Here is a 559238-nt window from a genome sequence, read left to right on the forward strand (position 1 = left end):
AGGAAAGAAATTCACGAATGTCAGAAATTTGAAGATGTCAAAGTTGAAAAATGTAGTTTAAAAATATAGGGACTCGGTAACTTGGAAATTTGAAAAATTTAGAAAATACATAAACTTAAACAATTTGAAGAACAGTCAATTCCGAAGTCCGGAAAATTTAAGAATTTGTATAAATTTAAAAATTTAAGAATTTATAAAAATTCGACAGTTTGAAAATGTTGAAACATTGCTTGATAATTTACAAAGTTCACACGTGTGTCTCCATCCAGAGGAACCGTTTCAGCGTAAAGAAATATTGATCTCCCAAAGCAACGGCACGTACCTAAAAATACCCGGAGAAAATTTTCAAAAAATTCGCCACGTTGAACAGAAATAAGTAACAGCACAATTTTCGTTTAGCAGTTCCACAGTTATGACGTATCCACTAGGAAATTGAAAGCAAATATGAGGCATGAACAATGCACACGTTGACATGACATTATGCATTTTACAGAGGTTAATTAACGTCATGGGATCAGCACATAAGGTGGCGTCAGCGTGTCTTCTATGATTCACGTCAAGCTGCATCGATGTTAATTACATCTGCAAATTCATAGAAAATTAAAAGCTAATTGCATTGAGAATTAAAAGCGTCTCCGCAGTTGCAACATGGTACAACGTGTATGCCGGGGGATCGATAAAACCGTTTTAAGCCGATTTTGCGTTTAGCGAATAAACGAATTTTGGTTACCGGCGGTTAAAATGAAATACATAATAATACACCGGTTGCTCACACTGGCGGTGATGAACATCATTAATTTTCACGGAGAAAGACGGATGACGTGCAATCATGTCATTCGCGCTCGAAATACCTACATGCCAACCGGAAGCTGATTAAAATCAATCTTTTGTTAAATTATTTCGAACACGTTTAAATAGCTGTGCTTGTATGTGTTCTTACATATGGGACTAGTTCATATAGATATTCTAGATGTGCTCCACATATGACATTTATATCACCCTATCATCAGTATTGGTATTCTTGATTGAAGCTGGCCACAGTTGGAAGATGATTGAAGAATTATTTGTTTAACTACTGAAGAATTATTTCTTTCATTGTACGGAGGATTATACAGAGGTAATCCTTTTGCTCTAACATTCCCAACCTGAAATACTAAGATCTGAAACCCTAAGCGACTGATCAATTTGAAGTCAACGAAAGCAACCCCTCATAAAGCCTACCAAGAAGCCAGCATACGGTTAATTGTCCGTAGGGGTGAAATTTTCATCGACCATGAAAGAAAGGATCCGAGGAAAACGGACAGGAAACGGATGCCGCGAAGCGACGAAGTTTCGGACTTTCGTATCCTTTCACACGGAAACGTTCTCTGATCTATCGGTGCTTTAAACCAAAGAGAAAGCTGCGGCGATCCGGTGGAACGCGCCGTTACCAAACGAGGGGAAATCGAACTTTTCCAATTGATTCGACTTAAACTGACGAAGGGAACCAACATCGGTAGAAATCGTTCGGTTTGCGAGTCTACCCCCTCTCTTTTTTCTGCCCTCCCTTTTCTCCTCGAACTTCTACTCTTTGCCTCTCGTCGATCGACTTCATCGTTCGACTTCCCATCGATCTTTTGCCACGACCTCGCCCCGACGACCTCCGGGCGAAATATCGTGGGAACTTTATCGAGACGAGCTTTTCTTGCTGTTCAAAGGAGTCCACTTGTTTTCCCTTTTTTCACTTGTCGAGCTCGTGTATCGGAATTCTGCGGTTAAATCGACTTGCGCGAATTTGGGAACCGTACGTGATCAAGATTCAAGGGAACTTTCATGAAGTTTATCTTGTTTCTAGACATTTTCGTCTTGTACATATTACTAGTTATTGTGTGCGTGGAGTTTGAAGGTGGAATGATTGAATCTCATTTTTAGGTTAGAAGTTGCAATGTTGTTGGTTACTTTGTTATGTTTATATGTAATTGACTAAATATGTTTGTATGGGATCTTATAGATATATGGATCTTATATAGGATTTTATAGATATATGGATCTTATATAGGATTTTATAGATATACATCTATAATAGTATTTCCAAATTTTGGGATCCTTAGGATTTTTAGATGAAATCTTCAAAATCTCTACATCCAGAAGTCCACAAGTATCCTCAGACTCTTAGATCCTCTCAAACCCTTCTCAAATCCTCAGATCTTTAAACATGTTCTCAAATTTCTAGACTCATAATGACTTGTATTTCCAACTACCTATGTCCACATATTTTTTAATCTCAAATCCTTAGATATCCACATCCTTCAAACCTCAAATACTGTGCCTCCAATTTGGAGACCTTCGAAGACCTAACCTACCCCCAAACTTTCAAATCATCTGAAGATCTGATTAGCTTCCATATTTTCTCTAAGGAAGCCAAATTTCTGAAGTACACGAGAGCTGCAGGACTTCGAAGCCTACCATCAACTCATTTCATCAATTTGGAAATTGGCGCATATATCGTCGTTCTTTTTAAAGGTCTTCCGCGAGCTCGGAGAAAAAGTTTGCGAAGTCTGTAAAGGAGCAATACCACCGTAAGGAAAACTAATTTCGCCAGCAGGAAGATGAACGCAGGAAGAAATAAGAGCTATTCGAAGGAAGGATTCGTAACGTGATTTCGAGAGACAAAAGCGAGGAACTATGATACGCGGTAACGGTACACGTACAGCACGCGTTTCATAGCGTAGAGAGATTGTCAGGCCAATAATGCATTTCTCGCGGAAAAATCCAGCAAAGACTACGTTCGGTCTAGAGTTTTAGTCATTTAAAATGCATAGAGTTCATAACTTATTCCCAGACGACTGACGCACCCCGAAGCAGGGATTGCAACCCCGGTTTCACCCCTTCGTTCCTCCTGGAAACCTTACGGGGCAACGTGTTTTCACGCTCGCGACTTTTACATCGTTTCGCGCGACGCTTTCCTTTCGACATTTTACATTGTCAGGACCATGGATGATGGAACGCGATATCAAATTCCCGGTATCGAATTCTGGAAACGGAACGGGGAGACTTCGGCGCACGTTCTATTATGTTCGAACATTTTATATTGATCGTTCTTCATTCTTTCGAAACTGTTGTAACTCATTTCCATTCTTTGTTTGCTCGTGTTCGGCCGGAAAATTAAACATGTTTGTCTGGTGTGCAAATTAATTGACCTGTTATACCTTCGGTTGTGGAGAAAATATGAGGATTTGACATGTTAAATTTTGAAATGTATGATTTACAGGTTGTACTTGAGTTTTGAAATTTTTAGGATTTTTAGTAGAGAAATTTTTCAATTCTAAAATTTCCAAATTTCCAAATTCTGGAATTTTTGTATTTCTAAATTTCTATGTTCTGAAGTTACTCTATTATTAAATTCCTATATTCTCAAATTTTTATATTTCCGAATCACTATATAACCAAACTCCTAAATTCCCCAAATCCAACAGTTCACCAATTCTAAATTTCCCAAATCCCAAATCGTCCAGATTCCAAATTTCCCCAATGCCAAATTCCCCAAATTCCAAATACCCCAAATCCCAAATTCCTCAAATTCAAAATTCCTCTAATCCCAAGTTCCCCAAATCCCAAATTCCCCAAATCCCAAATTTCCCAAATCCTAAATTCCCCAAATCCCAAATTCCCCTAATCCCAAGTTCCCCAAATCCCAAATTCCCCAAATCCCAAATTCCCCAAATCCCAAATTCCCCAAATCCCAAATTTCCCAAATCCCAAATTCCCCAAATCTCAAATTCCCCAAATCCTAATTCCACAAATCCCAAATTCCCCAAATCCCAAATTCCCCAAATCCCAAATTCCCTAAATCCCAAATTCCCCAAATCCCAAATTCCCCAAATCCCAAATTCCCCAAATCCCAAATTCCCTAAATCCCAAATTCCCCAAATCCCAAATTCCCCAAATCCCAAATTCCCCAAATCCCAAATTCCCCAAATCCCAAATTCCCCAAATCCCAAATTCCCCAAATCCCAAATTCCCCAAATCCCAAATTCCCCAAATCCCAAATTCCCCAAATCTCAAATTCCTCAAATCCCAAATTTCCCAAATCCCAAATTCCCAAAATCCCCAAGTCTCCATCTCCCAAAATGAAATTCTTCATAGACCGCCATTATAAAAAATACTAGCATTAAAGTAACACTTCCACTGATTCAACATCCAATACGTTCAGAAAGGATGAATTTCGATGCACTCTCGATGCACCGTTATCTTCCCTGACCAATAGCACACGCGATAAAGCAGAATATCGATCGGTAACGTGTGTCGTTAATAATTGACGAGTCTCTTAAACGGCAACCCTTTAAAAGCTAACGCTTTAGCGTTCCACTCGATTTTTATCAAAGCTGTTGCTCGATGGACGCGTCAAGCGTTTGATCACTTTACAAGCCCTTTTCAAAGAAGCTGAGCCGATATTTAACGAGAGAGTGCCGGTAAGATTTTACGACAAATGGCAGATTCGTATAGCGTAACATTAGGAACAGCAAAAACCGGTTAAAACAGCGAGCCAAGCGAAAACAGACGAATAAACGGTAGTAAATTATTTTACGCCGCTGAGATTTTATATTTCTCTTAGCCTCACCTTTCGCGCCCCGTATAATGGCTTAATTGGACTCCAACACATGAGTGTAACAATTAACCGCACACATGGGAGGCTGTTACCCCTTGAACGCGCGCTGCCACGGTTAAATGTCACCATAAAACCGAATTATATTCGGATTAAGCTCGGTAAAAGTACCTTCTACCTGACGCTGACCACACGCTTTCCACCATGCTTTTCGGTGGCTTTCGTTTTGATATCGATATTGGAGAAATACTACCTCTCGTAATTTCATCTTTTTCTACCATTCTCATTCGTTTTTCTGCCGTTTTTGTTATCTCAAAGCCTGAAGCCTTTAGGGTGCAAAATTCCATACCTTCTGAAATTGAAATATTAACAAATTCATATCCCTGTCACAAATATAAAATTTCTAAATTGGAAAAATACTCTATCTTAATTAAGTACCGTACGCCAGTTAACGAAACGCTGAAGGAAGTTTTTTGCGAGTGCATTGTTAATAATTACCCAAAACGAGCGAAATATTACTTCCACGACGAGCTTGTTCGCGGCAGTATCAAGGAATTACTGGGACGTAAAATTAAATTATTTGAGTTACTTCGTACGTAATACGGTTGCACTGCTGCGCGAACAAAATTAAGATACGAAGTTCTACGCCCCTGCAGAAGTTATAATTATTGTGTAAGCATAACGGAGCCTTTCGATACCAAAATGTACGTGAAATTGGCTAACGCAAATTTTACATCAATTAACACATTTGTTGACCACATTTGTTATTATAAAAAATAATTCGTACTGGAAAAATTGTTTTACAATGAATTTTCATACCTGCTATAAGACGTCACAATACTATAACTCATCAATAGTAAATAATAAAAAATCTTGAACAGGTAAAAAGAACAGTGATGTCCTTTCTACAAAATTAACTACACAAGTTTGTCCCATTGAAATAATAAAAGATCTTCGTCATCGAAAGAGTATTCAGTTTTACCCTTTTCTGGGGTTGCTGAGTTAGCTCATTAAATATTGATGAAGTGGAAGGACCAAACGTTCCGGAGCGGGATACTTAATAGAGTCACTTCCCGAGGATTTCTCCACATTTTCGTGCTTACTGTTTCTCCAGTCACATCGGTAAGGATCTGGAACCGGCGCGGGAAGGATAACGTCTTACAGGGGTTGAACAGCAGCTCCCAGCAACAGCTCGAGGAATGATTTAATAATGTGTAGAGCATTAGTCGACCCGAGTAACGTAAGCGGGGATAATCCTTTTAACCAGTTGTCTAGCAATCCCTTTAACCCTGAAACCTGGGCGACAACTAATTCCACCAGATATTGCGGGGTAACAGGGTCTTATACAAAGGACCATTAGTACGACATACGCAATGTACGTGCGTTACGGACATGTTCTAATATTTTATGGTGTTACAAGGGACTTTGGATCCATCTTCAATAGCCTATTTCATCCACACGATCTACGTTAAAAAATGAAGCAATTATTATTTAGAATCATAACTTGTACTGTGGTTACATGTAGAGTGGTATACTAATATAGAAATAATATAGATAGCAAAAATCAATATATGCTTGATTCAAACATTTCATCTGTCCAACTTGTATGGATGGTTCGCGAGTTCATAGAACAGCTAGTTCCATTAAATGGATACATGTCAGACTTCTTAATTTAGACACTCAATTTAATTCAGACAATTTAATTTAGACAAGTTTTATTTTGGTACAGAGAATGTGTGTTGAAGTTTTATTAACTCTGTTCGATAATAGACTGAATGAAATTCAATATCGAATTTGATCAAAGTTATTTCTGTAACTATTTCAGCTTTAATTATGAAAACCCCTGTCAACTTCCGACATCACGTTTGTGAGTCGGCAAATAGATCCGAATGGTACGAAATTAGACGAACCTTGCCACCCAAAGGGGTGGCCTTATTACAAGACTTTCGAGTTTATTGCCGAAAGGGATGGACCGGTGCGTCGAGCAATTTTAGACTCCTTTGCTTTTACACGGAAATGCGCCTTTTCCCCTTCGACCCATCGCTCGACCTCTTAATGGTAATTGGTCCGTATTTCTAACGAGTCTCTGGAGAAGCTGCGTGACATTGATTTAAATAATCCATAGGGTCGAATGGATGCTTTAATTAGGTAAGTTCGCGCTGGTTGTGCGCCGCTCTTACCCAAATTCGCTGTTCAAACACGTGAATTCGAGAACCTAGGGCTGGAAACCTTTAAAGCGATGCTTTTCAGCCTCTCTTATTACTTCATAAGGAATAAATATTCATAATGTCTGTGGGCGGGATAATTGAAGACGTTGCAACGTATTAGCCTTGGAAGAGCCAATTTAAAACGACTGAAAGGGATACAAATATTTTGCAAATATTTCCATTAGCTTCACGGTAACGTCAAGTTTGAATCATGATCTAGTTTGAATCATTTTAATTCAGACAACTTTGTAGGACTATTCATTTTCTTCATTTTGTAGAATTTTTGATTTCCTTCATTTTGTAGAATTATTGATTTCCTTCATTTGTAGCATTGTTGATAATTTTATGCAATCTGTAGATTCATTTTGTAGAATTATTCAAAGATTATAATCTATTTAAAAAAGGTTCCATAAATAAAACGTTTAACATAAATGCAAATGGTTATTTATCAAACAAGGAATCTATAGAAAGCAATCAAATCCGAAGTTTTAAAAGCAACCCTTCGTAAGCGTCCTCAGCGCGCGATGTTTGCGATCGTAAGTGGATGTGCACGGTTCAAAATTACCGGAACACACGGTAAGGTGAACAAAAATCTGCATGAGACGAAAACTTCGATTTTGCAAACAGCTTTTAGCATAAATTAGCTTGAAATACAGGGTGTATCATTTTCGTCGAGCATCTAAACTATTTCTATCGCTATTAAACATAAAGGAGACTAATGGAAGTCTGAATTATGTTAGGACATGCAATTCGTGACGGTTAAAATATTCTGAACTACATCAGCCCTCGATTTTTTCTGTCTTTAATAGCGAAAGTAATTTATTACTTGCAATTTTGGTTCAGATTAAATTGTGATGGGAGTAAATTTTCACTGTTAAAAAATATTTTAAGTTAACTATAAAAATATTTTTAGTTAGTTATAAAGATTTTCAACGTCTTCCAATTCTTTCGAAGTTTCAAAACTCAGAAATTGTCAAGTAACAACCCTAATCTTGCAAGGCTCTTAAGTACCTAAATTCCCAAACTCTCACAGTTCCAAAATTTAAAAATCCCGTATTTCACTATATTTTCATCATCAGTGGAAGTAATTTATTAATTACTTGCAATTTGGATGAGATTACATTTTCACCTCTAAAATTTTCAACTATCAAAAATAATTCATGTCCCAGTTTCGGTGTTGTAACATAGCGAATTGTTACTACGTACGAAATTTTAGCTCGTCCCCAATTTTTGAATATTCATCCGTATTTATGAGTTACGGTAGAAAGTAATTAACAACGCGAGTAACAGTACCGGATTTGAATAATTTATCGCGAGGAATATAAACTTTCTAGGAGTCGTTTTAAACCACTACGTTTCCACGGTAGTGAACAATGTTAATAATTAACGCAGTCTTATTACGATCGCCGAACGCGAATTCGTTCGTTTTGCTGAATTTCGCGTTGAACGGATTTTAAAGCAGTTCCCGTGTCGCATAATTCATCCCTCAACTGATAAACGTAATTACGCCACGACAACGTATCGTTAGTTGGCTTAAAATCATAAAAGTTATTTTATAGTTACGTGTGACGTTAATGCACGAGCGCCTGTAACGCGGCGGATCGGTCATTTAATTATCGCCTCGTTTTAATTAGCTGCTATTACCGTTATCATCAAGTAACGCGTTTAAACTCGCGCGATAATTCTTGATACCTCCACATGATTCGGTTGCAGTAATTGATATTTAATTGTGTTTCTAAACTGTGTACAATAAATCACTGAAATTAACGTGCCTTGTTTTCTTGCTGTTATTGTAGTCTCTCGTTATATCGCCGTGGAGCTGTAATTAGAGAAAATTAGTAGTTGTGGAAAATTTAAGTTATGAAAACTTGAAGTGAATGTTTGAAAATAATAGAAGATATGTAATTGTTCTAGTGTAATGTTGCTGGTATATGTATAGTGAGTGAAAATGGCAATAAAGCGAGGGACTACTGCTCTTTTATTTACAGAAGTTGCTATAGTACGATATTTTTGTGTACAATATATTATGCTAACCATTAAGGTGACAAAATGTGTAACTTAAAATTTTTATCAAAAGTGATAATTTTTAATAAAAGTCGAAATTGTAACAGCGTGTTTTAGTTCTCTCTTGATATATAGCAGATGTAGCAATGTATTCAAAATCCATAACAAACACGTTGTATATTTAATTTCACGATTGCGTATTTCTATATGCAGTAAACGTCAAAATTCACACATAATGTATCGTGTGGTGCTCGATAATCGTAAAGTTCAGGAGCTGTTTGAGTATTCATGGTTCTCTTGGATCATCATAAACCAGGTAATGTTACTTGAACGTAGTAACCACAACTAGTTCTATCTGGCAGGTCGTAAATGTCAAATTATTAACATAATAAAATACCGAGGAACATAGATCGTATCGTCTACTAACATTGCACGAATGGTGTTACAAAAAGTACAATCTAACCAGTTTAACCAATTTCAAATAATTTAACCAACGGTACACTTATAAATAATTCAGTAGCTCTACAATGATTTAATCAGTAGTTCAACTAATCACAAATAATTCAGTTAAATAAATTCATTGTTGAAATTTATTACCTGTTAATATTATACGTTAATATTATACAAGTAGATACTTGCTATAAATAGGAATGAAGTTGTATATTTGATGAGACTTCGAAGTAAATTATCTCAAAAATAACGCTTCATGACTTTATGACATGAATTTATTACGAGTAATAATTTTGTATTCACCTATATAATTTATTATATGATATCGTACACCTGTAATGGCACATTACTGTTGCTTAAATTAAGAATAAGGTTAATATTATGAGACAATTGTGGTGACATGAAAAATTGCTGTTTGTGACAGGTCTGATAATGCAGATAAATGGCTGTAATAAACTGAAGAATTAAAAATAACATTAAAATCTGGGAATTAAAACATTTACTTCTACCATGAGAACTGATGTACCTGCACAGACATAGGTGTAATATAAACTATTCAAAACACATACAGTACACCCTTCAGTTTCAGTTCCACCCTTCAATTCGTTGCTATTTATCGCTGACTCATTATTGCAATCCGATAGACTCCTCTCGAGTTAATTAATGTAATTGTATCTTTCAAATGCGATATACATATGTACATAGTTTAACATAATTCACATCGCTTTTAACTTGTTAAACATCAATCACTTAAAAGCCATAGCAAGGCAAATTGCAATGCTTTGCACATATAACATTAATTAAAATTAAAGTCTCTAATTACATTAAATTGCAAATTGCCTAAAGTTTACAGCATTTATAATCTCATAATTCTCGTCATGTTTACACAGAGTGGTCCAGTTGTCCCCGAAATAACTATGTAACCTGCCACAGCGCGTTGAAAACGAGAAAACACGGTGGTTTACATTTTTCACTTGTTTTCCGCTCACGTGTTCCGCGACTATCGGTAAGCTGAAAGTTTACATAGCGATACACGAGAAGCACTTCGTCGAGCACGGTTGCGAAACAATCGCCTGCAAGCGACGTTACCCACGATTTTTCGATTTTATTTAAGATAAGGCTGCATCATGCTCAGCCCCAGGACCAGTGAACCTTCATCACGATATTATAATGCACCTGCCGCCCGATACAGCTCGAGTTTACGAGCTCGTAAACCGATACGAGGCTTTAATATAAGAATGTTATAGTTTGATTCTCGTAAATTTACTGTCGGGGTGACGTGGCCTCGGTGCAGCCTCGTGTTCACGATTTATATGGTCGAATAATCGAAAAACGTCGAGTTTGGGTTCATTGATACGACACCGCCAAATATATATCATTCGGGGAACTTTGTGCATTTATGAGGTAGTAGAAAAAGTTGTAAAATCTCTTTTCATATGAATAGAACGATGACCTAGTTTATTGTAAACTAGGAGGCTGCGGAGGTAAGGGGGTACAAATATAGAGGGATAGAAGGATATTGGTATAAGGAGGTGTAAGAGTATAGGGGTATAGGGGTATAGGAATGCAAAATTCCTAAATTCCCAAATTCTCAAATTTCCAAATTTCCAAAATCCCAAGCTCCCGAATTCCCAAGCTCCCGAATTTCCAAGCTCCCAAATTCCCAAGCTCCTGAATTCCCAAGCTCCCAAATTCTCAAGCTCTCAAATTCCCAAGCTCCCAAATTTCCATCCTTCCGAATTCTCAAGCCCCCGAATTCCCAAGCCCCCAAATTTCCAAGTCTCCAAATTTCCACCCTTCCAAATTCCCAAGCTCCGAAATTCCCAAGCTCCCGAATTCCCAAGCTCCCAAATTCTCAAGCTCTCAAATTCCCAAGCTCCCAAATTCCCATCCTTCCGAATTCTCAAGCCCCCAAATTTCCACCCTTCCAAATTCCCAAGCTCTCAAATTCCCAAGCTCCCGAATTCCCAAGCTCCCAAATTCTCAAGCTCTCAAATTCCCAAGCTCCCAAATTCCCATCCTTCCGAATTCTCAAGCCCCCGAATTCCCAAGCCCCCAAATTTCCAAGTCTCCAAATTTCCACCCTTCCAAATTCCCAAGCTCCCAAATTCCCATCCTTCCGAATTCCCAAGCCCCCGAATTTCCAAGCCCCCGAATTTCCAAGCTCCCAAATTTCCACCCTTCTAAATTCCCAAGCTCCCAAATTCCCAAGCCCCCGAATTTCCAAGCCCCCGAATTCCCAAGCCCCCAAATTTCCACCCTCCTGAATTCCCAAGCTCCCAAATTTCCACCCTCCCAAATTCCCAAGTCTCCAAATTTCCAACTTCCTAAATTCCCAAGTCCCCCAATTCCCAAACCCCTCAATTCCTAAATTCCCCAATTCCCAAATCCCCAATTCTCAATTTCTCAAACTCGAACCTTCTCAAGTAAGTCCCCATTTTTCCCTAGGATATAAACCACGTTCTCAATGTCCACTTGACCTATGTCGCGTCCCCAAAGTTAATGTCACGGTAACAGTAAAAAATCTACATTTTCCTTCCGGCTATCTGGCCATCTTCCGTAATGTACAATCGATCCAACGACAAGTTTTCCACTTTCACAAGCAAAGTTTTCTGGATACGATTCATGGAACAGGGGTTGAAGTGCTTCACAAACGTTTCGACCGTACACTATTGGACGAAATCGGCCGACTTTCACCGAGGCGTTTCCATAAATATTTATAGGGATGTTGGTAAGGTTAAACGAAATCCAATAATAGAGGTTTTTCGTTACTGCTGGATTGCACGGTTAATTGTCGATATAGCGTGTCGAATATTACGATTTGTTGCCACCGAGTTCGTTTTCATCTGACGATTTTTCTTTGCTCGTGAAATCTTATTTACTTGCAAATTCGAAATTCTGTTGTCGTTTCTTCTGGGAATTCTAATCTTCAATACACCCTTAACTCACTGTGATGTCATACAAATAAAATGAAAAAGAATGAGTAAAGGAAATGAATAAAGAACTGACCTCATATGATGTCACATTACTGACGATTTTTCTTATGTATGATGTGTGATATATTAACTTATTAAAATATAATGTGTGACCAGTTTTTGATTACTTTCGATTAATTGTATTGTATAATAAAACTATCTCTATTATTTCCTTTATATTAATATAATTTTTTTTACATTATATTATCCTTGTGTTGGTACTAAAATTCTTTAAATTTCTACTGCTATAAAAAAGTCTGTATTATTCTTATATTAACCTAAAAGTATCTTATTATAAAACTATCTTTATTATTTTCTTCATATTCACATAATTTTTTGTACATTATATTATCCTTGTATTAATACGAAAATGCTTAAATTTTTTACTTCTATAAAAGAGTCTGTTTTATTCTTATATTAACCTAAAAGTACCTGAGCTTAATAAATAATTTCGTAAGTTCCATTCCTTGGTACAGTCTCCAAAAGAAGTTTGAACTAGACATTCAAAGTTGCAGGAACTTTGAAAGTGAGTAATTTTTAATTTGGAAATAAAACGTAAGGAAGCCGAAGCAGCGGGTTATCTCCTGCGAGGACGATTTAACGGCGGATTTTCACGTTCCGCGAAAATAAGAACGAATCGGCCCGTATATTCGCCGAGTTTGGTCTGAGGTATGCGTTTAATAAACGAACAGCGGCTTTCGAGGCTACACGTATTTCGCGTCTAAATACAGCAGGCGCAGTACTGGATTGCGAACGTTTCTTATTCCCGTGTAAAATTTTGCGAGATTAAAAATTCCGAAATATACGCGTTCGCGAGATATACGGACCGAGGATGAACCTTACTCCTTCGCCGAACAACTCTTCGTTTCATTCTTTTATTCATTTCCTTTCCTCGCTTCCTGAATAACGATCATTTTTTCGCGCTGATATAAGTCGTTAAATTCTCGACTAGGAAGACGTCTATCTTATTCCGCCATTTTGTTGTACGAAGACTTAGAGATGGTGCAAGGTTTGGTCGCGGTTAAAAAACTGTTTAATTTATGTTGAATTTATATACGTTTATCAAGTTAGTTTGAATAATACATCTGCAATATTATATGAAAATAAATTCTATTTTATTTATTCGAAAATAAAATAGAGAATTGTAATTATAGAGGGGAACGAATATTTTGGGTAATTTAACCGATAATAAAATTATTCTTCATTTCCGTTTGACAATATACATGTTTCATAATACATTAAGAAACGAAATGAGTATTTTTAATATAAATATGAATATGAATAATTTTCGAATGAATAACTTTGTATTGCACACACGGTATATCAATTATTTCTGCACGATAGAATTTGAGCCCGGAGAATTTGAGATTATTTAAAATCAGGTTGACTGCAATTTTCAGTGGAAAGATTAAAAGCACTTATCACATTAAAAAAAATGACAGAGTCGTATAAATAATTGAAAGCGTATTTCGTCGAAAAAACGGTACGTCGTTCACATGCATGCATTGTCAGAAAATTAAGTATGAAGATTAAATGTTGGAACGCAACCCCATAAATTACAAATCAAATAGCAGTGTATCCAGCGGTATCTCCGCGTTTTACGCACCGCGGCCGAGTAATTGAATGGCGGATAAAGGAAGAGGAAAGGCTGTTAGAAAAAGAAGGATATTCGGTTGAAAAACAGCTAATGAACACCATAATTCCGTGACATTGTATTACGTTTTCCCGAACGGCATTCGCTGGCTGCATCACCGACAACGTTCCAACGAAGTGTGACGCTCGACGCAATTAAACAAAAGCTTAATTTAGAGAGGGACCAGCCCGACGGAGGTGGTGATACGAAATGTTTGCTTCACCCCTTCGGAGGAATCCTTTATTCGTACCCTTCCGTCAGTTTGTTAATGCGCATTGCTAGCGTGCCGACGCGGCCAAAAATTTTCCGTGCAATTAAACCGATTTATATTTTCGGAAGTGGCGCCCTCCCTGATAGCGGTACTCGTCCATGCGATAAATCAACCGTTAGTTTTTATTTTTTTTTTCATTTCACCGATATAAATTATAATGTAAATTCTTTTGCGAGGGAAATAATAACGCGACGTTGACAGGTGAAACATCGTTGTTCTCGTTTTATCAGCGCGACCCGCGAAATAACGCGTCGATGAACTCGCGCGATGAAGCTTTATGCGAATTAAACTGCAAAACATTGCCGTGAATCGAATCAACACGTTCGGTAGTAGACGAATGGCGCACGGCCCGAACGCGAATGGAGGCGAGTTTGGGAAGATGGATGTTTTGGAGTCTCGTGATTTAGTAATTTTCAAGGTTTTGGTATTTGGAAAATGAAGAATTCGGATGGAAATTGTGGATGTAGGAATGCAGAGTTGGAATGCTTTTAAATTTATAATTCAAGTTTTTAAAATACTGATTTCTTAAGGGTTATTCGGAATTTTTTAGAAATATTGAATTTTAAATTTTATAAACTGTTAAATTCAAAAATTTGAAAAATTAGGAATTGCAATTTCAGGAATTGAGAAATTGGAAAAGTCAGGAACTAAGAAATTTCGAAATTTCGGACTTCGGATATTTAGGAACTAGGGAATTTGGATATCTGGAAATTTGAACTAGGAAAATTGGAATTAGGAATTTTGGGATTTTTTAAATTTTTGAACTAGGAAATTTGGGATTTTTTAAATTTTGGGATTAGAAAATTTAGAATTTTGAAAATTTAGAACTAGGGAAATAGGAACTAGGGAAGTTGGAATTTCGGAAATTTTGTAACTAGGGAAATTGGAACTAGAGGGATTGAAACTAGGGAATTTGGAATTTTTTACATTTTGCAACTAGGCAAATTGGAATCTTGGAAATTTTGGAACTAGGGAATTTGGAATTTGGGAAATTTTGGAACTAGGGAAATTGGAACTAGCAAATTTGGGATTTTGAGAATTTTGGAACTAGAAAATTTTGAATTTTGGAAATTTGGGAACTAGGACATCTGAAATTTTTGAAATTTTGGAACTAAGAAATTTGGAATTTTGGAAATTTTGTAACTAGGGAAATTGCAACTAGAAAATTTGAGATTTTGAAAACTTAAAAACTTGGCAATTCAAAAAATTAAAAAATCAAAAAACCTAAAAATACAAAAATCACAAATTTTGTAATCCTATAACTCTCAATCTCCTCTGTCCCCAATTTTCTAATCCATCTAATGTCAGAAACCCTATGCATCTCGTACTCCCGAACAGTTAAACGAAGTTAAAACCTGTAATCCATATTTTCTTCTCTCATTTATCGGAAGTTTAAACTGTCGAACAGTTCTGTCCAATAACGTTTGTCCCCTGGTGTTTATAGAAAAGTTGAGTCGTCGGTGGGCGATTAAAAATCCCGAAGTCGAATTAGAAAGTTATACAATTGGAAATCAAATCAAACGAAGGGAACGCGACACGCGTTCGGAATTGCTGTTCGTGCTCAGTGAGGGTGCACGCGATTGTTTGAAACTTTTTCTCCGGTTATTCACCCGGTGTTTCAGTGGTCTTCTAGACTAAGAAATAATTGTGTACCTGGAAGACTGTTTCTTTTTCATCGGCTAAGCCCGGCGAAAGATTGCCTGCAATAATATTTGCGATAATATCGCTTAGGCTGGCAGAGTGTGGCAAAGTTTCGCGTATAATTGACGCTTGCAAAGGCGTGTGACTGCGTCGCACGTAATCTTTGACATTTTCTTGACGAGTATATTGCCACTTATTTAAAACATCCGAGTTACAGTCAAGAATATTACAGTAGTAATATATTCAAACCAATGTTTGCCAAGAAATTCACCTGTGACAGATTTTCAAAGCTCTTTGTAATTTAATAATCAATCATACATGCAAGCAAATGAATTTTAAATATCGCTAGTATGCTAATAAAGAAACCTCCTCAATCAAATACAATAGAGATATAAATTAAATCAGCAAAAGTAATGTGGATACACTGTAGCCAGTGTTTGTTAAAAAATAAACAGTTTACGACACGCGTGACATATTCCCCGTGGAAACGATAAATACAAGGAGCGTGGACAGAATTACCACTTTCTAAAGTGGTCGTATTTCAATGAAACTTTATTTACAGTCTAATCCGTCGGAATAATCGCTGGTCGTTGGCAGCGTTGCATAATCTAAGGAAACGCGAATTGGCAGTGGCTTTACGAGCCAAGATTGCGCGATTACAGCAACACTTGACCCACTGTCGACTCGTTAAAGTTCCGTCGACGTATACCGCTGGAAATATTCCAGCTAGTTCTGTAATAAGACATTTCCATAATCGGAATAAAAGTTGCGAGCGTCCATAGGATTTCGCCTGCGAATCTTTGTCTTTGTATTGGAAAAGTTGGTCGTGGCGATGTGAAGATTACGTGATTTGGTCCGCGATTATTTGGTGCATAATAATTCGGGGTGCAGAAAATGAAGAAGCAGTAATTACATGTGTGGTTATGTGTGGTAGTTCAATGTGTGGTAGTTTCACATGTGGTAAATCGGTACGTGATAACTCTATGCGTAGTTACTTGGCATGTGGGTCATTCAACGCGTAGTAATTCGACGCGTGGTGAGTCAAAGCGTGGTAATTCGACGCGTGGCGATTCGATACGTAGTAATTTGGTGTGTGGTAATTCGACGCGTGGTAACTCAGTGCGTGGTAATTCTACGCGTAGTAATTCGGAGCTTGGTAACTCAACGCGTGGTAATTCGACGCGTGATAATTCGACGCGTAGTAATTGGACGCGTGGTAATTCAGCACGTGGTAATTCGAAGCGTGGTAATTCGAAGCGTGGTAATTCGACGCGTGGTAACTCAACTCGTGGTAATTCGGGGCGTGGTAACTCAACGCGTGGTAATTCGACGCGTGGTAATTCGACGCGTGGTAATTCGACGCGTAGTAACTCAATTTGTGGTAATTCGGGGCGTGGTAACTCAACACGTGGTAATTCGGTGTGTGGTAATTCGACGTGTAGTAATTCAGTGCGTGGTAATTCTACGCGTAGTAATTTGGAGCTTGGTAACTCAACGCGTGGTAATTCGACGCGTAGTAATTCGACGCATGGTAATTCGACGCGTAGTAACTCAATTTGTGGTAATTCGGGGCGTGGTAACTCAACACGTGGTAATTCGGTGTGTGGTAATTCGACGCGTAGTAATTCAGTGCGTGGTAATTCTACGCGTAGTAATTTGGAGCTTGGTAACTCAACGCGTGGTAATTCGACGCGTAGTAATTCGACGCATGGTAATTCGACGCGTGGTACTTCAACGCGTGGTAATTCGACGCGTGAGAGTATAACATGTGGTAATTCGACGCGTAAGAATACAACGCGCGGTAATTCGATGCGTGGTAATTCGATAAGCGGTAATTCGATTCGCGGTAATTCGATAAGCGGTAATTCGATTCGCGGTAATTCGACGCGTGATAGTTCAACACACCACATTTCAATACATAATACTTCCACACGTGGTAACTCGACGCTCAGTAATTTGATACATAATTCAACACGTCATAATTTAGCGCTTGGTACTTCAACACACAATAATTCAACGCGTGGTAATTCATCACGTAGTCACTCCATTGTTCGACTCACGATATTCCATCGTTTATTAATTTAGTACATAGTAATTCAACGCGAACTAATTCAACACGTGTTCAACGCAGTAATTTAATGTGTGGTAATTCACCGCGTGATAATCCAATGCATGCTAATATAATCCATGGTAATTTAATGCATGGTAGTTCAATGCGTGTTGTACTTGGGCGCATTATATCTGAACGCTTGATAATTCAACGCGTGCTCATTTAACCCGTGACTATGCAAGATTTGTCGCTCTGCAAAGCTACTTAACGCGTGGCTATAATTCTAATAATCTCTCAACAACGTGAACGAAATTCAGATATAATTCAGCGTTGATCGTTTATTCGTCGCTGATCAGCTTGTCGAACGCTCGCGTGTAAAATTAAACCGCCAGGAGAGGTTGAACGATGGATCGAACGATGAATCGCTTGGTCGGGTTCTTTGAAAAACTTGTTTGCTCACCTTTCATGAATACCCCGCGCTATGGTATCACGTGGTTTCCGGTCATGAATTTTGGATTCTCTGGACAAATTGGGTCACTTGTGCACGATAATTGAATTTTCCGGTTAAAAGGCAATCATCTTTGCTACACTCGCGGCCTCTATTAGCTACGCGCCGCCCTGGAATAATTTTAGGGAAATTGCTCGTGTAATGGAATATTCGCTTGATCGTCACTCGGTTAGTTACATTATATCGCGACGGAAAAATGTAAAATTACCCGTCGCGTCCGTGGTAATTGCTTCCTCTATCGTTGTCGTGCGTTGCGGCCCGCAAATTCGCCCGACGCTTCGGGCTGTAATAATTTCGTCGTCGAAAATGTACCCGACGTGAAAAACTACGTTTCGCGGGGTAGGGGTGGTAACATCCGATCTCGTCTGAAAATTCATGCGAAACGAGTTCGTTGATTGACGTTTACCTGAATCTGTCTGCGACGCGTTTTCTTTCCTTTGCCCTTCGCAAACTTCCTGCGAAAGTGAAAGTTCCTTGGATTATCACGGTTTCATCCATTTCATACTCGTTACCTTATTGTCTCACACGAATATTTAATATAATGCCATAGTATTTAATACAATACAAAGTATCTATTTAATTTAATTTTTAATGCTGCATTTAAAGATTTAGTACTGCAATGTACACATGTGAGTATGTAAACATATGTCATATGTGTAGACTGTTCTTATAGATCCTTTAAATGTGGTCTTGCTAAAGTATTGCATTATAAGCCACACAAAAATTGTGCTAGATATAAAGAAATGATTAAAGAAATTATTTACTCTGCAATGTACACATGTGAGTATGTAAACATATGTCATATGTGTAAACTGTTCTTATAGATCCTTTAAATGTGGTCTTGCTAAAGTATTGCATTATAAGCAACACAAAAATTGTGCTAGATATAAAGAAATGATTAAAGAAATTATTTACTCTGCAATGTACACATGTGAGTATGTAAACATATGTCATATGTGTAGACTGTTCTTATAGATTTTTTAAATGTAGTCTTGCTAAAGTATTGCGTTATAAGCCACACAAAAATTGTGCTAGATATAAAGAAATGATTAAAGAATTTACTTACTCTATAATGTACATATGTGAACATGTAAACATGTGTTATACATATACACTGCTCTCATAGCTCCATGTGTGATACATTTAATACCTCGATAAACATATGAACAGGTCAACTTTCGAATGCAGTATTTTTTGAGCAGCCTGTACTCTGTCCCATGTCCCGAACAACTCAATGAACGAGTCCACGAATTGCCCCGACGAATAAATTCGTTGTCGGCGATCATTTACGGGTTCCCATATACACCCTCGGAATGCACGGTGCTGGAAACAAGATCTCGGAGCTCTCGATAGGTATTCATAGGGATGCTTGGTACGCCTGATCTACAGGGATTCGTAGTGACAATAATCGAGGGAAATCGATGCCGTCACGTGAGCCGCATGCGCCCCCGCGCGACTAATAATGCGTAATAATGCGTCGCTACATATGTAGGAATATTATCCGTCGTGTATAACCAACCGTGTAGCCGGTGTTGATGACGACGATGATGATGGGGTCCTGCTGCCACCTCGGATATCGGCACCATCCCCGATCATGTTGTTACCGTTTCCAGATTAGCGCAATTATTGGCGTATCGATTAGACGAAACGAGGATTCAGCTTTTCCTGAACAGGGCGGAAGGGTGTGCATTTAATTTATTTCGAACGACTTATCCGTAGCTGGGAATCGAGCTGATTGGAAGGAAGAGTCGGATTAATTTGAAGGTAAGTAAAGATATCGATACTCTTATCGGAATTGACTTGCTTTTGGTACCGGAAGAAATCTCGATTTGTCTGGATGAATGGCTGCGATTGTTTAAAATAAATTTAGAGATTATAGGTTTTGGGAAGATTAATATTGAACCATTTATTTTTGATGCATTGTATGCTTACAATTGTTATTTATATTTACAGTAGTCACAGTCCTGTTGCTTTTTTAGCGCAGTCCCTGGTACAATAAAATTAACTAAAATTTGAAATATGTATTATTTCTTAATTTTCATTAGCGTACTACTTCTTACTATTTCATCCTATTTCTTACTTTGATCAGGTTATATTACCACGCGTCGAGTTACCACGCCCCGAATTACTACGCGTCGAAGTAGCATGTATGAGTTACCAGGCGCCGAATTACCACACACCGAATTCCCACGCGTTGAGTTACCACGCTCCGAAATACCATGCGTCGAATTACCACGCGTTAAATTACCACGTGTCGAACTACCACGCCCCGAATTGCTACACACCGAATTACTACGCATCGAATTACCACGCGTTGAGTTACCACGCCCCGAAATACTATGCGTCGAATTACCACGCGTGAAATTACCACGTGTCGAATTACCACGCCCCGAATGACTGCACACCGAATTACTACGCGTCGAATTACCACGCGTTGAGTTATCATGTCCCGAAATACCATGCGTCGAATTACCACGCGTTAAATTACCACGTGTCGAATTACCACGCCCCGAATTACTACGAATCGAATTACCACGCGTCGAATTACCACGCCCCGAAATACCATGCGTTGAATTACCACGTGTCGAATTACCACGCCCCGAATTACTACACACCGAATTACTACGCATCGAAATACCATGCGTCGAATTACCACGCCTTAAATTACCACGTGTCGAATTACCACGCCCCGAATTACTACGAATCGAATTACCACGCGTTGAATTACCACGCCCCGAAATACCATGCGTTGAATTACCACGTGTCGAATTACCACGCCCCGAATTACTACACACCGAATTACTACGCATCGAATTACCACGCGTTGAATTACCACGCTCCGAAATACCATGCGTCGAATTACCACGCGTTAAATTACCACGTGTCGAATTACCACGCCCCGAATGACTACACACCGAATTACTACGCGTCGAATTACCACGCGTTGAGTTACCACGCCCCGAAATACCATGCGTCGAATTACCACGCGTGAAATTACCACGTGTCGAATTACCACGCCCCGAATTACTACACACCGAATTACTACGCATCGAATTACCACGCGTTGAGTTACCACGCGTCGAATTACTACTCGTTGACTCACCACGCCTCGAATTACTACGCGTTGAATGACCCACATGCCAAGTAACTACACGTAGTTACCACGCACCGATTTAGCACATGTGGAACTACCACACATTGAACTCCCACGCAGACAACCACACATGTAACTAAATCCCATTTATGATTTCAATGATATTTCTTCATTTCTTTATTCATAACATCAAGTACTTCATACGAATATATCTGATTAGGTAACGACTCAGTTACCTAACGATGCATTTCTATGAACTGTCATCTATCTAGTGTTACCTGCATACAAATGATGTGACATGTCTTCCATTAATTTTGATGCAACCAGTACTGATCCCTTCGAATGCTCAGCGTCCCGACAAAGTTGAGTGGCGTTGGCGCCCTCCGTGCATACATATTTGTCGAGAATATCCGATATTCACATATTTGAGAGTAAAATCGATCGTGACCATTGTAAAGAATCGTCGACTAAAAACATTCAAGAACGTTGCTTTGACGCCCTTTTTCATTACCGACACTTTCGTCAATCGCTCGAGCACCCTTTAATTACGATGGATCTCTTGTGTAATTAGCGCGATTATAAAATGCTTGAAATGTAATTTTCTGCAATTCGTGAGTATTTACGGAGAGTGTCATTGTGTGCGTTATGTATACCCGAACAAATAAAACATTTAATACTTCTCAATGCTATCGATACATTTTTTTTGTCGTATAATGCATTTTGTAATTCGAAAGCAAACTTATATTGTTTTATTACATTTTATGATGTGATTGAGAAATTTTTTAGACTGCATACGCTTTGTACTTACTCTGAGATTTATTGGTGTGTCAAAGATTATCTGGTAACATAAAGGACTATATTTGCTATTACAGTTGTATGACATAACGTTGTGCAATTAAATTTTTACAATAACTGGGACATATAGTTAAGGAGTCTGAGATGTGAGAAGCTAGGGATGTTAAAATTTAAAATTTAAGTAATTTTAGAATGTGGAGATACATTTAGAAAGCTTGAAAATTTGAGAATGTACAAATTCAACAACTTGAAGCTTCATAAATTTAAGAATTTGTAAATTGCAAAATTCCAAACTTCCACTCTTCCAAAGCTTAGAAACTAAAAAATTGAGAGACTTGAAAATTTCAAGATCTCCAAATTTACACACGTATCGTTACCCCAAAGAACCTCCCTGCAGAAGGGGTACATTTGACGTGAGTTTGCAAAGAAGCCGTGCGGATTTCTCGGTTAACCAGCGTCACATCACGGTTTAGGTAAGGTAATGAAATTACGAACAGTTAACGATATTCTGTACGGACGGTAGGACCAACCTAATCTAATAACCCAGAGATCGTAGTGGATGTGCCTGCTGCTTCACTTGCTACTAGATCGTGGCTGAGGGCTCGATCGTACCTGTTTCCCTGCCACGATTTCGAATCAACTGACCCGGTAAACCTGGTGCCGCTTAGCTTTCTACAATTAACGCCGTATCCGCTCGAAGGATTCGTCCCTCGCGATGGACCGCAGTCCTAAAACAACGAAACTGACGCGTGCCTTGACTACAACATCCTCCACATACCGTATCGATCTCGAACCACAGAGACTACGAATACATCGAGATTTTACGCTCAAATTGATCTGTACTCTAACATTACGCAACATGTCCCGCTTTAATCTCCACATATGTACTTCATTCATCATACAGTGATTAAAATTGTTACTCAATTGTTACTACACTGTTACTCATTCTTATTTACATTTTTCTGTATTTGCCGATGTGATAAAATTATTTTTAACTCCATTAAAAAAGTGTTATAAACTTACAAAATTGATTTCAGTAGAAATGTTACATTTTTAAATATACTTACATAAAAACAACTGATGAAGTCTTCAACAATGATAATAAATCAGATGTTCAATTTAAATGAAATACTCCATGTACACAAGATAAGTTTGCAGCTAACTGAACCAGAATTTAAAAGAACCTTGCACAAGAAGTATATTTGTCACATAGATGTAATATTTGTAAAAAGTAAAAATATGAAAATGTAGACAATGGTTCGAGCAGATTGTTTCAACTTCATACGGATTCGTATCACCACCAAGGTAGTCGCGACATATAAAACTTCACGGGTCAGCACCATCGTCCACAACATTGTTTCACGCTAACGAACGTTTATGTACACGCGTGACGCAACAGAGAAAAATATTTGCGAGCGAACGTGCTTGCGAATACGAAGGAATAGTATGTTCCAATAAATACGCGCTGTCACGGTGAGGTGAACTGTTGACACAGTATTTCGAAAAAAGCAAAATGTCACGTGTGTACCCTTTTTTCCCCCTAGATATTTCGACCGTTTTGACGTATCGAGATCGACGAAAAATAAAGCAATCGTAAACATGCGAACTGAGTACGGATTTGAATTACTGCGACATTGTACAGCGTTACATTTTAGGGAAAGTTAGAGGGAAAGTTGGAAATTTGGGTATTTGGGTATTTAGGAAATTTGTATTGGAAATTTTGGGATTTAAGAAATTGGGAGGATGGGAATTTGGGGACTTGGGAATTTGGGCGCTTGGAAATTTGGAAGGATGGCAATTTGGGGACTTGGGAATTTGGGGGCTTGGAAATTTGGGGACTTGGGAATTTGGAAGGATTGGAATTTGGAGGCTTGGGAATTTGGGAACTTGGGAATTTGGAAGGATTGGAATTTGGAGACTTGGGAATTTGGGGGCTTGAGAATTTGCAAGAACGGGAGTTTGGGGACTTGGGAATTTGGAAGCTTGGGAATTTGGAAGGATTGGAGTTTGAGGACTTGGGAATTTGGGGGCTTGGAAATTTGGAAGGATGGCAATTTGGGGACTCGGGAATTTGGAAGCTTGGGAATTTGGAAGGACTGGAATTTTGGGGTTTGGGAATTTGGGGGCTTGGGAATTTGGGGACTTGGGAATTTGGAAGGGTGGAATTTTGGGGACTTGGGAATTCGGCAGGGTGGAAATTTGGGGGCTTGGGAATTTGGAGGATTTGGGAATTTGGAAGTTTGGAAATTTGGGGGCTTGAGAATTTGGAAGTTTGGGAATTTGGGGGCTTGAGAATTTGGAAGCTTGGAAACTTGGGGACTTGGGGACTTGGGAATTTGGAAGGATTGGAATTTGGAGACTTGGGAATTTGGGGGTTTGTGAATTTGAGGACTTGGGAATTTGGGAGCTTTGGAATTTGAGAGCTTGGGAATTTGGGAATTTTGGAATTTGATGAGCTTGGGAATTTGAGAGCTTAGAAATTTGAGAATTTGGGAATTTGATACTTTAGTAATTTGAGGTCTTAAGAATTTGGCACTTGAGCAACTTGGTACCTCAGTAACTTCAAATCATAAAATTTGTTAAATTTCCGAATTTAAGCCCATAAAAATTTTCAAGCTTATAAGTTACATAAAAAATTGAAAATATAGGAATTCAAAAACGTACTAATAAACTCTGTAAAATGAGAGATTCAATGATGTAAAAGCTGTTGATATAAAATGACGAATGACGACTAAAGTGCACCTCAAGTAGTGCAATCCATCTATGGTCAGACGTCTCGAGTTTCTCGCTGCGGATCCACGCGTTGTAGGGCCGTTCCCTGCTGGAAACAAAAGGTCTTTCGTTAGTGGTCCATCGAGGTTGTCCACGCAAAATTGCACGCACAGTTGACTTCGTGTCGACCCGAAAGTCCTTCTAGATTGGGCTTTGGCTCGACTCGATAAGTTAATCTCCCCCTGTCTGCTCCTCCGCGTGTTCGTGACAGTGGCCTTTGATTTATTAGAACGTCGATCAGTGTCGTGCGATGCCGATGGCTCGTATCGAATTTCGAATGCGTCTGTTTGCTTGTCAGTTGCTTTTACGAAGTCTTTGTAGAACGACGTTGTACAAAAGAAAATATTAGTCCGGGTAAAGATTGCACGTATATTGATTGTGCTAACAATCGATGCATCGTTGGCTTTATCGGCCTTTTTGCTTGTACAGTGTCTTCCAAGACAAAGACATATGTTTGTTATAGTAATTAGTCATCGTACTGATCGGAATATTAGAATCATAATTTTGAATTTTGCAAACAATTGTGAGGTGCTGTGCAATGGATGAGGTGTTCAGAGATTGTATTATAATTATATAATTAGGGAGAGTTTGTATAAGTTTGTAGCAAGATCATGTCGGATCAAAATAACTTCGTAGGAATCACGTTTAATTAATATTGAAGCGTTATTAACCGTCTACATTTATCATGATAATTTAATTCGATTGAATTTTATCGCGTTAGTTCATTAACGTGATCACCAGAGAGTTCCCAATTATTGTATAACAATGTTTGCATTAATTAAATTTCGTTAATTATGGAATTATCGTTTAACATGTTACCGATAACAGTTGTGGTATTCCTGCCCCGGATAAAATAGATAGGTTTGCAGTAGAATCCTCTTTTCCCAGTATTTGTTTAATATAAACGTCATTTAAACGTAATTCCAATCGAATTAGTTACGATTATTCGGAGTGAACTTGCTCCTTTATTTTTCCTGTGATGACCCAAATTTCTGTGTCAAATTATCGAATCTCCAAGTATCAAATTTGCGGAATTATCATATAATCAAATCTTCAAAAGTCAAACTTGTGTAATTTCGGTATTCTTAAATTTGCAACAACTTCAGATTCAAAATTTTGAGGTCTCCAGTTTCCAAGGTTCTAAATTTCCAAATTTCAATACGGTTCAGAGTCAAGAGATACTCCACTGACCTCACGCGAATGAGAATGCATCGACCCTGTAATATAGTGAGAGTCTCCCTAAGTGTCTGATATCTATGCAGCTAATCAAAAGATGCGAAATGTCTTGGCGTAACGAAGAGGGAATAATGACGGTCGTGTTTCCGTTAGAATCCACGAAACAGAGCGTTCATGATATGCGGACGGGAAAACTCATCAGGTATGCAGATATCAATAAAGGAGATTCTAGCGTAGGGCATTCGACGTCGGGCAGGATTCGATGGGCTCGTTCTGAGTAATTCGCGGCATGCTTCGGAGTCGAGCAATACCAGCCGCATCGAAACCGTAAGGGTTGGCGCTATGCCGCGACCCCTTCGTTCAAGGGGGCAATAACATACCGTACGCCACCCCTGAGGCACTACGAATAATGGAGCCTCTCGACTATCCATGATTAACGCGGCAATAACGATTATTTATAGGCCTAAAACAATGTTTCACGGTGTCCACCCCATGGCCGGCCGTTAGCTCGGTCTCGTTCGCGTCTCCCAACTATACGGCTTGAATCAGCAGTTAGTACTTTCCCTGCGTGTGCAGCCGGCCGGATTTATGCAAAAATCTCCGAATGTCTCCGTGGGGTGCCACTATGCGCCTAATTAATTACGGTTACGACACCGACCCGTATTATCGCGCCGTTACTGATTGGAAAACTGAGGGATTTAGCACCTGCGAAAGGGGTTGCTTTTATGAAACGCCACAATCGCTGTCGGGAGATCGATTCTACGTCTTCGTTGCACCGGAACGCGATACCCTGTTCGGGAATATCGTTCCAGGGAATGAGGGTTGTTCAGGACGTATGTAATATTGGTGTTATTAATGGTTCGATACGGATACACCGTGTTGTGGTGGGATTTACGAATGTGGCTCCGATTAGCGATCATACCGGACCGATGTTTCTAGGGTGCATGATAGATTGTTTTGACTACCTTTACTACCAACTTAATTCATTCAATTTATTTATTACTTAAAATTAAATGACGAACATTTAATGTTACATGTCTTCAGAAGTTCTCACATATGTACATCTAAGCATCGTACATCAAATCTTGCCCATTATATTTGTACAGTTTAGACTAGTATGTATTGATGTATCTTGCAGTAAGATTAGTTAAATTGTCATGTGATTAATCTGATGAATTAATGTGTCTTATCTATTATCTTCATTTTAATTAATGAACTAAAGTGTCTGATTAATTTTAAACAATAATCAGACGTAATTGAACAGTTGTGTTATTTTATACTGAAGAGGACATGTGTCTTATTATCTTCATTTTAACTAATGAACTAAAGTGTCTGATTAATTTTAAACAATAATCAGACGTAATTGATCAGTTGTGTTATTTTATACTAAATAGGTTATGTGTCTTATTATCTTCATTTTAATTAATGAACTAAAGTGTCTGATTAATTTTAAACAATAATAAGACGTAATTGATCAGTTGTGTTATTTTATACCGAAGAGGACATGTGTCTTATTATCTTCATTTTAATTAATGAACTAAAGTGTCTGATTAATTTTAAACAATAATCAGACGTACTTGAACAGTTGTGTTATTTTATACTAAAGAGGACATGTGTCTTATTATTTTCATTTTAATTAATGAACTAAAGTGTCTGATTAATTTTAAACAATAATCGGACGTAATTGAACAGTTGTGTTATTTTATACTGAAGAGGACATGTGTCTTATTATCTTCATTTTAATTAATGAACTAAAGTGACTGATTAATTTTAAACAATAATCGGATGCAATTGATCAGTTGTTTTATATCATACTAAAGAGGCTATGACTGGAAAATTGTACGGTTAGAATAGTAATAAAGATGAGATTATCAGAAAAGATTTAGAAGTATTAGGATGAAAATACGCAAGCTTGTTTCCTCCGATGCCAGTGATCCCGATAGGAATTTATAGGAGTTCATACTGACACGCGACAGAGCATTGTCGTCGAGGAAAGTCCACAAGGAACGCTCGCGTGTCGAAAATCCAGGCCCGATGTCCCAGTTAATCCGAAACTTTTGATTACTTTTCCGGGAAATCCTTTCGGAAACCGACGAACGGCAGTCACCGCGATCGATCCTTTCGACCGTATAACGAACTACGGAAAAAAACTGTAATTTGAAAATTCCCTGGCCGGTTCAATCAGCTTAACGAAAGAACGTCGCGACGCGATGGCCAGAAGTAGAGAGAAGAAAAAAAAAGAAAAGAAGCCAACGGACAAGATATTTTTCATCCTGTTTACGGGCGGTGGATACTTTCTTGCGACGTCATTGTTTGTACGGGTCAGCGGAGGCATAATAATAACCAGGCTATTCTACGGTGTGGGTGGAATAAAAGAGCCTGAGAGTTCGGTTCGAGAAAACATATCCATTTCCCGACGAACCGGGAAGAAGAATACGGGGAGAAACGTCGGGGAGTAGACATTACCGGGAAAGAAAAACTGGAGGGAAAGACAAATAAAGAAGAAGAAGAGGGGAAAGCTGAAAAAAGAAAGTGTAAGAAAGAGGATGGCGAGCGTGGAAAAAGAAGGATACGGAAAAAGTAACTTGTTCTTCGGCGGAAGGTTCGGTAACCTTCGACTTTTCGCGCTCGATAATGCTGCATCGAAATTCCATCACTTCTGTCGGCCGCCCCCGAGCAACGCTTGAGCGATGAATATTATTTGCGATAAGAATTTTTCGTATTTCGACGGGGAATCGACCGGTCATTTCTATGCGGACGTCGGAACTCGCCGCTGTATGCTAGTTGAACCGCAACCACCGAACAATTTCCCAAAGAATTCGTTGAATTCAATGCATACCTATGGGCTCCTGCGCGAGCGAATAAATTAGACGTACACTGCTCACGTTATATCCGCGTTGATACATCCGAATGGAAGAGATCCAGCAAGGAATTCGTTATCGTCCGCGGCATTATTGATGCTTGGCATTAGCGTTGCTCTTCGGCCTCCCTTAGGGATATGCATGAATTCGGTACGTTTCATTGCTCGGAGAAAGAAATACGTTCTGCGGAGGGATATAACCAATATTCTTTTGCCAGGAGATGCTATTACGTAGATAAAATTGTTTTACGGTCTTAATATGAAAATTAATAGAACCCATTTCTACAACAATACCATAAAAATTAATGTTCACAATAATATTAACCAAATTCATTTTTATAATAATATCAATAAAATTGATTGTAACTATAATATTGATCAAACTGATTTCTATAACTATATCATTAAAATTGATGTTGACAACAATATTAACCAAATTGATTTTTATAACAACATCGTTAAAATTCATATTCATAGCAATATTAAGCAAACTCATTTTTATAACAACATCATTAAAATTGATATTAAGAATAATATTGATCAAACTGATTTCTATAACTATATCATTAAAACTGATGTTGACAACAATATTAACGAAATTGATTTTTATAACAACATCATTAAAATTCATATTCATAGCAATATTAAGCAAACTCATTTTTATAACAACATCATTAAAATTGATATTAAGAATAATATTGATCAAATTGATTTCAATAACTATATCATTAAAACTGATGTTGACAACAATTTTAACCAAATTGATTTTTATAACAACATCATTAAAATTGGCGTTGACAGCAACACTGAGCAAACTGAATTTAATAATACTATTAATAAAATTGTCTGACAAAAAATTTAGTAAAACTGTTGTTAATAATAAAATTAATAAAATTGATTTTGATAATAAAATTCATACAATTCATTTTGATAATAAAATTCATAGAACTGATTTTGGTAATAAGGATTCTTCCTAGAAATGCGAAGTATAGAACAAGAAATGCAGGCAATAAATGAATTTGTGGAATCAACGAATATATTTCGAGTTCATTTATTTGAGAACGAGAAACCTAATTCCACCCCGAAACAAATACACTAAGCGGATTAATAATAATAATGAGTTTGATCAATATTGATATCCCTGTTCGAGTTGATTTATATTTTAACCAATATCCCAATATATCGGTCAAATAATTCAGATACACCTCTCTCCGAAATTAGCTGGAAATCGTGGATTACTTTAATTATTAACAAAATTATTTGATGTTTCATACAAAGCAGGTACCATTATATCCGTTCCATCGATTCTATAGCATGTATACATCGCACTCGACGGTGAAGCCGCAACGATAAATTGACGATTTTAAATCTATCTTACGATATCGTTATCGATAAAAATAGATTAATATACAACGTCATAATTTTTCTACAACTTCTATAGGTTTTATTTCATGGTAGAGTACGTTGACAAGAACAAGTCATCGCGGAGCAATTACAAAGGGATTCGAACATCGTTTACACTTTGCGGGGCAGTTCATGGGTGGAGTAACGCCGTAGGCGAGAATGGTCTTCAGGATATTAGCACGTTATTGCCAGAGTTTATTGGTTTTATCGATTTCCCCACTGTCCTATTCGGAGCCCGTTGTCCGGTGTATAAACGAATTAACATCCGGCCGATTTGCTAAACGCGACGCTCGGATTTAACTTCGGTATCGAAACTTAAGACGAAATCGATACGATAAATTCGACACAACAATCTAGTGGCCATATACCGCTATTTACCATATACCATATATTTTGGTATAAAGTTAGTGATAATATAAGTAAATGATATAACATTTTGATGATATAATGCATAGATGATATAATACTTGACATAATGCGTAAAAGATATGAATGCGTGAATAATGCGCGACAGCTTAGGACATATTGCATGAAGTAACACATGAATGGTACGATGATACAACACGTGGACGATATAAAGCTTGAACTATAAAATATGTAAAAGATATACAGCTAGTCCAATGCGTAGTACATAACTCATATAATAATGCGTGATACTATACAACCTAATAGATCATATGAGTGACATATAAAATAACATGTGTCACGTTCTATAGGAACAAATAAACACAATCCTAAAATTTCTCCTCACACTATAGTCATAAATATACTACATAAATACTCAAATATGAATAAAGTATACACGAGTTATACGCAAATGTGAGTAAAGTATGTGTAACAAAGAAAATTTGTAGAAATGAAATCGGTGGCGAAGGATTTAACAGATGAACGCGCACTTAGAAAGGAGTATTAGTGGAGTTGCAGCGTGAACGTCGTAGGAGTAAAGACAAACACGCGTAAACAAGTATCAAACTCTCGTTGCATGAATTATCACACTCAGGCTCGTTTACATTCGTTTGTCGATGCCGCGTGCTGTTTGCAGCCGTGCTTTGCTTTTCGTTCCTTTGCTCCGTGGTACACGTTGCCAACGGGAAAACTTTTAATCCAGCTTGAACGGTATATCGTTACAGCGAACAAAATAATAGCGAGACAATCGGGAATTCGTCGCGCGCAAAACCTCGCAATTTGCCAACAGTGACTATTCATCAATTACAGGAAAATCGAATGAACGAGACAGATCGATCAATTACCAATGACGCAACGAAAAAGTAGAAACATTGATGAATTGTTTAGCGATCGGTAAATATTGACGAATCTTTTGCACTTCAATTTGAACGATCACTATTTTCGATGGTTATAACAGAGATACAGAGTTTAATGGATATTAACGCACGCTGTTTGCGAACTTCCGAAGCGAAATAGTTTCGTAATATTTGAACGGAAGAATGATCATGGTTAAGTAATTGCGAAACGTGCGAAGAAAGTTTGATCAAACTATCCAGTAGATTTTCCTCGCTTCTACATTCATGGTAGACGGTGTAAACGTTGCAAATTATTCATTGGACCTGAGAGCTACGATCCTCGCATCGATGGCTCAGTTCTCATGTTGGATTGATACGATTTGCCATAGCTATTCCTGTCCTCTGTTCCACGGCTCTATACTACTAATCATGCGATACGATCGCCGAGCTTAGGGTAGAGAAGTTCACTGATAAGTAGTATTACACGGTACGCGTCAGACCTGACAGCTTTCTGATACAACTTCCATTTAACCCTACGATTATCGACACATTTATCCAATGAATGTCGATAATATCGGAATGCTTCCGATAACTAATCGTTCACTTACCCATTCTATTTACTAAGATACTAATTTCCACATTTTACAATCGTCAATTTTTCAATCCTCCTTTAGTTCATTTTTCACACATTTAACTCTAAAATCAGAAACACTATTCTCGTAAACATACTTTCTCTCCTGCATCGCATTTCACATGCAATCCACTTACTTCCAAAGAAAAATCATTGTCTCTCAGTTACCATCTTATAGACCCAAAAAAACATTTCCTCTCTTACAAATTCCTCCTCATGTTACAAATTCTTCTCGTGTACAAGTATCGAAGAGATACAAAGTTTCAGAAGATATAGTTGTCATTAATCTGACACGAGAAATATCAGCGAAGCATTTTCGATTTGTCAGAGGGCCGACCGGATGACCGAGTGGTTGCACGAGGATTAAAAATTATTTTCCATCGGTATGCAGGAATTCGGGGAACCGTGTTTGCGAATTCAACGCACGACGTGGTTGCTTCCTCGACCCAACAAAGTTACACACTCCAGTCAATAACGGCGACGACCCGGCAAGTAACTACGCGCCTTCAGCATCGACTAGCTGGTGTGTTCGTGAACTTGCCGTCAGACGTCCGACCCTTCTACCCGATGCCCGTATTTGAAATACGTCAGGTGCAAGGGGTGAGAGGGGTCGATTTAATTCCCTAATTCTCGGGATCGACAGCGACCGTAACATGACGTCCGTGAAACTCCTAGCATCCTAAATCTATCCGCTCCATGCTTCCTCTTAACTTAACGCCAGACACTTCCGAACGCGTGTGGGGCGTTTAGGAACTTCTGCAAAATTATTTCCTTCGTGTTTCTTCTTATATAGAAGTTGTACATAAATTAGAAAAATAAATTAGATTAAATTAGATAAATAAATTAGAAAATAGATGTGTGGAGATATGTTGTGTGTCACGTTGTCATGAGTTACATGTGTGAGGAGCTATGTATGGCAACCAATAGTCATTGGCCAGCACGGTATATGAACCCTTTAGATTTTTGCCTGTGGGGATGGATGAAAAGCGAAGTTTACAAAGTCAAAATAAACATAAGGGACGAATTGGCCTCGCAGTATGAATAGTGCTTCCCTCGTAAAAGAACGCGAAGACGAGAGGACACGCACTATCTGAGAGTTGAAAAGTGCATTGAAATTCGTACTAGAATTTTTAAATACCTCAAATAATAGTAAACAAATTTTTAACCCGTACCTCGTCTTTCATATAACCTAAAATTCTTCAGAATCAACGTGAAAACCCTTGAAGGCTATCATCCTTGGTTCTCTTTTTCGTAGGAAAGCGAAATTTGTTGTAGACTGTACCTTTGTAACACGCAGTATAACACGATGTAGAATCTCAGCACGGTAAACTCGGCTATGCTGAAATTAAGTTTCCTTAAGTGAAAGCGATGAGCAAACGTGCGACAGGTCTAAACGCTCTGCAAAGTTCATGTACGGTGTTTGATCTGAGACTGACACAATTGCCAATTGGGTTAAGTACAACGCATTGCGGATTAGTTTAAACTAGCTCGACGGTGATAGTATTAAATTCCCTTTGTCCTTTCTTCAAAGGTATTCCGCAAGATATCTGTTGTGCAGTTCTCCTTAATCAAATTGCGAAATATTCTGCAGCGAAACAACAATTTCGTTTGCAGGTTTCAGTTAACATCATTAGCCTTCAACTGCTTCGAGCACGATGGTATAAAGACTTTTATGGGTTAAAGCCTTTATTTATTGTTGATGATTTTTTATTTTTTTAATATTCTTTATGGAAATGTTTTTTATTTTCAAGAATTTGTTTGAAGTATTATGTGTGGTAGACTTGTTATATTGTTACTCTTGTACGAACTTTAAGGTATATGATATTATCCAGTCACTCTGATGTCACTGAGATTTAGGGACTCTTGATGTATTGTTATGTTACGTATCGTGTTGCATAATAAATGTATTATGTTATGTGTCATACTGAACATCGTCACATTCTATAATACTATCAATATCATGCTAAATATCATCAAAATTAAATACTGTACAGCTCTATATTTCTCTATAATGCCGCTGTACATTGTCCCGCTCTATAATCTCTCACTTCGTACTGCTCCGCTCTATAATCTCCCACTTCGTACCGCTCCGCTCTATAATCTCCCACTTCGTACCGCCCCATTCCATATCGTCCTATCAACTAAAAACATGATCAGCCCTTAATCGACGAAATTCGTGATCATATCATTTAAATATACATTAAACTCATATACATTTCACACGACAAATAAACGTTCATAAAGAAATCCCTGATAGACTGTAGTCAGACTTTTCAATGGCAGTTTCTGGTTAAATATGGCAGGTTGATTGCATAACGGACGCGGAGAATAGTGATTGTTCTTTTGGCACGAGAATGACAGAAAGAGAAAATTCCAAAGACGAGGCGGAAAATGGAAGTGGCACGAGACGCAACGGTACCGTTACGGGGAAGCAATTCCAAGTTGAAATCGTTCCCTGTCACGCTCGCCGAATATTAGTCTATATAAAAACCAACTGTTGCTCTTTGCGGTGGCACGAGCAGACCCAGATCGATGCAATGGATGTCCAACCTCTCTGACCTAACCACCTTTCAACCCATCGTCTGCTGGAGGGATTTTGGGAATCGACGGTAAATCGCGTGCGTTCATTCCGATTGTTTATTGTTCTATTTAATAATGCTGCTCGACGGATATCGGAACTTGTGACATTTAATAGGCAATTGTTTATAGATTATTGTGCCCTGAATATACGTATTCTCGATCGAATGCAAATTTATTTTCAATTCAATTTATTTTACCTGTACGGTACGCTGGATTATGCGGCTCTTCTGATTAACTGGAAATCAACCGCGATTCGGGTGCCTTTTTCGTCTCGATTGTTGTTTAAACCGAGTTAAATACTTGCGATGCAGGAAATGTTGGATTATTTGTTTAAAGTGAATATTATGGTAATTTGAGAACTTGTCATAAATTATTTTATTTGGTGAGAAGACGATTTTACTTTGGGGATTTGATAATTGTGGTTGTTGACAATATGGGCAATTCGGGGACTGGAGAATTTGGAGACTTGGGAATTTGGGGACTCGGGAATTTGGGGATTTTGAGGATACGGAGAATTTGGGAATTTGGGAATTTGGGAGTTTGGGAATTTGGGAATTTGGGAATTTGGGGACTTGAGGATTTGGGGACTGGGGAATTTGGAGACTTGGGAATTTGGGGACTTGGGAATTTGGGGATTTTGAGGATACGGAGAATTTGGGAATTTGGGAATTTGGGGACTTGAGGATTTGGGGACTGGGGAATTTGGAGACTTGGGAATTTGGGGACTTGGGAATTTGGGGACTTGGGAATTTTGGGACTTGGGAATTTGGGGATTTTGAGGATACGGAGAATTTGGGAATTTGGGAATTTAGGAATTTGGGAATTTAGGAATTTGGGAATTTGGGAATTTGGGAATTTGGAAATTTAAGAATTTGAGAATTTGGGAATTTGGGAATTTGAGGATTCTGGAAATTGGAAATTTGGAAAATTTGGAATTTCACAATTTGCAAAATTGGAAAATTGGAAATTCCAAAATTTGAAAATTTCAGAATTTCAGAACTCTCAGATTCGGAAATTTGAAAATTTTGAGGTTATAGAATTGTATCATCCTAATTAGAATTTCAATTTGAATTGGTTATAGTCCATAATTGACGCTGTAGCTATTATCAAGGAGATTGCACCGGTTTAGGATCATTAGAAACGGCACTTACCTCTCTAATGTTCTTGAATGCAGCAGGTTCGATCGCAAGATGGGGCAATACTGTCACCAAATCAGGAGTCCATTAGAATAATCGGAAATGGCACCGTTGACCTCTGAATTGCAGTGCCCGATATCGACAGTCGTAGATCCATACTGGTTACAGGTAAATCTGATCTCGTTGATTTGAATACCTGATGCATGTCATGATCTAATTCTCAAGATTAAGGGATAATGATTAATACTCCACATATACTATCTAAATTGATCATATTAATACAATTAACATATTCAATATTTGTGAACTTGCTAATAATTGATTTCTTGAATAACATATGCTGTATCTAACTTCACTGTGATAATTAATATTTCAAGTTATAATAATCAATATGCAGCTTCAATCTCGAACAAAAATATCACAAATCACTATTTTTAATCTATATTATAAATTCAACTAAATAGTAAGTACATTATCATTATTATAAGATTAAAAAAGTAAACAAATACACCTATTAATAATTTTTACTAAAACTTGTGATGTCCGACATGGTGAACAGTGTGACAATAACTTAAAGCTAGATTAACATTAAATATCAATTTTTACATCGTGTATGAAAACACGGTATTATTAATCATCGCTGTAACTAATTGAAAAGCAAGCTCGACTTAATGAAAATACCGCTTAATAAAAACGATATGCAATGTAATAAAAGATAACGATCGGTAAATCACGTCAACCATGAATATTCCGAAACGTTTATATCGTCTAAGGCATTCCATACTAATACGTTATAAATATCCACGGGAGTCTGTGAATATTACAAGAGGGATGAAGTAAAAGGGGGATAATCTGCGTGATCGTATTTAAACTAGTAACTCGAGCACGCAATGCCACGTGTACGGGGATCATTTTCTTGCGTCTACGGTGTGCAGACTATCCGGATTACAGACCAATTTCATATTAATTTCCGGCCACGAGACGAGCACTCCACTCTTATCTTTCTCCTGATATTTGTTAATATTATCACGAAATTGTACGTGATTTCGAATCACACGTAAAATTTTATTACATCCAGTTTTTTTTTCTTTCTGATAGATCGATTAACGGGGTGAAATCGCGAGGGGATTATTTCCTCTAAATTCCTACGTTCGAAATTTAATCAGAGGTTGATTGTGGAAAGAGTTGAGTGGAAAATGATATCAGATATCGGATTTTGTGTTGCTCTTTGCAGACATGTTGCGGGAAGTTCAATCGTAATAGTTCTATCGATATCGATCCAATTAGAGAAGTTTTCATTGGAATGAAGAGAACGTTTTATTAAATCACATACTCAAAAACAATAGATTTGTTGCTACGTTTATAAAACTTATTAGAAGATGAATTTAAGGTATTATAGTAATCTTTGTGATTGTGAAGATGATAGTGATGGCTTTGAGAGTTAAACGACTGAAAGGCCACAAACAAGCGTTTTATACAAATTCTATTAATATACAAGTTCTATCGATATCGACAAGATTAGAGAAGTTTTCATTTAAATAAAAAGAACGTTCTATTAAATCACATACTCAAAAACAATGGCAACTTTGTTGCTACGTTTATAAAACTTATCAGAAGATGAATTTAAGGTATTACACTAATGTTCGTGATTGTGAGGATGAAAGAGACGGCTTTGAGAGTTAAATGACTGAAAGATCACAGACAAGTGTTTTATAAAGGGTAGAAAATGAAGTTAGAGATCTGAAAGTTGTCTATAGTTCGGATATCGACCGACGTTCCTTTGAAATTTGTCGTGGAACGATTTCAACGTTGAAAAAAAGAAGGTCCGACCACTTTGTCGATTTCACGTGAACGTTTGATAACGTGCGATAGGTCAAGCGACATGGAATCAATTCACCGGCGGTTCACTGAACTGTTCGGTTCTTCATTTTTCGAATTCTCTGCTTCACGTTCCACGGTTATCTTCGAATTCTATCCACTCAGTCGAATATTTCATCGGAGAGAAAGTTCGTGCCGTAAACTTTCTTCGAATTTCATGAGATTCGAACGACGGAGATAAAACGATACATGTCCGATTTGGAAAATGATCGTTTTCTAATTTCAAATCTTTTTTCGGGTTTTAGCCTCGAATTATATTTCACTAAGATCGAACATTATATTTAATAACAATCATACTATTATAATTAACAATAATATTTCTGAATTTAATTTCAGATAAAATTCACGTACAAAGTTTTTGTAAAAATTTATAAAAATCGCTGTAAATGTTCTTTTATTCATTGTCGGAGCATTCGTCAAGAATCGAGAGAATTTTTCTAATTATAATTACCGTTATTCTTATCGACCGAAATTGAACGTCCACGTTCAGACTACATCCTGTCGTTTGTTATCCTTTTCTCTATTAGATTCCTGTTATTTTATCAAACACATTTCCATCAGTTTGTTATCTATCGACGGTCTGTTCCTCCAAACGTTCCAATCGAAACATTGGAACGAAATTAATTCGACGTACGATAATCGATCGAACATAGTCGCGAGCCTAGCACGAAGCAGAATCAGAACACTGTGAAATTTCCACGATTCGTGGTACACGTGTTGAAACAATAACCTTCTATAATATTTGCGATCGTTCCTCGCGACCTTTCATTATTTTCATTATTGCACCGGGGACGCTTCGATTCGATAAGGAAGTACAAATTTATCTTCATTATTGAGTATATGAAATTTTGGGTGTCTGCTACGTGCCTAATCCGGTGGGAAAACACTCGGTCGAGAGTTAATTCCACTCGATAATCAGGAACAGACCTAAATGTACAAAGAAGGATTATGGTGTATCAATATTCATCTATATATGGAATAATATATAACAGAATTATTTATATTAAATTTATTGTGTATAATAAAATCTGGTACGTGAAGAGTTATCTAAGTGTATATATTTTTATTAAATTTATAAATTTAAACACGTTAAAGTCTCATTATGTTGCAACTTTTTAGGTTAGGAAATTATCTACATAATACATTAAATGTATTACACTGTCACAAGATGGCTATCGTTAGAAGATGGCTGCCGCCACAAGATGGCCACGTTAAAATTAAAATATTTCGAGATGCCTATCGTTATTTTCTAAAAATACAAACGACAAATAGCTGCTTTGTTAAGTAACGTTTGTATTATCGATTCTTTTGCAACATGAGAAATGCGAATGGAACAAGTGAATGACAACGAGAAATAACAGCTGCTACGAATAATGTAATTTCGGATGTAGACAGATGTTCGTTATTTCGTTCTGTTCTTCTTCAGGTGAGCAAGCTCGTGTTATTTCTGCCTGTCGACCGAATCGAACAAAATGATTACTTTCCCCGATAGCATTGTCTGTTATCAGTTCGTTCGATGTTTTGCACGTTAACTCGAAATTTCGTTCCTCTTGTAAAATCACGATGTCTATCTTCGGTTATGGTATTTTAACCTCACTTGATCTAACAATTTAATTAGCTCGATGCGTTGATAGAGTTGATAAAATTATTTTATTAACATACTTTGGATAATATAATTTAAATTATAATTAAAAAATCATAACCGAGGAAGTTAGTTCAAACTTGCATAGTGACAAAGTATATTCAAATTATAATATTATAATATTGTGGCTACAAATACTATTAGTACATTATTATAATATTGTAACTAATATTTATAAATTAATAATGTAAGTATATATTACATTTATAAAATGATATAAAGATAAATGATACAAGGATAAAATTATGATATAATTTGAATAGATAAGTATGGCGTAATACATGTACTTAATACTGAATTTTTATTATCAGTGTAACCATCTCATCTCACTGAACTTGAGAATATTTCACTGCCGGTCGTACAAGTTTAAAGTAGTTTCGAACTAAAGTGGACTAACAAAATGGATAAAAAAGCAGATACTACTTAAAGAAGTTTTATCCCATTCCCTTGAAGCGGCATCAAAGTACAAATTTCTGCCAAGTGCTTAAGAAGAAAAATTATTACGCATGAATAACTAGTAAAGAAGACAGATTCACTTTACTGCAATTATTACAGCAATCTTTCAATCAGTTTACAAAGGGTTGATCCACCATAACAAAAATATAAAACATCAGATGTATCTCCTTTTTAAATTAAAAAGAAATTTTGCCTTAAATAAAATTTAAATACCTTACTGAAAAATATAAATACTCGTAGCCAGAATATAAAAGTCCCTGAAATTATGAATGAAATAAGAATTTACAATATCTGATATTTCTAATGATATCCAAATATGCAGCCATTTTCTTAGAAGAAACTTTTGGCTTCTAAAATTCTATACGACTTAATGCTTGTGCTTTAAATATCTTACGAACCAACGTCGTAGAATAAGATATCACAGTTTCAAAGTATTTTATCAACCTGAAAATTGCACATAAAGAAGCATGATTTATAGTTGTCCAAGATATACCGATACAATAACCGAAACGAATGACGTTTCACGAGACTGACGATGATTTAAATATCCCTAGAACATCAAGAGGGTCGTAGGCACCCCTTGACGTGTCTCGGTCGTTTCTCTTTTTACTTTCTTATTTCATGCTGGAAGAATAAGATTCTCCAGCGAACCCGCCTTGTCACTCAACCGCCATCTCTTCCGACCCTTTTATTCGTTTAAAGGGATATTATCTTCAGGACACCGGCCTTCTGATACCGCATTGTGACGATGAATCATTGAAACCTTCCTTCTCCATTCCAGCGATGCGTTAAAAAATTTAGAGGGCTACGGTGACGTTAATTAAGGCGCGAACGAATCAAAGTTCCTCAAAAAGAATTCAATCTATTATTAAGGGGCGAAAAATTGTTTGCCATTGATCATCCGTGTGTGGGGTCGAGTTGCGGATAATAGAACTTGAATGGGGAGAAATTTTTGATAAGCTATATGATTTTGTGTGAGGTGAATCGTGGCAGTTGGGGAGGTTAATAATTAATTGGGGTATTGATTGACTTTTGATGAGAGTGGAAAAAATTTTTTCAAGGTTTTAATGGAGGAGAGTTTCGAGGTTTCCTAAATTTCCAAATTCTCAAGCTCCCAAATTCCCATGCCCCCGAATTCCTAAGCTCCCAAATTTCCACCCTCCTAAATTCCCAAGTCCCTAAATTCCCGTCCTTGCGGATTCCCAAGCCCCCAAATTTCCACCCTACCGAATTCCCAAGTCACCAAAATTCCACCCTCCCAAATTCCCAAGTCCCCAAATTCCCAAGCCCCCGAATTCCTATGCTCCCAAATTTCCACCCTCCCAAATTCCCAAGTCCCCAAATTCCCGTCCTTGCGGATTCCCAAGCCCCCAAATTCCCAAGTCCCCAAATTTCCACCCTGCCGAATTCCCAAGTCCCCAAAATTCCACCCTCCCAAATTCCCAAGTCCCCAAATTCCCGTCCTTCCGGATTCCCAAGCCCCCAAATTCCCAAGTCCCCAAATTTCCACCCTGCCGAATTCCCAAGTCCCCAAATTCCCAAGCCCCCAAATTCCCAAGTCCCCAAGTTCCCATTTTCCCGAATTCCTAAGCCCCCAAATTCCCTATTCCCCAAATTCCCATTTTCCCAAATTCCTATTCTCCCAAATTCCCACCCTCCCCAATTCCCATCTCCCCAAATTCCAAAATTCCCAAAAACCCATGCTAAATTCACAACTCTCCAAATGTCCAAAAGCAGCAGCTATCAACCTCATAATACCGATCACCGAGTAAAAAGCCAAGAAAAGTTGTAGTCTAATTAATGATTTAATTAAAGGGAAAAGTTTTGCGGAGTACCAGCGCATCGCCAACGTTCCTTAGGGAAACGGACCATCCCGTGGATAATTGAGGATGCTAAGGTAAAGTCTTATGGCTAACCACCGACGCAGCAGGGGTCCGACTAACCATGATCTATGAGCGTCCTGCATATGAGTGACCTTTGTACGGCACCGATCCCTCAGGGAATCAAAAGGGTCGGCTGTTACTATAATGAAGAAAAACTCTTGTGAACGCCCCTGTGGCGCTCTGGAAATCGACTCTCGCCTTTGGTCGGTTCGATTATCGGTAACGATGTTCTTAACGATGTTAAGACCAGACCCAAAAGTTACGATTAGTTGAACGCCAGCGCAGTAAATTCTGCTACAGCTGCAACAACCTGGCTATTCGAGTTCTTTGCGAGCGTTTTTAAACTTGTTAATATTACTCGGAACTTTTAGCATTCTTTACTTTCTTTTTGGTGAAACTGAGCTTTTGATATGCATATTGGGGTTTTATTCGGGATATTGTATTTTTATTGTTGCAAAAATTATGGAGGTCTGAACATGTTTCTTGAGGGAAATTGAAATTATATTAGACTGTATATTATTTTAGAAGAGGAAATTATTAAAATGCAGTTTGACTTATTTGTACAGACGGTGGAGTTTGTTATAAATATTATTAAAAATAATAATAGGAATGTTTGTGTTGTAATGTAACTCTTCTGTAATTTGAATTTGAATTTCGCGCCAAGTCATTCATTCTTGATGACATATCGTATACGCAGATCTTCCTTGAATATCAACATAAATTATTTGTTACCTCGTTACAAAATATAGCTGAAAATTATTCTTAAAATTCGTACAATCAATTAAGCACACTTTGATTATTATAAGAGAATAATATTTTAAATAAAAGTTTTTCTTAAAGATGTTTCTTTTGACACAGCGTTGACCAAACTCATAAATGAAAGTATACCTCTTCTTAGATAAAAATAATAACGAAAGAGTCGTTTTGTCAAAGAATTTTGTGATCACCAAAAGCTTTTTACTTGTCTCACAGTCAATAACTGTTCAATAGCCATCAGTCATAGCGAGATGCAAAAACATGATTGCTAAGCGAAATTGTATTTGCGAAGAAGCAGGCAGAACGCAGGGAAATTAAAAAGGCGCGATAAATTGGCCATCAACATTCCATCTCGATTATTAAACGCCAAACCAATTTGTCGCTTTTTATTCGATCAATTTCTGCTTCTATATTTGTGCACGGACAGTTCCTTTGAAATTGAAATATTTTATTTTTACCTGGCTCATTCTGGTGCTGATGAAAACAGATTTTAATTGGATATGCGAGGCGTCATTTTCATAAATCGTGTTTCGAAGTGGAATTTTGGGACTTTGGGATTTGGGAATTTTAGGAATTTTGGGAATTTTGGGAATTTTGGGAATTTTGGGAATTTTGGGAATTTTGAGAATTTGGGAAATTTGGGGAATTTGGAAATTGAGAATTTTGGCATTTTGAAATTTGGTAACTTGGTAATCTGGGAATTTGGAAATTTAGGGAATTTTGGCATTTCAGAATTTGGTATTTGACAATCTGGGAATTCTGGTATTTGGGTATTTGGGAATCGAAATTTGGAATTTTGGCATTTTGGAATTTGGTAACATGGTAATCTGGGAATTTGGAAATTTTGGAAATTTAGGGAATTTTGGCATTTTGGAATTTGGTAACTTGGTAATCTGGGAATTTGGAAATTTTGGAAATTTAGGGAATTTTGGCATTTCAGAATTTGGTAATTTGACAATCTGGGAATTTTGGTATTTGGGTATTTGGGAATCGAAATTTGGAATTTGGTAACTTGGTAATCTGGGAATTTGGAAATTTTGGAAATTTAGGGAATTTTGGCATTTTGGAATTTGGTAACTTGGTAATCTGGGAATTTGGAAATTTTGGAAATTTAGGGAATTTTGGCATTTCAGAATTTGGTAATTTGACAATCTGGGTATTTTGGTATTTGGGTATTGGGGAATCGAAATTTGGAATTTTGGAATTTGGTAACTTGGCAATCTGAGAATTTGGAAATTTTTGAAATTTAAGAAATTTTGCCATTTCAGAATTTGATAATTTGACAATCTGGGAATTTTGGTATTTGGGTATTTAGGAATCGAAATTTGGAATTGTAAATTTATCAATTTAGGTATCACAAATATCACAAACAGTATAGACGTTGAATATCTTCCAAATAGCAGAAAACATCGAATTCGTACAAAACGCGACTAATTTGTTTCTTTGTCAACTCATTCAAGGCACTATCCGAACAATCGATCAGTCAGGAAATATTCGTCAATTTTCTGCGCGATTCATACGCGCGTTTCGGTAATCAAGCGTCAATGATGCAGTTTCCGAAGTGGGTCATCGTGTTCGTTATCAGAAGGATTATCAGTTAATTTATATTGCGCCGTGATTGCGACGACAAATCGTTCCCTGTTTCCCTTTGTCTCCTCGTTCGCAATTTGCACGTCGGTATCTTTTGCCCGCTTTTTCACCGCGTTTCTCTTTTCCTTCGCGAGTATGATCTGACTTATAAAAACCGATCGAACTCGGCGCACGAACACATCGAGAAACGATTAATTTGCTAGGAAGATAATCCACCGAGCTGTAAATCGAATGGGTGCCATCGAAACCCGTTTCTCTCTTTTTTCCTGTGCGGAACGCTATGTCTCTTTTTTCTTTCCTTTCGATAGCAAAGGCAACGTATGCATCTGGGTTATTCAGCTCTGTCGGTGTGTGTCGATAGGATTTATTTTTCCGCCGATTATACAGCGCGTGTTTCGCCGACAAATAATCACCGTGCCCGATGAAAACACGGATTCCGCGAGCTCGTAAGTTTCGCGATCAAAGATTTTGTTGGCAAAAGGAGAAAAAAATTCTCCGATGAATTATCTGACACGTATGGTCACAAATCGAAGATTCCTACGAAAAGAATCCATAAATCGACGCTGTTCTAGTTTCACCGTTATTTTTATACGTTGTGTATCGATGGAAGAATCGTAGAAAATTCGACCGTGATATAAAGCTTGGTTCGACAAAAATGATTACGTAAATCTTCCACGTGTATCATCAAGGGTGTAGTTAAATGTATTCCACATGTTAAATGGTAATTTTTAATCGTAATAACCGTTGAAGTTAATATCATTGTTACAGTTTATGTACACGTATTTGTCCCTGTAATATGCAGATTACTTGATAAAAATAGCTTGTCCCTGGAGCTTGCAATTAAACCTTTGTCCGTAAAGAGTTACTTAACGTTTCTTTCTTTCTCGCTATACGGAACTCGTTTGTTGCTTTCATGATTAGCCTGTTAGAAGTTGACATTTCAAAGAAAAATGGAACTCATCCCGGTCTTTTTTGCTCGTGTCTCTGCTGCAATGAAAACGACTTTTTAATAGTTTGATTACCAAGCATCGTTGAGCGGAATTTATTCTTTCAGAGAACTAATTATTGCTTCATTCGCATTATCTTTTGTAGTTATTACTGTCATATGTGGGACTTACTTTCATAACTGTTTCATTCCATTTAAATTTTACCACTAATAATTATTTTTTTATTATAGGTACTAATAATTATCTTTCTATCGTAGATGAATATTAATGATGTCAAAATCAAGATCGATAGAAATGTCAAGATTAATATTAATGTTATCAGTATTCAAATTTATATTAATCACATCAAAATTGAAGTCAACAGTAACATCAGTATCAACATCAATATCAACATCGACATCACACATCAGACATCACACGTCAGACATCACACGTCAGACATCACACGTCAGACATCACACGTCAGACATCACACGTCAGACATCACACGTCAGACATCACACGTCAGACATCACACGTCAGACATCACACATCAGACATCAGACATCAGACATCACACATTAGACATCACACATCAGACATCACACATTAGACATCACACATCACACATTAGACATCACACATCAGACATCACACATTAGACATCACACATCACACATTATACACCGACATCAACATCACACATCACACATCAACATCGACATGAACATGAACATCAACATGAACATCGATATCAAGCTTAATATCGATGCTAACTAATGTAAATATCCGCACAGACCAATACCAATACCATCAATAATATAAATGATCAATACATAAAAACTTGCCGCGTATTAAGAGATAAAACTCGTGAAATATTGGAAAGAAATCGATCGTTCAGCACGTTGGTTATTTCAGTATCACGGCAGCGTGTCTGGCTCGGAGGTCGCAAGGACGTTCAGAATTTCAATTACAGACCGTCAATCCACGATCCAGAGAGAAATGTCCCTTTTAATTTCCTCCATTTAAGGTTTTCCGCAACCCCGATGATTCAACGAAGCAGAGTCACGATCCTCGCGGGAAAATTTCTTGCCCCGACAGCTTGAATGAAATATGAAGAATCCTTGACATTGAGAAGAACGACCGATCGTGATTGCTCCTCGTAAGTTACATTCAACTGACGGCTTACACCCGCCATAACATGTTCGTGCAGGAAGCCGTGCGTAGTCGCAAACTGCTTCCTGTTTTATTCATAAACTGTTTACCTGTCCACGGTGAACGAACTCGAACGAATCGACGGATCGATCGGCAAGGAAACCGCGGGAACGTCTTATCGACGGAGACCGAATCGAACGTTAGCCGCCGGCCAACCATCAAGTCGAATTACCAAAGTTTTAATTGGCGAAGCAATTAATTTTCCCGTAAATTAATTAAAATAATATCGGCCAGCTTTGGCCGTATGGCGAAGTGGTCGTCGCTTCTGTTACTTCTCCTCCTCCGTAACTTCGCTAACCGAAGACGTATTTCTTTTTCCATCCGATACCGTTCGTTATTACTTTTTTACCGCGAAATTATACAGACTCGTCGATGAGAAACGTTCGTTAGAACCTCGCCAACTTTCTATCCTTGGATTTGTAATACAAACGAGGACTCTTACGGACGTGAATTTTTAGTCATTCCATTTTTACAGATTGTTATTAATTTTTTTAAATAGATGTTTATTCATCTTTTCTGCTGCATTTGCATATACTTCTGGAATCGCTTTTTATAAAGTACTATACTGGTCGATATTTGCTCTGGAATTTTTAGATACACCAAAAACACCTGTTTTTTAATCCTCAAGTTAAATCCACAAATTCTAAAATTTCATTGCGTCCTCATATATTTCAGTCACGCCAGTCATTTTCATTCTAACCCGAGAAAATTAAATCCATTGTACAACTGCAAAGTAAAAATACAAACACTTTATTTTCGATATAATCGTTAATTAATAACAGATGTTACAGAACGAATATAACAGAAAATATTCAATATGCAGACGCTTCATTAAATTCAATGTAAGCGTCGCTAACGGGTGGTTGAGAAAAGTACGGGAAAGAAATGTGCCAATTAACGGTGAAATATGAAAGTACATAACGCAATGTATAATGAGTTACCAATGCCTGAGGGAACAACGGTTAGCAATCCATTTTACCAGGTATCGGGATAATTTAGTCCTGGGGATTTAAATAATAATGTAACTCGATCCCAGGCCGACGGTTTTCGCGCGTCGCGGCTCGTCTCGCTTTGCCGTTCCGGCGTCGCGACGCGTCGCGTCGGGACAAAGCAAATTTGCGAGATTGCGTTCCAACGAGCGCAGGGATGCAGCAGAGGACGAAATGGCCGCGCAAGGATAGTCGTGGGATTAGAGAGAGGAAGAAGAGGACGAAGAAGGTAAGATGCCGGTAAAGAGGCAAGTTCCAATCGTGGGCCACGCGACGGATGGGTCGAAGTTTTAAATGACTTCGGTATTAAAACTTTGATGGCATTTGTCAGTTTCCTGGGGCTTCGCGAATTGTTTCGCAACTCTTAAGCCATTTTAAAGCGCCGTTATTGACTGGTCGTTTTATAGAGGACCTCTCCCTTGTTACTCTTTCAACCAAATGTCTGCTTCCATCGAGACAGTTTTTCTTTCCTGTTTGTCAAATTGATATTGGATGTTTATGAAGCCTTTCGAGGCGACTGGGAATCGCCACTTGTCCGATATCGGCATTTTTCGGAATGAAACGTGCAAAGGTTATTCTTTATTTCTGATGAATTATACTTCTTTAAACAGGTTCAGAATACTTCTGAACATGTGGAATATCTCTGGATAGAATATCTTGTTTGTACCACTGAACTTATTCTAAAATTTTAGACTTGTCAACAAATATGAATTGTAGAACAAGGCAGTGAAGTAGTAGTAAAAGAGCACAATGATAATAAAATATTACACTTGTATTACAATTTCCGTCGATGTACGCAAATTTTTCTTTTGGACGTGTTAAATTTCCACTGCTGTAATGACCTCTTTTGAGAAATATAAATTCAAGAATTCGTTACATATTTCGAATGTTAACGAACTCCGTGTTCTCTTTGTAGACTGTTCTCTGTCACAAATCTGGGACAATGAAAATTTTTCACTTTCTGAATATTCCCTGAACTAGCACGTTTGTTAGAAATTTTTAACATTACGTGACCTATTTCGTACCTCAATAAGTCTTTTCATAACGAATTACAGAACTGGTACTTGGATTCAATCTTCGACAAAATAGAAATTAACGAGAGAGAATAATTGTTGTAAAAAACAGCGAATCGTAATGATAGCATTTAAGTAAACTCGAGAATGCACTCGTCTCATCCGAGAGACGTGGTTCCTTTTCATCTTTGTGATCAACTGTTGCAGTCGCAAACGTGTCTGCCAGAATTCGTGACACTCGAGATTGCAATCCTCCTGAGTAGTCCCTCGGTTCAAGAAGTCAACGAGGATTGCTACGGAGGAACTTCTTCTTGGGCTTCAAACGGCAACGAGAAAGCGCATTAGCGATAATTGCCCTGCTACGTCAACTTGTTCTATTCAGTTTTGAACACGGCAAGTGAATGCGAAAATAATTGAACGGTACGTCAGGAACTTAGTTGTCGCTGCGATTCGTGGAGGAACGTTGGAAACATAAACTGCTATTCAAATCTTTTCTTCTTTGAGCAACTGTGCCTTAACGATTACGATTTTCAAATATTTTAAATACTGAAATTTTTTCTCATTTTTGGTGTCATAATTACTGTAGTATGTAGAAACACTATACACGTTATAATTATTATGAGTAGCATTACTGTAATGGGTACTGAATTGCTAGATTACTCCCTACGTTTGGGGCTGCAAAAGTGGGAAATTCAATTTCTTTTCTTTTTCAATTCAATTTCAATCACTAACTAGTAGGTAAAATTTAGCAATTGAAGTACATATAAACCTACATAAATTTCCATATTAATTTCAATGGAATTCATCCACATCACCAAAAGTACCCATAACTGCAATTATCAGAAATAATAAATTACAACAAATAAAAACAGTAACGTACTCTTTACCCAAAAACGTTTAAAATTTCGAGGAGAGCGATGAAAGTATAATAACCATAAAGAGGCAATTAAACATGATACCTTTCAGAAAGCTGACGAAGGTAACGGAAGCAGACGAAATTGAAAAAAAGGTCGCGAAGGAAATGAAAACGTAGAAGCGAAGGAGCAAAGGATTAATTCGAAAGATTTACAGCAGGGCTAAACCATTATCACGTTTCGTCAGCTGGATAAGAGTTTGCCCTCGGGGCTTTTAATTCCCCCGCAGACACCGCAGCTTCTTCTCTTGGTCGGTTTTTTTTTTCGACACTTGCCGCAGCCTTAACCCCTTAACCGCCTTAATGCGCCTGCTGCACATCGCTTCCGCCCGGTGTTTCTGACACTTAATTAGAACCGTTGTACTTGAAAATGGCAGGCTCAAAGTGCATTCCCGCGAGGAAACTACGAAACCCTGTCAGGTAACCGCGAGAAAATCTCCTGTACTTCGGCTACGAACACTTTCAGTGGTTCGTTGACTGGAAACCGTGCAGAAAATCGATATTTGATCGTGCTATGGATTAAACAAAATGGGAGACTAAACAGTGTACTAAATCCCTCGGGTGTTCGGCTCGTCGTACGTGTATTGTTTAAAGTACAGAAACTATGATGGATGAAGCACGGAAACTCGTGGATGTGAACATTTATAAATTTGTTACAAATTGTCTTGAAATTTGTTCCGACACTTTTACATTGATATTTATATATTTATACCCGGGTACTCTTTTTAATTTCTAAATTAAAATTTAAACGAATATAGAGAAATGTTGAAGTTGTTCACGATTGCAGTTATCACAGCGAAAACATAATCGTGGCAAGCAACAAGGAGCATAAAAGGCCTGGAACACGGAATCACTTAAAGTTCCGTGACTGTTGGAGTTGTTCGAGGAACGAAACGTGCCAATGAAATTCTGAATGAGCGCGAAGTCCTAGGGTAAGCTTCAGTTTTACGAGCTACATCGACAAAGCTTGCGGACGATTCTTCGTTCAACATCTTCTCGTTCCCGAACGACTTTATTGGCGCGGCAGTCTCCCTTTTCTACTTTGGTTAAAGAATCGTATTGGAAAAGTTTTTACGATTGGTTCGTTTGCGGGAGGCTCGTATTTGCTTCGTTGGTTGCTTCCAGATAAACCGGGAATCGATTTACTTTCTTCCCTTCGACGAAATGTATAATTGCGTGCTACACCCTCGTTGGTGCCTTATGAAATGTTTTCTTAGAGAACTTCGTGGATTTATTCTCATATTTTATCAGAATGGGGATGTAGGTTACGTGTGTAACTTATCTTGTAAAGGTTAAAGATTCAGAAATTCTCAAATTTCTAAATTGCAAAGCAAAGTTGCAAAATTACCAATGGTTTAATTTTCTGAAGAATTAAAAGATGTATAAGTTTTAAGATTTCAAACTTCAAAAACTTCTAAGACTTAAAATCATGAATATCCGAAGTTCTAAAATTCAAACGTTCCCAAAGTGAAAGTATAAAAACTTCAGTCTCAAAATTAGAAAACCCTGAAACTCTGATTGATCAAAATTATCAAAGATGAAAGGGTTCATATAAGATCGGAAATTCGTTCAATTTTATTTCAAAACGCGTAACAAAATATTGACGGAATTTACAAAAATCGTTCACCAGTAAATTCAACCCAGTTTTAGAGTAATTACTGTACACACGTGTCGAACGAGAAATTCGGAAAAAAGGTATCGAAACAAAAGGGCTCAGCGCGGTTGGAACACGCTCGAAAAATTGGAATCGTTTTGACGGCTAATGAGCGGCCTGGTTCAGCAAGTAGATCGGTGAAAAGGGAAACGAGAGAACGATCGTTTCTGAATATGGGCCAAAAAGTAGCGTGTAATTTCGCTCGGCAAGTTTTCTGAAAAAAGAAACGGGGCCGCCTGGTCGGGAGGCATCGCGTCCGGCGAGGGGTATGAACGATGAATTCTCTGGAAATTCTCAAGTTCCGTAATCATCGCAATTTCGTCGTACGTGACGTAATTCTGAATGGGGATTATTCAAATTACGCGTGTTCTCACGAAGTCGCCGTAGCCGACCGAGTGAGCCGGCTGTGCTTGCAGGTGAGCTCCCCGTCAGCCTGCAGACTACCTGTCAAACTAAACTCTAACGATGTTGTACCTGAAGGGAGATAAGCTATAGATACAGTGAAAGCACACTACAGAAACTATAACATAATTATATTTCGTTCTGAAAGTGTAGGGTAAACTGAGGGTGCACTTCGGGACCATGTATGAATAAAAGATAATGTACTTACAAAATTAAATGTAGATAAAATTTGGGTGCAATTGTAACGTTATGGTAAAATATAAAAAGTGTCAGTTCCTTTCATGAAAAGAAAAGATTGCATTACACACATGACGTCTAATGAACAGTTCTGATGACTTAAATTGTCATAGTTGGAATAAAGAACAGGTTCTGAAGATTTTGAAAAGGAAACTTTCTTTTATTTCTTTGCATAAAATTTCACAAAGATTGAATCTGAAAAATTAGCAAAGAAGTATCCCAACAAAATATCTATAAAATTAATATATCAAGAAGCTTTGAATATTAATGTCCTCCAATTTTACAATAGAAATGATTATGAAGTTGAAATTAAAATCTTGATGATACATAAAACAGTATAAAGAAGTTTAACAGTTGGCCCTTAGTTGATGGAAGCAATAGCAGAATTTTACGAAGCAGAATCGTCGGAAAGTTGAAGGGACAAGTTATCTGCCGCCCCTCTGATTGAACGAGCGCCTCCTGAATGGTCCTGTCGCGATAAAAACACCCCCCGAAGATTCTGTTTCCTCCGGATAGACCAGAAGAGGATAAAAATAACAGCGATCGTGCTAACGTCAGACGATTTCGACGATTTCACGGACTGCTGCTTTCATAGATTTCCAACGGTACGTACACGAACAAGTACAAACAGTATCACCAGTCGTGGAGTGTTCGATGAACCCCGTTTCTCGATTCTCTTCTTCTCTTTACATATTCGTACGTATCTGTCGCGCAGGGAGTTCAGATTGATAGTGGATATCAATTTTACATATAAAGTTATTGCTAGACTGTTTGCGTTCATTCGAATATATCGAAACATAAATCCTGTATCCTGCGGGAGGAGCTTTTTATCTTCGACAGACGTTTTTCTCTTACGGCCTTTTCGGCTATCCGACCAAATAATTCTCGTTTGGCAATCGACGAACTTCTGACCCGATTCATTCGATTCGAACTTTCATCATTATTTTCGATTCATTAGCTCGGCATCAGATTTCTTTTCTTCGCGTTCTTCGTTGTGGATATCCATTTCAGAAAGTTTGTTATTCTAGCTGGTTCGGTTACTTGGTTCAAGAATTGCGCATCAAGATGGTGCTCATATCTGTTGTTAATAGTAGACTCAAGTTTCTATATTTATAAAGTCTTGAATTATCAAACTTTGAAATCTTCGGTTTACAAAAATTTAGGTTTCTTCAAGGAAATTTCCGAATGCCTAAGTTCAGAAGTTTTTGAGTTTCCAAACTCTTAAATTTCCAAATCTTCAAATTGCCATATTCGTAGATTCCCAGATCTTCAAATTCCAAAATTCCCAAGTTCCCAAATCTTTAAATTCCCATATTCACAGATTCCCAGATCTTCAAATTCCGAAATTCCCAAGTTCCCAAATCTTCAAATTCCCATACACCTAAATTTCAAAGCACTCAATTACCCAAATTCGCATATTCCTAAATTCCAAAGTATCCAATCATTCAAATTCCCAAATTTCTCAACCCCGATTTCCCAAAAATTTCACCTATCACCACCACCTTCCAAACCACATACAATATACCACCCTCCACATACAAACCCACCTCACCTATCAATCACGCCAAAACGATAGAATACAAAACTGCAACCTTATCAAGTAAAACAAAATATTGCCTCCATTTATGCAGTTTCAGAATATATGGCAGCAACCGAGTCTGAGAAAACGCAGTGTACGAAGGGTGCGGATACACTGTGGCTGCTATGGCGGTAACTTCGAACTTGGTTATGGAGTTGCTTGAATTATGTGTCACGTAGCTAGTCGCGAATACGCCAGCCCAAATAGGCTGGAGCACCCTTTCGGATGCGCTGTTCTCCGAACGTGTATGTATTACCTCGATATAGACACCTGTGAACGACGTTAGGTATACACACACTCGTGTGAATCATTGTATATATTCACACCGAAGAACTGTGCGAGCACATGCAACTTGCAGATTCACTCGGTTCGCAGGCCTGAACCATGAGTCAATCGTTGGCTGATTGGAAACTTCAGCTGCATTCGGTTAAATGTTTCTTGTGAAATAGTTCCGTTCAGGTACAAGTGAATGGGAGGTTAATAGAATAAGTTTATATACTTAATTCAAGAACTCGAAGAATTTTTTAATTTTTCAAAGTTGTTGATTTTTGAAGTTTATAGTTCAAAATGTCATATAGAACTGTGGTTGATGATATTCAAGTGGTAATGTTCATATGGTTTGGTGATGTGAAAAGGTTAACAAATTATCACAAAATTAATAGTGAAAAATTATGTTCATTATCAAGCTTAAATAATTATACAAATTCTATTATGCAAGTACTTGCTATTATCCTTTTTTGTTAACTCTTAATAATAGCGTCAGATTTAACTCTGTCAAAGTTGAACCTACACTTAGCTATTCAAAATTACAAAATGATGTATGTTAATGACAAGACAATTTATTATACTTTAACACGAGGATCTTTACCACTGGAATAACTAAGAGCAGTACATGAAGAATTATACACAAAGAGCTTGATTGCATGAAATGATTGCAAGATTGCATAAAATGGAACCATGTGTATGTGTCTGACTCATGGCGTTATCGAATGAAGTAGTTGTGTGATGTATGGAAAAATGATTGTTTGACAGTAATCGTTCAGGCGTTTGTAATTCGCGATACATTATGGCGGTGTCGCTATGCAGACCAAGTCGCTGACAACAGAGAACGTGGCCGTGTTTGCGAGGCAAAGCGGCTGGCAAAGTTGCGGGCCAACTTCTCTGCTGCAGTATTATACGAGAATTGATAATGCCAAAGTTGTTAATGCATTCTCGGATCACTGCGCCATTTATGGACCGAAGGAGGAAAGGACCGGTCGCCCCTCTGTCGTTCCCCTTTCAGAACGTTCCCGTCGCATGCAGTCGACCGAAATTCGAGGCGCGAGCAGTGATTAATTCGTTTCGAAAGTTCGCAAAGGCGACGACGCTCGATTCTCTGCGAGGACACGTGTGCGCCCGCCATCGATAACCAAGAAAAGGGGCGCCATTTACACTTTCACTCTCGGGAAATTAAACTAATTTCTTAAATTACTTCTGTGATATTTTTATCTTTCTTCTCCGATTTCGTAAGTTGTTTTAAAATTTTGTAGCTCGTAAGTTCGTCGAGTTCGCTAATTTCATTAAAATGGATTCGGGTTAAAAATTGGACACTCAAGAGTTACTACATTTGCGATAAATTTAATATACTATTTCTGTGATGTTAAGGTGCTTTAATTGGACAAATTTCCAAGTATTTTCTGGTTCGTTAAATTATATTCCATTTAGAGAAATGACAGATTTGGGTTAACAATTATAGGACACGAAAGAGTTACACATTTGCAATTAATTTAATACACTATTTCTGTGATATTGAGGTGTTCAAATTTTCAGATATTTTATCGTTTGTTAAGTTACAGGTCCATTAAGATAAATGGCAAATTCACATTACAAATTATACGCCACTCAGATGTTACTAAATTTTATAATAAATTTAATATTCAGTATTGGCAATCTTCAAGTGCTTTAATTGGGGAAATTTTCAAGTACTTTATAAAATTATGTAGTAGTTCGCTAAGTTATATTAGTTCCATTAAAATAAATGGCACATCCATGTTAAAAATTATGCGGCACTTATGTGCTGCCATATTTTATTTGCAATAAATTTAATATTCTATATATGCGATCTTCAACTGCTTTAATTGGAGAGATTTTCAAGTAGTTTGTAAAATTATTTTGTAGCTCGCTGAATTATCAGTTTCGTTAAAATAAATGATAAATCCATGTTAAAAATATACTCAGATATTTCGTATTTTATTTGTAAACTTGGTATTCTATTTTTTAAAATAATTTATAGTTAAAAATGATTTCTACAGACACTTTGATTACCATGTTAGACTTTAAGTGAGTTTACAATGGCGCCGTTATTATAGTACCCACACAATTTTTCATGCAAATCCCAGTACCCCTATAAGCTAAGCTACGAAATATTCCAATGAATTATTTACAGGGATTAAAAAATTAGTACCGTGCTAACTGCACGAGGTAGTATGTTAATAATGGAAATAAAGTCGGCGAAAGTTGTGAAACAACATTAATCGATGAAGTTGCTTTTTTTCGTGAAGTTCAGAATGGATGTTAAAAGTTGGTGAAAACTTGAAATTGAAATTAAGGTAAAATTACGTTACAGTTTGAGCCACTTTAATGAGAAATAAAATTAGTTGTTTCAAACTTTCTTCCACCTTCGAATGCAACGCTATAAAATGGTTTGCAGTTTTTAAACATTTTTCATTTATATTTTTAATACGTAGAGGAAAACATCGATTTACCCCGGAATGTATGCGCACAGTTTTATTTCTATCGCACCGTGGCCTCGCTAATTGAAAAAGGTCTGTTATGAACACGCGTACGACTAACATTTTTTCCGATATACGCAACTGTATACTTTGTTCTCTGTAACGTCACGTTTATGGGCGGAATGAACAGGCTGTCCGTCGGTGTGCACTTTTATTATTAACGAAATAGACGAATCCATTGATGGATCTGCCAGCTCGATGATATTATTGGTCACGGTCGCTGCGTTTGTTTTTGCAGAAAGGGAATCGTAACATCGTGTAACGTTTAGAGACCGTGAAAACGCCGGTGTTATATCAATTTGCTAATTAATAACGCCAAAAAGCTCTGACAGCCAAAGCACATTGTCATCAATTATTTCAACTGTACGCGGCGTGTTTGGAATTCCATTATTTTTCGAACTGTTTATTTCGTTGCAGTTGAATTCATCAAACTTTTCACGCTTCTTCAATTCAACCTCTTTTTAAGGATGACCATTTTCATACGTTTTAAATCAAGTTTAAATTATATAAATTGCTTACACACAACTACTGTTTAGAATTCTGCTCATGTAAATATTTAGTTGAATTTAGACTTAATTTAAGTTCTACAAGAAGATAGGATCGTGACAAGATAGCGTATCCGCTCAAAAAAGGTACACTAAAGCAATCTTTAGATGCTCAGGAAAATATAAACATGTTGTATAATTAGCAATATAAAAAGATACAGTGTACTCGTATTTTGACACGAAATTACAAAAAGAAATGATGAGGTATCTCTGAAAATGTGGTTCGAGATTCATTGCAGAAAATGATATGCAAGTAATGTTTAATCATACGAATTTAACTGCGTTAAATCAACGAGACGGTAGAGAAAAGGTGAGAATCGAGCGGGTTACCATAGTCGATGAAACCCGGGATTTAAACAAGAGGGTGTTCAAGTCTGAAGTAGTCCCAGAGACTTTGTCCTGGTCGATCGTGCGCGCTTCAATGCCTCTCAATGCCTGCCATCGCCACGTCCTAATTATTCTGGTAATTATTCTAGCCATTATCGTGCCGACAGAGGATCGATAAGAGCGGCCTCAGGATCGTTTATGAGATAAAGTTAGGGAGGATGTGCCTTACGGAGTCACCTCTCCCCTCGGCCGTCTTTCACCGATAATTTTCCATGGTGGTTGCAACGCATCGACCACGGATTTCACCGTGACGTTAGCTGCCCGTTCTAACGAGAATCCAATAATCCTCAATTCGCCGGGATGATGCTCGGCCAAATAAAAGTTTATTCGAAAGGTGGTATCGACGAATAAATACGTATTAGTTCTGGCCCAGCCGTTTTGACACCGCATCAAAGTTTCGGTTATCGTCTTTCTGTTAGTTTCGAAACCTGGATCCGCGTGCAATCACGATGATGGCGTTATAATAGCGGGATTTACAGCTTCGCTGACTCATAATGAATCTGGAACACTCCGCTATATGTAGGCTTCTCTTATTGGGAGGATAACGCAGCAGAGGTCAGACTTTGCAAAGGAAATTTGGGAATTTGGGAGTTTGACTTGGAAACTTGGCGTTTGATGGATTGCGAATTCGAGAATTTGGACATTTGGGGTTTGATGGATTAGGAATTTGAAAATTTGGACAATTGGGGATTTGGGGGTTGATAGATTGAGGATTTGAGAATTCGGAAATTTGTCGGGATAGATTACGAATTTGGAATTTGATGGTCGGGAAATTTGGAAGTTTGTAAAGAATTGAGTATTTGGAAACTTGCAAGCCAAGGAATTGATTTGGAAACCAAGAAGTTTAAGAAATAAAAAATTGGGAAATTTGGAACTTTAAAAATATGAACTTGCTAATTCATAAATTTGGATATTTTAAATTTTACAAATTTTGGATACTAAAAATTTCAAAGACTCAAACCACCTATTCTAAACATTCGTTAAATAGACTCAAATCTCTCGCAAGTTCACCCTAGGTTTTCGACCCTTCCTAAGCTCTCCCTAATCTCTCCCCAAGTTCTCCCAAAATCAACATCAAATACTACCGAATCATGCTTATTCTTCAGTGTACGTTTGCACAATTAGCCGTCGATTAGACACGTTGTTCGATATCGGTTATGGTGTTTCTGGGTATTGAACTCCAACAATCTAGGAATTTGTTGGATGATGAATTGTTCGATAAAGGTGTTTCGGGTATGTTTGACTTGTAACAGAACTAGTTCGAGGAAGTATGCTTCCGAGGAGGTGTTTGACACCTGTTACAGAGTACCTAGTTGTTAATTCTCAGTGTATTTGATCGTGACGTTTCGGGATATTGAATTTTCGTGCTGTGATGAATTGCTGCTTGTAAGAAACAGTGCACTGGATGTTCAGCAATGAATCTTTCTAAATAGTTAATCATTTGTTGTTGATGGTCTACCATCGAGTTATCTGTTTAACCACCGAACTTCAAACATTGATTATTTCTTAGCTCGACCACATTTTCACGTTCGGTAGACGTAGTTACTGTATCATAAAGCCGCAGCCATTAACACCTGCATAGCACTATAAACCTGCGGTCAAAACTGTTATAAATGATTACTGTTAGGTCGTTATTCTCGGATCACCTTCTACCATCTACAATGCTGATTTTATAGGTAGAAGTTGCGAAACATAAAGTCATGACGTTTAATTATTTACCTGCTTTTTAGGAGTAACTGCCTTTTTCAATTTTATGAACAGAAGTTTGAAACTTTTGATGGGGGTGATAATAAAATAGCTATAAATCTTTATTTATATTACTTGAGTCTTAAAATATTTAATATTATTCACAGTATTTTGTGAAATATGAAAATGGAGTTAAAAAAAAAACAATAAGTGAAACATCATATTCATATGTTCCTGATTCATGATATTAAAATGTGTAGTTAATTTACATTTGACAAAGTTTAAAAATTACATAGTATGTTTTATACAGAACATTTACAACATGGTACAATAGATGATACAGATAAAAATTTCCTATGATATTATGTTTTCATTCGTAGTTCAATTATGATTGAACAATTGCCTTCAACAATTGTAGTAAACCGAAAACAAATTGTTATTTTATCCTGCCTTCCAGACTGTTCTAAAATCTTCGTGCAAGACTAATTTTCTCGAGGCTACTCTCCGCATAAACTTCGCAGTTAATTTAAGAGAAGACTTAGCCTCTTCTGTATCGTGGCGCACGGTTTAAAGTAGTCTCTAACCAACGTTCCGGTAGCAACAAAAAGCCTCCGATACCTCGGATAATTTTACTGCTCACGGCTACGACGAGGCGAGTCGTTTCCCGTTAACACCGTTAAAAGCGTTTCTTTTCTACTTCCGTGCCGCAGAAAGGGCAGTTGGCGCTATCGGACGCAAAAAGCGAAAAATAGAAACGGAATACTAGAAAGGAAGAAAAAAGAATGCAAACATCGGCGAGTAGCGAAATCGATAACTGCGATAAATAACTACGGGGTTAGAACGACGAGTTTGCCCGAGGAAATTGTACAATTTAGTTAAAAGAGTATCATGACTCCGGTTCATGAAAATTGTTCGTAAACAAAGCTCTCTAGAAATTCTCGAATATTTCGCTTCATGATCTCTTTCCAAATATTGATCGTATTAATGTGGGAAAAGTGATGGGATGAAATTTGCAAATATTAAACTGTTGCGATAATAATAAACAAACAATAATAGGTACCTTCTGGTTAAAGAGGTTATTTAAAGAAACATATAATAATATAAATTTGCAACACTATGAGAATAAATTAAAGTTGGAGAAAATAGGAAACATTTCTGACAACATCATCAGTTAAAAAGTTTATAATTTATTTATATTAGAACTGCAAAATCGTATAGTTTCAACAAGACACATATGAGTACTCATATGAAATGAATCACATACGTCACATACAACACATGAATCTTTTATTAAAAAATTAAATGTCGGAAGTCTCTAAAAGTTTGAAGTGAGGTCTAAAATGTAGTTTAAGGAGATATCCAACGGGAAAACAAATCGAAAGCTAAAAATCGCTTTCGTCTGTCGTAATTACTTATTAGGTCGCGAGACGACCTCCTCGATCCCTAACCTCTTTTCACCCTTTTTTTTGGTGTCGACCCACCCTTGAGGGTCGACGAATTTCAACGATTTATTCCATATTATGTAAATGGCGGAACGAGGGACGACGATGAGAACACGAAAAAAGAGGGACAGGGGAGACACCGAAGACAGAAAGGGTGATCCGAGAATCAACGAACGAGCCGGTGTGGACCGGAGCCGCAGCTTCTTTCATCTTCGGATATTAATTTTACGGTGAAAGAAGGGAGAACGAGAAGAGAGAACGAGGACGGGAACAGAGAGCAGCCGTAATCCAATTTACCAATGTCTCTCTTGAGCTAGACCTTTGTCTGGATATCCCTGGCCGATCTTCCTTCCGTGTCCCTGTCTTCCGCCAGCAGCGCGAGAACCACTTCTCCCTCAGGATATCCTTCTCTCGCTTGAAAACTCGAAAAAGATAGGACTTCGTGGTTGAGCGAATAGCGCCAGGTTTTCTGACGTTTCTTCGTGGCGTCTCGAGTGGCGGGCTCGACTTGCTTCTTCTTGTTTTAACGAATCGTTTTATGCGCCCATGGTTCGCCATAACCGCGTGCAAACGTGCAAATAAAGCAATCGTCGAATTAGACGATTTATCGAGACAAGACGTTTAGATTAAATCTGACTGGATCTATTTGTACATAGTTCACAATCGTAAATGTACCGTTGCAAGAAATTAAAGATGGCAATTTTTAAATATTTCTTTAAAATACTTTTTCATACTTCGTGTAGCTTATGTCGAACTCCTTGTTCATAATTAATGGTAAATAAAACATCTTACAAATTAAAGTTATGAAATGGAGTCATTGTTATTTGTATGAGTTAGGAAATTTGTTGTCTGAGTGCAGGTACTTGTGAGGATGTTGGTACAAGTCATTTATTAAAGAGTATTACATGAGTACCGTATGAGTACCTCACTATAAGAGTGCCACATAAGTAGCATGGTATAAGAGTAACACACGAGTACCATATGAGTCCCTTACTATACAGTGCCATATGAGTAGCAGACTATAAGAGTAACACATGAGTACCATATGAGTCCCTTACTACAACAGTGCCATATGAGTAGCATACTATAAGAGTGACATATGAGTATCATATGAGTCCCTTACTATAACAGTGCCATATGAGTAGCAGACTATAAGAGTGACACATGAGTACCACATGAGTCCCTTACTATGTATAACAGTGCCATATGAGTAGCATAGTATAAGAGTACCACATGAGTACCATAGGGGTACCATACTGTAAGAATACAATATTAATGAGTTTCATAGAGCACCAATACACGAGCACGTTTCTGACAAATCGAATTCCAGCTAACATTTATACTTCCTATTTCCAGAGGTTCCGAAGCTCATTCCGATTTCGTCGTAGAAGGAATTCGAGTCGAAACTCGTCCCTTTTTGCAAGGGTATTCGCGCGATATCGCGGGGAATCGCCAAAAACTTTCAACCGATGGTAAACACTGGGAGGAATGGCAAGCTTGCTCCCTTCGCTGGAAATACCATTACGTACCCGACCGAGCCAACTTCCATCCTCATCGTGTTCGTTTCTTCGTCCCTCGTGTCCGTTGCTGTCTCTCGTCTCTGTCCGACAAGAAGGCGCGGGTTATATTACAAGCCATAGTGGTAACTCTACCCGGCATGCACTTAGACCCGACTGATATCTCCCTAGCCTCCTTAAATGCCCTGGGATCCCCTTAGGAAAGTATTCCTGATGGCATTGCCTCGCGCTGGACCTCGAAAAACCGGCACCCACCTTAAGTAAGTAGATTTCGCACGTTCCCGTGAAAATACTCGCTATCGAGCACCATTCGCTCATTCGATTAGCCACGGAAGAAGTTGCGTGTCTTAATGCGTGGTGTCTTGAGACTCGGTGTCGCAAACGATATTTCCTTCGAGCGCTAACGGGATTTCTGTGAGAGGGAGAATGCGACTGTGGTTCGGGGAAGGTTAGACGTAAAAGTTGTAGACTTTTTGATGTACATGGAAACGTTCTCTACTCAAACTTATTTATTTATCATGGAGTCCTTGAGTGATCAATATAATTTTATAATTATATAATATTTTGTTGGAAATACATATTTACATGAATTTCGAAAATTTGAGATATTTGGAAATTTAGGGTCAATGTTTATGGATAAGATTGAAAAATTGAGAATATTATATGAGTTATGGTAGTTAAATTGTATGGAGACTGAGAAGAGATATGTTCATTTTTGATAAAATGTTAGTATGTATATCAGTATGTTTCATACGTTCAATACATCCAGTCCATAATTGTAACCCGAGGATATCGTAATATATTAACCCTTTGCGGTCAGTGCCTCTCCAGTCGAAAATTAACACAAATCGAATTAATTTTCTCAAAAATTCATCGGATTTGTTCAATTTACAGTTCAATAAAATACAAAGAGACTGCATAGTAGATCTGATACAAACGCGATAAAATTACCCAAATCGTGTTGCATTAATGAGTGACTGAATCTCTGGAAATACCTCAACTTTCCACCGCAAAGGGTTAATTAAATCCTCTTTGAAGCTATCGTTCGACAACCCCGTACACTTCCTGGAACCAATTTCCCTGGCTCGAAAAGCTAGAGAAAATCAGTTCTGAATGTTCGTATAATGTATCTGATTAATCATTCGCGGTTCAGGTGCAATTCGTCCCCTTTGTTCCATTCTTTGATCACCGAACATAGTTTGAAATCCATCTATTTCGCTAGAAAGTATTCGTGGTTGGCCTTGGAACGAGACCTTTTGTCGCGTGAATCTCGGATAATAAGATGAATACTGAACTACATGCGCGTAGATGGCCTTCAAAGGGTTGCCTGACACTTTGTTCGCGCGGAATTGTATCCCTGCGCTGTGAAACCGTAATTGCCTTCGAATGACGCCGTTAAGCGCAAACATTTAACCCGGGGAAGCGCAATGAAAGGCGTTAAAGCAAATCCACTCCATGTAGAACTGTGAAATAGACCAGTGACTAGGGTCGATGAGATACTACAGTAGATTCGTAGAAATTCTTAGGAAATTTTAAAAGAAAGAAGTTACCCCATAGAGTGGTCAAAATTGTTCATATTTGTAAATTTTTATGTTTTGAAATTTGAGGTATGTAAGTTATTTTGAAAACTTATAAACGTGTAAATCTGTGTATGTCTACAGGGTCGGATAAAAAGAAATTTAACACTAGAACCGACATTAAATGCTTGTTTATTGAAGAATGAAAAATAAAATGCATCAAGTAACATATAGAACTAGTTTTTACCTCAACAAAATACGACAGACATTTCCATAAAATCACGACAATAATTTTTGTAATATAAAATGAGAAATCTGAAACCAGTCATGGTTGGTTCTAGTGTTAAAATGTGAACGATGTGAGAAATCAGTGCCGATTGTAGAGGAGATTAGATGAAGTGAAGGTAATAGGGAAATTGATGAACAGAAGTGATGATGTAACGAGATACTTCTTGATCTCACTCGTGAAATTGAATCGCGGTTTTGTTGCATAACGCAGAAAGAAGCAGCGAGAGAAAGAACCGAGAAGGAAACTCGATTTGAACCCGACGTCTAAGTGAAATTCCCCAATTTCACCAAAACAGCCATTGTACGCTGTCGTTGGAGGGAAAATAGCAAGGAAGACAGCTGAAACACGCGAAGGGAAGGGGTTTGGGTAATTAAAAAGTTTGCCAAGAGGGCTGTTAAAGTGTAGGTCAGAAAGAATATCCGCTGGATAATTAAACGGTTACGAGGGACGGTGAAACCTCATCTCGGTCTCTGTTCGTTCTTCAAACGAGTAGCTCACTTACGAAAACCCACTTTCCCCGTTTCCTTCGACTTGTTTCCTCTTTTGCCTCTCCACTGTCTATTATAACGATATTACAATGGTATCGTGCACCGTCTTCCCTGCCTTTCTTCTTATTTTCTCTCCCCGCATTGTACGTGACCTTGCTTTCTTCCCTTTGTACCCGCCCTCCTCTGTTTACGTATTTTCTTCTCGTTCCTGTTTCTTTCGGACGCTCGAGAGAATCCACAAGCCGCGCCATTAACATGAAAACCAGGCAGCTGAGTTTCGGTGTTGTGTCTGGTAACTGCAGCCGGAATAAAATCCGCTGCTTTCCGCAGGTGATAACCCGCTGTTCGTGGCCGGTGATAAATTTCAACGGCGTTCGGTCTCTTTTTTTGGCGAACGCTGACCCGTTTACAACGAAATGGCTGGGATATCTGGCTGCTGCAAGATAGGCACAAATAACGGAAGTAAACGTCAACGGAAACACTGTGTTCGCTTCTCATGCCGTATAAACGCCAACTATTTCGAACTTCACGTGTAACGAACGAGCTCGGGATATTTACAGACGAATTGAAGCCAAACTTCGAGTTTCATCTTCAAGATTTACCGAGCTCTACAAATCCGTCTTATTCGATTTATTAACTACTTAAGTTGAATGCATGTACATCGTTCATTTGCATAATAAATTGCTCGGACAAATATTTGATTGACTAAAATATTTTCTGCTTTGTCATAATACTGAGTAGAAAGTAATATGAGAGTCTACCTTAAACGATACATTATCTTGCAAATCACGAGTGTTCTTAAATATGCACGAGTATATTCAATATTTTTAAATTCACAATCAGTTAAAATCTAGTGAACCAATGATAAGCTTCATTAACCTTATTCACTGTTTTTTTCCGGAAGATAAAAATGGGAGCATCTAAAACGGAGCTTGTTACTTGTACAGGAAAAGGTCGGCATATTTCATACCCTCGGAGAAGACAAGCGTGACCCAGTGGTGGAGCGTGCAATTGTCCCTCGAACATTAATGCTTATGTTACGTTTGGTCTCGAGAATGGATCGTAAATCCCGCTTAACGACCCGGCCCTTGGTGTTCAGTCAAGACAAACTGATATTTACAGTACGTTCTACTACAGAAAGCATTCGTTTTCCCTTGCAATTGCAACGGAAGGGACAAGCGTTCTTTCTTCGCGACGATAACCGCTACCAAAGAGCGGAAAACGTTCTTAGCCTTCGGCGAGAATTTTATTTAAATGCACGAGAACCGGCGGAATGGTCCCTCGTAAATATTGACTCGATTTCATGAGGGAAATTCTTGCTCGAAATTCGAGAAACAAGCGTTGACCCGCTACGAAACTGGCCGTTCATCGGCTCCTATTATTACCGATCTTGTTAGAAGATAAAGATTATAGCCAGGCCAACGAAAGGTTAACACTGTGCTACGGTCGTTTGCTCGGCTACAACGAGCCACGATAACGTTCGAGGCAATTTAACGGAACGAATTTTGAGGTACAAAGCAGGGAATTCTGGAGAGGTATCGGAGGTTGCACTTTTCACTGAATTTACGCGTTCTTGATTTACCTAGTTTAAACGAACATACGATTAAAGGATCCTTAGATGAGTTTCTAATTAATTTTATGGTAATTTGCTAAGGAATCTCACGTGAAAACGAACCATTTTATATTCATCAGTTGCTGAAACTTTATTGTTGATCCACGTGTTTTAGTTAAAATAATGTTCTGAAATTAATCAGTCTCTGAACACTTCGATCACTAATTGATCACATGTATCAGCAGCACTTGGACTAGCTCGGACTGCCTGGACTGATCACATGACCAAGATAAAAATTACTTCTCGTTCGCTAATATTAAATTTCCTATTGTCCGCAATAAATTCTGGTTCCTAAGAGCACAGTAAGTAGAAGCGATGGGACGAGTTTTGTTTGGGACGATCAAATGGGCACCAATTCCTTGCGTACCTTAAAATCAATCTTCCCGACGTAAACCTGTTTTCCTCTCTGAATCCTCATTTGCTTTCTCCGTACCGTCCACGAGGAAATCGATGCTCTTTTACGAGGCCTCATTCTAGGCCGTACCAACCAGTTCAATCACGTGATTCGTTCGTAAACCGATTTTTATACACCTACGGTGTTAGCGATAGCCAAAGAAGAATGTAAGACAACGACGTACAAAATCGATCATCTTTCGCAACTTTATTTTCCTCTCTTTCTTGTACTATTTTCTTTCTCCATTTTCCCACGCCCTTGTCTTCATTTTGTTTCCTTTCAGCTTTCTCTTTCAGGAGCATCTCCGCTTTATTCCAGGGAGGGAACTCTCTCTTTCGATCGCAATCGACCGTGTGTGCTTAAGTATATCGTTTGAACGTAAAATATATTTAAGCGAGTACACGGGTTACTGTGTAACAACATCGAAACGAACGAGAAAATAATATTGCGCGCAAGAAAGAGCTCGACTGCAACCGGGGAATTGGATCTCGTTGTTATTCTACTGGGCTGAGTTGTGACGATCTTGTTCTACTTATCGCGCGCACACACTCCACCATCACTTTATTTAATACTTTGATAACCTCAGAATTTTTCGATCATTCGTTATTCTTTACGCGGTATTTATGAACCGTAGGTTTATTCTTTGACAAATAACAGGGTATCCTCCAAAATTGGGTAGCAACGTTTAAACATTTTTACCAAAGTAATGTTAAAAATAAAAATTAGAATCCAATTCTCTACCCTCTTTATTAAATGCTTGTACAAATTTTATTTTAATAGGAAATCAAGGTTATACTGTTTTTTGAAATGGACCTCGAACTTCACAAAGTGAAGGCAACTGAATTCAAGTTACACCCTGAGCCGAGCTTTCAATTCAAACAGCAATTCGGTCATTGAAATAAATAAATGCATACTCAACGTAATCCTTGCTGCACTATCCACGTTACCATCAGTTTCTCTGACAGTCTTGTTCTTGAAATAGCGTTACACGCACATAACCTGCCGAGGCTGCTGAACGTGTCAACGAAACGCGTACTCATTTGTCTCGGTGTAATCTGGACAAGCTCCGAAACACGAAGCATCAGCGAACGCGTTAATTCGCGGATTGTACAATCTGCCCGTAGAAATTTTGCATGTTCCAAATGTACTTACAATTCTCCGGATACAAAGCAGAATACAGCAATTAACGTCGCGAAGAATGAAACGGGAAACAGTATCGCCTTCGATCTTCCTATACGGTAGAACACGGAAAGAGAAACAAACGTTGGTTGTTTCGACGAATGTAACGAGGCTTTGTTTCTGCGAAATTGTACGCGAAAAAACCGACTCGTGCACAAAGAGCGACTGCTCGTAAAAAGGAAAGGATTGCGTCGAGTGTGGTTTTACGTTGGACTATAAGTGAAATGTGCATCCCTTGGCTCCAGCGTTACATATGTAACGGACCAACTTTCGACGGAGCTCCCTAACTAGGGATTTACACGTCCGCAAGATCTCTCTCTCCGGTATCAGTCGCCAGAGCAACGTCTTCAGCTTGGTGAACTGTCGTAATTCTTTCGTTTTATCACGAAATTTTAAAAATTACACGAGACCGGATCGACAGGCGAAATTTTACGTGGTCGCTGAAACGTGATACGCCTGAAGGTCCCTGTGTTTTGACCTCGTTGCGACATGAAACGTATCTTTGTGTTTTTGTGCTCTATCTTACGGATATTAAATACCGGTGTTTACGAGGTACAGGGAGATTTATTTCGATAACACGGACAGTACACATGTTAACTTTTAAGGGTTTTCCTCTGCAAAATAAGAAAAGCTTACATCTATATTTTATTAAGGATGGAAAGTCGGGCTAAATCAAGTTTTAAAAATTAATTATTAGAGTAACGAATGCATCAACAAATTTTTGGATCAATATGTCAATCTCTAAGTTTGATCTAAGTCTGATCAGTCATTTCTATATGAATTCAAAGTAAAAGAGGGTGAAACAAAAAGATCGCTAATATATAATTAACGATCTAGGTATCAATGTATCACTTAGGGAATCAAGTTGCTTTACACGAAAGAAAATTGCAAAGAAAATTTTCTCCAGCAAAATGATTTTTCAATAAGCGTAGGTTGTGGTGTCTTAAAGCCGTGTTAATAGAACGCCGGCAGATATAATCGCGGAGGGCTTCCGCGGTAGGAGGAGAACAAGGCAGGGCGTTTTCTCCAGTTGAAAGTCGCTTTGCTTCATAATCGCCCAGTTACACGGGGAATTAGCGTCGTCGTGGGGCTTGCGACGTCGAGTACTGTGAACATGTCTTTAATCCAAGGAGACTTGGCTCGACGGAACGCTCTGGTGGGGGTTGGACAAAAGGGGTGACGAGTTGAGGCGAAAGGGAGACAGCAAGCAAAAAGACAACGACGAGCAGTGTTGGCACGGGGATAGGTAAGTTGCGGCAAAGTAACAGCCGGCAGCCTTTCCTTTCTTCGACGTGATGTCTCCGCATTAAATATGCAGCCCCTTGAGTTCACTGCGTCCTGCGGGAAATGGAGATTTTATTACGACGGTACAACCTAATGTCTCGTGCAACTTTGAATTACCGTTGCAGGACGAACCTGTGGCGCTTAAGCGTCTCGAGAGCTTTAATACTAGAAAATGAAATGATACTGTTTATTGTTTATAATTACGAAAACCGATTATTCTTGCAATTAGCGCAAATCTTATTTCACCTGAATGTACGTTTATATAGTGACTCACTCACTGCTACAATTTGAGACAAATATTTTTGAGTAAATCCTCGGTGATATACAGTGATGACTTCGTGAAACAGATAGAAATTGTTAATAGTAGAAATAATAAGTTCGACAAAATTTTCAACCGCAAAGTTTTAGAGTTACTGTCAAAAATACCTGAGGGTCGCAACTTCATAAAAGAGCTGTATTTTACGAAGGTAATGAATTTTTGAACGAGGAAAACGTATCAAGCGTATCGGTGTTGCCAGTGGATTTGAAAAGGTTAATATCGAAAATGGCAGACACGCGTCAATCTTATCGGCAATATATCGAAACGAACAAATTTCTAGTAATATCGACACGACCTGGAAGGGATGCACGTAAATCAGAATTGAATTGCCGATAGACAAACGCGATATCCCTCATTATTCGATGGAACACGTAAATGTGATCGACCGCACGTGTCGGTTGTTCGTGCGTGTACATCGACAATGGGGCTCGGTGCAGTGCAAACAGTTGGCGTGTTATTAAGAGTTAGTCCGTATAAAACTGCCTACAATGACGGCGATGATACCGATGACGCGTTCATTATCCACGATCCGACCGGATTGACCGGCACTATCGGCCGGGCACAGTGATAAATGCGGTGAAGAGATACGAGTTAATTCGGTGTTATCGAAATGCAATTTATGCGCTCGCGATTCGAGGAGCGGACCACGGCAACGAGATATCGTTTAATGTCAGCATTGTTCGTGGCCGGTGTGTATCTCTTTCGGATCATCCGTATCGATGATTCTTCAGTCAACCGGAGGCCACCAACTGCCGCTAATTAATTGATTTATGAAATCTTGCGTTGCTGTTACTCGATGGAACGTGAACCCTCCTGATAAGCGATACTATACCCAAAAAAATAAGCCTGTATGAACACGGTTTCGTAAAATAGGAGCTAGTGATCATTAAGAAATGAAATCTGGTCACTTTGAATTATTCAAATTGTATTATATTTTTAGCTGTATATTGAATTAGAGGACGCATGAATGTATTTGAATAATTTAATCTGGTTTGACATTTGAAGAATGAATATATTTGGATGAGAATAGATTTGAACTAGGATGAATAATAGAGTTTGTCAGGATTGATTTGAATGTATAGCTTGATTACAAAATTATTCATGTACCAAGAAATGCACCGAAAGTATCACGCTGCGTGAGGCAATAAATCACGATTTCGTATCAGTTCAAAGTCATAACGTTACGAATAATAACAGTGTCTGATAACGCAGATATTGAACTTTGGAAAGGTTCCCATTTGAAAATGGAAGTAGGATAAATTCCGATGGTCGCGCAGGTCGTATCTGTCTGAGTTGGATGGATGACCGGCGCGAGTCATTACTCATTCATCGAATGAAAAAACGATGCCGCTTCTAGGCTCGTGGATATTTCAGACGCTTCGCGTTCGAGCGGCAAGAAAAGGGAGCGAAGGTAGCCTCCCTTGGGATACGGTAGCGTCGACCTTTGCGTGAGCCCTCGCCAAGGTATCCCATAAAACTGAACTGCCGTTGCGTGCGATGGGCATGGTTATGCCCCGAATGATAGCAGAGCGGAGGGTACACGGTCGTACGTTGCACGAATGACCCACGAAATTCGAGTGTGTACGGAGTAGGCGTGTAACGACAGGAAATTAAATAAATATTTTCTGTTCGCCGATAGAAACAATGCAAACAATGAAAAATGATCGCCGACACGAGTACGTCCAGTCCCTCTTTCAACAACGGTTTTCGCTCGACGTTGACCAATATTTGTGTAATTAGTTTCCTTTGTAACGGTACAAAACGGAAGTAACGTTTGATCGAGTGATCCTCCTCGAATAAAGGGAAAATCGGTGAATTCGTTTGACCGGTGTCTTTTTTTAAATTAATTTCATTGGCGCGCGCTTTGTTTCCTGTAATGACACAGTGAGGACTTTTTAATGAAACATTAATAAGCAAGTACATAGATTTGCAATGATGTATTATGTTTGTTTTTGTTCCCCGATACTTTTGTACTAACAGATTTTAATTAGGGGAGGAACGATACACTGCGATACAACGGTTAAATGAAATTTCGATTTTTTCGCCCTTTAAGGGAAGCAACTGTACGACTCTGTATAGGCGGTGTAATAAAAATGCACGCGTGCTTTTGCACTGTACGAACAAAGGGCAGGGCCACCTATCTCGTTAAATATTTTACGCTCGATTTTACGGGCCCTCCACGCTACTGTTTCTCCTTTTTTTTATGAGCGGTCACTGTATACCTCGCACGAGAGACATGAAAGTGGCCGTCACGATACGACGGAATCGAACGTGAAAAAAGGGGTCGCGCGATACTAGAAAAAGGTTCGTGAACGCTGGAACCTAGTGAAATATCGTTAAATTATGACGTCGTCTTTCTTCATTATCTTCACCAATGTTATTCTATACTTTAGGGTGTATCATGCGCACCTTATTTGTACACATGTATGTAAATTATTTGGGGTTGATACTCTGTACTCTTGGTTTACAATAAGTACGATTTTATGAACCCACTTTCGAAAAGGAAGTCATTTTTTCTGACTCAAGAGCATTATTTTACAGAGCTCCAAAATTCACTAGTTCAAGAAGTCACAATGTTCCAACGTTCTAAAACTTCAGTCTTGAAGTTAAAAGCTTCTAAAATTTCAAAGTCTTAAGGTTCTAAAATTTGACGTCCCCATTTCAGCATTCTGAAATTTCAAGCTCCAAGTCTCAGCATTTTAAAAATTCAAAGTTCCAATCTCAACATTCTGAAATTTCAAAGTTCCAAATCTCAACATTTTAAAATTTCAAACTCCCCATCTTAGAATTCCAAAATAAAGAAATCGTAAATTTCCAGAACTCGAAGACTCAAATGTAAAAATTTCTGAAATTACACGAAAGTAAACGAAGCTGTACGAAATTGAAAAAGAGGATGACTGAAAACAGTTCGTGGAGAAAACAGGTTTAATCGGCGTGGCATCGGGAGTTACGCCACCCTAGTTTCTTCTTCCCCAAGCAAAAGCAAACGTCCCGACGAGTGCGTCACGTTGAATCACTACGGGGAACATCGTTTAACCTTGTTTACCGGTAAACATTGCGAGCAGATGTGCACGCAAGCTTGACGAAGAATTTTTCCAGCTGATCATGGGACAGAAATGTCATCTTTTTTGTGCTGGCTTTTATCTCTTCATTTTTGAGGTACTTTAAAAGCTGTGTGCATAAGTGGGTACATAGTGTATTTTTAAAACGTGTTCTCTTTACGATACATATTTTAGTAATTATATTATAATGCTGTTATTATAATACAGGGAAAATGTAAATGTTGGTCTGTGAAATTTCGCAAATTTCTCAAATTTCCCAGATTTTCAAAATTCTTAGAATTCTCAAAATTCTCAAAATTCCCAAAATTCCCAAATTTCTAAATTTCCAAAATTTCCAAATCCCAAAATTCCTAAGCCCCCAAATTCCCATCCTTCCGAATTCCCAAGCACCCAAATTTCCACCCTCCCAAATTCCCAAGCCCCCAAATTCCCAAATCCCCAAATTCCCAAGTCCCCAAATTCCCATCCTTCCGAATTCCCAAGTCCCCAATTCCCAAGTCCCCAATTCCCAAGTCCCCAATTCCCAAGTCCCCAAATTCCCATCTTTCCGAATTCCCAAGCACCCAAATTTCCACCCTCCCAAATTCCCAAGCCACCAAATTCCCAAGTCCCCAAATTCCTAAGCCCCCAAATTTCCACCCTTCCAAATTCCCAAGCCCCCAAATTTCCACCCTCCCAAATTCCCAAGTCCCCAAATTCCATCTTTCCGAATTCCTAAGCACCCAAATTTCCACCCTCCCAAATTCCCAAGCCCCCAAATTCCCAAGCCCCGAAATTTCCACCCTCCCAAATTCCCAAGTCCCCAAATTCCCAAATCCCCAAATCCCAAAATTTCCAAATTTGAAATTCAAAAACCTACAAATCTAAAATTTCTAAAACTCTCCCACACCAATAACATAAAAGTATCCCTACTGTGCATTAAAATTCTTTAAATTGAATTTCTACCCCAAAATAAAATTATAAAGTGAAACTCATCCAAGGCCATATAGCGAGACTATACCCTACAGCCTTCGTATTCTCGACACCACCGGTTCAAGTCTTATCGGTTAGCGATTTTTCCCGAGACCCACATGAAGATGTGTCTATATTCCACTCGTGCGATGCTTTATAAAGGACCAGGGGATGCAACTGTTTCAAGAGGTCTTACATAAAGATCGTAGCGTGTCTGTTCGCTATTGTGTGGCTCTTGTTCGAACCCGTTTGTACGAATGAGAATGCCGTTTCGTAAATGTCTTCTCGGATAACGGCTTCTTATTGCTTTGCAGACACGACTTTCTGTTCCGCTTTCAGTCGTGCACTTTGTTCGATCGCGACCAACCCTTAGGATCATTCTCCTCTGAAACCTGGCACGGTTTCCATGTACCTTTGCTCCTCCTTTCCTCTTCCTTTTTCTTATCCCGCATTTTTGGCGATTCTCGCTGCTTCTCTAAAAGCTATCTCTCTTCCGAACTTCGTTGTATTTGCTTCGAAGTTCTGGCTTTTTCTGCGGATCTCGAATTGCTTTTCTTTCTAGTTCGTCTAAATTGTAGCTTTGAGTCTACTTCTACAGGGTTCCCCTTTTAATTGGCCTGCTTTTTCTGTAATTCTTGCGTCACGGTCTCGCCATAGGTTGTAACCCACTGGTAAGTTTTAATGGGTCATGATACTTGTGTACTGGTTTATGGAAAAATAAGAAATCAGTGAAGTATTTGTTGTATACTGAAATTTGTGTGTACTTGTACTTGTTGTTTATTGAAATTAATATATACGTATATATGTATTTATTGGGGTAACATAAGCTGGAACACGAAGTAACATGACATGAAACGTAGGGTAACATACACTCTCAAAATTAAAAAATGTACATAAAAATTATGACACGAATAATTAACGAATAACCTACCCTATAAACTTGACTAAAAAACATAAATCAATGTAATGTATTTTAAGAAACGATCGATACTGAAGGTGTTAAGTAGTATTTAACTATCAGTATAATTTGGTATATTTCAATTACATGGAAGACTGTCACCTTTAAGGTATGCTGATCCTAAAACGATTCTCTATCGCTTTTCCCGGTTCCTCTTCTTCTTATTTGGCTGGCACCTCCATCTCGATATTTCATCCTCGATCGAAGGAGTAGACAAACGCGTCACAAGTTCGCGACAGCTTCTGGCTTTAATATCTCGCCTGAATGGAGTCGCGAGAATCGCGACTGGCTGTTGAAGTTCTCACGCGGCGAAAAATGGAAATATAGCTATATATGCAGTTAGATCACTGGAGAGGCTTACGATATGGTTGAAGTGATTTGGAGCCGACAGAATGTCGAATAAAGTCTGAAACTTCTGTACATCCTGTCCTCGATTCTCACTTGTGTATTCATAATAAATTCCTGTTAAAATTTCAATTATTCAAACTATTCGAGGTTTTATTAAAACGGTACTCTCTTCAACATTTCTCTGCTGACCTCAAAAAATATAGTTTTAATTAATGTTTCAGTAACTAAAATTCTATAAACGAATGGCAACCCACTGGAAAATGTAAGCAATGTTTTTTGATATGTTCGATGACAAGTTTAATGAAAAATCTGTCTTCGTGTAATTAGTTGACTTTGAGACTAAAATTGTCAATGTTGACAGACGTGACAGCCAATGTGTTAATAACTTAGCAACAGTTTGCTCGAGAAGAAGGATGGGGAATCTATTTCGGTTGAGCATGTTGCGGTGGACTTGGAAGTGGTTAGGTACAATTTGTAATAACCTGTCAGACGTACCGTTACCTCGCAAGGTTAGAACTTGCTCGATGGAAATCTCGTTAGATCAAGTACGAGAAATAGGGTGTTGCTACATCACGGATCGAGAAACTGGTCCTGTTTGTTCCACTGATCGTGACTTACCAATATGTGCTACTGAAATGAAAATTTGATCGTTCCAATTATCGAAATTAATTAAACTGTAACATGATATTGAAGGACTAATCTCGAGGACTTTAATTGGAAATTTTCGTATACTGAATATTATACTTCTCTTCTATTTTGAATCACATTATATTGTAACATAACAGTGTAAAATAATGAAATGTAAAATTTCAAGCTCTACACGTTTGAAAAATACACAGCGGTACATTGAAAAAAAAATGGCGGTATAATTGTTTGAAATAACATGCGTGTATAAACACTTTGAATAAATGTCGCAAACTTGGTAATAGCCACGACGATAAATCTAAAATGATATACAAATTAAGGAACCGTTACTTTAATTTAAGCGAACCGACGATAAATCTGGGCTACAGGGTTGCAATCGATAGTCGCTCGCGTCTCGCGTGACAGACTGCAATAAAATACCTGCATAAGTATGTTCGCGTGTGCTAAAAAATTCGTGAGCTCCGAGAAACGATTAAACGCGATCTGCTGGATGAGTAAAATCTTAAAAAAGAAAAGAACATTGGTAACGAATGTCAAGGAAAAAAAAACAAGATTCTTAATTTTCAATGTCACCGCGTAACGCGATTTGCATTTATACATACGAATATACACGTTGAGAGTGCATCTGCATGCTCGAGTACTTTGCATACGTTTGCCCATAAAAACGCATAGGAAGTCATTTCCATTTCACTGCTTCTGCGATGTACTGGGTGACAATGTTGACATAATTGCAGTAGGATGTTAATTTAATAATTAGTTGATATTAAGACATTTTGTGCAGAATTTGTTTCTCATATTTTATTTTTATCAATAATTTCTTATCTATTCATCAAAGAATTTTAACGTTTATTTGTAAACCTGTAACCTTGTTTAAATTCACAGTTTTCCTATTTGTAGAATATCTAGCTTCGAAAATGTTCATATACATAAAATTGTAAATCTCTAACCTTAAATTTCTGAATAAAGAACCGACTGAATAAAGAAATTTGAATGTGTAAGCTTTGCGTCATATCACCATATATTATGTTTGACAAGTCTCCACCCGTTATATCAGCCAATTTAAATAAAAAGGACAAGAAAAAAACGAAAAAGACTAACGAACGATAATCACGATTGGAGTTCAATTGAAACACGTCGCTCATCAACAGCAACATTTAAATACACTGTTATCTTTGCACGTATCGGTTGACGAGTACGCTCGCTCACTCGAGTGGGCACCGTTCAGCTTTATATGTTCCACGTTAATTTATACGCTCTTAAACGGTGTCGAGCTTTCGGCTGGACAATATCGATTGCCGCCGCGATACAATCGCTCGCAAACATAAAGCTTCGAATTTGTACAAGCGTTTAGTGCGAGCCGCATTACACTAATGAGCGGCGAATTATGTACATTGCCGCAAATGTATTACCGTGCTTGCACATCACGTCCGCGATGCGCCGTTACGTCTGGTAACAATTTCGGACGCGGAAGTATTAATCGTGTCGCGCAAACACGCCTGCCACTGTATAAATTACAACCTGAAGCCAGGTTAACGCGATCTTATGCGAGCGAAATCCGCACGGTTAGACGAATGAATGTAATGTAACGTCATTAATTCCTTCGGCCATGGCGATCACGCAAACGCGCGCCATCTCTTTCGATTTTGTGCTTCATTTTTTATGTGGAATTTTTGTGTGCGTGATTCAGCGCGGGAAGGGATTATAAGAGCAATTAGTTTCAACCATTATAATTTTTAGATTGGTGTATTCGACATTTTTGGAGCACTTTTTAGGTCCTCAAGGTTTTCATTCCAAGACAAATCTTGGGGTTGTCAAATCACCAAAATCCTAAACACCGAATTGTAAATTGTAAAATTATCAAATTTTTAAGCTTTTAAATTTGGTAATTCTCAAATTACCTAATTTCCAAATCCTAGATCTCAAATCCCTAAATACCCAAATCCCAAAATTCCCAAATTCCCAAAATTCCCAAAATTCCTCAAATTCCCAAATCACTAAAATTCGAAATATCTAAATTCACAAATCCCTAATATCCCTAATACCTAATTTCCCAAATCCCCAATTTCTCAAACCCCTAATTTCCGAAATCCCCAATTACCCAAATCCCTAATTTTCCAAATTTTTAAATTTCCAATTCCCCAAATACCAAAATGCCCAAATCCCCAAATTTCTAAAACCCTAAATCCCTAAATCCCCAAATCCCTAAATCCCCAAATCCCTAAATCCCCAAATCCCTAAATCCCCAAATCCCTAAATCCCCAAATCCCTAAATCCCCAAATCCCTAAATCCCTAAATCCCTAAATCCCTAAATTTCCGAATCCCCGAATCTCCAAATCCCAAAATCCCCAAATCCCCAAATTTCCACCTCTCCAACCGCTCAACCACCCCAAACTTGTAACCAAAATAAATACAAAAATGTAACTTTGAACGTACATGGCTACGACGCACCCAGCCATCTTTTTTTTATCATTTCAGTGTTATATCATACCTGATGGTTGGAAAGATCGCTTAAGTACACGCGTGACGAATACACGCGGTTTGTTTCCACCAGCAACAACGGCAAGCGTACTTTTCTCCCTGGAGAGCCTCTATTCCGGTTACAAAATACCCATATTTTTTCGCGAAAGTCATAAAAGTACATAAAATAAATTTTACCACGGACAGTTTTACCCCCGCTGCAGACGATGCTGATAGGGGGAACTGTGTTCGGTCTTTGTTATACGATTAATGCTTTTGCAGAGTGTTAGGCACCTGATTGAACACTATTTGAACGTACAAAAAAAAATAACTGGGGAACTATGAAAAAAATTAGTTACATGATGCTGAGTTTAGGTTAACTTAGGTTAGGTTTAAATTATGTTGATCTAAGACTGAAGTGTAAGTAGGTTATGTGAGGTTATATGAAGACTATTAGATAGATTAGTTAAATGATACTGGGTTTAGGCTAGATTAGGTTAGGTTTAAATTATATTGACATGGAGCTCAACTAGAGTTAGGTTATATGAGGTCCTTAGTTTTGCAAGAGAACAAAAATGAATATTAAAACGAATAAGTATATTAAGCTAATCCTAGCATGAATCTATGATGCAAGTTTACCTAATAATTTTGTATTTGCAGTTCATTTGTAAATACACAAATAAAAGAAATAATAAAGATTGAACAAGAACAACTGAAACGATATTAAAATGTCTGGTTATAGCAAGTATACTCATCGAGTTTAACTGAATTCTTCCGAAAGCGTAAAATCATCTGAAGAAATAACGGAGGAAAGAGTTCGAAACAGAGGGTTAGATGTCACGTCGAAGAAACGGCGGAAAAATAAGGGTAGGTTTCGTGGGAGACGAAACGCATAGTTGTGCGAAATGATACGAGGGGAGAGAAAAAAGAAGAAAGAAGGAGAGAGAGGTATCGGCTCGGATTTTAGTTGTCAGTGTCAGCGTTTTTTAGCATACTGCCATTTCGGCGTTTCCCGTGCCGCGTGCGAAGTCGTGTGCGTGTGCAGGGACGGGAAAATTCATGGAAAATGGGCTGCGCCGCGACGCCATGGCTTTGACCCTGTCATAAATTCCCTCTCGGATTATATGCACGCGTAACACGTAATCGCCACCGCTATCTACTAATTTTTACACTGTAAAAATAAGAGTATACCGTGTTGAGTGAATCTCGTATGCTCGTGCTACGTCATAAATTCTGCCACTTCTTATTTCCTCGTTCTCTTTCGTTTCAAAATAAATTATTTATTGCACGCTAAAGTATCGTGACGTTTATGTATTCACAAGTTTCTTATCTGAACGCCTCTTGATTTTAGTATAAAGTGATTTTTACGGGTGAAGTTCTGCGATGAAAGGTCATCTTTCTGAGTAAGGTTTTGATTCATGATTAGGTTATGGATCAAGGAGAGCATTGTCGTGTTTAACCCACTTTCTTTTTAATTTCTGCTTTATGTTCATTCGTTAACTTCTATCGATAACTAATAGAGTAACAGTAAGATAATTTTTATAGAATAAGAATGTCAATTTTTTATATAATTATGCGTGCTATTTATCTGATTACAGCAACCGAAGTGAAAAGCAGTACCTAAAATCTTGTCCAATCGAAAGAGCTAAATATCCCAGAAATAAATCGGAAATAAAACTGTTAACGGAAAGGGTTTTCCACGATTTTAACATGGAATTCAAGGTGTTAAAGGATTGTCTCGAAACGCATCCGGATTCCAATCCTGTCCGCACGCATCGTTCAGCGATATTGCGATATATATTTCAATAAAATATTGAGACAGGCACAGCGGCGGCGGCGGTACCGCGTCTGGCAATAATATATTGAATATTCCCCGCTGGATTCTACGGAATATAAAAACGTGGCACAAAATAACCGTTACACCTGCCTTGAATATTAATATCCACCACGGGCAAAAGTGCATGCACACGAGCAAGCCGCGAGTGTCACGGGAAAAGCAATGCACGGATCGATTTACGTTGCGTACGAATCGATCGACTTCTTCAAAGAAATCTGAACTTCGTGTTCCAACTTCCACCCCATAAACAAAAGTTACGATGTCCTCCCTCTTGATTAACCACATTCGTATTTCATATATTTCTTTCTTGACATCAAACTTTTTGATTTCGAAGGGAAAATGAGATTTTATCAGTCAGGAAGGTTTCACAATTTTTTTAGCTTACTTTGTGAATTTTTATAGCGTTGAGTGATTTGGGATATTTTACAAATACATTCATTGCTTTGTAATTTTACAAGTATGTGTGTAGATATAAAATGTAAGTAGGTTTTGTTGAGTTTTGTTAAGAGGAAGGTTTCTTCCATGGAGGCTAGTAAGGAGAAATGAATGCTGGAATAATTCACCGATCTTAATTAGTCGATCATGATCGGTTCGTTAATTGAAAATTGCATAAGACCGGCATTATCCATTTACGGGTGTTTACCTATGCACAACGAAGTGCACACATGATCAAAGAAAGTGATATTAATGAAGCCGATAATGGACGCGGCAGGTATTCCCAACGGATGATGTGAGCACAATCAACCCTTACACGCGGCTGATTAGCGACTTATTAAAATTGAAAAAGAAACTGCTAATTATTAGTGTTCCGAGTGGTATCAACGGTCGAATCTGTTGGGCGTAAACTGGCGGTCGGCACGCAGCGCACGATAACGTAATAAAGATGGCATACTTCAGATAGAAAACGTAGTAAACTCGCGAGGCACGCTCACAACGGTGGACCGAAAATAACCGTATTTCTCTCGTCATTACCGGTTATAATGCGGCATATCGTTTGAACAGGCGAACGATAGCCAGAGTATTATAAACGTTTATTAGACCGAAAATTATCTGACTCGATGGGGGGTCCTACAACCTCGTCGAATTTCAACTACGATCGCTGTTAACCAAAAATAACGGCTTTCAACGCCAGACTTTGTGTTAGCATAGTAGATGCAGCGATTAAAACAACGCTGCGTGTCATTCGTTCTTTTTCGCATTAACCCCCTCGTAATTTACTTTTATACCGAATCGAGCTGGACATTAAATGGGTAACTGTTTAATCTATTACATAATGGATACCTTTATCTACAAATTCTACTTCTTCTATTAAACACAGTCGATACATTTTATTATACTGCTCTGAGTGAAAGCAGTGTATACAGTCAAATTATATTTATACTTAACTAATTTATATTTATATTTAGTTTAATCACGTCCATAATTTCAGTCATTTATTTTAAGAACAAAACATGTCGTTAATTTTTAGAATTTTGTAAGGGAGATGTTAAAAGATTATACTTGAAATCTAAATTAATCGTTGTATTACATTCACAATTTCAGTCATTTATTTTAAGAACAAAACATGTTAATTTTTAGAATTTTAAGGGAAATGTTAAAAGACAGTACTTGAAATCTAAATTAATCGTTGTAACACATTGAATGAAAAATCAGTGAAGGTGAATTTATAAAATTTTCTAAAGAATTCAAATTAAGAAGTTTAAGAATTTTTTAGGAATAATTATCGACTTCGTTGGAAGTATTTTAGTTTGAATAAACGAGAATGACGATAATGTTCAGCTGACTAGGAAACGTGATGGATGACGCCTTTGTCTGTTCGTCCATCCAAGAAGTAGGTCTCTTCGGTTTCGTTCTGCTTTCCAGTTCCCATCCATCATGAAATAAGAAAGCTCGAGACGCCTTTTTCGTATGAATATTCAGGCTGCCGTGAAACAACGGAAGAAGGTCGTTGCCGAAGGAAAGAAATCTTATTCGATACCTGATGTTTCTGCCAAGCTACATTTTTCCGATCATCGTTCAATTCTGATTCAACTTCCATTTTGTTAAAATCGATCAGCTTACAATCGGTTTAAAAATGATTTAACCCCTTCGCTATTAAATTTCTGAGCAAGATATATTCGGATGCAAATAATTCTGGTGCAATAACTTTTAGTGCAAGATGATCTTGTAAAAAATCTCATTATTTTTAAATAAACTGATTCTTATCACCATTAGTACTTCAAAATAATTTTGCATGTTTAAATTACTTCACATCAGAGTTAACAGTATGATCACGACTTACAAATAAAAGATTGTTGAATTTAATTTAAAAATAAAAGGAAATGAGGGAAGATGGTTGACAATGTATTAAAATATATAGTGCGCCGAGCAAATCGTTTGCAGGCAGAGATTGTCTTTTGACAATTCAGCAGGCTAAGTGAATTTTCGGCAAAGCCTTGAGATATGTCCCATAGCAAGTTCCGCAGGCCGTGGATCATTCAATTTGTACGTTGGCGCGGCACAGAGTTTGATAATATGTAGATTAGTTCGGATGTTTCAGGGAATTTCGAGGCACGCCGTTCGTGAAACGCATCGAGATCGAAACGTTTAATTCCTCGTTGGATTACAATTTTGCACGGATCGGCCGCGAGGATTTCGCTTGTATCAACAGCATTCTGTTCGATATTAATGACACAACGGTAAAGTTAAGGATATAATGTTCTTAGCGCATGTATCGATGTCAAAGCGATCCCAGGGAATTCCAGTACCTCGGCAACGTTAACATTCTATTGTGTACTTATGCTTAATAACGTGTGCACGGATAATGCGCAGTGTAACTCGTTTAGAGGATTCCACACTTCCTTGGCCTGGAAGCCCTTCGTAATACGTGCTGAACCCGACGTTTCTAGATTACAGACAATTATGATACCTCAAAGTGCTTTCGCGTGTACCCACGTCTGCTATTCTCTATTAATCGTGGACTCGTTCATCTGATTACGTCTGTGGAATTCGACGATGTAAATTTACTTTATCAAACTATTTCCTAACTAACAAATTTCTTTCATATGCATATCAAATCCGAAGTATTTTAAATGAACTGCGAAATAAAATAGATGCACCAACATTTATACAATGAACTGCTAAATAAAATAGATTCTCAGACATTTTTATAATGAACTGCTAAATAAAATAGATTCACAAACATTTTTATAATGAACTGCTAAATAAAATAGATTCACAAACATTTTTATAATGAACTGCTAAATAGAATAGATTCACAAACATTTTTATAATGAACTACTAAATAAAATAGATTCACAAACATTTTTATAATGAACTGCTAAATAAAATAGATTCACAAACATTTTTATAATGAACTGCTAAATAAAATAGATTCACAAACATTTTTATAATGAACTGCTAAATAAAATAGATTCACAAACATTTTTATAATGAACTGCTAAATAAAATAGATTCACAAACATTTTTATAATGAACTGCTAAATAAAATAGATTCACAAACATTTTTATAATGAACTGCTAAATAAAATAGATTCACAAACATTTTTATAATGAACTGCTAAATAAAATAGATTCACAAACATTTTTATAATGAACTGCTAAATAGAATAGATTCACAAACATTTTTATAATGAACTACTAAATAAAATAGATTCACAAACATTTTTATAATGAACTGCTAAATAAAATAGATTCACAAACATTTTTATAATGAACTGCTAAATAAAATAGATTCACAAACATTTTTATAATGAACTGCTAAATAAAATAGATTCACAAACATTTTTATAATGAACTGCTAAATAAAATAGATTCACAAACATTTTTATAATGAACTGCTAAATAAAATAGATTCACAAACATTTTTATAATGAACTGCTAAATAAAATAGATTCACAAACATTTTTACAATGAACTGCTAAATAAAATAGATTCACAAACATTTTTATAGTGAACTACTAAATAGAATAGATTCACCAAGATTTTTACAATGAATTGCTAAATAAAATCCTAGAAACCCCGTGTATACGTTTATTGCTAACATTTTTTCATCCACATGAACCACGATTAGAAAGCATAAGTTTGCATTCTTATAATATGAATATCAGAGTATACAGTAATTTATGTGTTCCTTTTAATTACATTCACTAAGGCTCGTTGAAGTTCCTGCGATGGTAACGACCCTGTTTATGTAAATCAAAATTCTTCTTCGATTAAACGATCCGACGAGACTAAAAAGAGAAAAGTGGAAGCAAAAAATCGAAGGAAGTACAAGGGGTCGAACGTGGCCGGTGTTCGCGGGATCACGCACGCGATTATTCGCGAGAAGCCGGCGACGTGGGCCGATCAAGAGTGCTCGTAAGTACGGCAATCATGGTCTGCTATAATTTTGTGCAAATAGTAATATCGTGCAGACCAACTGGCTAGCAAAGGTTGCTGCTACTGTTACTGCTGCTGGCTGTTGCTGTTGTCGGCTTCGAACTCGCCGCGTTTCCTTTTGCCAGAACTGAGCTCGCGTGTCAGCCTATCGTTTCCATTATGCCCACCTTCGCCACTGTAGTCAGATAAAACCAATTATAATCTATCCACCCTAGCCGATATCGAGCCAAAGGTTGTCAGCAGTTGCGAACCGTGCTGCCTGTACGGACGATTTTACTTGCAAACCAGCCATTTCGACCTCGTAAATATCTAAACCTGTTGGAAGGGGTTTCACGTGGCGCTACCATCCCCCTTTCGAAAATTTTAGAAATCACTTTGACGAGACGGTCGTCCATCTTGTTTTACTTCTTAATCGCTCAGATTTGAATTAAGATTCCCAAGGCTTTATCTTGCATATAATTATTATTGCATGTAACTGAGAGACAGGTGGTCAAATTAAAACATAATTTTTGTGTTTGTAACAGATGTTGTGCTGCAATGTTCAAATATAAGTACTTTGTCAAAAATTGTAAACACTCAATGTTGTTAGAATTTTACCTAAGAAGTTAATTATATCACTGCATTTACATAAAGATATTAGTATACAACTTATTATATCTCTGTATGCAAACTATACAAGCTGTACAAACTATACAAAATGTATAAAAAAACAGCCATCGAGTTTCATCGCACATAACCTCAAAAGTCAGAAACATACAATATATGGTAGCGACTATTGATACATAAATGTTCGTAAATGCATGTAGTATCCTGTAAACCCGATTCTCGCGTGCTCAACAAATATACATGTCCGCAATCAATTGATCAGAAAAAGAATCGATGAGATCGATAAATTCATAGCGCAGTGCACAATCATATGCAATTCGAAAAAAGGAAGTACTTCATATATTTGATACTCATAAGTATAGTGCCGGCTGTCGTAGGAAGAAACACGACTTTTGAACACGGAATTCCTGACTGTACCCTGCCACGGTACATTGATCGCGGCGTGTAAACGCTTCTGAGAAAAACGACATGCCGTGTCGGTTGGAATTAAGTAACCGCATGGTGGAGAGCTCGTATCGCGCGAGTATGGGGATACGCACGGTTGTGTCGTCACGAGAAAAGTCGTTATCAACTGTGACTCGAAACCATAATACGACAAAAAACTGGCATGACGTTGAAAACTTAGCAATTCTTCAAATGCCATTCTTAAAATTTTCCAGTGTTAGAAAAATAGAAACTGTCGTAAGCCATTCGTCAGTGTGCTTCAACTTTTTAAGGGAAATTTCTTTGGGCCTAACAAACGATCATACTGTTGGGGCTGTCTTCAGGACGAGTTTGGATCGTTGAAGACGATCTTGTATCAGCTTTTGCAGTGAGAGTATAAAATAAAGAAATGTAAAATATTTTTAAACACGCCCATGAGGTGAAACACACCTTTACTTATTTCAATTAGTTTACACAAAGTTCATCGTAGCTAGTGAATCCACTTTCACTATGTTTGAAAAGAAGCTGCGTGGAATAAAAAGCACCGGTTAAAAAAATTCAGGAAAAAAACGATATCAATTTTTAGAGATGGATACGCGTTTCCGTGACGGTGATTCGTTTGATGAGGAGGGACGTACAAATTGTCCCCGGTAATAACTGTCGGTGAAAGTTACGTGGTATCCGGACAAGAAAAGACGATAAAGGTAGTGGACATCGACAGCGGTATACGGTACGATAGGTCGACACTCGACGATGAAGAAGGGCAACAAAAGCAAAAGGGAAGTCAAAGATCGTCTGTTATATGGCCGCCATCCTCGGAGCGTCGGCTAATCCACTTGTCTTGCCGACGAACTCGGACCAGCCTGAACTGACCTATCACGTCAGACAGCGAGCTTGCTCCCCGTCAGATTGCATTACAGGGCTAAGCTTTCATTAGCCTCGTCCACCAAGCGACAGCTTAACCTTTCCCTGCCATTCCTGTCCTCTGTCTACTCGTAACTGATAATTCACTCAACATCGCGACACCGGAGCTCATACTTCAGCGCTTCTCAACCCTCAGTCTCGACCCACCCCTACTTTTTCCTCGTTTTCCTTCCTGCGGAACCTCGCGAACTTTTTGGCCAACGACGACACTGTATCCACCTAAATTAAGGTTCAAGTTTTGTTCCCTCGTAGACGGAGCTTCCGACGGAGGAGAGCAGTAAATGTTTGTGATGAATTGAATAGCTCAACGTAACTTTTACCGCCGCTTCTTGCTATTTCGCCGAACTTTTAGGTCCGTTGTTTCGCAGGTGTACTTCTATAGATGAAAGTAAAATTCAAATTTTATAGAAAATTTAGAGATGTTGCAGAGCAAGTTTGAAGTCCTTTGGAAAAAGTTTGACAATTGGAATTTTTTAAATTTGAGAATTTGGCTGTTTGAGAAATTGAGAATTTTCGGTAAACAAATAATGAGCTTCAAATTATTAAGAGTGACTGCAAATTTTAAAATCTGAATATTTCTACAGACGACACGATTTTACCTAAAATGAATTGTCCCCAAGAGCTTAACAGACAATAACAGAGAAAATAGCTTTAATCGTGGTTTCATCGCATCATCAGTTTTAATCGGTAATTTCGAACAGAATGTTCATACAGCAATATCAACGTGGTGGTCGTAAATATTTTTATTTTCGCTAACTACTCTCCCATTTCGTTTTTTCGCTAACGGCCAAACAATGGGACTTTGCAGACTGGCTGCAATCCGCTCGCATTCCCTGTATCACAGAATGAGCAAATATTTACTGTGTACGAAACAGAAACAACTACGTATGGAAATCTACGAGTGATTGGAGTGACTTGATCAACACAGAACTCTATTATTTGCTCTGTCGTTCAACTTGGTTAGCCATGCGTGATATTTTTCACGCGTATTACAAAACGATACGCGATAGGTTGTTGCGCGTCAAATGGCGGATTTCGAAATATAAAAGGTTTCAAATGATTTGGTGACATAGAAGTGCGTACTACAAAATAACTCGTCACCAATTTAAAACTGGAAGTCGCACGAAAATTAATCACTTTGTCAATATTGTTGGTGCGAAATAATTGATTCTTCGTTGGAGCAAATAATTTATATTTTAAAGTTGACCAATATGTATTTAATTTTCAATAGGTTATATTTTTAAATAATAGTGAACTTGATTATAGAGAATTTGTAGTTTTGAGGTTATGTAACCACTTTTGAAACTCTTTGTACATGAAGAGAAAGTATAGCATGTAGTTTATAAATATTTAGTTCAACGAAAAGGCCATTTATATTAAAAATGTTGATGAAACGTTTAGATAGTAATTTTCATCAAATCTCAAGTTTCAAATTAATTGCAATTGTTACTTGCAATGTATGTCATGAAATCATGTTAAACTTCCTGTATTTCGAAATCTGGGATTTGATATACAATCTAATCGCGGTTCATCGTTACAGTGAAATGATTTCGATAACGCTGTTTATCCATAATTAGCGCCCGTGTTACCTGATAATCTCTTGTACATTAATTATCCATTAATTTATTCTAATCATTGTGTATCACGCGAGAATATCACTAACCGTAACAGTTTGTAGATACAAATTTGTAACACATTAATCATTTATTTCTATTACGATAAATGACATTGCTCCCTGAAATAATAATCGAAATTTATCTCATACCTTGAAATATCGTAAATTCCTTACTTTGCTGTTAATCAAATTTTACGAATTCATAAATATAAAAAAATAAGAATTTTGAAATACAGGTAAATTGGCAAGTTTGCGAACATAAAACTGTGAAAGGCTGAAAATTCGCAAATTTTCAAATTTGTGTCTCAATTTCTGTCCGATATCGCGTAAGCGAGTGGGAGAATGAGAAATCCAATGGCAAGAAAAACAGAGAAGAAAAATTTCCGCTTTGATAAATGTTTCACGTGAGAGCTCGAAGCGACACCGCCCTTCGTCGAACAGGTTAACTCAATTTAAAGAAACAATTGATTTAACACCGTTTTCCTTGGCAATCTTCAATTCTCGCCACTTCAACCAGCGACCTACTTTTACAAACTTCAAATGAACAACCACGCTCGCGTTTCACGTTCAAAGCGAGCAACTTCCATTTCAATTTCAACAATTTCCTTCAAATTGGTTTTCTTTTTTCAACTCCGCATTGAAAGCTCGTTTCGTATGCAATTTCGAGGTTTTCGAGTTTGACCGACTGCTATACATATTCCATTTTCATTGCGCATTTTCCGCTCGATTCATCCATCAGTATTATAACTTCATTTTATATAATTCCAATACGAATATCTCTGCGTTAAAACTTGCTTGTTCCTGATAAAAACCTTCTCTGCTACACATCGGGAGATTACAACCATTCGTCATAATAATCATCTATCTTAAAAGTGTCATTTGATGTTTCTTAAGTTCGCCCATTCATCACGTCTAAGAAACGAATAGTTACATCCGTACTTTTTAGTAGGAACACACTTGACACATTTCGTTATTTTTAATGAGAACTTACCCTTTGATTGTAAGCTATTTTCTGCTTGAATGCTCATTCAAACCTTGCTGCTATTCATTATACGTCTGATTATGATATTGCCTCAACTTTTTTGTTCTTGGTACACCTTTGGTGCGAAAGGGATATGACACAATTTTTTGCTGACACTTGCAAAACAAATTTCTTTATGTCATCACGACGTTGTGGATAAAAATCATGAACTACATAAATAAAATCATAATTAAATATTACTGAGAATAATATTCAGATGATGGTATAAACAGTTACTTAAACAAAATACAAGTACGTTCTACCTTAAAGGAGGTACAAGTATTATAAATTTTATAAAGAACTTTCAGTTACAGTTGATTTTACAGGACTCTACGGAGACTTATAGGTTATGTCACATTTGCCAATTGTGTATTTTATCTCACTGAATATTTCATTTGAATAATTTTGCACAAACGCAACATCATTATATGTCTCGTATGTATATGAGGATCATAGGTATAATCATATGTCTCTTATCGATGTCTCAAATCAATTATTGAATTTAATAATTATTTGACGACTTCTGAATCTACAACCACGGTATCAAAACGCATATCCAGTAGAATAAGAATTTCGAGTAGTATCCTCCGAAGTTTTCCTCGCGGGAAACGCATCGGAATATCCGCGCATATTCAACCAGTTGATTTGTTTCTCAACCTGGTGGTAATCGAAAAAGGCGTCACCCAATCTTCGCGACTCCGGCTGAGCTTTGTATTCGCGTGTACAGCCGCGTGTTTCGCCCCCGTTGGTTGGCGAACGCAGTTTCTCCGGTGGTCGTTTGAAAGCGCTACGACCGAGTGGCCATTTCGCGAGCTTGATCGCGAGGGTTCGTGAATTTACGAGGACGAGTACACGCGCGTGTGCGAATACACAATGCGAGCCGGAGGATTCCTAACAAATTCTTCGTACAGGGGTTCCACACTACCCCTCCGATGAAATTCTCCTCTCATTCTCCGCTATTGATTTTCTCGTCGACGATTTAATTGAACTCCCCGTCCCCCCACCCTCCTCTAATTAGGAAATTAAATTTCGAAATAACGTTGCTTGCACGAGAACATTCGTTTCCTGCTGTTCAGGATTTTTCTACCTCCGTTGTTTTTACGCTCGGCCTTTTTTTCATTTTTTATTGATCGATTGGTTTGAACCAATCAGAGACGGCTCGCTATCGGGGTTCGTTAACGGAAATTGTCGATTAATGATAGATAACTATCGTTATTGTGGAAGTTACTGCTGATACGATAATTCTCTTGATATGCTGATACTTTGCTGATTTATATGAAGTGATATGTTTAGTTCTGAGGAATTTTTTAATATGGACTGATTATATAAATGGAACTAATTTACTATGTGAAAGAGATAGTTTAGGTTATGTTTAGAAATTATTAAATTTTGGCGTGGATCGAGTGGTATGGGTTTGATTGAACCGCGCGGAATGTAATCGGGTCGAGTCGGATCGCGTCGAGTACTATCGGTTCGAGTCGGGTTTGTTCGGTTCGAATTGCACAGAGTTCAATCGGTTCGACTGAGAGCCCGTCGAGTTCAATCGGTTCAACTGAGAACCCGTCGAGTTCAATCGGTTCAACTGAGAATCCGTCGAGTTCAATCGGTTCAACTCGGAACCCGTCGAGTTCAATCGGTTCGACTCGGAACCCGTCGAGTTCAATCGATTCGACTCGGAACCCGTCGAGTTCAATCGGTTCGACTCGAAACCCGTCGAGTTCAATCGGTTCGACTCGGAACCCGTTGAGTCCAATCGGTTCGAATCGGAGCGCGTCGAGTTCAATCGGTTCGACTCGGAACCCCTTGAGTTCAATCGGTTCAACTCGGAACCCGTCGAGTTCAATCGGTTCGAGTCGGGTTAGTTCGGTTCGAATGGCACTGAGGGCAATCGGTTCAACTCGGTACACGTTAAGTTCGATCGGTTCGATTCAGATTGCGTTGAGTACTATCAGTTCGAGTCGGATTGCATCGAGTACAATCGGTTCGAGTCGGGTTAGTTCGGTTCGAATTGCACTGAGGTCAATCGGTTCCATTCGATGAATTCAAATTCAATCGATTCGAATCGGAACACGTCGAATTTAATCAAACACACCCATATCAAAATAATAAAATTAAAAATTAATTTCTCAAAGTGTACATATCACAGATCCATAATAAAATTTTCAAACCATCTTAATATCCAACTTCATACAAAAATACAATTACTCTACCTCTAATAATCATTCGCATACTAAATAATTCCTTCCCGGATATTAAAAAATTGTAAGTAAAACTGATTTCTTAAAGAGCGGCATATTGCCACGACAAGAAATATTAAACGAGAAATGAAAAAGGGAAATAGAAATGTACTATCTCTTTCATAGTAAATCGAGATGAAAACCGGAGGGTAGAAGTAGTAGTACAAGTCGAAACGTTTCGAGATGGTTCTTTTTTTCCTTTTCCAGCTAGTTTCCCCCCTTTTTGCTCGTCTTTCTATCGACGATCTCGTCGCTGCAAGGGGTGGAATATCTTCGATAATCGACACAAAGCCGACCGATCAGCTTCTACCACGGTTCACCGACGTTTGAAAGGGAAAACTGGGGCATCGTCTGAAAGCTTGCTGACCATTTTCCGCTTTGTTCGATCAGATGTACTTCTCTGGTGCACGGCTGCCTCTAGTTGCGCGAACAATATGCAAATTGGACTGTTACGCGCTTTGATGAGAATGCAGAACGAGTTCAGCTGCAGCTTAATCAATCGATGATTCGCGAGCCTCGTGTGCAGTTTCTTTGAAACGTGATACACACCGACAGAGAATTAATTGTGTACCTTCTAACATTACGTGTTTTTCGTGCATTGGTCTAATCAACAACGTTCCAATGAAATTTACTTAAATTTTATAACATCCGTTAATTAAATAACTTTTCCGTTATAATTTTTAATAAAGTGGTATGATTACATTTAACGGGAAGTTGATTAATTTCATAAATAATTTTTAATTTACGTTCATATGATATGTTTTTAAAATATAGGAAGGATGAAAGTAATTGATTAAAATTCTGCCATTATTGGTCCAATCAATTTAATTAGTTCTGGAAGTAGGACGCGTTGTCTTAATTGGATCATTAACCTAATTTGCGGGAATTACGAACTTTTTTTAAGATATAAAGTATAAAATACGTATTGACCTAATATTCAGAACCTAATAAATAAATTTTAATTAATATAATTTGAAGGAGTAATATCTTTTTTTATCAATTTGATGTAGTAAGTTTTTATAAAAAATTGTTTTAGAAGAACCTTCACTTCAATTGGTGAAGAACCTTCGCCAATTCCTATTGATATTTGAATTCGTTCTCCACTCTTTCCTTCCTCAAACATAAATGTACCCTCCGTGTCGATTATCATTTTATGCGTATAAGATAGTCGACGTTTCCCACCCTAAACCTTTCCCTGGAAACCCTTCTCGACGGACAGTATTCTCCGCCGATATTACCCAACGTGTCTTTTACGCTGTGCCCTTTCCATGAGGAAATATCGACACATCTGTCGAATAAGTATCCAGCACATCTGTTGTAACGTCTCTATTTATTGAAACTTATGAACCGAAACATTGTCTTGAAATTTTCACCCGGTCTTATATTACTCCACTACACCCATAAATTAAATAACGTTTATCTTACTTAAATAAAACATTTACTGTATGAGCATAATCTTATGAATCTACAATTCAATGAACTTGAATATAAAAAATGATCAAACCACTGAAAAATGTTTTAGTTAAAAATTGCATGTACATGTTAAAAATTAGAGGGACCATAGAAAAACTATAACACTTGTCTTCCAATGTCTCCAATTAATTTAACCTCACTTTCTATCTAAGGGAGGTGTGTTTCAAAATATAAAAAATTCAGCCAAATACAAATGCAACAATGCAAAAATATCGCAAAATAAACCTAATGATATCACTAAAGAAATATCCAAATTTTTATGAAGCATGCTCGAAGTATGACACAGGATTAATCCAGCGTTTATGTGCCGTTACGTGACCGAATCATGTCAGACCCTGAGTAATCCACCGTTTGATATGCGGTAGGCTACTACATTCGCCGCAAGAATTTACGATAGTTAATACAGCCAGTTGCTAAACACGAAGGAAGTACCTAATCGAGGAAAGGATGCTCGAGGGCGGCAGTATCGCCACCCTTGTCGTAAATCCACGGGGGCAGCAAATGAGTTTAATTTTAGTTGTATTTCAATGAAAAGGGCAATTCTCCGGTGGCTGTGCATCCATCATGGAGAATAACGCGAGCCGGCCGGTGGGATTAGCATGGATATGACTGAATTATACAGAGACTATGCGCCAGACTGCGTGTACCATACGCCACTCTCTGCTCTCGTCCTCTCCTGCTCTTCATCGCCGTTGTCTTTCCAACTCTCTCGCGTTTGTGCCTCTCCGGAGAGCCGTCATTTCAAACTGGCTGTACATACGATGTTTAATATACCGGTAATGCGGCAAGCTTTGGGGCCACTCGAGGAAATAGCGACGTTTGCTCGGACTCTTCGTGATTGAATTTACCTAAGCCGCAACATCAGCTAATCGCGTTCGTTTGTTATAATTTCCATTAGATACCCTGTTCAGGTACCTCTTCATATACCTCTTTATCGTATAACTATAATACCGGAAACATTTTCTATCTATTTAATGAATGTGAACAAAAATATGTACTTCAAGTTTATTACATGTGAAGTTCAAGTTCAAGATTGAATTAAAAATTGTTAGCGAGGATAACTTAGTGACAATGTATTTTCAAATATGTTCACAGAACAATTGTACCATCTTTTAATGTCTATTAATGTACTATCTTGTACTACCTTAAATGATGCACTCGTACACCTGTACAAATTTTAAACAATTTTTTATTTATTCAATGAATATAAACAAAAATTTGTATGTACTTCAAGTTTATCATACGTGAAGCTCAAGTTCAAGTTCAAATTAAAAATTGTTGGTGAGGGTGGCTCAGTGACTGTCTATTTTCAGATATGTTCACAGAACAGTTGTACCATCTTTTAATGTCTATTAATGTACTATCTTGTACTACCTTAAATGATGCACTCGTACACCTGTACAAATTTTTAAAAATTTTTTATTTATTCAATGAATATAAACAAAAATTTGTATGTACTTCAAGTTTATTACATGTGAAGCTCAAGTTCAAGTTCAAATTAAAAATTGTTGGTGAGGGTGGCTCAGTGACTGTCTATTTTCAGATATCTTCACAGAACAATTGTACCATCTTTTAATGTCTATTAATGTACTATCTTGTGATACCTTAAATGATGCACTCGTACACCTGTACAAATTTAAAAAAATTGTTTATTTGTTCAATGAATATAAACAAAAATTTGTATGAACTTCAAGTTTATTGTATGTGAAGTTCAAGTTCGAGGATAATTTAAAAATTGTTGCGGAGGGTGACTCAGCGAGCGTGTATCTTCAGATATGTTCATACAACAATTGTATCATCTTGTGCTATCTTAAATGACACACACGTACACCTGCAAAAATCAGCGTTTAATCATTAAGTAAAAGAGAGAAGTGTTTAGTGCAGAACCGCGTCCACATTCAGGAACAGTCTCATTTCTCATCAAACGAAAGAAAACACAGCGTCCAGCGACACGTAGTTCTGTAGTCCTCGAGAAATCTCGTTGGTGGAGCTTTTTCGGGTGCGAGGAAGCCCGGTGCTACTTGGAAAACTTCTAGCTGGGTTTCTCACCCTCCGCGAGTTTCGCCGGCCAGGTCAAGAGGATTCGACATTGGTGAATGGAAAGTCTCGGGGCAAAGCGTTGTTGGTGGTGGTAGTTGTAGTCGACTACCGAAAAGAACGAGAAAGACAGAGAAGGGACAGGAAGGGGAGAAGTGGAGGGTGGTAGACGTCGGATAGGAGGGTGAGGGCTTTATCCCTTATCGTAAAGCGAGTTTAGACGTAGACGGTCCGAAGCCGGCTCTGTATTTCCCCGGAGCTCCGCAAAGTCCGTATAGGAAATCAAGTTAAATTTGTTGAGCCGATAAGGGCAGTAGGTAGAGTTGGAAGGGGTGAGTTTGGGTGATGGAGGGGACCAACGACGATGCTGGGAACCGGGCTCGATAACGGCCGAAAGCTGTCTTTATGTACCGGTCGACCTCCTCTGCGCGGGTGCTAGCAAACCCGCCTACCTCTGTGTGTTAACATCTCGACGGCCACTGTGTTTGTGGTAGCGCGAGCTACGTGTGAACCGCCACCGGAAATCCCGATCAGCCGTGGAAAGCTCGATCTACGAACATCGATTGATTCCCCGTGAATTCTATCCCCTAGACTCTTGGCTGGAAAGCGATCGGACAGGGAGACGAACGACTTTGCTCGCCGAAAGGCAGCACGGTCTGGGAATTAGCTGTACGATCGTTGACGTGCGAACCTCGTTTACGATATCGATTTCCACTGTAAAATCCAGTCGACGACGTACGATGTGTGCTTGTTGCCGACCTGGGTAACTGATGTGCTCATTATTCCTGATGATGATTGCGTTGCTAGTGCCGTACACGAATTCTGAAGCTCGTAAAAAGCTTGACATGGTTTGATTGCGCAATTGAATCAAAAGAGCACTTTACTTTGTACTTGAAAAACATTGTTTGCATAGAGCCTCTATTTTACTGTTGTGCTATGCATTGTGGGCACGCACTACGTGTAATGCACTTTTCGAGACACAATTTCAAATTTTTTGGTTCATGAACTTCAGGAGGTTTAAATCTTAATTTTTGAGTATTTCAAACTTTTAGTTTTAATTTTAGCTTATGTATATTACAAATTTTGAAACTCTCAGATTTTCAATGTAATGTATATTTTTATCAAGCTCGAAAGGAAGGTATTTTATATAAACTTCATATGTACAAATCAAATTTTCTGTCCCTAAATACTGTAAAGAGGGAAGGTACAAAGAATTCAGAAATTCTCACAATTATCTGCTTCCTTTACACGAACGTAAATTCAATGGAAATCCTGATTAATCGGGTGATTCATTTAACAGTATCGGCAGGTGTTTATCGTAGTTGATTACTGTCGTTAGTGAACGAGTTAATGACTCGGGAATAAATTGATAATTAGACACGTACGCTGTACCGAGGCTATTGATGTACATAATTTATCACGGAAAATTAGGCTGCTAATGGAATTACCTTGTGTTACATTAGAATCATGAATTATGCATTACCTCACATGTCCAATACTATATTGTAAACAATTTTATAATTATTTTTCTCATGGTATCATATCACCAGCGAACATATATTTTTTCCAGTAATATATTTTTGCATTGATTGTCTCATCGAGACTGTATGCTTCACAGAAGCTTTTATATGAATTATAAGTACATCATTTTTTAAATTATTCACACATAAGTAGGTGCATATTATATTGTTTAAAAAATGGTGCAAAAGATGGTACACTGAAATGTGTAAAAACAACTCATATTCATACAGAAAAGTACACAAACAAATACATGTACTGTTCATTAAATATTAAACAAATATATAAATCTGAAATGAGTATAAAATAATAAGATCGACATAGTACTTATTGTGAGATAAAACAAAGTACCTTATATCTATAAAAATTGAGAACAATAATTTCATTAGTATCGCGAATATTTTCGAAACGAGAGAAAAATGGCTACGCGCTTAATCTTGAATAGATAGAACGATCACGTAAACCGCAACAGAACGGAAGTAGTAAATCGGCGTACTCTTGCGGATGCGACTCGATTCGTTCACGGAGTGGCCCACTTTCCTGGCCACAGTTGAAAATTATCATCGTCCGGGAATACTTGTAGCCGGTTAATTAAAAAGCGTGGTACACGAACCACCGTGGCCCGTTGTCATTGAAATGTTGCCAAAAATTTTATTTCCGGCCTGGTCGTCGGCCACGCTTCCGCCATGCAAGCATTGGGAACCGTAACCGGTGCACGGTTCTCCTCCCTAGTTTTCGAATTTTGCATTGAAACGCAATTACACCGTCGCGTAAAATATCTGCATTTCAATAGCGTTACACTCGACCGTTGGCTTTCCTCGGAAATTGCTCTATGTCGCGTTTCACCGACGTTTCATTGCGAAATTTTCCGACCTTTCCTTGTAAATAGCTGTTTTATTGACGGTAAACTTCTTGCTTAAACATCAAATTGCTGCTGTAACCGAGCTTTACTATGTTGAAACGCGCGAATGCAGGAATCTAGTGTGGTTTGTACACAGGATGTAATAGAAACTGTACACCAAGAGAGAGAGAAACAGTATTTTATACGAGCTATACCAATGTTTATGGTACAATCGAGAAATAAGTGATTCTCTGTAAAGAAACAAGGTAAAGATACAAAATTAAATGTTTGCTTCGTTATATCTCCCCGATACGGATCCTGTAATTACCTGTAGAATAATTATATCAGTTCTTTCCTCTCGATAGTCGACGAAATTATTTAAACAAGAATTTGTATGATCTTTATTAAGAAGTCCGTGAAAGCTCTCATGCGAATAAAAATGTCTGGTCATTGAAGGGTTAAGGTTTTTTCGACCCAACACGTATTTTAAGTGAGACTTCAGAGGGTGCAGTCCCAGACGAAACATTAAGCTAATGATTATTCCTGCCGAAATTTTTACCACGTTCTTCGTTTTAACGCGATCGAACGAGGGGCACTGCACATAGAGCACAACCCTCGACCGCAGTCGAATACACGGACCGAAGAAAAATGTGCGGATGGACGTTGTAACCGACCCTAAGATCGTTGGACGCGGCAAACAGCCAGGAAAAAGGGCGAAAAAGAGAATCAGAGGGAGGTATATATCTTAAAAACACTCGTTCGCCGAATATTCGCCCGACTTTAATTAACATAATGAACAATCATCCGGAGTACTGTTACCAATTCAGCCTCGTAGCCAAGGGGTGGCTGAGACTGCGAAATCGGTAAGTGCCCCTCGAGCTCGTCGATTGATCGAAGAATGTATAAACCGTAATTGTGGCCGTCACTTTCGAACAATTTTGTTATTAGCTTCAATCATGCGAGGATGTAACCGCCACTCTGTCACCTGTGACCGGTTCAACTAATTTTTAGTTAATTAGTTGCACGATGTCTCATTATGAGCGTGCTGATAATTACGTTCGAAATTCTGCTCGACGAGCCTCGTTACACGGAACGCTTTGTTCGCATCCAGAGAAGTTACGTATTAAATTTTCAGATATTAATTTGATCGAAAACCCCACTGTCCTTGCTAATCAGAATTAGTTGCAATCGTTACTATTCTAACGTTAACGAATTATAAGAATTTCTGCACTTTTACATTAACTTGAGAAGTATTCTGACTCCAATGTTCCTGTTTTCAATAAAACGTGCAATCAAAAACAAATTCCATCAGCTTCTTTGAAATGAATTCTTTTATGATCAGTCTTATCGTGGATGATATCAAATACCGCGTCTGCAATCTATATACCTTGTTCCTTAAGCGAGAGAGTTTCTCGATAACCAACACATATATACTGTTTCATGATCTTATCAAACGTCCCCTGTCCTCACTCGAGAGGAAGGAACAAGAAAATGGACACCGTGGCTACCTCAACGTTTCTATCTCTCCTCCAATTCGAGCGGAGGATACTTCCACGACAAAAATAGACTCGTACGTTTAAAGTTTAGAGCTCTATAACAAGAGATAGGGTTTGTCTGAAAGCCAGTGGCTGGAATAAGAAATTAAAGGCGGGTACAGTGGACATTTGATGACATTTGTAGATCTACGGTTCGGAGGACTCTGAGGAATTTGAGGACTAAGGATTTTTGGGACTTTTGGAGGAATTTTGGAGACTTTAAGAAATATTAGGACTTAGAGATGTGGGAAGTTTGGTCTAGAAATTTGGTAATCTGGGAGTTTGAAGATTTAGAGATTTGGGGGTTTAGGAGTTTAGGAAGGCTGGAACATGGGGATGCAGAAATTCAGTCATAGGAATTTGGGGGTGCAGAAACTTGAAAACTAAGCAGTGTACAATTTGAGGTATTCTGCAATGTAAGAATCTTAGGAAACCTAGGAACTGTAAGTCTAGAAACTTGATGACCTCTGCAATTTGATATTTTGAGAAATTCCAAATAATAAAAACTTAGAACTTTAATAACTGATATGAAAATTTAAGAACTTCAAAAATGTCTACATATGTGTCATGTGAAGTAAGCCTATATAGCACCCATGCATCGAAGTCAATCCCATTTCAGTAGAAACTATAGAGATTTGGGGGTTCAGAAGTTTGGAAACGTTACAACTTGGGAATGTAGAAATTCAGTCATTTGGGGGCGCAGAAACTTGTATATTGAAACTGAACAATGTAGAATTTCAGTAATTTTGCGAATTCAGGGAAACCTAGGAACTTGTAAGTCTAGATGACCCTTGGAATTTGATATTTTGAAAAATTCCAAATAATAAAAACTTGAAAATTTAGTATTTGACACGAAAATTTAAGAACTCCAAAAATGTCTACATATGTGTCATGTGAAGTAAGCCTACGTTGCACCTACGTATCGAAGTCAATCCCATTTCGTTAGAAACCCGAACGGTCGTTTCATCTTGTGGGTAAACCAGAGTGCACCCTTTCGTTGCCGCAAAGGTAAGCTGTGTTACAACCGACTGTCTCCGTCGAAGTTACTGCCGCGATCTGTTGTTCTATGGGCCGTGAAACACGAAACGCGGCAATAATGTAGCCTTCTTACCGATCCCGCTTCCACCACCTCCATCGTCCATACAAGAATCACGGACCAGCTCGGCGAGCGCGTAAATCTTGTAGCTTCCGGCTTTACCGATGCCGATGCACGTGTTCGATACCGTTGCTAGCAACCATGGGTGCCTGGGTACAATGATTACGTCTCGCTTGAGAAAGGGCCGCACCCGGTTAGTTTTGGTTCTTCTCTTCGGGTAGTTTAATTGCTAAATTGGCCTTGGTAGATTCAGTAGACTCGTTGTGGCAACTACTGTTGCTGTTAGGCGGTTATTGCTGGCGCACAGAATGCTGACGATATTCCCGAAGTCGATAGGAGCAACTTTGGGCTTAAGCCTTGGACGTAGAAGTCCACCCTTTTGATTTAGCGCTTAGACTTTCAATTTTTACTTCTTATTTCTTAAATACAAGGAGCAGATAATTAATTGAGGAATTTATAAACTTTTTGATAGTAGTGTCTTTTGGGTAGATATTTAATTTGCAGTTGTGTATGTTTCAATGTAGTACTGGACTCTTCGATTTCTTAGACTGTGATACATTTGTAATTTTTAGGTTATGTAACCTTCCTTTGGAAGATCATATGTATTCTTGCATACATGTCATCCTTTTTTATTTTAACGAAGAAGATTTTGTGTTAAGAATACATTTATTAATAACATTTATTAAATACATTTATTAAATACATTTATTAAATATATTTATTAAATACATTTCTTAAATACATTTATTAAATACATTTATTAAATATATTTATTAAATACATTTAATAAATACAATTATTCAATACATTTATTAAATATATTTATTAAATACATTTATTAAATACATTTCTTAAATACATTTATTAAATATATTTATTAAATACATTTATTAAATACATTTATTAAATACGTTTATTAAATACATTTGCTAAATACATTTATTAAATACATTTACTAAATACATTTATTAAATACATTTATTAATATTTATTAAAAACATTTGTTTATTAATAACATTTATTAAATACATTTATTTATTTTCCTCAGACTTAAAGTTTCTAATCCATGCATATTATATTTATACCATGAAATGTGACTACTCTTCCGAAATGGGCAATTTAGTACGATATAACTAAATATGGAAGTTTAGCCAAACACTACGGGTTGTTAACGTCGTTTTAAAGCAAAACACTTCCCGGAAAAGGGATTTAGTAAACGCGATGATGTTTCAGTGCGTTCATTTTCTGGCGACGTCACGGTACCATAGCTGGAAAATTATCGTGAAATTGTGTCCCGACTGAACGCGAGTTTCATTCGACGAGAGGATTAAATTCCGACGCAGAGCCCCGATTCCACAGCTTTTATTGCACTCGGTTAAATGAAAGTTCTTGCGAATCGGTAGCGGAAGAATCGACATCGCGAGACACGACGTTGATTTAACACGGTCTCCGTGGTGTAATCGAATAAATTGGTCGCGGTTTCTCCAAAGTGTTTCATCAGTTTAAGCGAGGATAGCTTTTGTTCGCGCTACAGGTGCGAATTTGCCGTGGCTTAATAGAACAATTCAAATGTGGCGATTTCGGTTGCCACCGGATGGACGAAGAGAAATCGATTCGAGTCGTGGTGGAAGCGAAAGATTGCGTGGAATTTAATTTGGTGATTTATTTGGCAAATTGGAATTTGGGGATTTGGAACTTGAGAAATTGGAATTTGGGGATTTGGAACTTGAGAAATTGGAATTTAGAGATTTGGAACTTGGGAAAGTGGAATTTGGAGATTTGGAACTGGGGAAATTGGAATTTGAAGATTTGGATCTTGGGAAATTGGAATTTAGAGATTTGGAACTTGGGAAAGAGGAATTTAGAGATTTGGAACTTGGGAAAGTGGAATTTGAAGATTTGGAACTTGGGAGAGTGGAATTTGGAGATTTGGAACTTGGGAGAGTGGAATTTGGGGATTTGGAATTTGGGGAGTTGGACTTTGAGGATTTGGAACTTGGGAAAGTGGAATTTGGAGATTTGGAACTTGGGAGAGTGGAATTTGGAGATTTGGAACTTGGGAGAGTGGAATTTGGGGATTTGGAACTTGGGAGAGTGGAATTTGGAGAGTTGGAATTTGGGGAGTTGGACTTTGAGAATTTGGAACTTGGGAAAGTGGAATTTGGGGATTTGGAACTTGGGAGAGTGGAATTTGGGGAGCTGGACGTTGGAAAAGTGGAATTTGGGGATTTGGAACTTGGCAAATTGGAATTTGGAGATTTGGAACTTGGGAAAGTGGAATTTGGGGATTTGGAACTTGGGAAAGTGGAGTTTGGGAATTAGGAACTTGAATTTTTGGAATTTGGTGATTTCGAACTTGAGGAATTGGAACTTGAGTATTTGGAATTTACAAAATTTGAAATTTGAAAAATCCTATGCACTCCATCACAAAATCCACCACCCAATAACAATATAATACTTCATACAAAGTTATATCCAAAGACTTCTTTGTAACCTAGTTCTCAAAAGGTTTCAAATATCCAGCATTCGCTGGTTCGCGTTTCAATGCAATTCCGATTCGAGCTTGCAGTTAGACGATAACCGTCGTAATTACATTCATAGATCAGCTGTTATTACGAACTGCACGGATCGATACGCGGTTCTGTACGATAAAAATGTTTTATCATGAGTCCGATATAGCGAACGTTGTAAGAGGTTCACTGAACAGGCTGTATTGTGACCATAAAGAAAGATAAGGGGCTTCCTATTTTATTATCTCGGACGTATTCGTTATGGGTAATACACAAAATCCTGGAATAATGGGAACGAGATCCTAGAGCTCGCTACACATGAGATTTGTGTCTTTCTCGACGGTCGAATAACGACGATTTTTGGTTCACGTTTTATCTCGGAATTTGTCCCTCTGCATTCTACACTGCCTGTTCGATAAGCTTCGATTTTTCAAACGGGACACGTATCTGCATTCATCTTACAATATTTCTGGAAACTTTCGTTTTGTTTACGGTGCACTTTCGAAACTGTATGTCATGTATCAATTCTCAGACTTAATAATTCTTGTCGATATTTCATATTTCTTTCTCGTTTTTTATCTCGTCGAATCTATTCGATGTTAAGGGGGTAGGTTTCTGATAAATTTACCGACAAAATTAGGTAAAATTTTTATGGAAGTTGGATACATTTTTCTTGTATAAAATTTTTGAAGATCATTTGAAAGAGGAAGATTTAATGAATTACGATGTGGTAACAACTAAGCGATATTATGTTAATATTCATTAATACGAGTGGTGCAGATATGACCAAAAAACAATACAACATAACTATTTAAAATAACTCAAACTCTAAAACAAGTTAAATAAAACAAGTTCGAATTTTCTATATGGTGAAGTCATCTTCAACCTATCGCTACAACAATGCACTCTAGCGCACGATTCCTCAACTTCACCCTTATCTAATAAACCTTAAATCCTATTTTATATAGAAATTTTATCTTTCATGTCATTCATTTATGTCACCGTTCTATACGAACGTCACTGTCTAATATGCAACAAAAGACTCCTATTATTATAAATAAATACATGACACACAATGCATATCAAGGAATCGACGTTTCGCGTCAATTTAACGTGCAAAATCCTCAAGATTTTTATGGTCCGATTAATTTACGTTTCTGATAGCAGAATAACCCTGTCACGAATAATAAAGAGGGATAAGATCGATTTCCTTTGTTCCAACGGAATTTTTTCATTTCTTCCGCGAACAAAGCCGCTCCTGGCAGGGGATACGGGTAGGCTTTCCGCATGGACCACTCGTGCGGCATAATTTTCAATTACAATAGATTATATCGCGTTGAATTTAAACCGAAATCGGATTCACAGAGCGGTGGTTCTTGCTTTGACAGCGTGATTTCCACGTCGAAACCATTGCTTCCTGGACACTGACAATAAATATGGAGCACCGAAGACCACAAGCGTATCGCGTGATGAGTATCAACAATATCTCAATTGTAACCGTAACAAGAATCCCTTGTTTCATATAACAAAATCATTTTGTTAAAATGATACGTCAACGTGATCTTCAAAATGATTTATCACGAAGAAGCAAATTATGAATTATATTTTTTCCTACTCAAAATTAGCAAACACTTATATGTACATTCTTTGTACTCAACATTCAACTACCCCATTTTAAATTTGAAGAATGCTTCAAAAAATAAGAATCGCGCTAAAGAGTACAAAGCTGAAATAAAATTAGACAGGTTACAATATCAGAATTCATAATTGTAACCAACATATCAAAAAGCTTGATGAAGCGAATAACAGTGTGATAATTTCATACAATTTCATTAAAATGATATAAAAGATTACCACAATAAAACAAACAATTAATTACATATTCTCTTACTCAAATTTATCAAACATTTATATATTTTTCTACTCAAAATTAACAAACAATTATATATTCTTTTACACAAAATTTTCAAACAGTTACATATTCTTATATTCAAAATGAACAAACAGTTACATACTTTTCTTATTCAAACTTCAAACAACCCCATTTCAAAATTCAAAAAATTTCCCAAAATCTCCTAACAAAAATTGAATCATAAAAAATACAAAGCATAAATGAAATTACAAAGACTGCATCAGAATTCATTTACGTTCAAGTACCGACAATAAATTCCGGTATTACGTTGTCGCGAGTAAGATACGTTTCTTATCAGTCGCAACCACCATTCGCAAAAAAAGGACGCAATTTTTTGCGAGCACCCGGTGGCTAACAAAAGATCGTGACCAGGCTATAAACGGTCGGTTTGCGTAACGCACAAAAATCGTCGAAATTGTACACCGGCTCGTTACACGCGGAATATTAATAAAGGGTGGTCAAGGGGTGAAGTCGCGCGACGGCTCGTAACGCCGATTCCACGCGTTGAATCTCCATTACGAACGGTCGCACGTTTCCCGCGCCCGTTTTGAATTACGAGCGGAAAGTATGGAGCGATCGTAAAGCTCGCAGCTACGGGCGAACGCGTTTTAAAGGATCCGCCTCGACGATGCAGCTTCACACAGGTATGATGTTAATAAGCGGGACATTTGCGGAGGTTTTAGGATCTAGGAATTTTGGGAGATAGAAATTGGGATGTGGGAATTTAGGGAGATAGAAATTGGGGGATGTGGGAATTTAGGGAAAGAGAGAATTTGGGAATGTGGGAATTTAGGGAGATAGAGAATTTGGGGATGTGGGAATTTGGGGAGATAGAGAATTTGGGGATGTGGGAATTTGGGGAGATAGAAATTAGGGGATTTGGGAATTTAGGGAGATAGAAATTGGGGATGTGGGAATTTAGGGAGATAGAGAATTTGGGGATGTGGGAATTTGGGGAGATAGAAATTAGGGGATTTGGGAATTTAGGGAGATAGGAATTGGGGATGTGGGAATTTGGGGAGATAGAGAATTTGGGGATATGGGAATTTAGGGAGATAGAAATTGGGGATGTGGGAATTTAGGGAGATAGAGAATTTGGGGATGTGGGAATTAAGGGCGATAGAGAATTTGGGGATGTGGGAATTTGGGGAGATAGAAATTGGGGATGTGGGAATTTGGGGAGATAGAAATTAGGGGATTTGGAAATTTAGGGAGATAGGAATTGGGGATGTGGGAATTTAGGGAGATAGAGAATTTGGGGATGTGGGAATTTAGGGAGATAGAAATTGGGGATGTGGGAATTTAGGGAGATAGAGAATTTGGGGATGTGGAAATTTAGGGAGATAGAGTATTTGGGGAGTGTGAGATTTGGGGATGTAGGAATTTGGGAATTTAGAAATTTGCGAGCGTAGAAATTTGGGAATGTGAGTATTCGGGGGGTGTAAAATTTGAGGATGTGAGAATTTGGTGAGTGTAAAATTTGGGGATGTAGGAATTTGAGAATTTAGGGATTTGGGAGTGTAGAAATTTGGGAATGTGAGAATTCGGGGGGTGTAAAATTTGGGGATGTGAGAATTTGGAGAGTGTAAAATTTGGGGATGTAGGAATTTGTAAATTTAGGAATTTGAGAGTGTAGAAATTTGGGGAGGCTAAAATTTGGTGAGATTAAAATTTCGGTGCTTTGGTATTTGGGGTTGAAGCAATATAATATGTACATGTATAGATGTATGCATAGAATCCAAGAACATGGAAGGCCAGAAATTTATTGACTTAGGAATTTAACAATTTTCGCCCCATTATAATTAAATTTTGCGAGTCAAAAGTCTATGAATTCGTATATTAATAAATTTAAAAACACGTAAATGTTTAAATTTCTAAATTTACCTTGAATACCAAGCTGACCCGGTAAAACAATATGCTACAACCTCTGGCATGATTGATATTTAATTAAACGTTTCCCTGATATTAATTACCTCGATAATAGCAGTGTTGACCCATTTAGCCGAGAAAATCAATTAAAAGTGAACTTCAAGGGCATCGATCACGTCAATTCAAAATTTCTGGCACTTTTTTATAAAATATGTCCCACGTCAAAGCAAATATTTACCGTATTTTCACGTGATCTAAAATTTCCTCTTACAATAAAATCTTCATAATTAATATTGACGAATGAAAATTTCAAATCAATGCAATTCGATGTAACTTTCTTTCGTGTATTTTTCCCCCATATTAAATAAAAGTTTCGCAATAGGAACGTGCGAATTAAAACGAATTCTTCGGGTCGAGGGTAAATTCCGCAAGCGCGATATTCATCTACGACCATTAAAAGTCATGAAACGTTAACTTCCGTCGCTTCGAAACTTTTCAACCTAACCAGGGACAGGTTTTTCCTTCCTTTTTTTCCTGTTTTTTAATCAAACTGGCATACTAATTCGCCGCACGGTGACTGTTCGCCGGGCGCCGCCGCCATATGGGCGCGTAATATTAATTTTCCTCTCGCGGGTGGTCTTAATTTTGGATTCAACGAGGATGTAGGAACGTCAGAAGCGGAATCGGGAGACGGTTAAACACGACGGATACCGACGGCGCTGGCAACGTGATAATGTCATGCTAAGATCAATTTTGTATTCCGAGCGTCACCTCGCAGACTCAAGTTAAGTACGAGCTTTTCGAAATTCCGCCCATTAACGACGGTAGCCGCCCTGCTTCTGTCTACATTTACGAGTGCTCTTACGCCGCATTTATTTACTCTTCCAACTGTTTTATTCCGATTCGACTACTTCTCTGTTACGATGTAGGCCTCGCTAGGGAAAATCAATCTAGGGACAGGACTCCTTCTCTTATTATAGGAGGGTGCGGACGGTCAAGTGGAAGGACTTAATTTTCAAACTTACAGAGATGATCATTTTCAAATTTTCAAATATTATAAACTTATCAAAATTTGCAATTTATGAACTTGTCAAATTTTCATATTTATGAACGTGTCAAATCTTATAATTTATACACTTGTCAAATTTTTAAATTTATAAACTTCTATGCTTTCAAGTTTGGACATTTTTAAACATACAAGATTTGAAGTGTTCAAAGTTAGATATTTGGGTACGTTTGTCTCTTAGAAATGTAGGTATCCTGAAATTTAGGAAATTGAATGTTTTCAGGTCTTCATATATCTTCATTTACACATCATCATCATGATCATCAACATCATTTGAACAGTATCTTGGAATTCAGAAATTTGTATGTTTGAAAATTAACAAATTCTAAAACTCAATAATTTGGATGTTTAGGTGTTTTCAATTTCTGATGCCCACATGTTTAGAAATGTAGAAATGTTCAAATTCTGAAATTGAATAATTTAGAAGTTCAGAGATGTTCAAGTTTTGACACTGAATAATGTTGAAGTTCAGAGATGTTCAAGTTTTGAAATTGAATAATTTAGAAGTTCAAAGATGTTCAAGTTTTGACATTGAATAATTTTGAAGTTCAGAGATGTTCAAGTTTTGAAATTGAATAATTTAGAAGTTCAGAGATGTTCAAGTTTTGAAATTGAATAATTTAGAAGTTCAGAGATGTTCAAGTTTTGACACTGAATAATGTTGAAGTTCAGAGATGTTCAAGTTATGAAATTGAATAATTCAGAAGTTCAGAGATGTTCAAGTTCTGAAATTGAATAATTTAGAAGTTCAGAGATGTTCAAGTTTTGACATTGAATAATTTAGAAGTTCAGAAATGTTCAAGTTTTGACATTGAATAATTTAGAAGTTCAGAGATGTTCAAGTTTTGAAATTGAATAATTCAGAAGTTCAGAGATGTTCAAGTTCTGAAATTGAATAATTTAGAAGTTCAGAGATGTTCAAGTTTTGAAATTGAATAATTTAGAAGTTCAGAGATGTTCAAGTTTTGACATTGAATAATTTTGAAGTTCAGAGATGTTCAAGTTTTGAAATTGAATAATTTTGAAGTTCAGAGATGTTCAAGTTTTGAAATTGAATAATTCAGAAGTTCAGAGATGTTCAAGTTTTGAAAATGAATAATTTAGAAGTTCAGAGATGTTCAAGTTTTGACATTGAATAATTTTGAAGTTCAAAAACGTTCAAGTTCTATAACTCAAAAACTTGAAACTATAAAAATGTTCAAATTCACAAATCACAATTTGGACAGACATCAAACTTCTCAAAAGAAGACTTATCCCACATAGAGTTTGGACTCTGTACATATATTCCATGATTTAATGCTTAGGAAGCAAAGTCCGATACCTGGTGATAAATTCAATGGTCGATAGACGTTAGAATATGTAAAATATTCACGATACGTTGCCGGATAGGAAACACCTGACTTACATACCTGTAAATTAGATACGGGTCAGATCACTGGGTTAAACCTACGTCGATATCTGGCTTAACCATCCGGAATTGGTGCATTTGCATGCGGCTCGAATTTGTGGTATTGGTTACGGTCTGGCTAAAAGTAAGCCCAAATTATACGTACTAATTGGCCGGTTCGCGTTACATTTCGAGCGTGTCGGTGAATTTATCCGCGTTATGCGCTACGTTTATCGTCGGTAAGTGGCTTTTGATCGAGATGCGCAAATTTTCGAGTCGCCGATTACCTATCGATACAATACGTGCCAAGAGAACACGTCCGATCGATTGCTTGTAAACAACAGTGGATCAGATTTAACAATTAATACTCGTAAATCGTCGACATCTATACCGTCAATTTATACTGTGGATTCCCTTTGTTTAGCATTACGAATTCTGTTTGATGCTCGATCGATTTTATACTTAGGTACTTTCTGTATGCAATTGTTTTCAAGTGCACGATATGTAATAAGTTCATTACTGTTGGCTAAATTATAGTCTTTGTGACAGTTAACAGAAAGTTACATTGCACTCTATAGGCCTTAATTAGCAAAGAGACTGTCAGGTCAAAATAATCAGAGTGACAGTAAAACAAACGTATTAGAAGCAATAATGTGAAGTAATATGAAGTATGTACAGAATCCAAGAAATTTCAAAAGCCTTCAACTTAACTGATGGTCAACCTTGATTAACTTAAAAAACTGAACAATACTGATTTACAGAAGTCATCAAAGAAAAATGTAACTCCACAAAAGAATGTACCGGTGGAATTAAAAATAACTTAAGTAATTGTAAAACAAATTGTAAGCAGATTTTTCTTAATAGAAAATGTAACTTCAGTGCCTATGGAAAAAACACTCAGGTAATTGTAAAACGAATTGTAAGTAAACAACGTTGAAGAAAGGATCTAATTAATTTACGCGTCTAACGAATCGAAGTCGATCGTAGAAGGAAGAAATTCTAAGGGTGAAATGAAGCGAACAAAGCTCCGTACCAAAAAGGAAATAGAAAGGTATCCCGAGGGCGAGAGTGAGAATGATTCGCAGGTGGGAAGAGTAAGGAAGGAAGAGAAAATCAGAAGCAGAAGTCACAACGAATCCTACGAACTCCGAACTGACTTTGGCAGTTTAAAAGTTGCACAGAGGCGTCGCAACGCGGGGAAACCTTATCGTGGCACGTACACTCGCTCCTCGGCCAGCGTTTTGATACGATATTATTTCCGGTAAATTCCAGGCCGGAAACTGCTGCTTCCAAGCGACGGCGAAAGCCTGACTGCTTGTTTGAAAAGATTCCGATTCGTGTGGAAACGAGAAAGAAAGTGAACGGACGAGGAGAAACTGATAGCTTGTCAGGGTTGGAAAGAGAGAAAGGAAGATGAGTATTCAAGTTTGAAAATTGCCTTTCAGTTTTTTCTGACTATCGTGGACGGAATATATCATTTCCTCTTCCGAAATGTGAGAAATGTATTTTGTCCTTTTTAGGGGGAATGTATGTTTGTTTGTGGATTTTTGGTATAGGAGTTATTTTGATTTTAGGGGTTATATGTTATTAAGCATTAGAGGGCCTATCCCCAAATCTTAACCTAACCAAATTATCATTTCTCTAAGTACTTACATTTACAATTCTGTAGATTTCTAAATCTCTACATAGATAATTCACTATATCTCCAATTTCCTACATTGTTAATTTCATATGTGTCAAATGTCTACATCCCCAATTTCCTATGTATCCAAGTCTTTACATTCCTAACTCGGTATATATCCAAATCCTCATCTCCCCAAATTCTTACTTTCCTAAATCTCTACATATCCAAATCTCCACATCCCCAATTTCTTACATCCCTAATTTTCTACATTCCCAATTCCCTACGTGTCAAATGTCTACATCCCCAATTTCTTATGTCTCCAAATCCCTACATCCCTAAGTCGGTATATATTCAAATCCTGACCTCCCCAAATTCTTACTTTCTTAAATCTCTACGTATCCAAATCTCCACATCCCCAATTTTTTACATCTCTAATTTTCTACATTCACAATTCCCTACGTGTCAAATGTCTACATCCCCAATTTCCTATGTCTCCAAATCCCTACATCCCTAAGTCGGTACATATCCAAATCCTGTCCTCCCCAAATTCTTACTTTCTTAAATCTCTACATTACCAAATCCCTATATCTCCAAATCTCCACATCCCCAATTTACTACGTCCCCAATTCATTACATCCCCAATTCCCTAAGTCTCCAATACCTACATCCCCAATTCCCTGTGTTTCAAATTCTGACCTCCCCAAATTCTTCCATAAACCTCTACATCCCCAAATCCATATATCTACAAACTCCATCTCTAAACACCTGCATAACCAACAAAATATAAACAGAAAAAATGACCGGAGAATAATAAAATGAAAGAGCCAACGTGTCGGTAAAGAATCGTCCACCGAAGAAACAGCCGCGTAAAAAGCAGTAAACTGCGGGTGACTACTGAATTATTCATTAATTATGACGAGATTTACTTGTGAAATCTTGACAGGAGCACGAAAGCGCCAGCGTTTCATTACGGTAAAGGCACTCGTTTAATTGCAGAAGTTGCCGACGTCCACGGGAAAAAGAATGGTTCGCCGGCAAGCCAGTACTTCACCGGCAACAATTCATATTAATAAACAAACTTTCTGGCCGTGTAACATGTTTTTACCGGGGGCCCGTAAAAATAAAACTTAATACAACTCGAGTTTTGTACACCTTTCTGCTCTTCCCTTTCTCTTCTATTTTTTTTTTTTACCTCCGTAATCAACCCTTAAGATCACCCGTAGGAAATTAAAACTGTTTACAGTTGATAATTAGTCCCGGTTAGGAAAAACAGCGGGGCTAATAGGTCTGGCCGGCAGTTGGCTGTTTAATCAAGCATTTTACGACGTGCTTGAGGAAACTTTTCGTTAACATCAGACTTATGATCGATGCCGACATTAAACCGTATTTCGCGCCGTCGTTAATATTAAGAACGTTTAAGTGTTTTCCCCCTCCAGCTTGAATTATCGTCGCTGCAAGAAGTATAAGAGACTTCGACCATCGAAAGTTCAACGGGTCCATCGTTTGATCGTCGTAATTCGAAATGTACACTCGTGCAACTTTCCTCTAAACGTAATCTTCTGTACGCCAAGGCGGAACGTTTAATTTGAATTGTAACTTGCGGGCCAATTTGAAACTCGATTGTTGCTGTCCCGCCTGAAATCGACAACTGTTTGCGAATATTTTGCGAGCGAAACTGGTTCGAGGAGGAGAAAACTTTCGGCAACTTCCCCCGAGTTACACTTCCGTTGTTGCTACAAGTTTTGCTTTGACGTTGTTGCGACTGGCTCTTTGCTCAACGATACTTTCGCTAACGTTGCATGGTCTTATGGCATGTCTCATATCATTGGATGTGATTTCTCTGTTGACATTAAGGGTATAAAAATTTTAATGAGGAAAGAATTTGAAAATGCAGTAGGGTTTGAAGGTACACTTGAGATTCTGTAAAGTATATTTTTTTTAACAAGAAACAATTTTAGTCTATTTTTAATTTACGTTATTGAACAGCGTTTGCTACTATCTATGAACATGTAGAAGGTACAGGGTGACATTTAAAGAAATACAAATTATACATGACTTTGAAGGTTAATCCCCTTTTGATAATTCTATGTTCACCAAACTAAATTTCTTGAAGATGACACTTTAACAAATATTAAATGATTTTGAAGTTTCCACCTCTTGATAATTCTGTTTTGTTCCAAACTAAATAGCTTCTAACAAGACGTACTAACAATTTAGTACAAGATGCTCTATAACTAGCAGTAAAAAATATAAACGAATCTGCACATCTCTCCTTCTGGAATCAAAGTTTCATACTACTCCCACTGGGAACGTCTAACAAGATCCACACCTCAACTGGCCCATATTTAAACTCAAACCTGCATCACCATTTCGCCAGAATAAAGAGAATATTTCCTCTAACATATAGAACAAATACAAGTTGTTCAATTAATAAAATCTGAAAATTTTCGAAATAGAAATCCAAAACAGTTTCAATTTTCCCAAGTTTGACAACGTCCTTGCAGTATGGTCTGTCAGGTGCGTCAGCTAATCACAGCTATTAAAATATACAAACAAAGTTGAAATGTTACTTCAATTTACAATCGTTGACTAATTAGACTTGACCTCTAAACATATTAAAAATTTGAATACAATCACAGCTGTGTTAAACTCAAAAATAGTGTAAGAGGTTAAGGGAAAAACGTGGTTCGATCAACGAAACATCTATGCGGAAAAGCATCGCGTTCGCGACGAGAGTAAAGGAGTGGTATTTCAGCGTCTCGAAACAGCGTGACGCTGACGCCGCGTCAAAAGAGAAGCGTTTCGTTCGACAGCGTCGAATTGCAAACTGCCTCTCGTCTTCGTCACGAGAGCAAACAGAAAATGGCGACGATCTAGGAACAAGAAGGCGCGAAAGGGATAGAGATTCGTAAAAGAATTCGCAAGGAGCGCGTTACTCGCATACCGTGCGAGCACTATAGACACTCACTTCTTGCTCAGCTTGCAGGATGCCTCGCAGCTTTCGAAACGAGAGATGGAGCCGAGAATCTGCCTAAGTATTTCGTGCCTTGGCCAAGTGTCCTACACGATGCACGTACACTACGATGGTAACTGGAGATTTCACTGTAAGCTCGACGAGCTTCGGAACTTACGCTGTAAAATTTCGAGTCTCTAAAGCATCGATCGGCTGTAATTCGATCTTGCTACATGGTCTCCATCTCACGTCCTCGACACTTCGATCATTCGATGTTTCACTTTTTAAAATTTTGAGAGATTAGAAAGACGAAATTCAGGTTTAGATATTTGGGGATGTAGAAATGCGAGAATTTCATAATTGGGGAATTTGAAGGTTTGATATTTTAAGAATGAGGAGACTTCGAAATTCGGGAATTTGCAAGTTGGAGAATGTTGGAACTTGTTGAAGAACTTTAATATTTGAGAACTTGGAAATTTTAATCTAATCTACGAATGAAAAAAATTGAATATGTCAGAACTCGAGTACTTGAAACCCCACAAATTCCCCGCATAAAATATGCAGCAAAATCGAAAACTCAAAAACACAATAAAAATTCTCAAGAGTATTTTGAATTCCATTTTCCCGCAAGGAATTCACCGTGAGTCGGATAAAATTCATTCCATATTCCAACGTACGTATTCCACCCTCGATGCTCTTCCATTCTTTGTTCCGCACTCTAAATAGTCTTCATTTTTGCGAAATACACCGAGAGTGTTGTACGTTTCGCTGGTTGTACTCTTTGTTTCTTTTTCGTCGACTTCGACCCCGTTTTAAACGGCGTTCCGGGTGCTTCGGTGGTGGCAAGCCAAAAACACCCGCCATGCAAAAAGCGTCGACCGCGAGGAACAGCGAAACGCGACAAGAAACGATCTGATTACTCTCGAGACCAGACTTGGCTCTGATATAGCCGAAGAAAAGCGCTACAGCGTGATAGCGAAATTTGTTTTCTACCTTGCTTGGCATTGCGTTTATTTATCACCCAATGTGACGGTACACTTAATGATAAATTTTCTTTCGACTGCGTTGAAACTCTTCATAGATTTGTCGGTGGATAACTGCTATTTCATCATAAAAGAAATTGCAAGGTATGGTACCTGATATTTATTTGTTAGATGCATCAAAACTAATCAGAGCTGCAATATTAAAAGAGACAAAGAAAATTGAAATGTTACATTAACTTGACTATGCAAGTTGGACATCAAATTAGCGTATTAGAAATTGGAGTAAGATTTGTGACAGTTGAAGTGCAAGTCAGACTCCTCAAAAGGGGTTAAAAGTCGAAAGTCGGCACATGTCGATGTTTCTGACATCTCGAATAAAAAGTTAGAATCCTCAAAGTAGCGAACGTGGGTCAAGTTCGAGATATTCCATAAAATAACAGCAGGAAGAGAGCAACAGCGCCGACAATACGGCAAGAAAATGCGAGGTGACTGATGCGAATGACGGAGGTAAAAGAAGGTCGAGCGATGTCTATAACCAGAAGGTGGAGAAGGGTTGGTAGGAGTTGTTTAGACGAGGCGTTGTTCTGGCTCGCGGAGAATGTGGGTCGGCAACGGCTTAGTGGCTCTGGTAAGCCTCATGAAACATGAGTACCCGCTGGGATGTCACCGTTACCTCCTTTATGGAGATGGAAGCTTATGCATGAATCGGCAGGATAGCACGGATCCTTCGGTCGCTTGTCTGCGCGACGGCTGCATGGTTGATGCCTTTAAGTAACAGTTCGTCAGGTGAGATGCGGATCCGGTATCCATCGTCTTGGCGGGGGGCCACGAAAACTAAGGGATGATAGCACTCTCGCGGGCGTAACCCTGTTGGTAGTAAAATTTCGATGGTATAAGGGTGCGCCGCCGTTCCACGGACGGTTTACGAACGTTCGCTGGGAAAGTTTTAGATTCACCTCGTCACCGCGAACGCTAAACGACCGTTCTGAAGTTGCCGAAGTTTCGCAGCCTGACAGGAGGGCCAACTTCGGCAACTCTTCTCACGGTACACTGCGCAAATTTTTGTTATGTCGCCGCCACGAGACGTGCTTCGATTTTTCGCTCTTGGTAACGAGGCTTTTTCATTATTCTTTGAATAACCATTTATCACTTTACGTTTAACCAGTTAATTGTAACACATAAATGTATCATATCTTAAACTTGGACCAATGATCATAGCAGTCGAGGCCCTTATAAAATTAATCAATCAATCAATATCTTAAACTGCGTTCCTAACTGAACCTAGTAAGTAATTTTATTAAAATTTTCTTTAAACATAAAACCAAATCTTCAAACGTATTTCAGATCTTGCAAGTTTCAATTTAAGAATGTAATTTAATTTGACACGTCACTTTGTTCTGAAAAATTGTTTAATTTTATTCAAACGTCAAACCGAACATAATTGACGCATAACTGTATTATTCCTTAATTGTATGTACATAAGTTCCAAATCTGTCCTAACCTAATTTTGGCAAAAGTTTGAAATAATGAAATTAAATTACCGGAAGAAAAATTTCTCTTCGTGATTTTTAACGTAATTGAATCAACGATATTAATATGGCAGCGTGCATGCATATTTTAAGAGGACTGTAAAAACACACATGAAGACGTTTTTAGTTTATTCTATCTACCTCATAAATTACAAATGTTTTCTATTCAACCCCTGCGAAAGAAAATATCCAACTTGAAGTCACGAATAAATTTACACGAAGAAAATAAATTGAATTTACGATTTGGTTTAATATTCATCGCAAGCGATTCTCTTAATTCACGAGTCCGAACGAAAACGGATATTAATTTTAATTATCGACCCTCATAAATAACCGTGTTCGATCTATTAAAGATTCGAAACTCTCGCGTTTCTGGAATGCGGGGGTGTTCAAGCTGGGATTCGCGACAAGCAGCTGGGTGTAATAGCGAGGAAGCAGAAGGCCAGAAAGTAATATGTAAGAGGAAATAAGCTTTCGTCGTGCGTTTCGCGATATCTGATGCTGCCATCGTCGACCCCGGGAACCGTCGAGAACTTAGCTCTTTCCTCTAAAACCGGGATCTCGCCAGATATTTATACGACTTTTCGCGTAATTGCCCACCCTCGTCGGGAAAGAAGTTGGCGGCGTAATTAACGCTATCGTTCGCGAGGAAGCATCTTCCCGCGTGCACGCGTGTAATATCCCCCGGGTGTCCCCGTTCCGGTGAAATCTGTTCCCGTCGTCTGATTTATTTTATCCGAAGATTAGCGTCCTCCCAGGAACTTTGGATACCCCGTTTCGCCGTACCTAGAATCTGTAAACTTTGGATATGGAAAGAGTAATTTTTAATATTTTCCGTTCTCAAACGGAGGGAGACGATATTTATGGAAAAAGAAAACGAGGTCCCTTTACGACTGACGAAATGTGCAATAACAGGAGACGCAAAACGTCCCGCTTCGAATCAATTACGATCGAATATTAAAATGTTACGGGCCTCGGTTTGAATATTGCCTAATCGAACGTCTTTCGAATCTGTCCGATATAAACCTGGCCAGGATCCCTCGAGGGCTCGAACGGCTGCCGAAGGGAAGCGACGTTGTTTCGGCTGCGTAAAAATAAGCCATTACAAACACGTGTCCTTGCCGATTAGCATAATGCTCGGACTTTTTGTACTCCGGGAGACTCTTGCAAAAAATGTTAATACGCGCTGTCGCGACCAGATTTAGAACTGGGAACCCAGATGCTGTGCATGTGCTCACGAAAGTCGTTACACTTCTTTAGCGATGCGTTGGGGGCCTTGCTGATGAGAATCGATGAATCTGTCATTCATTTGATGCTACATTTTTAAATAACACAGTGTTACATTTTATACTTATATTTAGGCGAAAAGTTTGAAATTTCCGTATGGAGCTGCAACCCTTAATTACTGATGCACACCTGTGTCAAGCTTTTCAGCTGGTACTTGATTTATCACTTTGAACCTACAGAGTATACAAGGTATATGGATACAACGGTGCTTGGTCTAAAATTGTATACTAAAATTTTCAAGGATTGTCGTATAAAAGTAGCAGTATTAAAACACGCGTTACAGTGAGTAGCGAGAAAGAAGAAAAGTCAGTTCAGATCACGTAAACGGCAGTTTAATACTCGATTATCCCATGCATAACCTCGCGGCAGCGAAGGCAACGAATTTCGTAAAACCAATTTCTGAGGGCTGTTTCAGTCATTAAGCGGTACGCGTAAGAACGTTGTACACCGCTTACCTCCTTGTTGAACGAACAAAGAAGGAAGCCTCTTAACTGACACGACGGCGGAGCTAATTAAGCGCACGTAACGTTTTGCAAGGCGATTAAACCGGCAAGAGGAATTCCGCTCTTATCTTGCCAGGCTTCCTCGAGGCTGTGCTTCGACCCTCTAGTAACCGCTTCGTTCGCTCGAAATTATATCACGACTCACGGCGTATCGTTATTTGTTTATAATTAACGCTCGACTGACGCCGCTCCGGGACAAAAGGAGCCATTGAACGGGCTGAACTGGATTTGGCTGGGACAACGTTTAAACCGTAGAATGGCAGCGGTCGGTGCGACATCATTAACAACTTTCTGGCATTGTTTTCCGTGCGACCGACAAACTGGGCTAATTGCTTCAACTTCTGACCCGTTCCAGTTAGAATCGTGTAACTGGCTGTTTTCACGGTGCAGACGATTGTCCCGGCCGTTGCAACCGCTTCTCGCGCAGGCTTGCAGAAAATTCATCCCCCTCGCGGCGACGAGCACCACTACGCGCCTGGCACGTGCAATCGTCGCGGCTTATTAACCTGACGATAATTAACCGTAATCGCGGCCACGTGAACTGCCCTCTCACGCCGCTACTTCCTTCCTTCCACCCTTCGACGCCACTTCCGTCGGAGGTCACCGCTTGTTTCTGCGGGAATTTGTCTGAAACGCTTTGCGATAAAAATTAATCGCTCCTTTTATGCATCTAGATTCGAGTCGCAAAAAATACACGTGTGCTTGGGTGGACAAAGTGTGCTACTTTTTAATATATATTGTTTGAACAAGGTACGAAATTCAGTTTGTCTTCTTTTTAAGTTTCTTATGAACAGGATTGACACACAGTATTTTTGCACCTATAGATTTTATATTACAGAATGTATGATTTTATTAATTATGATTCTAAGTGTGATTGTTTTTAAAGTAGACAACTGAATATACTTCTTATTATTTGAAGACTATTTTCAGCCCTTCAACAACGACAGAATAATGCATATAAAACATTTGTTTTAAAACTGCAACATACGTATCATCGAAACGAGGGCGCTCTTATAAATAGACCCATATATGCAAATGTTACGACAGAACAAATTGATTTGTTCAATAAAAGGTGTTCTCGTCAATCATTCAATCTCGTTCAACCCCGGAGCAACAGTTGTTTAACGTACCTGCGAAATTAAAAATACATCAAGAAATTATTCCAATAAAAATTTGCATACAAGTAAATAATTTTTTTAACTATCAACGAAGAATCTAAAATTTTCAACTTAATTTAATATAAACAATCGTAAAATTAAATTTTAATTAATCTACGATAAAATGGAAGAAGATGTCAATGTCTAAATATAATAAAATATGTGAAGAACTATTACGACCGTTTTCAAGCATCTTTATCTTTTGAAGTAGAAATTACATAGTAGTTTCCACGGAACACAATTGCGAATAACACTTAGTCCACGCCATTTGCGTTGCTTGCCTTGCCAGTTTGCAGATTTATTAGAGGCGTTGCAGCGAAATTTAGAGCTAGGAAACAATCGAATCTCATTGATCTTCGATGTCAAAGTATCGCGGTCTCCGACCTGAAATAAGGGAATAATGAGAGAAACCGATTTCTATCTTGGTGCAGATCGTTTAAATTGTTTGTTCGTTGGTTGTTTACATACCTGTTTTATCCGCTCTTCGTTGCTACGAATAAACAACTACAAAGAAGAGAGTTTACCTTTATCCTTGGAATCAGTTCAATCACTAACGAGCTATCTTCACTGAAGACTTCGAATTGAGTTGGCTTTTCCTGCTTGCAAATAAAACGGATTGATGGAAGAAAGTACCTGAACGAAGTCTACAAAGGTCTACCACGGTTCTTTACTTCAGTTCGATGTATTTCGTTTGTCTTTTTACTTCTGAAATATTCCTGAGTTTCGAGTGACGCGATCATTTATTCTCGGGAATATCGATGGAACGTCTCATTTAGGATATCGCGTTTTGGGAATGGTAAAACAGATTTGGAAATTCGGGATTTGGGAATTTAAGAATTTGGAAATTTGGGAATTTGAGAATTTGGGAATTTGAAATTTGGAATTTGGGAATTTGGGAATTTGGGAATTTGGGAATTTGGGAATTTGGGAATTTGGGAATTTGGGAATTTGGGAATTTGGGAATTTGGGAATTTGGGAATTTGGGAATTTGGGAATTTGGGAATATGGGAATTTGGGAAATTGGGAATTTGGGAATTTGGGAATTTGGGAATTTGGGAATTTGGAAATTTGGGTATTTGGGAATTTGGGAATTTGGGGATTTGGTAATTTGGGAATTTGAGAATTTGGGAATTTGGAAATTTGGGAATTTGGGAATTTGGGAATTTGGGGATTTGGTAATTTGGGAATTTGGGGATTTAGTAATTTGGAAATTTGGGAATTTGGGAATTTGGGAATTTGGGGATTTGGTAATTTGGGAATTTGGGAATTTGGGGATTTAGTAATTTGGTACTATCTTATATATTATCTGATCTACTATCATATATATTATCTTGTCTATTATCTGATCTATTATCATATATATTATCTTGTCTAGTATCTTATCTACCATCATATATATTATCTTGTCTAGTATCTTATCTATTATCTGTATTTATCTATTATCTATTATTTTATCTCTTATCTAGAACAAATAAATAATCTAGATTTATAGTGTGAATATTAATGGAATAACGTGAAGTGTATGGGTATATTTTTCGTAACATATCATTCAAAAAGATTTATATTCACTGTCGGTTTGTCGCGGTAAATTTTTGTAGAATTAACTTAAGCGCGTTAATTAAGTACCCACGAAAAGTGGTTGTACACTGACCTGAATAAAGATAGACCGGTTTTCACCCCGGAACAAGCAACGACAACCGTTGCAAAATTTCAGTTTTTTCTACTTTTATAACGTAGACTATACAAAATTAAGTTGGACATAGTATCCTTTGCGGTCGAGCCACAACAGCACTGTTCCACTTTGGGACAAAAATAAAACTTCCGCGATCTTTTTTCTCTCTTTTATTCCAAGCAACGATGAAAAATGAAAAGAACAAACGTAACTGATAAATTCATTTAAAGCTCTAACGAATAAAGTTGCAATTTCAGTTCGGCCTTCAAGTGAAGTTCTTTTTTCTCCTAGGGAAATTCTGTGATCGTAAAATGTGCTTGATTAAATTTCATGAATATTTTATTTATCGATCATGAGACTGTAACTCGATTACGGAGAGAAAACTTTTTCGATATTCCTTGATGAAAATTCGAAAAATGCGGAATATGGCGCGGATGAAAAATGCACGCTTACGCCATTCTGTTTAGCGTTTATTTGCTCATCGATTATCGTTTATTCACCACATCAATTACCGTTTATTTCGATAAAATGCATTTCGCTGCAAAAAGTTGCACCGGTTTCGAGTAGCTGAGTGCTATCCGATCCGTTCTTCGGCCAGATAACAAAAAGAGAAGCTTCCGTGATTTTAAATTCGATCGTATTTAACGATGAAATTTCACGTTTTCGTGAAAAACTACCATTCAACGTCCACAAATGTGCATGATGGTGTTTAAGAAATATTATCTTTGGGGATTTGTATTGACTGCGGTCATTGGAGAATAACCAGTTCTAGATTTAGATTTTTATTTTAAAATTCACAAGTTTTCAGTTCTCAAGTACATAAGTACCAATGTTCTCAAATTCACAAGGACTAAAATTGTAGAAGTCCCAAAACTCTCAAATTAGCAAATTACCAAATTCCCAAATTCCTAAATTGATAAATTATCAAACTCTCAGATTCCCAAATTGCTAAATTACCAAATCCCAAAGATAATAGATAATAGATAATCTTCAGATAAAAGATAAGATAATAAAAAAAAAGTGTACATTTAACTCTGACAACTTTAACATTAATAACATTAAAAACTTGTTCAATATAATTTTCCAAAAACCACAGTTTATGCAACATTCACAAAATTCCTTCAAAACAGAACATCAACTCTCGATCCATCTGAAAAATGTCGAAAATTCTTCGATGAGAATTTTCCATCAGAAAGCCGTTCGTTGTTCAAAGTGCAAAACGAGCCCCTTTTTCCGTCACAATTTTGGCAGCGTCGTTCCACGACACTCGTTTCCGCCCTTAAATAGCCGCGCACTCGAGTGAAGTTCGTTTCGTTAAAAAGGGAGGGAAGAAAATGGGAAGTTAAAAGAAGAAAAAAGGAAATTATTTCGGCGGAAAAGCGCGTGAAAACGCGCGACAAACCGAGAGCCTATCTGCGTGGCGTGTAAACGGTGAGAGGACGTCAACGCCGCGGGCAGCTCATTTACGCACATTTTGCATCCACTCAAGTTTCGTTTGAGCGTTGGAGATTACATGGAATATTATTTCATCGGTGAAGTGGGTGGCACGTTGTACGTGGATTGCTGAGGTGTACGGCTAGGGGTGGGTTTTAACCCGCTTTGATATAAATGACGGACGAAGAGAGAAAGAGAGAGTAGGAGAAACACCTCGGTGCTTCGAAACTCGACTCGGTGAACCAGCACTAACACTCGTGTCTATTCGCCTGTACATCGCGTGCAATCGCTTTCCTCGTGTGCAATCTTCGAAAAGCTTTACGAGTACACTTTTCACGCACCTACGACGTGTGACACATATGTTCATCTTATAAATTGAAAAATAATATGGGTCATGAGGGAAGAAAATTGGAACAGGGACGAAGTCGGAGAAATCGAATTTTATGAGACTGGGTAGGTGGAAGACGAGAATAAAATTTGGTATTTGGGAATTTAGGAATTGGGGCATTTTGGTAGCTGGGAAATGGGAATTTAGGAGTTTAGGAATTTGGGAATTTGGAAATTTAACGATTTGGGGATTTGAGGATTTGGGGATTTAGGGATTTGGGGATTTAGGGATTTGGGGATTTAGGGATTTGGGGATTTGGGGATTTGGGGATTTATGGATTTGGAGATTTGGGGATTTGGGGATTTGGGGATTTGGGGATTTGGAGATTTGGATATTTGGAGATTTGGGGATTTGGGGATTTGTGGATTTGTGGATTTGGGGATTTGGGGATTTGGGAAATTGGGGATTCGGGGATTTGGGGATTTGGGGATTTGGAGATTTGGAAATTTGGGGATTTGGGGTTTTAAAGATTTGGAGATTTGGAAATTTGGGGATTTGGCGATTTGGAGATTTGGAGATTTGTGTATTTGTGGATTTGGAGATTGGGGAATTTGGGGATTTGGAGATTTGGGAATTTGGGGATTTGGGGATTTGGGGATTTGGAGATTTTGGGATTTGGGGATTTAAAGATTTGGAGATTTGGAAATTTAAGAACTTAGGAATTCGGAAATTTGGGAATTTAAGAATTTCGGAATTTGGGAACTTGGGAATTTGGAGATTTGGGGATTTTGGAATTTAGGTATTTGGGGATTTAGAAATTCGGGAATTAAGGAATTCGGGAATTAGAGAATTTGAGAAATTGTAAATCGAGAATTTTTTAATTTGGAAATTTAACAACTACGGTGCTTGCGAATACAAGAATGTAGAAATTTACGAAAGTAGAGATTCAGAGCTCTGGGATTTGAGAATGTAGGGATTTAGGGATGAAAGGATTTGGAGATGTAGCAATTTGAGAACATGTAAAGATTTCAGAATGCAAGAATGGGTAGATACAGGTACTTGAAGATGTAGAAATATTGAATTATAAAATTTGAAGATATAGAAGTTGTAAATATAGAAATGCACACATCATAAACATCAAATTAACCAAACCACTACACTAACCTGTAATAAATATCCCAGTCCAACAATCAATTCAAATCTACGTTTCTATTCAACGCAAATAGCCTTGCAACTCTTTCCTCAATCGTTGAACCAAGTTTCCGCATACACGTTTCTAAAGTACGCACGCAATTGTACATTCGTACAAGATTTCCACAAACTTGAAGGTATGTTCTCCTTGTCTTCCCTGCGTCTTGTTGGTAGTCGTGTCTGTTTCTGAGACTGGAGGATGCTCTGGATTTGAGGAACTTTCACTTCTACCTTTGAGAGCAGAAGGAAAAACTTTTGAGTACCCGGCGAGACTTGCTTACGGAGTCTATTACTACTGGCTCGTTGAAGCCACGTTGAATCTTTATACTTCTCGACTCCGCGAATGCAAACTACCTGTCGGCACATCCTCTGTGTCTTAATCATTTTTTGACCTACCCGCAATAATTTCACTTGCAAATTCACACAGGATGCACACAATAATTCATTACATTTTTATTCTGTAGATGTGAAGGGAGGTCAATGTTGCGGATGAAGTTTTGAGGTTATGTTGCGGGATTGTGGGACTTGGGACGGGGATTTTGGATTTTGGGATTTTCGGAATTTTAAGACGTTTTAGATTTGGAAGTGTGAGGTCTTAGAAGTTTGGAATATTAAGGTTTGGGATTTTGAGAAAGTAGAAGGTAGAAGGATTTTAGGGTTTGGACTCTTGGGACGCTAGACTTTTGGCACTGGGGGCTTTTGGGATTTTGCTATTTTAAGACTGTGGGACTTGAGATTTTGCTATTTTAAGACTGTGGGACTTTTGGGATTTTGCTATTTTAAGACTATGGGACTTTTGGGATTTTGCTATTTTAAGACTGTGGGACTTTTGGGATTTTGCTATTTTAAGACTGTAGGACTTTTGGGATTTTGCTATTTTAAGACTGTGGGACTTTTGGGATATTGCTATTTTAAGACTGTGGGACTTGAGATTTTGGGACTTGTGGCATGTTTGGGAGTTTTGGAACTTTTGGCACATTTTAGACTTAGACCTTTGGAACCTTTTAGGATTACTACTTCGAGAATGTAGAATTTTGAATCTTAACATTTGCACTCTTAAAAAAGATATCTGGCCCAACACAATCAAAGTGCTTTAATCCCCGTTTAAATTGTCCAGAGTACATAACTGAGAGCTTGATTTCGACCGGTTCAATTATCTGCAAGTTGTTTACATTTCGCTAAACATTATCAGAGTGTTCCGGCCGGAAATAACGGTACAATAACGCGGTTCAAGAAGCTCATTTTTCATGATCCCGTGGCTGGTCACGTTGAAAGAGAGAGAGAAAGGGAGAGGGTGCAAGGGTGTTTGCAAAACTAATTGAAAAATTCCTTCGCGCCCTGTCAGGAACGAAATAAAAGCTGGCCGTGATAAACGAGGAAGGAGCCCCGGTCGTGGACAACCGGGCAGAAAAATGCTCATCGAGCAAACCGAAGTCGGTTTGCAGTCGAGAATTAGTCGACGTTTTTCAAGTTTTGATGGACAACGGTTCAGTGAACCTGGGTCTACTTGAAATTTCCGACACCCTTCGGGAAGTTTTCTCTTGGGCTACATTGTGAATCTGTCAAGGGAAGAACATTAATGTCAGTTTGCACTTAATTTTAGTATCTTTCTTAGATACAATAACTATGGATTTTTGTGTATTTGTTAGGTTAAAATTATTAGTTAATATTAAAGGTCATGGTAATAACCTGTTACATAGTCTGAAATTGCTAACTAAAATTATTTGTACTTAGTTCAAAATTAATTAGTTTAATATGACTTGATGTAGAATCAAATTTTGAGAAATGACAGATATATAATATAAACAGATGACAACATAACCTAACTTTCTAGAGTAGTATTGATACAAGCATTATTATTTTAGAACTCATGCTGCAAAGAACTCTTCACTTACAAATTAATATTATTGACAATGTATCGATTACTCAAGTACAATTGATGGATGTACTAACTTTCCATTTTCTCAGAAACTCTAATTAGGTAACTTTATAATGGAGGTAGATTTGAAGGAAAGAAAAGTCTTGAAAAGAATACCGAGTTCGATATCTTAAGATATTTTCATTAGGAAGTTAAAAGATTTCAACTTCCAGTAACTCTGAACTTTTGTAAATTTTTGTCAGAAATAAATCTATTAAATTTTGAAAAAGTATATATCGACAACCTTTATTGGAACCTTGCCAGAAAAGTATTATGAAAATATAAATATTATCAGAGGGTTAAAAAAAAATAACAGGTCAATACAGAAGATCAAAATATGAAAGACAGAATGAAAGATAAAAGATCAATGATGGATAAAAATTAAATAAATTTCAAATTAATCCCTCCTTAAATTATATTAAATTCGTAGTATTAATGTTGCTCTCAACATGAACAAGTCTCTTAAGTTTATATATCGAAATAGGTTATGTGCGCCTTAAGCCGGTAATTCGAAACGAGAAACCTCGGTAACTGCGCAGCATGTGCACGATGCGCCCCTTTAAATTGGTGCAAATGATCTCTCTCGTGGTGTGCTCACAAGAACCGGTGTATTCCTGCTCGAATAAATAACGCGCGGTCTAAAGGCAGAAACCGCAACGAGGGAATTACGAAAAACGGAAATGAATGGAAAGCAAGCGGGCAGGCTTGAAGGAAACGAAAGATCGATGAGATCCCTCCGAAAGGGAAAAGCACTGTTATACTCGGCTCTCGTATCTCGAGTGGATGCCTTTTTTCAAGGACTCGCAAGGAATGTATTGCGAGCTTGTAGATGCTTGTTATACATCCCGATGAAATTAAATTAGGAGAACGGGATAGCCTTTGGAGAATGTTTCTTTCACGTAATTCCGCCAACGCGGCCAAACGGGAAAGTGAATCTTGAGGAACGTCTCGCAGATTCTTTTTGTGATATCAATGACGTTGTTACACTTTTATTGCGAATTTCTGTGACTTTGTGATTTAGGATTTTAAGGGTTTAAGGGTGAGACATTTTGTAATTTTGAGATTTTGGTGATTTGTTTTGAATTTTGAGAATTTTTAAGTTCAGCAAGTTTGGATTTTGAACGATTGAGAATTTGAAGCTTTAGAATTTTGGGAGATTGTAAATTTGGAATTTTAGGTGTTTGGGAGATTGGGAATTTGGACCTCTAGATTTTTCGGGGGTTGCAAATTTTAACTTTTTAATTTCTGGATTCTGTGACTTTAGAAGATTGGAATTTTGTGAACTTTGGGACTTTGGAAGATTGAAAATTTGGAACATTAAAATTTCTCAAGATTCGAATTTTCTAAGTTTTTAATTTGGAGATTTGGGACTTCGAGAGATTGGACTTTTGCAATTTTAACTCTCAAAAATTGTATCTTCAATCTCAATTATTTCTGCAATTTTTATTCCTAAGAAATAACAAATGTAACGAGAGATCCATCACATCATTCGCAAGTGACACACATTAAGATACGTATTTCACGACAAAAGTAAGACGTTTCAATATCGATACCGTAATAAATCACGTCGCATCTCATCACAGTACCCTGAAATCTGTCGACTTCGAAAGAAATCTTTATTGATACGTATAAAATCTCGTTGTTAAAATCTTTCCATAAAAATCACTGAAGAAACAAAGATTCCCAAACCTGTAAAATTGACTGCCAAAGGCAGGATTCTTATATAAAAATGTCTCCAGAACAATTATTCGACTCTTACTATCTTGGTTCCAAGATTTCAAAGTTCCACATTTACATTTCTAAAGTTTTATAACGAGAAACAATGACCCGAAGTAGATTGAGTACCAAGTTTAATTGAAGGACCAATTGGTCAAATATTATTGAAGATATTTTTCAACCGAAACGGTTTTGATTTCCATCAAACGTCAACTTTTGACAAGCTCCTTTCCTGTAACTGATGGATTTCGCAGACAAGAAAACAATGATACATTTTTCAACCGAATCGACAGGTTGGTTAATGTAATATCGTTTCAAACTTGTTCAAACGGAGCAATGTTCCAGCAAAACCACTTCAAAGGGCTTTCCAGCAATCCCATCCAATTTGAAGCGTTAAAGCAAAGCTTTTCAGTTTACGCTTGAAATCTTGAGTGTTTTTAATTAAACTGATTTCACTCGGTGGAAGTTAAGTCGAATCTTTTGCAAAAATCGAAAAACGCGCTGATAAAAGTGAATCGACCTGTCTCTTTACATCCATCCACTATCTTCCTCGATTCAAAAGTTAACACATTCATTTTCTCTTACAAAATACCACAATTATAAATAAGTAACATACATCTATTTCAGATTCGAGGATAAACTAAAAATTTATTATTTTGACGAGTTACATTTGAAAAATATTTTCATTTGTTATATTTAAAAATTATTTTCATGTGTTACATTTGAAAATTAATTTCATGTGTGACGTTTGAAAATTATTTCCATGCGTTACATTTGAAAATTCTTACCATAGGTTGTATTTGAAAATTATTTTCGCGCGTTGCCTTGAAAGATACCCATCGAGATCATCTTTTGGGCAGCCTACACAATCAAATATTTATTCCGCCTTTTGTAATCGAAAGTGAATAAACAACCGGTGTACGTGAACGTTTAATCTGTTCGTGTCAGGAAATTCAAAGTAAACGACTCGGGGCGAGCTACTTCTGCAAGAGCGCCGAAACCAATTATCCTTCTGCATTCGGGCTTTGAGTCTCAGCCACGAAACACGACAGGCCCTCTCGAATCACCGTGTCAATCATTCGCCAATTAATCCCGGGAAATTATTGCTTGGATTGATTCGCGTACCCAGCACACCTGACAAGCAGATCAAGTGTGCAAAGTGCACTTGTCGCTGACTTCGAGTAGGCCATACACTGACTCATTGATTCCTCGAAATGGGTAGGCGAACTGCACCTGGCTTGAATTCCTGTAATCCTGCAAATAGTAGCAAGTCTCTGATATTTCAGGAACATTTTTTAATTCGATGGTGTTAGTGAAAGGACGTTGAGAAAATTTTAGTTTGAAATTTCGAGTTATTGATGTGGTTGAATTTGATAGTTGATAGCGTTAGTGTATGATAGAGAAAATTAATATGAACCATCCGTAAAATTTTCTGTTCGACTGTGGAATATTTGCAATCCCACACTAGCAATTAAAACATTATGCATCTCCGTTATTACACTTCAGATTCCGTTTTAGAAGGAATTAACCGCAGTTTCAATTTGGTCGGTTGTTTTCATGCAAATTTATTAAAAAGACGCCATCTGGAATATCCGGCGAGACATTCTCCGGCAAATTAGATTACTATCCACTAATCAATTCCCCTCTCTTTCGTGCCGGTGCGTTATCTGAAGAATTAATAAAGGCTAGACGGAGGAGAAGAGGAAGCAGCACGGTTCGATGAAGAGCGGGACAGAGCACGGACAAGTACCACTATCAATTCTGTATTTACATAAAATAATCTATAACGCTTGGACGTGGCGAGAAATTACACCGACGGCCGATTCGAGTATCTGCACCGAACGCTCGACGAACGGAAGTATTTATTATAGAAAATCGATTTTCGAACTCGGCGAACGCTCCACGTTAACTGAAACTTATTCGTTAAAAAACAACCGCTGCTATTCTGGGGCTTCCGATCAGAAACCGGTTCAATTCTCTATTAAATTATTTGCAGACTACTCGCGCCGAAGATTCGTTCCGTTTTGTTTTGTTACATTATGTGTTCTTTTTAAGAGAGATTGTTTAGGAGGAAGCGTTTTTTACGGGGTATTGCATTGCAATTTCTTTTGAACCTTTCTATTTGATATTGTTTAAAAAATCATGTTAAGTAAGTTCTGAACGTGTGCCTACTTTGACCTATAATATCGTGACGCACTCGTGACGCACTCTATAATTCGAGTATCATGAACCAGTCACATTTTTTAAAAAATATTGCATTGAAATTTCTTTTGAACCTTTCAATTTGATTTTCTTCTAAAAATCATATTAATTAAATTCTGAACGTGTGCCTACTTTGGCCTATAATATCGTGACACACTCCTGACGCACAGTACAATTCGAGTATCATGAACCACTCTCATTTTTTACAAAATATTGCATTGAAATTTCTTTTGAACCTTTCAGTTTGACATTGTTCAAAAAATCGTATTAATTAATTTCTGAACGTGTGCCTACTTTGGCCTATAATATCGTGACGCACTCCTGACGCACAGTACAATTCAAATATCATGAATCAGTCTCATTTTTTACAAAATATTGTATTGAAATTTCTTTTGAACCTTTCAATTTGATTTTCTTCTAAAAATTATATTAATTAAATTCTGTAAGTGTGACTACTTTGACTTATAATATCGTGACGCACTTGTGACATACAGTGTAATTCGAATGTGATAAACCAGTTTCATATTTTCACTTCAATTTTATTTTTTAGTCAAGAATCAATGAAGGCAGAACGTGTTTAATATTTTAATATACTTTAGCTTCCTTAACGCTGTAGCAATAATTAGTTAGTGAAGAATGGCACAACTGCCTAGAAAATTATAGGTTAAGGTGTTAAAATAATTTGTGATAAAGCATGACAATAGAATTAGGGAAGTAATTGAAACCAAATAGAAATAAATAATTGTGTGTTAATTTGTATGTAATGTTTTTTATTTTTTAAATACGATACTCGCTCAGCGCGTGAGCAGCAACGAGCAGTTTCGAACCTAAACTACTAGTGGCGCCCCGGGTGGTGAAAGGCTATAGCCCATACTCCTTACAGTCACGCAATCTAAAAAGTCTCTTCCCTAAACTTCCCCCAAAAAATTCACAATTACTGCTCCATATAAATGTATATTTATTTTTACACTCGAGACCCAATCTCGCATTGCTATTCCAGAATCGTAAAATTTATTCATATATAGCGGAAAAATCTCGCAGTGATCTCTGAAACCACATAGGACGGTTACAATATCTATGAAACCGAGTGGCCCCATCGAATAGCGATCTCGGCGACCAAGAAAGCAATTTCTTGCCGACGATCATATATCTTAAATCAGTTTTACGAGCCAGTTTACAAGGGACAGTGGGGTCTGAAATAGTGCACGGTATCTGCAGTATCGATGCGTTCGAGGAGGAAGTCCCGAGGTCGAAGGTCACGTCATTTCGTGTTATTAAATTTATATAGATGGCAGAGACCTCTGATCCCCGGGACGTAGATTTGTCAGAATGACGGGGGATGAGAAGCAGAAGCCCGCAGGCCTTGCGGGAATTCAATATTGCACTTCCCCGTGTGTCCACCCTAGCGTACTCTTCCTCAACCCTCTTGGGGAACCGACACAACCGGCAAATGTTTGTGAATCTAATGCAACCGTTCTCAGATTTGATGGCGCAGAGAGAAAATGTGACGCCATCAAGCCGAACTGACGGATGATATCCTAAAACTTTGGATTACGGGATCCAACGGTGAAGACGGCATGAAAAAGGATGTGGAATTATTCTTTAATAAAAAGACCAAGGGGGAATTGTTTATCGTAGCAATTTTCTTGGAAACATGATACTCTACGGGGTGTTTACGTAGTAAATAATTCCTCCATTTTACTTTCTTGTGGGTGTCAGTCATAATTTTAAAATAATTTTTTCCCATTTTTTTACTTTGGAAACTTTGAGACTGTAGAATTTAGGAATTTTATGCTTTAAGCTGGAAGTCTCATATTTTCATTAAAAGGAACACTGCATTCCAATGTTTTAATCTTCTCATTTTCATTATTACATTCCATAATTTTATTTCATGTAAATATTTTACCAAGTAGCTCAGCGATATTCTGTTTACATGAGCCACGTAGTCCAGTGTGATAAACTAGGTCGCTTTACAATTCAAACTTACACGTTTCAAAATTATACCCCATCACTGTAATTGCGGACTATAATTAAGCGAATTACTGTCGTTAATTGTAAAATGTAATTTGACTCGGAAGTGTATACATATGAGTACACTGAAAATATGAAACACATTGTTGAAGTATAATTATTATACATGACGAATAATTTAGAATTTTTATTTTATTTTGTATACCCTGTAAGTACTCAGAATTTCATTTAATCTTTGATATAAATAACTTGAATATAATATATTTGAACTCCAAATTATATTACTAAATTAAATTTTTTAAACATTGTAGGACAAGAAATCGCAAAAAAATAATTATTAAAATCAGTTGGTTATGAAGAGAATGTTTCGCTGAAACATTGTATTCGAAAGATCTCGTTGCAAACATTTTCCTCATTATTCCAATAACGCCAGACCTCAGTCTTCATCCCGTTAACTTCTTTTCCCGTCCCGATTGGATTTTCTATTCCGAGTACAAAAGACGAGGGAAATTCGAGTTTCCAAGAATTCGATCGACGAGGCAAGAGGGTCTGAAACAAGAGAATGGGCGAACGCGATTAGTGGAGAATCCGATCAGAGGATCAACGTCGTCCTTTCACAGCCGTGGAGGGATATTGGAGCCGACTATCTTTTTTCCTTTTTTTTTTTTTATTTTCTTCTTTAAAGCACGCTGTCTGATATTCTGCTCGTGTACCTAAGCCGTATGTTTACCCCGCGGTAATGGGCGAGAGAGCGTGCCCGGGTTTCTTAATTTTTCACTTTCCCTCTTCGAACTCGCTGAAACACGAAACTACGAATCGAAGGAAAAGAGAAGGAACAGAGTTAACCCTCGTGCATTCCTTAGAAATAGTTACACGGAGCATCACGGGACATTTCACCCCTTTCACCTTTATTCGACGTTCGTTCATTGTGGTATGCTATGTTTCGCAACCACTATTTGTACACGTAAACATAATATTAAATATTTTATTATTTATGAAGATGCAAAAGACTTGTAAACTTTAATTACGTTCTTTGAAGTATCCGTAAAAGACAATGTCTTTTAATAACCAGATATTACTCGAGTTCTGAAATTTAAAGTTTACGGAGTTTGCAAGTTTGTCGAAACTCGATAAACAATTAGATGTATGTTCAGGAAGAAAAACGTTAAAGTTGGGAATAAAGATAGAACAGGAACACAGAGAGTAAACGAAGACACGAGCAGAATGCGAAACAGTAGCTCAAAGCGATGCGAGTTTCTCTATTTTTCTTTGCCCTCCTTTCCACCCTTACTTTAATGATGAGGCTGACCCATCCTCGTTCTCCGCGATCTGTGGTGCAAATGTAACCCACGTGGCGTACGTGCCAGTTTTTTTGTGCTACCAGATGAGAGCCACCTTGTAAATGAAATGGACTGCCAGCCATTACCGATGAAACTTCGTCGCTCGTATTTCTCTCGTACTCTAAAATATATAAAATAAATATTCAAACGAAAGAACGAATCGTTCGATTTCCTGCATGTAAATTTGTCGAAAAATAAATTGAAAATTTACGATAGCGCACTGTCGAGCGTGTATACGTTTTAATTTGGTTTTATATCATTTTTATATTTGCCAAAATATCAGTCTAACGAGTATTCGAGGGTTATTCAGAATTTTCAGAATTATTCTGTTTAAATTACATTCGATCTTGAAGGGTTCATATTTTTGGAGGGACCTTTTGCAGTACAAATTCCTTTCAACAGCTGAAATATTCATGTAGACAAATTATTCATTTCACAGAATATTTTCCAACACACTGACCACTTGAATGCGTGCAGACATTTTATCGTAAACACTGTCCATTAATTTAAAGTACTGACCAAATACGTTTTAAAATCCTGACTCGATAAATAACATTTTTCCAATTAATTTTCGATGTAAACGTAAATATTCGCCCGGTGTTAAACTAATTCGTAACAACTGATATTAAAATATTCTGCGAAAGCAATTCTTAACTTCGCAACTTTTTGCCAAAATTGCAGATGCAAGTTTCCTTGACTTGGCTTCTTCAAAGGTAGCCCTTTAAATTCCCATAAACTCGACGGTATCCGAACACAATCTACCATCCCCCTTTTGCCCAGTTCTCATCGCCACGAACCATTGCAGTTCGCTTTCATTCAAAGTTAAATACTCGACGCGGAACTTTCAACCCCCCCGCCCCTTTAATCATTGATACCGACTCACACCCACTCGGAATGTATAAATAACTAATTAGCCGAGCGACGAGGGTACGGCGAATGCATAATTTAAACGTCCATTAACGTGCGCGCCATAGTTCTTCCCTAATACGCGCGAGGAACCACGCACTTTAATTTGTCCCGCAGGAATTCGAAGTTATCTTAAATCTAGCCACGGCACAATCAACATGGTCGACTTATATCGTCGACACGGCACAAAGAAACGCTCCATTGTTTGCAGGTTATGGGGAGAAGACGACCAGACAAGCTATCTCCGAGACAGAAGACATCTGTTTATGGGTCATAAAGCTTCTTGCTCATCTGGCTGTGTACAACCTCGTATTGTTTCACGAACTGCGAAACGTTATTACGAATTTCTGCAGCTTCTGCAGGTCACGCGTTGATTGCGAAAAAAGGGGGATGGGAAATTTGATGCTTCTACCGTAGATACTCAATTAGTTCGATCGGATCATTGTTTATTGGAAAAACTTTAACTGTTGCAAATTGATATCACGTTGCATTATATTTTCATAGTAAAATGTTCGAATTCGTAGAACGCCAATTTCACTCCAATTAACAGGTTTCTCTGAATCTTCCAATTTTGCGTTCGTTCTTTTATCAGAAAAAAATACTCACTGAACTCCCTAATTTGAAAATTGAATTTATAAGCTAGAAATAGTTAAATCTTTAAATTAGGAAAGTTCATCTTATGACACTATAAAATGCAATTTCCAAATTGCTAAATCTTCACATTTGAATATTAACAATGTCCAAATTAATTCAAAAATCGAAAGACCTGGAGATTTAAAAATCTGATAGTTTGTAAGTTTGTAAATTTGAAATTCTAGAAAATAAAAATTTCTACATCCCACTATAAATAAACTTCTAGCAATATTGGACTATAAAATAATAAAGCTGCTAATCTTAATACTAATTTACGCAAAATAACTGAGAAACTTGTTGAGAGCTTTCTGCCAAGATTTTTCGAGGCAATAGTCGGATAATTAAACTGTCTCTGCGCTTTAGAAACAAAGCTATCGTTGATTATCCGAGTCATTCCTGTTCACGTCGTTTCTTCTCGCCAGCGACGCAAGAAAATATTGATAAGTGAACCAAAAGTAGGTCAGCAGCGCCGGTAAAATCAGCCAGGAACGAAGGGTTAATTAACGAGAGGCCATTAAGGCAAGGAAAGCTCGAGAGCCGGAAGGGAAAGCCCCTTTTTTTTCAATAACGAAAATGAAAGTGACTCGATACGCCCACGTTTCCCGTGGTTACAAGTTATGAACGACACCTAATATTGCGATTGCCAACGACTACATCGTGACGTATATACACGTCGGGACCGAAGGTAGGAAAACGGGGGAAGAGAAACGAGGCGAAACAAACGGTTCGTCGGTTCGCTCGATCCACGATGGGAGCAAGTTGACAGATTGGAAACAGGCCGAGACTTTTACGGCAGCTGTTTCCCGAGCGGCCATAAATCCTTTATCTGGATTGTTTATCGCGCAACGAGAGACAGAATTTCTCATTTGCGTTAAAATTGTTCTGTGGGATTGTAAAGTAAATTTTGGGAAATCCGTGGTTATTCTGAAATAAGTGAAGTCCAGTAACGATCCAGGTATGCAGATATTGGTGACAGGATTTAGAAGTCTCGTTATATGGCCGTGATATCGTTAGAACAAAAAATGCAGAATGCTGTACAGGAGTTATACGCTTGATTGTCAAATCTATGTTACTCATAATTTTCTTTTGAAATTTGAGTAATTTTTTCTTGATAGTTTATTACATCGCATGCAGTCTTTCTTCGTGCCCAGACTAGAACCGCACCTGAACGAGCCTACATCTAACGGGGGAAATGTTCAATTTTATGGGTCATTTCTCGAGGCTTTGCGTCGCTCTATATCGGGCTGAATTCGATGAAAAAATTCTGACAACGACGCGATAGGATCTCAACGGCGACGTCCATCGGCATTCCACCGCGAAATTAAGCGAAGGTTCGGCGACTCGATCAATTAATTGAACCGTCGAGCGGACGGGACAATAATAAATGGAAATCTTTATGGGAAATAGAAGAACCTTCGTTGGACGTTTGGTGCCTCGATTCAATTTGCGTTCCTTTTGTTCGTTGTCGGTGTGCTCCTTCACGAGGCTTGTAAGGGAACCTGCAAATGATGCACGAAATCTGTTGACGGTTCTTAAAATATTCATTAAAAAAACTCGATATGTAGAACCACCTTGGTGCTTGCTCTTTTTTTCAATAGCAGACCACAAAGTATGTTTGAAAAAATTTTCAAACCTTCAAGTCTACAAAAATCACTAAAATGGTAGGCTACTTTGCTTATTTAATCTTGACTGTCTGTTAGCACGGAATCGAACGTGTCAACAGCATCAGCATCCAAAAAAATTAAACAAAATTACAAGAAAATTATTTGTGCGGTAAATATAATATTATCTGATAAATTTATTAATGTATTTATTGTGATCATATTTAATGAACATAATATTATTGTAAATTTATTTAACAAATAATTATTATAAATATAATATTATTGTCGATATAAATGTCGTGTCCATGAAGAACATCCTATTATTGAAAAGAAGAAAGATAATTCCCGGTCGCAGAGAAAACGGTCAGAACCAATAACGATCGATCGTTACAGAGGAACATTCAATCGAGCATCCTGTAAACGCCATTTGTACAGCCTATTAACTCCGACAGAGTCGTTCAGAATCGACGAAACAGTATCGGACAGCAAAGCCGTGCAACGACGAACAAAGTAACGTTTCGACTCTTTGCAGTTGTCGAAATTCATCAAGCGTTCGTCGACTTGGTCGCGTGTCCACGCGTGTTCGCTCTCGTTTCCGGTCACCTGTACAAGCGTACCAACCGTTTCGATGCAGGCGTCGTGTATTATCCAAATTGCATTATCGTCCGCTGTTTGCACGGTTATATCGTCAGCGCCGGGAGTGTATTTACCGTGGAACGCTTTGCCGTGCCATGCAGCCAGTCAAATGGCTTAATTGCTTTGTCCACGCAATTACGAAATTGCTTACAATTTACAATCAGCCTGTCGCGCTACTCTTCGCCAACGCTGATCAATTTTATGAATGGCCCCGGACCAACCTCGGACCTTCCTTTTTCGCCGTGATTTTGTTGCGATGCATAAATCACCGGACGAGCCACGCGATAAACACCCGTTTGTACGAAACGTGGCTACGTCGTTCGCGATAAACGACTACGGAATACCCTTTATGCCCCTGCTGGATACCGTGCGCAAACATTTGTAAATTTTATTTTTTCTAATTTGCTGCTTCGACATTTTTTTATCGATAGATTTGGACTGACTTTGGATTTTCAAACTCTACAATTTTGATAAAAAATTCTTTTCGATTGGCTTGTTAGTTTAGATTCAGCCCCTAGATACACAATTTTCGCGTTAAAATCTAATTGTTCTCATTTGATCAAATTATGCTTAAAATTCAGATAAAAATAAATGGGTGCCATAGAATTACGTTTAGGTTAAGTTCGGTGTAAATGAGGGTAGTTAAATGGTGGTCAGTATGTTAGGTTAGGTTTGTGGTTTAACTAAGAATAAACAGATTCGAATATTATCGACCAATAAATTATTGAATTATCAATAAACATACATCTTCAATTTGAGTGACAGAGAAATTTAAATAAAATTAATTATTAGCGATGAAACATTTGTCGATGTTGAAACATTTTCAGCTAGTTGTACCTCCGTATGTTGATTACCGAAACATTCGAATGAAAAGCACTTACGTTGCTCCGTGTATTCGAACAGCATCGTTTGATCTTTAATAAAAATATCTCTCGTTTGTTTGTCCACAAACAACTGGCTCGTCGCGATGGCGTCAGCACTTCTGGTCCCGTGACTTTTGTCCGCAAATATACTCGGTCGGCATCCAACTGCCGGAAATGTTCATAAAATTCCATCGTACACGTACGCTGTCTCTTTTCCTCTGCGGTTTTAATAAATAGCCACGCTAGCATCCGTCACTCATTTTTTTAATCTGTGACCAACGTACGCTCGGTGTACACGTTCCGCGTCGCTCGTATTTCACAAATATCGAATCGCTTACGGATCGTAAAGTGTTCCCCGAAATTCCGGCCCGTTTAAAACGGAACTGCCGCCGACTGGTCGGGGATTTTTTAAAATTTATTCCCGCGTCGCGCTGCCCGACGGGACATGTTTAACCCTCGCGCTCCACCAGCAACAGTCACGTATTCTAAAGGTTTGCGCTGTGTCACGATAATTAATACTCTGTAAATTTTCTTATCCCTTCTTTGTGAAATATCACGCTGAAATATTTACACTTTTCTATAATTATTAACATGCATATTATAGCTTTTCTGTAACTTTTAATTTTTCACAATAAATTGTAAGTAAAATGGTTGCTGTCAAAATAATATTGAATAGTGAATAATTTTTTGTCTAAAATAACTTGTTAATTTATGTTCAACTAAATACTGATGTCACAAGTTTAAAATAGTTAAAAGTTTGGAGTAAATAATTTTTATTTTTGCAAGCATTGACGTCATCGTGTGCATGTATCACTTTAGCCGATATGATATGAAAGCGATGTAAAATTCAGAGTTAAATTCCGCAACATGGTGAATTTCATGTTTTGCGAGTGAACATCAATTAGAAGGATGTAGTTACTAGAAACCGTCGTGTTGCCCTTGGGTAAGAGCAGCACCGCACCCCTAAATGAATCATTTGATTGGGAAACAGCATCTGTTTCTGTTTTCAGTCGAGGAATGTTATTAAAATCGTGTGGCTTTTTGAAACACAAACGAACAACTTCATTTTCAAAGATTCAATTAAGTAATGCTTCGTATTGTCACATTTGTACTACCGCAAAAGCAATACATTGTTTCGATAAAACAAAACATGATCTTTTTAATGCAACAGTGATATCATTCTATATGTATATTTACATTTTAAAACTTAGGTATTTGAACATGTGGGATTTTTTAATTTAAAACTTTAAAAATAAATTTCTAAGTAAACATTCCTAATTAATAATTAATTGTTGTCATGATTCACATGATCCCTTCATGTATGTAACCTAGTAAGATTAATCTAATTTTGCTAGAAATTCAAAACATGTATGTCTCGAAGAGAAAACAGCAAAAGAGTTAGGAGATCATAAGGAGGAATCTTTTGTACGAGGGTCGTACGACGAAGGGATGTAACGCGTGCCACGAGGAGGAAGCCGGTTGGTGAAGAAGACAACGAACGGATATCGGTACAGTTCCGTAAAGTTTCGATAAGTCGGTACCGAAGCGTTTACTTCCTGGTGAGCACGACTGCCTCGGAGACTGAAGGAAGTCTAGACTTTGAAAGATCAAAAGGCATCGGCGGCCTGGCAGTAAAACGGTCCTGGTGTCTGGCTTCCAGGAACCCTCTTTTCCTCTTCTTCATTCTCTCTCGTCTACCTTCTCCTAGACTCTCCTCCTTTTTCTCCGCCCGTTTCTGTCTCAGTTCCTATTTCAATCTACCGCGTCTCCTTTGTCGAGCCTATTCGCCTCTTTTTCTGTCTTACTTCGTCTTATCGGTTATGCAATCGGTCTTTAAACGCTTTAGAACACCAGGACTTTGATATCGGAACCGACGTCGTTCCAGAAATTGCGCCACTGACTCACGACCGCTGTTCATGCTGTAAAATCCAGTGCTTGCGGTGGCTGCAATTAAATGAACCGGGCAATCAAGGGACCCGGTATAATTAGGATTTTGGATTCGAACGGGAAATCGTTCGTTTAATCCGTTTATGTTCTGGGGAACTTGATTATACTGTAGTGGCTATATTTTTTGCTTTGGAGGATGGGTGCTGATTCAAGCACTTTACGATTATCTATCAAAGACATAATGTTCCAAGAATCTGACTTTCTTATATTTTCTCTGACCGTATACTGTTGCATTTTTTGTACAACAATAAATAGTAGATATTTAGGTAAACTTTACCTGAAATTTCCTTGAAGAAGTTAAGTTCAACATCACCCTTAACATAATACCTAAAGGACATTAGTACGTTCACACAATTCTGTGCCTAAGAGTCAGACTGACCATTTTTATCCTCAAGAATGTAATCTCGTTTGAAAAGCAATGGATTAAACTAAACTTTCAAATATGACGACACAAGTTTGATGCTGTTCTCATGCAGTTAAAAGACAACTTATTGTTAGTCTCGAAAACAACGGAAAATTAAATATCATGGGGCACAAGGTGATTACTCGTTTCGCCGAGCTGGCTAGTCCGCGATTGGTTTGTGCGTAATCTGAACGGCAGTCTCCATTACGCGTAGGATCGTAAAGAACACGACATCGAACGGCGGATAATAAAACGTAATCAAGGGAAAAGGAGCTGAATGCTGTAGGAAACGGGACGCAATAGCACGCGAAGGATCCAGTGGAAGGCTCAGCACGAGCGATATTCCGAGCCGGAGGCATGCGTGGGTAGCACCGTCTGGAATCGGAACGATATGGGCAGACGCGCTGGAATTCCTAAACGTTGCCCAATAAAAACTTTTCCAATTGACTTCCCTTAGCTTAATTCACCGGAGTCGAAGGTAAGTAGCGAGACGGGTTTGTGGTTGAAATGTTGTTCGTCGACGACCAAAGAGGGGTGAAGGTATGAAGGGTGGAATGACGTTGCCTTATAACTAAAGATCAATCGAGGCTTTGTCTACTAACTGCTGTGACCCTTCCAGATATTCCCTCGAAAAACTAGGATCGTGTTAACGTTACGTATCGTTTTAACCCTAACCCTTTCGTCACCCCCATTAGTATGCTATCGCTGTGCCGGGTGGGTAAATCGCTGAGTTATACGGTCTCTGGTCGTCGAATTAGCACCGCAAAATTTCACTTTTGGAACTGTGGTGCTATGTCATAAATAGCAAGTTGTTCTTGGTTGCCTTGATTATTGTTAAATACTCGGAGGACCGTGTATACGGACTAGTTATGGGTACTGTACAGAGTGTTCTACAGTAAGTGCCGTTTAATAGAACTGCGGAACGGTGGGTTGTAGGACAGGAATGTATAATGGGACTTTTATTAGCAGTTCCTATATAACTGTACCTCATTATTTTGTAATAAAAAATTAATGTAATGCAGACATTTTGTAATAGAAAATATACACACATTTATAACACAAACCATTTTCAAATAAAAATTTATACAAAACATTTTTTAGTGACTATATAATACAAAACTGTTTAGACTAAAATTTAATAATAAAATTTGTGAAAATATATATAACAATTTTTGAAATATAAATTTATATAAAACATCTTGAAATAAAAATGTATATAATACAAAACTATAATAAAATTTTATAACAACATTTATAGGATTTTATAAAATGAAAGGAACAGAGTGATGTGTCTTTCAGCCGCCATTTTGTCTAGTTAAGCCAGCGAACTCCGCGAGCACAGTAGCGATGCTTTCAAACCGTGTTCGACGAGCGATCAACTTTTAATTCCGACTAGTTGGTTCGCGATACTGCCTTTCAGCAGGTTTCGTTTGAAACGGTAAACAACACGGTTCATCACACAAAAGTAGCCGTCGGTGAAAATTCATTTATGCTCGAGATTCGCGATCGATCAAGTGTTAATCGACTAGATAAAGCGGGACCAGCGAGCCGGACCGCGTTTTATATACTCGACGATAGACGGGCCGTTCTCGGTGGACAGAGGCGCGACCATCGATTTTTTACCTTTTTTTTCGGCAACCGATAACTATTCCGTATGATTGCACGGGGCCAGAATAATTTAATAATGCCGCTGGCCAAGCGACCACGGCGAATTTAACAATCGACCAGCCTCGTCGTTCGTGCACTTGGCTATTTTTGACGCGAAGTTCAGCCCCGACCAATAATGGAATTAGAACGGATGATCCCGAAACGACTGCAATGTTTTTTCGTAAAATCCAATAAAGCGTCTATTGATCCGGCTATGAAGCGGGGAAAAATGTCCGACTGTCTACATTTCGAGATTCGCCAGGAGCTTGTACTGATGCTTCCTTCGCTTGCCAATTTCAACATTATTATAAGCATTTATGGATTTGGAAATTTGGGGTTTGGGATTTGAGCAGTTGTAATATTTAGGATTTTGGGGTTTGTGGATTGGAATGTGTGGTAATTAGGAATTTGAAGATTGGGAAATTTAGGAACTTGAAGATTTGGAGATTTACAGTCTTGGAAGTTTGGAATTTTAGGGATTTGAAAATTTGGGAATTGAGGATTTGAAGATTTTAGTTAGCGTTGGAAAATTTGGATAATTCAAGGTTTAGAAATTTAGGGTGCATTTTGATAATTGGGGGTTTGGAAATTTAAGAGGTTCACAATTTAAAAAATTTGAGTATTTTGAAATTTAAGTTAGAACTTATAGAATTTGAGGATTTTAAAATTTCAGCAATTAGAAGTTTGAAGATACAGTTGAAGATTTGAAGATTTGGATATTTGCAGTCTTGGAAGTTTGGTATTAAAAATTTGAGTAATTGGGGATTTGAAGATTTTAGCCAGGAGCTTGAAAATTTGGGTAATTCAAGGTTTGAAAATTTAGGGTACATTTGGATAATGGGGGATTTGGAAATTTAAGAGTTGCAAAATTTAAAGAATTTGAGGATTTAGAAATTTAAGTCAAAACTAAGAGAATTTCAAGATTTGAAAATTTCAGCTATCAAAAGTCTGAAGATATACGAATTTGGAGATTGAGGCTTCGTGGAATCATAAATTTATGAGTATCTATAAATTCATTATTACAAGTATCTATAAATTGCAGACTTTAAGAATTTGAAGATACATAAATTTGTAAATTAAAAATTGTCCACGTTTGTAAATTAAGAAATGCACTTTAAAAAACTCAAATATTTGATCCTACAAAGAAACGAAAATGGTAGCTACGTCCTTGGGCAAAGAGCTCTGCAACCAAGTGCAGCTGCATATTTCCTCCACTTCTAAAATCCTTGATCCACATAAACAAAGTTAGTAGCTCAATAATATGAAATAGTCGAAGCGACAGTATTTTAAAGTAAATAAAGAAAAGTTTGGCGATGAAAACTTGGGCAGTATCAGAATTTCAAGCTTTAACAGTTTTCAACTTTCCACTTCACCCTTCAAATTTTACGTGTCCCAAGTTTCACAGTCGACCCAGATTTTTGTACGTTTTTCCGGAAACTTTGATTTTAAAAACCGCACACTGTAACGTATCAAAATCTACGAGATCGTGTTATCCGGGGTATATGTAGCGGGAAAAGCAATTTGTACGCTCAGCTCATGAAACATGATATACCCAGTCAAAAAAGAATCGCGTTTGCCAAGAAATCCACCGGTTCACCGTAAATTCTTTCCCTCTCGTTACTTGCACTTCTTCCTCCGCCTTTTTCCACGCTTCTTCAAGGTTCCAGAGATCAAAGCACGAGATGGGAAATTTGATGCGATTATAAGTTCGTGCTTAAGAAACGAAACGGCTAATTGCATCTTTCTCTCGCGATAAGGCCTCTTGTTCTTCTTGGCCTCGTTTGACAAGTGAACTGAATTCCATCGGCCTTGTTCCGTGACGGGGTCAAATTAGAATTCTATTAACCCATTTTCCCGCGATACGTGCGTCAAACTGCAAAAAGGAGGCTTAATGACATTTTTATTCCCTCTGTTCTCGCGACAACCAGACATTTTCGTTCTCGACACCAACAACCCTCGAGATTGCCTGTCGCGCGATGGAAACGCAAAAGGATAAAAGTTTCGATCGTTTCTTTGTCGACACTGCCGGGGGAATTAGCGTTCGGTTCGTTTATGAGAAAAGTGCAGCGACAAAGCTGTAATTACCTAACTTGTTGCGCGAAAGCTTGATGGAATCTGATTCAATCCTATCAACGATAAATTCAATAACTTTGCATTCGATTCTGCTCTGACCTGATTCCGTTATCCAATCGTATTTAAAAATGATGCATATGCAAGAATTAGCCTGTACACATCGCATGTTTCAGGGTTTCGATATATCGACACTTTTCATATTGAGTTTTCTCTTTCACAGACTTTCAATGAAATTGCACCTCATATAAATACATAAGTGAAATTGTAATTGCAAATAATTATAAAAAATTGTAAATTATTATAAATTATTAAATTTATTTGCCTCGAATTGTAAATTATTTAAAAAATGTTTTGACACTTCTGTCTTTTATCAAAATAAAAAATAATTGTATACATTAGATTCTAAATAATGTTTCATCCAGAGCTTCTTATTTTTAATTAAAAAAGTCAGACAGGTTCCGACTACAACAAATTGCAACCGTATCGGATAACAAATTAAAAAAAACAACAGAAGGTAAACGTTGAACAAAAAGTATTTTAATCGATTCAAACGGTATAGAAGATTAGAGAGTAACAATCATTGATAGCAGTAACTCGTTATATTTTTACAGTCTCGAAACGATCACGATGATTGAATTCCCAGATTTTATGGAATTATCGAATAAAATCGATAACGTCCAATTTTATTTTGTCATTTATACGCGTATCGAGGCGTGTAATCAGCAAAGTGCTTCCTGGTACGGTTCCCTATAAATTGCCGAACGATCGCGTCGTTTAATATCTATTTAATTGTAGTCGCGAGATAAAAATCGCGAAATTAAATATCTGCAGCGACGACGACAATAATAATGACGACTGCAATTTTAATCTCCGTATAGAAGACGACTCTGCGCGCACACTATCATTGCGAGTGCACATTAGTGTCAAGCGGGTTCGTGTGAATCCAAATTCTACACTCGCTACGCTATTGTTGCTGTTACATTCGTTTCAACATGCAAAACGTGTACTCTCAACTCTTCGTTTAATGTTTCTGCATTGTTGTTACATTCGTATGTGACTCGCGTACGAATTTTCCCTATCCTAGAATTGATTAAAATCCCCGTTCGATCGATCGGTTGTTTTACGTGACACCGTGTACGAATTAAATTACTCGCGTTATTAATTCTCATTTAATTAATTCCATTACGAATTCTAGTCCATTTAGTTCAATATCATTTAATCGAAATCTCCTTTATCATTTCGATACGCGGACTCTAGATTGGATACGGTAATTGGAAATCGTATTTTCGTTTGTTGTTACTAGGGATGTAGGGATGCAGTCATAGTGATTTGAGAATTTATAAATGTGAAGGTGTGAAGATTGGGAGATGTTTGGGTATCTAGGAGATCTAGGGAAAATCTGGATATCTGGAAGATAGGGATTTCGGGATATGGGGATCTTGGGAGATAGGGATCTAGGGAGATACGAAACTAGGGAGATTGGTATCTAGGGAGATTGGGACCTAGGGAGATTGGGATCTAGGGAGCTTGTAATCTAGAGAGATTGGGATCTAGGAAGATTGGGATCTAGGGAGCATGTAATTTAGAGAGATTGGGACCTAGGGAGATTGGGATCTAGGGAGATTGGGATCTAGGAAGATTAGGATCTAGGGAGATTGGGATCTAGGAAGATTGGGATCTAGGGAGCTTGTAATTTAGAGAGATTGGGAACCACGGAGATTGGGATCTAGGAAGATTGGGATCTAGGGAGCTTGTAATTTAGAGAGATTGGGACCCAGGGAGATTGGGATCTAGGGAGATTGGGATCTAGGAAGATTGGGATCTAGGGAGATTGGGATCTAGGAAGATTGGGATCTAGGGAGCTTGTCATCTAGAGAGATTGGGATCCAGGGAGATTGGGATCCAGGGAGATTGGGATCTAGGGAGATTGGGATCTAGGAAGATAGGGATCTAGGGAGCTTGTAATCTAGAGAGATTGGGATCCAGGGAGATTGGGATCTAAGGAGATTGGGATCTAAGGAGATTTGGATCTATGGAGCTTGTGATCTAGGGAGATTGGAATCTAGGGATTTCAGGAATTAGAAAATTTGAAATCTAGAAATTTGGAACTTTAGGAATGATAAGACCTAGAAATTCGGTGACTAAGGAATTTTGAGCTCTAGGGATTTATGATCTGGAGGTTTAGTGATCTCCAAGTGATCTCCATTTTGTCCTAACACACACTATTCTGCTCTACACATTAAAATATTAAAGTTTGCCTATTTTACAATAAAAAATGAACTCTCAGTATAGTAAGAGCACTTTTAATTAGTTTCCTGAATCTGAAGCAGGTGCTCAAAAATAACAACCGTCTCACACGTACAAAAACAGCGGCGAACGAGTGAAAGCGTTGATAACGCTAGACAATAAGCGAGAATTTGCCAAGGAACACGAGAAATTTCAGACGGTTAGTTCGCAGGAACGGAAGTTCACTCGTGGCGCAACAGTTATAATTGCAAATAATGAAATATTTCGGTGCACGTTTACGTTCTACCAGCTACCAGAAACTTATTCCCGCCGTTCAGAACTTTCTCGACTCTAATTACCAAAACAACTGTTCTCATTTTAAACCTAATTTGTGGACGACAACTTGTTTGACGCGACAGCGTCAGACACGGGCTAGAGCCTGTTCCGCTAGTGTGTGTGATTCGTTGATGCACCTTTTGCTCGTCGAATATCAAAGTTGAATTTACTTTCTACCTTTCCACGAATGTACTCGAACTGAATTAAAAAGGATTTTACGCTCATTTTATACTGGGAAACTTGTTAAGTTTTTAATTATTATAGCAATGATAGTTTGGTAGAGAAATGCTGCGGTTAGAGAATGACGTTGAAGAAGTGGAATCGTATTGTAAAATATGTAAATATACTATAAAAGTAAAACCTCTATAATATTTTATGAGACCTCATGAGACTGGCCTAATAATTCAAAAACGAAGCTTCAAACCCTATTTTTGCAAAGGAAAATCTTATTCAGAATTACGTCATCTACCACCCCTTTGCGGGAGTTGCACGAGTTGGGACATCCTGTATTTACATCCTGGCCCATATTCAGGTCCTAGTTCTGATTTGGACTACTTCCACTGGCATAAAGAAAGGAAAAGAAAGAGAAGGAGTGACGGCTGGATGAAAAGACGTTTTCAATATCCATCAAAAAAGGAATTACAAAAATTCGGATATTAGCTCGTTGGGGTTCAATCGTAATCATGTGCGAGGAATCGTCGATCCGCGAGTGCAGCGAAGCAAAAGGGAGCTCGAGACGGTGGGTAAAGAGCTGCAGGGGTGGCATAGGTGAGGGCACAGAGGCTTGACTTCGCCTTTGAGATCGTGCCAAAGAACGTTTCATATGAAAATAAACCAAATAAATCGCGTGTTTCAGACGTTCGTGTAATAGAAAACGAAATAGGATGTCGATAGATCGAGTTGTTTTTAGTCAACCCCGCCTTATTTCCTTCGACGTTTCGTCATCCCTTTTCGTTTATTTCCTTCCACCGATGGAATGTTTCTTGCACGCGTTCCTGTCGTCGATGTGTGTACATTTTGCGTAAAAGAACGGAAGTACGCGGGGCCGTGATGTGCGCGTGCGTCATGTTTGACTCGACTGTCGAAGGAAAAAGTAGGTGTACACCTTTCCGGGAAGAAATATCCAATCTTCCCCATGTCGGTCAAAGCACGCCGCAAAAAGGGCCGAAGAATGAAGCGGGAACGTAGTTTTGCGTTGATGCATGCTGCCAGGATAACGGAAACGTCTAAACGTCGATATCGGATCGATGCCGAGAGCCTCCTATGCACTATGCTGGGAAAAATACCTGTTCTGGTATTTTACCTGAATAAAATGTTCTGACAAGTTTAATATTTTGCTCGGACAAAATATTGTAAAGGTTGCTTTTACATTACGTTACTCAATTTCGGTTCAGTAATTAACAGAGCAAATTGAATGCAGCACCTTTTAAAAATATACTGCTAACCTACAAATGAAATGTGGAAATAGAAATGGCACAATTGTAGCCATTTAAAGCTTGAAGATATTGACGTAACCAAACAGGTGTGTCAGGTTACCAGAGGAGTGGTACTGACCTGATTTCCTAAATTTTCAAACTCGAAAAAGATTCACATTTTGATGATCTAAAACTTCCAAATTTTCACATTTTCGAATCCTTAACTGAGTAACCAGAGTACACAGCTTTAAATATCCTCCTTAAATTCACAAATAGATAAATGCATCCATTTGCTCCAAATTGACGTACGAAAAGTTATATTCAACAATTTATCTTCATTATACGCTACTAATAGTTTCCAATTCTCCAGTTATACCCTCAATTACACCGTATATCTCTAAACTATTTAGTACAGTATACTCTGTTTCTCATAAACTAGCTGTCAGACATATTTCCTTCGCGAACTCGCTTCCCCGGTGAGTTAGCGAGAGATGCATGGCTGTAACAATTCGCTCATGTGTAACTCGTGGACGTGTTTGTTGATACCGAACACTTTTCTACAAGATTTACAGGCAACGGCACGTGAAACGAGTTACTTGGCTACCAGAAAAGCCTTTGTCGGATTGGGGTTCATGAAGGAGTCAGACTATTCGTGGGAGTAGCAAGAATGATAAAACCAGCAACGGAAGTGTATTGGGCGGGATGTTTTTAAAACTTGCTTCTCCACTTGTCGGCACACCCACACCATTAAAAAAGAAGCTTCTGAATCTCTTTCGTACGCTTTCTTTAGTGTTCCGAGAGGCCTGCAAAACTCTGTCGAGCACTACGTCTTTCGGCCTTGCCCTGACAAGAATACACGTTACGCTCGAACAACTATTTCTTCCTTTCCCATCCTTATTTCCCTTTCTTGCCGAGCTTTGCTTTCAAATTCGAGGTACACTCGGACGCAATATAGTACTTCTGGATGACGCCTCTTAGATCAACTCCTATGCTTTTAATTTTGATACGTTGTTAGATTTCAAGTTTAAGTTCCAAGGTTTTCTTTCTACTCTTCATCTATAAACTCTAAAGCTTCTAGAGCTCTTGAAATGTCTATACTTCTCTGGGTTTCTTTTGATCCCCAAATTCTAATATTTCTTAGACTCCACGCGTTGTATCGTCACGCGTCGTATTTCCACGCGTTGTACCGTCACGCATCGTACTTTCACGCACCGTACTGCCACGCGTGGTATTGTCATGCGCAGTATCGATGCGCGTGGTACCGCCACACGCCATATCCTCACACGTTGCCTCACAGCGCCACAATACTACCACGTGTCGTATCCTAACATGTTAAATCACCACGTCTGATATTATCACGTCTCGTACCGTTACGCTCTGAATTGTCACGCGCTATATCTTCCCGCACCGTATCCTCACACGACATCCTCACCAATCGCCTCACGTAACTTTACACGTTCAATCGCAAGATTTCCATATCTTCAGATCCTCAAATCCCCTTAACCCCATATCGCTATCTCATCAAATTTATATATATTTTCAACTACCTACTACTCCATATCCTTAAATCCCCAAATTCCGAGACTACCATTCCTCCAAATATTCATATCCCTTTCCATCTTCCAAACCCTTATAGCCCCAAATCTCCAAAAATTTCCAAATCCCAATATCCCCAAATTTCTAACCAACCCTCAAATTTTCAACTCACCAAAAACCTCTAAAAATCAGCAAATAAATCATTGACATATTTTTCCTGAGAAAGGAAAATTTGTTGCTGACTGTACATCGTTCCAGACGAACACCCCTGTCGGCCCATATCTTCGAGATTTCGGCTCACAGCTCGGTGTACGGATTTAAATATCCGGGAACGGGAAAGACAGCCTTTTCCTTCGCGTTTTTCTTTCAACCGCTTTCTTCCACCTCGAGTACACCTGCCTTCTTTGGCTCTTTGCTCGCGGAGCGTCAATCTCCCATCGAACCAGCTGCAAACCTTCACGGTCTTAACGTTAAAAGCCTCGTTCTCCCGGTACCGCCTCTCCTTCCGAATGATTTCTTTTCGTTTTTAGACCCTCTTATTTTCGCTGGAGCACCTCCGCAGTTTACTCGATCACATTCCTCGTGTGTACACGGAGATCCGCGAGCTACCTACGTGGAAAATTTGAACGCGTCGACGCAGCGGAGATGGCGGGTCGCAATGTGAACCTCCTTTGGATAACATGTATGCGACTTGTAGTTTCCGGTTGTTTACCTTCAATTTTTAGAGATGAAATGTGCAAATTTTTTAGTTCTTAATTTTAAGGATTTGAGCGTTTGAAAATTTGAAAATATTCAATTTCTTTATTTCTTAAATTTAGGGGTAACAAATTTTATTTCTGGGGAGCTTTGTCAGATTCGAAATTTTTTAATTATCGTATTTCTAGATTACTAAATTTGGAAATCAATATCCAATTGTCTTAATTTCTATATTTCTACATTTCTATAATTTCTGAACTCGAAAAATTACAACTTTGAAGATCGATTTCAAACATTCACATAAGACATTACATGAATGCAATATATCAAGTTTCAAATCTGAAATAAAATGCAAATATAGCGCCCGTAGAATTTTGTGTTGCTCATAAAGAACGAGTAGCTGTTTCTAGTGCGCAATGAAAAAGTTGAAGAAAAGAAGTTTTGAATTTACAACAGTAATTCAATATGTTACAAGAAGGTTTATGATATCGAACGCTCGTAAATATACAAGTCGATCTTGCATCGAGCGGATTGCTTTCCTACGTTGATCAAACATTTCTTACTCCTCAGATTTATTTTTTATAAATCTGTAAACTACAAAAGATTTGCTGATAAATATCAATAATTTACCTGCATAAATCGATTAATATAAAATACTATTGCTTTTATGAACCGAATTAAATTACGTAAGCTTAATATTTTTCGAAAGGATAATATAAATTAACGTTAATGGGAAATGTCGATATCTGATCGGAGAGAAACGTGAGCAATCAAATGAGTGGCGAATTATTGGCCGATATAATAAAATTCAAATTCCTGACGCAATAATATTTGCAGGATAAATTTCAGTGGGATTCCAACGATGAAAATAGCCGAAAGGAAGCCGAATTATTTCAGGAAATAATATTTTCATTATTTTTTGATCGGACAAAGTGCCGTTTATGTAATTCCGTTTCGTTAACCGACTATCACCTTTCCTTCTTTCTCGTTCTCTCCGCTCTCTGACCCTCTTTTTTTTCATTTCATAAACGTACGCTTTAATCAAACATTTATTAAATCGCTTTTTCATCGGAGAGGGTGCAAATATCGTTAATACCGATACGCGGTGGAGATAAAAACAAAATGCAACCATACAACCGAAACGTAGGAAATATTCAAACCGATGGGGCGTGTGCATCCGCGGTCATTGAAATAAACATTATATAAATTCTGCAATGTCCAACCGATGACTGGTGGTTTTTGCAATACGGAAATTCAAAATTTATAATTTCGTGCGTCAACGTGCTATCTACTGATCAACAATCCATTTGCACTGCGAACATCTTTTCATAATAATGGATGTTATCTTTATACAAACATTTTATTTACCATTTTAGGTCATGTGTTCATTACGCGATTGTCATAGGATGCATCGTCGTGGACTGCAACATCACACGTTAAATTACTGCGCGCAATATTATCACGCGCTATATTGTCACGCTACGTATTGACACACGTTGTATCTCCACGCAACATATTGTCATGCGCCGTATATCCACGCGTTGTATCGTCACGAGTCGTATTTCTACGCGTTGTACCGTCACGCGGCGTATTTCCACGCGTTGTACCGTCACGCGTTGTACTTCCATGCGTCGTATTTCCACGTGTTGTACCGTCACGCGTCGTATATCTACACGTTGTACCGTCACGCGTCGTATTTCCACGCGTTGTACCGTCACGCATCGTACTTCCACGCGTTGTACTTCCACGCGTAGTATATCCACGCATTGTACCGTCACGCGTCGTATTTCCACGCGTGGTACCGTCACGCATCATACTTCCACGCGTTGTACCGTCACGCGTCGTATTTCCACGAGTGGTACCGTCACGCGTCGTATTTCCACGCGTTGTACCGTCACGCATCATACTTCCACGCGTTGTACTTCCACGCGTTGTACCGTCACGCGTCGTATTTCTACGCGTGGTACCGTCACGCGTCGTATTTCCACGCGTTGTACCGTCACGCATCATACTTCCACGCGTTGTACTTCCACGCGTAGTATATCCACGCGTTGTACCGTCACACGTCGTATTTCCACGCGTTGTACCGTCACGCGTCGTATTTCCACGCATTGTACCGTCACGCATCATACTTCCACGCGTCGTATTTCCGCACGTTGTACCGTCACGCGTCGTATTTCCACGCGTGGTATAGTCACGCATCGTATTTCCACGCAACCTATTGTCACGCACCGTACTTTCACACGCCGTATTGTCACTCATAGTACTGTCACGCGTGGTATTGTCATGCGCAGTATCGTTGCACGTGGTACTGTTATGCGTAATATCGTTGCGCATAATACCGCCACACGCCGTATCCTCACACGTTTCCTTACAGCGCCACAATACTACCACGTGTCGAACCCTCACGCGTTAAATCGCCACGACTAATATTATCACGTCCCATACCGTTACGCTCCGAATTGTCACGCGCTATATCTTCACGTACCGTTTCCTCACATGTCGTATCTTCACCAATCGCCTCACGTAACTTCACAAGTCATATATTAAATTTCCTATCCTACATTCCAAAACTCCAGCATACGATATAACGAAAGTCTACTGTAATAATTCTGCTTTCTTCTCAGGCACCTCTTTTGAAAACAGCCCGTCTTACTCCTCGAGCTCTCCGACTTGGTCTCTTTCTTCCGCGCCCTTTGGAGCCGCGCAAAACGATCGATTCGATCGCTGGTGGATTGGTTTTAACGAGTTTCCTTTCAGCACGGTTTATCGAGAATTGCGGCCGCTTTCGTCGAGCCCCAGAAGCCGAATACGCCGGGGAAATTTCGACGGAAGATCTTAATTAAAGACGCTTGGTCAAAAAATCAGGGAGTTAGAGGAGATGGGTGGTCGTTCGAGCACGGGACCTAAATTGGTGTTATTGCTTCGATGCTAGGCGCTTCTATTATCATCCCGTCGTCGATTCCATTAACGACTGTGTATATAATTCGAGAAACGCCCGGTGCCGATCACGAAATCGAGAGGCGTCGCTCTTAATGGGATCGTTAACTAGATTCGATCGGGAGAGACGACGAGGATCTTAAACGCGGGGGATACGTAAACTGGTTAGAAATTAATCTGCCATTTCGGAAAAGGTAGGTCGCTCGAGCAAATAATTTTAATGGATTTCCGTGATACCTTTACGCGTCGAAACAAAATAAACTCGATCCAGATTCCTCCGCGTGTATACGTGCCGAGGCACGTTCTGTCACAGTAAAATTGAACGAAGTTAAATGAATTAAAAACCTACAAATCTGACGGCAAAAAGAAATCTGAAAAGCACGTACGAACCTGCCTCGCACGGTTTATTTCCATTAGGATAATTGTTATTTACGTTTACGGTGTAACGCAAAGGAGAACGACGATACGTCCTGGTTGCGCACGTGTGCATGCTAATAAATTAACATTCAAATTAGTCTTTTTCGTAATTAAAATATGCTTTGCGGGGATAATGATACGTTCCGGGGGTGTGCACGGTTAACGGGATAAATTATATTAAAACGACGGATCTTTGTTGCGCGAACCAGCGAATGGAAAATTAAATTAAAAGCGATCGTTCCTTTTTTTTCTGCACGAAAGGGAAATATTTTTGGTACCGGTTAATCGAGTTTATGGAGTGTTTCGATATGTGGATTCATTTGGGGATATAAGGTTTAGGGGATTTTAGGGATTTGAGGATTTAGGGATTTGGGGATATAGGGATGTAGGGATTTAGGGATTTAAAGATTTATAGAATTAAGAAATTGAGGGGTTGGGAATTTGAGAATTTGAGAATTTTAAAATTTGGGAAATTGGAGAATAAGTGGATTTGAGGAGTTGGGCATTTAAGAATGTGGGCATTTTATAATTTTAAAATTTGTAAATTTGAGAATTTGGGGGTTTGGGTAGTCGGGAATTTTGAAATTTGCAAATTTAAGAATTTGGGGGATTCGGTAGTCGGGAATTTTGAAACTTGGGTATTTGGATAGTCGGAAATTTTGAAATTTGATGATTTGGAAATTTTGGAGTTATGAAATTTAGAGATAAGAGAATTTGGGGACTGTAGAATTTGAACCTTGAAAATTTGAGAACTCAAATTTAAAATTTCGCGGAATCAAAATTCTGAGCATCACACAATTCGGAAATTTGAAGATTCTTGTCCGTTCTCGTAATGTTTCCACTGCACTAAGAACCGTGAAAGGGAGCGAAAGAAAATGAAGGAAAGAACAGTGAAAGCAAGGACAAAATGAGACGATAGGTAAGAAACTTGGACGGAAATCGGATGGAGCAGAAGTAGAACCTGTGGCGGGTACCAGGCGTAGAAAGTGAACGTGGCTGGCAGGACGCGAAGGGTAGATAATTAGACAAGAAACACAGAGCTTTTCTCTTGCTTTCTCGAACAGCAGTCTCTTCGAGCTTATATCTTGGGACCTTCTCTCTCTACTCGAACCCGTATCCTCCTTAATTAAATATAAGCGCCGGCTTACCTCTGCTCCTCAAACCTTACCGCCTGAATCCGTCGTCTCGCACCTGCACCCTTCTCTCACCCCATCCTACTGACACCCTCTCTTCGGCTGCTAAGACGAACCATACTATCTTATCGCATGAATTTAACCCTTCTGTTAATAAACGATGTGTCGACTATTTTTTGTGTACTTCAGATTTTTCTGTCATAATGTTAGATTTTTTAGATTTTAAATCTGTTAAATTTTTTGTATAAATACTCGTACCTTTCATTCAGAATAAGATGTGGGTCCGTTTTAAGAATATTTTGAAAATGTCTAGAAAATGAATAACTACAGAAAATTAATGTCCGTCAAGATCATTTATGCCTACCTATATTTAATATTTACCATCAGCAATTAACGTTGGACATAGATTTGTAATACGATACGTAGATGCATCATGAAGTACGTTTCCGCCATCATGCGATTACGAGAGGGGTAGAATGAGCTTATGGAGGTCAAACGCGGGATGGAACTACCCTCTCACCCCTAGATAGTAGTCTGATGATACAATCGGGACAAGGAAGGGTTATAATCGTTTTAAACGATCGCGCTAGGGCTGATTAAGGATCGTCGATCCTCTTAGCGGTGACACCGATGGCGCTACCCCAAGCTTACCGTGTTTAGACGACGTACTAGGCCTCCATGCCATTACTTAGTTTGCTTTATGGCGATATATTTAGAGCTACTGGGATAAGGTTGAACAATTTCATCGTGAGTAAATGTACCTTATACATTTAAATAATACAGGAATAGTCAGTGATATTCTTTCGGTAACATTTACAATTCCTTTCAATTTTTTTCGTCTGGAAAATAAGTAAAATCTAGGCGCTTCATACATATCATCATTCTGATCGATGTTAATCTATTTGTCCCTAGAAATTAGTGTTTTAATCACGTTTTACTATTCCAGAGTGGTATCGCACAGAACCATTTCGATTACTAACATACTGATTGATCACTGAATTACTTAGATTCTGTATTTCACGATTCAAATTGTAACCGTTGGAAGCATTAGAATTATCTGTGCTGTTGATAAAACTACTGGCAAATATTTCGTCGTTCGATTTCCTTCGCTGTCTTTTCCAATTCAAAGTAGCAGGCCAGCGATTATGTAACGAGGTCTCGTTTCGAATTCTATTACCGAGAACTGGATAAAGACGAGCCAATTCTTTTAATCCTATAACACCGTTCCTTGTTTCTTCCTGCTGATGTTCTTCATTCTGTCGATTTGCCTCTGGAAACAAATACAGGAAATTATTTAAAATAGGAACAAGGATAATCCAGGGTTAATCAATAATGTGATGGACAAATTACGAGCGACATAAAGTTTTTGAGATTTCAAGATTTTGAATTTGTAAATTTGGGGAGTGCTTCAGAATTCGAGAAAATTGAAATTTGGTGACGGGAGAGAATGGTAATTTGAGATGTCGGTAGTTTGAGAATTGAGTAATTTGAAAATTTGGTGATTTGAGAATTCGGTAATTTGAGGATTTGGTGATTTGAGAATTCGATGAGTGGAGAATTTAGTAATCTGCGAATTCGGTAATGTAAGAACTCGGTAATGTGAGAATTCGGTAATTTGAAAATTCGGTAATATGAGAATTCGATAACTTGAGAATTCGGTAACTTGAGAATTCGGTAACTTGAGAATTCGGTAACTTGAGAATTCGGTAACTTGAGAATTTAGCAATCTGAGAATTCGGTAATGTGAGAATTCGATAACTTGAGAATTCGGTGATGTGAGAATTCGGTAACTTGAGAATGTAGTAATCTGAGAATTCGGTAATGTGAGAATTCGATAACTTGAGAATTCGGTGATGTGAGAATTCGGTAACTTGAGAACTTAGTAATCTGAGAATTCAGTAATCTGAGAATTCGGTAACTTGAGAATTTAGTAATCTGAGAATTCGGTAATCTGAGAATTCGGTAATGTGAGAATTCGGTAATATGAGAATTCGATAACTTGAGAATTCGATAACTTGAGAATTCGGTAACTTGAGAACTTAGTAATCTGAGAATTCGGTAATCTGAGAATTCGGTAATGTGAGAATTCGGTAATATGAGAATTCGATAACTTGAGAATTCGATAACTTGAGAATTCGGTAACTTGAGAATTCGGTAACTTGAGAATTTAGTAATCTGAGAATTCGGTAACTTGAGAATTCAGTAACTTGAGAATTAGATAATTTCACAATTACATCACAAAGAAATTTCAAACTCCTCCAATTCAAGCCCATTAAAAAATTCAGAATTCATAAATTCCCAAATATCCAAATGCATCACCAATTACCACAATCCCGTGCAATACTAAAAACAGCCACCTAAACTCAATAAATACAATTGACACTATCGCCCACATCCCATATACCACGTCCACATTTGTCCATCACAAGTCCGCATACAAATGTCCTCACTAGCTTGCGCGAGAGGTTCAAGAAAACTCTCGATAGACCGCCTGTTGCTGTTCAACGAATCGAAGATCCTCCTCAATATCCGCTGATAGGCGTTCTTGCTCTGTCCAGTGAAGTTCAGTGCATTGGGAGCAACAGAATTTATCGACGTCGCGTTTGTCGACCCATCAGCAGGTACTACATGTACCAGATGCTTCTGTCCGAGTTGATCTGTGCCGAGGATCAGCTTCGGCACTAACTGTTTCAATCTATTTCCGCTTTCGTTCCGACTCGAGGTGACATTCTTATCAAAATCTGTCACGTGTGGACGTTGCTTTGAATCTTTCAAAGGTATCTTCTCAAGAGACACTGCCTCAGAATTTATCTTAGGTTTCTCTGAAGGTACAGCAACTGTGTCGTTCTTTTGCTTGGTAATGGTCTCGTGTTTTGTAGCAACTGTATCATTCTTTCGTTTTGCAACAATTGTATCGTTTTTATGTTTAACAATTGTATCATGCTTTACAACAACTGTGTCGTGTTTTGGAGCAATTGTTTCATGTTTTTGAGCAACCGTGTCGTTCCTATGTCTCACAACTGTGTCATTCCAAGCTGTATAATTCCGTCTCTCCCCCGAGTCCCTCTGCACGTACTTCCAGAAGCTCTTCTCCTTAGGCCCAAAAACGCCTTCTTCGAGATTCCCATAAGCTCCCGACCCGTGATGCGCCAGCTTATCGTTCCAATATGCAACCTGTTCACCCTGTGACGTTACGTAGACGTAAGATCTAGGTGAGAGGTTCCTCATGTGGTAGCTACCATCGGTCTGAGGTATAACCGTCAGCTGAAGATCGTGTCTGGTGGATCCTTGAGTGGAGTATCTTCTGAGCCTGCGGAGCACCCATCTGACGATCGGGTGCGTGTACTCCGAGCACACCTCGCAGTCGATACAACCCTCCTGACAGAACAGCCAGTGTCCGTTCGGCAGATAATAAACGTCACCACGGGACAGAACGACGCTGGACACGTCGTTCGAGAGGATTGGAAACGGACCAGCGTAAAATGGAGCGTCCAACAGGCGTTTGTAGAGCTGGTTGTTGCCGGGTGGCGAGATTGTCTTGAACACGAATTCACGGAGAATGTGCTCCCAGTAGGGTTGCGCGCTAAGCGATTGGTTCGCCATCGGTACCTGCCGTTTCTGCGGATGTTGCGGACCATTCGAGGCTGGACTGCCCGTGGAGATTAACGTGAGCTGCGAAAAGAATTGCGGTGAGTGGAAAGTTTGGAAAGTTGACGGGTTTAAAGCTTCGGATGGGCAGGGGATTGCGGGTCTCTCGTGGACAGTGCTTTAGATTGATCGCTGGTCCGTGCCGATGAGAGGGCTAACGACCCATTCGGGATGTTCTAAGTTTTCGTGCTGATAAATAATTAATTAAGATTGAGAACCTCAAATGAATAATGCTATATAAGCACATAATGTAGGAAAATCTTCTTGTTTCAGATTACTACTCGTTTACAAAACATATTAAAGTTCCTAGTCACATATTAAAGTTCCACTCACAACAGCTGGTCCGTTCAAAAATTTAACAGTCTCAGATTTCTACCATTTTTTCTATGTCCAAATTTTTTGATAATTTTATAAAAATGTATGATTGAATTACTGACACAGAGTGACAGAAATTCTCCTATCATAAAAATTTACAATACAGGAATGTACAAATATAAAAATATAATAAATTTGTTTCCCTGTACTGTTCACACATTATTTATTTCTATGTTCCTAGTGTATGAGTTAGGAAATAAATGTCGGTAATACTTGAAATATAGGTCTTACCATTGTTATAAAAGCAAGGTTCCATTTTGAAGGATTCATGTCTGCCAGAGCCTTTAATCACAATAACGTCCGAACGAGTGCAAAGGGAAGACATTAAAGGGAATTCATGACACACGTAGGTCGATATAACGCGTCCAACACCTGACGGACAACTGAATCATGCAATAGGTGAGTAACTCCTATCAAATGGTTTGTGGAAACCCTACTACAATTGTCGTAAATGCAGTGGAAAGATAATGACATTACTCACGATTAAACATTCGAACCGTGGATCAAACAGTGCGATTGGAGTAGCTGATCACATCGAATTTATTGTGTGAAACTTGAGAACGTGAGATAGGTCTGTTCTTAACATGTTGGATAATGTAAAGCTCGTTATGAGTTAAGTTAAAAAATTTTCTGATCTTTCTGATTTTTAACTTTGATTTATACATTCAGATTTATATGTAAATCCCAAAAACTTGAAACTACTAAATCTCAAATTCGAAAACTTCATATCTCTAAACTTCAAATCCTCAAACTTTCAATTGTTGAAATCTAAATACTTCATTTCTAAGTACCTAATCCCCAAATCCTTGAATCCTAAATATCTTAACTCTAAATCCGTACATTCCAAATACTCAAACTCCAAATTGTTAAACGCTAAATCCCTCAATTCCAAGTATATTAATCCCTAATCCTTGAAGCACCAAATTCCTAAACTCCAAATCTCCACATTCAAAATTCCTAAACCCCAAATTCCAAATCCCCAAATTCCAAATCTCCCGAGTTCCAAATCTCCCGAGTTCCAAATCTCCCGAGTTCCAAATCTCCCGAGTTCCAAATCTTCCGAGTTCCAAATCTCCCGAGTTCCAAATCTCCCGAGTTCCAAATCTCCCGAGTTCCAAATCTTCCAAGTTCCAAATCTCCCGAGTTCCAAATCTCCCGAGTTCCAAATCTCCCAAATCCCAAATCTCCCAAGTTCCAAATCTCCCAAGTCCCAAATCTCCCAAGTCCCAAATCTCCCAAGTCCCAAATCTCCCAAGACCCAAATCTCCCAAATCCCAAATCTCCTAAATCCCAAATCTCCCAAGTTCCAAATCTCCCAAGTCCCAAATCTCCCAAGTCCCAAATCTCCCAAGTCCCAAATCTCCCAAGTCCCAAATCTCCCAAGTCCCAAATCTCCCAAGTCCCAAATCTCCCAAGTCCCAAATCTCCCAAATCCCAAATCTCCCAAATCCCAAATCTCCCAAATCCCAAATCTCCCAAATCCCAAATCTCCCAAATCCCAAATCTCCCAAATCCCAAATCTCCCAAGTCCCAAATCTCCCAAGTTCCAAATCTCCCAAGTCCCAAATCTCCCAAGTCCCAAATCTCCCGAATCCCAAATCTCCCGAATCCCAAATCTCCCGAATCCCAAATCTCCCGAATCCCAAATCTCCCGAATCCCAAATCTCCCAAATCCCAAATCTCCCAAATCCCAAATCTCCCAAATCCCTAAATCCCTAAACCCCAAATTCTCAAATCCCTAAACTCCAAGTCCGCAGATTCTCTAATTTCCAAACTCCCAAATCCCAAAATAGACATCCAATCCGAAGACCTAAAAATATTCCCAATTCGGCAGCAATTGCGTTTCCAGTTAATAGTCCGTCAAAGCAAAAAACGTTTGATGGAGTAAAACTGGAGCGCAGTGTACCATATTTCAAAGGCAAACAAGGAAGCATTTGTCAGGTTGAAAAATGCAACAGCCGTTCGTTTTTGTATTAACGTGTCCGATTCAGAACGACTTCGGTCTCGTATCGCGTTACCAGCGTGTCATATTAACGAAACAGTAATTCATCGCGTTCCATTCTTTGCATAGTAAAACCGTTTATCTGAGCGCACGTGACAGCTGGTTCCTATCGTGGAATAGAAACAAATTCACGATCAAAACGGCAGATTAGTCAGCGACGTACATATTTTACTCGGCACGGACGTATGACATTGCCGATCGTTCGCGATGCCCATCCGATACGGGCCGATCGATCGGTAATATTTATATCGCCGATACGGAAAACGATTAATTCCGCTTTATCGGTGCAACGGCGTAACGCGAACTTTCTAGAGGTTCCGATATTAATGGAAGTTTATATTGTAGCCCGTTGTGGCAACAAGATTATAATCCTCGCTCTAGTTTCTCCGCGTATTTATTTTCGACGAACGTGTAATTTGTTTCTGTCACGGGGTACCAATCGTTAGGGTAGAAAAACGAATGACAGATCATTCGAACTGGTTAAAGTAATAAATAGATTGGATAGGTCAGTATCGTCGGGCAAAGAGTACTTGTCTGGGTACCTTGTTTAAGGAACTCGTTTTAAACTTTGAAATATTTAGATTGAAATTGAGATTCAAATTTTTAAAAGATTGCAAATTTTTAGTTAGAATGTTCATTTTTTAATTTGAGTATTTTTGAATGTTGAAAGGCTTGATTTTTTAATTAAAAAATGAGCTGAATGCTGTTAATGATAACACTTGTAAATTGACTCTAATTATGAACTTAATTTTTGTTAAATTAAATTTAATGTATCATATATACACATAATCTGAGAACAGTACTGTCATCGCCATCTAACAACGTACATCAACAACATCACTCCAGAAACTCAAAATCTTTTTTAAAACAAACAACCATTTTATGATCCTTAACAAAGTATACCACATTGATCAAAATGTAGCGATCATACAATTACAATTCTCTTTCTATATTATTTTTTAAAATGATCTTATTTTCTTCTTTACCTCCTACTGATTGTTATACTAACCAAAAGTCACAAAACAATACTGTCAATTAATAATATTAATCCATATAAATATGTTTATAATATATGTCTTTAACCATGGTACTAATGTCAGCCATGAAGGTAGCAAATCGTTCGAACAAAAGCCAACACACCCTCCCTTTAAAAATGACACATCAGTGGCGGAATTACAGCAGGGTTAAGGGAGAATCGAAAGAGATTCTTATTATGTTTTTTCTTTTTACTGATATTCGGAGAAATTGTTCGAGTGACGTAGAATGGCAGCGGGAACAGAGGCAGCAACCGATATAGCCAGTTTGCAGGTTTCTTTACCACAAATGTTGGATCTAGCGTTGGGAACGCCGGAAGTAAATGGATTCTTTCGTTGGAGAATGATAAATTTATTCGTGGAATGAAAGATAAGAGGAATTTTAATAGCAGGTGCGACGTTTTCCGTTCGCTAGGTTGGAGCGGTGAATTTGAACATCCTGCACAACTTCTTGCATGTTTTACTGCATCAGATAAATTTGCAGTCGATTAAGGTTGAATACCGCGGTGATGATGCTAGTCGAGTGCAAGTAAGATTATGTAATGCACTAATATGTTTAATTAACATTCTTGTAATGATCTGTCAAAGATTGTTTTATATAAGGATTGTTTTTTGAAATTTAAGACTTCTTGTATGTTTAGTCAATTTGTAAATTCGAAATACGTACTTTGAAGCTGTGAGAAGGGTAGAAATGCTTGTGATACTTAAAACTAACGACAAAATTTATTTACTTTGCAATCGAATAACTTTATCTATGAACGCAGTAGATTTCATATACCTTATTGAAAACTATAAGTAAACATTTTTTGTTATCTTGTGGTATTTTCATAAAAATATATTGTAGCTTCTATTTGCTTATTTTTATAAATTATCTTTTGCTTAAAATAAAATTATTTTACAAATTAGATTACAAATTATTGAACACTCGATCTAACTGTTTTATCAATCGTACATAAAATCGATCTCCTGTTATTCCAGACGATGGTAAGCTCTCTAAAAACTGGACCTTCGCTACACCTTCAAGAATACAGCATTATCGACGCAAACAATGAAGCACAACCAGCACCGACTGATGATCCTGCAAATATACAAGTTGATGTTGTAAGACCAGGTAATATAGAAACCTTCTACATTGTTAGAAGATACACTAAAGTGCAATTCCTTCTCTTGATAAAATAGTAGACAAGGGATCTACCTAACCATCAATAAGCAAACCTTAAACTTACTGCAGTTTCAGTAGTTTATACTTTCTGACGCTAGATAGAGGAGCATTTTATTTCTTATTTTTTTTTTTTAGATTTGGATTGGGAATTTTGGGACTTGGGAATTTTGGGATTTAGGAATTTAGGAATTTAGGAATTTAGGAATTTAGGAATTTAGGAATTTAGGAATTTAGGAATTTAGGAATTTAGGAATTTAGGAATTTAGGAATTTAGGAATTTAGGAATTTAGGAATTTAGGAATTTAGGAATTTAGGAATTTAGGAATTTAGGAATTTAGGAATGTAGGAATTTAGGAATTTAGGAATTTAGGAATTTAGGAATTTAGGAATTTTGCAATTTTTGCAACTTTGTAATTTAAATATTTAGGAATGTAGAAATCCATGTAGAAATTTGAGAATCCAAAAATTCGAAAAATTATGATTTACATATTACAACTAATATCTATTCCAGAGGACCTAAAATCCAAAGGCACACGACAGGCAGTCAGTCCTGCAGGAGAAGGCGAACCAGAAAAGGTCATCTTCGTGGAACCAATTGTCGATGGCGCAACACCTACGGCATTAGGATTCAAACGTCTTGAACAATCCGTAATTCAAAGAATATTTAAACATTTACAACTGTATAATAGTTATGAAGTCTCTACTTATATCCCATCACTTTAATGTCGATATTTTTATATTTCATATTTCTTTTATCAAGTATATTCATTTTATCGGAATGTACGTTTAGGTAAACGAGCTTCGCCAACGTTTTCAAGCTTTGGAAGAATTAGCGACTACTCCGGAACTTGTTGAACGAGTGAAGGGTAAACTTACCGATCCCGTGACTGATGTTTGGCAGATCATCAGTATTACTAATAGATTAGACGCTAGTGAACAAGGTATTGATAAGGTATAACTTCCCTGTTTCAGTTATTATCTTGTAGAGATGGAATAATAACCATAAAATCAGTGATCGATCAATATGTAATACATTAATTACGAGAACGTGAAATTTAATTGAGAGCTCATACTGAACTCCCTTATCTGAATTCCAAAAAAACAACCAAAATATTTTTATAAAGAAACAAAACAAGAGCTAAAATAAAATTTTGATTTCCAGTTGACAAAAATGATGCAAGACGTACTCAAAGGGGAAACGACGGTCGTGGCGGTCGCGGGGTCAGAGGCGGACACGTCCACTCTGGAAAACAGATTGTCGAATTTAGAGAGGGAACTCGATACCTTGAGCCAAGTTGTTAAGAATTTGCAAATAATATCTGACAAGGGCGAGGAGGAAGGTGAAGAAACCGAAGTAGGGGGAGCACCGGCCACTTCGAAAGACGAAGGACAGCCGGCACACCGGATTTCGTTAAGTCAGCTTTTAGGAGGAATAGACGTGAAACAAATGAGTCAGGACGTCTCCACGTTGCAGGCGCACGTTGCTCAAATGAAAGATGAGCTGCATGGTTTGAACGAGAAACTTAACAAATCGCAATCTGGTAATTTATTGGTGAATTGTAGTATTAAGTCAAAGTAGCAAATTGAGGACGTAATTCTAATTTATAAATATTGTAAGCATGGGTGTTAAAAGTAGTCAATGCAGTACGAACTAATTCTGGCTTTATACTATTAATTCTAAATAGCAAATTGGGGACGTAACTCTAATTTATAAATATCATAAATGTGGGTGTTAAAAGTGGTTAATGCAGCATACATTAATTCTGACTTTATACTATTAACTCTGAATAGGAAATTGGGACACAATTATAACTCAGAAATTTCACATATGTGAGTCCTAATACCTTAATCACAAGTTAATTCTGAGTTGGGTGTTACATAAAATACATTGAAAGAATTGTCATCGTTATTTGTTGTATAATTGACATTCATGACTTCTAAAGACTCGTTAGAAGCAGTTGATAAAATTACACTTGTTGAAAGTGTCAAGAATATTATATCATCCTTTAAACCTAACTGAGGGTATGTGAAAAAGAGGATACGTGTGATACCATAAATTAAATACGAACAAGTCTGTCTGATTAATTCCAATTCAGTCTGATTACACATTTTAAATGTGAATAAGCTTCAGTCTAATTACTCATATTAAATGTGAATAAGTTTCAGTCTGATTACACATATTAAATCTGAACAAGTTTCAGTCTGATTGCACATATTAAATCTGAACAAGTTTCAGTCTGATTGCACATGTTAAATGTGAACAAGTTGCACTCTAATTAAACACATTAAACATATACAAGTTTCTATTAGCTCCTGAATTGTTAAACCAACAGGTTAATAGTTTGCTAGTAAAAAATAGAAATCAACATAAATGTCACATATTCCTCCACTATAAAGTTCCTCATTTAATAATCGACATAATTTAAAAAGTTAACAATTTATTCACCAAAAACAGAGTTGGTGGCATACATATCGACGGAACAAAAGAAACATGAACCAAGTAAAGAACATGAACAAGAGCAAACACCGAAAACGAGTGTCGATGAACACAGCCAAGCAACGGAGGAAAAATCTGATAAACCAGCCGAAACGCCTAAGAAGGCATCAAAATCAGCAGACAAAGAGAGTCCTAAACCTTCGTCGAGGAAAGCCACAGCTGAAAGCGGGAAAACTGAAGAAACAGCCGATACTGAAGAACTGGGAGAGTTGAAACAGCGTGTTGGAAAATTGGAGAAAGATGTGGTGTGTTTGTTCGAGAAAGTGGAAAGTGCTCCAATGGCTGGAGTGAGCGGCAATGCTGAGCTCGATGAGTTGGTGTCGAAGATCCAGGGAATTCAAAATGATATGGACAAATTGCACCAAACTGCGGATCGATTGATCGATGATCGAGAGAATCGTGAGATACATCTTAATGTAAATATTTGATATTGTATTTTGTTATGGAGAAGGTGGATTATGGTGTAGTGGGGATGTAGGTTTATAGGCGTGTTAGAGTGTTGATGCGAGAAGTATTGAAATATTGGATGTTGAGAGGGAATATGTGTAGATTGTAGATGTGTAGATGTAGGAATTTAAAAATCAAATTCTATATAGAAAATTTTAATGTAGGAATCCAGAAATCAAATTTAGAAATTAAATTTTAATATTCAAGTACAGTAAACTTGGTATCAAAATTATCATTAAAATGAATTTTTCCCAGGCATTGCTAGAACAAGTAGAACTACTGAAAACTATAAAAGCAGATAGAGAAGATCTTGAAGACGCCCTAGCCGACAAAGCTGACGCTCAGGCAATAAACAGAAAAGTGAAAAATTTTCTTAAGAAATAAAAACAACAATAGCCAATAAAAAAACAGCAATCAATGCATTAACCTGACAAAAAATTGACGATGCAAATGTATTATTCCCTATTATTCCCTAGGTATCGTATGATCAATTTGACGCAGCTTGCGACGACTTAGCTCAAGGTTTAGAGGACGCAATCAGTAAATTAGGAAAACAAGAATCGATTTGGCAGCAAGCTATGGACGAAGTGCAAAGAGAAATCGAGGGGAAGGTTGACAAAATCGAAATGACGCCATTGAAGGACTTTGTAAATACTCGACTGAAGTCGCTGCAGGATAAGGTGAAGTCTGTGGCTCAAATGAGACAAGATGACGAGGCGGCTGGAGCGAAGAAGCTACTCAAGTAAAATAAATAGAACGTTGTATCATTAACGTCCATTCGATATAAATTTATTTTTACTATACATACGTGTATTTATGTATACATGTATTTATTTGCATTTTTACATTTATTATATATTTATTTAATTATGTACATTTAGATTTATTACATATGTACTTATGTTTATTCAGGGACGTTCAATGTATATCTTGTGATAAAAATGTCGTCATGAAGACGGAGGATACTCACAAGTTTAAACCAGATACCTTACCTTGCACTGGAAGCATGAAGCCATATCTGACTTATGAGTTAGATCAAGTCAGAAAGCAGCATAGAAGATTGCCTCATAGTAGGAATATGTTACAGTTCGAGGCAGCTTTACAGGAAGAAGCTAGGAAACAGAAAATCGCGAAAGCTGATAATTTGGTGAAGACGCCTAGGTACGGTGCTGAATTTGCCAAATTTCTAAACTTCAATAATTTTTAAATCTCTACCTCAAACCCCCAAATTCCTAAATCCACAAATCTCCAAATTCTCAAATTCTCAAATTCGCAAATTCCCAAATTTCCAAACTCCCAAACTCCCAAATTCCCAAATTTCCAATTTCCCAAATTCCCAAATCACCAAATTCCCAAATTCCCAAATTCCCAAATTCCCAAATCCCCAAATTTCCAAACTCCCAAACTCCCAAATTCCCAAATTCCCAAATTCCCAAATCCCCAAATCCCCAAATCCCCAAATCCCCAAATTTCCAAACTCCCAAACTCCCAAATTCCCAAATTCCCAAATTCCCAAATTCCCAAATCCCCAAATCCCCAAATCCCCAAATCCCTAAATCCCCAAATTTCCAAACTCCCAAACTCCCAAATTCCCAAATTTCCAATTTCCCAAATTCCCAAATCACCAAATTCCCAAATTCCCAAATTCCCAAATCCCCAAATCCCCAAATCCCCAAATTTCCAAACTCCCAAACTCCCAAATTCCCAAATTCTCAAATTCCCAAATTCCCAAATTCGCAAATTCGCAAATTCCCAAATCCCCAAATCCCCAAATCCCCAAATCTTGCAATCTCCAAATCCCCAAATCCCCAAATCCCCAAATGTTGCAATCCCCAAATCTTCGAATTCCCAAATCCCCAAATCCTGCAATCTCCAAATCCTCGAATACTCAAATCCCCAAATCTTCCTTAATTTGAGATCCGCAATCCCATAATTTTAAATTTAACATTTTAGAGATCATCTTTGTAATCGATACTGCGGAGGAAGCCACACAGTGACGACTCCTCAGCAGAGAGTAATGCGAATGGGTCATTTCCTGACCCAGTGGGGACCGGAAATAATTCAGCTAACGGAAGGAATGATAAAAGGAACGGATGGTAAAATGTACAAGAGTCGGCCCATGCCGGGTAAATTCGATGTCTGTGGACCTGGTTACTGCGACGATCATGGCGATGAAGTTAGACCATCTGTAATTGCTATCTTCCAAAATAATAATATTCATAGATTTCATTATTATTATTATAATTGATAATTATTCACGACATTATTTTGAATTTCAGGAAAAATCTCCAACCTCTGCATTGCAAGTACAACGAAAATCCGTTGAAAAACAACCAGCTGCGGTTCCAAGTAAATTTCTTACGATAGAATTTGACATCAATTTTCTTCAAATTACATGCTGTATTTTTTTGTTTAATTTCAAGATTTATTTCTGTCTCGTACTAATAAGCGAAGGATAAGGATTTTATTCAAGTCATAACATCTTTTTCAGAGAGGAAATCAGCTAAGAAGCAACCTCGAGAACTATCCACTGAAGTAATAGAAGAGGTATATATTTAAATAATTAATATCTAAACGTCACACTTATTAATATTCTAATCTTCATTTACAGTTAGCTGAATCTCCTGCAGAGGAGGCAGAGAGACACGTGTCAGATATGATGTATGACAGCCCTGATCAAGTAATTCGATACATGGACGACGAGGAAATGGAAGATTTAGAGTAAAGTCCATAATCCACAAAATGTCTAAAATTTTATATCGTATGTAATATGCAACATAATTAGAATAAAAAGCAAAATATTTTTTTTAAATTTCCTAATTTCTGAAAGTACAGTTCATCAAATTTCCAATTAAAAAATTTGTAGATTCTAGTTTCCATAACGGCGAAAGGTGTCCCGAAAGGAATAATCAAGATCGTTTGTTTTTATTAAATGTTTTATTATTAAGAGGGAGTTTCGGAGTACACAATACTATCTAGTGAAGTCGATTTGGAACATCGGTGGTCTGTCATGCTAGAACAAAAATACCGGATCGCTCTTCGTTATTGCACATTACACCATTCTTAAACCGTTCGTCGTAAAACAGTTTACGTCCGCAGACGCGTACATATATCTCGGACCAGTTCGTTTCAATCACTTCCGATCTCACGGGTTGTACCTTCTATAAACGACTAATACGCTAGTATTTTTTGGTAATAATAGAGTATTTTGTGTATACGTTAGAGCTAAATGCTACTTCATATAAATTTCAAGGTACAGGAAGTATCTACAAGTTAGTGTCTACCACATAATTTACGACTGCGCCATCATCGTCCACCTCGTCATCCTTGAATGACCGTCATTAATCTACGTTCGCTATGAGTACTTGTTATGCTAATAGATTACCATGAGTTATCTCGCTATGATCTTAAAGATTAAGAAACGGTATACACGGAATCATGACAGCAAGATCATTTTTGCGTAACGACACAATGCAATAAATAGAATGTCAAATAAATATACATAGAGAGATAGAGTATACTTCTCGTCGACGTAATCATTCGTTAAGGACAGGGTACAATACAATGCCTCTTAAACATTAACATGGATATGCATTATCGATTACAGTTAATAATACTGGCAGCTTAGAACGTACAACGTGTGTATTTATATTTATACCGAACCTAATCGTGGGACAAATGGTAGGGAGTGCCCAATGTACAATCGCTACTTCAGGTAAGAAAACACACTACGACTAGTATCACGTTCACGCGTGATTTCAAACGATGAAATCAACAAATGGAAGTAATTAACCCCAGAAAAACTCAAGTACCTTTTGCACGTAGAAAATTTTCAAAAATTGTCTTTAAAATTTCTGTCATCTTGCGTGAACTTTATTTTAAAAAAGCAGTAAGAGTGAGATGGAAGTTCTTTCTGGGGTTAATCGTTAAATTATCTGCAACTTTTATTTGAATTAATCTTTGACTTTTCAAGGTCTTATGACTGCTTTATCAAGTTTTCAGGTTCTCAATTTTTTTTTAAATCTTTAAGCATTAAAATTTTTAGGTTAGGATTTCACTAAAAGTTTGATGTGGATTTTCAAACTAAAAGATTGTAGAGTTTACAAAAGGGGCACAAACATATTGGAGAAATGATAATGATTAGTTGATTATGGAAGAGAATCTATTCCGATTACGCGGCACTCGCTACATGAGTTCTAGGTTCTAAATCGTTCTTCGGTTCACCACGAAGTGACCAACTCGTTCAGGTTCACTCGAATCCTTATCATGAAATAATTATTGTAACACCACGGACGTCTCTCTAGTCGCGCCTGATTAACGCGTCGTTGCTGATTACCCAATTAAAATAGCAGCATACTTAATAAATATAACCGTTATCGTTTTAAATCGTTATCGTTAATCGTTATTACCATTACGCTATCATTATTAGGTAGTACTTATTATCGTTAGCCATAATCGTACCAGTACGAGAATATTGCACACAGCGACCAACAGACACGGATTAAAAGGGAACTAAGTAACAGATCACAGGTGAAAACTAGGCTATCTCTGTAACAAATTCATATCACATGAAAAAATATGTATCGGTTGCCTTCGCTCGCAAAAATCTCCTCAAAAATAAGAGACCTGTCGGACGGATGACTCGAATTTACGAGCCATCGATGGTTCGGATTCACTGATCTCGATCGACCTTCTTCTCCTCTTACCGATCAGTAAGGACGAACAAATTCTTTTCTCCTCTTAAACAAAATAACTCGTTGTCGATCAAGCATACAGATCCGAGCCTAATCGCTTTTCAACGAACTAAACCCTGACTAAAATTATTACGATCAGCATTAACTTTGGCATTTGAATCATGGCTGCGCCGCCATTTGCTTCGTTCATTTACCTCCTCTCATTGGCGTAACTAGGATTTTTGCATCGATATTATCCTTATATCGTGTTGTTATATCACACGTAATTTCAACACGACTGTTAAATTACCACCCGTTGGATTACCAAGCGTTAGATTACCACCCGTTCAATCACTACGCGTGAGATTACCACCCGCTCAATCACTATGCGTTAGATTACCACCCGTTCAATCACTACGCGTTAGATTACCATCCATTAGATCTCTACGCATTAAATTACTACTGGTTAGATTAATGCGCGTTAAATTACCGCTCATTACGCGTTAGATTACCGAATCATGTCGTGTTACATTCTAACGATTTCTCCACGTTTGATTTTCATATGTTACATTCCTACGCGTTACATTTCCACGTGTCCAATCATCTCATATTACATTCTCTTATGTTAAATTTCTACGCGTTAGTTTTCCATATGTTAGACTTCCACGCGTTAAATTCCTAACACGTTCTCCACGTTGAATTACTACGTTAAATCCCCGCGCGTTAGATTCCCACGCATTAAATTCCTACGCGTTACAATCTCACGAGTCAGTTAGATTCTTACGCGTTTACTGCTCTAATTTTGCGTGCATCAAATCGTCATATGTCCACGGATTAAATCACGCGTCTCCACATTAGAAGAGGGATCCTCCCTAGTTACGCCAATGTTTCCGTCTTCATTCTTTCGCACGATTTAACTCATTTCTTTGGCTTCCAGCTCCGTCGCAGAGGCCATCTATCCGGCCACCTAGCAGTTACATTTAAATCTAAGTAAGTACATGTTACCTGACACCTCGTTAGATAATCCGCTTGTAATACAGCGGTTCTGATCCCATCGATAATTTCTTACGCGATACCCGCGGTCTTCGTGGCCCGCGAGTACAAGGAACAACCATTTTGTTTTGTTTTTATAAAGCTCTTACGGTGCTTCGCAGGTTCGTCGTTCGTGCAACGATTACAATCTCCCTCAAAATTCAGAACCTTTACTCTGTCTTGTACTTCTTCAGGATCGTGATGGAATCCTGTATCGATCAATCGAGCGCAAGGAATCGATTTCGCGAAAGTAAAGTGCAAAATCTCTGAGAAGTGGATTTGCGCGATTTCGTTTTGGGGGAAGACGAGACAGATTCTGCGAACGTTCGTTCTTTCTCGATGGACGCAGGCTTAATCGAAGAACGTGAGGCTCGTCGCTACGGTCGGAATAGTTTCGAAGCATTGCAATATATTACAACGACTAATTGTTCTTCGCGACACTAATAAAGCTTTACTCGAGAGATATTACGAATAAACGAATGAGACCCCTTAAGGGCTGCTCGCTAAGCCTACGAAAAATTTTTCACCGATTACGCGCTTTGTACTGTGTTATTCCCCGCGAATAGTTTTGTCCATCTCGTTTCGATTGCTGTTTATTTACTTTTCACCCTGGAAGCTCGGAAAAATTGTTAAATAGCCTCATATGTAAGAGACTGTGAAAATTTCATGGAAGTACGAATTGCTCTAACACGTTCGATTGCCATAGGGAAAATGATTTATATGGCACATGTGATCAAATGCATGAAATTATAGCGAGTTATTAAAGTAGCAATAAATTACATTAAAATATATTAGTATTTTAGAGTAATAAGAAAAGCAATTAAGCTGGAAATATTTTTTTCTCCAAAGATAATTATAAAGATACTGAACTACAATATTCTGTAAAAGATTATCAAATTGTTATGTATAATGCTTATTATTACATTATTAAAATATTTTATTTAAATACGTATCTCATACAGAATTCCTTCAATTTACATGTATAATAATAGTGGTAACTCAGATAAAAAATTCTTTAAAATTATATATGTCAAACTTTAAAATGTCAAACTTTAATTTTTGTAATTAATTTAAAAGCTAATAATATTTACATAAGTAATATGTTCCAGACCGATTTAAACTTCACACCTGATCTTTAATTATTACTACAAACATGTTATTCAGAGTTGTTATTTTTGTCCCTTAATTAGAATACAATTTTGCAATATCAGTCAACGAACCTATGGCAACCAACGAGTTAACTGCATTTTATCGAAAATTTTTCCAACGGAAAATCGTATCTATGCACAACAATACCCTCCGTCTTTCCTATAAATATCAGCTTGGAGGATACTTTTCCAGGACACTATCCAGGTTCTTTGTTATTCTCGGAGTAAAGGGGATATCAAAAAATGGGAGCACCTTAAACGGCGCTACGATAGATGCGCTACAAAAGCTGAGCTATGACCGGATGCAGAAGACACATGTGTTCGGCACCTCGTATCGGAAGACGGTTCACGCTGAAATGGCGAACCATTTCCGGTATACTGTCGAACGGTTTGCTGAACTGGCCCAGAATGTAAGCGTTCAGCTCCTCGTTCTTTTGGATACGCATATGCATAAAACCACGAGCACTCCTGAAAATGAAAAACCATTTTGAGTTCACTCGAAGGTACTAGAGTGATATCTACAAACTTACTTCAGTGACAAGGAGTAATCCTGTTTGGTCGACTCGCTGTTCCTCACTAGATAACTTCCTTCTCTCAGAAGACGTAGGACAGCTTCTGCCTCGATTCTCGTGATGGATCCGTGGTACCATCTGAAGGAAGAACAAAGTATGACTTACGGAAATTGCGTATAAAAAGTTTTACGGTTTTCAGGAAAATTGAACTAATACTTTCATGTAACTGTACAGAAGTTGGGGCCAAACTTCAAACATTATTTGTCAGAGCAAAAAGAATGGTCTTAAAAATATGAATGCAAAAAGGATATCAAAATACTATATTAATTCTATATTATGTAGTTTATTAAAAGAGGACATAATGTTAATATAAATAAATGAAAATGAATAATGAACTCTTAAAAAAATATCCTATACGAGGCAACGTATGAAACACATATGTCGTGTACATATGAACACGAGATGTTATACTGTAGCTAAAGCATCTTATTTTTGACAAAATTATATTAGAATTTTCTCTGCAATCATACAGTCAACTATGTTGACCTTTTACATTCATAAATTTTCATATGAATATACCCACATGTGTCTTCACTAAAACGTTCCAAATCTTGACTCTATCTTTATTACCTCGCATAATAAGCTCGCATTACCAGAATACCTGGTATTAAACAATTCACATTACGAGAATAATAGTATGAAAACGTTCGTATCGGGAGTCACAAAACATATCGAACACCTATCGATTTTTGAGTGGGTGTATAATAAATTTGAAGTACCCTTGTCTCTCGAGTGGGAGGTCCACATCAACCAGATCAGCGGATCCACGGGCGGTATTAATCTCCAGCGGCAATCCAAGGCTGAGTCCAGCAGGTTTTTTCGGTGCAAGCTGCCCACCGCCGTTTCCAGCGGTGTTCACACCGTTCCCAGCGTCCAGATTCAGTGTCATCTTCGGACGCGCCAGACCGCCGCCTGAAATGAGTCACGCGACAGTTAGACGCCGTGAAATTCCCCGGGGGTAAACATCGATTATACGTATACACCGTAGACGACGCGAACCTCTCTCTAGTTCGCAGATTTTATGGCCCACCCTCGTAATTGGAACGAATCGGAACTCGGTCTCGACAACAGGAAGTGCGCTTTGTGCACGCTGTCAGTCTTCGAGGACGCGCTCGGGATTTCAAGGATAATTGCGTAAAGAGGTTATCTTCTCGACAAGTGCTATTCTGATTTCTCGCGAATTAGGTGTAGGATAAAGTTCTAGGTTAGGGTAAGTCTAGGTTCTAGGTTCAGGACGTTACTTCAAGGATTTAGCATTGGATGGTATAATTTTTTGCACTTGGTTTTGGACCAAAAGGTTAAAGCAAGAGTGGCATTTTTATTTTGTCAGGAAGATTCTTTGAAACGTTTGAAATAAGCTTGCATTAAAGTCAGAAAGATTCTCGAGAAATCTCGATATTCCTACACATTCCTATGTCCACACCCGCACCTTTCCATATTTTTAAACTTGTAAATCTGAGTATCAGTAAGAAGTGAACAGATCACAAGTATACCAATATGTTCCCCACAAGTATACCATTCCCTGGTTAAAGAAAAGTGTCGAAGATTTATTACGAGAGCAACAGAATATCTTCGGCTCCTGAATTCCGTACACGCCAATGCATAATGTATAAAGTACGCGCTTTCGAGGTGGAACACTCCGAGCGTGTTAGCCTCGGATGGAAGGTAAAACGGCGTTACACCTGTCAGAACAATTTCATCGTACCTGGATCATGCGACCTTCCAAAAGTCGACCGCTAAGAGATTGCAGCCAACAAATGAAATTATCTGGAGGCCGCGCAGCCACTTTCTTCGGCGGACCCTTCCGTCGATTATCATCTCCGAACTTTCTACGAGGGTGTAATAACATTGACGCTCACGAACCCCACCAAGAATTTACTTAGCGAAATTTATAAATTCTTGATGAGCCGAGACCGATGTTTCCGACTCTTCGATAAGTTTATTCCTTTCGAACAATAACGTGGATGGTGTTCTTAAGTGTATGCTAATGGCGGAACTTTTTTTGGGGATGGGGTAAATTGGGTTGCAAGATTTTTTACTCAGGGTAGTGGTGTTGTTCGATAGCTGTCGAAATTAATGATACTGTCATGATGGAAGAGATATGGTAAGGTAACCATAATTAGGTAAGTTCTCTACATTCACTTTTATGTTAATGCACTTAATTATTCTTCATAAAGATAGTAATATTGGATATTCAGATTTTTACATTTGTTAAAATATAATATTTACTGTTATACTTTTGTACATTTCTGTAATAATTATTCAAGCAGTGCCACCATAAAAAACTAGTTTCCCAAAGCGTTCATTCAACGTAATCATAATAACCTAAGAATGTCTACCACGAAAGACACTCCCTCTAAAATTTCCGTATTGCTCACTTCCTAAGTGTCTTTTAAAAGAAATTGCATTTTTCCCGCTCCGTTTTTCCTGTCAAGGGATCGTGGAAATCTTTAATAAGCGTAATATCTCACGATCTTAAAGTCTCCCGTTCGGAAGAAAACGCAACGTTGTCTCTTATTTTTCCAGCCACATTGTTTCCTCGTAAACAATGCTCGTAATTTCCGCGCAAATCTTAAGTGGCAGCAGGAGAGCGAAAGGTTTGTGAAGTCGATGAAATCGGTCGGAGATAGCGCGAGAGGGGAAGAAAAATTTCGAGGAAGAAATTTCGATTGTATTGTTTCTGTTAAGTGAAAGAGCTCGGCCTATCTATTGACGAGTACGAGACGTTCCATTATCATACCTTCACAAAGCCACGTCCAAAGTCACGGTCGATTGTTTCTTCTCGAAGGAAGTATTCCCCGACGGCTATTATCGACTCCTTGCTCCGAGAGCACAGTTATCGATGGCACAATTATCTCGTTTAGAAAGATAATCGATTAGCCAGACAGGGGCCTTGGTAAATGTTTTTCTTTCTTATCGGACACTCTTTTAATTGGTGCATTATGAAACATGGAGTTTGCTGAGGGATCTTTTTGTTCTCATTTATTATGAGAAGTAATGTGCATTTAGTTCTTTATTTGGTATTCAAGTGGTGAGAATGAAGTGGAGAATGAAGGTTGAAATGTAGGGTTGAAAATTTGGAGAATGGAAGATTTGAATGTTTAGAAATTTGGGACGTGGGGAAATTATTTGAGAATACAGAAATTTAATAATACAAAAATTTTCTAATATCCAAGACTGAAAATTCAGTCTCTCAAGCATATACTCTATTTCCAATATTTATCCCCAGTCTGCACCCCAAAAAAGTATCTTCACTGATTAAACTTTATCACATCTTCAACCACCATATCGGTATCGTAAAGCGAGTAGCAAGAGAATTCAATTCTCTTAAATAATAGACCCAAGGTAAATCGTTTTCGTGCACGCAGCAGCGAAGCAAAGTCTCGAAAGGTAACATTCGCGCTCTCTTCCGGTTCCTCTTAGGGCTGTGCGTTTGAAACGCGGTTAAACATTAACGAACGGAAGGCAAGCGGCCACCACTCTCCGAGATTGGCCGTATCTGTATTATTAAATTTAATCCGGCCGTTCGGACAGCTCGATTTATCCGTCCGAATTTTTCTCGTTTTTACCACCCCCTTTAGCGCGCGAGCCAACGAAACAAACCCGTTGTGCGTTTCCCTTCGAAACGGGAAATTCTCCTCTTCACACCCGTATACTTATTTTCTCGTTTCCCGCGCAGGCTGTTTTAATATCCGTCTCAGACGGAGATACGTCTCAATCAATTTCTTCGCGGTGCCTTCTCCATCCAGCCTGACTATCCCTCGGGAAATGGCGTGCCACGAGTACATTCGGGAAAAAGCGGCGAGACGCTTCGAGTATGCGAATAAGCGTCTCTGTATACGGATGGGGTGTGTCGCGAACCGACGACTTTCGAAACTTGTTATCGCGGGGATGAAGTTCGTAAATTTCGAGAATGGTAATAATAACGGGAAACTTTCCCTGCCGACGCTTTCAGATACCTTTTTCTTCTCTTTGCTGCACTTTCTTTCAATGAAGAGTACGTTCCGACATCCATTTCCGTTTTTTATCAAGCTGATATATTTTTTATATTAGACATTTTTAGTATTATGAACTCACATTTTTAGATATTTCAATAACCTTAATTTATAGTTTCAAAAAATTGCAATATTTTGAATTATTCGCTGATTTACAGACTCGTGAATTGTCTGATTTAGAAGTTTTTAAATTTACAAGTTTTTGAACCCACAAATTCAAAAGTATGTAAATCTTGAGATAGCAATGTGCTGGAGTTTTTATAAATGCTCGAAAGTGACCATTACTCTGTTAAACGATTATAAATTATTAAAACAATAATTACAATAATCAGTATTATTGATTACAACGAGTAATGATAAAAATAATTATAACAATTATTAACAATAAATTAACTTGACGATCGACACTAATAAACTATCATATAATAATTACAAATTCTCTCTTCTCAATTCCCCTTCCCCAAAATTTACAAAAATTTTGAATTACACTAATATGTTACATAAGTGGCCACATGTTTAACTGCCAAGTACTTAATTATCCCGGAAACATTCATCTAAATTTTAGAGAAACCGCCAGGAGATCTTGAATAAAGAAATACTAAGATATTCCCATGATATCGTCTCGGAATACTACTTTCATGCAGCGCGAATATTGTCTGAGGGGTTGATGGAAAAGGAATAGACAGTCCAGGAGGAAACTTAGGGAAAGCCACGGTTTGTCTCGAGGGAAATTCCTCGTCACGAAGGAGTCACCGGAAATCTGGTCGGACGTTATGGTTGATGGTGAAGGCCGGAAATCGAAAGAACTTTTAATTCCCTGTGAAAATCAGAACGTACGATCGACGCGTATCGAGGCCAATGGCGGACGCGAGAAAGTCAAACAGTCTGCGTCGACGATTCGTATTTATTGCCGCAAAGACCGCCGGGGGTAACACTCGCCTTGAAGATTTACGAGGATGAAGAATTTACTGCGGTGAGGGACTGGAAACGTCACACATTCGCCAGGATAGAATAGCCGGAGATTCCATTGAATCTCGGTCTGCCATTAAAGCGGAAGTGTGTCTGAACGGAGCGGCGGTAAAATCGGGTGGCGCGAAAGAGAAGATGTCCTTCGGAGAAGGGTAGCAGTGTCGTTTGGAAAACGTTGTACGATTATGGTGCTTTTATGGGCGAGGAACAAGTTTTCTGATGGATGATAGTGGGGGTGAAATAAATTTTGTGATTGGGTGGGATGTGAAGGAGGAAGGGGTTGTGGGTGGAAATCTGAGAGTTTGGAAATTTGGGAAAATCTACTTTCAAGAAGTAAAAAATTCTACCTATCTAAAATTCAAACATGAAGAAGAAAATACACTTTGCCTCATACACTTCCACAAAAATGAGAATAACACAAGAAAATGTAACCAAAGTTTATTTAGAGCGATTGAAGCACCGTCACCTCAAGATATTCTTCTAGTAATCTCTAAATGTCACGAAGAAAGCGTTTGTATGTCGCGGAAAGAAAGAATAAAAAAAAGTTTCAGTGAATGGTACTTGGTGGAAATATTTCATGAATCAGTCTGACTCTGGAAAGACTTCCCCCCAATGGAGAAAATCGAAGATTCAAGCAGATGTCGGAGAGCTTCACGCAAGACTTGTGATCGAAAATTGCGATTCACGGTACAACGAAAATTTTTACCCTCACAGGGACGGAGAAAAAGTGGTACAGTGGGACGTCATTTACTTTTGTGAGAAGACATTTACTTTTGGAAAAATTTATTTAGAAATCATTTGCTTGTTAAATTAGTTTTTTATTTGGGGATTATGAACTTTTTATTTTGATCATGATTGAGTAATCATATAAATGTGATACACATGTATATTTTCACATTTGAGAAACTTGTTGAGTTACCTTCGTATTACTGTTTGTATATTGAATTACATTTATAAGCTTTTACTATGATATTTTTATTATAGAGTTATTTTAAGTTACTTTTTTTATTATTAATTTAATTTAAGATTTGGGTAAAAATGTAATGTAAATGATAGTTTGAAAATTTATTTAAAAATGATATATGAAAGCTAGGTAGACTTGAATTGTATACTTTTAAATATTTATATTTATTCAGAAGTTAAAAGAAATGCTTCTCCTGAACACTAAAAATGGTACTTGGTTTGAAAAAAATTTTAATCAAGTAAAAACAGTATCAACAAGACTGTCCAAGTTTTACATAGAAAAATAAATATGCGTTCAAGTAAATTTATTAAAGAACCCAAGAATGTGAAATGTCTCTCCAAAATTATGTCTCGGTACTCATAATTTTTCAACGCAAAATGATTAATTGTTCCAAAAGCTTGCACAAAGAACAAATTTCCGTAAAATCTTGGAACGATCCCTAGAATCTATAGAATAGCAATCTCGCCGTCGAAGCTCGATAAATAACCCCGTACAAATCCCTCGGATGTAGCGAGTCATGGTGAGATCGCAAGTTTGCCCATCATCCACGGCTCTTTACGATTCGGAATCTTTTCGTGAAGCGTCGCTTTCTCCCCCATGCAGCGAAAATCTCGCGATGTGTCGAAATGTCCGAACAACAGATGCGGGATACCGTCGTGGGGATAGACCTTTAAGATGTTCGCCAACAGATGTTGCAGTTACACAAGCCCTCCTTCGAGCTCCCCCAAGCAGCAGCCCTTATCGGTGGCGGTAACAAACACTTCGAACCTGCTTCGAATACTCGATACCGAACGCTCGATCCTCATGAAATATGAACTACGATACGCGCGTACGTCCTTCTCATCGAAGGATCAATCGTGCAATTTGCTACGGGATCAACGGCTCGTTCGCGACGGGATATCGATAACCGCGATCGACATCTTTTATTTACAGAACAGACTTTGTTGTACGACTTGGTTAGAGGAAACTGATTTTTCAATATTCGAATGGTTGTTCTCACTTTTGAAAAAGAGTGGCAGATGCAAAAATAATTGGAGGTCTGACTTATATTGAAAATTTAGATTCTTCAAGGGCACAAGTTTTCAAAATTCTAAATTTATAAATGTATGAATTTCTACATGTTTAAAGGACCAATATCTTAAATCTACAAATACACGAGTTTTCAATTCAGCAAATTCCTGGATTTCCAATTTTCTGAACCTTCAGTTCCTACATTTCCAAATTTTCAAATAGATGAACAAATGCTTAAAACCCCAAATCTCTTGTACCTCAAATCTTTATTCTCCATTATATAAAATTCCATATCTAAAATCTCCCATATCTGCAACTCTAAATCTCTAAAACTTCAAGTATCTACAACCCCAAATCTCTAGAACACCAAATTTCTATAACTCCAAATATACAAAACTCCAAATCTCCAGAATTCCAAATCTGTAGAACCTCAAATCTGCAAAACCCCAAATTTATAAATCCCGAAATATCTACAAACCCAAGTCTCTATAGCCCCAATCTCCTACCCCCAATTCCCTATATCCTTAAACCCTTATACCTTAAATTCCTATAGCCATAAATCCCTATATCGCCAAATCCATCAACTCCTAATTCCAAAGTCCCAAAACTCGCAAATCCCAAAATCTAAAAATTCCCAAAATTCTCAAAATCTCAAAACTCCCAAATGAAATAACAGCAGTGTAACCCTGTAACCCATAATTACGCCGAAAAATTAGACTTCGAACGGACATAGATATACTTTTCCGATTGTTTTCGTGGTTAACAAGCGGAGCTTACGAAACGATGCGGAGAAGAGCATTGAAACGTTTGCTTCATCGGTGAACTTTTGACCCAAATCGACGCTCAGGAACGTCTGAAAGCTCTGCAGAAGGAGACGAGAAGCAGAAGGGAATCGTGGATTACACTTAATTGAAGTTAATTGATGTGGGGTTCTATATTAACTAACTAAGTGTTATTGGAGTTTGTGACGGTATAATCGCGTGCAGCAGAGACTCTATGTTAAGAGGATATATTGAAGTGAAGAACCTTTTTATACATTTGGTTTTAAAACTGTAAATGGCGTGCGTTGAACTTTGCTGTTCATTGAACTTCGAAATTTCGGGCACTGTTCGTGTATTATAGCTCAAGTTGCTTTTAGAAATAATATTTATTCGACTTACGGTAACAAGAATGAATAAAATAAGAATCTCGAATTTGCAAGATATAAAAGTGCAGAATATATTAATATGTATTGGAGAATTATTTAAAAAGTATTTTAATAAAGATTTATTATTGTGAAGTGATATTGAGGAATGAGAATGATAATATTTAAATAATTGTTTTGTTAGACAAGTTATCTGTCAACCTAGCCTAAGTCAGATTTCGGCCATTTTGTCCTCCATTTGGAGAAGAATGTACATAACCTCTAAACTTGTTCAGACTTCATTTTCCGCAATTAGGAACGTATCAAGCTATTTATGTAACAAATAGCTTTGGACTATAGAGGTTATTATAATACTCCAATATCATTTTCGACATTATAAGTACAAAGACGTATTATATTGAAGAGATTAATAAGTTTAATATATTTTAAAATGTGAAATAAAGTAATGTTCATTATAACGTACAAAGAGCTTGAAAGAGCTGACCAAACACAATTTTTATTAAAAGAAAATTATTTTCGTTCCACATTTGCATATTCCATATTTGTACAAAAAATTACCTTATCGAAAATATGTACCCACCGAAACTTAATCAGTCCGAAACTCTTATCATATAAAAACGAATACGATCATATATAATTTTTTGCTCGAAGTTCTCGCATTGATCGAATAAGTTATTAACCACGTTGAAAAGTAAAAGAAAATTAAAGTCGGAGCATCGTCGAGACGTAAACGTTAAAACTGGGTTACGAGACAGGTTTACGCGAAACGAGCATTAGGCGAGAACGCAAAGATTCGTGCCACTTAAGAATTTTCTCGACCGTGACAATTAGTGGGAAAAGTTAAACCACTCGTTAAAATCCTACCGACGTCGAGCAAACGTTGCGAGTTAGAGTTTCGACGGACGCCTTGGATCGCTACCAAACGTTTAACGACAATTGCACGAGCATATACGTACGTATATACAAGGAATGTTCCCGGTCCGATTGCCGACAAACGAGTAAACCGTACGTGACCAGTTTCCGTGACCGAACCGACGAAAATTGTATTTTTCTGCTGCCGGGAATATGTCACTGACAAACTGGAATCTGTATAGTAAGAGATACGAAATTTTGTTGAATTTCATGGAATGCGAGGAATTCGATGTGATTTTTTTTTTATTTGCTCTTTTTATGGTCAGTGTCTCGTGAACGGGCGAGCCTACTAAAGGATGGAAAATGTTGCACAAATATTTGCTTACTGGCCGGAATTTTTGCCTCGTTTAAAAAGTTGAAATGGAGCTTTTAATGAATATGAGAATTTAGGGAATCGCTTGAGGAGGTGTGATATGGCTGTGAAAAGGGAGTATGGGGGAGTATGGGAAATTCCATATTTCCCAAATTCCAAATATCTCAAATTCTAAATCTCCCAAATTCCAAATCTTCCAAATCCCAAATTTCTCAAATTCCAAATCTCCCAAATTCCAAATCTCCCAAGTCCCAAATCTCTCAAATTCCAAATTTCCCAAGTCCTAAATTTCTCAAGTCCCAAATCTCCCAAGTTTCCAATCTCCCAAGTTCCCAATATCCCAAGTTCCCAATCTCCCAAGTTCCCAATCTCCCAAGTTCCCAATCTCCCAAGTTCCCAATCTCCCAAGTTCCCAATCTCCCAAGTTCCCAATCTCCCAAGTTCCCAATCTCCCAAGTTCCCAATCTCCCAAGTTCCCAATCTCCCAAGTTCCCAATCTCCCAAGTTCCCAATCTCCCAAGTTCCCAATCTCCCAAGTTCCCAATCTCCCAAGTTCCCAATCTCCCAAGTTCCAAATCTCTCAAATTCCAAATCTCCCAAGTTCCAAATCTCTCAAGTCCCAAATCTCTCAAGTTCCCAATCTCCCAAGTTCCAAATCTCTCAAATTCCAAATCTCCCAAGTTCCAAATCTCTCAAGTCCCAAATCTCTCAAGTTCCCAATCTCCCAAGTTCCAAATCTCCCAAGTTCCAAATCTCCCAAGTTCCAAATCTCCCAAGTTCCAAATCTCCCAAATCCCAAATCTCCCAAATCCCAAATCTCCCAAATCCCAAATCTCCCAAATCCCAAATCCCAAATCTCCCAAATCCCAAATCTCCTAAATCCCAAATCTCCCAAATCCCAAATCTCCCAAATCCCAAATCTCCCAAATCCCAAATCTCCCAAATCCCAAATCTCCCAAATCCCAAATCTCCCAAATCCCAAATCTCCCAAATCCCAAATCTCCCAAATCCCAAATCTCCCAAATCCCAAATCTCCCAAATCCCAAATCTCCCAAATCCCAAATCTCCCAGATCCGTAACCACACAATATAAATATGTCAACCCACTAAAAATACCCACAGTACTTTTAACCCCATATGTATAATTTTTCGATATCCTCCAATTGTCCTCTCATCTCCAAACTCCACAACCAGTAAGTACCCAAACTGAAGAAGCAAACTCGGGACAATAGTAGTTGTACACAATTTCTAATAGTTATATGTACCAGATTGTAAAATCCTACGAGGTACTTTGGACGAATACCAGGAGTGAAACTGTCCGATAAGAAAATCGTCAGAAAACGTCGTTGAAACATATGAACGAAGTTCTATCAGACGTAAAGTGCATTTCTTCGATAACATCATAAAATAGTAATAGGTATTCGAGCAGAATCGCTACCTTGAATTTTATTGCCTGGAAGGTCACGTTTGCGTAACATTAGCATATAAAACTGCAGCAAAAATATCTGCTTTATCAGCACGTTTGCCAAAGCTCTCCCCCAAATAACAGGACACAATGAATTCGACAGCAATCGAATTAACGAATTTGTACGGTGGGACGGTGTCCCTTGATAACTTGTTTCAATAAATATCAACACTCTTATTTGAATATTGAGTACTTTCCACGGTATATTTTTCACGTTGACTATTGTTTTGCAAGGATAAAAGGTTTTCATTTGATGGCTGTTGTGGAAAAATTTGGAGGTTTTGTTTGGAGAATGAAATACTATACGTTATGTTATGAGCTTTATGAAATTTGGATAAGATGTTCTTTTTATTTTTTGGAGTCAGGTTTTGGATAGAATTTGATTGTGATTAACTTGAGGTTGTTTTAATTTAATTTTTTTGGAGGTATATTCTATGATTTTAGTGTAGGAAAGAAAGTTTTACATGAGTGGAACAAAGTTAAGGGGTAGTCTCGCTATATGGCCCTGGAGGAATCTATACTTGCAAGAGTTAAGAGTGTCAACATCTTGTTATTACTGTTATTGCTATTAAATTTTCAGATTTCTTAATTCCCCAAATTCCAAATCTGCCAAATGCCAAATCTTCCAAATTCCAGATCTTCCAAATTCCAGATCTTCCAAATTCTGAATCTCCCAAGTTCAAAATCTCCAAGTTCCCAATCTCCCAAGTTCCAAATCTCCCAAGTTCCAAATCTCTCAAGTCCTAAATCTCTCAAATTCCAAATCTCCCAAATTCCAAATCTCCCAAGTTCCAAATTTCCCAAATTTCAAATTTGCCAAGTTCCAAATCTCCCAAGTTCCAAATTTGCCAAGTTCTAAATCTCCCAAGTTCCAATTCGCTCAAATTCCAAATCTCTCAAGTTCCATATCTCCCAAATCCCAAATCTCCCAAATCCCAAATCTCCCAAATCCCAAATCTCCCAAATCCCAAATCTCCCAAATCCCAAATCTCCCAAATTCCAAATTCCAAATTCCAAATCTTCCAAATTCCAAATCTTCCAAATGCCAAATCTCCCAAATCCCAAATTTCCCAAGTCCCAAATTTCTAAAGTCCCAAATTTCTCAAGTCCCAAAATTCCCAAATCCCAAAACTTCCAAATACCAAAACTCCCAAATCCCAAAACTCCTAAATGCCAAAATTCCTAAAACCCTAATCCCCTAAGTTCCTAACTCTCTAAACCCTTAAACCCCTGAACCTTGAATTCTCAAAACCCCAATTCCCTAAATCCGAAAATTCTCTCTGAAAATCTCCCAATTTCCAAATGTCCAAACATCCACTTCCCAAACTTGAACCTACCCTCTCGCTATATGACCACAAATCCTTCAAACGTCCTTCACTCCCAAAACACCGAAAGCAATCGTAGCATCACCTCCTCCGCTTTAAAAACATAAAACATTGAAAAGTACACTGCACACGAGGTGGAAATAGGAAAAGAGATCGATAGTTACCTTATCTAGCAAGCCTTTCAACGCTTGAACGTCACGCAGACACAAAAGAAAGGACGAAGGGAAAGCGAGAGTAATTCAACAACGAATAGCGAAAGTCTTCTCCCCTTTTCTCTAGCTGCTGAATTTTTTCTCGCGAAGTTACCGAAGCGAAAGAGCAGAGATACCGTCCACAAGGTTTTCTTCTTCGCTTCTCACCGTATCTTCCTCCTGTTAACGACCATCCTGACCGTAGTACCCGGCAAATGGTCCAGACACCACGATGGATCGGCCTCGCTGAGATTGTGAATATCAATTTCTACGGTGCCGCTGCTAAAATCACGGATTACACCGTTCGAACACCGAGATTTACAATGTCGTAACTGTTATCTACGATGGCAATAGCGGCAGAGAGCAATACCATAACGAGAGAGCCTTCGAAGATCTACGAGACCTCTGCACAGACGTATTTATCGATTCGATTAACGTTGCATGAGGTCGGCCGGAAAATCTGCTTCGTTCCGACAAGACGTTCGCAAGAATAATGTATAAATAGTGAATTTTTTAGGGAATTTTTGCGGTACTTGTAAGACGATCAAATGGGGTGGAAATTTGAACGATTTATACGTTTGATCATGGAGGATTGCTAGTCGGCTATCCTGCATTATTGTAGTCTGTCTGAATTCTGGAATATTGTAGTCTGGGGAAGCCATCATGATTATATATATGTATATACATATAATATATTTTATTAAACTACAGAAGTATTTTATAAAAAAGGAATGCAAGAATCGCGAGTAATAAAAACGACATTTATTGGCGAAAAATTTAATAAATGGCCAGAATATCCTGCGTCGAGAAAGAAACTTTGGTTGCAAGGAAGAAAACATCCCTCCGCCGTAACTTGGCATTCTAATTATTTCGCCAGCCGCATAATTCAGATGCTCCATTTATTCAGCTATGCGAAACAGATGAATTTATGAAGCTGTGAGGTCAGATTCCAGATACTGTAGCAGATATTAACTTACGTGGGCCACGGAGTTTTCAGTTTAATTCAGACCTCGTTTTGACGTTCAAGTGCTGAACTTGACCTCCTGGTTCTTTCGCATAATGAGACACGGTGTGCTAAATAAAGAATACATGCTTTACACCACGTTCCATTGCACGGATACACCTTATGTTGGTTGCTAAATAATTAGCTTGATAATATGGGAACTTATGAAATTTATTCTGAATGTATATATGGTGATTTAGAAAAATATTTTTAGATAGGAAAGTGAATTTATGTGAATTTAAGTGTTTCATGAAATTTATAATTTACTGTTAGTACATTTATATTTTAACAGAGATTGGTACTCCTATAATTAGAACCTTAATTTTTTAGGTCTTTGAATATTAACATTTGAACAATGATCAACATTATATTATTTAATAAATTACTTATTTAATAAATAAACAGTATATTATTTAATAAATTAGTATAATTGAATATGGGCATTTTAATCAGTGTAGATGTTTTACATCTCTAATGTACATTAAAATCCATTTATAAAATTAGGACGAACTGTCAGTTTAATGTAATTGTTCATGGAGTCAACGCACTCAGCTGTAATACAAATTAGTGGTCGATGTCATCCAATGTTTTAGTGAAATAATTAGAGAATGTAAAAATGAATGAAGATTTTAAATAACGTGTCAGTCCTTCAATAACACCCCATAGAGGGTGTGCACCACTTTCAATATGGCCATTGTCAACGAATGTGTCAATACAAAATTTTAACCTTACAGTAAAGTGATCAAATTTTCTGAACCTGTCGAAGTAAACGACGAATGCGAAAATGAATGAAAATTTTAAATAACATGTCACCCTTCAACCTGCCAACGTACCACTTTCAATACAAACATCCTTGTTAATAAACGTGTCATAAATTTACGATAAAAATCAAAATTTACGAATTGCCGATTGAAACATTGCGACGACGCAACATCGATCCCAAGCTATTTCCGTCGGTCGCAAAAAGCGCATCTTTGACAGGAGCCGCTTAACGAAAGGGTCGCCATTGACGTTTACAAGAGGCAACCGCAAGTAGGGCGTAATATTTCCGATATTTCCAATACGTTCCCGCTGTATCTTTCACGTGACAGCACGCCCCCGCGCCATCGTTGTTGCAATACGAAACACACGTGTCGCGGCCGTTTGCACTTCCGTTCGTGCAACGATGCACATGCTTCGAATGCAACACGTGCACACCGCACGTGAACAAAGATACTGCGGTTCAAGCTTCGAACCGTTATTCTGTGTTCACGTTGCTGGCCTCTCGTGCATTGTGAACACAAGCTCGCGGGAGAACAACCTCGGACGTTTTGTTCGCAAGCACAATGCGGAACCGTGCTACTTCCGGGTTAGTCGGCCGTCGTCGCGGTTAAAACGACCAAATAGGAAACTAGCTACAGAAAATGTGCTTTTTTAACTTTGGAATAACGGAGCCCGGCTCAATTGTGACCTCGGAGATATGCGAAAGAATTGCAACGGTGCTGAGTACGCACTAAAACTATGCACTTTTAGGCAGAGTTTATTAATGGCAGACTTTTAGCGTTCCTGAATAGGTCTACGGCTTAGAAACAGCTAATGAAAGCGAATTTCACAATTATATTTGATTGCGTTCATAAATTTGTGAAAATACAAATTGACAAGTTTTTTTCATTTTTTTTTTGAATCTTCGAGTTCAAACATCTTTTAAGAAATTCTTAAATTTTTACATTTTGAAAACAAATTTTTTCAAGTACCTAACTTATGAGATTATTGAATCTTCAGATTTTTATATTTTCAAGGTCCTGAATTTTTAAATTCTCCAGATTTTAAATTCACCTCTGACACATTTCCATATGTAATAAATCTCCGTGAGATTCTCGCGAGAATATTTATTATCGCCGGAAGGTTTTAACGCATTGATGGTTTTCAATTACCGTAATAAAAATGACGTAATAATGCCATGAAGGTTAACGCCGATAAAAGAGCGCCGCTCTCATCCGAGGCCAATTAAAGCGGCGCTGTACCCTTCAAGCTGCTTCAACCATAGAGCATAAAATGTTGCCTTCAAACATAAGCTTCATAACGACCTAACCAATTATTCCATGACTTGAACATAGCAATAGAAAATATCATATAACAACAGCTAAACAATATAACCAATTCTCTCTTACTTTGAAATTTATTCAATAATTTTAACACAACAATAGAAAATATATAAGAACACCTAAACGATGTAACAAACTCCCTCCTACTTTAAAACTAATTCAATCATTTTAACACAGAAATAGGAAATACAACAAAAAAACATTTAAACGACACGATTTCAGGTAGTACAATTTCTATAGCAAAAACTAGCACTAACAAGACGTAATAATTTCCCTCAAAGTTTTTCCCGGGTTCTTTCTTTCAATCATTTGGTCGGTAATTCGCTTGGAAATTGCTGTTTTTGCACGCGATCCATCAGCAGACTCATAAAATCGTCCGAGACAAGAAACAAATACACCGATCGATCATCCGTGCTTAAAGTTGCCCGGGTACGATAAGTAATCGACGGTAGCTCGACGCGGAGAAAAAAGTACGGAGATTTTCGTGAATCTGTTTTAGATCGCGTGCTAACGCGCCTTATCTCCGCCCTTTCCGTCTTCAAAACGTAATTTACGGCTACGAATCGGCCGACATCCATCAACCAGGAAAAAATGACGGCATCTCGATTGCTTCGAGGCTGTGATCAAAAGGATCGGGGTATCGTCCGAGAACCCTTGTACGAATGGGTCGATTGAATTAAGAACGCATTCGAATGTTATTTGTAACCATTCTTGGATTTATTTTGACATCTGTTCATTATTTGAATACTTAGAATAATTGAATAAAACTGTAGTATTTTATCCTAAACCATCCACTATTATCCCTTTATTCTTTTATTACATGAATAAAACATGACCTGTAACAAATACAAAAATGTAAATAAAATTTTGCAATTGTAATTACTCGAAGTTGATAAATGAAACCAATCGGCTTATTCGATATCTTGCCAATGCTAAGGTTCACTGAATTCTGTGTTTAGCCTACTTTTCGTGAATCCATAATGCGGAAAGGTTGGTTTATCGAAGCTAGCCGGGACTTTATCCATTATCCTGCGGTTACGGTGAATGAAATCAGGACTGTGAAACACGACAAGCGCGAGAGATATGGAAAACAGGCTGTACTACGTTATACTCGAGCGTCGATCAATTTTGGTTATCAGGAAGCCGGAAATGTTGCTACGCGATACACCGACGGGTCGTCATTCACACGTCCATGGGTTTATTTGTTCAATCGAATAAATCAATTTGTTCATCACTCGATACGGATATAACTTCCATGTTTGTTTTTACTGTTAATTGGTTATTCCGTGGCACTGCTTTTATACATATTGTAACGAGTAAATTAACCCAATAATGTGGGAGCATATTTGAAATTAAATAGTTTGATCGATATGATAAAATAATGCAAGTCTTGTATTAATGTATGTCTCGTGTAATGTAAGGGATGTCATATGTGGCAATGTATGTTGTGTCTAACGTTAGATCATGTATGTCATATGTAACGACGTATGGTACATCAGACACGAGACACGTATGCAGTAATGTATGTTACCCCTGACATAATAGTATGTCATATGTAGCAATGTATGTTGCACCTAACACAAGATATGTGTCACATGTAACATGTTATATGAATATATCTGCAGAATGTTACACTACACAATACCAACAATATGTTACACTATGTTAAATCATATATTAATATGTTACATCACATATTATCATAATTACATATTATCACAAGTATCATAGTTATCAGCTTCCCTCAAATTCAAAATCAGATTTTCCTATCCAGACAGAGATTTGCGAAGCTATGGATTTGTTATCAAATCGAAGCTATCTCGAAGTAATCCAGCACCTTAATACCCACCTAACAACCTGGATCGGGGAAAGGAACCGCAATCAGGGATTTATCAGATGTGTCAGTAGAACATTTACGCGTCATCGATCACCGATCGTCCCCGATCCTCGAATTCATCCAGTAGTAAGCGTTCGGAATTAGTTGGCCGATTAAGCATCTAAATCCGTCGTTTCGCGAGCAACATGGTACCCACGAAGTTTCATCCTGCATTCTGATGGGAGACCGCCCTCCGAGGACCGAAATTGCAAAAGCTCTAACACGAGAGTTCACCGACAATGCCCTCGGGGCAAAATCTGTACCGCGCTATGGGGATCAAGGGGTCGGTAAATAGCGTCACGGAGGACGCCGTTGTGATAAACGGACGAGTGTAGGTGCGCCGGGTTGGGATTATTTTTAACGGCCATCGAATGTCAATAAAGGTGCGATTTCGAAGATGGATAATCTTGGAGTATCGAATGGTGGAAAATTAATGGTTGATGAGATTAATCGAAGTGAAAGACAAAGAGGGTGGTGATAGGACAGATGCGATTAATTAAGCAGGATATGATGTTCTTGCAAAATTTAGTAAAAGAATTTTAGCAAAACTGTATACAAGAATATTTCCCATTCTTAGTGTATTCATTAGATCTTTACACTATGATTTATATTCAAACTTGCAGCGATACATGTTTCATAAGACTTCAAAAGATCAAAGTTTATGAATAAGAGATTCCTCCTAAGGCTAACCCAAACAATGTTCCATGTTTTGATACCGGAAAGGACCTTTGCGGAAGCGAGTTACACAAGAAGATTGCAATGTCGCATGACTTTCGAAACTACCAAAAGTTCAGAAAGGATGCTACTCGTGTATACAAGCAGGCAACGTTAATTACCAGTCTAAAGTTTCCACAAAGGCACGTTCTCCCAAGCAACGTCCTAATTGTGAGACAAATATGCGGAGATGTTAAACTTTTGCAAACCGAAGAATGAACGTCAAGATTGTTCGAGGATAGCGATTCATCGGACAGTGATATATGAAACGCACGCGTATTGACGATTGAAAAGCGTGTGTTGGTAAGATTAAATATTTAGCCGTCGAGGGGATGTAGGCGCTAAGTGAAGCTTAACGATATTAGCCGCTGTCTGGAAGGTTCATAACGATCAGCATCAAATTACGGTGTCCCCTAGCGTTGATAAGTACTTAGTTTACCCCGAGATGCCGAAAGTACGGTTTTTATCCTTTTAATGGCTAGACGCTCGATTAAAGAAGGGACTTTTGAGCTCACCCTTTTAACGTTTATTTCAACGTGTGCCTCTGGTAGAAATATTTAATGAATGACGGCACATTAAAAACTGTATCTATCCCTTTCTAAAGATTTTTAGACTGATTCTTAATTTTGTCGGTTGACTTGAAAAATTAATGTATGGTCATTCTTCGACATACACCGCTTTTTCTGCAATTTCCTATTCTCGCAGTAGTAACTTCTTTTTAGTTATTTATAATGATAAAGTTACACGTGATAATATTAGTGTACGTAAGTTCCTACATTTCTCAATTTCTTAGCTTAAAATTTCACCGACAATATAGAGGCAATATAACAGAGATGCACCTAAATTCAGCATATACATTGTACACACATTGCGTAGAACAGTTAGAACATTGATTTTCGAGGCAATTAGTGTGCACAATCTAATACCAGAGATCACGTAACACACGTATCCAGTTAACAAAACGAAACTTACCGAATAACGCAGGTGGCTCAACATCCCGTACAGAGAGGCTGGAAGACGCCTGTGACCCGCTGGATTCCGTGCTTTGCATGCACCTAAGCCTCCTCCTGAGTTTCGGCATGTCAAACGGCAAATCCCTTAAATCCACACTGGTAGCGCTGCCAGACGTGGTGGCGTCTTGTTGCATAAGCAATCGTCTCCTTCGTAGTTTCGGCATGTCAAAAGGTAGATCGGACAGCTCGGGTTCATTGTCGACAAGATTGATGTTATCCAGCTGCGGCTTCAACAAGTGGAAGCCGAATGGTTTGCACTTGATCCCGGCTCGCGACTCGATCGAGATGCCACTGTCCGACCCTTGAATTTCCGCATCGCCCGACGACGAGGATTGCAGGGCCAAATTAATGAGATTCTTGTTCTGCGGCGTTCGCCGTTTCTTGAACGACGTGTCCATGGGCGAGGTCACGGAATTCGTGTTCGTGTTGGCCGTGTTGGTGTTCGTGTTAGTGTTGTTGGACACGGTCACGTTGTTCTCCGTGGTGACGTTCTCCTCGGGCGAGGCTTTCTGCGAGTTGTTGTTGCGATTATTATCGGAGGTCTCCGAAGCGGGTTCCTGAGAGGACTTGTCAGAAATAGGCGACAGTATGTGCAGTTTGTTCGCGTGATGGGTTAAAAAACCGGTCATCGACGGTTGCTGATGATGATGGTAGCAGTTGGTGCTGCCGCTGTCGGAACTGTGGGAGCTCAGGCTGGTGCTGTGACGGCTCTCGGAGCTGCTGGTTGACCTGTTGCCCTCGCTGGTGCTGCTTCGAAGAGACTCCATGCTCCCGCCGCTGCTGCTGGTGGCCATGCTTTCTGTGCTCGAGTAGCCCGCCCTGCGTCTAGTGGTCCGCAATTTGAATTCCAAAAGGCCGACCTCTCGACGAGGTCGCAGCAGATCGCTCTCCGCCTCGTGGGGCCTGCCCTTGAACTCCATGATGGGTTTGCTCTCGCGGATCAGACTGCGAGGTCGTTGCCTCTCCTCTCGTGGCCTACCTTTGAACTCCAGTATCAGTTCTTTATCGAAGCGTCGTCCCTGCGACGACTCCACATTTTCTTGAGCAAAACCCTTTGGTCTACTTTTGATCTCCAGTATGCTACCCTCGCTGCTCTGCGGCGAGTCCTTCGCCCTCAGCAACGATTTCACCGGTAATCTTAGATCCTTGAGACGCGGATGGTCCGGTTGGGAGGGTAAATTCGGTGTGCTGCGGATGTTCAACAGCAAGTGGTCTCGATTGCCGTGAAACTTGGCCGGCAACGGAGCTGTGGATGGAGGCGACGGGGTGTAACCTCTGGCGGGTAACCGCGGCGAGCCCGTTTTCTCGTCGCTCGAATTGATCTGGAGGGATTCGATATCCTGGGACAGAGTAGAAATATTGTCTGATTGCTGTTGTTGTTGCTGCTGCTGCTGCTGCTGTTGAAGACGGCTCGGAATTGGTTTTGGGCGGAGAAGTACGACTTTGCGTCGATCTTTGCTGCTGTGGGACTGACCAGCGTAGGGGACCTGCTGGGGCTGCTGCTGCTTCGACGTGTCCGTCGACGAACTCGTTCTGCTCACTGCTATCACGCTGTTGCTTCTCATCTACGACAGATTAAACTCTTATATTACAAATGAATTCTCTTTATATGCCGAAATTAATTCGGCTTAACAGGTGTAATAATTTTTATCACATAACACTATATAGATTTTTAGTATCTAAAATTCCCAAACTCTTAAATGTGTCTGTAGTATCAAATTTCCAATCTCCAAAACGTTAAAATATTCAATTTCTAGGATTCGAATCACGCCGCTTATATCAGTGACGATAAACTCTTGTGCCAACACGCAATCTCTTCATTATAATACCAAATAACTGTACTACGAAGTCCGCTGATAGATTTAAAAGAGAACATAATTGTTTAGTAGTCGAAATTGGTCATAATTTATAGCGACAAACATCATAAATATACTACTATTTTTGGAGAACATTGTGTTAACATTTTCGTACAAATAACTCATTGTTCATTAAATGCGTTTATTATGAAAACGAATCGTTGCTAGTGTTTCATTCTAACCCTTCCACTGTATTAAAAGTTACTTATGCAACGTGAAGATATAATTAGACTATCGCTTAATCATCGAATACACGCTGAACCGCAATTAAAGTCTAATTTGCGCTTGGCAACGAGGAATCCCCGGTTCGTGCTCTGAAATTCAGTTACGTTTTGTGCCTCATATTGCAGTTTAATTGCTTTTGATTAAAAGCCAGCGATCTAACTTTCACGAAATGGCGCAAAACACGGAAACCATTACATCAAACACGAAAACATAGTTCAAGGTGAAGTTCAGAACATCCATGCTAATTCGTGAATATTATCTTTGATGACGTGCTTAGCAACCTAGGATGTTTTTTTAATTTTATCCTGCCTAATTTTGTTTTTTCTTTAATGAGCACTTGTTGAATTTTCCTAATATAGAAATTTTTTGAAATTTGTAAATAAACGTAAATGAAATAGAGAAGTACCTGCGAGTGCAAGACGGGATGATTAGTAACTCGATCGAGATCGTCGAGGTCGTCGTCGGACCTGTTGACCTTGCAGTCGAAGGCCGTCTCGTAGAGGTGACGTTGTCTAGCCATCTCTTCCTCGTCTTCCTCCACCTCCACGTCCTCCTCCTCCTCTTCCTCGCCCTCGTCCTCTCCCTCCACGTCGTCCTCGTCCTCGACGAGTATCGGTTGCGGATCTATCCTTCGTGTACGTCTTAGCTTGCGTACCTGGTGCCGCGTTAGCTGCGGCTGCCGTTGATCTAGCTCATCCTCTTCCTCTTCAGCTGATGCGACGCAAGTACAAACCGTGGTCGGCAGGTCATGGCTTAACAATCTATGAGGAGGCATGAGGGTGTGATCCCACTCGGTGATGATGCACGACGAGAGGATCTCGTTTCTGGCTGGGACAGCATGCTCGCTCCCCGACGTGGGGCTCACTAGATCCTGACTTTGATAATGTTGTTGCGGTTGGAACGCCTGCTGTTGCTGCTGCTGCTGTTGCTGCTGTTGCTGCTGTGGCTGTAGCTGTGGCTGAGACGAATAGCTTCCCCCATCACCTGCCACCGAATTCCTCTTCGGTATACCGGGTGTTCTCGATCGTTCACCCGGTACGTCGAGGCTGACGCTCTTCCTGTACTTGTTGGGCTGCGGCTTGCTCAGCTGTTCAGGTACCTTGAACAAGTCGCCGTAGTAATAGGGTGACGGATGACGGACCGGTTGGTTCGAATCGGTGGGTGATTGATCCGTGAGATGTACCAGGGCTACGCAATCCACCACTGCAGCATCGGCCAAACTCAACCCTTTTTCTCTGTCTAGCGAGGGTGCACGGTTCGAGGAAGTCGCGTACAGGCTGTTCTTGCGTTTCCTGATGTCCGGGTGCCGATCGTCCTCGTCATCCTCACACGATGACCCCGACGCCGAAGGATCTGCAACAACCACGAGCAGACGCGTAATTTAAACAGCGTCAAGGAAGAACAAACAGCTCGTACGGGCTTAAGGAGTTCATTAATCTTTCGTCGGGATAAGCGTCGTTCGAGTTTCACGGAACACGCGCAGGCGGAGGAGACGAAAGCTCGTAAACTTCCGGGCGGAATGTATACCCGGGCGGATTCTAGGAAAATGAAATGCCCGAAACGACGCGAAATTTTCATAATCGTTTCGTTATAAGAACACCCGACCGGGTTCGACTACTCGAGCGTCGGGCAAGAATGCTTATAGGGAGAACGAAATTGCCGTGAAATGGCGGACCCCTCTCCTTAAAAATCACTTCCTCGGTCCGCAAAGTATTACCGTAATGGTTTTTAGCCCCGCTGCCCGGCTGACACGCTCTTCACGACCCTCTTTCGTTTTCTGCGTACGCCATGACCCTTTTTTCCACTCGTACCGGCGGTCTTCCCGAGGTAACGATCGCGTCGCTGACATCGTTAGGTTAAGGCAAATCGTGGACGCGAAATTACGCGACACCCGGTACATTAGTCAACCAACGTACGCACGTAGTACAGAGGAAAGGACTGAAGATAATGGGAGCATTATGCTCGGCCGGAGGGCTCTACCGAAATCCTTCCACGCTCCTCCTTGCTAGGGCGGTAAGTGCAAGAGGCACACCATAAACCACGCCAGAAGCTGCTTCTGACAGGAACCGCCTTCTCGGATACGGAGGAAAACTTTTCGAATGTCGGCAAAAAATTATTATCTGGAACCCTATCTGATCTCTTGTGCTAGTCTTGTCGGGACTTAATACGATATGGATTTTTAATGAGAACTCTGCAGGGCAATTCTGATATTATACACCCCTGATTCTGAACTATTGTATGGTTTAATTAGGAACACGTCGATTAAAGTTTATTAATTTTTTCTAATATGACGATAATTCTGTAATTGCTGTTCTGACAGTCGTGCCAACTTTGAAGTTATATATTGTCTGTCTATTGCAATTATTAAGTTCAATTAACATTTATAATTTTGTACTTCAATTTGTTGTATTCTATTGTAAATTCGCACTATCAATTTTTTGTTTACAATAAATTGTTTTAATAGTACGTATTTATTTATGGTGATGAATTGTAGACTAAAGAAAAGTGCATTAATTTACATTGAGAGTAATGACTAAACTTATTTTCTACATCCAGACAGATTCATTATCACGAGGTAACTGAAACTTGGTCGTCCCTATTCGAATATAAAAAGTCCCGTCCAAACAGTGAAAGGCGAAATGAGAAATTAATTCCTGAACAATGAATCCGGGAAATTATAACACGTGCGGTCCTATTCACGAAATTGCAAACGTGGTCTCACCCCGATTCCTTTTCATCTTTCCTCTTGACATTTCTAACGCGTTTCAACCGTGCTCCGAACGACAAAAAACAGGATCCATTCAAAAAATCTATAAAACTGCAACAATTGATAATACGAGTACTAATGAATCATTTATATTCCATTGCATTGCAAGCTGAATTGAATGATTCTGAATTAAAACCGAGGTTTTTCTACAAACTAGAAAATTTAAATACTATAGGTGTTTTTAAATAATGATTATACAAGAATTTTCAACCTCTATTTTCATAATCAAAGCACAGAATTTCTGCAGGAAAAATAAACGTGACTCCAATTAATTTGGATTACAGTCCTTTGATTCAAAGGAGGTGACACAAATTTCCCGCGACATCTTTAAAGCTCTTTAAAACACGAAACTCTATTTAACATTCATTCCGGAAACCGAGCAGCTTCCATCAAAGACCGTCTCCCAACTGTTACCCGCGAAACAATTACGATACTGTTTAATTCGTATCTTACTCAACAGAGACTTCGTGAGCTCGTTCTTAATGAAAACACCGAGAGTTCAGGTTTAATTTCCTTCTTCCGTGCGTAACACGGCCGCGGATATCGATTCCTCGTTTAGGAGGCAATCAAGTCGCACGAACTACCAGCTTTCTTAATACGTTTATTCCTCTCCAGATTTGATCCAGTATCTTTCGTAAAACGCCCGAACGAAACAGCTGCGGATGCATATTCATGTTACTTTCACCCCTGTTTCGTTCGACTTTCATTTTTACTCTGCCTGACCCCTCTTCCTATGTTCTGCTATATTGCTTCCATATAATTTTTCAAGAATATTGCGATAACTGTAGACTATTACGTTTATGCAGATATTATGTAGATATCATGCAGATATTACGTAGATATGTAGATATGCAGATATTACGTAGATATGTGGATATGCAAATAGACATGTAGATATGCAGATATTACGTTTTTATTTCGTTAGATGGAACATCAATGTTTACGTTACGTTTATTAGAAATTGCAATTTCTAAATTATATGCAAAGAGTTAGCATCAATTGAAATTTAAGCAGAGATACAGAAAAATGTATCAGATTTAAAAATGAAATTTTCACATATGAAATTTAAATATTACCACATATCAATATTTTCACATATGAAATTTAAATATTACCACATATCAATATTTTCACATATGAAATTTAAATATTATCACGTATTAACATTTTCAAATATGAAATTTAAATATTACCACATATCAATATTTTCACATATGAAATTTAAATATTACCACATATCAATATTTTCACATATGAAATTTAAATATTACCACATATCAATATTTTCACATATGAAATTTAAATATTACCACATATCAATATTTTCACATATGAAATTTAAATATTACCACATATCAACATTTTCACATATTAAAAATATGTTACAACTAATTTCAAAAAATACACTGGCGTGTCTTAAATTTAAAGATTACATTTTCTTGTTCTTTTCAGTTTCACAACCATCCACTCACCAGCAGTGTTCTCTACGGCATCGTAAAAATTCTAGGGGTGATATCACCTTTTTTTTGCATGATGCACGCGACACGGACACTAACGTCGTTAACACGGAAATATGATGGATGTTTTGGGCGTGTGCCACTTTTACGATGCATCAATTCATGTATGTCGAACGGTTAGTAGGGTGACGCTATGAGTCAAGATGGACGGTGTTCCACATTTGTGAGCAGATAAACATTTCATTTGAAATTTATAACTACTTTGTAAACACTTAGAACTACGTTTGTATATATTTATAAAAAAATTACTGGCGATAAAATATATTTTCAAAATTCGAAAACATGAAAGTGCGAAAATTTCACAAGTCTAAACCAAAGTATTAAAATTGCAATGAAACGTCTGAACCTACAGAACAAACAAAACCTATTCCTTTCTCAAATATTACATTTCAATAAAGTTTCAAAACTTCTGTATCCTACCATCTAATCAATTTTACTCGAATTTACGCCGAATCCGAATCGCATTAATCGTGGATCCCCGTTTGCACGAAAGGGGGTGGCTCGAAATTTCAATTGTCCGAATTGTTCGACCATTTATGTTGAGGCGTCGAAACTCAAACCTCGTGTCTGAGTAACGTTGTTCATGTAAAAAAGGACAGGTGTCATTAAAATAAAAACAACAATAGTTTTGGGTGTAAACCCCGAGGAAAAAGACCTTGCGGCCAAAAAACCTCGTGAAAATCGTGTATTTAACTCTTTTGTGTAAGTGTGAGATGTGTGCGTGCAACTAGGGTGATTACGCAAAGCGCAAACCCGAAACGGGTCATAAGAATGACCGCGTGCAGAGTCAGAGAGAGTGCGATTAACGCACCCCTCTACGGGCCTTACGGCCGCGTGTGTATAGTCAGAGAGAGTACGATGTACGTACCTCTCTACGGGTCTTGCGACCGCGTGTATGTAGTCAGAGAGAGTACGATGTACGTACCCCTCTACGGGTCTTGCGACCGCGTGATTTCGTTTTATAAATGTTTTTAGGGGGTATGATACCTTACATACCTGATAGCCGAATGATGTTAAAATTCGTTGTAAAATATGACTTTTTAAACTAGATTTGGGAAAGTAGAACCAATAGGTCGGAACGCACAAAAAAAACTGACTCGCGTGCATCGCGCGTAGCAAAGCCTCGGTCCCTTTTTCCCCCTCTCCTAGGCGTTGGCGTTGCATCGCCCAGGAAGTGGCGCTAAAATATATCTTCGATGTGTTCGGCTAAAGAACCTCAGGAGAGGCTAGCATAACCGCGCGGATTTGAACTATTTCCGGGTAACAATTTAGTTCCTCTGTTAACGGAGTCGCGGTGGAATTGGACTTGCGAAAATATTTATCGGAAAGCCACGAATGCCAGGATTGTCCGTTTGAAGTCGCTCAAAACGCGATTAGCAGCGTCGCACGTGCACCACTTTCAATCATCCCCCTGGTTGGCTCAGCGTAGCCCGCGCGTCCTTCGAGCGGAAAAGGGACGCGTATCGCGTCCTGGCGCCACGCCAAATTGCAACGATATTGATTACCGATCGATAATCAGATTTGCGAGATATCCGCAAAGCCAGGGGGCCTGGTGGACCCCGCAAGAGGGGAACCGTTGAACGAACGAATGAGTTATGAAGTAAACGAGCGACCGGGGGGCGGAATATCGGCCCGCGAGCGGCTGATATATCGCTCGGGTTGCTGGACGAGCCAGAATGAAAAGCTACAGATAACGCGTGAGTCGGTGAGTGGTCGCGTGAGTGCTTAGCGAGTGATATACTGCGTCCGGGAACATCGTGTGCGTAAACACGTGAGCTGCTAAGGCTGTCGAGTGACTTATTGGATGTTGTATAACGCCACTGTAACTCGTGATATCCGTTTTTTGCTACGAGTAACTTGTCTACGGTGCTTTCTGCTGGTTTACCTGCGAATTGCGGTGGACCCTTTGACGACAAAGACTGTATTTGCAAAGTCTATACAAAGTGATTTATGTGACTTGCTTCAACTGACTTTTGAAGTTATTTAAAGTGGTGGAAAATGATATCAAGATGTTAAAAGGCAAGACGAAGCGAAGTTGAACTTTGAAGACCTCTTCACAGGAAAAGTTAGTGAACCACTAGCCTTTGAAATTATGCGAAGTTTGTATTTAACTATTTTTCATGAGATGCACGAGTTCAAAATTATTTGAGAGAGGTGTATATACAGATTCTTTTATATTTTTTATTAAATTGTGAATAATGTATATAGGACACATTTAATTATTTTAATGAACTTCTTTCGTTATCGCTAACTTGTATAATTTGCATAACTTGTATCATATCAATATACATGAATTTATGGGCTGATTTTATATGCATGCATGAATTTGCTGATTATGATCTTACGTATAACTGAATATATACCTCATTCTATATAGAAAAAATGTACTTCATTCTATAGAAAATGAAGGTTTGGTGCATGCAAACTATTTAAATGAAGAGTTTGATAAATGATTAGCCAATTAAACACCTGATCATTGATCTACATTAATATGATAATACCATTAACCGCGTAATGAACCGGAATATGAACATGGGTACAAGAGTATTAGTATTGAGTGAATTCTTCGGTCCGTAATGAAGTTAGGTACAATATTAAATTCCTAAAATGTTAAATTCGATGTAGACGAACAACTTAAATTATTAGACTTACATACCTTTAGATTCCAAAATTGTAAAATTCCTAGGTGCATAAATACCTTTGTTTCTAAATTCCTAAGTTCTCATAATTCTAGATTAGCAAATTCTTGTCCCTAATTTCCTGCATCAAATTGCTAGGCCAAATACCTGGACTCCATATTCAACCCCTAAATCCGAGGTCTTCAAATTCGTGTTCTCAAATTCCTAGGTTCTCAAATGCCTCCAAATTTCAGTGTTCTCAAAGTACTAGGTTCATGAGTACCTATGTCCTTTATCCACGTCTTCAAATTCTTAGGTTCTCATATCTCTATATTAACAAATTCCTGTGTCTTTAACTTCTTATGCCCCTGTATTACTGATATGAAAACCCTATTTTCGATAGTAGTGAACCCCTTAGTTCAAGGTTTCCAAATTCGTATCTCCTGAAATTCTAGGTTCTGAAATACGTATACCCCTAAATTCTCGCAACCCCAAATTCGCAAGTCCACATATTTCTAAATCCACAAATCCCTACGTCCCTAACTTTCCACATCTCCAAATGATATAGAATTGATAGGTCATCAAATTCCTGGGTTCCCACATTTGACTCTCAAATCTCCAACTTCGAACGTCTCTAAATTAACCCATTCTTAAATTATCAAATTCCTAAATATGAAACGAACAAGTGACCATCTTACGAGTGATCCACCCGTAAAGAAACCCACTACATCGATTCACTATAACTAAGCACCTACTGTAAGTACAGCACTGATCTCAATGGACCAAGATTCCTTTCATCCAAATTAATTACCCCAAGTAATCGATCTCAATAGCGCACAATCTTGCTCCACAAACGATCAAGCTAATTGTCCAACAATTCCAAACGGACAATTATTTCACTTTGAACGCCAAGCACGATCAAGTATCAATTTCCGATGACCTTGACTCTGACTCGAAATTCATGAGCGATTGCAGTCCGTAACCTGGTTATCTCTCGGCTTTAATCGATCAGTCTATCCGTCTCCGGATGTTGCCTATACGTTGCATCGTCGTGCTAAACGTTTCACGCTCGTTCTTCGTTGATAACCGCTGGAATATTTCGTTGACTTATCTGCGACTGTAGGCAAACAGAGGTTGCACGCGATGCGACGCGTTATCTGTAGTGATTGTCAGCCAGGGGTCGTCGCTCGCCGGCACTAATAGATTCATTAGGGGTAGACAGCACACCCTTCGAGTGCATCACCCACCCTAACTGCACGCGTGTACACTCTAGTCCTATCCCTTCGAGCAACCACCTCGTCGCTTATGCGCTATATTCATGTTCCTTTCATCGATTCGATTCATTCACTCTCTGTGCATTGTTATCAGTAATTTGAATTTTCTTGCACGATCAAATTTCAACATTTAATATGGAATCATGGGTAGGTTGAAGATCTTAGCAAGTGAAATCTGTGACACTATACAAATTTAATGGAAATTATTTTTAACTTGAAATTTTATGTCGATGTATGCAATCGTTTACTATGAAAATTTTAGACTTGAATTTCAACTTAAAAATTTGATTAAAATTGCTTCATGAGTGCGTCATGAATGCGTCATGAATGTGCCATAAATGTGACATGCATGTGCCATGAGTGCGTCATGAATGCGTCATGAATATGTCATGAATGTATCATGAATGTGTCATGAGTGCCTCATAAATGCGTCATGAATGTGCCATAAATGTGTCATGAGTGCGTCATGAATGCGTCATGAATGTGCCATAAATGTGTCATGAACGTGTCATGAGTACGTCATGAGTGCGTCATGAATATGTCATGAATGTATCATGAATGTGTCATGAATGTATCATGAATGTGTCATGAGTGCGTCATGAGTGCGTCATGGGTCAGACTCGTCAAAATAGTGCAAGGGTTTAATGCGTCCTATAGTAACTATATAAAGAATAGTTTCCGTGTTTCTTCGACTAATTTGAATTACAATTTACGAAGAGGTATTTAAAGCTAACGAAGGTAATAATATTTGCGTCACGAAAGAGACAGAGAACCTGTCGCGAACGACGCGATAATCCGGGAATAAAACGTCCCGGGATTTCATCAGGCCCGTAAAAACCTGCGAACTGTCACTTATACGATCTTCCTTTCGTTCTGTTATTCGCAAGGGGGATAACGCAATGGCGAGAGAAATTCCGAGCGAAGCTTTATAAAAAGAGCAAGCTCGATCGTCCTCCTAGCCACTTCGCTCAGCTTTTTATTAGATATTGTCCTCGTAACATAACCGTGGTAGGCTCGGTTTCTATAGAATATGTGGGTCGTGGAATTGTATCGTCCTGGAGAAAGAGAAAAAAAAGAGAGAGAACGATAGACGGGAAAAGGGCACTATACGAAGGGAACGAGATCAGGGAGTCACCTTAGGCCAGGATCTCAGGGAAGGCTTCTCAGAAGGTTGGCAAAGATTACTCGCAGGACGAGCAAAACGAATGGCAATCTCGGTTATTGGTTCCGGTATACCAGAATTCATGGTACAGGCTTGGAATTGGACGAATCTCGCGGGCTGAAATGTGTCAGCCGTGTCAAGGGTCATCGAACGATCGGGTTAACTTATCCCGAGCAGTCTAATAGGTCTGGGAATCTATGGCTTCCACGATACGGTTACGTTCCCTCAATTATCTGCTTAACCCATTGCGATCGTTTCTCTTCTTTCTATTTTGTTATTTACTGCGAGATACATTTACTGATACGTTATGGGACGTCATGTCGGATTTAACTAGGGATTTAGGTATTAAGAAATCTTGGGATCTTGGAGTGTGCACGTACTTGAAGATATAGTGATAGGACAACCTGGAAATTTTGAAATATAGGAATCTGGAGATGTAAAAATTTGAAAATATTTGGGAGATCTAGAGATTGGGAAACATGGGTAGAATGTAGAGATCTGAATGTCTAGGAATCTAAGAATCCAGAAATCCAGCAATCTTACAATCTAGAAATCTAAGAATTTAGAAATCTAAGAATGTGAAAATCTAAATATTTATAAATCTATAAGTCCATAAATCTAAAAGTTTAGAAATCAATATCACCATCATAAAACACACAGCGACGTAATGCATACTTAAATAAAGTCCCTAAAGGAATATATTTGTGTATTCTAAACGCAATTAGAACTCCACCCGATACAAGAAATATCGATCCAATCGGGGTTTCCTTGGAGATCCAAATCAACGACTGTAAAGCACAAAAGCGGCTACTAACGAGTCAAGGTTTCGAAGATAAATTCGGAAGACCGTTACAAAGAAAAAATGAATTCACGAGGTAAGAGGGTTTGCTTTGATAGCGAGTTACCGCGTCGTCAAGAAAGAACGTAAGACACGAGTCGCCGTACGAATATCCTATTACAAGGTGATTGAAGCACCCCTGATTACAGAGATATCATGACTCTTTGACCGTGACACCCTCTTGATACAATCTTTCTTGATTGCCGTTTCAATCTAAAGAAACTTTATACTCGATAAAACTACAAGGACGCGGTCAACTACACTTCACAATTTGGATACTATAAATTTTAAGTGAAACTTAGGTAAACTAATCAAACAACTGATGTATTGTTAGGAGGGTGTAATATGTCACTACAACAAAATTAATTATTTTTAAATAGTTTACAATAAGTTGGAGAGAGATGATGGATCGAAGTCAGATCCTTTGTACTGGCATGGTTGAAACAGTGATAATCGTTGCATAGTGTAATTCGTTACAATAAATCATGGTTCATGGTTCTACAGATTATTGTTAATAAATAGAGCACATCAGTGAAATCTGTTAAGATGATGAAACATAATTTCAGATTCTACAAGATCACATATTAACAACAAATGTAACTATCTGTTTTGTTCAACATTATTTCTTTCTGAACTATACTTCCTGTAGTTTCAGACTATTCCTTCCAGGACGAAACTTCTACCACATAACTAGTTCATATTTAAACCTGACCCTATATCTGGACTTTCTTCATTCGTAAATCCGAAACTTTACAGTGAAGCGCAAGAATACAAAATGGTCCACTTTCTCCTCAAGGAACGAACTGCCAATCGAGTTACAACGTTACAATTGTAAGATTAAACTTCAGAACAAAGTTTCATACTGTTTCCACCAAAGCGAGTACTCAAACTTGACCCTAAACTTACCCCATACTTAGACTCTCTGAACATCTTCAATGAATCTGAAACTATAGAAAAGCGCAACGAATCAATATAGTCCAAGAACCCATCGCCGAGTTACAATCGTAAGATTAAATTTCGGAGGTAAACCTCTTGCTCGATTAACCGTTTGGCTAAAAGCAGAGAGAACGAGGAAGTTGCTTGGAATTGCTCGCGAGAGTCTGAACGCGATTGATCGAACCCTTCGGCCGCAAACGATCGTGGCCGTGTGTGGCCACCGATGTAGATTTCAATTGAGCAATGTCTACCGACAGGGAAGCGGATAATCCAAGCGTCGCTATCACTGCGAGCGACAGCTTCGACACCCTCGACGAACACCTCCCCGTGTCTGCCGCGAAACCCTTTTGCCAGGGGGCCAAACATTGATTTTGTTCCATGCTCGAATCGATCCAGCTGAACCCCTTCGGCAACACGGGCGAAATCATTTCCAGTACCAGAGTTCCATAATCGAGTTCTCACCGGCTAGGCACCCTTTATTTTTTTCCCCTGGAATCCTCAGGTGTCGAGACAGCCACGAAGAGCCAGGCGTAACCGACAGGATTGTTTGCAACGAGCGGAATTAGATCGAGCGTTCAATTTCGTCGCTGTGGAACCGCGATATTGGATTTGGACATTCTCGCGAGAACTAGAGGTGCACGGAGAAATTACTTATTGTTAGGCGAGGATTCGAATCGGACAAAAGTGGAGTTGAAGTTCGGGTGGTGCGATACAGGTTTTTATTCTGGGATGTTTGGGCGATATGGATTTTTAATATAGGAATATTAATATGTTCTATGTTATGGATGGTACTATTGTTATAAACTGAAATGCACTTCTGGAGGTAGCAGTTTTTTCTCAGCTACTTTGATGCATCATCTGACATTTAATTTCGACCAAGTGCAATTCTGCAGTTCTAATCTCATAGTTTAAACCTAACCTCATATCCCAAACTCATCAAGTCTTAAACTTTAAAAATTCCAAATCTCTAAAATTTCAACACACAAATATTTGAAGACCCTATTTTTAAACTTAAACAAATTGATTCCAAGATATATAATTGCGAATTCCTAAATCCCCAACTATCCGAAGTAACAAAGCACCAAAGCGTACAAGAGTATTCTCCGACAGAAATAACTCAGAAAATGTTAAACCAAAGGTACACCGGTAACTCAGCAGGAATAAAAGGTATTACGGTAGAACTCCGCGCGAATGTTCTTTGTCTTAGATGCAGCTCTCAAGACGTATACGAGAAACGTTTCCCTTAAACCGTGTTACACGCGAACGGTACACGATCCTTTGGAATTTCTCGTAGGGAAAACGAGCACAAAGAGCGCGAAAGTTGGTCTGTTTCTTACAAAAATTCCTTTCTTCCCTCGGAACTTTCGACGCCTCGTATTGACGTGTCCTCGAGTGAAAACTGCGTAAGATGTTCTTCTTTTGAAGCTCGCGCCGGGATGGCATTTTAAGATAATTTCCGGCAGCGTGAGCCTCTGAAGGATAAGCCGGAAGGGGCGCGACGACGGGAGACGACGCGAAACTGCGAGGAGGGCGATGGATAGAATAAAATTACTGGAGTAAGTAATTTGAGGACAGAGCGAGTAATTGCCACTCAAAACGTTCAAAGGCGTTGCTCCTTTTTCGCGTCTTTTATATTTACTACTCGCCGACGTCTGGAGTCGCCGGTCTTGCGTCTTTTCCCCTTTGTCGCACTCCAAGATGGAGGAGCGACTGTTAATAAAATATCAAATGATTTCGGAATGGAAAGTTTCTGATTCAAAAACGGAGATTGTAATTGATAGAAGTTGTATGAAATATTTAATCAAGATTTATTCAATATTTTAATTTATTTAGTGGAGTCATTCACTTTGATTTTTGAGGTTATGTTATGTAGTCATATTTGGTTTACAGACGAAGAAAATTTATTCATAATTTTCCTATAATTTTAAACGAGTTCTGAAAAGTGCACTATTAATACAGTAAGAAGATTGAGGTTAAAAAGTATAAAGATTTAAAGACTGATAACCTAACATAAAGCTACAATTCTTTTTCAACTTCTTTGATCACTAAAAATTTTGATTAACTTTTACTAAAGTTCTCATTCGAATGAACTGTAACTCAGAATAAATAGTGAATAACGTCCTTCAAATGAACATAACCTAACATAACCTAAAACTACAATTCTTCTTCAACTTCCTAATATGCTGAAAATTTTGATTAACTTTTACTAAAGCTCTCGACCTCTAATTTAAATAGCGAATGTCCTTAAAATGAACAACAGATTGTTTGAAATAGTCCACCGAATTTTCCAACATTTGTATCGAATTCGCGTAGAATTGAATTACGAGGAACTGAAATTGATCGAGACAGAAGCTGGAAAATTAAATAAAACGCGGCTTTTGTTTCGACGGTCGCTTGAACTGCGGTTTCCCTTGAAACTCCACCCCACCTTGTTCCCTCCAATGTTCCCACAATAAAATAAAAGACAGCAATTTAGCGCGAATACAATTCCATTATCGACTCCCATTCTAATATATTAACGGACCGTCACTCGGTGGTCACCATTGGCATTTACAGTAACCATTGGTAGACGAATCAACATCGTAACCCTATCATTTCGTTTCGCGTACCGTGAAATCGAACTCCGTCGCTCGTTTAATATTCTCTTCATATTGACATTTTGTATGCTGCATTTTGAAAGCATGTCTACATTTTACAATGCATTTCTGCAAATTCTCTGTTTGAAATTTTCAGCCAACGATCTAGACACTGAATTTATATTGTATTTCATACTTTCAGCGATGAATTGAGAATTTATAACAAACACAACCATTTTATACTTCACACTTCTACATATGAATCAAAGTGACTTCTCCTGTATGAGAAAAAATTTAAATAAAATTGAAGTTCATTGAACCTACAATCACCTAAGCCCATTGTTGCAGTACTAAGACTTTCGATAAAGGAGATAATGAATTTCTTTCACTCAACGTTATTAACCTTCACGGTTGGTTCGTTAAACGATACCTGAGCGAATTCTTTGTCGATGGTTCCTTTAAACCCGAAGCCGATGCTTTGTCCCCGTTCTATCGCGACGAAACATTTCCTTTTGTAGGATCCCCTAAACGACGTGGAAAGAAAATTTTCAAACAAACCAGCGCCATTTTCCCGAGCTAAACGAGGAGGCATAGAGCCAAAGGTTGGCAGTAAGGACGTCGCGTCCCTACGCCGGTAGGGTCCCTGAATTCATTTCATGGCCAATTACAATTAGCATTTATGCCGCGATTTGCATATCGTTGCGAGATAATACTGTGAACGCTTAGCCTAATCTCTGTGTCAGATGCTTACCCCACATGGCAAGAAACCGTAGTAACTGCCGGAGATGTCCTATCTGGACGTGCAAACTTTTCGAATCATCGTTGGACTGATCTCGAAATCAGCGTGGAACAAACATTGTCGGGGAGAGAGTTTTCGGGGATAATGATATCAGTATGTGCAAAGTTCTGGTTTGGACTTCTAATTATTATGTTTTTAGGTTTTTTGGAGGTTTATGGATTTTGGAAATTTGTGGGTTTGGAAATTTATGGATTTGGAAATTTGTGGATTTGGAGATTTGTGGATTTGGAGATTTGTGGATTTGGAGATTTGTGGATTTGGAGATTTGTGGATTTGGAGATTTGTGGATATGGAGAGTTGTGGATTTGGAGATTTGTGGATTTGGAAATTTGTGGATTTGGAGATTTGTGGATTTGGAGAGTTATGGATTTGGAGATTTGTGGATTTGGAGATTTATGGATTTTGAGGTTTATGGATTTAGAGATTTCTAGATTTTGAGATTCATGGATTTGGAGATTTCTAGATTTTGAGATTCATGGATTTGGAGATTTCTAGATTTTGAGATTCATGAATTTCTAGATTTCGAAATTGTATATTTTCACATTTTCAAATTTCTCAGTTTTGAAATTTCTAAATCTCAAATTTACGTATTAAATTTTCAACATTCCTCTCCAGATTTCTAATGTACCAACTACTCTCCACAAAAACCACCCCTAACGTTCTCCAACTTAAAGCCCTTGATAAACAGCAAATCTCGACTCCTCGACTAACCATGCGAAACTGGTGCAACTGATCTTTGAAAACTCGTCACTAAAGACACGGGAATATAACTTAGCAAAATTGACGCTGGATTAAGATCTCGCCTCAAGTTCCGACACGTACCGTCCGACGACAAGCAGAAGCGGAACCATGCCGTTGACAGTTTGTAAATGATCTAGTTTACTGCTCGAGAAAGCGAGAAACGGGCGGATAGAAGGTGGTGGGTCGTTCCACGAATGTAGAACAGAGAGAGAGAGAGAGAAATGAATGAAGAAGAGGGACGGGGTAAAAGACGGAAATTTGGATTACCGAGAAAGGGAACGGGGTAAAGGATGGAAGGCGGCTGTTAACTATTCATCTTCGCGGCAATTCAACAAACTTTTCACCCTCTCACCCCCGCCGTTCCTGGAATACTAAAACTGTCGCGCGGCAAATCGCTATGTCGTAAACATCGCTGGCGAACGAACCCTTAATGTCTCTCCAGCATCGGAGATAACGCTATGATACAACGCTTCATTCTATCGGGCTTAACGTACCGCTGAAATATAGTCATCAGAATGATGGGTAAGGGAGAAGATAGCGTGAGAATGCTGGGAACATTATGGAGATAATTGTACAGGTTAGGTATGATGCATTTCAGAACACGGTTACACCTGATTTGGTTACGTGTTGCGAAACATTTTTGTACACTAATTTCATTCTTAAAATTTGGCGATATTCTGTGTAACAAAGCTTGAGATCTCATAAGATTTTATGTAACAGAGTTTGAAATTTGATGAGGTTTGCTATGACAATTTATGTATACAGTTTGTATGTCATAGTTTGTATACATAATAGTAATGATGTATGTTCATGATACTATAATATTATGTATTCATAAACTAGCTTGATAAATAAACAGGTGACCACAATGTTCCAGTAAAGAAAAAATAAAAGTACTCCCTTGAGGGCCCTCAATATTAAGTCAACAAGTTAGACGAACAGACTGAACGATTAAATTAAAAAATTCACCATGAATGAAGTCACTGAGTGAATATTATAAATTTCTCTAATAAATATAATAATATTTTAGTCTATTTATGTACGTAAATTTTCACTACGACAATTAACATCATTTCACTCGTCTTGCGACTGTATAAACGTAAGTGCAGATTGTATGTAGTGATTGTATGTATGTATAAAAGAAAAATTCACGTAGACATAAAGAAAAAAGGTACACCAAGAAAAATTCATCATCGCTTCAGAAGGGGTAGAACATTAATAACGTCACATTCGAAGAGAAAGAATATCGATTAATTCAGAAAATTGATTCGTTAGAGTGGAAAACGTGTCGGCAGCTTTGAACCGGTCCCAGACCACAGAAGTAATCGTGTAAAATGGACAGCTGGAGATTGTAGTCGCGTTAATCAGCGTTTTCGTCCCTCCCCGGATGAAAGTACCAGCTTCGTCATTACTCGAACGATGAAAGAACTTTCTCCTATACTGATTGTCTCTTGGAACGACCCTCGTGGAAGTTACCCTCGTTTCAATTACCGGTACCAGGTGACTTGTAGCTCGTTCCACGTCCCCGAGCAGTTAACGCCGCTACGAGTTCATCGTATGCAAATGACAAGCCGTCCGTCGGTCCGTTCGTCCGCTTGTCCGTTCATCCGTTGCTAGTGTGACAGGGGGTTGCTTGATTCACATCAAACGCTGGCTAAATGCTGTCTATTGTCTCAGCTGTCTATACACCGGCGTATTAAATAATCGCCACTGAAAGTAATTGTCGCTGGTTACATTCACTCATTTTTTTAGTTAACTTTTTCGAAGGATATAAACTTCTACATTTTCAAATATTATAGTGACGAAGTGTTCAACTAGTCGAGTATTTTCCCTTAAAGGGTTTTTTTAATTTCGGTACAAAGTAGGACAATGAGAGAAAATATTTGACTTCGTTCGTTAGTATCATTCTATCACAATTTTCATACTTCATGTGACTTCTATAGTTTAAATTAGAAATTTCATAATTCAAGCATGATTAAGTATGTAAATTTTTAAGTACAGCCAATCAGTGAGCTAAACATCTCGATGAGGTAACAATTAAAAGAAAGTATGAAACTTTGCATTGATCAACTTGTATCAAGGTAGTATTTTCGATGCTACTCAACATTTAGGGTTCGAAACTGCTGTTTTTTCTTGAAGAAACTTTTCTCAGGAAGCGCGAGGAAGTTTGAAAGAGTGGTCCTTCAAATCCCACTTCGATCCTGCTGTCACGGTAATTTCAAGGGCTTTTGAAAGATCGAAGTCGCAGAAAATTCGTTTAAACTTTATCCTGCCTCTCGAGTACTTGATGCACAGATCAAGAGGCTGCTGAAGAGCGAACGGGCACAGTGCGTAGAGGTACACCCACGGTTTGTGACTTTTTAGAGTTTTCGCAATTCAGAACTTTACAGTCACATAAAAATAAAAATCTGCAACATCACCAAGTTAGCACTTCACTTGTAGCTGCTTTAGTTCCTTATCACAATAAAAACAATTACAATTTTAGAATAGCCATTTAAAACGAATTGAATGCACAAAATAAACTTCTAGAGGGAAAGAGCTGTGTACGAAGTAAAAAGCACTTATCGCAACCCCAGGTAAGGAGGTAAACGCGAATAAAATCGGTCGGCATCTGGCCGAGGCTTAACGAGAAATCTCGGCGTCTCTTCCATTCCGTTCTACTTCATTAGGTTTAATCGGTCGATTTTTAATTACTTCGGACGCTCGAGGAGAAGGCAAGAAAAATCCCGTGTCAAGGGGACTTGTTGAAACGGTTAATAAGTGCGGGAGGACAGAGAGGGCACGCGGTAGAACCCCTTGAAACTTTACAGACTGCGAGCAACGGAACGAGGGCAGGTCGGATGAGCAAGGGTGCCACGGAAGTTACAGGGGTGGGAGTTTAATTAAATATCACACGACATATTATGGGGACGAGGACGGTGTCGGTGGCAAGCAACGTCAGCCACACACCGCGCCAGCCGAAAAGTTCCAGCGAAACGAAAGCTGATAGTGGACCACCAGGTTCCAGCAGCCGGAAATAGGCGGGGACTGGATTGTCCAGACGGTTCGAATCGTATCCCGTTTATAAATCGCCCCTGGAAATGCTGTTCCGACTGACCTTACCCTTCTCCAGCCTTATTTTCTCCCTAACGACCATGTAACTGGCGATTCGAATCACGTGAATGCTGTCCGGCTACGGTCAATAGCAGGCCCGAAGAAAATACAGTGATCGACAAAGCAGGGTCTTTCACTCGTTTTTGGAGATTTTTGGGAAAGTTGGAATAGGGCTAAGAATTTGACAGAATAGGTTGAAGACTCTGAGATTTGAAAATGTGTGGATATAACCCAGGAATTCAATGGTAGACATACGTAGGATTAATCCATCGTCAATTTGTGAACAAAGGGATTTGAGAATTTAGAGACTTGAGATTATAGTATGTGAGCTCAACTAATTAAATTTTTTTAAAGAATCATCAATTTCACTGTTCAACTGCAGCAAAACTAACCGATTTTGAGACATGCATTATTTATACGACCGCAAACGGAAATGCCACGAGCAAACACCTCTCCCCGATTAGAATAGGCCAGAGCCAAGAAGTCGTATCAATGAGCCCGTCATTCTCCTATAGGATCGCAAACATTTATCCCGGCAAGTTTACTCAGGTCTTTTCGGCAACTTGACCCTTGCCACGTTCACGCAACCCACGCGAATTAAAAGCCCATGAATATGGTAAGGATGCAAATTCTATCTGATGTTTATCCAGGATCGTTACCTGCCAATCTGCATAACCGAGAGTTAAAATACTCGTCCATGCGACATGGACAACTTCGATAGTCGTGCTCTGTTCCGTTAGAGGTCCCTGCACACGACGTAACTACGGGATTAATTACAAACCGAAATTCTGAACATTGCCACGTAATTATGGTTTTCACTGGGGATTCACGAAACTGGTTATCTGGTGGTCTAAATTTATCGGTTGAACGAATTGAGGATGTGGAAAATTGTGTTGTAGGAAAAGGATGATAAGCAAAAGTATACTGATCGTATACACAGATTGTGGTTAAATAAATTGTCAGTTGTAGATAATATTGGTGAATGAGTTTCAGGATATTTGTATTAAAACAGATATTATAGATGTAGTAAATGTCGATCACAGAGTAATTTGTTTACCACGTGAAGTTCTATTAAATTTCTAGGTTAGGTTGTCCACAGGTTTCAAATTCTGCCATTGCTTGCTGTGATCAGCCATTTTACATTCAGAACACTAATTTATTTAATCAGTTCAGTCCTGTGACAGTAAAATTAATATATTGTCATTTATATTGTCCCACAATATTAAAATTGTTATAAGTACTACATGGAGACACTTTCGAACCATCAAATTATGTCCGACATTTTAAGATCATAACATACCATAACCTACTACCCTTTTCATTTTATCCCTTCTTTATTTTAAAAAATTCATCTCCATCAAAAAACATGAATCATCATCCTGAATATCTACATTAAATGAATTTAATATATAATTCTATAAAACAGTGTAATTCTTGTATTTAAATATTCATCCAAGTCAATCCTACTCTGAACACGTACAGACTTTTTCGGCAACTTTATTCGCAACGAAAAAAATCGCGTTCTCGTTCGTTTCGAAAACGTTGGAATAATCCACAGGCTTTCCCGTGGCAAACTGTGTGCACCGTTCAATTATCGAGGGGCTCTTCCGCCTCTCTTACTCTGCGTTAACTGAGTTGTTGCCTCGATAATTCGTACATCGGAGTATCGGTCGTATCGTCGAGGGTTCGCCGCATTAATTTGCGGCTCGACACGGGAATTTCTGTTAACTCTATAATCCGAAACTTGCAGCCGGTTGTACACGGACGACACGTCAATTTAAATCTCGTCCTACAGCGTCGAAATTGAAAAAATCGCGTACTCTCTTCGACCACAAATTTTGAGCGATGGAGATATCCGTGAACGAGGAAGTTTTAGTACCTCGTTACACGTTTTTATAAAAATATAAGTATCTATATTAATGTAACAAAATTGTGTTAATATAATATGTTAAATCCTAAAATACCAAAATCGTGAAATATCAAAATCCTAAAATATAAAAATCGTAAAATATCAAAATCCTAAAATACCAAAATCCTAAAATATCAAAATCCTAAAATACCAAAATCCTAAAATATCAAAATCCTAAAATAGGAAAATTTTCTGTAATGAAATATTGAACACAATTCGTCCAAAATTTAACGCATGACAATAAAAAAATTGTAGCAACAAAAGAAATGAAAAAGAAAATTTTATTTCTATCACGTGTTCCAATGACCTGTCGATAACTGTACTGTTTTGAGATATCAAAATAAGTGTCCTTAATAACTCGAATTGTAACGGGTGTTATTTTCGCGGATACACTGATCGGATCAATACTTTCGGCGAATCTTTGGCTCAGACATTTGGCCAATCATCTCCGCACTATGATATTTACTCAGGGCTGTATTATATACACGATCAACTGGCGAGAAAGGATTCCAGGCTCGGAGGAAGCATGACGGTCGCTTGGCAGAAAATTGGCCAGAGCACAGGTCCAATCGATAAGCAGAGTCGGAAACGAGCGTTGGTTATCATCCAGACACCAGGATAAATCCGCGATTTACGAGCTACTGTTCGAGTTTATTTATTAGAACGATATTCCCGGTGTTCGCTCGCTTTGCTACGTTTAATCCACGTGAATTCATTAAGGCTGATTTGTATTATTAAGTTATATCCCATGACAATTTCCTATGTGATTTTGTGACACATCGAAACATTACTTATGATATCGCTTATGTAACTTGAAGTTTTTAGTTTAGAGAAAATATGAACGTTAAGATTCTTCAAAATGGCTGACTCTTCGTTGAAGAATAGGCAATTTATAGCTTGATATTGTCTGGTAAATTCGCAGTTAATTTCCTTTCATTTCTAAATGATAATGAACCCCTCCACTTCACTAAAAATCTTTAGTTTCTGGGTTATATTCGTGCAAAGTTATGTAAGAAATCGTATATTCATTAACGGATAATACCAAGACTTTGATTGAGTTATTGTTTCTTTCAATGAAGGATTCTGTATTAGAATAATATCGAAACGCATCTGTTTCAAATTGATTTATATAACCAAATTAGATTATGATATCAATAGTCTATTTAACGTTTTCATTCAGCAACCCCAAGTTTGTGTTTTCAGTAAGATTTTTCGATAACGTAGATACTGAGGTAGTGAAATATGTGCTGTTAAGAAGGGTAGGCTTCCTTAGAGGAAAAAATACATCACAGTTTATTGACTGAAGTTTCCGACTACAATTATTACAATTAAATTACAAAAAAAATGTATAATTCTAAAATTTGATAATTCACAAATGTGAATATTTGAAAATTTGTAAGATCGCGGATAAGCGTATGTCTCGAAGGAAGCCTCCCACTCAACGTATACTCCAAAACTTATGCAGAACTTACCCGTATACGGTCGACAATAGTTGAGATTTACTTTGCTGTAAATCGTCGGCAACGATGTTTCGGCTCCCGGCTCGACGTACGCTTTGTTCTTACTATCCCTTGGATCGCTATACTGTTCCACAACTTCCACTTCCGCCTGAAAACAGAGCAGAAAATGGTTTCCTTCCGTCACGATCCAACAGTGGCATCGTATCTAAAAACTTTGCTAACTACAAAACATTCTTCCAATACACCCCAAAACAATCTCCTATTAAACAGAACACGATCGACATGAGAACAAAAAATGTCTGCCAAGTAAAATTATCCCTCGAAGCAGAGTACCAAGTACTAAAGAAAGTTTGTAATTTTCCGGAAAGTACTTGGAGGAACGCGCGAGTGGAAAACAAACAACAGCCAGTTGATACAAATTATTGACTCGGTAACAGTAGCAATTTGGCAGCGAGTTGCTCGGTTGGCGCTCGTGCAAACCTAACAACGTCCAGTTACGTCCCTTTAGGGGGATAACATCAGCTAGGGTTATTGCAGGAGTTCCTTCGACTAAGCATGCGACACGTTAACTTCAACGCAATTCCCAGCCCTGAATGCAGCCAATTGCGGTAATACCTTGGCTGGAGGATAAACATTTTTAGCTTTCACCCTAAATGATCGTTACTTCGAGAGAAAACAACTGTACGATACTTTGTACCGCGACAACGTTCCAGGGAAATATCGCGGGAACAGTCCGCTAAAATTACTTGTAATCCGTTCCCTTAATAAAGGGCATTTAACATTCTGCTAAATTAATTGGACCTCCTACGCTCCTGGAATAATGAACAGTACGCCTTGTTTCGTTGTTGCCGTTTATGGTATTAATGGAACTTGTAGGGGTAAAAATTGTATGAAAAATTGCAAAGAAATGTAAAAATTTTTAATATGATTTTTCATAAAATATTTTCATATGTAGAAAAAATTAAGAATTTTATTATATGTTTCATGTGAAAAGAATTTACTTGTACGTTTTATCTGATAATAATTTTACATGTTTCACATAAAAAGACTTCAATGAAATGTTCTATATGAAAAGAATTTACCTGTATCTGTTATCTAAAAATAATTTTACATGTTTCACATAAAGAGACTTCAATGAAATGTTCTATATGAAAAGAATTTACCTATATGTGTTATCTAAAAATGATTTAACAACATGTTATACGTGAAAAGAATTTAAGAAAATATTTTACACGGAAAGAATTTATGAACATGCTTCAATGTTTTGTATCAAACGAAAATTACTCAAGCGCCATTAATCTCTATTTGCATCCAACAGTGCATCATGAGTTGACTGCACCATAACTTCATATTTACAAAATGTTAAAAACTGCAGGAAGATAGATTCACCCAGGAAGATTTTAAAATCAATATCATTAAAAAAGAGAAGAAAAAATATTTTGAACGATGTCTTCCTTATTATAAGACTAATGAACCGTGTGTACACAATAGGCCGGGTTTCATTCAGCCCTCGTTCAACAAAAAGCTTCACCTCCGCCAAGAGGAATTCGCTAACTTTCGATCTTAATGATAATAACGATAATAAAAGCAATAACGATCGGTAGTCTGAACGAACGCAACAGGGGTAGAAGACGAAGGCTCGACTTCTCGAAGAAGGCGTCTGATCAATGGCGGATACCCACCCCCGTAAACTCTCGCTGCACGGCGTACGGGGGTTGTTGTATCACGAATCGAGAAGCTGGCTCGAGGAGCCGAAGAAAAGGAAAAGACGAATTGAAATGACGGTAGTCGGCAGCCAACGGACGAGAAGAAGACGAAGGAAGACAAGTAGCCTTAAATTGAAAGAGGCCAAAATTGGAATTCTCCTGCCAAAGTTGAGCGTCGTGCCCCGGGGGCTGTTTCGAACACGAAGCCGATTGCCTTCTACCTCGCACCATCACCCCCCTTACCTTCTCCTTGGTACTGATAAATTCGTGGATGTTTATACGGAAATTACGAGGGCGACTTCTAACCGGAAGACACACCGCTGCAGGAAGCGATTCGATCTGCTGTTGCAAATCTGATGACGCAGTCAACGATTTCAATCTTATAGAAACGAGGATAACTGGTGATCGGCATTCAATTGGAAATTTGTTACACATGAATCACTGTCTTCGTTGTAGAACTGTATAAAAAGAATGTCATGCAAATGGCAAAAGAGTACACATATGGGTCACGTAGTAATATGACGCGTGATAATGTACATGTAGTAGAAGGTAATTCACATATGTGTAGAATGTGTGATCACATGGGATGTGTGAAGTATAATACATACGAATTTGAAACGCGCAGCGATATAATGCGTGGCAACATAAAGATCATAGTGATGTAAGGTGTAGAAATATAACGCGTTGTAATTTGGAGTGTACAGCGATATAACGCGTGGCAATATAGGACACGTGGAAATGTAACGCATAGTAATTTGGGGCGCGTGGCGATATAACGCGTGGCAATATAGCACGCGTGGAAATGTAACGCATAGTAATTTGGGGGTGTAGCGATGTAACGTGTAGCAATCTAAAACGCGTGGAAGTATAACGCGTAGTAATTTGGGGCGCGTGGCGATATAACGAGTGGCGATATAGGGCGCGTGGAAATGTAACGCGTAGTAATTTGGGGGTGTAGCGATGTAACGTGTGGCAATGTAAAACGCGTGGAAGTATAACGCATAGTAATTTGGGGCGCGTGGCGATATAACGAGTGGCGATATAGGGCGCGTGGAAATGTAACACGTAGTAATTTGGGGCGCGTGGCGATATAACGAGTGGCGATATAGGGCGCGTGGAAATGTAACGCGTAGTAATTTGGGGAGCGTAACGATGTAACGTGTGGCAATGTAAAACGCGTGGAAATATAACGCGTAGTAATTTGGGGCGCGTGGCGATATAACGAGTGGCGATATAGGGCGCGTGGAAATATAACGCGTAGTAATTTGGGGCGCGTGGCGATATAGGGCGCATGGTAATATAATGCGTAGTAATTTAGAGTGCGTAGCAATATAACGCGTAGTAGTATAGAACAGCAACATAGGATGCGTGGCAATATAATGCGTGGCACTGTAATGAGAGTCCCCTACACACTGATTTTCCCAAACACCTCCATCATTTTTCACTGATTTCATCAATTTTAAATCGTTTCTTTGTACAACTGGACCTGCATTTAAATGAGCACAATTTAAATATACACACACAAAATATAGCGGCAAATATTGATTGTTTGCGACATTTTACAAGCCCACGCTTGTACATCATTTATATTCTGTCTTCTTAATCCGTAAATATCAAGGATCGACCCTGTTGACAAATGTGTCGGGTTACGAGAAAAAAAGGTAGCGATCACGCGGTGATCAGGATGTGGGATTGTGTTTGAATAGTGTGATCGATGGCAGGAAAATTGTTGCCACTTTACTTTTCCTGAACACTGTGTACACTGTCGTTTAACGATCTTCTATCATGGTGTATCGCACCGCTAAATTAACAGCTGATCGATATAATCGAGTTGATAATCCATAACATTGCGCACGAAATAAAGAGAGAAATATGAAAAGCGTTTTATCCGAGTAATTACTGCGACTGGTTGGGGAAAATAAAGGTGGCAAAAAGGTCGTTCGATTATCGGGTCTCTGATGAATATTGAAATTTTCCCAGCGGATGAATATAAAACAGCGATTACGCGAATCAAGTTTGATGAAATATCGAATTCTCATTTTTCTGATCCTCCGCGGAATTATTTTCGGCAAAAATCAAGGTTAATGTTGAATTTGTCATCTGACTACAATTTTATTTTATAACGTGACATTAAAATATTTAAAACAAATTTTGTACACCTCCCTTTCACTGCAATTTATATAATTATAACTAACTTGTAACTATAGTAACGTGTAACTAACCTTCAGTTATTGACGTTCATTTATCTGTCGTCCATATAGTATTAACCCAACACGTATTCGCGCATTTGAAGTAATGTAGACTTCATCCTAGACCACAATCACCAGGAACAACTACATTACCGATCAACCAATAATCCTCGAGTTTAGTGGACTTTAATCCGATTGTCCGACCACTGTATTATAATTGACCCCAATTATTAGCTGGTCTGTAATCTCGCTACTTCATCGGGCGCGTGACTTTCACCGCATCCGGCAATTTGCGTTGCATTAGCGGAATGCATGAAATGCATAAACGAGGCATTACTGCGGGACTTCTAAACTCTCGAATTAGCTTCAACGATGACTATTTCGTTCTACACGCGAGTTAAATCGATAAGGCGATGTGAATCAAAAACGGGACATCGTTTGCAACCTTGGAAGCTTCGTGATCTTGCATAATGTCGCTCTCCAGCTAAGTACTGACGAATCTTCCTGTAGATGCTTAGCCTGCAAAGCTCGGGTGAAGACGTTGCCGATATACTCTTCAGAATGCGACCAACCATGCGATAATGTTCTTAACCATAGAAATAAAGAAATCAGCTGTTTCTGAGCGTCAAACTTTATGATGTTATTCATTTAATCCTTACTTACAATTTTTTTATGTAGGCTAACCTACAATTTTTTATGTAGTAAATTATTACAATGTGAAGATGAGAACACGAGTCACATATGAACTGTGTACGTCACGATTGTGGAACAATTGTCAATGTCAGCAATGCTCAATTTAATAAATATGTCGAGTATGTAAATATGTGAGGGAGTCTAAATTAATTCGTTGTAATGAAATCCGTTCACAACTCAATGTATTGCATCTGTAGCGAAAGGTACATTTGATAAATAGTTTCAATAGTCCAGATGTATATAGAAGTCGGAAAGCGAGGGCCATATATCCAACTGTCAATATACGCGTAGAACGCCCTGAAAGTCAGCTCACGAAAATACGAGGGTGGTCAAAGTGTCATAAATAACTGGAAGCGTAACGAGACACCAGTACTTCGATGCCATCGTCACCATAACTCTCGACAACAATGTTTATTACCCCGAGGAGGATCTGCAGCGATGTGAACCATTTTTACGAGTTGCTGTTATACCTCGGTATAGGTAGATTCTAAAATAACGTTTATCTTTGATCTGGTTATTGATCTACCTTTTAACCCTGTGAGCCATGTATATGTCAGATAAAAAATAAAATACAACAAAGCGAAAGATAACAAAATAAAAGATAGAAATATAACACGGCAAAATATAAAAAAATGGAAATGTAACAAAATAAAGGGTAACAAAATAGAAATATAACATGGTAAAATATAAGAAAATAGAAATATACCAAAATAAAAATATAAAATTTTAATATCAATGCGATGGAATCTATACAAAATAAAATTGTCGAGAATAAATGGTAAAATAAACCATAACCGAAACCATTACACTGCAATTCACATAGAATCCCCAGAACAATATCTTGATCCACTGTTTCTCATAACAGTGACAGACGATTCAAGCAGCGAAGAGTTAAACGTCCTGCGAAGCCCCGTCGCGTTTAGGAAACTATAAATCCTCCGTTTCACTTTCAACAGCCGCGACCGCGAAATTTTCAATGCGACAGGCACGCTCGCAACTTTCTCGAGGCGAGGTTCTTTGTTAGATGTGATAAATGCGACCTACAACGGTGGCCGACCTCACGCATAAAATAAAGCGCTAAAGTATTAAGTAGGGCTTACGAGCGGGAGTCGTAACGATTCACCCTCTTGAATCAAGTGGCGCCCGTTGCCTTCTCTTTTGTCGCTCCTGCTCGCACCCTCTGCCCGCTGCTATCGCGACCGAGCACTTTCGTCGAGGGATGCCTCGGTGACAACGAGGCGAACGAAACTTTTGTTCGATGCTACCAGGTGTCTCGACCCCCCTCAATGCTCACGCTTCTTTCCATCGTCTTCTTCGTCTTTACGACTCCTCCCTCGCGACCAGCCTAACCTTGCTTTTATGTCTCCTCGACCAAGTTTGCAATTTGTTGATGATCGCTACGCTTCGTTTCACGGTTGTATTTTATTCGGTCATCCGTAACTCTTATTTCTTTCTTTGCCACTTTACCATTCACTTCTCGTTTACGTAATACCATTTACTTGTTGATGCTTTTTATTATTTGTTGATCTTTATGCTTATATGCGAGGTTTTGGTATGTTCATTTTTTGGGGGAATTAAAAAATGCGATTGGTATAGACTCATAAATGTTGTAATAACTCAGTTGTATACTATATATGTTGTATGATATTTATGCTTCAAGATTTATTCTTCAAAATGAATTTTCTATTGACTCTTGCCTTTTTATGATAATAGAAGATAAAGATGATAGTAGCAATGCTAGAAGATGTTACTGTTGTTGATGATCAATTTAAATATTTGTAATTTTAAGATAGCTAACGTAACATGTTTGTTAACTGATATTATTCATTTATAAATATAATTACAATCAATGGTTTATTATTTTTTGTACAGTTTTAGTGTCTGTATGTATTTCACAAAAATAAGTATTACATCTACCATGATTTGATATGTTGATCATAATGTTGAACAAAAATTGTTGCATTTCATTATTACATGTTCTATAAACGCTTGCATCGTTCACAAACCGATTTTATCCAATATGTACAAACGTGTCAAGGCTGACCTACCCTAATTACACTAATTGATACTTAGGCTGTATAATTAGATAAACTTGAGAGTGGCTATCATGCAATACTGTCTCTATGTTTGATGTGTCCACAAATTTGTAAATAATTTGAATTTTTAACTTAATGTCCCGTTTTATCTCTATTTGCGGTTATGAAGGAGACCTAATTTCACGCGAAAAGTTACTTGCCGAGACAAAACGAAGCTAACATTCCACGTACGAGATAGTGTCAGTAAATGCCGAGATGTGACGTTCCAACGAGGACACCAGGAAGCATAGTCAAGGTGAGCTGTATTTCAACTTCACAAGCATTTAGACTTTGCGCTCGGGGCGAGCCTGAGCACCAGAAACTGAGTGCTGGAACAATTATAAGCACCGCCGGAAGTCACCCTCACCCTTTGCCCCCTTTCGACCGCCCTACTCGCACGCTTCCCTTCGTCCTTCCGTTTCGTTCTTCCTACTCCATCGTGTTGCGAGAACGGTCCTCAACCTTCCCCCCACACACCCTCTATGCTACCATGCCCAGCGGGTATTTTGTCACCACCGTAATTATATTTCTCCCTTCAACCAATTCTTCGACAGCCAGGGAAAATATCAATACCGCCGTTAAACGACGCGGTGAATCCTGAATCGATGCTGAAGACCGGGGGCGATAACCATAGGCTAAGATCAGATGATTCTTGTACGACTTATCGCGTGACATTTCGATCACGATTATTTGACTTGTTGAATATTTATGAAGGAAAATATAACACAAGAACTTTTTATTTTTTTTATTAAACCTTTCTCTCAGGTACACTAACTGAATATTATATTATCGAACAAATACTCACGTTTTCAATGGTAGGACTAGGCAAGGCCCATTGAACCGTGGATGTTGTGGCGGCAGCGCTCGCAGGACGTCTCTTATTCACAAAATCGACTGGCAGACTATAATCGTCGCACAGAGATACCTGCAAACATAAATGCAACACATTACAATTAACGATTCACGTCTCCGTTAATGATACGTTTATTAGCGCGTTGAAATTCTGTATTGTTAAATGAGCATCGCCAGTAATTTGCATCAAATATTTCACATGACTGATTACAAAAATTTATGAATAGCATTGCTATTGCATTAATTAGTAAAGCATTTAATTAACAAACATTTGATATTTATTTACATGTAACAGTTTTGTGATATTCATCATTTTATGATGCACGTATTTTAATGCAGCTTACGGTAAATATACCCGTCATCGATCCCATTGGTGTCAAATTGCCAATTTTATTTCATTAAAAGTATCAAATGTGATCCACTGACCAAAATCTTCAAACATCGAAGTTTGGAATATTTTATTAAATTGCTCTTGTATAAACATATTTGGTAATAAATTTCTACTGTAAGGTGTATCTTCATAGGGTGAATTATGAATTACCGGTCTATATTATATATTCGTCAATTTCATAAAAGAAGATATACAAAAAGCTATGTGATGCATTAGTAAAATGAACATGTAATATGCGACTAACATTCAAATTATATGAAAAGAATTTCTAATTATTATCTTATTATAATTATTATAGAATATCTTATTATAATGTTTGAATAATACTTCCATGCAGGTAAATATTCATCTAAAGCCGATCTCAAAACACAAAGGACCCAACGTTCTATCCTTAATACCGTATAACAATTTTGTCAGAAAACCTACTTCCGATCGATCACATTCTTGCACGCGCAATAACGAGGTCATCTCCCTCGCGCATTTTCTGATATCGAGTACCATCGATAGAGGAACGAGTATCCAAGTAAATTCCGATTCCGGCGCAGTTTCGCAAAAGCCGATACCTTACCATGTTTCCGTACATCCCGGCAACAAAGTCTAAAATCAATCACTCGTCAGCTAAGCGCCGAGCGAAAAAATACTGGCTGGCACGGTCGTTAAAGAGACATTTCCGAATTAATTCGGATAATCGTTCCGACGCACGCAGGAAGTCCCTCGTTCGCAACAATTTCTCCCCCGCGGCAAAAAAGGAAGAAATTATCCCGGCGGCGCGTTAATCCCCCGGACGGTAGCCTCCCAAGGCACACCGGATGCCTCGGCTCGCAAATTCTCCGATGGAGAAGCGTAAAAACAAAAATCGCGGGAATAAAGAATGGTCGAACGGCGGATAAAGACCGAAAGAGGGGGCGGGTGCGTCGGAGGGGTGAACCTGCACGGGGGGTGCCGAGTAGCGCGAGGATTCCTGCCACTCGACAAATCGCAGGGTAAGCACCCGAACCCCTCGAACCCCGGCCCTAGGTCCCAATCGTCGACTGGACCGGCTCATCAGCGATATTTACTGTCTGCCAAGAGAATCGATCTATTGACGGTCGCATCTACAGCCACCCCTTGTCTTCTCGACCCCACCCCAGGACAGTGTACCCGCAGCCATGGCCCACCACCTACGTCTGTGCATGCATATAAATCGAGACAATCGCGGATCCCCGGGGGCGGCTTATCGCGCTGGAGTTGAGCCGCGGAGGGGTGGCCGAAGCGAGCTAGCGCCCCAGGGAGACCAGGACACCCAACCTATCGGCGGTGCGACAGAGACGGACAGATATGGACTGGGAACACAGAGAACGGGTTCGCTACCGAACAGAGACCCTACATGCAAATGGTCCGCATTTATTGTAAGCAAAGAGTGCCGTATGAATATGTGAAGTGGGAAATGAAACAAAAAAAAAGACCAGCAGCGGAGGGTGGAAAGTAAGACCCGGCGGATTGAACGAAAACGGAAATGGCCGGGACAAACTGATATTCGTGTTCTTGTTCGACTTTGGAGATACAATAGAGGAGCAGATAAAATGTGGACTGAAAAAGATCAGAGGGGTTTAACGATCGGGACTGTTGAGACTTCGGGGTGACAGTTAACGCGCTGAATGGTGCTGACGGGCATGATAAATTTAATTTGATTATAGAAGCAACAAGAAATTGGTGAAAATTTAATTTACAAAGATTTTAAATTAATTTCTAAAATATAGTAGATGAAAGTTACAGTAGGTGCTCCATAGTATTTCATTAATACATATGTTACAAACATGTGTATGAATTCCGAAGATACAATTTTTTTCGTTGATGCTACCCCTAATTTTGATTACAAAATTGTATATCTAAATGTACATATACTGCTTTTCTTATTTGTTTCATACTCTTATACGACATGTATGTATTTTGTGTTTGCCTTTACGTATCTATACACATGTGGATATCACATGAAGGAATGCTTAGAGCAGTAGAGCATTAAGTATAGCTGACTTTATGAAGGCACAGCTAATACGATTAAATTACGAACAACACTCACTTACTCTGAAACAGTGCAATTACCACGCGAGCGGAATTAATTATGCGACGGTGTTTCGCGCGGATTGAAAGCTTCGCCAACAGTTGCGAAACGCGACCACAGAGTAACGAAGCAACTATTTTACGCTTTTTCACTGGGAACGCGAATTTACGTGGACAATCAGAATTGTAGATTCAACATTCCGTGCTGGTCGTACAAATACACTACACGCCATTTCCGCATCGCAAAAGTCGACGCTAACAGACGGAATTTCTCGAATACCAAGTGATTGCGATGAAATTTGCGGAATTTCAGGATTTGGGGATTTGGGGGTTTGGGGATTTGAGGACTTGGGGATTTGGGGACTTGGGGATTTGGGGATTTGGGGAGTTGGGGATTTTGGGATTTGGGGGATTTGGGGATTTGAGGATTTGGGGATTTGGGGATTGGGGGATTGGGGGATTGGGGGAATTGAAGATTTGGAGATTTGGAGATTTGGAAACTTGGAACTTGGGAAAGTGGAATTTGAAGACTTGGAACTTGGGAAAGTGGAATTTGGAGATTTGGAACTGGGGAAAGTGGAATTTGGGGATTTGGAACTTGGGAAAGTGGAATTTGGAGATTTGGAACTGGGGAAAGTGGAATTTGGGGATTTGGAACTTGGGAAAGTGGAATTTGGGGATTTGGAACTTGGGAAAGTGGAATTTGGGGATTTGGAACTTGGGAAAGTGGAATTTGGGACTTTGGAACTTGGGAAAGTGGTATTTGGGGATTTGGAACTTGGGAAAGTGGAATTTGGGAATTTGGAACTTCAAAAAGTGGAATTTGGGAATTTGGAACTTCGAAAAGTGGAATTTGGGGATTTGGAACTTGGGAAAGTGAAATTTGAAGATTTGGAACTTGGGAAAGTGGAATTTGAAGATTTGGAACTGGGGAAAGTGGAATTTGGGGATTTGGAACTTGGGAAAGTGGAATTTGGGAATTTGGAACTTGGGAAAGTGGAATTTGGGGATTTGGAACTTGGGAAAGTGGAATTTGGGAATTTGGAACTTCGAAAAGTGGAATTTGGGAATTTGGAACTTGGGAAAGTGGAATTTGAGGGTTTAGGGATATAGGGATTTAGTCATAGGTGGATTTTTAAATTTGCAAAATTTGGAGATTAGGTATTAGGGGATTTGGAGATCTAAATGTTTCAGAATTTGGAGATTTAGAAATCTAGAAACTTGAGAATTTATCCCATAAAAAATTCTAAAATGTGACACTTGGACATCCAAGAATTTGGACACTTGGAGATCTAAGAATCTAATCATCTGCAAATTTAAAAATCTAAAAATTGTATAATCTAATATATTCGATACACGGTTCATAATATAATTTATCAACGTGTTCACTAAAATCCGAAGTGGGACACATAGACATTCCTAATTAGCATAGTATTTCTTGAACTTGTCAGGCTTCGGTGTAAGTAACCGCAACCCCCTATGCGGAGCAGAAATACTTCCTTTCCCGAGGAAGCCAAATACGAAGTAGGCCGACAGGCTATCCTACAGGGATGGCCAATGGAATCTGGAGAAACCGCCAAATAGCCTGAAGCTAAAGGGTAACGTTTCACCGTTTCAAATTATAGCCGTTTGGGAAGGGACTGGCGTCACAGGACACATCGTATCCGTCTTTTAGAGCAATATTCGCTGGGGAGAAGTTTACTTTCCCCCAGTTGGTGTATTCCGTTTCCGTTTTTCATTACGTGCATCGGTTTTGCCCGGAGTTCAATTTTCATTCTCTTTTATCGTCAATACAAATTGATCGTGACGGAAATGTCAAGTTTATTTTGGACTCTTGCTGTCTATAAAATTCTCACGTAACTTATAAACTACCTAACTTATAAATTTGCAAAATATTTTAAACTTATAAAATAGATACTTGTAATTTATTTAAAATTCCATCGTTACTTCATCTTTAATATAGAATTTAAAATTTGATTTTTACTATTAAAATTTTTTTATTATTTAAACAAGGTGTTTGTAATTTATACATATAGTATTTAGAATATAGAAACTGATTGAAACTAATCAATGTTGTATGCAAATCTGCAAGTGAATTGATGAGACAGTATAAAAAAATTGAGAATTTGGAACCTGGTTTAAAATAATCAACGTTGTATGTACATCTGCAAGTAAATTGATCAGACAGTATAATAAAAAATGCGAAATAAATTAATCTAGTATGAATGTATAAAATTAATAAATGTTGTATGGCACATGAAACATCAGTTTCCGTCCCAATCAATTTGAACAATTACCCGTGACATTGAAACGCGGGAAAAGAATTATCTTCATCGATCATTTTCACCGAATATCTGGCATCATTTTCTGCCTTTTATGTTCTCGGGAACGTGAGATCTAATGTAGTTTTATAACGAGCGAAGCAGAATTTTATCGAGCATCGTAATAAATCATGGCAACTCAGTCGTTCAAGCTTCGCTTAACAGATTCTTTTCGTGCCGTTGACGCGTTCGAAGCTGATTCGCTTTCTCATAAATCTTCGGGGCAACGTAAATTCCACGGCTGGTACGAAAGCCCAGTGAATTCTCGAGTGCCGACATTTATGAAGTGGCCGCGGTTGCTCGACGCTTTTTTTCCAAAATAATAGGAGTTCCTTCATTAGAAATTACTCGAGCGATGGAAAAGGGCCACGACAACGGAAGCTCGCGAACAATGAAAATTATTACGATCGTTTCACCGAAAAACTCGCGATTTATCGTCTACGCAAAAGATTTATCTCTGACATTTTTTTCAGACTGTTCACCCCAAAAATCATTTCGTTGTTTTTTGAATATCCTTTCTCGAAAAAATCTACGGGACTATTATTCATGTCGAGTCATTATCAGTCCTTTGTTTCGTGTGCAATAAATTGTGCGGCATTTTTCAAATGCGGATATAAATAAAAATTGCGGAACGAAAATTGAAGCTCTATTGTCTGGCGAGAAAAATAAATTTTAGCTTCTGAAACTGAATAATAAATTTTCTACTTTATGGCAGATTCAACACCAAATAAATCTTGTTTATCTTATGCTCGAAATAAATTATTAGAGAAGAATGTTCGAATGAAATTTAATAAAATATGTACAATTCTATTAAGAATTTGTTAATTCGAAACTTGAAATATTTGCATAAACATTCTACATTTTTATCGAAATTTTCGCACGAGGCTTTCAATTCTACCATTTAGAGAATAGACTGAAAAGCGAACAAAAATTTGAATGCTAAAGAATCTGCTACCCTATTCTTTAAAAAATACCAAATCGTCATGTTGGTTTAAGCTTACGTTGAAACATGGAGTTTCATTTATCGAATGTTTTGTTTAGTCACTAAAAACATTACGTATATAAAAAAAAGTAACAAGAAGTAAACATTTCTGAAGCACTGTTTGCGTGCAATCAAAGTCCAAAACCCCGTCCCAATTGCACGACCCACCCTGTATATTTCACAAGTTTCTGCCGAAACAAACACTCGGTTCTGAGAGCAGAAACGCGAACAAAGCGGAATATGAAAAAGTGTTCGCTCGAAAAGTTCTATTCCCCACAGTATCGAGCCAATATACGAGCGTTAATTCCATTCATCGACTCTCAGGGAGGCAAAAATAAAAAAAAAAAGAGTGGACGCGCGCGAGGGTGAAACTCCCCTCCGCGATTTCATCGAAGGAAACGCGACGTAACACGCGAAAAGGCATTCCACGTGGCCGAGATTAAGCGGGAATATTTAGCAAATGTTTCGCATAAATCAAAGCGGCGCAATATGTTTCGAGTTCGAAGCGAGGCTATGTAAATTCATGGTAATATCAACGGCCACCCCGCGGAGAGAGCGAGAACTTTCGACTCCTGTCGCGGGAAGAGGAACGAGCTGAACGGGGAGTTAAATGAACGGAAGGAAGTTAGACGGGGGTAAATTCGTGAGAACGACCGAATCGAGTATCAAATAACAAGAAAAGACCCTAACTGCATCGTCTCCGGTTCAAATTCTATAAACTGACATCTCTGGATACACTATGTATTTATTCAGTTCATAAGTTTAATACAAATCACTTCTATGGCTCCGTTATCGAATGCTAACATGGTTTATATTTGCTTATGATTATTTATGATGACAGAGATTTTTGAATTCGACAGAGAATATAATGAAAATTATAATATAATGTAACTATAATATAATGTATAATAATAATATAATGTAATATAATGTAGAGAAACAGATACATGTAACGAAGAAACATATAATGAAATATAATATATAATATTATTATATTATTTTTCATATATAATGACAAACAGAAAAATCTTCTATAAACTTTTAAACAGTGAATTATTTTTGTCATTTGCTAAAAGTGAAATATTTTTGTTAAAATTGTTTATATTATTAACCCTTTGCACTCGAAGGTAATTTGACTGTTTACAAACAGGAACTTTAAAACGTAGTTAAAAAGTTAAATGAATTTTCTCGAGATTATTATTTCTTTACTAATAATTTCCACTATTGTTTGTTTCACTATGTTTATACATCATACGTGTCATGTTATAGAATCAGTTAAAAAATGCTTATTTAAAATTATTGTATTAAATATAATGGTGACTGTGAGTCACCTCTCGAGCGCAAAGGGTTAAAAGATGAAATATCAACACGTACCTTACAGACTGATACACATAAGAAACTTGAACGTAAGAACTGATATTATGATCAGATAAAAATTGAGTCCAGACGATTCTCGTATCTAAAAATGCTCGAGACTAAAAATCGAGGAAGGTACAAGAAGCATATTGATAGAAGAGGAATAGTATAGAGAAGGAGTGGAAGACTAGAGACGATAGAAAGAGGAGGAGAACGAGTAAAGCCCGAAGAGGGTAGCGAGCGCGTATTTCATGAACCCCTAAAGCAGCCCTAAGCATTGCTGCAACCGCCACAATCCCATTCATTCTCTTTATGGGCTCCCAAGTATTCGGGAGCGGGCTTGAATAAATCGGAAATTTGCCCCGGGGAAACGGGCCACCCCCGACCCCCTCCGCGATTTACCCACGACTTTCGAACTGGTCATTCGCATTCGCCACCCTCCATGTGTAACGAGCTTTAGCTCGACTTGTCATTTTGTAGCCTGTACAAGCGATAACTTTTGCTCGAACGCGCTTGCACAGGTACCTAATTGGCGCGGAAATTATTCACTAATTTAACTGAATGGTGTTAAATATCGGCTCTTCTGCACAAAATCTCCTGATTTGCATATTTGAAATATTTAGTTCTTCGGGTCGTATCTTTACTCGATGTAGTCATTTGAATTTTTATTTTGTAACAAACCGATCGAATAATAAACTGTCACATAATAACAAATATAATCTGGAAATTGTAAATTTTATGTGTGAACTGTACGACGCAGTTTATGGCTCCCAATGACGCGGAGATCGCAATCAAAATTATACGAGCATGAACATAGTTAACAAGTAGAACTATGACAGTGAAAATGAATCGAAACAATCCACCAGTTCGCCAACAGAGTTTCATAAAACTATGATGAAACAGCAGCATCCATTTCTGTGTCTAACTATTCAGAGAACGTGCTTCGTGAGTGAAATGCTCAGAGCTATTTACCGAGCAGAATATCACGCGAGACAGAAGCTATAAAACACCGCGTTAAACTCTTCATAATTCTCGCCGAGCACCGTTCTGTTGTTCTACGGTGTTTTTTTAATTTAATCCCGAAGGGACGTGTGAAGAATATGACGAGTTTGCTAAAGCACGATACTTTCATATAGTAAATTTCCGAGGAAAATCGAAGCCTATTACACGTTGTACGGTGTTGAAAACATGATGAATGGAAGTGAGTTGCATCAGTTGAATCATGCAAACAGATCGATCACGATAACGCAATTAACCCTGAAGTTAGAAGGGCTGTAACTTGAATAGCTAAGGGTTGATGCCTGAACAGAATTTCTAAACGCTCGTTAGTAAACTGTAAATTTAGCATTTCACGAGCTAATTTGCATGTGAATCGGGACACGTAAACCATGCCGTGATCCAATTATCATTCTTAATCCGTTACATAAAAATCGGGTTTAAAGCATGCTGTAATGTGTACTGATTGAATCATTTGAAGATTTATATGCATCCTCTGTCACATTGTTCAATTAAAAAAAAAATGTTTGGCAGTAATTTCAATGTTCAGCTTTGATATATTGTTCATGCACATATCACTTTTATTTATCACATCATCGTCACTCAATTTATAAAGTAGACTATATCTCTTCTCCATATAATTTTTATTACATCATCGATTACAGAAATGCTCTCCCACAAAATTCCTTAACGAATTCTGTCTCCCGCAAAGCAAGAAATAGAGGCAAGCAAACAGAAAAGAGGAGTTACCCAACGACGGAGCTAATCGTGATCAACGACGAGTGAAAGGTCTCGAATTCGAAATCTCCGAAGCAAAGGATCTCCATCTTGAACTCGCAGATATATGGTCCTCGAGCCGGTACAAGGTAAACGCGTTAAAGTTTCACGAAGAAGGAGACCAGTCTGGACACAAGAGTGAACTTACTCGAGGCTATTCAACATCGTTTTCGTAGAGTACGTACACGATGGCTCCTCGGATTGGTTCTGCCCTTTGCAAAGAGTCCCTGAATCGAGCCTACTCTCTCGAGTTCGCTCGTTTTTCTTCGTTCGTTACGTTATATTAGTCGACCCCTAACGTCCGTCCAACTGAAAAATCATCCAATCGTCGAAATGATGGAGCCATGTGTCACTCGCGAATGAAGCATAAACAAGGAAAAGCTGATGAGGATTCGCGGAAAATGGCAGTTGTCTTTCAGACATTTTGCTAACTTCGGGACAGAAGGAATCTGTTGATGGAAATTCGAATGATTTGCTGTTGGGAATAATTTTAAGGTTAAACGCGAACTATCAATGTTATCAATTGAAACAGATTAGTCAATGTTTGAATTTAAAAATAATAAATGTTTGAATTTTAAAAATAAATCTATAGTTGAAAATATACAACATGTACTCGTTAATTTTTACAAAAATCAATGTAGTGATTAGTTCGATACAGCGTGTTCTACGTTCCCGAAACACAAAAGCAAAGTTAACAAAAGACCGTCATACGAACAAGACACGAAGTTAATCGACGTAGAACGACTCAATCAGGTATCGTTCAGAGCAAATACCGTCGAAGTTGAATGAAACGAAAGAAGAAGAGAAGGAGTAGGCTAAGAATTCTGTGATTTCACGAGTCCGGTAGTCCCTTCGTCTTCATTTAAACGGATCCACGTGTCCCTCGTTGCTTTTCGTGTCCTTTGGTCCTTCCAATCGGACAGAAATGTGCCACCGAAGGACCACAGGCCTTTTTGTCGCATTTCCAGACCCTCGTAAGGTCACGAAGGGTCGTGGGTTCTTCAAAGAGAGCGAAACTCGCCTCAAAGTCGAAGAAGAAACTCAACCTCCGTAGAACGGGTGGAAACGGTTCTATGGAATAAAATGGCGGACTAGGGGTTGTCACAACGCTCTCTAATCGGCCGGTACCTTTACAGTTAGCCTTCCGTCTTTCTTCCCCTTTGTCCATACACAACTACCTACAAAGGTTCTTTGGCGAGTTCCTTGAAGATGAAAGAAAGCTCTTGAATATTACCGTCTCTATTTAATCATCCACGACTTCACCCTTCGGAGATGGGCTTTCGGACGATATACTTTCGTGAAATCGCTCGAAAATTTTCTGATTTAATACCAATATTTTACTCGTTACACTCTTCAAATTATTCTAAATAACATTTATTTGGATTCTACATTCGTATATCACATCATTCTAAACGAATCACCGAAGAATAAATAAAATTCACGATAATAAACTCCATAAAATATTTAAAAGCTTCAGATGTCTCCTATAAAGTGTTTCAAATATGCCCATATTTCTCCACGTAGTGAATTGATTATAAATCTCCACCTAAAACGTGAAAAATCGTCCTTGGAGTCTGTTGACCCACAAAATCGCATCCCCCATACAGAGAATCATCACTCTTGCCATCACATCGAACCATAAATATCATTTATCTCTTAATGCGCGTGTCGTGTATTTTTCCAACGTTTTATCTCCGCCTTTTTCCTCGTCCACCGCACGCGATCTTATCGGGAGGAAAACTTTCGACAAGACAGACCATCGTCAACTCTTGCGAAGGGATGAAGAACCACCCTCGACTCGCAAGGACCTCCGGCACCGCGAAGGTCCTCAATTATACGGATGCTACGACAAGTACGAACCCCGAGATCTTGAGAAAGTTCGACTTCGTGATCCTTACGAGTTGCGTGTCAGCCGGCGAACACTCGGTTCGTCCAACTCCAGGTGGACGAATTACAGAGGATCGTTAAAGTTCCAGGACGCGGCGAACGCTTAAGCCGGGTTCCTCGAAAATGTCCCTTCAGGTAAAAGTTGAAGAGCTTCTTCGGATAAAATATACGAATTCGCCGCGATGAATGCGTTCGCCGAGTGTGGAGGGTGGAACGACCCCGAGCTAAGTTTCGGCGGTGACGAGATTGAATTACGCGAACACGAATTTCTGGAACATCAGAAGTTAAAGGGGAGCTGTAATTTTAGGTGGAAATATTGTGATAGTTGATTGAACGAAGAACAAGATTTATAAATTGATAAAACATTCATTTTTTGAAGAGTCCAATATATCAATCAAAAAGAATCATCTCTTCAGATGTTAACACTTTAATGCATGAGCTTAACAGTCTTGACAATAAGGTTGCTGTTTTTGGACACTCATAAATGTTTGTAAGAGAATGATCTTTTATATAAATATATAATATATATAAATATACTTTGTATTAAAAAATGTTAATGGTTTTTGTTATTACAACTCTGCTGCAGTACGTAAATATTCATATATGATTTTGTCAAGCTGCATCTAACTCATAGGACAAACTTGCAAATCCTCAATAATGTTTAAAAAATTGTCTTCTAAAATACATTCATAATTAAATGAATTCCAGTCAACCCTCATCCCGAAATTAATTTATGTAACATTACTAAAAAAATTCACTATTGAACTACATTCATAAAGTATATGAAAGTTGAATATACGGTGCAGCCTTGACCTTATAAGGGTCGAAAAACGAGTAGCGTCCACATAAAAAAGTTTGTGAAGGCATAATTTATAAAGGTAGATGTACCAAGAAAAAGGGAGACGAAACATTTCCCGGAGCTAGGTCTAGCACGTAGGCGTTTAACCACCGTCCATTACCTTCGATGGTTGAGTCGTCTCGCGATAATCTCAGCAGCCCACGGCAACGGGACGCTAGTTGCGCGAAGGGGTTGAACCATGCTGCAGCCCCTGCAGATACTCACACACGTACACACTCTGAGGAGTTACCACCCCTCGACTGTAGATACTCGTAGAAACGGCGTGATTGTTCCGCCGGTTTCTCTATTGGGATAAACGTCGACCCCTCCTTATCACCCCTTATCCTATGATGGAGAGGGTCCTTCCACAGTCGCGGGAACGGAACCCCATTGCCTAAGGGGCTGCTAATTGATTTTAGAAGTTCCTCCTTCGGGCCATCCTCTATACTCTGCCGCTCTTGTACCCCTTAGGTGGAGTTTTCGGGAAAGACATGTTCCCTATCGTCACGTTGAAAGAGTCCTGTTTCTAAGTCGTCTTAGAGATTCTCTGGGAACCAGCATCCACCTTGTTTCTACCCTTGTTTCTCGTTAAACGGAGCTCAACCCTCTTTTCCGTAAGGAAATCGAACTTCTTACAAGGAAAATCGGGCATGCTTGTGGAAACCTTGCTATTGTGGGGGTTCAAGAAGCTTTTGAGTTGCTTTGGAGTTTATCAAATTTCCGAATTTCTTAAACTTCTAAACTCTCAGTATTGCCCTTTTCCCTTCAAGAACCGAACGCCAGTATAAATAGTAGTAAACGATAAAAAGGTCAAAGGGTGCGCCAGGAAGGAAGCCGTAACCTCTTTATGGATTAAAATAGCAGCAAGAAGGAAAAGCAACCTAAAATTTGCACGCTTGAAGGCCGACGAAATCTCCAGAAGCTCGTGGTACCAGAGTGACCTTGAACGGCAAAATATACCTCGGAAATAACCACAACGTTGCGAGACCGTTCCAAAAGATGAAGACTGTTCTACTTGGCCTGGTAGCCTGAAACAATACGGGCCGTAAGGAGGCTACGACTGAAAGCTTCAAATATTCCTGTTTTTCGCGCGACTCTTTCAGACGTCGACAAATCGCGCGTAAGAGGGTGCAACATCAAAAGAGAAGCAGCGAAACAGAACCGCGGCTAGTAGACGGCCTCGGCTTTAACGATGCAATCAAGCAAATCGTAGGAAAGGCACGATACTTAAAGAGAGCTGACGCGAAGAACTCACGGTGATAACAAGACACAGGACCTTGAGGGCATCTCGACTGGGCGGAACCACTCGGTGAACTTGCTGGGAAAAAAAAGAGGAGAAAAAAAAAGGTGGAAGGAGTTCGCTTGCCAGTCGTAATCACCGGCACTGCAACAATGCAGCCCCCGAGGCTCGAGTTCTTTTCCTCTGCCCCCTCGAACCCCCCAACCCCATCACGACACCCCCGCTGTCGCCTCGCTGTCTTCTTCGTTGTCGCGAAAGCCAGCATTCATTCTGTTTCCTCTCTGATAGCGTCTGTAGCCGGGCTCGCGAACACCCGAACATCCAAACGGACCGCACAATAAGCTTCCGGTTTATTAAAATCCACCCTTCCACGTCGACTTGCCAGTCGCGATCACCTGTGAACTATCCGCCCAGCGGATATTCGCCTACTACGGCGACATCCAACTGAAATGCTCCCTCAATGGACGTCGACCATCTGATGAGAAATAATAGAGAAAGTTTGGCCGACGCTGTTTACATGCTGCTTTTTTATGGTATCGGGGTGTGAAGCGGAATGATTGTTTTGGAGTTGCTTCTGGAAGAGACATTGGGACTTCTGGTCGCTGAAGAAATCGATATATTTGTATGAGATGTGAGAACGTTGTGGTACATGGAGAGTTGCAAGTTGCAAGAAGCGGTAATCGAGGTAATTCGTGTATGATGGATGACATATGGATTCACATATGTGTTCTATCAATACTTTTTCACTGTCGATGTTTAATGAGGATGTTGATAGTATGAACAGTCGTGAATATGGAAATTTTTGAATTTGAGTTGTGTCGACATTAGAATAGAAAGACTTAGAGAACTTAGAAATTTGATGGTTTGACAATTTGAAAATACTAAAATTTAAACATTCACATCTAAAAAATTCATATTAACTTGTTCATTTATAAACTTGCTCAGCCTTACTAGATAATAGCAAAATGATAGCAATAATCTTATCTACAAAGTAATAAAAATAAAGTGTATCTATTTCGAAGAAACTGCAGTCTTCTTCCTCAAATGACTTCGATAAGCACCGATAGGAAAGTTGAAGTTTTCAAAGTTTGCAAAGTTTATCGCAACGTTTTCCACTAAATACAGGTCATCACAGCAAGAAGTAATTAAATCAATTTCAAAGAGGACGTCGAAAGTAAAAATCCGTGATGGCTTTTGGACAAGTTAAAGCTTTGCTCGAAATTAATATTGGTCGATCGATTGAAACGGATGCTTTCCAATTCGATTGCTTTATTGCTGCCTATCCGGATTGAAACACTGCTTTGTCGAACTTGAAGAATGTCATAAATGGTGGTATTGGAAATCATTACACTCATTCCAGTTTCAATAAAATATTGATAGAACTAGCTTAAATTGAGGTATAATATCTCTGTGACATGGAAACCTTGCAAAGTAGTCTCATGAAATTTCATCGAAATTTACCATATCAATGTATTTCGATTGAATATCTAAATTAAGGCTGAACGTTTCCGACACATAAATTTAAATAACCTTCCTGATGAATTCATTAATACACCCCTAAATCCGTGCTATTCTTTGTACGACATTTTCTCGTCTTTTTTGTTCTTACACGTATTTACACGTGGATTTTGGTTCTTTTAATAGAAACTTTAGTACGGAAATAAATTATTAAATTGCAGAGGATGTACTGAAGTTAATAGAAAAGTTATTCTTAGAAAATTTACATGATATATTAAAAGATATTGAGAGTATTTATCAACCATATCTATCTTCAATCTTTTACAAAATTTTCATTCACTGCTTTCAGTACGTATACCATATTTGATGTACGGAAATCGATAATGTCAATGGGATGAAAATTTAAATTTAATGTAAATACTGCTGAACAAAATGAACACTAAAATTGAACGAGTTATAGAAATAATTGCATAGAACAACAAATATTTCTGAACTACTTCAAAACGAGCTTAATGTATCGAGTTTAATTATTGGTACGCTCTCTGCAGAATTTAAGGATTTCATAGGGCTTAGGTTAAAACAATTGTTGCGGAAGTACTAATTTTCCTTAAGACCTTTTAGGCTTTACCTAAGTAGCGAGAATATTCTCTGTAGGGAATACAGTTCAAAGGTAGACTCAAACTAAAATTTCGACTCCCACCTGAATATCTAAAATCCGCGAAAAAGGACAACCGCCTTCCTTTCTCACCCTCGCGACGCTAAATCGTCCATTAACGCGCAGTGAACCCTTGAAAATATCCTTCGGCGTAGAAACAAAAAGCAGCGGAGAAAGGGAGAGAGAAAGAATAGAGAGAAAAAAAAGAAGAGGGTGGTCCGCGATCCGACTACCGGCAAGATATTACGTAAGGGTGACTCGACGAAGGGAGGAACAGCTCGGTACCTTTGTCACCACTTAAAAGGGTCGTCCCCCAAACGTCGCCGACTTCTGGGAAGTCGCGCGAGACGCAGGTGGCCCACTCGCGTTATCGTTCGTTCGCAGTTCGTCGAACACCGTTCCAGAAACAACCCTTCCATCCCTTTCGACACCGTGGAATCCGCTTTGGAAGGAAACACGAAATCGCGCCAAGGAAGCCAAACATCGTTAATAACTCGCGGTACATTTAATGCCGCGGCACGTTTGAGCGATGTTGCGTGACGCCCGGATGATGGAAAAGGGTGCTCCTCGATTGCTAATTAAGCTCGCCATTTCTACATCTATACGGATTTAACCGCTCGCTGTTGCTATTGTTCTAATGTGGTTCAACGATGCTTTTGTCAACTCGAAATAGTAAGGCGATTTAGCGTTCTTCCGCACTGCGGGTTAATAAAGATTAGAGACCCTTATTATGGTTGTGGATGGTCAACCTTGACTGTGGTCTGCAGATTGTCTTCAGAGTTAGGTTAAGTTCTTGAATACGCTCATACGTATATGTACCTTTAGTGTTCTTTAACCCTTTCTTGCAGTGTCTTTTATTTTACAATATGACATCTTTAACACTAAACCTGCCGGCATATAATGAACACTTACTTTGAAATTAAAAATGAAGTTAAAGAATAAATATACAAACGACGAAACACAAATTAGCACACACATTTATTCTTTATCTTGATGAAAATCAATGCCGATTTCAAGGAACGTACTTTATCAAAATGTGTACCTTATAATAAGATACTTGTGAAGCGGTCATTTGACCGGTTTGGTAGTTTTAGTGTTAATTGAAGATGCACTTCTGAACTCTCACACATAACTTGAATAATTGTATTGCATTAATATACTCTGACTAGGAGTATCACCTTTGATGTAAACTTTAAACTTCAATGAAGGTATGTCTTTAAATATGTGTCCACTCGAGGTATCCTACCTCTTATAAAAAAAATTTAATCAGTACCATCCAATCAACTTATGAATTCATTAAATTTCTCCGCGAATTTTTTATATCGTCTCAAGGGAATAAAGTCTTCCGAGGAACCGACATTAATCTCGCAATATTCATGGGAAAAAATCCTTCATTAAGTAGACGCTCATTTTCCAAAATTAATTATTATTACCGCAGAAAACGATACTTAATCCTCGTATAATAAAGGGTACATTTAATAACGATATATTGAACACGTTTATCTCCCATAACAATCGGACAATACTACGCAATTCCAGATCGGATTCTTCGGTAATTCCGTCGTGGAAAAAGATAACGGTGGAAAAAGAGAGCAATTGAGATGAGAGAGAGTAGAAAAAGGATGAAATCGAACCCCTCGGAGCCGGTTGCGTCGTAAATCCTGACGTTACATCATTAATGCGGCGAGCTCGTTAATTAATTCGTCAACGGTGTGGCGTGACTCTCTGGTATGCGTGAAATGATTAAAGAGGACGAACGATTTGCTTTGCGTAGAAACACTCGTATATTTGCGCCGATACGATCTAATTACCAGAATGACACGTACAGACTTCCATACTGAGTTGGCCGAAAATCATTCCACGTATGGCTGCCACTCGCAATGGGTGTAACGAGGGGAAGGCACCCACTGAATTTTTGAATGCGTCACATTCTTCTGGTGCTATTGATTTGGGTGGTTGAGGGTCAGTTGGAGATTTGGGGATTAGATAGTTTCGAACTTTGAAATATTGGAATTTTTGAATTTTGGAGCATTAAAATTGGGGAAATTTGGGAATTTGGGAATTTGGGAATTTGAGAATTTGGAGATTTGGGAATTTGGGGATTTGAGAATTTGGAGATTTCGGAATTTGGGAATTTTGGTATTTAGAAAATTTGAAATTTGGGAGTTTTGGAATTTGAAAGATTTGGAACTTGGGAGATTTGGAACTTGAGAGATTTGGAATTTAGGAGATTTGGAACTTGGGAGATTTGGAATTTGGGAAATTTGGAATTTGGGAAATTTGGAATTTGGGAAATTTGGAATTTGGGAAATTTGGAATTTGGGAAATTTGGAATTTGGGAAATTTGGAATTTGGGAAATTTGGAATTTGGGAAATTTGGAATTTAGGAAATTTGGAATTTGGAAAATTTAGAATTCAGGAAATTTGGAATTTGGGAAATTTGGAATTTGGAAAATTTAGAATTCAGGAAATTTGAAATTCGGGAAATTTGGGAATTTGGAAATGTAAAAGTTTAGTAATTAGTGCAACCACAAACTTAGAAATCCACTTTCCAAATTTTTAAACACAGCAGTCTAGAAATTCACAAATTTAAAACTCTACCATTACAGACCTTTTCCGAGATCAACTAGCAAGAGAAATATTTTACAAAAGAAATAAATTACGCTTTGAGTGAACCATACCATAAATTCAGCGCGAACAGTCTCGAATTGGACTGCTTCCAGTTTAAGAAAGAAATTTCACTTCTCTAAGTCTGCATACTTTATGACTATGCAATGGTAAACAAAGAGATAGCTCGATTATTAAGAATGAATGGTGACATTATATTTGAAGTTTGGCCACATTCGACCCAGGAACGGTTCACAAATCCACGGGATTACAGTGATATTTTCTATCCGTACCGTTGTACAGGGCCAATTTGGGATCGGTAAGTATGACGAATGATCGTGGCCAACAAGGAGCTCGAGGCTACGAAATTACGGGGATTTTGTAAGGATTACGTGCAAACGAGTCGTATTTTTAAAGTTTCAGATGGAATAAGCGAACGAAACAGCTGCAGATGACGGGCCATTGTTTCCTTCGTCAAATGATGCTCTCGCGTTTCTTCCTGTTGTCGCGTTTCTTATAAAAATCGCGAACATTATACCTGTTTCCGTAAACGGTGTCATTAGAAACTGTCGCGAAATACGAGGGTGCATTTTATATTTTAAGCTCAAATGGATATCTGTGTTGTTACAATAAAAGTCACTTTTGAAGATTATTTGTATTTTTCTCCACTTGTAAATTTTACTACAGAAAGATACAGATTTCACTTTTCTTTAAAATTAATAATTCCTGAGTAGGCTTAAGAACATTTTTTGCTATTTGAAGGGTTGAAGAATTTTTATTATTAATTATATTTGTGTAAGTTAAGATTAGTGAACATAGATACCATTGCAAACGTTGTGTTAGGTTATGTTTGCAGCTCTCGTGCGCATGCGTGCGATCAGGAGACTCAAAACCTAACAATTGTTAACTATTATATGTAACAATTGTTGCATGTTATAGTACGTACTACTGACATGACTATTTCTATGTATGTGAACTAATATATTAATCAATAATCGATGTTAGTCCAGAATACATAAGCTGCTATAGTTTCAGTACTTCTTATTTATCCTAGACATCTTAACCTAACATCAAATTTCCTCAACCTAAAAAACATACACGAGCTCATGTCCAAAAAGTTATTGTATCCAACATGAAACTAGACACCCTAACCTAACACCAAACTTCCTTAACCAAAAAAACATACACGAGCTCCTGTCCAAAAAAATCATTGTATGCAAGATGAAACTAACGGAAGGAAGCCTAATCCCGATGCCGGCTCTCCCCAAAAATAATCACCGACTTTACACCGCGATGCTAATGGACCCGCCAAACTCTTCCTCTTTTGACTCATTAACTTTCGTGCGCACACAACGCGGATAACACGCATTCACGTACACTCGAACTCGAGAAGGGAGGGCTCGTCGAGCCCCCCCCGATGAAACGGAATCTCATCAAAATGGACGTGAATACGTCGGGCATTGATTTCCACGTCCCCAGACTTGCTCTACCTACCGGCATCAAGCCTGTTACCGAGCTTTTCCAGGATCGCCGCGTATCACGCGCGCATACGTGCATAATTAACGAGACGTGCCACGCGGCTCGAACGATAAATTTTGACGTACAAATCCGCAGCGACACGGATCATGGTAACGACGGGTCCCCGGTTGAAACTTTTCGAAACGCGGCCGCAACATGAACTGCCTGGGACTGCGGTGAACCGCGACGTTTCCCTCTTCGACGGGACCCCGGATGACCAAACGGTACCCTTCCTTTACAGTTTCTACATCATGCGATTCGATCATGAGTCGCTTATCGAATACAACTACTACAGTTTGCGGTCTGCGCCCGCCTTTGGACATGAAGAGAACGTGTGGTCGCGTTCACACGTGTGGTTGATGGATTGTGAGGCTGTGACAGTTTTGGGGTACGAAAATAATGAGACTTCTTGAGGGGTTAATATAATTCCACATTCTCTATAGTCTAAATATTGGGTATTATTGTGTGCATTGGATGATGTGTGATGTCGCACATGTGTGACGATTGATAGCGAAAGTGTTAATCTTGTAAAATAGAATTTCAGATCTGAGTGGTTGTAGAACTGATTTGAGGTAACAGATGTGAAGCACTTGATATATGAATTCATGAATCATGGTTCGAGATATGTGGAATCTATGGTGCACTTGTGCTGAATGTAAGACAAATCCATACTGAACAAGGGAGAGCTCTAGGTCCAAAAACTTGAATAAATTTAGAAAGACCTAGAGAGATCTGAAGATTATATTAAAATTGTTAAATACATTTTTTCTATATATTTGACTATGTGGTAAATTCCATCAAAAACATACAAAATCTTTAAAAATGATCCAATATGACTCCACCAGTATTTATTACACTACCTTCAAAGATATCTTTGAAATTAAATATCAAGACAAATTTAATTAAATATAAAATGTAGTTAAATATGAAACAGAACATTAATCCCAGTAATTTACCAAGAAGTAACAATTACATTTGTTAAAACCGTCAGCAATAGAGCAGAAACGCGGTGACAACTTTTCAATAAGAAAAGAAGCAGCGGCGGAAAGAAGCTTTTCAAACACAAAGAACGAAACACGAAAGTAATACCGTGGAAGTCGAATGTTCGACACAAGAGTACAAACAAAGCAGTTTTCATGGATCTTCAGTTTCTGTTTTCTCCCCAGTAGCTTCTTATCTCTCTGACGTCACAGTGTGCCGGAACGATTAAACTTTTCCCGGTTGCTACGACGATATTTCCAACTGGACAATGCTTCCCGTAGCAAAGAAACCATGACAATAGCTCTATTTGCATTTTCGGCTGGAACTTTCTGGTCATTCGCGTCTCTTTTCTTTGAGCCCGAGTGGCCAACTTGCCCGGATGAAAGAAACTCCTCGAGATTTTGGGCTAATGAACCCGTGGCAGGATAGCATTGGCACGCTACGCGTAATAAATAGCTTCTCTGGATAAATCAATTTGCCAGGATGAATCTTGGAAGCGGGCCAATCTGCTTTGTAAACTTCGAAATCATCGCGAGAGAGATGATTCATTTCGATGGTTTCTCTACTTCATCTTTTCTGGCAATGTTAGAACGTGGCGATATAATAGATTTATGCATACTTTTTGTTAATTGAAAACTTTACGTGTAAGAAGTAATATGGATGTAAAGTTGATCTTGTGATAGACGAAAATATTTATGACTATTTTAAACATCACATAGTGTTTAAGAGATAATTGTATTTAATGTGATACATTGCCTTAGGTAGCCATCTCTAAGTTCCGGAGTGTCCATACATGTAGTATAATTCTAATAAGCTTTTACTAGCTATTTGATATCATTTATGGATGTAAAGTTGATCTTCTGATAGACGAAGACATTTATGACTATTTTAAACATCACATAGTGTTTGAGAGATAATTGTATTTAATGTGATACGTTGCCTTAGGTAGCCATCTCTAATTTCCGAAGTGTCCATACATACATATAGTATAATTCTAATAAGCCCTCATCGGCTATTTGATATCATTTACGGTTGTTTACATCGACATCCCTTCAGGATAATTATTTCTTCCGCTCGTTCGCAACCTCATTAGACCATCACTCCGCCATTACGGTCTCCATTAATTCAACGATTTCCGCGCGATTTACGTGCTCCAATTATTATCCCGTAAAGGTTAGTATCCTCTTATCCGAGCCACCATCTATCCCCGACCATAAAACTCGTGGCATCCCCATCACACTGTCTGCTGCGCCCCTCTGCGAAAACAGCCTGCACAGACCCATAGGTGGAAGTTGCCTTTCATCGAAATCGGCTTTGCACGGTTTAATCTGCGCGCAACCCGCCTTCGCTAGCTGTCGCGATAATTCAACGGAACTTTCATGTTAGACATTGGAACCGTGTATTTACATCTATAGTTCGCGTCAACGGAGTTCATGCGATCTCCACGAGTTATACGATCCGTTTCAAAGTTTCAAAGATTACGAGCCACGACAGAAAGTATAACGTAATCGGATTTGCAGAGGTAATAGACTAGAGATGCAAGATACAAACGGTTTTAATTATTCGTTCTACTTTTTTGATAACGAGTTTTCGAGATATCGAGCTTTAAACTTTTATCTTCAAGTGCACAAAATATTGGAGTTGGATGAAGGAGGCTGTTGGCACGTTGACAACGTTCTAGACCCGTAATCTGTGCAGAGATCGTGTCCCCAAATTGTGGATCTATTTTTTTATTTCATTTTATCTCTCTTTTACAAACGTACAAGGAATTCTCATTTTTACTCGTAAATCTATACTCATATCAGTATAGACACTATAAGATGTCTGATCAGTTATAATTCATAAGTGAAATTGTAACTTCTTGAAGTTAAACTGCAACTTCTTTTTTTAAATTTACAATAACTTTTGATTGAACAGGTTTCTCATTAATAGACACATGTATAACGTATGAAATTGGAACATCTTGCAGTGTAATCTTGGGTGAGTTACATATGGGTCACATAGTATACATATACATGTACTTAAAGATTCATACATATATAAAACTTCATATACTTAATTACCCTATTGTACATAATGTTTACGTACAGCGCCTGATTGAACATAATGTTTATTATATTATAATCAAGTATACATACATATAATATAGTGTCAGTCATATAATACACACATGTATCACACATGCATGCACATACATTAAATTTCTCACCTAACTATTCTAAATAAATATCTCCGTACTCAACCCACACCGAATCTTGGTTCACCAAAATACCAAATCCAACCCCGATAACAATTCACAGCGGAACTTAATCGTTCGTGGTCGCAGCTCCTTCCGGTTAATTTCCCCACGTAACAGTCCCTCATTTGGCAATTCCCGTTCCCTAAACGCAGCAAACTAGCAGAAAGGATGGCGTCCAGTAACCTGTAACCGATCGAATTTGATCCCCGGTCGCGTTCTGCGGGTCCGCGAGACCGTGCCAAGGATAATCGTGTCCTCGACGATAACATCGTTATCGACTAAGCAATTCCGGTTCGCTAACAATTAAGTGGCACAATCAACCGATCGTCGTGGCTGCTGGTCCAGGGTTCTTGGGGTCTGTCGCGAAACGTAACAAGTCCACGAACACGTCTCGAAGTCTGTGTACGGGGTTCACACCGCCATCGTTCGTTCCTACCGACACTTAATTAATTCACTTTGCGCTGGACTAGCCGTTTGTAATGCGGGATAGGGGTGCCTAAGAACCCCGAGGCAGTAATTGATTCAAATGCTTCTAGGGTATTACGGGGGTGGAAGACGGTCCTGCTGTAATTCCCAATATCGCCATGTTTCCGACCGAAACTGCGAAACCACCGGCGTTATGTGCAACGTGATGTATGCGATGTTGCACCTGTGAGGGTAAATTATGTGGATAATTTGGATTTTTGCCGCGGGGTCGCGCAAATTTACTATGTGCCTCGGTGAGGGAGGTATGGAAATTTGGAAATTTTAGAATTAGAGAAATTGGAGATTTTGGAGTTTTGGTAATTGAGGAACTGTGAACTTGGTGAGTAGGGAATTTTTAAGTAATGAAATTTGCGATTTAGGAATTTGGAAATGTAGAATTTTTGATTGTAGGAATTTGGGGGGTTAAGAATTCTTAAATTTAGAAAATTAAGGAATTTAGGAATTTGGAAATGTAGAATTTTTGACTGTAGGAATTTGTGGCGTTAAGAATTCTTAAATTTAGAAAATTAAGGAATTTAGGAATTTAGAAATGTAGAATTTTGGACTGTAGGAGTTGGGGGGGGGGGGGGGGGTTAATTCTTAAATTTTAAAAATTAAGAAATTTAGGAGTTTGGTAATTTGGAGATTTGAAAGTTTAGAGACTTGGAACTTTAGAAATTTGATAGCTCAGAAATTCGAAAATTTAAGAATTTGCAAATTTAGGAAGTTGGACATACAAGAATTTAAGGATTAAGTTATTTTGAAATTTAGAGATTTAAACCTTCAGAAACTTGAAAGTTCATAAATCTAAAAACGTCTACCTCTAAAAAATGATAAATCCTAGGAATCTCAGTACAATTTCAGAACTCAGAAAATTTAATGAAAAACCTTCCTTGCAAAACGTCAAATGGAAGTACAAAAGGGCTTGCAGGATGAAAGGAGCCCTTAAACAATCGCCCCGGGGTTGACGAACAAAGTTTCACAAAAGTTGGCGGAACCAGAAGATTTTGTAGTACGTGTACAATGAAATCGAGGAAAGACGAGAAGGCGAGGGGAGATCGAGCGAAGACGATCGCGATGATTAATGTACAAGACGGGTCTGTATAATTACTTAATTAAATTCATGCATCACGCTGGTATTATGGGACGCACGTTGCGATTCGGCCCTTTGTAACGACCCTTTTGATGCGATGCTTTCATCTCGATAACATCTCGAGGCCCCTTCGAAACGGTTACTACCGCTTCACTTCTGACTCATTGATATTGGCCCGTGTTCCTAATAGACGAGCATATCAATAACTGATATCGTGGTTCCAGGGTACACGTAATTGTCTCGTATTATCCGGCTGAGTTATCCGAGTTATCTGCCTAATGAGAAACGCTGGTTATCTGACGTTTGAAGTAGATAGTTCGGATATGAAATGTGGATAGAGAAGCTTAGCATGATAATTTTAATACCACACAATTTTCGACGCTGTATCAGGAATATGTAAGTCACAAAAGTTTCTAACACAATCAAAATACATATGTATGACTTCTTTGTTATTTGAACAATATGAATTTTCAAGTTTTATCCCCTTTAGGTACTTAGTGCTTTATGATGTCTTTTCATAGTTACTCCTATGCACATGATGGTCTACATATGACTTCTTCTTTAATTATAAAACTTTCAATGAAAGCTTTTAATAATATAAAAGATTCACTCGAGTCTGAAATACTTTGTGAGCATCTAAAATTAATCATTTACGTAATAAATTACGATTACACGGATTTCTCAACATTCTCATGAAATTCGCTTACCAAGTACAACCGTTTCAATTTGCGGAATTACGTTGCAAGCAAGCGAAACACTTCAGAGTGTCATCATGTTCTTTGTTCTCGTTTCCGTGACGTTTCCGTGGGAAAACAGAGAAAAGAGTGATTCCAAGGGAAGGACCGTGTCCCGTCCAAGAGAACTAATTTCATAGTTTTAAGGGCCACTGGAATTGAGCCGGTTCGGGTCATCGCTAATTGGGTACTGTACTGGCTAGATTGCGGTCACCTTGTTAGAGACCTCGTCGCTGTGAAAACGTATCTTCCTACCGTAGAACAAACCTTCCCATTTTCGTATCGTTCTTGTTGCATGCACGTTTGTGTGTACACGGAAACGTATCGCGATGCGTGGGTGGTGGCTGGTGAACGCGCCAACTCGTTACCAACCAACCCTTTATCAGACCGAGAGCTAATTTTCCAACGTGAAACTATCGTTTTCGTTCACCTCTCGGGGCTACTCGTTCGCTAAACTTTTAATTACATTCCCTTCTTTCTGCGACTAAACTGCGCACAACTTTTCTGCAAGACTTCTGCGATATTTGGACCTGCAAAGTTATGGCTCAAGTTTAGATATCCATTCCGAATTATTGTAGTTGTGAGCTCCGATAATTTTTCTCTTTCGAATTGCATTTAGCTTAGTAGCTAAATTTTATTTTTTAAAAAACATTGACCCATCCACGTCCCTAAGGGTACATTTCATTTGACTTCCGTCTGTTTACCAATGAACATTTCGGTTTCCCTCAATTTAAGACCGCGCAACAAATGAAAACAAATTGGCGACGGCAGAAAAAACGTTTCCAGTCGATTGGTAGAAATATCCCGGGAAGCTTTCGAAAGAGATTCCGTTGGCACAAAGAACGAGCGAGAAAGGGGATAACCAAGGGACTTCTGAAAACGGTGATCGCGTTTTTTTAATTAAACCGAAAGTCAGACCATCTCCCCCATGAGTAGAACGGAATCCCTCGGACAATCGAGACGGCCAGTTTAATCACGACGTAATAATGACGGCAAATAAATTAAACTGGACCGTAACGCTGTCCGCTCGAACACGGCCCACCCCGAAGAAAGATCGCGTGGCCGGAAACAAAAGGCCGACAAAACGATTCAATAAACTTCGAGAACACGGAGACCCGATGGCGAGATTAAGTTTACCGAAATCTGGAGATTTAAGACCTCTCGCAATGATTTTTATAAAATACAACAATTTTCTGCTGTGAAATATTGGATCATGGTTACTTGACATACAATATTAATTTTATATTTTATAGAAGGTTTCTTCCAGAATTTTACTGCAATTTGAAATATTGTTGAACTAAAACTTTTTTACACAGTTAATGTTTACATTCACATTTACAATGTCTATTACATTCGCACCTGTATGATAAGTGCGAACATTTGAATTTATCGAATTAGAAGGAAACTGTTTAACAGTGACACGAACATCGCTAAGCAGCATGAGTACAAGCAAGCGTATTTCAGATACGTCAACTGTTATTCTTAGCTAAGCTTCAGCCGGTTCGTTCAAGCTAGATAAACACTTATCGAGACGAAATTGACGACAAAACTAACTGCACCCCCGATCGTAAATCCGTATTATCGTCCGTAACACGGTGCAGTTATAACTTTCACCGGAATTGTAAACAGCCATTCGAGCGAAGGTAAACGCGGTTTATGTTCTCCTCGACAAACGAGGAGGACAGATAGGAAGCAGGAGTTCTTGCGGAATCATTTCGCAAACGGAGCTTAAAGGATTAATTTAACGAGTTCCGAACGAGCTGATTTATGACTGCGTCGGAGAGGTTATCGTTTTAGAATATTAGTACAGCCTTTAAGCACTTTATCCTTTAAGTTTGATTAATTGGTACTTTGCTCTATTTAATCGGAGTGCAACTACGAATTTGTGGTTTTTGAGTTTGCGGTAAAAGTTAATGATGGCTGTAGCTGTAGTCATTTTGTATTATTTTCTAAGTCTAAAATGTAGAAATTTACTAATTCATTCTTTTATCTTAAGATTTGCAAAGTTATATTATATTGTACAAATTTAATATTTGAATCTTGAAGCTCAAAAATTTCAGGGGTGTCTATCACTGCAAGCTACCTATGATCCAACTTATAATTTTGTAAAAAATGAAAAAAGTGTTTTTTTTAATATTTTAACCACGCTAATTATCCACAAAGAGCTATATGTCTAATTTTAAATAAAAATGCTAAGGTCGAAATGATCTTCTAGCAAGAATTATCAACGCAAACGACTCGATTTCCAGTCGTAATTCCGAAGAACCCGATAGGCAAATCAAGAAGACAAACGCGCCTCTCATCCGTGTACATAAACAACAGCCCTAGCAAACAGAACAACTACGGGTATTTAAGCACGAACGTGCGTTTACAAGCTGTGTCGGATATACATGTATACGTTCTATTGATGACGTCGACTAGGCAAATCCCCATAAGTGATGCTCTGTAGATAACGAACTGGAATCCTGTCAGAATCACGGTTTCAATATTCCACGCAGTCTGTGACATAGACCTAACGCTATCGTTTCAAGGGAAAATGTTGCGAGTGATACTTCCGGTGTTGATTTTCGTGGTATGTTTGATATTCTGCTGTACCGCGTGCTCGCCGGATATTGGCCAGTCGTTGGATTTGAAACAGGTAGCGTTTTTAATTTATTTAGATTGGACTGAAACACTTGATATAAATTGCGATGAAGAATGTGTCTATTGGCATCACTGTAACGTGACAAAAGATTAAATTAGAGAATAATTGTATATGTATGAATTTTATCTTTTGAAAGCACATTCAAGGGGTTTTATGTTGTATGGTAAAGATCTGTTTATTTATACAGAAACAGACATTAATTGAGTGTAGGATCTTAGGTGTAGCACGCAAAAATAACAAGTAATAACCAAATGTTAAATAACAAATAATCAGTAAATATCAAATGAAAACTAATCACTAAATGTTAAATAACAATAACCAAATGTTAAATGACAGCCAATAACCAGATATTAAATGATAGCTAATAGCCAAATCTTAAATAACAAGTAATCAGTAAATATCAAATGAAAACTAATCACTAAATGTTAAATAACAATAACCAAATGTTAAATGACAGCCAATAACCAGATATTAAATGACAGCTAATAGCCCAATATTAAATAACAAGTAATCAGTAAATATCAAATGACAAGTAATTAAATATTAAATAACAATAACCAAATGTTAAATGACAGCCAAAAACCGAATATTAAATAATACCTAATAACCAAATATTAAATGACAAGGTATTGAACAACAAGCAACGCGCAAACGACTAAACATAAACACCCAACGATTCAAATTTCCCGCCAGACAGCATATGGAGAGCGCTCGAAAATACGACGTGGATTAGTTAGCTCCGAAAACAATTGCAAGCATCAAATTAATCTGCACGTGTACACACATAGATAGAGGATCGCGTTCACATAATTATCCCGGAGGAGACTCGTTCGTTAGAAGCGTGGCAAATGGAAACGAGCGTCGCAAGCGTTGTCGGTCATGCGATATCCACGAGCATGATTCAACTATGTCGACACACGTAAATTCGGAGGTGCTGGCTCGACGGATCGTGAGCTCGCACGCCAAGCACCGAAGGTTGTCAATATTGGCTCGTTACGCGCAATCGTATACATTAATTTTCAAATTTCGCTGCACAAGCACGATTCTAATTTATGCGCCATATCTGGGATCGGATGTATCACTCTTGCAAAATAGAATGTTGTTATAAGTTACTTGTCTGGTGACAGATAGTTGTGTCTGAAATGCAAGCCTATATATTTTTGTATACTATTGTTAATCTGTTGGATATTATTTTATTATTAACTGGTTTGTCTCCTCTCAGAGGACATTTTGACCCATCACTACTGGTCATATTTAGAGCGTTTTGGTTGCAGATGTTATTTGAAGGAACACACAAATTCTAAATCTCCCAAGTTTCAAATCTCCCAAATTCCAAATTTGCGAAATTCCAAATCTCCCAAGTTCCAAATCTTCCAAATTCCAAATCTTCCAAGTTCCAAATCTCCCAAATTCCAAACCTCCCAAATTTCAAATTCGCCAAATTTCAAATTTGCCAAGTTCCAAATCTCCCAAGTTCCAAATCTCCCAAATCCCAAATCTTCCAAGTTCCAAATCTCCCAAATTCCAAATCTCCAAAATTTTAAATTTGCCAAGTTCCAAATCTCCCAAGTTCCAAATCTCCCAAATTCCAAATCTTCCAAACTCCAAATCTCTCAAGTTCCAAATCTCCCAAATCCCAAATCTCCCAAATCCCAAATCTTCCAAGTTCCAAATCTCCCAAATTCCAAATCTCCCAAGTTCCAAATCTCCCAAATTCCAAATCTCTCAAATTTCAAATTTGCCAAGTTCCAAATCTCCCGAGTTCCAAATCTCCCAAATTCCAAATCCCTCAATTCCCAAGTCTCCCAATTCCCAAATCCCCCAATTCCCAACTCCCAAAATAAAAAAAAACATTACCAAATAGCAACGTTTGAAAAGCAAAAGCAATTGTACTTTTGTTATATTTTAATCTAATATTTCTTAAATGGTGTTTATTCTCTAGCAGACTTTCTATCTGACAATGAGTTCTATTATAAATATAATCTCCTCTACCATTATAATTATTTATGTTCTTATTTATTTTCTAAAACGACATACATGTGTGATATATTTTAAATAAAAATTTACGATAAAAATGTATTCTACCGGACCAGAACACAGCAGAATTCGATGATTTGTATCTGTTCCGTTTGAAAATAACTCACTGCTAGTATCGGGTTCTCACATCTGAAATCAATATTCTATTTTTTCATATACGCCGTATTTTTTGCATGGTTTCCATTTACGGGTTTGTTCGAAACTAACGTACCATTTGAATGGAAACTTGGTTATTCTAGAATGATGGACAGAAAAACAAGTAAAGACTTTAAAATTTCATATCAGTTTGCAGGAGAATGGTTTTTTGCGGCTGGGACCCCGATCAACGAGAGTTTAAGTAGATGCGGAAGGTTCCTGGTTAGACAAACATCCTATACTACCTTCTCGATAAAATACACTGCCGTTAGTTACAAAAATAATATTCCGATAAGTTTCAACGTCGATGGAAGTGTCGAGGGAAATAAGATCGTTGGAACTTGGCAGTTGCAGGGATCTAAGAGGATACTTGGCAAGTTATTTTAATTTTTTTTTACTTAAAGTAATATTTTGGGTGATAAGTGGTTTTCAAGATATTTTGACTTATGATAAAGTTGATGGTTTTGAGGATATGTTAAGGTGATTTTTGATGATTTAGATTTACTAATGTGGAAATTTTTGGAATTGCAAGATTTGGGAATTTAAGTTTCTAAGATTCAAAATTTTCCAAATTCCAAATCTCCCAAGTTCCAAATCTACCAAGTTCCAAATCTTCCAAATTCCAAATTTGCCAAATTCCAAATCTCCCAAGTTCCAAATCTCCCAAATTTCAAATTTGCCAAGTTCCAAATCTCCCAAATTCCAAATCTCCCAAGTTCCAAATCTCCCAAATTTCAAATTTGCCAAGTTTCAAATCTCCCAAATTCCAAATCTCCCAAATTCCAAATCTCCCAAATTCCAAATCTCCCAAATTCCAAATCTCCCAAGTTCCAAATCTCCCAAGTTCCAAATCTCCCAAGTTCCAAATCTCGCAAATTCCAAATTTCCCAAATTCCAAATCTCCCAAATTCCAAATCTCCCAAGTTCCAAATCTCCCAAATTCCAAATCTCCCAAATTCCAAATTTCCCAAGTTCCAAATCTCCCAAGTTCCAAATCTCCCAAGTTCCAAATCTCCCAAATTCTAAATCTCCCAAATCCCAAATCTCCCAAATCCCAAATCTCCCAAATCCCAAATCTCCCAAATCCCAAATCTCCCAAATCCCAAATCTCCCAAATCCCAAATCTCCCAAATCCCAAATCTCCCAAATCCCAAATCTCCCAAATCCCAAATCTCCCAAATCCCAAATCTCCCAAATCCCAAATCTCCCATATCCCAAATCTCCCAAATCCCAAATCTCCCAAATCCCAAATCTCCCAAATCCCAAATCTCCCATATCCCAAATCTCCCAAATCCCAAATCTCCCAAATCCCAAATCTCCCAAATCCCAAATCTCCCAAATCCCAAATCTCCCAAATCCCAAATCTCCCAAATCCCAAATCTCCCAAATTTCCAACTTTCCTCACAACCCCAGAAACCTCCACAAATTTCCAAGAAACCCTCCTCAACAAACTTCACCGCAAAACTCGAACAGATCAATATTCCCGCCTGATCAAAATTGCGCATCCTGCATGCGACAAAAAGTGTTCGGATCAAAGTTGGTTTCATAACGCGTAACGATAAACCGATCGACGTGCACCCTATCGACGAAAGTTTCCGATGACGAGGAAACGGCAAGTTTACTAAGTTGGAAATTTTATATTCCCAGGGCCGTTCCGCCACGTTATATTGTACGCCAAATACAAAAGCGTTGTTGGCATGCTAGTCTGTTCGGAGAATGGCTCGTCTCACCAGCAACGGTACAAGTTCTCTATGATTTGGTCCCGAGAGAGAAGTCTGCCTTTGCCGGTCCTGAAGGAGCTCAAGTCCAAACTGGGAGTATACATTAATCAAGGGGAAATTCGGATGGTGGATCATGGGAACTGTTAAACAAACCATAAACTTCCACGCTAGATCTTGCCGTGACGCCCATAATTCACTTTCAATTAATTGTCGCAGATAGAATTACACGCTGTATTAACAGATTTACTGTTCGCAACTTAGACGGGTTAATTTTGTGAATATACAGTGGGATATGAAAATATTTTTACCATTCTTTGACTTCTTACTTCTTTTGCAACGAATATGAAATCGTGACAGGTGTCAGATAATTTTATTTTCATATGTGAAAATTTTTAAGATATTCAACCGTTTCTTTGTTGGACAAGTTTTCATATGTTCAACAAAATTGTTTATAAATTATAAACTTAAAGCTTGTAACTGAAAGTGGTTTCCAATGAAATAAATAACAGACCTTGTAGACCTGTAACAATGTATGACAATAACAACATATGTCTTCTACTTTTAAGACACAATACTCAAAGTAACAACGAACGACAAGTAATATTTAAAAAATAAGTATGATGATTTGAGGAGTACAAAATAAATTTACAAGTTATGTACATGGTTTGATACAGTTTTGGAGATATCTCAGAGAAATACGGGCATGGTAATGCTCGAAGTGTAATTGTGGAGCATAAGGACCACTCTCGTAGAATAAATCATTCAAGGAGGGTAACGTAGAACTGTATTCGTTCATCTCATAAAATATTCGGCTAACAACCAACTGTTCCAAGAGCATCAACACCTGCGGTCGGTATGTATCTTGAAACACTTGGCCATACTACTGCCTGTATAACCATTTCCTTTAAGGAATTGCTCTTGAATTTGTTACAAACGATGGCCTTTATAGGAAAACGATCCTTCGTCTACGAAAAATATATTCTAGTCGATATTGGATAATATAGTTGGCATTCATGGATTATTTAATTTAGAGATAATTAAATTAGTTATGATTTGAGTATCAATTTCTTTAAAAAAATTTTAGCGAAATTTTTGCTACAGATTTTTAAATTATTGATCTTCATTTTGTGAGTTGCATATTTTCTCTTTTTAATATTTTTATATTTTATCATTTCAATATTTGATGTCTATGAAATTCATATTAAATTTTATACACAATTATTGTTCATATTATTACTTTATATTTTATCAAAAATTATTTTATATTATATCATAACAAACATGATATTCATTCTCCTTAAAAATTTAATGGCTAACATTTACCCCAATACTTAAAAATACACCTCTTCATAAAGAGATTTAACAAAATTTCTTTTGACGAAATAATCACTACATACACACTTGATAACCCGATGATGATCAATTCCATGCCCCTAAATTGCAACGACCAAATTGTTTAACTATTTCACAGCTTGCAGCCCTTCTGCCTTCTGCAGATTTTCAGCACAAAACCCCCTATAAATCTCGCGTATCACAATGACCAGGTCGGTAATAAATATTGCACACAAACACCTAATGGGGAAGGTCGTTTCGGTGCGGAGTTCGATGATATTGTTTATGGAGACTACGTACGGGAACGCGATATAATGGAAATTCCGGCGTCCGGCAGACTATTTATGGGACACCGTCATGTGGTACCCATTGCCGTACACGTCGAATCCCCATGGCTTTCCATGGTATATAGGCCACGTGACCATCCCACAGGGACAGCTACTGTGCTATGTTTCTCCCTTCCACTACTGTTTTATAACGTTTTCCCTTCATCTTGCCCCCCTTTGTAAAATAATTACGAGACCTTAAATCGCTTGATGAGAATCTTCAAAATGTATCATTGCTTGCTTTCGCTCTATGGTTTTTTTAATATTAATACTTCATTCAAGAGTAACGCAAGATGTATTGGATAATTAATTTTGTTTCCTTATTATTTTATTTATGAAGACAGTAGAGCGAAACTGTATCTGTTATTATATAATAAAATACCTTCAAATCTATTTTAGTTTGTTTTTTCAAACGTGTTTCTTGTTGTTGAAGACAACAAAAAAATACCAGATGGGGTCATTGACTTCAAATTACATACATAGTGTTGTAATAAAATATTTACACATCTTACTAGTACATAATTTAATAACTGAAATGAACAGGTTATATAAACTATCTTAAATTTATTCTATCTATCGTAACTATCTTAAGGTTTCCAAAATGGCCACCCAACATGACTACCATTTTATTCATACACTCTATTTTTTCATAAGATAAAATAATTTAAAAAATATTAGTTACTGTTCAACGGAGATAATTAACCTCAATACCTCACTCAAACAAAAGTTCATTGACATCATATCAAAACACCCAACACGACTACCATTTAATTCATTCATTCTACTTTCTCATTTATAAAATAAAATAATTTAAAAAATATTAGTTACTGTTCAACGGAGATAATTAACCTCAATACCTCACTCAAACAAAAGTTCATTGACATCCTATCAAAACACGTCTCTACAACCTGTCAAGCACAGAACTCGATGAAAATAGCCTGCCTGCTTCCCTTGAAAAAGACAACATTTTGTAATTAAGTCGATTGTAAAGCTTCCTTGTAAATCATTCAATGTGACGTCATTGCACCATTCACTATGCTATTACTAGGGTGGCATACCACCCCATACGACGTAGGTAACCGCACCTATATGTGCTGTTGAGATATATGTATATATAGGCCACGTGACCGCACCACGGGGACACCCATTAAACCGACCCTACGGATCATGATGTCCCATGAACATCACTTGAGGGACCCACGATTGTCTCGTTCACAAAAGAGACACAGGTGGCAACGATTACTGGGTTTTTAAGGGGTGTTAGCAATGTTTAACCGATTCGAGATAATGTTGAATATTGATTAACATGGTGACTGATTTAGAGGGGTCCATCAACTTCACCCTTAAATTACCAAATCTGAATTTATCAAGCATTCTGTCTTTTTCAAGCATTTTGTAAATCTTGACTCTTTTCTACATCTACGTTCTTCTACGTCTAGGTTTATAATTCCACAAAATTCTCCCCCTAAATTTTTGTAAAATAAATTTCCCTTCCCTAATAAATAATTTGCATACCATTCCCTTTTACAGAAATGTCTGAATTTATATTTGTAACAAGTCAAGTATTATCTCCGACTTGTACGTTAATTATTATTTCGCTGTGGCGGATCTAAAGTAACGTTAATTACGTCGCGTTTCGTTACCAGAGTTTGCTGCCGTGCCAGGAACGTTACAAACGCTCGGCAGGAATGAACGTAAAAGAGCGACTATGCGACATAACGAGTGGAAACACGCGTTAAAAGTTCCATCGCGCTCGGTAAAAGATGATCATACTGCGCCTCGCTAGCACCACATTCACTTACATATGCAGCGAGCAGACAAAGATGAGTAAACGTGTCGAGGTCAGGTCGGAACGAGCCGAAAACATTTTCCGCTTCGATGCTCTGTCGTCTCCAGAAGTTGTAAACAGCGTAAAAACTCCTCCACGTGTGTGTCTGCGTGGAAAAATTGTTGATTCTATTTTGATGATACGTTGGTGACATCCTTATTTACGAAGTTATCAAAATTGCATCATTAATTGCATTTCGTTGTTAACATTCTTACCCTCCCGTTAAAGGACATTTCGCAATATGCGAATACCGATAAAAGATAATTATAAATTGTGGAATGTCAAAGGTCTGAACCCGACGTAAATACTTGGTATACCGCTCGTTTCCTCGGGGAATATTCATAATTAAATTTTACACATTGTGCTTCTAAATTTTACACATTATGCTGAACGCTATTTTTGTCTACCATTTATATTAATCTTCTATATTCATCTCTCTTGAATTTCCACGAAAATAGATCAAAGGATCAGAAGAAAAATGGAGATTAAATTTGTGAAAGACCTTAGTGAAATTGGGTGAACTCTTTCTTGCGCCCTCTTTGACGGGCGTCGATAATCTTGTCGAAGAAGGATCTTAGAGTGTAACTGATTTATACCAGGTATATCTATGTGATACATAAACGTTATGTACTATTTACTGGCCCTCCGAAGGGCTCCACTGCCGCTCGAATCTTGGAAAGCTTCTGCGGATTAGCGGTAAATTGACGTTTCTTCTTTTTATTTCTGAGGACTCGTTCTAATTCCTTGCCAATCCAATTTTACAGCTAATGCTTGAATGGGTAATTCGTATTTCCTTTTGTTCAATTCTTTAACATTCTTGCTTAAACTTGAGAGTTAATGGAAGGCATTTTCATTTAACGAACAATGTATTTGTAGTTTCATAAGTGAAGATAAATATATAAAATCTTTTGATGAATCGGGTATTTCAGCCTCAAATTAATTATTGTACTTCTTCAACTTAAAATTACATTAAAAAAAATGAGAAAACATAAGTTTCTCTTATAAAATAATATATTTACATTTCATCCCTTAAATGTATTTATTTACTCCAATAGCAAAAGGACATATATGCATAACATTTACACGTATCTTCCACAAAATCAAATTGTTATAATATTACTCTAAAACACAGTAACAAATATTTTTATAGTTCCATAGTTTGACCTTCCAACCTAACCTAACTTTTCTATCTTAACTCCTCACAAGACACAGAAAATAAAATGTATACCATAGATGTCATAATTATTTGTTTATTCGCTACAAAGTACCATACGAAAACAGAGAACGAATGAAAACAACAAGTTCTAAATTTAGTGTGAAATTGAGTTCTAAACTTGGTGTGCAATTGAGTTACGAGTTAATTATGTCGTAGCCCCAAGAAAGTATTATCGTAATTCAGCAGGATTTTTCAGATAAGTCCGTACGCGAACATCATTACTACCGTGATTTTAGGATTCTATTTTCGCGATCGAAGGGTGATATAGGAGCGTGTACAGAGAAGATAAGGGTGCGCCCACCAATGACGGAATATCGTTCGCTGCAGTTCTCCATCGCTTCCCTTGCTCTTCCCATGGGATTACAGTCCCCTAAGCTACATTTACATATACATCCAAAGTACTGCTCGAACTACCGGCTGCTAAAAGGAAAGAATTCAATAAAAGACGAGCATCCAGCCCATTGTCTCAAGCTTCTAAGCCCGATACTCGAAGGCGATGGACCTTAGCTTGGAGCTAAGGGTGAAACATACGCGTATACACTTTATAGACTTCTTTGATATCTTGTTGGTGAACTGTCAGGAATTTGTCAACCGTGCATTATAATTACAAAATTTTACCGAGTTAATTATTTAATGTGAAAAATGTAAAATATTGCAATATTTGTTGCATTACTTCATACTGACATCATATTTAATTTATGAAATTAATAGACGAAGTTTTAATAGAATTCCTATGTTCTTATATTAAAATTCATCAAGTTTATGTTAAAATGTAATAAAATTCAATAACATTGTTATGTCAAAGTCAGGATATGGTAAAGCAGAAGAAAGTCTTTGTTTAACCTCGCTTTGTGGATATTAATTTATGGCGACGATATTTTATCCTAACTAAAATATGAGGTAAGTAAAATAATATATCCTGTAGAATATTAAATAAACTTCGTCATAAATTATGTAGCAGTCTTAACGTCGACTTGCAACATTTTAATTAATAGTTCATTTTAATAGTTAATAGCAACTTTTAATAGTTAATTAATAATTCTAAGAAGATATTGTAATCTGTCCTTAATAAAAATTTTTACAAACCAAGAACGAATAAAGAATTTATTATTTTATACCTTCAGTTATTTTAAAATAAGTCAGTCTAAAATAACCATAAATTTCAATTAACGACGCTGCACCCTGCATTAATAATGAAGAATGAAAACGTAATATTTCTTGAATATTCATCTTGATATTCGTATCACGAGGTAGAAGTTCGTTACTCTTTCGACAGTTTTCTGATTAAAATTTCGTTGGTGTTTCCGTTTTTCTCGAATAATGCGCCGTTATCGACTGGAGCCCAGGCGGCCGAACGGCGCAAAAAGAAAACAATAAAAATCCATCGACCAGACAGTCCGAGATGATACGTCGATATCTCGAAACCGTATTAAGTTCTGTCAGAGGCCAATTTCGACACGTCGCAGGAACGTCGTTGGTTTTAATTTGCTTGCCATAGCGAACATTTCGTTTCTTGTCAAAATCGAAATTGAAACACGTATCTTATTCGAGGTGCAAACATAGCGAAATTTTTAACTGGAAATGAAAATTATCTGAGGACAATCTTCTGAGATATTTGGGACATTTAGCTTGATACTCTTATAAAATATTTTTAATTACTTATATCACAGTTTTTGAAGATGGACCATGGACGTTTGTTGAATAAAAAGAAGTATTACCTCGATTAAATAAATAAGAAATGAAAACAATAAAATTGCTACAAGTATCACTAAAATCGTGTTAATAATACAAGACAGAAAACCGAAGAATTATCTTTAAAAATCCAAGTTTATCGAATTCGATAAGTGTATTCCAACAGCGATCATCGCATTCAAAATGGCCGCTCGTGACTCACGAAAGAAAATTTTTCAACATCAGGTTTGACACATACTCTAAAATACCATTTGTCGAGAATAAAGTACGTAAAGAAAAACCGTAAGGATATTTATCTAGGGGTAAGTTGGTGGTCGTATTTTGGTATACGCACTTGACACCCCCTTAACGCTATTTTTCTTTTCCCCTCTTTTCTTCTTCTGTTTCTCTCTTTCCGATTTAGCGTTGCTCCATCTTCTCACTTTATTCTTTTTCTTTGTTTCCTCTTTTCTACGAGCTTTTAGCCCGGTTTAACAACATCTCAGTGTTCTTTATTTCCATTAAGGCGCCATTTGTTATGATCCTACAGATTTTGGAGAGAAGCTACACGTATCGAGAATTATATTAAATTATTCACTAAAGCTTTCAACTTGAAAGAAACCTTATTATTCTTCCATTTCTTTGTTCTCAAATGAGTATGAAGTTTAGCTATTAAAGTACTCAAGAACTCATAAGTACTCAATGTTTATGTACTTCATGTTTATTGAGCTATTAAAGCTATTAGCTATTAAAATATTAGCTATCAGTTATTAAAATTCCAGAGTAATTTCACATGTTCATTAAACGTATCAATTTACCTCTTTTCAATAAAACTAATCACCCATTTTTAACGACAGAAAATTGCCACCCTGCCACAAATTAATTTCCTCGAAAGCCCTTCGATCATTCTAACCTGTCAAGCGCAAGTTTATCGAGCATGTGTACATAATGCGTGTTTTAAAATTCGCAACATCTCTTCCAACATCGAACGCGTTTGTTCCTCGTAATAAGTAAAAAAAGAAACCCACCCCCGAAGTAAAACGTTCGCTTAAGCCGAACTTATCAGTCGCGGCACGCAAGCATTCGTGACCGTGCGAGTTGCTTCATGCAAATTCGTTCGCTGACGCCCATCGGGGAAGAAAAGAAAGAAAAAAAAAAGAGAAATGGCCTATCGTTCGGATAAAACCACCCCTCGGATCGAAGCTGTGCCTCTCTTTATCCGATACTCCTGGCGAGCGTTAAGCCGCGAAATAAAATCCATCTCACGAGTCGAACAGACTCTTTTTCTCTTCAACTGGAACGTAAGAAAGTGGCTTCTCGGAACGAGCGTCTTGAGATCTTGTTCTATGGGGTGTAACGAACTGGACAAAGTGCACTGATTCGTGGCTGACGTCGGTGAAACGGAAAATCGTACAACGCCACAAATTCTCGCGTCCTTTGCTATCGATGTCAAGTAAATAATTCTTATCTATTCATTTCTTCTCGCTTTTTGCTCTACAAGTTGACTGTAAAAATATTACGATGTTTTGAATTTTTTGCTGGGTTATTAGCATTTTTAAAATAGTCAACATACGTAGATTTATTCCTTTGATTATATTACATGATAATGAAGTCTGTATACAATTAACGCAGCCTATAAACATATAGTAATAATTTTGTTCAATCTTTTTAAAGTGATTCTACAATTAAAAGAACAAGTCAGACTGTGCAATAAATAGAATAATTCTAAATATCCAACTGGAGACCCTATTATAGAATAACAGTACCATTTTTTGAATCAACAAGAATGTTAAGAAAGTTACGTATTTTATTTTCTACGTATGAAGGTAAATTTTATGACATGTCTTAAAATTTCAAAGACAGCCAACGTGAGGAACCAATGAACACAGCAGACATCCACACTTTAAACAATATAAAATAACACAAATATATAACAAAAAATATGTAACATATACAACATATGTAAATATGTAACACGTATAAAGAGGGTTGAAATATTAAGTGAATATATTTAAATACACACAAGGGTGCAATGTACGCCCATAAAACAATATACCCCATAATGGAAAGAATAAAGAAATGCAAATTGGGATATGGACAAAACTGCACGAAATAGCAGCTATTATGGAAGAATAATATTTGTAGAAGGAAAGAAAGAGAAAGCAGGGGGATGAATTTGTCCTCGAGAGGTCACTAAGTAAACCTAAACGACAGCAGGATACAAATTGAAAGCATTCTGTGCCTTCTGCTGAGTGACTGTAACGGATGCCAGTATCTCTGGACGTTCTCCTTCTGGCCAACTGTACCGCTAGAATTGGCCGATTTTTCAGGAAGTCTATTTACTTTCTATCTGTAACTTCCATCGTGCCACGACCCTCGGTGACCCTATCCGCGCTGCAACAGGGGTGGAATTTAATAAAAATGTCCGCAATAGCGGAAATTTCCAGGAAAAAAGAAAAAACAAGTGCCTCTAAATTTATCTTCAAAGACGAGTACGAAAAAATCACACTATAAAAATCAATCATTCATCAAATCAATTCAATCAAAAATTGTAAACTCTACGTAACTACAAAAATTTCTGAAATCCTATGAATTTTTAAAAAAAAAGAGAGAGTGAAATTTCGCAAAGACGTGATTACACAAAAATTCCATATGTCACTTTTAAATTCCGCAAACTTTTGACTATGCGAATATTTGTTTTTGGTTAAAAATCGTAATTTTAATCGCCGTGAAATTTGTCTCTGTTGATTCATCCTTGCGAGCATTAAAAATATTTCATGCGAATGTACAGTATTTCAGCCGGACCGGAAGAACAGGGTTGTGCGTGTAGCGCGGTATAAAGTCACCCCCTATTTCTCTTCTGTTCTCTTTTTGCGCCCCGGACATGCGAAGAGGAATGTAGACCATAAAATGTAATGAAACTTCTCCCTGTTCCTTGTACGATCGTTTAAGCGCTATCTATTGTGCCGTTAGATAATCGATAAGACCGTTCGTAAATTATTTTTTTTATCAAACTTTCATGTACATTCGAGAACGATCGAAATAAATTTAATGCAGCTTGTCGTTAAGCAGAGAAAGGTGTTGAAGGGAAATTTAATCGATGAACGCTTTCGAATTGAATTTACCGAAAGCCATAATTCAGGGTAACAGAGGGAACGCAATCATTCGAAGACATTTTTAATTCGCACCGCCGCTGGCGTGCCTTTTGTTCCAGTATTTAGTTCCGGCCAGTTTGTGAGCATCCGTGGAACGGCCAACCCCTCGTGCATTCAGCCCCTAAACCACCCTTGAACCGTTCACCAGCCAGACGACGTCTGTGTGAACGCACACACATTTTAATACAGGTTCTGGCAAAAATCAGTCTGCACGGATTGAATTGTTACTCGTGTTTTAGACTTAAAACCTTCATCTTGCTTTTAGTTTCTCTGAACCGAAGTGCGTTGTCGAGCAAGTGAAGAGTGTTTGTAAGCACTGGTTCGTGGATTTGGTAATTTATTGGTGTAAAAATTTTGTGGGTGTACATTTTCAAATTCCATAGTGTCCAAGTTTGCAAAGCAATTAAATTGGAAAGTTGGAGAATTGAAAAATTGAGGAATTGAAGAATTAAAGAACTGATGAATTGGAGAATTGAAGAATTGAAGAATAGAAGAATTGAAGAATTGAGGAATTGACAAGTTGACAAATTGACAAAGTGACAAATTGAGAAATTGAGAAATTCAGAAATTCAGAAATTGACAAGTTGACAAATTGACAAAGTAACAAATTGAAAAATTAAAGAATCGAAAAATTGGAAAACTGAAAATTTGAATAACCGAAAAATCGAAAAATTGAAAAATTGAAAACCCAGAAAATTGAAAAATTGAAAACTTTAACCACTTAGAAATTAAAAAATTTAAAAACTTTACAAAACACCAAAACTCTGCATCTCCAGTTCCACAGCAATATAACGAGAGTGTCTTATACATTGCATACTCGCATGTGATAATCCCATAGGATTTCACATTTAAATGAAATTCTTATCCTAAGCCCAAAATCAAACTTAACCTCAAGGCTTCTTCGCAGCGCTGCGTATCATCCAATCAAACCGAATGAACCATTTCACTCGCGTGACAAAAGGTTCTTAAAGCACGCGCCGTGTATAGATAGGGAAAGAAAATGACATCACAGAAGCACGTACGCAGGATTAGAGATTAAAGGATTTAAGGTAAACGAAAATGCTAAAAGAAAATCGTGTTAATGATGCTAGAGAGAATCCTTACCAACGGCTATTATCATTGGACTTCCTTTTAGATTGTAATGTTCTTAATGAAGGACTTTTGAAAGGAACAGTTACACGGAAATAAGAACACTGCGAGTTAGGTAAATGGAATTTTAATCGCTTTAAAAATACTGTTCTCGTTAGTTCTTAACGACTGGTATGTTCTCTCTCGTATTGGTAGAAATTTCATATTTAGAAGGGCAGATTCATGTTTAGAAATTGTAATTTAGGAACTTGGAACTTTGGAGACTGCAGAGTTATTAAATTTAGTTCTTCCTCAAATTTTTTAATTTTAATATTTAAAGTTGTTAAGACTGGAAAATTTACAGAAGTTAGAAATTACTTCACTTTACTTAATTTTTGAAACTACTCTTTTAAATCTACAAATTTTCTAATTTTCAAATTTACTTATTTTTGTATATACAAATTTTCTAATTTTCAAATTTATTTATTTTTGTATAAGCACATTTATAGATTGATGAATGTAGAAATGTTCAATGGAGGGAACTTCTAAACTTTGCATGAAAGGAGCTGTTTCTTATGTTTCAAATTCCAACTTGCTGCCTCCACAACTCCATGAAAATATAGTCAGATTACTGTAACATCGCAATCCACTTGAACCCTGTCGATGATTTACAATCAAAATACTGTACTATATGATCTGAGAATAATAGAAGAAGTTTGATGCGTTTCCGCATAGAATTTAGTACATTACCACTACGAACGCGCGAAAGAATAAAAAATGTAAAAAGCATTTGTTTCTCGACCAAGCAGCTCCGAATGCGTCTGTTTCCAGAAATAGAGACAAAGAGCCAACGGAGTCAGACGGTAGGCTGGCTAGCTATTCAAGCAACAGAGAAAAAAGGTAGAAACGCCAAGAAGCAGGAGAACAATCCAAACGACGTCTCGGTCGCGACCCTAAAAGGGGTGAGACGAAATCCCCGAGAGCATATCCCGGCAAGAGTAAAACCACGCGACGTTGGGACATAATTGGCCGTAGAATTAGCAAAGGGGTTTCGTTGTTCCTCGTCTTGCGTGCGGTGCACCGCCGAAAGGACACCCCCATCCACCATTCTGGTCCTTCGAAACACGGAAATTTCGAAAACGAGGAGAATGGAAATGGACACGCAGCCGTCTACCCCCGTGCTCTAAATGGTTTAGCGAATTACGCCAAGGCCGAGATTGGATTCGACGCTTCGTGGCTTTGCAGACGAGCCGTAACCGGTTCACGTGCTGTCCCAAGGACATCAACAAAGAAGACCGAGGGAGAAAAAAAGAGTTTTCGACTTTCGAGCTTAGCCAATTTACCAAAATGTCCTCTCACGTTGAGCTGCCGGCTTTACCTGATCAAAGCTCGGGCCAAACGAACGTCAGGGAGAAACTCGATGACTGGGATTAAGTTCGATATTACTCACGATAGGATTCTGGTGAAGTTTAGTATAGCTCGAATACTACCTGAGATGTTATTGCCTTTGTTACGTGAACTTATAGGTTAGTTTAATTTTGGATGACAATAAGATATGTCATACTAGTTTGGGATAGTTTGGCACACATGTGGATTGTAGTCTGTAGACATTTTTGATAAAATGTACTCATATTGAAGTTGTGCACAAAGGATTATTTATGCAATTTTTTAAATATACATTATGAAGTATTATACATATGAGCAATGTATATGCATATGTATATGTATTATGTATATGAGTAATGTCCATACTCAATTTTTGCCAACTTCCTAATTCTGTATGACTGATATTTTCAATTCTGACTTCATGTTCAAATTTGGAACAATAAGTGGATTTCATGATGAAGACTGTAAATGATCAGTTGTATACATTTAATAATTTAGTCCTCAATATTTATTAACAATGTAATACATACACACTATCTCAGACCTCTATAAATAACATATCAAGCTAAATAAACCAGTCAAACTTTTAAATTTTGCAAACAATTTGAAAATTTTTTAAACGTCTTTTGCAATACACTTGCTGTGGATGATCTTGATATTGAGATGTTTTGTATATCACGTTACAAGAGTCGATCAACCGAAGGAAAAAATATTTCTGCTAACATCAGAGATTCGGATCATCCTGTCATCCGTAAGATGCGATCCAGGGAGAATGGTTTCGCGGCAAATATCCTTAAATTGCGCGCAAATATCTCCTGTATCGAATCTTCAGGTGGATTCTCGCACAAGGGTGGTTATCCACGGGGGGTAGAACGAAATAGAAACGACGAGAATATCGAGGGGTCTCGACTACTGTAATACCTTTCGATTTCTCGAATGTAAACATTATTCCCTGCTGAGCTTTCTGCTACTCCGTCACCACACATAAATACTGTATCTTTAGGTATGTTCATAAACGAAGTAAATACGTCAGCTGACAAAAATATTGAACAGTATTTTTGTGATAAATGGTGAAAATTTACTGAGCAACATTCTTTGTACTAGATGCAAAAATATTTGCTTTAACATTTTTGTGATATCAGAGCAAAGATCAAAGTAAGGATCTTCAAGTTCTTTTATATTAAAAAATCGAACAGTACATGTTACTTAAAATGCATGTTATCTTTTATATTGATGAATAATTATGTTTCATACTTGGCAGTTCTTTTATCTTCAAAAACCTTTTATTCTTTATTAATTAATTTTACTTTTACTTCAATTTAAAAGCAGATATGTATCATCACATGGGTAGCTCTAAGCTTAAATGATAATATAAGACATTTTACTGAAATCTGTAATGTAACTTTTATTTCATTATGTCAATTTCGATCAGTTTAATTAAACTAATTATTAACAGAAGTATATATTTTGTATGAACCACTTTTGCAATTAATCCACATTTCTCTTCGATTTTCATCCACCAAATTTTCGCCTACCGAATTAACCCTACTTGCCCCGAGAATCCAATATCCCAAACGACTGACGCGTGAAAATGGATCAGCTTTACAAATGTAGACATCTTTGGTCACGCACCGAAACTCAAAATTCGGGAGAACATAAGAACGGAACGTGACAGAGCAAGGGCCATTCACTTCCAATGTAAGTTGTAAAAGAAGATTGCTGAATCAGACATCCACCTTTTCTCAGCATGAATTTCGTACAATTAAACTGGTGAAATATTCACAGTTAATCTGTCTAATCTATTTGCAGACAGACGCCTTTTGTTACGTTTTAATAAAAACACCCCTGTCTAACACAATGGGAGATTAAAATAAAACCTGCAACTTTATCAATGAAAATGCTTGAAACATAAAATCATTCGATGGAAACAATATTTCGAGTGAACACACACGGGATTTTCGTATTGATTCTATTCTTTTATTATTCGCTAACGTGATGGAATGCGCGGTCTATTCGGAAGCTTCCATTCATGCGGAAAGAGCTTTCAAACTTCCAAAGTTTAGAAATTTAATAGGTCACGGGTTTTTAATCTCGAATGCTTAATTAAAAATTTTGAAATTTCAAGTTTGTAAATTTAGAAGTTTTTAATTTAGAGATTTGCAAATTTTCAAAGTTGTGTCAAGAGATTTAGAATTCTTAAATTTGTTTTTTAGGACATATAGAAATTTTCAAACTTGTATTAAGAAATTTAGAAATGACTTGTATGAAAAAATTTATAAGCATGCATGAAAAAATTTATCAGACTTGTATTTAAAAATTCAGCAATTTTTGAAAAAATATTCCAAAAATAGACCTCTATGCTATACCAAAAGTATCGTAACACAGTGGTCCAGTATAATAGAATTTTCAGTCGAATTTAGCCGCGAACATGTTAATCATGCATCGCAAACAAATTGACTGTAACAGAACAAAACCATGCACACTAATTAGCCCCACAAAGAGCAAAGGCATTAATTACAGATGCCGGTGGAAAATTAGCCGTGAAACTTGTTGAATAATCCGCTGCACTATAACAGTGAATCCAATGAAAGATTCCTCAACCCATTTTATATCCTTCACAATACTAGCATAAGGAAACTGTTTCCACGAAATCTCATAAAAAGCAACGCGAACAGACCGCATAATAATTATTAGCGACCAACAGGCAGCTTAATGAAATAACTCGGTAACCTCGCTATGTACGTATCGAGTCGAGCAGAAATTCTCTTCTCTCGTTGCCGGTGCCTCTCTGTTTGACCAAACACAGAAATCAGCCCCAAACCGCGTTCCACGATACCAGGGGTGGCTCTCTTCCAGCGCAGACGACAGGATCGCTAATGAATCCACCACCACCCTAACCATCCGTGTCCGTTATCCGAGCTTTCGACTATATAAAGTAAACTCCGAATGTAGCTTTGATAAAAATTCAAGAACTCACGGATCGTTTTATTAGCGGGTTTATCTGGGACGGGTAAGAATGTAAATCGGAGCTGTTTGATTTCGGTCCGTACGAACGGGTGACAGGGTGCGAGCCGTTTCAAACGGGTTACGTGTAATTTCGTCCAATAACCTACCCGTGCGAGTTGCAACCTTGTTGGCGGCTGTTACAGAGAGACAAATGAACCCCATCGTTTGGGGGAAATGTTTGATAGGGAACTGATGCAATCGAATTGGTTTGATGTTGGTCGAACTGATGATGGGAATTGTTCAATGAGAAATTTTAGGTTCAACTTTTGGAATGCTGCGTATAGGATTAGCAGAATGTCTGTCTTGTTTATGTTGCAAATTATTTTATTCTGTTCTTAACCATATATTTATTTGGTCGGTTCTGAAGTTTGCTCATTTACGAAATTTACATATTTATGAATTTTGTACATCTTTTTATTTATGAATTTGTACGTCTATTTATTTATGATAATTATGCATCGATTCTTTTATGAAATTTGTACATCTACTTTTTTATGATATTTATGCATCTATTTTTTCGTGAAATTTATACATCTATTTTTCCATGAAATTTGTACACCTATTTAATTATAAAATTTACATATTTATGAAACGTATTTACAGATTTATTTATTTCTGAAATTTATGCATCTCTTTATTTATGAAATTCATGTATTTCTATGTGAAAAAAATTCATGTATTTGAAGATTTATTTATTTATGGAATTTATACATCTATTTATAAATGCATACACCTGTTCATGTATGAAATTTACATATCCCTTGATTTATAAAATTCATGCAGTAATACATTGATGTACCTATGAAATTTGAACGGATTTTTTGGAATTCATTAAAGAAAAAATTCATCTTCAACACCAACTTCAAATTTCATTATTCAGACATTATTAATATTTGTACAAATTGTATATCATTTTTGAAGATCCATAACACAATCTTAAAGTAAAAATCCACAAACTTTATACTTAAAATATTGTCTCCATTTTTTAATCATTTTACGAACAGCATTCTTAATGAAGATTAATGTCTGACCATCCCAGCTTTCAAAAAAACCCACCCAAAAATTATTAAAAGTTTGGTATACACCAAAAGTTTCCCCTTGATATGCAAAGCACCCTCAAAGTGTCAAGAAGCTCAGCAAAAGTAAACCGCCCTCAAACGCAATAACCATTATCGATGAATTTCCAAATCAGCGTCATATCAAAGCAAATTCTTCATACTAGAATTTTTATTTTTTTTCTTATATTTTTTCCCCGGTCCAGTCTGCCCTAGGTCCGCATACCAGAATTCGATAATAGAATTTGGCCGTCGTTCGCGGAACGCGCATAGGTTCGACCGACAGATATGCAAATGATTGCCGTACTGGGCGGGTTTCAAGGGGTGTATAGAGAGGGATGCCATCGAGAGGGTGACGACCGTCGGGAATCTATGGTCGTGTATGGACTGGGACGATCGTGGTCTTCCACAGACACCTGAGAGAGGCCTTCGACGAAGGGAACGTTTGCGTTTTGGCGTGCTTCCCTTTGCCATCCGATGTTTGCTTCTGACGGTGAAAAAACGCTGAAAAAGCAACCGGGCCTACCCTTTCGTTCATTCCGAAGACTTAACCTAGCCTAACGATGGGGACACGTGTTGCGGCGGTTTCCATGAATACGAAAAAGAGAACTCTTAAAATAACGTTAAGGGTGGAGGTCCACGAGTTATGGCTCGTACGTGTCCCTTTGTGAACCTTCGAGGGTTGATGTTCTTTTCTTTTTTTGGAATAGATTTTGGGAACATTACGTTCAACACTGTTGTCATTAAGGATTGGGTAAAAAGGGTGAAATAATCAGGGGTTTAGTATTTAAAACTGTTTTGTACCCTTATTTAGGTTCTCCTCGGGTTTGAATTATTATATCTGTATAATAATTGCTTATTCTCTGAAACTATTGTTACCTCCCTCATGTAATGATACAAAAAATAAAACAAAACAGAAAGGAGAAGAAAAAATAAAATTTCATATGAACCCCCGAATTTCACTTGAACTTAATACTTCAAGGTACCTTCCACATCAAGATTATCTGTAAAACCTCTCCATATATCTCAAAACGTCACTGAAATATTTTTAACGATTTGATTTTCCATTTAATCTAATGTTCAACTATCTGTGATACCATCATAAGAGTCGATAAAATATAGTAGTTTAAGAAGATTAACAAAGATACGAAATCTCGAACGAATTGTTACCAACTTAGGAACCGTAAGTTAACTTTCATCGACATCTTTGTGAAACAATAAAAATGCATATCTCCGTCGTGGCATGAAAGCTGGCAAGTTACAAAGATGAATCTCGGATTCGTCTTGAATACCTGATGCCGAAGCGAAACTGCTTCAAAGGGCTGGTAATTGCATTCAAATATTACCCTCGACTTCTAAGTAACAAGTTACCCGCTGTCTAACGCAATTAAAACTTTCTTCTCGCTAAGATCTCCCGACCGTTTCATTTCTCTGGTCGTCATTCGCAGCCTGTGACCTATCGCACGATATAATCAACCGTGCAGTATAATTAAAACCGAATTAAATTATAACAAATGACACGCGGGTACAAATACTGAGTGCAATACAACTGTATCAAGTTTAGGTAGTGGAAATTTTATGTGAGATTCGAGTCAGAAGTTTATTTTATTCTTTATATGCACTCGTTGAAGCATGTGATATTAAATGGGAAAATGTAGATACATATGTGGAAGTCATTTACATATGTGGGATTCGTTTATATATGTATAATATATGATTCATTCAAATATGTATAACGTATGATTTATTTAAGCATGTATACATATGTGATTCGTTTACATACGTGTAACATATGTGATTCGTTCATATATGTATAATATGTAATTCATTTAAATATGTGTAATGTGTGATTTATTCAAGTATGTATACATATGTGATTCATTTACATATGTGTAACATATGTTTCATACAAATATCTACAACATGTGAAACATTGAAATATATGTAATGTGTGATTTACTCAAATATGTATACATATGTGATTCATACATATGTGTGTAATATGTGATACATACAACCATTTATAATATCTACTTTATAAAACTGTGTATAATATATGATTTATACAAACATGTACAACATATGGTCCACTCAGAAATGAGTCATATGTGATTCATACATATATGTGTAATATGTGATACATACAACCATTTATAATATCTAATCCATAAAACCGTGTATAATATATGATTCATACAAACATGTACAACATATGGTCTACTCAAAAATGAGTCATATGTGATCCATTCAAATATGCATCATATGTGATCCATATAAATATGTATAATATATGATTTACACAAACATGTACAGTATGTAATTCACATAAATATACACAATATATGATTCATTGAAATATACATAATATACTTCATACAAAACTTGAGAAAAGAATGAGATTCTACAAGAAAACACCGAAATTTTGTATGTTTAGAAATAAAGAAAGGTATGGGAAGAGTTTGTAGTTTAATGTCTGCATCCGGAACTTCACATGAACTTTGCTCATACGTCTCGACGGAAACTGGACTCGAATTCGAGAGAAACTCTTCGCCAACTGTCAAAATCCGTTCAACTTTCCACAAAAGCCCAGAAACTATGTCTCGAAACACGTTTATGCACACAGACGTTCATGTACGTCACGGGGGAAACTTCCTTCCGGCGGAACGCTTTTCGAGTACTACAAAAATATGCTTTCTATTTCGTTCGTGGACCGGTTGAGAGCGCGTATACAAGGAATCCTCGAAGAAATAAAATTCAAGCGAATTTGCATCCATTCTCTTCCAGCGGAAGTTGCGCTGGAGATCAAGATGAAAGCTGAAGCCGGTGAATAACTCTATCTTCGTACAAAATTCCGTAGAGCTATCATGTGTATATTTGATTAAAAAAGCTACCGTGTATCGAATAAAAAATTTAAAAATGTAAAAATTGATTGATGTAGATATTTTATGATGTAAGAATCTTAAAAGACTTACTGTATGTATTGTCTAGAACTAATTGTATTTCAGATACATGAAAAGTTTGACGAATGTGTGACGTCATATGTTGAATAAGGATTTTAATCACTACGAGTAAACGAATTAAATCTTGCTACTCGATATTGACTAAAGTAATCTTGAGCACATAATCTCGATGAAGATTCCGAATACAAGGAGCCAGATTGCAAAATATTTAAATGAAGACAGGGTTTGCTTAAAACAGTCTCACCATCAGATATGCAGTTCATTCAATCTACAAAATTGGCCAGCGGAAGGTATTCAAAGATCCCTATCGTTCGAGGAATTAGAGTGTCGCCTTTACAGCGTGATCTTGCAGTTAATCAAAAGCAGCGTTGAACAATGGTTCGCGTTATCCGCGGGAGAGAGATACGCCGAGATTATAAGAGTATACCGTAGTCCGCAGATGGTACGAAATTAAATGCAGCCTCGAAATGCGCCACGGTATTCATCCAATCCTGAAGAAGTCTTACAGCGTCCTTTGTCTCGTGGCAGAAAAGGATCGAAAGAAGGATGCCAGCCCTACAGCCGTCCACGGCCAGACGTGAGCTTACTTTCGTTCTAGGATTGCAGTCGGAGCCTAATGAGGAAATACACTTTCGCAACGACGTGACAAAAGGGCCGGCACACGCATAGTGTCAGCAACGTCAGCACCGAGTCAGATTCATTCCTCAAATGAGAATTCTCATCCCCCTAGAGCCGCGTTGCTCGCGAAAAGACCTCCGTTCGAGCACGCACACGTGAAAGGGAACTTGGACCCCTACCGATACGGCGGCATCGAGAATTCGTTTCGAGCTCCCCTTCAAAACAACCGACCGTTTAAGGATGGGTTAGGTGCAGCACATTTATATCACACATTCTTTGGTAAGGCTTTTTCTTCGGTTTATAGTGATGTTCTGGATGAGCACATTCGAATTGAATAAACGGTGAATGAGATTTGGGTCGATGGTCACAGGTGGACAGAACGGGAAGAAATTTGGAAATTGAATAACTTAGAATTTAATTTTGTATCTCTGAGTGTAGGAATTTGGGAAATTTGGGGAATTTGAGAATTTTGGGATTTGGGAATTTTGGGATTTGGGAATTTTGGGATTTGGGAATTTTGGGATTTGGGAATTTTGGGATTTGGGAATTTTGGGATTTGGGAATTTTGGGATTTGGGAATTTTGGGATTTGGGAATTTTGGGATTTGGGAATGTTGGGATTTGGGAATTTTGGGATTTGGGAATTTTGGAATTGGGAATTTTGGGATTTGGGAATTTTGGGATTTGGGAATTTTGGGATTTGGGAATTTTGGGATTTGGGAATTTTGGGATTTGGGAATTTTGGGATTTGGGAATTTTGGAATTGGGAATTTTGGGATTTGGGAATTTTGGGATTTGGGAATTTTGGGATTTGGAAAATTTGGAATTTGAGCAATTTGGAATTTGGGAAATTTGGAATTTGGGAAATTTGAAATTTGGGAAATTTGGAATTTGGGAAATTTGGAATTTGAAGAATTTGGAATTTGGGAATTTTGGAATTTGAACAATTTGGAATTTGGGAGATTTGGAATTTGAGAGATTTGGAATTTGGGAGATTTGGAATTTGAGAAATTTGGATAATTTGGGAACTTTGAAAAATTTGGGAGATTTGGAATTTGAGAAATTTGGGAAATTTGGGAAATTTGGAAAATTTGAGAATTTGATAATTTGAAGATTCAGAAATTCCACCTTTTCAAACCTAAAAACCTGTAAATTTTACTAATTTGAAATTTAGTCCCTTCAAATCCAGAAACTCAACAATCTAACACCGATTTCCACTATAGACAATTTCTGCCTGCCAAAAGAATTGTAAGCACACAAACATCTATAATCTTACACCTAAAATTATTTTGCAAGAAGTTTAATAACAGCACAGAAAAATATTTTCATAAAGAACAACAAGCCAACTAATCAGATTTGAGTCAATATTTGCTGATGCATAACATTTGACGTGTCATAATCCAATATGAAGAAAACTTCATAACACTATTACCGCGTTTGCTGTACCAGCACCAAGAAGCAATTTTTGTACTCGCACTGCTATGGCAGATGAAGCTTAAAGTTTATTGCCTCGTGTCACCACTCGATCGTATTTGTCTCCTCTTGAAAGCTTCTTTTTATTATTATGAAGCCTCGTGTCCGAGCTGAGGCGAAGAAACCTAAATGGCTTTATTACTTGAATATGTATTATAAATGGCTTCTTGCCACGGAGTCTTCCAGGTAAACGTGCATTTTATTAAAAAATAAGAAACACCTGTTATTTATGAATATGAGTTAATGGAAGATAAATCAGATATACTTTCATTAAATACTATTATTAATACAAATATTAATCTCTGATTAATCTATGATTTTTTCAGAAGTAGCATCAGTCAGAGCTAATTTATTACTGCAATGTTGAAAAATATAAGAAATATGAAATGTTAGGCATATTTTAGATTTAAGAATTCTTGATCGTATAAATAATTTACTCAAATTATGCAAATTATAATTGACTCGATCGAGCTGTGAATATATTTTTGATTTGTTGTATTTGAACTGTAACGTGCGTCACGAGTGCGTCGCGAGTGCGTCATGAATGTATCATGAGTGTGTCATGAATGCGTCACGACATCACAAGTCAAAGCATCAATAAATAAACTAATAAACAAAATTAATGTCAGTAATATAAGTATCTAACATAAGAATTTAATATTTAACAAAGTATCCAATACTTTCAAAGTATGATACATTTTCTTCCCAGCAAACAAAAGACTCAATCGCAAAGATCCATCCGCGTGAAAGTCTCACTTGCACCGAATCGAAGCATTTATGAAATCTCAGGAACAATCGAAGGTTTTTGTCACCCTCGATTGTCTGTTCATTTCCCGGACAGAAAGGAACGTCGGAGATTTAATAAATAAAGATACATTTGTCAGGGGCACAATAATGCACGTCGCGAAAACACAGCTATCCGGTCAGAGGAAGCACAATGGTCGTTGAAAAAGCGGCTGAACAAGAAGGAATTCGTGTTGCCCGAAGAAAAGGACATTCGCGGAGGATTCATTTTCAGGACAGGACTTTCATTCACGCAGAAAGCAAGATCGCGAGAGATGAGAGAGCAGAGAGAGAAAGTCCGTCTTAGGAGACCCTCGCGCACTTCACCCTCCCATTTACATTATGTCTTCCTTCCTCGCCTCCCCTTTTCTTTATTTCGTAATACCTATCTACGGTTTCCGTGCGGTGTCTGCCTTTATGCAGCTGACATGAAGGAAAAAAAGGCACCTCTTTGGTATAAATTCTTTGATGAGGCTTAGACACTTTCAGATTGCGAATCTTGGTATCTGAGTCTGAATAAAATTATGGCTGCTTTTTGCGTGAGTAGAATTATACAAACACTAACGATCACATGTTTTATTGAACTAAAGTGGTCTAAAAAAATTTAATATTTTAACACATACGTTTAACAATTTGTATTATATTTGTCAACGAACATCTTAGTACAAAAACAAGCATTAAAATAATAAATGAAAAGTGTGTATTTTAATGTTTCACTATGTTAATCCCTAAAAAAGACAATAACAAATAAATCAATAATAAATACATTTATATAAACCTTAAATAAACCAGTCATATGTTCCTCACACCTCGTATTGCATGTAATAAACTGAACAATCAAAAAAATGAAAAAATAAAAAAGAATCTCACATGACTCAAATATCTCCATTCGTGTTTCAAGAACATCAAATTTTGTTCCACCCTCGTTATCACCATTATCCTGACGAAGAAGAGCAACGTATCACGATACTCGTTCAACGAAAAGTCTTCGAGGATCCAAGAAGATTTTCTCGAACGAAGGCGAAGTGGACTTTGAACACGACATAGGGCCATATAAAGAGTTCTAGTCCAAGGAACTCTTTCTTTTCCAACTACGTTTCTTTCTTACGCAAGCAATTCCCTGGTTCCTTTTATACGGGCGAGAATTGGATTACGTCGGGAAGGAAAGTTGTTGGTACAAACGACGAAAGTGGTGGAATAAACGAAGAAAGATCGTAAAGAAAAAAAGTTGCCGTGTTCCGGAAATATTTGGCGTTCTACATTTTTGCTTGTAAATATCGGGGAAGCATATGGTGAAACACAATGTGGATCTTTTCCAAAAATGAACCTCGTAGGGTTTGAGTGAAGGATTATATTGATGTGTGTTCTTGTTTCGAAGTAAATCGTTGATGTGCTTCTTTATTTTATCGATATGCTTCTTCTTATAACTTATAAGAAGTTATAAGTTACTTATAAATGTGGAATCACATAAATCAGCAAATTACTATATATTCAAGTTCTAATATTTTTTCATTAAATGCTCCACTTTGCAGATCATCAAATTACCATACGTTCAAATTCCAATATTCCTAATAGCTAAATATTCAACATCCAACTGAAGCAACCTAGAAAATTCAGCTACGTAACATTGCAAACTTACAAACTTTTTAACTTCTCAAATGTCCGAACAAATGTTTGAACAAATGATCCAGCAACTAGTTACTAAACTTCACCTTGCTCAATCAATTCAAGTCTAAAATTTTAGGACAACGTTTACCCCAAGCTCCGGAAACAAGTATAACCGCGCAAGAAAATAAAAGAAAAGCAGCGATCCGCGATATAGAACGTAATCAGCTAACTTTCTCCGGCAAAATTAGCCAGCGTGTAATTAAAAGATTAAAAGGATAAGCGCTTTCGTATGCTCCTTCGGTCCCTCAATCTAGAGTGCCGCCGCGATTATCAATGAGCGAGAGCTGACCCTCTGCTTGCCACTCGAATTTCGAGATTATCGATCATCCGGAAAGTTTTCGCGGCAGCTTCTTTGTCGACGGAATAATTAACCACGCTACCGGTATATTAGGTAAGAGGCTCGAACGAGATTGATGCGTTGAAAGGTTTCACCGGAATCGTTTCCATGGGAATAATTGAGGGCTCGACGAGGGTGAATGGTGGAGGAGACGCTACTAGGGAGATTTAAAACACTTTCTTAGGGACCAGCCGGTCCGTGTTCGGTCTGTCTGTTTCCCAAGAGATTTCACGAGATTGGATCACGTCTCTGTCACATATCCACGATATCTATCGATTCATCGAATATGGTGTGAATTAAGTGGTTACTTACGAGTTGCGTATTTTGGTACTGCTTTGATCGCTTACCTGCAATCAGAAAAATAATTCTGTGTTATGGAAAAAATTATAAGCAAAGATTTTGATAAAATAAAGACTATCAGATGTGGTAGGTTAGGTTAGGTTCACTGGGAGCACGTGCAAATATTTTTAAAATTATGTACAACACTATATCATAAAATTATTTTTGTTTGCTCAAATTGTTATTAATAATATACTTAGTAAAAAGTATCATCTATATTCTTTATCCCTGTTGACATAATAACATATACATAATATAAATTTTGCTTAATTTAACCTAACCTCTTAATTCCTGAATTTCTAACATTTTCATACTTAATCTTGATAAATGAAACCTTTCAAACTTATTTTTGAACCTCTGAACTACCACGATGAGACTAAACTTGATATTACTGCAAATTTTAGTTTATCTTAATATTTCAACTATTTCTCTTTGTAAAGTCAGCATCGTGCTACAAATAATTCAGCCGCTAAATATTTCACCCGGTACACGTTATCCGTAAGGACTGATTTTCTTTTAAAACAGTGGATTTCGAATTCCAAGCATCGACGCTGCGTAAATAAAACATTTAGTCACGTACGAACAGGTAGCTCCGCCATAAAAGTTTTACAGCGAAACGATAGACCGATAGAAAGATAGCGAAGGAAATTTCAAAGCGAAATCGCGAAGTCGAAACCCTTTAGTATCCTATCGTAATAATAGATACGTGTAGTCTACTTCATGGACGGAATGTCGAGAACAGCTTGAGGAATAAATCGACCCCTACGGACTCACTTGTTTAGAACCCCTTTAGTATTCGCCGTGGACACCCCTTTGTTCACTGATACACAAAATTTGTCAGTGACTCTATCGTACGGGTAGCGATCGCGATGACCTATCGACAGGTTCAAACAAATAACTCGAACTCAAACTCATCAACTAACTCTTTAAGTTCTTCTTGCATTAATAATCGATAGAGATGACTTTCGTGTGTGAAGTAAATCAGTACAGTATTTTGAAGACGTGATCATATATGATTCAATCAACGATTCATTTATGATTGATGTAGTACAATTATACATATGGTGTTCATATAATAATATACTACATGTATGTGTACTATATGTATATCATATATTATGTGTATAAAGATATATAGTATAATTATACATATATACATTTTCTTTAATATTGACTTTGCTTGAAAAAATTCTTACATATGTGTATTACTTACATGTGCATATATTACAATGCATCACATGTATGTATACTTATAAATATCACTATGTAACACATGTTAAAATTACCTAATAATAAGATATATATGAACCTGACCCTATTCTCAGCACATAGAACAGCACGTTAGCCAACAATATTTTAAAAATTAAACTTTAAGCACTCTATCTTAGCCTACTTGCCGCATAACGAAACAAAGGGAGTATTCTCATACGCAGAAAGAGCACATAATTGAAGAAGGTTGAGCACGAAGAAAAAGTGGAAGAAGAGACTGACAGCTAACAAGCGTCGTCGAAATCCCACATGCGATTTTGTTCATTCTCACGAGGGATTCGAGTCCTCGCTCAGGGATGACTCATGCTCTTCCTGTCTGTTTTTAACCCGTCGTGGCGTCAGAGGCATCCGGGGCGTCGCGAGGGGCCGGGAGTTTAATCTAACAACCCCTAGTTCGCTTTGCATGGCCAGGGACGGGCCTGGCCTCCCGTAGAGAGCTGCCCGCAAGGGGTGCGTTACCCTGACTGCCCCCAAAGTCGAACGAACGCGATAACCTCGGACGAACTTCTGGTATGAATAACGTTTGTCATGAATTATCATTACATGGCACGAATCAACGTGCCTTACGTCGATTTCACGAGGGTTCAAGAACGCCCCCCGATAATGAAACCTCCGTAAAGCTGGTGTGAAAATCGGGGGAACGGTGTTTATCGGTCTTGTATCGAGGAAATGGGAATTGTAAGGTGTTCCGGTGATAAGACGATTGAAGGTACTTTTGGATGAGGTAAATCGAACGAATTTGCGCCGTGAAATTACCTTAAACGGGTTACTACGTTCGCTTTGAATCTAAAAGGGTTAGAGTTAAGAAACGGATAATCAAAGAAACAAAGGGATTTGTGGAATGATGGGGAAGCTTCATTTAATTTTAGGCAATTTGAGAGGGACATGTATAGGGAATAATTGAAAATGCTTTCTGAGTTGGAATGCATATCTTCTTCGACAAATTCAATTATTAGGTCAGTTTTAATTTAAAAATATCGAATAGTATATTCGATACTACAGCTTCCTTCGTCACAAGGAGTACCGTTTGAGAATCGTATCACGATAGGATTTGAATTATCGATTCGCATACTTGATATTCCAGCGAGTCGAATGTAATTTGATTAAGTTATGGATTGAACATGTCTATACACGAGGTAAATTTCCGTATCCAATAAATCCTCGAATAAATTGAACATTCAAGATCAATAATTTAAACTTAATTTTCGAGTAGAAAATTCTGACAACAAGTTTTATTTCTCGATCAAGAAATATATATTAGAGATTCAATCATTGAATCATAGAATAACTAGTAGGGTCATAAATTTTGAAATTCTAATATCAAGATATAGAATAAAAAAGTTCTCATTTCACTGTTTGTTAAACACTTACTAAAAGCTCCTCACCGATGAAGGTTAATTTATAAGTCGAATTACCAAAATTTTAGATTAAAAATCTAATTCTCGCCCAGAATTGCGCCTCAGTATTCCGGTTGGTCGCAAGTAATATCCTTAACGCGATTCAGCCCGAATATTTCCGCTAACTCCATGTTCATCCACATAATAAGAAAAGCCAAGAGCCGCGTTCACCGCGAAAGATTTCATCCGTTGCGTTTCAGCGTCTGATCTAATCTTGATTTCAGTCACGCTCGAATCTTGGAGACGGGCTGAGCGTGACGTCATATCCGAGGCAGCAACACCGTATACGCCGGATCCACGTAGACGAGTATGTTTGCGTACATTTGCATGTGCCACGTCGGTCTCGAAGGTTAGAGGTTCCACCGATGGAAGGTATTCCAACCGCTCGCATTGATTTCGTATCGCTCAACGACAGAATTTTAAAACTTGAGGGGCATCCACGCGCGTGTGCGCGACAGAATTGCGAGCGTGGATAGACAAGAATCGAAAGTATCGAGTGTCGGAAGGGGGCAGAACAGATCGGTAAAACGAGCCACGAACGACTTCCTACTTGGAAAACCACCCTCTCGCTCACTTTTACCGCCATATCGTGTGTCGATTTCACGAGCTGGTGTACCGTAACAGGTTGAAAATGTTGCTCTATCGATCTCGGTGAAAGCTGCTGAAAATGTTATCTGTTTCGTGGAAATCGTTGGCAAGTAGTATAACAGCTCGATATGACACCTGTCTCCGATATGCTTGACTCACACTACTCATTCGATATTCATCATACATAACCCCGTAAAACGAATGTAAATGTTACACTAAACTAGTAAAATAATAAAATAGAGATTATAGTTTAAACTTTAATGTATGAATGATTAAATTTATCAATTTAATTTAAATTTAACTTTCTTTAAACTATCATTGACAAACCAAATTTTGTTTGAGTGAAGGATCAGAATTATTTTCTAAATTTAATTTTGTACATTTCAGAAGAAGTTTTTCTGTAATATTTGTGGCTAAATAGAAGTGTTATTTATGAAATTGTAATTTTAATAATTCTGTCCAATATTACTTCGAATTTTAAAAACCTAGCTAATGTAAGTGCTACACGTGAACAACGTCGGATCACAAAAACCTTAATAAACTGATCGGTAACGTTTGAGTATAAAGACACGAGTGAAGCAATCATTGAAGAATGTTCGAGTATAAAGTGAAGTAGCAATCATTGAAGAACGTTTACAACACGAGTAAACTCGTGTCTGGTCAACAATGTGTTAAAGCGTTCTCGACGCTTTCACTCGGCAAGGGTTAAAAGCTGTTTACGACGATCTTCCTGTTCCAAGGTACAGACTAATTAAGGGCAGCGTAGGATGTTAAAGGGCAGACAGGTTCTCGAGTTGACAGTGAGTCGAGTTGCGAGAATTTCATTTTCCAGATGCCGCGTGGCCGCAACGCATACAAGGGGGACGAACAGAAATTATCGAAGCATGCGTTTCACGAAGAAACCTCTTGCGTGCTCGATAACCAAGAGTCATCCTCGAGACGCCGTGCAAGCAGAAGGGTGCACTCTTTGCGCCCTGATATCCCCCTAAACGTTCGAGACACGTGTAATGCCACATGGCACGTTGCCGTTAACGACACGCCACGCGAAATGGCCGATCGGTGATGCCAGACGAAACACCGTTTGCTGGCAGATGTTGCCACGATCCTGCTAAATTGCATCGCTACTGCACGCATACGCTAATTAGTTCATAATTGAAACACTGTGTCGCAGTGCGGTTTAGAGGCCAACCATTCCTATGCACTCGTTGCCGATTGATTTGACATGCAAAGTCCAACATTCGCGATTTGTAAAATTATATTTGGAGGTAATTGCTTTCTGGGGAGGATACCTTGGTTAATTGGATCGCGGTTCGTGCATTTGAAGGGATGGTATCAAATATTAGTTTTTACAACGATCTCTGTGATATTTTTAATGGAACTTCTATAAATATACATATACTGTAACTTTCTTTACATATGATTGTAATTTTCTTACATATCCTCACATATGACATCTATCGTCACGTATGATATCTATCCTCACATATGACATCTATCAAATTTTATTCTATATATGAGCAATATTTTTCTTTGACGATTGGTATCGCAACGTCAGAAAATTCAGAACAAAATTTGTCACGGTTTAGTTTTACCCCTCTTTGACATACTCGATTTCCATGTAAAAACTGAGGAGCGGGCGTCAGCGTTCCCGTGTGTCTTTTGATACATTTATAATAACATTCTCCTTACCCTGATCCCGTTAGAATTTCTACCTCAAAAAACATCACATATTTCTCAACTACTCGGTCTCAAAATATTTAAAAAGTGTACCTGAACTTTATTACATTTTTTACCATACAAAATTGCTTTTGTGAATTAAAATAAAAATATTGTTAGTGAAAGATGTAATAAACTTTCTGTTATTAAACACACCATCGGTTTGTTACAGAAGTCAGGAAAAATTTAATAGGAACATTTATTTATATATATATATAAAATGTAGATGTATAAGTATTCATATAATTTATATATAAATGTGTCTACGTAAATTACATCTATTTAAACATTCCTATTATACATATACATGAATATTGAATAAATATTATAAATATTTGTGTATATGAATAAGGTGCGAATATGAAATCTATTTCCTTTGAATTGAACACCGAAGTCGCCTAACACGAAATACTCCGAAATACGTAAAAAGTCAACATTTTGAAAAAATAACAAGAGAATCGGTGTCCCAAGAATTTTACAGGGTGTAAAGATAATATGTACACAGTAAGAAAACCGTAGAGAGCACTTCGACGTAAATTCGCGAAACGAGAGACGGTATACTCGTGGAAAATTTCATTATTCTTCTCCTGATGGAAAAAGTTTCCCGTCTCTCGGCGACTTTTCTCGATCGATACACAAATGGAAGTTGATAAACGCGGATCAACCGATGCGTGCATTAATCGTCGGGGAGAAGGAAGACATTTTCAGTGTTTGTAAAAATAAACGAGTTCTTCGTCCCTTCGTCACTGACGGTTGGTTAAATTTCGTGCAATTATTTTCTCACCGTTGGTAAACATTTATATGGCAACATCTTGCCGTGTCAGTAAATACGATAATTATTTACGAGAGTAAATCAGCCTCATAAAAATTTCGTTCAGATAGGGTTGTATATCAAATAAATTCAAAGGATCGCAATGAAATTTAAATCCGAAACCGGGTAGATAATTACAATAACAATCAGAACGTATCGTATTAACCAGATACAAAGTGCTCGACGAAATAATTGGAATACTCAATCAAAACGAAGCGATACGAGGGGAATATCGATAATTCCATTCGCTCGTGATTAATTATCCGTTGTTATAAACAAGCTTAGTTTTCCTGCACTCTAATAACGGTGTATTCGTTAGGGATGTCGACGTGCAAATTTTACGGTTATGTAAAGTGGGAATTTGGGGGGTTGCAAGTTTGGAAATTAAGGGAATTCGAGAATTTATAGATTTGGGAGTTTAGAGATTTGAGAGTTTAGGGATTTGACAATTTCTGAATTCAGAAATTTGGAAATTTGGAGAAATTTGAGAATCGGGAGATGTAAAAAATTTGGAGATGTGGAAATTGGGAGATTTGGAAATTGGGAAATTTGGAAATTGGGAGATGTGGAAATTGGGAAATTTGGAAATTGGGAGATGTGGAAATTGGGAAATTTGGAAATTGGGAGATGTGGAAATTGGGAGATGTGGAATTTGGGAGATTTGGAAATTGGGAGATTTGGAAATTGGGAAATTGGGAAATTGGGAAATTGGGAAATTGGGAAATTGGGAGATTGGGAAATTGGGAGATTGGGAAATTGGGAGATGTGGAAATTGGGAGATTTGGAAATTGGGAGATTGGGAAATTGGGAAATTGGGAGATGTGGAAATTGGGAGATCTGGAAATTTGGAAATTTAGTAAATTGAAGATTTTGATATTTGGATATTTGGATATTTGAAGATTTGAAAATTTAAAAACTGGAAAATATCAAAATTTAAAAGTTCACCAAAAAAAAATTGATATTCCCCACATCACATAAGCCATCAAAGCGCGACACCTTCGACACGTCCTCAAAGAAAGAAATCACAAAAGACAATCAAACAGTAGCATAATTAATACAAACGCAAATAGGGAGAGAGTAACAAGAAATCGTGACAGAGAGGACACCCTCCTCTCTCTTAACCCCCAATTTATATGCATCCTACTTCACCTCCAGCTTTTTCACGACCCTCTCGAACGGATAATCAGCGAGTTCGCTCGAGCAAATTTGCTCACCGAGGCTCAACGTAAGTAAACACTTCGAGGAGCTCCGTTAAATCCTCAGAATACACTTGGGAAGGGTGCAAGAGATGGGTGATTTCCTCTTCAGGACCACAGTACTGTTGCGGAGCTATTGACCGGTTGCGAAGTGTCATGCAACTAACATTCATAAGATTACTGTGATTTACTGTATTCGTCCTTAAGAGTTCCATTTTAGTGCACACAAAGATATCTTCAGATATCCTAAACAGTTTTAGGGTAGTTATATTTTTAAGCTAGTTTGATAGATTTTTAGTATATTTGATGTCTTGAGATATCTTCAGGGTCTTCATTTGATATGTTCAGGTATTTGATACTTTTTCATTTGATACTTTTAGATATCTTCAGCGTCTTTGTTTGGTACCTTCAGATATCTTCAGCATCTTCATTTGATACTTTTAGATATTTTCAGCGTCTTTGTTTGGCACCTTCAAATATCTTCAACATCTCCATTTGATATCTTCAGATGTCCACATGTTAACAGATGTCTAAATAGATGTCTTCATTATGTAATATTGTTACATATCTTTAACATCTTCATTTGATATCTCCTGGTATCCTCAGAATCTTTATTTGATATTTTTATATGTCTTCAGATAACTTGAACATATTTATTTGATATTGTCATATACCTTAAATATCTTCATTTCATATCTTCAAGTATGTTCATATATCTTCGACACTTCTATTTGATATTGTCAGACATCTTCAATATCATGTATGTTCAGATGCTTGTTCAAATGTATGTTCAGATACCTTCAACATGTTTATTCAACATCATCAGACATCTTCAGCATCTTCATTTAATATCGTTAAACATCAACATCTTCAGATATGTTCAGATATTTTCAACATGTTTATTCAACATCGTCAAACATCTTCAATACCCTTATTTATCATCATTCATTTTCGACATCTTTATTTAATAACTCAGATATGTTCATATATCAACATCTTCATTAAGGAACATTATTTTTAAGTTAAAATAATGTTAATTTTAAGTTCCTCTAAATGGCTTAATCTTTCAATCGCAAGTTCCATGAGGACAGGAAAGCAAACACAGTACCCATTGAAGGTAAAAAGTGACCCAATCCGATTAATTTAAATGCAAAAAGCAGCTCCCAGGAGTACAATAAATTAGGGTGCGAAAGCCTTTCCCATAGCGAAAGTGTTTCCAGACACGAGTGACCGCGTCGTTGCAAGATCCATGGGATTCGTGCGAAAACGTCTTAAATTTATTGTCTCGATTCCTGTTCGATGCACGCGTCTTACAACCCCGTTCTGGTCACTTCGGTAGCCTCCCCGTTTCAACGACCGTTTACATTTCTACTCGACCCCACCGAGTCCCTGACTTCAATTACGAATGCTGGTCAATTGGAAAATAGCTCTTGGGATGTGCCAGTCACTTCGCGTATGTACAGCAACCCCATTGAGAAAGAACGAAAGAAGGGTTCGAACCACCCCATACGTATGTATGTTTATGATGCTGCTTAATTAGAACAGGGACCCAACTGTCGGGATACAACAGTACATACTAAGTGACGGTTTATGTCACTCATTTGCATCTCGTGTAACTTGCAGAGTTCCATAATTGCTATCGGAAGCTAACGAGACTCATACGTGCGTGGTATTCCTGATTTTCAGTTTGGTCAAATCTTTATGTGTTGTTTATTCGTTTGCAAAAAGTAACTCACATTCATTACTAAGTTTAATAATTTAAAGTACATTTTTTCAACTACAACTAATCAAACATTTTTGAAGTAATCATACATGGAATGAACATAGTCAATGAGACTAACAATAATTAATAATGAAGTGTAACTTCAGAAGAATTTATCAAACTCTTCAGCTAGAAAGTTTTAGGGACGCTACATGTATACAGCAAAAATATTTTTGAACATATTAAAGGAAAATGTGGAAACCTGAATCTTGAAGGTTCAAGTATTTGAACATTTGCAAGCTTAAGAATTAAAATATTTAAGAATATTAACATTTTACTTAAAAATTTAGAAACATGAAGAATTTAAAAAATTCAAATATAATCAAAGCCATATCATAGATATAATATTTATGAATAATCAACACTTATTAATATTGACAATTACTATATAATACCACCCTGTAACTATTTCCCAATATAAGTCGTCAAAAAAATAAAATACATAAACTTACAAAAATTAATCTAAACTAATTCCTTTCAATTATAACCCGTCCAATTATCAGTTAAAAGTTGACTCGAAAAAAGCGGCAGTGAAGGCAGAGAGAGAAATAAACGAAATAATCCCGAGCGGCGTAAAGTTAAAATGGCGTGGCACGCGGAGCCATCGATTTAATTCACTTTCGCCGCGCGATGCCTCGCACTTTCATTATTCTTTGTTGCTCGTAAGACGCGTCTCGTCTGCACGCTACGCCGCGCAAAATGATTTCACGACGAATTAACCATTCATTGTGTTTCATGGAAAGCCGAACGGTTGCTCGTGTTTCGGTAATTAAGGCGCATTCACACGGATCACAATGGGGTGGCGTTAATTTAATGACCCTTGATTGCTCGACGTAGTAATTGTCGCGCGGACACGCACGCAAGCCCTTTTTATCGTTTAGGATGCTCGTTCTACGCGTGGACTGTCATTCGTCTGTGCAGAGCGAAATAATTCCCTTATTTGGCGACCGGTTACCGGCTCGTTTCGACGAATATATCTAAATGACGTGTTTTAGCGTTTCTGCGTACTGAATCAATTTTTAATTCTAGTCTGCTGTATTTTTGAACGTAGGGGAAATGTAGGGTAAATTAGGGTAAACACATAGGGTCAATATTGTTAAATTTGCATATTTATATTGCGCATATAATTCTTCTTATAAAATAATCTGTATTGTAAAATAATTCGTTACTGTTCATTATTTTTAACTTGATTTTATTTTTGACAAATTTTATTCTTATGTCTATTATGTTTATTTTCTCTTATGTTTTATTTTCTTTGTATGTTCACAATTTTTAAAAGGTTTAATTTCCATGTAACCTTCCAAAAAATTTGATTAATACTTCTATAGATTTTCATGAATAATTACAATTTTTCTGAAACAAGAAACCTCACGTGTAATACTAAAGTGTTATCTTTCTAACTGCAGTATCAGAAATGTTCATGCAGATACGTAATAAGTCAGATAAGGATTGTAATTTGTTTCTACGGTAGATTGCCCTGTTATTTCAGGAAACGAGACGTGTCCCATTTCACTGGCAAATGCGAGGAAATCCACTCGAAACAGAAATTGCAATGATTCTTGGTAAGCAGAGTTTTTCCGAGTTGGAACATCCATCACGCTACCGAACACTTTCCGTAACAATCTACTATCAATCTTGCTAATGTTGTAGCCTTCCACCTCCTTGTTACCATAACGCCGAGCGTGATTCGCATCGCAACGAATCGGAAAGTGTTCAGGTATTGTTTGTTTCGTCTTTGATGAAATGAAACGAGCTACTTCGTACTTTCCTCTCGTACTTGTTATTCGCTCTTTTACTGGCGATCGATTTGGTATCGGTAATTAATGTTAACAGAGATTTGTCTGACTATACACGGGTTGCTCTACTTGGAACGTTATTTACACTGTTTATGTGTAATGAACGAATGAATGTGAAATGTGAATTTCTACCACTTTCTCCAAATAACAAATATTCGTAAAGAATACTAAATGTAACCAATAAAAAATAAAAACAACAACATTGCTCCAAAGCAATGAATTTCACACGCACTAAAATTATCAAAATAACCCAACGAATAATAAACCCTCTGAACACTGCACTACGTATAATTCCTACCAATATTCATTGCTACCAAATAATATTCAAATCCAAACACGAAATCAAAACGAACATCAATCTCGACAGCGAACGACCTAAACACATGGTCCGTTATCAAACCGCGGACTGATTGAAAAATTCCTGATTGACAGTTGGACAGTGAACGGTGATCCACTTGGAACGCCTAGGGATAGGTGTACCAGAGTTCCTGTAAATGTAGCGTGTAATGAAAAAAACTGGTGTGTGTCTAGTACTCGAACGAACGCGTACAAATGACGTTCTGACAGCCGTCATCGGATCACCATTGTCCCGCGGGGATCACACAGCGAAGCAAGTAGAAACAGACTAGAGATAATCGAAACTGAAATCGACGTCCGGTGATTGTTTTAATCCGTCGTCTTTGTCGGCTCGCGATACTCCATTCGTAAACTCTACGAACAGTTTCTTGATCGGATAACAATGAATATGGGTCTGTATGAACACTTCTAAGTGTTCGATGTGATGATAGGGATGTGAGGGTATAGGGAGCTTAGAATTTATGTAGGACACTGGGAGAGAAAGATATAGAAATGTGTGCATAGATAAAAAAATATTAAGATGTGAAAGGATATGTGATATGGGAATGTGTGGATTTACAGATTTTGGAATTTAATAGGAAAACTGGAAATATAAGAATTTGGGGGTTTAGAGGTCTCAAGACATAGGTCTCTGTATGCATAGAGATTTAGAAATATAGCAATGTAGCATATGTAACATATGTAGGGATATAGCATATGTAGAGATATAAAAATTTAAGAGTACAGTGATCTGTCAATACAATAATAAAGATATAAGAAAATATATAAACTTAAAATTATAAAGATCTGAAGAGACTTCTCAGAATATTTCAGTATATCTGAGACTACAGAACAATACAGTACAATACTCTAAAATGATCCTCCTAAAATTCCCCTTGAAACGTGCCATCTCAAACCTCATTTGCGACACAAAAGTCCGACGATCTAATTTCGCATTCCAATAGCGACGTCGACATTTTTTCTCCACCTCGAGATATCAGGTATCAATGAACGCCATTAGTCTCGTTTCTTCTATCTGAAACGGGGAAACGCGTTTACGAAGCAGCCGATAGAAGGCTATAGACGTCGAAGAGAGAAAAGTAATCGTAGAAACGTCTGTCCTCCGCATTGCCCGAAGCAACGAGCCGCCATCCGCCGGATTTCCATCGATTCCATCGCCACCCTTGCTACCATCTCGGCGTGTTGCATAACGCTGCCTTTGGTTTCATGGACAGTGTAATGATCGTACGATGACGGCTGTCGATATTTTACATCGTGTCGTCTGACGTCCGCACATGGGCTGTTTGATTACGTGTCACGTTCGTTGGCAAGAAGATCGCGGCAAAAAGATACCGCTTCGATGGGCTACCAAGTGTATGCTGGAATGATTTTTCATTACCGCACGGAATGAAGGGGAACTCGTGGAGAAAAATGGAGTTTGACACGATTCGGTGTTTGATATGAAACATGAGCTGAAACACTTGCATTCGTTTGGCAGACATGTCGGTGTCTGGCTGATTAGTTTGGAAGTTTTACTTGAAAAGTTGTGGAATACTGATACGTGATACGTTTCATGTATTGATGATTGACATTGCGAAGTATCAAATAAATATACTCCTTAAATATATTAATATATATAATATAATATACTTAATGTATAGCAGGTGGTCAGACAATAGCTAAGAACCAAATGAAGTACACAAAATAAATTCAAATACAAAATTGAGTCAGCAAGAAAAAATTATGATCACCATTTTCAATAGAATATTCACAGAAATGTTAAGATGTCGGACTTATACAAAGCAGCATTTCTAAAAAGTCTAAGTCGAGTCGAAAAATTCAAGTTCCAGCCGCTTTGAAAGTCGCGTACGTTCTTTGCGAATCTCGCGTTGAAATTCGCGAAATTAGAAGACGGCGTAATGCTGTCACGTTTTCTCGAGCGTTAAGAGAAATCGCCAAGGCTGCGTGAATCGGTGAAACGTCACCGAAAGCGTTGGATCGTTTTTCGTTTGCATCAAGCATTCTCGAGGCGAACGGCTGCTACGAGCAAAGGGGTGTGGACGAGGCAAGTTTTTCTAAACTTTCTGATCCGTGAAAAGCAGCGATTAAGCGATTTATAAGTGCAACTCGTTTTGCGTGCCACGTTTCACCTTCCTTTACCCTTCCAGCGTTTTCGCCACCCTCGTCACCGCCCTTATGCCCGCGTGCGGTGTCTCCGCAGCTCGCGTTCATCCCCTTCAGCTATTCCGGATTACCTCTGTCACTCTGCTGGACGTACTGTACCTCTAAACGTGGTATCTCGATGCGAGCTGCCGCAGAAATAAGAAAACGAAGCCTCGGAATTTTACTGGTCTCATGACTACCCCTAACTTCATGGGTGGATCGCTGGTTACAAACATTTAGGGATGTGAATTATCGAGACATGGGATGTTTTATAATTTGAAATATTTCTGCATATATATAGTTTGAAGATGTAAACTTAAATACAGGAAAATTCATATTTAGCCCTCTATAAGCTACCCCTGCCTCTTTGATAGATGCGTTCTTTGCCTACTTTAATGTTCAATATATTGGATTTGTTATAATTTGAAACATTTCTGTATATACAGTTTGGATATATAAGTACAGGACAATTTATATTTAATCTCCTATAAACTACCCCTACCTCTTTGCTAGATGCGGTCAAACATTTGCCTACATTAATGTCCGACATATTGGATTTTTCATAATTTGAAATATTTCTGTATATACAGTTTGGATATATAAGTAAAGCACAATTTATATTTAATCTCCTATAAATTATCTCTGTCTCCTTCCAAGTCAGTTTAAAAATCTAGTAACAAAATCTTGAATTCTTTATAATTTCAAACATTTCTGTACAATTAATATAAATTAAATACAAGACAATTTTTGGTGTTTTCTATAACCACCCCTTCTGAGTCAAACTGTTCCAATATTTAGAAGTATAAATCACACACATAGAAATCTTTAATTCCACGTTTGAAGCTCTTTGATTCATTCCGTCTGGAGGTATTAGTCAAGAAGTAGGTCAACACATGCACATACATAATACACACCTACGCACTCGTCCACAAACAAGTTACATACGTTTGTTTGTACTTGTTCAACATTTCGTGATTCTTTGAGGTGGAAGAAAACGAGGATCAATTTTTGGACGATTTTCCCTTTAGGAAAGTAAGAGAAAACGGAACCATCTTTCTGTCTCGAGACGCGCAAATAGAAACGCGAGTCAAGTATTTGGTTTACCTTACTCTAGGGAATTGAATCGTTTTATCTTCCCTTAATTTGTAATCGTTTAATTTAGCTAAGTAGTTCGGTGGTTGTTATTAGCCGGAGATAAGGAGTTTATTTAACCCCCGAGTGGGATTGTAACTGAAAAGTGTTTTGTGATTTAATTTAATCGAGATCTTGAAACATTTGATCTTTATATACTTTTGAAGATGATTGTGAAGGAGTTATTATATTTATGTGGCACTGATCATATTTTCATACTGTGAATAGTATTTCAGATTTTCTTTCAGAATATTAAATATGTAATACTTGCAATTATAATTATTAATGATGTAGTGTTTACGAATCGTTACTGATATACCTTAACATAAATTGATAGACTAATACTAAAACTTGCCAACATAAAATACTGACCAGGCAGTACTTTTCTGCAAGAGATACGCATCAAAAGAGATTTTCCACGCAAATATTCTAATTACACGCTCCCACATTCCCTCTTTAACCGAGACCCTACAATCCAACGTTTCAACACATCCGCATCTCCACCCTTAAATACCTAGAAAACGATGAATCACAAAGAGAAAAGCACTGCGTGTACAATTCACTCTCGCAAAGCTCATAGGTGTAAAATTACTTTAATTAAAAGTTTCCGCGATACGCGAACACGCGCTATTACCAAGATAAAAAGAATCCAAGTTTTCTGAAACTTTCTGAAAGGTTAGATAGCTCGAATAAATTCCGAGGCCATCAATTTCATGGTCGAGCATGCGACGGTGGTAAAAGTGATTGCGGGCGTTTTTCGTCGCACGCGAGCAGCGTGGAAAAACCGAAGGATATTAACAGACAGCGAAACGGGGAGGAAAACAGAACGAAAGGCGAGCGAAAACGTAGACGGAAACGAAAGGACAAAGGGAAGCGACGAAATTACAATTTCGCGAAACGAACGCAGTCGACTGGATGCGTCTGGGTCCGCGTTTGTGTTTCATCGGGAAAAACGACGATGGCGTCGGTTACAGGTTCGCGTACACGTAAATTCGTCGACGGACCTTGCGAAACACGCTCGTTGCTAATTACGGGGACGGACGAAAGAATCGGACGGAAAGTTGATTAACGGCAGAGGGAGACACCGTCACCCTTCTCACGTGAATATTCATACTTTTATGCCGACCGAGAAAGTCGATCGACGAACGAGGAACCGAGATAATTCGCGAGCGCGCCATTACCGCGATTTGCATGAAAAAATATGCTGCTGGCCTCGTATCTTTTAATTGACGTTCCATTTCGCGGGACGTTTATCGAGCTCAATGGCGTTTAACCAAATGGCGCGAAACATTAACGGATTTTCTATTTTTAAGCCATCTTTTATACAGCCTGAAGGTTGTCATCTTTGTAGAACTTTGGTATAAAAAAAATTGTCAAGAAAGTGCATAAAGTTATACAAAGATTTTTATAGTAGCCATTATGGTAATTAGGAATTGATATTTAGAATATTTAACTGAGGCACAGAAAGTTAAGAATGTTTTTATTATGGAATTTCTGGAATCTAAGTTTCTGAAGATGGAAAATTAATGGATGGAACTAAACACGGAATTATTGAACGATCGATCCGTTTCCAAATGAAAAAGGACCGCATTACACGGTACGTTAAGAGCGTTCTGTTGGAACATCAATCTGGATCAGTCGCACCCTCATAAGATTTCGATCTAACACCCTCGCAGCTATTTGGTGCAACTGCATCCAGTAACCGGCTATGACTCACCCTGATGTAGGTGGAAATCAATAATCAGTGTTCGTATTCGAGAGATACACTGTTACGGGATAATTGATTTCCCCAATTCTTTTGATCAATTTCTTGTCAACACGTTCGCTGCATGTTAACATCCCTCAAAAATGATTGAAAACAAGTATACATTAACATAACTCCGTTTTTAGTTCATATGTAAATGAAATACACATTCGTTAGTATACATACTCATCTTTTATTTGAGGAACACAACACAATTATTGAAACAAAACAGACTTGTAATTAGATAAGTTAATTTGATAATTTGGATAACAAATTTGAAGTAATTTTCAAGTAATTTACAGTGGTTGTTTGCAGTTTAATTTCTTAAATGATGTGTACATAGTCTTCTTTTATTTGAGGAACACAAAACAATTATTGCAGCAAGAAACACTTGCACCAAGAAAAACTTGGATAACAAATTTGAAGTAATTTGTACCTAATTTACAGTAGTTATTTGTAATTTAATTTCATAAATGATGACAGTAATAATAATTATTATTACTTATCAGTAAAGCGTCGATTGTGTGAAAATATCAAAAATTGTAACAGTCCAAAATAATTATTTTTATACCTTTACCAAAATTATTCTGTTAACTGTATATTACTATAAACAAAATAAGTAAAATATTAAGAAAAAAAATTGCTTAGAAGACCCTGAAAATATTGTGTGAATATCAAAATCACTAAAATGTATTTAAACTTGAATTTATTTGAACACAATAGACTCACACGTCCACGTCTGACCAAACACGGACAATAACCACTGCGAACTTGCCCGATTAAGCGAGTAACTTTTTCGCATTTCCATGCGAATGACCATCCGTATAATGCATAATCAATCCCCCTTATGAATCTTTAATCCCTGCATGAATATAAATTATCGCATCATCATTTACGAATAACGGACGCAACATTTCGAACAAACTCTCTGTTCATCGAAACATCGCGTACAAACTAACCGAGATCAAAGCCACATCGTATACATGTTTGTAAATTGTATATACCAAGTTTCGCGTTAGGTTTGATGACACAAAATTTCATTGATGCCGCGTCATAAACAAAGCGCGTCAATTTCGGTGCTTTGATCGCCATTGATCGAATTCCGTTCCTACAAATTGGATGCTGGCTCGCTTGCTATGCAATCTACTAGGCAAATCGCCATTTCCGATTGCGCCGGATACATTGTGCATTATGAAATTGCTGTTTTCAAAGCCCTTTCGTGTTTATTGCGAACGGCTTAAAACTGTACCTTTCATGCAAATGAAACTGGGTCATAAGTTAAGTTAAATTAATTACTCTGATGGCGTTCAAAGGGCTGTTTACGTTCTTGTTCGTTGCACTTTTGCCCGAGCGTAATCATGGAAGTGATAATATTTTATCCTTTTCAATATTTTGAAACAGTTTAGATAGTTTTATGATGTGAAGAGTTTAAGAACTAGATATAAAAATCTTTGAATTATTTAACTTCGGGACCGAGTTGCAGAGTTAACAGAGTTAAAACTTGGAACTTTAAAGGTTTTCAACTGAAGAGTTTGGAAATTGTGAACCTTAAAAATCTTGGAATTTAAACAATATTTTTTGATAATATTTTCTAGTAATATTTTAAATACATACGAGACTTATAATACTTTTGTTTCGTCATCTACCGTTTAGCAATTGTATAAAACACCACATGGGGCAACTATATGTATTAATAAAATTGCGATAATATATACTGACCATGAGAATCTTAATATATTGAAGACATATAGATTATCTGAAACTTCCTCCAATTGATCCAATTTAATTTATACCATAAATTCGCAAACTTCAGATAACTCAGCCAATAGTAACGATGTAACTCATACCGATGAAACTCGATCTTATCAAAACATACGTTTGAACGATTCATCGATCACGATTCTATCGGATAAGATGTTCTCTTGCTCGTTGTATCTCGAGCAACGAAGACAGGCGCAACAATCTACCGAGAGGAGCTTGGAATCCTTCCAACTCGAACTTCCACCAAGGTTTGACGAATCTTCGAATCTACCATTCGAAGAGTCCGCAGTGCGGGATGAAGTATTACGAGGGAAGAACAAGGACAACCATGTTGATAACCGATCGACGAAAAAACGTGCTTGTGGCGCCTTGCTGTTTGCGTTGTTGATTGCCGTCTTTTCTTTTTCGAATCTTGATCTTAACGTTTGAACCCTGCTGAGACCGTTTGAGACGTGTCTGGAGATTTCCAAAATCTACGAAGTCATGCTGACTTTTGCAAGAAATACTGTTGTAAAAGCTTATTAGAATTTAAGCATTGAGAAGGTATTTTTATAATGATGTAGGGGTCAACATGGAAGTTAGGCATTTATGACAGAAATAATATTTTGTAGTGCATTCATATGACTTTCATTTTGTATCATGAAAGATATATTTTGTATATTAATTTTTTTTCTGAAATTTTTTAATCATTTTCCATATATAGTTCAGGAACATCAAACCAATGTGAAGATGATTTTAGAAGTCCTACACTAGGAAGGTTAATTTTAATTCCTAACAAACATTCAGCTTCTAACCTCAACTCTTCAGTATCACCATAAAATAGTCAAAGTTAAATAATTTTCTGAACACATCGCAAATTATGTATATAAATCTTCTTTCTGAAATTTTTAAATAATTACTCATATATGTTTCAAGAAAATAAAACCAATGTAAAGATGATTTTAGAAGTCCTATACCAGAAGGATTAATTTTAATTCCTAACAAACATTCAGCTTCTAACCTCAACTCTTCAGTATCATCCTAAAATAGTCAAAGTCAGACACATAATTTTATGAACACACCATAAATTTTGTATATCAATCTTCCTTCTGAAATTTTTAAATAATTACTCATATAAATTTCAAGAAAATAAAACCAATATAAAGATGATTTTAAAAATTCTACACCGGAATTAATTAATTTTAATCCTCAACAAACATTCAGATTCTAACCTCAACTCTTCACTATCACCATAAAACATTTAAAGTCGAATAATTTTGTGAACACACCATAAATTTTGTATATCAATCTTCTTTCTGAAATTTTAAAATAATTACTCATATAAATTTCAAGAAAATAAAACCAATATAAAGATGATTTTAAAAATCCTACACCGGAATTAATTAATTTTAATCCTCAACAAACATTCAGATTCTAACCTCAACTCTTCACTATCACCATAAAACAATCAAAGTCAAATAATTTTGTGAACACATAGCCAATGAACCTGAAAATAATTTCATTTTCCCTTTTAATTCACCAGCTACCCCAAGGATCTGACGTTTAAAGCACCTCGCAATAACGCGATATCCAGAGAAATTAATCAAAGGCTGAATAATCGATCGATCGGATTCATTCATCAGCGTGTTCATCGACCCGTCTAGACAGCAATTCGATCCGGTCGGTGTTCTTCGTGGCAGAATTGACACCGGTATCGGTCGCTTAATAGCCAGAGGGTTGGCCGAATCGCGCTTATCGATGTATAGCGAACGTTTTGTTAAATCGACAGGTTCCCGTAGCTGTGCGTAATTCACACGGAGTCACAGCTATCTCCGCGGCTCGATGTTACGCACGTTTCAGGAAATAATTACACCGCAAACGGGGTTGAACGAAAACGGGATGGCGCAACTTGATCACGCACAACGGGGGCAGACACCGTATCAAAGTTAATTCGAGCGATCATTAAAGATGGAATCAAATGCAACATGTGAGAGGTGGGAATAGGCAAGATATTTAGGGGATGAAGATTTGGAAATTTGTGGATTTTGGAGAAATTTGAGAATTGGGAGATGTGGAAATTGAGAGACTTGGAAATTGGGAGATTTGGAAGTTGGAAGAATTGGAAATTGGGAGATTGGGAAATTGGGAAATTTGGAAATTTGGAAATTGGGAAATTGGGAAATTGGGAAATTGAGAAATTGGGAGATTGGGAAATTGGGAGATTGGGAAATTGGGAGATTTGGAAATTGGGAGATATGGAAATTAGGAGATGTGGAAATTGGAAGATGTGGAAATTGGGAGATTTGGAAATCTAAAATTTGGGAATTGGGAACTTTGAAAATTGGGAAATTTGAGAATTGGAAAATTGAAAATGGGAAAATTGGAAAATTGGAAAATTGGAAAATTGGAAAATTGGAAAATTGGAAAATGGAAAATGGAAAAATTGGAAAATTAAAAAATTAGAGACTTGAAAATTCTCCACAAAGTCCAAATATCTAAATTATTAAATTAGAAAAAAATCAGCGCTAATTCGAATAGAAACGAAAACCCGAAAAGAAAGAGTAAATGGTATTAAAACGTCTGAAACATTTTAATACCCCACCGATAGGTTAGCCGCGAGTGCCACTGTCTTTGAACAATGCATTTACGTTCTCCTATCAGCAAGTTTGAAAAGCTCGGCCGCTCAAAAGTTTGACGGCAAACGAAATTAAAGAGAAAAAGGCCGGGGTTAGAGGAGACGAAGTGTGGGTGGCGTCCAAAGGGAAAGCGTGTAAAGGTTGTGGGGGAGGGTGGAGAATGCCGAAACTGGTATTCTTGAAATGCAAAGGGCCCACTACAGACGAGGGTGAGGCCTCTCGACGAAAATATCCTTCTGATATTTTGTACACAACTTTTTTCATATGTTCACCCCCTATGTTACCCCTGGACACTAAAATGAAAATTTTTCGTAATTAAACAACCGTGTATGTTCGTGTATACTTTTCACTCATTCTTGTCGTATGACAAAATTGACTTGTATCAAAAAAAGGGGTTGCATTATACGTTTACATATGTACAGTCTATCAATGCTTTTGACGTAGCAACATACTGCAAGTGTCTGTTAAAATTGTTTTTACATGTAGTCACATACTGTATGTATCTATTAAGACTTCATACATAGCAACATACTGCAAGTGTTTATTAAAATTATTTTTACACATGATTACATACTGTATGTATCTATCAATGCTGCATACATTGTCATATACAGTGAGTATCTATTAGTACTTCATACATAGTAATATATTGCAAGTGTCTATTTATACTGCTTTTACATGTGGTCACATACTGTATGTATCTATTAAGACTTCATACATAGCAACATACTGCAAGTGTCTATTAAAATTGTTTTTACACATGATCACATATTGTATGTATCTATCAATGCTGCATACATTATCATATACAGTGAGTATCTATTAGTACTTCATACATAGTAATACACTGCAAGTGTCTATCTATACTGTTTTTACATGTGGTCACATACTGTATGTATCTATTAAGACTTCATACATAGCAAAATACTGCAAGTGTCTATTAAAATTGTTTTTACACATGATCACATACTGTATGTATCTATCAATGCTGCATACAATATCATATACAGTAAGTATCTATTAGTACTTCATACATAGTAATACACTGCAAGTGTCTATCTATACTGTTTTTACATGTGGTCACATACTGTATGTATCTGCCAATGCTGCATACATTATCATATACAGTAAGTATGTACCAGTACTGCATACACAGTGACATAAAGTAAATACCTATACAGTGAGTATCTATCAATACAGTATACAGTAATATACAATAAATATCTATCAATCCTGTATAGAGTAATGTGCAGTAAACATCCCTCCATATGCAATGAATTCCTAAACTAGTATACGCTATATAAACTAGTGTACGCTATATAAACTAGTAGTAACTATATAAGCTAGTAGTAGCCATATAAAGTAGTAGTAATTATAAAACCAGTACTAAAAATGAAAACCTGAACACCTAAGCAATAAAATAACCCAGAGCCCCGCAATAATCCATCCTCCGTCAATGAAACACCATCTCCCAGAGAATAAAACCCAACCGAAAATCATCTTTTTTGTAATATCTGCATTTTGCGTCTCGTAAGTTGCCAACGGCAAAACAGTTCGAACTGATGGTTGTTAAACACAAGGGAGCCATTCGAACCGCGCTTGATCCTCTCACCGAGTATATTCTTCTGACGTAACGTATATATTTTTCCTGCATTTTTCTTGCAGCACTTTCCACCCCAACACCATAAACATGGCCCGTTCTAAGCGACGGCCACTGAACCTACGCTATTCCCAAAGCGAGCAGAACTACCCTGTCGCCGCTACACAACGCTTACGAGCCGAGCATATATTATTCACGCGTGTTACGGCAAAGCTTCGCGTTCAAACGGTTACTTCGTTTCGGTTTGCTCGTCGATTACCGATGTTTTTGCGAAATAGTCACTATCGATTAATTATTTAATTGCTCGGTGAAACTGGAGAGAAACTTCATTTAGGGAGAACGTTTCGGTAAGCTGGGATGGCACGTTTCATGGTTTCGACAAGTGTGAAAACTACATTCCTAAATTCCTATGTTGTTAAATTCACACATTCACAAATTCCCACATTTCTAAATTCCCACATTCCTAAATTTCCACATTCTTAAGTTTCCACACTATTAAATTCCCATATTCCTAAGTTCCCACATTTCTAAATTTCTGCATTCCTAAATTCCCACATTCCTAAATTTCCATATTCCTAAATTCCCACATTCTTAAATTTCCATATTCCTAAATTCCTACATTCTTAAGTTTCCACACTCCTAAATTCTCATATTCCTAAGTTCCCACATTTCTAAATTTCCGCATTCCTAAATTCCCACATTCCTAAATTTCCACATTTCTAAATTCCCACCTTTCTAAATTCCCACATTCCTAAATTCCCACATTCTTAAACTTCCATATTCCTAAATTCCCACATTCTTAAGTTTCCGCACTCCTAAATTCCCATATTCCTAAGTTCCCACATCTCTAAATTTCCACATTCCTAAATTCCCACATTTCTAAATTCCCACACTCCTAAATTCTTTTTATTTACAATATACTGAACACCTTTCATTTCACAAGTTTTAATGCACTACTGTACTACTATAATTTCATATGTACTCTCATGGAAATATATTTGAGACAAAAGATTGAATAAAATGTATCTTGTGATTCATCGATTTTTTAGGTATTCAAGAGTGGTGCCAAAAACGTGCTTTTAGTGAATTATTAAAGGATAGTTTATTTTAAAAATCGAGGTATAAATTCACTTTTCCATGTCACATATATTCCTTATAGAAGAGTATTACTGTTTAGTATTGACTAAATATTTTATCAATGAGTTTCAGTAATGTATTTACTGTATTTACTCATTTCGTTATTTTATACTATTCATATATTATTCATATTATTTACGTTATTCACTCTATGCAGTGACCACTAGCGGCTAGTAGCTTGAATAGTTAACCAGGTAGTAAATTTTTTAGCATACGCAGGTATCGGAGTGTAATTATCCGACTGCTAGAACATTTCGTTATAAATTTACGACTGCACGCAAGTTTCAGCGATTCAATTATTCGACGAGTGCTACAATTTAATTGTTGTGCTCCCATTTTCATTCCGTTGCAGATTATTGGATAAACAGAAGTTTCTCGCTTCGGTTGTTCGTCAAATATTGAAATTTTCAATTTGCTTGCGAACTTTTTAAGTAAAATATATTAACACTGTATAATTCATAAGTGACTGTGTATCTATATAATTTTTTTCTAAAATATGAGACTAGAATTTGTAATTAATTTTTTTTATTTACATAGTGATTGTAATGGAACAATATCAATTTTCAAAAACGTTTTAAATAAAATATATTAACACTGAATAATTCATAACTGACTTGTATATCTATATAACTTTTCTCTAAAATATGAGACTAGAATTTGTAATTAATTATTTTTATTTACACAGTAATTGTACTTAATGTACAATATGCAGTTTCAAAAACACGTATCTTTAAAATTGAAATCACCTGTGATTTATTGCTAAAAAACGGTGAATATAAATTGGAACACTCCTCAAGCGATACATTTCAATTGGAATAATTTTCATCGGAGCTCCCGATGGAATATCGTGTACATTTTCCTGCTTCCACGCCGGTGAATATCGAAGAAAAAAGAATTCATTATTCCAGGTAAATATTTCCGTACTACGTTAATTATCGGAAACCCAAAGAATCCCGAAACCGTGCGAAAATAAGGTACTTTCTTATGCAAATAAAAATAATCCTCATTAAACCGTGACTTTAGCGCTTCCCTTTAAAAGAACGTAATAACTTTGTGGAATTAAAATTCAACCCAGTGCTAAAAAGCTGAAAATAAAAGCCTATTTAATCAGGGGAAAAAAGCAGAAACATTCGTGGAAAGATCTTTGTAACATCTTCAGTACCTACATACGTGTAACTTTTTACTCTCTTCACTTGTCTGAGAAAGAACATAAATTCTCCTGCAATATTTTTTATGTTGCTGTGTAGAAGTTTTAGAACTCTGAAAAAATACATTTTAGCTTAAGAATGTTATGGTGGAAAGTTGAAGCATTTTTTCCGTTACAAAAATGTTGGTTTTAGTGAAAGGTGGTTTGTTGCTGGAGTAAAAAATGGGGTGGCTTTTGAAGTTTTTAAAATATAATGATTTAATGAATAATTTGGAAGTATGATGGAGGGATTGGGGGTCAATCTTTTGATTTAGAGATTTTTAGGTTTGTATGTATTTAAGTTAGTTTGGAAATTTTTAAGGTTCGAAATGGTCGAATTCACAATTTTACAATTTTCTAAATTTCCATATTTCCAAATTTCCGCGCTCTTAGATTTCTACATTCTTAAATTCCTACATTTTCAAATTTTCGCACTCTCAGATTCCTACATTCTGAAATTCTCACATTTCTAAATTCCCATATTTCTAAATTCCCACATTCCTAAATTCCCACATTCCAGAATTCCCACATTCCCGAATTCCCAAATACCTAAATTCCCACATTCCTAAATTCTCACATTGCTAAATTCCCATATTCCCAAATTCCCATATTCCCACATTCCCACATTCCTAAATTCCCACATTCCTAAGTTCTCACATTCCTAAATTCCCACATTCCTAAATTCCCACATTCCTAAATTCCCACATTCCTAAATTCCCACATTCCTAAATTCCACTATTCTTAAATTACCACATTCCTGAATTCCCACATTCCTAAATTCCTATTTAGGAATTTCCACATTCCCTCAATTTCTAAATTTTCAAGTTTCTCAATTTACCAAATTTGTATTGGAAATTTGGAAATTTAGAAACCTAAAATTTCTACATTATTAAACTTGCAAATTTCCAACCTTCAAACTTCAAAAAATTTTAATTCATAAATTTCAACATTTGATATTTTCAAATGTCTCAGCTGTACATTATGAAATTTCTAAATTTTTAAATTTGTATTGGAAATTTGAGAATTAGAAAGCTTGAAATTTCTATATTAATACACTTGCAATTTTCCCACCTTCAAAATTTTTAATTCATAAGTTTCAACATACCTTGAAGTGTCCCAGCTCAATATTACAAAATTTCCAAATTTCAAGCTTAATAATAATTTTAAAATTTGTAAACCTGTAAATTTGCATATTATGCATCCTCAAATTTCTGAATCTCCAAATCACCAAATTGCTAAAAAACTAACTTACTAATTATACGCATACCCCAAGTTCTCGTTGAACAAAGTACTTTTCAGTGCAGCTTGTTTACCCCGACGTCTAAAAATATGAAGGCCATAGAAGCAGTATCCCAATAAGAAACTCTCCTAATCTCATAAAATGCAATGGTCCGCAATTCAATCTCATTACGCAATGCAGTTTCTTAATCCTTGAAAGAAACTGAAACTGAACCGAAGAAATCGTTCAAGAAATGAAACGAATCCGCTGACTCTTTAATTGAATCTTCCAGCAATTATCATAAACAGTAATCAAGACCGTTCATTAAGTTAAAAAAAAAAAAAAAACACGAGAATAAAAAAACTAAAAATTCCTGCAGCCGAGAACTTGCCTAACGGGCTTCGTCCAATGAATTGGAGGACATTAAAGATGCATAAAAGCTGAAATTTCACAGGATGCACTGGTTGCTTCGAGCTAACAAACGAGAGGGTGGATCGTAAATGAAACGATAAAACTTACTCGCTATGAGAAGGAGTTAGAACAGGAATTTATTTGCTTGAATTTTAACGAACAAAGACAGAGAAATTCGACGCTGAAATAACTGGATCTAAATCGTGGCTGGAACTATGATTAATGAATTCTTGTTACTTATTATAAATATTTTCGTTGCGAAGTTTGTGGGAGATTCTTGGAGGGTGCATTTCATTAGGGAGGTGCTAACTTTGGTAACTTATACTTTGGGTATAATTATTCAAATGTGGACGTTCACAAAATATTTTATTTTTTATATTTTTTGTGAAATTGAGAAATTCATATTTATAGATTTTTAAATTAGTTTGTGAATTTTTAGGAGATAAAATTTTGGGCCTCTGAATGTTTGCATCTGCAGATTTCTAAATTTTCCCAATTCCCCAAATTTTTTTAATTTCCCCAATTTTCCCAATTTCCCCATTTTTCCTACTTTCCCAAATTTCCCAAAATTACCAAATTTTACTACTCTCCCAAATTTCCTAAATTCCCGAAATTCCCAAATTTCCAAGTTCCTAGGTTTGAAAATATGGAATTCCAAAGTTACCAAATTCTCAAATTTCCAAATGCCCAAATTGTCCAAATTTCCCAAATTGTCCAAATTCCCCAAATTCCCAAATTTCCAAGTTCCTAAATTTGGAAACATGGAATTCCAAAATTTCCTAAATTCCCGAAATTCCCAAATTTCCAAGTTCCTAGGTTTGATAATATGGAATTCCAAAGTTACCAATTTCCCAAATTTCCCAAATAGCCTAAATTTCCCAAATTTCACAAATTCTCCATATTCTCCAAATTCTCCAAATTCTCCAAGTTCCCAAATTCCCAAATTATCATATTGCCAAATTTCCCAAGTTTCCAAAATCCTTTCAAAATCTGCACATCCACAAAATTACCAAATTCCCAAAATTCTAAATCATCAAACACCCCAATTTCCAACTCTCTAAATTCCCAATCTAAATTCCTAAATCTCTAATTTCTAAATTCCCAAATTTCAAAAATGTCAAGCGTCCAATTTCCCGAACTACGATTTCGCTGCATCGAACAATACAATAGAATCGATCATCTTAAAAGTCGACGACACAGAAGACAACAAACGAAAGCATTGAATCTGGATCGACGACCTACATGTTTACAATCCTCGAGCCGCCATCGTATTGATTCTGAATGATCCGACACAAAGCACAGCACAAACGACGCAATATACGTAGGAATTCACGCACGTTTCGATTTTTTACCGACCGATAAGAGAGCTTTAGGGAGAACGGTAGAACTGGTGCGTCATTAACGAGAAACACGAGTGTCCTCGTGAGATTTTAGGCCGCGTTAATGAGAGGAAAGCGCGGTAAATAGAAACGACGACACTCGAATCGGAGGGAACAAGTTTTTCCGTCGAAAACCTCGTCTGACGACATCGCGTTTATTGTTATCGTTAAATTACTTATGGCCAGCGACCTACACGTTTCTTTGTACGAATTTATATATTGATTCTTATACCCCAAAAATTATATATTTCTACCTTTCATTCTTTTCGAATTATCGAAATTTTTTGAAGAATGATATTATATGAATTAAACTTTGAAACTGTGAGAAGTTTATCTGAAGTTTAATTCATAAAATTGTATGTATTTAATGTACACAATTTACAATTAATTATATTTTGAAGAAATGAGAACTTCAATACATGTCTACTTTGTAAAACACTTGATGTAATTCACCCAAATTGAAATTCACTTCTGAATTCACTTCTGAAGTGAAAGTTCGTAATAGTCCTCGTTAAAAATTTGTAATTTTGTTTACAATAAATTCGGTCTATAGTATCTATTATGTACACCGAAGTTGATGTTTAATAAAATTAAATGTTTCTATAAAAGAAGAGAATTGCGTAACTTATTTTACGATGGAATAAAAGTAGAAAACTTGGGTAAACAACAGCTGTAATTTTATAAATTATGCCTTCGAGTTTTCATCGAATTCCTTCAAAGTTTATTTTACGTAATTTAATTTGTAGAGCTGCCTATATCGACTGGCTTTAATAAAATTAAATACCTTTAAAGAATATCAAACTTGTGTACAGAACTTTCATTAGCAAAGTACAACTATTACACTTTTATCAAATCTATCAAGCCACGAATCGTGTCAACAAAATAAAAATGCAATGTTAGCAACTGACCTATCGAATTCGTGCAAGAGTAGCTCTCAAAAAATAAATAACATTCTAAATGAAACACGCTCCAATTGTATGAAGCAGATATTGAAAGAACCGACAGAAGCCGGGGTCACAAGTGGCACAAGCGTCACCGACAGGCTTACAGCCCACGTGTACCTCGAACATCCGCCAGAAAGCGAACGAGAGTGTAACAAGTACACAAAATCACGCAACCCTATCAATTCCGGTCGCCCACGTAGCTTCCTACGTCCACTATTTCTGGATTTACAATCGAACATATTGCATAACAACGACGCTAACGTACCCATCATTTCTATCCCGCCACTGCAGGCTGCGTCGGAGCAGTGCACCCTAACCTCGACGAAAAAATCAACAGCGATATTAACGACGATATTACGGCAGAAACGTACCGGGGGTCCAGAAGGCATGTTTACACTCACACAGTCGCGCGACAGCACGAAGACATACGGTGTGCACGTACGTACGAGGGTAGTTGGTTCGTGCACGATTATCGCGGATGATGTTAACAAATGGACTCACCTTTCGCGGGAACGGACGGGACCGGAAGGCAGGAACAAGCTGATGCACGAATGGAGCCGGTCTACGGACGTACACAGTGTGGACGATCCCGAGAGCACAGGTGTAAAATCTCCGAAGACGCGGCTACGCCGCTCGAGTGATCGGTGTGGACTGCAGAAAAGCCCGCAGATGATATCAGAGACTTAGGGGAGACTGCATGACATCATCGCCGGCCAATCGCGGCGGGGTCGACACTGCGCAAGCGTTCAACCCTTGGCGCTGGGGATGTTGCGATATATCGCAATCGATTGCTCAACTTCGCGCTTACGGCTCTACCGACCTCTGCGGTGCACGGCGGGAGGCTACGTTTAAATTAACGCGGGAATTTACTGCGGTAGCTGGGCAATTCATTTTGTTTCGTGTTTGTTCGTTTTGTGTGTCAACAATTTTTTATGTAGCAAATAGGTACGTGGGAATGTACACTCTATGATATGTTACTCACAGCATTTGTGGACGTTTGAGAGGTTATAGAAGGTTAAAAATGGAGATAAGTAAAACATTATATTTGATAAACTCGTTATTATCTACCGAAATAAGATAATACTATTAAGTTATTATTTTTATCAAATACTAATAACATATACTTCTGATGTTTACATTAAGCACTCTGTCAATCACTAAGATATATAAACTACCTCGTGAACGCAAAGATAATTGATTTGATGATTTCTATTAATAATGTAACGATGTGTTTCAGATAACAACCACTCAGAAATGATATCTGATTCGACAGTGGAAATTTCATTAACATCCTTTCAGTGCTTTTCCATATCAAGTAACAATAAGAATAAAAATCTTCAGTTATTTCTCTATATTTACCCCTGTTCTTTTTATCATGAAAAAACAAGAACTATTTCATATGTAACAATTTGAAAGGTATTAGTGAATATCTCCTCCCAATATTTTCATACAATAATCGAGATTTTTAAAATAGTCAGAAGGCTATTTTCGTGTAAAATAAGACAGGTACACGGTTTTCACATCGATAGAAATACTTGGTTGCACGGTCGTTGCCCTTTTGGAAGGCATTACCTTTGCCAGACGAGACATAAGCTTCTTTCACGTTCCTGGAAGCGTCAAAACATGTAAAATTATTCCCCGTTGGTGGAACACCTAACACAGCATCCTTTCTTCGAATCTTCGGCTGCGACGTCGTTTCCGATACACGCGGAGGATTCGTACAGGTGCAAACAATGGTTGCGTGGGACACAACATTATCATGCACCTGAATACAAAAGACTCCTTTTATAAAGGCGAGGTGAAATTGCCGTGGAAAAAGCGTGTCGAGTGCTTCTGAACTACGGGCATACAAGATGGAGAAAGGAACCGTGGAAAGACGGTAATTCTTCAAGAAAGTTTCCGTCTTTCCAGGTCGAGCGGCGGTAATTTGGAAGGGACAAAACTGTTGACCCCGTGTTTCAGTGCAAAGATGAATGAACATTTTCACGTTCTTGCGTTAAACCTTCTTGTAAAACTTAAGGTTTCTTAAACCTTGAAAACACCTTCTTCTTTTATCGACAATTTACTCTTTTCTGGGTGGGTGCCATCTTTGTTATTCGTTTCTGCGATTTATTGTCGTTTATTTTTGTCTCTATCGTTGACAAATTACTTATATCTTAATTAGAACTATTGATACAAATTTTACAGGTTATTGGGATGCAGGAGTATAGTCACATATGTGTTACATGCAACACTTATGTCATTACAGTTATACAGTCATGTTATTACTTATATTACATGTTAGGTGAAATACATCTGCATTAGACTTGCGTTTAACAAAGACTATAACAAAGTCTCTTTACACGACCATGCATTGGCCTTGCATATTAACCTTTAACATTGTATATTTACATATGTTTCACATGTACATACTCTCTGAGTATGAAAATACTCCCTGTATGACCCTACAGGAAATTTGAAAATTACTTTCTCTACAGACTATACAAACATACAGCGAATATTTCACTGTAAATGTATCAGAATAAAAATATGACAAGTTGCCAAATTTTTCCAACTTCAACCCCTGAATACTGTTTGAGTCGACTGTACTTGACGCAGCGATAACCAAGAAGTCGCTGACCGTTTGAGAGTTTAAGCTCCGACGCGTTGATTTCTAAATGTATCATTAGCACGAGTCGAAAATCGAGTTCTCATGGTGCACGAAGGGTATCTTCCTTATTCGCGACGTTTGCCACGGGAAATATTCACGCTACGATTCTCAGCGAGGTAACGACCAGCACGAAAAGGCAACCTGTGTCAAACACGCGTCGCACGAGAAATTGCTATTCGCGGCAATTAACTTCGTCCACCTACTGGAACGACAACCTATCCAATCTCGTGCACGGTGACATTTTCTGATTCGAACACGGCATTTCCCGTTATTGACGTGTAACGAGATGCTCGTTTTGAACAATTGCTCCAGCTACCGAATCAATGACCCATTTGCCGTTTTCAATCCTTGCATTTGCGAATTTTCAAGCTATGAACTTTCCACGTGTGTATCATGACATCAAATTTATATACTATATTTTTATGTATCTGCTTTTGTCTATTGTGTATGTTTCTATACCTGTGTTTTTATAAGTACATTTTAATACTTTGAAGACATTCGATGTTTTTCGTGAAGACATGTTCATAATTGTAAGCTAATATGACACATATGATGAACATATAACTGTACATCTAGTATATCGTGGACTTTACTGTAGCTAATGTACAATTAATTGTTGAGTAATTGAGATGTCAGACAAGATATCAAAAACTGTTGCATCATAAAACAGTGATTTTTAACTTCAACCCCTTCTATGTTAACTCAGACACATGATAACATGATAACATAAAAATTCGATGACAGTCATATTTGCATAAAAATTGAGTTCCAACACCAATTATTCATGCAAGAAATACCTCTAAATCTAAGGTACACCTAACTTTATTTATCTTAACATTGCATAATTAATTTTGACGCAAGTGACAAAAAAATCAACAACCCCAAAAAAATCATAGGTTAAGATCAATGTCATTAAACGCTACAAAATGCAAAATAAAATTTTTCATAACAGAGTGTCGATATAGAAAATAATTTTGTAAAGTACACGAAAAACGTGAATATTCCGCTTTTACTTTCCATTTCTCGTCGAGCATCTAACCATGCTAATAATCAACGGGAAACGCGACGACTCTCCTCGCAGAAGAGAGAAAAGCTCGTGTTCATAGTCGAAACAATTCCCCTGTCGATGGGAAAGCTTTTCTGGTGCGTGAGCATGTGGGCGGCTACACGTAGGTGGTATGGGTCCTGCAGCAATATGTCGCATAATTCGACCATTCCTCATACCATATTTCCAGCGAACGCTTCGAAGGGAACAAACTTCGAACATGTGTACACGTGCATGCACGCTTTGCCGTTTCATAAATACGCGAAGTAGGTGGGTCGTCGTTTGCTTTCAAAGACAAAGTCGCGAAACGCAAACCGATCCAGGAAATATCGGGATTGTATAGGATTTTATTCCACGACAGGGGATTGTCAAGATCGAAGAAACGCCTGGGACGTGCACACTCTTTGTGTTGTATGTTAGGGAAAATGTGTGTGGAGGAACGTTCGATTTCCCTTTCTATCGGAATATTCTTTTTTTTTCTTTGTTTCTTTCGAACATTTTTTGTAGGCTCCGACAGGTATTCGTATGCTTTTGATGGCTCCTTTTAATTGTTTTATTTAGTGTTTGCGATGTGTCATGGTGAATGATCGTGTTGATAATTGATTATATTAATTGGTGCTGCTAATGGCTTTCGAACAAGATACACTTTTGACGCGACTGATCAAATTAAAACCACCTAGGTAAATTTTGTGTTAACACTATTAAGTGAGTTTTAAAATCCTAAATAGACTGAGTGCTTAAACCTTGTGATGAATAAAATGCTCCTAAATAAGAGATTGCTTAATTACTGTATTTTACTGTTTAATCAGCTGTATGTACGTATAAATGTATGTATAAATATATGTACACATACACCTAATTTATTTCAAATATTTTATCTGTAATATCCTCAAGCTTTAAAATTCAATTGAATTTCAAACCAGCTATTTAATGTAACCGAATGACAAAGCACAACATCAACGTTAAAAAATGTTTGCATTTCGTATATAATGGAATTCCTATTTCTGCTGGCTCACCGTCGAACAAAACACCTTGTTCAGTTGGATAGAAGCAAACGCGATAACTGATTCTCCTTTGCAACAAAAAAGAGCTGGAAGGGGAAGATCGATTACGCTCAATAAGGAAAACCCGAGAATACGTACGAATCAATCACCGAGCTAGTTGGCGGATTAAGCTTCACAATACTCTGCTATCACCTGTATCGATCGAAACCGTTCGACAAAATTTTCTATACATAATCAATTTCAACTGAGATTGCTTCTCAAAGAGTTCCATGACAGATGAATATCGACTATTTCCAATTCACTCTAAGCTTATTTCGATCATTTTTATACGAACTTAGCTACTGTGCTTACGGTGCAAACGCGAATCTAATCTCGGAGCCAGGATCTTCTAAGATGGTCACGTTCGATGTTATCTTTGAGTCTGTGATCGGTCGGTGGGAGACGCCGCGAGAATTTGTTGCGTTTTGTTAAATTTTACAGGTTGCACATTTTATGGAATTTACAACCCTTAAAATGTTATGTTTCTTTTGTATAAAATCATGCTTACATCTATATTTGATGATCTGAATACTGTATGCAATGAATTTATCACTTTCAGAATGTCTATACTTTGTCACAGTGACCGCCATGTTCATATGTGAACTCATATGTGAAACTCAGTTAAATTAATTATTTACAGAAAAAGCAAAGAATATAAACATTTCAACATTCTCAATATTGGTACAGTGATATATACTAACGAACTAAAAGGTGAAGATAGAAGATTAAATACCCTTAATCTGTATTATAGCATGTCTGACCACAAAAGTCTGCTTTCACTGTGGCAATCAACCTATACACTTACAATTTTAAATACCATGAACTGTAATTTTATAATATAATACATCGTGATGAAACGAGTGTTCAGAATGACTCGGACCTTGACCATGATTCAAGAAACGAATATTAAATTCAATTTGTATCGTAGACGTGCGACGCAGAGAAACGACGCGTGTTTCCATCTCGCGGATTTCCATAAGTGACTTATGGTCAGTGGGTATTACCCCCATGTGTTGGGGTGGGCCGGTCAGATATCTTTGATGTGACGTTCGCATAGGGATTCAAATGAGGGATGGTCGTTATGAGGCCGGGTGTAGAATATCATGCCCGCGTATTTGGTTTCGCACCGGTCGTGCTACACCCGCGCAGGCCCGCTTTCATTACAGCCCCGAATTAGTAACGAAAGCTCAAGACAGCATGCAAATTGCCGCATTATTTTGAAAAATTAGTCCATCGCCTCTTGGATACTCAAGTACCCAAGGATTTGCTTTGTTTATCATTGACATGGTATCAACTGGTGAATTTTAAATCACACACAATTTAATATTTCATGGAATAAAAATATTGCAAAATGGCTGTAAAACTTGATGTTTGCTAAAAATGACTACAAACTCACTTGTCATTGGTTCGTTTTAACTAATTCAAGAAGAATAATGAGTTAAAATTGTAATTCATTTGTGAATGTACACAATGACAGTGAATAGGTTAATATGAAGTTAGGTTAGGTTTCCTCAGTTACTACAAACATTTCAATTTTTTTATCACGTCTTACGTGAACCTACAAAGAACTTGATAAATCAAAAATGATGCTTCTGGGATGAAATATGAACATAGTTAAAGTATTCTACTTTTCCTATTGTCTATTATTTTTTAACTTCTTTACATAACCTAAAAAACTTGCAAAGTCACTAAATCTCAATATCCTCTTATCCAAAAATATTTCTTTTACGGCTTTAAATGGATATCGTATTATCAGTAAACAATTGAACGACATTTAAAAGCCATGCACAAAAATATACTGCGCAAACAAAGTTATTTGTTCAGAGTTTCAACGTCGACAAGCATTAAACGTTCAATTGTTGATCGAAAATTCCCTCGATCACGGTAGAAACAACAGCCGGATCATGCGTCAACATTACGCAGAAACCTTATCAAAATAGCACGTATTCGACGCTCGAAAACCCGTACACGTCAAAGTATTCGAAGCAACAGGGGAACCTAGCGCACCCATGAAACATAATCCCAGATTTCACGCGAAGATTATCAACGATGACCATCGAGGGTGACCAAAATGGAAGCGGCGAAGGGTCGTATGCTGTCCAGTTACGATTTTTCATTCGTAATTAACTGTCACCGACGAATGAACGGTCAAGTAATCAAAACGGAAACAGAAATCCATCACGTGTTCGACGTTTCAATGTGAATATTTTGAATTACATACTTTTCACGTTATTCTATAGAAAATGCTATAATACTTAACATCAAAAACATTCGTACTTTGGTATACATTCTTTTAGGAATTTGTATGCATTCCTTTAAAAGGAATTTTTAAAGATTAAAGTTTAAATTTTAAAGTTGCATAAATTGTTAGAGGGTTTGATTCAAGACTGATAATTGGCATTTTAAGAGATGAGGTCTCTGAGAGCTCATGAACAGTGCTTATTAACAAAATGGAGGACAGTGATGAGACACAGAGCGGAGAACGACACTAAATTCTGAAATTCCAAGAGTTCAAATTCAGAATATTGAGAGTTTTACAACTCAAGAATTTTGAAATTTGACCACCTGAAAATGTAAAAATGTATAAATGTTAAAATCATAAAATTAATAAAAAGAGCCGACTCCCAAATTACTCCACCGATTAATTCCGTATACGAACGTTAAAAAAATTGCGTAGAATCCGCAATTCTGTACCTTTCCGTTTCCCCGGCAAGGTAATAAATGCGTCGGTTACCATTCGTCGACACGGCGCGCATAATAACGAGGACAACGAGGATTCCCCTTCGACGATTTCATTTTTCGCGGTCCGCTCGGTGCGCGGAGCGTTTCTCTGCCGCGAACGAGCGTGAAAAGCGGTCCCCTATCAGAAGGCGGCGGGTTTTATCAGATAAAGTCGCGCTATCGGTCTTGGCAAATAAGGGAACGCTGACAGTTCGACGATGACACACAGTGCCGGTTGTTACGAAGGCGTACGTGCCGCGACGGCTATTTTTTCTCGCTCCCTTACCCCCGCGTGTTCGTAATTTCAGTTTCGCCCAACCTAGCTGCAAGGACGAGAACAACCAGTCGAGTGAGTAAATTCAGCACGATCGATTTTAATGTATTCACCAATGTATGCGTGAACGCTTCCCTGTGATCTCATTTTGTCGCTGTGATCGAATGTTTCTTGTCCCGGAAATCGACCATCAATACGAATTAGTTTCTTCCTTTTTGATAAAATTTCTTCATTGTATAGTGTATAATGATTTTATAAAACGCTACTGTTGAATGAATTGGGTGCATGGTAGTTGTAAATTGTACTTAAAGAAATGTATGTATTTCTGATATATCAGATCTTTGTTACACTAAAAGCTGTAGGTGCAAGCTAGCTGCAAATTGTACTAAAGAAAATGTATATATTTGATCATTCCAATTAATGATACATTGAAGGATTTACTAAAAAGTTTTGAGTACAAACTAAACATAAATTGTACTTATAAAAATATTTCTGTTGCATTACATCTTTGTTACACTGACTTTGTTACACTTAATTATGACAGTCCATAATGTGATCATATATGATCAACCTTTTAATGAAAGCTCTGCATGCAAAATGTAAATTAAGTACAATTTCAAGTTACATTTTTGTAAATTTCATACATGAATATTATTGTAAATATAGTAAGCTGAAAATTGTTGTTTCTGTTGCAATTTCGAGTTGCACTCAAAGCATTTATCACCGACATGTCACGCAGATTATTTTTAAGATTTATTGTTATGACTTCGAGCAACCTTAAAATTTCCAACTTCGAAATAGCAGTCTAACGACCGTCTAATCTACCTCGACTGATAACCGACAACTGATTAAATATTTTTCTTATCTGCCACGAGACCCAGATTATTGTTCACGACCGGCTTTAACCGTATCTTACGAAACGCACACCGTTTAGATCACTATTTCTCTTTAAAAAAATTCCGTCCGTTAAATTGAAACGTAAAAACATGAATCGAAAATATAAAAGGATTCAATTTGCAGGTATAAAAGTAAAATCGACTGATCATGGATACCCTATACCCGAATCTGCACGAGAGATTCAAAAGCGAGGGTCTCTGCCCTATTTGCCTGCTGGAAATGGAATTAGCACCCAGATACACTTGCACAAACGGACACACGATTTGTTATCGTTGTAAACCGTACTATTATGGCTGTCCCACCTGCCAGGCACCGTTAGATATGGAAACACCGTCCTCTCATCCGAATCCACCTTATCCGCCACCGCCTTCTCATTTCTTGCCTCATCGTCTACCACCGAAATTCCACGAACATCATCCGACAGCACCGATAGATTTCCATGAACACGAGAGAAACTGGTTCCCACCCCAACCCAATGAAGACCAAGAATTAAGGTCTTGCTCGTACGCTCATTTGGGATGCTGGGTCAAAGTGCCCATTCACTTGGCAGACCTTCATGAGTCACGGTAAGATCAAATCAAAATTAAATTTTTTATTGTTACAAAATGCAAGATAATTTATGTACTTTGTATGTTTTATTTGGGGAAAAGTGCAAATATCCTTTGATGAGTATCTTTGATATTTTGTACTTGTATGGTATGCACTTGTATAGGATTACTTATGATACATATATGTATATGTATGTGCATATGCATATGTATATGTATATGTATATGTATATGTATATGTACATGTATATGTATATGTATATGTACATGGACATGTATATGTATATGTAGATGTACATGTACATGTATATGTATATGTACATGTATATGTACATGTATATGTATATGTATATGTATATGTATGTGCATATGTATATGTGTATGTATATGTATATGTACATATATGTGTATATGTATATGTATATGTATATGTATATGTATATGTATATGTATATGTATACAGGGTGTCTCACAATTAATGTAGCTCCCGGAAATACATATGTGGTACTGTAATATATGCACAATTATAGTATCATGTATAACACATATGAAGTACAAGTATCAAAAAATACAATATAACAAATTTTGACACGAAATAAACAGAAGTATATTATCAAGTTCATACACATTTCAGATGTCAATTTCGACCCCACCTGGAGGAGGAGCACCTTCCAACGGATCTGGTGCATAAACACGACGATTTGGTCGAGTGCAGATATCGATCGGTTGGTTGCAACGTGAGAACAACACCCTGGAGGACTTCGATCCACGAGAAATATTGCATATACAAGGATCGTTCCGAGGGTTTGAGCGAAATTACCGAAGGACTAGAACAAACGTCGATCACAGACCAATATGGAGACCCCGAGGAATTGGTGGAATGTAAATACAGGAAACACGGTTGCATGGTGAACATGCCGAGAAGGAGGAAAAGGATGCATCAAGAAAAATGTAACTACAGAAAATACGATAGTCAGGAGGATGGATCCTCGTCTGAAAGCGAGTACGATCCTAATGAGCAAGTATCCTGCAAATGGACGGAATATGGATGTAGAGTGAGACCGAAGAGGAGCCGCTTGGAAACGCACGAGGAAAAATGCAACTACAGGATGGAGGAATGCGCTTTCAAGCATAACGGATGCGAAGCTTTGTTTCATCCGTCCAGGAAGTTTGCGCACGAGCGGGGCTGTCAATACGCTGATTAAATTTCGTCTGAAATTAAATATATTTTGTGCGAGAGTATATGTACGAGTGAGTTAACACTATTTTTTAACGCGGTTTTAAGAGGAAATTTAGTCGATGGTGAAATTGGTCAAGTTTGCAATTCGAGCATTAATATTGAAGTTTTTGCTTCCATGTTTCAGAATTGCTAAGTTTCTAAATTTCTATGTTTGGGGTTGTTGGAAAATTGAAGAACGTGAGGATCTGAAAGCTTGTATTCCTGCGTATTCAAGTCTCTAAATTTCCATATTGTCAGATTTCTGAGGTTGCAAATTTTCAAATTTCCTCATTTCCAAGTTTACAAGTTTCCAAATTTCTAATATTAAGTTTCCCAATACCCAAATTTTCCAATACCCAAGTTTTGCAATACCCAAATTTCCCAATACCAAATTTTCCAATACCAATTTTCCAATACCACATTTTCCAATACCCAAATTTCCCAATACCAAATTTTCCAATACCAATTTTCCAATACCAAATTTCCCAATACCCAAAATTCCCAATACCAAATTTTCCACTACCAAATTTCCCAATACACAATTTCCCAATACCCAAATTTTCCAATACCACATTTTTCAATACCCAAATTTCCCAATACCCAAGTTTCCCAATACCCAAATTTCCCAATACCCAAATTTCCCAATACCCAAATTTCCCAATACCCAAATTTCCCAATACCCAAATTTCCCAATACCCAAATTTCCCAATACCCAAATTTCCTAATACCACATTGCCCAATACCCAATTTCCCAATATCCAAATTTCCCAATATCTAAACTTCCAAATACCCAATTTTCCAATACCAAATTTTCCAACACCTAAATTTCTAAATCCCAAAATTTCAAATTTTCAAATTATCAAACTTCTAAATTATAATCCTGTACTTGTCGACTGATATTCAAAAGTGCAATATAGAGTATATATCATCAGTTAATAAATAAGTTTAATAATTTTGCGAGATGAATACACAATTCCATTAACATATATGCTGCACTGTTATTTCACGGTCCATAATCGAAGCTTTATTTATGCGGTGCGTTTCGTAATACACTAGCAGGCGTTCTTAATCTTGCTGGCGCATAACGGGAAGACGTACAAGCTGCCTTGGTACCTGGAACTATCGATTCCAGCATACATCGTTCCAGAAGTCAGTTCAAATACACTGAATACCACCCCATTAATTACGTTACCTTCAATTAGGTTGCTTTGAAAGAAACAGGTAAAATTTTCAATAAACAAATATAAATTTCTAAATGACATGGTTTTAAAAATTAACTGCAAATTATTACTAAATATTACTCTATAATATATATATATACGTGTATATTTACACACATGGTTCCATTGGTTCAATTACCAAAAATTAACTTGAAATTGATTGATTGATTGATTGTTTTTATATGGGCCTCTACTGCTATGATCATTGGGCCAACTTGAAGTCGTAAAAATGAAATATTGTACTCTTATAAAATTTTGGACACGACCTTATTAATTATTAATCTCTGAAGTAACTCAAATTTAATTTAACTAGAATTTTACCTATAATAAAGTCGTTATATCCTAAGAATAATTGTACAATTTTTTCAAGAATAAAATTGTTGAATTTAAATATAAAAATTATATCTTTATAGACCTGTTACCTATATCTATACAGTAGTTAGCTTCGCATTAATAAATGTTATGCAACTATAACGATTATTCTACCGCACATTAATGATTATTTATCCACGCAGCGATTATTCAGCCAATCAAAATTAGAAGATGAATTCCAATAATACCATTAATCTACCCAGGCAATAATCCATCTTGTATGCTTGTCACTGTGCACCAAGAAGTTTAGAAATTCCAGGGATCCAAGAACTCCGAGGATTACACGAGTGAAAGGATTATTTGTTCCTAGCATCCCCATTGTGCATCCCTCCGCCCCTCAGGGTTGTATCGTCCACTTGATAGTGAAACTTACACCACCATTCGAGGGATGATCTGGAGCATGATCGCCTGGAATGAGGGAACGATGGCGTGGCTGGGATATCGAACACCTGGAAGCTAATGGTGCAATCTCCCTAGCTGCTAATCATCGCACCGTTTGTTGCCGCTGCAACACCGGAGCTTTATGGCGACCATTTATTAAGGCTACCGAAAAAGCTTGGGAACCATCTTAAACTACGTTTGGGCAACTACTTATATACTATAACGATAAATCGAGTTGAAAGCGTTTATGCCAACGACCACCAAACCTCTAAATGGGGCTTTTTATAGCGATAATGGTTCGTTCAGAATGCACGTGAAAGCATTAGTGCTGGAGCGGCGAAATACCGAGTCGAGATTGATCGCTTCTTCGATATCTGTTGTGAGTATCCTAAGTGCAGCTACGAAACATTTTAAACTTCTTAAATCCCTTCCCTTACAACTTTACGAAGTTCAATTTTTATTTTAACAAAGTTTTATTTAGAGTTCGTTTATTTAGAAGAAATGAAAAGTTTTGTCCTTTATGAAGTTCAAAGGAAATTAGAATTTTTCTTATGGAACGAAATTTATTTTTATGAAGTTCAAAATTACTTGTATTCGAAATGTACAAATGCAAAGTAAATTTCAAGCTGAAAAATAAAATTTTCAGTTTGTTATCAAATTTTTTTTTATCAAGTTTGTACGAAAAATCTTCAAGTACTAATTGAAATAAGTAATTTATTTTTTATTCAAAGAGAAAAGATAAATATACTGCAGTAAATGAAACTACTACGCTTATTATGTCGTAATGACAATAATTTAATAATATTGCATTTTTAATGTGTCTGAATGTATTAGGTGACATGTTAATATGTCTTGACTTTGATCACGAAAATTTTCGCTCTCCAGCGAAAAAAAAAACCAAGCGAAAAATACGAATGCGGGTTGGAAAGATTCAACGATGGCCTACATGAAAATCTCAAAAGAATCCGGAGAGCCGGGAATACACCTTTTCAGATACTACATAAATATCGAACGGACCGGAAAACGATAAACTCTTGTCCGTTCACAGTCCACAGAAGCCGTCACCGAGTCGGACAGAACTTTAACGTTCAAGGGTGACCCAAGCGATGGACAAAAGGGAATAGAGACTGTTTTACATAGTAAAGACCAAGGAAGACTACCAGCACCATCACCGTTGCCCAACCGTATTCTTAAAGAGGATACTCGCTTCTGAAATGAGCTGAAAATTCTCCACAACACTCACTCGAAATGTTTCTCTCGCGTTTCGTTTCCTAAGATATTTCGCCGAATTTCGAGGTACAGGAACTTGAATAGTTCACGATATTCTGATACAATTTTATTATCATGTTTTTTAATAAAAATGGAACATGAACAATTTATGGTAGAATGTTATACTGGTGTGTTAAAAAAAAAATAGAACATGATAATGATGTTAGAGTTATACATAAGAAATGACATATGAATTTATGGGTCTTTTGATGGTAGACATTCAAACTCATCAAAATGACAACTTCCAAATTAAATTTAATTTTTCAATTTCATTTTTACAATTAAATTGACAAGCACAAATTGTTAACTTGTTTTTGCTAAAATAACGAATGTATTTTTATTTTTATCCAAATGAAACATGATTACATATGACTATATCACATGTGACTACATATGACTATGCCATGTGTGACTGCATATGACTATGTCATGTGTGACTACATATGACTATATCATATGTGATCACATGAGACTATATCATATGTGACCACATATGACTATGTTACATGTGTCAGCATGTGACTATGTGTACATACATGACTTCATCATCTACTTCGAATCTAAAAATTAACTAACAATAACAATGAGACTAACTCAAAATTCCTCTGCATTTTTTAAAAATATCAAAATCTCACAACTCTGCTTTTCACATATGAATTTCATATATGAAAATTTTTGCCAGAAAAAATAGTTGAGGTGTTAAGATCTGCAACAGGAGCACAAATAAATCAAAGTTGAACGATGAAAGACAAAATCAGTAAGCGAGTTCAAGTTTGCAATTGAAGGTATAGGTGAGCAGACTCCGCTGGTATGAGTGAAAAAGGGTGGGTAAGGGGTGCGAGTAAATTGCACCCCTGGGGAACAGATCTGTGGAGTGGCACGAAGGGCCACGGTAAGCCAGAAGTCAGCCAACTTTAATTAAGACACAGGTGTCTCTTCCTTATAGATACCGGGCTTCTTACAGAAAAACGTACGATATAACTTGTATGCCACGATTAAAAGAAAAAATGATTTTCAGATAAAAGTATTTACAATTCCAAACAAAAGTCTTCGCGTGTAAAAACTTTTATATTTTCTCCTATCTCTTGCTAAATATAAGAAGAAACATAAAATTGCAAGAGCCAATTTACATAATAGCTTAAGTTGCTTCAAATTAATGCAACTTAATTGTACAAAATTATAAATGATATTAAGGATCAAAATTATAAATGATGTTCATGTTCAAAATTAAAAATGATATTCATAATCAACATTATAAGTGATATTCATGTACAAAAGTATAAATGATATTCATGTTCAAAAGTATAAATGATGTTCATGTTCAAAGTTATAAATGATATTAATGTTCAAAATTATAAATGATATTCATGTTCAAAAGTATATGATATTCATGTTATAAATTATTAGTAATTTGATGAAAGTATAAAGCAACATCCAATGAAATTAGAAAGTAATACATTGAATGGTATCACAAATGCAATTTAAATTTTGCGGAAATCTCTCGCTAAATCATATCTTCATCTTCTGAAGAATCCCAGAAAAGGTGTTAACATATACAGAAGTGACTTTAATAGCGAACAGGGAGTTTTTGCCGAAAATTCAGATACAATATCCCCGTCACAATGCCGACTGATGGCTAACCCAAGAATCACCTTAATGCATGTATTCATACGGTAAGCTCACGCTTTGAATCAGAAATATAGATAGAATCACTGTAACGGGGATTTTGACACGGATGAACCCTTCTTGACAAAGCAACTATGCCACGTGAGATATCTTACAGTGATTTCTTTTAAACACTGTTCAAATAACAAGAACCTTACTGCGATATCCCATTGTGTCTGTCACACCCTTTGTAAAGGCTACTGGGCCGAAAGAAATAAAAGACTTTCTTTGTTACAGAAAACATTCTATATACAGAATTATTGTGTACGAATCTCGTCGTTGTGGGACATCTAAATTATTTTTGTTATTATTTATTTATACTAGAAGCTTATTTCGAGTTCAGTGGTGAAATTTAATATCTTGTTATAGGAATTATTTGTCAGATACTGACGCATCTGTTGCGTCACTGCTACAATATAAATATTACGAGTTAAAGTGTTAAGTCAATTTTGTATTCAGTGATCTTTGAGTATGTAAATGTTGGATCTGAACTTTAAATTGAAGTATTAAAAAGTCAAGCAAGATTTGAACTCATCAAGATTTGCACCAGACTTTACAAAGCATGACAAGGTGTTGAACTTTCATATTTTTCGCAATATTTAATAACAGTGGAAATTACAATAATCATCTTAACACCCAATTTACAATAATAAAGCTGGACACCCATATTGACATTAAATCAATTTGCTATGAATTCAATAACCACAAATATCTAATTCAAGCTATAATTAGCACCGATAACTCAATTTTGTTTCAATTATCCCCAGCTAACTGCCTGTAGTAACATCTATATGTACCTCCACATTAATATTATCTATGGTACTTCATGTAACCGTCGATCATCACGGAAAGTAAGCCCATCTAGAAACTGTGCCCACCGTAACCTCCACCGTAGGTCTCATATGGTGGCCACGAGTTCAGGACCATAATTTTCTCACATAAATACATCTCGCTTAGGTAAGACGGAGTTGGGTCAGTCGGAAGGCTTCCACGAGGCACGCGAACTCCATAATTCACCGGTTGCTCTCGATTTCACGGAGGGAAAACAGTCGTATCTCAATTTTGTCAGGACATAACTATCAGCGTTTCGGTAACGAGAAAATCCACGGTGCTCATGATCCTTTGAACGGGGAGCCTCGATGATTGGATACCTTCGAAACATCTGATTCCCTGGCACGTGCGCGATTATCATCCATCGATGCCTCGCGTGTAATATGGCCGTGCTCCAGATCGAGATTTATGGGGAATACACGTGGGTATACGTTGTTGCAAACACGATGATTGGAACGGGACACGATAATGTGGAGTATTAACACGTTGACCGTCGCAAATCACTTTCGATCGTTATACTGTTCCTTTCGTTTAACGAAAACAAGTTAATAACAATAATTGAGATTCCTGACATCACAAATTTAATATAATCACTGAGTTTTAGGTTTTTTTTACTAGATAAAAAGAGATCTTCTGCGGTTAATAAAATGCTACTTTCAATTCTTTTTTAACACTTAAACTACCAAACCGGTCAAATGATCGCTCCACAAGTTTTTCATTATAAGGTATACACTTTGTTAAAATACATTCCTTGAAATCAGAATTCATTTTTATTAAGATAAAGAATAAATGTTTGCACTAATTTATGTTTCATCGTTATTTATTTTTTAACTTCATTTTTAATTTCAAATTAAGTATACATTATATGTCGGTAGTTTTAGTGTTAATTTTATTTTATTTTATATTATTCGTTTATGATTATCCCATGTATAGAAACAAAGATATTTCTGCTGTTCAGTAATGTAACATCATTTTGCAGGCACCATTTTAAATTATTCATTTACAATTGTCAGAGGTATAGGAACAAAGACATGTTGATGCTTTAGTTTATTATTTTATATTCATATCCCAAGTGTAGTAATACTTGAAACTTCTGCTGTTCAGTAATGTAACGTCATTTTGCAGCCACCATTTTGAATTATTCATTTACAATTGCCAGAGGTATAGGAACAAAGACACATTAATATTATAGTTTGTTATTTTATGTTCATATCACCAGTGTCATATTATTTAAAACTTTTTTAGGTATTCAGATTTTTTAATACAACTTTGAGAGTTGTATTTAAAAGGGACCTAACCTAAGCGATAGAAATATCGCAAAGATGGCGTTTTGCAAGGAGAAAGGGTGTCGAGGAGAAGAAACGGATTTAATGAAACTCAAGAAACCCGAATAAAACTGTATTTGTAATGCAAATACGGTTTGGACCTGTCCCGAAGGAGCGGAAAAATAAAAAGTACGAAACAAGCGGGAACGAAATCGACCGTCCCATCACTCTCGGTTAATCCGATTTCAAATTCTTCGACGTCTTTGGGATCACGTCCCTGGCGTTTGCCACCGGTCCTTGCCTAAAAAATCCTGATTTCTTTCTTTTAATTACCTTGGGGAGACCGACTGATCGTCAAACCGAGCGCACGCCTGGAATCCTTATTAAACGAGTTCCAAATCCTCGCAACCAATTCTTGTTCTGATATTCAATTTCGATTTTATTGGAATAAATTATATACACTCTGTGTTCGATATTAAAATTTGGGGACTGAAGAATTGTGTAACGATTCGTTTTGAAATAATTTAAGTGGGATAGGTTAACTTAACCTATAATTTTCTAGACAGTCATTCACAGTTAAACGCTACAACTAGCTAAAGTTAAAATGTTAAACACATTTTGTCTTCAGTGATTCTAGATTATGCAGACTATAATTAAAATTGAACGCAAAATTTGATTGCAGTGAAAATATGAGTCTGTCAGTTGTGAACTGCAGTGCGTCACGAGTGTGCGTCACATGTAACCTTGCCACCATAGGGCAAGGTTAATAATAGTACTAATAATACTAGTAATAATAGTACTAATAATAGTAACGTAATAATAATACAAGGTTAATAATAAAGTTCACATGAAAATATAATTTTCAATATCATAAAATTTTGATGTTATGTTGCGCTGAGTATAAGATGCTTTGAAGCAAAGTTGACAGTAAACACGAGAATCTGGATGTAACGCTAATACTCTTTCCCTGAATGAATATCCTTCGCCCAAAGTATACAACGCAATCTGTCGGATAAATATTATCGAAGCTTCTGCCGCGAAGATGTTAGGAAAGAAAGAGTACAAAACGAGTGTCGAGAATCGAAGGAATCATTATTTACCGAGACTGCCTATTGTCCTCTTCGACGGATGCATTGTCGAATTAAGGGCTTTTGTGACAGCGAATGGCGGAGGCTCACAATGCATTCCCTTCTCTCTCGCTCCTTTTTACCCTCCGCCGTTCTCTCTCTTTTTAACCAGTTGATAGTACCACTCTTTTCTCTCGTTCTTTCGCCGCACACGTCCATCTCTCTGCGCGAATCGCTTTGACAGTTGCCTCGCAAATGAAAGCACTTTTCCGCCGAATAGACAAAATAAATCGAGTCGCTCGTACAATGTCGATGATATCGTAACAATACGCGTCTGCTCGACGTCGACCTACGCGCGGATAAATACGCAACCCCATCGCTACGAAGAATCTCTCTATATTGCCAGACGATCAAGCTGCGTCCATTGTCCACCCCTTCGGTCTCCCGTCATGTCCACTAAATTTTTATGAAGCGTTAAGATATTCTTCATTTCTAACAATTTTTCTTTGTTCATCTTTTCTCTATTATTACTTCCATTAAAGTTTATTAAGATTTTTTGATTGTGCTGTTAAAAAATATGAAACATTTTGCCTATTGGCTATTTGAGATATTTTTAAAGCATAAAAGTTTGAAGTTACATAGAAATTTTAAGGAAACATATTGGAATGCAACATAACCTCAATCTTCAGTTATTTTTAATTCGACTCTAATCAATATCAAATTCTCAAATACATTATGATATATTCTTATCTTTAGAAATATATTTTTATGTATATAGTATACTGTACAAAAGCGTCCAATTAAGCAATTAATATCGAACAAGGTATACAAGAGTTTTTGAAAAAGAAACTCGAGAAAAGTATACAAGTAGAAATAAGACTGAAATATATGTTCGAAAACGAGAGAAAAGGACGAAAAGCATAGGGGTATGCTCCAGTGATTTATCGATGATAATTAAAGAGCCGAACGTCACCGCCGGCTGTGTTTCGATGACCAATGGCCACTGCGTGAGTCTCGTATTAAAGCTCGTTCGCTTGTTCGGTGGCCATCGTTTGAGAATAATTAAACCGTGCTTTCGAAATAAAACACATTCGATCCATCGACTTTCAAAGCGATGTACGTGTACCGAATTGTCTATTTTAAATGTACATACCAGAAACGATAACTTTCAATAATTTCCCAGTTATTACTCACTAAATTCCAAATGAACAATTTTGAAAGCACATATCAATCCTTTGCATATGAAAGCTATAACCAGAATCTGTTTATATTTTCCGATAATTATTATTTGATTCGTAATTTGTTTTCAAAATCCGTAATTGATTACTCTTTAATTACAAGAGATTAATTGCAGTTCGATGATTTTTGAATAATAATTCTGAAAGTTGATATAACCAGAATGATCTGTTTTTCCGATCATTATAACTTGGTAATATTTATAAGATGTAATTTTAGAATATCAAATTTCCGTTGATTTTTTATCGATTTCCTGACTATGATAATTTTCCGGTCAGGAAAAAAAAAGCGGATAAATGAAATTTGGATTGTGACGATGATTAAGGCTGTTGGTTGTACCCGATGATATAACATCGAAGCGCCTTCATCCACGACGCCTCGACGTTTCTTCCATTAAGGGCCACCCTTGTCCCCCCATTACGAAACAGCAACGGGGCTACTCTCAGCCCTTGCTCGTCCTCTTTCGACGCTTCATCGTCGTTGTCATCGTTGTGGCGTTACCAAAATTACATTGAATCCACAAAGGGTTGGGAGGAGACTTTCATCAATGCATACGACGCCTTCATTGTTCTTCCCGTGAGATTGATTCCATGGCTTTCTGTATATACCCCATAAAATGTAAGACGAGATTCGTCTTCCAAATTGTTGTCTCGACTTTCTCACCCCTTTCTTCATTCAACCTTATCCAACCTATGTAATGTTCCGCAAACTTTAATGAATACGTCGATGTACGAGAAGTTTAAAATAAGATCCAGCATAAACTTGAATTGAAATACGAACATAAATCAGCATAATTTCAACCTGTACTCGACATTGTATATTTAAACAACGTAACCCTGATTAACATCTGAACTACAGTAAGGAGTGTAATATTTTTCGAGTGGCTCATCGTGGAACCATAACTCTTTTTGATCGAGTGACCTTAGCCAACATGCTACGAAGGATGAAGAGATACCACGGTTGAATTGTAATAATGCAGCTGCATACCAACAGACTTTATACACGTCTCTCTTCTTGGCAGATGAATTTAGGTGTACTATCTCGAGGAGGCCGGTGGAGTGACGTATGAAAGCTCGGGATGCGAAATACGAAGCGAAAGTACACGGTCGGGGCGAAGAGCAAAGGAAACAGCCGGTTCCTATTTAGTGCTTCTACGTCGACTATGTCAACGTTATTATACCGCAGATTCCCAAGGGAGTGATGCTACACTCGGCCCGAGAGGGGGTGTGACCACGGTCGAATACATCGCAAAAGTGGTTTTTTAAAATATGGATCAAGTGTAACGCTTGCAGAGCTCTACGGTGGGGGAAGACACCCTTTGAAGCGGTCTGTAAATTGTAGCAACACCTTGTCAACCGCGAAGAAGGACGTTCCAAATTGCCTTCTCAAAGAACTCCAGATTAATAGCTTCGATAGGGACCTAAGACCAATCCATTCTTACGGTTTCCATGGGGAGATCCAATATTCCATTTAATTACAAAATTCCAAAATTTCGTATTATTTTTTTTAAGTCACCTTCGGTATCTTTTATTTTAAGTATTCTTATTAGGAACTACTCGTTTAAAAATCTTAAAATATTTAATTAGGATAAATTATTTTTGTTGTAAGATGTTCATGAACAAGTAAATTATGGATTCTGAGAATTGAAACAGAATACAAACACAATAATTTAAATACTACATATTTCTACATGTACATATATGCAATATGTGTCTACATATCGCATATCTTATTTATTTTAAAAATAGTGTTACACAGATATATTGTTCTTCAAAATAAATTCTACGGTTATTATACAAAATTCATGGATGTTTAAAATTTCAATAATCTGAAAAATCTCTAGTGATATATCAGGAAATTCCGTACAGGTAAATGGAAATAACCGGCTTGTTCAATAAGTGATGAGGTGTAACGATATCAAAACACAGGAACAAGGAAACCTGTGTCTCAAGAGACTCATTCTTCTTTCCTGTGCAATCGTGAATGAAGAAGGTCTTCCAGGTGGAATATTCGGGATAACCACAGCAATAACCGTTTCGACCCTCGACGGAGAATGAGATTGAGGCTTTTTTTATTCCTCAACGCGCACGAATTCCTTACTTCTCGCGCTCAAACTGGTGGAGTTAATGAAATTTTTCTGTTTCTTTCTTTTTAAATGCTGTCCTTACTTTTCATTAGAAATGTATTCCTATAAAATTGAATATTGTGGGTATTCATATTCAACTCGTTAATGCTTTGTTTTGAATCCATTTACGATGCAGTAGAGTGAGAAAATTCACATGTGAGAGTGAGATTCACACGTGAATCTCAATACTGAATTATTATAATAGTTAAAATCTTCTGTCTCTATAAACTATACAAGTTATTTATAACAAACATCGACAAAAATATAAAAATTTGTTACATATCGAATAACAGATGCTACCTCATAACTTTAGTCAATAAAAAGCAAGGAACGTAGAACGCATAAAGTTCAACCTCATTGTCTGACCATAATCGTGCTTAAATCACTAACAGGCACGCACTAGCATTTAATAAGCCTCGTAACAACGAGAACGTATTATCGTAAATTCGGCAGTAACGATCGTCGTAAAGAAGCATTTACATTATCAGGAAGCAAATACTTCGGAAAGGAGGGTGCTCGTTAGAAATCACCGAGAGTTTCGCGAAGAACGCAAGTCTCGAGAGGCACGGCAAAAAGAGTCGTAAAAATACGTTTAACGATTTTAAAGTCCATCGAAACGATCACCCTTCGTCTCGTCGACGAACATTAGGTCGATACACGTGTCGCTTTTTACAACAGAAGGAGAAATAGCTACAAAGTATCGTCGACAAGCACACTTCGCAGAGACGCGAGCGTTTATTCGTTGAGAAGCTAGAGAGGGAACAAGAAGAAAATTTTTCCACGGAGCTAGGGAAAATAAATAACATCCCCTCGCAAGGGTGGTCGAGAGAGGTGAAGAGGAACTCGTTGCTTGGAAATATATCAAACCAAACGTTCCTTCTTCTCAGCGTGTCAGAGCATGTTTTACGCGGTCTGTCGACTCACCGAAACAATAATTCAGCCAGACTTGCTTGCTTTTTTCCTTCGTACGTCAGTCTCGGTAAATTATAATCATGTATTCTGGATAAATTGTAATTGAACGTGTTTATATCGCACGTAAGAGATTCCTTGAATTTATTGCTGTCATTTGGGGATTTACTCTGGATGAATTGTTAGGGGTTGTAATTACCTTCACACTTGTACTGTACTTGAAGGTACACCTTAGTTACACCCTATATGAAGGTATATGAAAGTTAAAATAGGTAAATGAGATTAGGTCAGAATGCAGTTATTGAGGTTAGGATTAGTACTGTTTAGAATTTCTGATAAATTGTAGTAATACAAAAGACTTCTAATTTGAAATTGCACTTGAAAGTTATCAGCGGATAGAAGATAAAATCCAAGAAGTTTATTAATGTGAAACAATGCGAGCAGACTCAATTACAGAGGGACTAACGTTCGTTTTAAAAGAGCACTCGAATCAGCAGAGTTCCTGTAAGGCTTCCATCCTGGAATTCCAGCCAGCAGTTTCGTCTCATTGTTCCCTCGCAATCGTCGTTTCGCGTTTCGTCTTTCAGCGCAGCAATTGAAGTCGAATTTTTACGGAATCCTCAGGATGAATTTCTGCCCGCCCCCGTGGAATCTTGGATGTTGCATCGAGCACGTGTACCAATGGCTGTAAGGAAGGTATCGGTGGATCCATCGGGATGTTCGTACACCCTTGAAAGGGATCCTCCTTCGCTTCCTGAACGGAATTGAGGTTTCGCCGGTGAATGGACCACGGCGTACACGTAAATTGCATTGTCGCAATGCCGGGACCTAACTCGAAGCACCACCGACGAAGGGCTGACCGGCCAATTAGCTTCTGTAGGCCCCTCGATAGAATTGCACAGCAACTTGACTCGACGATCCGCGCACAGTTAGGGCTACCTCGTTGGCAAGTACCACTCCAAGTCCAGGATCGAGCTAGACTCAATTTAACCGTTCTCGCTCGAATATCGAATCGTTCTGCCCGTCGTCCCTTTGCGGACGCTCGGAATCCAATTTCCACGCGGATAACTTTCCGCTTTCTCCGCTCATGGTTAACGCGCGCTCTTTTTATTGTTAATTTTAACAGGTTGACTGCCATGACACTGCCATAGTTGACTATAATGCAGATTATAAGGGTAGTTCATTTTTTATTTCAGCTTTTAATCGGTTAGTGTATCGTTACCTCAATATATGGGTAAAATAATGGATCATACCCCATACGTCACATGTGTGCACATATTATACACGACAGTGCTATAAAATATCAAAATTAATGTAGCTGCTTTCATTTGTACACCCCCACATGAACTCAGTTAAACATCAATTCTAATAGTATCATGTATAATATAAACTAATCTGGAGCATATGTGACAATATGTAGCATATGGAGCATATGTAAAATATACCACATTGAAAAATAGTATACTTTAATATACTAGTAAAATTTTTAAAGATTGTATGCATTCAGTGGTGGCAGTAGTAGTGATGGTGATAATAATGTGTCATACTAAAATACATAATTTAATATTTATATCTCATCACCCCTGAATAAATGTACCTCCCCCACAAAAGTGAAGTAACGAAAACCGACATAAAATACACATCACCTTGACCGTAAAAGCGCTAAGAAACGTATAAAGGCTTTATACCCTGCAAGGCGTCCTCTTCAGAAAAATTCAGAAATTAAGTTTCCTCTCCAGTGATTTACCCACGAAAATCTACCCGTAAAATATCTACAAATTTTTCGACTCAAATGTTAATTAAAAAGTGTCTCTCCAATTTAAGTTCACGTTAATAATCCTGGTAAATATTTTATAAATTTTATCAACATTTCCTATGTAATTTTCAGTCGATAAGCTTGCAAGGTGTCCACAAGCAGGTAAAGAAGAATACCGGTCGGTAAAACAGCGAAGAGCTTGCGCAAGCCCCTGAATTATCAACAGCGGAGTCAAGTTAGCCGGCGTTCCTTCTTGTTTAACCGAATATCAGGCCAAGAGCTTTTGCTCGATAGCTACGAAAGAATATCGACCACCGTGCGGCACACAAAAGAAAAGAAGCAAATATTGAATTAAGAACTCAGCTGGTGAAAATTAAAGAGACGCTTCTTATGCCGTGAAACGATCGTCGGCTCAAGGAGCCGGATAATAAATCGTACTCTTTCCGCGAAAGCTCGAAATTACTGAATTAAGATGAAAGCTGAACACCGCGACCTTTAAATGGTACATACCTACGACGAATCGAATTCAATTAAGGTCAATTCCTTTTCTTGCTGCGAACTGACAGTAATAAACGATAGAAGTTCCATTCTTCGATTAGCAAATCCACTCCTCCGTTCTTATCGGATCGAATACTTCTCTTGTTCCAGAAATAACAGGACGATATCTGTACAAATTTATGCCTTTAGAAAGCAAACTTGTATTGAGAGTTTACTTGGGAAATATTGATAAATGTGATATTGATTGATTTTCTAATTTTATATCTGCGATGAATGCTACGTTACGAAATAATGGTTTTTAGATTGACTTTTAATGGATGATAGTTGCGGTGGTAGAGAAATATTTGAAGAACTGAAAGTCGATGTAACATTTAATCGTATGCCACGTGGTAGTTCCTCGCGTGATGATATAACGTCTGTTACACAATGTATAATTGCACAACGCGTGACTGTATGCATATATCACGTCACAGTGCAATGCGTGGCAATCCAACGATGGCGATATAACGCGTGGCAATGCAACGCGTGGAAATACAACGTGTAGTGATATAACACATAGCGATATGGTACGTAGAGATATTAATACGTGGCGATACAACGATTAGCAATATTAGCAAGTGATATTAAGTTTGATATTAAGGCGTGAAAATATAACGCGTGGTGATGTAACGGGTGGTGATATCACGCGTAGTAATATTAACGCGTAGCAATACAACGCGTAGTAATATTAACGCGTGGCCATATGACGCGTAGTAATATTAACGCGTGGCGATACAACGCGTGGCGATATAACGCGTGGCAATATAACGCGTGGCGATATCACGCGTAGTAATATTAACGCGTGGCGATATCACGCGTAGTAATATTAACGCGTGGCGATACAACGCGTGGCCATATTACGCGTAGTAATATTAACGCGTGGCGATACAACGCGTAGCGATACAACGCGTGGCGATATAACGCGTGGCAATATAACGCGTGGCGATATCACGCGTAGTAATATTAACGCGTGGCGATATCACGCGTAGTAATATTAACGCGTGGCGATACAACGCGTGGCGATACAACGCGTGGCGATACAACGCGTGGCGATACAACGCGTGGCGATACAACGTGTGGCGATACAACGCGTAGTAATATTAACGCGTGGCGATACAACGCGTAGTAATATTAACGCATGGCGATACAACGCGTAACAATACTAACGGATAACAATATTAACGCGTGGCCATATAACGCGTAGTAATATTAATGCGTGGCGATACAACGCGTTGCAATATTGACGCGAGGCGATATAACGCGTGGCAATATAACGCATGGCGGTACAACGCGTAGCGATACAACGCGTAGCAGTATTAACGCATGGCGATAGAACGCGTGGCGATATAACGTGTGGTAATACGACGCGTGGCGATGAAACCCGTGGCGATATAACGCAAAGTAATATAACCCATCAAAGTCCATATGAAATTGCCAATACATTAAAATTTCAATGTCACTAATTTACATCACTATTTGACTCACTGCGTCGCAATTGTTAATACGTAATCGCGAATACTGATTAATCATATTACAACAATTAATTGTTGAATTTATTAATCGGGCTATTTGAAGCACAATAAACAATTAATAACAATTGATTCATACAGTTGCTAAATTCGACTTTCTTCGTAAAAATACAAGATTTTAATAGCAACCTAATGTGGAACACGTATTTAATCCGACAGAATAAAACCACGATAAAAGATGACTGTTAATTAAACGGCATCGGATAATCGCAGTATCGTTCGACCACGTGCTCGGCTCTTAATTTCATTCTTTATTAATTCATGTCCGCGAAAATACAATGCATTTCAATTACAGGAGACGTAATTCGGTTTCGATTATTGCTTTTCACCGAAAGCTATTGAATTCCTCATTAATTTATCGACACGATTCGTATACAGGAAAAGCAATAAAATGGAAATAAAGAAGCAACGATTGGTCCACGTAATTCGCTTGAAAGGATGTAAAAAGCTCCATACATTTACAGGAAGCAATTTATAGTTACCTTTTTATATTTCCCTCTAATTTTATTTGATACCATACACAACTGTACGTTATCGAAATTTTTAATTATCTTTGGCAAAATTATATTCGAAGGAAAAAGAAAGGAATTAGTACGTATAAAACGTTGAAACAAATGACTATTATCTCGACTCATTCGTCTGTTTCATCTTTTAATGGCTTAATTTGTACGAATGGAAATAACAATGTTTGTTCATGAGAATTAATGTTTCAATTTTATAACAGCAACGCTCATTTCGTTCTGACAGTTCATTTTTCAACGAAACGTTTATCGTGATTGCGCGTATGTACGTGCAGGTTAATCGCGGTAGAAAAGGTGAGTTACTTTAACGATTTTCCATCTCCGGATTGGATTATGTTGCATCTCTAAGCGGGGAGGAAACGATTCGATGGTGAATTTCCGGCAGTTCGTTTCCGTCCTCTCCGACGTTTAGCCATGGAATATACTACTTATTGCGCTCTACTTACCATGCTGTAATGTTGGATTTCGCAGGTCATCAATAATGTTTCTTACAAAGGAAGCGCACGGTCTTTGAGACGCCGATTTCATTCAAATTTAACGCAACTAGAGCACGCTCGTTGAGTAATGCTTTTGCAAAATCATAGCGAACAATTCTTTGATATGAACGAGAAATTTATGGGTTATATTTTTTTAGACTTTAGTGGAAGGTTTGTAGGTAAGTTTTTTAATTTTTTGTGATTCGTATTATGTGTATTTGGTTTTCTCGAGGTTCCAATTTTCAAATTTTTTAGTTTACAAAATTATTATCACTCGATTTACTGATTCTGAAATTTTTATATTTTGCACTCTTTTAATTTTTGAAGGTTCATATTTTCTACTCTTCTAGTTTTCACCTTTTCATATTTTCCACCCTCCCAATTTTTACATTTGCATATTTTCTATTCTTCTAGTTTTTACATTTTCGTGTTTCCCACCCTTCCAATTTTTACATTTTTCTATTTTCTACTCTTCTAGTTTTTACTTTCTCATACTTTCCACCCTCCCAATTTTTACATTTGCATATTTTCTATTCTTCTAGTTTTTACATTTTCGTGTTTCCCACCCTTCCAATTTTTACATTTTTCTATTTTCTACTCTTCTAGTTTTTACTTTCTCATACTTTCCACCCTCCCAATTTTTACATTTGCATATTTTCTATTCTTCTAGTTTTTACATTTTCGTGTTTCCCACCCTTCCAATTTTTACATTTTTCTATTTTCTACTCTTCTAGTTTTTACTTTCTCATATTTTCCACCCTCCCAATTTTTACATTTGCATATTTTCTACTCTTCTAGTTACGAAAGTTTTGTATTTTCCACCCTTCTAATTTTCACATTTCCATATTTTCTACTCTCCTAGTTTTTACATTCTCATATTTTTCACCCTTGTAATTTTTACTTTTTCACATTTTCCACTCTTCTAATTCTTAAGTTTTCATGTTTCCACTCTCCTATTTTTTAACACAACAATTTTGATCGCCACACAGAAGTAGTTGGAAATTATATTAAATAGTACTTTAGATTCTAACAAATTTTACCAAATATTCCCACAATATTTCGTTATATTTAGTTATATATATATTATTCATAATTTCAAGTAGTTAATACGAACAGTTCCAATTAGGGTAATGAACACATTCTTAATAATATAATAGATTCGTGAGGAAGATTAATCTTCATTCATACGTGGGTGAAGTGACATTAAAAATGTTAATTAATCATATTTTTCACCCTACTACTTTTTAACTTATCATATTTTCCATCTTATTATTTTTCAACGTATATTTCCACCCCACTGAATAAATATCCAGTTCGCACAATAGTAACATAAATCAGTTGGTATCAGAGATCGAAGATAATAAAATCGGTATTTCCTGCGTAAACCACGGGTAATTAATCCGTGACAGTTTTCTTCGTGGGAATAGCTCGAATTTCCGGTAAGTTTGACTGGTTAAGCAACGCAAGGGTGAACGAGCTTCTCGAACCTAGGGTGTGAATGAAATTCTCGAGCGTCGGGTGTGAAAGACAAGCGTTTGGGATGGTGTAGGAGAGATCAAGTGGTTGCTTGGAGGGTTCAACTTGGGTTTCGAGTGAAATGTACGTATGTCTGAACGAATACCTGGACCCTGCACGGGGTTTCAAACCCAAGATTTCGGTAACGACTGTCAACCATGACGTGCAATTTCAAATACACGTCTGCAGCTATTACAATTATTACTTTCAATTTTTAAATTGAATTAAAAATATTTATGTACAAAATAATTTTTGCATTAATAGTTTTATGTATTCGTATGTAAAATTAGACAATTATTTCTTAAATCTTCATACTGGGTTTGTTAAATATTAAACTGATCGAGAACACTGATCATTTTCAAAGTTCAAAAATATCATTTTAATATCCATCACCATTTTTCGGATATTTTCAAGAGTTTAAACGTTTATAAATCGCACACTTTCAAACGTGTCAAGTCAATCAACTGTCAGTTTAGCACATGTCGGAATATTAAAATTTCTGAAGACCTTTCGTCGATAAAATGTCAAGGTCGATTTAGTTATTTTAAATCGCATTATACACCTTTGGCTTCGTTGGATTCTAACTATCAAAATGAACTATCTTCATTACTATTTTATAGCTAATAATCTTGAAATTACCTTGAATTTAAAAATTTGAGTAAGATCCACAGAGTGGTAGTTTTCTATATGGACACAGAAAATTATTTTATTTTAATTAAACTGCATATTTGAAAAAAGTTAAAACTGTCGACCTAAATTTTAACTCTGACGATTAAGATTTATTACCAATTTATTAAACAAGTTCTATGTCCAACAATAAAAATGTTTTATACTGCAACGAATGTATATTGCAATGAGGAGACAAGAACTAAATAATTGATATGCAGATAATAGTTGTGTGGCCATTTTGTGAAGACATCCTTGTGGAGGGAGTATGTATATACTCTATGACTAAAGTTTCGAATAAGCTACCCAATTACAGTTTGGCGAATCAACGGGGAAAAGTAGATGGAAAGTAGGAAGTGAAAAATGAAAAGTAAAGAATAAAAGTTACGAAGCGAAGAATGGGAACTGGGAACTAACAACGAGAAAGTTTAAATAGCGAAGTATTTACAAGAACCGAAGTGTAAAAGTGAAATAATATGCTGCGTGCTGCCCTATTTACTTTCTGGAACAGTTTTAAATGATTGCTGAGTAACAATTTGTGGAGAAAGAAAATGTTATAGCGGTGTCTCGCTATATGGCCCTCGCGGGGACATGTGGGAGAAGAACTATGAATGATACTTCTTAGATGTATCTTAGATGTAGTCTAATCTTTGATATAAACGTGAAAATTATACAATTTCAAATTCAAGAATTTAGAAGTTGAATTTGAAAATATGGAAATCTCTAAACTTCTCTAAATTATCCAAGCTTAAGAATTTGGAAATCTATAAATTAAAAAATTATTAATTCCTCAATTCAAGGTTTCCACATTCTCAAATAACCAAATTCCACGTTTCCAAATTTTCAAATAACCAAATTCCATTACTCCCGAAACTAAAAACCCAAAAATTCCTAAATCTTCCAATTCCAAATCTTCAACTTGACAAATTACCAAATTTCATCCACCCCAATTCCAAGAATCCCCAAATTCTCAAATCTCCCAATTCCACGTTTCCAAATTCTTAAATCCCCCAATTCCACGTTTCCAAATTCTCAAATCCCCCAATTCCACGTTTCCTAATTCTCAAATGACCAAATTCCACATTTCCTAATTTTCAAATAACCAAATTCCATCATTTCCAAATTTGAAAACGCCAAAATTCCTAAATCTCCCAATTCCAAATCCTCAAATTGACAAATTACCAAATTTCACTCACCCCAATTCCAAGAATCCCCAAATTCTCAAATCTCCCAATTCCACGTTTCCAAATTCTCAAATCCCCCAATTCCACGTTTCCAAATTCTCAAATCCCCCAATTCCACGTTTCCAAATTCTCAAATCCCCCAATTCCACGTTTCCTAATTCTCAAATAACCAAATTCCATCATTTCCAAACTTAAAAACGCCAAAATTCCTAAATCTCCCAATTCCAAATCCTCAACTTGCCAAATTATCAAATTTCACCCACCCTAATTCCAAGAATCCCCAAATTCTCAAATCCCCCAATTCCACGTTTTTCAATTTACAAATTCCCCAATTCCACATTTCCAAATTCTCAAATAACCAAATTCCGTGATTGAATTAAATATGAATTAAAAAATTATAAATTTGAAATTTCTCAATCTTCAAATGCACCCCAATTCCTAAATTTCTGAAATACTTTTACATATCCAAAATAAATCCCCAAGTCGAGTATTTAACTACAAAAAATTTTAAACTACCAATTCTCCAAATTCAAAAATTTGAAATAATACTCTCAAGATACACTTTTTCCACGAACGAAAAGTTTGTTACTTGATTAAGATTGGAATGGAAACTGTAACACACAAGGGACGATAGTGATTGAACTCGTAGTAAAGGCAGCGGAATTAGGTCAGGTCGATACGTTTCGTACGTGACTTATATTAAATCGACTTATGGGACAAACAATCCAATTGTATTACGTCTAAATATAATAGCCCGAATAACGTTGACACTTCCATTTACGACTACCAAAATACTCGGGCAGATACCATCGATGTCAAATTGATCTACGATCTAATTTCCATGAATTAACATCAGAATGTTAAGAACTCATTTTCCAAAATTACATGCATAAACGTATGATTGTGTTCATTGTATATGAGTATGTAGATATAGATAAATATGTAGATAAAATACAAATATGGACACAACTTATTAAGGTTAATTCATATTTATGAAACTTGTAAATAAATTATCTCGTTAATAGAATACATGTACGTTACAGACAAAAATTTTTGGTATTTGTACTAGTGAAACGTTCTTTTTATTCTTTATATACTTCTGTATTTTATATACGTATGTATCATATTTGTTATTAGATATCTCGTTCAACAAAGTAATGTAAAATATCTTAAAATTTTCTTAACTTGTAAAGAAGATATGTAATAATAAAACGGTAAAAACGTATACCGCAGAATTTGATACGAGGTGAAATATAGGAATTTATATTTAATCGTAAAATACAAACGTGGTATTTCCAAGCTTTCGGCTGATAGAGCAGATACGACCAAAATTACTCGAGTAATAACCGTAATATACAGATATTAATTAATCGGCTTGTGATAATATCTGACACTGAAAGTTTGAATATCGCGCTAGTTGGGAAATTCGTATAATAATGCATTTCTCGGTACAATTACATAAACCACAATGAACAGTTATGTCGATTACATAATCAATTTATGCACATTAATAGTAGTGAAATTATACAATATCCTCCGGCACTGAAAATATTCATAATCAAGCGAAACGAATGCTTTAATTTGGACTGAAACCCTTTAGCATTCAGGTCTTAGTACGCTTCGCTGACAGTAAACATTGAAGGAACAAAAACTCGTGTCGGGTGTCATTGTTCGCCAGTGATTTCACAGAAGAATGAACGATACAAGAGCGTACGAAGCAAAAAGAAAACGAGAATTCGAGTGATATCGATTAAAGGAAATCGTGCACTCCAGACTCGAGAATACTAAAAGAGCAATTCGAATAATTCGATCGTTCACATCTTCGTTAATCAATGCAAATCGTTCGTGACACGATTTAATTGTCTCGCGCTGCGTTCGTTCGACGACAGCATTTTTTAGCGATACGACAGATAGCAGGATTAATATATAATTATCAACGTAGGCTGAAATATTTCTAATTAGATCAAAATTATTTGAAAAGTTTTATATTAAAATTCTGTAAGAAATTATTTATAATGTAATAATTTGTAACTATAGAAATAGAACTATTAAATGGAATGTATGATAGTTAATTAGTTATCTTAAATGAAGTGAGTATAAATTATTTTCAGTCAGGTTTGCGGAAATCGCACAGGTTTATTGCATTACCACAGATTATATTGGCAAGTGTTAGGTTATCATATGTCAGATTACTACGCGACATATCCAATCACCACGAGGTAGATAAGTCAATCAGTGTGCCAAGTGATTACCAGGTGTCAGATTATCAAGCATTGGATTGATTTTGATCGAATCATTAGGAGTTGGGTTGCAAGTATTAAAATAGTAAGCGACAGATCGCTACGCGTCGATTTACCACGTGTTATATTATAACGCTCCCAATCACCACGCGACGATTCTCCACGCATAGAATTTCCATTTGTGGAATTACTATCACGCGTGGGATCTCTACGCATCGAATTACCACGTGTCGAATTACCACGCGTTATCTAACCACGCGTCGAATCATCATGCATCGAATTACTACGCGTTGACTCACCACGCATCGAATTACCACGCGTTGAATCACCACGCGTCGAATTAACATGCGTTGACTCACCACGCGTCGAATTACCACGCGTTAAATCACTACGCATCGAATTACCACGCGCCGAATTCCCACGCATCGAATTACCACGCGCCGAATTCCCACGTATCGAATTACCACGCGTCGAATTACCACGTGTCAAATTACCATGCGTTGACTCACCACGCGACGAATTACCACGCATTGAATCACTACGCATCGAATTACCACGCGCCGAATTCCCACGTATCGAATTACCACGCGCCGAATTCCCACATATCGAATTACCACGTATAGAATTACCATGTGTCGAATTCCCACGCATCGAATTACCACGCGCCGAATTCCCACGTATCAAATTACCACGCGTCGAATTACCACGTGTCAAATTACCATGCGTTGACTCACCACGCGACGAATTACCACGCATTGAATCACTACGCATCGAATTACCACGCGCCGAATTCCCACGTATCGAATTACCACGCGCCGAATTCCCACATATCGAATTACCACGTTTCGAATTACCATGCATCGAATTCCCACGTGTCGAATTACCATGCGTTGACTCACCACGCGACGAATTACCACGCATTGAATCACTACGCATCGAATTACCACGCGCCGAATTCCCACGTATCGAATTACCACGCGCCGAATTCCCACATATCGAATTACCACGTATAAAATTACCATGCGTCGAATTCCCACGTGTCGAATCACCACGTGCCGAATTCTCACGCGTCGAATTGCCACGCGTCGAATTACCTCGCGTTGAATTACCACGCGTCGAATTTCTACGTTCAGAATTACCACGCGTCGAATCCCTATGCGCCAATTTGCTCCGCGCCGAATTACTGCGCCCCAAATTCCCACGCATTAAATTCTCAAGCGTCGAATTACCACTCGTTAGATTCCCAAGCGTTGAATTATCACGCACAGACTCATCACGCGTTCCATCACCATGTATTAGATCCTCTATCAATACATTTCTCCGACTTAGAACATAGTATCAGAATATAGTGTATCAGTATAGCAAGCTTCCTCCATATAGCACAACCTTCCACTTCACCCAATTTACGGCGTTAATAGCAAAAGATTGATCGATTCCCAATTGAACGACTTCTTTCACGAAATAACAGTCTCATAGTTAGATTGAACGAAGCTAGAGCCTTCCTCCCAATATCTAATCTTCGGAATAAACCTGTGTGTACACGCTTTTCGTCCAGAGAATAGTGTGTGCTCTAACCGAGAGAAAATCTGTTGTGAACTTCGTTCGACACGATTACAAAGGATTACGATGACTCGTGAATTCAAAATCTTTTACTCGATATACAGCACGTTCGGCTATACGGGTAGTCTGTCTTAATTAAACAACGATTTAATTAAACCATTCATTAGCGCGGATGCAGCACGCTTCAATAATCACAGCATGCATTCGTGGAGTTACGTAATCTAACGATATTATCGAAAACGAGACTTTGACGCATATTCCACAGCCGCTAATACTCAGATCTAAATTTAAACAATTATATTTGAGTAACTTCGAAGTGCTTGTCGAGAGCTTTGTAATTAATTGTACTGCTCTTTGAGACTGTTTATAGCAGAAGTGTGATTGAGTATTTGAAAGGTAAAGAAATGTTTGAGATTTTACTGTGAGTAAGTTTGATAGCATTTGTTATTATTCTTGAATCGAATGAAAATATGGAATGAAGTAATTTTTAATTATTTTCATGTTGTACATGTGTGGTAAGTTTCACAGTAGAAGTGGACGTATGTGGTCAGACATACTGAAACTAGACATACTAATCTTGTACCTAACCCAACTATATTTTTCTTCATTTTGATCTGGTTATACATATAAGTAGAGATGTATACTAACAAAACAGACATACATGAATATTAATACGAACTACAATAATGATACTAAAAATAGTAAACCTTAAAATTGAAGAAAGTAGTTTCCTTCAGACAGTGTTAAAATAGCCAACGTTAAAAAAACAATTGAACAACGTTAAAATAAGATCACCTGTTCTATATACTGAACAATGTAACAACAAAGTGTACATATACATTAGCTCTCCCCATGCGAGGAAGCGTCTGATCAATGTTTCGCGCGCGATAAAGTCCGACACAACTTTTAATCCTTTTAGTTACACTTTCTCGCGTGTCAGCCGTCAGATATAAAAGTCAGCAATAAAGAATAACCAGCGACGATACAATGGCATGATGCATGCAGGAAATTCCGGCGAATCGATCCGGCACGCCGCGCCAGGGAAGCAACTATCCGCGAAATACGCAAATTCACGGAGTGGACGTGTAACGCGGATGGAAATCTGAAAAATCCTCTTTGCGATAATGAAAGTGTAGTCCCTCGCGTTGGTTTTCGTTTACAGCGGCAACAAAACGAGCCGGGTCAAAGTGTTAAAAAGACCAACGGCCAGCTGCGAATCCGCAATTCAAAACACTCTGGACCACGACGTCGTTCAGACACACAAAGTGGCACGACTGTGTCGGCAGAGTAGTCTCGTGGTACGGTTTACTGAAAACACGACCGCCGACGAGGATACGACAGACAACAAAGAGCTCCTCTTCGAAAGTACGCACTCCAGACCGCGAAAATTTATTCCAAAGGAAAACCGGCTTAACATTAATGCTGCGGAATATCGTTCTGCCGACAATCACGGGATAAACACATATTTGTTCGGGGAAACTGCCTCTGTTGTTTGCGTACTTCGCGTTTTTCTGTTTCATATTTCGGGATTTTAGGTGTTTGAGAAATTTGGGGATTTTGGGGAGGTTTGGGAATTTGGGGAATTTGGAGGATTGGGAGATTTAGGATTTTGGAGGATTGGAAGATTTGGACATTTGAAAAGTTGGGGATTTGAAGGTTTGGAACTTTGGGGGTTTGAGATATTACAAATTTGGGATATTTGGGGAATTTGGAGAATTTGGCGAATTGGAGATGTCTAGGATATTTGGAGGATGTGGAGATTTGGAAATTTGGGGCATTGGGAGATTTGAAAATTTGGAGGATTGGGAAATTTCGAAATTTGGGGATTTGAAGGTTTGGGACTTTGGGGGTTTGAGACATTACAAATTTGGGATATTTGGGAAATTTTGAGAATTTGGCGAATTGGAGGTGTCGAGAACATTTGGAGGATGTGGAGATTTGGAAATTTGGGATATTTGAAGATTTAGAATTTTTGGGGAATTTCAAGATTTGGGACTTTTTGACTCTAAAACTTGAAACTTCTCCATATTCAAATTCACGTCTCAATTTATATCCAAATTCATATGTTCCAAAATCCAATAACACCAAATAACATCCCCCACTAAAAACCCCTATAAAATACATCAAAACACTTAAAACCATAAATGCATAAATATGTAAAAAAATTAATAGTCCAAAAAAAATCACCTAAATAATCACTAAACTGAATGAACAATGTATGCACGTAACATGAATTTTCCCTAACAGTAGCAATAAAGTGGTTTCAATACAGTATGAAAATTCCGCAGGTTTCATAACGTCGCATATTTCATCAAGATGAATATCGCGACACTGTTCCGCGAGGCAACCGAGAACAATCAGGGCTGCTAAACTCATTGTCGCTTAATTATCTGTCACAACCTATTAACGCCTCTCGCAGAAGCAACAAAGTACACGCGTTACGCGAAACACACAAAAGAATGTTTGTGCACCGGACAACAGTGAAGAGGGTAGTACCGTCTCTTTCTTTCTTTCTCCATTTCTCTCCCTCTCATAATTCGCTTGTACACTTTTGTCAAGAACGCTCATTCTTCCTGGCCAACCGTCGAGAGTTGACTCTGTCTGGCTTATCCTACAGGAATATTAACGAGTATGTCGTTTCACGAACGAAGAAAAACGTTGCGCCTTTCAAAAGCGACAATATGAGTACCGTTTAAGAAAGTACGCTTTGAATCTCAAATTCAATGATGACCGCTTTCGAATTTAATGTACTAGTTGCAAGTTTCTGTGGTATATTGGTTTGAGAGTGATAACTGATGAAGGGATGTAGGTGGGTAGTATCGAGAGTTGGTTATTGGGATGTGGTTAATTTTAGGATATCGGGTTTGGTACTGTATTGTTGGTATAATGGTAATTTAGGAGTTTTAGAGTTAAGTGGAAAGGTAGGTAGTAGGCAAATTAGCAAATTTCACCCATACGAAATTGAGGAATCCCCAAATTCACAAATCCAACAACTCTACGTTTCTAAATACTCAAATCCCCATAACTACGCGCTGAACTATCACGCGTGGGATCTCTACGCATCGAATTACCACGCGTTGTATCACCACGCGTCGAATTACCACGCGTTGAATTACCACGCGCCGAATTACCATACGTTGACTCACCACGTATTGAATTACCACGCGTTGAATCACCACGCGTCGAATTATCACGCATTAACTCACCACGTGTCGAATTACCACGCGTTGAATCACCACGTATTGAATTACCACGTGTCGAATCACCACGCGTCGAATTAGCACGCGTTCACTCACTACGTGTCAAATTACCACACGTTGAATCACCACGCGTCAAGTTACCACGCATTGAATTACCACGCGTTGAATTACCACGCGTTGAATCACCACGCGTCGAATTATCACGCATTAACTCACCACGTGTCGAATTACCACGCGTTGAATCACCACGTATTGAATTACCACGCGTCGAATCACCACGCGTTTACTCACTACGTATCGAATTACCACAAATTGAATCACCACGCGTCAAGTTACCACGCATTGAATTACCACGCGTTGAATCACCACGCGTTAACTCGCCACGTGTCGAATTACCACGCGTTGAATCACCACGCGTCGAAGTACCCGCGTGTCGAATTACCACGCGTTGAATCACCACGCGTCGAATTACCCGCGTGTCGAATTAACACGCGTTGAATCACCACGCGTCGAATTACCACGCATTGAATCACCACGTATCGAATTACCACACGTTGAATCACCACGCGCCGAATTACCACGCGTTGAAAATTCCCAGACCACCAAATCTAAAAATTCTAAAATATTACCATCCATATAAATAACAATATAACACAGTATCCATTACACCTACTTCCATAAACACATAAATTCCAGATGATGCAATAACCCCTTACAAAATAAAACTATAACAGAAAACTATAAAATTCGCCAACACGAAACGTCAAAGAGTTAATCGAACTACGGATATCGCACAATCCGAGGCGATTACCGTAAAATTTGATGGGCATTCGAAATTTCCGACTACTTTCCACGGTCGAGCGAGTAGAATCGCTCGATAATTCTTTCGGCAATTTCAAAGCTCAGGAGACGCGTCGAGATAAACGTGGCTCTCAAAGATACGATTTCACGGTAATGTTCGAGGCTGCGTGGGATCATTGATAGGGTCAGGACACGGGGTCGTCGATCGCAGGTGAATCCTGAGCCAGCGGTTCTCAAAGCAGGTCCTTGCATCGCTGCGATCGATCGGCCTTTTACCAACACGAATAAACAGCTCTCCCACGCGACTGTCTGTCAGGAATTCGCGATAATGGGGGACAGCTTCCAACGAACAAGCAATCGGCCACATTCGGTCACCTCATCACGATTTTATCGAAGAAAATCGTGGCGCGCGATCGCTCGAATTGACAGTTTTAAGATACCGGTGGATTTGTAAGATTGACACCGTCGCTTTAATCAGGGATCCGATTTATCAACGTTTGCCAATCTTGTCGGTTGAGATGCGGTTAAATATTCATAGATGTACCGAGAATACGCTACCTTTAATATTTATCAATCTCTGGAATAAGGAATGTGTCCCATGAGATCGGAAAATAGCACGTTTTATAGATTTAACCTCTTATCGTGCGAAGAGTATGCTCTGGATATTTAGAATGGTTCATTTTGAATGGTTCAGGAATAAAGTTACTCTTATACACCGCCATATTGTATTGATTTTCTATTTTGGTAAAAATGATTCGGAGATGCACAGTACGGGAAATTGATGGGCTGATTTATTCAATGACAGAAAATTCAACGAAAATTTCGTATTAAAAACGTTAATGGAAAATTTATGTAGTTATTCCCATTTGATTTTAATCGCAACCTGACCTTATTGTATGGTACTTTATCAAATTATGTCAGGCTTGATGCTTCAAAATGGAACATTGTTTGCTATAATTTATGATCAGTCATTCTATATTTAAAACGTCGACAAACATTTATGCAATCGCTTCTGAGTTTGTATAATAAGCTTGTTATTCAAATATTAATTTCCTGATGTCCTATTATTACTGTTTTATAATAGGTTTACGTAATTAAATTGTTTGATATTTAAAATTGGACACTGCTCGCTATAATTGACAATCTAAAACGTTTACTTTAGATCTTAATAAGCTCGTGCTATTTTGATCGAATATTAACTTCCAAACTGACAAGTGCTGTTAATAGACGCTGTTACAATAGGTACTTTTAGGTTATTAAATCATGTGGAGCTGAGCTTCAAAATCAATCACCTTGCTGTAATTGGCGATCAGTCATTTTGTATCAAAAATATTGACTGAACGTTTACATAGTCATTTACATCAAATGTAAAGTATTACTTTATTAATTTATTTAATTTATTTACTTTGTTAACTTTGTTAAACTTTAATTTTTATTCGATTATGTTCATCAAACTTTAACCTTTAAATTGAAATGTCATAAATAGTACGACATTTTGAGGTTAGTTAACCTTTAAATCAACATACCGTACGAGTATACTTTGAGGTTAAGTGCCATAAAACGTGAAACCTCTTAAATATGCAACAAGCTAATAAAGGAGAATATTGTTTCACCCCTTTTTCCTCTACAATCAAATGCCGTAATCGGTGATATAATAATTTCCCGACGGAGCACGTAATCGATTAAACGAAGCCAGGGGTGTCATACTAGCGCAAGTAATTCGTTTCCTTCCTCTATTTTTTAGCGATTGCAGGCCTCAAGTAAAAAACGCAAGAAAAGAACGTGCTATGAAAAACCTTCAAGATCGTAAAGAACAACTAAAAAGAACTCCTACACGTCTCTTCGGCTAGTCTAGTAATAACGTCTCGTATAAATTTATCGGAGGGTAAAACCTTTGATCGATTGCTGTTGATAAATATTTTAAAGTTCGAAACGTTCAATCACCCGTTTCTTTGAATGATTAAAAAGTTATTGGATAATCGCGCAAGTTCGTGCACTTCTTCATATCGTCAGCTCGAAATCTTCGTCATAATTGATGACGCGAGTGGATTAAAGTGTCAAGAATTCTCGACCGAAATTAATTTTAAGATTTTATGAAACTTTAATATGAAACTTTAATATTATTCTTGTAATTAACGGATAAGTAATTAATTTTATAAGTGATTATGAAATTAGAGGTACTTTGAGGTTATTAGAGGTATATTTTTACTTTAAGTTAAAAGTTTAAATGTCCTCCCAAATGAAGGGACAAAAATATTGAAATTATTATACTAATGAAAGATAACAAAGTGTGATACTGTAGTAGTACTGTTATTACGTCGAAAATCCGATTTTTATAGAAACGTTATTAACATGTATCCAGCTGGGTTTTCTCATTAAAGTCGACGCTTCATAGTCGATATTTTCGTGTTTTAAGCCAGAAATTATCGCAGTGAAATAAACACACAGGTGTTGCCAGCTCCAAATTATATTATATTTTTTAATTAAATAACGCAATATTTGTAGTTTGATCTGATTTGTATTACAGCTGTCTCATCGATATGCTGCACATTCATCAACGTTTTCGCAATTGAATGATTGCCGAACAAATTTGTGCTATTTGTCAGATCGATTTACATATCTGTGATTGACACAGTCTCGTATAAATATGATGTGCAGAGCAAACATTTTTAATGAAATATTCAATGTTTGCATGTATGTTCCTTTAAGCGCGCTTCACACCGAATTAATTCATATAAATTCCCTTTGATACGAATACGGTTAATAAAGTGCCTCGAAAAGAATATCAATATCCCTTTCATAAATATTTTAATTTGCAAATTTTTATGTTCGACAGGGTTAACTTATGAAATATTTCATTCTCAATATAGATGCGTGTTAACACGATTTACACGGAAACTATAGCAAGCTTTCAGAGGTCGAAGATTTCTTTTTGCTTGGAAACTATCGTCAAAGGAATATTGCGCTCGACTGAAAATAGTAAATAAATTGAACTGGCCGATGGTATTTCGATTGAAAACTGAAGCGTAAAACTAATGCAAAGGCAGAAGTGATGAAACGTTAACAACCGATCAAAAATTGTCCCATAAAGTCATTCGAATGCATCGACTGAAATATTGTTAAAAACAACAAATTATCTTTAAAAGGTCATTTAACGTACTTTACATTTATCGATGAATATTGGTGCGTAAATTTACTCCCTTTTAATTTTTATTTCACTCTACCATTTTTTAGAAGTATTATATACTCAACAAAATTTAAAAATGTAATCAGAAAGCTTCATTAAAAATAGGAAAAATGAAAGATACGAGTAAAGAAAATTAAATCAGTACGAGTAAATAATTGCATGAAACAAACTCGTGTGTTTAAATAGTAAATTAAAAAAAAACTGTGAATAAAAATATAAATGTTGTAATCTAAAAAATTCCCATAAGAGAGACATTTATAACCCTTTCGATCTATACCCTTCAAAAGTTCATTCACATCTGGAGGGAAAGTAAACGTATTGAGCGTAACCCGGGGATCGATTGCTTTTAAGTCGCATAATGAAAATTCGAGAAAAACATCGAAACGTTTTCATCGTCAGAATATTAAATTCTCGAAGAAAAAATTCACTGAGTCGAACCGAATACAAAAGTATTCCACTTGAAATTAAATTTCTTTTTTATGCTACCCCACGTTTCATTTTTATTATTAGCACTAGTAGGCATGTATGCACAAAAGAAAGTCAAATAATCGTGGAACTGGTTCAACATTACTAATGAATTAAAGAGGACGAAAAAATGAATATCTCTTTGTGCCATAATTTTCTCCAGGCTGAATCACTGGTTCTATTTTACTTTTATTACGTTTTATTGAAACATCGTAATTAAAAAATATGGAAGGAAGTGTTTCAAACATTGCTTGAATTATTTTCGTAATTAAACGTGAATTTCATAATTAATAATAGTAAAGAGCGGGAATATCGGGATACACATTTTTATATAATTGCAGCTTAAAAATTTATTAATTGGGTGAAATTTTAAAATTGTACATTTAATTATGCAAAGGCATTCTTGAAAGTTTAATCATGGATGTTATGAAGTTTTATGAAACTAAAATTACGACTTCGGAGTTCTGTTTTATTAGAATAAGTATAAAGAATATGGCTGAGCTTTATACTACTTTGAATACTAAGATCGCATTCTCCAGAGATTTATGAACTTCTTTTCACAAGCATTTCAATTCAATAAATTCCATTGTTGGTGTCGATTCTGCACGAACAGATAATTCCGATAAAAAAGGAGCTTAATACAACCTGTCGTTACGAGAATAACCAGGAATGTTAATCTACTAAACGAAGAAAAAGTATTGATAAGCTTGCGAATCTATTACGCTAAAAATCCAAGAACTCGTGAAAGCAAGTCACGGGAATTTTATGGCAACATAAAAACGAATCGAGTAACTATTTTCACTTTACGACGCCATTAAAACCTTCTAAAAAGAAGGGAGAATTACTAGAATTCGTATTAGTTCGTTGCTGGTTGAATAAGCTTCAAATATTACTGGAATTAATACACGAAAGTAGGGCATTTATTTAGGAATAGAAACATTTCTGTTATTTAGTAATAGAAACATTTGTGTTATTTAGTAATAGAAACTGTTGTTCTATTTTTCTATCTCGGAATTGTTATCAACATAAAAGGTATGCAAATCCGGCAGTGATAAAGAAGCCACAAAAGATCAGAAAATCAAGGTTTCTTATGACTTCCTTCCTAGGACAAATCTCTCGACAAAAGGAGGAATGAAAAGAAAAGGAAGAGAAAACGGTGACTCATACACTGTCACATGTATTTATCTACGGAAAGAATGAGTCACTGCAATATATCAATTATGTAACAGTAGCTACTGTCGGTTTGCAACATTAAAGATTAAAGTAAGAAATAATTAAACGATGAAGCAGAGGAAAATGTTGCCATGAACAGACATTACATGTTTCAAGTAGTATAATCATAGAGGAAGGAAAGAATAATTTTGAATTACATTAATGTTATTATATGTAGATAATGTCAAAATGTCACATCAAAAACTTGAAATAGAAAATGAAATAATCAGGTACATATAATAAAATGATCATCAATAAACGTTAGTTAATATTGCAAAACACGTTGGAGATTATTTAAACTTGTTACTAGATTTAAAAAAGAAAAATAATCATATTGAACAACCAGTTAAAAAGATCATATTTAACTTCTGTCGCAGCAGGAAACTCGTTAAGAAACTGATCTCAAGGAATATTTATGTTGCTTATTAAAGTAAAAATTGTAAAATAATCATGTTCAGCTGCTAGTTAAAGAAATGTTCGTACTAAAGTATAGCCTGCTACAACAGTGCAGCAGACATTAAACACATTAACACTTTGACTGCCATGTAACTCATATGTGGATGACTGTTGAAGCTCCACACAGATCTACCATCTATATTATCAAAAATTTGTCTCTTACGAAAATACTCGTATTAACTACTTGTAACTAGGAAAAATTAATGCAATAAGATATTGTGAAAATATATGGTAAGATTGAACATGTTAACACTTTGACTACCATGTCAGTCATATGTGGATGACTCTTGAAGCTCCATACAGATCTACCATCTATATTATCAAAAATTTGTCTCTTACGAAAATACTCGTATTAACTACTTGTAACTAGGAAAAATTAATGCAATACGATATTGTGAAAATTTATGGTAAGATTAAACATGTTAACACTTTGACTGCCATGTCACTCATATGTGGATGACATTTGAAGTTCCATACAGATCTACCACCTATATTATCAAAAATTTATCTCTTACGAAAATACTCGAATTAACTACTTGTAACTAGGAAAAATTAATACAATAAAATATTGTGAAAATATATGGTAACATTCATTAAAAATGAAAAATACAATTTTAATGCGTTAACCCCTTGCACTTGAAGAATTACATTCACCATTCAGTTTAACACAACTTGAAATAAGTATGTGTTGTCTAAATCTATAGTGTGACACATACAGTGTATAAACATAATCAAACAGACCTTAACAGCAATTAACAATAAAAGAATAACCTTAAAAGACCTCAAAAACTTTTCCAACTAAAAACTTTTAAGATCCACATCTGGCAAAAATACCTTTTGCACAAAGTAATATCATCAAGTATTTAAACCTCAACTAAAAAAGTAAATTGATTATATAGAAGTACTGCAGCAATAATAAACACGTAAAGAAAGCGATCTCGAGAAGCGTTTATTTACGAGGAGCAAGAAAGCGCAAGAAGCAGAGGAAGAGTCGGGTGCAGCGCAACAGGCAACTGACCGTTACCGCTCCCAGTCTTTTCTTCCCGTAAATTCCAGCAATTTGTTCTTAACCTAGCCTGATGGTAATCGTAAAATAAGCAATCTCGTGATCTCTCCCGGTTAACTTGCAACCGTGGATTCCCTGCCACAACAATGCTCCCTAGGGAACCGTGCGTAATTGTTAACCCACAGTACGCACGGGAGACTCGCTTCTCCGTATTTATAAAGTCGATTCGAGCGTAATTACAATGGCCGCAAGGAACCTGTATTTGTTCGGCCATCGGAAACGCAGTAACTTTCAATTTCATCTTGAACTTAAGGCACCATTTTTATTCTTTACTCGGAAAAAGCATCGTGGGATTTATTATGGAAGTAAATGTAATTAGTGCTGGAAAACCGTAATGGATGCGCTGCATAACGCGAGAAGTTTGCTACGTGTATAAATGGATTTGTGCAACGCGAAATTTTGTAATTTAATATCTTTTTAGGTTGGGATGGTTGGACAGGTGAAATTTTGGAATTTAGAATTTTGGTGGCTGGAGAATTTGAAATTCTTTCAAAGAATTGGGAAAATTTGGAATTTGGGAAATTTGGAATTTGGGAAATATGGAATTTGGGAAATTTGGAATTTGGGAAATTTGGAATTTGGGAAATTTGGAATTTGGGAAATTTGGAATTTGGGAAATTTGGAATTGGGGAAATTTGGAATTGGGGAAATTTGAAATTTGGGAAAATTGGAATTTGTGAGATTTGGAATTTATGAGATTTGGAATTTGGGAAATTTGGAATTTGGGAAATTTGAAATTGGGGAAATTTGGAATTGGAGAAATTTGGAATTTGGGAAATATGGAATTTGGAAAATTTGGAATTGGGGAAATTTGGAATTGGGGAAATTTGGAATTTGGGAAAATTGGAATTTGTGAGATTTGGAATTGGGGAAATTTGGAATTGGAGAAATTTGGAATTTGGGAAATATGGAATTTGAGAAATTTGGAATTGGGGAAATTTGGAATTTGGGAAAATTGGAATTTGTGAGATTTGGAATTTGGGAAATTTGGAATTTGTGAGATTTGGAATTTGGAAGATTTGGAATTTGAGGAAATTGGAATTTGGGAAATTTAGAATTGGGGAAATTTGGAACTGGGGAAATTTGGAATTTGGGAAAATTGGAATTTGAGAGATTTGGAATTTGAGGAAATTAGAATTTGGAAAATTTGGAATTTGGGAGATTTGGAATTTGAAAAATTTGGAAGTTTGAAATTTTAAAAATCCGAAAGTTTGGAATTTCTGAATTTTTGAATTTTAAAATAGAAAATTTCATGTTGAACTAAAAAAATATATTTAATATATTTTGAATAATCAATCGATTTAATGGTTAGCACTGTAAAATCTCGGAAGGTTCGCAATAGAAAAGGCACACACCTCTTTATAGCGATATTCTCAAAGCATTCGAGACCTTCAGTATGTGAAAGTATATGAAGTTTCGAAGGGTTTCAAACTCACCAAAGTGTGATGGTTCTGCATCGTCTCACAAGAACCGTAGTCCCGTATACGTATAACTATCAAAGGATTTCTCATTTTCCTCGCTTTATGGTACAGCGATAAGAGAAATCATTTTTCTCCAATATTCCTCGTGAAACGTTTTTCCACATCGAGAACACGTACCTTGATGCTTCTTGTAATCATACCTTATAACGAAATTTATAAAATGCTGTAACGACATTTATCTATTCTTATAATTTTACCTTTGTGCTAACTCAATGTACTTTATTCTTTCATATCGAATACTTCAATTATATTTGATATTCAGTTACGCTTCTATTATATTCAATATTCAATTTTGTTTCAATTATATTCGATATTCAATTTTACTGCAATTATATTCAATATTTAATAATGTTTCAGTTATATTCAATATTTAATAATGCTTCAATTATATTCAATAATTAAATTTTGCTTCAATTGTATTCAATATTCAATTATGCTTCAATTGTATTCAATATTCAATTATGCTTCGATTATATTTAATATTTAATAATACTTCAATTATATTCAATATTCAATAATGTTTCAATTGTAAGATACAAGTTTTATATAATTTAGTAATGGCAGAACGTTTATGAATGATTTGATGACTACAGTTTAATGATTTGTAAATTATAGAGACTTAAATTAAAATTATTGTATGATAATATTTAGTGTAACAATGAAAGTTGTAAAAAGTTTGTGTCATCCTATGAAATATATTGAATCTTTTGAGTACAGCGTTCCTAACCTCAAATAATATTAAGAGGGTGAATAATAAAAAACATGTTGTTGTAAATAGTTTAAATAATTTTGTAATGACTCTTTGAATATTTGAAACAAGATGCAAAGTGTCCTGCTTAAATAATAACTATACAAAATTGATTTCAACATTATATTACAATATTCTAGTAATCACGTGTGTATGTCTAAATTTTACACATATGTATAACGTCCGAAGGATTCTAAATATTTTAAGAAACTAGTTCTAGAATCATTTCCCCATGGTTTCCGAAGCAGAAGAAAATTTTGCACCGAAAAATGTCGAAAGAATCCAAAAGCGTTTAACCCAAGCTTCGATCGTTCAAAGCGTAAAAACATTAAACGATGTGATCGTAGAAATCGGTAAAAGGCAGAGACACGAGGCAATATTCCTATAATACGGCAGTGTAATGGATTGGATTGAATTCGAGTGATAGGATGACAAATCGTAAAGAACAGTCCGCGGAGAGCATTTGTGGTAGAATTGGCGATGATCCAAGTACTTTGAAATCCTCATACGTGCCGATAATGGTGTGGCCGTCGTTTCTCTTATGGTGCAAGCCAACCAATGAATTGTCAGTCGTGCCTTCTCTTCCTTCCGAATCGTTCTGCGACAATTTTTAAAGAAACTCGCCACGAACTTCAACTTCCCGGACGTTTATTTTTGCCGGAATTAGCGAGAACAAAACGTGCGCAGCATCCTCCAACTTTATCGACCTTACTTTTTCTTTCCGTCGTCCGGCAAAACTGTTCTACGAAACTTCCAGCAAGATGTAAAGCGACTATGAGACGCAAAACATTCTTCATCACTTTCGTATACATTGTACGATGCCTTCGTAAGTCTGGAAAGTACCTTCAGACCTTGTAAAGTTTTGCGGGATCTACGGGGCTAGCCGAGGACGCGGAAGTTGTGCAAAGTGAACAGGTATCAACGTTGAGACGTTGCGGAAATATGAATTAACGGGATTTGTTGTTTATTCGAGTCCCTTGCTAATTAGAAAGAATCTACGTTGATTGCTTGTTGGAAATATTAAAAAGGGTTTGAGGGTTTTTGGTGCTTTTGTCATGATTTTAGATGGAGAGTTTTGGTAGCTGTTTTTAGACGCTGTGGATGTGCAGGCAGTAATGTGAGTAGGTATTGTTCGCTGTTGACAGTTATGGGCTACTATAAATTAGATGTATAATAATGGACATTCAAATTTAGGATCAAATTAATTCCTGAGAAATTTTTAGATTTTTAAATTTTTTAATTTTGACATTTCTGGATTTCCAAATTAGCAAACTTTTCAATACTTAAGTTACCAATTTTCCAACTTCTACGCCTCAATTTTCCAACTATTCCAAATTCAACCCTCTCAATTTTCCAACTATCCCAAATTCTACCCCTTCAGTTTTCCAAATATTCCAAATTCTACCCCCTCAATTTTCCATCTGTCCCAACTTTGACCTCCCAATTTTCAAATTATCCCAACCTCCACCCCCCAATTTTCCATCAACCCGAATTTCAACCCCTGGAATTTTCTAACTATCCCAAATTCCACCTTCCCCAATTTTCCATCTACCCCATCTTCCACCACTCCAATTTTCCAACTATCCCAAATTCAATCCCTCCAATTTTCCAACTATCCCAAATTCAACCCCTCCAATTTTCCATTTATCCCAACATCCACCCCCCACTTTTCCAACTACTCCAATTCCACCCCCTCCCAATTTTCCCCCATCCCAACTTCAACCCCTAAATTTTCCAACTACCTCAACTTCAACCTCTCAATTTCCCATCCACCCAAACTACTATCTCCACACTTCCAACATCCAACGCGTCTCGACAATCTCCCCACGACGTATACAAGGTTATAACCCCACAGAATATTAATGAAAAGTGTGTTTAGGTATCACAGGGTAATTAGAACACGTTAAATAGATATAGAACGATGCTATAACGAAATAGTTTCGAGCAATAGACTATTAGCATTACCTTGGAGGGTTCGCTGATGGGATGACCAACCGATCGATATGGTGGGACAGATGCGAAAGTGCATCGGCCCTGATGTTGGCGTAGGTCCAACAACTTAGTTCTTACAGATGCCGACGACGAGGCAAAGATTTTTTTTTCATGGAACAGGTCAATTTTACTGTTCACTATAAATACTAGAAATTTAATAACTAGTATGTAGACTTTTGATGTTTATTTTTTTTATATTTTATATATTGTAGGCATAGGGTGATCGATCAGAAGCATACAATTTTGATGTCAAGTATTAATTTAAAAATTAATGATACACTTAAAAGAGACTTCAGGCTTATTGTTAAGTAATTTTTCATACAGTGATGATACTTATAATGATGAATTCATATATAATGATGGTACTTAATAATAAGTATTTGTGGTCACATAATTGTGAACATGTCTGACAATGAGAAAAATGAGAAGATCAAAAATGAAGGTTAAATAAAGAGGAAATAGAAGAACGTAAAAATGAACTGATATGATAGTATCCTATTTAATATAAATCTTATGTACTCTACTTTTCTTAAACTACCCATTTTTGCTCATTTATCTGCATTATCTGCAGACTATACACAAATCACCCACCTATAAAATTCACAGTTTATAAATTACAAGAGTTATGTTAACTTTGCAGAATTTGTATCGTAAATGCATAGACATCCTCAGTCTAATTACCCGTGGGCTAATTTGATAAATAGCGTGGTTACGTCAATACCATGTCATAATTATCTCAAACACGTCAAAATGAAGTCATAATCAAGATCAGTGCGATGTAACATTTTTGTCACTATTTCAACTTGACAGCAGTATTCACACTTCAGCGAGACTATGTACTTGGCAGCTAAATAACTACTATCAAATGAATGATTAATAATAAATATTCTAAAGATTACAATATATCCTATTTCGAATTAACGTTTCTATGAAGTATCTATTTCGATGTAATCGAGCCCGAAATAAAGTTAGAGTCTAAAATTGCAGACGGTAATTAATTCCTTTCTATTTCTGCGGAATTGCATTTTATCCGTCGATAGCGTGCTCGATTCCAGAGAATTGGTTACGCGTCATCATCAATCGTCCTTTGATTTTGCGCTAGTATTTACACGGGTCGGTTAAAATCCATCGTTATAGAGCTATCCGCAATGCTTTGCACAATCGGTTAACCACTTTCGAATATACATTCGTGACAGCTCTTTTGACAAAGCTCTCGATACTCTCCTCTTTCTCTCTCCTCCGCGTATTTATCATTCGATGTGTCAGGAAATTGAATCTATAATGACATCGCCACTTCGAATTCGTTTCATCGGGTTTCGCGTCGTGTCTGCGTGAAGCTGGCAGAATAGAAATATCCATCGCGACAACTGAACAGGAAAGTGATATTAATTTCGCGGCAAAAGTGACAAGGCTCCGGCCATAATGCTATGCTCAATTCTTTATTAACTGGAAACCCGTTAACACGACTTTCAGTGTCGGCAATTATCGACTGAAAATTAATTAACCCCGTGATGACCTGATTCTGTGCGAGACGTATTGCTGCGAATTTCGCGAACAAACGGATAGGTCGCTGTTTGGGTAACTAGACTTTTGGCGCGGAGAAACTCTTGATTAATGAATCGTTTGTGCTCTAGGTTGACTAATGATGTCAAACGATAGGAACGTCAATATTTAGCTAAGAAACTTAACACTTCGACATTAACCTTTGAAAATCTTTGAAATGAAAAATAAAATGGGAGGGTAAATACTGGAGCATCAAGTAACATTTTTCACCTGAATAAAATATGACAGTCTCCTAAAATCACGACTATAAAATTTTGTAACAAAATGGGAAGTCTGAAGCCAGTCATTTTGACTGATAGTGAAAGCTTCGAGTGTGGACAATATTTCCAAAAATGTTACAAAGTTGATATGTAAGAAAACTTTCTGGAAAACAACATAGCCCATTGAAAATCTTTGAAATGAAAAATAAAATGGTAAGGTAAATACTGAAGCATCAAATAACATGTAAGACCATTTTTCACCTAAACAAAATATGACATTCTCCTAAAATCACGACAATAAAATTTTGTGACACCAAATGGGAAATCTGAAGCCAGTCATTTTGACTGATAGTGAAAGCTTTAAGTGTGGATAATATTTCCAAAAATGCTACAAAGTTAATATCTAAGAAAACTTCCTTCAAAACAACATAGCCCATTTAACATTCTTGTTAAACTTTAACTTGCTACTGAATTTATGCAATAAATCAGTTTGCATATTTATTTAGGACAGCAATAAATGTACATCATCCCCTTTCCATCAGCCGAAAGTACATTCGAAAATTCCAAGAGCTTCCAAAGAATAAAAGACAAGAATGATTAATAGAGGAAAGTTTATAAAGAAAAATTGTCCATCAGAATGCAACACATGTTGGCGAGATTCCGTAGGAGTACACGTTCCAAGGATCGTTGGTCCAATGCGAATTATCGATCCGTAAAGAACTTAAGACGTATATCCACGTCAAACGCTCGTAAATCGTGGTCTCGACCTTAATAACACGAGAAGATTACTTTCGATATCTTCGCCGAGTCCATATACGTCTGTCGGAAGATAAAAGGGCTCGGCGAATTCGGCGTTGCTAGCGCGGTTCCACTAAATTTGTCTAGCTCGTTCCAATCGTTATTTCGTGCTACGACTCCTTTCGACTCGACTAAAACGTGGCAATTAAATGTTATCTTTGTACGAGATTTTGGAAGCGGAAAAATATACTGAAATTTCGCGACGATTAATCCAAACGCAATTATAAAGCCTTCGTTGGTAGATTTAGAAAGGATAATGCTGTTGCTCGAAAAAGGATTGTACGCCAGGTGGTGCTGCAAGGATCAATACACGCCATCCTCTCGAGAGCTTCACGTGTTGCTCCCGTTTCCGGTGCCACCCGGCGAACTAAAAAGGATCAATGCACATTTTTCCACGACCATCGATAATTACTATTGAATAATTGACACCCCTTGTCACGATTCGAATAACAACAGGCGTTTCTACCTGCTGGTTTAATCGGGAGGAAACTTTGTAATGGGGCATCGACACACGGATTGCTAAATCGAGCAACGGAAAATAATGGTCAGTAACTATTCCGGAATGTAATAGGGATCTACAGTTTCGATGCTAATGTGTCTCATGAAAAATATTTTAGGAATCATCTTAGGAATGTTTGAAGGAATACTTCACTCGTGTTTTTCAAGTTTTCTAATTTTCTAATGATTGAATTTATTAATTTCTGTATTTAGAGATTTTTTAGTAGTTAAATTTACGAAGTATCAAATTTCTAAATTCTTAGATTTTTGTATTACAGAAATGTTCAAATTCTCAAATTGCTAAATTCTGAAATTCTAAAATTTTGAAGTCCTCAAATTTGTAAGTAGAGGAACCCTCAAACTCATAAGTGGCGAAACTCTCAGACATAAAAATTCTCAAATTCCCAAATTTTCATATGCCTACATTCCCAAACGTCCAAACTCTCAAATTCTCAACATCCAAGGTCCCAAATTCTCAATTTCCCGAATTCCCAAGCTTCCAAATTTCCAACGTCACAAATTCTCAAATTTCCAACGCCCCAATACCTAAACTTCCAAATTCCCTAGATTCCGAATTCCCTGGATCCCGAATTTCCTAGATTCCGAATTCCCTGGATCCCAAATTCCCTAGACCCCGAATTCCACTGACCCCGAATTCTCAAACTCCTAAATTCTCAAATTTTAAAATTCCCAAGATTCCCAATACCCAAACTCCCCAATTCCTTAGATCCCGAATTCCTTGGAACCCAAATTCCCTAGATCCCGAATTTCCTAGATCCCAAATTCCCTAGATCCTGAATTCCATAGACCCCGAATTCTCAAACTCCTAAATTCTCAAATTTCCGAATTCCCAAGATCCCCAATACCCAAACTCCCCAATTCCTTAGATCCCGAATTCCCTGGAACCCAAATTCCCTAGATTCCGAATTCCCTGGATCCCAAATTCCCTAGATCCCGAATTCCACAAATCCCGAATTCTCAAATTCCCAAATTCTCAAATTTCCAAATTCTCAAGGTCCCCAATACCCAAACTCCCCAACTCTTTAAATCCCGAATTCCCTAGATCCCGAATTCCTTGGAACCCGAATTTCCTAGATCCTGAATTCCCTGGATCCCAAATTCTCTAGATCCCGAATTCCATAGACCCCGAATTCTCAAACTCCTAAATTCTCAAATTTCAAAATTCCCAAGATCTCCAATATCCAAACTCCAAAATTCCCTAGATCCCGAATTCTCTATACTCTAAATTCCGTACACCCCAAATTCCCTAGATCCCAAATTCCCTAATTACCAAATTCCAAAATCCCCAAATTCCCAAGATCTCAAATCCCGAAAATCCTAAATCTCAGTATCCCCATATTCCTAATCTCTAATCCCTATATTCCTATATCCCAAAATGTCTAATCACCATGAACTGATGCACAAATAATAAAAATCTTGAAGAAATTTCACTCGTCCTGGAAAGTAACGAACAGACTGAAAGAAACACAGCTAAATATCGTTGATTAAACGTGTTGCAACGAGAAATTTAGAGGGTCCTCCTTTTAAGGAACTTCGTCCTCTCGAAACGATACTCTTCATTCTCCATGAAAATCCGAAGTTTCTTTCAGCAGAAGAAAACTGCACTCTCGAATAATTCGCACGAACACTCGGCTTGAGAGTACTCGTTTTCCTCAGACAACCTTTGAATCGTTCATTCCGTCTGCGCTTTTGTAGAAATCGATATTTTAAGAGCAGATACTTGGAATAATTCAGAAGCCAGGACCAGAAAAAAAGGAAGCCAGCGGTTTCGTGGGAAGAACAATAGAGAGTAATACAATTATATTTGCACTCTCGATAAGAGATTGTAGATGGAATAGATGATGATGTTTACAACGATATTTCTTTTTTGTTATTTTTTGGTGAACGTAGGTGTTAAATACGTTTCTTTGAGATTGAAAAATCACGCAATGAAAGATGAATATGGTAACGCAAGAGAAAAGTTATTGAAAACTTACTGGTCTAGTATTAGATGTATATACTATATTTAGGGATAAAGATTAATATCAGAATCGATAAGAAAAGCAATAATTGGTTATTGTATTATTTCATTAAAGTACTTTAACGATAGTGATCTGAATACAATCGTTCAAATGCATTTAAACTTTTGCGACACGGTTAAAAAGAGAAACATTCAATTAATACGTACATAACCTCTCTCTACATACTTTTCTACATATACTTCTGTTATCTACAAAAGTTTCCTACTATAATTTCATATAATTATTACTTTCGCGACGCATTGTACTTGTATTGAGATTATGTGCTTTCTTTATGTATTTTATGTGTACTATCTTTTTTAGTGTTCTTTGTAAAAACTGTTATTTTATTTTTTGTATTTTGAAAAATTTTCAGGTGGTTCACTGACCATTAAACGAAAACATATACCACAAGATTTCGCTAATAACAGATTCTCTATAGATCATAGATTTAATAATGAATTGCCAGATTCCTCAGACGCTGTAATCAGTGACGTACGTGCTCAGATATCACAGTCGTAGACTAATTAATTGCGCAAGGTAATATGATCGAGAGATAACGTTTATCTGAATCTAGCGACAAGCTGTATTACTCTTTGATTGTTATTACACTATACACATAAATAAATATGACTATTAATTTTGTTAAATATTCTGAAATTAAAATAATTTATTGTGACGAGGAGTCCGAGTTCTAAAAATATAAAATTAGCTTAAGAATTTGACAATTGGAAAATGCAAAAATTCGAAAAGTCGAAAATTCAAGAGTTTAAGAATTTAAAAGTACAAGAATTAAAATTTGAAAAATTCCAAATTTCCCAAATTTCCCCAATTCCAATTTTCCCAAATTCCAAATTTCTCAAATTCCAAATCTCTGAAATTTCAAATCTCTCAAATTCCAAATTTCCCAAATTCCAAATCTCTCAAATTCCAAATTTCCCAAATTCCAAATCTCTCAAATTCCAAATTTCCCAAATTCCAAATCTCTCAAATTCCAAATCTCTCAAATTCCAAATTTCCCAAATTCCAAATCTCTCAAATTCCAAATTTCCCAAATTCCAAATTTTCCAAATTCCAAATCTCTCTAATTCCAATTTTCCCAAATTCTACATTTCCCAAATTTCAAATCTCTCAAATTCCAAATTTCCCAAATTCCAAATCTCTCAAATTCCAAATTTCCCAAATTCCAAATTTCTCAAATTCCAAATCTCTCTAATTCCAAATTTTCCCAATTCAAAATTTCCAAAATTCCAAAAATCAAGAGTTCAAGAATGAAAATCGCAAAATTGCCAAATTCTAAAATTCAAAAAATTCAACGCCACAAATTAATAGGTATTTCTCCCAGCACGATTCAATCTGTTGCACGAAAATTAATTAGTCGATTATCAAATTTGATTACTTCTTTAATCGCCCATTAGCTAAATATAAATCTGCCTATCACTTTTAAATCAGAGTTCCTTCAATTAACAACCTGAACCATTGAATGAGAAAGAAGAATAAATGTTATTGTTATCAGGTTTTTCCCGATCGGTCTTTCATTAGCGATTAAGCTGTTTGTTGTTAAATAAAATGAATAGTGATTTTAGCAATCAGTGGTATCGCAAAATCGTGATTCTTTCCTGATAATAATCGATAAAATTTCATGATATTTTTGTCGTGTCTATACACACATGTTCGCGTGTGAAAAAATAATGAACTTCGCAGTTATAAATCCAAATTGACAATTAATCTCAACCATGCATTAACTGGTACTCTAGATAACCTGAATACTGAACGATAACAATTTCTTCAACGTTCTTCCGTATCGAGTAAAAGTTCTGTCTCTAAATTGCATGACATTTTTACGAAACATTGAAACGATACTATTATCCGAGAAAGACGAACAACACATAAATCCACATTTTACAGTTACACATTTTTAAACAGCGATTGATAAGATAAATCGATCAGGACAAGTCAATTAAGATGAACCAATGCTTTATTTATCGGAATCACCCGTCAATCACCGACACCAAAAATCCTGTCTTATCGTTTCCGAAACAGAGGGAAAAACCGAGACTCTATTTTATACAACTCCTTGAAATAACGTTGTACTCCTATCATGTAGTAAAATTATTTATGAATCTAAACAAAAATATGGTGCAAATCTCAAATACTTTCTTTTTAATTTTTCTTTTGAAGGGCGGGCTAATGACCACAGTAGTCGACGTCCGCAACAAGAATCAATCAATCAATCTTTTGAAGGTAACTGTGTTTGTTGATTAAATGTGGTCATGTTAAAAATAAAATATCATTCAAGTTAATGAATGATATCTGGTTGGAGATGTATTGATTTATTAGAGAAACATGTTTTTATTTATTGTAGTTTGAACATTTCAATTATTATACGAACACATATGATGCATCTACATATAGGGCACATATCGTACACATATGTCGTACATATAGCATATTCATATTATTTTAGTATGATGATATAGCATATATACATTATACTAATCTAACAATATATGCTTTATTATCATATCAAAGTTATATGTATATGTTATATGTATACCATATGTGTAGCATACGTGCACACATATGTAGTGCGTATGTAGATGCACCATTGTGTTCTTATATTAATTGAAATGTTCATATATGTATATATTTATTTATTCTGATATAATAATATAGCACATAATACTCCAAAACGTTAATTGAAGTCTAAAGTCGAAAACCGTAAATTAAATTATTTTGATAAATTTATTTATTAAATCTTAAATTTATTATTTAAATCTTAATACAAGCTCAAGATAAAGAGTCAACTGACTTTATTAAGCAAGTGCTATTTTGATTTCGCACATATCGAACAGACTATATCGACAAACACAGAGACAAAGGTATGTATTACGTTGCCAAATACAAAGTAGGCTCCAATCACAGTCTACAGTGTAGGCTTTGCACACGATCTCAGATTATCAATCAACGTTTGAAACCTTATCAGAAAATAATTAATCGCGACGATCTAGATCAATCACGAAATCGACGTATTGATACAACACAGATCTATCTATCTAATCTTGAGAGTCGCGAAACCGACTTCCTCAGTTTTGAAAGACCACGACGGGATATATAAAATAGCCTTCTCGAGATATTCAGCACACTCTTCTGAGAACGATTCGCACAGGAGGAACCATGCTTTTAACGACCGCGTCCTTATTTGCGCTTTTGAGCGTCTGCAACGGTGAGTAGTCAAGTTTACTTATATTTTGGTTTATTTGGTGCGTTGGAAACAGTTTTGGAAAGGTAGGCAATATTTTGGAGTGAGAATTTGGAGACTTGGGGGTTTGAGGATTTGAGGATTTGAGGATCTGAGGATTTGAGGATTTGAGGGTTTGAGGATTTGAGGATTTGAGGATTTCAAGATTTGAGAATTTCAAGATTTGAGAATTTCAAGATTTGAGAATTTCTAGATTTGTGAATTTCTAGATTTGTGAATTTGAGGATTTGAGGATTTCAAGATTTGAGAATTTCAAGATTTAAGAATTTCTAGATTTGTGGATTTGAGGATTTCAGGATTTCAAGATTTGAGGATTTCAAGATTTAAGAATTTCAAGATTTGAGAATTTCAAGATTTTTGGATTTGAGGATTCGAGTGTTTGAGGATTATGGAATTTGGAATTTTGAAAATTCCAACATTTTTGAAATTTGGAAATGTAGAGAGTTGGAAACGTGAGGATTTAGAAATGTAGAGATTTGGATCTTTTAGAATTTAGAAATGTGAGGAGTTGAAAATGTGGAAATTTAGAAACGTGAGGAGTTGGAAATGTAGAAATCTGAAAATATGAGGAGTTGGAAATGTGAAAATCTAGAAATGTGAGGAGTTGGAAATGTAGAAATCTGAAAATATGAGGAGTTGGAAATGTGAAAATCTAGAAATGTGAGGAGTTGGAAATGTGGAAATTTAGAATTGTAAGAAGTTGGAAATATGGAAATCTAGAAACGTGAGAATTAGAAAAAATATTAATTTAGAAATGAAGAAATTTAAAATTTAGAAATTTAGAAGTTTGAAAATTGACAAGTAAAATACTGGCAGCTGCAATCTGCGCGATTAAATAGAGCTAACAAGTACAGCAATTGGTAGCACCCTACATTAATGAACAACGGCTCATCCGCAATCACCGCGGTATTAATTATTCTACACTGTAATTATTTACACAGCTGGGTTGCTGAGATTCGATCCAAGGATCGTGAACGGAGAAGATGCTAAGTTAGGAGAAATTCCGTACCAGGTGAGTTGTTTTAACAACGTAACATACCTTGTCAAATAGAGAAATTCTGACGGTGCACTGCTGCGGTATTTATTGTACGCTCTGCTTTAATAAAATTTTAATTCTTTCTTGCTATAAATAGTTCTTTATTTTTTAGAAAAGTCGCGTTTCAATTTATTGTATGAACTTGTTTAAAATATTTTTATTTATTGCAAATTTTGTATTCTTTTATATTGATACACAGGCATAATACAGATTCTGATATTTAAAGATATATCTATTGTTAATTAAAATTTAGTTATAGTTGCATTATGTGAGGTAATGCAATGAATTGGAAATGCAAAAAATATTTGTTTAATAAGATAAAAGTAACTTACATAAGTGTTTACTTTTAACAAGTATTATTATATGTAAAAATATATATACCGATTTTTGAATAATATTAAATCTGCAAATATTAATAATCCTATTACAATTAATAATTCTATTAATATCGAAAGTCTGTTTCTTTAAAGTACACTGTTTATAAATAATATATGAGCACCAAAATAAAATTTCTCCAATGAACAAAACATTTAATTAAAAATATGACTGTTCGCATGAATTATTTCAAACAAACAACCTCATCCTTTGAATGGTCGTAAATTAACATATTTAACCATGCGTTTGTAGGTGTCCCTCCAAAATAAAGACAGTTCGTTCCATTTCTGTGGCGGATCCGTTCTTAACGAAAACTATGTCATCACCGCAGCTCATTGCGTTTCTGGGTAAGTATTAAAATTCTCCCAAAACTCCCTATTAACATACATATTCACATAAGAAATGTTTCTTAAAGCAAAACGCCAGCAGGCATTAAAGTCATTGCTGGTACCATTAACTTAACCCAACCAAAGTCTGAACACAACGTCGTAAAGATCATCAGCCACGAACAATACAACGAGAATGACTCGTGGAAGAACGACATCGCTCTTCTCAAGGTATTCAAAATAATAATATTTATCTGATTACTTAGAGAAATTCGTTTCCAATCTTTTAGAGCTAAATCGTTATTTCCACAGGTCGAGAAACCGTTCGTGAAATCCAAACAAATTGCTTTCGTACCTCTGCCATCGAAATCCGATGTTATTCACGCTAATGATATCGCTGTTGTCTCTGGATGGGGTAGACTCTCGGTAAGTTCAAAATTAATTAACATTAGGAAATATTTAAATTTCAATTGTTCTTGAAGTAAATCTTTATATTTACATTTCTTATTTCTGTTAGAAATTTTTACTTTTGATATTTATGTTCATTGTTTACTGCTTCCTTTCACTTTTGGCATTTTTATTGGTGACCCTTTCAAATTTTCACTTTCAGTACTTGTATTTTTATTTACAATTGTCAGTTAGCTAAAAATATCGCTTACTGTTTCAAATTTTCACTGTCAGCGCTTTTATCATTTTTATTTTAAATTTTCAATCAGCTAAAAATTTCGCTTACTATTCCAAATTTTTACTTTCAATACTTTCAACATTTTTACCTTGAATTTTCGATTAGTTAAAAATATCGCTTTCTATTCCAAATTTTCATTTCCAGTACTTTCAGCATTTTTATTTTGAATTTTCAATTAGCTAGAAAAAGCGCTTACTATTTCAATCTCCCACTTCCAGTACTTTCATAATGCTCATTAAAAATTTTCCATTAGTTAGAAATGAATTTATAAAAATAAATAAAGGAGGTAGTGATTGTCCTTGATTCCATAAATTTAAACTCGAGTAATCATAAAAATGTGTACTAAAAATTACAGCTTGGAGGTCCAACGACTGTTCGCCTCCAACGAGTGAACATCTACATCGCCGACCCCGAATACTGCCGATACATATACAACAAACGCGGCTACAACATCTATGACAGTCACGTTTGCGCTTATGACCCAAGCACGGCGAAGGGATCTTGCAACGTAAGTTGTATACAATGTCCGTTATTAACTAGACGTCACACGTAGACAAGAGCTGAAAAGATTGCTCTTAAAAAAAGTACACCAAAAAATGCTACTAGTTGATATCAGCTTCGATAAATGAAACGATAAGTGACTCTTGTATTGTTTCTTGAGGGCTCATGTAGTGATAACAGCTTAAAGAAGTATCTGATAGTAACATAGGAAAATCGTCCATTTGGAAAAAGAACTCTAAATTGAAATATAAAAATTAATGAAAAATTAACGTTATATTGATGTATTAATCTAATGGATTTTTGTTTGCTTCTACATATTTACTTCTTTCTATTTACTTTGTCTTTTATTTATCTGATATTTTATTTTGCAAAATTTCCATTTGGTCTAAATAATCAGAAGTACTTTATTAAAGTGATCAGAAATGTATACATAATGATCCGAATGCATAAATATTTTAGTTAGTATAAATAATTTTGTAAGATCAAATCAAGCTCTGTTAGTATAATATTGTTTATATAAGATTCGTTATTTGTTTCTTTTTAAATTTGATTCTATCAAGAAATGAACGTACGTAAGTGAGACTAATATTTACTTTGGTAAGAGAAGAGTATCTAATAGAGCGACTGAATTGTGTTAAATGCAGAAGCCATTAGAGCTTAGTAGTAAGGTGTTAGCTGACCTTCATAAACGCATAAACCCATAAGCACTTGCTTAAACACGGCTATCACTTTACCACAAGGCTTTAATAGATTTCACCATTAAATCAATTCGAACAGTTAACTGGACATTAAGAAAACCTAACACGAATCTCGCATTTAGTTTGCGATATCGGAGCATTGAGGATTTTGGGGGTGACTTGAGAAATTGGGGAATTGAGAATTTTGGGACTTGAGAATTAGGGGACTTGAGAATTTGGGAACTGAAGAATTTGGGGATTTGAGAATTTGGGAACTGAAGAATTTGGAGATTTGAGAGTTTAGGGATTTGAGAATTTGGGGACTTGAGAATTTGGGAACTGAAGAATTTGGAGATTTGAGAATTTGGGGACTGAAGAAATTTGGGAACTGAAGAATTTGGGGATTTGAGAATTTGGGAACTGAAGAATTTGGAGATTTGAGAGTTTAGGGATTTGAGAATTTGGGGACTTGAGAATTTGGGAATTGAAGAATTTGGAGATTTGAGAATTTGGGGACTGAAGAAATTTGGGAACTGAAGAATTTGGAGATTTGAGAGTTTAGGGATTTGAGAATTTGGGGACTTGAGAATTTGGGGAATGAAAGAATTTGGGAACTACAGAATTTAGGGATTTGAGAATTTAGGGATTTCATAATTTGGGAACTTGAGAATTTGCATATTTGAGAATTGGGGACTTCAGAATTTGAAAATTTGTGAATTTGGAGACATAACAATTTAAGGATTTGAGAATTTAAGGATTTATGAATTTGAAGATTTGTGAATTTGAGAATTGTAGATTTGGGAGATTGCGAATTGGGGGGCTTGAGGATTAAGGAATTTGAGCATTTTGGGATTTGAAAATTTTCTAAAATAAATTTGTGAATGTTATAGGGTGACTCTGGTGGTCCATTGACTGTCAACGGAAAACTCACGGGTCTCGTATCTTGGGCAATGGGTTGTGCCCGCACTGACTACCCAACTGTCTACACACGTGTAGCATCTCATCTCGACTGGATAAAATCACACGCCGTTTAAATGCAACCACTGAAACGTAAATCGAACATCGACCGCAACAAAAAAAAATACAAGTGAAAATCCAAGTTTTGACGAGCTAGTGAACATGAAGTGAAATTGTTTGAACAATTTGGATATTGAGTCTGATATTCCTCAAGTATTATTCTTTGTACAGCTCTCAGTGTATCATAAATACCAATAAACTGTTCAAATTATATATATGAAGAAAATTAACATCTCCCTAATTTCAAAATTATGAAATTTCAAACTTTGAAATTTCCAAATTTCCCAAATATCTAAAATTCCAAATTTTCCAAATTCCAAATCCCTCAAATTACAAATCTCTCAAATTCCAAATTTCTCAAATATCAAATTTCTCAAATTCCAAATTTCCCAAATTCCAAATTTCTCAAATTCCAAATCTCTCAAATTCCAAATTTCCCAAATTCCAAATTTCTCAAATTCCAAATCTCTCAAATACCAAATTTCTCAAATTCCAAATTTCTCAAATTCCAAATTTCCCAAATTCCAAATTTCCCAAATTCCAAATTTCCCAAATTCCAAATTTCCCAAATTCCAAATTTCCCAAATTCCAAATTTCCCAAATTCCAAATTTCCCAAATTCCAAATTTCCCACATTCCAAATTTCCCAAATTCCAAATCTCTCAAATTCTAAATCTATCAAATACCAAATTTCCCAAATTCCAAATTTCCCAAATTCCAAATCTCTCAAACTCCAAATTTAAAAAATTTCAAAAATCTAAAATTCCGAGACCCCAAAATTCCCAAGCTTCAAAAATCCCATTTCCAACTCTCACACAAACCTCCAAAATAATTCATTTCACTCGTACGATTCCCATTATTACCAATCTCGAGCTACCGCAAAAAATCTTGCGTTCCATCATAGAACGCTAGTGTCGATAAAATAACGGAGCTTAATCGGAATTAAAATATTCAGCCCCCTTTTTCCATTGTAATTTAACTTTGAAAAGATCGTAATCAACGGGTATATAAGAGAACAGCCACTTTTAGTCTCCATCAATCTAATTTCTTGCTCCCATCAACGAACGAGCCATTATTTCGACGCTGCTGTTCCTTTTTGTGGCTTTGACAGCTACCAGAGATAAGTAAAAGCCAATTTAGTAAGAATTGTTACATGCAAGTTTCCCATTCCATATCCCTATAAAAACGATCATTCCGATACATCAGCTATCTACTTTCATCGTTATAATCGACGCTTTAATTGTCGTTGTTAATTTCCAGTTAATCACGAAATCAATGAAACGACTAACAGTTATCGTTTTACTCGTTCTCGTTCTTTCTTGCTTGGACTGTTTGCTATTCGCCTGCAATCATGTTCGAAAATTTGCGCCGAATTGGCAGCTGCATCGACATCGATTGCATTTTGATTCCGCTTTTGTGTTTACACGAGTAGTCTGAAATCCAATAGCATCATAATTCACATGTTTGTAATGCATTCAGATTATTCGCGCGAACGCGTTCACGTCACACAAGAAGCGAGACAGTTCGTGCATCTCTCTGTCACGGCTACCATGAAATCCGATATAATTGCATTGATGTCATAAAATAAACGCATTTATTAATGAGTATACGCGTAAAGACCGCTGACGATTTAAAATCAAGAAGGGGATGAAAATATTGTTGAAAATATTAATATCGAATGAAATTGATACTTTGAGGTGCGCTTTAATGTGATTGTTTACGGGTCGTTTACCTTAGGTATTGTGTATAGTGGACTCTCGTTATATTGCAACAATGCCACTTCGTCGTTGTTATACTAGAAAGCCACTCACTCGCGTGGGTACAAATAGAAATGTGCAGAGAAAGCCCACATACGACTTTTGTTCTTAACCCCTTCATAACCTATAACCCCTTTCGCAACCCCTTGTGTTATGATTTATTTGTCAGGTGCGTTTGACTAATCACAGCCGGAATATTAAAACAGACAAAGAAAGTTGAAATATTATTTCAATTTATTATCGACTGTGCAAATTATAATTGGACTTGTATTTCAAATTAAAGCGTATTACAAATTTGAGTAAAATTCATAACAGTTACGAGTGCGTCAAACTCGTTAAAATAGTGCAAAAAATTAAAATGGGCCAAAACCCTTAGAAAAATTGTTAAAATTAAATTGTTGCTGAGAGGTAACTGCCGGAGTACATAAGGGGTGCAAACCTTAATGAACGAAAACGAGTTGTGTTACTAACTTCAAGAAATTTTAATTATCGATACATTTCTGATTAATATAAGATTTTACTGGAGTAATATAACGACAATATAACAGGAGTCTATTGCAAAAAACACAGTGGAGCTGCAATATAACGGGAGTCTATTATACAAAACACATTGGTTTGTATATCTATAGACTATTATTAATCGTCCAGATTAATCATTCAGGCTCCACAGACTAATATTAGTCTGTATGTATACTGATTAATGATAAGAGTAACATTAGTATTAATATTAGTATTAATAATAATCCTTTATGGTTTCAAAAGAACAAAGAATTCAACGAAGAGCATCAAAGCGAGCGAAATTAAGAAACCCAAAACTTCTCAAACAAAAGTGAGTTATTATAAGAAGGTACCCTAAAGATGGTATTGCAAAACCCTTTAGTCTAACGAAAACGTGAAAGTTGGAACTGCCCCAGGCCATCTGAAGCAATGACCTCTTCTGAAAAGCGTCCTACGAAACGAATTCGTCTTCCTTCGTTGTTTGGTTTGCTCGAAGCTTCATTTCGGTGGTAGACGATCGATAGATATTTCAAAATGGAAAGCATTGACGTTTCTGCGCGGAACATTTATAACCATTCGAGATTGTATGTGTGTTGAACATAGGTATTTATGTTTTAACGCTCTCAAAATAAAAGAAAGATGGCTGAGTTTAGAAAAAAGGTATTATTATTTTATCCATGGGAAGTTATCGAAAATAGTTCATGGTGTAAAAATTGAAGTGTGCATTTTATCGATTTTAATGAAAATAGAATTTAAATAGTGTGACGTAGACGTTAAGATTCTTCGATGATATTGGAAATATTTTAAGATTGAAGGTAGGGGACATTCGAGATCCAATACACTAAATTTTTAAATTTGATTTTTTGAATTTATGAATTCCAAACTCCCCAAATTCCAAAATCCCCAAATTGCAAACTTCCCAAATTCCAAAGTGCCCAAATTCCAAATTCCCCAAATTTCAAAGTCCCCAAATTGCAGACTTCCCAAATTCTAAAATCCCCAAATTCCAAACTCCCCAAATTTCAAACTCCCCAAATTCCCAAATCTCCCCAAATTCCAAAATCCCCAAATTCCAAAATCCCCAAAATCCAAAATCCCCAAATTCCAAACTCACCAAATTCCAGACTCCCCAAATTCCAAAAATCCCCAAATTCCAAACTTCCCAAATTCCAAAGTGCCCAAATTCCAAATTCCCCAAATTTCAAAGTCCCCAAATTCCAAACTCCCCAAATTCCAAACTCCCCAAATTCCAAACTCCTCAAATTCCAAACTCTCCAAATTCCAAACTCCCCAAATTCCAAACTCCCCAAATTCCAAACTCCCCAAATTCCAAAATCCCCAAATTCCAAAATCCCCAAATTCCAAAATCCCCAAATTCCAAAATCCCCAAATTCCAAAATCCCCAAATTCCAAACTCCCCAAATTGTAAGCTTCCCAAAATTTAAAACCTCCAAATTCCAAATTCCCCAAATTCAAAAAATCCCCAATTCCAAACTCCCCAAATTCCAAAATCCCCAAATTCCAAAATCCCCAAATTCCAAACCCCCCAAATTCGTATATCCCAAATTTCCAAAAATCCGAAATTCGCTACATCAGCAAATAAAATTGCAAAAACAGCTGCCCGAGTGAATGTCAGAATGATTAAAAAATGCAACTCTAATTTTCGGTTGAATTTCATGAAATCAGCGGCGAAGCGAACGAAACAACGGGTCAGTTGATACAACAAAATCAATAGGACCATGACGTTCACATGTTGCTCTCATTTCCGGTGGCACTCGAAAGCGATCGATCAATATGTTTTATTCGCGTTTTGAATAAAACTGAATAGTTTCAAACGAGCCAACAAAAATGCAAATGGAGCGCGAAAAAGTTGAGCGTCGACACAGTATTAAATCCTCGAATATCTGCGAAAAATGATTTTCAGAACGGAACTGTCTGCGTTTAACAACGAAATTTCTGCAGTTAACAAGCGACGCGGATTAAAAGGAACGCCGTTTAATTTCCTTTGATATTTCTTTACTTCCGAGGCGTTTAATAACTCTTAATAGATTCGAAACGAGCCCGACAATGAACATAAACTTTCAAGTGCCTCGTTCACCATTTTAATCTTAATAACTTGCCCCGTTGTTCGCGAATATTTCAACTTCTTTTTTTCTTCAATGGAGAACAAGTTTATTTACGACGTCCAACTACAAAACTAATCTAAAGTTACATCGGATTTTCCAATGTAATTACAAAATTCTGATGGCTAGCCTGGAATTAGTTATCGACTCTTGTTCCCCGAAATACTCTACCATTTTTAGCATTTTTTAAGATATTTTAAAATATGTTGGGCTAACAATTTTTTCAATCTTAAAATCTAAGAATGTTTCAGAATCTAAGAACATAAAAATATGAGAGTTTAAAGACTTAAAAAATACAAAATTTTAGCAAATAAACACTCATGAGACTACATAGTTTAGGTAAATTACAAGATTTATAAATAAAAATATTTGAATATTTGAACACTGTAACAAAAATAAATATTTAATCATAATAAACATCGTTTTTTTGGAAAAAAGAAAACTCCTCGAAGAAAAGAGTCAATTGAACAGCAAAAATCATTCTAAATCACAAATAATTCATGCAAAAATTCGCGCAATCAGAACTATGGAGCAGTAAAACTGAAATGTCTGACGGCCTTAACTGTTTCATTCGACAGACAGAAAAATAATTACTTCGTTCATGTAAACGACTGGTTGAAAGCATGAGCGTAAACATAACTCCGGTTGAAAAAGCACGAAGAGAGGACAGAAAATTGTGGAATGAAATTTGGTGGCAAAATTTATGACAAGGCAGAACGCTTGAAGCACGAGAGACTGCAACGATGACAAATTTCTGAATATTACTTGCAACAGTCCAACGAGCAGACTCGTGCAATTTCAAGAACACTTTAATTTCGCGAAACAACCAAACCGTATTGGAATTCCACTTCGGTGCAAAATTTCGGGTTTTATAGATTTTGTGATTTTGGGGTTTGCAGATTTTAGAGTTTTAGGCCACTGAGACTTGGGAGATTTGGTCGGGATTTTTGAATTTTAGGGTTTTGGGACTTTGAACACTGGAAATTTGGAATTTTAGAATTTTTGGAAATTTTGGGAGTTTGGAATTTGGGGAGTTTGGAATTGGGGATTATGGAATTTGGGGAGTTTGGAAATTGGGGAGCTTGGAATTTGGGGATGTTGGAAATTGGGGAGTTTGGAATTTGGAGATGTTGGAATTTGGGGAGTTTGGAATTTGGAGATTTTGGAATTTAGGGAGTTTGGAATTAGGGAATATGGAATTTGGAAATTTTGGAAATTGGGAAGTTTGGAATTTGGGGAGTTTGGAATTTGGGGATTTTGGAATTGGGAAATTTGGAATTGGGAAATTTGGAATTTGGGGAGTTTGGAATTGGGGATTATGGAATTTGGGGAGTTTGGAATTTGGAGATTTTGGAAATTTGGGAATTTGGAATTTGGAGATTTTGGAATTTGGGGAGTTTGGAATTTGGAGATGTTGGAATTTGGGGAGTTTGGAATTTGGAGATTTTGGAATTTAGGGAGTTTGGAATTAGGGAATATGGAATTTGGAAATTTTGGAAATTGGGAAGTTTGGAATTTGGGGAGTTTGGAATTTGGAGATTTTGGAAATTGGGGAGTTTGAAATTAGGAATTATGGAATTTTGGGAATTTGGAATTTGGGGAATTTGGAAATTGGGGAGTTTGGAATTTGGGAATTTTAGAATTTTGGGAATTTTAGAATTTGGGGATTTTGGAATTTGGAGATTTTGGAATTTGGGGAGTTTAGAATTTAAAAATTCTGAAATTTGAGGATTTTTTAATTTCTCCAAAACGATCATTGACTGAACAAAAATTGCACTTCCAAACATTCCAACCCCTAAAATGAATCACGCATAATTTACAAATAATTTCTAAATTTCACTTTCAAGAGAGAAAAAATATCTTTGCTTTCAAGAATGATAAAAGAGGTCCATTATCGACACAGAGGAAAAAGCCATAACAATAGTAGAGAATTGTTGAAAAGCGTAGATTCGCGTCCAGCTACATTTACATTGCTAATGAAATTTCATTTCCGCTTTCCGTTTCTCCGAGTGGCAATACGGAAGACTTCCTCTGTTTCAGAAACTGTTCATTCTGTTCCCACGTATTCTAAAACCACTTACTTAACGCGTAAAAAGGAAGTTGCCGTCGAGAGAGGAAGAAGAACAAGGCGATAATTGGCTGAAACTGTGCCAACGTTATAAAAATCGACTTTCTTCCCCAACTTTTTATCGCCTGAATTTTATCTTTCTATACCTGAAGTTCCGGCAACTACGAAAGCAACGTACAAAGTTGAAAATTCGCGATACGCTCGATAATTCTCGAGTCGCAGGTTCGGATTAACGTTTCTGAGAACCTGGGGTTATTAAACTTTTCAGAGATTCTTTTACTGAAAAATGATAGAACGAAGCAAAAAATTTGTTTGATGGAACTTACGGTAATATTTGCAAGTTTTCAAAGTTGTAATTTATTTTGAAATAATTGTGAAATTTTAGTAAAAATTATTGAAATTATACATAGTTTGTGGGTAAGGTTAAATAATATTTAATATCAGTCAGAAATAATGATGCACGTATAAATAATTAGGATACAGACACTGTTAGATATATTAACAAAGCATTGTTAGAATTAATATTATTATTGAACAAAATTATGTTTGTATGATTTATATTTATTACCTAAGTGTAACATTAAAATAAAATAACGATACTTGAATTTATAACTGTAGACTTCCAAATATTTCAACTAAGAAGTAAATTCATTTTTTAATATGAGAAGAAAGTTCAAAATGGGGTCACCTAAAAATGGGGCTTGTGAAGTAGAAATTTTAGAGTTTGAGAAATAAAGACATTGGAATTTTGGAACATCAAAATTTGTTAACTTTGCAAATCTAAAAATTAAAAATTTGGAAAATTAAAACTTCTCAGAATTTCTGAACTCTGCAAATTTAGAATTTTGGGATTTTAGAATCTTGTAACCTTGGATTTCTAAAATTTTAGACTTCTAAATTTTTGAATCTTGCAATTTCGATAATTTAACGATTTCATTCTTGCTAATGCATTTCTTACAAATCGATACTCGTTCGTATAAAATTTTAAAATAAAGATTTCAAAATAGGTTTCCATAAGTATGCTCTCAGCCGCGCGTTTAATCAAGTTCCAGAGAAGTGAAATAATCAACGGTATCTCGTCTCCTTCCAGTTAATTACTCGCCTCATTAGACTTCATTTTTCAATGCAGACGACAATTCACGTATGCGCTACGTTATCGTGACGTAGCATTGTACGAAATTCATTAAGTTCTTCCCAGCAGTAATTAATTAAGATAGCTAGTCCGTGTCGCTGGACTGATTGACAGAAAGCAACCCGACGTGCTCTAACTTCGAAATAAGCTGATTACAATTTTCTGACTTTATCGCGACTGCTTACGAAATTGGAGAAATTAGAAATATTTATTGAGAATAACACACGTCATTTTTTTAAATCTCCAAATTTCTAAATTACCCAAACTCCATTCATCAAGTCCGCAAAATCGTAAATTACCAAAATTTTATTGTTCCAAATTTCCGAAATCTTAAATTACCCAAATGTCACAGTTCCCAATCTCCAAAATTCTAAATCAAACGAATTCCACCCTTCAAATCTACAAAACCCTAAATTACTTCAATTCCACGCTTCAAATCTCCAAAATTCTAAATTATCCACATTCCACCTATTCAAATCCCCAAAATCCCAAATTTTCAAAATTCCACCCTTCAAATCCCCAAAATCCCAAATTACCCAAATTCCACCCTTCTAATCCCCAAAATTCCACCCTTCAAATCCCCAAAATCCCAAATTACCCAAATTCCACCCTTCAAATCCCCAAAATTCTCAAAATCCCAAATTACCGAAATTCCACCCTTCAAATTTCCAAAATTCCCAAAATCCCAAATTACCGAAATTCCACCCATCCAGATCCCCAAAATTCCACCCTTCAAACCTCCAAAATTCCAAATTATCCAAATTCCACCCTTCAAATCCCCAAAATTAACAAAATCCCAAATTACCCAAATTCTACCCTTCAAATCCCCAAAATTCCCAAAATCCCAAATTACCGAAATTCCACCCATCCAAATCCCCAAAATTCCACCCTTCAAATCCCCAAAATCCCAAATTACCCAAATTCCACCCTTCAAATCCCCAAAATTCTCAAAATCCCAAATTACCCAAATTCCACCCTTCAAATCTCCAAAATTCCCAAAATCCCAAATTACCCAAATCCCACCCATCCAAATCCCCAAAATTCCAAATTACCAAAATTCCACCCTTCAAATCCCTAAAACCCCAAATTACCCAAATTTCACCCTTTAAATCCCCAAAATTCCCAAAATCCCAAATTACCCAAATTCCATCCTTCAAATCCCTAAAACCCCAAATTACCCAAATTTCTCCCTTTAAATCCCCAAAATCTCCAAAATCCCATCTAACCCAAATTCGAAAATCGTGAAAGTTACTTCACAAATTCACTCGAGAAGTGTCCTCAAAAGCCTACAGAATTGCAACTCTTATCAGCGAATGAACAATACTCGAGAGACGTACTTTTTCTATAGAGTAAAGGGTACTAATGTTCGCTATACCACGATCGTTAAAGTGTAACTTCTACATGGCGTAATTGCCAGGAAAGCTCGTCGACGAGCTTCAACGAGAAAGCACAAAGGACTGTCTCCAATTGGGCCTTGTCAGAAAGACGAAAGAATACAATTACATTACAAGGAACAAGAGCGAAAATAAAAAGACTCGCGGGTTGCCTCTTCGAAACGATGAAACCGGGACATTGACCTTTAGATGTGGTTCTTCGTCGTTCCGATAAAATCAATATCAAGTCCTCGCTACCTTAATCATATCGTATTACTTTTTTGCGTCAAGGGTTTCACGGCTAACAATTATAGAAAATTGATATCGATGTTCGAGAGTATTTCGTGAAATTCAGTGTGGCGCAATCTGAGCTCGCAAATCGAATAAAATGTTGTCAATCATGCTTCTTTTAGATCGAGGGAAATTTAATCTTGTTTGAAATTGTCTGGAAAATGATAGCTCTATGACAACTATATTTGAAGGGTTTCATTTATTTCGAGCTGATGTGAATATTTTTTTATGTCAGCAAATTGAGTGTAATACTGAAGCTTTCAATTTCTTGAATCTCTAAATCCATAAATTGTTAACTTCTCAAACCTTCGAATGTTCAAATGTTCGAATTTGTAAGATTCCAAAATCTCAACACCCCAAATGTTCAAATCTACAAATTGTCCAATCTTTAAATTCTTAAATCTCTAAATTCCCAAATCTCCAATTTGTCAAATCTTCAAATCTTCAAATTTCTAAATCCATAAATTTCTAAGTTCTCAAACCTCCATATGCTTAAATGTTCGAATTCGTAAGATTCTAAAATCTCAACACCCCAAATGTTCAAATCAACAAATTCTCCAATTTTTAAATTCTTAAATCTCCAAATTCCCAAGTCTCCCATTTGTCAAATATTAAAATTCTCAAATCTCCGAATCTTCAAACATCCAAATCCTCAAATCCCCAAATGTTCAAATCTCCAAATCCTCAAACATTCACATTCTCAGACCCCAAATTGTCAATTTCCCAACTCCTCAAATCCTCCAATTCCCATACTCCAAACTTCTCAACGATGAAACTTCGAAAATTGATAAACCAAAGCCCAAGCGATAAGACCTCATCCCAGCATATCCCCCACAAATTCCCGCAATACTCCCTTGTGAATAAACATTGTACCAAAATAAATTCCCACACTGTAAAATAATATTTAACAATGTAACCTGTAAAATAATTTTTCCGACAGAGAATACAAATAATCTGGCTGGTATTTAATTACAAAAATGAAGACGATATCGGGTTTCGTAGAAAACAGCTTGTTGCAATTTTGCTAACCCCCGTGGTTCGTAACTCGCGATAATTATATAACATCGAGGTTCAGTTCAATCTGTATGCAGTGAGAAATGAATTCGGATAATGTTGGAGCATTATAATATAATGCTGTGTATAAGGGAGGTATTCTCTTTACCGCAGCTCATATTCCGTATCCACACCGCTTTACCAAGAATAATTACGTTCCCTAAACGAGCGAACGCGTACACCACAATTTGGTATGGCAATTTCTCCGACTTTATCCGTTCCTTTCCGGCAAGCGTGCCACCATTACCATCGACCAACTAAAAGGGCTCGTTCACTCGTGAAACTGAACTTTTCGTGGAACAGAGGAAGATTTACTCTACCGATTCGAACGTGCCGATTCATTGAAATTGTATTAGTCGCAACTCGCGACTGAATTATTCACGATTTCTTCTCGGCTTGTAAGATTCGAACGCGAATCATAATTTTAATTGTTATCGATTATCGGTTCGTTCGGGAAACTGGTTACGGTTCATTTTATTTTATCGTTTTAAATTTTAGTTTTGGATATGTTATTTAGGATATTTTGGTGGAAGTAGTTGGTTTCTAGTTTATCAGTTATCAGATTTGCAAGTTCTGATTTAGAGGTTTAACTAAGTTTGGAATTCAGGGTTTGAGAGTGTGGAGGTTTGAGGAATTGGGGATTTGAGAATTTGGTGATTTCAGGATTTGGAGGTTTGAGGATTTGGAGATTTTAGGATTTGAAGATTTCAGGATTTGGAGGTGTGAGGATTTGGAGACTTTAGGATTTGAAGATTTGAGGATTTGGAGGTTTGAGGATATGGAGATTTGGAAAGTTTGAAAATTTGAGGGGTTGGAAATTTGAGAGTTTGGAAATTTGAGGGGTTTGGAAATTTGAGGGTTTGGAAATTTAAGGGGTTTGAAAATTTGAGGGGTTGGAAATTTGAGAGTTTGGAAATTTGAGGGGTTGGAAATTTGGGGGTTTGGAAATTTGAGGGGTTGGAAATTTGGAGATTTGGAAATTTGAAGGGTTGGAAATTTGAGGGGTTTGGAAATTTGAGGGTTTGGAAATTTGAGGGGTTTGAAAATTTGAGGGGTTGGAAATTTGAGAGTTTGGAAATTTGAAGGGTTGGAAATTTGGGGGTTTGGAAATTTGAGGGGTTGGAAATTGGAGATTTGAAAATTTGAAGGGTTGGAAATTGGAGATTTGAACATTTGAAGGGTTGGAAATTTGAGGGGTTGGAAATTTGGGGGTTTGGAAATTTGAGGGGTTGGAAATTTGGAGATTTATTAATTTGAAAACTGGAGAATTTGGAGATTTGAACATTTGGGGCGTTGAGAATTTGGAAGCTTACAAATTCAAACATTTGAACATTTGGAAGTTTAAAAACTTTGAGATTTATGGATTTAGAAATTCAGGTATTTGGGCACTTGAAAATTTGGAGATTTGAAGACTTTACAATTTAAACAATTTTTTAATTCCCATATGTGAGAATCCATAAACTTAAAAACGTAAAAATTGATGAATTTAAGAATTTCAAAACTTGAAGACTGGAGAAAATCACAATTTGCTAACTGATCATTAAAAAATTGAACATATCGATGTTTCAAAAGGATTACTAAAATATTAAAAACAGCAATATTTAAGAGAGCGTTGATTACGTCAGCAAAGGCCACTCGAGTCGCAAAGTACTGATTGACATAAATAAATGATCTGAATTGGCGTAGTTCAAAAGGAAGAATTTCAAACGAGCAATTATATGAATCCTTTACCCTTTCACATCCGTTTCATAACTAAATGGACCATTTCAAAAATTTCCAGCACTTTCTGAAACGCACGGTTAAAAAGTATTTGAAAAGAGCACTTCTCACCCAGGAATAAAGAGGTACATGGATAATTAGCACAATGAATGGACGCTGCATCCCTCGTTAAACGTTCTTCATACTCGAGTATCCATCCACAATGAGCAAAGATTCTATTGTAAGTGTATTAATGCAGGTAGATGACCGTGCATCTGCGATGATATTTGCTTGAAAAGATTTCTCCTTGTATGAATTATACACGTATTATACAATCACATAGGTGTTTATATCATATTTTTTTTATATAGAATTAAATGATAAAAATCTTCGGTAATAATACATATTATATATCTAAAACTTTTTTTGAAATATAATAAATATTATTTGTTTGAACATTTGGAGAAATGCAGTAAATATTATATTTACTCGTTTGGTAGGATACGGTAAAATACATATGTGCAGGATTTTCTAAATCTCTTCATTTTGGTTGGATCTTCGAGATACAATTATACAATCACATGTGTGTTTATGTCGTATTTTATATATAGAATTAAATGATAGAAATCTTTGGCAACAATACATATTATATATTTAAACTTATCTTGAAATATAATAAATATTATTTGTTTGAACATTTGGAGAAATGCAGTAAATATTATATTTACTCATTTGGTAGGATACAGTAAAATACACATGTGCAGGATTTTCTAAATCCTTTCATTTTGGTTGGATCTTCTAGGTCGAAAGAAAATTCTACCCTTTCGTAACAATTCTGTAAAGTTTCTACAAATACCTGCACTGAAATAGTTTCAGAACAATTGCCTCTAATTTATCTTGTAACGTTAACTGCAACTAATAAATTTCCATAAATGTGACTAAGAAGTTAAGGAAAATTTCCATAAATGAATATCTGACATATGACATTAAATCTCTCAAACATTCGACTGAAGTTTTGATCACAAACTTCCGTCTATTTATCAATGTTAAGAACGTAAAGTAAAATAAACAAACTAACCAGAAAATAAATGGGTTTCTAAATAACTAAAAAAACAAGTACCTCAAAGACAGATAGAAAAACCTAACACTGAGTAAATATCAGCATATTATACGCTGTATTTGGTAAGATGTCTGACGAAACCTGTTTGTACTACTGCAATTTTCCCAGTACATCAGAAGACTTTGGATCAAAGAAAAACCGCGAGTGATGTAAAGTAAATATCGACGTATTTAATTATGTTTGCTGCTCTACGTATGATTCGCATATTGCTCGATCACTGCGGTTCTCAAACAAGTAGTAAAGGATCCGTGTGTGGTCAGACACGGGAACGAACTTTCGCAGATTCAATTACGATTTGACCGAGCTTGTAATTAAACGATGGAAATATATTTATTTTCTTTTGGAATGAATATTTTTTACTTCTTTCTTCGGAAACCTGCAGATTGAGGCAATTACCATTCTTTCGTTTTGAGTATTTTCTTTTTTGGAAGCTTGAATTCTTATGGATTTAATATTATTATTACGGTAAAAATTAAATATTATTTCATTTCTTTTATTGTATAAGTTTGCAAGCATTTTGCAAGCATTTTGCACAAACATCATACAATACTTTTATACAATACTTTTGCAATTATTCTTAGCAGAATTTTAAATTGAATGCTTTAAGCTTCATTTTTTGTATTGGAAGTATGAGTCCACATATGTATAATGGTCTTGTGAGTACCCTTTAATACTGTGAAATTTATTTAAATTTCCTGAATCTCAAATTTCCGAAATTGTATATTGCAAATTTCCGAAAATTCCAAAATTCTCAAATTCCAAACTCCCCAAATTCCAAATTCCTCAAATTCTAAACTCCTCAAATTCCAAATTTCTCAAATTTTAAACTCTCCAAATTTCAAACTCCTCAAATTCCACTTTTCCCAAAATTCCAAATTCCTCAAATACCAAAATCCCCAAATCCCCAAATTCCAAAATTCTCAAATTCCAAACTCCCCAAATTCCAAACTCCCCAAATTCCGAACTCCTCAAGTTCCAAACTCCCCAAATTCCAAATTCCTCAAATTCCAAACTTCCCAAATTCCAAATTCCCCAAAATTCCAAACTTCCCAAATTCCAAATTTCCCAAAATTCCAAACTCCCCAAATCTCAAACTCCTCAAATTCCAAAATTCTGAAATTCCAAACTCACCATCCAAATTTCCAAAATTCCAAAATTCCAAAATTCCAAAATTCCAAATTTCCAAATTCCCAAATTCTTAAATTTCGAAAATCCCAATATCCTGAAACCCCAAAGCCCCAAAACCCCAAAATTCCCAAAACTCCAAAACCCCAAAATTCTCCAGACGCCAAAATCCCAAAACCCCAAAATCTCAAAAAATAGAATTATTACCCCCTCCAACATATTTATACCGTTTCCCATAGTCCACCATCAAAAAACTATTCCAAAACCACATAAATTCATTAAACCCCAGATCCCAAGATGTACCGACTGTAATATAAAGCAAACATCGACAAAAAATTTTCCCGTACACGCGGCTGTGTAACCTACATCCACAATTTAGCAGAAAATTTCGACGACGTCGTGTCCGTACGCCGTGAAATCCATTTAAGAAACTTCCCCCGCTGGGTGGATATTACAATGGCGATATGCTTCGACTATTTCATATTCACGAACTTCGTGTAACTCCATCTTGCTTCAATTTAAATTCTCTTTTCAACGATGAATCCCTGGAAGCGTCTTATCTGATATAGCATCGCAGGTGCAATCTCCATCGTGTTCGCCTAGAGACACGTTTCGGGTAATACCAACAAAACAGTTTCCTTTAATATGAAATACTTCTATCTGGTCCACACTTGGCCAACTTCCACCGAACAATTTTTGTTAATCAAACTTTTATTGGAGGGGAAGCCATGTTGGTGTAGGATCAATTTTTTAAACCTTGGACACGGTGTGACGTGATAGGTGTGATGGAAATCAATAACTATAGGGTATATAACAAATATTTCTTTTGGATTGTGTGCTTTCAGGTGTATCATTCTTGTGAGACGAAAATTGTAGTTATGGAACTTATAGTTTTTTCTCTGTTTTAAATTGTTGAGATCTCATGGGATGAGTGGTGTTTAAGGGAGACTGTAGAATTTGATGGAAAATTTCAGGCTAAAGAATTTGATAATTTACGAATTTTAGGAGACATAAACCCTCAAATTTCCTGGGTCTCAAAATTGCAAATTTCTAAATTTTCTAGTGACTAAATTTCTGAATTCTTAAGTTCCTAAATTGCCATGTTTCCGAATTCCTAAATCCCCAAATTCCCAAATTCCCAAATCCCCAAATCCCCAATTCCAAAATCCCCAAATTCCAGAATCCCCAATTCCACAATCCCCAATTCCAAAATCCCCAAATTCCAAATTTCCCAATTCCAAAATTTCCAAATTCCAAAATCCCCAAATTCCAAAATCCCCAAATTCCAAAATCCCCAAATTCCAAAATCCCCAAATTCCAATATCCCCAAATTCCAAAATTCCCCAATTCCAAACTCCCCAAATTCCAATATCCCTAAATTCCAAAATTCCCCAATTCCACAATCCCCAATTCCAAAATCCCCAAATTCCAAATTTCCGAATTCCAAAATTTCCAAATTCCAATATCCCTAAATTCCAAAATTCTCAATTCCGCTATCCCCAATTCCAAACTCCCCAAATTCCAATACCCCAAAATTCCAAAATTCCCCAATTCCAAACTCCCTAAATTCCAATATCCCTAAATTCCAAAATTTCCCAATTCCAAAATCCCCAAATTCCAAAATCCCCAATTCCAAAATCCCCAAATTCCAAATTTCCCAATTCCACAATCCCCCAATTCCAAATTTCCCAATTCCAAAACCCCCAATTCCAAAATCCCCAAATTCCAAAATCTCCCATTCCAAAATCCCCAAATTCCAAAATTCTCCAACTCCCAGATTCTCAAACTTTCCAGCAGTACATAAAACCGTTATATAACCCGTTCCCACACTTGTTCCCTCCTTCTACAACTTCACGGCCATATATCGAGACCCCACCTTGCGTTTTACAGAACGTTAATTATGAAACCACCACAATGACTTCCACCTCTTCATACCCGAGGAAGATGTCATTTATATTTCCACCTCTAAACTTTCCGTTGGAAAAAAAGCAAGTTCAGCGGCAAACCAAACATGAACGTTTGTTATCCTCGTAACGTTAATTACGTATAATTTTCCATCCTCCCTTTCCCTCTCATCTTCACATAATTTTTTTGTCTGTAACTCGTTTCTTCCCTCAAATGCAGCTACATACTGGTAAAAAAAAAACTATGTGGCAGTGAAGCGTACCTCACGAGGACTCGTATACATACTAAGTGGAATACCATACTCAACTCAGCTTCTCTCAAAGAGCTCAAACTTAAAGCTGTTCCCAAAGTAGAACTCGTTGTCGCTCTACTGCCTTCTTCAAAGCACTCACGCAAGTAAACTGCACCGCTATCGTCTCTTTTCCAAACTTCGTAATATAACTCGTCTTAATAAAGATGGTACGTGTTTGACTAATACGTGGGAATGATATCACGACACGTGGTCGGGTAAGAATTCTATCTTCCGTGAATTTCGTGTGACGTAATTGAAAACTTAAATTCTTTGCTGTCGGTGGCTCACAGTCATTTGGTTTGATACAAGTTTGCATAATTTATAGCATTATTGCATAAATTTATAGTGTCATACATATGATGTGAAAATTAATAAGAAAAGAATAAGAACAAAAAATTCATCATTGTTCAACTAAAAAGTTTAAGAGCTGTTTACCAACAGCAAAACCTTCGAGTACAAAGAGCTAATATTTTTATTTAATAAATATCAAGTTTTTAACCCGGCGCAAATTAAATCCTCCACAAAAATAATTTCTTCATTCTCCTACATATTTTTGGCAAAATCAGTGCGTGAATATTCAGCTACGATCTACAAGCACGTTTGAAATATTGCAACAAAAGAGGGGTTCAATTATGTTCATTATAAATTCAAGGAAGCATTTCCGTTGCAAGAGAACAAAGCATACGAATAATTAGGGTAAATCGATGCCACGTCCTCTCGTTAAAAATACTCCGAGCTAGAGTGGTCATTTAATGGTAATGGAAGTTTCATTGTATCTATATTTAATTGCGTCCCAAAACACAATTCTTTCTGTATAAACGTATTCCACTAATATTTAACTCTAGAGCGAGGGTGTACTCGTTATTGGAATACAACGTTCGTTGTAAAACTCGATAAGTTTCTATCGTTTAATGAATACGAATTTTAACGTCCGTGCTTTATAATGCAAAGTGTAATTATAGGGATATAATTGAAGAAATAATAAAATTCAGAGAAAAATTATGAAATAGATAATAAGGTAAATTGTGTAATTAAGGAGAAATATTCTCTCATTTTCTATTATATAAAAAAAGATATTTCATGTGAAACAAATATGATGTATGTAAAAATATTTAAAAGTCTGAAACAAATATTTTAAGAAATTAAGATTTTTTAATGTTTAAAATATTTTACGACATCAAGATTTTTTAATGTTTAAAATATTTCAAGACATTAAGATTTTTTAAAGCTTAAAATATTTCGAAACATTAAGTTTTTTAAATGTTTGAAGTATTTTAGTATTGAAAAGCATATTCAAAATGTAGCGAATAAATTTAAACGCTGATGCTAATTCATCGCGGTCACAGATGTGTATGTCTTTCACAACATCCGCACAAGCACTGTGCGCTTAGATATAACATAGAAACGTTTCGTCCAAAGCGCTCTTCATGCCAATGTTTCCTTTGATTTCGTTGAATATACTTCAGAGTACTGAGCATCCTTAAATATACCAAAAAGTGGTCTAAATACTGAATAATCCATGAAACTAGGTATTTAGACCATTTGCTCAAGGCCGCTTGCAATGGCACTCGTATATGAAATTCATTACGTAACATATAACAAAAGCTTTCAACATCAGTCATATGATCTTAATAAATTAACTACCCTATTGTTAGGTATATGAATAGTCAGTAAAATCTTGCTGGTTGAAATAACACGTCAGTATCTTGCAAGATGTCGAAATAAATGAATATGTATAATATACTGACAATAACACAAGTTGTCTGTTCCGAGTGATTCCCTACTATTCCCACTAGGACGAAGTCTCTAACACCACACTTCTAAACTACCGCAACTCCCAAACTAGCTACCTAAACCCTTGAACTAGCTTCCTAAACTCTCGAACTAGTCCATATTTCCTAGCTTGTACTTAGCCCTGTAACATTTATACCGAAGATAAAGATCCACTCACCTGTTTACGTAGCGGAGTGGCGCATTCGTCTTTGGTTCTCTCGAATCGCTCGAATTTGAAGCTGTTGCTCCTGTAGAGTTCGTTGTCGCTTTGCTGTCTCCTGCAGAGCCGTCGGGTGAGTGCTCTGGGTTTGCAGGGCGCGCACTCGGTGGCAAGCCCCCAGTGCAGGTGCAGCATCGCGAGTTCCGCGGTGCATCTGGCCATCGCGCAACCTGCACGCCTTACACGGCACTTGACGCGTTTTATTCGTCCCTCGTGTTGCGGTTTGTGACTGCACGGTTGCGAGCCACTACCGCTGCAATCGCAGCTGCGACGCGATCTTCGTTGTCTGACCGTATGCGAACAGGGCTTAACCTCTTCGCCGCACTCGCACTCGCGTGTACCCTCGCCACCGGCTGTATGCGTACAGTTTATTCTTTCGACACACTCGCACTGCTGTTGCTGCTGCGAGGTGGATTGACTTGCTTGGGAAAAAGTGGGTGAAGAGGAGTGCACTCGATGCCGTGTGCCGCCGGGTGCCGAGTGCCGACAAGGTCGTTCCGGACAGTCGCATCTGTATTGGAACAGACATGTCATTAAACGCGGAAGAAACTCGACTATTTCAACGGATACTTGAAACCAGTTTATTGATGGATCGAAGCAACAAGACGCGGTTCAATTTAAAGAGGATAGTGCGTGTTCGGGATGGAAGTCGATTTATCTTTTTACCCCTGAGTCATTCTTCGCCTTAAGGGTTATTTAACCATACTGTTCAGCAATTTTGGCACTTATTCGTGATTTATAAACAAATTTTACTTTTAAACGTTTGTACTGGTAATTTTGACTTGAAAGACGCCATTTTTGTTGTATTGGTAAGGATTATGGACGATCATATTGAAAATGTACTTAAGTAATGTAATAAACGTAGTAATTGCGTTGTGTAATATACTGATGTTTAAGAAGTTATTAAACTCCTCTCTGCAAATAATTTTATGTATCCCATTATCACAAATTTCACAAATACTGCTACGAAAATTAAGCTGCAGCAACCATAGCAACAACTACGATAATTCCTTCATAATTCTTAACATTTACTTATTTCATTGTTTCATTGTAGGTTCGTCCATTATTTGTTCTATTTACTTACAAAAAACAGACAATATTTATAATTAAATCTCCAGCTAAATCCAAAAATTTAAATCTTCATGATGAATATTATGAAATGCTAACAATTGAACCAAATCGCAAAAGAAAGAAGAGAAATATTGTGAATACAAATACGACAAAAATATAAAATAAGAAATTGTAGAACGAGTGTAAAACAATTCCAATATGAGCACGAACCAGAGGTGTTCGATCGAACGTACTCGAACAGAGAAACCGAGAGCCCAGGGGTTGTTTATGGTCGACTCCATGAGGCGAGTGTCATTGACATGGTGACCTACACGTCGGAAATTTACGAGGTCCATTCAAACGGTCGTAGCTAAACTGTACTCAAAAGCAGCTAAACTAAAACTTTCCCAATATAGCACAATCTCTATTTCAGCGAGTTCTTTTGAATTCATCGAATCCTAATTTGTCTTATCCGCCTTTACATTCTATGTAGTTCTAGGCCACTGTAGTTCAGGTCACATTATATCAAGATATATTGTGGACCGCTGTATCTTGTTACACTACAATGCTTTCTGTCATGACCAGTAGGGTCTCCTACAATAAGTTGTTCCATCCTCGGATAAGCTCCACACAAACGCTGCTGCCTGTTCTTGTATAATCAGATATCTGCTGCGTTGGATCTTATTGGTTATCTACCTCTGAGATGTCCACAATTTAGATCTGAACTTGTTGGTCGTAAATTGATTTTAGGTGAAGCGTGCTGAATATTAATTACTTGGTTTAACAGGGGTAGTTCGGGCTTTGCAGTTTTTGGAATTTGAGAAGAGAAGATTGGAGAGTTTTCAAGTTTGGGATTTTGGAAATTTAGGATGTGAAGATTTAAGAGTTTTGAAGTTTGGGATTTTGGAAATTTGTGATTTAGGAGTTTGGAATTTGAGAGTTTCGAATTTTGGGAATTTGGACTCTGGAACTTCAGGGCTTTCAAACTTTGGGACTTTGGAATTTTGTCATTTTAAAATATTGGGACGTGGGGATATTGGGACGTAGGGATATCGACACATATGGATGTTGGAACGTAGGGATATCGACACATATGAACTTTGGGACATAAGAACATTAGAGCGTAGAGATATTGGGACGCAGAGGTATTCAAACGTATAGATATCGGCACATATGGACATTGGGTCATAGGGTCATTAGGGCGTCGGGACATTGACACGTACGAACATTGAAACGTAGGAACTTTAGGACATACAGATATTGAAACGTAGAGATATCAGAACATACGAACATTGAAACGTAGAAATACTGGGACATAAGAACATTGAAAAATAGAGATATTGAAACGTGGAGATATTGGTACGTAGGGACATTGGCAGACATTGAAACGTAGCGATATTGGTACGTAGAGAAAATTGAAATTTTTCGAATCATAAGAAAAATAATATACTACAAACCTAAATTTCAAAAGAATCAAAATGACCATTTCCCACAGTAATTTTCCACCCCCATATAATTTTCAAAGTACCAAGTTAACTACCCCAAATCCATCGACTATCTCCTAAATACCTAAAATGATAGATAAGCAGCAATCTTCATTTTATGAAAGAAACTAATAAACGTTAAATCGCGCGCAATCTAATAATACAAGAAATGGCATCATCTGTTGAGTGAGAACAGCAATGTTCTTTAGACCGTTTGAAATTCTCACAGCATGATTTAGGAGTGAAACTTTCAAGAATAGAAAGAAAAAAAGCAATAACTCGCGTTGGCGTTCTTATGCTATATATACGAACATCCATAATGCTTAAGACGTTAACGACAAAACAAGACACGAAACGGCTGAAAAACAACGATGGCGTTAGAACCTGCTATTTCGCGTTACTCAGGATAGACGAAATAAAGTAGCGACGTGACACGGCTTACGCGAACTCAATTTCACGGAATGATATAAGCAATTAGAGCAACACGTGCGTCAGAAGTAATGTTTACATTTTTAATTTCGCATTTTGTAAATGGCTTTGGATCGGTGTTAAACATCCATTAGTTGCAATTATACAGGGTACAATTTTATACAGGGTGAAAAGCTGCAGTGACACGTCTCTTGGAAGTTCATTAAAATTTACTCTGCGTGAGTTTATGAAAATATACACTTTTGAGAGACGGGTTTACGAAAATATAAATAAATGACTTTTGTGTTTCTTTTTTGTAGAAAATTCTCAAGCTTTTATATTTTTAATTTTAAAGTAGGTCGTAAGTATCTCTAAATTCCAAATTTTCAAGTCCTTGATTTACTAAGTTGCTAAAATTTCAAATTTTTGTATTATCAAATTTATAAACCAACAAAGTTCTGAATGTGTAAATTCCTAAACCCTTAAATTGATAAACTCTCAAATTGCTAAGCCTCCAAAGGCTACATCTGCAAATTCCTAAACCCCTAAATTGATAAACCCTCAAATTGCTGAACTCCCAAATTCCTAACTCCTCAAATTGGTAGACTCTAATTTCCTAAATTCCCAAGTTCTTAAACTTCCAATTTCCTGTGTCTACAAATTTCTAAATCCCCGAACTCCAACATCCTCAAATTCCAAAACGCCCGAATTTCTAACGCTCTAAATTCATAAACCTCCAAAGTTCTAAACCCCGGAATTCCTAAACCCCCAAGTTCTTAAACTTCCAATTTTCTGTATTCCCAAATTTTGTAATCCCCAAACTCCTACATCCCCCAATTCCTAAACCCCTAAATTCCTAAGCCCCGAAATTGCTAAACCCACAAATTCCTAAACTCCCAACTTCTTAAACTTCCAATTTCCTATGTCTCCAAATTTTTAAATCCCCGAACTCCTGCATCGCCAAATTCCTAAACCCCCAAATTCCTAAATTCCCAAATTCCAAACCTTCCAATTTCCTGCATCCCCAAATTTCTAGCTCCCCACATACTAAACTTCCAAATACCTACACCCTCAAATTTCTAACCTCCAAGTACCTTTAACAAGTTCCAACTTGTTAAATTTCCATATTGACAACTGATGACATAAAAGAACGTTCAAATCCTTCAACCTTGACGTTCGCGCAACAACCTTGAGGCATCATATATTTCCCTATCAGAACAACCTGTAGAATATAAAGGTAACGAGGCAACGATTTATTTCTCCGTCTCGCTCAATCTCCATTCGTCAGTCAATAAACTTGCACTTATCTCGCATAATAAAATCACGAGAAAATGTTACGACCACTCGAACCCTTTCTTCCACAACATGCAAGTATAATACCCTCGTTAACCTTTCCATCGTTAAGTACACGCATTACCCTCTCTCTAGAAAAGGCCGCCAGGTTAACTATACCGGGTCGCTTCGAGCTTTGCAAATACGATCAACACGTCGTTACTTTGACCTTCGTCGTTCCTTCCACCCCTTTAACTCATAATGGTTCGTAACATGTGCATACACTCCAGGTGTTTAATAAATAGCGATGGGATCTAAGTATATCGGCGAGGTTCGAATCTCGCCGAATAACTTCGAATTAATTAATGAGCTCGTAAAAAAGGAGAGACTCGTGGATATATTTAAACCTGATGAGATAGGCACGAAGGTTCTGCAAGTATTTTAAGATACACAGGAAGTACTTCGAGTATAATTAAACCTTGACACTCGAGTATAATGTAACCTTCCTAAGGGAAGCTTATTTAAGGGAAGGTACTTTAACTACGGCTAAAGGGAAGTGTGCAGATTAGACTCTTCTTGCATCTTCTCTGGGACTGGGGTTACCTTTAAATTTTTTACGCGTTTAACAGGCCTTAGTTTGTCCCTAGGCTCTAGGTTATTTCTGGTTGCCTACATACCCAAATTCTCATTTCCCAAAATTTCTCCAAATATCTAAACTCTAAATGGAACTTCCACGTTCGAAATTCTCTGAATTCCTAAATCTCTAAATTTCCAGGTCCTCAATTATTCAAATTCCCACCCTTCGCGAAAAGGAGCCTGCGTGCACCCCTTTTATACTTTCCCCATTGCATAGAAATCTATTTACGATATTGGATCTGTCCAAAATCCCAGTGCAATGTACCGTGTCTTTCCCTCGAATTTTTTTACAAAATTCGGGTCGAACCGTAAAATTCTCGTAAACACTCGAACGCTACAAGTACTCAAACCGAGGTCAGAAACCAACCCCTATAATTCCAGTGCCTGGCAAGTACATAAAACACAGCCTCGTACGATTGGCGCTCGATTCCCATAAAATTTTTGTTTGGACTTGGCTCGGGTTTGGGGATAACATATCGAATTTTGCATCTCTAATAGGGTAACGAAGCTACGATGGCATCGAACATCGAGTACGAAGAAGGAAAAACAAGTAGTATTTTCACTTGCCTTCGAATTCTTCGTACGGCTGATGCACGCTGTGCATGCACACAGGGCTGTGATTCCGGTGGACAGTCACAGTTGCCAACCGTAGGTCGAGTACGACGAACCCTAATCAGTACTGGATGCACAGGACATGGCTGCACCTGACAACCGCACACGATCGTTTGCGGTCCACCACGAGATTTCCGGCCACCCCCGCGTTTCGCGCGTTGGTCCACGTGCAGCTGACACGGCTGCACAGGGCAACCACAGCGAGCTGTGGCACCGCGACGCCCGGCACCTTGTACGCGTCTCCACACCCGCTCCATTCAACGACCGGCGTGCGACTGACGAATGCACACCCCACACCACTCGACGCTCTCGATTCGCCTCGATCGTCTTCGGCTAACTTCGGTCGCAGTCGTCACCCTCACCGTTTCGACAGTCGTTCTTCGAAAAGAGCAAATTACAAGTTGTTGCGGTATATTTTTCGTGTTCGCGATTATAAGTACAATAATTGTTCGGCTGATTGTTTGATTAATGTGTTGTTAAATGTGTTAAATGTGTGATTTGTGAAACTGAACTTGTGTAACGTTACTGATTGTTGTGAAAGTATTAAGTGTGTTGCTGTGCAGGATCGAGATTTCTACTTTTCAGGTAATACATGTATTTTATGAATATGTACTTACTTGATTATACTTGAATATAATACAGCTTCGAGGATAATGTAATTCAGAGTGGTTTTGAATTATTATTTCTGTTTTTCTTGTTATTTAGTGACGAGTTGAAGACTTGGAAATTTGTGGCGCGAGTTCAAACTACTTCGTACGCTTCCGGAAAACTTCGTGGAACATCGGCGCTGTAACCGCGGCAGCTCGGTGAGTGGGAAATTCAAATTTCTATTCTGATACAAACAGCATTTATTATATATAAATTTACAATGGGCAATTAATTATTTATGCATTATTGTACAAAACATTCGTAAAAGTTTATATTTCAAAATTTGAATAATTTTTTATAGTTCGAAACCTTATATTTTTTTTTAAATAATACATGAACAAGACTGAATCGTTTTGAGAGGTTTATATTTATACAAAATAAAGATACGGTTCTATTCAGAAAAATAATTTTATGTTTATAATGACAGTATTTATAAGAATTAAATAATGTAGCATACATAGATTTCTAATAAATACGTACAAATGTGTATATTACAATACATTCCTTTGCTAATTACAAATATTTATAAAATTGTATAAAATTATTGATAATGCATGGATCAACTGGATTGCGTAGTACTCAATAGAGAAGCAGCAAATATTTGTTGCAATATTCGAGGTATATCCTTGAGGTCCATACAAATGAATGCTCGTCCAGAAGGCATTCTCTTCATTAAGCTTAAAATTAAACACACATGCTTATTTTTAAGAAAAACAGTTACTAATTAGACTACTTGACAAATAACAATATATGCAATTTAACGTTCAAAATGGATATAGTCACATGTTACTTTAATATTGAAATATGAACATACCTAACTGCCTGATTTCCCAAAGAACCAATAAATATAGCAAAAGCATTTACATTCGGATTCGACGTAAGAATTCTTGCAAAATATTCAGGTGATATACCGTAACGATCAAAATTCGCATCAGAAAGTACAACAACGATAGACTCGTCAGAATCTTCTTTCGCCAAACTCGCGATTGCATGTTGCGTTGCTTCTAAAGTATTGTCACCAGACATGCAAAACTGCGAATGTGCGTGCATCGTCTGAAAGAAATCCCACCGTTTAGAAATCTAAGTTTCAAGTTTAACGGAGGTAGTTTCTTAACTTCAATTACCTTTATCACTTCTAATCTACGCTTATTATCCGCCGGAGGTTGAGTGTGCTTAACGAAAACGATATCATAGTCATCGCCGGAATGACCAACGATATCATACTGAAACTTCCCTTCATATCCGCTAAACGCTTCCATTACCATAACACAAGCCTCCATTTCTCGATCCAGGCGTCCATCGTATCCGTTAAACCTATACATGCTACCCGATACATCCACCACCAGTTTCAAACGTTTCGGTTTGGTTAGTGGTGTACCAGGTTCTGGTTCTTTTTCGGCTCTTCTTCGGTAAATCGTTCTTTCTCCCGTTAAACCCTCGATTAGTTTCGTATCGTCTAATTCACCTGAGGTCTGGTGCCTGCACCATTGACGCTCCTTGCTTTTAGCTTGTAAACTATCTGCAAAAAACAACATTAAATCTTTTATAAATTCATTATGATATTGATTAGGTCACTCTAACTTCAGGTTTCAATTGTTTTGAAAATGTAAATTAAGTCTCAATTCTCCCAAGTCCTTTAATCCCGCAGTTCACAAATGTCAACATTTCTGAACTACCAAGTTTCTATATCAGTGTTTACAAACACACCAAATAATATTCACCTATTATAGTCCTCAAAGCTCGAACCTGTCCCTGAACAGCATTACTAAATTGCGAGTAAAGATTATGATCATATTCGCTCATATTAATGTCTCTCAGGCGTTGCTTGAACGCTCTGAGACCCATTTCCCTAGCTGCCTTTTTCACGTGTTCCGGAATTGCGTTCTTTTCTTCATCGCTGAGTTGATGCACCGTATGGCCAGCATCCAAACGATAAGGACCACCTTTTCCGCCGAGACCTGCCGTGTCCCTTCCTGCAATTTCGCATTAAACATTCATATCTCGCTGGATGTCCATAATCCTAATAACGTGTTATACCTCCAGTTCCTCCAGCCCAAGTGTTGCCTCCAACGTGCGGCGCATTTTGTTCATCGATTTTACCATGCTTAGGGCCGCTGACGTCCAATCCCGAATATCTATCCTTCGTAATTTGTAACTTCTCGTTATCGTCTCCTACCATTCTTCTCCAAGCGCCGAGTGATTTTTCTATGTTCGCTAAAGATGACTCCCATACACGAACGCATCCACCTGCATCTACCGTTACGAGATCCTGATTGGATTTAGACGAGACATGCAAGGGGTAACTGCTTCCGTATAACAATTGTGTCACGTGAGGTACATTTACTGGTCTAAAAAATAAATATATGAATGAGTAAATAATAATATGTGTAAATAAAGGATTCTCCTACTGTTTTAGAAATACTCAATCGTTGCTACATAGGGTACTTGTTCTAAGTTGAGCATGGTAATTATTGGATTTTGTGATGTAACGCGTGTCAATAGGGGGAGTGGCGATATAATGTGTAGAGATAGAAACGCGTAGAGATATTAACGAGTAGGGATATTAATGCGTAGCGACGTTAACGCGCAGAGATATTAACGCGCTACATTGCAACGCGTGGGCATATTAACGAGTCACAATACTAATGTGTGGAAATGTGACGCATGGTGGCATAACTCATGGCGATACAACGCGTAGGGATATTAACGCGTAGAAATATTAACGAATCACGATATCAACACGTGGTGATATAACCTGTAGCAACACAACGCAAACGAATATTAACTCATTGCAGTCCAACTTATAACAACACAATACAAAGAGATATCAACGTGTTAGAATCCAACACAATACAATATTCACTATATATTTTCAGCAATACCTATTGTCCCCCTCGCGTGCTCTAACGACCCCGACCGCGATCTTAAACAAAATTCAAATAATAGACAAGTATACTCACTCCGGCACAGGAAAATAGCGCAACTTGTGGTTAACAGTATCAACAACTTCTAAATAGCCAGCAATTCCCAAATGTGGCCCAATTTTAGGAAGAACGTCGTCAGGAACTTCCTCGTTTCTCACTGCTCTAATAATCTGACCGTTCTCCATAACAATAGGAGGAGTAGAACTTGTACTGTGTGGTCTAGGCCAAAAGTGAAGTTCGTTGCAGCTGTCCAAATCAGGAAATCCGACAGCAATAGCTGCATAAGTATTATCAGCCACTAACAATCTGTTTGGAGAATCTATCTTTTGTTCCAACGCTGCGCTAAGGACGTTGGTACTCAGATTACTGTTACCGCAACTCAAGAATGAACCAACTTTAACAGTATCTTTGCCAGTTTCTTGGAGTTCTTGTAAAATATTCGGGCATGGAGCGGAATCGGAAGATTTTTTGAGAGTGTATTTGTTCCTGTGGAAGTCTTGGATCAGCCACTTTTTCTCGGATGGAAGTAGAATGGATTCGATGTCGAATGGTAGATTGATCGTGTAAGAAGACATGGAATGTAAATTGATCACTTCTATCCTGCTAGAATTACACGTGTAAAATACAATTTGATTATGAGAGGCTATTAAATCGGTCTTCATCTTCCACTGGAAATTGTTGGTTCGAAAAGCGCTCGCTAACTTATCCGAAGCCATGTCGAGGAAGGAGAGTAACTCTATTTTTCGGGCAGATCCATCATTCGTGTTCACCAGTAACAGAGCGTTGGTCTGAAAGCAAGTGTCTGTTAGAATAAACGTTAGTAGGAATAAATGAATTTCGCAGAAAAATCTACTTACATTGCCCTCGTGTACTAAAATGTTGTGATCATTATCGCTTGCCATTGTGTACAAAGGTCTGCTGTTTCTTTCATAGGTTATTAAACTCGGTAAGAAAGTTTCCTGCATCGTATCTGATTCTAGGCTCATGGTGAAGATCTTTAAAGGGTACTCCGTGAGAATATTAATTTTATCATCCTTGCCATCGCCCCTCGTACCTTTAACGGTTGTTAAAGCCGCAACTACGCCAGCGTTACTAAGCGGTACAGTCCAATAACTTTGTAATTCGGTGAATAATGCCGAACGAGCTTCGACGCGATCTAAAGGCAAAGTCTTTTGTCTCAAAGTTATCGGTGATTTCAGCCTAATATATTTCTCTTGGACACTTAACACTTGTTGCTGATTCGATACATTCCAAGCGGAGCAAACCTTGTTCGATGGTAAAGGTATTCTGTAAAGGAAAAGGACGGGAAATGTATCTGAACATCGTACTCTTTTCACATTTTATTTTTTAAATAAAAATATATAAAAACAAAATTATGTTCCAACAAAATTTTTCTTGTGGATCTTACTCTTTTGCTAAGGCAATGTTAGTGGGGCTGGTTCCAATGGGAATTCCATGTTTATGTAAAACAGACACTAGTGTGCTAAACGTTTCTTCGCTGTATCGATCAAAATCAAATACGTTTCGCACCACGTTGGCTAACGATTCCTGAGGAAATTTCTGTGAACACAAAAATATACATAAACTGATCTGTGAAGTATAGATTATATATCTAGAGCTGGTATGTGTTCAAATCACACTTTTCAAACTAGTTGACTAAGAACAAAATAAAAGTTCAATATCATTCTTACATCACATATGAATATACAGATGATACACATATGCACTGTTTTATATCAGAACACACTCTTCAGGGTCAGATATAAAACCATGCCTTACCTCTAAATGTTTCACGATATTAACAACTTCTCGAGTAGAGTACGGATACGAAACTAGACCTTGATCAGCCATATTTCTCAATTCCCCAAATGCTTTAACCAGTTTCAATATTATTTCCCTATCCACGTTAGGACCGTACTGTTTCAAAAGCTGTATCTCGTTTTCAACGGTTGGATTATCAACAGCATGTGTGCTAAAGAGATCACCCAGTGCTCCAAAGAAATCGTGTCCCAAAAATGGGAAGCCTGGTCTGTTTGCCAGTACCATCATCCTAAAATCAGGATGAAGTACTATTGTGTTCGAATCCTGTGTATCAGAACTGGCAAAAGGTACTATGCGTCTTCCATCTGACAGTATCATTTCACCCGATTCAACCAATGTCTGAAAAACAGAAGTTTTGTTAAAACTAACAGTTAAAAATTATGAAGCCTTAAGAGTCACAAGCAGACATTAAATGTTTATGTAGATATCTAATTTTAGAAAAAAATAGATGATGTAAAATTCTTAATTTGAGAACTTGATGATCTGGTTCATCCATAAACATGTCTACTTATGACAAGTCCATTAAACATACTTTCAAAATGCAAGTAACATGAGTAGGCGCTTTATCGGCTTCATCGACAACCAGAACATGTCCCAGTTTAACAGCCTGCACAAGTGGCGAGTCTTCATAAACTACTTTTCCATCTCTAACCATCGGCTGCAGCGTCAAAGTTTGAACAGTCGTGTCTCTATGTAGCTGTATATATTCTCGTGGTCTGTTCAACAATTGCAACAATCGATCAACAATTTTGTTCTTCCCTACACCTTGGTTACCAACTAGTAACAAATGCTGTCCTAAGCTAAAGTCTTGCAACAAGTTCTCCAAAAGTGCCACATGCTGAGGCACGTCGTAGAACAATACGTCAGGTACTTTGGTTAAAGCTGTCGTTTTGTATCTTTCCACGATCGTGTTACCAATTTTAACGGCGTCCCCTGTGATTATACATTTGACATCCTCGCTAGATACAGTTCTCGTTGGGACGATACCCACGCGTTTGCAAGAATCGTCGAGTGCTTGTTTCGCTACTGATGGCAAGAAGCGAGCCAGGCAAGCACGTTGCACTGCACCGTAAGCATCGTCGGTTTGGAATTTATACATTCTTCCTGCTATCCTTAGAAGCTGTCTTGTACTCAAAAATCCTGAGAGAGAGTGCAAAGTTGAGTCGGTGGAAGATCGTAGTAGGTGAGCCAGCTCTAAGATGTTTAGTAAGACTTTTGAAGGTTCTCCGTACTGGAACAACACGAGATTGATCAAAGTCCTTTCAGAAAAAGGATAATATTTTCTAAGTTAAGAAAAATTGAAGCTAATCTTTCAGCTGTTATTGAAGAATTTTGTGTCTGTAAATTATTCCATGTAATTAATGCAAACACCTATGTAACAGTCTGACTATAAAGCCATTATAACAGCTAAAGGATTAACAAGAATAAACACCTTCGATCGAATGATATGAAGTTCCTCAGATTTAGTGAGCGGTCTCATTTCATGGAAAAGGAACAAACTGAGTAGTTCAGAGTTCAACCATTGCCTCGAAGAGGTATTAATCGCCGGCGATTCCGCTAAAGCTATAATCCTGAAGGAAGGGTGAATACGTAATACTCCAGACTCTTGTAATTCCTCGTCTGATTTGTTGTACTTCTCTTTTATCTCGTCGTAACGATCTGCCCTGATGAGTCTCTTTCCATCGTGTAATTGTAACTCGCGATCGTGAACCAATCTATGTAGAAAAGGAATTAAATGTTTGCAAAGTTGGTTTTTTGAAATTCTTCAAATGTACCTATGCAATATAGCCAGAGTACTGGGATCTATTCTGTTAATTCCGTCTAGGACTGCCAATTTTCCTTGCAATGCTGCGTCGACTAGGGGTGAGTTCTTCCATACGGTGTCACCGGTGGATAAGGTGGTTCGTTGTTGGATTAAGTCTCTGGAAGTCATGTCCTAAGAAGATATTTTAATTGTCTTATATTGTTATAAATAACTGGTCGGTTTAATAATAATGTGAGTCACGAGCTAGTGTGATCTTGAGAGGGTGCGATGCATGGGTGGGTAAGTATATTTATTCAGGGTACTAATAACTGATTTCTCAGTTCGAAAAATTAGAACTTCCATATGTCTCAACTTCTAACTGGTAAAATTATTAAAGTATTAAATTTTGTAATTCTGAACTCCCCAAGTTTTCAAATGACCAAATTATCAAGTGACCAAATTATGAAATGACCAATTTGTCAAATGACTAAATTATTAAATGATCAAATTATCAAATGACCAAATTACCAAATGACCAAATTATCAAATAACCAAATTATCAAATGACCAAATTATCAAATTACCAAATTTCTAAATTTGTAAATTACCACCCCATCCCTGCACTATTGATCACTCCAAGCTCATTGATCACATGTCTATCACTGATCTAAATAGCACCTGCCTGATATAATACCACAGGTTCCACCTGATATCCCATTAAATTGGCTAACGTCTGTACAGTAATCGATTTTCCACAGCCCTTTGGACCAATTAAACAAAGATCAGATACTATATGCGACTCCAGCATGCTCGCCAATAAATTATTCTGATAATTCGTCTCTATATATTTAATCCTTCCATCATTTTCGTTCGTCCGTTTAGTACCGCAAGAAACCTACAGAACACACGTCGAAATAGAACACTCACCCCAATATCCCTTTTCTTTGTCATCATTGTTACTCACATTCAACACCGTTTCGTTCTTAGCATACTTCACCCCGACCTTAATCGAATTCTTATCTTCATTTTTACTTTGCACACTTATTTCTTTCGAAACTTTCGACGTTTCATCCGGAATGCGAAAAGTTTCCAATATGTTTTCGACGGCGCTTCGACCCTCTTTCCCCAAAAACAATTTATAAGGATAACATCTGTAAAATATGTCATACACCGGCAGATATGGGCATTGATCCTGCGATAACACGAAGATTAACATAAAATCCGTGGAGCAAATCGGCGGTTTAGGTGAGAAAATGTTTACCATGATAATGGCCGCCGAGGAAAGATTATCCAGGGGAAAATCTGGAAGACCTAAGGATATAGCCTCTTGTGTAACGAAAGCGTGCGCGCATGATAATAATTGCTTCAATTTCGCGGTGTCCGTGTGTGTTACTAGATTCGTCAACGTTTTCAATTGTTCCTAAAAATTGAAACCATCTATCAAAAATCCATTTAAACGAATACCGACACGGTAACAGCTTTTAAATTATTTTTTGACAATTTATTGCAACACACGTTACATGTAGGACACTTTACATATATGTTTTCATATGTTCAATTTATAAAAATATTTTTTTTATTGTTCAAGTGATATGTATAGCAGAGTAAATAGTACTGAATATGTGCATTATCTGAAAGATATTTTGAGTTTATTTTCAAGTGTATGTAAAATATAGTTCTTGTACGTGTAAACATATGAACATATGAGTAAAGTTATTTAAAATGTTATTTACTCATATGTAAAAGTTAATTAAATTAATGTATTGTATATTGTACATGATAACCTTTAATAATAATTACATTTAATGATAATACAGTAGTTACGTATTTGTATAATTTTGATGTGTAGATAATTTCCGTTTAATTTCGGAATTTGTAATTCAGACGCCCAACGATCAAAGTTATGATTGCGTTATTTCCACGGGACATTAGAGTCGTTTCCGTTTACCCGAAAACTGCATATCTCGCATAATTGTGAACAATTCCATGTACGGAATGTTACACTACAATTTGTTCGAAACAGTCCAACCGAGTGATTAGCACCAAGAGAGCTTTCCACCGCGTGCCAACTACGGGAATAACTACCACCCGGCACGAAATCCTCGAGATAGCTTACAGATTTTCATCGAAAAGTTTCAATTGAGCCACATTCTCGAACCAATCGACGCGATTATCGCGGCTTCCGCGAAAATACGATTCCCTTAACGATATCTCGAAATAGATCCGCGAAACGGAAGAGTTCCATGGAAATTGACTCAATTTGAAGAAAAGTGTACGTAGATAAACGCGAAAATAGTATTTAGAAATTGTAATATACAACGCCTGAAATTTAATAAACATTTTTAGAGTATAAATAAATAAATGTTCGAATCGTTGAAACACTGAAAAGTCTTAAAAAAAAAATATTAATGAGAATTAAAAGATGATTCATTGAATCCACCCAGAAATTGATTCATTATAGGATCATCATATAATCATTCATTTTCAACTGGCATGTGGACCTTGAACTATTGTACAATATATTCATAATAACATCAAAAAAGAACCATAGAACTACAGTTTAAATAAGAGACTATAATTTAAGAATATTAATATCCCCAACAAATTTTTGTTGGAGCCTTCTCTTTGTGCTCCCTAATGAGCTTCTCTATTCAAACTTCGTTTAAAGGAATAACAATATCATCATATTGCGTGCTGTATTTCAAATTCGTGTTTAATGTCGCTCCTGATGAACTTTTCAAACGACAAATCCAATTTAACGAGACTACTGCAGCGTTAAATAACAGCCAACTTTGTTAAGGAAGTTGTACACAATTCAGAACAGGATCGACACTATTCGTTCCTGATAACGATACATGCCCTAAAGTGACAAACTTTCACGAAAGTTTTTAAAATTGTTATCAAACAATTACAATAGGCATGCTTCTTTCGCGGATAAAAGCACGCGATTCGTAAACTTTGGTAAAATATCCAAGTTCATTGTCTTGGAGATATTTGTACCTTCTTTGGGTGGATTAAGTTAAGGAAATATAGTTTTGATGTGATGTAGCATTGAAACGTGTGTTGAGACATATATGTGTATTATTAGATTCTGTGATCACGAGATTTTAGTATGTTTAAATTCCTGGAGTGGATCTGCGTTAGTAAATTTTTATATGCCAAGATCACTATGTAAGGAGAACTCCATATCTGTAATATTTTCTGTATGGTCAAATTTCTACATGTCCATGTGCTCATGTCTTCAATTCTCTATATCCTTAACTTCCTATATTTCAAATATCTATATCTCTGAATTCGCTTATTTCAAATTCCTATATCCCCGAATCATGTATCCCCAAATCTCTACATCTCCAAATTTCTACATCCCCGAATCTCGACATCTCCAAATTTCTACATCCCCAAATCCCTACATCTCCAAATTCCTACATTCCCAAATTTCTGTATGCCCAAATCCCAACATCCCCGAATCTCTTCGTCCCCAAATCCCAACATCCCCAAATCCCAACATCCCCAAATCCCAACATCCCCAAATCCCAACATCCCCAAATCCCAACATCCCCAAATCCCAACATCCCCAAATCCCAACATCCTCAAATCCCAACATCCCCAAATCCCAACATCCCCAAATCCCTACATCTCCAAATCTCTACATCCCCAAATCCCTACATCCCCAAATCTCTACATCTCCAAATTTCTACATCCCCAAATCTCTATATTCCCAAATTCCTATATCCCCAAATCTCTACATCTCCAAATCCCTACATCCCCAAATTCCAACATCCTCAAATCCCAACATCCCCAAATCCCAACATCCCCAAATCCCTACATCTCCAAATCCCAACATCCCCAAATCCCAACATCACCAAATCCCTACATCCCCAAATCTCTACATCCCCAAATCTCTATATCCCCAAATCCCTACATCCCCAAATCTCTACATCTCCAAATCTCTAAATCCCCAAATCTCTACATCTCCAAATCCCTACATCCCCAAATCCCTACACTCCCAAATTCCAATATCCCCAAATCCCAACATCCCCAAATCCCTAAATCCCCAAATCCCCACATCCCAATATCCCTACACCCCTATATCCTTTTATCCCTACTTAATTGTATAGAACACTAAATACAAATAGTACGCAATCATTTTAAAAAAAGCTGTACCTATAGATTACGACTGAAGAAATTACCAATTTCCTACGCTGTCGGCAAACAGCCAAAACTTTTTAATTTCCCAATTTTTTATTATGCCAAAGTAGAAATTACTTTGAAAGCCATTTAACCGTTGAAACCGTGTATACGAACGCATAAAAACGAAGTTTCTGCGTGTAAAGGGTATTACTTTGTAAATTGCACAGCGTGACACGAAGTTTTACAACATATTATTGGGACCTTCGTCGCGCAGTCACGGAAAATCGCTCTAAACGAAGTTTAAACGTCCTCCGTGAACCTTTCTAATTATATTTGACTTTTTAAGTGACCCTTGCCACCGTTGTTATTTAACTTTGCCCGACAATTTATGAACATGCCGGTGCGGCGTTAAAATGCGTAAAACACCATCGCGACGTCTCGCGCCGGCACCATACCCCATTATTTCTTCACACGAAGAATGATGGCTATCGAATTGCCTCTCGATGAAGTGGAATTTATTATGGGGTATTGATTTTCGATGAAAAGGTAGGAATGCAGACGAAACCGCCGTGTAACACGTTTGATAAAGGATGCTCGCGATAATCAGAAAACATCATTCTATCTAATGATTTTAGATAGAAACTGAGTTATTGAACAGAATTTTAAAAATAGATATTTAAATTTGTTTTAGATTTTAGACATTTTCTAATTTTGAAACTTTTTAGGTTTTAAATTTTTTAAATAGTGCTTGAGAGGAGTTCCATTTATATGGCCCTTTCTTTAATTTTCTTCGCTGTTATAATCTCTAGGTCATATGTTAGAAATCTACTTCTGTTATAATACTATTACTAGCACTATATCATGAAAACTTACATACACCGTAACCTCTCGTTACATTGCCATCTTCACACGAATTTTCACACATTTGATGCTACCGTATCATTTAGAAACTTTTTGATCAACACAATATAATTCTAACTCTAAAAGTTCTCTACTGCGTTGGTCCAGGCAATATAACGATTTGCTACATTTTTCTTTCGTTCAGAGATAAATACCTTTGCGTGACGTCAATGCATATCAGTCTACTTGAATAAATTTCTACCACTAGAAGCTGACTGATGATCTCTTAGCAGCAAATAATTCTCTTGAGCATTGCAAATGGCACTATACAGATCCCATGTGAATTGCAGAATAATTAAAAAATTGCATGCAAACGAAAGCTTTGAAACGTTATCTGGTTAATCGTTGATCAATGATTCCTGAGACGAGTAATTCTCCTTGGAATTAATGTTCGGTATCACTATGTGCAATTTGAAACGTCCCGGAGGAGACCACATGGTCGATGATTTTTCCTCTTTCGTTTCGCTCTTCCTTTGATCTTCGTACAATTTCAGAGACATCTTCTCGTCGTCCAACGTACAGAACAAAGGATCCGTTTCGCTGTTTTCTCGACACCGTTCTTTCGTTCTCTTTATCTTGGGCAACCGATTCTCCATTATCCTCTCATCCCTCTTGGCGGATTCCAAATGACGCTCCTTGTGCAACTTATAATTTTTCACCGTTGCCTGTTCCTTTTCCTCGGAACATTCGCGTTTTAAGCGAGGATATCTCTTCTTCATCCACTTTCGTTCCTCGTCGCGAGACGATCTCTCGAAATCCTCGAAGTTGTAGCTTTGCGCCCTTCCGGATAAATCCAGCCACTGAAGAACTCTTTCGAACAATGGGTTCCAGAAGGTATCGGGTGTCCCCTCCATTTGTTTGCATTCCGTCGCGTTTGCTTTACTATTTGCCTCCTTAAGAGCATCCACATCTTCCTGACAGTCTAGCTGCTCCTGATTTCTTCTGTTTCCGTCTAAGGAAGATTCTAATGTATCAACATTGCTGGCCATTCTGGGACAAGGAGGCGCGGACAGTTTGCGATACACCTGAACTTTATTCTTTGAAAGATCTTTGGTGACCATTCGCAGATTCGTGAAACAACTGTTCAATCGTTCGAGCTTCGATTCGAGCTGCTGATATTCCGTGGAGTAACTTTTGCTCCTTGACGCACGAGAACGTCGACGTGACCTGGGATTGATCAATGGATCGTCCGGTGACAAAATTGCGTGTCGAATGCCGTCTACCCAGACAGTACGAACAGATATCGGTCTCTCCGAGGATGACCATATAGCTGGCATTGTTCGGATTGCCAGATTCGATTAACGATACACAGAAAGCGAGGACATTGAGGGCTTTGATCTTCAGAATATTTATTTTCGAGCATACGATTTTTGGTCTTGTAACTTTAAATGATTGGCATTATTCTGGTGACGCGGTTTCAATTCGACCAGATTTCGCGTCGAATTCCTCGTTCGAGCGAATTCCAACGTATCGACTCCTCGACGACGAAACAGAGGACAGAACTACTGTTCTGAGGACACGCGATCCAAACGGCGATGACTGTGACCATAGCGCAGCTACGAACAGTTTATATACGAAGGGAACTGGTTTCGGAAGGGATAGCCGACTACTGGAGGGGTTTCTACGACCTCCGCACCCCGTGTATAACGATACGTCGCTACATAAATCAGGTAAAACTTCACTGAATACCACGCGCCGCAAGCCACGCTAGTAATTATAGATCGTTGTCACATGAAACTTCACATTACCGGTAAATAACTCTGTGCGTACCACATTTGTTTTGCTGCACGAGAAGTAGGTATATGGGTATGGAGGGTTGTAGGGATTGACTAATATTAGAATTGGGGAATATAGAGATGGAGAGATATAATTTCTGACAAATATGGAATTTGAGAGATGTAGGTATTGGGGGATGTAGAGATCGAGGGATGTAAAAATCGAAGGATATAGGGATCGAGGGATATAGGGATTGAGGAATGTAGAGATCGAGGGATGTAAAAATCGAAGGATATAGGGATCGAGGGATATAGGGATTGAGGGATGTAAAAATCGAGGAATATAGGGATTGAGGAATGTAGAAATCGAGGGATGTAGGGATCAAAGGATGTAAGAATCAAGGGATGTGGGGATCGAGGGATGTAAGGATCGAGGTATATAAAGATCTAAGAATATAGTAATATACCATATACAAGAGATCTATGGGTCTAGATAGAGAGACAGGTACCTACTAGTCTACAAATAAACATCTCAACATAACACATATACTATAATACTCATGTCAACAAAATTACTACTAATTATTATAACACTAACAAAACTGAAAAAAATATTTAGATGTCCTCATCTAAATAGACCGCCCTATATGTTACAACTTTATTATTTCTATTGAATTATTAAATTATGATAAAATTATTATTAAGCCTAAATAAGTATATTATATACGTATTATATATTATTCATATGTATATATGAATACAAGGTTAATACATCCAGTTTAATGGCTAATTCCTATATAAATATTTTAGCCTAAAGTACCAATGTAATGAATTGATTTTTTTTATTGAACATATACTTACTTCAAAGCTTGGAGGTGAAATATACCTGGCCTGAAATCTAGATCTAAAAGGTGGGTCAAGTGGATGGCCAGGATACCTTGGTGATGGTAAACCCAGAGCAATAACTCTAAAATCTTCGCTAACTCTGACAAGTCTCCAGGCATCTAATTCTTGTTGACTATGTGTCTGTAAAATAATGGCAAAATCATGTGAAATATGAAGTGAATGATTGGTGTAAAATAATCATATATATTCATACCTCTAGCAATTTATCATAGCGCGCTGCAGGAATCAAGAACCTTCCATCTTCTAAATGCATTTCACGATTTTCTAGCAAGTTATTTAAAACAGGCAACACATTTCGTTCAGCCTTCTCAATACCTTCGATAATGAGGACTCTTCCATTTGTTGCTGCTCTAACGGCACTTTGATCATGATAATAAGCAGTACCACTTTTAATTTCTCTTCGCTGTTTTAAATCTGCTTCAGTTGTGTCTCTTGAAAGGGCAATGTATTCTAATTCACGGTCTGTGAGTTCAAGAAAAGCAAGAGCTAATTGTCTGCGTCTAATGCCTGGTCCTCCAATTAAAAATATATCTTGGGATAGAACATCCTTTTGTAGCATCCATTTTAAATGTTTCAGTGTAATTGTGTCTTCTGCTTGTATTTGTAGTACTGTTTACAAATATTCAAACATTATATTATGCTGTCATGTAGAAATAACAAGGCTTATACGGAAAAGAAATCATGTCAACTCACAGTATTTTCTAGGCACATATTCAGGATTGTTTGGCACTTTCACTCGTTTTGAAACGTTGCCAATTGTAACAACAGTATCATCTGCAATAAAAATATGATAATTTTCTGCAATTGTTTCTTGTTATCAAATTATTATTGATCATTATTTATTTTACCTGATATATTGCGTGTAAACAATTGAAGGTTAGAACAAAATATTTTTGAATTCATTAAGACTCTGGATGCAGTTGACATGCGATGAAAGTTAATGTATACCATTTTATATTAACTTAATTGTCATTTGTGGAACAAAAACTCTATCTAAAACCATACATATTTGCATATGTGTATGAAGTACTTCAACAGAATGGTGTTTATTGTGTTTAATTAAAGATTAATTTGTGGGATCATAGTTCAATATTACTTAATCTAAATGAAAAATGAATATTTTCTAATAAAATGTTATTAATACCTTGCCTAGTACAAAATACGTTTAATGGAAATAAATAACCTAATATTTTAATACAATACTGATTGAAGGTTAACTACGTATATACAAATGAAATAAGTAATTCATGCCAGATTGAAAGAAGACTTTGACACCAGTGGACTTTTATATAACTTTTTTATTACCACACTGAAAAGTATTACAATGATTCTAAAGACTATATTAACATGTACATATATCTTATTGCTGCCTAAATGATTTGGGTATAAATTAAATTATATAAGAAATAAACAGTCTTTTTGTGATGTATTATTTCTAGAATGCTTAAAAACAAACTTTGTACTGTATGATAAACGCTCATAAGCATTATTAAATTTTAAACAAAAACATTGTTTATTTAAAATATCAATGCAGTAAGTCATTGAAATAACTGTCTGTAATGTTTTACATTACATTCCTATAAATCTGAAGAAATTATATCTATAATGATGTTAAAAATATTAAATTGCACTCCATTTTCTCTCATGAAATTTGTCATTCATTTACTCACAAAGAACTGTTTCTTTAAAGTGCAATTGTTCTGTATAGTAAATCATAACATTAAGTACTTTATGCACAGTATAAAATGTAAATAAATTACTTAAGATTAATATCTATACAGTATATCACATTCTTTAAAAGGTACAAAGATCTACTTTGATTCCTACATGTTCATTCTATGCTATTTAGGCAGTAAGTGGAAATGTGAAGCAATCTCAGCAAAAGAGCACCTTTGTAAGAAACTAGATCTCATGATAGGTCATAAAGTGACGTATTTGGTTATCTAATATCAGTAAATAATAAATGAAGAGTGTATAACTAATACATAGCGCGATTGAACGAAATATCTGTTCTTTAACCCTTCTTCGAATTTTGGAGTTTGCAGCAACTTTTTAAATTTTTAAACTATGTATACTTCAATTATTTAAGCATATATATAGGCAATTCTCTACTATCTCATCAAATTTTTAAACGTCGCAAAGCACCTTTTTTACATCTACCGATTTGGTAAAATAATGACCATAGGACATCACCTAAATTTCAAAATCCGAAAGAGGATTAAAGAAGTAAAATCAAATAAAAAGCAGTTCATTCGTTTCGTTTCTGAGCTTTTGTTAATACTGAGTAAATATCTTAATGCAGTAGTGAACATTTCGTCTTATAGGGATATGCGGGTAACCCGATATGTCTAGTACCCGGGCTTCGGTTCGAATTTGGAAAAATTCAGGCAGGATTGGGTAGAAATCAAAGAAATATTTTCTTCCATACGAATGCTCGAAGTTTCAAGACTTTTGAAAACATAGTTCGAGATTTGGAAAATACAAAAACCCGATCCCACCTGATCTTTACTGATCCAATGCAAACCCGTAATCGTGAATACACGTACATCCCTGACGTCTTACGATCAGTGGCAATTCGTTTCTTTTACCCTGTCGATTTCAGAAACAACCTATTAAATTTTTAAGAAATTTATGTAAATACACTAATACCATTGCATGTTCTTTTGTAATAAATTACATATAGGAACCAAGAGAATAAAATTTATCATTAATTTTACTTAATAAAATATTCTTCTTCCCACCAAATTTAAAAATTTCTCTATAAGAAAAAAAACAAATGTTACGTTACAATGTAAATGGTAATAATTGACATTAAAAAATTAGAAAATTACCTCTACAAAATCGTCCGTTCGTCTAGCATTGGCAGGATAATAATCAACGATTAAAGGACGAGGTCGTTGACCGATACCAGACGGCTGTTGTAGTCCACACGCTTGTTCCTCATTTGTAATAACACTTACTAAGGTACTCACTACCTTTTCATCTAACTGTGACATGGCTTTGTTCGGCGTCTTCATACGTCTTAAGAATAAAGCATTCCATTTTTGTCTTAAATGTAAAAAGAATCGGGCAGTTTCAGGATCTAGTTTAAATACCACCCAGTCATCAAGCTTGAATATCGTTCCTTCATTATTTTCATCAGCTTCAGAATCGGATTCACTCTCTGGTACCGCTACGATTTTAAAACGATAATACTAAATAGTCCAAATAATATAATAAGTGAAGTATGAATTAATTCTTACATTCAGCTTCGTATATTACATCTACCGATAACCTTGCTGGTCCACAAAACAATGCCACTGTTAATGGATTAACCAGTGTGGCCATTCTGACGTGACAAAATCGTCCCGTACGACTCATTTCTTCATAAAGTAACCAATCACATGGTAAAGTCTCTACATTAGCAGCGTGTGTTTGAGCAGATGTCATTCTCGGAGATTTCGGATAATCTCTCAAAGTCGATGATGGATGGAAGAATACTTTCACTTCTTTTCTGTAATATCAATTATCCGATAATAAATATACTACCTAAAATTTCAAAGTAGTAAATGGAATAAAATAACATACTGCGTTCTTAACTGCATGTGGTCTCTGTCTACTCTTATGAGATTCGGATATAAACCAGCAGTCAGAGCAGCTTTTACCACAGCCCAATTTTCGGAATTGGAATTCAGATCTCTGATATCTCCTGGCCCCCTTGCTCTAACAAATCCGGATGCACGAAGCTGCCCAAGAAGTTGAGTGCGCATTCCAACCACCATTTCCATCACGGCAGCAGAAATAAAATTTTGTTCGCAGAATGCACGTTCCTTACCACTTGCACGCGCATTCTGCCAGCCTTGAAAGGCTCGTAAAACAGCCATATGATCAGAATAGGTGTTGGTTGCAAATCGTTTACGAGCTGCCGTTGCAGCTCTTTTCTGTGATGGTTGTGAGGGTAAAACAAAAGGATCCCTGAAAGTTATCATGTGACATCAAAATCTTTTATAACCGACGTGTTAAAAATTACGGATTTAACTTACTTGTATGCAAGACTGCATACGATTGTTAAGACTGGGTCTAAACACTTCAGAACAACAGCGTACAGTAACATTTTTCCAAGTCGCGGTTCAATTGGTAAGTCAAGTAAATGACTTCCTAATTCGGTAAGGTCTTCCCACGGATCTAATGCGTCAATAGTTTTTAATAATTGAACCGCGTTTCTTGTTACCATATTGGAAGGTGGTTCTATAGCACGATCCAAAAATTCTGCGATAGGTGTATTTCCAGGAGCTAAATGTTTTGTATAGAGACACAATTCTTGCAACGGTAATCGTAAAATTTCTGGAGTTTGATAAGGCTGCATACTGTTGTATCGAATCGAAGAGAATAATCGATAACATATGCCTTTCCTACATCTTCCTGCTCTACCTTTGCGTTGCTTAGCACAAGCCTGAGAAATCCAATTCGATTTCAGCGTGCACACTCCTGATATGGCGTCAAAAGATTTTTCTTTAACCTTTCCCGAGTCGATAACGTAAACAACATCATCAATTGTGATACTTGTCTCAGCAATGTTGGTTGAAAGAATAATTTTTCTCGTTCCTAAAGGACTTGGTTTAAATACTTTCTTCTGATCACACGTTTGCATATTCGAATGAAGTATATATAAAACATAGCGTAAACCCTGATTCATTTCTCTCTCTTCATTATTTATTTTTTCTCTCATAGTCACGATATCATCGTATCCAGGCAGAAATATTAACAGAGAACCAAGAGGCATTTTCAAGTGGATATGCATAATTAATTGTAAAAGTAGGTCATAATTAATATTTTCGTCATTGAACGTATGATGATAGACATCTAGTAAAAGTTTATCTTCTTCTGAAAGCGAAACATCTTTAGCGTGAGTTATTGCGTCGTCTTGTACTGCACAATCGTAAGTTTTCATGTATGCTTCTATCAATTCTGCACATTCGGTCTGATTCATATTTCTGGCCCAATCTAACGCAGTCCATTCGTTGCCTGCTCGCAAATTTAAATTTGCGCCCAAATTTAAAAGTTGTTCTGTAGTATTGATACATCCTCTACCTGCAGCAACCATAAGCGGGGTTACAGATGTAGTGGAATGTTGATAATCTACAGAAACGTTTTCCGAAAGTATGAAATATAAAAGCTGTGCAAAATTATCTTCGCCACCGCGTAACCACGCATCAGAAATGCTTTTATCCATTTCTTCTATTAACCAAGGTTCTAATTTGACTTTCTCTGGGAGCGGTTCATTCTGTTGTGCCAAAATCGGAGCTGGCAACAAACATCTTTCATTCCCGGTATGGGATCCTGATTGCTGGGGCTTATATTGAGTCCAACTTTCTAAAAGTTTGCGTTGATCTTTCTTATTCATAAGTTCTTTTCTCTTTGAAAGCATTTCTTTTGTCATGTAACCAGTTATTTTTAAAACGTCTTCGAGAAAATATGTATCAACATCGTACGATCTACCTAAGACATTTATAACTGCACACTTGCTAAAATACTTTACAAAAATATTGACATCTAACGTAGCGCTCATAAGTATAAGTTTAAGGGACTTGTGTTTCTGCAGTGCATCTTTTAGCGCTATTAGAAGAAAGTCACAAAATCTGTCACGTTCATGAATTTCGTCCACAATAACGTGCGTGACAGTGCTTAAAGCAGAATCACCTGCCATAAGGGTTCTAAGCAGTACACCATTTGTGCAGTATGTTAAAAGAGTTTTTGGAGCAACTCTACTTTCAAGCCTAATCTGGTAACCGAACGTTTGACCAATTTTTTCGTCTCTCTCAAATGCCACCCTTTCAGCTACAGAAACAGCTGATAGTCTTCGCGGTTGAGTACATATAATTCTACAAGGTTGATGCCTTTGTTGACAGTGTTCAAGAATAAACTGTGGAACCTGGGTAGTTTTACCACTACCTGTTTCACCTCCTATTATAATCACTTGATTAGTATTCAAGGCATTAAGAATATCTTCTCTGAAGCCAAAAATTGGGAGAGCTTTACGATAGTTCAATACATCAAAATTGGTTTTTAATTGTGGTACTTGTGGTACACTATTATTTAACCTACCCATTGCTTTTGTACTTGTACTCACTGAAACTAAAAATATCAAATTATGACTTCTAATTTTAATAAGGTATGCTCTTTTATTACATATTGAAAATATTAATACCATCTGCATTAAGAGGTCGTTCTCTTTCGATTGGTGGCAGCAGATCTTGACATTCTTTATGATTTAATGGGAAAGTTTGCAATAAATTATAAATACTCTGTCTTGATGCCTTTTGCAATTTAATAACAGCATCAGATTGAACTATGGTTGACCCTTCTCTCTTGTACACAGTTAGGAAACGATTAGTACCCTTTCTGTTGGAAAAAAGAAATTTATTTTTAATGGAGGAAAGTTTAAACGTATCAATATTTGACTTACCCTCTACTTTTAGATTTTAGTCCAAGTTCATGAGCTAGTTTATGAATATAGGCTCTTTCTTCTGCTGTATATGAAGAAGGAAATTCTAATTCTTTTTGATCAGAAGTTTCTAGTAACTTCTTTAGAGTTAAATTTACTGCTATTCTAGTATCTTCACCAATAAGGGGACTCTTCTTGTGACGATTTCTACGTGGCATGATGAATGTTTAAAATATACGTCTGAAACGTACAACAAACATTAAGTTCCTAAACTTAAACTTTTATTCTATATTATTTTCTCAGTTTAATAAAATGAAATTATTTTAAATCATAAAGTAGCACTATCATTTTTTGTGTGTAACAAAGTGTAATTAATTAGGCACAGTTAGAATTCACAATGACCTTGGCAAAATGAATAAATGGAGCAAGTATGAAAATTCAAAAATAATAATATTTATTTAAATAATAAAATGATCAGTACATAAGGTTCTCGCAGTTGTACGCAATAAGCAACTTCATGATTACATAAAAAAATGAATACATTGTTATGAAGGAAAATATGTACAAACTTACATTATTAGAATGATGCTATCAAAGTACATAAGTCTTCGTAAGGACAATATTGTATATTAATGATTAATAATCAACTGTTAACGATAAAGGTTCTAATACTGATAAAAGTTTATGAAAATTGCGTTTAATAAAAATGAACCACATCTGATCTCTGATTCGCAATAAATACAGACAAATGTTTACGTCCTTCTCGATTATGAAACTCCCTCTATTTAAACGAATTAAACTACAAATTAAAATATTTTCGATCGGTAAAACTGTATCCTTCCGATACTACAGTCGAGCAATCTGTAAAATGTATTTGCGATCTGATTACATTCAATAATAGGTTATAAAATATTTAATAATTGCTGACTTTTTTTATATTGTACAAAGACTTTTAATATTTTGCATTGTCTGCTAAACAAACTAGTGTAACATCTCATGATAATTCAAAAGGATTCAGTAACTCGTTTCTTATTTTACAATATATCCTAGAGGGCATTAGAGAACAGCAGAATTTTTCGTGAGATCTTCAGTAAAGCTGGTCTTTAGCAGTATTTTGTCAGTGACCGTGGGACAGAAATTTATGTTGCATGATAAGTCTATTTCATATCTCGTCCATGCGTATGCACATCTCGAAAATGTTATCAGTGCAACGATGCATCAACAAAGTTAATCCAGTTCATCAACAGAGTGTGCTGCCGTCGTTTTTACGAGAGATCCGCAAAACAGTGAAAGCAGGCATACGGTCAAATACTGTTCCAGTAAACAATATGGCCGGTTTAGTTCGGTGCGCGGGTTATGTCGTCCCTATCGTTTCTTTTGAGTGTTTATTGTGCTACATCCAGGATTAACGATTTTCGGTAAGTGCATATTTTACAAAAGACATATAATTCTATGTAGAAAAATTGAATAAACAAGATTCACCGTTAAGGACTTTGTACACGATGATTGACGATTACGAGTATATGCCTTTCCGTCAATTACCGTCGGACTGTGTCTGAAGATATCGGTGAAATCTTTACAAAGATATTTATTTAACTTCCGGTAGATCCACTTACATGTTTACGCATGATATACATTATTGAACGTTAGAAAAGCTTTCGATGTCCATTATAGTGTCACGTTTTAATGTTTTTCACCGAGAACTTTAGTGACAGTCGAGATTTTAAATTGTGCAATATAGGCGATGTTTTTCTTTTACCTTCATCTGTGAATCGTATTGAAACGTATCAATTTGTCGCTGATCATACGTTATTCGCGAACTTGGCCGAAATTCGATTGGCACTATTCCTATAGCTCTAACGACGAGGATTAAACTTCGTGACAATGTAAGCGAAGCAACAGGTTTTTTGCCGAGAAACTGGCGATGACCTCCTGTTTGAGTACTGACTAGTGCATTTAGCATCTCGTATGTAATTGTTGTACGCGTTTCGCGTTAGCTTATTTTCGCAAATGTGGAAAACTGGATGGCATTTTGATAAATAATTAAAATACAGAAACGTTAAAAGTTGACGTTAGGAATAGTACATTATGCATAAAGCGGACAATATAGTTTTTCTATCGTTGCACTTTTTTATATCGAAATAAATATCTAGGCATTTTCATGAAAATGAAAGTAAAAGCAAATTTAATGCTAAATAAGAATAAGAACATAAAGCTTCGCAAAGTTTTATTATGTGACATACAATTTTAAAAGCAGCAATTTATTATTTTATAATTTTCAATCATTGTATAATTTTCCAAATGTTATAATTTTGTAAGTAATTCTTCTTTTTAGATATTGAGGTTTTTATTTCTAAAAATATGCATGCTTTGACATTTCATGCTAAGCTAGCGTGAAAAGAATGCCGGTATTATCGATAAGAGGATGTAAGAGATGCATAAACATAATACCAGATTTAAACAAGTACTAATGCATGGAAAAGTTGTTTAAAATGAGATCATTTCTTTAATAGCATGTCATAACTTTTGTTAGTCGTTTACGTAGCGTGTCGTGTATCATCATTAGATCAATTTTAAAACCAGGATGTAGAAACACACTTAAAGGATACTGCACCGTAGCTGCGGTCACTTTAATTCTATAATGTGAATTATCCTGTGCGCAATCTTTGCGCATGCGCATAAGGTGTCCTCCTGAAAAGAGCGAAAATTTAAATCATTCGTTCAGATTTTTCCACAATGAAATTTAATAGACAATTAATATCACGAATTCGTAAGTGTAATGTACGGATTTATGCATAGTTATTTGTTATTTTATTTATATTTTTGCGCCATGAATTATATATATGAAACAGTAATGATGTATAGCAGTGAAGCTGTGAAATATGAATCTTATTATAAATGAAAAAAATATAATAAAAATAAAAAGTAATTAAATGTTCTATGAATTATAGTGTTCGCAACAATTTAGTTAGCACTTAGCTGGGTAAACTGATATTTTTATCAAGAGTTGAATCAAGTGCACATATTTTTACTTAATCGCAAAGCCCGCGAATTTTTGAAACTTAAAATTTCTTGTAGCTACTCAAAGCTATTATACAATCGTTGCGAAAGGGAGAAAGGTGATCGAACTGTATAGAAAACGCAGTACGCATAACGTAAGCACAAATCGCGTTTCTCGTTTAGTCTCTAGAATATGTATCAGGATCCGGCAATTTACGCGCAACGCATCGAAATGATGTTCAGCTCGGATTTACCCAACGGTTAGCATGATTCACTTTCCATCACTGTATTCTGAACTTTACTTCTCGGCACCGAGATCGAAACAACAGTTAAGGTACTGTTCGTAAGTAAAACACGAGACTGTTATTCTAACTCGGGATATAACTGCGAGATAAAGAAAAGTAAGGAGATAAAAGGTAGAGGTTCGAAGAAGGACAGAGAAAGAGTTGGAATTTTTTTAGGGAAAGTCCATGCGTTTGTTGGTCGAGAGTGAGGCCACGTTCTCGTTGTCGTTCATTCAAGAATTACGTAAGTTAACGTCGCATCTGCTCGTTGTGCTTGTATGCCAGTTAATGCTCGGGCAAACGCTAAAGATTCCCATTGATTGGTGCCTGAAAAGGTGGCACAGTGAAGCTTCATCGTAACTGTGGTCAGTCAAATAAATTTCAAGCAAATCGATGAATCAATTCAACCAAACGTAACCCCTTTACTTTCATTGTCTACGCCATCTTCCAAATATAATAAGTTCAACTTTTCCAAAAATCATTTCAAGTTCACGCAATCGTGTTTAGTATTTACATTCGTAGTAAATGTAATAATGTATATAATCGTTTCTACGAATAATTAAAATAGACTCGTGTGGCGAACTTGATTGTGTCGTTTGGCACAGCTGTGTAGATAAACACGCTCGCATTTATCAATTGATTGAACGAATAGTTTATGCATATTTGTATGTTTGCTAAATACGGTTATCATGCTGTTTAAAAGAAGCAGGAGGAAGTGTATACATCGTTCGTCGATCTCGATAGCGAATCAATTGAGTTGGAAGCTAAGTGTACTTACAATCGTCGCGACATGCATTATAGGTGACCAATTAACCCTTGCTTTGCACTGCGGAGTCGCATGTACAGTCGAATATGAATGATTTGTTTGGTTAGGATTGTGAAATTTTTTTAGGTACCAAATTTTCGAATTTTATGGTTTGTACATTTCCAAGTTTTGGAATTTTTGAATTTTTGTGCGTTTAAATTTTCAAAATCTCCAAATTTCAAAATTTCATAATTTTCGAAGTTCCTAAATGTGCAAGGTTCCACACTTAAAATTCTAAAATTTCCAAATTCTCAAAATCTACAAATTTCTGGATTCACTTCCTACACTTCCAAATTTTCAAAATCTCAGAATTTAAAAAATTTCAAAATTCTTAAATATTCAGGGTTCCACGCTTAAAATTCTAAAATTTTCAAATTCTCAAAATTTCCAAATTTCTAAACCTTCCACTTCCTACACTTCAAATTTCCAAAATCTCAAAATTTCAAAAATTTCAAAATTCTCAAATATCTAGGGTTCCACGCTTGAAATTCCAAAATTTCCAATTTTTCAAAATCTCCAAATTTCTAGATCTTCCAGTTTCTATACTTCCAAATTTCAAAAATCTCAAAATTTCCAAATTTTCAAAATTCCCAAATACACAGGGTTCCACGCTCAAAATTCTAAAATTTCCAATTTTTCAAAATCTCCAAATTTCTAGATCTTCCAGTTCCTATACTTCCAAATTTCCACAATCTCAAAATTTTCAAATTTTCAAAATTCCCAAACATCCAAGGCTCCACACTTAAAATTCTAAAATTTCAAAATTCTCAAAATCTCCAAATTTTTAGATCCACTTTCTACATTTCCAAATTCCCAAAATCTTAAAATTTTCCAAAATCCCAACTCTCCAAAGCAGTAATCCACGAAATACTCTCCTAACCCATATATTTTTGAAAATCGATCCATAATAGATCATGACCCAAATGATCGACGCCTTCCAATACCGTTTAACAGATCGAAATAGAAAAAGACTTGTTTTGTCGCCACGGAATTTAAACGTTCGAATCCGCTCGAAGAACTCGCGAAGGAGATCCTTTCTCCTTCAAAGTCCGCGTCGATCGACCTTGGACTCGGAAACGTTATGTTCGTTTTCACTTGTTCGAATGTATAATTCGCGTTATGTAAATCTCGTCATATTACCTACCCGATGCTTCGCAATGCAGCAATTATCCTCGTAATTTCTCCTGAATCATCCACGAGTTGTTCTACTCCTACGACAATTGCTATCGTTACCAGGAACGTTGCTAATCACTGGTCTTGATATGCCTCGTAGACGATAAGAAAAATCATACATCCTGAGATAGATTCTAATTATCACATTCGATTATTTGCCTGAAAGTAGATTCACTCTGCCATTTCTTCTTTGGTCAAAATCAACGATTAGATATTAACACTAAACCTACCGGCATGCAATATAATGTGTACTTAATTTGAAAATGAAGTTAAAAAATAAATAAACAAACGACGAAACATAAATTAGAACACACATTTATCCTTTATCTTGATGAAAATCAATGCTGATTTCAAGGAGTGTACTTTAACAAAATGTGAACCTTATAATCAGAAATTTGTGGGGCGGTCATTTAACTGGTTTGGTAGTTTTAGTGTTAACTTGAACATTATATGTACTTTTACCCACCTGTTCTTCTGTGAGATCACCTATTTCAGACATTTTATTTTCAGCTAGTTTTTATACTAATTCTTACAGACATCAATTTATATCTTCTGTAGTTTACATTATTTTTATGTATAATAATGGTAGTTTGTAAAAATATATGTTTTAAAATAAACTTATTGAAAGAAGTTTGATTATTCTAATAAGGGTTGAAGACGTTCATTGCTGTAATCCTTCCAAGAAAGTGTTCAACGTCTCATGTCAAAGTACTTTTCAACAACGTCCCCTTTATTCACTAAGTTGAACCATATATGAAGAATGTTTAATAATTCAGATTCAGTTCAGTTCAATAAACCCAAAGCGCTCGTTAAGAGTGCATGAAGATACGGGTAATGTTTGAATAATTGGTAGAGTGTATTAATTAACGTTGTTGTCCATCTGTTCGCATTCACGATCGTATAAAATTAATAAGACATTGCGTTAACGATCGCACGAGTATGGTACCTCGTGTGACCTCAGGTCACACACATCGATCCTCCCACGTGTAAATAATGGACACATTCACGTGACTTATTCGCAGAGTATAGCCGCGAACTCTCTGCAATCTATTTACACTGGTTGTCGACGATTTCTAGCGACGAAATCGATTCGTTTTCAAGTTGCGACCGCGTAACACAATGTCCACGGTTTAGCCACTTCCGAATCATCGATCGACTATGAATTCCGCATAATAACGTACTTTTAGAAGGCACTAGGTTAAAACGTTTGTCGTTGTTCCGGCTTCTTATAAACTCGGGAATGTCTTCTGTTTAAGTTTTCTCACTGCTCAAACTTTGCGGGTCAGCTATAACCTACGTGGTGTTAAGTAGTTTGTGGGGCTTGGTTAGGATCCACGGTAGGTGGTGCTAAATTCTGGAGGAGTAGTTTCTTGGTTGCTGTTTTGCAGGTTTGAGGGTTTGGGACTTTGGTCTTAGGGAGGTTGTGAGTCTGTGGTTTTGGGGTTGTGAGAAATTAAGATTTGGGGAGTTTGGGGATTTGAGATATTGGGACTTTGGAGCTTTGGAACTTTGGGAGTTTGGGATTTTAAGAGTTTAGATAGCTTGAGAGAGTGGGACTTTTGATCTTTGGCACTTCTGTAGTTTGGAACTGTGAGACTTTGGAACCTTCAGATGTTTGGGATGTGGATATTTGAGATTTTGAGATATTGGACCTTGGAATCTTGGGACCTGGGAACCTTGGAATCTTGGAACCTTGGAACCTTGGAACCTTGGAACCTTGGAACCTTGGAATCTTGGGACCTTGGAACCTTGGAACCTTGGAACCTTGGAACCTTGGAGAACCTTGGAACCTTGGAATCTTGGAATACTGGGACTTTAGTACTTTGGAACCTTGGAACCTTGGAGAACCTTGGAACCTTGGGGAACCTTGGAACCTTGGAATCTTGGAATCCTGGGACCTTAGTACTTTGGAACCTTGGAATCTTGGAATCTTGGAGAACCTTGGAACCTTGGAACCTTGCAACCTTGGAGAACCTTGGAACTTTGGAACCTTGGAACCTTTGAACTTTAGGACTTGGGACTTTAAGAGTTTAGAAAGCTTGAGAGAGTGGGACTTCTGGTCTATGGCACTTCTATAGTTTGGAACTGTAAGACTTTGGAACCTTCAGATTTATGAGATGTGGAAATTAAAAATTTTAGGATTTCGGAGTCTTGAAATCATGTTCCTCTTATAGTTCAAGTTCAGGTACCTACAGAGATTTTGAGTTTTGGACTTTGAAACTTTGATACTTTGAAATTGCTGCAATTTGAAACTACAAGACTTCAAGACCTTCATATTATGGTTCTTCTAAAATTTATAGCTCTTCGATCTTGTAATTTTAAACTAATCTACTATTATGATTTTATAACTCTGTAATTTTACAGCCTTAAATTGATGATCCTTTAAAGCTCTTAATTTTTGCAATTTCTTTTCCAACTTAACTCTGTGAATTAAATCTTCACCATAATACTTTCAATCAAAATATACCTGAATCAGCAAATTCCCTTACAACAGCCTTTCAAAATCGTCCAAAACAAATTTCAATCTAATTTTACGAGGTTCCACATGTTCCATATAACGTAAAAATGATTTATTGAAGTAGTCACGCTTTTTTCACACTAATGTTGGAACGAAAGTTACGATTTCACGACACGTGAAGATTTTAAGTAATTAAATAGTAATCATGATGATGAGTCGAAGGCTGAGTTACTATTTCGACCTCGCCCGATTCGAGCTAAGCTTTTCACGTGTGTTTATCGGAAAGAAGGAAATAACGTGAAAGCTAAATTAACGAGTGTGAGAAACGTATAGTCGTTATCAATTGAGATAAACCATTGTTTTATCCGAGTGATTTAAGATTTCATTGGAATTTTAATTTTTCTACCGCGTTTGGAGATAGACGTTAAGTAGTTTATAATCATTTCTGTATATATGAGAAGTATGTAATTCATAGATAAGATATTTCTGTTCTACAATTTTTTGGACAGATTGTATACATCATAAATATAACATAACTTGTGGTTAGAGAGAAATATGTGGTTCTTTAGAAAAATTTATTTAAAAATATGTATTTGTGTTTGTAAAAAATATAGAAGGTCAAAATGATAAAAAATTATAAACGTCATTCGATGGTCTTTTCAATGTACAATTTTTATTTAAACAATTTCGATCTGGAGTTAATAATATTTAAAACTATAATAAGACTAAATAATATTTAAGTAGTAAAGTTACTGGTTCACTTTATGTTTTGTCATAGGAAAATTTGTATACTAAAAAAAGAAGGAAAAATGATATAAATTTTAGGGGGATCCTAGATTATTCCAAGGTCGTTTTTCTTGAGATCCTTTTTTCGTGACCATAATAAAATAATACATCAGTGTCCATTAAAGATAAAGGGTCACGCAAAACTGTCTTGAATGACCATCCACGAATTAGAAACAAATTATCGATACCAGACGTTTCAGAACTTGTTCCAATCAGAAATTGTTCCAAATTTAATCAATCACACTTCCATTATCAAAATCACAAATCACCTTCCCAACATCGCAGATATTTCTGATGGAATGTTAATTAAAAAAAGATTATAATTCATTCGAACATCACATTACCAAAGTATAACTTTGCAAAGTCATCGAAATCATCGTTTCGTTCGATTGTTATATCAACGAGACAATGCATCGTTGACGTGGGTTTATTCAGTTTCTTATGATTAGACAACCTTGACCATCGTCAAAAGGCCAAACGAAGAAGCAACTAACGTTATATCCAGCTTATAGTTAAGTCGCTACATTTTTTATTCGGCATCCGATTCCCTAATAGCATCAAATATTAGCTCGTGTATTTTCACCTTGAAATATTATATTCGTGCACGACTCGGTGACCATTATTATTTCTATCGTAATGAGACGGTCTATTGTCTTTGCGCGGCATAATAATGACCGGTTATGTAAGAAACGGTAATATTTTAAAATCCTTTCGGTTTTCCTTCGGTCAGGGCCAGATCTTTAGTAGTCTGGCAACATTTTTATATGTAATTCTAAATATTCGTTAGATGATCAAATTTTACTAATGAAATTTTGGGGCTATTAATATAATTCATTGAATTAAGCTTTCGATACAAAATTTTTACATTTGTATCAAATATTCTTTTATCATTTTACTGCAAATATTAATATATATAATGTTTGTATTATTTCCCTTCTCCAATACATTGCCTGCCAAAATTACCACCTAATGAGAATAACTCAGTGTCCTTATTCCATTTAATAAAATTTTCACATTTAGCACGTTTCTCTGCAGTCAAGTTAAATTTACCTTACAAGCTCCGTATAAGGATTACGTACGCAAGATAATAAGCAGAAAATTTAAATTAGGAATTGAATTGATCATATCTTCGCTAATTATTACCACAGAGCATCAGCGTGTTAATAATTCGTATTATCGTTAGTCGGCTGAATTTACACTGTTCGTGTGGATAAACATGTTGGTATTGATTAAAACGAAGTTCGTCCGAACATGAATGTTGAAGAAGACGAAACACAAAACGATAATGCACCTTCGCAATTTTCCAGTGTTCGAACATCGCAAATGTAAACATCTGACCTTTAAGCATTCTATCAGAGCATCCTGTATCTCCTGCTTCGAAAGTGCGGTATTAAGAAATATTAGTTGTACGCGTGAAATTTCGCCGCTTCGATAAAAATGTTACATTAATCATTCGGTGGCTTCGATTTCGAAGCGTCGTTTCTTTGACAGGAGCGCGAAAGTCAATAAAGCCCTATTTCCTCGGTGTTAGCGAACGACGAACGTGTTAAGAAATACCACTTAAGCGCATTAACTGTCGTCGCGGATGATAGAAATGTTACATTAATCACTCGAATCTTCTTCGAACGACTTATTCGTGGACTGGACTGCACAAAAGCGGTGCCATTTTTTAAATTGTTATTTCAATCAATAGGGTAAATACGGCAGTTTGTGCATGTGAAACTAAACAGGTTTCAACGAGGATGATATATGCTTTTATAAAAAGAAACTTATAACTTCATATTAAACCTTTTCAATTAAAATTCTGCAATTTATTATCCGTATTCTAGAAAGTATCTAAAGGTCATCTAGTGACAGTACAAAACGCTCTTGCCGATACGGCACGTGGCCATATAATGCGTGGGAATATCAGTCGTGACGATACGGTGCGTATTGATAATACGCGTGGCGATATACTGCGTGGTAATACTTCCCATGGTGATATAATGTATGTTGATATTATATGTGGCGATATAATGCGTGGTAATAGTACTATGGCAATATAACGCGAGGAAATTCTATCCACGGCGATATAACGTGAGGAAATTCTATCCATGGCGATATAACGCGAGGAAATACCATCCATGGCAATGTAGCGCATGGCAATAGTAATATAGCAATATAACGCGAGGAAATTCTATCCATGGCGATGTAACGCGAGGAAATACCATCCATGGCAATGTAGCGCATGGCAATAGTAATATGGCAATATAACGCGAGGAAATTCTATCCATGGCGATGTAACGCGAGTAAATACCATCCATGGCAATGTAATACATGGCAATACCACTATAACAATATAACGCGAGGAAATTCTATCCATGGCAACATAGCGCGAGGCAATTCTATCCACGGCAATATAACGTAAAGAATTACCATCTGTTCTAATATCACTCGTGATATAATAATGATAAGAATTGTTGTCGCTATTACATTATTGTTATCGACATAATCTTCATCACTACAATAACAACAATTATTATATCATAGTAACAGTAATATACTAACAATAATTATTCTTATCAACAATACCGATGATCGTATTAACATTCTTAAACCACCATAGAATAAAATTTTTGCTACGTGCACAAAGGTCGACGGAGGTTAAAGTGTCAATTCGCCAAAAATAGTGGGTTAATTCACCAATAGTTCCAATTGCCGTTTATTGCGTGTATGTACATGTATACGAACGGCGATTAGAGCGATGTTTAATCGAGGTAACATTCGAGAAATCGCAGAAACGAAGCGCAATTGGTGCTATCGTTTTTATTAGCAGTGTCGCCAGAATTGATCCCTCGCGATCAAAGTCGCCTTGACCGTGAGAATCAAAGCACAGGGTCTACAGAAAAAGAAAGCGATTTATAATGTTCATACGATAGTTGTTCACCAATAGTCGCTGATCTGCTGAAATATTAACGCTGCTTGCCCCGGAATCGGAATTGAAACTTTACAGGTGCGACGTAAATTGTAGCATAAAGCAAGGTTGAATAAGATAACGAGCCTCAGTGACGTTCGTGACGACGTTACGTGTAGACATTGAACGAAACACCTAGAATCTCGAAGGACAGCGACAAAATATATACAAAATATTTTTAATTACCGATGTTCTTATTCTTAATTACGACGAAGAAATAATTTGCTAGAGAAATGTTCTCAATTCGTTATTTGGTTAAGTTAGTTTAGACTCGATTTGATCGGATGAAGGTAGGTTAGCTTAAATTAAATTAGATTAGGTTAAGTCAGATCGGATTAGATGAATGTAGGTTATAGTGCATAAGTGTCTATTTTTGTTTGAAGTATAATATAACTTAATTTCATCAAAGAATAAACGATAAAATAACACGTTACTTTCTACGTCAGCCACTTATACGTTTTAACGATATTATCGATAGCATTATCGATAACGACTCCACTTTCCACGATACCCCCTGTTTCGCGCAAGTTGAGTTACGAGTTTGCATCGTTCGCGAATATCCTTGTGAAATTGTCGCATCGTATCTTTCCAACCCACATTCGAGGCGCAGACATGAAAACGAAGGAGCGGAAAAAAAGGGAGAACCGGACGAGAGAGACACGGAAAAAAATGTGTCCGCGGTTTGACGCAAACGGTGGTTATCCACGTCATCTGCAGAGGCTCGAAAGGAAGAGCGTGGCACTGTTATTCTTCGGGGTATTTTTACGCTTTCACAGTCAGGAAAATGTATACTAGCTGGACGATCGATCGAGTTTACTTCCTTCTTTTCCATTAGCCGATCCACGCCCCGATGAAAATCTAAAAATGAAAGAGAAAAAAAGAACCGGTTCATGTATCAGCGGTCTCTGCTCGACATTCATTAAATTGCACAACGCGGCTATCGATAAACACTCCGTTTATGATAATGAGAATCAATGCAGAATCCATTAGTAATGACTGGTAGCAGAGCACGTTCTGTCTCCGTTCTATTTTCCTCGGTTGGCTCTCTGCGTGGTTGGTACGCGTGCACCGTCGCGCGTTCCTCCCGGTTTGTTTGCAGAAATCCAACTGACATCATTAACTCGCAGGAATTAATTAATGAGCCAACCGAGACTCACGATAACTGCTCACGAACACTGATAGTAGATTACGTAATCACTAGACTAGACGTTTCTATGACACTATTTCGTCAACCTATCCCGTTACTTTTCGGTGCTCGTGCACTCGCCGGTGAGTGTGTGTCGGATGATACGTGAAACTAGCGAGAAAGATGCTTAAGTATGCGGGAGGACGAATCATCGTTAAACAATCATTGTCATGTTTCTCATTTGCCTTCCTTATTTAGAATACCTTTGGTTACTGACAGCTGGTACACTCGCACCATAGTATTTTCAAACTTCGACTTCAAATTTTGGCATTTTGAAATTTAAGAATTTTAGAATTTCAACTTGTGATATTACGTGTAGTAATGCAACGCATAATAATTTTATACGTGACGATATAAGGAGGCGATATAACGTGAAGGTACCTACTGTGGTGATATAACGCGAGGTTACACCACGGTTGATGATACAGCATATGGCAATATAGCGCGCGGCAATATTACGTATAACAGTGTAACGTGTAGTAATTTCACACGTGACAATACTACGCTCGGCGATATAACGTGTACAAATGCTACCTGTGGCAATATCACGCGTAATATATTACGTGTAGCAATATAACGTGTAGAAATGTTATTCGTGGGAATATGGTAATACCAAGTATGGCAATATAACGCGAAATAATACCACGCGTGGCAATATAACGCGAAATAATACCACGCGTGGCAATTAAACGCGAAAGAATACCACGCGTGGCAATATAACGCGAAATAATACCACGCGTGGCAATATAACACGAAGTAATACCACGCGTGGCAATATAACGCGAAATAATACCACGCGTGGTAATGTAACGCGTAGTAATACCGCGCGTGGCAATATAACGCGAAATAACACCACGTGTGGCAATATAATGCGAAATAATATCACGCGTGGCAATATAACGCGAAGTAATACCACGCGTGGCAATATAACGCGAAGTAATACCACGCGTGGCAATACAAGGTGAAATAATACCACGCGTGGCAATATAACGCGTAGTAATACCACGCGTGGCAATAAAACGCGAAATAACACCACGTGTGGCAATATAATGTGCAGAAATACTAGCCGTGGCAATATAACGCATGGTAATTCAGCAAGTAACAATACTACACACGGCAATATAACGCATAGTAATTTCTCGCGCGATAATTTAACAAGTGACACTACCACGTGATAATGTAACACATAATAATACGATTTTTGTAACACACTCTAAAATTAATCTTCATAATTGCTGTATTCCGCTGGTAGTATGCACGACTAGTTGATTACGAACAGGAGTAATTAAAAACGATATCTATCTAAGAGATCCCATGCATGTGCATCATCATTGTTGTGCCGCGCTTATAAAATCACTAATACCGACAATACTGGAATTCTTATCATTCTATTCCCTTTCCGAGCCTTATCTTATCGACTCGTCGCATTTTCAACGAATCTCCGTAAATATCTCGTGGAATCTCAGAGAAAAACAGGCTCTATCGCTCGAGAATCGAATCGAGCGGTCAATCTAGGTAAATCTCAAACTATTACGTAAAAATAATTCGCATAGGTTTTCCGTGTCTAATATAAACGTAAACAGTAATTAAAACGTCCGACACTCTGTCGTTATAAACTTAACATCTCCATTTTCTGATATCTTGACGTTGAAAAATAACCGAGATTCGTGAATGAATTCGCAAAAAACACGTATCATTTGCATATCATATAAGGTGGAAATAACGAGAAGAATAAAAAAACCGCTGACTGTTGTGTCAATTTGTACATCACACTATACAAGCCATCCCAACATGATTCAACAAAAAAGAGTATGATACTATGTAATAAAACAATAAAATTCTGTGTAGTAAAATAAAATGTACAAAATATTCTCATAAGCATTTTGAGAAAATTATATTTGTTACTATGTTTGTTATATTTGTTAAAAGTTTGTTACTATGTCCATAAGAAAATTTGTTCGTAGAAAACAACAGTTTCAACAACTATTTAATTTGACCATTACAAACTACCAAACGAAATTATTAATATCGTTGAAACTATTATCAGTCTTTACATTAGTGATAAGACAATAGATTTAGACGGAAGTACAAATTTATGCATGAGTAACTATATCGTGAAGAATGCTGACTCATACAGGCTAGTGACATCAGTAATCATATTCGTCAGTCCATACATTAATTGTTAAATGAAGTAATTGTAATGATCATTTTGTACCAAACTTTCTTCCAAATATTTTTAACAATTTTTTAATACAGTTCATATATAATTATATAACATGGTAATCTTTATGAATATGTTACGTCTACATTGTGTATACATTTCATGATCTCATCGCAAGAGAACCGCGTTAAACCCGTATGACGTCACGTTGGTTCTTCTAATCAGTGTTTTTTTGCGGTGTCCTGTAACGTGCTCTAACAACGATATCGAAAGCCTTACGTTTCTATTTGCATTAGCACGAACTAACTTAACGTTTATACGTTTCCACGAATTTTTATCGTTCGATCGTATATCGTCCGTCGACTAAACGAGAAATATATAAACCGTCGGAACAATAATCGGTCAATAAGCGAATGTTCTACGTGAAATATATCGGATATCACGATGCCTTGAGATTCAAAATGATTTACACGAGACGATCAAACTGCACTGTGTACAGTCACGACAAAATTTAAATTACACAGAGAAAATTTGGGGATTTGATATATTAGGGGTTTTAGAGGGATGGACTATTGGAGATTTGGGGGTTTATAAGTTTAGGAAATTTAGGGGTTGGGAAATTTAAGACTTTGAAGATTGGGGAATTTGCGAATTAGGAAATTGGGGGGTTGAGTATTTGAGGAGTTGGAAATTTGGAAATCTGAGAATTTTGTAAATTTGAGAATTTGGGAAGCTTGAAATTTGGGAGCTTGAGAATTTAGGGAGTTTGAAATTTGGAAATTTGAGAATTCGGGGAGCTTGAAATTTGGAACCCTGGAAATTTGGAAATTTGAGGATTTGGAGAGCTTGAAATTTGTAAATATGAGAATTTGGGGAGCTTGAAATTTGGAAACTTGAGAATTTGTGGTACTTGAAATTTGGAAATTTGAGAATTTGGAGAGCTTGAAATTTGTAAATATGAGAAATTGGGGAGCTTGAAATTTGGAAACTTGAGAATTTGTGGAACTTGAAATTTGGAAATTTGAGAATTTGGAGAGCTTGAAATTTGGAACCCTGGAAATTTAGAAACTTGAGAATTTAGAGAGCTTGAAATTTGAAAATCTGAGAATTTGGAATCCTGGAAATTTGAAAATTTTAGAATTTGGAACCCTGAAAATTTGAAAATTTGAGAATTTAAAGAGCTTGAAATTTAGAAATCTGAGAATGTGAAACCCTGGAAATTTGTAAATTTGTGAATCTGAAGAGCTTGCAATTTTGAATTTGAAAATTTTCGTCTCCTACTCAATATCAAAATTTCAAGGTACATATGTGATCTTGTCCGTTCACTTGTCCTTGTCGAAAAGAAGCCTTCGCTGCAGCAGAGCATTGTACTCAAACGCGTTCCTTTGATTTCGTGCAGTAGTAAACGTCGATTTAAATCAGACAAGCGTGTGCTCGTTTCGAGCTTTACGCGTTCCCATTAATCTTTCACGGTCAGGTTAATTGAGAAAACATCTGGGTTTATTAGAAGAGAATTGCTTTTTCTTATCCAACAATACGACTTGCATTGCGCTGTTTATTCAGTGAGTTCGGATTCTAATAGAATTTCGAAATCGAGTTTTATTGTATTTCAAAATTATTTTTTAGGTTGTTTAATTGCTAAATTTTCAAGTTCTTAAATTACACAAATTTCTAAATTTTCAAAGTTTCAAATTTTTAAATTTTCAAAGTTTAAATTTTCAAGTTTTAACATTTTTTAATTTTCACATCTCTAAACACTTTTAAGTTTCTAAATTTCTGAATCCTCAAATCCCATAATTTTCAAATTCTCAATAAAATTGAATAACTTGTCAATAAAAGGAATATTCTTTATTTTCCATTCAGTTATTTATTCCCGTTATTTATTTATTGGCATGTAACCTCCATACGAAACAATAAGTTCAACTCGCATTATAGATTTATGACGTAGATTCATGCTTATAGAGTCATTCATAAATTCATGCGTTGGTATATCCATTCATCTAATCGTTCACCTATGTTCACGTTTTCTTTCATTCATGTAATCATTCGATATTGAATTATCACCAGATAACGATTTAACGTCGTTAAATCATAACACACTCTCTATGTTTCTAAATGGACTATTCAACGTGTAAGAACTTGATATTTCATAGAGTGTGTTAAAAACGGATTACTTATATACTACATCAAGCACAATCTTTAAAATACAATTTCATAAAGAATATTTACAATACAATTTCATGAAGAATATTTAAAATACAACTTTATGAAGAATATTTAAAATACAACTTCATAAAGAATATTTAAAATACAAATTGATGAAGAATATTTAAAACACAATTTCATAAAGAATATTTAAAATACATTTTCATGAAGAATATTTACAATACAACTTCATGAAGAATATTTAAAATACAATTTCATGAGGAATATTTAAAATACAAATTGATGAAGAATATTTAAAATTAAAACTGATCTAAAAAATGTATAATGTAAATTGATAAAGGATATATAAAATACAGACTGATTAATGACATTTAAAATAGAATTTCGTAAAGAATACTTAAAATACAACTTAATGAAGAATATTTACAACACAAATCGACGAAGATTATTTAAAATACAACTTCATGAAGAATATTTAAAATTCAAACTCGTCAGGAAAATGTATAATGTACATTGATTAAAGATATTTAAAATACAAACTGATTATGGGAATTCAAGGTAAAAATCGATGAAGATACAACTAAAAAAAATATATCCAAAGACCAGACAGCCCTTGAACTTTTTCAACGTATATTTTAGTCGTTCCATTGAAAGAATTCGCATGTCCATTGCGAATAACGCGCAATGGGGTTCGCTTCAATATAAAATTGTAAAGAATTGAGTGACAACATCAAAGACGTAAAGAGCATCATTGTAACCGGGGCAACCCCCCTGTGCTGACCGAAAGGGTAGGGCCGGAGATAGAAGAGGGTGCGGCAAGCAATCACAGATACTGTTCTACTTAGCTTAGCCTCTGTTTATTCGATCTAAGCGTGACCTAATCCTCAGCTTTTTTTATTAGACCTGCGTTCCTAAAAGATTATCACGCGACGATAAGAAAATCAAAAAAATGCACCTCGTCGTTTCTAGGAATTTGCCCTGTAAATAATTTGCTTTATCTTTTCCCATTTATTTTGTCGTATCAATTTCTAATTTTGTTAGTTGTGGTCATACTGTTAGTCACTTTACTAATAGTTTTGCCACTCTTTATATCAGATGTTATATTACATATTATTAATTATCAAATTTATTAGAATGTTCGATGATTTACGTTTTCAGTTTTAAGTTTAAATTGACAAATTTAGGTTTGTAAATTTTTTGTTCATCAATTTTCACGTTTGGAAATTAAAAAATTTAGGAATTCAGAAATTATTAGGTTTCTGAATTTTTAGCTTTCAATTTTTACACAAAAATATCAGGTTTCTAAATCTTCAGATTTCCCAAATTTTAAATTTGAAACTTTAGATTTGAAATTTCTGCAATTTAAAATTTTTTAAATTCGAAAATTTCCCATCTTCACACGTCCATACTGTTTTAAATCATCCCAGAAGAATAAATATAGTAATATAAAAATAAAATCCGCAGTCTATTAATTAAATACAAAAATTATTGCATTTAATTTCTGTACTTCAACACGTGCTGAACTGAAAACTCCTTTATATAAAAAGAATATTAACAAAACATTTTTCCCACGATTCGAAAAGTACTAGTTCGATAAGAAAATAAATATTACAAGCTACTCAAAAAATTAATTAACGAGCCACCGTTTCGTGGAATCGTGACGCTGTGATCGAGAACTCTTCGTCGTTCTTAATCGTGCGTAAGCACTTCTTGCTTTCAGTTTAATTACTCATTGAAAGGTATATTAATCTAGCGTTATAGCTTGATATGTGTATACGTATCATGTGTCGTTTGCATGAAAAGCAGAAGCGTTTCATATCTCAATATGTTGATATTACGACAGAAATGAAACATCGATAATATGGATAAGAGATTAATTTTTAATTAAATCTAACAAATTCACCATCATTGTATTACTTATTAAAATTTTACAAGAATCGAGGTAAAGTTGGTTCAGTAATCTTTTAACTTATTGTTAGATTTCTCAGTATCTCCACAACAAAGTTAAAATCAATTGTACACCTGTTCCTCAATTGACAAAATTTCACTCTTACATAATTTTTAAAGTAGATAAAGAAATTGATATGAGTGAACATTTGATAACAATGCAAGAATAGAACTTTTATATTCTTGATTTTTTGTTGTACTGAAAAATTTTAATAATAAATTTTTAGCATTTTTTTTGGGCTCAAATGAGACCAAACCCAACTTACGTTGAACTATATCTATTGCTTCAATTAATGGTAATTTGTATGATTTCCTAAGAAAATACTAAAATACCTATCTTCACCAAAAATAGGTGTATCCTCTCACAGAAAATAATAATAAATAATCATCGTATGATTTTCCCAGGAACGTATTTTCTTAAGTGATCAAGTTAATCTAATCTTTCGAGTGTCGCGTCACATTTGCGTGATCATCGTTCTCCAAGGAACGAAACTGTTAACAAAACCAATGTCCTACATACGCATCCATTGTTCAGAAGTATAATGAACGGCTGTCTTTACCCCTTTTAGTGGCTCGTAACACATTGTGGCCTTGCGAGCTGATACAGTGTCAGCGTGACACGGTGCACCAAAGATAAGGTAATTATCAGTCACGCCACGGTATTCGAAAACGGACGCGATTCACTGGCAAATTGTACTTTAATTCGTGTGCTAATTAGCCGAGGAAACGATTGGTATCTGCCGGTCGATCGACAAATCGCGGACAGGAGCTATTCTCACGATTAATAACCGTATCTCGTTCGAGTTCCGTTCAGAAACGTGTCGAACGATGATTGCGTTTTAAGGTCGCAGGTCGTCGGAACTGACCCCTTCATCGAATCGCGAATCTCGCTCGACTATTCGCGATTGTTCGCCTGTAAACACCGATTGCCTTCGTTCCTATGCTAAAACGCTTCCCGATGGAAATTGGGATGAAATAACTCGTACGTGCACGCCACGGGTAAATACTGACCCCTTTATTACAACGGACATTGTAATACGAAAGTTCGTGCCACGAGTTATCGGACGTTCATTTTAATTCTTAGGATTAGAGTGGAAGATTTTTGGAAAAAAGGGTGTTAACTGATGTGTGTGATTTTTCACACATGTGGAGCTGTTTAACATTTGCTCCCACAAAATTTTTTTTTCTTTTTGGCAAAAAAGGAAATGTTGCTTGTACAAATATTCAATACAACTTTACTGAGCAAATGAAACCTTTTGTTATAATAAAAATAATACATATCTTCATGTTACAAACTTTAATACACATATGAGTACGCTGGGAACACATGTGCACATTTTGTGTCTTATGAAAATGTACTCATATGAGTACACTTGGGAAAAATGGAAATAAAAAATAGTTCAGAACAAAAATTGCAGGCTGCATATTTTACTTATTTATTGTCAGTTAAGCACTCTTAAAGGAAACATGTGGACGAAGAAAATTACACATATGTTTTACTTCTTTATTTACAAGGTGAACATCTTTATACAGAAAAAAGGAATATGTAGAAGGAGAATACGTGTAAGTTTGTCTAAATAAGAACACACATTAAAACTTAAGTGGACGACAAAGCAGAAACACAATTAACTGTTACAATAAAAATCTACAGATTTGGTGACGTTCTCACGGTCGCGATTGACCATCGCTAAAATGTCACACGACATTAACCCATTAACCTACAATTTTGCAGTTGCGTCATTCGCACCTAATTGCTACAATGTTAAGACAGCAAAAGAAAGTTAAATGTTAGGTGTCCTTGATCATGCGATTATAATAGAAATTGTAGATATAATGGAAATTGACCCCAATAGTTGGCAGTGAAGACTTTATCACATGTGAACTATAAACAAACATTCGAAGTATAGAAACAAATCGTACAAATATTACAGTTCAAAGAATCAAAACGCAGAGCGATATTAAGTCTGACAAGGAGATCTAAAATTGAATTTAAGCAGAGAAATATGTTGGGTTAACGGAAACCCTTCTTCACCGTTCGAAGACGAGTGACCCAGTTATGTTTGAAAGGTAGTCGGACACGTGGTTTGGCAAATGGTCTCTACCGGACGTATTCGGATTGAATGAAACAAATTCACTCTGACAGAGCAAACAGAACACAGTCGTGTCATCTTGCGATAATGTATCATTGAGTTTGACGTGATCGTGTTTGACGTAGACTCAAACGTAAAACGCACGAGGGCCAACTATGACGATAGCACGTTTCGTCGAACTGTTCATTAGTTCGTTCGGCACGCGATCGTGGTCACTCCATTTCACGTATTATTCATAAATATTACTTAACATCGAAAACCACGTTCCAGGTCGTTACCTTATGATTTAATTATTCACGGAAGAGAACGTTCTGACAATATAATTATTACAAATTCGAATATCCGATAAAAATTCTGTGGTCGTAAATATGTTATGTCACGTTGGGTCGCTGGAAAATATGTTATCTGAAATGGAAATGTATTTAAACATTCAGTGTCGCGTCTTTTTTAATTCATATGCTCAATTACCTGATTGTATCATACATTTTTGAAGATTAGCCTTTTCGGTATTTTGAATAATTTGGGATGGTTGAAATGTGGAATTGGAAATTAAGCTTTTATATTGTGGACAGAGATACTATGATAATTCAAAATCTATTGAAGGTACTAAATTTTGGATTTTTCACGCAGAACTACTGTTACCGCACTGTTATTTTAATCACTTAGATGTGCAATTAACTCTGACAAAAGTGATTTGCAGATTTCTTAAAGTAACTAAAATTGTGACAAGTACTTGTGGAAGTATTTTGGTAATATTTAATGTTCGTAAATGATTAATCGTTATTTAACATTCTTAGGTATTTAGTTAGCGAAAATCCGTGATCTCTGTTCGCATGGTTGGGACAATTGTAACATCAGCGGTCGAGGTCGAAAGTTACAATCGATGGGAATAATGAGTATGGGAGTAAACAATCCATAGATGCGGGAGATAAGGAATATTACTGCATTGAATGTGTCGATTCAAACAGTTCCAATGAAAAATAGCTGCAATATATTAAATACAACAATTGAGCAAATGAAGAATATTTTAAACAGTATTATATTATATTTACCACAATTGTGAATTTGAATGAATTACTGTACTTAATAAACTCTTTAATTCTAAACAAAATATTGTTACTCTTAACTAAACATTATTTATTACAAATAAAAAATACCGTGGTCAACTAATCAGCTAACTCAACGTTGTCACAACTTTCTGTCTAATCTTGGTCTTATATAGTGATTGAATAATACGGAATTTATGAAATGTTATTTTTAACGTTGCTGTTATGTCTGCGTCGCCTTCGACGATCACCGATTATAGATATCGGATAATAAGAAATATGGAGATGATTTTCCTCGTAGCGTATATCGATATTTTTCCCTTCTGAGCCTGCTGATAAATATTTTTAATTCAGCTGCACAAATTCATGTTTAAAAAATCCAAGTATAAACGTTATCTTCAAGTTCCTAAGAAAAACAAATGAGGATTTCCTATTTCAAAAGACTATTTGTCACAAGAGAATTTGCGTCAAAGTATCGAAGAGTTGAAACGTTCCTTTGAGTTCGTCAATTTTATAAGTGAAGTCATGCAACAAACAAGTGGATAGGAATACCAGGAGATATTAATTAATGCGAGTGATTATGCGATCAATTTTAAACGGACTGGCTGAAAGGAAGGAAACGGAATGAATAATCATACGTGACCTCGATATCAGAAGAACAAAAGCGTTTCAATTAACTTCTCCATAGGACTCCAAAAGCGTAATCGTAGCTACTTTCAGTTCAGCTCAGTCGGTAGACTAATGAGGATGTGCTTCCGCGAAGAACTTGTACCTAACATGCATTATGTTAAGTAGATTACATCGTTCGCATCTTCCTTTCCTAATTTTACTATCAGATTCTACGAAATTCGGAAATTCACGATCGACATTTATTCGCCTTGTAACGTCTCACAGCGTTACAAAACTTAATTGAGAAATTGTGTTTACTCTTCACGATAGAAGTTGTACTAATCTCGGTAGTAGCGGAAGTTACGGACAGATATTACTGTGTTGAAAGAGTATTATGGCAACAGATTTTTGTGGGATGTTATTTGGTGGGTAAATAGTTTGACAAGGAATTGGAGTTTGGGAGTTTAGGAATTTGGGAATTTTTTTATTTGAAGGTTGGGGGATTTGGGAATTTGGAATTTTAGATATTAGGGTATTTGCTAGTTTGGATTTTGGAAATTTTTATGTTTGGAGAATTGGGGATTTGATAATTTAGGATTTTGGCTATGGGGGTATTTGCTAGTTTGGAATTTGAAAAATTTTATATTTGAAGGTTTGGGGATTTGGAAATTTGGAATTTTAGCTATTTGGGGTATTTACTAGTTGGATTTTGGGAATTTTTATGTTTGGAGAATTGGGGATTTGGTAATTTAGGATTTTGGCTATGGGGGTATTTGCTAGTTTGGAATTTGGAAAATTTTATATTTGAAGGTTTGGGGATTTGGAAATTTAGGATTTTATTTATTTGGGTATTTGTTAGTTTGGAATTTGGGAAATTTTATATTTGAAGATTTGGGGATTTGGAAATTTAGGATTTTAGCTATTGGGGTATTTGCTAGTTTGGAGTTTGGGAATTTTTATACTTGGTAATTCAAATTTTAGGAGTTAAAGGATTTGGAAATTTAGGTTTCCAGCTATGTAAGTATTTACTAGTTTGGTGATTGCAAATTTTTATATTGGTAACTTGGAAATTTAGTAATCTTTAAATTAGTAATCTTTAGTAATCTTTGACTAAGTATTTGCTAGTTTAAAATTTTTCAAATTTTCATTTATTTGATAATATGACCATAACATTTACTAATTTAAAAATTGTCATATTCGAAAGCTACAGACGTTGAATATTTGTAAATTTCTTAATTACTAAACTCCCCGAATTAAAGAATGCAAAAACGCAATGCCTAAAGACTTGTAAACCAAAATTTTTGTAAAGACTGTAAAAGTATAGAAACTATAAATAGAAAAAATTAGGACATGCATAGTCTCGAACGATGGCGCCCCGAGGTGACAATGGTCGGACAATACTCGCGAGACCATTTTCTAAACGGACTTGTTAATGGTACAGGTGACATTTTACAAATGCCACGTGACGACATTTCCAAAGTACGTACTTTTGTCCTAAATCGCCGGGATATGTCAACGTTCCGTCGATAAACAGTGATCGTCAAAAAACGTTTCATCGACGAAGGCGATGTTCTCTAACGACTAGGACAGGAAATCAGAAATGTCACTCTCGGACCTACGTTCACGAGAACGACACGAAACACATTAACATCACTGTGTTAAAAGTAAAAGGTATATTAAATCGTTTGTATCCGCGTCGATATGAAATAGCGATCAAATCTCTATCACATTTTCAACGACAGAAATCGGTGCAGAGCATTCCTTCGGAAAACATATATGCGTCAATCATAAAATAGCGATAGCATAGCACTAAATAGTAATAGTAAACGACTTAACGAGTAAAATTCACGTTGCTTATCTGTTTAACACGTGTGTTTTCACAGCAGATTTTATTGTCATAAATTAAAAAGAATAAAAAGGTTGCGGTATGCAAAGGGGTTTCTTCGGGTGTAATTTTATTGTGCTTAAGATGTGATTGACGTCATGTTTACCTGGTCAACAAAAAATTCATCGAAATACTGATATTTTATCTTCTTGAAACGGTTTATAATTAGATATCTGCTGTTATATCTATGATTTGCTTATTTTATCGTCGGCGATTAGTAGGCGCTTGATATATTGCCACTTTGTGACAGAGCGGTAAGCGGAAGAGAAATTCGAAAATATTTGGGGTTTCTTAATTGTTGAATAGGTGGAATTTTTGAGTTTTGGGGATTTGGATCATTTCAAATAGATTTTGAGAATTTAAGGATTTGAGAATTTAAGAGCGTAAAAATTTATTTTTGGATTTTTAACTTTGAATAGGAAATGATTAACCCCTTCCACTATGACTTATCTGTCAGGTGCGTCAGTCAGAACTGTCCAATTAAGCTATAATATTGAAATAGACAAAAAAATTGTAATGTTATTTCACTATGTTATTATTCAATTGTTGACTATGCAAATTATAATTGAACTTGAACTCCAAATTGAAGCGTATTAAAAATTTGAGTAAAATTGATCACGGCCGAGGCACGTTAAATTTAGGGTTTCATAAATATTTATAATTTTATAAATTTTTTAAATTCTCAAATTTGTCAAGTACCTTAGCCAATTGTTAAAAATGATTAAAATCGTGCCTATTTCTAAAGTTCCAGTTGGATATAACAAAAGTTAAAAGTTGGAAAATCGAATAGTAAAATACGTGGTATCGTCCCGTGGAATCTAGTGCATAAAGTTGTAAGTCAAAGTGTCGCGTGTCTCCGGCGTGGTTTCGTGTTTTCCTGCCGGCGTTCTCCCCACCATTAGGTATTTCCCTAGATCGGGCCGCGCACCGATGGAGAAATGCCGCCTCGCGGTTTTGCCCGTCAGTCGAGAATGGCGTAAGCTTCCGACCGGACGGCCTTTCAGATCGGTGCCCACGTTGGAACGCTTCGCTCGATTCGAGGAACACGAGAACCTCGTGCTCCACATCGCGCCGCGAACTTGCATACTCGAAGTTCGTCCAACTTCTTTGATAACTATACCTCTATACCTGTGTACTTCAAGCTTGATCAAGTGCCTCTTTCTACACCGAGTAGATCCCAGTGCCTGCGTCAGCGATTCGCTCTTTTCTAAGCGTCGAATTCTTCGCGAACGTTCAGTGAGACATCGTCGTGATCCAAAATAAGTGTTCGAACGGTTGAAACGGAGGTCGATATTTTTTTTAAAACGAGAGCTTCGACATTCGCTCGCGAAAGTTTCGAGGGTAAGGTTATTTCGAAAGCCGACGTGATTCGGTTCGTGTCCGACACCTTGAATCTCCTGAGCGAAGGTGGTCGATCGCTCTGAAGGATTTCTAGTAACCTTGACCCACTGGGATCAATTCGCCGTTACGTTTATAAGCCACGCCGAATGGACAATGCTTCGAACCGAAGCCCTACCGGAGGGTCTACCTGTGATCAATGAACCAAGACTCTCTTGTCCGAACGGATGGTGAGTGCTGCTTCGACCAACCAGTTTCCGAGTGTTTCCGACATTTTTATACCAGTGACGTTTTGCACGGTGACCGGAAATAACGTTTTGGTGATCCCCCAGTGGACAGAAGTCCTTGGATAATTGCCGACGAGATCGTGGAGCCGATGATCATTCTGATATGCGTAAACATGACTCCCGCTGCTCTTCAAGGTACTGTTCGCAGACACCAAATCGTAAAATATATTTTTATATATATCTTTCATGCATTTACATATATTATTTTATCGGTAGTATATGCATATGAAAATGCATTAAACAAATTTCTGGCGATATGTAAATTTTTGCGAAGATGCTAGGAAATTATCGAGTTATGATTTTGGACGATATTGTCAATATTTCACCTCACGTGAATTGTTAATTATTGGTGCTAAATTTCTATATTCATTTTGCAAGTTTTTCAGCTATCTTTATTGTGTTGTCAGAAAAAAATTTACACGATTACACGGTAATTTGTGTGCCGGCTTAAAGCTATAAAGGACTGTACAATTATCTTCTTGACAATAAAATTGTTGCTCCATAAAGTACAATTATAATACATTACATTTATTCTTAACTTAGTTTTATCTTTTACCTGCATTTATATCTTGGACAAAAATGTTTACACGGTGCTGCACAATTTTAATTACCTATATGTATACTATATATACCTATATGAATAAGTATATATGTATACATATGTACTTATATTCCCTATATTTTTAAAAATAAAACAGAACATCTTTGCATTTAGATTGCAATGCAACTATATCATTCTTATTTATCTTTCGATCCGACGATTAAAGGGATCCATGGTATATCACGAATCTGTACAATTTGTCAGGATCAATATCTTAGGAAGACTGAAAAGAGTTTATTGTAACAACGAGCGATCGATGAGAGAAACGTTAACAGTTTGCACGGTCGTTCGCGACAAGATATCAGCGTGATTAAATGATCGTCATTTATTTTCATTCCTCTCGTGTCGTTATCGTAAGTCATAATTTGCCAGACGGAGCATCGTCGACAGAAATTTCTTTACCCATAAATTCTCGTAACTTTTCGAGCATTTACGCTTTCAGCCTATTATTGTCTCGGTTGTGCCCGAGACAGAAGGTGCCTCAGGTTTTTTCTGTTCAATCAGTAAAAATTGAACAAAATGTATAATGTTGACTCGTAGTTTAGCTTCTTTACTTTCGTAAAAATTAGCATTGTTTTTTTCAAACACATTTTTACAAATAGATAAGTTCAGACTAATTTGTTTTGCAGCAATTAAGAACTTGTTATAACAAAAAAATTATTTAAACGTTCGAGTAGCTGTCATACTAAATACAATTGGAAAAGGTTATGGAAAAGTTTGAAATTTGGTGGTAAAAAAATTAAAAGAAATTTGAAAATACATTTGTACAATTGTGAAATAAAAACTAGAAAATAGTTCAAGTCAGATTTGTCTCATCTTAGACTTCACTCTTTAGTGAACAGCAAATGAAAAATTAAAAAAAATTAAAGGTACAGTTATTTCATTGAACATATTTGTACTCGTTCAATATGTTTTACAATTGATGATAGAAGAGAAATTGAGGATTAAATGAGAATTATAGTAGAAAATGTTCGAGATGCGATAAACCCGAGTAAAAGTGGACCATGCAAGGATACATTTGGCAGTCGTCCAATCGTGATATCACGAATGTATGCATCATGCGTGCCGACTGTTTTCTAAATGAGCTTCCGTCAAATGAAGAGCACACTTTAGCTTTCATTGTGAAACAGATGAAACGTTAGACGTAAACTCGCTCGCATTATTCATCGATATAATGAACTTCACGACTTACCATTCATTTCGTTTATACATAATGTATGCTTACATACAACTGCGATAATTAACATTCGAAAGGTAAAATTTGTCGCGTTTAACATCTCTCATTTGCGAGGTTGCATGTGGAAAGCCTCTGTGTAATGACTATTATAATTTGTCGTATGTGTTACAATTTTCTGTGAGATGTATTAAGTGTTGAGGAACGTTGTCAGTATTCTGTTGATGTTAATACTTATTTGATGAATGTTCAAAATTAGTTTACTCTGCAACTTTGTCATTTTGTGTATGAAGTTGTCTGTAAGCAAGGAGAGACTTTTCTAATATTTGAGTTTTATATATATGGTTCTTGAGATATGTAGCTTACAACATTTCTAGATAGAAAACACTTTTTTCAATTCCAAAGCTCTATGTCACATACCTCTAGGTCCAACATCTCTAGGTTCCACATGCTTAAATTTAAAAATCTCTAAATTCCAAGTTGCTGGATCTCAAATGTCTAGATGCTAAATTCCTAAGGGTACAATCTCAAGATCCCAAAATCTTGGACCCTCAAATTGTTGTATCGCCAAATTCTTAGAGCACCAAATTCTTGGATCCCCAAATTCTTGAACCCCCAAATTGTTGTATCCCCAAATTCTTATTGTACCAAATTCTTAGATCCCCAAATTCTTGAACCCCCAAATTGTTGTATCCCCAAATTCTTAGAGTACCAAATTCTTGGATCCCCAAATTCCTGAACCCCCAAATTGTTGTATCCCCAAATTCTTAGAGTACCAAATTCTTGAATCCCCAAATTCTTGATTACCAAATCTCCAGGTCCCAAATCTCTATATCCCAAATCCCTAAAGTCTTATATGCCAAATCCTTATGTCCCAAATCCCTACATTCCAAGTACCCAAATCCCTATACCTCCAAATTCTCATACTCCCAAATTCCCATACACTTAGACCCTCATTTCCCTATACCATCAATTCAAAACTACACCCAGAACGAATACCACAAATTTGTCAACTACTGTCTTATTTAATTTCCATAAATTCTTCATACGTTGATTAACTCATTTATCGCAAGTTTGATTCCTTATCTAATTATATCGAATAGCAATGATTTACATAATAGCTTTTTGTCTTGCACAATGTTTCGTGGTCAAGTGAAACGGTAACGAACCCTATCATTTGTAGCCGTTGTACTGATGAGGTAACGGGATAAGCGTTTAAAATACGCAAGCGAAAGCAATTAAAGAATCATATTCCGTAACAATTCAGAAATGTTTCCAGAAGTGTTGTACATTGAACCCAGTAGCTGTTACAACGTACAGTTAGCGAAAGAAATATTGACACAGGTTACGTTTCTTCAATTATAAGTGAGAACAAAAATATTGCTGTAAAGTGTATTTTTCTTTTTGGTACTTTAATGAGAAGTATTATATGTTATATATATATGTACAATATACAGTAATAGATATCTGCATCTTTGTAATTAATTATTTACAAAAAGACCAGTGAAATAATTGTTACCAAAGTATCAAAGTTACCAAAATTACCGAGTTATCAAGTTATCAAAATTACCAAATTTCTAGATTTTGTATTTTTAAATTTTCAAATTTCTTTTACATTGTCTTTTGAAAGAAATTCTTAATTTTTCGGTTCTCGAATTCTGAAATAATCAGATTCATAAATATCTAAATTATCAAGGCTCCATTACACAAAATTATTTTACTAAAAATGTTCAATATTTCCTCAAAATACCAATACACATTGCCAGAGAAAATAGCAATATTTATCAACTACTTAACATTTACCAATTAAAGTCTCCGTAGCAACAAAGCCTTATAATTGATTCGTAACCGTCAAACGGGATAAATCTTGACCCATATCTACAAAACACGACGTGCCGATTAAACTTAATCGCTGAAACTTAACTCGGTATCTAAACGACTAATCTAAAATTCAAGGAATGAAAATGTAAAAGGGTCTAAAATTAAATTTAAATCGCGTCCCTGTCTCGGCGAGGGTTAAATTATTCCGAGCGGTGGACGTAATTATTATTAAATCTAGACTCGTGTCATAAGGCAGAATTTCATTACGACGATAAAGTTAGAATGGTTATTCATGAGTGATACAAAAGGAAGTGAGTCATCGGCCGTGCAATCGAAACGTATCCGAAAATGCTGTATCTCTGTTGACCATCCTCTGTCTGTTTTTCGTTGCATACTGTCGATTCTTTCGTATGGCTTTTCTTTTTTTCTCCTCCCACCTTTGTTCAACTTCCCAGAATGCCGTACAAAAATATCCGATGTGCAGCATCTCTGTTGGCCAATTCTCTTCATCGTTCTTTATTCGAACAGTTTGTGGATCCTGAAAGAAAGTGCTACAAAATTCGAGCTATTGACCCTCGAGACTCGGCGACGTCTCTCTGCAAACTATTTCTGGGTCAATAGTTGCACAATCGAGCAATATTAACTCGGGATCATGGTCGTTACGATCGTGTTAATCGTTTATACGACTGTTGGAAGAAGCTGTGTTCAATTGATACGACGATCTTAGCGAACGTGTCAACTGTTGATTTATGCGGGTTGTTACACACTTTGTACGTGATCGTCAACGAATCCTTGATATTAGACGTGAAAATGGACGACGCGAATATAGCTACTTATGAAGGATTCTTTGGGATATTCTGATTGTGATTGTACTTTGATAGGGTGATTTTATGTATTTTCTAAGTTTCGTAGTCCATGAATCTCCCCTCATTTTCAGAGATCTGAGTTTCTTCTCAGGATCCACAATTTTATGTGGTGAATTTTCACACCGTTCTAAAGTTCTAAATTTCAAAATTCCCAAATTCCAAATTTTCCTAATTCCCAAGCCCCCAAATTCCAAATTTTTCTAATTCCCAAGTCCCCAAATTCCAAATTTTCCTAATTTCCAAGTCCCACATTTCCAAATCCCCAAATTCCAAATTTTCCTAATTTCCAAGTCCCCAAATTCCAAATTTTTCTAATTCCCAAATCCCCAAATTCCAAATTTTTCTAATTCCCAAGTCCCAAATCCCCAAATTCCAAATTTTTCTAATTTCCAAGCCCCAAATTCCCAAATCCCCAAATTCCAAATTTTCCTAATTCCCAAGTCCCCAAATTCCAAATTTTTCTAATTCCCAAGCCCCAAATTCCCAAATCCCCAAATTCCAAATTTTCCTAATTCCCAAGTCCCCAAATTCCAAATTTTTCTAATTCCCAAGTCCCAAATCCCAAAATTCTCAAATCCCCAAATCCCCAAATTCCAAATTTTTCTAATTCCCAAGCCCCAAATTCCCAAATCCCCAAATTCCAAATTTTCCTAATTCCCAAGTCCCCAAATTCCAAATTTTCCTAATTCCCAAGTCCCAAATTCCAAAATTTCCAAATCCCCAAATCCCCAAATTCCAAATTTTTCTAATTCCCAAGTCCCCAATTTCCAAATTTTCCTAATTACCAACTCCCAAATCCCCAAATCCCCAAATCCTCAAATCCCTAATTTCCCCACACTCCCAAATCCCAAACCTCTAAAACTCCTCAAAAATCTCCAATTTTCCTAAACCTCCACATTTCCAACTCTTCCCCAACTTCACCAAACAACTCAAGAACCGAAACACATAACAAGCACACAAAAAGATATTGCACCAAAAAATAATTAAGGTATCCTTGAAGCAACTCGCTCGGATTTATCGAGTAGTAAACTCGATCTGAAAATTCCTCGAAAGTCAGATAGTATCCGCAGAAGTTTGATATTTGCGAGCAACAAGTCGTTCAAAAACCCGGCAGATGATAAGATGATAAGAGCGGTGGTATCAGCGAAGATTTCGTCGTAAAACGATATTCGATGGGAACACCGTTTATAAAACCCAAGGAACCGTTGAAAGGAAACTCGTAGGGACTGAAACGTACAGTGTTGTCGCGAATGAAATTGTTTGAGACGTGGCAGCTTTGTTCAAGGAAGAAAGGGTGAATCTCATTAGGGTGTGGAAAATGTGTTCATCGACGCGAGGAGGATGCGAAATTATTAGTCACCTTTGGAACGATGACTGGCGTTTACCGTGTAATACCGATGAATTTTCGTTATCTCGAATGTTTGATAACGTATTACGTTTCGCATTATGATATACACAGCCCCGTCAGATAGGTTTTGCTCCTTATCGTCGTTAAACATTTGCCATCGTGATCTGTCTCTGCAGATACATTTTCTTCGGTTTTTTTTTCGTTACACCTTTTCGAACGGTCATACTTTTCAAATACTTCTTGCGCAAAGTGCCGGAATTTATTTGATAAAGTTTATTTTATCTGATTTTTTGTCTTAGATTAGTTTGTAATCAGTAAACTTCGAGAGAAGATTAAATTCGAGATTCTTGAGAATTTTGGTAATATAAAAATCAATTTTTTTGTGGTCAGTAATGTTCAAGTTTAATATAAATTATATTTTATAGCATTGTGGAAATAAAGTTTAATATAAACTACTTTTATAATTATTTGATGGTAAAGTATCCTTAAAAAAGTTTAATGAATTAGCTCCATTTTATATTGTATACCTGGTGATCAGATTAGGTTAAGTTCAGTTAGGTTAGGTTTGATTTGAAGTTCAAACAGAAATAAATAAATTTGTATGATAAAATTACTTTCACTGACTAAAATGAACAATATTATTCAAATCTATTTAACAATAAGTAAATAAATCTATTCAACAGTAAATAGGTTTAAGTTAAATATGTCAGGTTAATAGGTTAAATATGTCAGGTTGGTTTAGGTAAATTCGACGAGGTTAGGTTCGCTCAGGTTTGGTTATACGCAACTAAATTTAAAGTTTGAACAGATAAATATTTCTCTAACAAAATGCACCACGTTAAATTAATTTCGCTAGAATATCTTTGGTATTTGCCACATTGGCACTTATTGTTAGACTGTAAACAGAAATAATCTATAAAACGACGCGTATCTGTTGAGCGTCAGAAGCTGGTTGTTGACACGTCGGCGTATAAGATATCGAATATTTGCCTGTATATAATTATTGACTTATAAATTAAGATATCATTTGCAGATCGATACATTTCTTCCCACTCAAGCTTTTACTGATTTAAATTTTATCCACGGTAAATAAAATTTTATCTTGAAACTCATTTATTTTGTCTACATTAATTTAACAAGATATTGCAACTATAAATGTCAGGTTCGCATGTTGCATATTCTCTAAATCACAGGTTTCGATATCAAGACTATAGATAAAATTACACGATAAATTTTATATTTATTTTAAATTTTATTATACCACTGCAATCTTCACGTACCTAACCTGTTATTTTACCACATGCACATCTCGATTCATGCATATCGGCAGCTGTTCAATCGATAATATCGACTTAGCCGCGACGCATACGGTGCGTCGTACAGTTAGCTATAAAAATTGCACGAATGACCGTCAAAGTGTTAAAACAGAAAGGAATTGATTTCGCGTACCAATCGAAACAATGTTATGTATATCTAAATTAACCCCTGGACGACCTTCGTATCTCGTATGGACTGTGCATTTTTCACATGTCGCAAATGTCAGAGTGAGATACAAACTTGTACATACGTACACGTCTTTTCACTAGCACCGTTCTCTGTGTTCATACAGTTTACGATTGCATATCTTTACGGGTCATATTACGTTTCAGATACTCAGCTGCTTAAACGGTCGTTTGTTTTCTTCGTTACTATTGTTTACTAATCACACATATTCAAAAATTAATTACTGCCTTCCATGATTCGTTCTAACGTTTTTCGCTGTTCAATGACTGACGCGATGCGTTGGCACGAGCATTATATATGCACCACGTGTCATCTGTGTCATTATTCAAACCACAAATGCATTCTAATGTACGTACCGCAAAAAGATATAAATTAGACAAAAACTTTAAAGCAAAAGCTAATTTGATCTCGCTTTTTTCTTGAATTCAATTGCCTTGAACGATGTTTTATCGATTAACGTCAGATTCGCACATGTGTTTTGGAAGATTATTTAAAAATTTTTTTGTAATTGATATAATGGTAGCACGATCGAATTCGTAAACAATTATGATTTCTGCATTTTCTCTTTTAATTATACAAATTATTAAAGAAAATTATTGGGACAATTAGTAATTGAGTTATTCGAATTATTATTTGCTGAGTTATTAAAAGAGCAAAAAAGTTTTTAAATGAGTCTTTAAGCAGAACGTAGAAATGAAACAGTAAGACTTCACATAGCGTATCATTATTCAATCGCTAAATCAATAAGGTTGAAATATACTCAGCTATTTTCATACGTTCACAAGCTTATCACCCATGAGTGATGACTATAATTTTCCGTTTGATACACGTCGAAACAGATAAAAATCTTTCCAAACTTTCGCACGATATTAACAATGTATCAAACGATATTTTGCCTGCTTATAAAATAAATAATTTACAATGCAAAGTATTTTATTCCGCGATAAAGAAATAATTTATAATTGCACGATCTATAGCAAGTGATTTTATAAACGATAGCTCGTGGCAAACGATGTTAAACCGAACTGATAAAAATTCATTTGTTCAGATAACGATCATGACGATTTCAACTTCTGAATCATTTACCTCTTCGCTTGCTTGGCTGTCATTGTTCTCGTTATTATGTCAATTGCGTTTACAGCTAATTATAGTAAATCGTGTTAATATTTACAGAAGCGATCAGAAATCGTGGAGAGATCGATTTCTTTGCTAAGTACGTGCGATTTCAAACATTCGGAGAGCTTCGGTATTGATCAACCCGTATAATTCCCTGCGGTTGCTGTAATAACAGGTGGTCACCTTAAGTATCACGTTGGCTCACGCAAAAATTGCGGATTTAGAGAATCTAGGACGTGTGTAATTTTTATGAATCTTGACGCAAATTGTACACGCAAATTTCTCGTATGTTGTCCTAGAAAAACTGTAAAAGTTTCTTGAGATTAATAAATTTCATAAAGATCAGACTTCTGGTTAAGTCTCTTTTCCGCCATTTTTTATCGAATGCCATTTTATAAATTAATTTGGTAGATATCTCAGTTATGTATGGATTAATCTTCTGGTTTTTATTATGTCATTTTCTAAAGCAGAGAAAAGATTATAATGAGCACTTTATCTTTTTTGTAATACTCATTTATTATCAAGCACAAGTTTTTATATAATCTACTGGAGAAATATATTCAGAATTTTCATAAGGTACAAGGGCAATAAACATTCACTCTAAATTTTTAAACTAAAATTCCTAAAAAGACAATATTGAAATATAACCTTGCTAATATTTACAACTAAATTATAACAACAGCAGAATCTATAAAATTTTCTATCCCAACATCATTGAGTTCATTTTAGTTTATTTTTCAATTATGGACAACAGTTTTGCAAGATGCAAGTGATTATTGCGAATTAGTGACTATTTCTGAAATTCTTGAAAAGTAAGAATTCGCGTATGTTATTTTAGAGAGTTATTCGTTGATGAAATCTGTTGCAACGCTCGCAAAGGCTCAAGTTGTAGATTTCATTTCGCGCACAGCGTACACGGCGTTAACTCAATTAGCATCGCAGGGAGGATAAAGCAGAAGTTAAACTCTCATTCATGCCGATAGCTAGAAACCTTCGAACGTTATTACGAACACCCTGTGTCACGAACATTGACAGATCCCCAAAATACATTCGTTAGAATGCGGTATAGTGAAGTGATGAAGGAAATTACCTTTCTGATCTAGCAAGGAAATAAGATTATTTCATTCGTATCATATAGAATAATTATTTTCTTGTGTATGAAATCATTTTATTTTCTTCATATTTGATTTTATATGAAGTGTACAATAACTGAGGAATAATATAACTTTTTATTAGACAGTTTGGATAAAGTCTTTAGAATTTGTAGAGTGATATAAGTTGAGAATTAAGATGTACCTTATTAGTACCTGACCATTCTTTAAGGGTGTAATAATTGACTTAAAAATGAAATGAACATCTTAGAGATTCAACAAGTTTTAAATACAGAGATTTAGAAATATAGAAATACTTAATTTTCAAAGTCATAAATTTAAAAACTTGAAAAGTTGAAGAACAGAAAATTTCTAAATGTAAAATCACTCAAATTTATAAGTGTACAAATGTACCTCAAGAATTTGAACACTTGAAAATATGAAAGTTCACGAATTTAGAAGTCTAAAAATTTAAGAGTGCGAAATGACAAATGCCACCTGTTCAACCTCCATGAAACTATTAAAACCCCAAATGAAAAATCTCAATCCCACACATAAAGACGATGTTAAAATATTTATTATCAATGATCGATAGCCTAATACACAATTAAAAGCCGCAAAAAGAAAAGCACATTCACAAAAATTTGCGAAAGCCGTTCGTGCGATTAGAAGCTTATTTTTGTGCATTGAATCACCTTCTAAAAATAAGAAACAAAAAAATATATTTCAGAAGACGATCACGCGATTCTGTTCGCAAACTCGAGCCGTACAGAATTTTGGAAGTGACCCGGCATTAACCGTGTTCCGTTTAAACATCGATTAACGCCACTTTCAGAATGTCGATAGATTTGCGACTTTATAGGGCTATACCGTTTCATTGGGGTCACGAATACAGAGAAAATGAAAAAATACACGTACGCTAATATTGAACCCTGATGTAGGTCGACGGTCAGTATTCATTAACAACGCGATTCCGCTTCTTTTAATGGTGACAGGTGTGACTCGTCATGTTACATAAATGTGACAAAATTATTCTACGTTACTTCGAACATTTGCAAACATTGGATTCGAAAGGACTGATTATCATTACCAATTTACTATCTTCAAAAGCGCATAACTTTATAGCAGCCATAATTTTCGCAACTATCGATACGAGTTTAAAAAATTATAATGTTTTGTAGTACACGAAGGGTATGTTTCCGCGACATTTAATGCGTTGCTTCTTCTTGACAAACACGTCACACAAAACTTTTCATTTAGAATCAAGGATATGTGCATATACAATCGGATTACAGACAACACTATTTTCCCTCGATTGACCGCTAAACTGGTTTGTTCTTATGGATCAATCGCGTAGTATAGTTGCGGCTCCTCGTGTCTCGTACGACGAAGCCCTTACATAGTTATTGCAAATACATTTCTCATTGCGTTAAACAACTTCAAGGATTTTTCCATGCGATGAATTGTTAACTCGTGTAACCATGATGAGTTCGCGTATCAAGGACCTCAAAGTTAGTTTTTAACAATGTCATTAAGTACCTAATGGAAAAATAATTAGAAAGTCCTTCATATTTTTCGCAATTTAAAATTCATTCGTTACTTGATTATTTAAGGTGTACTAATCAAACGATATTTGTTGATGTGTTTCAGGGTGTATCCACAAAGTTCAGTACGGGAGGGGGTAGGTGAGAGTCGGTGGTTGTCAAGAGGGGTGTTTCCGGACATCGAAAGCTGGGGCACCCTGACGAGGAGGTCCTGGAGGAGGAGGTGGGTCATAGGAGAGAGGAAAGAAAGGAGGTGACCATCCACCCCACATGGACGCCACCCTCAAAGGACCCCCCGTACCCCCCACACCGGATATCCTGTCACCATTATTTAGCCGCAGAATATCCGACCTGAACGCAAGGGTGTCGTTCGATGGTCCGCATCGTCGTCAACGCTGCCGTCGAATATCGAGACATCCGTTTCTTGATGCTCCTCATACGACGGGACCGTCTGCCAACGCGTCATCGTCATCAAACACGTGCCTCGATGATCTCTCTCCTATTTTTCGTACATTGAAACGATCACCGATCCTCTGTTTACACGATTGCGATAACGATAATCAGCCAGTTAGGTCACGGAAGTTGACCGTGCCGATCGATAGAGGAACATCGATCTTATCATCCAAGAAAACTAGCCGTTCTTGGTGTTTATCGATAAGGACCATCGTCGTCGAGACGAGAACAAAGAGGACAAGGACCAATCTAGAAAAACTTAACACGTTATTTTCATCGACCGGAGATAAAGCGTTTTTTACTCAGTTTTATACGAGATCGAAGGAAAACCGTGCGTTTCATGCATTTTTTACGATACCGACCGCGACACATAGTCGAGCCGATAAAAAAGTACTTTTAAGAAGCGGATCATCGTCCGCGAAACATATCTACAGACTCCGTCCACAAACGCCTAACTTCGAGCAGCCTAACAGACCAAGCGAACAATGTCACGCAGCGCTGCCACGCGACCTGTGCCAGGTGAGTGCTTGTTAAATTGATGACTTGTGCATTTTGTCAATCACCGAGTCAGGTAATCTTCGACACCTGCTGAGGCGACGTAATTGTCGAGAGCTCGTCTACACTCGATCGATGATTCTCATTCTTAACGCTCTTCTGGTGCAATGTACTAAAGTAATTCATAAAATTCAAATACCGAATATTCAAATACTTTGGGACATTCTAATATTAGAGTACATATTCGTATGAACACTGTTATTCACAGTTATCAATTATTATAAAGATATACTATCTAATTGACGTTATTATTATTCCTATTATCAGTGCATTGTAAACATCAAGCTCAGAGTTACCAAAGCTAAAAAAGTACAGAGTGAAGTATACTGGTATACTTCTATTGTAGGAGTACACAGGTCACATACTGGTATAACGATATTTCACAAAGAAACCCTTTCATTCATGTTTGCTAAATCAAAGACAGAAACAAAGATGGGCCTTGAGACAAGTATGCGAATATAAGAGTATTTACCACTCTCTTGAATGCAAGAGAGATTTACTCGATCTGTAAAACCGTATTTGTATTTTATAGTTATTTCTATGACGTAGTGCGAAAACATGACCGTATCTCTGTCGAACAGATGTATTTTGTGACGATCTATTTCCGTGTAGGATTTAACCCTCGAGTGCATCGAGTAAATGCGTTGGTGTGGCAATCGCTAACGTAGCAATCGTCTTTACCCCCGAACGGTGGATGCGTTCCCCTGCAAAGAGCCAGCGGTGGTTGTTTCATAAAACGTAGACACGGCACCACCGGCGTGGTGACTCGTGGCGCCGTCAAGGGACGACGCCTCGAAGTCTCTCGACGATCATTGAACAATAGCTCGTTCGACGACTCGGGCCTTCGTCGTACTGTACGGAGGTGTAAAGCACGCCGTCGTGCAACGGCACCCTCGTGCAGTGCGTGATAACGCGACATTATACATGTACAGTGTGCGTAAATTTCGCTCCGTTTCCTGTGCTCGGTTGATCGGCGCTCGCGGAAGCTGCCCGAACGAAGTGTAATGGTTATGGTGACGGTAGTGGTGACAGTGGTGGAAAACGTAGAATGCCGGTGTCGATGTTCCATGATCGTAGAAACGATAAATGGTGCCCACCCAGCGCGTACCGATTGACGATCCTTCTCCTGAAGATATCGTAAAACGAGCATCTCGAGTGTCTCTCCTGTTCTTTCGGTTTCGGTTGCTGTCATCGACGACATTGTGCAGTGGTGGTTGTGTGGATTTTCGTCTGCTCGGGTTCGTTCCTGTATCTCGAAAGGAGCATCCTCATCGAACTATTGATTAGCGTGGCAGCGTTTCGAACGTTTTTTCCCCCTTTCTACGTGCGTCGAGCAAATGAACGAACGCTTTCGCCATAGGAAATATTCGCGTTAAAACGGCCTCGATATGTACTCTCACCGACGACGATCGTTATAACGACGTCGCCCTCGTCGACGCGGGCGCTTCGACCGCCAGTACTCTTGCACTGACTGCGAAAACAACGAGGTAACCTGATTCCCCTTTAGAATGGAAACGAAGGTCGTGCGATGTCTTGGAAACGATCGTGCCTGTTATCGTCGAAAGGTGGATAATTAGGAAACGTTATTGCTAGAGGTGTTATGTACGCGGTTATTGCAGCACACACACCGCGAGCAATCGATATGATCGTAAACGTTGTCGTGTCGATGACATTTTACTATCAGAGATGCCGGTAATCGGTCAGGATGATCGTTGATAACGGATATCTCATAATATCACACGGATATACGGAGCATAGTTTTCTGCGGACACACATGTTTCTAAGCGTTGGCCAATAGGCGTCCAAGTAGTCTGCTAAGTATCACACGCCTATCTGTTGGAACTATTAAGCTCGTTGATAAAGCAGTTTCTTTTAACTTTTTATCGTGTAAATATTAATGAAATCGAAAGGAGAATGTTCAGTGGATATCGGGCGTGTTCGTACACCGTTCAAAACAAGAACCTTTTTTTAAAATTCGATCAAACAACTCGGATATTTTCGAGACGGTAGAGTTTAGGTGTGTTTTTGTTGTTTTGAGAAAGTTATTCGACGAAATCGCGAAGTGATAAGTTTTCGAAACTTTCTAACGTGAGTTTATAATGAAAACTTAAAACATCATTTGTGTCTGTTATGCACGTCGAAAATATTTGTGTAACTGGGAGTTTTGTTTTGGGAAAGGTTAGGTTAGTGACAATGTCAAGTTTTTTCAATGACTTCCAACACTTTGTTTAGCACTTTGAGTATCATTTGTATGGTGTATGAGTTGTTATATACATCTATCACTTGTTTTAGTGGTAATGATTTTAGGGTGGTGTTCAAAGTGTTGTGTTGATATTACTGAACTTCAATATCCCTAGATTCTGATATTCCTGGAACCCAATATAGATCCTAATATCTAGAACTCTTGGATCTCAATATCCTTAGATATACCATAAATTACTAGATTTCAATGTTGGTAGAATTTCTTTGATTTCTAATACCTCCAGTTTCCAATATCTCTAGACTCCGGTATTCTTCTAGGTATCCCTAGATTCAGGTACCATTAGGTGACGGTATCCCTAGATCTTGATATCTCTAGATTTTAGTATCCCTAGTTCAGGATATTCTCAAATTTTAATTTCTAAATTTTGGTATCTCCAAATCCCAATATCCCTGGATCTCAGCATCCTGGTATTCTTCTAGGTATCCCTAGATTCAGGTACCATTATGTAACGGTATCCCTAGATCTTGATATCTCTAGATTTTAGTATCCCTAGTTCAGGATATTCTCAAATTTTAATTTCTAAATTCTGGTATCTCCAAATCCCAATATCCCTGGATCTCAGCATCCTGGTATTCTTCTAGGTATCCCTAGATTCAGGTACCATTAGGTGACGGTATCCTTAGATCTTGATATCTTTAAATTTTAGTATCCCTAGTTCAGGATATTCTCAAATTTTAATTTCTAAATTCTGGTATCTCCAAATCCCAATATCCCTAGATCTCAGCATCTCTAAATTCCAATACTCGTTGAGGGTGATATCTCTCTGGATCCTGAAATCCCTATATCCCTAGATCCCACTATAACAAATCCCTAAATTATAATTTCTAAGAATTTCTATAAATCCCTAAAATTAATAATCCCACTCAAAAAATTGCACTGATATTATAATCTATATAAACAGTAACCAATAAAAGAAAGAAATACAAATGTTCGATTAAGTCTCAGTACAAGTAATATCGCATATTGACTATGTACATTTTGTTTGTAAACATCGGTATTTATTCGAATCTTCGTCTGCTCTATATCGGTATATTTAGAACATGGTCATGAACGCGCTTTATTATATTTCTTTTCAAAGGAGGTTAGTTGCCTATCCACTTTATTGATGAGATAACAGAAAGGAAAATGAAGCGGACACTCGGAATTACTCGAGCATCTTTGATACCAGACACGGCGCCCATTTAGCAATTTCTTAAGCAAATGTAAATTCAAGCCTTATATATAATCCGTTTACGATTGCTGTTCGCCATTGTATAATAACGTTTAACGTACCAGTTATTGTGCAAATTGATCGTCATAAATATACGCGTAGCGGACTGTTTATAAATTTTAAACGATTTAATTGTTGGAATTGGTATGTTACGAGGCAATTTTGCTCTGATGATTCTTGGAAATCTCTGTCAATTTCTTCTTCATTTTGTTTCATCTAAAATACCTCGAAGCGCTTCCACGATTACTGAATAATCGTTTCCCCGGTGCAGATTTCAAGAAGTTGAGTCATTATGAAACATCGATTTAATATATTTCTAAGAATTAAAGAATCATAAATTTCAATACTAATAAACCTGTAAATTCCATAATTTTCAAACCCCTAATTTAAATTAGGGATTAATTTCAAATTCCATATATTGTTTAATCCCAAAATTGTCAAATTTTTATACCTGTAAATTTTGAAATTTGCAAATGTTCAAATTTATAAAATAAATAAATGAGAAGTTATAATTGTTACTCACTTTATTTACAAGTTACTACTTGCTGTTAGGAATAATAAATCCCTAATCAAGTTACAACCGGTACGGTGACATTACCGTGAAATAATAATTTTGAAAGTGTCCAACACTTAAGAATTTGTCGGTGCTTGTACGTCTTCTTCCTGTCGTTTCTCGTTTCAACTAGCTAAACTTGTTACACGACACCGATGTACATATCTTCGTACGCGTTAAATTCCGTTAAAATTTCTCACGCACAAACCAGGTAAACAGTATGTAACTCTTGCTTTTGTCATTGAGATTCTGACCGCCTTTGTTTTGCGTCGCCAGACTCTTCGAGACTTTCCAAACATTACCTCCTCGTAGGGGTTCTCATTCACCCTTGTAACATTTCACACTCTTCAAATTTTTTTGGTAGTTTGCTGATTTGGGAAATTTGACATTTTTTGGTTTTAAGAGATAGGAATGGGAGAGGGTGATTTTTGGGGGTTTGGGAATTTTAGGATGGAGATTTGGAAATTTAGGGTTTGGGGATTTGAGAATTTGGAAATTTAAGGTTTGGGGATTCAGAAGTTGGGGATTTAAGAAATTGGGGATATGAGAATTTGGAAATTTAGGGTTTGGGGATTCAGAAGTTGGGGATTTGAGAAATTGGGGACATGAGAATTTGGAAATTTAGGGTTTGGGGATTTGAGAAATTAGAGATTTGAGAATTTGGAAATTTAAGGTTTGAGGATTCAGAAGTTGGGGATTTGAGAAATTGGGGTTTGAGAATGTGGAAATTTAGGGTTTGGAAATTTAGGAGTTGGGGGTTTGAGAACTTGGAAATTTAGAATTTGGGGATTTGAGAGTTTGGAAATTTAGGAGATGGGGATTTAAAAATTTGGAAATTTAGAAATTGGGATATTTGAGAATTTGGAAACATAGGAGTTGGGGATTTGGGAATTTGGAAATTTGAGAGTTGGGGATTTAAGAATTTGGAAATTTAAGAGCTGGGGATTTGGAAATTTGGGATTTCTCAAATTTGTAACTTTAGAAATTTAGGGACTTCAAAACCTGAAAATTCAGTAATTACAATTTGAAAACGTCTACCTCTAGAAATTATGAATTTGTAAATTTAGAAATTTAAAAACTTAACTTTCAAATCTGAATATTCAAACCACTTAAAAAACATGTCAATCTAAAAATATTTACACTATTAAAATTAGTAAATATCCTCCTAAATATCTCAATGAACACGTGTTTTCGTCGGTAAACATTATGACTCACCCATCTTCGCCCACCAAAGATCAACTTTCCTAACTAAAAACGAACAACAACTCTAATTAAAATTCTGTCTTGAAATGCATCCAGGAGACAGGGAAACGTTCTTCTTTACTAGGAAATGGATTTCTTTGGTCATCTCTAAAGAAATAGTCATTGGAAGTTTTCTATTCATAATGCGCGCGACGGTGCAATTAAACGAATATTTCTCGTCGATATCGATAACTCAGAACTGGCTGGATTAATGCCAACTATCGGATTCGAAAGGACAGCTCCAGGCAACGCGTAAAAAGTTTGCAAATGCTGTTGTCGTAGCGACCATTTTTAACCCTTAACTACTGTAGCTTAAAAATATCACGGAATACGATTTATTATTTATTCTCACATATTCATGACGCTGTGTTGTACACTGAGCTTTCGAGGGCTCTTAGAGATACGAGGTTAGTGTACATAACCTAACAGAAAACATTCCTTCTTTCTTTTAATGTTTTTTCTTTTAATTGAAACTGGTTTCTTCGCGTGGAGAATAGCTTAAATGTACTTCAAGATGTATCTTTAAGAATTTTCATGAGTGTTGTGTTAGATTAGATATATTAGTAATTTGGGGATTTGAGAATTTGGAAATTTAGGGTTTGGGGATTCAGGAGTTGGGGATTTGAGAATTTGGAAATTTAGGGTTTGGGGAATTCAGGAGTTGGGGATTTGAGAATTTGGAAATTTAGGGTTTGGGGATTTGAGAAATTGGGAATTTGAGAATTTGGAAATTTAGGGTTTGGGGATTGAGGAGTTGGGGATTTGAGAAATTGGGAATTTGAGAATTTGGGGATTTGAGAATTTGAAAATTTAGGGTTTGGGGATTGAGAAATTGGGAATTTGAGAATTTGAAAATTTAGGATTTGGGGATTTGAGAAATTGGGAATTTGAGAATTTGGAAATTTTGGGTTTGGGGATTCAGGAGTTGGGGATTTGAGAATTTGGAAATTTAGGGTTTGGGGATTGAGGAGTTGGGGATTTGAGAACTAGAGAATTTGAGAATTTGGGGATTTGAGATTTGGAAATTTAGGAGTTGGGATTTGGAAATTTGGGATTTCTCAAATTTGTAACTTTAGAAATTTAGGGACTTCAGAATCTGAAAATTCAGTAATTAGTTTGAAAACATCTACCTCTAGAAATTGTGAATTTGCAAATTTAGAAATTTAAAAACTTTCAAATTTGAATATTGAAATTCCTTAAAAAAACATGTCAATCTAAATGTATTTGCACTATTAAAACTTGTAAATATTATAGGACTGTTCAAAAGTTGTGTACTGAGTAAAAATTGTCATTTAAGCTTCTAAGAGAATAAGTAAGGTTATGTATCACCAAAGGGAAAAAGAGTTTATAGATATGTACGAATCACTCTTTATGAAGAATTATGAATTACGAAGAAAGTGAAGAATTATGCATCTGAAGAATTATAGGTTATGTTGTATACAATCATATGTTAGAACAGAGAAACTCTGTATTTACCAACCAAGTTTAATTCCATTTCAGAATTAATATCTTTGAATCACAAGACATTTATTATGAATTATTCAATCGGCTTCAATTTGCCGCGTAACATCGATACTATTAAAAGTCATCCTTCGATGGCCAACTAAATAAAGTATCGGAATGTTGACGCGGGCATTGTTATGTAATTCTCTAGTTTGTTTTTTTCTGGTTTCCAGCAATAGATTTCGTACCGTGTCGCGGACACGATTTCTCATTTTTCAAAAACCAATTTACGATCTAGCGAGAGTATCCTCGAACTCCCGGTTTATTTCTGAAGTGAAATAACGTAATAGAAGGGCGTGGAAATGAGATCCTAGGTTTTCCATTATCATCGAAACGGCCAGCTATATTTTCAGACGAATTTCAAGCAGACCGTGCTAAGGTAAATCGTAAAGAATCTCATTGCAAGTTCTTTGCTTGTGTTATGGACAGTTAACAGGGACTCGTTCGTTGTACCCTCGACTTATTGCAGCTCAGCGCTCTCATTTCACAACTACGAGTTCTTTCTCTAAATTAATCCCTTATTAAAATCGAACAAAACATGTACATATAGCAATGAACGTATAAAAATTCAACAGTTATTTTTTATACTCTTCAGGTTTTTTAATTTATCATGTGCAAAATGCAGTAAATTGTTAAGAGGAAAAATACTGTTCTAAGGAATAGAACTAAGTTGTTAAACCAATAAAAGTTCTACGTTAATGTAAAAATGAACATACATATGAATAACGCTATCATATATCTATATCACATATGAAAAACTTCATGTTTTTTTAATTTTTTCAACATGTGCAAATTTTATGCAGTAAGAAATTGTTAAGAGGAAAAATACTGTTCTTTAAGGTATAACTAAAAAGTCGTTAAACAAATAAATTTAGTTCTACATTAATATTAAAATGAACACACATATGAATAACGCTATCATATATCAATATCACATATGAAAAAGTTCAGGTCTTTTTAATTTTTTCATGTGTAAATTTTATGCAGTAAAAAATTGTTGAGAGGAAAAATACTGTTCTTTAAGGAATAGAACTAAAAAGTTAAACCGATAGATCTAGTTTTGCATTAATATAAAAATGCAAAACTTATGAATACTAAAAATGCATACTTATGAATATGAACGGAAAGTATCTCATTAATAAATAATCCGTATATGTATACGATAGCGTCAAATTACCAATTCATCTTTATTTCATCAATTTTTAAGCCTTTCATAATACATGACAGTATTTAATCATCCGTTAATTTGAAAGCCACTTAACATTTTATTAGCTTTTTATTTATAAATTTTTTAGTACAGAAAGATCAGGGCACTTATTAATTGCAGATAGAATTTATGTATTAATACCGATTTCAATGTAAAATGCAGCATAAAATTCTTGTTCTGTTATTTCATAATAATTAATTGATTACTGTGATCAGTAAGCAATTACAACCAGGCAAATTAAAAGTAAAGCAATTCACAATCTGGTAAATTTTCCCTTATTTAAGAGGAAGTGTCAGGTTACGTTAACGTAAATAAAAAATTGAAATTTAGTGTCCTAAATTGGGTGGCCTAAAACGAGTTATCGTCGAGATAGTGATGATGTAACTCGCGTGTTACAGACAATATCGTTTATTAAATTCCGACTATGAGACTTCGTTTTACACCGTATTAATAATAGAACGAAGCGTTTTAAAAATGTTCGCTTAGACCGTTCTATATATAAGCAACAAGTGACAGAAAAAAAAAGATAGAAAATGAAAGACTCCGCGAATAGTTCGCAAACAGGGAAAGAAAGGACGATAAAAGTGTGTGAAACGTTCGGTTTGCCAATACGTAAAGAGACACGTGGGCGAATGTTTTCTACGATCGACGGCGTTAAAATAACGCGATCAAATGCACGCGTTATATACAGAAGGGAATCTTCGGTACATTCGGCATCGACCAAGAATTTCACGGTTAATCAATTCTCGCTCGTATATCAAAGGATGACGTGGCATAAAATCACATTAAGAAATCTTATAATTGATCCGAGTTGAAAGCCTTCGAAAGACGTCTGTACGATTGAGTGCAAGGGCGTGTGGGTGTGCACGTGCGGTTACTCGGAATTAAACGTACGAAAGTTTCCAAATCCCCGCATTTAAAGTTTCAATATTTTGCAATAGGTTGAAACTCCAAATTCTGGATTTTGAAATCACTAAATTTCAATGTTATACAGTAGCAACATTCGGATTTCTCAATTTTCTTAAATTTCATAAAAATGAAGTTCTTCGTGTTTTAGATATTTTTAGTAATAAAATCATCAAATTTAGACATTTTTTGCAAGTGTCAAAATATCTAATTTTCCTAAATTATCAAATAGCAAAATTTCCATAATTTTTCAAAATTGCAAATCTCCCCAATTTCCCAAACATCCGAAATTCCAAATTAATTCTTCAATTCTTTAAAAATATTAAAACCTCAACATTTTCAGATTTCAACATTTTTTAATTTCTAAATTTTCAAGTGTCAAATTCCTAAACTTGTAAAATCTTCCTAATTTCCCAAAATTGCAAAATCTCCCTAATTTCCCAAAATTACAAAATCTCCCTAATTTCCCAAAATTACAAAATCTCCCTAATTTCTCAAAATTGCAAAATCTCCCTAATTTCTCAAAATTGCAAAATCTCCCTAATTTCCCAAACTTGTAAAATCTTCCTAATTTCCCAAAATTGCAAAATCTCCCTAATTTCTCAAAATTGCAAAATCTTCCTAATTTCCCAAACTTGTAAAATCTTCCTAATTTCCCAAAATTGCAAAATCTCCCTAATTTCCCAAACTTGTAAAATCTTCCTAATTTCCCAAAATTGCAAAATCTCCCTAATTTCCCAAAATTACAAAATCTCCCTAATTTCCCAAAATTACAAAATCTCCCTAATTTCTCAAAATTGCAAAATCTCCCTAATTTCCCAAACTTGCAAAATCTCCCTAATTTCCCAAACTTGTAAAATCTTCCTAATTTCCCAAAATTACAAAATCTCCCTAATTTCCCAAAATTACAAAATCTCCCTAATTTCTCAAAATTGCAAAATCTCCCTAATTTCTCAAAATTGCAAAATCTCCCTAATTTCCCAAACTTGTAAAATCTTCCTAATTTCCCAAAATTGCAAAATCTCCCTAATTTCTCAAAATTGCAAAATCTTCCTAATTTCCCAAACTTGTAAAATCTTCCTAATTTCCCAAAATTGCAAAATCTCCCTAATTTCCCAAAATTCTCCAAAAATGTTAAAACCTCAAAATCCCCAAATTTCAAAATTTCTCAATTCCTAAATTTTCAAGTACCAAACCCTAATTTTCCCAAAATCCCCAAATCACAAAATCTCTCTAAATTCCCAAAATCTCCAAATACCAAAAGTCTCAAATTTCTAAAATTCACCATCCTAATTTTGCAACTCAGCAAAAGAAACAAACAATGTAACCTCTTTCACTGCTTAACTTGATACACAAGTATAAAAAATAGAATTATAAAAAAAGCGCTGCAATATTTCCCTGCGTTGATTGAATTCTTGTAACGTTCGTATTAATGACACGTGTGCGTTCAATTTTGCGCCAATAAAATTCCGGAGCATATTCATCTCCACTTCAATTACAGGAACGATTATTGCAGTCGAAAATACGTTTAATAATTAAAAACCCAGAAAATCGTGTGTATTACGATATTGCATGTACGTATTTGTTGTATTTTCCCAACGATTTTTACGCGATGCGTAAACGTTCGCTCGATTCTGTAATTGTTCGTGTCCATCCATTCGTACGCGCCAAAATAGTTGGTTCAACAAAGGGATCCCACGTATTTATTCACACAAGCTGGTTTTACTGGTTGTTGTTATTGCAAAGTTTCCACGAAAATCGCGAAACAATGATTTCGCCTTAAGTTGAGAATCGCTGGTGTCTTATGTAAGAGCCATTATAGTGACTCCCGTCTTTGGAGATCGGCTAAGCAACGGTCTTGTTCTCCTTCGCCATGGATTCACTGTAAATCTCGACCGGGTTTAGATCGACATCGACAGCGGTTAATATTTTCAACGGATACACATACACACGCAGGATATTTTCGTGCGTAGACGCCCAGGACGGATTGGTCAAACGTGCTGACATCATTCGTGCATACGGATTCAAGGACGTCGGAGCAAATGTTTCTCAAAGGATTCACATTACCAATACTTTTGATTCTAATATTGTAGACTCTCATTATACTGCCGCCTTACTGTGAATCGGAATGAATGAAGCGTTCTTGGTATCGTGACAAGTTTCCTCGTTTTTAGACATTCTTAAACTCTTAAGTTCTTTTATTCTTCAAGGATACAATTCGTATATTTCTTATCTTGGAATTTTCAAATTTTTGGTTTTCAAGTTTTTAATTTTCAAGTTTTCAATTTTCAGTTTCCCAAATTTCCAATTGTCGATTCTTCTAGTTCCCAAATTTTCAATTTTTAATTCTTTAAGTTCCCATTATCTCAATTTTCAATTCTTCAAGTTCCCACATTCTCAATTTTCAGTTTCTCAAATTTCCAATTGTCAATTCTTCAAGTTCCCAAATTTTCAATTTTCATTTCCTCAAATTCCCAATGTTCAATTGTGAACTCTTCAAATTTTCAATTTCCAATTCTTCAAATTCCCAAATTTTTTATTTTCAATTTTCATTTCAAGTTTCCAAATTTTTAATTTTCAATTCTTCAAGTTTGCAATATTCAATTGTCAACTCTTTAAATTTTCAATTTTCAATTCTTCAAATTTCCAAATTTTAGATTTTCAGTCTAAAGTTTTTAAGTTCCTAAATTTACAGTTTTCAATTCTCCAAATTTCAAGTTGTCAAGTTTTCAATTGTCCAAATTTCAAGTTGTCAATTTTCCAAATTTCCAAACTCTCAAGAACCAATATCCAAAATGTCTCAATTTTCACCATATATCGCCACATGCTATATCGCCACCCATAGTCCTCAAAGATTCTACATATTCTACATTACACTTCCTACATTAATATTATATTGGATTACTCGTCAATACTCCTAAATACAAGTCATACGTATTAAACAAATATTGGATTATTGATACATCAAATAAGTTATTGGATTACTCTTTGGCACTCCTAAAAAGTCACACTATATATCACGAACAACTGACATCGTCAAAGGGTTAACAATGATACACATTGTTAGATCTGTAACTATTCACACCTCTTCCCCGAATCAAGCAGAAACCTTGGTCCGTCGATAACGAACGCATAAATATATTTTATTATCCAACAGTGTCCTCCATGTTGCTGTATCCTTTCATATGTTATCGCATCCACGTAAGGCCATTCTAAACGGAAATTCATTTTCTACGACACATGATTACATTGATACAACACCTGATCCATGTTCATTTCTTGCGTCATCGAACTATAATGGGTTTTTTTGCCACTGTGTAACGATCTTCGCGATTGGTTTGCGTCGCTTTCGCAATCGTTGCTTCCACAAATCAAATGTCTCGAATCAATTTACTGTAAACGATTCGGAAAATGGAAGGTGTGTCGTTTTTCTTTAATCTGGAGCGTGTAAATGATTGTACTGTACAATTCTTATTTTGTATTAATTAAATTCTTACATTTTTAAGTCTACAAATCTTTGAGTATCTTCTCAAATATTAAAGTTGTCCACTTTTCTAATTTAACTTGCAAATTTATTTGTCGCAAAATTGTTAAAGCTTGAGATTTTTTATTGTTGAAATTTTCAAATTTTTAAATTCTAAATTCTTAAATTTTCATATACCTCAAATTTACCCAATATACCAATTCTCCAATTTTTCTAAATTTCTAAATTCTACAACCCTTAATTTTTCTGAATTCTCAAATTCTACAACCTCTAATTTCTGGAAATTCCCAAATTCTACAACCCCCAATTTTTCTAAACTCCCATGTTCTGCAACCCTCAATTTCTCCCAATTCCCAAATTCTACAACCTCCAATTTCTCTAAATTTCCAAATTCCAGAATCTTCAATGTCTCTAAATTCCCAAATTCTACAACCCCCAATTTCTCTAAATCCCCAAATTCCAAAACCTCCAATGTCTCTAAATTCCCAAGTTCTGCAACCCTCAATTTCTCCCAATTCCCAAATTCTACAACCCCCAATTTCTCTAAATCCCCAAATTCCAAAACCTCCAATGTCTCTAAATTCCCAAATTCTGCAACCCCCAATTTCCCTAAACTTCCAAATTCTGCAACCCCCAATTTCCCTAAACTTCCAAATTCTACAACCTCTAATTTCCCTGAATTCCCAAATTCTGCAATCCCTAATTTCCCTGAATCCCCAAATTCTGCAATCCCCAATTTCTCTAAACTCCCAAATTCTTGCCTCTTCAACTTTCCTCAACACCCAAATCCCCACACACAAAAACCCTCAAACCCCTAAATCCTCAAATGTCCAAACTCGATCTCTAAATTGCTTTTACAAAGAGTCCTATTTAAAACACTCAGGCTACCGTTCTTCTCTCAGTGCTGATTTTCACAGTGGTAGAGGTTGAAAAACTAGGGTTAATGACAGCCATGTTTCGAAGGAGACGGTTAATATTTAAGGTTAACGTTATTACCTTCGTTTATCTTCCGAAATGCGAGCACTTTTCTTCGGAAAGTTTGCGGTGTTGGTACGGTCACCCTGTATAATGGGTGGGGCATTGATCACTTGAATTCTCTACGTTATTTTTAGAGAGACGAAAAACTTCGACCCACAAAAGTTTATTTAATTATTTATCCGTGCATACAAGAGTCCCTTGTAACATGGTACCCTAACGTTGCCGTAACCTTTTTGTATCTCTGAGATCTTCAAAGATTTCAAGGTTAACTGTGTCTTTTTTAGACGAAACCATACATCTTTTTGTGCGTAAGACGTCGCTAAGTGACATCATAATTTTTTGCGTAAATTCTGGCGAATCGATCTTTGTGAGACATTCAAAACTGCCATCGGACTTCTTTTGAATGGCAGAAGTGAAGATACTTTTCTTGAAATGCGTTTATTTCTAACAAACAACGAACTTAAATCCCAATAATTGGTATTAATAAATTGCAAACGTGCACAACCAACAATAGTACCTATATCTCATTCTATAAATAAATCGTTTGAAAACAAAGTTCCGTCAAAGTTTCTCAATTAACGTAAATCTCCGAAATGTTCCGATAATAAATTGAACGCATTGATCCTTTGTAACCGAACGATATTCCCTCATGTCGTGCAACAAGTATAAAATTTATACGTAACCGCGCTTAAGCAACACCAATACCTGTGGAGGAATAATCTGCGTCATATTCATCCTCTATGTGTTCGCTTACGATTTAATCAAGATACAAGTTCCGCATATAATTCCATTACTTCGTTCTTTGATAATTAATCAAATGGCTTATTCGCAGCGACGTGCAAACGAGTATTGAGCGACCCTACGACCGAAAAGACAATCACTTCCAATCACATTTACCGGGAATTCTTTCGCACAAAGAGTCCCGTGTTATTTTTAAATTAATGCGGGAAAACCTGCATGTTTCTTTACGCGGGAAAAACACGATACATCTGATTTTAGAGGCTAACGTTTCCTGATACCTTTCGACGATAATTGTCACGTTCCACTTATGCAACAGGATCACATGAGAACAATTTCTTTGCAGAGACCCCCTTGAGCCACCGGCAAGTTTCGAAAATCGCGGCCCGATCACGGCACTACAGTGATCTGAAATGTTTCGAGCTTGCGTTTCGACGTTGTCGCGAAACCCGAATGCTTCCATTTCCCGTTTCGACAGCCTGGATCGTAGAACCACGTTGTTCCGAGTTTTCTCGGATCGATCGACGTCGGGCTGGATTTGAGGACTGTCGGAATTAAGATAACGAAATTCCTGCAACTTTCTCCACTTTCATGTAAGATAGCAAGGTCCGAGGGTATAAGCACACGATCGGATCGTGCGAGCAAACACGTGATCGTAAGAGTAAATACATGTTATCGTCGAGGGAAAAATGCCGATCAAGAGACGTAGTGATTGGATGATCAGTGGAAAGGCTGTTGCGCGGAGACATCGTGATTTAACGAAGACAGAGCTAACGGGCTAATGCCGTCCTGCACCTGCAATGATTCGCGAGGACGAAGGAGAGGAGGGACCCAGGTGGAAATATGTAAGAGGCGAGGCGGACATCGTCTCGTCGGCACGTCTAAAGTGCCACGAGGAAGAAGAGGTTGGCCTTATAGAAGGTTTATAGTTTGCGTAGGAATAGACGATGAGCGTCGAGGTTGACACGCTGGAACTCGAGGTCTTCGAGGTGAGTCCTCCAATCCTCTCGAGGACGCGACGAACGGAACTCACGAGATCGCATTCGGCAAGAATGCATGAAAACGCTTGTCGGAGGCCGAAAATGTTTAGCGCGAGTTAGTATGATATACGGGGATATGAGAAAAATCAAATGTGGGTACAAGGAGATCCTTGATCGAGTTCGGTGATATTCGGCTCGAGTCGGAAACAAAATTGAAAGTATCTTCCTGCTGAATCAAAGTGTCCAGAATTTACAAAGTTGAAAATTTGGCAAATTATGAATTTCAGAAGTGGGAATTTGGGGAATTTGAACTTGTGAATTTAGAAATTTGGTAATTCATAATTTCACACTAGGGGCTTTTCGTAATTAAAAAATTAGAAATCTAGAGAATTTTAGAATTTAAAAATATTGAAAGCTAGGGAATTTGGGAATTACAAATTTAGGAAGCTAGGAAATTTGGAAATTACAAATTTTGAAATTTAGGGAATTTGGGATGTAAGAGTGGAAATCTAGGGGATTTGGGAATTTAAGAATTTGGGAAGTAAAAATATGAAATTCCTAGGGAATTGGGAATTTAAGAATTTGAAATCTAAGGAATTTGGAAATTTAGACAATTTGAAAACTAGGGAATTTAAAGATTTAGATGATTTGAAAATTTTAGAATCTACTATTTGTTATGTAGGAAGATACTTTCAGATCCTCGATCCATTCTGTTTCAAAACCTCTTGAAAATTGAAAAATACATTGCTTTACATCGATAAAAAGATTCTAGTGTAATCTAAAGTCAAATCAAATAAATGTCTTACATATTTCTTCGATATCTTTATTGGATTTCCGTTCGCTGGCTCTCGTGTGCCGTTTGATTCCCAGTGCACTTTTTACGTGGTTCTCTACACACACTAAATTATTAAGCAAAGTTGAAAACTACGAAAAAAAACGGTCAGGGTCGATTAAACGGAGTACAGAACATTCTCGCGGTGTGATCATAAAATTCTAGAGCAAGGCGGTGAGACGTAATATTTGAAGTGTGAAAATTCAAATAAACTATATTTATCCTACTGCAAATTGTATATATTAGTCGGTAAGTTGATACATGAACTACTCCGATATTGCGTCATTTTACCGTAAACAGCTGTGTAAACTTTATAACGAGTTTCCTTAATTACGCAAACTGGTTTTTCTTTTGAAACAATACCCCCATTCAGTCGGTTATCGTTCCCCTTTTTTTTGTAGGAAGATGTCAAAGTTAGACGGTTGCGTGAAAAAACATTTTTCACGTTTAATTAATTTTTCTGCCGGTTAATTATTTGATAATTCTTGCAACACGGTTTTCAAGAAATTTAATTGTCATTATGCAATTCCATGTAAATTTGCAATTTGCATGCAAAGTACAAATTGATCAGACTCAACAATATATTTTTCGGCAGTAATGTACTTTACAATAGGTATAAATATTTCTTTTATACGCTCTTAAATACATATGTCTGTACAGTATCATTATATGCGTGAAGTGTATATAGCACAACGTTCAAGGTAATCGTCGGAATCCGATTAATAAAGATACAAATTGCTGTGCTAGTTGAATCCGTATATGGTATAAGATTGTTTGCGAAATTAAATAGTGAAATAAAACAAACGGAGCACTTAATCTTAGAGCCAATTAAATTATAATAGAACTTGCATTTTTTATAAAGTGAACATTGTATGAATTTCTTTCATGAATTAGAAGGAAGTAATACGGAGGAGAACGGGTAAGCTGGTAAGGTGCTTGCCTAGCGATCTAAGGGTCGTGAGTTCGAATCCCCTCGATAATTTTCCCTTTCTGCAATTTTTCGGACAAAGTTTTCACGCAAGTTTGTAGATTGTTGCACGAAATATCATTTCGTGTAGCAACTAATCCCACTTGCAAGAAGAAAAAATTGTGATATTTTCTGAGCTCGACTCTTTGAGATCCTTTATCAAGTGTTGAACACGCGTGTATCACAAACAACTTCTTTTTAAATCATAAAATTCATTCTTAATTATATCTTAATATAATTAAGAATATAATATAACAAAAAAAAAAGAATAGTAAAAATTGAATAAAATATATCATTAGTTAAATATATCATTCTTAATTATATTACAAAAAATAGTAAAACTTGAATAAAATATATCACCACTTTCAATTGACACAAAAAAACAAAATATTTAAAAAATCATAAACCGAAGGTCGAAAAGGTAGATATAATAAGTTCATTTCATTTATTAATGTATGGAACGTGCATGGGAATGCGCGCAATAATTGTGAATATATGGCGTTAAATCCGCGTGCACGAATGAACGTATATAACACAATGGAGATCCGTTATAGACATTCAACTTTACGGTCATCCGCGTATCCAGCTTTATTGCAGACGCCGGAAAAGTCTGTCGACTTGTTTCACACTGTCCATGACACATTTTCGCACTCGGTCGTCCATTCCTGCTATTCTCACTTTTGAACCAGTTTTCAAATACACTTTCTGGAGCATCGATAATATTTAATCATTTTTCTATACCCGTTGCATAAACGATGCAAATGCCAACCGTAAACTACGAAAAGTAGAAACTTAATCGATACTTTCTTATGTATGAAACAATGACATGCATCTTACGAATGCTCGTTCAGTTCACAATAGTATATACATTTTTTCGTTCATTTTGAAAATTCTTTTATTCAACACTTTCATAATCGATTGTAACGCAGAAAATATTCATTAAAACTTCACAAAAAAGGAATTTCCATTTTCCATAATATCAGAACGCTTTGAAATGGTAATTTATGAATAACAATGGAATCTTTATAAAATTCTTACAAAGGTTTCTTCATGGAACCGATAAAATCTTTTTCTGGTTTATGAAATTTCTGTAGCCTTTTCAAGTTATATCCGATGAAGAGTAAATTCGATAATGCATTCTTAGCATGTGGAAAACGTTAAACGTTCATTGTACGCTGTATTTCACCTTCTATTTTCTTTCGGTAGAACAGATCTGGCTCCCGCGTGTATAGTTAGCTTGTTTTCCTTTCTCCTCGAAACGTAGCAAACATTGGAAGAAAATAGAAACCGCCGCCATTAATTCATCAAGTTTATGGAACCGATATCGAATATCCGATCAATGTTATCGCTATGCGTTCTTGAAGAAATTTAATCGTATCATCGATAGTTATTTATTCGCAATATAAATGAAATTGTATGTTGTTATAAAGACAATAACTTCAGGCGTCTATGGAGACTATAATTTGAGTAGAAATATAAGAATCTAGGGATTTAGGAATATTGCGATAGTGGAAACCAGGAATATCGGTATTTTCAGCTATTAATTGAGATATTGGAATTGCAAGATTATTGGGAATTTAGGGATATTAGGATAAATATAGTGATTTAAGGATCTAGGAAGATTTTAATTTGGAGGTATTGGAACTCTAGGGATATGGGGAATACACAGATATTGGGAAACTAGAAATATGGAGAATCTACCGTTATTGGCATTCTAGGGATATTGGAAGGTGATCTAGGAATATTAGGAGGTTAGAGATCTACAGATATGGAGATCTAGGGATATGGGGAATACACTAATATTGAGAAACCAGATATATTGGAAATCCACTTCTATTGGTAGTTTAGGACTATTGGAAGATCTAGAGATGTTACGAGTTCATAGATATTGGGAACTAGAAATACGGGAATTAATGCATAAATCTAGGAATACTGGAATCTAGGGATGTCATAGATCTCACAGATCCAAAGAGACGTAGATCCGTACATACGAAGAATGTAGAAATATTGAAAATCTTAAAAAATTATAAAAATAATAAAATTAAAAATCCATAAACATTGAGAATCCAGGGATATTGAAATTTAAGGACATCAACTACATTAAAAACTTCAGTATATCTAGACATTGAGATCTAGTAATATCAAAATTCAGGGACAGACCTCCTATCATAACCCAGAATCAAAAAGTTCAAAACTACACAGAAAAATAGATAAAAAGAACCACGGAAAAAGTGCGCCGGTGTCAAACGGCGTGTCCTCGACCAATCGTTCACGGGTCCATCGTGATGTCTGGTAACGCAATGGTTGTCGTGTAATGATCAAGGTGAAGGACTGCGACGAAGACGACAAAGTCTCGGTGGCGTGTACGACAACGAAATCAGACGCGGAAGGTAGCCGGAAGGGATCGGCGACCGCGGCATCGGTGTGCAACGAAGAGGAGAACGGCGGTACCCGACGAAAGAAGAAGAAACGTCGGAAAACACGGAAGAAACAGCAGCTGCAGCTGCAGCAGCTAGCTCAGGATCCGTCCGAGGACGGTCCGCAAGCGCACACCGTGCTGAACCTGCCATCGTCTTCGGACGAAGTCGAGGCGGTCGGCGAATGCTCGAAAAGGGACTCGTCCAGCAGCCTGGGTGGTGCCAGCAGGCACAACACCCTTCGGGAATCTTTGCTCACGGTGTTGGGTAAGCTGGTGATCTGGAAGGGCACCAGATACCGTTCGGCCACCGCTGCTTCTTCCTCATCCTCGGCGCCACCCAATTCACCGCCCGCTACAGAGTGTATCGGCCGTAGCACATCCTTTTTTTCGAGCGGTGAGTTACCTGCCGTTCGATAGGGAATTTAGGGATCAGCGCTGTCTATGTCAGGAAATCCAGATGCCCAGCTTCGATTTTCCAGATGCCTTCGAAGTATCTTTCAAAGATACTCGAAGCTTTGCCTATTCTAACACCGCTTCAGTATCTGTTTACTCTGACTTAAACCTAACCCGACAAGTTAACGATGAATTCTAAACTTGGAGCGTTAAAATTAAAATCGTACAATTCCTACGCTTAGGAGGCTTGAACTTTAGGATTTCATTCACGCGACTATCATATCCGAGAAGTAGATATTAATAAACACGATTGCCTCCAAGATGAGTCGGAGCAGCTTTCGGCTCAGCTTAACTGCAGGTACCAACGTAGACAGCACTGATTTGAACGATATATTTAGCTCGTTACTTTTTTCCTCTGTTATATATCACAGATGTTGCGATCGCTTTTGGAACTTATCTTAATATCGTGAACGAATTTTCGTTACGTAATAGCACCGAGGTCGAACATAAAATTAAATATTCATATAGTTCATGTAAATATTGTAACGACAGTGCAGTGATCCGGATGCAGTCTTAACCCTAAAATGTTAAGCTAGTAATCTTAGCCCGATAAATTGTAACTATGAAGAATTAAATTTCATATTCTCTATATTTTAAAGTACTTTGTGTGAAGGTAATCATTTATATTCAGAATTTGTGCTGCATCAACGCTATAATTAGATTCTTAGTAGATGGTAACATTTAATGTATGTACATTTACGATAATGTGTGAGAGCAAGAAAAATGTTACACATTAATCAACCCGGTTGACTCTACGTAATCTTGTAATGCATCTCGTTCGTAAAATGCAACCCATGCTATCAGACAGGTAAAAAGCACTTTTCGTACGATAGACGGCTACTTCCCTGCATTTAACGTTTTGTTTATTCAGTTTTTAATTACTCGCGAATGTACGATGCGTAGGACTACTGTATTATTAACCATTTAATTTTGTATCTTGAAGCGAGCACATTTATGCATTGTTTCAAATTTATTTTTACATATTATTCTTCGTTTTAAATTACCAGATCAAATTAATTTGTTCATTATTATCGAATATTTTCTGCATATAAGCCACTTGTTTCAAATCATAGAGGTTAATTTATAGCTTTCCATTCATCCACGTTTCATAATAGTGCATTATTATTTAGTTTACCGATGCAGAAACATCATTTGACAGTTTCCTTCGTGTGTAATAATTGCTCGCGACTTCCGGTAGGTTTTATAATATAATAACAGACTATTAACCTCTCCTTCTAAGCTCTTCTTTATGTTTTGTCTAACTAATGGAAAAGAATAATTACTGGAATTAATGAACATTTTTTATTTTATGTAATTTAATTAGAAGTGTTACACAAAAGAAATAATACGGAGAACGTTTAATGAGAATCATCGATTATTTTCTTGATCGCGTTAAAGTCTTTCATCGTTTTATAATTTAATATTTCCTTTTCTCTCTTTCAGAAACGGAGAGGAGAATTCGCGCCAATAACCGCGAGTTCAACTCACAGTTTAATTATGCGGTAACGTATGACGTTTCTGTTATTTCTTTTTCCTGCAATCATTAACCTTTTCCTTATGGAACACGTGCAAAGTGCAGAATTGTCCGACGTGTACAAGCTCACAAACTTTTATAAACCAAGATCCACTTACAAAAATTTTTCTTGATCAAATTGTAATTACTTTCTATAATCTCAAAGATCTAAAAATTTGTCTCAAAATGAAAAACTCTGTACATGTAAAAATGTCAACATGCAAATATTAAGAATGCCAAAGTTCCAAACTCGTCATAACACAATGGACGTGTTGTTGAAGTACGCCGTAATGAAAAGGTTGAATTGCGAGGAGACCTTTGTCGAAATGCATCTTATATTTTTCTTTTATTCTTCCTTTGTAGAACAACTACATCAAGACGTCCAAGTATTCGGTTCTGACGTTCCTACCATTAAATTTGTTCGAGCAATTTCAGCGGCTCGCTAACTTTTACTTCCTATGCCTGCTGGTGCTTCAGATGATCCCCGCTATCTCCTCCTTGACCCCCATCACTACAGCCATACCCCTTATAGGGGTGCTCATGCTCACTGCCGTCAAAGATGCCTACGACGATTTTGTAAGTTATTCAACAATTCTACAAATTATATAAACATCTCTACATTAGATAAGATACCACATGCAACACCGTTTTCACTTCTCCATTTTGTTGCTCTCATTTGTAAAGACCTTTCACGCTTTAAAAATTTTTCTTAACTTAAACTTTAATACATTAAGGTTACTACGTGCATTATTTCGTAGAGTTGCAAGATATTTCATATTTCTCCGAATATTTCAATTTATAGAGGAAGTCGATTTTGAGAATGTTATGCATATTTTAGCAATGCATAAATTTATCGCATAACGCACAGAATGCATAGAAATCTCGTGATAAGATATATTCGAGAATGTTGTTCATTGTACAGAATGCATGGAATTCGATTTAGTAAGAGACTCTTTATGCGATCTGCAATGTGATTTTTCAGCAACGGCACAGCAGCGATTCGCAGGTGAACAATCGAAAGTCTCAAACACTGCGAGGAACTAGTCTACGCGAAGAGAAATGGTCGCAAGTGCAAGTAGGCGATGTGATCAGAATGGAAAATGATCAGTTCGTTGCAGCCGACGTCCTTCTTTTATCTACTAGTGAGCCAAATGGTCTTTGTTACATTGAAACCGCGGAATTAGATGGGTCAGTAGTGTTTTATGAATCAAATGTATTATATATGTGTATCTAATTATTACGATTGATTGTTGGCAAATTGTTCCTGCTATGTTGTTGCATTCCTAAAGTTATAAATTTAAATTAGAGCGATAAAGTCACGGTACGATTGATTGTTTCAGGGAGACTAATTTAAAGTGTCGGCAGTGTTTGGCTGAGACTGCTGAAATGATGGATAATCATGAATTGATCGGTCAATTTGATGGAGAGATTGTTTGCGAGACTCCTAATAATCTGTTAAATAAATTCGATGGTACTCTTACGTGGAAAGGACGAAAGTAAGTATACATCTCCTTTGTGCAAATTTAAAGAAGCTGTTCCCTTGAAAAATATTGGTTTAAATACAGGTCAGGTATACTCGGTGTTACTTTTCTATTAGATAAAAGTTCATAATTTGAAAAGTTGGAAGAATATAGAAATTTTGAATAAATAATTAAATGTTTGTAACATGTTCGTCAATTTCCAAGGGAACGCTCGTAACAAACATGTTAACCTGATGAATAACATCTAGGCTTCTTTGATACTGTTATAGCTTGCTCTATTTTTCGTATATTAAATCATGCGTAATAATTATTACAGATTCGCATTGGACAACGATAAAATTATATTACGAGGTTGCGTACTTCGAAACACGCAATGGTGCTATGGTGTGGTCATCTTTGCAGGCAAGGATACCAAATTGATGCAAAACTCAGGGAAAACAAAATTTAAAAGGACCTCGATAGATAGGCTGCTGAATCTTCTCATCATCGGGATAGTGTTCTTTTTACTTTCAATGTGTTTATTCTGTATGATCGGCTGTGGTATTTGGGAAAGCCTAGTGGGCCGTTATTTCCAAGTGTATCTACCCTGGGACTCGTTGGTGCCTAGCGAGCCTATGGGTGGTGCCACAGTGATCGCGCTACTTGTGTTCTTCTCTTATGCTATCGTATTGAACACAGTGGTGCCAATAAGTTTGTATGTGAGTGTCGAAGTCATCAGGTTCGTTCAGTCGTTTTTGATCAACTGGGACGAAGAAATGTACCATGCACCAACGAACACACACGCTAAAGCAAGGACTACCACGTTAAATGAGGAGTTGGGGCAAATAGAGTATATATTTTCCGATAAGACCGGAACATTGACGCAAAACATTATGACTTTTAACAAGTGTTCTATAGCAGGAAAGTGTTATGGGGATGTTATCGACGAGGTTACCGGGGAAGTCGTCGATTTAAGCGAGGTGAGTCTGTTTACCTTTCTATCCGCGATCAGACTCGATGCGGATAATGTGGGGTACGTTATTATTGAATTGTTTGCAGTATGACAAAGTCGATTGTTTTTTCTTGCTTTTCAATGTTTTATAATTGTACAATTTTTATTTTTAAGTTCAACGTGTAATTGTTTTTGCAACGACATAATTTATTGCGATCACAGTTTCTTCCGCAACGTTATTATTATTTCAATCTTTTCTCCGTAATGTACACACTTGTCACCGGAAATATAAACAATTTATTGAACCGAGAAGAGCTAAAAGAAGACAAGTCATTTTTCTGTGAGAAATGTTTGATCAGACATGATTTTTGTTAGATTTTTAAGTCACAGATATTTACGTTTTGATAAGATTTAAATAATTGTTCGTTACACGAATTCGGTTCATCAAATCCATTCATTTCACGTTTGTTATCAAGAAAGAATGTAATTAAAACTGTTTGCGAATGCGTGTGGTTCAGAAATTTTTTCTTGGTAACAAGATTGGAACAATAGAATCATTTCACAGTTTGGCCATACTTTGCATAAGTTTTCATGTACATCACTTAGCATGTGTGTGCTGCATGTAGACGGACAAAGCTGCCCGAACACCTACGATGCGATGGAAAAATGGACAAGAATTTGTTCAAGTTTATACACCAATAAGTGGTCCAAACGTACGTCTACTGGAACAGGTGGACAGGATATCCAATATAATTGGAGACCCAGGCGTCTATGGCAGCCCGATGATTCCACAGAACCGTTCAGTACGCATGATAATATTAATGCACTTCTTCCAACAATGAAGGAAATGTCTTGAAACGCTTTTGCTTATCCTATTCTGCCATTGTCCTACACATGTGTTCTATTCTTGTACCTTGCTATTGTTAGATGTCGTGTACATTATAGAAGTTCAATTACTTTTGCAATCTTGCAACTTTCCTCTCGTCTCTCTTACGTATTAGATGCATGCTGTTACTTCACCTTGTTTTCCGATTCGAGCATTCCTAACTCGCTTAAATCTCGAACACTAATTTTCACGATGCTTTAAGGAATTATAAAATTATAACGTCTCATGTGCCTGTTGACTTACAACAAATCTATCTATATGGAGGCAAGGTATTTACTTTGATTTCTAGTATTTCCATTTCCATAAATATATATTGTGGTGTGTTGTACTAACATTCGTAATCGGGTAAAATGAAAGGTGATCGTTAAGTACCCTTTTAACCTCGTTTACAGACAATGCCATCGTTGGATTTCTCCTTCAACAAGGATTACGAGCCAGAATTCAAATTCTATGATTCCGCGCTACTTGATGCTGTGAGATGTAACAACGAGGATGTTCATAGTTTCTTTCGACTACTGGCACTTTGTCACACCGTCATGCCGGAGGAAAAGAATGGCAAGCTAGAATATCAAGCACAATCACCGGACGAAGCTGCTCTCGTATCGGCAGCGAGAAACTTCGGTTTTGTATTCAAAGAAAGATCTCCAAATAGTATAACGATAGAAGTTATGGGAAAACGAGAAATATACGAGTTACTTTGTATTCTTGACTTCAATAACGTTAGGAAAAGAATGTCGGTAATTTTGAGGAAGGACGGACATCTCAGACTGTATTGTAAAGGAGCGGATAACGTTATTTATGAAAGATTGAAAAAAGGTAGCGAGGATATTATGGCAAAAACGTTGGAACATCTTAATAAATTCGCGGGTGAGGGCTTGAGAACATTGTGCCTTTCGGTCAGAGATTTAGATGAGCAATTTTTCAACGATTGGAAACAACGTCATCAAGAAGCTGCCCTTAGTCAAGAGAACAGGGACGACAAATTGGATGCAATTTACGAGGAAATAGAAAAAGATATGACCTTATTGGGCGCTACTGCCATTGAAGATAAGCTACAGGACGGTGTACCTCAAACCATTGCTAATTTAGCTCTTGCCGGCATCAAGATCTGGGTGTTAACTGGTGACAAGCAAGGTAAAATATAAAATGCACAACAAGGATTTGGATAGAAGAAAGACTTATTCATAAACAAACAAGAACTTATTTTAAATCTTAACTTGATATTTTCTTGTTCCATCCAAATCCTGTAGATTTACTTGGAAACAGCACGTGAAGTATGATATAATATAATATATTTTATTTCTCCACAGAAACGGCTATTAATATCGGTTATTCCTGCCAGTTGTTGACAGACGACCTTACCGACGTTTTTATAGTAGATGCAACCACCTATGATGGTGTTGAAAATCAGTTATCGCGATACTTAGAAACTATCAAAACAGCGTCCAGTCAGGAAAATCGGCCAACTCTTTCCGTCGTCACATTCAGGTGGGACAAGGAAAGGTCAGGCACATGAAAGAGACGGAGTACAATCATTAACTTTTTCCATACCTAAATCTGACTAATTAACGCATTTATTTAAAGGATTTCTCTTTCATGCTGAATGTGGCATCATGTTCTGTGTAATGCTTTCTTTGTCTGGTTATGCCTAAATTTATAAGCATTTCAAATTCAATTCTTTACTCTATATTAGATTAACATAATGAAATTCAAGTTAAAGGATATTATAATGAAAATCGAAGGATCATAAATTTTCTATCAAGAATTATAAAACGATTCGACTATTGGCATGCAACTTATGAGATTGTAAAAACGTTAGTAATTTATAATCGCACCGATTATATTATTTTTATCCAATATTTTATATATGAATAATATTCCGAGTTAAGTTCTTTCAGAACATTGAAGCATATACAGTTAAATATATATATTTGCATGCAAATTTAAAGACATTTATATATAATAGAAATATTAAAATTGTACAGAATAATAAGTATTATTCTTCCTCAGTTTTTATTATAACTGAGGTATTACAACCGTTTATCTTATGCTTGTCAATTCTTCTACTTATAATGTAGATATTTCGGTACAAGTAGATTAGATACTAGTCTCTTTCTCAAATACCTCAACTTTTTGTTTCATATTATTTCCAATTATTCTATGATTTTGTGTTAACATTAATTAGTCGAAATGAATAATGACAATTACCATGTGCTTGATACTCACTCCTTCTCTTTCTGTATGCTTAAAATTAATCTTAGTGATGATAAATAATAACACAACAAGTATGTTGCTTATGTCACGTTATTAGTAGTCCATGGAGACAGTGCACTGTGTGTATTGTTTATAATCGATAAGCATCACTTTTATATTCCTGCCGAGATCAATACTTTTACATACCTATCAATCAAATTTCTTCTTTTATTCTGCAAGTGATTCAATATTTTATCATCCGTTACATCCAATGAAACTTTTTACGGTCCTTGCAAAAACTGAATCTCGATACTGGAGAATCTAAAGTTCTACTGAAGCGAAATCATATTCTTTAGCTGAAAGTATTTTTATTTTATCTGTACATTGTATTTTCCATATACAGCAGCGATACTGAATACAATCCTAGCAGGGATGAGCAAGATGAACAAAAAATGGAACAAGCAACTGGATTTGCAGTAGTTATTAATGGGCATTCCTTGGTTCATGCTCTACATCCACAACTTGAACAACTATTCCTTGATGTATCAAGCCAATGTAAGTTATTAACCTAACAACTAAATTCACAACTTCTCTACTCATTGTACTTTAGAATAGAACCCTCCATATGCACATTTTGAAATGTTACAGGTAAAGCTGTGATATGTTGTCGAGTAACACCTTTACAGAAAGCAATGGTCGTCGAGCTAATAAAGAAAAATAAAAATGCGGTAACTTTAGCAATTGGTGATGGAGCTAACGATGTCTCAATGATAAAAACAGCTCATATAGGCGTTGGCATTAGTGGTCAAGAAGGATTGCAGGCCGTGTTGGCATCCGATTATTCGATAGGGCAGTTCAGATTTTTGGAAAGACTGCTTCTTGTTCATGGCAGATGGTCGTATTATAGAATGAGCAAATTTCTCAGATATTTTTTTTACAAGAACTTTGCGTTTACATTGTGCCACATCTGGTTTGCATTTTTCTGTGGATTCAGTGCACAGGTACGGTTTCTTATATCGTCAGTTGTTTTGAAATGCGGTGTAGTCACAAAATGATGAATATAAGGCGAATGTTATTCACAAAATTCCTTTGTCGATTAGCTAAATCCAAAGTCGAGTATTGGGAATATGAACGTTTAATTAATTCTGATTTTTTTTAATCAAATTTTTTTATTTCCCTTTCTAAGAATAATTCTCTCTCGTATTTTTACACGTATACGTTTCTTTGCAGACTGTATTCGATCCTATGTACATTTCTGTCTACAATCTCTTTTATACATCATTACCTGTAATGGCAGTTGGTATATTCGATCAAGATGTTGACGATAAAAATAGTTTAATGTATCCAAAACTCTACGCACCCGGATTACAAAATTTACTTTTTAATAAAAAGGAATTTTGCTGGAGTGCTATACACGGTTTTTTTGCTAGTTGTGTATTATTTTTGGTTCCATACGGTAAGTTTCAATAATATATATTCATTTTATTAATCATTAAAGATACTTAAAATACAGTGTACATCTTTAGGGACATATAAGGATGGAGTATCACCAAAGGGCTATGTACTTTCTGATCATATGTTGCTGGGAAGTGTTGTAGCCACCATATTAGTCATAGTCGTGACTGTTCAAATAGCCCTTGATACGTCGTATTGGACGATTGTTAATCATATTATGGTTTGGGGCTCACTCATTTGGTATTTTATTTTAGATTATTTCTATAACTTCGTCATAGGTGGTAGTTATGTTGGCAGTCTTACAATGGTACGTTATCTTGCAAAAATATTTGGTCAGTCGGAAACTTCTGTCAGTTCTATTAATGCTTTTTTAAACCATACACCTGGACAAAACTTTCCGGCAGACCTAATACTATTAGTAATAATGTGAATGATAATATTTATATACACTATTTTAGGCAATGTCCGAAGCAACGTTTTGGTTCACGGCGGTCATTTCTTGTATCATATTGGTAATACCTGTACTCTCGTGGCGATTCTTCTTCATAGATGTTAGGCCAACATTGTCTGACAGAGTTAGGCTTAAACAGAGGTTGGCGCAACTTCGTTCTCGCCAAAGTCAAAATATACTTCGTACTCCGTCTACGAAACGAACGCGACAATCTGTACGTTCTGGATACGCTTTCGCGCATCAAGAAGGTTTTGGCAGACTCATCACGTCTGGAAAGATTATGCGAAAATTACCAAACGGTGCAGATTTTAAGTTTGCCATGCCATTCACGAACAATACCAACAAACAAGTTAATGTTGCCACGACGTCACCAAAGGATAATGCATCAAAAAATTCGCACACATTGGATACTATTAATCTTTAATCTGGACGTTATATTGTAAGTCTTTCCGCCGTCTACTAAATTTCGTACGAATCGTTTGTTAAGCTAATATAGCAGCATTGTACAACGGAATCACTCAAATTTTGCAAACAGATTTTTATTTTATCAGTCAATCAATTTTCTGAATGGGATATTAGCCCGTCAAGTTCTGTTATGTTTACAGTCGCTTCTAATTACACGTAACATACAGACTTTTTGTGTAAAGGTATTGCAATAACTAAAATATATTTGCTAGCATATTAAATTTAACCTTTTGTATTAATGCTTACAGAGGATTTAAGTAATCGAATTTCATAAGACAATAAAGTATTAATTGTTTGCATAAGAAATTTTACATACCAGCATCTATAGAGAGGTACTATTTCTTTTATCACCAAAAATTATTGTTAGTTATAAATCGTTTTAATAAACTGCATTTTTTGTACAAGATCAACTATTCGAAGCTCTTAATTAGATTTTTGTCTAGCATAATTATATTTCGTATTACATTGATATTTTTCATTCAGTCTTGAATTTCATAAAATCTGATTAACGAACAAAGTTTAAATTTAATTTTGTTGAATATTAATAAGAATAGATAATTTTGATTTCACGTAATTACTTTTCCGTGTATAAAGAATTAATGTGTTTTGTTCCGTGAATGAAGAGTCTCGAATAAAATTGATCTAAAGGTTACAGCTCATTGAATCATTATTAATGACCTCTAATGAACTTTTAAATAGTGCACATTAATAAAAATGCACAGGTTGGTTTATGATTATACATTTTGCTTCGAACGCGGATGAAAAGAAAATAAGAAAGTTTTAATGGCGATCAAAATGTAAGACTTGCTGTTTATCTTCTTGCTGCCTCTAACTAATTGTTCGACTATTGGTTGAAATTAATCACTTTGCTGTTACTTGCTAATGCGTTGTTGTGAATAGAAGTATCAGTCTAGTAAGGTCCATGGTAATGGTAAACCAGTGTCGCTCTGCATGCTACATTTGAATATTTTTAAAAATTGTAATTTCAAATTTAGCATGCGCGAGAATCAAATATAGAACTATTGCAAAGAATTGAAATGTTACTTTCCAAAAACGAATATTCTTCAAAGGAACATTGGCATTAAAATACAATGCAATAATAAAATAAAATATAATTTGTATGATCATGACACTTCCTGTGTACATACGTGTAGAGGTGTCAAAGTCATGTAATGTCCCTACTTGTATTATATATTGTCCTAGTACGAACTTGGTTGCTGTAAAAAACATGTTTACATGATACATTATACATATACATGTATACATAAGGACTATAGTTATGATAATAATTGCCTTTATAAAGTATAAATATAAGAAACAATTAAAAATTATTGTATCATAATATTGACTGTAAATATTTTAAAGAGATATGTATAGATATATATATATATTCATTGGTGTAAATATGTATCTATATATATCTAAATATATATATATATATATTATATTAAATGTTAAGTATACATTTTTTAAAAGAAAGTAATATATAGGTAGATCGATTTAAAAAGATATGAAAATAGTAGCTATATTATATTATACTATTGCGAATAATGTTTGCCTTGGACTGACTACTGAATATATATATATAACGTAATAAAGTAAAAAAACAGTAGTAACAATGAAATATGTATTTCTACTTTTAATATTCTAATGAATTCTAGGGAGATTTAGTCTGTATCAGGAAAGTGTGTTCCACAAAGAAACTTTTTTTATTTGAACAGAAACATAGGAATTTATTGCTTTCGAACATTGTGCCTAATCAAGAAGCTACACAGAGTGTTTCACATTGCAATGATATTTCATTCGTTTTATTTATACAAGATAGCATATGACATCGTGTTATTATATTCTCTTCTTTACTAGCTTCGTCTATTAACAAATTGTTAAGTTATTTATTTTATTTGAATTCGATTGCTTTTCTATTTTTCTCTTTTCTACTAGAAAAATACATGTATAAACTTAATTTTGTTGGTATCATATAATGATCAAAAGTCAGTAATGGAGAGAAAAGCTCGAACAATAAGATTGCTATGTTTTATCTTGTTTTCCTTTGTCGTTATATAAATACACATATTATAAAACAAAAATGTCGTCAAATGAAAAAATTCAATGAGTTAATATATTTTAATGTTATGGAATTAATTCTTCTTATAAGTTTACTTTGTTAAAACAATATTTTTGAGTTCTTTTTTTCGAGATGAAAAATGATATGTTGCCAAAGTGAAACGAATAGATCAAGAATTGAAATGTTAATTGAATTTTTTTATAATTGAAGTTGGATTTTCAATAATGACACGAATGGACTGAAGAATATTTTACACATATTTATAAAAGAAAGTTGTGGAATGATCTTCGATATTGGAAACAAAAATATACCATGCTAAACTGTTCGCACTAGAAAAATGATAAAAATATATTCTTCTTTACACTCGAGACAAAATGATAGTTACCTAAAAGTTGCACCGCCTATATTTTTCGTCTAAAATGATTTATATATACATTTATTTTGTAACACTTCGTGCTAAGTAGTATTTGGAGATGTGATATTATTATTATGGACAGCTATATTGTAATGTATGTATACTTATTTTAAATTTCTAAATGGGTATAGTTTCATTTTCATTTGCAAATGACATCTTTGTTCTAGAATCTAAATACCATGATTTTTAAACAATGTTAAGCAATGTTGTTTTTGCATTAAATAAAATTTGCATGATTCGTATTCGAAGCTATTGCAAAATGTATATGATTCTATGAATTATGTTCAAATTTTTAATTTAATAGATTACAAGATTGCTACAAATTTCAGTGTAAAAAAAAGAACAATTGATATTGTTTAAAAATTATGGTATATATTGACTTAATGTAAAAAATAAGAAATTAAGGAAAATACGCATTGTAAGGTAGTCATAACATGTTGTTGGTTGCATATGTTGTTATATATGTTACTTTAAATACTGAATCAAATGTCTAGAAACGAAACGCCAGAGCAACTTGTCTGCTGCATGTGCTCTATAGACTGCGCATTGACTATTGCTTAAAAAAATGTTGCTTAGGACATAGTATAATTTAAAAAAAGAAAGAAGCAATTGTACTTGCTGTTATGTGCAATTGTTAAATCTTCATTATATTTCATGTTTGGTAAATAATTATTTTCAACGATTTTTCAAATACGTGTTCTTGATGGGATGCTAATATAAGACAATAATACAGTTAATAACAGCAATTAAAAAAACATAAAAATATTATATGTAATCGATAATATCTTATCCCATTGCAACGTTTATTATTTAAATTAAATTATATTTTTGTTCTTTTTTAATATTTATATACATATGGATACTTTGAAAATTCTATTTTTTGTTTGATCTCATGATACTATGTCCTATGTGCTATTTCTGATATATCTTATTTTAATTGTATATTGAACAATGCATCCTATTTAAAATTTAAGCCCCACTGATGAATAAAAGGAAATAAAGTCTTACAAACACGTTACACGTGTAGGGCCATGCAGGAAAGGGCATATTAAAACAAAACTAATGTTATTGAATACGATGTTCCTTGCAAAATGCACGCAGGATAGGCAAATAGTGTATAAAATAAAATCATTAAGTCTATCTATCACATTACTATGTCACATTTAAAGCGGTGGTGACTTTAAATGGAATATATTATCAAACAACACATTGATTCATCGAATGAAAATTTTTGTTTTTTCAATTCATGGAGTTATTATGCTCAAATTACACGATACTATGTCATAAACGATAAATAAATTAATTCATTTATGTTTTCAATGAATTCATTGAAATATAAGAAAAAACGGGTTAACTTTTCAATTATATTAAAAAATGTTTTCTGATATTATACAACACTCTGTGTAATATCAATTTTACAAAGTTAAATATTGTTTTAAGTATATATACATATATACATATATATATAATGTACAGTAAAATCTACTTTTAAGTGTATTATTTTTCTGTGTAAATAAGTTGCATGAAAGAACAGATTTATGTTGTACAAAAACATAGAGAGATATTAGTGCATAAATCATTGAAAGAACAGATTTAGTAATAATTATTTTTTCAGATTTTCTTTTAATAGAATTATATAAATATTTTTTTTCGATTATTTTCAAATTTTCTTTTGCATATTCTCGGTGTCACTGAAGTGGAAAATAGTACAGTGGAATTTCGCTATATGGCTCTGAAGCCTGTGAGACCGGAAAAATTTGTGGGAAGAATCAAATAAATAAAATTGCTATGTAGTGTCAGCAGCATCTTGCCAAACATGTGTATATTTGAAAATCTGTATGTTAGGAAACTCGCTCAACTGACTATATGAGAAGTACCCATGTAGCGAGATTACACTTCAATAATGATTCTTATATTGTTTTTAGAAATGTGCGGGTACTCAACATTTCACATTTAGATCGAGTCAATACGAATCTTCGGTAACTCCATTATCGATGTTGTGTCAAATTGGAGTCAAATCTCAATTTCTCCGTTTTTCCACAAATGTAATCGGGCTATCTAAGGTTTTACATGTCTCGAATTCTTGCCCGAATTTGCTTGCCGTTTTTCAAGTTGGCTTGACAAATTCAATTACCCGCATGTTTCTAATTTTCTCATGATCTTATTTGGCAAACATTGGTACATACGCATTCAGAAAAGGTATTATATAGTTATTATAGTTCAGTCTGAATAAGAGGGACCACAGTACAATGTGTTAGAAAGAATTATCATTTATACATTGTAAGATGTTTTAGAAGATTACTTGTGTTTCAACATACAAACTTAATTTTAAAATACTTGTCAGATCTTTTTGATTCTTTTGAATAAAAATTGAAAGTAAATTTAACATAATCTATTCAAACATTGGAACTTATTTTTGTTTACAAATTAAATATGTGGCAGTAATCATCTGACACATCTTACAGTAAAATGGTCATCTTTTGATTTATATAGAACTTTCACCTTCGCATCTCTATTTCAGGATCTAACACGATGTATAAACAGAATATTAAATGTTGCTTCAGTATTTAAATGCACAGATCGTCTTAATTTATGCTTTTAATGTAACTATGTGTATAATATAACAAATTTTGTTACAGCTTTATGTAATATATATCGGAATATGAAATTCAATCTATTCTTATGATTCTAATGTGAAACACTTTCATCAGTTTCAGAGGTAGCTAACTCATGTTGATATGTGCATTAATATAAGATATGTATAATTTGTATTTTCACTAAATTGTATTGTTTTTGTTACCCATCAGTATTGAGTAGGTTTATATATGTGTGTAATAAATACATATGTATTGAACTTGTGCACGGATATTAGAAGCTGATTGGAAAAGAATACAATCAGCCGTGAGCAGTACTCGTATAAAAATTGTCTGCAAGCCCATCGTAGATGAGAAATGCAAAAGCATCATCAAATTTAGAAGAATATGTGTTTTTATCTATAAAGTAGATATTTGGAATAAGAAACAAAGAATTATTTATTTATAATCTAGGTTTTATTCACGAGAAAAATGTTGGTGGATCATCAGACAGAAATAAGAAAAATAAGATTTGGTAATATTTGTACTTATTGTGAAAAGCGAACATTTGAAAGTTGCTGCAAAAATGCTACGAAATGCGATTACAGTTTTAATAATTTGTTATCAACGAGTTACCTCTTTATGCTATTGAAATTTAATATTTCACAAGTTACAAAATTGTTCACGTATCAAACATTTCTTACTAGTTTTTAAGTTAATAAAAGTAATGCAGCATAATGTTGTATTTTTCAAATATGTATGTATTATTTCAACCTGTAACATTCCCGTCCTATCTTAATTTTATCTACATAGTAGATAATATATTTTGCGAATATAAAAAAAGCGTATGATATATAAAACATTTATACATTTCATGTATGACTTTAATTTTTATCATTTATGTAATAATTTTGTAACAAAAATACAGTATCAATGCCTTAATTTTAATGTATAAAATCAAGCTATTTTAATATTAAGTATTTCGTGGTTTCAGTCTATACATTATGTATTTACACGAATTAATCTATTTCTCTGTATTTTTTCGAATTCCGTACTACTCAGTAACTCATCATAAGATGTACATACAATAGAAATAATGACAGTGAATTACTATTTATAGCAATTTATAATTCTAATTAAAATTCTAGTTAAAACTGTAATCTTTTCGCAAGCGAAGCGCCATCCATCGATTCCAATAATTTCCTTTTTAGACTTGGCTTTTCTTCTGGTTGACGTTTTACAGACGTAGGAAGTGGTAATCTTGGTCCAGGAGTGGGTGCTGGTTTATTGCTAAAATACGGCATTTGGAGCGCTTGATCACACGTACATCTCTCTAAAGGATTCACGTTTAACAGACTAGCTATTAAATCTAAGAGATCGTCGCCTGCTGCAGTAAATATATGTTTCAATGGAGTGCCAGGAAAAGGCTTAAATTGGATAAAATCGGGTAATTCGGTCATTCCTGGCCACGTTTCTTCTGTAGGTGTACCTAATGTCTAAAAATCATGTATATAAATAAATAAAGGTGAACAAAATGATTCATAATAGCTAAAAGTTGTAATAAATGTAGTACTTGAAATATTCTTGTAAGCTGATCCAAGTCAGATTCCCCAGGTAAAAATGGAACACGCAACAAAAGTTCTGCTAATATACAACCAACTGCCCACATATCAATTCCAGTTCCATACAGTCTTGCACCATACAGTAATTCAGGTGCCCTATACCACCTTGTCACCACCTGATGCGTATTTATTCGATTTGGCGAACCAAAAAATTTGGCTAAACCAAAATCACCAATTTTTAAAACACCTTCTGCATTTACAAGTAAATTGTTTGGTTTCAAATCCCTATGAAGTATCCAGTTATAATGGAGATAATCTAAGCCTTGTAAAGTTTGAATCATATATGCTTTAATATTTGCAGCCGTTAGAACTATGTTACTATCTTTTATTATTATTTCTAAGTCTGTATCCATGAAATCAAACACTAAAGAGACATTTGATTTGTAGCCAAAAACATCTGAAAAATTAATATTAAAATATGAACGTTAAGCAAAATCATTTTACTGCTATGATGTGAATACAAATGTAGAATTTTATACCTAATAAACCAATTACGTTATCATGTTTGAGTTCTTGCAATAATTTAATTTCTCTCAAAGCTGTCCTATTTATTCCATCCTTAGCTTCTGCACGACTTCCAACTTTAATCTAAAATGCAAATAAATCAGTAAAAAAATCAATGTTCAATTTTTAGTATAAAAATGATAACAAACCTTTTTTACAGCAACAATCTTAGAAGTCTCAATATCTTTAGCTTTGTAGACAGTGGCAAACTGAAATTAAACACATAATTATATTGACAATATTGAGGATGATGTATGCTGTGTAACTAACCTGTCCTTCTCCCAAGAAATCGATCTTCTCGTATCTCCGTAATTTTTCCGACATTTTATTTTAGTATATAATACTTTTATCTATTACTTGTATTAATTACTCGATTAAAAGAATGTTATACTACAAAAATGCTTATACGTAAAAAGTTATGTGGCATAGTCGTTTGAGCGAGTTCAAAACGAAGCGCAACTATGAAGTTTGTAGCGAATCGTATTGAACACTTTGCACGTGTTTTAGCACGTGTTACACATATGTTCAGGGGCAAATTTAAAATCCTACTTGAAGAGAGCGAAATATATTTTTGAATCCTCACGATTCACATCATGAACATTAATCAAGAACATTTTTGTGCAATAATAGTTTAAGTAAGAATGTTCGTTTACATCAATAGAAAAATAAAAATAAGGATTACAATATTATGTGATTAAATATTTCTTTTGTTCCAAAAATAGAGGTCAATAGAGGACAAAAATTGAGCTTATTTTTTATGGCACCTGAATACCACTGTGTATGTTTTAAGTATTTAATTGTAACACTAGGTCTGTTTGATTGGAGCGCTCCGCGCCTAATCTAACAATGTTGAGCGAGCGAATAAATTTCACGCTAAAGGAAAAATAGTCAACCATGTCATCCGGTTGAATTGGTTGAGTGGTGCAAGAGAAAAACGTGGACAAAAAAGTTGAAAAGTCAAGTACATAAGCGCGAGCAAATTCAATTTCGCATTAAAGTCTACGGGGATATGGTTTTTCGGTGATTATTCCTTCGTGGCATGCGCGGGCGGCGTGTAGGAGGAATATACGCGATAATGAGTATGCAAAATCGTTAATTACTCATTTTCTGAGCACAGTCTATGAACTTCTATGATTAAAGAATGTTCAGTGATTCCCTAGCTACTTTCTCATATCACATATGTTCACATTTTTATTGTAAATAATTAGTTATTAATTAATATCCAACACGAAATCGGCGGAATACATCGTACGGATAAGCTAATTTGAAATAATTAATAACACATTTTCTAAACACAATTTATGCACTTTTATTATAAAAGAATGTTCAGTGATCCTTCAGCTACTTTCTCGTATCATATCTGTTCAGATTTTTAATGAAATTAATTAGTTATTAACTAATAACCTAAGGTCAGCCACGGTGACAAGCGGTATACACGAGGTCATTTTGAATAATTAATTACACGTTTTGTGGATATATTTTGTGCACTTTTATGATTGAAGAATGGTTAGCAATGCATTATTTACATGGCTCGATCATAAAAGTTCATAAATAATGTTCGGGTAATGAGTAATTAATTATTTTGTGTCAACATTCCGATACGTACATGAGCCACCTATGTCAATTGTACTGCGCATGCAAAGTGCAATATTTCGGCACATTGGCGACGTAGTATGGTTCCTGAGGCATTTAGAAACAAATTTCTATTAGGGTTTGATGCGTTTTGATGCCTAATAAAGCCAGAAAATCAATTTCTGTCGAATTCGGTCCAAAACGGTACAGGTGGCGCCATCTAGCGGTGAGCGGCGGAACTACGAAAAACTAAAATTTCGATTTTCTCCGAAATTAGGCAATTTTCGGAAATTCTGAGATATACAAATTGTTCCTCATCGCCTACGGAATCGAATGAGTACTTTCATAGCCCTCTAGGGCTATTATTAAAGAAAATAGAAAAATAGCCCATTTCATGGACTAAAAAATTGCCGTCCATCTAGCGGTGAAAGTTGGAACTACAAAAATAGAAAATCTCGATTTTCTCGAAAACTAGGGACTTTTTCGAAATTCTGAGATATACAAATTTTTCCTTGTCGCCTAAGGAATCGAACGAATATAATTATAGCCTGCTAGGGCCATTATTAAAGAAAATAGAAAAATAGCCCATTTCATGGACTAAAAAATTGGCGTCCATCTAGCGGTGAAAGTTGGAACTACAAAAATATAAAAATGCGATTTTCTCGAAAATTAGCGAACTTTCAGTACTTCTGAGGCTCAGAAAGTGTTATGTGATCGCAATAGAAGCAAAATAAAGCAATGAAAGTTTCCTGAAAGCTTTAATAAAGAAAATAAAGAAAATGTCATTTTATGGAGAAAATTTGTGGCGCCATCTAGCGGCGAAACTGCGAACTAAATTTAAAAACGTATGTCCGAACACGCAGTAAAGGGGTCAAATAAAAATTGATTTTCTGGACTCAATAGGCAAAAAAAACGAACAACTTATTCAACAAAAATTGCTTTAAAATGTCTGAAGAAGCACACTAGGTCGTAAAAGTTGCGAAATGTTACTTTTTATATCTTTCCTTAACGCGTATACCGGCATACGTTTTTTCAATTTAGTTCGCATTTTCGCCGCTAGATGGTGCCACAAATTTACTCCATAAAATGAAATTTTTTTTATTTTCTTTATTAAAGCTTTCAGGAAACTTTCATTGCTTTATTGTGCTTCTATTGCGATCACATAACACTTTCTGAGCCTCAGAAGTACTGAAAGTTCGCTAATTTTCGAGAAAATCGCATTTTCATATTTTTGTAGTTCCAACTTTCACCGCTAGATGGACGCCAATTTTTTAGTCCATGAAATGGGCTATTTTTCTATTTTCTTTAATAATGGCCCTAGCAGGCTATAATTATATTCGTTCGATTCCTTAGGCGACAAGGAAAAATTTGTATATCTCAGAATTTCGAAAAAGTCCCTAGTTTCTGAGAAAATCGAGATTTTCTATTTTTGTAGTTCCAACCTTCACCGCTAGATGGACGGCAATTTTTTGGTCCATGAAATGGGCTATTTTTCTAATTTCTTTAATAAAGGTCCTAGAGGGCTATGAAAGTACTCATTCGATTCCGTAGGCGATAAGGAACAATTTGCATATCCCAGAATTTCCGAAAAGTGCCTAATTTCGGAGAAAATAGAAATTATAGTTTTTCGTAGTTCCGCCGCTCACCGCTAGATGGCGCCACCTGTACCGTTTTGGACCGAATTCGACAGAAATTGATTTTCTGGCTTTATTAGGCATCAAAACGCATCAAACCCTAATAGAAATTTGTTTCTAAATGCCTCAAGAACCATGCTACGTCGCCAAAGTGCCGAAATATTCATTTTTTTATTTTCCTTACATGCGCGTTCGGACCCTCATTATTTAGGTTTAGTTCACATGTTTCACCGGTAAATGGACGCCAATTTTTTAGTCCATAAATTGCACTATTCGTATATGCAATACTTTGTAGTTTTATAGCTATTGTTATTCTGTCAATAGAATTTTATATTTGTATTTAATAAAGACAGCACATAAGGTCCGTTTTGGATCTGAAATGTATTTTAATAGAAAAAAGACTGCACTATCTGTAACGGTTTGCTAGTGCGCATGAGGTCAAAATTCAAAATTGACCGTTAACCCTTTCGTTACGGGTGCTGCCCAGTGTTGGGCAGTCGTGAGATTTTATCTCACGCGAGAGCTTTATGCGCAATCGTGAGCTGACATCACAGCTTACTGCCAATGCCGTACCTAGCCGGTACACGCAGTGGTGACAAATGAGGACACCTTAATGATCCCACATAATTTTTCAAAAATTCTTATAATTGCACTGTAAACTATGAATGTATAGGTTGGGTTAGATTACATTAGGCTGGGTTAGGTTAGTTATATATATGACTGTATAAATCTATACAACTATATATACATATATTATAAGTAAAATTACAATCGTAGCTCTTAAATTTGTGAATTCTAATTCTAAATTAAATTATAATCGTAGCTCTTAGCTCGGTATACTTCTCTGAAGATTTTTTAAAGCCTTCAGAGAACTATACCAATTACCAGGTCACACCACGTGGAGGTGGCTACGATAGTGACCCACCCTAACTCCAAATCCCTTCCTCCCACCAAATGCAATCTCATTTATCAGAAGGATAAATGAGTTCTAACTCTACTCAGCTCATACGTTCGCATATACAAGTTCTTTACCACAATCCAGCAAAGAACTTGTATCACACTCACGCACACATACATTAACTTAATACTAATCGCATCGGATCCCACGCACGCACGCTTAACTTATTCTAAACGCCGCATGGTACCTCTCATTCTAATATTACACTCAAATAATCTATGACGAATTCAAAAAGCAAAGGGAAATAAGAAAGTTAGAAGAACTTTCTACTAAAAGAAAAGAAAGTTAGAAGAACTTTCTGTGAAAAAAGGGGAAGAGTATTTTTCGTCAAGCGAACCTTGCTTTCCATGGGTCAAAGGGTAGCCCATAGTGGCTTACGTGAACCACGACGGCAAAGATGAACCGAAGATACCTTTGGTAAGAACAAGTGATACACCCCAGTTGGCGGAGGGTTCCCATTTCCCCCAGCGCTCTCGCGTCTTACTACAGAGAGGATACCCAGACCGTGATGCCCCTTGGCAGAATGGCGGCGGGTCGGGGAGGCACGTCAGAGTATGAGAGGTGCCAACCCCGATCCGCCCCGCCGGGCAAAGAATATCACTGGCGCTACACCGGCACTTGCAGCTCACCTCTACCGCGTGTTCACAGCGCTATGAACCCCCCATGATCCACTTGGGCGCAGAACGATTGACAAAAAATAAGGGGATATACTACAAGCTAACGAAAGTTAGAAGAACATTCTGTCAAAAAGAAAAGAAAGTTAGAAGAACTTTCTGTGAAAAAGGGGGACAGTATTTTTCGCCAAGTGAACCTCGCCTTCCATGGGTCAAAGGGTGGTCCATAGTGACTTACGTGAACCACGGAACAGAGATAAACCGAAAGTACTGGCAAGAACGAGTGACACATCCGCGGAGGGTTTCCCGTTTCTCCCCGCTTACGTTTAAAGTAAGTCTTACCGCAGAGAGGAAACCCTGCCGTGAGGCACCCGATCGAGACGGAACATCAATCGATCGGCCCCGCAGAGATGTGTCCCTGGCGCTACACCAGCACTTGCAGCTCACCTCTGCCGCGAATTCACAGCGCTATGAACCCCCAATGATCCACTTGGGTTCGGACCAATTGACAAAAAATAACGGGGTACACTACAAGCTAACGCGTACAAAGTTGGAGGACTGAGAATATGAGTACAATTTAGAATGAGAGGCACTTACAAGGACCCACCCGCCCTGCCCACGAGCACACTTAATTTAGAATTAACGCACGCGTTAAATTAGCTTAAAACTAACGCACGCATCCCTCGATGATCCCACGATGATCCCACGATGATCCCACGATGATCCCACGATGATCCCTCGATGATTGACGTCTTCAATGATGACCTATTACCTATAGAATAAATAGGTGTATCAATAATTCATGCTGACATTTAAATTTATATTGACATTTTCAGAATAAAAATTAAATAAACCTCGAATCGGCTCGCTAAAAACCTGAAACAGAAAAATACAATTAAGACACATATGAATAAACAAATTGCTTACATAAAATTAAAACCTGAAACATACAAAAATGATTAAGACAAATATGGAACATTGAAAACACTTACATAAAATTAAAGCCCTAAATGTGCCTTTTGTTCTAAAATTGCACTCGTATAAAGTAAAAGTAAGTAAAGAAAAGAGTAAAAGAAGAAAGTTGGAAGAACTTTCTTTCAAGTTTAAAGCAACTGTTAATAAAAATGATAGGTTACTACTACAAACTAATATCTAACAAGTTAAAAAATTGTCGTCAAGATGAGTGCAAGTTAGAACAAAAGGCACTTACAATTTGCGCAAGCTTTTCGTCACATATCGTAACGAAAAGCCTGCGCCCGAGCCCACCCAGCCTCCCACAGCTCGGAATTAGAATAAAACTAAAGTACTCAACATAACTTACAAAAAATTAAATTCTGAAACAGACAAAAATGTGTTAACACAGAAAATTAGGCAAAGGAGTGAAATATTCTAAAGAAAATCGCGAAATAAAACCGCAGCCATCAGCTCGGTATAGTTTTCTAAAGACTTAAAAATCTTTAGAGAACTATACCGATTACCGGGTCACACCACGTGGAGGTGGCTACGATAGTGACCCACCCTAACTCCAAATCCCATCCACCCTCCAAACGGAACCTCATCTATCAGAAGGATAAATGAGTTCTAACTCTGCTCAGCTCATACGCTCGCATATACAAGTTCTTTACCACAATCCAGTAAAGAACTTGTATCACACACACAAACACACATACATTAACTTAATACTAATTGCATGGGATCCCACACACATACGTTTAACTTATTCTAAACGCCGCAGGGTACCTCTACTTCTAAGCTTGCACTCTTATGATCTATGACGAAGTAAAAAAGCAAAGGGGCAAAAAAGAAAGTTAGAAGAACTTTCTACAAAAAGAGAAGAAAGTTAGAAGAATTTTCTATTAAAAGACGGGTCAGTATTTTTCGCCAATTGAACTTCGTCCTCATGGGTCAAAGGGTAGTCGCATCGTGACTTACGTGAACCACGAGACAGAGATGAACCGAAAGTACTGGCAAGAACGAGTGACACATCCGCGGAGGGTCTCCCATTTCCCCGCCGCTTGCGTGTGAGACAAGTCTGACCACAGAGAGGAAACCCCTGCCGTAAGGCGGCAGATCGAGATGGTATATCAATCGATCGGCCCCGCTGAGATGTGTCCCTGGCGCTACACCAGCACTTGCAGCTCACCTCTGCCGCGTATTCACAGCATTATGTACCCCCAATGATCCACTCGGACTCAGAGCGATCGACAAAAAATAGCTGGGTATACTACAGACTAACGCGTGAAAAACTCACTGATTGTAAAGATAAGTGCAAGTTCGAATGAGAGGTATTTACATGGACCCACGCGCCCTGCCCACAAGCATACACTTAAAATTAAGGCACGCATACCTCTCGTTCTAAGAGTGCACTCGTAAGATTTATAATAATGTAAAGAGCAAGAGAAGAGAAGAAAGTTGGAAGAACTTTCTGATAGATTTTAGTTTGAACTATTTGAGAAAAAGTAGATGAATACACTAACGCGTGAAGAATACTCTAAGTGTGAAAATGAGTGCAATTTAGAAAGAGAAGTATTTACAAGGACCCAGCCGCCCTGCCCATAAGCATACACTTAAAACTAACGCACGCATATTAGCTTAAAACTAGCGCACGCATCCCGCGATGTCCATCGAAGATCCCTCGATGTCTTCAATCTTTGCGTATACGCAATTCATGCACGCACTCACTCATACTACAATATTTTACAATCGACGAAACTTAAAATTAACTTAAAATTAACTTAAAATTAACTTAAAATTAACTTAAAATTAACTTAAAATTAGCGCATATATCTAGGAGGAATCTCGCTGCGTTTTAGATGATTGCCTAAGCTGAAAGAAAGAAAGAATATGCGGAAAAATAGATAGAAAATTAGTGCATTTTAGGAAAACAGGGAAAATTTCAAGTTTAGACTCTAGGGAAACATGCAAATTAAATAATATACTCGTAAAATTAAGAAAAATATGAACCATTAAAAATTACAAACATAAAATTAAAAGTGGAAACATACAAAAATAATTAAGGCAAATATCAATAATTAAAAATGACTTATTAAAAATTAAAGCCTGAAACATATAAAAATGATAAAGACAAATATAAATCATTAAACCTTATTTACAAAAAGATAATTTCGGCAAACATGAAACATTAAAAATGTAGGAACTTACGAAAAATTAAATGCTGAAACAGACAAAATTTTATTAATATAGAAAATTAAGTAGAGTGAAATATTACTTTAGCCCACCCACAAAATAGAAAATTAACCGTAGCTCTCAGCTCGGTATAGTTTTCCAAAGACTTTAAAAAATCATTGGAGAACTATACCGATTACCGGGTCACACCACGAGGAGGTGGCTACGGTAGTGACCCACCCTGACTCCAAATCCCATCCTCCCTCCAAACGCAACCTCATTTATCAGAAGGATAAATGAGTACTAACTCTACTCAGCTCAAACGCTCGCATATACAAGTTCTTTACCACAATCCAGTAAAGAACTTGTATCACACACACAAACACACATACATTAACTTAATACTAATTGCATGGGATCCCACACACGCACGCTTAACTTATTCTAACGCCGCAGGGTACCTCTACTTCTAAGCTTGCACTCTTATGATCTATGACGAAATAAAAAAGCAAAGGGGCAAAAAAGAAAGTTAGAAGAACTTTCTACTAAAAGAGAAGAAAGTTAGAAGAACTTTCTATTAAAAGAAAAGAAAGTTAGAAGAACTTTCTATTAAAAAAGGGGACCATTATTTTTCGCCAAGCGAACCTTGCTTTCCATGGGTCAAAGGGTAGCCCATAGTGGCTTACGTGAACCACGACGGCAAAGATGAACCGAAGATACCTTTGGTAAGAACGAGTGATACACCCCAGTTGGCGGAGGGTTCCCATTTCCCCCAGCGCTCTCGCGTCTTACTACAGAGAGGATACCCAGACCGTGATGCCCCTTGGCAGAATGGCGGCGGGTCGGGGAGGCACATCAGAGTATGAGAGGTGCCAACCCCGATCCGCCCCGCCGGGCAAAGAATATCACTCGCGCTACACCGGCACTTGCAGCTCACCTCTACCGCGTGTTCACCGCGCTATGAACCCCCAATGATCCACTTGGGCGCAGAACGATTGACAAAAAATAAGTGGGTATACTACAAGCTAACGCGTACAAAGTTTGAGAATTGAGAAGATGAGTGCAAGTTGGAAGTAGAGGTACTTACAGGAACCCACCCACCCTTCCCACACGATTACAATTAACTTAAAACTAATGCACGCATACAATTAACTTAAAACTAGCGCACGCATCCCTCGATGATCCCTCGATGATCCCTCGATGATCCCTCGATGATCCCTCGCTGATCGATGTCTTCAATAATGAACTATTCATTGCCTGTAAAATAAATAGGTGTGACAATGAAAAAGAAAACAGAAAAGGAAATGCAAGATTAGCTAGTTAAAATAAAAATCTGAAACATCTGAGTGAAATTAAGACATACAAGAATTATTAACATCAAAACGTGAGACATCTCAATGAAATTAAAACAGACAGGAATCGTTAAAGTAGAACCCTGAAACATAAAAATACAAATAAGATACGTATGAATAAACAAATTACACACATAAAATAAAAACGTGAAACATACAAAAATGATTAAGCCCTAAATGTGCCTTTTGTTCTAATATTGCACTCGTGTAATGTAAAAGTAAGTAAAGAAAAGAGTAAAAGAAGAAAGTTGGAAGAACTTTCTTTCAAGTTTCGAGCAATTGACAGTAAAAATGATAGGCTATTAATACAATCTAATATGTAACAATCTAATTTGTAACAATCTAACATGTAACAAGTTAAAAAAATTGTAGAGATGAATGCAAATTAGAACAAAAGGCACAATTTGCGCAAGTTTTTCGCCACGTGTTGTGACGAAAAACCTGCGCCCGAGCCCACCCTTCCTCCCACAGCTCGGAATTATTGTAACTTAGATATGAAATTGACAAGTTATAATCGTAGCTCTCAGCTCGATGTCGTTTTCTACAGATAATTTCGTGAAAAATATTTAGAAAACGACATCGATTACCAGGTCACACCACGTGGAGGTGACTACGATAGTGACCCACCCTAACTCCAAATCCCATCCACCCTCCAAATGCAACATCATTTATCAGAAGGATAAATGAGTTTTGACTCTACTTAGCTCATAGGTTCGCATATACAAGTTCTTTACCACAATCGAGCAAAGAGCTTGTATCACTCACACACACACACGCACATACATTAACATAATACTAATTTTTTGGGATCCCAAATAAACGCCGCACGGTACCTCTTCTTCTAAGATTGCGCTCAAATAATCTATGACGTATTCGAAAAGCAAAGGGGAAGAAAGTTAGAAGAACTTTCTATTAGAAACAAAGAAAGTTAGAAGAACCTACTACTAAAGCAAAAGAAAGTTAGAAGAACCTACTACTAAAGCAAAAGAAAGTTAGAAGAACTTTCTGTGAAAAAGGGGGACAGTATTTTTCGCCAAGTGAACCTCGCCTTCCATGGGTCAAAGGGTAGTCCATAGTGACTTACGTGAACCACGGGACAGAGATGAACCGAAAGTACTGGCAAGAACGAGTGACACATCCGCGGAGGGTCTCCCATTTCTCCCCGCTTGCGTTTGAAGCAAGGCTAACCGCAGAGAGGAGACCCCTGCCGTGAGACGGCAAATCGAGATGGTACATCGATCGATCGGCCCCGCAGAGATGTGTCCCTGGCGCTACACCAGCACTTGCAGCTCACCTCTGCCACGTGTTCACAGCGCTATGAACCCCCAATGATCCACTTGGGTTTGGAACGATTGACAAAAAATAACCGAGTATACTACAAGCTAACGCGTGCAAAGTTTGAGAATTGTCAAGATGAGTGCAATTTAGAAGAAGAGGCACTTACATGGACCCACCCGCCCTGCCCACAAGCATACACTTAAAACTAACTTAAAATTTAATCGACTTAAAACTAACGCACGCATCCCTCGATGCTCCCAGGATGTCCTCAAAGGATGTCTTCTGATCTGTAAAGATGAGAAACAGGATGCGGAAAAATAGATAGGAAAAAAGGGAAAAATTCGAGTCGACTCGAGGGGAACATGCAAATGAAATAACTAATACATGCAAATGAAATAACTAATACATGCAAATGACTAATACATGCAAATAACTAATAATAAATAACACTCGTAAAATTAAGAAAAATACGAACCATTAAAAATTACTTACTTGAAATAAAAGCCTGAAACATACAAATATTTGTTAAGACAGAAAATAAATTACTTACTTGAAATAAAAATCTGAAACAGAGAATAGTAATTAGACACATAAGAAAAATTCACTTACTTACTTAAAACAAAAACCTGTAACATACAAAAATAATTAGGTATACATGGTACATTAAAAATTACTTACTTGAAATAAAAATCTGAAACATACAAAAATAATTTAGACAAACATGAAACAGTAAAAATTACTTACTTAAAATAAAAACCTGAAACATACAAAAATAATTAAGACATTTAAATCATTAAAACTTACTTATATAAAATAAAAATCTGAAACACACGAAAATAATTAGACAAACATAAAGCATTGAAAATTTCTTACATAAAATTAAAACCTGAAACAGACAAATATTTATTAAGACAGAAAATAAATCACTTACTTAAAATAAATTCCTGAAACTGACAAAATAGAATTAGACACGTATGAAACATTACTTACTTGAAATAAAAATCTGAAACATGGAAATATGATGAAGGCAAATATAAATTATTAAAACTTACTTACATACATATAATTAAAACCTGAAACAAACATGAATAATTAAGACAAAAATGAAACATTAAATAATATTTACGTAAAATTAAAACCTGAAACATACAAAAATAATTAGACAGAAATGAAACATTAAAAATTACTTACTTGAAATAAAAATCTAAAACAGATAAAAGTGATTGAGGCAAATATAAATCATTAGAACTTACATAAAATTAAAACCTGAAACAGACAAAAATAATTAACACAAAAATGAAACAATAAAAAATATGTACATAAATTTAAAACCTGTAACATACAAAAATAATTAGATAAACATGGTACATTAAAAATTACTTACTTGAAATAAAAATCTGAAACATACAAAAATAATTTAGACAAACATGAAACATTAAAAATTACTAACATGAAATAAAAACCTGAAACAGACAAAGATAATTAGGAGAAATATAAATCATTAAACATGAAGCATTAAAAATTACTTACATAAAATTAAAACCTGAAAGAGACAAATGTTTATTAAGACAGAAAATAAATTGCTTACTTAAAACAAATTCCTGAAACAGACAAATATTTATTAACATACTAAGCAAATTACTTACTTAAAATTAACTCCTGAAGCAAACAAAATAGAATTAAACACATATGAAACATTACTTACTTGAAATAAAAATCTGAAAGAGATAAGTGTAATTGGACACATAGGAAACATTAAATTACTTACTTAAAATAAAAATCTGAAACAGACAAAAAGAATTAAGACACATATGAAAAATTTACTTACTTGCTTAAAATAAAATCCTGTAACATACAAAAATAATCAGATAAACATGGAACATCAAAACTTACTTACATAAAAAAAAAACCTGTAACATACAAAAATTATTAAGGCACACATAAATCAATGAATTACTTACTTGAAATAAAAATCTGAAACATACAAAAGTGATTAAGACAAACATGAAACATTAAAAATTACTTACTTGAAATCAATATCTGAAAGAAACAAATGAAATTAACATGCGAATTTCGAGGCGAATAGAAGAATATCATTTTTCATTCAAAACCCTACTCTTCAAAACCCGAGATCGTACGACTTTGAAAATGTGAAAATGCGAAATAGACTTAGAAGGTTTAGAAACCTCAAAACCTGATATAAAACGACGAAGAGGTTTAAAACCTCAAAAACCTCAATTAAAATCTTCAAAAAATCCGAAATGAACACCGAAATGAAACCATCATAAAACTAGAAAACTTCAGTACCCGAGAAAACATTACGAAAGATTCGAGTACCTTAAAACGCAAAGTAAAATCTCAATAATATCTGAAAAAAGTCGAACCTGAAAATAAAAGCATTAACACATTAAAGAAATGAAATTGCAATTGCAATTGCATTTCAAACACACATGAAAATTTCTAAAGACTCTACATGTGCCTCTTGTTCTAAAATTGCACTCGTATAGTGTAAAATTATGTAAAAAGAAAAATGAAGCAAACGAAAAGAAAGTTGGAAGAACTTTCTTTTATGTTTCATTCGATTCACGAGAATAAACTAATGCTTTAAAAGTAAAAATGTATAATAAATAAAATTTTTGAAAAATTTTAATTTGTAAAAAGTTGAAAAATTGCAATAAAGATGAGTGCAATGTAGAACAAGAGGCACTGAAAAATGCGTAAGTTTTTCGCCACAAATTGTGACGAAAAACTTACGCCCGAGCCCACCCTTCCTCCCACAGCTCGGAATAAATGTAAAATACACTCAACAGAACTTACCAAAAATTAAATTCTGAAACATACAAGAATTCATTAACATAGAAATTTCAGAACAGAGAATAATGACTTACCAAGAATTAAAATCTGAAACATAGAAAAATTTATTAATATAGAAAATTGTACGAGAAGAAGTGAAACGAACCTATTCAGAAACAGAAAACACAATAAAAATTACGAATTTAAAATTAACCAACAATACAAAAATTTTTACAAAATCAATTCCTGAAACAGAGAAAAATAATTAACACATAAAAATCGGGGAAATTAAAGTCGCAAAAGGGTATACAAATCTCGAGAAGCTCGAGATAAAATCGCGAAGGGATATAAAAATCTCGAAGCTCGAGATAAAATCGCGAAGGGATATAAAAATCTCGAAGCTCGAAATTTAATCGTGAAGGAATACAAAAATTTTTAATTTCGTAATTTAATCGCGAAGGAATACAAAAATTTTTAATTTCATAATTTAATCGCGGAGGGATACAAAAATTTTGAATTTCGTAATTTAATCGTGAAAGGATGCAAAAATCTCTAATTTCGAAATGTAATCGCGAAGGGATGCAAGAATCTCTAATTTCGAAATGTAATCGCGAAGGGACGCAAAAATCTCTAATCGTGAAATTTAATTGGGCGGGCATAAAAATCTCGAATCGCGAAGGGATACAAAAATCTCTAATCTGATAATTTAATCGCGAAGTTATGAAAAAATCTTTAATCTCGAAATTTAATTGGGAGGGCATAAAAATCGCGGGTGGCTTTGCTCGTAAAAATTCGAGCAAAACGATACATTTTGTATCGTTCAAAAAAATACATGTAAAACACAAGAAAATAATAGCGAGCATAGTGACAAAATGACTGTCCATCCTAGGATGGACAGCCATTGATAGTTCCCCTCTTCTTTGGCAATTTTGCCGGGGCTCTTCGGCATATAGCCTCTTCTCTCTTCGGCAGAGCCTCACAAAAATCACTCGCGAAATTTTACGGTAACTCGGACATTCTTAGTTTTCACACTTACATAAATTTTCAATTTTGCTATCAATCTCCATAAAAAGATAGCAGACAATTTTATAGAAATAAAATTGCAATACTATCCATTTATTTCGATCGATAACAAAATCGAAATTTTATATAAGTTAGTTTGGTAAGAAAGAAAAATGACTCAAAATAAAAAGATATACGACCAGCGATTCTCAGAATGCGCTGTCCGTAAAAGAATGTCCGAGCAGAATATTTTATTTCACTGCACTTCACTTCACTTTATACTTCATTTTTGCAGTCGGATCTAGAACCCGACTGCGACTTACAAACTAAAAGGCCTGGCCTGAACGAACAATCGAGTTCAAGAGATATTAAATAAATTCATATTTAATATTTTTCTCTTCTCGATTTTTCGTGAACCCCCCAGATGCAAGCATCTCACGTGTGAGAGAGGAGGATAGAGAAACGTGAAAGCTTGCTCTGGCCCTACCTACTTAAAACTAACTCATTCACACCAGAAGTAAGCTACCTGCCTGCCTATCGCTATATTTAAAAAATTGCAAAGTCCATTCTCACAAAAACACACTCCACGGTTCTCACACATACCACCCGGGTGCAAATAAGCCTAATCCTAGGGAGTACGTCCCGGGACGTCTCCGACACCCGAGTTCAATACAACATTCACACTCTAAGTTCATACCTTTTTGCTGAAATCGATCGACAATCGACAGTGAACATTGAACATATTTCATTTTTCTACTCTTTCGAATATTCAATGCAATATGTACATGTAATAATTTTAACTACTAATACAATTTTCTAACTTAATCAATTTATATAATTTTCAAATGACTCGACTTGCATTTTGTATGCATTTTCAAATAGAATTTTGCAAAATTTAAAAAATAAATCTACAGTTTAATCGACACAAGGTCCACGACCTAACCACACACACACGTGTAACTTGTGTCGATAATTCACTGTCAATTTGTCGATCGCCAAAACATCTTAAAACTAAACCGTGTCCACCTGCCCTAACCCATGCGAGTAGCATCTAAGCACGCGCATGAGTATAGAGCATAAAAATGAACACGGCCACATGTATTTTCACCTACCAGTTTTCTTCATGTGTGCTGAAAATCCTGAGCTAAAAAAATGATTAGAAACATGCTAATAAAGTGTCTTCCAGCAAAAATTGACTCTAACTTTAAAAAATTTTCAAAATGGAAAATGGAAGATCACTTTGCAAAAATCTAAGTATACGATTGTTTCATTTTTAACAGATTTGTGATATCAAAGTAAATTTCTAAATGACTCAAACATTCGTAAATAACTTTGATATCGAAATCTGTTTCTCGCGATACTTTCTTGTACATATGTATTTAAAAAATTTTCACGCGTACGTAAAAATTGAAAGTGACTCGATAACTTTATGAAAATGACTCGAAAAGTACTGTGAAATCGGAGGGTCATCCGACTTCTATGTACTAATTTTAATTTTAAATTGTAAAGAAGTTAAAACGCGATGTACAAGAAAACCCTGACCTGATCTAATAAATATAATAAACAATTTGTACGAATTTTGCACGATCGTACAGTCGTGGTCACTATGCTCGCTCAAAAATATAAAATACAACCAGTTCCCGTGTCGCTTCGGACCATTCGTCCTACGACATGATGGGAACCGGAGGAACCATAAAGCATGCGACTCACCGATCGCTGACTTGCGCCACTGCGATCGCTTCACCGGTAAAGCATCAGAGATTTGGACTGCTTTGGACTGCTTTAGACTGCTTTGGCAACGTTTGGATTTGGCAGTTTGTCCATTGGATTGGCAGCGTGACCTGTAATCATAGCAGGACAACAATTTAGTAACTGTCAATCAATTTGCATTTCGAGTAACGTATACATTTTTGAAACGCAAACAGTTAATAAACAAGCATGCAGTACTACATTACAAAAACCAGTAATAAATTTGCAAATGTATATCAAAACGTATAGTCACTCAGTGAAACATTATAAAATATTCGAAAAAACATGTCAATGCACTTGAATAATTATTGTATGGCACAGGTTAAAACGTTTGCAAATTTATACCGAAATACATAGATAACTACATGGTAAAACACATTAAAACACCAGTGCAAGTATTCCAAAATATTTAAATAACCACTCCATAATACACACTAAAACACCAGTAACAATTTGTTAAAATATTTAAATAACCATTCCATAATATACACTAAAACACCAGTAGCAATTTGTTAAAACATTTAAATAACCACTCCATAAAATATATTAAAACACCAGTAACAATATGTCAAAACACTTAAATAATCATTCCACATAATACACTAAACCACCAGTAACAATATGTCAAAACACTTAAATAATCATTCCACATAATACACTAAACCACCAGTAACAATATGTCAAAACACTTAAATAATCATTGCATAAAGTACACTAAAGCACCAGTAACACTATGCCAAAACACTTAAATAATCATTGCATAAAGTACACCAACACCCAATAACAGTTTGTAAAAGCACTTAAATAATCACTCCACAAAATGCATTAAAACAGTAAAAAATTAATAAAACATTCAAATAACCGCACCATAAAACACAGTAATAAATCCGTATACACATGCACAATCACTTAAGGAAACACACTAGTAAAGTCACTGATAGTTGTAGAACCACACCATAAATTTTATTAATACACCCCCATAATTAATAAAAAATAATTATTAAAGCACATTAAACACTAGTAATAACACACTAGGTACACTAATATATCCGTATATGCATGCAGGTAACACACTGGTTAAGTCACTGACACTTGTAGAATCACACCATAAATTTTATTAATACACCCGCATATTTATTAAAAAATATTTATTAAAACACTCTAAACACTTATTAAAGCACAGTAGGTAATACAGGGACAAGCACAATATCGGTAAAGTAAACCCTTGACTCGTACCGGTAAGTGTTGACAGGGCCGACCCGACCTCCTCAACTTCCAAAACAAAACTGAGCAGCGGCGACCTCTTCAAGTGTAAGTGCGATTGGTAGTTTACAGTAGCCAATTAGACATCACGTAATCAACCAATAGATCAAATCGAAGTGCAAGAGTGATTGCTAGTATACAGTAGCCAATCAGACATCATGTAATCCACCAATAGCGTGCAGCCACCCTCATTGGTTGCTGTATAATTATTCTAACGTCATATTTTTTATACTTTTATATTTTTTGGTAGTTTATTAACAAATTTATTGTTGTAATTATTTAAATTTATTAATTTTTTTTAACTTAATCTTGCAGATATTTTGCAAAATGATTATTTATTAATATACATATATGTATACATATATCGTGAATTATACATATAATATAATATAATGAGAATAATATGATGGAATATAGATTATTATATTTGAAATAACACAAAAGCACAATAACTTTTAAAACACTAAATGAATTTATTATTTAAGAAAAACGACTTGGAAGGACCTCTTTGAATAACTATATTTTATACGTGTGAAAATTATAATATCAGAGAAACAATAACAAAGAAATACATGGATTTTATTTTGTTAACATGCATAGATCCGATAAAAATCGAGCGGTATCTTTTTTCTTTGCTCTTGCAACAAATATTGGTATTCATATAACAAATCGGCTGCAAACGTAAAAAATAATAATAATCATAAATAAATTTAATATTACTTTTATTATATATAATCTGTTGTATTATTTAACTCTTTTATTCTCTTTCCTGCAATTTTCTTCAGATTTATTTTTTTTTTCCTTACTAGAGCCTAATGATACCTTATATTTCATTAAAGTGTATACGCTACTGAGGACTTCTACAGATAGCTTACTGCGCATGTACTGGGACTGCCCAACACTGGTGCCGCCTATAGGCGGCGGCCGCGCGACGACCTGTGTGTACGGGTGCCGACTATAGGCGGCGACCGCATGATTTGTGTGTACGGCTGTTGACTATAATCGACGTGTATGCGACCACCTGTGCCGACTCACGCTGTAAAAAGAAATCTTCTGTATCGATAGAGTATCTCTTGATACTAATAGAAATGTATTCTACATACGAAAGAAGCTTTTGTTTTTTCTACTGGATACTGAAATATTTGTACGATACAAGACGTGACTATATGAAACCAGGATTATAGTACAAAATCCCTCATGAACCGTTATAAGTAATTGAAAGAAAGCGAGAAAAATTGGAAAGATTAGTGTCTAATTTTACAGTTTTGAGGTAAATTTTTAGGTTAGAAACATTTGATAAACATTTGATCATATTTGAACATTTTGTTTGCAGCTTTGTTAAAAATTTGTTTTATATAATGTTTTTTGCACCCTCGTTAGAATGTCACGATGGAATTCAAAGACAAATCTATTTTTCAATGGATTGACTGATACAGAGTACGATTCCGAAAATGAAAACGAAAATAATTTCATTGTACACAAAAAAAAAAGGACTATATGTGATACCTCACACTCAGAAATAGAAAAGGATGACGAAGACAATGACGACCACTGCGACACATGGACTTTAAAAACTTTCGTTCCTAAAATACATCCGTTTACGGCAAAACATGCAGGGATTATACCAAATATCAGCAGATCGGCAAAAATCATTGATTATTTTGAACTTTTCGTCTCAGAAGAGTTTGTACAATATATTGCAAATGAAACGAATGATTATTGGTCAAAAAAAGAAAACAACGATATGAAGGATGTAAACAGAATACCAGTATCCGAATTGTACTGTTTTTTCGCTCTTTCATTTCTTATGACTCGTAATAAGAAATTATCCTTGGTGGAATACTGGAGTACAGACATACTTCTGCGTAGTGATGTCTTTGGAGAAATTATGGCTAGAGATCGATATTTGAAACTGTTAGAGATGCTACATTTCAACCATGATGTTACAGCCACCAGTGATCAGATATATAAAATAAGGAACATCATTGATATGCTCCGAAAAGCATTTAGCGAATCATTCTATCCCTATCAAAAATTATGCATTGATGAGAGCTTACTTTTGTATAAAGGGCGACAATGCTTTAAACAATATATTCCTTCGAAAAGAAGTAGATTTGGCATTAAATCGTTTATACTTAGTGATTGCCGAACGGGGTTTGTACAAGATATTATTGTGTATGCCGGATTATCGACCGTCAATAGCGAAAATAAGGAAATTGGAAAGTCGGGAGCAATAGTAGAAACACTTATGAAGCCCTACTTAGGAAAAGGCCATACCTTGTTTGTAGATAACTGGTATTCGAGTCCAGCCTTGTTCAATTTATTATATAATAACTACACAAATGCATGCGGAACCGTAAGGAAAAGGCGTAAAGGAATGCCGAAGATTCATGATAGACTAAGAAAAGGAGAGGCATCTTTTCGGTCATCCAAAAATTTAATAGTTATAAAGTGGGCGGACAAAAAGGATGTATACATGCTGTCTACCATGCATACATCAGAATTTACAACGGTTTCTAGCCATGGCGGAAAAAAAATTACTCAAATACCTCTCTGCGTATCAGATTACAATGATTCTATGGGTGTCGTCGATAAAGCAGACATGATAATCAGTCCTGTCAGCTCAACGCGCAAATCTTTAAAATGTTACCGCAATTTTTTTTTCCATTTATTAGACATATGCGTGTGGAATGCGTATTGTCTGTATAAACATAAAATCCAAGAAGCCATTTCTATGGCCAAGTTTCAGTTAGAATTAATTCGGGAAATACTGGAAAAATATCATAAGACTATTAATTATCATCAGCGAACAGCCAATAATAATCCATTACGATTGATAGAGCGACATTTTCCTTCATTCTATGTACCAGCTGGAAAAAACCGAAAGAGAAGGTGCGTTGTCTGCAGCGCAAACAACAAAAGACGCGAGTCTAGATACGAATGCCAAAATTGTAATGTAGGTCTCTGCGTCGACCCTTGTTTTAGAATTTATCATTCTCAATTAAGTTACTAAAAATTATAATTTAATGTCTAAGTACCCCAAATTGTATTTTTACTTATAATAATATAATAGCAAAATTTGTAAATATGTAAATAACTGAATATTCATAAAATATACTCATTTTCATGTTTTTCCTATAATACGATGAAACAGTTGTTATGTAGCTCTTAAAAAAGTGTATATACAAGACAATCACAAAGTGGCGTTGAAAAACGTTAGTCCAAATATCGAAGACTACTGACGAGCAAAGTGCACACTTCGCGGCGCGGTGACCCGTTCAGTGGCGTCACTCCAGCGGAGCGGACTGCCGTAAGGAAAGGGTTAATTTCCAGGAGTGTATTTCAGTCCAGAGTGAAATTTTTTTACCTCTTAAACCTGGACGGCTCAAGTTGGTCTCGATATGTCCAAGAATATTTTTTGAACGAAGACATATGTATAAAACTGTATACTTATCCGGAAATAGTGTTTTTAAAATGTATGTGTTGAATATCAAACGGTGGGTATTTTGCAATATTCCCAATAACGAAAATTCCAAGCGCGAACAAATTCAATTTTTACATTGAAATCTATGAGGATCAGTTTTTTCGGTGATTATTCCTCCGTGGCAAGTTCGATTTAAAATCTTTTTTTCTATGCCATGTAGATGTACATACGCATGTGCGTGCAAAATTTGATGAGAATTGGTTGAGTGGTGCAAAAGAAAAACGCGGACAAAGAAGTTGCAAAGTATAAGAGCTTCGCTCGCCTTCGGTTAGCTCGCTCAATAAAACTTAATTAATAAATTTATAGTACATCGATAAATTATTTTCTTAAAAGCTAATATAAAACATAAGTAATGAATAAAATTACTACGTATAAAAAAAATAAAGTATTATTATTCCCAAGGAAATTTTATTATCTTTATATTTATTTTTTATGCTCGAGTAAGTGCACAAGTAAACAAGAGAGTAGATTATTTCTTAAAAATATTTTAGTATACATGGATTCATGAAGAACTTTCAATTATTCTGTAACTATATAAAATAAACAATGATTGTTCAAGTGATTACAATTATTAGTGTCATTACATATCGTGATTGAATTTTTCAATCAATATAAAACGAAGAATGTCCATGAAGGAAATGTAACAGCAGTCATGCAACATTGTTCGTCTATTACATCGAAGAAAGACGATACAACTGTCACGATAATGGAACCAGGGATAGTTACACTATCGTAATTCTGATTAAAGTTTCTATATTTACCGACATTCATGAAATATCTTTTTTCATGTATACATTTATGGAATTCGTTCGACGCAGATGAAATAAATCCTTCAATTTCTACTTTGAACTATTTATATTTACTGTGATGACGGTAAATATATTCACTTTTGTGTAATCTTTTTTATAGGGTAATGGGTTTATTTTTTGTACCTTATTTCTCTTCGTTATCAAACAAACATGACTGTCTTTTTAGTTCCTATATAAATAGGAATGAATTTCTTGTGATAAAAATTGCGACGTTTGGTCAATGGCGTAACTAGCTAGGGACCATGATGAACCTAGTTTTTTCTAATGTGTGAAGTAGTTTTTTATATGTTGTGTGAGGAGCGTAGATTATAGAATATCTCATGTATTTGTAATTTAGAAATTTTTCAGTGTCAAAGATTTGAATTTCTGAAGTCAAATTATTATATTTCCAAATTTCTGCATTTGTAAATTTCCAATCTTCTACGTTATCAAATCCTTAGATTATCACATCCTCAAATATCCAAATCTCTATATTATCAAATCCCAGTTGAGGAGTTTAGAAATTGGAAAGAGTGCAATTTGGAGATTTCGTAGTTGGGGGATTGAATTTTGGGATTTTGGGATTTGGAGAATTTGGAGAATTGGAAGCTGAGGAATTTGGGAATTGGAAAGAGTGCAATTTGGGGACTTGGAAGTTGGGGGATTGCACTCTTTCCAATTTCCAAACTCTTCAACTTCCAATTCTCCAAATTCCCCACATCCCAAAATTCAATCCCTCAACTACCAAATCCCTAAATTGCACTCTTTCCAATTCCCAAACTCCTCAACTTCCAATTCTCCAAATTCCCCAAATCCAGAAATCCCAAAATTGAATTCCCCAACTGTCAAATCGCCAAATTGCACTCTTTCTAATCCCCAAACTCCTCAACTTCCAATTCTCCAAAGTCCTCCAATTCCCAAAATCCCAAAATTCAAACCCCCAACTATCAAATCCCCAAATTCCACTCTTTCCAATTCCCAAACTCCTCAACTTCCAATTCTCCAAATTCCCTAAACCTCAAATTCCCCAAACCCCAAAATTCCAAACTCCCAAAATTCAATCCCCCAACTATCAAATCCCCAAATTCTCAACTCCCCGCCTTCTAAAACCTTAAAATCCTAAATATCCATACTCCCAAACCTAAAAACGCCACTTTATCATTATCTACCGCTATCAATAAATCTCTGGTGGTCCCAATCCAGTTTGCAGAAAAATTACGTCAATGAGTTCCACGAGAAAGGGTGCAAAAACGTTTCGACTGACAAGATCGTAACACAAATTACGAAATTGCGAAGTGTCCAGTGTGCGGAGCAGAGGGGATACAGACTTGGCGTCGGCTCTCGAAAGTTGCGTGCACGTTCAGCGAATGACTGTCGTAATTAATTAAACAAACGAACGTAGCTGGCGGGCTTATCGAACATCAAAGACGAGAAATCGCGAGTAGGATGAATGGTAGCCCGCCGCTAAGCCGGCTACAGTAGTAATCCAGTGCAACGACGTGCGGTATCGCACAACAGAGTCATGTCACCGGTTGAAACTCTACTCTTCCTAGCGATTGTTCTAGTGTCAGGTAAACGATGTCACGTGGATCTTTTTTTCACGTTTGGAGTGTACGATTGGTTGTAGTGACGAAGTGGGAATTTGGTGGACGCGATTTTTTTAGGGAGGCGCCATGGGGGGTGAATTTGCGAATTGCGGAATATTTTATGTTGAGGATTTTTGAATTATAAGACTCTTATTTTCAAATTATAAGATTATGAGATTCTTTCATTTGAGAATTTTTGAGCTAATTTTTGGATACTCAAACTCTTGAATTTCGGAACTTCTATTTCAGTTCTTGAAGTTTTACTGTTTTTTTCATGTTTAGAAACTTACTTTCTTTAAGTTTGTAAGTTTTCGGCTTCAGAGACTACAATAGCCTTGATTATTCTACTGAAATAATTTCTGAATCAACAAATTTAGGAATTCTTGAATTTTAGTATTTCTAAGTGTCAAGTGTCTTTATCTTCCCAAATTCTAAAATTCCCAAATTCTTCAATTTCGAACCCAAAAATTCACCGAATTACAAATTATCAAAACCTCAAATCCAGAAATTCCCTAAATTACAAATTTCCACAATCCCAAATTCACAAATTCACAAAATCATCTCATTTTTCCAATGCTTCAAATTTCTTTAGTTCCAAATCCCCAAAATTTCCAGTTCTTCAAATTCCTTAAATCCTTGAATCCTCTAATTACTCACAACCTTAAAATTCCCAAAATCTCAAATTCAATATGTAATCTCAATATGTAAAAATTTTTATAAATTTTGCATCCACCAAATTTTAATTAAATCGTGGTTGCAGCGTACGCGTATCCGCAGAATACATTCTTGAACGATGTGGAGACAGTCATCAAGTCTGTGTTCAAGGTTCACCGTGAACCAGCTACCTTCAATTTGTACACCAGGTATGTAGAATATAATCAATTTGTCTCGAGTCAATTTCAAATTTCATAAAACATATTACTTATACAATTTATTTCAAATTTCATAAAACAGAAATTATTTATTTATCTCAAACTTCATAGAACAAGATTTATTTATCCAATTAATATCAACTTAACAAAAAGAACTGAAATAAATAATCATGTTCAATGTTTTATATTAAATTTACAACAAATGGTTGAATTTCAGTAGTTCAACTTCACAGAACAAAAATTATCCAATTACTTTGAACTTTACAAAAAGAACTGAAATAACTAATCATACTTAATGTATTATATTAAATATTGAACGAATGAATGAATTTGAATAGGGAAATAAATCGAAATAAAATCGGCGGAAAGGGAAGTGAGAGAGTAAGAAGAGAGAAGTAAGAAAATTCGCGCTTCTCGTTGGTAACGCGATTCGCGTTGCAAATTTTTCACCCGTGCAGAGCCGTCTTTATCGTTCACGTTCGTAAACGATGCATCAATTTTTTAACGATACGTGCAATCAGCAAGCCGGCAAATTCTATTCTCAGCGCTGACGCTCCACTGACTATCATCGATGCGTGAATATCGCGGACGCGCCTCCTTTTCTTATTCTTTTTGCACTGTGTTGCCTTCTTCTGTCGATCGACCCGATCGAATACGGGGAGGAAATCGAAGCGCCACTAGAAACGCGTCAAGCATTCGTTTACTCGATCACTATCACTTTTATTACGCGTTTTATTCAAACTTCTCAATCATATTTCTATTCCTCGCATATTCAATGTTATGTTTAATGTTAATTTTATATTTATGTTTAGGTTTAAATGTTATGTGGATTTTGGGGTTATCTTCAAATTTCACAAGTTGCAAAACCCCTGAATTTCCATACGTTACAAATGTATCTTTCCTGGTTTTTCAATTTTCATAGCTTTTCAATTGTTAATATCAATCTTCCTGGTTTTTCAATTCTAAATTTCCAAATTTTCAAAATCCCAATGTCTCGAAATCTCAACATTTCTAATTCCTGAATTCTTATATCCCCGAATCCGCAAATTCCAAAATTCTTAGAACTTTATACTCTGGAATTGTCAAACCACAAATCCCAATGTTCCCTAAACTCACACTTCTTAGAATTCTATATTTTCGAATCTGTGAACCCCAAATTCAAAAATTTCCAAATCCTAAAATACCAAAATCCCAAAATCCCCAAATCTCCAAATACCTAAACCTCAAAATCCCCAAATCTTCAAATCGCAAAATTCCCAAATCCTCAAATCCCAAAATCTTCAAATCTCCAAATCCCTAAACCTTAAAATTCCCAAAATCCCCAAATCTCTAAACCACCAAATCCCAAAATCCCCAAATTCCCAAATCCCCAAATCCCTAAACCTTCAAATTCGCAGAATCCCCAAATCTCTAAACCACCACATTCTAAAATCCCCAAATCCCTAAACCTCCAAATCTCCAAATCAGCAAAATTTCTCCCAAAAAAATAACTAATTTTCCCTCTTCTGTTTCACAAAGAGAAAATCCATTCGGTGAAGAGCAGTTATTTCTGAACAACACCGAGGTTTTGTACGCATCGCATTTCAACGAAAGTCGTCCAACGAAGTTCGTCATTCACGGATACAGCGACACCGGAAACGAAGCTTGGGTACGAGGTTTGATTGATGGTATGCAAATACGAGTATGTATATCGTTTTGCTGCTTACGACGTTTAGATAAGGAACAGAAAAAGAAGCGGAAGGAAATTGTGTTATATCGTGCGCATAGGAACGTGAATACAATTTAAAAATTATAACATTGACTGTTTTTTATTCTTGTTGAAATATTGGTATCGGTATTTCACGCGCAGAACACGACGCAAAAAATATATATCTTAATTTGAGCAAATTTTTTCTTATTGTAAACAACGTAATCGAGTTAATCGCGTTAAATGCCAGATTAAACTTAGATTTTTAATTAATTTCTGTGGTTATTGAATAACGCAACTTCCATGACCAGATAATACTGTTGGTCAGAAGTTTACACCATTTTGTGATTTATAAAAAGTATCCTCATTTAAGTGAACAGAAATTTTCTTTTAAATATTAAAATGATAGTATGAGAATTAATCAAGTAATTGGAGTAACAGTAATTTTTACTTTGAAGAAGTAGTTGAATACTGTACAGAAATAAAATATCTAAATCCATGTTAAAAATATTTGGTATTCTCGTTTCTGGTTGCGAATTAATGGAAGAACAACGCGGGGGATTTTCCTGAAATTTCTAGAAATGTCGACGACGAGGAACGAGTGAAATTTAATTACAATCAGGGTCAATCCGTTTCGGTAAACACGGAATCGACGTCGCCAGGTTCAAGGGTCACCACCGATAACAACTTAATTGATCATTTAACAAGTTTTTGCTCTCGCGCTAAGCTCCTGACGTAACTGTGAGAAATTTTGATTTAGAATTTTTCCAAGATCCTCCGTCGTACACCCTTTGACCCCCTGGTGAACCAGTGACGTTCGTAGACGAATAGAAATATATCTTCTATTGATTCTTTGCTCGCGTGTTTCGTGATGAAGGAACTCCTTACTTTAATTGTTCAAGGACGTTTACTACGAAAAGTCGATTGTTTGAATAATTTTTGGAATATCAGGTAGTCAAGATATTGGTGATATTTTTTTGCAATAATTAATATACAGGTTTTCCTGAAGTGAACATATGTACTTTGCATATATAGCTTGCATATGTGATTTCCACATGTAACTTGAACTAGACAATAATATATATTATTCAAGAAAGAACCATGTTGACAGACATACAAAAATATAAATACAAAACAGTTTATTTATTACAAAGTTAAGCTATTTATATTTTATATAATATTACACAATTTATATTATAAAATATATATATAATACATTGCATGTATATTTTTGAGTTGTGGCACTTATAGATTTGAATGTATCTTATAGAATGTATCCTATATATCCTATAAGAGTAGGTTATAATAATAATAGAATTTATTGATCCTCCCACAAGTAATTAAATATGTAAACTTGTTTAATTGCAGCGTATCTGCTTCACGAAGACGTGAACGTGATCGTCGTAGGATGGGGAGTTTTGGCCGCGGATATATATCCGGTGGCTGCGAACAACACTCGTCGCGTGGGGGAATTTCTTGGTGATTTCCTAGAATTTTTAAATCGTGAATCGAATTTGGAATACAAGGACGTGCATATCAGTGGACACAGTTTGGGATCGCACGTGGCTGGATTCGCTGGTGCTTACTTGGAGGGACGCATTGGTAGAATAACAGGTATACACATCATAGTGAGAATTTTATAAATTATTTTTATTACTTGTGTGTCATTTTAGATGTTATTTGTTGCTCTTAGTTTTGACAATTTATGGGGAACGAAATTCTAAAATGTTAAATTTGTTAGATGTGTTGAATGTGTTAAATGTAGTACATGTGTTATATGTGTTAAATATGTTAAATATGTCAAATCTTTCAAATCTTTCAATTCTTTCAAATATCTTAAATTTCTTATATAGCTCAAATATTTCAAATTTCTTATAAAGCTCAAATATTTCAAATATCTCAAACGTCTCAAATATGAAAGTTATTACTCATTCATAGAGTCACTCAGTTTTATTCAACCTACTGATGAATAGGTTTGTATATTCGTATTTTTAATTAATTGTAAATATAATTTTTAAGGTCTAGATCCAGCCAGTCCCCTGTTCGAGACGATTTCCGGCATCGTTGATCCAGAATTCAGATTAGACCCAACAGATGCGCAATTTGTGGATGTGATCCACACCAGTGGTCCTGCGTTCGGATTTTTAGCTCCTCTAGGTCATGCAGATTTTTATCCTAATAATGGCAGGTTTCCTCAGCCTGGGTGCTCGTTCTTGCCAACTACAAGTCAGTATCTCTTACGTATTAGGTTGTATTTTCCTAAAAATAGAAAATCACACGAGATTCGATAGCATAAGTATTGATAGAAGTATACGTTTGTATAAGTTTGAAGTTTAAAGTTTTATGAAGTATAACATTTATTAATATTGCTGTAACATAAAATATAATATGGTTGCCATTATTTGGACTATCTATTAATAATAAATACAATCTGCTAATAACATAAAGTAAATTATGGCTGCCATTATTTGGACTATCTATTAATAATAAATAAAGACTGCTAATAATAAATAATATTTACTCAACCTACTAATAATAAATATTTACACAAGCTATACCTATCACCCGATAAATAAAAGCTATATTTAACGCGTTGGTTGCCACCGTGACAATTAATACGAAGTTCATTGTATACGATAAGATACATAATTGAATACATTGTTCCCCAATATTTGCGAACCAGTTGCGATTAAAATAACATCGGTGAATTAGCAGCATAAATCACCGATGACTACAATGGCAGTCAACGTGTTAATCAATTTTTTGCAATACTCGACAAAAAGAAGTGTTTAAATGTTTAGCCTACTGTAGCCATTCACGAGCACATCAATTCATGACGGAGAGCATAGGAAGCACGGCTGGTTTCAAGGCTAGAACTTGCGAAAGCTGGGAAAAATACAAGGAGGGACATTGCGATTACAACCCCATTGTTCTTATGGGAGAATATGCTTCCACCTCGTAAGACACATTTCTTTATATTTATAAATCATTTGGACTAATTGATTACTAAGTCAAACTTAAAATTGAAAAATCAACAATTCTTCCACAATTTTATTTCAAGCAATTAATTCTTATTTTCTTCATACTTTATTTCAATTAATTATATTGCATTTTTATAAAATTTCTTTTCAAACAATTAACTACAATTATTGGCATGTGAGGTGTCTGTTGTTCAAAAGGTATTTTTGTAATTTATATACAATGCAACTTTCGCAGGAATATTGCTTTTAATAGCAAGGTTCATTGTGTACTTTATATTTAAAACAGTGTATTTTAAGAAGTAATTCAGAATATGATTCAACATTTTTTATCATTCAATTTTAAACTGAAATTCGTAAGAGAAGTATTGTGACAATTTAATGTATCAGAAAAATGTAAAAACAATGGTTTAACGTGGGCGAATGAATTTAAACAGCCGAAAGTATTTTCAAAAATTTATATTTTCGCGCGCTTTTTGGCAAAAGGACTACTGGCGCCCCCTGTCCGTCAAACGGGGTGAACTACACTAGTTTGGGACAGGCCTTTCGTTAGTTCCTCATTTTGCTGCTAGTTGGCGCTGGTGGCGCTAAATGCGCCATCTGGTGGCAGAATAAGGAACTAACCAAAAGCGTGTCTCAAACTAGTGTAGTTCACCCTTTTCGACGGACAGGGGGCGCTAGTAGTCCTCTTTTGAGAAAGCGCGCGAAAATACGAATTTTTAAAATATAAATACGCCTGATCTCTTTTAAAATACAATATATTTGAATATATTCTGATTTGAAGCTTTCTAATGCTTCATACTACTTAAATTAACATAAATTAACTATTGTATCATCGTTTATAATATACTATTATCCTTTATATAATTTTTATACATATATATGTCCTTGTCTGAAGGAAGCCTATCTTGCACCTGAGTATAAATAATTTGATTACTGTATCATTGTTACATTTATTTTTACTATTATTCTACTATTATTTGTAACGTAAAAATTTATTAATAATTTGTTATTAATTTCTTACTAATTTGTCACGTCCACAGTTTCTAAAGTGTTTTTTCTTGTTACAGGTTGCGAGGAAAATTTTATCTATCAACGAACGACGCTCCTCCATTCGCGATAGAATAAACGGTTCGAGAAAACGATATCGGCAAACCTGGAACGACCGTGTGATGGCGATCGTGATTTTCACGACATCAAAATGATCAGTACTAGTCATTTACAAGTTACTCCTTATTTATGCAATGTGCGTAGGTTTATTCGAACCTTCTGAATCAAGAAAAAGAACGAACGAGATTGAAGTCGATGGCGAAGCGCTGTCGTTTTATGTCGTGCATAGAAAGTACAAATTATATTAATTAACGTGGTATACTTAGATAATAACTCTCTCTAGCTCTCTTTCTCAATGTCTCTCTCTTATGTTCGTGTAGAAGGAACAGTAAATAAATGTTATTGGTTACTCAAATTTTTTACCTTATTTACATATTTACTCAAATTTTGTCCTTTTCATTTATCAAATTTACAAAAGAAATGTACAAATATTAAAATATTGACTCCTCTGATAAAATATACAATATCTTTAATAACTTATAATAGTTACAATATAACTACAGCGCTGAAATAAAATATTAATGTAGACACAAAATATTCATGAAAAATATCGACGCAAGAATAATCAAAGTTCCCGAACGATTCCACAAGAAATAACTATCGTGCGATGAATCGTGTGCTCCTGTTGTTTCTCCAAATCTTACAATTCAATATTATTTATTGCACAAATGAAAATCATGTTATCCGTGATTATTTCGCGTTTAGAAAAGTGGAGAGGATTGTGGGCTTCTCTTGCGACGACATGGAAAGTATGTACAATTTCCTTCTATAACTTCATTTAATTAATCCTTACGCTTTTACAAATAGATGACTTTAACCTCGCGAAAACACTGAACGAAAAGTACACCACGTATATTTCAATGTTAAATTCTACTGTTGAATCTCGTTTGGATGTGAAACAGATTTTGAGGGCTGAGTATCATCGTTTAGGTGTCTTTCTGGATTCTAGGTGCGATAGTGAACGTTATGCTAAAGTTATAGCCGATGTAAGTAGAGTGATTCAACATTTTTGGGTTTATTAATCATGTGAGAGAGATTGCAGTAGACTCTCATGTCTGATGCATAGAAATTCGATGGGTGGCGATATAATGCGTGGTATTATAGCGCGTGGGAATTTTTACGCGTAGCGATTCTAACGCGTTGTAATTCAACGCATAGCGATTCTAACGCGTGGTAATTCGACGCAGAGCAATTCTTACGCGTGGTAATTCAACGCGTAGCAATTCTAACGCGTGGTAATTCAACGCGTAGCAATTCTAACGCGTGGTAATTCGACGCAGAGCAATTCTTTCGCGTGGTAATTCGACGCAGAGCAATTCTAACGCGTGGTAATTTGACGCAGAGCAATTCTTACGCGTGGTAATTCGACGCGTAGCAATTCTAACGCGTGGTAATTCGACGCGTAGCAATTCTAACGCGTGGTAATTCTACGCAGAGCAATTCCAACACATGGTAATTCGACGCAGAGCAATTCTTACGCGTGGTAATTCGACGCATAGCAATTCTTACGCGTAGTAATTCGACTCATAGCAATTCTAACGCGTGGTAATTCTACGCAGAGTAATTATTACGCGTGGTAATTCTAACGCGTGATAATTCTAACGCGTAGTAATTCGACGCGTAGCAATTCTAACGCTTGGTAATTCGACGCGTAGCAATTCTAACGCGTGGTAATTCTTACGCTTGGTAATTCGACGCGTAGCAACCCTAACACGTGGTAAATCGAGGGCAATATAACGAGAGTCAACCGTAATTCAATAGAACTAACATACTGATCCAACGCATACAGGCAGGGAAATATTTCATGTACGACGAGATGCACAAATGGCTGATCATAGGCTTAAACCTGAATCAGACACTGCAAATATTGAACGATGATACATTCAGTGTTTCAACGGACGTGGTAATTGCTATACCATCTCTCGATAATTATCTTTTGTACGACGTGTATAATCCATGTAAAGATCGAGGAGGATCCATGAATGTAACATACTTCGGATCATGGAGTGAAAAGAAAGGATTGAACATTACTTTAACTCAAACGAAATTTCAGAGGAGGTCTAATCTGCATGGGATGAAACTCAGAGTTGGCTTGGTCGTAAGTTTTGGATAATTTGTACAAGTGGATTAATTTCTATAATTTCGCCAAGTAGACTTTTTGCACTTTTTATAACACTGAAAACTTTTTGTAAAAACTATTATAAAACTTGAATATAAAGAAAATGTTTATTAATAGCGTTATTTAATACATTGATTGCCACACTGAAACAATTGAAAATTGCATCCAGTAATGTTTTAATTTTTAATAAATTTTACCAACCATTTTCACAATATCTTGTTACGTTTATTTTCCATATATCCATGAAATTAATGCGAGAATTTTTAATTAGGAAAATGAACAAATTTTTAACAATACACAAGTTACATCAGTTTATAAACTTAAGTGTCAGCCATATATGTGTGACGTGGCAGTCAACATGTTAATTGTATAAAATTGATGTAGTATTAATTTTGCAGGTAAATATTCAAGTGGAGAACAGGTCTCTCCATGAAGCGATGTTAGAGTACTCCATGAAAACGAAATACGGTCGATCGAAATTTTTGTATATCCTCATGAATCATCTGGCTGATCTTTTCAACTTCACGTAAAAATTAATTAATTACTGATCATACGAATAGATATCTGATCATACGTAGGAGTTTCAGATATTGAATTTTGTGTATGAAATTTTGTCACGATTTTAATTTACAGTATGGACCTCGTGGAGATAAACGCACAAAGGAGATTCGATAACTCCGGCCCGGTTTTCACGGCATTTAAAAGGAAAATTATAGACCTGTCGGCAAGTCCGGTCGCTATGAAAATCGATCGATTGACGAACGGAGATATTATTGGACCTGTCTGGCCAATACGGTATAATACTACTTCAGTACAGTTGCACCGATTGTATACATAGCTTGTTATTACGTTTTCTTAAAACTATTTCATTTTAAGAATTCAGTTTTTAAATCATTAATGTATATAACTCTTTGCTAGTCTGGCTTTTTTCATCACTTTATAAAAGATGTTAATTTCATAGTACATTAAATAATATAGAATAAATGGATCTGTTTAGATCTATCAATAAATTCATTATACATGCAGAAAGAAATGTAAACTAACAACAATCGTAATTTTATGTTTGAGTTGTATGCAATCAATTTTATATTATCATTTTAAAATTGTTTTTGTAGATCATGTTTTATGTTCCGAACAATTTCGTCGACTAAAATGAAACCCACACAGTTTCTGCAACCCCTGTCTGTAAAAGTGTGGTACGTGATGTCTGCGATGATAATAATCGTGACGACCACTTTGATCATTCTAATAAAAATCGAAGGTGTTTCTGGTCCTGCAGAGATATATGGGTTATCTGTTTTACTCACGATAGGTGCTTTATCTCAACAAGGTAATTGTGTTACTGTTCTTGAGAAATTCTATTATACGTATGTATAGTAAAATATATGAAATGTAATTTTGCACTTTTGGAACGTAATTATTTTATACAGGATCTGCATTCGTCCCCGGTCGTTTCGCAGGACGCATAGCCTTCTTGCACACCTTAATTTTCAGTGTGTTGATCTTGAATTACTATTCCGCAAGTATAGTGTCCAATCGTTTGAAAAACAAGGGTGAGAAAATGAACGATTCTTTGATTAACTTGTCTAAAAGCAATATGAAGCTCGCTGCGGAACCCACCCCGTACATTCGTTCCTTTCTTCAGGTATATTTTGTATAAATATTATAAAATATAAAATAAACTTGTAATAAAATTAGACTTTGTTTCATTAGGATAAATGTTCAATCATTAAAGTTAAAATAAAATTTGAAACGAAAGAATTTAAAATTAACTTCGTGCTTCGGATTGTGAGGGTTGCAACCCCCCAAACTGTTAAACTTTGCATACTTTAAATATAAGATACTTGGTTAACAGGTGCCAGATAAAGAAGTAAGATACTTCTACGAAAATCGTTGGGCAAAGATACCAGAGTTCAACAGATATTTACCACTCGAACAGGGACTTAATCAAGTGGCAGACGGAAGTTTGGCTTACCATACTATGATCGATTCTGCTTATCCGTATATCGAACAGTCTTTCAGCTATCGAAGTATTTGTGAACTAACGGAAGTTCATCTGTTTCGTGCGATCCTGGCATTTTATGCGAGACATAGAAGTCCTTTCACTGAATTAATGAAAATAGGGTAAAAATCTTTTTTTAACAATTTTTTTTTAGATTATACAAAACAAGAAATGATGGTTTCATCATTGTTCAATCGATGTCCAAACGTTGGTATAATAGTTTATTAGATACTAACGTGAACATTTTTACAATAATTTATTTTATCGTTGGTAGTTTATTTTACTACCAACTATTAAATTAATAACAAGATAAAAAAAATAAACAAATACTCATTTTTCTAGTTTAACTAAAATTCGCAACACCGGTATCCAAAGTCGAGAATTAAAAAGATGGGGATCCAGGAAGCCATTTTGTCCAACGAATCTTTTAATCGCCGAACCCTTGTCGATCCACGAAGCAGCTCCAGTCTTCATATTTCTGAGTTTCGCCATAATCTTGTCTCTTCTGTTTTGCGCCGTCGAAAATATCGTCTACTGCCTTTCTCCTTCAAGGTATATTCTAACTTTTCAATCTTGTGATGATACACTAAGTTTAATTGATTTTCAGGAAAACAAGCGCGATAATGGAGAAACGTCATCTAATCGCTAGCAACTTGGATTTATCGTCGATGAGAGATCTTAATTTGCAGACGTTGCAAAGTTTAACTGTTGTCGAAGAATGAAGTAGTTTCAAGATACTTTACGAAGATTTTAAGATACTTTTAATAGGGCACTATTACTTAAAGTAACTTTTATAAGTTCCACATTTTGTTGGTTTCAAATTTATAGATTCTTAAATTTGTAAATTCTTATGGTCTTAAAGTGCAATGTTCCGAAATTCGCAAGGTTCGAAATTCCAATGTTCCCAAATTTCTACATCCTCAAATTTGCAAGGTTCGAAATTCCAATGTTCCCAAATTCCTAAATCCACAAATTCTCAAGGGTTCGAAATTCCAATGTTCCCAAATTTCTACATCCTCGAATTTGCAAGGTTCGAAATTCCAATGTTCCCAAATTCCTAAATCCACAAATTCTCAAGGGTTCGAAATTGCAATGTTCCCAAATTTCTACATACCCAAATTCTCAAGGTTTGAAATTCCAATGTTCCCGAATTCCTAACTATCCAAATTCTCAAGGTTCGAAATTCCAATGTTCCCAAATTCCTAAATTCCCAAATTCATAAGGTTCGAAGTTCCAATATTCCCAAATTCCTAAATTCCCAAATTCTTAAGGTTCGAAGTTCCACTATTCTCAAATTCCTAAATCCCCAAATTCTCAAGGTTTGAAATTCCAATGTTCCCAAATTCCCAAATCCCCAAATTCTTAAGGTTCGAAATTCCAATGTTCCCAAATTCCCAAATCCCCAAATTCTCAAGGTTCGAAATTCCAATGTTCCCAAATTTCTGAATCCCCAAATTCTCAAGGTTCGAAATTCCAATGTTCCCAAATTCCTAAATCCCCAAATTCTCAAAGTCCGAAATTCCAATGTTCCCAAATTCCTAAATTCCCAAATTCTTAAGGTTCGAAGTTCCACTATTCTCAAATTCCTAAATCCCCAAATTCTCAAGGTTTGAAATTCCAATGTTCCCAAATTCCCAAATCCCCAAATTCTTAAGGTTCGAAATTCCAATGTTCCCAAATTCCCAAATCCCCAAATTCTTAAGGTTCGAAATTCCAATGTTCCCAAATTCCTAAATCCCCAAATTCTCAAGGTTCGAAATTCCAATGTTCCCAAATTTCTGAATCCCCAAATTCTCAAGGTTCGAAATTCCAATGTTCCCAAATTCCTAAATCCCCAAATTCTCAAAGTCCGAAATTCCAATGTTCTCAAATTTCTGAATCCCCAAATTCTCAAGGTTTGAAATTCCAATGCTCCTAAATTCCTATATTCCCAAATCCCTAAATTCCCCAATACCTAGATCCCCAAATCCCTAAATTCCCAAGTCCCTAAATTCTTCAATACTTAGACCCTAAATCCCTAAATTCCCCAATACCTAAATCCCCAAATCCCTCAATTCTTGACCCTCAAATTTCCACATCCCCAAAAATCCATAAAAATCAGCCCTCCACAAAACTTCAACCAAGCATTAAATTAATTTGATTGCAAACGAATTACCGAGCAGTTAGACGACACCGCACGAGCAGTTTATTCCGTTTAATTATTATTAACATGCAGCGTGCACAGAAATGTTATTTAATAAGCGGTAAGCTAACCACGCAAACGAAGATATTTAAAAATAAATATCACTCCACTCCGTCAGTTAATTACAATATTGATGTTGCCGATATTACGAAAATCCGTTTTCCAATTTACCCTTATCTTCAATCGAGTAATTAATTTTTAACTCTTCATGGGATTTCCGTTGCGTTGGCAATGTGCCTTTAATGTCTAGTTTATCGTGAAATTCATATTTTACCCGACTATGTATTACTTATTGATGATTATCAAATTAATAAGCCAGAACATGCGGAAGATTAATAAGAACGTATAATAACGCTATTAATTTAGGATGCTTCGTTCGCTGTGGTTTTATGCACTTTCATTATTGTTTTTGTGCTGTGTATTATTAATTTGGTGGAATATAATATGTCATAGAGTTTAAATAAAAATTGAAAGTTCACAAATTATTACATTGTAGATGTTTATGCTAATATCATTGCGTTAATATAAAATATATACATGTTTTCTTGAAATATTTTTCCTCTTTGGATGATTCAAAATATTATATGTATACAAATGCAGATGTATTGTTATTAAAGTCATTGAATGTAATTCTTATAACATTAATAAAAATGATCAATTATCAAAGTTATTATTAGACTAACAAATAACAATTTTTTATTAAAATATTTATGTGAATGTGGACATACGTGTTTACATAAAATATTCTCCCTCTTCAGATTCATAGAACATACATAAAAATTAAAAGAATATAAATTGTTTAACCTTCAAACATTTGTATAAATGTGTACATATATGTTTACAACAAATATTTTCCCTTTCCAGATAATATAAAATATAGTCATAATTTCTTTATAATATTGTATACATTCATTTCTCTATGATATTTTATACATTCACTATTGTAGAATATTGTATAATACTGTAAGTGAGACTAACAGTTAGAATAACATATATAATATGCTTCAATATATTAAAAATACATAAACCTTTGCAATTTATTTAGTATTCAAGACAGTATCATATCAATATATGAAAAATAAACGTCACCGTGTCTCGTTCTCACGAAGTCCATGTCACATCAAGCAACAAGACGTGACTGAAAAATGAATGAGCTCTATAGCCGTTTCTGTACGTGTTTCGTGACTCCAGCAATTTGTCAGATTATAGGAAATTAGTTCTTTCCGAATATCAGAATACTAAATTACGATGAATTCGATGCATGAGCACAAACGTATCAAAATAATGAGATCAAGTATACTCTAACGAAAAGCACGATTCGAGTGTCGCTAAAATCGCGAAGAATTGTTTCTTCAAAAAGGGTAGTGCTTTCTACGATGTTCTTCCCTTTTCTACTTCTGTCGCAGTTAATTTTGATTTCCAACGCACAGGATCATGTTTTTATTCGTGACTATTTTGTGCATAAGAAGGTGCGGAATGTCGTGGGATTTTCTTGCGGTGACACTATAGGTATGTCACTCTCTTTTTATTGAAAAGAATTTTATTAAGATGTTGCATGACAGCTGTTGTTTAGAGGTGACACATTTCTGGTTGAACGAAAAAATGTACTGTATTATTTGGAAATTTTGTTAATGACATAATAATAATACAGAGTGTTTCGTAACATAATTTCATGGTTTACTATGTATGGTTTACATTAGTATTAAAATTGATTACATCAATACTTATATGACTACACCTACTAAAAAATAATTATTAAAATAAAATCAGTATTCGTACAACAATACACAATTGCAGGTGACTTTAATCTGCTCAAAACCCTAAGTACCATCGGTATATTCACTATAATACGAGAACCCAGCATGAGAATCGATTTCGTAAGATTTTTGAGGAGCGAAGCGTGGACAGTTGGTGTCGTCATCGACGTACGTTGTCTCAATGAAACGGCTGTTCGAATTTTTGCCGAAGTAAGAGACATCGTATAAAATGTAATAAAACTTAATACAATTTAACAAAATTTAATAAGGTAAAAATGAATTAATATTATACAATTTAGAGTTCGAAGCATCGAATGTACGATTATTCGTACAACTGGCTAGTGCTTGGTTCGAACTACAATAATAGTATTCCTCTTTTGAACGACACCGCGTACAATATAGTGACGGACGTTGTGCTAGCTATATCGAATAGAAATGGCTACGATTTGTACGATATTTACAACCATTGTAAATATCGTGGTGGTTTATTGAACGTTACTAAACTTGGCGATTGGAGGCAAGATTCTGGACTGAATATTAGTATCACTACTCCTTTGATTAATAGGAGGGCTAACATGCATGGGATGAGATTGAAGATATCTGGTGTGGTGAGTAGTATTAATAGTTGAAGTTTGGTGGTGGAATTTGAGAATTTGGGGATTTAAGGAATTTGAGGATTTTCGAAATGGGGATTTGGAAACTTGGGGATTTTGGGATTTGGAGATTTGGGGACTTGGGAACTTGGAGACTTAGGGACTTGGGGACTTGGGACCTTGGGGACTTGGGACTTTTGGGATTTGGGGACTTGGGAACTTGGGAACTTGGAGATTTTGGAATTTGAGGATTTGGGGATTTGGGGATTTGAGGACTTGGGAACTTAGGGATTTTGGAATTTGGAAGTTTAGAAATTTGCTCATTAGAAGATTTGTAAATGTAGAAATTAGGGGATTTGAAAATTTGAGTATTTGAGAATTTCAAGATTTGAAAAATTTAAGTATTTCTAAATTTCTAAATATTTCCAAATTCGAAAATTTCAAGGTTATAGAATGTATGTACATATGTTATTTAGATACAATACAGACCAAAGAACATGCGTCTCGAAGACTACATGCAGGACATTAATACAAGATCCTTGGACAGCATGCATAAATTTGTACATGCCATGATATTGCATACAGGAGAGCTTTTTAATTTTAGGTAATAAATAATACGCACTTATTACAATATGTTTCGGTGTTACACTTTATGAAATAAAGCTATCTTTTGTTATTCAGTGTTCACGCTTCGGAAATAATCTACTGGGACAGGCACAGTGTACACGGTTTAATTTTTGAATTTTTAAGATCAAACTATATCGATTTTGCTAGTAATCCGAGGATCATGGTGTCTGAACGTTTGGATTTTGCTTCTCTGATTGGAGCAGCTTGGCCTATTAAGTAATTAATACAATTTTATTTCTCAAGCAACCTTTGGGTATTATAGTAAGATCAGATTTGACACTCTTAAACTTAAATTACATTTTGTATAGTCAAAATTAAATAATTGTTCACATTATTTAAAAAACTACTTATTCTTTATACATAACTTTTATATAATATAAAAGCATTAATTAAATATCGTTTCAGACCATGTTTCATGCTTTTATCAACCTCGACGAATAAAATCAAACTAGAGATCTTTCTAAAGCCTTTTACTCGGCAAACTTGGTACGTGTTCGCAGCTTTCGGAATATTCTCCATCTTCATCGTAAAAATGATTATGAATCGTGAGAAAATCGGTAAACGAGAGAAATATTCGGGGGCGGTGGTGCTTTCTGTAGGAATTGTAGCTCAACAAGGTGAGTGTTAAAGAATATTAATAAACATTAATCCAAATTATTCTTTGACGTCTATTCTGTGATCTCTGATTTGCAAGTTGGCTTCTATTCTATGACCTCTGATTTATAATTTGACCTCTATCCTTTCACCACTATGTAATAATAGTGGTCAAATTCATGTAACAATAAAATACACAAAGCGAATAAAATTCAAACAAATATCATTTCGACTTCTCAAAATCACAATCAAAATCCCACATTCAACATCAAAGTCTTCCAACATTTTTGGTACCAGTATATTTGACATTAATATTCATAAATGTACAAAAGCTGACCTTTCGACCTATCTTTATTAAACCTTCTTTTAAGTACAGTATGTCACATGAATATAAATATTGAATGCTCTTCTTCCAAACACCCTCCATAAATAATTTATACTTCTTCATTTTTCGTCAGGTGCAAATTTGCTTCCAAAACGCGTTGCAAGTCGCATAGCACTTTTCCAAATAACTCTACACAGTTGGATAATGTATAATTACTATTCAGCTAGTATTGTTTCGGCTCGATTGAGCGAACCTTTAGATATGATGGAGGACTCTGTGACCGTTCTTGCTGATAGCAATCTGAAAATTGCTGCGGAAGCTGTGCCGTACTTGAATTATTTTTTATATGTATGTATTAATTGCTCTTTGTGGATTTCTCAAATTAATTTTAATTCACCAACAACTACTTAACAATTATAAAATTTTAAAGATCTTAGTCATACTGTAAAAGAAAATGGACTCTTGATGTCTTCATGATTTATTGATTTTGACAAATTTATTGTATTTGATAGATTCTTCATTTTTTCAATTTTAATACTTTTTATATGTGCTTTGTTTTTTACTGTAATAAAGTAGGATCTTTCAAACAGTTTACTGTATAATAATATTAGTACATAATATACTAGTATAATAATATTACTGCTGTACAATATGCTATGACCTTTCATTGTATAATAAATTATATAATAACCAATATTACATGACCTTCCATTGTATAACAAGTTATATGTATAATAACTAATGTTATATGATTTTTCATTGCATAACGTTACTAGAAATTGAATTGGGAATCAGACTACTTTCGCAAGAAGCGTTGGGATCCCCTACCAGAGTCCGAACGATATTTGCCACTGGAAGAAGGAATCAGACAAGTGAGCCAAGGTATTTTAGCATACCACACCGATCCAAATACTGCGTACCCTTACGTGGAAAGAATGTTCGATTCCAATAAAATCTGCGAATTAACGGAGATACATTTGTTCAAACAATCCGTGATGGGGATGTATGCTAGCCACAATGGACAGTTCATTGAAATAGCCAAAATAGGGTAAGCATTCTCTCTTCACAGTCCTCTCTCTACTTTACAATTTAATATTAAATTAATACCATAAGTTAGAATAATTTTGACCTTGTCAATTCTTTTTTTTTGTTTTAGATTGACAAAGATGTTCAACACCGGTCTTCGTAATCGACAAATCAAACATTGGTCATCGAGAAAGCCACAGTGTCAACCTGATACTCTCTCTACCAGAAGTATCACTATTTACGAAACAGCACCAGCTTTGATTTTACTAGCCTTTGGTATAGTTGTGGCTGGAACAATTTGCATCGTGGAGAACATTATTTTTAATCGCTCAATGAGGTCATCTTTCATTTAAAAATATTGAATATTAAAATCACATTGTCGATAAAAATTTCATATTTTATATACATTATTATATATTTGATAGGGGAATGGATAGCAATCGAAAGAAGAGGATTGGAACGAGAGGAAGCATCGTCAGTGGAAATAGCAGGGACAACCTTCTAGATCTTAATCTTTAATACCCGTATCATTGCTTCTTAGGAAAAACTCAATAGATTATTAATTAGATAAGAATTTTCATTATTACATGCTTTTTGCTAGACTCTGATTTTGGAACTTACTATAACCCCTATTTTGTTAAACCAGTGAAACAGAAATATTTTCTTCCGTCAAATTTTCTGCTTGCATATAATAATTCAAATAATAATATCAGTATGTCCCAACCAAAACCTGCCCTATCAAATGAAATAATTTTCATATAAAATACTTTAGCGCATTTTCAATATGTTTCACAAATACCGACCAACAAAGTTACACATCTAGTTTGTATGTAAACCACGAATTTCTTGTTTGAAATGTTGTTTCTTGTCCCTAAGAGCCAATACGTCAAAACTGACATGCCTTCTCATACAAGATTTAGGAAGGGATGACTTCGCTGGCTGATTGTTGTAGCACGAACGTTCTGCATGCAGTCGTTCGATTTGCAGTTCAGAATAAAGTGCAACGATAGTACCTGCTACAAATGCAGTTCCGAAGTTTCTTTTATTTACAATTAATCGTTGCGTCCAATGCGAACACAGTTCATCTGATTCGTGATTATTTCTTTTTCAAAGATGTCTCCAGGCTTGTTGGATTTTCTTGTTTTAATTTAGATGAGTATGAAATCACCAGAATTTTCAACGATGCCGGAATCGCAGTCTCCATAAAGCAACTTCAACCGAACATTGACATTCCGCGATTTTTACATACAGATTATTGGACTTTAGGGGTGTTTTTAGATCTACGATGCAACTTCACGGATGAAAATATTAAGAAACTTTTCAGAGAGGTATAATTAGAATACCAAGTTTATATTGGAACCATCTATTTTATGAACCATCCATTTATAAAAGAAAATATAAAACAAAAATCATGATTCAGGCTTCAGAGAATTATATGTTCGAACACCTGCATCAGTGGTTGATTCTGTCGGAAAATATAAATCGTACGGTTCAATTATTTAACGAAACCACGTTCAGCATCGTTATGGATGTTATAATTTCTGTGTCGGAAAATGAGAATTATGTTCTTTATGATGTGTACAATCATTGTAAACATTGTGGTGGTTTACTGAACATCACTACGTTCGGCAGCTGGAGTCTTGAGAACGGATTAGAAATTAATTTGATAGATAATAAGTTTAAAAGAAGGTGGAACTATTTTGGAATGAATGTTAAAGTTATTGGCGTCGTGAGTATTTTATAGGAAATTAAGGAGCATTTTGAACATTTGTATTTTTTACGTAGGTAACTAACAGATCTAAAGATCAAGATCTGATAGAATATCTTCAAGAAAAGAAAGGCAACCTTCTGGACAATTGGTCGAAATTTGGATATTCACTCATAGTGCACATTGCCGAGATGTTCAATTTCACGTAATGTATTACTAGTGATAAGAAAATGTGATAAACAATTAAAGGAAATTTAGACTCTTTTCTGCAGAAATAAGTGACAATTATTTCTTATTGAAAATTAGGATCACTGCGACTCTTTTATTTCAAGGAAGGGTTAATTCTTACGCTTGGTAATTCTAACGCGTGATAATTCGACGCGTAGCAATTCTAACGCGTGGTAATTCAACGCGTAGCAATTCTAACGCGTGGTAATTCGACGCAGAGCAGTTCTAACGCGTGGTAATTCGACGCAGAGCAATTTGACGCGTGGTAATTTAACGCGTAGCAATTCTAGCGCGTGGTAATTCGACGCAGAGCAATTCTAACGCGTGGTAATTTAACGCGTAGCAATTCTAACGCGTGGTAATTCGACGCAGAGCAATTCTTACGCGTGGTAATTTGACGCGTAGCGATTCTAACGCGTGGTAATTCGACGCAGAGCAATTCTTACGCGTAGTAATTTGACGCGGAGCAATTCTAACACGTGGTACCTCGACGCAGAGCAATTCTAACGCGTGGTAATTCGACGCGTAGCAATTCTTACGCGTGGTAATTCGACGTGGAGCAATTCTAACACGTGGTACCTCGACGCAGAGCAATTCTAACGCGTGGTAATTCGACGCGTAGCAATTCTAACGCGTGGTAATTCGACGCGTAGCAATTCTAACGCGTGGTAATTCGACGCAGAGCAATTCTTACGCGTGGTAATTCGACGCAGAGCAATTCTAACGCGTGGTAATTCGACGCAGAGCAATTCTTACGCGTGGTAATTTGACGCGTAGCGATTCTAACGCGTGGTAATTCCAACGCGTGGAATTAACACTACCAAATGTTATGTAGTGCTTAATTCTGCTTAAAATGTTTAAAGTTAAAATTATCTAAGTTTAGTCGAATTGTTGTCTAAGACCGATTGACCAGGTTCTACAAATCTAGAATTAAAATTACTTTTCTAGCTTGGAAGTCTCAGCAATAGACCACTGGGAGAAAGGTAATAAAATTGGACCCTTAGTCACTAGTCTTAACAAACGACTTTACGATCTAGGATACTACCCATCAATTTTGACTCTTGAAAGAATGAATAACGCAGATGTAATTACACAAGTTTGGCCTCTGAGGTAACCCTCGCAAAATATTTAATATACTATATCGTATCAAAGCAGTGAGTAATTTTATAAATGAATGCTCTCTGTAAAAGCAATGACTTACAATACATTTATGGCATCACTTTATATATTAAACTTTCAATATTCCCAAACTGATCATTTGATACGACATATTACAGGTAACATTTAATATACAATTAAATTTAAAATTACAATATTTTTTACAGAACCTGTTTCATGTTTCTCACTGTACCATCATCGAAGATGGATATAAACATAATTTTTAGACCGTTTTCAACAAATGTTTGGTACATGATATTGTTACTATCGTTCATTATAATTTTCGCATTATGGTTGATCTTGAAAGTAGAAAACAATTCTGATTATGGAGCGACAGTTCTCATTATTGTTGCCGCACTATGTCAACAAGGTATTCTTTAAGAAATTTATTTCACAGTTTTAATATAATAAATTCCAATTTTCCAGGGCTGCCATTTAATGATAGCAGTAAATATGCAGGTCGTGTTGCTTTTCTTCATACTTTGATCTTCGGCTTACTCCTGTATAATTATTACTCGGCGGCAGTAGTATCAGCCCGGTTGAATGCGCCTTTAAACAAAATGAATGATTCATTGTACTCGTTAATGCATAGTAAAATGAAGCTTACAGCTTATAAGGATATCTACTTCAATTACTTATTTCGAGTGAATATTTTTCTGTACTTTGTTTAATTTGTTATTTTTTTTTAAGAAACTCATTTATAGGCTCCTGTAACGGAGGTACAGCTTTTTAAAAAATACTGGGACAAGATACCAGAGAATGAGAAGTTTGAATCGATAGAGAAGGGTGTAAGAGAAATTATGAAGCCTGGACATGCTTATCATATAGACCCTGTTCTGGCTTATCCACTCATTGAAGTTATGTTCACTAAACAGATGATTTGCCAGCTGACCGAAGTACATTTATTTCGACCTAGTACGATAGGTTTGTGGTCATCGCAACATGGTCAATTTCTAGAGATAACGAAGATTGGGTGAGTTTGTTAAATTCTTAAAATTACAATTAATGAGATTAATGAATAATTTATTTCAGTCTTATTAGAATGTATACTGCGGGCATCAGAAAGCGACAGGTACTACGTTGGACAGCTAAAAGACCTTATTGTGATAAGGAAAAACCCTATGTTTCAAGTGTTACCATTCATGAAACAATACCGATATTACTTATTTTACTTTTTGGAATTGCCTTGTCTATTATAATCTGTTTTATTGAGAACATTACTTTTCGCACGTTGCAAACTAAGCAGTGGAAAAGAAAATCTGAACAGGTTCGACGAAAAAGTATGACACTTAAAAATAAAATTGTACTAAGAAAAAGCTCTGATAAAAAAATGTAATATTACGAAGTTAAACAAAGTAACAATTTCAATTTCGTGAACCTTTCCGTACATATAAATTAATTTTATTAAATAAAGTATATCGATTACATTAGTTAAGAAAATACCATATAGTACTGATATACTTTCAAGGTGTATACACTGAAATAAAGAATGGACAATGGGCCTTTATTGTATACAATCTTTTGCAGCTTCTTGATGATGAAATGTGTATACCTAAGTTAGCAATTAATTTATTTCTTCTTTTTCGACTTTTTATCAGTCGGAGCTGGAGATGTCCCAGTGAGATCGGCTAACTGCTTTTTAAGCGTTAATAACTTTTCCACTTCAGGTTGCCACACCGACTTCTGCTCTTTAGCTTTCAATTCGCGTACAAGGTTGCCCTAAACAAACAAAGATAAACATACATATCTAAATAACAGTAACATTGATATAAATAATATGCTGCAGAAATGTCATTTCATCGAACCTGCTTAGCGATGGCTGATTCCAAACTTGCCACATCCGTCAAAGCATCTCCATTCTGTTCAGGTACAAATACCACCTCAGGTTTCTTATTTTTTGGTTGTGACTCGGTAGATTTACTTTCCTTTTCTCCACTGATGAGATTAGTAAGTTTTTTCTTCAAATTTAAAAGAATTTGCACTTCAGGTTGCCAAATAGTTTTATCGTGTTTTGCTTTTAATTCTCTGACCTTATTACCCTGGATAGACAAGATACATACATTGTATAATGAATTTTAGTATATTATATTGTTATAAAGATAATTTGCTAACCTGTTCTGCAATTGCAGCTTCTAAAGATTTCACGTCGTTATTATTATTCTTTTGTGTGTTGTTTTGAGACTCTTGCTTTCCAGCATATTTCTGCCGCAATGCTTCTACGTCTTTATCCTCTATCTTTTTAAACAGAGGAGATGGTTTACCGATTTTATGTCCCGCCGGAAGTATGTTTGTGATAATATCAGGAATGTAACCATAATTGCTGGCATCCAATCCTAATTGAGTTCTTAATTCGCGAGCAGCGTTAGGCATAAACGGAGCCAAAAGAGCTGATAAGAGACACGCTAAATTGCAGCAAATACCAATGATTGTTCCGGCTCTTTTCCTACAAACAGTAAAAACAGGCTAAGCGTTAGGTTAGATTTAATTTTTAACCGACATCGCCATTTTACTTCTATTAAACGAACGTTAGTCATAAGTACTGTAACACAGACCTGTAACATAATTTAATACATGAAAGTTGATTAACAGTCACAGTTAGTTTACAGGACTTATCTTACAGCATAAAATTAAGTCACGTAACACCATTCCTCACTGAACAACGGAACCTAGGAAATAAAGATATTCTAATCTCTAATATAACAAAATTATTTGTGAATGTTAAATTTAGCACTGATAATCAATCGATGGAACTATGAAAATAATTAAATGAAATACTCAAAAACTTGAAAACAAGCTTTTAAAGAAAAATGATAATACCACTTTTAACGTTAATTATATAGCGAAACTTATACCTACTTATCACTATCGGTTCCTTTAATTTTGACCCATGGTTCTTGGAATTGCATGTACTGATTTCCGTGTTTTGAAATTGCTAAAACGTGTTTTAAACCATCGCGTAATTTAGCTTGTTCTAAAGCGTGTATGTACGAAGACAATTCGCGTTGTGCCAATACTAATAATATTAAATCCTCTTCTTGAAGTGTCATTGGTGGTATGTAAGATTCAAAGTATTTTTCAGCGAACACTAAGGCTCTAAAAATTTTCGATGATAATAATAAAAAAAGGAAGAAATAATTCGTATCATTTATACAATTCGTCGTCTTAATAAATCACATACCTGTTAACAAAGTTTCCAAAATTATTTAATAATTCATTGTTATTTTTGCATGCTAAATCTATCCAGTTGAAATTGGAATCTTGAGTTTCTGGTCTAACATATGCAAGATAAAATCGCCAAACATCGGCGGGTATACCAGTTTCTCTAGCATCGTTTCCAAAGACACCAATGCCTCTTGATTTTGAAAACTTTGTATCTTCGTAATTCAAGTATTCTATACAAGTCGATTATTGACAGTTAACGACATGTATTAAAAGAAATGTGTAACGCGGTTTGTATTAACATGTTGAAGTTCATACCAGTTGCCATTAAATGCTTCATTAAAATGTAACCATCATTAGCTGCTAATAAATAAGCAGGAAACATGATAGCATGGAATGGAACATTGTCTTTTGCCATGAATTGATATAAATCAACTGCGACATCTTTAGGTTTCCACCACTGTTCATATTCCTTAGTATATCTCTTTGTAATACTGATATATCCAAAGGGTGCATCGAACCAAACATAAAACACTTTGTTTTCAAAACCTTTTACTGGAACAGGTATTCCCCACTTCAAGTCTCTTGTGATACATCGAGGCTTAAGCCCATCGCGTAACCATGGTTTCGCGACAACTCTTGCAACAGTAGACCACCCTTTTTCCACAGTGGGAGACCACTCTTTTAACTTACTTTCTAACTGTAACACATAATATTCTGTTTAACCAAATTTAATAATTAACATGGTACTCTTGCATGAGACAATAAAAATATTTACCTTAGGTAAATCTAGGAAGAACTGTTCCGATTTCTTAACGACAGGTCTATTATTACACACTTTACATCGCGGTGATATTAAATCTGTTGCATTCACTAAATGACCACATCCATCACACTGATCACCGCGTGCATCTTCATATTTACATCGCGGACATATTCCTTCCACAAATCTATCTGCTAAAAATCTATTACACGACTCGCAAAGAAGTTGATCTACCGTTTCACTTAATATATACCCTTGCGATTTTATTTTTAAGAAAAATGATTGCACGATTCTAAAAAATGATAGTATATATTACGTTTGCATAATATTAAAATCATTCTTTTGGCAGAAATGATTAACTAATAATTCAACCTATAATGCAAAAGCAATAAAACCTTAAAGAATTACATTCTATAATGCAGGTAATACGAGATCCATCTTACTCTGTTTGTTCAGGCGTTGTAGTGCGACCGAAATAGTCAAATCCTATGCTGAACCATCGATAAATGTCATTATGTATATCAAAAAATTTGTCACAAATGGCTTGAGGAGTTGTTTTCTCTTCTAAAGCTTTAGCTTCTGTAGCAGTACCATATTCATCAGTTCCACTAAAATATCAATTCGCTTTTATTGTAATTTATAATATTTAAAAATTGAAATATAATATATATGAAACAGTTCCATACCAAATGAAAAGGGTATTATAATTTCTTTGTCTACAGTATCTGTAAATAAAATACATATAATATTAGAATATGTTTGTATAATAACAACAGAAATTAAGACACAAACCTAGCAAAAATATCAGCAGAAAGTACACAACCAATAATATTTCCTAAGTGAGGAACATTATTAACATAAGGTAACGCAGATGTTATTAAAATATTTCTTTCACCTTTCTTTGGCAACCTGAAATTAATATATACACATTTATATTAATTATACATTTGTTCTTCATTTTCAAACACAAACATTTATGTACATTTAAGCTTACACAGGATAGGGAGAATTTTTCATATTTGGATATGACTTAGAAGACCAATTACTTGCAATATTGTGTATCTCTTCTTGACTAACTGCTTCCATTTCTTTTTCCTTAGTAGGACTAACCTGAAGTTATAAATTCCGAATTTTTGTATGACTTCACTATGTAATAATATGCTAAAAATTTTGATATAATAAACTTACATCACTTGGTAATGGTTTAGTTGACTGTGAGTTTAATGAACTAATAACAGGAAACCAAGATGCAGCTTGAATACTAAGAATTGCTTTTACACCTCTTTCAAATTTGTATTCTTTAATAGAATCCTAAGTACATAAAATATTATATTATTTGAAATATTAAAACAAGTATCAGATATAAAGGGAAATAATAGAAGACAGTTTTACCTGAATAATTGGCAGTAATTCAATATTGTTTAACCAATCTTTAAGACATACATATTCTTTAGATAATTCTTTTTCAATTTCTGTAACTAATACAGTAGACCACACAGTTACCCAAATGCAAGTATCTGCCAATGACAAATCATTTTGATCCTAAGATATTCATAACAAAATTTTAGTTCTATCTTAATTTTATGTTAATGGTTTTATGTTTTCATTCCAAATTACCTTAATTAAGTACTTTTTTTCTTTTAATTCCTTGTCAAGTTCTCCCAACAGAGACCATAAACATGATTTACTTGTAGTTTTATAAGTTCCTGTGTTACCATACAGAACTACAGCTGGCTGTGTAATAAATTTTTATGTTTATAAATTTTAATTAATTATATCATTATATGTATCATTTATTTCTGTTTACCTGCAACTTAGAAATATCCCATTCCAACCACTTATTAATAAGAATGTTTGAATCTTTAGATGGAGGTACTAAAAGCTGCAACGCTGCATTAGTGCTAAATAACACTAATCCAGATGGTAGTTCAACAGTAGGTAAACGACCCAAAAAGCTCGCTGTGTGTAGAATAAAAAACAAAATATAAATAATATAAAGTTTGTAAAACAACAAGAATTTTATCAGCATCTAATTGATAATTAGTGAAATGACAATTATTTTATGAATTAAGATAAATTTATTGATATATGAAGAATATTTATAAAAATCTAAATCCATACTTTTATCAGTATTATTTCAAGGATAACGCATGAATTATAACTAACTGTAAATAACATTTGTATTGGATATTAATATGCGAATAACAAATTGATACATACAAATATTGATTTAAAGATAAAACTTTACATGTTTCATATATCTGAAAACTAAAAATCATCAAAATGAAACTGTTTTCTGATATTTCATCATTTTGGTTATAAAAGGACTTCACGATTTAGGTTAAGTACTGTACCTTTGGGTTGTACTGTCTTAACAGTAACAGACTGTTGGGCTATTTTAGCTGCAATTATTAATTTTAACGCGTTTGGGTTATCTTCGTTCGTTGAAATGATCATTTTTATTAATAAATTAATAAATATTCACAATAAATAAATGAAAATATGTTCAGCACACAACCAACACATGTGAGCGACAAGTAAATGCAGTCTGGAAACTGATGCCGTGGACTTCTGTATAGCAGATTGCCAATCTGTTCAACATCTTATAACAATTGAAAATTCAATATCAACTTTTCATTGATGATACTTATTTAACAATATTTAGTGTTGCAATTAGTTATAGAAAACATGCCCTATATTGTTTAATCAATTAATAAACGCATATAATATATGTAAGCATGAAATTTGACAGATACTGAATATCAGTTGGTAACTCTGTAGCGCCACAGATGTATTGCATTTACTTATCAAAGAAAATTTCCTAATTTTTTATTTCAACGTTCTCAATAAGCCAAAATGTCATTCATTATATTGTATTGAATCCTATATCACTGTATGTAGGTTATTATAATGTAAAAGTAGCCAATTTTTATACAGAAAGTTCTCTTACATTAGTTCCTTCTCTTACCACCAGATGATAGCAGGATGCTATTTTCGAAGCGCGTATTATTAAAAAGAGTAAAAAAATATGCCTAACTGTAATTTTGTCTATAAATGTTAAGCGACATCACCATTCAGCTATAAAACATCAAATATTACGTACTTGAAGGATTTACGGATACACATTATGTTTCCTAAGATGATTATTTTACTATTTTATATGTGCATAAGTTGTATATCACTGTCATACAGTGCTGAAAATATAATATTAGTTCTTACTGATGATTTGGATATATTACTTGATGGAATGGTAAATATTAAAACAAACCATGAAGTTTGTAAAATTAAAATTTAAATAAATTTTTATTTTCAGACTCCTATGACAAATACATTAAATTTAATTGGGAAACAGGGTGCAACGTTTTCAAATTGTGTAAGTTCTTGAAAGTTGTGTTGTCATTGAATTTGTTATGTATAATTGATTTTAATTGAAGATATTTCTTTTAACAATTAGTTTGTTGCTACACCTGTCTGTTGTCCAAATAGAGCTTCAATATTAACTGGAAAGTATCAACATAATAATCTAGTATTAAATAATTCCATTAGTGGAGGCTGTAATGATGATAAATGGCAAAAAGTGCAAGAACCAAATACATTTGCAGCACATTTAAAAAGGGAGATGTCATATACAACTTTTTATGCAGGAAAATATTTAAATCAGGTGAATATCTACAATGTATTAGATTGACAAATGTAGTTAATTTGATCTAAGAAGGAATAAAATCATAAATAAATATAATTTGATGAATAATTTACAAAGTATGGACATCAAAAAGCGGGTGGACCTGCTCATGTACCAGTAGGATGGGATTGGTGGGCTGGTCTTGTTGGTAATTCAAGATACTATAATTATTCTATATCCATAAATGGAACTCGGAAGAAGTTTGGTAATGAACCGCCTGATTACCTTACAGATGTAATTGTAAGTGTAAAATTATAGTAACTGTTTTTGTTTTCCTAATTATTATGGTACATGTACAATATTTAATTTCAGAATAACTTAGCAATGGAGTTCATTGGAACTCGTAATGCAAACGATCAACCATTTCTCATGGTTTTAGCACCACCTGCACCTCATGCACCTTTTACCCCAGCAACAAGACATATTGATAAATTTAAAGATGTAAAAGCCAAAAGAACACCTAATTTTAATACACTAACACAATCAGTAAGTTACATCTTATTTGTAAAACTTAGCATTATATCCTGTTGTAACACTGCTGTAAAAAATAGGACAAACACTGGTTAGTACAACAAGGACCATCTCCACTACCCAATGACTTACTTCCCAAGTTGGATGACATATATAGAAGGAGATGGGAAACATTATTAGCTGTTGATGAACTTGTAACAAATATATATCAAGCTCTAAAATTCCAAAATCTTTTAAATAATACTTACATGATATTTACATCTGATAATGGATATCATATTGGTAATACAATTTATGACCAAATAACATGAGATAGACAAACGTACCATAAACGAAATACAGATGGTATTTATTGTATTCCATAGGTCAGTTTAGTCAGCCTATAGATAAACGTCAGCCGTACGAAACCGATATTAGAGTTCCATTGTTAATGCGGGGACCTGGAATTGTACCATCTAAGATTTCTGCACCTGTTAGTACCGTTGATCTGTTTGCTACGATTTTAGAAATAGCTGGTATTCAACGACCATCTGATGGAACATCCTTGTTAAAAAAAACCCTACCAAAAGATAGAACACTTTTGGTAGAATATAGAGGAGAACACGCTGATGACCCTCCTACAGGTTGTCCGACCGATAATGATCCAACGCTTGCAGTAAGTTTTACATAAATAGGAACAAAAATTATTACTGATGCGTATATATTAAATTTGTACCATTTATAGTTATGTTACAAGGATTTGGCATGCAAATGCCAAGATACTGTAAATAATACTTTTACTTGTATACGACGTCTCTCTCCGGAATTCAATAACATTTTCTGCGTTTTCGATGACGATAAGGTAACATTAAGGATAAATAAAATATTTCAACGATAAACGAAATTTGTACTAACATTTATCTTTACTGAACTAGCAATTCATTGAAGCATATAACATAACTACGGATAATTATCAAATGGAAAATATTGCGTACAGCATGAAACGCCAGCATAGACATAGATTCAGAAAGTATCTGAAACAGATGAGCACTTGTAAAGGGGAGGAATGTGTCGTTACAAATATGGAAAACGTGTACATTTAGTACCCGATCTTGAAGAAAGAAGATGAAATATATAAATACTATTTTTATATTCCAAACTATGTATTATAAAGTGACATCTACTTATAATTTTTATATACGTTAAGATGTACTGTTAAAATGTGTTGACATAAAATAAAGAAAATTTATACTTAACTGGTTACTTGCATCGGCTTATTATACATTTCTATTTATGAAGATATAAATATTACAAACCATTAAAAGTTAGGAACGCCGGGGGTCGTATTATTTCGAATTACTGCATTTATGGAAATCGTGGGCGAGGAATACGCCGCGAATCTGGATATAAGAATAACTCGTCTTGCTTCCCAACTACCTCGGGCGAACTGTTTTCTTAGCAAATATTTTTATTAAAGCCCCGCTGTTCGAATATCTGAATAGCAATCGCGCCATTCTGGGGTAGAGAAGAAGAAAAACCGAACGAGGATAGAAGGTAGATATATGCTTTTATCATGTCCATAAATTTAATCTATTAAAACGTTTTGAATCGTTTAAGGATTTTTCAACTAACAATATCACAAAATTATTAACCGATATAATATTCGAACAATAAAATGTAGCGTACATATTATACTTTAGAAGATATAAATTATTTTATCAATGTCGAGAGAAATAAAATGAAAAATGAATGTTCAGAAATATCAAGATATATCGAATTCTCTCGAAGTAAAACGACGGAACGATGAGGGCAACTACAAAGTGCCCCGATTCATTCCTTTCAGTGGCAAGCACCGTAAGAAACATCCTTTCATGTTGCATAAAAGAACGTCGAAATGTTTGTACACTCCACGTTAACCGCTCTATAGGCTGTTTAATCGTTTGCACAGATGGTATTGGGGGGTAGCATCATTCTCAATATTGTATAAAAATGCATGCAAATTAGAAACGATTATCATGGTCGCATATTTTGTGAGGCTACCGGTCCAAATAACAAGCATCTATAAATCAGAAAATTAAGTGGTACGTTCTAAAAAATATAACAAATACTATCATAATCTATGCTCCATTGCAGCAAATAATTCCTCAATGACACTGCTGATTGCCAAGAATTAAATTTGACAAGTAACTACGAATATTAAAAGGTGCAATGGTAAAAGTTGAGGATTTACACACAGAGAAATTCATAAGACCAGTTATGGTGCGGTGCATTTCTCTCGAAAAGAAGCACAGCTGAAAATGCGGTATTCAAAAGAAGTTTGCGGGTGTTTCGGTAAACAGCATGAATCCCGGCTCGATCGATCGGGTGGAGAATTAACAGACCTCGGCTCGAATTGTGAAGTCGTTACATCGTCACTGAGACGTATAAGTCGGCTTGCGAAAAGTCCTTTTTTTTCCTCTCTCTTCATTGATCGCCGGAGCGAGTGATCGCTTCTCTGTGCATTAGGATCAATGGCTTTCGTTGGCTTCCGAGTTTTGGAATCTTGCTTTCCTGCCCCCCGGGGATCTACGGTTCTTTTCAATTTTTACCGACTTGTACTGCTAAAAGAATTATTTGAGAAATTGAAAATTTTAGAAATGGAGGAGATGGGAATTTTACGAGTTGGACATTCAGGGACTTGGGGGTTTAGAAATTTGGAAATTTGCAAAGTTAGAAATTTAGAGATCTGGAGATTCGGGAGGTTGCAAACTTGTCGATTTACGAATTTGAGAATTTAGGTACTAGGATTTATGCAAACTTAAAAATTTGTCAAATCGCAAAACTTGGAATGTTCAGAATATTTAATTCAGAGATATAAAAATTGAAGAACGATTTACATTGTCAATAGTCCACCAGTTTCAAATATATTTTCTTTCCACTCGATTGTTGGTTTTCCGATCGCTTTATTCTTCCCAGTGAACCCTAATATGGAAAGCGTAAATTTGCATCAGACACTTTACTGAATCAGAAAATGAGTTATAAACTTCCTCCGCTGAACTTCGTCGCAACTCTTCATGGAATCCTCATTAAGATTCGAGAGTTAAATTCAGCACGCTTGGAAGGATATTGTATTAGTTCTTTGTAAGCAAGAATCCTCCATATCAACTTAGCCATTGTTTGAGAAACCGTAATCGATTCTAACATAACGAATGCAGAATTCGACATATTTTGCTTCATCGAAAAATAAGTTGTTTCAATCAATTAATAGAAAAAAGAAGCTGCAGGAAACGAGGAGTGTCAGTATCCCTAATTGAAGATAATTTCAAAAGTATAGAGTTTCAGTATCGATAATAATAAAAGCACGGGGGCAACGGGGAGCGATTCGCATTACGGGGCCGCTTATCCGGACAACAGTAGTCAAATCAAACACGAGGCTATTAACTAGGTCAACATTTCGGGTTTGGGGTACTTAGCCCCGTCTACTTGGTACCTTCGTCAGTGAGCCACACAATGTATATGTATTTGCACGTACACGGAGCACGAATTCCACGGTGAACAAGAGCAAAGCAACCGTGTCGGACGGTCTTAAATAAATATCTAATGTGTAGGGGTCGCGCGGACCCCTATTGCCCCCGCCAATATTGTTTTAGGCACGGCCCTTGGCTAGCGAAGTTTTGTAACTCGAGAAACGAGCGCCACTCGTGTGCCCAACGGACAAGATAGGTGTCGGAAGATCTAGTCGAGTACTTAAGTTCTGAAGATATCCTGTCTGCACTTTTGTTCCTGTATCCTTTTTATGGACCATACATCTGCCAAGCGATTACTCTTCGTAACACGTCTATTCCTTTAGAATATGCATTCCGATATTCCTTTGAATAATTTCAAAATGTTTGCAAAGTTAGTGTTCATTCACAAAGTTAATTTTCATGATTAGCATCTGTTATGAACCTTCCCAAATTCCCATCTCTTCAAATTCCCACCTTCCCAAATTCCCATCTTCCCAAATTCCCATCTCTCCAAATTCCCATTTTCCCAAATTTCTACCTTCCCAAATTTTCACCTTCCTAAATTCCCACCTTCCCAAATTCCTATCTCCCCAAATTTCCATCTTCCCAAATTCCCATCTCTCCAAATTCCCATCTTCCCAAATTTCCACCTTCCCAAATTCCCACCTTCTTAAATTCCCACCTTCCCAAATTCCCATCTCTTCAAATTCCCATCTTTCCAAATTTCCAGCTTCCCAAATTCCCATCTTCCCAAATTCCCATTTCTCCAAATTCCCATCTTCCCAAATTTCCACCTTCCCAAATTCCCACCTTCCCAAATTCTCATCTTCCCAAATTCCCATCTCTCCAAATTCCCATCTTTCCAAATTTCCAGCTTCCCAAATTCCCATCTTCCCAAATTCCCATCTTCCCAAATTTCCACCTTCCCAAATTCCCACCTTCCCAAATTCCCATCTTCCCAAATTCCCATCTCTCCAAATTCCCATCTTCCCAAATTCCCACCTTCCCAAATTCCCACCTTCCTAAATTCCCACCTTCCCAAATTCCCATTTCTCCAAATTCCCATCTTCCTAAATTTCCACCTTCCCAAATTCCCACCTTCCCAAATTGCCACCTTCCCAATTTTCCACCTTCCCAAATTCCCACCTTCCCAAATTTCCACCTTCCCAAATTCCCACCTTTCCAAATTCCCACCTTTCCAAATTCCCATCTTTCCTAATTTCCACCTTCCTAAATTCCCATCTTAGTTTCTTTTATACTTAACCCCTTGCATTATGGCTTATTTGTCAAGTGCGTCAGTCAGAACTGACTAATTACAGCTATAATATCAACACAGACAGAAGAATTTGAAATGTTATGTCAGTATATTATTATGCAATCGTTGACTATGCAAATTATAATTGGACTTCAACTTCAAATTGAAGCCTACTAAAAATTCGAGTAAAATTGATCACGGCCGAAGTATGAGTACGTCACGAGTCTGACTCGTCAAAATAGTGAAGGGGTTAAATGAGACTCGTGATAGATTTATATCTAAGCACACCTCAAACAAGACCTTATACAATCACCCCTTTTTGGTTCTTACAGTAGTTATCAGACACCCTGTACAATGAAAAGTGATGCATACACATACATCACTACAAGTCATCAAGTCGTCAAAGTTGTCAAGATGTTAGTAATCGAAATACACCCTACACGAGTCCTTCAATTAATTAGTAAATGTAGAATATTAAAGGAAAAGGTTCATGTTTAAAGATGGTTTAAGATTAAAAGAAGGAAGTCTACATATGACAAAGAAATTCAGGAAAAGATACGGAGTTTCTTGGAAATGGTGTTATAATAAGAGTCGGTTCTCGAATGGGTTAATAAATACATCATACATACCAATTCGCCGTGTCTCCTTAACGTTTCTCCATCGCGATGTAAGGTTTGCTTCCGCCGGTATTTGTCACAGAAATAATTAATTAACGGCAGAAAGTTTCTCCTACTCTTTCCCTCGCTTTTTCTAACCGTGGCCCTCTTTCCGCTGTTCCGACCGGCTCATAACTGCGCTCGACCGGTTGCTGAACCCCTTTTGCTCGTGCAACCCTTATTATCGTGTCGCAGCTCGGTTAGCGCGAGCGGGTTAATGAAAAGCTCGAGCAAATATAGAATTTCTCGTAAAAACTACAAATTACTGCTGCGTCGGGTGCATAGCTGCGTGCAACACACCTCGTCCCCGTTCTCTTTTCTTTGCCATCTCTTTTTCCTCTCTAACCCCTACTCCCGCCCTCGTAAAATTATATAACTGTATAATACGCGAGAAACAGGAAATAATAAAAACGTTCCTGGCCGTGCTTCGAAGATCGTGGCAGGATTTTATGACGGGGAATTCACGGAAGCGCGTGCGAGATGAAAAACGCATTCGAACATGTCTGGACGCGGAAAAAGAATAAAACGGGATGTTAGTTAAGTTTTTAATTTCGCAAGAATCGTGCTACCTCTACCGTGAACGTTTCATGAAATAAAATGTACTGGTGTAACTGTACTTGGGTAACCATTGGATAAGGGTTGTAAGTTGGTTTCGAATTTGAGAGATCAAGGGTGTATATGGAAGTTTGTATAAAATTTTTAAGGGCCTAAATTTTTATGTCTGTAGTACTTAAATGATCGAGTGTTCACATTTTTTTATTAATCTTATTCCTGAATTTTTTAATTTTTAAATTTCTAAATTCTCAAAGTAAGAAGTTATCGAATTTCCAAATTGTTAGTTTTTAAGTTTCTGAGTTGCCAAATTCCAAAATTCTCAACTTCCCAAATTCCTAAGTCCTCTAATTTTCAAATGTTCAAATCTATGATGTTTCGAGTCCTCTTTCCAACCTCCCAAATTTCCACCCTCCCAAATTCCCATCTCTCCAAATTCTCATCTTCCCAAATTTCTACCTTCCTCAATTCCCATCTCTCCAAATTCTCATCTTCCCAAATTTCTACCTTCCTCAATTCCCATCTCTTCAAAATTCCTACCCTCCCAAATTCCCACCCTCCTGAATTCCCACCCTCTCAAATTCCCACCCTCCCAAATTCCCACCCTCTCAAATTCCCACCCTCTCAAATTTCCACCCTCCCAAATTCCCATCTCTCCAAATTCTCATCTTCCCAAATTTCCACCTTCCCAAATTCCCATCTTCCAAAATTCCCACCCTCCCAAATTCCCATCTCTCCCAATTCCCATCTTCCTAAATTTCCACCTTCTCAAATTCCCATCTTCAAAAATTTTCACCCTCCCAAATTCCCATCTTCCCAAATTCCCACCTCCCCAAATTCCCACTTTCCCAAATTCCCAACTTCAAAAATTCCCACCCTCCCGAATTCCGATCTCTCCAAATTCCCACCTTTCCAAATTCCAATTCTCAAGTCCCCCAAATTCCTACCTTTTCCACCTACTAATCATCCATATCCCAATATCCCTCTCCCAATCTTCAATCTTCAAATCCTAAATATTCCACATCTGGAAAATAACGCGAAGAAGTTACCTAATTCGAAAAGTGCACATCCCTAAATAAGTCGGACATGATCAGCGCGAATCGGGCAACTCTGTGTTATCCCGAATTATATTATTACACTCGTGGCCGTGTTTGTCAGTTTAAAACCGGGAGCCATTAGCAGGTATTATTTTAGCCGTGATCCACCGTTAGCGAGAACAATGGCGTTGGCGCGGTTCGCGTCCCACGATATTAAATGAGGCGAAGTGATACATTTTGAGGGGATAGACGAGCAAATAGGGATGATGCGCTGATGGCAAGAGAGACAGAGTGACGTTGCTACAGGGAAGAAGAGGGAGACGTATAAAGGGAAAGGGAGACACGGAATACAGAGAACCTGGTCAAAAGCACAAGGGTTGAGAAGAGGAAAGGGAGCCAGCACGTATTACGTTACGCCCCTGGGCTGTGTAAATAACACAGCGCTGTAATCTAGAGTTAATGGTGCTCTCATGATACGAATGTCTATTAAAGCCCTTGAAACTTATCGACAAAGACCACGAGGATGCACTTTGTGGAATGAACTTGATCATGCTCACCTGGCTCGTGTCGATGGGTATTTAATCCTTGCGAACTACCTGGTTAGGATATTGAGAGCTATTTCCGTATTTCTTCTTAACAGCTTTTTATGTTTTTAGGAAAGTTTTGAATGTTGATTTAGACTTCTGTGGTAAATGGTAGAAACATGTATGTTGTAGTATCTGTGAAGTTGTGGAGTGATTCTAGATTCGTGGATCTTTGAATTCTTAGGTCTCCTTAATCCCAGATCCTTGAATCTAGATTCTAAAGCCCTATAATGCCAGATTCGTGGAAATAGATTCCTGTATTTCTAGGTTCTTATGTTCACAATGCTTGTATTTCAAGATTTATGTATTTCAAAATTACTGTGTATCTCAGTTACTTTATTTACAAATTCCTATGTCTGGAGATACCTATAAATTCATCACATAGATTCATCAGTATCTCATCAAGTATCAGCAAGTATCAGTAAAATATTTATTAAGCAACATTAAATTAATATTCTTATGTCGAGAGACACCTATAAATTCATCACATAAATTCATCAGTATCTTATTAAGTATCAGTATCAGTAAAATGTTGATTAAGCAACATTAAATTAATATTCCTATGTCTAAAGATACCTATAACTTCATCACATAAATTCATCAGTATCTCATCAAGTATCAGCAAGTATCAGTAAAATGTTTATTAAGCAACATTAAATTAATATTTCTATATCTAGAGATACCTATAACTTCATCACATAAATTCATCAGTATCTCATCAAGTATCAGCAAGTATCAGTAAAATGTTTATTAAGCAACATTAAATTAATATTCCTATGTCTAGAGATACCTATAACTTCATCACATAAATTCATCAGTATCTCATCAAGTATCAGCAAGTATCAGTAAAATGTTTATTAAGCAATATTAAATTAATATTCCTATGTCTAGAGATACCTATAACTTCATCACATAAATTCATCAGTATCTCATTAAGTATCAGCAAGTATCAGTAAAATGTTTATTAAGCAACATTAAATTAATATTCCCATGTTTAGAGATACCTATAAATTCATCACATAAATTCATCAGTATCTCATCAAGTATCAGCAAGTATCAGTAAAATGTTTATTAAGCAACATTGAATTAATATTCCTATGTCTAGAGATATCTATAAATTCATCACATAGATTCATCAGTATCTCATCAAGTATCAGCAAGTATCAGTAAAATGTTTATTAAGCAACATTAAATTAATATTTCTATATCTAGAGATACCTATACATTCATTCATAAATTCATCAATATCTCATCAAGTACCAGTATCACTAAAATATTTATTAAGCAGCATTAAATTAATTTTTGTATTACACAGATTAGTATGGTAGCATCGAATGAAGGAAAGGGTATGCTGTAATCGAGCAGCGCGGTAGAAATGATCGAAATTGATGGTGATTTATCAGGGCGATAACGCGGGGCGTCGCATAATATATTAGCCGAGGCAACAGGCGAAAATAATAGTTTGGAGAATTGTAGGTGATATCAATGCGTAACGAGCTGGCACTGTCTCTGACAGCGCAATTATCTGGTCTCGCTTGCGGTTGCACGCCAACCCCTTTTATTATCGCCATCCCCAGAATCAATGCTCCTATCGTGCACGTTCTACCCCTAATGCCCGCGTATTGCCGGGGATTGTCCGATGATATCTGTCCGGGCTCGTTATAAATCGCTGCCATATTTTTGCATACATATTGCTTTTCGTGTTTTTCTTTTTTTAGATTTGATGATGTGATATTTGAGTGGGTCAATTTTTATGCAGTAGAATTTTTTTGTGGGAGATTCTTTAATTTTATGATTATTAGATTAACAAATTTTTATGTTATCGAATTACTAAAGTGGCATGTTGTCAAATTTATTAAGTTGCAAATTATTATACTTCTAAATTCGTAATGTCTCAAATCCTCAAATTCTCAAATTCTCAAATTCCTAACTCCTCAAATATCTAAATTGCTAAATTCCCAAGTCTCCAAATATCTAAATTGCCAAATTCTTAAATCCCCAAATTCCTCAATCCCATAATTCCTAAATTGCCAAATCCCTGAAACCCCAAATTCCTAAACCCCAAAATTCCTAAATCCCCAAATTCCTAAACCTCAAAATTCCCAAATTGTCAAGTCCCTAAATTTCCAAATTCCTAAACTGTCAAATCCCTAAATCCCCAAATTCTCAACCCCCAAAATTCCCAAATTGTCAAATCTCTATATTTCCAAATTTCTAAATTGTCAAATCCCTAAATCCCCAAATTCTCAACCCCCAAAATCCCTAAACCCCAAAATTCCTAAACCCCAAATTCCCAAATCCCCAAAACCTCAAACCCCAATTCTCAAATTTCCTTGTTCCAAAACTCAATTCTTCCACCAGCGCCTAAACTAACAAACTTACTTTGATTCTCCAACGCAAATTTCTTAATAGGTCAAAATATCGGCTATTCATAGCAAAGTACCATGACCCACTTTTTGCTCCACAAATTTCTATCTCGAAAGTACCCATAATTCGCGTGGCCGTAATGATCGATATACGCGGAATTGTTAATGACGATAATGTAGAATGTAGAATATTAGTATCTAGTTTCATTCGTTTATGATTGTATACGAACATTCCACGGTTTCGAGGTCTCTGTTATTACTCGTTGTGGTAACAATATGGATATCGAATAATAATCAAAGTTCACAGTAATCAAAACTCCCACACCGAACAAGAATACGCGAACCAATTAGGTTAAGCTCGACAATGTTCTGATGGCTCCGTTTTATTAGAAAACGTGACACACAGTTTTAGAAATAATTCACGTAAATTAGATTCATAATTATGGTATGATGAATAATTGTCGTTTGACATTTCGTTCCAAATTAAGAGGATTCCAACGGGTATATCGGTGGATGATTGAACAAAAAGGGCAGCCGGGTTGATCAATCGATTTGAACTAATTCGCCTGAACATAATTTCATATCTTATAATGTGTCGATCATATTTCATTCATTTGCTAAATTAATAAGATTTTACCTTTTTCGTGATGTATTCGTTATACTATTGTTTGAACATTAATGTGAATAATTTATAATTATAAATATTATAAAATATACTATTCGTGTAAATCAACAACTATAGATACTCTATGTAATTATATACTATTGATGTATTATATTCTCAGTATAATGTTAGACTATCATAAAATCAATTCTTCAAGTGCAAGAGATGTCTCATGAATTTTTTATGTCAACAAAATTTGACAAACTACACTCTTACTTAAATTATTCAGTTCCACTTAAATTGTATCATACATGTGCAAGTACTGTCTAAATGTTATTAGTTCTAACAGAAATTCTTTTGCATAATTGAGAAGCGAATCGATAGTTGAAAGAAAGCCTGAAGCAATCGTATAATAAAATCGAGACAGATGAAAGTGTAGGTAAGTAGCTACTTATGCTACACGTGTCGACGATTCGCGACACACCTGTCAACTCAGAATGTAATCGCGAAAATCAAAGAGACCGTGTTCAACGATGTGAACGATTCTGCATTGATAGAGCCGTATTTGCAAGGTGACAGCGAAAAGAGACGATCCGAGGGTGTTACTAGGCAGGAAGCCATTTTGGGTTACTGACTTGATTAACGAACAGTCGGGTGAAGAGGAGAGCACCCGTGCATCTGTGCGTTTCAGAGGAACAACATCGAGAATCCTTGCTCGAACCGTCGAATGGGAATCCTTATGCGTGTGATAATCGAATAACAATGGTTTCAACGGTGTCGTCATGATTACCTGACTGATTATCCGCTGTTGCATCAAATGCACTCGATTACTATATTTATTAATCATTTAGATAATTTTTTAAGACGGAGAATTTTTGTCGGTATCTTTTAGTTTGATTACCACATTGTAACAAAGGTGGGGAATAGGGGTTGATAGGTCAGAATAGGGGTTGATAGCGTTAGAAATTATTGAGTGACTTACGGGATTTGCAAGTTTGAAGAATTTGAGAACTTGAGAACTTGAAAATTTAGGGAAAGATGTTCAATTGTGAAAATGTTCAACAATGACATGGAAGTGTATGATGACATTTTAAGAATTTACAGTTACAGTCTTGTAACATTTTTCTATAAATCCGTATTATATATTTGACTATTTTTATAAATAACGTACTACAGTATTCTACGTATAGTAAAGTTCATCACACATGAACAATACGTATATACTTACAATACTTAAACAATATTAAGGTAAAAAAAGAATGATGCGAAGCGATCGATGGTTGTCCATCGGCAACAGGAAAGGAAAAGACGATCCCGAGATTCCTTGAAAATCACGGCGGATAGTCGTGCAACGACGAGACAAAGGAGTCGTTCAGATGCGGTTCTATTCGTTCAATCTTTTCGCGGAATGCTCGCCGTGAAACCGGAAGGGTCGTTTGAGCGTCGAAAAGGAGGAGCGGCACGGTGCGGCGTTGGAGGGAACAGCAACGTTTTAAGACCTTAAATTCTCGATTTATATCGTGCGATGCTGGCAAAGCCAGAGCTGGCACGATGACAGCTTTCGGATCGCTGGCAACCCTTCGGCCGTTGGATGTGATTGGCTGTCTCTAGGGGTGGTGGGTGTGGCTCCCGTGGAAACCATCATCCCCGTCGGATGTCGAGACTTCACCGGATCCCCTCTACTTTTCCATCCCTCTGGAATGTGCAGCTTACCTAAGCGAGTCCTCTCGACTCCCCCCAGGCTTTTTGGAGGGGATCCGGGGTTCCTCGAGGGGTGAACACACCAAGGGAGAAGGAGTGACGAAAGAAGAGGGAGGTATCTGTGTCTAGGGACGGATAATCGGTCCGCATTACTGCCTCCGTCTCTCTCTCTTCATTTTCTCTCTTCCCCTTTCTCGCTAGAATATTTAGCAAAGTCTGCTATAACGCGTACCGTGCTTTCAACGCTGTCTGTCTTTTTGGCCGAGAAAAATATCATGAAAATTCGCGCGTCAATCTTTCGTTCATGGCCGCTGATTTTATCGGCTTCGCTGACGAGTTTTGCCCTTTTTCAGGAGATATTCGATTACGCGTATCAAATCTTATTCTACAACATATTCTTCAACATACAAAAATTATTAATCAACGTCTTTAATCATCGCTCTCGAAACTGGGATTTCATCGTTCTCCAAAGTTGGATTCATGAGAGTATACTCGATACCTCTCGCAAACCCAAATTGATACTTACATTTAGTATACTTCAAGTATCTTTCAGAGATGGAGATAAATCTATGTTTCATTCTTGATCATTCAATAACTGATGAAAAATTATATTATACTTGTGTTGATCTTCTATAAAGATACCCATAGGTTATGTACATTTGCTAAAGACAAAGAATAAATCAAAAATCTACATAACTTTTTGGCCAACCTAATAGTTCACTGTTATCGCGCGGCACACGAGGCTGCTCGTAAAAGGCCGGCAGATTACGGAAGGGTTGTTAGATTTTATTTCGCCGCCTTTTTTCTTTTGACGGAAATACGAACTTTTGTTTGACCTGTTTTCGATAAGAATGGGCCTGTTTGCTCTATGGTTCAACGATTTAACAAGGGTTTAATTGTGGGTGTATGTTTCCGGAGTGCTAAATATCAGGTGTTGTTTTAGCATAAGCGTTTGTGATACCGATTGGAAGATCGCTATTACGCTGAGTTTTATTCAAATTTTTTTTAGATTCTCACTGAAACCCGTCGCTTTGAATTGAAAATAGAATAGAAAAGTAAATAAATGATACAGTGTGAATTAATGCACACGTTAATTCTTTACTCAACACAGATTTCAGGAAAAGTATCTTTTGTGCAATATTGAAGTAACAGTATTGTTTCTCCGACATGTCAACAAATGTATTTTTGAGCACCACAGGAATCTGTTCGTGGAACTAAACATTGATGTGAAACTAAATGTTTTGTCACCGTATTGTACATATTTTTACAACTTGTTAAGAGATTATGCTATTGCAGCCAGAAGTAACAAAAGTTTCACGGTCCGTATTTGTTATTGACTCTTCAGTTTTATTCATAAGGAAAATACAGACAGTTTTATTATTTGGTTAGGTTAGGTTAGAATAATGGCTACAAATGATAGAGTGGATTGTTTCTTTTATATCAAAATAAATTTTATAAAAATATAGTAGAAATTTATTGCGGTATAACAAAATGAAATGTGAAATCGAATGAATTATTCCGAAGCCGACGCTGACGGTAAGACCTTTATGAAAATACGAGAAAAGATTAATATGTGGTATTAATTTAAAAAGTGGGATTTCACTTGTTGATTTTTCAGAACATTTAAGGATTTATAAGTTTAGAGAAGTGGAGACTTCGGAATTTGGTAATTTGTGAGTTTAAAAATTTGGAAGCAAGAAAATTCGAAAATATAGAAATCTGGTCAAGAAATTTAAAAAGTTGGAAAATATACAAATTTGGGAATTTGAAGATTCAGAACCGTGAAAGCTTTAAAGTTCTAAAATTTGTAAAATTCTAAAGTTCTAAAATATGTAAAATACTAAAGTTCCAAAATTCAAAAAGTTCCAAAACTTAAAAATGCAGAAATAGATCAAAAAAGTTTTCAAGTTTACGAATGCGTACTTAAGAAAACGTTGCATTCAATGGTACCCTGACCGTATTCAGACTGTCGTTGGCCTACCTATGCTTTCCCGGGTCTGAATTCTCATCACGAGAAAACCCGTCGGGATTTCACGCGTCGGCTCGCATTACTAAATCCTACATCGACTTAGGGGGATTATAACGAGTCCAGATATGCTCTATGTTCTTTTCCCAACAAAGCTTCTCATAGTCTTCATAATTCTGCTTACTTTTTATCCTTTGTGCACGGTACTCATCGCAACATTGCACTGTTCTAAGTCGCCCTCATTTTTGCGATCATCTACTAACATCTTTATACTATTATCTCTTTGAAGGAAACACAGAGTTTGCCATAAATCAACATGTACGTATGCATTCTCGTATGTTCTCAGATCCCGTGTATTCGTTGATATGCGCACATGTATGCATAATTCTCAAGCGGAGTATGGTATTACTTAATGATAACGTTGTTATGTCATAATAACAGGAACAGATCAGAGGAGAATTGCGGAATTATTGAAGCTTAGAATAGTTGGTTGCGAACTTTGAGTAATTATGAGCTACTTCAAGAGTAATTTTGCAGTGTGTAGTAAGGTAATATGGGGATTTGGGATATGTACATGTACTCTAAGAATTTAAATATACACATATCTTCTACATAGTATCTCAATTTCATTACCTAAATACTAAAATTGTAGAAATTACCCCAAATTTAAAATACTGAGCACGCAGTACATTCGAGTCTCTCAATCAAGAATGATATATCATCACATATGTTATCACATGTCTTACCACATGTTTTCATGTTATCATATGTCTTATATAGGTCTTCATATCATCATACGTTCAGACGTACATGTGATAAGTCATATGCCTTCGTATCATCGTACATTTTATCACATGTCTTCACATCATCATACGTCGTATCACATGTCTTCACATCATTATACGTCGTATCACATGTCTTCATATCATCATACGTTAAGACGTACATGTGATAAGTCATATGTCTTCATATCATCATATGTCTTACCACATGTCTTCACATCATCATACGTTAAGACGTACATGTGATAAGTCATATGTCTTCATATGATCATACATTTTACCACATATCTCCACATCATCATACATCCCATCACATATCTCCAACGCATCAAACCCTGTTTACCCCACACCTAATTACAAAATACCAAAAAGAAAGCGCGAAATAACGCACGAGCCTTCATCTTAAATTATTCTAACGAGCCAACAGGGAGCGTATGTCTCGGAAGCATTGGTTAAAGGGATCGTTTTGGGGTAATTCGAACCGGGACTCGTCGCGTGCTCGTCGGCTAAGTGTTCCTCTACAGCTCCGAGCAGAAAACACATCGGCGAGGGTGGCGGTGGATGGCGCTATCATGGCGCTCGGGGCTCATGCAGCTGACGGCTCAATTATCTCAGCGAGGGTCTCACACAGTCACGCCTGCGACCAAACCTATCCCCTGGTACTTACTCCCAGGATCCTTGAAACAGCCAACCCCAACCTCTATTGTCCTCCAGCTATTAACTGCCTCTTCTCGTCCTGAATGAAGGACTCATTGCTTTCGAATGCTTTGACTCCTGTCACGCAATCGGGTGCCGTTCGCTGCCTCCGATATACCTTGCTCTCATTGGCGGGTTAATCCTTTCAAGGATGGAGTTCGATGCACAGATGCATATTTTCAGGGAAAATTAATTATCTGATGTCTTTACGCAATGGTGGTTCTGGGGACTTTTAGTGGAGATTCCTTGTAGAGAGGGAATTTGGAAATTTTCTTGCGAGGATATTTAGGAATGTGGGTATTAATTTTGGTAGGGATTAGGTATTTGGGGAGGTGGGTATTTGGGTATTTGGGTATTGAGGAATTTGGGAATTTGAGAATTTGTGGATGTAAGGATTTTGGGGTTTGAAAGTTTTGGAATTGGTGAAATGTGGAAATTGGGTGATTTGAGGATTTGGAGGGTGGGAATTTGGGTGTATGAAGATTCAGAGGGTTGAAATTTGGGAATATGAAGATTTGGAGGTATAGATTTTTAGAAGTTTGGTATTTTCGAAGATTTGAATTATTGAGAGTGTAGAAATTTGCGAATTGAGGATTCGGAAACTTCGAAATTGTGGAGTTTGAAAATTCGGGGGTTTGGAAGCTGAAATTGTAGCACTTGAGTTTAGGGATTTGCAAGCTTGGAAATTGTAGCATTTGAAAATTTGAGAACTTCAGGATTCGAAAGTTTCAAGACTTGAAAATTTAAAAATATCCTTTGAACTTAAAAATTTAAAAAATAACCTAACCTAAAAATCTAATATGAACTACTAATAATCTAATAATCAAACGCGTTGTAACAGAAAGCAAAAGACAAAAATAAGAAAAAATATTAATTTACGATACTTCTATCTGTATTCCACATATTGTAACGAAATCGATCACGAGCAATTTACATCGTCCATTTGCGTTATATTTAAAATAAATATTTTTAACGAGTTGTACAGTGGGTGAATTTTTGAATGCTTCGCCTACGGCACTAAACTGAGAACAACCGTATCACACATTAAGCACGTATACACACAATTTTTCAATTTCATTTTCGAAATTACTACTTCATATTATCGATGTAATACCAATCATATTCCGAATTTCCATTTGTTCTTCTTTATTGAATTATTTGATGAAATTCATTTTAATGTCATTGGTCATTGAACCGTTGGCAAATAGAACAAATTTTCTCGACAGTTACATGTCTGCAATTAACTACTACCGAATTCATCTTTTCTTTCTAATTAAATATGACAATAAAAATAACAACAAAGAAAAATAATTTTTTCAAGAAAACCTAAAATCCCAAAATTCCAAAACTAAAATAAAAAAAAATTCTAAAATTCTACACCCTCAAACATCCATAATTAAAAAATTCAAAGCTTCTATTTTTACATATATAATGTGAAGAAAAGGTGTAGTGGAACATTCTCCTCTGTATGCTACCCTTCAGCTAAGGGAAGTTTAACGGAGGAAATTGCACGAGACTTTACAATGTGCTAATAAGGATAATGGAGGTCAACATCTTGGGCAATACCTTTTCTTCGTAGGAAACCGGTAATGTACCCATTAGTAGGCACTCCTCATCCTGCTTTGGCATAAACATTTTCTAAGGTACCGTCTATTTAAGTATTCCATTTTTCTTGGCCGTTTCAAATGTCTCCTGTGACAACAATTCTAATGACATTATGGTAAACGACAAAGCTAATGAAACCCAGATTCCTTTCACTTTCAGATTTATTAATAACTTGACCTACAAACAACCCATTTTATGATTCATAATATATTTTGCATTTACAACTGTATTTTTTATGAACACTAATTATGTAAATAAGTAAAAAGTTAATTATCAAAAATATTTGATGTGATATAGAACTTGATATGTATTATCTATTTTGTCTCTTATATTGTATTAGGTTTATTTATCAGAATTATTGTTTCAGCAGCAATCATTGAAGGGATGAAAATAATCGTTGCAAATTATGATTAAAATACATATGTATTATGAAACATCTCGTTATCGGTTTGATACTGTAAGACTAAAATTTCTCGTTCGTTTGAACTTCTTCGGCGTACTAATGGAAATGAAATCCCTTGGGATAAAGACTCAGAGAACAGGAGCGACAAAGGTGCGTTCATTTCACCCTAAAACTGAATCTCACCCCTGGCGTTACCTGCTCGCGCTCTTACTCATCGTTTCATTTGATTACACGAAAACTTCGAAAACGACAGACCACGTTAGTCCCTCCCTTGTTACGACCAGTTAATCAACCTATTAATTAATATTATCCGGTCTGTTTGCCTCGAGAGGGGCAAATCAGCGATGAACGAAATCGACTAAAGTAGCGAGCTACGATCGAAACGGATAAAAAGTTCAGATTACTCGACCTTTTCTCCGCGGAACGGTTCCAAGAAAAAAGTTTAATTAAACTTTGCAGTCGCTGCGGAACGTGATTGGATTAGATCCTTCGGCAAAAGGTGAGAATATTTTTTAAGCTGCTGGGTCACGTTTATTAATTATTTGCGTCACTGATCTATTAGCAGATACTTCTCCATATTTTCGTATTTTCGTCTGCAATGTTTCAATGTTCTTTAAATTGATGTTTCGAGATTTTCAAGATTTATAGTTTAGGATTTTTAAGGTGGACATTTCAGGATTTTCAAGATTGATGTTTCAGGATTTTCAAGATTGATGTTTCAGGATTTTTAAGATTGGTATTTCAGGATTTTCAAGATTGATGTTTCAAGATTTTCGAAAGTGATATTTCAGGATTTTCAAGATTGATATTTCAGAATTTTCAAGATTGGTATTTCAGAATTTTCAAGATTGATATTTCAAGATTTTCAAGATTGATATTTCAGGATTTTCAAATGAGGAATGTGGAATTCTAGGGTTTGGAAATTTGAACAAATCTAAATTTGAGAACTTAAGAATAAAATAATTTTTGAAATATTTAATAATAATTTTTTAAATATTTATATCTGAACTAAGGGAATGTGTCATCTTTCTGAATGAGGATGACTGCAATGTGCCCTTACTATGTCCAATTGTATCAGTGACGCCATGACACGTCTCTAATATTATAAGGTTTCAATATTCATAAAAATGGCCATATTGTATGACCACATCGTACATGTTACATGACCAAAAGTGTTAATTAAATAGCCAATAAGTGTACGATCTTAATTTATTGTCAAAGACCTATTGCTACTGTAAAAAGACATATCTACTATACCTATTATGAACAGACGAATTTCCTCAAGTTATAACCTCACATCGAATCTGCATAATTGCCACTCAATCGATAAAGTACAATAAGAGGTCCTAAACTCAGACGGCATTTTAGTCTCCAGATAAAAATAAAATTACGTTCCATCGTTACAACACGTTATAACGTTTGACAAATGAAACGAGCACCGCTGAGATAATTTAAAGAGCGATGAAGAAAATGCTGGAGGGACGGCGATCAGGATAACGATGGTTTACATAAAGCTGCGCGACGAGAGTTTATGACTCTCAATACGAAGCCGGTTGTTTGCCCGTTTTCACGCCTCTTCTATCCCTCGTCGTCGGTGGAAAAAAGAAAAAGGCGAAGGAAAACAGATCCCGACAAAGAAGAAAGGAAGACTGCTCGTTAAGGTGGCGAGTAACAAGCAAATAAAACAACGCGTTGTCGGCAGCAGCAGGCAACAACGTTCATCGCTCTTCTTCACGCGCGACTTCCTTCTACGTCGTCTCGTTACGTGCGAGGAAGCAGGTAACGCTTCCGCAAAGTGAACGTTGAGAAAAAGACTCCCTTTTTGCAAATACGGATCTCGCCGTCCCTTTGCGACCGTCCTCTTTTCTCTCCTATCTGATTCGCCGCTGCCAGACAAAGGAGCGGAAAGAACGCGCGACTAAAAGGAGACGTCCGATCTTTTGAAGTCTCGTTATTATCAAAAACGTCGGAGAGGCTGAGACCTTCCGAGGGCGAACGTTGCCTCGCAAAGCATTCGACGAAAACGGTGCATCGATAACACGGAAGAAATCAACCCCTTTCGAAAAATGCTGGAAACGTCGAATGAAGGCGCCTAGAGGGGTTGCGATCGCGTTGCTTATATCGAGTCGACGATGCCAATAAAACATTCGTTCGATGGAATGTTTCAATCGTTTCTCCATTGGAAGGAATGTGTCGATACAGTGTACGCAATTTCGTGACGGAAATCTGGTTTCGTTAGGGAGGAAATGGTAACTTTGATTTTTTGAGATTTTTGCAGATTTGGAAATTTCAGTTATTTCGGGACTTTTGTATTTGGGAGTCTGTGGACAGGGGAGTGTTGAGATTTAGAACTTTGGAGACACTTTGGGGTCTTTAAATTTTGGGGAGTTTGGAATTTGGGGATCAGAGGATTTGATGATTTACGAATTTGGAAAATTTCGAGGGAAATCGTAGAAATTTTGGGATATAGGAGTTTGTGGATATAGGGAGTTGGAGACATAGGAGTTTGGGGACGTAGAAGGTTGAGGTCATAGGTACTTAGGGATCTTGT

The 559238-nt window shown here is 36.6% G+C and overlaps 16 protein-coding genes and 1 long non-coding RNA gene across 33 annotated transcripts; 10 read left to right on the top strand and 7 right to left on the bottom strand.

Annotated features, from left to right (window-relative positions):
- Window positions 1-153280: 153280 nt before the first annotated feature.
- Window positions 153281-156914, bottom strand: LOC100884006 (uncharacterized). Its single transcript, XM_003705795.2, has 3 exons — window positions 156759-156914; window positions 154955-156176; window positions 153281-153774 (listed from the first exon to the last, which is right to left on the bottom strand). Exons 1-3 carry the CDS (start codon window positions 156795-156797, stop codon window positions 153428-153430), a joined length of 1608 nt encoding a protein of 535 aa, XP_003705843.2. The 5' UTR covers window positions 156798-156914; the 3' UTR covers window positions 153281-153427.
- A 2774-nt stretch (window positions 156915-159688) lies between these two features.
- Window positions 159689-166475, top strand: LOC100883897 (uncharacterized). Its single transcript, XM_003705794.2, has 14 exons — window positions 159689-159882; window positions 159979-160092; window positions 160542-160674; window positions 161237-161373; window positions 161516-161677; window positions 161888-162266; window positions 163181-163638; window positions 163925-164029; window positions 164146-164411; window positions 164582-164830; window positions 165623-165857; window positions 165949-166018; window positions 166161-166216; window positions 166281-166475. The coding sequence occupies exons 1-14, from the start codon at window positions 159793-159795 to the stop codon at window positions 166392-166394; spliced, it is 2568 nt and encodes an 855-aa protein (XP_003705842.2). The 5' UTR covers window positions 159689-159792; the 3' UTR covers window positions 166395-166475.
- Window positions 166476-166587: 112 nt separating this feature from the next.
- hwt (SH2 domain-containing adapter heavyweight) lies at window positions 166588-391769 on the bottom strand. 2 transcript variants are annotated; one of them, XM_012291230.2, is made up of 10 exons: window positions 391646-391769; window positions 390984-391406; window positions 385525-386077; window positions 221312-221431; window positions 213856-213991; window positions 192560-193506; window positions 190032-191637; window positions 171814-172006; window positions 171053-171172; window positions 166588-170990 (listed from the first exon to the last, which is right to left on the bottom strand). In XM_012291230.2, exons 2-10 carry the CDS (start codon window positions 391283-391285, stop codon window positions 170801-170803), a joined length of 4167 nt encoding a protein of 1388 aa, XP_012146620.2. In that variant the 5' UTR covers window positions 391286-391406; window positions 391646-391769; the 3' UTR covers window positions 166588-170800. The 2 variants fall into 2 exon arrangements, with proteins under 2 accessions (XP_012146620.2, XP_076388214.1); XM_076532099.1 differs by lacking the exons at window positions 385525-386077; window positions 390984-391406; window positions 391646-391769 and adding an exon at window positions 240401-240576.
- On the top strand, window positions 248310-253018 carry LOC100882893 (uncharacterized). Of its 2 annotated transcripts, none has more exons than XM_076532100.1 (3): window positions 248310-248574; window positions 250910-251125; window positions 252400-253018. In XM_076532100.1, the coding sequence occupies exons 1-3, from the start codon at window positions 248511-248513 to the stop codon at window positions 252618-252620; spliced, it is 501 nt and encodes a 166-aa protein (XP_076388215.1). In that variant the 5' UTR covers window positions 248310-248510; the 3' UTR covers window positions 252621-253018. The 2 variants fall into 2 exon arrangements, with proteins under 2 accessions (XP_076388215.1, XP_003705834.1); XM_003705786.2 differs by having other exon boundaries at window positions 248311-248574; window positions 250903-251125.
- LOC100883671 (uncharacterized) lies at window positions 312460-316833 on the top strand. Its single transcript, XM_003705792.3, has 3 exons — window positions 312460-312662; window positions 313608-314050; window positions 314667-316833. The coding sequence occupies exons 2-3, from the start codon at window positions 313632-313634 to the stop codon at window positions 315235-315237; spliced, it is 990 nt and encodes a 329-aa protein (XP_003705840.2). The 5' UTR covers window positions 312460-312662; window positions 313608-313631; the 3' UTR covers window positions 315238-316833.
- On the top strand, window positions 362249-367352 carry LOC100883561 (trypsin-1). The gene is made up of 7 exons (XM_003705791.3): window positions 362249-362486; window positions 363464-363534; window positions 364186-364280; window positions 364349-364490; window positions 364572-364685; window positions 365300-365452; window positions 367013-367352. Exons 1-7 carry the CDS (start codon window positions 362438-362440, stop codon window positions 367154-367156), a joined length of 768 nt encoding a protein of 255 aa, XP_003705839.1. The 5' UTR covers window positions 362249-362437; the 3' UTR covers window positions 367157-367352.
- Window positions 391770-392065: 296 nt separating the features above from the next.
- On the bottom strand, window positions 392066-408281 carry c12.2 (von Willebrand factor A domain-containing protein c12.2). Of its 2 annotated transcripts, XM_012291216.2 has the most exons (20): window positions 406962-408281; window positions 406666-406810; window positions 406511-406591; window positions 406011-406426; window positions 405773-405937; window positions 399427-399585; window positions 399130-399357; window positions 398848-399060; window positions 398197-398357; window positions 397854-398136; window positions 396954-397652; window positions 396380-396760; window positions 396009-396160; window positions 395458-395887; window positions 394637-395388; window positions 393714-394024; window positions 393398-393649; window positions 392801-393195; window positions 392491-392729; window positions 392066-392353 (listed from the first exon to the last, which is right to left on the bottom strand). In XM_012291216.2, the coding sequence occupies exons 2-20, from the start codon at window positions 406766-406768 to the stop codon at window positions 392236-392238; spliced, it is 5538 nt and encodes a 1845-aa protein (XP_012146606.2). In that variant the 5' UTR covers window positions 406769-406810; window positions 406962-408281; the 3' UTR covers window positions 392066-392235. The 2 variants fall into 2 exon arrangements, with proteins under 2 accessions (XP_012146606.2, XP_076388200.1); XM_076532085.1 differs by lacking the exons at window positions 398848-399060; window positions 399130-399357; window positions 399427-399585.
- A 148-nt stretch (window positions 408282-408429) lies between these two features.
- Window positions 408430-413015, bottom strand: LOC100883335 (3'-5' RNA helicase YTHDC2). Its single transcript, XM_012291218.2, has 8 exons — window positions 412815-413015; window positions 412263-412481; window positions 412005-412198; window positions 409840-411931; window positions 409385-409771; window positions 409060-409310; window positions 408649-408989; window positions 408430-408575 (listed from the first exon to the last, which is right to left on the bottom strand). Exons 2-8 carry the CDS (start codon window positions 412457-412459, stop codon window positions 408564-408566), a joined length of 3474 nt encoding a protein of 1157 aa, XP_012146608.1. The 5' UTR covers window positions 412460-412481; window positions 412815-413015; the 3' UTR covers window positions 408430-408563.
- Window positions 413016-413357: 342 nt separating this feature from the next.
- Window positions 413358-483224, top strand: ATP8B (ATPase phospholipid transporting 8B). Of its 12 annotated transcripts, none has more exons than XM_076532094.1 (18): window positions 413358-413659; window positions 449586-450451; window positions 464918-465416; window positions 465501-465560; window positions 469674-470163; window positions 471666-471724; window positions 472099-472311; window positions 472718-472923; window positions 473076-473231; window positions 473533-474175; window positions 474774-474950; window positions 475426-476167; window positions 476344-476536; window positions 477630-477781; window positions 477875-478227; window positions 478457-478682; window positions 478753-478988; window positions 479140-483224. In XM_076532094.1, exons 4-18 carry the CDS (start codon window positions 465519-465521, stop codon window positions 479554-479556), a joined length of 4305 nt encoding a protein of 1434 aa, XP_076388209.1. In that variant the 5' UTR covers window positions 413358-413659; window positions 449586-450451; window positions 464918-465416; window positions 465501-465518; the 3' UTR covers window positions 479557-483224. The 12 variants fall into 12 exon arrangements, with proteins under 12 accessions (XP_076388209.1, XP_076388210.1, XP_076388208.1 ...); XM_076532090.1 differs by lacking the exons at window positions 413358-413659; window positions 465501-465560 and adding exons at window positions 437748-438358; window positions 438461-438550 and having other exon boundaries at window positions 464918-465476; XM_076532095.1 differs by having other exon boundaries at window positions 464918-465666.
- On the bottom strand, window positions 452842-455453 carry LOC143264535 (uncharacterized). Of its 2 annotated transcripts, XR_013038278.1 has the most exons (3): window positions 454484-454716; window positions 452968-454411; window positions 452842-452856 (listed from the first exon to the last, which is right to left on the bottom strand). It is a non-coding gene; the product is annotated as an uncharacterized LOC143264535 (long non-coding RNA). The 2 variants fall into 2 exon arrangements; XR_013038277.1 differs by lacking the exon at window positions 452842-452856 and having other exon boundaries at window positions 453727-454411; window positions 454484-455453.
- A 2277-nt stretch (window positions 483225-485501) lies between the features above and the next one.
- Window positions 485502-487269, bottom strand: Cdk7 (Cyclin-dependent kinase 7). Its single transcript, XM_003705828.3, has 5 exons — window positions 487047-487269; window positions 486926-486985; window positions 486752-486860; window positions 486224-486669; window positions 485502-486146 (listed from the first exon to the last, which is right to left on the bottom strand). Exons 1-5 carry the CDS (start codon window positions 487098-487100, stop codon window positions 485799-485801), a joined length of 1017 nt encoding a protein of 338 aa, XP_003705876.1. The 5' UTR covers window positions 487101-487269; the 3' UTR covers window positions 485502-485798.
- A 22422-nt stretch (window positions 487270-509691) lies between these two features.
- Window positions 509692-516977, top strand: LOC100876392 (pancreatic triacylglycerol lipase). The gene is made up of 7 exons (XM_003702363.3): window positions 509692-509960; window positions 510736-510838; window positions 512366-512514; window positions 513903-514148; window positions 514554-514760; window positions 515336-515492; window positions 516583-516977. Exons 1-7 carry the CDS (start codon window positions 509912-509914, stop codon window positions 516638-516640), a joined length of 969 nt encoding a protein of 322 aa, XP_003702411.1. The 5' UTR covers window positions 509692-509911; the 3' UTR covers window positions 516641-516977.
- A 107-nt stretch (window positions 516978-517084) lies between these two features.
- Window positions 517085-523520, top strand: LOC105662220 (ionotropic receptor 75a-like). The gene is made up of 10 exons (XM_012283198.2): window positions 517085-517371; window positions 517430-517608; window positions 518412-518720; window positions 519140-519267; window positions 519375-519536; window positions 519857-520071; window positions 520172-520386; window positions 520597-520865; window positions 521086-521295; window positions 521351-523520. The coding sequence occupies exons 1-10, from the start codon at window positions 517230-517232 to the stop codon at window positions 521463-521465; spliced, it is 1944 nt and encodes a 647-aa protein (XP_012138588.2). The 5' UTR covers window positions 517085-517229; the 3' UTR covers window positions 521466-523520.
- A 400-nt stretch (window positions 523521-523920) lies between these two features.
- LOC105662223 (ionotropic receptor 75a-like) lies at window positions 523921-528396 on the top strand. Its single transcript, XM_012283219.2, has 10 exons — window positions 523921-524434; window positions 524723-524892; window positions 524982-525290; window positions 525752-525879; window positions 525957-526118; window positions 526308-526519; window positions 526955-527169; window positions 527598-527869; window positions 527978-528184; window positions 528273-528396. Exons 1-10 carry the CDS (start codon window positions 524302-524304, stop codon window positions 528364-528366), a joined length of 1902 nt encoding a protein of 633 aa, XP_012138609.1. The 5' UTR covers window positions 523921-524301; the 3' UTR covers window positions 528367-528396.
- A 473-nt stretch (window positions 528397-528869) lies between these two features.
- LOC100877692 (ionotropic receptor 75a) lies at window positions 528870-532277 on the top strand. Its single transcript, XM_076532220.1, is given in 7 exon segments — window positions 528870-529175; window positions 529268-529576; window positions 529633-529760; window positions 530732-530893; window positions 531109-531311; window positions 531368-531914; window positions 531974-532277. Coding segments are annotated over 7 exon segments (1959 nt in total).
- MetRS (methionyl-tRNA synthetase 1) lies at window positions 530857-537505 on the bottom strand. Of its 2 annotated transcripts, XM_012283202.2 has the most exons (17): window positions 537218-537505; window positions 536671-536822; window positions 536481-536597; window positions 536256-536405; window positions 536052-536174; window positions 535858-535973; window positions 535656-535772; window positions 535550-535588; window positions 535307-535471; window positions 534879-535155; window positions 534419-534800; window positions 534120-534333; window positions 533798-534034; window positions 533054-533384; window positions 532747-532980; window positions 532494-532660; window positions 530857-531490 (listed from the first exon to the last, which is right to left on the bottom strand). In XM_012283202.2, the coding sequence occupies exons 1-16, from the start codon at window positions 537318-537320 to the stop codon at window positions 532511-532513; spliced, it is 2907 nt and encodes a 968-aa protein (XP_012138592.2). In that variant the 5' UTR covers window positions 537321-537505; the 3' UTR covers window positions 530857-531490; window positions 532494-532510. The 2 variants fall into 2 exon arrangements, with proteins under 2 accessions (XP_012138592.2, XP_003702412.2); XM_003702364.3 differs by lacking the exon at window positions 530857-531490 and having other exon boundaries at window positions 532321-532660.
- Window positions 537506-537857: 352 nt separating this feature from the next.
- LOC100877804 (N-acetylglucosamine-6-sulfatase) lies at window positions 537858-540251 on the top strand. The gene is made up of 9 exons (XM_012283201.2): window positions 537858-538113; window positions 538177-538236; window positions 538318-538524; window positions 538624-538785; window positions 538858-539031; window positions 539097-539298; window positions 539382-539671; window positions 539741-539857; window positions 539931-540251. The coding sequence occupies exons 1-9, from the start codon at window positions 537991-537993 to the stop codon at window positions 540096-540098; spliced, it is 1503 nt and encodes a 500-aa protein (XP_012138591.2). The 5' UTR covers window positions 537858-537990; the 3' UTR covers window positions 540099-540251.
- Window positions 540252-559238: the final 18987 nt, after the last annotated feature.

This window comes from Megachile rotundata, chromosome 5 (assembly GCF_050947335.1).
Source record: "Megachile rotundata isolate GNS110a chromosome 5, iyMegRotu1, whole genome shotgun sequence".
NCBI lineage: Eukaryota > Metazoa > Arthropoda > Insecta > Hymenoptera > Megachilidae > Megachile > Megachile rotundata.

What these genes read in the sequence shown, in the direction of transcription:
- LOC100883671 (XM_003705792.3), top strand. Translation starts at nt 313,632, where the DNA reads ATGGATACCCTATACCCGAATCTGCACGAGAGATTCAAAAGCGAGGGT. An exon ending in GCAGACCTTCATGAGTCACG is followed by an intron (nt 314,051 to 314,666) that starts GTAAGATCAAAT and finishes TACACATTTCAG; the next exon opens with ATGTCAATTTCGACCCCACC.
- LOC100883335 (XM_012291218.2), bottom strand. Translation starts at nt 412,459, where the DNA reads ATGCCACGTAGAAATCGTCACAAGAAGAGTCCCCTTATTGGTGAAGAT. An exon ending in CTAAAATCTAAAAGTAGAGG is followed by an intron (nt 412,199 to 412,262) that starts GTAAGTCAAATA and finishes TTTTTCCAACAG; the next exon opens with AAAGGGTACTAATCGTTTCC. An exon ending in GTATGCAGTCTTGCATACAA is followed by an intron (nt 409,772 to 409,839) that starts GTAAGTTAAATC and finishes GATAACTTTCAG; the next exon opens with GGATCCTTTTGTTTTACCCT.
- MetRS (XM_012283202.2), bottom strand. Translation starts at nt 537,320, where the DNA reads ATGATCATTTCAACGAACGAAGATAACCCAAACGCGTTAAAATTAATA. An exon ending in TTTGGAAACTTTGTTAACAG is followed by an intron (nt 534,035 to 534,119) that starts GTATGTGATTTA and finishes GAAAATTTTTAG; the next exon opens with AGCCTTAGTGTTCGCTGAAA. An exon ending in AATCAGCCATCGCTAAGCAG is followed by an intron (nt 532,661 to 532,746) that starts GTTCGATGAAAT and finishes TTGTTTGTTTAG; the next exon opens with GGCAACCTTGTACGCGAATT.
- ATP8B (XM_076532086.1), top strand. Translation starts at nt 465,372, where the DNA reads ATGATTCGCGAGGACGAAGGAGAGGAGGGACCCAGGTGGAAATATGTA. An exon ending in CACATCCTTTTTTTCGAGCG is followed by an intron (nt 470,164 to 471,665) that starts GTGAGTTACCTG and finishes TCTCTCTTTCAG; the next exon opens with AAACGGAGAGGAGAATTCGC. An exon ending in ATTATTTTTGGTTCCATACG is followed by an intron (nt 478,683 to 478,752) that starts GTAAGTTTCAAT and finishes GTACATCTTTAG; the next exon opens with GGACATATAAGGATGGAGTA.
- LOC100882893 (XM_003705786.2), top strand. Translation starts at nt 248,473, where the DNA reads ATGTTGCGAGTGATACTTCCGGTGTTGATTTTCGTGGTATGTTTGATA. An exon ending in AGTCGTTGGATTTGAAACAG is followed by an intron (nt 248,575 to 250,902) that starts GTAGCGTTTTTA and finishes ATTTCATATCAG; the next exon opens with TTTGCAGGAGAATGGTTTTT. An exon ending in GGGATCTAAGAGGATACTTG is followed by an intron (nt 251,126 to 252,399) that starts GCAAGTTATTTT and finishes TTATATTCCCAG; the next exon opens with GGCCGTTCCGCCACGTTATA.
- hwt (XM_012291230.2), bottom strand. Translation starts at nt 391,285, where the DNA reads ATGGAGCGGGTGTGGAGACGCGTACAAGGTGCCGGGCGTCGCGGTGCC. An exon ending in CTAGTCCTACCATTGAAAAC is followed by an intron (nt 213,992 to 221,311) that starts GTGAGTATTTGT and finishes CTCTGTTTTCAG; the next exon opens with GCGGAAGTGGAAGTTGTGGA. An exon ending in CTATTGTCGACCGTATACGG is followed by an intron (nt 193,507 to 213,855) that starts GTAAGTTCTGCA and finishes TGGTTGTTGCAG; the next exon opens with ATCCTTCGGCGTCGGGGTCA.
- LOC100876392 (XM_003702363.3), top strand. Translation starts at nt 509,912, where the DNA reads ATGTCACCGGTTGAAACTCTACTCTTCCTAGCGATTGTTCTAGTGTCA. An exon ending in AGCGATTGTTCTAGTGTCAG is followed by an intron (nt 509,961 to 510,735) that starts GTAAACGATGTC and finishes TCGTGGTTGCAG; the next exon opens with CGTACGCGTATCCGCAGAAT. An exon ending in GGAGAATATGCTTCCACCTC is followed by an intron (nt 515,493 to 516,582) that starts GTAAGACACATT and finishes TTCTTGTTACAG; the next exon opens with GTTGCGAGGAAAATTTTATC.
- LOC105662223 (XM_012283219.2), top strand. Translation starts at nt 524,302, where the DNA reads ATGTTCTTCCCTTTTCTACTTCTGTCGCAGTTAATTTTGATTTCCAAC. An exon ending in GGAGCAGCTTGGCCTATTAA is followed by an intron (nt 526,119 to 526,307) that starts GTAATTAATACA and finishes ATATCGTTTCAG; the next exon opens with ACCATGTTTCATGCTTTTAT. An exon ending in ATTGAAATAGCCAAAATAGG is followed by an intron (nt 527,870 to 527,977) that starts GTAAGCATTCTC and finishes TTTTTGTTTTAG; the next exon opens with ATTGACAAAGATGTTCAACA.
- LOC105662220 (XM_012283198.2), top strand. Translation starts at nt 517,230, where the DNA reads ATGAATCGTGTGCTCCTGTTGTTTCTCCAAATCTTACAATTCAATATT. An exon ending in GCTGATCTTTTCAACTTCAC is followed by an intron (nt 519,268 to 519,374) that starts GTAAAAATTAAT and finishes TTTAATTTACAG; the next exon opens with TATGGACCTCGTGGAGATAA. An exon ending in ACATTCGTTCCTTTCTTCAG is followed by an intron (nt 520,387 to 520,596) that starts GTATATTTTGTA and finishes CTTGGTTAACAG; the next exon opens with GTGCCAGATAAAGAAGTAAG.
- LOC100883897 (XM_003705794.2), top strand. Translation starts at nt 159,793, where the DNA reads ATGGCAGCGGGAACAGAGGCAGCAACCGATATAGCCAGTTTGCAGGTT. An exon ending in TCAAACGTCTTGAACAATCC is followed by an intron (nt 161,374 to 161,515) that starts GTAATTCAAAGA and finishes ATGTACGTTTAG; the next exon opens with GTAAACGAGCTTCGCCAACG. An exon ending in ACTTAACAAATCGCAATCTG is followed by an intron (nt 162,267 to 163,180) that starts GTAATTTATTGG and finishes CACCAAAAACAG; the next exon opens with AGTTGGTGGCATACATATCG.
- LOC100877804 (XM_012283201.2), top strand. Translation starts at nt 537,991, where the DNA reads ATGTTTCCTAAGATGATTATTTTACTATTTTATATGTGCATAAGTTGT. An exon ending in ATATATTACTTGATGGAATG is followed by an intron (nt 538,114 to 538,176) that starts GTAAATATTAAA and finishes TTTTATTTTCAG; the next exon opens with ACTCCTATGACAAATACATT. An exon ending in GCGTTTTCGATGACGATAAG is followed by an intron (nt 539,858 to 539,930) that starts GTAACATTAAGG and finishes TTACTGAACTAG; the next exon opens with CAATTCATTGAAGCATATAA.
- LOC100883561 (XM_003705791.3), top strand. Translation starts at nt 362,438, where the DNA reads ATGCTTTTAACGACCGCGTCCTTATTTGCGCTTTTGAGCGTCTGCAAC. An exon ending in GCTTTTGAGCGTCTGCAACG is followed by an intron (nt 362,487 to 363,463) that starts GTGAGTAGTCAA and finishes TTATTTACACAG; the next exon opens with CTGGGTTGCTGAGATTCGAT. An exon ending in CTGGATGGGGTAGACTCTCG is followed by an intron (nt 364,686 to 365,299) that starts GTAAGTTCAAAA and finishes TAAAAATTACAG; the next exon opens with CTTGGAGGTCCAACGACTGT.
- Cdk7 (XM_003705828.3), bottom strand. Translation starts at nt 487,100, where the DNA reads ATGTCGGAAAAATTACGGAGATACGAGAAGATCGATTTCTTGGGAGAA. An exon ending in ATTTCTTGGGAGAAGGACAG is followed by an intron (nt 486,986 to 487,046) that starts GTTAGTTACACA and finishes GTTTAATTTCAG; the next exon opens with TTTGCCACTGTCTACAAAGC. An exon ending in AGATTGTTGCTGTAAAAAAG is followed by an intron (nt 486,861 to 486,925) that starts GTTTGTTATCAT and finishes TTTGCATTTTAG; the next exon opens with ATTAAAGTTGGAAGTCGTGC.
- c12.2 (XM_012291216.2), bottom strand. Translation starts at nt 406,768, where the DNA reads ATGGTATACATTAACTTTCATCGCATGTCAACTGCATCCAGAGTCTTA. An exon ending in GTTTACACGCAATATATCAG is followed by an intron (nt 406,592 to 406,665) that starts GTAAAATAAATA and finishes TTTTTATTGCAG; the next exon opens with ATGATACTGTTGTTACAATT. An exon ending in GCTATGATAAATTGCTAGAG is followed by an intron (nt 405,938 to 406,010) that starts GTATGAATATAT and finishes ATTATTTTACAG; the next exon opens with ACACATAGTCAACAAGAATT.
- LOC100884006 (XM_003705795.2), bottom strand. Translation starts at nt 156,797, where the DNA reads ATGAATCCTTCAAAATGGAACCTTGCTTTTATAACAATG. An exon ending in ACCTTGCTTTTATAACAATG is followed by an intron (nt 156,177 to 156,758) that starts GTAAGACCTATA and finishes TTCTTTTCGCAG; the next exon opens with CTCACGTTAATCTCCACGGG. An exon ending in TGAACCTCTCGCGCAAGCTA is followed by an intron (nt 153,775 to 154,954) that starts GTGAGGACATTT and finishes ATTTGTTTCCAG; the next exon opens with AGGCAAATCGACAGAATGAA.